This window comes from Spermophilus citellus (genome assembly GCF_964194105.1).
Source record: "Spermophilus citellus genome assembly, chromosome: 6".
Taxonomy (NCBI): Eukaryota; Metazoa; Chordata; class Mammalia; order Rodentia; family Sciuridae; genus Spermophilus; species Spermophilus citellus.
In genome coordinates, this window is record NC_138187.1 from 134,546,982 (window position 1) to 135,096,346 (window position 549,365).

Sequence of the window (549,365 nt, forward strand, 5' to 3'; positions counted from 1 at the left end):
ATATGTTTTTGTAAGTGATTTACCATAATTTTATTGAGAATTTTTACATCTATGTTCATCAGGGATATTGTTCTGAAGTTTTCTTTCCTTGATGCATCTTCATCTGGGTGATACTAGCCTCATAGAATGAGTTTGGAAGGGTTTCTTTTCTATTTCATGGAATAATTTGAGGAGTATTGGTATTAATTCTTATTTGAAGGTCTTGTAGAATTTGTCTTAGAATCTAACTGGTCCTGGGCTTTTCTTGGCTTCTTCTATTTCATTGCTCAAAATTGATCTGTTTAAATTGTGTATGTCCCCTGATTCAGTTTGAGCAGATCATGTTTCTAGAAACTTGTCGGTGTCATTGAGATTTTCTACTTTATTGGAGTATAAACTTTCAAAAATTTATACTCCAATAAAGTAGTTTCTAATTATCTTACGTATTTCTTTTTTCTTTTTTTTTTTTTTTGGTGACAGCAAGAATCTTACGTATTTCAATAGTATCTGTCATGATATATCCTTTTTCATCACAAATTTTAGTAATTTGAATCTTCTCTTTCCTTTTTGTTAGGGTGGCTAAGGGTTTATTGATTTTATTTATTTTTCTAAAGAACCAGCTTTCTGTTCTGTCAATTAAAAAAAAAACATGTATTTTTTCGTTGTAGTTGGACACATTACCTTTATTTCACTTATTTATTTTTAAGTGCTGCTGAGGATCGAAAGCAGGGTCTCTCACTTTATGTGGTGCTGAGGCGAGTGCTCTACCACTGAGCCACAACTCCAGCCCTGTTTTGTCAATTTTTTCAATTTCCTTAATTGCAACCTCGATTTTAATTATTTTCTGTCTTCTACTCCTTTTGGTGTTGATTTTTTTCTAGGGCTTTGAGGTGTAATGTCAGGTCATTTATTTGTTGACTTTTTATTCTTTTTAATGAATGAGCTCAATGCAATGAACTTTCCTTAGCACTGCCTTCATAGTGTCCCAGAGATTTGAGTATGCTGTATTGGAGTTCTCATTTACCTCTAGGAATTTTTTTTTTTTTATCTCCTCCTTGATTCTTCTGCTATCCATGAGTCATTTGATAGAGTATTATTTAGTCTCCAGATGTTGGAGTAGCTTCTGTTTTTTACTTTATCATTGATTTCTAATTTCATTTCATTATGGTCTGACAGAATGCAGGGTAGTATCTCTCTCTCTCTCTCTCTTTTTGTATTTGCTAAGAGTTGCTTTGTGGCATAAGATATGGTTTATTTTAGAGAAGGATCCATGTGCTGCTGAGAAAAAAGTGTATTCACTCATTGATGGATGGAATATTCTGTCTATGCCTAAGTTTAAATTATTGATTGTATTATTAAGTTCTATAGTTTCTTTGTTTAGTTTTGTTTGAAAGATCTATCCAGAGGCGAAAAAAGTATGTTAAAGTCACCCACGGGGGGGCTGGGGTTGTGGCTCAGTGGTGTAGCCCTTGCCTAGCACATGTGAGACACAGGGGTCAATCCTCAGCACCACATAGATAAACAAACAAACAAACAAATAAAGGTATTGTGTCCATCTGCAATTAAAAAATACTTAAAAACAAAGCTACCCAGGATTATTGTGCTGTGGTCTATTTGATTCTTGAAATTTAGAAGGGTTTATTTGATATATACAGATGCTTCATTGTTTCAGGCATAAATATTTACAACTGTTATGTCTTGTTTATGTATGATTCCCTAAGTACTATGAAATGTCCTTCTTTATTCCTTCTAACTTTGGTTTGAAGTCCACTTTATCTGAGGATGGAAACTCCTGCTTCTTTATGATGTCCATATGAGTGGTATTTTTTCCCCATCCTTTCACCTTCAGTCAGTGGATGCCTTTTCCTCTGAGTATCTTGAAGGCAGCATATTGTTGGGTCTTTTTTATTTTTTAAATCCAATTTGCCAGTCTATAACTTTTAATTGATGAGTTTAGGCCATTAACATTCAGGGTTATTATTGAAATATGGTTTGTATTCCTGGTCATTTTGGTTTGTTTTTGGTTTTTTTACCTGACTTGGTTTCTCCTTTGATTGGCTTTTCATTTAGTGTATTTCTTCCCTTTGCTTATCTTCATTGTTGTTTTTCATTTCCTCCTCATAGAATATTTTGCTGAGAATATTCCATAGTGCAGGCTTTCTAGTTGTAAATTCTTTTAACTTTTGCTTATCATGGAAGGTTTTTATTCCATCATCAAATCTGAAGCTTAATTTTGCTGGACATAAAATTTTTGGTTGGTATTCATTTTCTTTCTAAGCTTGGTATATGTTGTTCCAGGATCTCCTAGCTTTGACAATCTGGGTTGATAAGTCTGCTAAGATCCAAATTGGTTCTCCCCTATAGGTAATCTGATACTTTTCTCCTGTGGCTTTTAAAGTTTTATCCTTACTCTTTATGCTTGGGATTTTCATTATAATGTATGTTGGTGTGGATCTGTTGTAATTTTGTATATTTGGTGTCCTGTAAGCCTCTTGTATTTCTTTTTCCAATTAATTCTTCAGGTTTGGGAAATTTTCTGATATTATTTCACTGAAAAGATTGTGCATTCCTTTGGTTTGAATCTCTGTGCCTTCCTCTATCCCAATAAATCTTAAATTTGATCTTTTTATGCTATCCCACAATTCTTGGACGTTCTGTTCATGTTTTTTTTTTATCATCTTCACTGTGTGGTCAACTTTATTTTAAAGACTATATATTCTGTTTTCATTGTCTGAGGTTCTGTCCAAGTGATTCTAATCTGTTGGTGATGCTTTTTTCTTTTTTAATTGGACACACACCTTTATTTAATTTATTTACTTTTATGTGGTACTGAGGATTGAACCCAGGGCCTCGCACGTGCTAGGCAGGAGCTCTACCGATGAGCCACAACCCCAGCCCCCTGTTGGTGATACTTTCTATTGAATTTTTTAATTGGTTTATTGTTTCCTTCATTTCAAAGATTTGGTTATTTTCAGAATCTTTCTTTCTTGAAGTAATATTTTATTGCCTGTATTTATTTTCTTATCTCTTTATTGGAGTGATCATTTGTTGCCTATATTTGCCCTCTTATCTCATTCTTTACTATGTAGATCATTTTAATTACATACATTCTGAACTCCTCTGAATATTTCTTCTACTGTGCTATCAATGGATTCTATCATTGTATCATCTTGATTTGTTTGGGGCACTTTCTTCCCTTGTCTTTCATGCTTTTTGTATGTCTTCTCTTCTAGTAGTGTGGATCCAAGGTGTTACAGTTTCTTCCCTATAATCTTATAGTGTCCCTGCAGGTTTCTGATGTCTTACTTTTAAGGAGGAGATCAATATTAGCAGCATCCAATGCAAACAATATACAATGTAAAACAAATAGTTCCTATTTAGATGATTAGCATTTTGTCACAATAAACAGAAATGATATGTTTAATTATTATCTTCAAAATAAACAATAGGTTTGCAAAAGAGTCTACAGTTTCTACTGGTGGACAAGGAGAGAAGTAGGTGGGTGTGGAATGTGATGTTTATGAGGTAAGAGGTGAGAATACAGAGGTATTAGATGGTAGGAAGGGTGAAAGAGGAATCAAATAAAGTTAACTGTTAACAGGAGAAAAGAGAAGGGCGACCTGATAAAGGGCTCACTCCTGCATCTTCAACAAAATGGTAACTATTAGCACACCTAGAAGGGATACCTCTGGTGTAAACAAGCCCACAGGGACCTTGGTGATGATCTCTGGGTCCTGGCTGTTGTCCCTAGATGGAAGTGGCCACATTCCTAGTTCATGGCAGTGGTAGCATCAAACCTTTAAGTATCTTGGTGTTGGACTTTCAGTCCCCAGCCAGTGTCCCAAGATGGAGGTAACCATTTTTCAGAGATGGGGCTGAAAGGGTGGTCCATGTGATGGTGTTGGGCAGCCTGCTCAGGGATGCAGGGCTGTGGCACATGGTGCTATGGCGGTGGGCAGCTGCCTCTAGGCCCTGTCTGTTGTCCCAAGGTGGTGGCTACTGCATGGGGAGGGCTATGGCGGTGGCTGCAGTGTTCCAAGATTAAGGTGGGCTGTGTGTGTCTGTGTGTGTGTGTGTCTGTGTGTTGGTAAACAAGGAGCTGCAGGTCCCATCCTGGGTCTGCCTGGGCTGTGCGAGAGTAGGCAGGGCCTGCCTGGGATGCCCTATTTTAAAGTCTTTTTTTTTTTGGCAATGTTGAGGATTGAACCCAGGGCCTCACAAATGCAAGGAAAGTACTTTACATTGAGTCACATCCCTGGCCCTTGAACACAACTGTTAAATTTGATCTTTTCATGTTATCCCTTACTCTTGAAGTTCTGTTCATGGTCTCTTAACATCTTTCTCCATGATCAACTCTATTTTCAACATTATATATTTTGTCTTCATTGCCTGAAACTTTGTCTTTAAAAAGTGGTCTAGTCTGCAGGTGATGCTTTCCTTTGAATTTTCAATTTGGTTTATTGATTCCTTCATTTCAAGGATTTCTCCTTGATTTTTTCTTTCAAAATATCTCTATTGAAATGATCTTTCACTTCATGTATTTTGTCTCTAAATTCACTGCTTGTATCACCCTTTACCTTGCAGATCAGTTTAACTATGTATTATACTGATTCTCTGAAATTTCTTCCATTCTGGGGTTGATGGATTGTTATTGAAGTATCTTGGTTTGTTTGCAGTGATTTGTTCCCTTGATTTATCATGTTGGTGTATCTACCCATCTAACAATATGGATAGGAGACAGTAGTGTTTCTACCCTGTGGACTTACAGTGTCCCTGAAGGTTCCCAGTACCTTACCATTTAGGAGGGTACAAATAATAACAACAACCACTGCAAACTACAGTTCCTGCTATGATATCTACAATGTTGTCATAATAAACAGAAATGATATGATCAATTATTGCCTACAGTAAAAACAGTAAGTTTGCAAAAGAGTCTACAATTTTGAATGGTGGAGAGTGAGAAAACAGAAGTAGGATGTGCTGATTATGAGGGAGGAGGAGAGAAGACCTAGGTAAAACCTTAGAGGAAGAGTGAAAGATTAGAGATTGGCTGTTAGCAGAAGAGAAAGATAATCAAGGAAAACAGATAAGTGACAGAAAAAAATGTATAAAGTGAAAAAATTTTTTTAAAAAAATATTTTTTTTTAGTTGTTGATGGACCTTTATTTATTTGCTTATTTGTATTTCATGCTGGGAATCTAATCCAGTGCCTCACATGTACGAGGCAAGCACTCTATTGCTTAGCTACATCTCCAGTCCCCCCAAATTAAAAAAAAAAAAACAAAACTGAAATATACTAATCAAACATCCTATTCCTCAAAATAATAAAAAATAACTGGCTTCAAATATGCTAGAAAGAGAGAAAAAAAGCATATGAATATGTGTAAATGTCCACAAACCATTAAGGTCATAATTAAACAGAGAGAGAGAAAAAGTTCTTGATGAAAAGTTAAAGAACCATTTCTGTTGGAGTTAAAAAAAAAATTCTCAGCTTCCCTTCTCAACAGTGGAGTGGGGTGGTCTGGAGTGAGAGAGGTAATCCTGTAGGTGGGGTTTAGCCTAAGTAGGCTCCAGTTTCTTTGCTGAATGCCAAGTGGTCTGGAGATTTTAAATCAGTGCACCTCCACGGCCCAGCAATTGCTGGTCTATGCTGGAAGACAGCATCCCAGGGATCTCCTCTGGGTTCCACTCATGCAGTGGAAGAGCCAATTCTTTGTCCATTCTTGGGTTCAATTTCCTAATGCAGTCTCTCCTGCCCTGCCCTTTTGAATTTCCAGCCAGGTATGTCTTTCCTAGCTGGTCTTGCGAGCAGTTAGAGTGGAGAGGTAGGGGGAGAGCCAGGTGGGTTTCCACGACCAGTATTCCCCTGTGTAAACCCCTCTCCATGTTTGATTCTCTCCTGGTCACTTAGGCACACTATGTCATGCAGTGTGGGTTTGCCAGGAATTGGCTCCCCCAGCCACCAGCACATGGCTGCAATATGGTTCTTTCTTCTGTCCTCTGCATGCAGCTGGGAGAGATGTGGCTTCTTTCCTGTACAAGGACATTGTGCCAAAGGCCTTTCAGTTTAGTTGTGTAGTGTTTTCAATCTCTAAACTCTCTGTACCCAGACATGCCTCAGGCCTCCTAAAAATGCTGTTTCCTATCATTTCCTCATCCCTCCACTGTGCTTATAGAGGGACTGTTCTGGCTGGTGCCTTGGTGGCACTGGGGTTTTCTTCCTTATTTTACTATATCCAATCTCCTGAGTCCTCCATCTGCTTTCAGTGTCCAGTATTAAATCTTAGAAAGGCCTCCCTCTTTTTTCACCCTCCTTGCTGAGAAGCTGCTTATCTGCTTTCTTGGTTTCACACCATGGAGCAGCTAGGAAAGTGACCTTCTCTGTTCCACCATCTTGAAACTCCACACTACCAATATATATATATATATATATATATATATATATATATATATATATATATATATATATATATATATATATATTTTTTTTTTTTTTGTGGTGCTGGGGATTGAACCCAGAGCCTTGTGCACGTGAAACAAGCATTCTACCAACTGAACTATATCCCCTGCCTAATAAATGGTTTTTAAAGTTTTTTTTTTCTTTGTAGTATTTTAGAGAAAAAATTATTTGTGTAGCTGACAAATAATGGGTTTTGATCTTAGATTTGGCCAGACTTTTTGACTGCTGATACATAATACCTTGATTTTCAATACTACCTTGCTCAGACCTAACTTCTCCTGTAGACTAATGTGTCCTTTGGCTTTGGTCAGCTTTCAATTCCTTAGACATGGTTTTAGATTCTTCTTTACTAGTGATCTAGTGATCAGCTATGCCTTACTTGCCCCTATAACAAATCTGAATCTGTATAGTTTGCTAGATCACAGAGAATGCATAATCTAGCCATATCACATTAGCTCTTATATGCCATGTTACAAGTTTGGATGTTATTTTGGGAGCAAGTATTTCTGAAACTGTTTTTTTTTTTTTAAATAAACAAATTACTCCTAATGCCTCAATTGCTCCTTATCCAACCCCAAAGTCTTTAAGGAAAACTGATACCCCAATAGGATGTTATATATTTGACTTACAGCTTTACGGACCACCTGGCATAATATGATTTTCTGCTGAGATGCCTGTACCTCAGCTTGAATAGTACAACTGAAATCCAGGAAGGGCTTTAATTATAAGAACAACAATATTAGTTTTCTTTTTTAGAAATCTCAGCTTGACAGTTAAAATAATATGGGTTGCAGTAGAGTAAGGTGGGAGGTAGACAGCTCAATTAGGAAGCTGTTCCAGTAATTCAGGAAAGCGAATCTGAGAACATAATCTAGTGTAGTAGTAGTGTTAGAGAGAGAGAGAGAAATGAGAGCATAAGGAAACAAGATATAAAAGGCAAAAAGAACTGGGATCTTTATGAAATAGGAAATATAAAATATTTATCTTTAAGTTCAAAATGTAAGTAGATAAAGTTTCTGCTTTTACTAAAGTAAAGAGTATGAGTAGGGTAGGCTTGCAGATAGTAAATAGTAAGCATAGCAATCAATGTATTTATTTTCAAGTACTTATAAGAAGTCCATACTAATATGGATAGTAAGCAGTGAATATATTAAATTGGAGCTCAGAAGAAAGTCTGGAAGAAATATTAAATTTGAGAAATGTGACACAAATATAATTATTTGTCAATAAATATCTTGTGTCAGAAATTATTTCAGGCAGTTTGCAATGATACATAAACTATGACACAGAGAAATAAGTTAAAGCTGGAGCAAAAGTAAAAAGAAAAGCAAGGGGAGTTTGATCCTGTAATTCCAGGGGCTTGGAAGGGTAAGGCAGAGGATCAGAAGTTAGTTAAAGGACAGCCTCAGAAACTCAGTACCTATACAATTTAGGGGGAAAAAAAAGTTGTTACAACATTAGAAAGAAGTTTTAGTAATGTGATAAGGAAGGATATCAAGCCAGATTGTAACTGGCTTAGAATGTAAGAAATGACCAAATGGAGAATCTTGGCTGGGAAGAAAAGAAAACACTTCTCAGGACAGTTTTTTTTTTTTTTTTTTTTTTTTTTTAGTACTAGGTACTGAACCTAGGGGTGCTTTACCTATGAGCCACATCCCCAGTCCTTTTTACTAAGCAACACTAAGTTGCTTAGGGCCTTGCTAAGTTGTTGAGACAGGCCTCAAACTTGCGATCTTCCTATCTCAGCCTCCTGAGTTGCTAGAATTATAGGTGTATGCCACCGTGCCTGGCCACAAGACAGTTCTTAACCTGGAATCCAGAGATAGTCTTAAAGGTCTTAAAGGGATTTAGTGTCTGACATTGTATGTACAATTCTGTAAATATGTAAGAGTGTCCATTTTACTGGCATGCATATCCACAACTTTTGTCACTTTTCAGAGACATGTTACACTTTTCATGAAATCACTAAACTGTTACCCATGAAGATAATGAGATACATGTTTATCATTAAAAAATGTTTTCTTCATGCATTTTTTTCTGATTATTAAAATAATATAAACTTATTGTGAACAAGTGAATTGAATATTATAAATATATAACAAGGAATGGAAGTTCTTTGTATTCTAATGCCTCCAAAGATAACCAATCTAAACACTTTATGCCTGATAGGTGCTGCTGCTCATCTAAAACACCCAATAAATAATATACTTATTTTACCCTAAAAATCATCTTCACATTCACACCAAACTAAATCACAAATATTAAATTTGAGAAATGACACATTTTTGATATTCAAAATAGATACATCTCTATTACCCACTCACAATCTGTTTTTAAATTTACTACCATTTCGACCCCTAGCCCAATAACATGCGGTTTGAAGTTTTAATAGGTTTTAATAGTTTTGTTCTTATTTTAATTTAATCTTATACCGACACTTATCACAAAGGACTTTTTTTATACCTCAAAAATAATTAATGAATATAAATGAAATCAAGTTTCACAAAGGTCAGAAGCAACACAGAAATAACCTTCAACATTCATGCCTTGACCAGGTCAGAGCTCTCTCTTCTGAGGTATTTTAAGTGGCCTAAGAGCTTTCTGAAAAGTTCTAGTTTGTCTGTTTTTTAAAAAAAAATATTTATTTTTTATTTGTAGGTGGACACTATTTCTTTATTTCATTTTTATGTGGTGCTGAGGATTGATCTCAAGGCCTCACGAGTGCTAGGCGAGCGTTCTACCACTGAGCCACAACCTCAGCCCTAGTCTGTCTCTTAATTGATGGCATTTTAAATTGTTTTAGAGTCAAAATTTTACCTTATGTAGACTGCACAGAAAAATATGGACCTCTGCTCATAGTTATAACATTATGCATTTAATTAATATAAACGTAGTCAGAATAGGCAGGTCCTCAATGCTTTTAAAGATATGTAAAAAACAATGCATAAAATCTCAATTTCTGCCTCAAAAGGTTACAAAAACAGGGTAGGCAGGTGGAAGATGAATTCTGTGCTGGTCGTGTTTAGGATCTAATTGAGAGAGAAATTCAAGTTTGGCCCTTGAAATATTTCCCAAAACAACAATGCTCCTTCTGGTCTGGGTAGAAATAAACAACTATTATCGACTCTAGTCCCTTAGCTCTGAAAGAGACGGGCAAAATTGGAAAAAATAAGCCATGTATCTAGGCCACATTCTCCCAAATTTGGTTTCTAATATAGAGGAAATCATTGAACAAAATAACATGGACTCTAATCCTGCTTCTATCATTCATCAGTTGTGCAACCTGTGCAAGTTATTCTTCTCTTCAAAGCCTTTTCACATTTGAAAGAAAGTTTTGTTAGCTTAGATTATTTCAGAGTTATGGTGTTTTTAAAGGAAATGGAGAACAACAGGGAACAGGACATTTGCTGGACTCATAAAAGCCTTTATACCCAACAATTCAAACCCAGGGATTCTTATCACTGAGCTACACCCCCAGCCCTTTTAATTTTTTTTTGTAGTACTGGGCATTGAATGTGGCCTTGTGTGTGCTAGGCAGGGGCTCTACTACTGAGCTACATCCTCAGCCCTAATTTATTATTTTGAGACAGGGTCTCCCTAAATTGCTGAAGATTACAAACTTCTTGATCCTCCTGCCTCAGTCTCCTGAGAAGCCCAACCCAACATTTATCTTCAAGGAGATCTACAGAAGAAATTTCCAAGCAACAAAATACAATGTATAACCATGGCTTAGGATATCTGAGTAATTTTCTCTTAAAGCAATTCTTATCAGGGCTGGGCATGGTGGTGCAGGCCTTAATCTCAGGGAGGCTAAAATGGGAGGACTAAGTTCAAGGGCAACCTCAGCAATTTAGCATAGCCCTAAAATAAAATATAAAAAGACATGGGGATGTGGCTCAGTGATAAAGTGCTCCTGGGTTAAATTCCCAGTACCAAAACAAACAAACAAATAGAAACCTCACCCTAGGGTAGTACACTTACCCCCAGATGGCTCTCACAGCAGAAATTCGAACTGATGGAGGTTGTGACTCATGAAGACCACTAACTGTTGCTTGTAGGAACTGCTGGATCAGTTCAGGAGACATAGCAACAGTGAACCGACTGGCAGCCCAAAGTGCCCGACCCAGGAGGAAAGGAGACACTGGGAAAAAGAGCAATTATGGGTTGGACAATGAAAGTTGGGGTTACATACCCTTGTGCCTCCCAATTCCACTCCTTGAATGTCCACAAATAACAGGATGTACATAATATACACAACTTCTTTGAAAGAAAAAGCATGACCTCATAAAGTAAATGCAAATATGTGACCTATGTTGCGGAATCAACTTCCCAGTTTCACTTCTCACTATTGGCAAAGTAGATCTTGAATATTCTGAAATTTAAAAAAGACTTTACCATTCTAGTTCCTATCCCTAGCTCTCACTATTTATTACCTGCTCTTCTAAATACATTCTCCATTGCCATTTTCTTCCTACTATAACATTGTATCATTATATAGTTCTAATCAGGTCATTTTTCCATTTATAACCCGCCAGTAAATTCAGTCCACCAAATAAGACCACCTCAGTCAGCATAGCATTCAAGTCTCCCTACCCTCTCCCTTTATGCCTCCTAAACTCAAGCACACATCCTTCCCAGCAACTCACATCTTACTTTGCCACTTTGGTGCTTTACTTATATTATACCAAATTGGCATATTTCTCTTGTATTCTCTCTTGGGCCAAGATAATCCTGTCTCTGAGCCACTGTGATTGTCTTCAGCTTTCTTACATGTTGTGTATTTTGTTTGGATTCCTATCACTGGTACAAAGATTATAACTTCCTGCCCATTATCACTGCTTGAAAAGACTACACTTATTCAGCCTGTTATAGGGCTTAACTTAGTTACTCGTACAAAAATAACTGAGAGGAGCTATTGAAAATATCCTAAGAAATTAGTAAAAGAATTATATAATAATTTATTTCCTATCAACCAGAAATTCTCAAAATACAGACGAGGAGCTCCTGGTGACTCCTAAAGTTAAAAACATTTTTTTTCAGCAATACTAAACATTAATTTACCTTTTCACTGTCATTCTTTTATAATGTACAGTGAAGTTTTCCATAGATTGTATGATATGTGAGATCATAGGTCTGACAAATGATGAAATGTATACAAGCAGAACGTCCCTGTTTTAATTTTTGATGTATCAAAAAAAATGTTTTCCTCATTATTATCCTTTTATTTGTCTACTTAGTAGTACACCACAGCAGAATGCATTTCAATTCATCATAGACAAATGGAGTGCAACAATTCAATTTTCTGGTTGAGTACTGTGTAGAGATACACCATTTGTGCAATCATACATGTACCTAGGATAATGATGTCCATCTCCTCACACCATCTTTCCTACCCTTAAAACCCCTCCCCAACCTCCCCTTTGCCCAATCCAAAGATCCTCCATTCTTCAAGCATGGGATTTTAATTAGGACCCCATTCTTGTGGGCGGGCATGATGGTAGGATTCATTTAAGTATTTTCATATGTGTACATAGGAAAATTATGTTAGATTTATTCTACTGTCTTTCCTATTCCTATCCCTCCTCTTTCTTTTGATCCCCTTTGTCTAATCTACTGAATTCTTGCCCTTCCCCACTTTATTTTGGTTTAGCTTCCACATTACCAGAAAAAAATTTGACCTTGGGTTATCAATAAAACCCACACAAAAATCTCTTGGGGACTGATAATTTTTCAGTATATAAAGGGGTCCTGAGACCCAAAAGTTTGGCTAGTTATAGAAAATCTTTTAGCTATAGGCAGGATTCAAAAAACGATAAATATCGAGCCTTTTTCAAATGCTGACTATGCTGATGTGTTTGAAAAATCCTGATACTTTCATTTAAATTAAGTCATGGAAAATGCTTACTATATGGCAAGGCATTCTAGGATACAATGATATATTAGATATGAGTTCTTCTCTCCTCATTAACTACAATATAACAGTGAGGAATGTTTTCAAATTATGTAAGCTATTCCCAGTGCTATCCTATGAACAACAGTCAAGTGATGGATTGAGAAAGGAGCAAATGGCTATGCCAATTATCTAGATATAGTCCAAGAAAATAGTTTGAGAAAAATGACAGGTAACAAACAGGAAGAATGAGCCTAACTGGCATTTTGGACTCATTATTAAATATTTTTTGTTGTAGATGGACACAATACCTTTATTTTATTTACTTTTCTTTCTTTCTTTAGTTGTAGCTGGACAAAATATCTTTATTTATTTATTTTTATGTGGTGCTGAGGATCGAATCCAGTGCCTCACATGTGCGAGGCAGGCGGTGCTGTACCACTGAGCTACAGCCCCAGCCCCCTATTTATTTATTTTTACATGACTGAGCTACAACCCCAGCCCCGCATTTGGGACTTATTATTAATGAGAGCAAAACTCAAGCCAGAGTTCTGAAGGCATAACAACCAGATTTGCATTCCATTCAAAATGCCAAAAGCAGCCATGAATGGAAGGGCTAATTTGGGAGGAAAAGCAGCAGTGAATGGAAGAGCTAATTCAAGGGAGGAAAAGCAATGGTTATTAGTCCCTTAGTAGGTGAATCCTGAACTCATGTCTCTGGCCTATTTTAGGGGTATGAATTAGTTCAAACTCTAGGGTGCAAAGATTTTCATCCAAAGGACATAAAAATGCTTGGCCTACCTATTTAAATAAAATATAAATGAACTGATGATAGGTCTAAAGAGCTTTCAGAATCCTAGACATATTGAAACATACCTGAGAGGTTGAGGTCAGCAAGGATGACATTGGTTAGGAACCCATGCATGTCAAAATGGATCCTGCCATTTTTCACACTGTCCGTGATAATGGACTTCACTGAGCCTAAGGCAAGCATGCAGGCCTCATGGATCTTCCACCTGTGAGAGGAATAGCAGAGCCTGGTAAAACAAACTCCTAAAACCCACAAATATTTTAGAAAGAAGATTCAGAAAAGGGCATTCCAGCAAAATCTGACCCAAAAGGGCAATTTATCTGCCCTTCCAATCTAAATGCTGTTATTAAATTATACTGAAAAGAAAATGAAATTTAATGACAGACCCCCCCCCCCCAGTTAGAAACAATATAAAAGCCCTTCCTTTCAAGGATATTTAAATAGGGATAAAAAAACCAAAAGCATTTTAACCAATTATTTTATGGTTGGGAAGAACTGCTTTAGAATAGATGACTCAAAGCAAGGATTTGTTTGTCTTAGATTTGAGGCCCCAAACAGGTCCTTAAATTACGCATTTGTCACTTGCTCTTACCAGTGCTCAGTGCCACTGCTTTTGGTTTGCTCAGCTTCTTGTAAATGCCTAGTGGCTGCTGCAGCCAGAGCTGCTGCACTCTCATTCTGGAAATCTGTGGCCACAGCCTAGGGAAAGAAGAGAAGGGCTAATAAATCTGTGTGTGCAGTCCAAGCATTTTAACTGCAAACTGCTTTAATCAGGACTGTTAGAAATGAATGGTTCAAATTCTTTCACATGTACACACTAAACTCAGATTAGGTGTATTAAAAATGTGACTGCAAGCTGGGCAAAGTGGCGCATGCCTATAATTTCAGCAACTTGGAAGACTGAGGCAGGAGGTTTGAAAGTTTGAGGTCAGGCTGGGCAATTTAGTGAAACCCTGTTTCAAAAAAAAAAAAAAAAAAAAAAGTGTGTGTGTGGGACCTGGGCTGGAGCTTTATTGTAGATCAGTGGTAAAGTGTCCCTGAGTTCAATCTTCCACACCAAAAAAAGTGACTCCATTAGTTTTAAGGGTCTCTAATGGAAATAAAAGAATATTGTTTGTTTGTTTGATACTGGAGATTGAACCCAGGAGCATAGTAACCACTGAGTTATATACCCCTGGTCCTTTTCTTAAATCTTGAGACAGAGTCTTGCTAAGTTGTTTAGGGAATCGCTAAATTGCTGAGGCTGCCTCAAACTTGTGGCCTTCCTAGCTAAGCTTCCAGATTGCTGGGATTACAGTGACTTGGCTAGGAATTCCTGGCTAAGAATACTTATTTTAGGGGCTGGAGATGTGGCTCAAGTGGTAGCGCGCTCGCCTGGCATGCGTGCGGCCCAGGTTCGATCCTCAGCACCACATACAAACAAAGATGTTATGTCCGCCGAATACTAAAAAATAAATATTAAAAAAAAAAAGAATACTTATTTTTCTACAGTGCATTTTAAGCCTAACTAGTTGCTTCCTTAGGCTATGTTCAGCAGAGCTAAAGTAAGAATGACAGATTCAGCTTTGGATGACAAAGGAGGAGATATTTATTCTCTAGGAACCTAATCACGGAAAGGTTACTCTATTAATTGAAAAAAAGTATAATCCTTCATAGGTGCCTTAAGAAATATTAAGTGTAGTGGCACATGCTTGTAATCTCAGCAACTTGGGATGCTGAGGCAGGAGGATTGCAAGTTTGAGGCCAGCCTGGGCATCTTAGTAAGACCTTGTCTAAAAAAAGAAAAGAAGTAATTACAAAAAGAGATTTCACCAAGAAACCTTCTACCTAATAGGAAGCAAGTGGCAGTTTCTTCATAGCATTCCAGTCTAGAGAGAACTCCATGCTTTTAGTCAGTAAAGTAGAAGAAAACATAAACAGATGTTTGGATGTCCATCTCAGCATTTTTTGTTTGTTTGTTTGTTTGTCAACCTCTGGATTACACTATAGTCTTGACAAAGGCAGCTTAAAGTAAAATAATGTTCCTTATTTGACTACTCTTACTCACTTAGCATATTATCCTCTACACAATTTTTTTTTTCTTTTGTACTAGGGATTGAACCCAGGGACACTTTATCATTGAGTTACATCTCAGCCCTTTTATTTTGGGACAAGGTACTGCTAAGTGCCTAGGCTGGCCTTGAACTTGCCACCTTCCTGCTTCTGCCTCTTCCAGAGTTGCTGGGATTACTCACGTATGTCACTGCACCCAGCATCCTCTGCACAATTCTTATATCTAATATCTACTGGTGAATCAGAACTAGTAGAAACAATTTTGGAATTTCTGAGTCTCAAGCTTCATTTGAAAAGCTCTCTTGTATTCACAAAAATGTCTGAGATAAAGCTGCTCAACAGTACTGCTCACCTTGGGTTAGATGTCTAGGAAGAGGAGGAAACCCTCAAGTGACGGAGGAGGATTATTTGGTTGAAGTATCAAGGTGACTCTCTTACCAGCAATAGGTCTTGAGCTGCAATTCTAACAGTATAGGAGAAAGTATCATCATCTTCATCTTCTACAAACTGCTGGGGGTTGGCTGTCCACACTTTAATCTGAAAAGATAATAAAATTATGTTTTCGTTGGGCTACCAATCTGGTTCACATGTTCCTTCTTTTCATCAACAAACATATGAAGACTTTAGCCTATTACTTAACAAAATTATAAGCCTCAAAAAGTCTTTTTTTAAGAGAAACAAATTCTTACACTCAAGGTTTGTAGCAATGGCTACTGCTCTCTACCAGATCTCATTTTAGAATTTGGGAGATTACTTGCTGTTATTGCCACTTAGCTATTATTCTTTGATAAGTCAGTTTCTTGAATATAATAGGTCTGATGGGATATTGAATGTAAAAATCATGTCAATTTTTGTGTTGTTTTCTATGAGAGGTATTATCTTATTCTTCAATGCTTCCCCCCCAACTCCCAGTTTTAAAGACCAACAGGTGAATAATCTGATTACTACTTTCTATTATTTATATTGAAAGAACAGTTTCTCCTAGATACCAGGATCTTTGGTTTAGTGGTTTTTACAGAGATTTTCCTAATGCAAAAAGTGTTCAGAAAGCCCAATTACCTAATATAGGAATTGATTAAAAACTCCTCAATACCCAAGGATTTGGCAATAAAATGATGTCAAAACTTTCCCAGAACTTCACATGAAGTTATTCTCTTAGTGTCTATCTTTAGAAAGAAAGCATTTCCTTGATCAAGGCCTGCATTCACCAAAAAGGTGCACTTTCCAAATGCCTGCTTGTAACTTTCTTCCAAGTATTATTTACCTGCTCCTCAGTGATTTGCATGTATAGAATAATATAGTAAATCAACTCAGGCAAAGCTTTCTTAACAGTGCTTTTGAATTTGCTATTTTCTAGGAGGGCATGGACAAATTCAAAAATACTAAAGACGAGATTTTCAAAGCCCAGGACTTCACCTATAGGAAATACACAAGAGAAGAAGTTAGTGATAAGAAAGCAAAAGAAAAGCACATATACTGGAAATCAACTACATTATCTTTGTAAATTAAGAAATATTGCAAGCAGTTGCCAGTTCCTAAGGGAATTGGTAGAAGAGGCTAAAGAGTCAAAGAACTTTGAGGATATCAAATATCCTTTGGTTTTTCAAGTAAAAAATACTGGTGAATCAAATATTTAAAAAATTTTTTTTTTTTAGTATTTATTTTTTAGTTTTAGGCGGATACAACATCTTTGTTTGTATGTGGTGCTGAGGATTGAACCCGGGCCGCACGCATGCCAGGCGAGCGCGCTACCGCCCAAGCCACCTCCCCAGGCCACGGTGAATCAAATATTAAAACAGAAATGAAAATATCATCATCTGGACTTCAAAATTAAACTAAACAAAACACCAGAAGTAGCTGGATTAAATGACTTTTAAGGTATCTCTTCCAAACTCAGAAATTCTATGACTTTATATGATTTTTGCAAATGCCTATGAAGAACAGATTAAAGATCGTCAATTTTCAATTCTTCACATCTAAAAACTGAAAGGAAACTCTATTAGAAAACTCACTTAGAAGAGTGAAGCTTCTAAGTTACTGCTTTTTTTTTTCTCTGACTTTTTTCTTTTTCCAGATCCCTTTTCTCAATAACTGATATTTCTGTCAAGATCAAATAAACTACATACCATCAGAATCCACGGGATCTTCTACTTCCTCTGTGTAATTCACTTCAGTCCTCACATAAGTATGATGAAGAGTAAAGAAATAAAATTTGGAGTCTGCTTTACATATATTCTACAAGAGAATGCTGTATATTCCAACACTAGGAGTGGACACTTAAAAGTAGAGCCCCATGAATATGAGACCCAAGGCTAGATTCCCAACTATAGGTGGTAGTGGGTTCCTTAAACTTTCAGGAAAGGATATAAAGCTGCACTCTCAGTTAGGGTGTTCCAAACAATAGGCAGAATCTGCTGCATGGAGGACACCATGTGTTTTGGGAAGTTTTTCACCAGGGCTGTCACTGCCTGAAGTTAAGAGAAAACACCCAAGAGTGACATAGGAGAAATCAATGATTTCAGACTATCAAGCTCCAAATCTCATAGGCAGTAAATGTTTACCTTTAGGACCTCCATCTTAAACCCACTGTCTGATGTGGGGCCATCTGGTATCTGGAGGGCCTGAACAAAGGCCTCTGTGAACTGCTGCACCACTGGAAAGATCAGAACTTTGGCTGCACCCTGATAATAAAAATCAAAATCAATGCTGACAAACCTCTAATGGATGGTATCAATAACCACATCAAAAAGGGAGACAAGGTATCTAAAGCTCTAGTTAGGCTGAGGAAGGAGGATTGTAAGTTTGAGGCCAGGCTAAGCAACTCAGTGAGACCCTGTCTCAAAATAAAAAATAAAAGGGCTATGTGTACAGCTCAATGGTACAGCACCCCTGGATTTGATCCCCAGTACCACTAATTAGAAAGGTATAGGTATCAAGTCATTGGAGGTTGTTTTTCAGTATTTCATGTTTTCTTAACTACTACTTGTAGTTCTTCCTCACATCCCTACTAAAAGCTATTATATAAGGCCACCTTTTCATAACAGCTTCTTTTTTAAAAAAAAATTTTTGTTCTTTTTAGTTATATATGGCAGTACAATGTATTTTGATTTTTTTTTTTTTTTTTTTAGAGAGGCAGGGGGGATTTTAATATTTATTTTTTAGTTTTCGGTGGACACAACATCTTTGTTTGTATGTGGTGCTGAGGATCGAACCCGGGCCGCACGCATGCCAGGCGAGCACGCTACCGCTGAGCCACATCCCCAGCCCAGTACAATGTATTTTGAACTAGTGCTTTTTAAAAAGATATTTTTAGTTGTAGATGGACACAATATCTTTATTTATTTTTATGTGGTGCTGAGGACTGATCCCAGTGCCTCATACATGCTTGGCAAGTATTCTACCACTGAACTACAACCCTAGCCCCGTAACTGCTTCTTGAATTCTCTTGATCAGTATTTATCAGCTAGCTTTGTTTCATAAGAGGATCATTAAATGTAGAAAAGTTCTAGGATATCTCTAATATGAAAAGGATATAGGGTAAAGTATTTAAAGAAATAAGACTGAAACAAAAGGAAACTAATCTATAAATTTAAAAATTTAATTCAAATGTTAAATCTATCTAGCATATTGGTTAGTGTGCTTTCTAATTCTGGTATCATGAAATGAGACACTGCTTTGAAAGGCATTTACTAATTATGTTCTATCATCCTATACACAGAATACATATTAAATCGCTCAATTTAAGTTTTTATAGGTATCCTACATATAGGATGATGGGACATAATGGATTAATAAAAACTTAAACATAAGCATGAAATATGTTATTTACCAAAGGCTCACCTTTTCTAGCTCCTCCATGTTACAGATCATATGGGCACAAGTGGTAAAAATCTCCACAGCTCGGGAACGGGTTCGAATACCATATACCTGGGAAAGCAGTTATGGCACAGACATGAGATTGGAATGTAATGAGGTGTGAACCTATGACTAGAAGTAAAACTATCAATCCTTACATCAGATTGGATCCCCTGGACAGATAGGAAATATTATTGTTCATATCTGAGACAGACATTTACAATTAAGAATCATAATGTTAGAACTTATTATAATTAACATTTTATGTAAGCCTCTGTGGACTGATCTGGTTAAAAATATCAAGCTGTATAATTTTAAAATCCTAACATGGCCAATATATATCTTTTTTTTAATATATATTTATTTTTTAGTTTTAGGTGGACACAATGTGGTGCTGAGGATTGAACCCAGTGCCTCATGCATGCCAGGCGAGCACTCGACCACTGAGCCACAACCCAAGCCCCACCAATGTATTTCTTTCTTTCTTTTTAAAAAAATTAATTAATTAATTTAAAAATTTATTTCTTTCTTACATACATGACAATAGTGGATTGCATTACACTCATAATTATCCATTCACAGCACAATTTTTTGTAACTCTGTATATAAAGTATGTTCACATCAAATTATGCCATTATACATGAGCTCTCTCTCTTTTTTGCATTACAATTCTTAATACATTTTATAACACAATTTATCAAGCCCCACCAAAGTATTTCTTTTTCCTTTTTTTTAAAAAAATATATTTTTTAGTTGTTGATAGACCTTTATTTTATTTATATATTTAATGTGGTGCTGAGAATCGAAGCCAGTGTCTCACACATGCCAGGCAAGTGCTCTACCGCTGAGCCCCAGCACCCGCCCCTCTTTGTTTTTTTTTTTTTTTTTTTTTTGGTTTTTAGTGGTGCTTGGGGATTGAGCCCAGAGCCTGGCACATGCTCTATCAACTGAGCTACATCCTTAGTCCTCAGTGTGTTAATATGCATACTGTGGTTGAGGGCAGGAGGACAGGGTTAAAACATTATACACTAGGCATTCAATCTTCCTGTGAATGAGTTACCATTCATATACACATTGATCAAATACACACACACACACACACACACACACACACACACCCTGAGTATATTAAGGACCTATTTATGCAGTGAAGTTATAAGACTACTTCTAAGTCCTTAGCTGAGGTAGGCAAGCTTAGGTAGAATACCTCAATGGGAGGTATCAATAAAGATACTAAATACTTAGAAATGAGCTATATGAAGATATATTTCAGTGATTTCATTGTTTTATCAAAAGACTACCCTTGTAGTTGTGAGTGAAAAGTCTATGGTTAATCTAGATTCTGATCCAGATGGTTGTCAGTTCCAGTCTTCAGGTATATCAGTGAAATACACCATAAACTCCCATCTGAGAGGCAGAGCTGACCAGAGCCTGAACAGCCCTTTTTTTCTGAAATCATGAAGCTGAGATTTCATACCTCAGCCATGGTGAAGATCTTATACATCTCTGGAAGAATGACAGGAGCAACCAGTGGCATTTGTGTGTCTGTCACCTCTCGAGTGAACTCTATAAAGAAAAAAGTACTGTAAAAAAAAAAATTAACTGCTCATAAAGATATTAAGTGTGGAAATTTCCAAACTGTTTCCAGATAGCGGTTCCTAGTCAGCACACAAATAAGGACATTGGCCTGGTGGCCTTAACTAGGGAAGAAAAGCAGCGAGAATTACTGATTATTTGTTAGAAGAAGAAGAAAGAACAATATGGCCTTAAGGAAAATGAGATTAAGAAGGAAACCTTAATATAAATACTAAAAGGAAATCTGAAAGAGAACTGCAAAAAAGTCTTTATGAAGTTAACCAGAAAATTCTGTATTAGTTTGTGTCCACCTGTCAACATTCAGGTGCACTTTGAGGTCTCTTTGTTTCTCTTTTTAGTTTTTTCCCTTGGCAAGTTGTTCTGATGCACATAATAAAGTATGTTCAGATTTACTAGGCTTCAATTCCACTCTTTTAAAACATATAGTAGAATAAGACTTGAAGAAGGTAAGGGAAGTATGAGTCAGCTTTTTCTTTACTTTGAAAAACAAAAACCAAAAAAATATAACATACACAATGCACTAAGACAGCATAAAGGACCCTGGATTTCATGTTACTAAGTGGTATAATAAAATATAAGCCCTTGAGTTCCAATAAATGTTCACTTTATCTGATGATTTTCCAAATTATTACTATTAAAATGAAGCTAATATTTGGAAAACATTTGAGAAGCCAGTTCAGGTAATTTAGTGAGACCCTGCCTCAAAATAAAAAAGAAAAAGGGGTGAGGGATATAGCTCAGTGATAGAGCACCCCTGGGTTCAATCCCCAGTACAACATATACACACTAATAAGCTTTATGAAAAATGTAGTACAACCTAATCCTACTAATAAAGTGACTTACTACATTTTTTCTCTCCCAGTAGTCTCAATTTATTTATACTTTATAGGTTTAAGTTAAAAATAATTTTTTTCTGAGGTCATTCAGCAAGTCAGGAAAACTCTGGGACACCTACAACACCTCGATTTCCAAACTTACTTGAGACTAAAGAAAACGTTTTAGTTTGTTGATCAAATATTTCAATTCTTTGCCAATATGTTTGCATTTCCTTCAAACCATAAAACTTAGTTCTCTTCCTACTTTTTTGGTGGTACTATGATTGAACCCACGGGTGCTATACACTTGAGATACATCATATATATATATATATATATATATATATATATATATATATATATATATTTGTAGATAGACACAATACCTTTATATATTTATTTTCCATGTGGTGCTAAGGATCAAACCCAGTGCCTCACATGTGGTAGGCAAGTGTTCTATCACTGAGCTACAGCCCTAGACCTCCAGTCCTTTGTATTTTGAGACAAGTTTTCACTAAGTTGCACAGATGGGGCTAGAACATAAGATTCTTCTAACTTGGCTCCCTGAGTAGCTGAGATTATAAGTGTATACCACTGCACCTGAAGTTAATTCTCTTTCATAAATGGATAAATTATTGAGAAGCCTCATTAAAGGGAGTCAGGTACACACTGGAGAAGCTGGGCACAGTGGCATGTGTTTGTAGTTCCACCTACTTGGAAGGCTAAAGGAGGAGGATTGCTTGAGAACAGGGAAACAGAGCAAGACCCCACCTCAAAAAAACCCAAACCAAACCTAAACCAAACAGTACCAATAACAAGAAACAAACATCCTAAGAGAATCAGTCCCATTCTCTATCCATATACTAATGTCCTCCTATCTTTATGCATGCCTGAGTTTCTGCTGTTGGAACTTATACAGTCTACCCTCTTTTGCAAATATTTGGAGCACTGATTTGGGAATGAAGATTGGCTGCAATCCATTCCATGTCTGATGACTCCATTTCAAAAGTATAAAATTTTCCCTACCAGTTCTTTCCCTTGGCCGACAGAAAAGTGATCTCATTGTACAGTAATTTCCTTAGTAAAGTACAAGAAGGGCTCTTCAGCATTCCAATCAGGATAAATGTAAAACCATCCTTTTTCTTTGGGTCTGTCAGAAGCTGAAATTTATGATGGAAAATTAGAAGGGAACAGTCTTCCTTTCCATGGTAGAAAATACATGTTAACTGATAACCTGATGTTGTAAATAAAGAATCCTGAAAGTCTGCCACTGTGGCTCAGTGGCAGAGTGCTTGCCTAGCATGTGTGAGGCACTGGGTTAGATTCTCAGCACCACATATAAATAAATAAAACAAAGGTTCATTGATTAAAAAAAAAAAAAAAGTCTAATTCCATGAGGAGGAGTGTGAGAAGTCACCTGAATAATGAATTATAAAGGACCAGCATGGGAAATAAGGGAAGTAAAAATCTGAGCAAGGAACATTTTGATCTTTTTGGTAAGTCTGTTTTGTATCTGAGCTAAAATCTAAAGCTTTGTTGCAAGCAATCAATAAGAATATAATGGGTAGTTCAAAAAGGCAGCTGGAAGCCAGTGGTGGGGGTGGCACAGGCCTATAATTATAGCTATTAGGGACATTGAGGCAGGAGGATCATCAGTTTAATGCCAGCCTGGGCAACATGGCAATTTTTTTCCCTTCCCCTTTCTCAACAAAGAAAGAAGGGGAGGGGGGAGGCAGCTGGAGCATGAGAAGAGGGAGTTTTGAAATAGATTTGCCTTTGATATGGAATTGATATTATCTATTATCTACCATTAATATCACATGAAATAGTAAAATTCCGCTTAGATGCCATTTGCTAAACTGAGATTCAAAGGGTGAATCTGGCAATTATAACCAGGTAAGAATACATTTCAGGTAAGTTGGCAAGTCACAGAGAAACAGATAAGATATAGATGGGATTTCCACGAACTTGTAGAACAGGGGAAGGACGATTTCTAACAGATGAGTACAAGATGGTGATAAGAATTTCTTTAAAGATTTCCAAGTGACTTCATTTAGTAAACTAGAAGCAGTGTAGAAATTGCAAAAGATTGAGAAACTTGGGCCACACCTTAGGATATATGAAAGTAGGTTGTGGGAGGAACTGACAGATTAATCAGAAGAGATATCCACCAAATCTCCCTGGAGTAAAAGCTGAAGATCAACCTCTTAGAAAGAAAAAAGGGAAGAGACTAAAGATTACATATTCTCTGAAATGGCTAAATGACAGGATTATATAGACACATTAAAAAAAATTTCTTAAATTTCTATAAGAAAATCCGATTTGACATGTCTTTTTTTTTTTCTTCTCTTTTTTTGGTAGTGCTGGGGATCAATCTGAGGCCTCACACATGCTAGGCAAAAAGTTCTATCACTAAACCACATCCCTGGCCCTATTTGACAATTCTTAACTTTGTCTTGGCTGCACTAAGCAATAAAACATAAGCCCCTGAGTTCACTTTTACCTGATGGTTTTCCACATTATCACTATAAAAATGAAGTTAATCAATTGAGAATATACAATTGGCTAAATGGAAAATAATATATATTAATAATGATAAATCATAATGACTAAAACTTGCTGAGTGCTTACCACATGTTGGTTATTGTGCTAGACAATTTACAAAGATTAGTTCATTTAAACTACTAAATGCTCCTTCAGATAGACACTATTACTATTAGCCTCTTAATTTTATATACAAGGAGACTCAGGTTCAAAGAAGCTACATGCCATGTGAAGAGTAAAAGTCAAGGTGAAGCCAGAATATGAACCTCAAATCTGACTGCTTAATCACCATGCTATTCCTGTATCCTTTCTGGCGGGTTTCAAACTCAGGTCCTTGTGCATAGTAGGCAAGTGTTCTACTACTGAGCTATACCTCCAGCTTCCTGTATCCTTAAGTGGTAAGGTTTGGTAGAAGAAGTAGCACTATGCCAACTTAATTCTCTAGAAAGAACCAATGGAGCTGGAGGGTAGATGTAGAAATAAAAACTAGGAAAGGAATAGCACTCATAAAAAACTAGAAGAAAGAAGTAGCATTTGTAGCAAATTCTTCTGATCTTGGCTATTCTATCATATAGCTTCTTGTAAGTGTTCCTGTCACTTGGAATCCAAGTACCAATACCAGGAAAAGGCTTCTGGTACCTGTCAGCACACGCATGGCTCCATGGACGGCATTTAAGTCTCCGCTCACCAACATCTCCATGAGCAGGTTGAAGAGTTGGGGCCAGGCTTCCGGCCAGTCCCAGTGAGCAATGGCTGACACTGCATAGGCCACACTGGAGCGCACTTTGCTTATCGATTCTCTCAACCCATTGGGCAATAGCTCCCGGATAACAATTTTTGCCTGTAGAGGAGGAAAGTCCACTTGCCATTAGATCAGATTATAGGTGATCAGCAGAGCCCAGTCCAGTTTGGAACTATGTTAGAAAAAAATATAAAAACTGCATAGCTGTACAAAACTCCAACATGTAAACTTGACAAATAATTTATTCAGAGAGTTCACCTGTGATTTCTAAACTTATGGTGTCCATTATAGTAGCCATTAGCTACATGTGGCCATTTCAATTAAAATTAAATAAAATTAAAAATTCAGTTTTTCACTTCAAGTAGGAAGTATTTAATTTTGTTTTATTTATTTATTTATGATCCTGGGGATTGAACCCAGGGGTGCTCTATCACTGAGCTACATCCTCATCCCTTTTTTTTTCTTTCGACACAGGGTCTCACTAAGTTGCCCAGCTTGGAATCAATACTTGTGATCCTCCTGCCTCAGCCTCTCAAGTTGCTGGGATTATAGGCCTGTGCCACCACACCTGTCAGCCATATTTGAAGTGCTCAGTAGCTAAGTAGCTCTTATGTTGGACATCACAGATAGAAAAACATTTCTATAACTGCAGAAGATTCCAGCAGCCTTTGTGTCTCTACAATTTGTATCTCAATACTTTTGGGGGCACAGAATATTTGCAGAGCACTACACAAAGCAGAAACATTATTTTATTTTCAAGCTCTCTGAAATTGGCATTATAATTCTAATTTTAGAGATTTAGTAAATTGAGGCTTAGTAGTTAAGTATGTTTCCAATTATCTCACAGATTGTAAAGGGCAAAACTGGCATTTGAACATAGGCCAGCCTGATACCTGAGTTCTCTTATCTACAGCATTGTGGCCTCCCCCATGCCAGCCACCAATCTCCTTTTCTACTTAAGTCTTTTGATCACTCCATGTTGTCAACGAATGTTGACAATCTCTTATGATGGCTACTCAAATATCTGTCTACAGACTACTCAAGTAACTGTTCTTACCCTTTCTGTAGTTTCAGGAGGCCTAAACTTTTCTGATTGGGCACACCAGTGAGTTTCCACGTATTGTTTCAAGATGACTGATGCTAGCTGTGAAGAGAATAAGCCAAGAAGTGCATTAAGAAAAAGACTTTTCATACATATCATATACATGGCTTTATACATTTGAATCATATCTAAATCTAAATCATAGATTATTTAAATTGACCTTATTCTTTCTCTTTCCCATAAGAAAGTTTCATTACCAAGTAAAGGATGTTACTTGTAAATCATTTCAGTCTGGACTCACCTGACGGATTGCCAGTGCTCCCTGGGGATCTACAGTCAGCTCTGCCAAGTGAACACCAAATTCTGAAAGAGAAAACTTTAGTTTGAGTCTAAGAACATCCAAGAAAGCCACAGCAATTTACCAAGCTCTAATAGTGATACCAATAAGAAAATTTCAGAAAGAAACTTGATCCATTGCTTCTGAAAGTGCTGATAATTGCTAAGACTGATTGCTTCAAATAAGAGAAACAAGTTGGCCTGTAGGTCATGGTTTGTTACAATGTAAAGTTCTAGTACCTTTTCATTTATTCCAATTATTGCACAGTAAAATCTAGCTATTCCCCCTACCCTGCCCTCAGGCACAAGGGACTGAACCCAGGAGCACTTTACTACTGAGCTACATCTCTATTCCTTTTAAATTTGATACAGGGTCTCACTATGATGTTGAGGCTGGTCTCAAACTTGTTCTCCTCCTGCTTCAGTCTCCTGAGTCGTTGGGGTTACAGGCATGTACCACTATAACTGACTCTTCTAGTTATCTTCCTTTTCAAAACCATAACATTTTTCTCCTGTCAAGGAACATAGTATCTAATTGAAAACTGTAATTTTCTAACCCCACCAACTTAAAAGGTGAGCTTTCAGGAGTTGTCCAGATATATTCTTTTTATAATTTAAAAAAGTTTTTTAGCTGTAGTCAGATGCAATACCTTTATTTATTTATTTATTTTTATGCAGTGCTGAGGACTGAACCCAGGGCCTTGCACGTGCTAGGTGAGTACTCTACTGCTGAGCCACAACATCAGCCCATGTCTAGATATATTCTACCAATACATTATCAAGTCCAAGAAAACCTGGCATCAAGAGCTTAGTCCTAAAAATACAAGTGCTGCAAATGAAGTTTCTAATAAGTATGTAAACAATAATCTTGAACTGCATATTGAGAGGCTCTAAACAACTTTTACTCCAAACCAAAATATAGATCTAATTTACACTGCAAAAGGAATGAACTATCAAATATTTATTTATGAAAAGAGGAAGAAGAATGTAATATAAAGAGCACATCATAATTTCCACATCTCACAGTCTAGGACTGCACTATCCAATATAGTATCCATCAGTCATAAAGGTTAAGTACTTGAAATGGTGGCTGGTGAGAACTGAGATGGCTGTAAATGTAAAAATACACACGAGATTCCCAACTCAGCATAAAAATAAAAGCAAAATACCTTAATAATTTTTATATTGATTATATACTGAAATAATACTTTGCATACACCTGGTTAAATGAACATAGTATTAAGAATTAAGTTTATCTGTTTCTTTTTGTCTATTTTAATACAGTTACTAGGAAATTTAAAATTTCACATTTGCCTTATATTTCTATTGGACAGCACTGGGCTAGATTGGATACATTAATCTATGGCTGCCATCAAATGGGAAAAAGGAGTCTGCTGTTACCTCTAATTTGGAGGAAGATATAGATTAGTGTAGTTAAGAGTATAAGCTCTGGATTTTGGCAAGTTTAGGTTCAAATCCTGAAGCTACCGTGTTTGTCCTCAGTTTGCTTATCCACAAATTAAGAATAATGGTATCTAGCTGGGTACAGTGGTGCACACTGTAATACCAGTAACATGGGAGGCTGAGGCAAGAGGATTATAAGTTTAAAGCCAGCCTCAGCAACTTAGCAAAAGCCTATCTCAAAATAAAAATAAAAGGCTATGGGTATAGCTTAGTGGTAGAATGCCTCTGGGTCCAATCCTGGTACCAAAAAAAAAAAAAAAAAAAAAAAAAAAAGTTTCTTTCTCTCTTTATATACATATATTAAGCAATTCTGTGAGAATTGAATGAGACCATGCATGTAAAATATTTAGCACAATACCTAACACATAATAAAAACTTGAAGAAAAAGTTATCTTGCTATTATTTTTATTGCCCACCACTAGTACATTGTTTGACTTTCCTATGTGTAACTAAAGTTACTTTTCATGTAAAGTTCTATAGCTGGATTCTACTGGAATAGTCATCCAAAGGGCATTTATTCCAAAGAAAAGCTTAACATCAAAAAAGAGTTAGCCGGTGTGGTGGCGTATGCCTGGGATCCCAGCAGCTTGGGAGGCCGAGGCAGAAGGATCCTGAATTTAAAGCCAGCCTCAGCAATGGTGAAGTAGACCCTGTCAGAGAGACCCTATCTCTAAATAAAACACAAAAAATAGTGCTGGGGATGTGGTTCAGTGGTTGAGTGCCCCTGAATTCAATTCCTGGTACCAAAAAGAGTTATTAGCCAGCCCTAGTGGCCACAGGTCTGTAATCTCAGTAATTTGGGAAGCTGAGGCAGAAGGACTGCCAAATTTGAGACCAGCCTCAGCAATTAAGTGAGGCCCTAAGCAACTCAGCAAGACGCTGTCTCTAAATAAAAATAAAAAGAGCTGGGGATATGGCTCAGTAGTACAAAAACAACAACAAAAAAGAAAATTATTAGACACAATGTTTCATGTTCAAAATCTTATTAAGGAATCAGGTTAAAACTACTCAGTTGGGCTAGGAATGTAGCTCAGTTGGTAGAGTGTCTGCCTCACATACACAAGACCCTGGGTTCAATCCCAAACACTGCCAAAAACAAAAACAAAAACAAACAAAAAAACCCACCACCACCACCAAAAAAAAAAAACAAAAAAAAAAAACAACAATCTAACAAAAAAAAAAAAACCTACTCAGTTATTTATGCCCATATTTTTAAAAGTGTTTTATTTTGAAATAATTTTAGATTCACAAAAAGCTAAAAGGTAACACACACAAGTTCATGGATAGTTCATTAATATTCTCCACCAATAAGCCCCTTATCTACCTGTGGATCAATGATTAAAACCTAGGAAACTAATACGGGTACAATACTATTAACTAAAATAGACTTTATACAAACTTCAAATTCCAAGATCCCACATCCTGTTTGGTTGTTAATGTCTCCTAAATTTCCTCAAAGAGTGCAACACTTCCCCATTTTCTTCTTTGTTCCTTATAACCCAGACACTTTCAATTAGTTACTTTGTAGAAAGTTGTCTCAATTTGGGTTTAACTGAAGTTTCCTCATATTTAGATTAAGATTATACATTTCTGGCAAGAATATAGAAAGTAATGCTACTCCCAGTATTTCATATCAGGGAGTACATAATGTACTGGTACTGTTCACTTTCATTACTTGGCAAGGTTGGGTCTGCCACATGAAGACCAGGCAAACTTTACACATAGATTCTGTCACAGCTTGGGCTCCCTTTGTCAGCAACCAGAGAACTTCAAGTCTAATTGCTCTTTGCAGAAGAAAAACTTTGCATGAATATAGTTTTTCCATGTAAGAAATTCAGAAATACTTAATCTATTCTAATACATAAGTCTATTTTAGTGCTACCAGAGGAAGGCAGAAGTTTGGTGATGATTACAGAGTTGGGATTTCTTTAATACAGTCATAAATTAATCATGTCTGGTACCTATCAAGGACCACACACACACGACAAATTTCACTAACCATCTTGTTTCACACATCTCTTGAGACTGTGAAGGATGTGAGAATAAGAGAACATCAGAAGATTAAGATTCACATGGGGGCCAGAAGCCTAAGTCAATTACAAGTCTGTACCTACAAGTAGTTTAAGATGACTTTTCTCCAAAAGTTTATTTTCTTTATATAAGAAAGAAGCTTGAAATTTCAAATAACATGAATGTCTGCTTAAAAGCCTGACTGGGAAAAAAAAAAATCTTTGAAGAATATCATCACTGATAATTACGACAAATTTTAAGATAAAATGAACAGAGTAAACCAGGCGCAGTAGTGCATGCCTATAATCCTAGCAATTCAGGAAACCAAGACAGGAGGATTAAAAATTCAAGGCCAACTTCAGCAATTTACCAAGACGCTGTCTTGAAATTGAAAAGAAAAAGGGCTAGGACATAGTTCAGTGGCAAAAGTGACCCTGGGTTCAATCCCTTGTGTGTGTTCAGTCATACACACACACACACACACACACACACACACACACACACAAAATAGATTATCTACATTTTCTTCTCTACAGGTTTCCAGAGTTTCAAAAATGGTAATCCCAAAATTCAAAGAAAAAGAATTCATTTGTATTAAGCTATAGGGGGACTTAAGAGGGGAAACAAATTATTTAATGTGATTTATTCTGCCTAGACCACATATCCATAGAAATACAGGGACAGCTGGGCATGGTAGCACATGCTTGTAATCCTAGTGGCTTGGGAGGCTGAGACAGGAGGATCAAGAGTTCAAACTTAGCTTCAGCAATTAGCAAGGCCCAAGGCAACTCCCAAGACCCTGTCTTTAAGTAAAACATAAAAAAGGGCTGGGGATGTGGTCCAGTGGTAAAGTGCCCCTGGGTTCAATCCCTGGTACCTGCCCCAACCCCCTCAAAAAAGAAAGAAAATAAATACAGGGACATCAGTTACCACAGAAGAGTGGCACACTCACAAAATTTTAATTATATAAAGCTAATGAAGAACTGTTTCCAAGGAGTGACAGTGGTGTTATTCTGTTTGTGAATTTCTGCTATCAGAGTATTTCAAAGAAGGAAAACACAAGAAAAATATCCTGAAGCTCTATACCATGTTTTAAATCTGATCCACAGAGTTATTCCTATTTTTTATCTGTTAAGTCATAAAAAATAAAAAAGATTTTCACTTAAAAAGAGACTCTACAATTTTTTTTAATAAATACAACTAAGTATATCTGAAAAAAAGTACTATTGTGTATGTGTGTTTATTTATGTGTTGAGGGATTTCCAGTTTTATTGATTAGTGTCTTTAACATCACTTCTTTAAGTTATAGGTAGACGAACCTAGCGCTTCACGTATGCTAGGTGAGTGCGCTACCTCTGAGCCACAACCCCAGCTTCTTAACATAACTTCTTTAGGGGGAAAAAAAAAAGAACTCTGAGATGATTAAGGCAGGGAAAATACAAGAGACACAGATATACATAGCTGTTTAATTTTTCTTGGAGTGGGGCATTAGAAAGGATCAATTAAGATCGAACTAAGATCCAAACCATAAAGTTAAACCAAAGGGGACATTCACAAGAGGGCTATATGAAATTAGCTTTCTAAAGCTATTTTTTTAAGGAAATTTAATTTCTCTAGTTCCTGTTTCCTAGCTGAAAAAGACTATTTGGTTATTCTGGATTTTTACCCTAACTTTAGGTTCTCAATTATCATTTTATTTCAAACCAAAAGGGTATCTATCCTCTGACTTCCTCTCTAAGAAATCCTTTGCCCTCTTTCATTTTCTAGTCTCATTCTCTACACTGGATTTATTTTCTAGTCTTTTACTCTTCTCTCTCTCTCTCTCTCTCTCTCTCTCTCTCGAGAGAGAGAGAGAGAGAGAGAGAATTTTAATATTTATTTTTTAGTTTTTGGCGGGCACAACATCTTTGTTTGTATGTGGTGCTGAGGATCGAACCCGGGTCGCACGCATGCCAGGCGAGCGCGCTACCGCTTGAGCCACATCCCCAGCCCCTTATTCTTCTCTCTTGTTATCCTTGCTCCTCTTTCTCTCCTTTTACCCCACCTGGCAAAACACTATCTGTCTAAACCTTGGCTGAAAAGGGAAAAATCCAGGGAGGATAAAGATTAATTAAGAAACACACTGGGGCTGGGGTTATGGCTCAGTGGTAGAGCACTTGCCTAGCATGTGTGAGGCACTGGGTTCGAGTCTCAGCACCACATATAAATAAATGAATAAAATAAAGGTCCATCAATATCTAAAAAAAATATTAAAAAAAAAAAAGAAAGAAACACACTGGTCTTAAGAGTCTATTAGAGTCAAAGACTTAGCAGTGCCTTGACAGTCAACTATTAGGATGAACTGTCAACAGAGATTTTTTGGAGGACTGAGTTGCATATAGTGTTCTGGAGAAGCCCCCTATTTCTCATGGAGGTTGGTAAACTCCACAAAACCACAGTTGAAAGGAAAATGAAAAATTCCACCACTGGCCTTTATCCGAGCGTGGCCGCCTTCCGCTCGGCTCAGTGCCCGCCACATGCCCAGGAGTGCGTCTGGATCCTTGAGGGGCGCCCTTCGCAGGTGGACAGTGCTTACGCTATACTGCAAGAGAGCCAGAAAAGTGCCCATGAGAACCAGAAAGCAAACTTCCAGCCAGTGGGATCATCTCTCTAGGCGTCTAAGATGGGGAAATCAACACAGATATCTGGGCAGCATCTGAATGCCAGGAAGTTAGGGAGTGACAAATCCTGCCCTCCCTGTCTTCAGATCAACATAATGGTGGTGGAAGGAAAGAAAAAATGTATTCTCTGTGACATATCTGGTGGGGACAAGACAAAAGCCTGGGCTTGGGGTACAGCTCAGTGGTAGAGTGTTTGCCTAATTGAACCCATGAGGTCCTGGGTTCAATTCCCAGCATTAGGGGGAAAAGAGAGAGAGAGAGAGAGAGAGAGAGAGAGAGAGAGAGAGAGAGAGAGGGAGGGAGGGAGGGAGGAAAAAAAAAGACCAAGTCAAGGCCAAATGATGGGGGAGAAATGTCTTCAAAAAAATTGAAATAACTAATAGAAGAAAATTTCCTATAGTCTAAATCTATATTAGAAAGTCTGTGCTATGCTGATATAGGGAATTAAAGCTTATAAATGAAAGCAATTCATCCAAAAATTAGGTGATGCTCTTAGAGGAAAGTAAAAGAACTTCATTCTGAGATATAAAAAATACAGCATAAATATGCCCAAAATTAAGAAATTATCTTTTCACAAGTCATCATCTTACCATAAACTGGACCCTCTTCCACAAAAAGGTCAATGAAGCTAAATTGAGAATATTAAGATTTTATGGTAGGAGACTCTTGGTAGTTAATAATCTCTCCAGACTGTTTATAAAATGTTTCATATGACCCTATTAATACATGGAACTCAAAGAACATGCTAACAAATCAAAAAACTTCTTATTTTTACCCTATTTAGGCAGAACTAAATTTCTAAACTCTGCTGATCCAACTCAAAATCTCAATCCTAAGAAAAATGCAAAAGTAACAATTATTTGCTGAAAATCATATAGCAAAGAAACTTCCAAACTTTCAAGTACTATTCTTTTCAATCCTTGATGGGAGTACTGTCTGAACAAGGTGGTAAGTGGCACCACATTCTCTAATTAACCCTGTTAAATAGAATTTAACTATTCAGAGAGGTTTGCTGGGTTTCCCTGGATCCAAGTGACTAGGAAAAAATGGCAATCTCATGGGTTCAAGAAAATCATTCCAGGACACCAGGCTGATGATGAAGCAAACTATGTTTGTTTGTTTTTGGTACCAGGGATTGAACCCAGGGGCATTCTATCACTAAACTACATCCCCAGCCAGCCCTTTTTATTTTTTACTTTGAGACAGCCAAGGCTGACCTTGACAGTAAAGCAAATTATTGTGATCATTTTCAGATACCCACACTAAATAAGTCAGGGTTCTAGCAACTCCATTTTCTAAGAAAACTGCTTCTTAAAATTCTATCTATGATGCAATCTGGCCAAAGCATGTCAACTTCTCTTGTCAATACTTTTCTTCTTCCTTTCTCTCTCTCTTCCTCCCTCTCCTGTCCCTCTCTTTCTTTCTTTTTTTGGTACTGGGGATTGAACCCAGGAGCACTCTACCACTGAATCACATCCCCACCCCTTTTTATTTTGAGACAAGGTCTCACTAAATTGCACAGACAGCCTCGAACTTATGATATTCCTGCTTGAGTCTCCAAAGTAACTGGGATTATAGGCATATAAGCCACTGCTTGTCTCTTTTTAAAATTTTTGTGGTACTGGAGATTGAACCCACAGCCTTGTCCATGCTAGGCAAGCACTCTACCATTTAGCTACTTCTTCAGCTCTCTTCTTCTTGTTTGAGACAGGTCTCACCTTGGCTGGCCTTGAACTTTTAATTATTTTGCCTCAGTCTCTCAAGTAGCTGGAATAACAGGCGTGGGGGACTGCACCTGATTTTTGTCTGTTCTTTTAAGATAGAGTTGACAAATGACCTGTGCTCTTTTCCCAAATTAAAGATTTTTTCCACTTAAATCTTGAAGACTAGGGGGCATCAGCTGGCAGTCAAGGAAGGTGGCACTTCTTTTTGGCAAAAGGAATAGACTAGATGATCCTAAACAACTTGGTGGAACTAATATCCTAGGTGAGGCAACAATGCTCACAAAGACGTATGGTTATTTGAGAGGAATGAGGGACTATATCTGATAGTCACCCGACCCTGTGCTCTATGGAAACCAAAAAGGATAAAAAGATGACAAGTACACAATAATATTAGACACCAACTCCCAGATTTCTCATTAACTTCAAGTTGTAAAGAAGAGTGTTTTCTAAGGCCAGAGGGAAGGTTTGTTACTAAGACACAACAAAATTGTGAAGCAATCTTGAGTAGAAAATCATCTATTCATTCAACTGCAAGAAAGCCTCCTCACCTTGGCTTGCAGGGCATTCTAATAGCAGGGGCGACTCCTCCCAGTTTCACCAGGCCATGTAGTTTGCTAAATCCTGGCTGGGAAGTCAGGTTCTACATTTTCATGTAAGGAAGATGGTGGAGAAGAAGCTATTAGACCATGTTCAGAAAACATCTGAGGGAGTTAGAATATAAGATGGGAGAGACTGTGGAGCCAATAGCAAAGATAACTTGTTAAAGGTCATAAAAAGAGAGTATAGTGTATTTAAGGGATGAACCACCATGTCCATCTAAAAATATGTACAGAAGGGGATAAAACTATAGTTTTTTTGATAAACACAAGGAACCACACAATTGTAAAGACACAACCTTTAAAGGGCCTAAGGCAGTATACTCAACTCCCCCCCCCCCAGACTTGATCCAGCCCTGTAACCACAACCTAAACCCTAGTCATATGCCTTATTACTAGACCACCAATATCAGGATAATTTCCATACCTCTCTCACAGCATGCACAACAGCACAACACCAGTAAGTTTTGGGGGAGGGAGGAAGAGCTGAGAAGGAGAGTCCATCTATTTCCCACCAGTGGCCTGGATCAAATCTCTGTACTTTTGAAATTTAATTTTTGATTTCAAGACCCAAAAAGGCAAAGAAAGTGGGAGACCAGAACTTCAAAAAGATCTCAGGAAATTTACAATTGACTCTGGCTACGGCTGTAGAGGCCACGGCTACTGAGGCCACGGCTTTTGGCTACAGCTGTAGAAGAAATCAGAGCCAAAGAGGGGTTACTAGCAGTTTAAAACAAGCTAAGGTCTACCTTTTATGGAAAAGTGTCAGACATGCCTTTGGAGCACCAAGACCACTGGGTATCATTCAAAGAAGATTTAGTTGGGATCAATTTGTATCAAACCACCAACTTTATTCAAGTGGAAAATTAATTTGATGAGGTATCTGTTTTTTCACTCTTCCTTCTTCATATCCAAGAAAGGCAGAGACATTAATGTGAATAAAGGAATTTTACTTAGGAGGCAATAAAATCCCCCCTCAGATTATTTTATACATGGCTTTCCAACAGCTTTCTCCTAGCCAGTGGTTCCTCCTTTTGTAGAGTCTGATATTTTACAGAACAATAACAACTACAAATGAACTTTCAGAATGGCTCTTAATCCCAAATCTCAATGTTTTCAATAGCCCTTTCATATTACAAGTAAACGTAAAACTAAATTTAAGGGAGATTTTTGTCTTCATTTCTTTTCAGGAAAAAGAAGTCTCCTGGGAGAGTTAACTCGAGGTTTTGAATGCAATCAATCAGACCATGGGCAATTTCTCTTTGCAGATGCCTAAATTTAAGGAGTGGAGGAAATATTCTCTTGAACTGGGAAATTCTGAGGACTTGTAGTTACAGTGAAGCTATGGCCAAATATATTTCTTACATAAAGACCAAGAAGATTTTCCCTTCTGTAGTAGATTAAACTCTTCTATGTACAGTGGCTAAGCTGGGCCTGATGAAAAGTCCATAGCAGGAAACTAACAAAAAAATCTCTCAACTCAATAGTTTATTTTCTCCTCCATCACTTTAACACACATAATAGGAGAATGGGGACAAAGATCAAAAACAAAGGAAGATCGGTTCCTCCACACAGAAATCGTATTTAATAACTGCAAATAACTCTGAAAATACACGGGGAGTGTGGTCAGAAAGGTGCAGCAGCTGCATGTGCTTATAACTTATAAATTATGAGACAACATGACACGTACAAACAACCAGCCAGGTTAAAAGTCAGTGGCAGAAACTTGTTTGATGACATCCACTAGATTTGATAGCCACTGCCCTCTCGCCATTTCTAACAGCTCCCCCTACTCTAATCACAATACAATCAAGCTGATGAGAACAGCTAAAGACCCTGGTCCTGCAAGCAAAAATGATCTCCCAGACCGCGCGGCACCAACACCACAAAGTCGATCTCCATCTCTGTCCTCGGCAGATCCCAGGCTCCATCTCTTTTCAAGTCTCCACCCTCCTTTCCCCGCGGAGGCTCCACCTCTCCGGCCCCGCTCTTTTCAGACGCGCCTCCGGTCTCTGGGACTTTCACAGCCACCAGCGACATCAACCTCTCGCGCTTCCTACTCCACTCCCCCGCGCCCAGCTCTCCACTGGCACAGCTCCGTGTGTGCCTTGCCGGTCCCGAGCTGCAGTCAGCGGACTGTGAGGCCCGCACAGGTCCCAACCATCCTCGTGACGGTCCCACCTCACTCACCCTCCGTCACCTCCAGCACCTTAATCTGTTCCTCGGCAGCAGCCCGCACCTCCTGCACTGGGGACAGGATCCCAGTGAGAGTATCCACCAACGCCTCCTTTAATCCTTGTGCTACTGGACCTGGCAACCCGGAGGCCGCACCAGCTGCAGCTGCCGCCGCCATCTTTTCTCCCCTCAGTCCCCCAGCCCGGACCCGCCACTGAATGACGGCTCCCGCGCACGGCCAATCCACGAAGCCGCGCCTGCGCACCAGATTCCGCGGGAGCGGGCGGGAGGCGGGGAATGGATCTAAACCTCCAGAGACAGCGCCTCTTGCCGCTTAAACGAAAACTGCACCTTTGTCAGCAAGGATCGCTTCAGATTTATGTCGAAAGGGAATCCCAGAGAGATTAAGGGTCTTTTCTAAAGTCGCACAGTAGGTGAGCCATCTCACTTAGAATAAAGGCTGTGGTGTATGCCTTTAGACTCAAGGGTCGTTCACATATTAGACACTGTGTTAGGAGAGAGGAGGTGGGGTGGAAATGGATGACGAGGGCTGAGTGTGGTGATGCATGTCGGTAATCCCAGAGAATGGGGAGGCTGAGGCAGGAGGATTGAAGTTCAAGACCAGCCTCAACAATTTAGCAAGACCTCTGTAAAATAAAAAGGGCTAGGTATGTAGCTCAATGGTGAAACGCCCCTGGTTCCAACTCCAATACCCACCCCACCAAAATGAAAAAGGAAAAGGATTTTTTTGAGGGCTTTAAAGAGAGGAGACTGAGTCAGAAAGACCACCCATTTTAAATCAACTTCTTTCTCCTCCACCCACCCCACCACAGACGGAAAAAAAAATTGGCTAAATTTAATTTCTTCATCGATTAGCCTTAGGAACCACAGATAGGGCGCTGGGAGAAACTGAAGGGAAGTGGGCAATGGGCGTGGGCCTGGGCGTGGGTAGGGTTACCTTCCAGCCTAGATGAACCCAACCTCAAAATGGGAAGGTGATGGAAGGGGAGAGTACCAACATGTAAAAGGGTATTTTCTCCAGATTGACACTTTGTGTGAGAATTTGATAGCTGAGAATATATGCCACCTCCCTCAAGTGAAATTATGGCTGGACATCTCAAGAAGTGGGAACAGAAGTTATTTAATATACGAAATGGCCCAGGGTATATACTACTCAACAATGTAGATGGAGGAAATTAGAGAGAGGAGTTGAAAATACAGGAGCCTGGGCTGGGGCTGCAGCTCAGTGGTAGAGTGCCTACTTTGCATGTGTGAGGCACTGGGTTCCATCCTCAGCACCACATAAAAATAAATAAAGATATTGTGTCCATCTACAACTAGAAAAGATATTTAAAAAATAAAGAATAGAAAAAGAAAGTACTGGAGCCTGGCTGGTAACCCGGGAAATGTAACCCCTGTGCTTCCTCTGGGGAGGCTGAGCCAGGATGACCAGGAGTTCAAAGCCAGCCTCAGCAAAAGCCGGGCACCAAGTAACTCAGTGAGACCATGTCTCAAAACAAAATACAAAATAGGACTGGGATGTGGCTCAGTGGTTGGGTGCCCCTGAGTTCAATCTCCAGTACCAAAAAAACAAAAAGCCAAAATCATGAAAACCAAACCAACCAACCAACCAAACAAAAAACAACAAAAAATAAACCTGGGAGCCTGGCAAGTATGTAGTGGCTAAAGGGATGCAATTGCAATTGTATGTTATTGGAGCAAAAAGGAACAGGTATTTCTTAGTAAGCTGTTCATAAGGTGGTTTCCAGGAATGTTTACTCTCATTTCCAAGTGGCAAAGGACACTAGTAATTTTTGTTTTTAATATTTTATTTTTTAGTTGTAGTTGGACACAATACCTTGATTTCATTTATTTTTATGTGGTGCTAAGGATTGAACCCATGGTCTCATACATGCTAGGCGAGCACTCTTCTGCTGAGCCACAATCCCCAGCCCCAAAACTAGTAATTCTTAAGACAGTTCCAAGACTGTGGATGCTAAACTATTAACAACTGATGAAGATGAAGTCACCTCATCTGAGGATTCTTCTAGAAGAATGCTTTAGAATGCTTTCTTGATTTATTTTGAGGAGTACTCATTTATCACCTCCCATGTTAGGAGGGCAGAGGTGGTTTGTGTTACCACAATACTTTCATAGGGAGAAGATTGCTTCTTGGACCTGAATTCCACAATAGAGAATAGTTAAGACTTATTTTCCTTCTTCTAGTGGCCAGGAGGAGAAACTGAATTTCATTTTTAGAACAGTTACTTAAAGGTTAATTCACTTTTACCCTCCCCCCCCCCCCCCCCCCCCCCGCCGCAAAAAAAAAATTCAGGGATGTCCAGCAGGTGGTATGTTTTCAAACTTTGTGGCAATGGATGGAGGACTCAGAGACATCCCCACCTCAACCAAAGGAGTTAAAAGAGATTCCATTTAGGATTTGGGGTTTGGGCATTTCCAGGCAGGTGGGTTTGCCTCTGGGTTTGGCAAATGACCACAACCAGACTTACTTTCCAGATCAAGTAATGGGTCATAAAATAAATGGAGACAGAAATCAGGCAGAGAGGTAGCTGGAGAACCAGTGGACAATACAGGAGATAACTTTATTGAAACGCAAATGGCATTGAACAGATGAATCTTGCTGAGAAGAGACATGCCTGAGGACAGAGGGCCCAGATGAGGGGGACCACCATGGTGAGGGAGGAAGGCCTCTTCAGCTGGCCCAGGCATGAATTTAATTTTTGACCAATTTGTTATTTAAAATGAATTACTGAGGGGACAGCCCAGCTCTCTTCATGATTGTTACCGCAACTATATACAACCATTTCCTTTCCAGATTCAATTTTGCTTTTTCTACATTAGCTATAAAAGGGAGTAGGTTGGAAGAGGCAAGGGTCAAATGAGAGAGGAAAAAAAAAACAACAGATCAATCAAACACACACACACACACACACACACACATACATACATAAACACACACATCCTGGTTTGAGGTTTTGTGCCCAATAAATTAAAAACAAAACAAAAATAAAAAACTGAAAATTCCTGCCCACCCTCCACCTGAGGAACACCATGCACTTGAGAAACACAAACTCCATCACAGAGTGCTGACCCAAACAGGATGGGGTGGGGGTGGGGGGGAAGGAAGTTAGAGAATTCATTAAAAAAAAAAGATTTTTTTTTTAAACAAAAGAACATTAGGAAGTGGTGGCCCACTGCACAGCAGTAGCCCAGAGATTGGCCGCAACATGAGCCTCTTCCTTACTTTCTTCCTTCTCAGAAAAATGGCAGGGAAGCAGGGTGACCCCCTCAGAGTTGGCCAGAGGACCCATGGCAGGCTTTCTGGGGGACTAAGGGAGTGATTTTAGTGCAATTATTTGCCTTCCTTCGGCTTTAGTCCTTCCTCCAAGTGCTGCGTGCCAGGGCACAGGAGACCTGTCCTATTAGGTTTCTTTGTGCTCAATCCTCAAGCTCTTTCACAGGGAAAAAAATCAACAAACTTGAAACAAAACCAGTTCCAAACAACCTTATCTCCCCCGTGGCCCCATGAGTCTGTGAACTTTGAAATATATGAAGCTCTTTTCAGACTTTTTTTTTTAAGGATTTTATTCTATTGCCTTGGCTGAGTAGTTCTGTATCCACCACCTGGTGTGGGGAAAGCTTAAGTCCAAGGATTTAGTTTGCCCAGCAGAGCACAGAGAAGGGGACTCCTTGGAATCCTGGAACCCTTAAGTTGTTAGCTGTCTTGGGGAAGAAGGTTCTGACCAGGTTCTCAGACCAGTAGTGCTCTTTGCAACTCAAATAAAGGAGAGGGATGTTCCTGGGAGAACATTTTGTTATGGAAATACAAATTATTTTTTTTTTTACTTTTCCCATTCTATTACATAATTGGGAAAAGGTAAGAATAGACACAAATAGTCCACCAGAAGAGCAATCTGGAAGAGACCTCCAACCACTTTCCTCCGTGCAGATTGCCAAGTAGAAATTTCAGAGGTGACATTTTTCTCTGAAGGTTGCATTCAACTAGGAAAGCTGCAAACACTCCTCTAACTTCCACCTGGAAGCGCACATATTATTTCCTTTGTTAAATTAAACATAAGGAAAACCGAAACATAAAGAAGTATGATAAAAGTGATGTTGGAACTAATGGTAACATCTGGATTATAACCTAGGACCTTCTTATTTTTGGTCCTAAAGCCCCTGAAAGTAGGCACTCTGATACTTAGCTTTCCCTTTAAAACAGTCAAATCTCCAAGTTCAGCGTGCATCAGATTCACTGCGGGGTTTCTTCACAGGAAGGAGCTGCTGGGCTCTACCCCTGGAGTTTCTGACTCATTAGGCCCAGGGTGGAGCCTGAGAATTTAATTTCTAATAAGTACCCAGATGCTGCTGATGATTCTAGTAGTCTGGAACCATCCTTTTGAGAACCATGGTCTTCATAATTGAAGGGCTGAACCAAGAAACTAGGGGTTCACTTTCATAATTACATGATAGAAAATTTTCCAAGTCATAAACATTGAGAAAAATGGTTAAAACATCTGTATCTGCCTTGGTCTCCCTGCAGCTTCTGAATTTCAAGAGGTTCCCTTTCTTTAAGGCTATAATTCCATCCAGTTTGTTCTACCTTTTCTAGGATCTGTGGTGACAGTACTTGCTTCTAGGGCTAGGCTGAGCAGACACGCACACCTGCCCTCTGGGCAGTGAGATATATCTCTGGAGATTGATTGATGTCATGAATATATAAAACTGATTCAGTTATAAAGGGCAATATCAGGCTTTGGGAACATAGTGCCCCATACGACCTTTTTTTTTGTCCTATCATGGAAGTTGGCTTATGGGGTACAGGATTAAGGAAAGAAAAGTATGATGAAGAGCTGCATTTGCCAATGTGAACCACGCTGAATGTGTATGAATGTGTAATTAAACATCTTTCCCTCGCAAACACATTGGAATAAAGAATCCTTAATGTCTCATTGTAAGCATCACTTTGATCTTGGTTTTGCAGGACTGAGTCCCATTCAGTCAGGCAAATTTCACCTACATGCTGGGTTGCTGCACACGGGTGCCCTTCCACATAAGGATGTTTGTTACTGCTTCTCTCTTCCCACTCTTTGGAATACTACAGGAAATAGAGTTCAGACCACTAGAAGGCATGGCATCCCTCTGAATAGTATGTCTTGGGGATCTAGAACTAACAGATAAGATTAGGTGCACTCATACTCTTGCAAACCAGGAAAACCAGAAGGCAAGAAATGAAAAGGAAAAAAAAAATCACTATTTGTCTTCAGTCCTTAAGGAGTATGGATGGATTAGTTGGAAGGTTGGTAACTCAAGACCAAAATGTAGTACATCGGTCTCTCCATGGACTTTTAGCCAATTCTTCTTTCCTGCCAGCCTCTACCTTCCCAATGGCTACACTACACGAAGAGCATTGGTATAGAATTTACATGAAGACAGAAATAAGCACCGTAAAGTGGCCACAAAGAATAGAATTCTTAAATATACTCTACGAAGCCTCAGGATAGGACACAGCAACAGCCAACTGCTTGTGTGTGTATGTGAGACACAACACACAAACACACACATGAATGCACACAGACATACACACACACACACACACAGGTCCCATATTAGCCTCCAATTTGCTAGTATTTTATTTTTAGTGCCTAGGCAGGGACTGAGAAAAAAATATATTGGACACATCTTGTTGGTCTTCCCCATCCAGAAATGAGAGGGACTCTGCCGAGGAACCTCTCTCTGAGTTGTGGCTCTCCCCATAGATTGATGTTAGGTATTGAACCATGTTCTATACCAGCTCGCTTTGGTAAGGGATGAAGTCAGGGGCTGGAGAGGAAGGAAACAGTACAAATTCCAGAATTAGGCCAGATTCTTCCAAAGGTGCCTGGGGGTTGAGAATTTAGCTATGGGACCCGGTTTTCTCTTTTGAGGGATCCCAGTAGTCTCAACCAAGAAGCAGGTGTGTAGGTAGGAGAGAATGCTGTGGATTTGCTCCTTGCCGTTCATTCTTGCAGCAGGTCGGGGGAGCTTGGTGTTCTGCTTCAGAGAAGTCTGGATGAGCGTCCCAAGGGGTTATAGCACCATGAGGAGGCCCAACCTTCTTCTACAGTTGCCAAATACTCAGGATTCCTTTGTGAGATGATCAATCCCCACCATGAGGGGCCCAGATGTGCAACTGTAAACAAGGTCCCAGGCTGCAGAGGGAAAGCTGAGGCTTCATTACCACTTCACAAAGTTGGGAACACACTTTCTGGAGGAAAGCAATTAGACACCTGGGCTAAATGCAGCAGTCAACCAAGAGCAGAGGGTGATGGATCCCAAGAATAGAAATGAAAAGTCAGAGCACGAGAAGCCTCCAGAAAAAAACCTGCTGAAGATCCACACAAAATTCATGGTGGTATCCATGGTTACCAGAGAGACAAGAATCTCTCTGCGGTCTGAGGCAGTTGGAATGGAAGAAGGGGCTCTCCCCTCTCCTTTTTCTCAAGTAGCCAGTAACATCCATGTCAGAAGGCACTGGCTGGGCAGCACCGGAAAGTAGAGTTAAGGGCTCAACCATCAGATTAAGATGGCATTAAAAGTCTAAGCCTTGCCATGGGACTGGAGCTTGGAATAGGGTACACAGAAGAGGCCTAGGTCCAAAGCAAGCCCATCTGGTCTTTCCTTCCTTCTAATTTGGAACACCCAGCTCTGGGGCCTCATTTTGCGCAGCAGAGACCTTAAGGCAGTGATTTCAGCACCATCCTTGGACAAACAGCTTCTTCCCACCACAGAATTGCATATTTTACAGCCAAGTTGGTTGGGGGATCTTCACAGCTCATGGAATTAGCAGCAATAGCAATAATAGTCTCCAGCACAGAGGACCCTGTCTTCCCTGGGAGCTACCATGTGAAAACAGAAGCTTTTCTTCGGGGTGGTGGGGGGGTGATAAACGAGACCATCTTGGGAACTAAATGAAAATATTCTGATATGAAGATTCAGATGAATCTACTCCTCGGTTGGGTGGAACAGAGTGATCCAGAATGCCTGTAGAATCTGATAGTCTTGTGCTACTTAGGAATCTGAACAGCAAACTTTTAAACCCAAGCTCACCACATATCCCTGATTGGCAGAGCCCTGAAATTTCAGCCCACTTGGCAGTTCAGCCTGGAATCTGTTCCCTTAGGGCTTTCAGAAGTGGCAGGAAGTAGACTTGCCAACTCCAGACAAGCAAGATTCCATAGTCTTTCAGGTTCCACCTTAGTTGATCCCAGATCTTCTGCCCCCAATGTATTAGACATCTAATCAAAGGCTTCTTAGCTGACTTCTTAGATTTCAGCTACATTTCTTGGGTGATCCTGAAGGTCCAGATACAAGGTAGTATGCATTTAATGGGGGGTCAACATTTTCTACTAGACATGAACTTACGGGCCCAAGTCTTGTCTCTTATTTTTTAAAATCTAGTAACTGGTACACAGTTAAGTACTCAGTATCCGTCAACCGAAGGAACATGGACCGGCAGACCTTCAGGACATCAGAAAAGAGCAACTTCTTGCAAGATGTGGGATCTCCCCAGAAGGCAGATATTGGCCACCAAATCAAGCTCCTTGAACCTATAATTCTGATTTGGAGTGTCTCACGTGGCTGTTCAGTCTCTTACATGTGAATACTCACCTGTCAAAAACAAATAGTAAGGGCTGGCTGGGAATTTTGATTCAGTCAGGTGAAATGGCTACCATTAAATAGTGCAGTGAGAGGGACAAGCAAGCCACAAGATAGAAGAGTCTCTCCAATTTCTTGGTTTTCCTACAGTCTACAATGAAGCTCAAAGTTGCCAATTGAGCTCCTGGCCAGAACGTGTGCTTTTTGCGAAAGGGAAGTTAAAGGAACTGGGTTCCTCTTCTCCCACTACTGCTGATCCAGTGCTTCACGTCTTATATAGGCCCTAAGGATGCCACATAGAGTGGTATGACAGGTGTTCAGCTGGTACCAATTAGATGGCATCAGATTCTCCCAAGAAAATCTACTTGGAAAAGCCAAACTAACCCCTCAAAAAGCAACCCAGTATCTCATGGACATGTGAAGAAGTGGGGAAGCAGGGGAGGAAAATAAATAGGCAGATGGTAGGGGGAAAAAATCAATGCAAAATAAAAAAAATAAAAAATTAAAAAGTAGGGTTTATTGACTCTCATGCATGTTAAATTAGAGGGTAGAAAGACAGAGTTAGGAGTCTTTCTCTGAAGGCTGTAATGTTATTTTATGGTTTGGCGACTTCTTAGATTGGCAGGCATCTTGTCAAAATCCCCTGTTATCCAGAAGGCAAGAGCTGGCAGTTTTCTTTCTTGCTTGGCAACTGGGTCCCCTCTCTCCAGATTCATCTTTTCCATTGCATTTTACCTTTTACAGGTTGATTTACACATTGTTTAAACCACATGCTTCTTTTCTGGGCTCCGGCCAGATCTCTGGGGGAAGAGTTGTTGGCAGTGGTGATGGAGTTGGGAAGGGTCTGCAAGAAAGTCCGCGGAGAGTCCTGCCTCCCTCAGGTCTCCCCACCTGCGACTGTCTCGGAGTTGTTTGTGAGAATCAGGAGTTGCTGTAGAGTTTTTTGATGTCTTCTGAACCCCTTTTCCCAGAAAGCCCAGGAATTTATAATTGAAATAAGAAATCAAGGAAAAGACCCAGAATCATCTTTTCCCCAAAATGGTGAGAGGAGGCCAGTAAATGTATTTAGGGGACACAAGTTCCCAAACTCCACCCCACCAATCCCTAGTAGGAAGTTCTCCAAGGTGCAGCACCAAGAACCTGCCCCTCTTCTTATCCTCCTCCTCCCTCCTGTTCTCCTCCTCGGCTGGAGAGCTATCGCTCTGAAAGAAGAGGGGAGAGGAGGAGCTAAGGAAGCTGATGCCAGCCTTCTGTAGTCCGGGGTGACAGTGACTGCTGGGACCTCAGAGTGTTGCCTGGAGGTTGGGGTCCAGAATCGTCTCTCGATCTGGAGATTCAATGTAGTTGGCAGCTTCTTGAAGTTTCAGCAGCATGGCCATCTAAAGAGGGGCAAAGGAATAGACTAATGAGAGTAGGGAGGCTGGGTCCTGCCTGCAGAAGGGAAACAGGAAAAAACCTTGATCGTAAGTTTGATTCTTGGTTTGGAAATGATTAAGAGCTTGGAGTTAAGAGGTTATTTATGAAAAGCATGATGATCGCTTCAACCCTGTTTGTAAATATATGCACGGACGCGGTCACCTGGGGGTATCTCCGTTATACAGGGTGCCGTGTGTGATGTGTGGGGGAACCACCTCTGCCTGCATCGTGAGTGCCCTTCAGGGGAGGGCAGAAGAAACACACATCCCAACAATACTGGGGGGAATGTGAGAAGTGTCATAAGAACACTTTTGTCTCTAACAATTCCCATTCCAGGAGATCATAACCCAGCAGCGAGGCTCCATGTTATATGAATCTGTTTCTCCCCAGCTAACAAACCGTATGTCAGGTCTAAACATCTCAGGGTTTTCATCTCCTTTTCTTTATCTTCATCTGTTTTTGACAAGGTCATAATTTAAATAAAAATGCATTATGACTCAACTGGAAGACTTCCTACTTGAGAGGTAAAACTGCAAGGCCATTGGATTTGTGCAAGTTTTTCTTTTTTCTTTTTATATTGGGGATTGAACCCAGGGGCGTTTAACCACTGAGCCATATCCCCCAACCTTTTTTTGTATTTTATTTAGAAACAAGTTCTTGTTGAGTTGCTAAGGTCTGCTGAGGCTGGCTTTGGACCTGTGATGCTCCTGCCTCAGCCTCCAGAGTTGCTAGGATTACAGGCATATGCCACCGCGCCCAGCTAAATATGTTAAATTTTAATATAACCTGCTGAATGTCCTCTGGAATAGTTTTACCAATGAACACTCCCATGCAGAGTGTGAAGTCTATGCTTCCACACATTAATTTTGCCAATGTGAAACACTATTCCCTTGTTTGAATTTGCCTTTCCTCATTAGAGTCTGAGGATCTAGATATGTCTGCCCAGTTTGTCATGCATCTCAGCCCGATTTCTACAGGGGTTGCATGAAATTCATTTAGCTGAAGCAGTCCTCAGGATTGTAGCAGAAGAAAGGTAGAAGTAGAGAGTGCTAATGTGTCATATTGCTCTACTTCTTTGGTTGGTATTTCTACATGGAATCTGCCTGAAAGTTGGGTCTTTACTTGAATGCATCTTGCTGGGATGTATTATTAATTAACTTCATCAAGGCTGTAAGCATGCAATCTCTAACTCAAGATTCTGTACTCAGAGTTCTGTACTGGCTACATTCTGGTCCTGGACTTGTTGAAACTTTTCAATTCCTTTAGCCCCCACCTCTGAATATGCATGAAGACTGTGGAAAAATTCCATCCATCAGTACTTTTATTTTCACCTTAGTGTGGCTTATACTCACCAGAGGGTCCGAATCTAGAGAATTTGGAGTGCTGTCTTTGACTGTTCTGTCTTCTGGAGGTGAGGCAATGCTGTGAGGGCCCACAGTGGGTGGAGGCAGGTGGTACAACTTTGATTGGTCTTGTTGGGCTGATGGCCAGGGAAGAGTATCCCGGACCCACTCCACTGGGTCCTCCCAAGCAGCTTTCTGTCCATGAACCTGGAGAGGAGAAATTAATAGGAGGGGAATCCACAGATTAGAGGCTTGTTTGTGTACTCTCTTATAGTTCCTGCACAAAATCATATTCCTTCAAAACATGCACTCCCTCAAATGTAAAGATTTAAGGCTCTGGCCAGGTGCAGTGACACACACTTATAATCCCACCAATTTGGGAGGCTGAGTCAGGAGGAATGCAAATTTAAGGCCAATTTAGGCAATTTAGCAAGATCCTCTCTCAAAATAAAAAGGACTGAAGATGTAGCTCAGTGGGAGATCTCCCATAGTTTGCTCCATCACCACCACCAGAACAAAATTTGAGGCTCTTATTCCTGTGGAATTTTCCTGAGCTTCCCAACAAGGAAGATGTTTGTATAAACTGATATAAATCATTTTGATAATATAACAAACTGTAGTAAAGCTGTAAAAAAAATCTTTCTTTAATTTTACTGTTTAAATTGACAAAAATTATCTATTTCATATGCCTGTAATCTCACAGCTCGGGAGGCGGAGGCAGGAGGATCGTGAGTTCAAAACCAGCCTTAGAGAGGCCCTAAGCAACTCAGCCAGACCCTGACTCAAAATAAAATTTAAAAAAAGGGCTGGGGATGTGGCTCAGTGGTTACTGAGTTCAGTCCACTGTGTTCAATCCCTGGAACCAAAACAAACAAACGCCAAAAAGAAAACCCATGTTTGTGGAAATATGCATAAATTGTGGAGTAGCTAAATTGAACTAAATTAATATATGCATGTGAGATCACATACTTTTTTGTGTGAGGTGGGAACACAAATCTATTCTCTTTTCAAGTATGTAATACATTAATCACAGTTAACACATTATACTCTTGTATTTAATTTTCCTGTAGAACTGAAATTTTGTGTCCTTCGACTAACACAGCCCCAACTCCCACCTCCCCAGTCTCTGGCAACCCCCATTCTACTCTCTTTGAGTTCAACTTTTTGGGATTCCACATAAGATTGAGATCATGGGTTCTTTCTTTTCTGGACCCTGCTTGTTTCACTTCAGATCATGTCCCTCAGGTTCCTCCATGTTTTTGCAAATGACAGGACTCCTTTCTTTTTTAAGTAGGAATGGCTTTCTATTATGTATATATGAATACCACACTTTCTTTGTTCATCTGTTTATGGATCCAAGGGTGCATTGAAACATAATATAACACAAATTTTATGACCCTGTGATTTTGCTTTACAAGTAGGAAATTCTACATTACTCATAATACCTTTAATTTTTTTTAACTTTCTTGAAAACAGCCATTATCTATGTGAAAATGTTTTTATTTTTTATTGGTGCATAATATTTATACATAATAGTAGAATCTGTTGTTACATGTTTGTACATGCACACGATATAACAATATAATTGGATCCCAGGACCTCTCCTATCCTTCCCCTCCCTACTTCCCTGGTCTCCTTCCTCTATTCTACTGGGCTCCCTTCTATTTTCATGAGACCCCCCCGCCGCCCGCCAACACACACAAACCTTTTTCCCCCTTTTTTCTCTCTAGCTTCTACATGTCAGAGAAAACATATGGCTCTTCATTTTCTGTTTGGTTTATTTCACTTAACATAATGCTCTCAAGTTCCATTTTCCTACAAATGATATTTCATTCTTCTTTAGAATTATTATTTTTATTATGGGTGTGAGCCATCATGCCCAGCTCTAGATTTAGGTTTTTTTTTCTTTGTTTGTTTGTCTATTGTTTGTTTTGCTTTTTAGGCTATTGTGAATGGGACAGTTTTCCTGATTTCTTTTTCAGCAAATTTATTATTGGTGTATAGGAAAGCTATTGATTTTTGTACTATGAGTTTGTATCCTGCAATGCTGTTACTTTGCTGTGTTTGTTTCTTAGTTCTAGCAGTCTTCTGGTGGAGCTTTTTGGGTCTTCTAAGTAAAGGATCATATAATCTGCAAACAGTGATAATTTGACTTCTTCCTTTCTTCCCCCCCCCCCCCGCCCCAGTACAAGGGACTAAACCCAGGGGTCTTTAACCTGAGCTGCATCCTCAGCCATTTTTATTTTTTGAGATAGCGTCTCACTGAGTTGCCTAGGCAAACCTCAAATTTATGATCCTCTTGCCTCAGCCTCCCAAACAGCTGAGATTACACCTGTCTTCCTTTCCTATTGGTGTCCCTTTAATTTCAAGAACTATGTTGAATAAGAGTGGTGAAAGCAGACACACTGTCTTGTTCCTGATTTTAGAGTTGCATTCAGGTTTTTCCCATTCACTATGATGTTGGCTTTGTGTTTGTTATATATATATATGAAGTTAAGGTAAGTTCCTTCTTCCCCTAGTTTCCTCAGTGTTTTTATCATGGTGCTGAATTTTGTCAAAGGTATTCTCTGCATTTTAGCGAGCCCTATCTAAAAATTTCTCTGTATTCAGCTATAAAAAAATAAAATCCTGACATTTGCAAAAATATGGATGGAACTGGAGATCATTATGTTAAATGAAATAAACCAGACACAAAAAGACAAATACTGCATTTATATCAATAAAAAAGTCAACTTTATACAGATATTGAGAGTAGAATGGTAGTTACCAGAGGTGAGGGAGAGAAGAAGGGACAAAGATGGGGAAAGGTTGATCACGGGGTACTCAGTTGTAGTTAGTTAGAAGTTAGAGAAGTTCTGGTGTGCTACTGCATAGTAGGGTAACTATAGATTACACTAATGTAAATTTCAAAAAGCAAGAAAAAGGATTTTAAGTGCAAGAGGATGTATTACTTACCAAAGAAATGATAAATGTTTGAGGAGGTAGGTATGTTTAATCTGACTTAAATATTACACGATGTACACATGTATTGAATCATCACTTGGTACTCCATTAATTTGTATTTTGTGTTTTTAATTCATCACTTTAAAATAAATCTAAGGCTGGGTGTGGTGGCACCCTTCTGTAATTGCAGCGAGTTGGGAGGCTGAGACAAGAGGATTGAGTTTGGAACCCTGTCTCTAAATAAAAAAAATGCAAAATAGGGTGGGAGATGTGGCTTGGTAGTCGAGTGCCCCTGAATTCAATCCCTGGTATTTCCTCCATCAAAAAATCAAAATAAAATAAAAATAAATCTAAGCTGGGCACAGTGGTGCATGCCTGTAATCTCAGTAGCTCCGGAGGCTGAGGCAGGAGGATCATGAGTTCAAAGCCAATCTCAGCAAAAGCAAGATGCTAAGCAACTCAGTGAGACCCTGTCTCTAAATAAAATACAAAATAGGGCTGGAATGTGGCTCAGTGGTCAAGTGCCCCTGAGTTCAATCCTTGTGCCAAAAAAGAATAATAATAATAATTATTATTATAATTATAAATACATAAATCTAATAATAAAAAATAAAATGGCTCCTTTCTTATACAAAGTTTTTTGACTTAAAAATCTTTTTACAATTAGACAATAAGAAAACAAACAACCCAATCAACAAATGGGCCAAGGACATGAACAAACACTTCACAGAGGAGGACATACAATCAACAAGTACATGAAAAAAATGCTCACCATCTCTAGCAGTCAAGGAAATGCAAATCAAAACCACCCTAAGATACCACCTCACCCCAGTAAGATTGGCAGCCATGATGAAGTCAAACAACAACAAGTGCTGGCGAGGATGTGGGGAAAAGGGTACTCTTGTACACTGCTGGTGGGACTGCAAACGGGTGCGGCCAATTTGGAAAGCAGTATGGAGATTCCTGGGAAAGCTGGGAATGGAACCACCATTTGACCCAGCTATTGCCCTACTCGAACTATTTCCTGAAGACCTTAAAAGAGCACACTACAGGGATACTGCCACATCGATGTTCATAGCAGCACAATTCACAATTGCTAGACTGTGGAATCAACCCAGATGCCCTTCAATAGATGAATGGATAAAAAAAATGTGGCATTTATATACCATGGAGTATTACGCAGCACTAAAAAATGACAAAATCACGGAATTTGCAGGGAAATGGATGGCACTAGAGCAGATTATGCTTAGTGAAGCTAGCCAATCTCTAAAAAACAAATACCAAATGTCTTCTTTGATATAATGAGAGCAACTAAGAGCAGAACAGTGAGGCTGAGCAGGAAGAAAAGATTAGCATTAAACAGAGACATGAGGCGGGAGGGAAAGGGAGAAAAAAAAAAGGGGAAATCACATGGAAATGGAGGGAGACCCTCATTGTTATACAAAATTATATATAAGAGTTTACGAGGGGAATGGGATAACAAACATGGAGGGAAATGAATTTCAATAGATGGGGTAGAGAGAGAAGATGGGAGGGAAGGGGAGGGGGGATATTAGAGGATAGTAAAGGTAGCAGAATACAACAGTCACTAATATGGCAGTATGTAAAAATGTGATGTGTAGCCGATGTGATTCTGCAATCTGTATTTGGGGTAAAAATGGGAGTTCATAACCCAATTGATTCTAATCTATGAAATATGATTTGTCATGAGCTTTGTAATGTTGTGAACATCCAATAAAAAAAAATCTTTTTACTTATTTCGTTTGTCTTCAAAACAAGGTAGAGCAGAATTTATCTCTCTCTCTTTTTTATACATGAGGACATTTAAAAAGGTTAAGTAACTTTGGTCAATGTACCATACTGATTAGTAGTTAGTAAATAGCTAAGGCTATAATAGAGCTTTACTTAATTCCCAGCTCAATTACTTTTCTATTGCTCTGCCTTCTACAAAGTGGTGTGAACTGGGCTTAGAGCCAGAGGCCTAGGATTAGAGAGAGAGCCTTAGAGGCAGTGGCCATTGAGTCATCTGCCAAATGCAAAGCAGCTTAGTCTATACAGACCTTGCTCTATCTTTTTAAAGAGAACCTAACTAATCCCAATAGTTCCACGCTAAATATTGAAGAAATGTTTCTCCTTTACTAGGTGGGACAGCCTGATGGTGGAGTTTGAGAGGAGTCAGAGGGTGGGGCTTACCTTGATCCCATCTTTGGCTCCCTCCTGTAGATAGGGAATGATGGAGTTGTTCCACAAGTCAATGAACCAGGTCCGGAAGTCCTCAATGCCAATGGGACAGGACAGGAAGAAGCACGGGCCTAGGGAAAAAAATGAGATCATGCAGATGGCTGAGATACCTACACCTCCCCAGCCTTGTGCCTCCTTTATCTGTTAGTACCAAGCAGAGGGGGCTGACATCCAAACTATCAAAGGAAATTTAGAATTATCATGACCGGTAGGCACTGAGTGCCTGGGAGACAGTCTCATAAATCACGCCTCACAATGTAGAAGGGAGACAGGGAACAAGAGGAGCATCCATTCCCTCCTATATATTTTCCCTCCGTAATTGTGGGGAGAGATGAGGGAGGAGTTAGTTTTGTTTTTCCAAAGCCTTGCACATCCTAAATAAGTCGTCTACCATTGAGCTATACCCCATCCCTTTTGTTTTATTTTATTTGAATCAGGGGTCATGCTAATATGTAAAGACTCTATGAGTTGTAGAATGTGGTTTCCAACAAATTTGATGTACCTGTGTCAATTTTGTTGAAACATTTACAGAATTGAAAACTTGGGACTCATGGATTAATGGTTAAGTGGTTCTAAGTCTGCAGCCACAAGGCTTGCAACTCCTTTGCAGAATGAAGACTCCAGAAAGCAAAGGGAGCACCCGCCTGTGGTGCGCTATAAGAGGGAAGCTGTCTCTTGCCCCAGGGGAGCTGGAGTCCTGTACCGATGAGGAAGTCTGAGGTGCTGTGCTTCTCCAGGAAGGTGTGGAGGTGATACCACAGCTTAGGCACCCAGTCCAGCACCCGAAGCAGCTCTTCCTTGTTGGCGTTGATGTCGCTGTCTGACTCTACCAACTTCCTCCGCAGGTAACGCACCAGGAAGCCATTGGCTGGCTCTACATTGTTGGAGAAGGTCAGCATCCTGCCACCAGGAATGGGGAGAGTGGGGTCAGAGTGGCAATGGGGACACTGAGGATTCATCCCCTCCTGCAGAGCTGTTCTCAAATCAGTGACCCTCTTCAAATAACCACCTGACCTCTCTGATCTGGGTCAGGGTGGAAAGGCAGAGAATCCTATTACAGCAGCCTATCAGAGTCCCTCCTAGTTTTGCTATCCTTTCATCTCCTTAAAGGTCCCGCTCTGCCTTGTAGCTAACATGCAAATATATCTATTTTCTCTGCCCAGCCTGAAAGGCTCTGGCTACTTCTCTTTCCTTCTGGTACTTAGTGCCCCTCTGCTCTCAGAGCCCAGGATTTAATTAGTGTGTAGGCTCTTGGGTAGGGTTAGAAGGTTCTTCCAGTGCCAAGGTTCTTACCTGAAACTCAAGTGCAAGCCATGGTTGGGTGTCATTTTTACAGGCTGATTGGTGGTACCTATAATATAGGGACTGGGGAAAGAAAGGATTAAAAGATTCACTTAGATCTGTCTTAACACACGTACACACAATGGAAAGCTCATAGGTTGGTCTGGACTGGACCTCCTCTTCCCATTGTAATGAGTCCCCACCCCAGCTTACCATTTGTGATACTTGCAGGTGAGAGCCCCATTGACCAGCTCACTAATAGAGCCTGCTTCACTCAGGTCATCCAGTAGGATCACCAAGGGCACATCTCCAATTCCTGTTTCTCGATCTATCTGGTTGGCTAGGTTGGAGAGGTACAGTTGCAGATCCTGGAATCAAAGAAAATCGTGGGTTAACACTCAGGAGTTGGCACCCAGATTCGGACTGGAAGGAATTTTGGAGAAGCTCTGCTAGTTCTGGATTTCCTTGGGGCCTTTGGCTCCTGTTTGTTGCACTTACACATTTGATTTCAGAACCAGATTTACCACAGACTGATAAACAGTGCTCCCAGAGGCTCTCAAGGAACCATCTTAAGCAGTTGCCTCTAAATCCCCAAAAGGTGGAGAATACATTTTGTTCTCTAAGTGGCTTTTCTACTGTTAATGGATGTGCCTCCCCACAACAGCAGAGATCTAAGACTTGAATCAACTCCAAAGAATTAGAGTGGGCACAAAAGACATCACTGAGGGGGGGGGGCACAATATATAATATTTAATTCTGCATAATTCCTCCCAGAGAACCCAAGGTCAGAGAGGAATACAGAAAAGGAAGGAAGAGGGAAGAAAATAAGAGAAGGGATGGAACTAACAGAGTTGGCAGAGAGTGAGGTGGAGCTGAGGAGTCAGTTTCATCAATGATCAACTAAAGGGAAGGCAGCTTACTAGACCAAGTGTGGAGAAAGAACTATGGACAAAAGAAGAAGAAGAGATGGAGGTGGAAGAAGTTAAGGACAAAAGTCTGGAAAGAAATTGGGGGAGCAGGGGAGGGAGAAGGCCAGAAAAGAAAGGAGGTAGGGAAGAAAGGAAAAGAATACTGAAGAAAGGGAAAATATTATGGTAGGTGAGGACGGAAGGAAAAGGGGGCTAGAAAGGAACCCAGGGAAGGTCCTGGGGAGACTGGGGTCTGAAGGAAGGCTGGCAGGGGATCTCGGGGGCAGCCACCTTGCAAGACTGCTGGTGCATGTTGAAGGTGCTGACGATGCCCTCGGTGACCTCGCGGCCAGAGCGCTCCACTAAGTATTCAGCCAAGCGATTGGTCAGGTAGGTCTTGCCAGTGCCGCTGGGGCCTGAGAGCACGAGGCGCCGGTGCTTGAGCAGGAGGCTAATGTAGTGCTGCATCATCGGTTTGGGGATCAGCGTCTCAAACACCAGGCTGTCCACGCACTTCTCCTTTAGACCTGAACCCCACCACGGAAAGCGTGAGTCTGGAACGTGGCCCTGAGGAGGGCAAGGGACCCCAAAGAGCTTTCCTTTCTTTATCTAGAAGCCCACTGAAGACACTCAGAGCCATGTGTCCCAGTTCCATAGGAATCCCCTTGCCCCTAATTCTGAAAACTTGGCCCTCGTTTCTAGGGACATACTCTGAGCTAGAGTTGAGTGGGCAGAGCAAGAAGCCCAGGCTTGGTTAAAAAATGTTCCTGGGAACAGAAGTTAGAACTTATCTTTCTTATTTATCTTTTTCTACCTCTCATTACTCAAGCACCTTCAAGTTATAGCTTCTCAATAAATCCTTGCTGAACAAATGCATGATGGTCCCCTCCCTGACTTGATGCCACACCACCTTACCCCAAGAGATGAAGACTGACCTTTGAGGGAGACCGAAATGTTATTGACACCTCGACGGCAAGGAGGCATCTCTGGGGGTTCAGCATCCAACACTCGTTTCACATGGCTGAGGCTGTAGCCGTGGATCGACTCAGTGCTTAGTCCCAGGGTGGAGGCTGGGTCCATTTTAGAAATATAGTCCTGAGAGAAGAGAGGGGAGAACAAGAAGGAGATGGTGAGGGACACTGCAAAGATGCAACGCAGTTGACAAAGCCACAAAGAAGAAAAAATATTAGAGGAAACAAAAGCAGGTGGAGAAAGAGAAGGGCATATGCTCTTGTTGTGTTCCCTTTCTCCATAGAGCATCCAAGATCCCCAGGGTCCCAGTGCATAGATGGCTCAATATCCCGTGACAGGATGAGCATCCCTGGTGAGAACATGTATTCCTTTACCTTGAACACTTGGAAAACAGCTTCATCCAGCATCTTCCAGTCAACTTTTCCACTGACTTTGCTACATCCCAAGAAGAATTCCTGCTGCTTCAAGTCCTGTAAGGTCAAAGTAGAAGCATGTGAGCTTCAGTGCAGATGACTCTAAGAAAGGAAGACCCTAGAAGGCTTGGGGATTTGAGTACTCTGGTATGGAGCATTAGGAACCCTGAATTTCTTACAACAATATGGCGGAACGGATGCTCTTCAACTTATAATGACATCACATCCTGATACACTCATCAGGAATTGCAAATATCTTGAGCTGATGTTTAATATCCCTAAACTACTGAACATAGCTCAGCAATGCAGTCCACTGTAAAGCGAGGGTCATTTCCCCTGTGATCACGTGGCTGACTGAGAGCTGTGGTTTGCTGCCACTGTTCAATATCCTGCTAGGCCAGGAGAAGTTCAAAATTCAAAGTATGGATTCCACTGACTGCACGCCACTTTTGTACATCATAAAACAGGGGACCGTCGGTGTTATGCGGGTTGCTACGCTGGCCCTTCCTGAAGTTCCTTACCCCTTTGATGATGTGCTGTGGGGGCATCCGTACTACCACTCGAAGGGTCACTTCCTCCTTTAGACCACAGGTGCTGATGCCATCCATGGGTGACAGGTCTGTGGGGTTTGAAAAGGACTAATTGGTTTGAGGGCACCACAGGCTTTCCTAAATTTTTTAGTCATAATCGCTTCCAAATAACTATTTGCCACAAAGAAGAAACTGGAGCCCCAAACTGAAAAGACAATAGGATCTAAAAACACACAACAACTCTTAATGTCTCCTGACACGGGCATCTGCTTGATTTTGGCATTGTTACCTCCCTGGCCCAAGGAAAATGCCATGGAGCAAGCGGAATGGAAACAGTGGAATGAACCCTGTTCTTCTCTCCACCCTTACAGGCTCGTCTCCCAAGCAGGTACCTGTGTCTGTGAGACTTGGGCTGAAGGAATGGGTGAGTGCGAGGCCCAGGGAGCGGCGAGGGGATGACAGAGTAGATGATCCAGGGACCTGCCCTGGAGTGGAGCCTGAGGAGGGGCCAGGGGCTACCTTCAGCCGGTCATTCTCTGCTTTCAGCAGGTCCACCTCCAACTACGGCAAGAACAGACAGGGAAGGGGGGCAGGGTTGGACGATCTCAGGCCTTGACTTCCCCATTTCTGTAGCTCTCGGCCCAGACACTGACCTGCATGTTGTGCATGGTCTCCCGAAGTTGGTCCAGCTGGTGGGCAGAGTTGAGGGCCTCCAAGCGGATGTCTGTGAGCTTCATCTCTTTTTCCCACAGCTCCGAGCGCAACTCGGATACCTCCTTCTTTTCTGGCTCCTCCTCCTCGTTGGTGTGGAACAGCCTGGGGTGGGGGGCTGAATGAGCAGGGGCCCTGTAAGAAAGCACGTGTCAGCCAGGCTACTGGGGAAGCACTAGTTACCGGGGTGGAGCCATGCGCGGCTAGTAGCCTTGTCTCCTCGTGCCCACGGAACCCAATCAGTAGGAGAGGAAGGGTCCCTCTGTGGTCTTCTATGCCCAAAGAGAGGCCCACAGTTAGGCGTTGTTTGTCCAGGGTCTATGGGCTCACTGCCCGTTCACACAGTGCCAGGCTGAGTGGCAGGTGGTGAGAGCACTTACTCGGTGACATCAATGCCCACAGAGGATGAGTTGGAGGACTTGATGGAGGGTGAAGCTGTCTCTGTGGAGCCATGTTGCAGTTTGGGTGACGAGGGGGCCGAGGAGTCTGGTGTGGCAATCTCCTCGATATCAGAGTATGAGGAGGCTGACTTGGGTCCCTTTTTTATGCTGAAGGCTTTGTTGAAGGAACTTCGAAGCTAGAAAAGAGCAGATCCAGGAAGAGAGATGTCAGGGATCCACTCTAAGGATGTGGGAGGGGGACTGATTTGGGACATCTGGGGCAGAGAGCTGTGGAGGCAGGGAATTTACTTGTTGTCATTAAGCCTGTTCCTAGAGGCTTCCTTTGATTCATGGCACAGGGACAGAAGAGTGGCCAGAAACTGAGGCAGAGGAAAAGAGTGGAATCTTTCAGCTTGCCATTGTTATAGGTTATGGAAACTTCCTGAGTCCTCTCTCTCCCATGGGGGGAACTGTGCCCCTGATGAGGATGGAGAGATGTCCCCAGAAGTCACATGGTGTATACCTCTCAACAATCCAATCCCACCTTCTCCAGCAGACCAATTACGGCACAGTCTAGTTCATTTTGGGTCTCAGGATGCCACCTCTGACTTGGGCTTATCGGCCCTGAACCTGTTCATCTCTTTAGAAATCAATCAGAAACTGACAACATGATTCTGTGGAGACGGAGAAAAGGCAGTGGTATACTAAATTTCATTCAGTACTTTTGTGCCCAGCATATCACAGAATGGTTAAAACAACCAGACATAAGCACTTTTTTTTTGCTATTTTGCAGTCCTGGGATAAGGGTTATTTCCCAGCACGTACTTAGGTACTTGGGGCATTACAATCAGACCATAGCTTGTTTAATCTCGGTGTTGACGAGCTTGGGTGTTAGGGATGTGAGCTGAAGATGCAAACCAGGGTCCTGTCCCACACCCATTCACATGCATCCATACAGCATGCACACACACGCGGGGACACAGACACAGAATGGCAGCAAGAGACAGAGAGTAAAGGAGGGGTCGAAGGCTATGGGGGACAAAGGCAAACCAGATCTTTGGGACAGCGAGAAAGATGAAGGGAAAATTCGAGGATATCCTTTCTAAATGTCTCTCCCGGGACACAAAGTCTGTTAGGTGAAGGATGGGGCTGGTGGGTGGTGTTGGGATTTCTACTAGGCAAGACATAAAGGATGACCAATCTGGCTGTGTGAGGATGAGTGACAGAGTATATATGCACATCTGGATAGTTCCAGGGACTTAATATCATTGAGCAATCAGGGCTCAAAAGCACCATAAAGCTTAGTTCTCTGAGGAGATAAAGACCCGAGGCTGATCAGGCCAGAGTTGATTTGCTTGACACAGCATCACTGAAAGAAGACATGGGACTAGAATTCAAGCTTGCTAATTTTCAATTTAGTGAGCTCTTCTCCACATCACTGCCTTAAGGGAAGCTCTGTGTGTCTCTGTACGTTTGTAGAAAGAAATTCTGTAACCAATCAGCCTGGGACAGAAGCCCTCTGAGATCTAAGATCTAAGATCTGAGATTCCAAGTGAGATTAGGGTGCGGTGGTGCACGTCTGTAATCTCAGCAACTTTAAAGGCAGGAGCATCACAAGTTCAAGGCTAGTGCAGCAATTTAGTGAGGCCCTAATCAACTTAGTGAGACCCTGTCTCAAAATAAAAAATAAAAAGGCACGGGAGATGTGACTCAGTGGTAAAGCATGCCTGGGTTCAATCCCCAGTCCCCCACCACTAACAAAAAAAAAAAAAAAAAAAAAAGATTCTAAGTGAGAACAGTGGTCTATTTGTCATTCAGTATTCCAAAAGCCAGAACTATTAGGGGATGTTTAGTGTTATGTGGTTCCATGGTTAAATGAGTTCAGGAAACAATGGATTATGAAGAAAGAAGATTCTTTACTGGATATCTCAGAGCTTCTCCTCTGCAGATGTGTCCTGCAGAAGATGTAGTGCTTCTCAAATTTATTTAACAATAGTGTCACTTTTTAAGGAGCGCCCCAATGGATAGGTGACCTGTGGAACACACTTCAGGAAAGGCTAATCTAAAGAATCAGATTTAAAATCAGGCCTTCCCACCTGTGCTCTGTCTTACCCAGTCAGGGCCTTGGCTGCACTGGACTTTTTCTTGCCCCCTGCTTCCCTTCTGAGCAGACAGTGTCCATGTGCAAAGCATGCCAACGTGTTCCTCACCACCACAGCCCCACCTCAGTTTGACTTTGGCCGCCTCTGCGATGTCTGCCTGCCCGCTGTGACCACAGTCTCTCATCTGAGCTGTGTTAGCACTTATTGCCTGAATAAGCGTTTTGGCCACTGGACTGTTACACATTTTCTATGTACAATATTTTTTTGTGTGTGTCTCCAGCAATATTGCAGTCTCCCTCATGACTGAGATACTGGATCCAATTCTTCATATCTGCCACAACACCTAGTATGAAGTTGGAACAGGGTTAGAGTGAATCTCTACATCTGAATTGGAACCAGCATTTTGGGTTCACTTTCTATATATCTTAGATATACTCTAATCCCTGAAATGTCTTTGGAAACTCTGTGAATGCTTAGAAGGTTTTAGGCTATGAGGTGACTTAAGTCTACGCTAGACTGGCACCTTCTCTGAATTATCTTACTCTAGAGCTAAATCTCCAGGTTAGACCCCAATTGAACTCTGGAAATTATGTGAAGATAACCCTCATTCAGTAATTCTTTTATTTTGGGCTTCTAGGTTTAATGGAGCAAAAACAAAAAAGGCTCTGCTGGGTGATGTGCACACCTGTGATCCCAGCTCCTTGGGAGGCTGAGGTGGGAGGACTGTAAATCCGAAGCCAACCTGGACAACTTAGCAGGACCTTGTCTCTAAATAAGTCAATAAAATTAGAAGGCTAATGTTCTGAACAGGGTGGGCTCAACTTGACTTCTTTTTAGAATAGTCCAATTTTGTAACAAGGGAAGGCAGTAGGGAACAGATTTGGATTTTGTCTGACTTTCCCATTTGACCCACGACCAGACCGCTCCTCTGTCCTCACGCGGGGCAGCTGTGGATGGACCATGCAGTGGAGTGAGTCGGGAACTCCAGGGCGGTTGTTACGGTTAGTGTTATGAGTGGCCATTTTTATTTTCATGGGGAGAGAGTTGCTCTGGAAACAGGGAAGGTATGGCAGAGGGAAAGAGAAAATAAGGGGAGAGGAACCGGGTCTCTTACCTCATAGACCTGGAAAAAAATAGGGATTTGAAGTCAGCATTTTGAAAGGGGGAAAAAAAAAAAAGAAGCAACACTTAATCACTCATTGCACACGGCCGGCTCCTATCTGGACTACCTAAAGGTCTGTGGGCTACTTGTCCTGAATAGGGGACAGAGGACAGATGCCTCCATCCAGGGTGCTTTCCCTTCCACAGTGAGCTGGGGAAGCTAAAAATGGTCTAGACCTGACTAAAGAATCTCAGGAAGGTCATCCAAGGTCAATTAAGGGTTATGGGGAAGAGGATGCACACACATTAAAAAAAACAAAACCAAACCCTGCCTCTGTACTAGCCATATGGAATAGCGAGAGTACTTTCAGAGTAACGAGAAAAGCTCCACAAATACCTCTCTCAAATGGAAGATGTGACCTCCCGAAGCATCTAGAATTAATTGCTTTGTTTATAAAAATCTTTTTTTTTTATAGTGAATAAGGTAGTGGGGGGTTGGTGGAAGGAAATGGTAATTCATTTCCTTTCTGGGTATTTTCTCTGCTTCCTTCTGGAGTCTAATGCATCTGACCTAACAAGTAGGGAGAGCTGCAGGAAAGCAGGTGTGTATCAAGATCGCAGGGAGAGCTTTGGGACAAGTAGGGAATGGGGGCAGGGAGGGACAATTTAGCAGACCTTGCTCTGAGCGGATATCTGACTGAAGATTTTACTAGAAGGGCCACCTCTTGGTTAATCCTGGAAGGATCGGATCCCTACACTGAGGTGGAGGCGGTCCACCATGATTCTACGTAGTTCCGCCCCCAAACCTCTACCTACCCAACTCTTTTTCTTCTTCTTTTTCGCATCAGCGTCCTTGCCACTGCCAATGCTGGAATGGCTGGTGATGCTGTTGAGGCTTGAGATGCTATCTGAGGAGTTCTGTCTCTTGATCCGTAGTTCTAGGGGCCAAGTACAAACAGGAGGATCACAGAGGTAGATTTAGAGAAGATAGGAGACTTAAGGCAAATCTAGCTACAGAAGAAAAGAGGGGAAGGGAATCAACTAACTCCCAGGTACACATTGTTCTTGTTTTTTGGTACCGGGGATTGAACTCAGGGGCACTCGACCACTGAGCCATATCCCCAGCCCTATTTTGCATTTTATTTGGAGAGTTGCTTAGCACCTTGCTTTTGCTGAGGCTGGCTCTGAACTTGCGATTCTCCTATCTCAACCTCCTGAGCCTCTGGGATTAAAGGCATGCAGCTACCGTGCCAGGCTACATTGTTCATTTTTTAAAATTACTTGTTCAACAAACATTTATGGAGTGTCAATCATGTTTCAATATAGAAAAAAAAATACTAAAGGTAAAAGTTCTCAAAATTTATTATTATTTATTTTTTATTTCAAAATAATTATAGATGTACAGAAAGTTGCAAAAAAATGTACACCACCTTTCACTCAGTGTCATCCAATGTTAACATCTTACTTAATTACAATGTCAGAAGAGTTTTAAAAAAACAGAGCTTTTATGTTAACAATGAGAAAGATGAAGAAGCAGGAAACTATTCTAGATGTTGAGAACTAGTTAGGTGGCAACTGTTCTAGAAATAAGAGCTGTAAAGTGAAAGAGATATGGATTGAATTTGGCTATTTTCGCACTCTCTCCATAACCAGAAAAGGATCATTAAGCTATAATTTTCCCTTGATACTACCAGGAAATCAGAACCTAGAATCTGATGTTGGAACTACCAACACTCCCAAAACACTTGAAGACCCTCTGTTCAATAATTATTGAAACTAGTTTATGATACAACAGAATATTTCAGTTATTTTAGAAGATGTGGAAAGTCCTCAAGAGAATATGCTTATTTGAAGGACATAAATTTTCATTTTCATTGAAGGAATGGTATTGTATTTGCTTTTTATGAATATTTCTGGAAAGATTTGTAAGATCTCTTGCAGTACTTACCTTTAGGGAGTAGTATTTGGAGGAGTAATTCAGAGACAGGTTTTTCTTGTGTGTGCGTATGTGTGTGTGGTACTGGGGATTGAACCCAGGGCTGCGTGCATGTGATACAAGCACTCTACCAACTGAACTATATCCCCAACCCCTTAGAGATAGGTCTTTATATTTCACCACATAACCTTCGGTATTGTTCACCATTGCGTCTGGCAAACTTTTATTGCAAAGGGCCATACAGTAAATATCTTAGGCTTTGTGGCCATGGGATCTGTCTCCACTACTCAATTCTACTGCTGTGGCTTTAAAATAGTTGTAGATGATATGTAAATTAATGATTATGATTGTGTGTCACTAAAACTTTATTTAAAATCAAGAGGTGAGCCAGCTATGGTGGTGCATGCCTAGAATCTCAGACCTGGGAAGCTAAAGCAGAAGGATCGCAAGTTCAAGGCCAGCCTCAGCAACTTTTCGAGGCCCTAAACAAATTAGAACCTGTCTCAGAATTGAAAAATAAAAAAGGAGTTGGGATGTGGCTCAGTGGCACAGCATCCTTTGGTTCAATCCCTAATACCAAAAACAAAAACAAAAACTGGGGAGATGCATTCCAAACCTTTAGCATAGAGTTCTACTGAGTTACATTCCCAGTCCTTTTTTATTTTGAGACAGGGTCTTACTAAATTGCTTGGGGCCTTGCTAAATTGCTGAGGCTGCTGGTCTTGAATCTATGATCCTCTTGCCTCAGCCTCCTGAGTCACTGGGATTGTAGGAGTGCATCACTGTACCCAGCTATTCTTTCCTCCTTTTAACTTGGTTCTTTAAAATATTCCAAACAAAGAGAAAAAACTCAAAACATAGTACAATGGACACCCATATGCCCTCCACCCAATTCAACAAATGTTATATTTTATTTTATTTGCCCCTCCCCAACACACTCTTGAACAATTTGAAAATAAGTTGCTGACAACATGATATTTAACCACAAATTCTTCAGAATGCATCTTCTTTTTTTCCAGGGAGTGAATCCCTGGGTGCTTAACCACTGAGCCACATCCCTAGTCCTTTTTATTTTTTATTTTGAGATAGGGCCTCAATAAGTTGGTGAGGCTGGCCTCAAACTGGCCAGACTTCCAAACTACTGTGATTACAGGTGAACATCACTATGCCTGGCTTCAGGACACATCTTCTAAGAATAAGACATTCCCCCACAATTTCTTTATCACACCAAAGAAAATTAACAATACTTCTTTTCGCCTAATATCTAGTTCATATTCAAATAAATGTGTTCTGGTCTTAACTGAATTACTCTTGGGGTAGTGTAAAGAAAGGCCAGGACCAAAAAAAGACCAGTTAGGGAATTACTGCAATGACCAAGGAGAAAAAGAATGAAAATCGGAGCTAGGAGAGTGACAATACAGAGGAAGAATACAATTGAGGTCTACACGGGGGAGTTAGAACTAACTTGCTGGACAGAGGGAAGTTTTGAGGAGTCAAGCATGACTCCCCATTCGAGGCTTGGGTGACCAGGCAGATGATAAGACGTGGGGTGGTCAGAACTGCAGAGGGGGAAAGAGTTGGCTTGTGTACTTACAAGTGGGGTGGAGGGGATGACTTCTAATTCTGGAAATGTTAAGTTAGAGAAAACCTATGAAGTCAACTAAATGGAAACGTCCAAAAATGGTTGGAAACAGAGGTCTGTTACTCAGGAGAATAATATTGGTAGAAACACACATTAAGAAGAGATTATGGGGCTGGGGTTGTGGCTCAGTGGTAGAGCGCTTGCCTAGCATGTGTGAGGCACTGGGTTCAATCCTCAGCACCACATAAAAATAAATAAATAAAGGTATTGTGTCCAACTACGACTAAAAGAAATATTAAAAAGAGAGAGAAAAGGTTGTAAATATTAAGCTAACAAACGAGCTCAGCAAGTTTGTAGGATATAAGATCAATACATTATAAAAAAATTAGTTGTATTCCTATGCACTAGTCATGAATAACCCAAAAAGAAAATTAATAAAACAATCCTATAACAGCATAAAAATAAGTTTAACAAAAGAAATACAAGTCTTTTACAATAAAACTGCAAAATATCACTGAAAGAACTGGAATACTAAATAAGTGGGAAGGCACGCCAAGTTCACGGATGGAAAGATTTGACATTCTTTGTGTGTGTGTGTGTGTGTGTGTGTGTGTGTGTGTGTGTGTTTGTGGTGCTCAGGATGGAACCCAGAGCCTTGTGCATGGCCCTTTGATATTCTTACAGTGGCAATATTCTCCAAATGGATACACAGATTGAACACAATCCCTATCAAAATCTGACCGAATTTTTTTTTTTAAACAGAGATTGACAAACCAATCTTAAAATTCACAGGGAAATGCAAAAGGCACAGAGTAGCCAAAGCAATAATGAAGAGGCACTAAGTCAGAGAACTTCCATTTCCTAATTTCAAAACTTTCTACAAAGCCACAGTAATTGATACAGTAATTGACCCTTGTGGGCCCACAGTACAGTACTGGCTAAGGATAGGCATTTAAGATCAATGGAATAGAACCAAGTCCAGAAATTAACACTTAAATTTTTGGCCAATTGATTATCTAAAGATACCAAGACAATTCAATGAGGGAAAAAATAATAATCTTTTAAAGAAATATTGCTAGGACAACTGGATATTCACGTGTAAAAGAATGGCGTTGGACCCTCTATCTATCAATCTTTTATTAAATATTATTCTAAATGGATCAAAGACCTAATTTTTATTTTTATTTTATTTTTTTTTCAATAGAAGCTTTTTATTTATTTTTACTTACTGGAACATTCTACAAAGAATTCTGTAGCCCTGTCCTCCTTATCCACAGGGTGGTTTGTTCCAAGACTCCAAGTGGATGCCAGAAACATGGAGAGTAGCAAACCCTACATCTTTTCTTATACATACATAACATAAAGTTTAACTTATAATAAATAAGGCACAGTAAGAGATTAACAATAGTGATAAAACAATTACAACATTATACTGAAAAGTTACAAAAATGTGGAAAGACCTAATTTAAAAGCTAATATTATAAAAACTTATAGAGGGAAACATGGGAATAAATCTTTGTGACCTTGGATTTGGATCACTTAGATTTATTCCTGTTTCCTCCTTCTCCCATGGATGGGGAAATAGTTTCTTAGATACAACACCTAAAGCACACAGAGCTGAAGAAAAAAAAAATAGACGAACTTCATCAAAATGGAAAACCTTTGTTCTTCAAAAGATATTTTCAAGAAAGTGAAAAGACAACACACAGAACGAGAGAAAATGTTTGCAAATCAGTATCTGTTAAGGGTCTAGTGCCCAGAATATATGAACTTTAAAAGCTCAGCAATAAAACAAACTGATTAAAAAATAAGCCAAGAATTTGAAGGTTGAGGAGGGCACTCATGGAGATTAGAGGTTTCCTCTACTTGCCCCCATCCCCTAGGCTGGGGATCAGTTCCCTGGCACTTCTCATTGATTAGTACAGATACCCCACTGAAGGGCACTTAAGGGACATCACCATACAGAAAAAAATTGCAGGGCGGGGATAGTGGGGAGTGAAGCCAAGGGCACCTTTCCACTGAGCTACAACCCCAATCCTTTTTATTTTTTTATCCTGAGGCAGTATCTTGCTAAGCTGATGAGGATGGCCTTGAACTTGCAATCCTCCTGCCTCAGCCTCCTTCGTCAAAATTGGGATTATAGGTGTACAGCATCATGCCTGGTTCTCCTTGAAATTTGATATGGGAGCTGACCATTGTGGGCCCACATAAAAACCTGCAATTGGACACAGGGTGTAGCTCAGTGTTAGAGCACTTGCCTAGCATGCAATAGGCCCTGTGTCCAATCTCCAGGACTGCAAAATAAAACAAAAACAAAAACCTGCAGTCATCTTCTTTCCCCCCTTCCCTGTTCTCCCTCAATCTGTGGTTGGACCCCCTACCTTTGGGTGTGGTTTCTGAGGCATTCAGGGCTCCCTGAATGACTGCCTGAGCCTCAGAGTTCTTTTTCTTCAGAAAGTCTATGGTTTCTCGCAAATCCAGCAGCTCAGTGTCCTAAGAAAGAATGAAAATGGTCATTAGTTGGGCTTAGTAGGAGCACTTACAATGAGCCAGGCAATGGGCTAGGCCCTGGAATTCTCCCTGACATGATAGAGAAGGGCAGAGAATTGGGGCAAGGAAGATGTTGACAGGGTACCAAGGGGCAGTTGGAGAGTGCTGGGCTATGGTCAGGGAGGTAGAAACTGGTGATTGTGGGGGAGGGGAAGCTGGCCTCCCCACCTAGGCCTCTCACCTTCTCTTCTGCTGTCTCTGCCAGGTGTTGCAGGCGGGATGTCATACTCACAAGGCTCTGCTCGAAAGCGGCCACTAGATTAGCCTGAAACAAACACATCAGGGGATCTTACGTTGCAAAGTTTCAGTAGAGGGACACACTGACATGGAAAGCAGTTTTAACTGATTTTCTGTGTATCAGAGGTGACCAAGGCCAACAAACTTCTTGGGGATTTAAAAATATTGACTTCCCTGAGCAGACAAGATGGAGATACAGCGATTCTCTGGCAGGTCCAGCCTCTTGAACAGTGGGGACCGCAGGAGGGTAGATTAGGGATCTGGTACCTGGTGTCTACCAGGGATGGGACTGTTCCTCTGCTCTATGTGACATGTGGGTGGCAGGCTTGACACGAGGGTCATATTCTCTGGGGTAGGTCTTATTTTGGTTTAACTCCACTGTGTAGTGGTCTGGACCCCAAGGGAGGGGTAACCTCCCAGGAGAATCTGTATGGTGCATATCTTTCATCTCTGCTTCTTAACCTGTTCTTATTTTGCGCCTTGTTTCCGGTTTCTTCTGACTCCACTTTGCAGGGCTAGAGGGAAGTAGCAAGAAACTTCCAGGGGCATTACACCATCTGGCCACTAGGTGTCAGGTCTGCTTCAAGAGGAGTGTAGGATACCAGAGGGCCAGCTGAGGAAGGTGCAGAGTGGCACCCAGGCCACAGTGGAGCATGGTTTGAACTCTCCCTGCCCAGCTGGAGCAAGATGTATAGGAAAGGGAAGGGAAGGAGGCATGGGACCAGACCGGGAAACTCTGGAGGATGGGGAGAGAGCTTTCAGTGAGGGCATCTGAGCCAGCTGGTGACCCTAGCAGGAAGTGATGAACTTATTCTGGGCAGGACTTTTATCACAGATCTCTAATATGTCTGGGATACCCACTGCTTTCTGTTGGTTTATAATTCTCCCTTCTGTTTTCACTCAGTGTCCTTGAAACCATGACTGGACCATGACTGGAGGTGATCACTTTGGTCCCATCTGAGCCTCATCTTCCACTTCTATAGTGAATTTGTCAAGGCCTGGGCTTGATGTATGTCATGACCTAAGCAACTGCCCCCACCTCTTCTGTCTTCTGGGCCTTAGGTCTTATTTGCTTCTCTATATCCTGGCACATGTCTGAGATCCCAGAAAATCTACTCATGAGCCCTGAAGAAGCCCTGGCCTCTTGTGTGCTTTTCTGTGCTGGCCTCTCCTCATCTGGGGGACTTGCCTTCCCTCCCATGTCCTGCATTTCCTCCCCTACCCTAAATCCCAGTCAAGGGCTAAGGTGCCTGAGAAGCTCAAGGTTAAGCGATGGTGCTATCATGAGGTTAGCATTGGGAGCCTGCACTCCTTCCAATTCAGGGGGAGTCCTCTAGCTTCAGTGTCTTGGAAGTTCTATTCAACATGACAGTGTCTGATTCAGTATCAGGGCATCCCAGATGTGGGACCTTTCCAGAATCCTGCCATCACATCTCCTGCTTGAGGGCAGGGCTCTGAGCTTCAGCAAAAATCTAAGATTCAGAACTCACCGTGTCTGGGTGTTTAGATTGTTCTCTCTTTTAGCCAAATGGAACTTCCTGTTCTAAGAAAAATCACCCTCTAAATTCATTTTATTGGCTATAGCCCAGTCTTTTATTTATTTATTTATTTATTTATTTAAAAGAGAGAGTGAGAGAGGAGAGAGAGAGAGAGAGAGAGAGAGAGAGAGAGAGAGAGAGAGAGAGAGAATTTTTAATATTTATTTTTTAGTTCTCGGCGGACACAACATCTTTGTTGGTATGTGGTGCTGAGGGTCGAGCCCAGGCCGCACGCATGCCAGGCGAGCACGCTACCGCTTGAGCCACATCCCCAGCCCCTATAGCCCAGTCTTGACAACACGATGGCTGACAGACTGCAGTATAAATGAATGAGACATAATGTTCTCTGCCTCCCAGGCGCCTCTCCCCCAGCATCTCCCAGACATGAATTTCCTGGGGTGTGCAGGATGTGACCCAGGCCACTGGCCTTGATGGGTGTGGCATATAGGAGAGAAAAGTTGGTTCATGATTGTGTTATGATTTTTTTTTTTGAGACAGGGTCTTGCTTGATTGCCAGACTGGACTTGAACTTGCAATCATCCTGCCTCAGCCTTCTGAGTCATTGGGATTACGGGCATTCACTATCATGTCTGGCTTTGTCTGTCATAATTCTTTTGGGTCCTCAAGAGTGGGAAAAAGTGCTTGATATGAGCTTCAAACAAACTGGTAAGTGTGCAACTTATAAACTGGGGATTTGGGAAAAGAATAAAGACAATAACCAATGTGGTGAGGGAGCTATGCTATTGCAATAATTTGGAAACATGAAAAATCTTGGTGAAGATCCTACCTGATTCCAAAGAACAGACCTAGGCCCAACAGCTGGGTTCCCCAGAGAGGAAGGGAAGAGAGAAAACCAGAAACTACTGCGGAAATTGCAGACATGGTTACTTTTGTGCAAACACTTGGAACGCTCCTGCAGATCCGGCTCAGCTGTTGTTTATAGCTTTGGGGGAAAATGGCTCTTATGTTCTCCGTTTGCAACGTGGTCACAGGGGAGAAACTACAACAACCTAGTTAGATGAAGTGGCGTCTTTTCTCCCCATCTCACAGAGTAGAAAAACTAAGGCCTACAAGGAAGAAACTCACTATAAGTGGGTGTACTGAGAGCAGAAACAAAGAATACTATTGCCAACTAAAAGCTCAAACTGCCAAGGAGATTACTAGCAGGGCAGATGTGAGTGAAGGATAATGGGAATGAGAGGCTAGGGATATAGCTCAGAGGTGGAGCACGAGTCCAGTGTGTGCAAAGCTTTGGGTCTGATCCGTGCACTGAGCCCTCCCCCCGCCCCCCCAAAAAATTCTGCCTAGAATTAGGCTTCGAATAGTGTGGTGGTCCCCAGACTGAATTCTAATGACCAGTTCTATGCCTGCCCAGTTACGTGGCATGAACAAACACATGAACACATCCAGGGAAGGATTCTCAGGGCTCCATAATTATAATTCATAACTATTTTAGTTCATGGCTAATGGCGAGATTGTTTCCATCCCCTGCAGGACCACTGGTACTCCTCTCATCTTTCTCCAAGAGAAAGATAAAAGTCTACCAGACACCAGTTTACCCACACCTACTCATTAGGATGGGGGAAAAATAAATTTTTATAAAAACAGACTTAAAGAAGGTGAAGGACAATCCTCAGGTTCTCCACTGTAGGGTTGTGGGAACACCCCTCCCTGGAGTCTAGCCCAGGGCACGCTTCTCAGCTAATTTTCCTCCCTTGGTTGATCTTATCTAACTTTGGCCAAAATAACTGCCCAGGTCTTTCCCTATTCCAGGCACTCACATTGGCAGAAAGCTGAGATGTCAGGGTGGCCACTTTTTCCTGGGATGATTCCAGTTCTCTACGAAGCTTCCGGATTTGCTGTGAAAGAAGAGAAAACACAAACTACTGGTGGCAGAAGAAACAGGGTACTTGGAAGGAAAATGGGCGCAGTGGTGTTAACAAGCAGAGACCAAGGCTTTGTACCCTACCTCAGACTGCATCCTCTCCTCAGCCTGAAGAAGGGAGCACAGAGGGAGAGAAAGAGAGAGAGAGCGGGTGTTACTACAGGGGTGAAGAAGCCAGGCCCCAGTGAGTGGCAGGGCAAAGACTTGAAGAAGCGGGATTCAGAGGTTCAAAGAGGTGGGATCTCTTGTTCCTTGGCCCTGGCTCCTGAGGTCTCAGCTCAGATCTATGCTAGGGTTTAAATAAAAGACTTCTCGGGCAGTCAACTCCAGCCAATTTTGTCACTGCCTGAGAAGGTTAGGAAACAAAATTTTGGTCGTGCTGAAAGGTAACCCTTTCTGCTTAGCAACCTGAGGAGTGAAGAAATAGGGACACAACAAAACAGAGAATCAAAGAACACCGAAAAGCCAAATGCTCTGGGAGATGCCCCACAAGAAACATTTGGTCAATTCTATACATCGTTGGGGGTCTTAGAGCCTAAAGAAACCTACCCAGCTTGCCTTGCTATAAATGTTTTCCATTTATCAGGGGGAGAAAAGGGCTCTATAACAAGGAGAGTCTTCAAGGGGAACAGAAAGCATCAAAGGTGAGGACCTGAGGTGCCCAGGTGAGAGCTCCAAGCTGTAGGCACATTTCCCCATCCCCACCCAAGATCCATCAGGGGTACTGAAGAGATAGTGGTGCTCCCCGCTGCTCCCCACAGTGGCCCAACTGAAGGAGGTTTCAGGAAGCATGGGCTGGTAGGGACAGGAGTGAGCGAGGAAGGAAAGTTATTGCTCTTACTGAGGAGTATGTGGAGGAGGCACTGGAGGCCAGGGACAGCACCGAGCCGTGAACTGAAAGAGAAAGAGAACATGAGGGGTTAACAGGGGGTTCCAGGAACAGGGGTTTCTGGGAAGAGCCCTAAGACAGGAGGGTGGATACTGATTCTGGAGGGCATCTGGAGCAGACGGAAGGAACAGAGCAGGAAACTCAGTCGGCATCCCAAGAGCCCAAGGTAGGCAGGTGTCCAGGGAGACACAGTCCTGAGTAGAGATGGCATCCTCTCTCATCTACCTTCTCTGCAACCCAGCCATGGTGGTCCCTTGCTCAGCCTGCTGCAAGGGGCGCAGGGTTTCAGAGAGAAGGAAATCAGATTCCTGTGGGTTGTCGTTATCTCTTCTTCCCAGCCAGGAAAGTGCTTTAGCTGCAGAAGGGGGGTGTTTCCCATCAGAGCTGCTCAGAACAGATTCTGCAATTCGGCCTGTGCCTCCTCTTCTTATCACTGGGGGACACTGGGGGAGCCTGGGTGACACTCAGATGAAACAGATATTTAGGTGGGACACTGGTCCTGATTATTCAATAGAGCCTGCTGTGAGAACCAAAGCATATCTGCAAGCAATCCCCTGTGACCTAAGCACCCCAAGAGCAATGGGGGTCAAACGTACACAAGGCCCCGGCTCCAGCCTCTGGTCCACCTTAACACCCAGATCACCATCATCCACCAGGTGCCCCTTCCCCTCCCCGCAGCTAATCTCTGGAATATTCTGAAATCAGGAATGAGATGTCTAATTCCTTGTAAGCCTTTTAAGAGCTACCATTGTATCCCTGTGTCTTTTCTAATACTCCGAGAGACTGTGAGGAGGAAAGACCACTAGCAGAATGAGGAGGATGGAAGCTCTGGTTTTCAGAGCACCTTGAAAGATAGCCTTAACCCTTTCCACTCTTGATTTTCCTCCCCGGGCCCTCAAGAGAGTAGTTCCATCCCAAAGTCCCAGTGCTAGATGGTGCCACCCAGGGTTTCTGGGCCCCCAGACCCTTCAAAGGTATGGGAAGAAAGAACTGAAATGGCCCAAGTCGATGTCCTGTGGATCATATACGTGTGTGTGGTGGTGGCAGTGGTGGCAGTGGAGGTGGTGGTGGGTGAGGGGACCCAGCAGAGCTGGAATGAGCGTGAACCGCGCTGGCATGAAGTCTCACCATCATCCGTGGGGTCTCGGAAGGATCCTGACCGAATCATTCCCTTGGGTCTCTCGGCCAGGGACAGGGTGCTCCCCATTTGGGAGCCGCTGTACAGCTCGAAGGCCGCTTCGTGGGTGGGGATGCTGTTGGAGCGGGTGATTCTTGGCGTGGTGGCCGCCGTGGGACTCACTGGAAGGACAGAGGGAAGGGGGACAGGAGACGGAGGGGGAGGCAGGAGAAGAGGCAGGGTCATCAGCTCTCTTGTCCCTTGGGGGATGGAGCACCAGGAGCATGAGAGGCAACGGGGAGAGGGTGGGAGAGGAGGGGGCAGGTGGGCTGGGGGCGTGTGCAGAGGGCGAGCCCTAATGGAGAAGGACCCTGCTGTCTGGAATAAAATGGACATTCCCTCAAGCCTGCCTGCCTCGGCGTCATTGCTTTTGAAGGGGCCTGGCAGCTTATTGGAAACCTTCACATCGCTGGGATGTGACCACGAAAATGGGATGTTTCGTCCTCTACAACACAACCTGGAAGGACTGAGAATTCACACCACAGCTCAGATCCAAGTGATGCGGGGGTCAGGCTTCGGATCCAATGGGCTCAGCATTAAGGAAGGACATGTCTCTCAACAAAGCAGTGTCACTCTAAGTCAGTTCTAAGGCATCAAAAATTAGGGCCACCTCTGCCCAGCATCGGCAGGCTTTCATGTCGGACAGACAGAGCAGGTGGATGTGTCAGTAGGGCTTGGAATCTGCTTTGAGGTTTGAACTTGCTTTGAATAATCTGCTGGCTCCTGCTCACCTGCAGAACCTGACCCCATCCATTTGCCCCTTGCTGGGACTACAGTCTTTTGGGGTTCACACCTTCATGAAACTCCCTCCACAGGCCAGTGGATAGTGCACCTGTCTGTAAAGACCTGTGCAGATCTCATGCCTCTCTCTTGGCGCTTTTGAATCCATAAGGCGAGTCCTACTTAGCCCAGGCCCTCATTCTGCAGCAGGAACACCTTTCCTCTTGTTTTATCCTCAACGGACATGAAAAACAAGCTGGCCCCATCCTCCTTTAAGAGCCCTTCAGAGGCCAGACGACCCTTAAGGCAAATATGATCCTGATTCCTAGTCTTTTCTCAAATTCCCCACCGTCACTGTACGGCAAGTCACAGGTCCTTGTCTTACATTAACTCCTTCCCTTCACTCAGCTGAAAGAAGACATGGGTTTAGAGAGAGACAGCAAGCAAACAACAGGCCCATCCCGGGCATTGTTTGAAAGGGTTCCTAGTAGGCCAAGCCTGGCCCAGTGCTTCTTAGAACCAGGGCTGGGCCCGGCCCTCGCCACCCCAGGCTTCTTCCCCTCCCTGCTTTCTGAGTCATCCGGCCACTTCCTTCTATCTCAGCTTTCCTTGCTTCTCAGGATCTAGAAAGGGTGTGTCCAGGATATGTTTTAGTCAGCTCTGCCTTCAGGGCGAGAAGGGCTTGCCCTCAGCCAGGCAGCTGGGGAATCTGAATTTTTCTGGGTTTGGATGCAGATTCCACTCTCCTCCATCCACTACCTTTCCCTCTTCCTCCCCTCCAGCCTCACATTTTAGTACTGCCCTTGCAGCGGCTGGCCCCGGGCAGCCCTGGGTGTCACAGATCCTTTCTGGCTGATCTACGTGCCTGGCACTGCACTGGTTTGATCCCTGGGCTTTGGCTTATGGCTTTTCCATGCCATAGTTCTGACTCTCTGATACTAACAGGACCCTACAACTTGTGCCCAGGGGCAACTTTTCAGTTGAGGATTTGCACATTTCACCTTCCATCTTATTTTGAGTGGATAAACTGAGACACCGTGAAACCACCAATTTTGCATGAGTCGAATACTAGATGAAACCTCAAGTCCAGCTGCCTTGCCTCACCCTACAGGGTGACCCCCTGCTTCATCCCATGCCACAGTGAGCGACCGCAAACACTGACCTATGTTGGTAAGCTGGCCTTTTGCACTCAGGGACATGGAGAGAGCAGGGGGAGAAGGCAGGTCTGACTGGTCATCGGATTCAGGCAGCCCACCAATGGTATGGGAATGCCGCCTCTCCTTGGTCTCCTCCTGGGACTGGAGCTGGTACCTGTAGAAGGCAGTAGAAGGACTTAGACTCAGCAACCACAAAGTGATACTAGACGCATAGTTGGTGTGGGTAATATCTAGGGGAATATCTCCCAGAATACCTATATCTGGGAGCTAGGAGCCAGGAGATCTGAAAGTTGGTCAAGGAAAAGGGGAGCATCCAGGGCTGCCAGGAGGGAGCAAAAGGAAGTGACTCAGCGTCCTCCCCCAGCCCCTCAGCTGATGTTAGAACACTAGCAGGTACTCTACACAGAGCTCCTGAAATAGAGTCAGATAGGACAGAGAAGGCACTAGAACTTCACCCCTATAGCTCAGGGCAGAGCCCCATGATTCTATGTGTTGGCTCTCAGGTCATAGGAGTCCCCATCCAAATGAACAACTCAGTGCTGTGACAACAGCAGAGGACCAAAGATGTCCTGCCCTTTGCCCAACCAAGTGGCCCCAGAGGCACAGAGCAGGAAAGCAAAATTACAGAAAGGAAGTTCGGCGGGGAGCCCTGGGATATTATAAGGGAGACAGAGGAACATGTGATTCCCATGCAAACTCCTTCTCCCCGTCACCAAAGACCACCTGCTGTAGACGCTGACTCACGTGATGGTGAGCAGGTGCTGGATGGCACATATATGGGACCACATACAAATGATTTGGATAAAAGGGCCAAATTCATGCAGAGGGCCTGGGACAGGTCAAATATGGATTTTTTATATATACTAGGAGCACCAAGTATAGGGAGGAAAAGCTGTAATTAAGGGTTACCTGAGTCCTTTCTTGGGAAGGGTATTCCGATCCCGCTGATTACTGTGGAGATAAAAAAAGAGAAGTGTGTGAGTCCGCCTTAGAAACTAGAGTGTGGGACCATAGGCTTGAGGTGAGGTCTGCAGACTCGGGACACGGAGCATCAAACTACCTCTATAAACAAAATAAGAAGACAGTTTCAGCCAAGTTCTTGGTGCAAACTTGGGAAATTTACCTGAAATGTTGAATGTTTTTCTCCAATTAGGAATTAGGGTATGGTTGGCTATTTAAAAGATACTGCGGGTAAAAAGAAGGACGTGATATATTAGGAATGATTGTGATTAGGAAGCAAAAGCTCCGGAGAACGGGTCTAACCAATTATGAGATCTTGGCTAAGTCACTTAACTTTCTGCGCACCAGTTTTTCCATTCATGAGATGAGGAAAAAAAAAAAAAGCATCCTACCTATCTCATGGAGTTGTTTGAAGCATGTAAAATCACTTAAAATATGTGAAAAAGTTTTGAAAGTTACAGAGGCAATCAAATATAGGATGGTATTGCCAGTGGTCTGGGCTCAGTCTCAGCTCCGTCTCCACCCACCTACCTGTCCACTTGTCCAGCCCTGGGGCTTCCACTCCAGGTCAGCTCTTCGGTCTCTTCCTCTGTGGGGGCAGCAGGGGCCGCAGGAGGGGTGGGGATGGGGGAACTGCTGGGAAAGGCACTGGGCAGGCTCATTGGCATCTGAAGGGACTCCATGCTCCTGTGCAGGCTTGAGAGTTTGGGGTACATGCGGGTCTCCTTTGGGACACTGAAACCACTCATCAGCTCTAGGCCCTGGGAGAAGCTGGCTGAGTTAATATTGAGGATGGGTGCTGGACTGGGGGTGAAGCAAGAAGGGAGAGGGCCCCCAGTTGCTGAGCTTGTAGCATGCAGATCTGGGACCTTTGGAGTGTGGCTGTCACTGGACGATGGTAGATCCAGACTGTTGGAGTTGACCTTGTCTAGATTGGCTAGTGAAGGAGGCTTGACAAAGCTCTTAGCTGTGGCCCTGAGAGAAGTGAAGATAAAATAAAATATTTAAGATAACAGAATTATAGAGCAAGAGGCAATCATTCTTTAGTTTCCTTGTTTTCTGGCCATTTGCTAAGTACAGAGGCTGATTCTAATGCTGTTGAGCAACCAGTTGGAAGGAAATCCGACACCTGACTGAAGGCACCTGCAGTCTTAATAGGGGGGCAATACATGCCCATGGGAAACACAGGTGAAGTTATATGCAAATGGATATATGTGTGCAAATTAACATTGAAAGACCACCTGTACAAGTGTTATGAAAACAGGTTAGGCATTGATAAGAAAATAGAATAAAGAGTAAGTTTTGAATAGTTGTTTTTTTTGTACTAGGGATTGAACCCAGGGGTGCTTAAACATTGAGCCATATCCCCAGCCCTTTTTTATATTTTATTTAGAGACATGGTCTTGCTGAGTTGCTAAATGCCTTGCTAAGTTGCTGAGGCTGGCTTTGAACTCAAGATCCTCCTGCCTGAGCCTCCAGAGACGCTGGGATTACAGGGGTGCACAACGGCGCCCAGCTCTTGAATACAATTTTGAAAGAGGGAAAAGAACTTGGTCTACAGGGGAAGCCAGAGGAGATTTTAGAAAGACCCATGCAAAGGCGAGAGATCAAAGTGGACAGGACATGGCACTCCTAGTCTAAAGAGGACCAGAATATGCAAAAGAATGATCGAGCAAATAGACAAGGAGGAAATACCCAGTTTGGGTACCTGACAGGGGTTGGTGGTAGCTCTGCTAACTTGGTGGCTGGCAGGTGGCTTGCTTGGTTCTTGGGAGTGCTCTCTGGGGAGCCAATGCTCTTTAAGGAGATGTTGTCTGAGTCCAAGGCCACTGCTTTGGCTTTGGCCTTTTCCTTTTCCCGGTCTGTCTGATTGACAGGACCTGGAGTGGTCCGCCCACTGGCAACCTTGGTAGGCTCCTTCAGTCTGGTGGGCGTAAGGCCTCCTTGCTTGGTGCTGAGGACACTGGGGTCAATGCTGCTGCTCACAGGGCGAGGTCCACCCCGCCCACCTGTCACACTCATGGAACTGGACTTGGCTGGCCGGGGCAGGCTGCGGTACTGGATGTTGGAACGGGCTCCGGGAGCCAGGAATCCAGGCTCCGCGCTATTGGACACATCTAAGCTAGTTTTTCGCCCATTCACTGGCTTGACAGGGATGCCTGAGGACTTCTGGATCTTGCTGAGAGTGGCTGAGCCACCAGTCTGCATGACCGTGGCCGTGCCTGTGGCAGGAGGGGGTTTCTTGTAGCCAAAGGATCCCGAGGTGGAGGGGCGAGCAATGCCCGAGGGGGGCTTCTTAGCATCACTTAGGCGATCCCGACCAGCATCAGAAGAGGAGCGCTGCAGCCCGGTATTCTTTACAGCAAGCTTACCCTTGTCTGTAGCTTTGCCTTCGGGTTTGCCTGTGAGAGGGAAGGAAATGAGGTGAGAGTAGCTGACACTGACCAGGACCTCAGAAATCTTTTTCTTTCCCTACGCGGGAAAAGGAGAGGAAAGAAACAAATGGGAAGTGTTTGAAGGAGGTCAAACTAGTCTCTGAACATAACACACTGTTCCTCCTCTGCTACTTATTCATTGTGTGAGAGTAATACCTACCCCTCCTCACTCTGAGGACCCTCCGGAAGATCAGATGTGTGGATGTTAAAGCATTATGCAAATGTTTGCTATCATTCTATGGGTTAATGGCCATTCAGAGGGACAACCAACCATTCAGAGGGACAACCAAAGAAACAGATCCTTACTCTTTCCCTTCCTTTATTCCAGACTTACCTGCAACTTTGAGGGCACTCTGGGCTGTATGAGTGATGGGGGAAGTGACAGCCACTGGTGGGGTCTTGCCCTTCTTCAAGGAACCAGGATGTCCCAGACTGATGGGTTTTTTGAGTTCTCCGCCCTTGGAAGAATCATCACAGCTCTCAGGCCGTTCTCTCCGCCACTTAGAAGTCCCAGGTTCCATCTTCAGGCTACCGCTGTCGTACTCCAGCTTTTTGGGGGCCTTCTCTTCTGATTCACTAAACCAGCTCAGCCCACTTTCTGCCAGAGAGCGCTTCTCTGAGTCTGTGCGCAGCTAAAGAAGAGAAGATGAGACATTCCCATGGGGTTGGGGAATGGTTAGCTGAGGGGATTTATTTGGTTATTAGGTGGCCCTGCTCTTCCCAGAGTGCCTAGGCAACCCAGGGCTCCTACTGTATCCTTAGGGTCTGGAGAGAGGATATCAGATCTATCTCTGCGAATCTTTTTATTTTCCACTTGGATTAGCTATTTTTTTTTCTTTCCTGTTTTAGCACTGGGGATTGACTCCAAGGGTGTTCTACCACTGAGCTACATCCCAAGCCCTTAATTTTTTGTTTGTTTGTTTGTTTAATTTTGAGACAGGGTTTTGCTAAGTTGCTGAGACTGGCCTTGAACTTGAGATCCTCCTGCCTCACTTGCTGTGATTACAGGTGTGCACCACCAAGCCTAGCAAGCTTGGAATAGCTCTACATGTTTCACTCTAGACACATGTGAACCAAAAATATAGGCACTGTGACAACGTCTAATGTCTTAGGGGACTGCTAGGAAGACTTACTTTTGTTTTGTTTTGTTTTGTTTTTTGGCCAGCTCTACAAGAACTTGGTCAATGGGAACCACTTCCATGAAGTGGGTGTGACTGGGCGTGCAAACCCAGGCACTGCCCAGTTGGGCTCATCTCGAGATGGTGGCCCAGGTGTTTGCAAACCCACATACCACTATTGTAGAGTTCCTGCGGGAGGCAGTGGGAGTAGATGGGAGGGAGTTGAGTGAGGAGCTGGCATTGAACTCTTCTGAGCTGAGGTTGTCGGAGGCATCACTGAGCCCACTGCTGATGGAGCTGCTTTCATCCCAGCTGCAGGATGGGAGAGAGAAAGATGAGCAGCTAAAACAGAAGCCAAGGCAGGAATAAATGTTTCCTATTAGTGGAAGGATGCCTTTATACATTCTTGACAAAGGAAAAGGCGTGGGGATTCGTCCTGACTTTGCCAGTAATTGGAAGTGTGACTTCGGCCCCTTTGTAATTTGATGGTATTCTCCTCTAAAAAGAAGGGACTTTGTCTTTATCCGGCAAGAAAAGATCTTATATCTCCTTTACAGGAAGGTATAATATAAAGACAAGGTAATTTTTGGATCCATCTAATTATACGAACCAGTTTCCTCTCCCTGTAAACAGCTTCCATTCTTATAATTACCGTATCTTTGTTCATTTTTAGATGTGTTCTCCAGGTATCTCCCTGCCTCTATCACCACCTTGCTGAAATTTCCCATACCTGGTGAAAAGGCCGAGGGAAAGATTTATTTTTTCTGTTTTTTAGGACCCTCGAATTATCATTTCTCACTGCGCCCATTCATGGAGTTCACCCCATCCGGGGAACAGGTGCTGCTTCTAAACAGAATGTGCTGCTCTTTTGGTAAATAGGTCAAACTTGAGATGCTATGGCCATCAGAGGTGCCTGATTCCTGCTGAATGGTTTCATTTCTCTGCCATCTTCTTGGAAGATCAGGTTTATGGTATCAGGAGAGACTGCTGTTCAACATCTGTATCTATAAATATCCATTATATGAGGACCCTGGCCATGTACCAAGGGAATTTACCACAGCCTCCAGAGCTCTGTAGCTTGGGGCTGTTCAATTTTGGAGTTTAACAAGTTTCACCAGTCAGAAAGTTTATTCTTTTTTGTACTGGCTATTGAACCCAGGGGTGCTTTACTACTGAGCTATATCGCTAGCCCTTTTTTATTTTTTATTTTGAGACAGAGCTTCCCTACGTTGTTGAGGCTGGCCTTAAACTTATAATCCTCCTGCCCCAGTCTACCAAGTCACTGGGATTACAGGCTTGCCCCAGCACACCCAGCAGAAAGTTTATCATGAAGATCTAACCAAATAGCCTCTTCTGCCATGGACACTACTTTATTTGAGTACTCTCCTGTTTGCTATTCACATATTTTCTTCTCTTTTGCCTAAATTCTGTCTCCTAGAACCTTCTCTCAAAGACCCTATGTTCCAAGTCTTTCCCAATTTCCCCAGACCCTAAAATGTTCTTCAGCCCTCATTCCAGTTTTAGAGTCTAACCTCACACACAGGAGTTCCGTGAGTCTGCCTCACATGAGTATCTGTTTGTGATTATAGAAATTAGTCTCTAAATACTTGTATCTGTGTGCAGGGCAGGTCTGTTTATCAGCCTTGTGTGTGTGCCAGGATGAAAGAAGATGGAGATTTTTTTTTGTGTGTGTGAATTAGCTGGTATTTGGAACATGTTTTTCCTTTTTGATTTATTTTGAGTTCCAAATCATGGAACAAAAATCAGACATCACAAGTCATCTAAGTGCCTGGCCCAGATTTCAGCTGGCCTCCCTCTAATTCATGTGTTGGGAATAGGCAAGTGGGTGGTTTGGACTTAGCTGGCTTAGTTGCTTTGTAGTGATTTATGCAAATACGTTGCAAAGGAGCAAAGAAAGCATGGTGGTTAGGATGCACCAGAGTTATCCAAATTTTATTACTATGAAATATAGCCATTATTAAATGACAGCCACCCCCTCATGACAATATTAAATCTCCCTTTTGTCCTGGGCTCAGTGCACCCCCCATTTTGTGGAGAAAGGACACTGCGAAGAAGAGATCAATGCTGATTTTATGATCCTATCAGCTCTTCTGGGTGAAGATAAGATCTCTGGCAAGCAAACAAACAAACCATTCACAGCCTGTTCTCTTAGGTCAGAGACAGAGGAAGCCTGTAGCACTGAATCTTTCATCTGAGATTAATTATTGGTAATCAAGGTTTTGGAGCAGAGAAAGCTTTTATGGAAGGGCTCTTCCAAAAAGAAGTCTGCTGTAGTCCTGAAGCCCAGAAGAAACCTTCCTCTGCCCTCCATAATGGCGAGCCTAACGCTGAAGAGCAGGAGGGAGGATATCTTCTAGGAGAGAGTTCAGGCTCTTCTTGTCCAAAAGACGTTCCTCCCTAGCTCTTCTATCATGAGAAGTGTATGCCTAAAATCATCAGTAAAGATTTGCTAGAGGATTTAAAAATATCCTAGCAAAATTGCTTTCCAGTTTCTGAACAACAGAAAAATTCTGTTATCATTATCTAAGGGTTAAACAACATCTCCACTGGAAAAGCGCTACTGGAGGGAGCATTTTCCCTTTCTCAAAAAAAAAGTGTGATGGGGGCCAGGATTGTAGCTCAGTGGTGGAGTGATTCTGTAGCATGTGTAGCACCACATATAAATAAATAAATAAAATGGGGGTCTATCAACAACTAAAAATATGTGTATATATTTAAAAAAGAAAAAAGTAATATATGTAAAGGGAAATGCCCTTTCTCTGCCTTCCCATTTTTATTTACAAGATAATCATTATTGATTTTCTTGTGTTTCTTTCAAAAATACCCTATGCATTGCTCTGTCTTCTGGCTATTTGATCTCTGGCTATGCTGAGTAGTTGACACCAGGGACCACGCCTCATCCACCCGGAGAGTCCCCTGCCTGACTTAAACTGGGACTTGGGTCTTCTTCTTTATTGGTTTATTGCTTTGCTTTAGTGAAGTATCTCTTCCTGGGAAAGGATGCTTTGGAAGTAAACTTGGTAAAGTCTTACATACCATAAAATATCTTTATTCTGTGTTTACATACGGAATTTTGCCTAGGAATAGATTTCTAAGATGAAAATAATCTCCTTTTGGGATTTAAAGGCATTGTTCCATTGACTAGCTAATATATTGCCAATCTGATCCCTTATCCTTATCCTTAGTATGTGACTATTTCTTTCATTCCTCTTTGGAATTTTTAGCTTCTTGGTGTTCTGAAATATCATTAATGACATGCCTTGAATTGGTGCCCTACTCGACACTTTGAACCCAAAAGTTCATGACTTTCAGTTCTGGGAAATTTCTAAAAAAAAAAAAAATATGGGGGGGGGGCAGGGCGCGGGTTGAACCAGGGGTGCTCTAACACTGAGCTACATCCCCAGCCCTTTTTATTTCGAGACAGCATCTTGTAAGTTGCCCACGTTGGCCTCAAACTTGTGATCCACCTGCCTCAGCCTCCTGAGTTGCTGGGATTACGGGTGGGTTTGGGGCACTCAAATTTTTTTAATGATTTTTTCCTTTTCATTTTTCAGTTCTCTCTTCTAGAATGTCTATCATTCAAGATGACAGAATTTTAGGCTAACACCTGAGTTCTTTACTTTTCTCTTACATCCCCTTTTTGTTTTTTACTTTTTGGGCAATGATCTAAATTTTTATCTTCCCTTCCCTTTATTAAGTTTTTCATTTTTGTTATCATATTTTTAAGTAACTTCTTTATTTTTTAAATAGCACATCATTCATTCCCCACCCCCATATGTGAATGAAGTCCACGGTAGTACTCTACCATGGAGCTATGTCTCCAGTCACCCCCGAACACACACCTTCCTAAAACATGGTCTTAAAATACAAAATTTTAGGGCTGGGGATGTGGCTCAAGTGGTAGCACGCTTTCCTGGCATGTGTGCGGCCCGGGTTCGATCCTTAGCACCACATACAAACAAAGATGTTCTGTCCGCTGAAAACTAAAAAATAAATATTAAAAAATTTTCTCTCTCTCTTTAAAAAAAATACAAAATTTTAAAAAGAGCTAGGATGTAGCTCAGTAGTAAGAGTGCTTGCCTAGGATGCACAAAGCCCTGGGTTCAATTCCCAGTACTGTGAACAAGACAAAACAAATTTCAACTCTCAGAGACATTCATCCTTTCGTTTGGAAAGGCTGGTTTATGATCTCTTTGCACAGTTTCTGGTTCCAAGTTGCTTTGTTCTGTTGTTTTGGGACACTTTAACATTTTAGACCTTCTCCTATGTCAGACAGTCCTTGGCTGTTTGCACATACTTAAGACAGGGACATTGGGTTATTTGAAAGCCCTGTGCACATAGGGTAGGACTTGCTAATTATGGCTCTGGATAGGGAGTTGTGATTGCGCTAGTTCATGTAAGTGTTTTTCTCTTGGGTTGGTCAGATTCCCCAGAGAGGAATCTTGCAAACTCCAGACTGAAGGCTATAAGACCAGTGTTCTGAAAGCAGAGCTGGAGAAAGATCCTGGAGAGTTCACATTCAATATGCAAAGGTCCACTTATTCCCCCCTGGTCTTGTTCAAACTCTATGCCCTCACATGTACCAGCAATTAGGAGTCAACAATCCAGAAACTGCCTGGTTTACACTCTTCAGAGACAAGTCCAGACCTCTGTCAATGAAGGGAAAGGACGGTTGTTTCTCTGGGAGCTGTTGAAGGAGAGGATCCGGGAGTCTGTTTCTTACACACATCTTTAACCAGTCCTCCAATTTCCAGTTTTATCTCCACCTCTACTAACAGAACCTGAAGCCTCTACTAAAGGTACCCGATGCCACCAATTATCAAGCTTTTTGAAGATTCTAGGATGTCGGTAGAGTTGCTGCTGAGTTCCCCACTGCTGGCCCAGGATTCAGTTTTAAGTCCCAAAATTTCATCACTACTATCCCTTCCTTCTATTATTCATCCTTGAGGTTTTTTGAGTTAAGGTAAAGGTCTTTATTGTCACTTTACTTTTGTGGTAGTTGTGAAATATATTAAACTAATCTATCAGCAGCATAATGTCCCTAAATGACTTTTAACAAAGTTTGCTTTTTTTGGAATAGACATCCTGGTGGTGGGTATCCTTCAAGTGGACTGAGGAGAAATCAGGTAGAATGTTCTATCATCAAATCAAGTAGAGGCATGGGGCTGGGGTTGTGGCTCAGCAGTAGAGCGATCGTCTAGCACGTGCGAGGCACTGGGTTCAATCCTCAGCACCATGTAAAAATACATAAATAAAATAAAGATATTGTTTTAAACTACAACTAAAAAATATTTTTAAAAAATCAAGTAGAGGCAGAAGGAACCATCTATATGTTGTTGTTGTTTTTTTAAGATACAAAAACAGCTGTGTAGCCAGGTATGGTGGTGCATACCTGTAATGCCAGTGACTCACAAGGCTGAAACAGAAGGATCACAAGTTTAAGTCTAGCCTCAGCCACTTAGCAAGAACCTGTCTCCAAAAAAAAAAAAAAAAAAAAAAAAAGAAAGAAAGAAAGAAAAAAAGAGACAGTTAATACTGAAACATATGACTACCTAGAGTCTAAGAACAGAAAGTCTTTAGAAAGTCTTGTACAATTTGTCAGTTAATGAACCAAAGGACTAAAGAGCAAGTGCCTAGCCATTCAAGACATCAGGGAGAAAGAAAGGCAGTTCCACATAGCACCAACAAGGATAAAGAGGAGGACAGGGATCAGAGTTAGGGAGGGCTACTGCATCTGTTTTTTGGCAGAAAGAATTTCTGTGCTCACTCTAAGCAGGATTTTGCTATCTCCCTCCTATTTCTGTCTAAATTTCTCACATAGATCTCAAGTGGAGATAAGAGAACTGGGTAACAAAAAGCTAAGCCTAAACGTTGGACAAGAAAACAAGGGAAATCACAGACCTTAATATTCTTCTATAATTGAATCTCTTCGTAAATCCAAACAATCAATAATGAGTTGCCAATGTATAAGAGAAACTGGGTAAGTTTTCATTCTGGGAGAGTTCATATAAGCACAATGACACTTTATCATTTTTATCTACCCTCAGAAGAGAAGAGGAAATGAGTCTGAATCAGCATATGAGAGGTTAGGTCAGATATAAACAGTGAAAATGAAGACCCTTGTCAGCAGATATTTCTAGAGTGCTGGAACAGGTTTCAGAAGTAAATTAAAGAATCTTCTCTACAGGAGACGGACTTTCCCATTGACTGTTCTCCTGATATTCATACTCAATCCACCCTCTAAAATTTACACTTCTCATTTCCTATTTCCACTAAAAGCATCCCTTTTTTTTTTTTTCCTCCCTGTTGCTCATAGAGGAACTTAGGTATTCTTTCAACTTCTTTTTCTTTATCCTTCTCACCAAGAATTTTCACTGACTGTGTTACTACTTGCTTTTCAAACCTACACCTTACCTTTCATTTCTCCTGTCTTTGTTCTGGTTCAGAGTCTTATCCTCTCACTTGAACTGCTGCGAAAGCCTGCTTATTGGTCCTGTTCTTCAGTCTCCTTTCCTCCCACATACACCAAATATTATCAGAAGTCTAGCCAGGTGCAACGGTGCATACCTATAATCCTAGCAACTTGGAAGGATGAGCAGAAGCATTGAAAGTTTACAGGCAGCTTCAGCAACTTAGCGAGATCCTGACTTGAAATTAAATTAAAATGGCTGAGGATGAAGCTCAGTGGTAGACTGCCTCTGGGTTCATCCCCAGGGCTAGAAGAAGAAGGAGAAGGAGAAGGAAGAGAAGAAGAAGAGGAGAAGGAGGAAGAAGAGAAGGAGGAGGAGGAAGAAGAAGAGGAGGAAGAGGATAAAGAAGAAGAGGAAGAGGAGGCAGAGGAAGAAGAGGAGGAAGAGAAACAGCAGCAGCAAAACCTTCATTAGCTCCTCACTGCAGATAGAATAAAATCAAAATTCTACAGATCATTGATCAAGATATCCATGAGTCATCATTAACATAGTGTAGTGATTAAGAGCCCAGAAGTTGACTACCTGGGAGTCCTATTAACTCTATCTGGGGTTAAATTTTACTTCAATTGGGCAAACATTCTCTGAGCTCCTAATATTTATTTATAAGGCACAATGCCAGTTGCTATGGTCATTCAGATATAAGTGGTTGTCCAGAAGGAGCTTATAACGCAGGTGGAGAAGGAGGTATAAATGAAATAAATTCTATAATAGAGGTACAGACAACACACATAAGGGGATACAGAGGCAGGAGTGATTTAGTTCTCCAACAAAATCCAAAAATATGATTTTGCCATGTTAGAATACTGATAAATATAATTACTCCACTCTAATTCCTCTCTTCTGATGTCTCCTGGGATTCCTGTAAGGTGACCAACTCTCTGGTCTCCTTTTAGAAATACAGGAGGGGCCAATCCTATGCCGCATCACTGTGCAATCATTTGTGTGCTGCTGAAGATTCTGGAGTCCCAGCTTCGTCACAGGGTGATATCACAGGGATTTGACATCAATGGATCTGAGTCCTGTCTCTCTCACATAAGAATTTTACCTTTCCTTGAGGTCCTGACCAAATACCGAGCCTTTCATGATCCTCCTTGCACAAAGACATGTCAGTCACTCATGTTTCTAGAGATTTATCTTGAAATAGTTAATGCTCATACCTCTCTTCACTAGACTAAATTTCCCTGAGGGCTGTGATTGAGGCTCATGTGTCTCTGTACTCTTATTCCTCATACAATATCTCGAACATAGTGGTCACCCCCTCGAGGACTAGAATTCCTGGTTTATATGAAAGTAGGAATGTATAACCTCAGGGGAAGGGGTTATGACTTTGGGGCTGCTATTTATGCATTCTCCAAGAATGACTAGTAATTTGTTTCTAAATAATCCTTGCTTCAGGAAGGAATTTATAAACATTCTCTTTTTAGAACTTTCAGCTTTCTGCTGAAATTCCCCATCTATTCAAGAACAGATTTTGCTTTTTCTACAAGGTCCTTAAACACATTCATAGAAAGTATTTTGGAACCGTCATCTGCTAACTCTAACATCTAGGACATCTATAGGTCTGCTTCTATTGACTATTTTTTCCCCTCAGTCATATGCTTCTGCTTCTTCCTGAGTCTTTAAACTTTTTATTACATGGCAACACGTAGCCCTAGAGAAAGGATGTATACCCCTTCCTCTGTCAGGCTGCTAGGATTGAGAGCCGAGTCAGTCTAGCCCATAGCAGAACTTGGTCTGGGTTTTGCTGTAGCTTTGGTTAAAGTCAGTTCTCTGTTGGTTTTACTGGTGTTGAGGGTACAATCAGGATTGTCCTTTCAGCAGGACTTGGGATATGAGGATAGTGAGACTCCAGAGATCTCTTCCTCTGACATACAACCTAGCCACCAGCTTTGTGTCCTTCTGTGGAGTTCTCTTTGCTCTTGATGGGCCACTTCTGTACATTCAGTGAAGGGTCCTTGTGCTTTGGAGGGTCTTTCACTCAGATCTCACTGCACCATGCAGCTGCTGCGCAGCTTAGCCCTGGGCAAGCTGGGCAAGGGTGAGTCTTAGTTTTCAACTTTCAGCTCACTGCTACAGGTGACTGAAGTGTACTTGGGAAAGGCTGAATGGGGAAGATTTAAGGGTGGGTGGGCATGTATTTGCTCTATGATTAAAGCTCCTTGTAGCCAGCCCAGGTAGCCTTCCAAATTTTGTATAAAGTTTGTCTCTTTTCTATCCTCCATGGTAGTTTGCTCCTTCTTCTGCCACACCCCTAGGATGAAAACAGTTATGCAGTCCTTTCTCTCCTAGGAACAGCTCACCACCTTCTGGAATTTACTGCAACAGGTTATTTTGTACACACACACACACACACACACACACACACACAAAGTACAATATTTGTTGCTTATTCCTGTCATTATCGTAAGAATGACAGTGTACTGTGACACTATACCTTCCCTCGCCTAGGGCTGTAAGAACGGCAACTGATTGCCCTTCTTGTTTTCTTGCCCATTTCCTAGCACTGATACCACAGTCTAAGGAACACTCTGGTGCACCCATTTCTGTAGGATGAAAAGAAGGACTGTGAAGAGGCCAGCTCAACTGAACACTGCTCTGTTTGTGTCTGTGCAGACACGTGGCAATGCATGGGGCAGGCAACACTCCTCCCCTCTGGGAAAAGCACCAACACTAACATAGCTCTTGGCTAGGACTGGCCACCCCTCCCAGATTTCTCTCATACTGTCTGCTCCCCACAACTTGGGCCCACTATTCCATGGAAATGGAATGGCCAAGGGAACCTGAAGGCAGCCAGAGGACCAAGGGTGTGGACTCATTAACTGAAAGGGTGGACTAGCTTGTGACTGCACAGGAAAAAATCCTTATTGCCTCTCTGTCCCAGCGTAATTCTCCAAAGTCAGACTTGAACACTGAATTCATTCTCCTTCTTCCCACAATACATATGCCTGGTGAATCAGTAACCCAGTTTCTCGAATTATTCAATACTTATTGAATAAGAGTGGTATATATGGAACCCGCTCTGAGAGTGAGGAATTATCTGCAGTATAATAGGCTGGTTATAAAAGCTGCTTTGGGGCTGGGAATGCACTTCAGTGGTAGAGCACTTGCCTAGTGTGCAAGAAGCCCTGGATCCATCCCCAGCACCCAGCACTGGGGCTAAGGGGTGGTAGAAAAGAGCAATTATTGTTTTCTTGAAATTATTTTTACTTCTGTAGAGTCTGTGGAATTGGAAACCTACTGCTTTGTCTCCAGAGGTACCTCAGACTTCTTTCTTTCCTATCCAGGAAAGAGAAGAGGAAGCCTTACTATCCAAACTGCAAACAAGCTCCTAAAAATCTGACCACACCATGTACCCAACTTCAGGGAAATGAATCCCCAAACCAATCAAGAAAAGAAGCCAGAGTTGGAGTTGGAGGGTTTTTCAGTCCCTGTCACTGTACCAACAAGGTATGTACAAATATACAAAAGTCAGATGGGGCAGATAGGTCAAAGATCACCAGTCACCACAATGCTTGATATTGTCTCATTTGCTGGAGTTGACAGATGGTGGCCTGGGCTAGGCAATTAAATAGGCAACAGTGACAAAGTGTGAATCAGAGACTGAGAGCATCTGCTAGCAGAGATGAACAGGAGGCTATCCAGTCTGATAAGCCTGGCTCTAGATTGCTTCAAGGGTCAGAATATCTAAGGATCAAAGTAACAGAATCATTTTCATGATGGGTGTGTTGTAGATAAGGCTGTCAGCTAGGGGTGTCTCATGACATCTGTCCTGGAACTCACTAGTCTTGATACTTTAAGAGAACAAGGCAAAAAGTCCATAAAGCTAGATATGGGGATGGCCAAGTTAATGAAGTACATAGAGTAAAAAATAAATCTGTCCCCTTGAGGAGGCTAACCTTATTGGCTAGAAGTGGACAAGGCTGACTTCAGTGAATGTGCTTCTATAGGTCAGAATACATTTTTTTTTCTGGTACTGGAAATACAACCCAGGGTTGCTTTAGCACTAAGCTACATCCTCAGATATATATATATATATATTTTTTTTTTAAGTTTTAAGACAGGGTCTCACTAAGTTGCTTAGGACCTCACTGAATTGCTGAGGCTGGCCTCAAACCTGTGATCCTCCTGCCTCAGCTTCCTGAGTTGCCGAGATTGTCATGTGCACCATTGTGCCTGACACACATTCTGATACTTGCTCTGCTCTTGAAAATTTCCATAACCTGGGAGGATCGGAAAGACAGTAGAATGAATCAGACATAACTTTCCTACGTTCATATATGAATACACGACCAGTGTAACTCCACATCGCGTATAACTTCTAAAATGGGAAGTTATACTCCATGTATGTCAAAATACATTCTACTGTCATGTATAACTAAAAAGAACAAATAAAAAAATTTTAAAAATTCTATAATCTTCTTGGAACTACACCAGGTTAAAATTAATATACAGTCTTCCTTGTTCACTGCTTCAAGAATATTCTTGCCATGTTTGATGGATGGAACAGGTTAAACCATAAAAAATTGCCAGTCTTGTAGGTCAAAAATGGTTCAAGATCAAATGTCTATTTTCATGTCTGTTTTATGCTTCAGCACTTGTTTGCTGCAAAACCATAGTGATGGATTCTTTTTTTTTTAAATTTTGATATTAGAGATTGAACCAGAGGCACTTAACCACACCCTCAGCTCCCTACACCTTTTAATTTTTTTATTTAGAGACAGGGTCTCACTAAGTTGCTTAGGTCCTTGCTAACATGCTGAGGCTGGCTTTGAGCTTGTAATTCTTCTGCCTCGGCCTCCTGAGCTACTGGGATTATAGGCGGGCGCCATCATGCTCAGCTGTAGTGAGAGAGTCCAGACTCAACAGAAAGAGACCAAGTTCTAAAATCTGAGACAAATGACAGAAATGACAGCCTACACCTGGTCTGAACCATCTGAACAAGGGAAAATGCCTGGGACTCCCCGCAGTCCAAAGTTCAGAGATACTCCACTCTTCATGTATCCTCTAGACAGTTCAGGTCCCCTTCTGGAGGTGAGTCACTTGGTTGCAGTGCAGAATGCAGGTGTCCTCAAGGGTACTCAGTCACGGAGATGTGCATTTCCAGTTAGAAAACTAGTATTGTTCCATCTCTGGTTCCTGCAGCAAGCAGACCAAGTGGACTCCCTTGTTCCCCATATTATTTATTTATTTATTTATTTGGGTACCAGGATTGAACTCAGGGGCACTTAACCACTGAGCCACATCCCCCAGCCCTTTTATTTATTTATTTATTTAATTTTATTTTGAGCAGGGTCTCTCTCCCTAAGTTGCTGAAGTTGGCTTCAAATTTGCAATCCTCCTGCCTCGGCCTACTAAGCCACTGCTATTACAGGCATACACCACTGTGCCTGGCTCCTTGTTATCCTTTTAAAATAAGGTGATAACCTGGATAAGTGTTAACATTGTGGCCACAAGTCATATTTGGCTAGTGAGTACTTGAAATGTAGCTAGTTCCAATTGAGATTGCAGCAAATTCAAAGACTTAGTAGGAAAAGGAAAATGCAAAATATCTTATTAATAATTTATATATTCATTCAATATTAGAAAATCTATTTTAAATAAATTGGGCTAAATGAGACAATGTTCAAATTAATTTACTTGTTTTCCTTTTAAAAATGTCTCCACTAGAAAATTTAAAATTACATATGTGGCTTGCATTGCATTTCTATGGGAAAGCACCGGCCTAAACAGGAAACTTTTGGTCAATACAATGTCAGTTTTGAAAAGCCGAAATTCATTGACTTCTACAATCTTTACACTTGACTCTTGACCTGAAAAAGTTATGGTCTACAGTTGAACTCATTGGATCCTGTTTATGGAACCAAATGTGATAGAATTTTTACATGCATATATTGAGTTATTAGCCACCGTTTTCAGAAAGCATTCAGGAGATTAAAGAGGATTAGTGCTTTTAAAAAGAAGATAATGGAAGAATGAGAGTGAAATTGGGCAATTTTGTGATGCTCAGTTTTGAAAATGCATTAAGCCCATCCAGAGATACTGCCAAAGTTCTTCAAATCAGTAACCTCACTGGCTACCCACCCCCAAGTGGCCTCAGAGAACTCAGGGGAATAGAGTGTCTGCTTCATTACATGTCTGTGGTTTGGCAGGCAGCAGTCACCAGCTTGATCTGGCCAACAGAGTCAAGCGATGGGAGGAAAGGATGAAATACATAGTGAGAGGCTGAGAGGAAGAGTGGGTGGAGCGCAGAAGACGCCAGTGTAAATTTTTTTGAGCTGAGAGTTTGCCAAGTCTTAAGCAAGGGTGAAGATCAACAAGAAGAAGGGACTCTCAAGAACAAGGTAACCAGAGTCTTCTATGAAATTGGAGATTATGTATAATTAGAAAAATGTATTTGGCGCTCAATATTGTCAGTAAGCTTATACTACTGCAGTCCGTCCAGAAAACAAATGTTTTCAGGAACTTCTTAAAGATACTCCCTAAGCTCCAGTTTTGAGTAACTATCTGATTAATTGGTTCAACATTCAAATGTGGAGGCTAACTTTGTGAATGGACGATGGGCCAAAGATCTCCAAATTCAGATTTAAATCCTGAAGACTGATTACTTGGTACTGTTGGCACTAGTAAAAAATCAGAGTTAACAGTCATTACAGATTGAGGTCCTACCATCATAGGTACCTGTCCCAACATCTACAGATGAATTCTTACTCGGACCCCAATGGGAAGATGACAACAATTAATTCCAGCCGAAGAGAAGGGCCCCAAATCCAACAGCACTTTGGTTTTCCATTCAGTTCTGAACTCAGGTTGCCTTTTTCTTTTTCTTTTAAGTCACTCAGCTCTGATTTCTACAGTGACTACCAAAGGTCCCTGTGGCATTTAGAAAGGAGGCAGTGTAAATAAACACCATGAGTCTGTCTTTGTAGAAAGCCACCCCAGGGTACATATGGAGCACTTCTACTGTCATTTCTGACGATGCTCCATGTAACAAAAAAGTAAGGAAATTTCTTCTGTTCGGTCCCAGCTTTAGTCTGACTGTTCTTTGCTTAAGTCCTAACCACCTCAGCAGGCCCACTTCAGCTCACTCTTCTTTCCTCAAAGGCCCAAGAATTTTTAGAAGTGTCATCAGGGCCACAGACTCAGTCTTAGGTGGAATTCTACTCAGTTAAAATAAAGCCACAAGTTTCTGCAACCTGTTCTAGTGGCAACCAGTGGCAGAAGAATGTTTTAGTTTTTGAGAATCAGCCTACTAGCATAGGGTACATGATAGGTTTGGAGAACTGGACGCCCTTTAAGTTATTTAGAAAATCCTGTGGATGTTCCATTTTATGGTATCTGGTAATATCTTCAGATTCTGAAATATCTATGACCCAGGATACTTTCTTTCAAACTATCCACTTGCCCTGTTAACCCCCTGCCTCAAACACTGCCCTGTTGACTCTGGGGATAGAGACCAGGGCCTCGTGTCTACTAAGCATACAGTCTATCACCGAGCTACATCCCAGCCCAAACGTAGACCACTCTTATGGACTGAATTATGTTGTCCCCAAATTGATATTCTGGAGCCCTAACTCCCAGTGACTCTCCAGTATTTGGTAATAAGTCCCTTAGGGAGGTAGTTACAGTTAAGTGAGGTCATAAGGGTGGGGCTCTGATCTGTTAGGAATGGTACCCTTAGAGAAGAGGAAGAGATGCCAGCGAGCTCTCTCAGTGCAAGCCAGAGGAAGGGCCATGTAAGGACACAGTGACTACATACAAGCCAGGTCTCACCGGAAACCAACTTTGATGGCGCCTTGATCTTGGACTTCTAGTTTCCAGAATTGTAACAAAATTAATTTTTTGTTGTTTAAGTCACCTGGCTGTGGCATTTTGTTATGGAAACTCAAGTAGACTCCCATAATCATTAAGTGACGAAAATTAGCTTATTTATTTACACATTAATATCCCCATTGGGTCACACTGGACATTGACCACCTTCCTGATTCAGACTTGTTAACACCAAGCTTTTGATCCCGATAGCACAGGTGAAATAAAATGCCCAATTCCATCAGCTAGAAAAGTAGAAGCTATGGATTAAGAAAACCAAGGAGTCAAGCAAAGTAGAAGGAATTATCATTGCTGCTTTGACTTGGCAGCAAAATAATCCCAAAGAAATCTCATCTTTCTATGATGAAATCAGGTTTATGTGTGCTCCCCCTAATGACATGATCCACAATTATTCAGCCTTTGCAAACAGCTTGGATAGCACTTTCTGGAACGAGATGGATGTAATTGGATTAGAGGTATCAATATATTTTATTGGGATCTTAATGTGGGAAAGGGTAATTGCAGGGTAGTGGGAGAGACACAAAGAAGTGAGAATCTAAGGGGAAGACATGAGGAGGCTGTTTCCGAGATGTGGGCTAAAGCTTTGCCATGTCAGCTGGCAGGGAGAAGAATAAAGAGCAGAAAGTTGAGCTGTTGAACGGGAGACTCCTTAATTAGGACCAACTGTGGGTGCAGAATGCTGACTCCGCTGGCCACAATTTGTTTGAGTTTTCTCTAGTTTCAGAGATTTCCCTTTTTGCCTGCCCCCAAACCTTTCCCCTCCTCTCCTTCTTTCACAGGGGCAGGAATGAAAAAAAAAAAAAGCACCTTCCTCTCTTGTTTAGATGTTCCTAAGCCAGGAAATTGAAATCCTTCGAAGACGAAAAGATAACTGAGAAGCTCTCTCAAGAAATGAGAAAAATTCTCAGGGATCCCAGCAAATTCACCTTCAAGTGATAAAAAGCAGCTCTTGGAGCAGATTACTGAAACTGTGCTTCTATGGCCACCATCCATCCTTCCTTCCTTCCCTCTATCCCTCCCTTCCTCTCTTTCTTCTTTTTTCGGTGCTTGTAATAAAAAGCCACATCCCCAGCCCTTTTTCCTTTTTGTTTTGACTCAAGGACTTGCTATGTTGCTTAGGGCCTCATTAAATTGCTAAGGCTGGCTTTGTACTTGAGATACTCCTGCCTCAGCCTCCTGAGTTGCTGGGATTACAGGCATGCACCACCACAGCTGGCTTCCTTCTCTTTTTAGAACAATAGAGATGCCCCATTTTATAGATTTTTGAAAATGGTATTTGACCTAAAACTTCATGAGCTGCTTCCTGCTTCCTCCGCCATGTCTTACCCACATTCTTCCTGGGATGCTGCTTCCTTAGGAGTCTACTGCACAATTCCAAACCCATGACTAGGGGAAAGAAAATGATACCACAGTGTTTGCATTTCTGCCTCTCTTCCAAACTAATAAAGAAATAAAAGGCAATTAATAATACTCTGAAAAGTAGGAAAGGTCTAAGTTAAGGGCCTAGAGCAGGGGTTGTAATTTTTTTTACATGTAGGACAAGATGGTAAATATTTCAGGTTTTGCAGACCGTAGGATCTCTGTCACAATTAATCAACTTTACACAGCATGAATGCAGCCATAGCTAAAATGTAAACAAGTAAATGCAGCTATGTTTCTTCCAACAGAATTTTATTTATAGGCACTGAAATTTGAATTTCATATAATTTTCATGCGTCACAAAACATTTTTCTTTTAATTTTTTTAAAAACCATTTTTAGCTTGTGGGTCATATAAAAAAACAGGCAGTGGACTAGAGTTGGCCAGACCCAGAACTAGATCAATAAAAGATCTCTAAAATGAAAAAGAAATAACAACTCCTCAACTGACAAGTCCTGGCTGAAACAGCAACTCTGGACTAAAGGTGACCTCTTGGATTTCCACTTTTATACCTCTTCCAGTGCCTTTCTGAGCTAACCTGCTCAGTTTACAAGTCAAAACAAGACTTTTCTGCTCACAGTAAGACTGGCTCAGTTTTGACTCAGGAGGGGAAATAAGGGGGAGGGGGTGTGGCAGAGAAAGCAAAGCACCTCACTGCCAATCCTCCCTCCCAGAAGCAGGCAATGCCTTAAAGTAGCATGAGATTCAAACATATTTATAGCTTTTAGAATGATTTATGTAGGGCTGACAGAAGCAAAAATCCTTTTTAGTTAGAAACACGAATCCTGCTTCCCAGACAGGCTGGAAGAAGTCACAAAGAATTCGTGTGTCCTGCATAGGTTCCTCTTACACAAAAGGTGACAAGTTAAAGTGCTTGATGTGAACAAGATGCCCTTCATCTTCAGATCTCAAGTCACACTGTGTATACAGAAAGAAGTGAAAGGGACAGGAATCAGGTCCTCCATTCAAACTCCTCAGCTAAAGAATCTGTGCAACTCGGGGCAGTTTCTGGCAGCTCCAAAAGCTTCGGGCCAGACGACTGACTGGTGCGAAATGCTGATCTAGCAATAAACACCTCCAGCCTGTGAGCTCCTCTTCAGGAATGGAGCTCCCACCACAAACCATACGACGTGCCAACGGAGAACCTTTTGAAAACATCGCTCCCCGTTTTTTGACTTCTTTGTATCACGGTCAGTCTTCTCACATTCACCAGAATCCCTGGACTTCCATTATCGCCTTCTTTCCCTTTTTAGTCTATTAAATAGGAAGCCCACTTCCCAACCTCTACTTTGGCATTCCCACATCAGTACATTTCATCTTTTTCTGTGCTCTGAGCCTTTCTTGTTCAGTTAAAAGTTTACATCTTGACTCCAAATAGAAGGCTCGTGAGCCGCCCAAGTTTTTCTGCCCATAATTACCCTAATGCTGTCCACATTCAATCTACCAAAGAAAAACAAAGCAGGGAACATCAAAAGGATCTAAGCCAGCAAAACAGACACAAACACAAATTCCAAATGCTAGAACATAAACAGAAAAATATTGATGTGAACTCCCCGAGTCTGAGTGTTTGCACACCACCACACCGGAGGGCACGGCGGTGGATTGGTGAGAGAGGCTGAAGAACCTCAGGTCCAGAGCCTTGAGCAAAAGCAGGGGGTAGGTGGGATTTGACAGGATGGTATTTTGTAGTGTACATAAAGGGAATGTCATCCAAATCCAGGGATTCACCACAGCCAATCAGTTATTGGAGTGTATTTTGCAAGTTAGGCTACTTATTTTCCATTTTAAAAATACACAGGGAGTGGGGGACCAATCCACTTCTCTCAGGAATTCACACCTCCCAGAGATCCCCAAGGAGAATATAATGAAGTTCCTCTAATACAAGTCAATGCAGGGTCACAGGAAAAATAGCCGTTATCCTTTCACTAAATATAGAGGAAAACAAATAATCTCAGGCTGGTGGGAGAAGAGTAAGTAAAATAAAAAATGAGGCCATTTTCCAGATTATATAAGCTTTCTGATAACATTCTCTGCAAACCCTACTAGAATTACTTCAAGATTCTGACCTTAATGACTTTGGCTCCATGTCTACATTCTTATAACCTCTGCAACTTCTTTTTCATACCCTGTCCTCCTTTAAATTCCAAGCTAAAAATATCAATCATATATGATGGCAGTGGCCACATGGGTAGGACAGTTCTTTCTTTTTACCTGTCTACAGGAAACTATAACCTGACATTTTGAAAAAGCTTCATTGTGACGCCAGGGAGGTTTATCAATTTGTTACTGGGGGAGCTCACTGAATCTCTCAGTGAATGCTCTGATATCATGATTTCCAAAGAAGCAGCCGTGAGAAGGTAGGAGAACTTAAGGACAGTTTCACTTTGTTATTGAACATTTTTAATTTATGTGGATTCAACTGTCAAGATTTCCATTGTAGCAAAGCAATCCACGTAAAAGTCTGAGACTGCTTTGTGGGAAGTGGCTGTTCACTTAATCATCAGGCAGGCTGGGATCTGACTCAACATTAGCTATTACTTACACCCACCCAGTCAAGCCGAACCAATGTAACCTCTGCACTGCTGGACAAACACGCAGCAATGTCCTGCATTTAACCAGGCTGAAGTCCTCATCATTACTAAAAACTTACAGCTTTCTGGAAGACCACCCTATTAAATAATTTATGAACTTGAGAAGACAACCAAATGATAAAAATGAACACTCAAGATCTTTGCATCAATCATCCAACATCAGAAATGCTGAAGTTTGGGTCAGGGTCCCCTGAGGCTGTGAAGTCTACACAGTCGTCTAGCTCACCCATTTGTTACCTTTCCATAAGTCTGTGTCACATTAGTTTCCCTATTTCTCTGTGAACAGTGATGTGCTTTGGGAACTCAGTATTTCTTAAGTACTCACTGTGAAAGGCATCTTTAATATGCTGTCTTTTGTAATAATCTATGGCATTTGATTTTGTCAAAAGGGTATGAATTTTACATTTCTAGAGGAGTTTCCACGTTTATGGTAATCAATGCAGATGTTCTAATCTTTTTTCTTTGTGAATATCACCAGATATCTATAGTTATATGTTCAACATTTAAATATGTATATCAAGCATTTTGCTGGGTACTTATTCATACATGTACAATCTCATTTCATCTTCATATTGATCCTGGGATAGATATTTTACCTATAAGAGAGCTGAAATTTAAGACGGGTAACATTCCATGTTCAAGATCCCATGGCTAGTAAGAAACAGAGCCAATTTAATATAAAATTTGTGGGTGGTTTTTTTTTTTTTTTTTTTTTTTGGTACCAGGGATTGAACCCAGTGGAACTTAATCACGAAACCATATCCACCTTTTTATTTTTTTCATTTTAAGACAGGGACTCTCTAAGTTGCTGAGATTGGCCTTGAACTTGTGATCATCCTGCCTCAGCCTCACAAGTCACTCGGGTTACAGAAGTGTACCACTATGTCCAGCAAAATTTGCCTTTTTTAAAACCACCTCATAGACTCATAGACTATAAATACTCCTATTATGAGATAGATAACTGAAGTTAAGGGTGATCACAGAATAGCAAGATTAAATTCGGTATTTATTTGGATCACGAGGGGACCATTTGACATTACTTCTGCAGTGCATTATTTGGCTGCTTTCCAAATGGTGTTCCACTGGAGAGCAAAGACCACTTATGCATCTCTAGGGGCTCTTTGTACCAAAAGGTGGTCTCCAGGTCAAATTTAATTTGTGTCTGCTCTGTCACTTTTACACTGAACCTCAGTAGTTATTGACACTTGGGATTTAGATCATGAAAAAGAAATGAAGTTAATTCCCAGACTTCAAAAGCCTGTAAACCAAAACAATGTGCTTGAAGGAGTGACATTCTCTTAGCTAACTACAGGAATGGCTTTAGCAGGTAGAAGTTGTAACAGCTCTGTAACGGACAGAAACCTTCCACAGTTGCTGAGACTGATTCCTACGGTTTGCAAAGACTGATCAGCATGCACTTTCTTCTTCTTCTCTTTCTTCCCTCTCTCTCTTCCTTCCCAGAACTGGGAATTGAACACAGGGCCTTGCCCGTGGTAGCAAAGTACTCTACCACTGACCTACATCCTCAGTCCCCTAGTCCCTTTTTATAAGTTATATTTTGAGACAAGGTCTCACTAAGTTGCCCAGGCTGGTTGTTATGCTTTGGTGTCTCCAAAAAAGCTCATGTGTTAGACAATGCAAGAAGGTTCAGAGGAGAAATGATTGGGTTGTAAGAGTCTTGACCCAATCAGTGATTTAATCCCCTGATAGGGATTAGCTGGGTGCTAACTGGAGTGTGGGTGTGACTGCAGGAAGTAGGAGTTGGGACATGGCTTTGGGGTTTTATATCTGGAGAATGGACTCTCTCTGCTTTCTGATCATGATGTGAGCTGCTTCCCTCTGCCACACTCTTGCACCATGACGTTCTGCCTCACCTGAGTCCTGAGGAACGGAGCTGGCCTTCTATGGACTAAGATCTCTGAAACTGTGAGCCCTCAAATAAACTTTTCCTCCTCTATAGTTGTGCTGGCTGGGTCATTTTGTCACAGGAGCAAAACAGCCAGCTAAAACATTGGTATCGAAGTTGGGGATCCTCCTGCCTCAGCTTCCTGAGTAGCTAAGATCATGAGATCACAGGTTTGTGCCATTTGGTCCAGCAGTGCTTTTTTTTTTTTTTTTTTTTTTTTGGTACTAGGGGTTGAATCCAGGGATCCGGGGGCACTTAACAACTGAGCAACATCCCTAACCTTTTTACTTTTTTTTTTTTTTTAAGAGGGGCTCACCGAGTTGCTGAGGCTGATCTCCAACTTGCAATTCTCCTGCCTCAGCCTGCAGAGCTGCTGGATGCCAGCAGCAATACACATTTTAAACATTATCACTACCCTATAAAAATCTCACACCACAGGTTTGCACTAGAATGGGTAGAAAACCAACCGATGCTGATGAGTCAGCAGGAGAGAAGCTATTGATAATGTTCACTGTTTTAGCATTTGGTGGGTAGATCATTCTTTATGGATTGTCCCACTCTAGTACCTTTCCCTCTAGGAAAAATCTATGAAGAACCCTACCTGGCCCGTGAATTCAAGTCCACCCTTCTGAACCTTGCTCGAAAAAGAAAGTATTTGCAATTCATGGGCAAAAATCCAAATACCACTGTTTTGATGGGAAGAGTAGGAAATGCTGAATGAGTCCCACAGGTGGGGTCACTATATTAGGCCTTTGGCCCGGGGCTAGGTGCCCTGAGGTCCCTGGGTGGGGGTGGGCATTGCTGCTGTGGACTGACAGGGGTTGCTCTGCACGTGGGTGCAACTAAGCCCTTCATGACCACCAGGAGAGCGGCTGCGGCATCCATACGATGTCTCACTCCACCATGACTTGGCCAGCCAAGTAATACCTGTGATGCTTTGCTTCCAACAGCCTTGTCATTTTGGGTGGAACCCGCTGTTTTTCAGAGTCCAAGTTTTTGATGCCCTGGTTCCCCGCATTTTAGGCTTTAGCTGACGGCTGTCAAGATGAAAATGCTCAACCATAGAAAGCCCCGCCCACTGCTTCCTCTCCCCTTGTCTATCAACATCCCAAGCGATTGCCCATTGGTCTTCTTGGAGCTGGGTGTCTGTGCCAAGATGCTCTCGTGGATGTTCTCAGGGAAGTTCTCCTTTACACCCTCACCTCAGAAGGTGGTGCAAAATCCAGAGGCTTATTAGGGAGTGGCTACATCTGGCCACAAAGGAAGTCTTTGCAACTCATGGGCGAGAATCCAAACACCACACTTTTTGAATGAATCTGTGCCAAAAAGCAAATAGCTCTGGAGTTGGGCCCTGGGTTAGCCATGGATATGAAGGACCTCTGTAGACTCCCTTTCCCATGCAGAAGGGGTTGTTTGCCCAATCCTGCCAAGAACCAGAGCGCAAGAGGAAATGTGCTGTTCTCGTGCCTTGCTGGATGAAAATAAATTCGGAATAGTTTCCCAGGTTGATGGCAGGTGTGACTGGTCAGCTGATTGGGGCAAATATCATTTGATGACACCCCTGGAGATGTGGTTTATGGTATGAACTACAGTGTGTGATCTTGCTGAATCAAGGCAGAATATCAAACATGGAAACTGAAATCAGCTTCTAAACTCTTTCCCTTCTGGGATCTTGAGGAAAGTTGTGTTTTCAGTTGTTCAATGGCATGTATGACACAAAAAGTCAAGTTACAGGGGCAGATTGTTGAACAGAGATTATGGGGATTGCTTCTTTGTCAGAACAACGTGACTTTATGGAGAGGTTAAGAACCAGAAATGCTGGATTGGTCAGCTTAACAGCTGTGTCTTTGTAGAGAGCTTGCTCTAACACACTTGTGTGCCAGACCTGCTACTATTATTGTAACCAGAGAAGAAAAAATTTGCAGTCAAGAAAGAATCATTTTCTGATCAATCACAAAGATAGCCAGAGTAGGGGTCAGGAGAGAAAGAAAGAAAGAAATTGCTCATTGGTTCTGTGTCCTTTTCCAGACCCCTGGAGAAAGAAGAAGTATTAAAAAAAAAAAGTTGGATGTATTAGAGGAGAAAACCTATTGGTCTGGAGAAGGAATTTTTCTCCAGGGTGAAAATGCAGAGAATTTCTACATATTGAGTCAAGTGAAGGCAAAATACTGACTAAAAAGCAAAGCAGCAAGGAAATGGGGATTTGGAAGCATTATTAAGGAGACCGTTTGGTGAGTTTTCCCTGCTTGGCAGCAACCCAGGATATTATCAGCCTATTTGGCCAGAGAGGTCAAATGTTTAAGTTATCAAATGTAAAGGCCCCTGAGACACTTCTTGGGTTCTGTGTGGACATTTGGCAGAGAGAGATGAAACCATATGGAGAGTGGGTAAAATGGTTTTGTTCCAGAATTAATAAGGAAGTATGAAGTGTTTAGGGAACTAAGCTTTTAAAATATGATTATGTGCTACAGAGTAGGTCGACTCTAGAAAAACACATGAGAACTGAAGGTTTATATACTTTTATATAAGCTCTGCATTGTGCTCACATTTGTTTATTTTTCCTTTGTTTTCAATCTGTTTCTTAGAACACTGCTCCTTAGCAGTATTTAAATCATTATGAGGCAATTTCCTCATGCTGGAGCTATTCTGCCCACCCTCCATAATTAAACAACAACAAAAAAATTTTTCCCCCTTCCTCTTAGGATCATCTTTTCCATTTCAGATACAGAGTTCCCTTTAATGATTTTCACCTTTTGGGTCTTTCCCCACATGAGCTGGCAAATCTCACAAGTCATACCACCACGATCCTTGTGTTACGGCCTCTCAATAAAATCAGCCTACATCTGGTCATGAAAGACAGTTTAGTTCCCACCCTATACCAAGGCTGATAGGCAATCATTAATTGCCTCTTCAAGTAACAACAACAATAACAACAAAATCTTTCATGTCACTTTTTAAATGTTTTTATGTGAAACATTTAATTTTTATTTTGCAGTGGCAAAAGTTTTGTTGATTCTTTCTAGTGTTGCTGAAGACAGAAATCTGTCATATGTGAAGTGTCACCTGGGCAATATTTAAGACAAGGTATTAATAACATGTTGCCTTTACTCTGAATTCTCATGACTGGTATTTAAAGGCATTAATTTTTCTAAAGTAATATCTCAAATTATTTAAAATTATTCCTCTATTCCTTACTGACATTAGAAAAACCATATCCAATATTATATTTTCAATACTTTTGTATAATTTTACTGTATATAACATATGTGTTTATATACATATTGAATGAAATGAGCTATTTCTCTACTAAAAAAACAAATCAATAAAACAGGACAAAGTAAAATTGTGGTACAAATAACAAAAAATGTAACTCTCTAACAAAGATCATAGGTTTAAAAAGGTAGGGGCTGGGGTTGTGGCTCGGTGGTAGAGCACTTGCCTAGCATGCATGAGGCACTGGGTTTGATTCTCAGCACCACATATAAATAAATAAAATAAAGGTCCATTGACAAAAATATTTTAAAAGGTAAAAGTAGAGCTGGGCGTGGTGGTACATGCCCTAATCTCAGTGACTGGGGAGGCTGAGGCAGGAGGATCACTAGTTTGAGGTTAGCCTGGGTGACTTAGTGAGACTCTGCCCCAAAATAGAAAATAAAAAGGGGTGGAAATGTAGTTCAGTGATAAAATGGCCCTGGGTTCAATACTTAGTAATGCAAAAAAAAAAATAGTGAAAGCAGATAGAGCAAGTGATGCTGTTTCATTGCTCATAAGGCCCGTGGCAAGCATAGTCTACCTGCATTTGTAAGCTGGTCTCTGTCCTTTCAACTACCTGTGATCACCACCTCCACCTTACCTCATTTACTCCTGTACTCACTGGAACTTGACTTTCATTTCCACTGCTAGGGCAGCAAATATCTCTGGCAACAGCAGCCAAATTAGGATTTTTTAGACCTATCTTTCTGACTCTGAGTTTGACCCTGTCAGTTGCTCCTTCAAATTCTTCCCTCAGTGATAGCGTCATCTTCCTGTTCCTCCCTATCCAGACTCCTTTCTCTTCCTCTGCTCATGCCTTCAACCTTGGTCTTTCATTTTATGTGGCTCTGGACATAATGGTATTCTTCTCTTACCTATTCCCTGGGGGTTCTGATGGGGAGTGTCTTCCTGTACTGGGTGAGAAAGTTTGAGTATAAAGGTCCAGCTCAGAGTAAATTTTCAATAAATGCCTGCTGAATGACTGAATCAAGGGGCCACTTGGGAATATCTTCCCCAGTATAGACATGGTGACATGGTTAGAGAAGACCACAGAGTCTTGTATCAGTTAAGAAAGCAATATGAAAAACCAACATTTGTTGAGTGTTTTTCTTCAAAAGAACTTGATGCCAACTTCTAGCTTTCCCCTTCTTTAGGCATGCATCCCCCATCAAATGGACTATATACCTGCTTCTGGCAAAGAGTTTCATAGTTTCATCATGGGATCCATAATGGGCAAAAATCGCACTAGGGCCTTTAGTAACCCCATCTTTAGTTTAACAACAATACAACTCTTTACCCACCAAACAGAAGCCAATCCTTTATGTAGCACCTGATATGTTTCTGGAAAGTCTTCCTACACTGAGTTTGCCCAGACCAGACAAAAAATGGCAAGGTAGAAGCAGAACTGGATGTAAGACTCTGTGTAAAATGTTTAACCCATCATAAAAGGCTGAAGCCTCATCATTTTTGTGGGAAACCCTTAGTGATCAAGCTGAACACTGTCACTTTGAAAACACCCCTGGAGAAGCATCGCTGAGGCTAAGCACTTCCCATTCTAACAAGGGAATTTGAAAGATGCACTTTCAAATGTACTTTTTACTCCTAGATAGTAGCCAAACTTAAGGCCACTAAATTTTCCTGCCACACAATGGATAGTGGAATTTAATTAAATAAGAGGCTTCTCTAGTTACCCAATTACAGGCTGAAATTTAATATAGCACAATTGCTTCTGCTTTTACATTCACAAAATACGAAATGTAGTCCTTACGGGAGTCTCATTAATTCTGTACCCCAAGATGAACTGTAGTACTTACGTTATAGTGGCTCTGAAATAAGCCATTTGAAAAGCATTTACATGATCATCTTTTCCTATGAAGTAGTCACTTCTCCTTAGATCATGAACGCACTTCATTTGGATGATAGTCATGAGGGACGAAGAGAACTTTTGTTGCTTGGGGGATGTGGGTTTCCAATTCATTCTCATATCCTCAACAAATCTGAGATACTATACAAGGTAACCTTTAATTTGAGCCTCCCTTCCCCAGAACACAACCCATACATTCTTTCCTAATGTAAAGATCTCCAATAACAGCATAAAACTAGCAGTTAATAATAGGTCCCAGCATGTAAATTACAGTGGTCTCCAAAAATAAAGCTTCATGGGGGAAAAATTTGCAAGTTACCACTGTGAGGTAGATGCAGCAAAAGAACAGTTTCCTCACACCACGGAAATCTGGATGTCTCTGCACAACTGGCATACAAGTATTCTGAACAGTCCTTAGAAATGATTTTGTTTGTGTGTAAACCAAAACCTATGACTTTTCCCTACCTCGCCTCCCGGTCTCCCTGACCTCAACCAACCTTGCAATTAAGCACCCAAAACTTGTTCATCAGTCTGTCTGTACATTTTTTGAGAGCAGTAAGGGGATGGCGGGGCGTGGCGGGGGGAGCTATAATCTGCTACCTTCTTAGCACTTTGTCTAAGGTGACTGGAACCATGTGTTATTTGTGAAGTTTTTTTCCTTCCCAAACAGCTTATAAGTGCTTACATCCTTGAGACCCTTAGAGTAACAGTGCTTGTTAAGGATTTCAAAAGAAGTGCTCCCAAGAGGCCCTCTAGAGTCCTGCATTCTGAATAGCTTCTTCCCCCACTAAGATTCTCCACTCTTCCACGGAATAGAAGGTTCACTTGTTTCTTTCATCCAGGTCTTAAGGAAGGTTGAGTCATCAGGGCTCCCCTGGGGGAGGGGGAAATCAGTGCTCTGGCCTCCGAGGGCATTGTAATTTTCATAGACCTCTTGCCTTCATCTTTATTTTGAAATCAACTGCCTTCTTATCTTAAGTCATTTAGTTCATGGACTGCTTACTCTTGGTGACATATCTTTGTTGAGGGCTCTGAAGGTTTTCACTTCAGAGAACAGGACAGCTGAATACCACATTGTGCATGGGGCCAAAGGTCAGCACTGCAGAGAAAGCCCAGCTAATGCATTGTGAAAGACCTTCATTTTTATGGGTGAGTTTTCTATGCATGTGAAAGTAAGCACATCTCTCACCAATTACAAAGCTTTGAACAAAAAGAATGAGAACAAAAAGCGATCTTAATTCTTAACCAATAAGTGGATGAAGTAAAGACCTAATTCCAGAGAAACAAACCACACACAGGTGTTCAGGCAAGGTAAAAAGGCACTTATATGCCTCAGGCATGACATTCTGCCTGCTTACAGATGAGGAATGAATGGGGGAAAGCATAATAGGCAACTGAAAACATTTAAACTTCTCAAACCCTCACCTGCAAATGTCAGAGTCACCAGACATTTTTGAAAGGCAGATGTTCTACCCAGTTTTTACAGAATCAGGTATTGAGGTATCTGTAGTGCTTGGCAAGTATGGACACCAGACCATTTTTGTTACAGGGTAGGCTTTCAACACCCCAGAAGAACGGATTGCATATTTCTGTAGCAAATCCTTACTGATGCACTTTGCATTCAGACAAAATTCCATTCCTTCCATATCATCTCCCACCCATTATAGGCCTCTCACTGCTGGTGGCCTTCCTTCTCCTTCAAAGATGGGAAAACTAAGGCTGAAAGCTTTGCCTTGGATCATGGAACAAGTCAGTGGTGAAGTCAGTATTAGATCTCTGGGTGCTTCATCTCTTCACTTCAGTATTAAAAAAAAAAAAAAAAAGGTACTCCAACACTGGCTGGATATAAAACATGCTTAGCAAGACATCAACCCTTTTCCCAGCTTCTCTAAAGGGTCTTTTTATTACACTGTCTTCAAAATGCCTCCTGCCACATCACCTCCCCCAGGATAAGAGGGAGAACAGTTTTTGTTATCTAAAGATATATATCTTAGGAAAAAATAACAAGCTTGAGAACACAGGAAATGACTGGCTAGGAAATTACTTTTGGTATTAACATGCTTTTCTTGGGCAACTATGAGTGAAATCTGTTCTGAGACTTTAGGATCAGTCTGGGGCTTCTGGCATAATCCTTAAAAAAGTCAAATGAAGGAAGACTGAAATTAAAAGAAGAGAAGGTTAATCAAAATCAAACTGGTTGTTTCTGGAGAAGATGCCTTCAGGCCACAGACAGAACAAAAACATCCTGCTCTTTCCTCCATTCTGTTCTGATTCAGGGTAGATGCAGACCACTTGACAGTTCAGAAAAGAGGTCCTCACAATTCCACCCCAGGCTCCAGGTCTCTTCCAAAAGCAGTCTGTGCCAAAAATCCCTGTCTGCCTGTCTGAGATTTGGAAGAAAAAAGCCCTAATGGGGCACCTCTTAGAGGTGACAGCCCCCGGGGCATTAACCAAGTGTCAGGTTTGAGAAAATATAAAATTCATCAATTATCACTCCAAAGGAGTTGAAAATATATGGGGACACAAGATATGACTTGGGCACTAAAAATACATTCTCTGTTCTCACTGGGGAGAGCTTAGTTCAGTCTTGCATAGATGTGGAGAAAGAGAGAAAAGACCTCACCTTGTAGCTTTCGAGCCCACTTTAAAGAAAAGGAACCTTTTTATTCTCCCTCTAACACATTTACCAGAAGCCTTCGATGTATAAAGCACATACACACAGGGCTGCTCTGGCAGACAGGGAGGCAGAGGCTCAGGGGCCACCTGTCCCCTCTGTTCCTCCCCTCCCACTTGGTTGCCCCTCAAACCAGGAACCATTTGATCTCAGCCATTCTGCCCCCCCCCCCCCCCCCCGCACATACACCAATATACCAAGTCATCCAGGCTAATGGATGCTTTTCTTCTTTTGAAAGACTTCCAGGGAAGGACCTTCTACATCTTCCTCATTAACATGTAAGATCCTTACGACAGTAAGTCCTTGTTACAGAAAATTATATAGCAAGACGCCAGTGAACCTCAGTGCCTTGGAAAGTCCTAGAATCCACAGAGTTTTCCCTGACACACTTCTGCTTTCCCAGCCCCTCTCTTTACGCCCATCCCCACAGTACATGATTATCCCCAGCATCCGTTTCTTGAAAGTGGAACAAAATTTTAATGATACATGACAATCTGCAAGTAAAATCTTTCTAGTTTTCTAATTTCCTCTAACAGTTAAGTCCAAACATTTACTTCAAGTTTTCTTAGCCATTTGCCTTTTCAAGCTTTCTAAACCCTTCAATGTAGTTTTGAGAGAAACAACTTTCTTTTTATGTTCCTATAGCATCAACTGATGTGATGACTAAATTAAACAAGTTCCACTGGCATCAACAGACTTGGGAACACAACACAAGTCTTGGAAAGCACTCAGTGTGACTGGTGGTCACAGAGGGTATAGGTACACCAGAGAGCTGGCCACTGGCAGCTCATGCTCCCTGGGCAGAAGACACCTGCCTGGGGGGTAGAGAGAACAAGTCAGGGAGAGGGTTCTGCTGCATTGGATGCCCAGAACCATTTTAGGAAGATAAGAGTGATATCCACAAGGCTAAAGGCACATCACAGCCCCATTCTAACCTTTGTTGCTCTTCAACATATCTCACCTGTTTCACTTCTGAATTTCTTTGCTAAATATAGAGATTAGACATGGGGATGAGGAAGCTGGGATGACAGAAATAAAAATTCAGGTTACTTCTGAATCTTTGGGCTCAGGTCATGTGACCAGCATTATTTTCCTTGGATGGCATTATTTTACTGGTAGATCTGTTCTGAGTTTGAGTTAGAGCTCAAGCTTTTATGAAAGAAACATGGAGTAGTTAAAAGGCTGGTCAGAGCCGTTATTTGAAAACCAGACACTGAACCCAGGAATTCTGACTTCTTTGGGGGGCTCCTACAGGCTCCACGGCCTCCCTGGCACAGCTAATTTTTTTCTAAGGGCTTTTGGACACTCTGGGGATCAAAGTTGCTTTCACAATGAACAGCTCTGTGCAAATTCCCAGAATTCGTTTCTCAGATGGCAGGAGAGCTCCCAAACCAGGCTGCGCATGAGTAAGCAATGATTTCCTCCCTTCTGCAAGAGGCACAGGGTTACTTTCTCAGATAGAGGGACACGCTGCTCTCTTTCACCCCCTGGGGTTCTGAGGCAGGCGGAGCCTGGTGGGGACTCCTAAGTTCCCTGCTGAGGTAACTGAAGTGCAGCTGCACAGACTCCAGATTCCAGCTCATTTCTCAACACCCCACACATGGCAAGCTCTGGCACCACAACTTTGCCAGGTATTCCCATAGAAGACCCAGAAAAGAAAACCATCTGAAAGACTAGGGCAGATGTGAAGTGCACCAGTAAAGGATGAAAGCAATTTCTACAGATCATGTGAAAAATATGGGGTTTTTATTATACCTCCTCCCTCACATTTAATTTATAAGAGTGGGGGAGGGGAGTTGTTAGTAAATGGAACAAGGCAAATTAATTAATTAACATATTGCTCATTATTGCTGAAATGTAATCATTCTAAAATGTACTATGACACTGAGAGAGTGGCTTTTATGAGCTCAGACAGCCACCCTTCCAGGACAAGGTGACTCGCCATCTGCTCAAGATCTGCTCAATGCTAGCCTAGAAGGTACCTACCTACAAAGTTGCTAAGTCCCCAATATACAGGACCCACTCATGTGGGGTTGTAGAAGGGTCCTGGATGAAGGATCCAAGGATAAGCACTCCATAGCCACAAGCATGGGAATGGGTTGAGAGCCCAGGGCAGGAAGTTACAAGGATGATTACCTAGGGCTGGGGCTGGGGCTGAGCAGTAGAGCGCTTGCCTAGCACGTGGGAGGCCCTGGGTTCCATCCTCAGCACCACATAAAAATAAATAAATAAAGGTATTGTGTCCAAGTACAACTAAAAAATAAATATTTTTTTAAAAAAAGACTGATTACCTAGAATTTATGAGAGCAGATTAAGGGGGGGGGGCAACAGTACAAATTATGGGAACCAAATACATATATAATATAGGAAATAGGAAGAAATGGCATAGACTTCAAGACTGTAGAAATATATCACAATATAACACAGGATTTTGAGGGAATTTGTCCCAGAGAAGAGCAAGGCATTCATTTCCAGGGTTCTGATAACCAATCGCGCATTGCTTTCCAACCGCATATCACAGACAAGAAGCAGCAGGGTCTAGGACTGTCCCCAAGAAGACAGCTACTGTCTAAGCCATGCATCTGCAGGTACTATTCCAAATATCCATGATACCCAGGAGTAATCCCAAGTATCTGTTTTCCTTGAGGGCCTTTGAGCCACAATTCCGACCACTGGTACGTGTGCTATTTTTGTTGAACACTGTTGAAAACCTACTTTTAAAATTATATCATTAAAAATAAATAAGTAAAAGTAAAAACAATTTTCTAAAAAATTAAAAACATATAAAACCACATAGTTGGCAGATCCCAGAGCTGACTGACAGTCTAGTGTAGTCTTATAGAAGAATTGAAAATAATCCATGGGAAAATGTTTCAAGCCTGAAAAATAACTTTCTCACACAGAAAGCATGAAGGCCAGCAGTACAGAGCTGCCACACGGCCTCAAGAATGGGGCCTAGATGGGCATGAAAGAGTGGGAAGGACTTTATGTAGCAGTTTCTTTACTCATTGCCTGTGGATTCCAAGGCCACATAAATTCTTTTCAAGGTGCATCAGGCTCTCCAGTTTCTCTGCAGTCACCTTTTGAACTCCCAGAATTCTGCCACACTCACTGTCCTCCTACCTAATGTGCTGCTTCTTGCCCAGATGCCAATCTTTCTTTTTGTGTTTGACTTGATGGCCTCCTCTTTCCAGTGACTGTTATTCCTGGGTCAGGACTCTACACCTAACTCCATCACAAGTTAGTCATATCATAATGTGGACTAGAATAGGTTGTCTTATTTTTTTTTGTAGTGACTGACACCTAATAAATAGTATTATTAGTAATTAGTATTATTTAATTAATAAATATATACTTGGTGGATTTGCTTCTATCTCATTTACCTGTTATATTTCAGGAAGCATGATTTAACTCAATCTGAAGAGTTCTAAGTGAGAGGACACAGGATCAATATAATACATACAATGCTGTACTGCTAGATAAGCCATTTATTTATGTATTTGCAGTGCTGGGTGTTGAACCCAGGGGCATTCTACCCCTGAGGTACATCCCAGCCCTTTTTATTTTTCACCTTGAGATAGTATCTCCTTAAGGTGCCTAGGCTGGCCTCCCAAGTAGCTGGGATTACAGGTGTGCACCATCACATCTGGTAATGTAAGCTCTTATAGTAGTAGTCTATTGGATTTTTCTGATCTTAATTAAAAGACCATTTTTGCATTCTACTGTCATATATAGTTAATTAGAATAAAAAAGTAAACAAAATATAAAAGAAAAAGATCATTATTAAATTCCACATATACATCACTTGAATAAAAGTTCCTGGCCTCTGAGAATTTACAGTTTGACCAAACTACCAGCATATAATGAAAGAAAAATATATAGATAGATATAAATGTAGATATAGATATGTTGGAAAGCAACTCCCCAGAAGGTTAGGAAACTTCATTAGCAGCTCCCCTTATAGAATATGACCATCCCAGCCATACATGGTAGCACAAGTTTGAGGTCAGCCTGGGCAACTTAGTAATACCCTGTCTCAAAATATAAATAAATAAAGCTGCTGAGTGAGCTGGGGATGTAGCTCAGAACAAAGCACCCCAGTACTGCAAAAACAAAGAATAAAAAAAAGAAGAAAACAATCATCTCAAATGGAAAGGTATTCTCAAGTTTGCAGAAGCACCAAGATTCTCAGACTTACACATTCTAGAGAGGAATGTTCACCGAGCCAGAGCTGAGTTTGTATTTCTGCTCCACTACTTACTGGCTGTGACAGGGAACAGGCACTTTCCCTCCCTGAACATATGCTCACAGCGCAAGAAATGGTCATATCACCATCAGCCTTACAGGGTAGCTGGAGGAGTAAACAAGACATTAAAGTACTCAGTTCGGTGCCAGCAGACTGTAAGTAGGTGCACACTCGTCTCTGCTCACCCCTTTTTGAATAAACAACCCATCTACTACTTAAGTGGAACTTGTATTAATATGCTATTGGAAAACTAGTTTATGAGGAATTTCTTACTTGCTCTATCCTCTGTAAGTCCATGGATTCTATCAATCCTTTCTTGATGTGCTCAGCACTAAGGACCAGGCTGTTGTGTATATACAGGAGGTGGGGGTGGCTTGATGTTTCTTTTCCAATGATGAGTCAAAGTCTTCATGGGAAAGGGGGTTTCAGATTTAAAATGTCCAGTCATGTCCAAGAATTAAACATTTCTAGGAAATTCCTGGAGCATTCCAAAAAAGATTGACAATGAATTTTCATAACCTACACATTCTCCATCTGGCTAGAATTAATAGCAAGGGCAAGGACAATTTAAGGACATTTTATTATATCATGAACTTAACTTGAAATGACACTGACACCCAGGTCCTGGGGACACAAGCCAGCACCACTGTCAAAGGCTTCCAGATAGGAATTCTGGCGGTAGTGGGTGATGACAAATTCATTCAATTATCATTCAATTATTATTCATTCAATTATCTCAGAAGATTCCATCTCAGACACGGAATCAACATGACTGAAGAAGTGACACTGCTGGTGGGTCTGGGCAGAGAATCTGGAGGATGATTCAGAACTTCTCAATTGGGGAAAGTTCCCTCTTTTCTAAAATGAACTCTTGTCCCTCTGGGAAACTTTTATTTTTCTTCCAGGCCCATCACCTCCCCTGTGAAGTCTTCCGTGACCACTCCAAGTATGAGCCCTCCCTGCCCGCACCCACACACTGCAAATGTGATCTGATTTCACAGTTATTTGCTTCCTTCAGTCTCCTCCAGCAGACTGTATTCTCCTGCAGTGATTTGCTCTTATAGTTCTCATGATTTGAAATTATATTCATTAACTTTTATTTCCTTTTTTCATTGTAAGATTATAAGATCTGAACACAGAGTCTATGCCTGTCTTGCTGATCAGTATTGTATTCCCAGTGTCCAGCACTGGGCCTGGCATCTGAGGTGCTCACTAGAGTTTGTTGAATAAGTGAATTAATAAGTATATAAATGTCAGTCTTAGGGTTCAGCTCTGCGCCTCCGTTACCCAGCACAGTTGATGGGCACAACGTTACCACATAATAAAAGTTGAATGAATATGGCTGCTTTTTGAAAAAAAAAAAGGTTAAGTTTTAAAAAATGGTTTATATTTATGTAAATTACCATAAAATAGCATATATAAATATACCATCCTAATTAGTATAGATTTTGGACTGAACAGAAATCTGAAGACGGGTAATTATGAACATAAGTAAAAATCAAAGACAGATTCTGAGCCAGAGAGCTCTAGACTATTATACTGATAGGTACCCTCATTAGATCCTAGCAAGATGGAAGAATGCCAAGGGAAAAAGGCAATCTAAAGAGTACAGGAGACTCCTGAGGCTGAGTGGGACTTCAATAGGTCATAAAAGTTCAAATGTTCAAAGCTCTCTGCTCTTTATATTATCTCATTGTCATTACTCCATCCTAGTAAGGTACACAGGTTAGGTATCATGCTCATTCCATAAAGGGGGAAACTGAGTCTGCAGACTAAATAACCTCTGTAAAGTCACAAAGCTAATTAGGAGTGGAGCATGTTCCAAATTTGGTCAGCCTACCCCAAGTTTAGTAACCTTCCCACTACATTCCCACTAGAGTCCCAGACCAACCCTAAACCTTTGCTGAGGCATCAAACTACCCTCCACCTCTCCCACTTCACATCTAACATTCCCAGGCCCTGAGTAGACTGATGTCAATGAGAAATCTCCTTATCACACAATAGTTAGTGTTGGCTTTAAAGTCAAACAGACCTAGGTGTGAGAACAAATTCCTCTACTGTGATTTTAAGTATTTTTACTTAATCTCTGTGCCTCCATTTCTTCATCTGTTAAATGGGGTGATAACAAACTATACCTCATAGGGTTGTTGTGAAGATTAAATGAAAGAACACATATAAAGGCCTTAGCACATGGAGTGTTTTAGAGTGACATGGTATAGTGAGAAAAGGTGACTGGTTCAGATGTTGGGCAGACTGCTATACACTAAGCCCTCCTTATTAAGATGCTTCTTGCTTAGCACCTCTCCCCAGAGACTTGTCGGGAAGGTTAAGTTAGCAAGTGTGGTTTGCCTGTGAGGTGTGTGCCTAGTCCCATAAACCCCTCTAACGAGAAGCAGCTCATTGGCTTTATAGTCCCTAGGTATTTGTCTTCTCATAGAGGTTGAGTCTGTGCCAAGCCAAAGCCCTCTAACCTAGGAAGTCTCTCTGTAGGTCAGGCAAATGCAGTAAGCAGGTCTTGTTCTCATGGATCCCCAGGCTTTACCTGATGGTCCTTTCCCGGTGGTGTGTAGGAGAGAGGGCAGAGTGGTCGGGATGCCTGGACTCCACACTTACTGGGGCAGAAGGAGAGAGAAAGAGGTCTCCAGGTGAGACCATAATGCTTGAAGTATGCAAGAATGGTGTTTACAGATAGAGCCTTCCATGGCAGAGACAATAAGCCCAGGCATCTGAGATGATGGGCATCTTCTCTAGGGCAAATAGATGGAGGCACTGGGAACAGATCTCAGCTCACTCATCAAAAGCTGCTTATGGAGACACTTGAGGGCCAATTAAGTGATTCACCCTATACCCCCACATCTTCCCAGTGCTGCCTCCTTTGGAGATTAAGGGGAACCTGAGCCTGTAGAGAAATCGTTTCTTTGATCCCCCTGATCCCCGGCTGGCCCCAACCAAACATCATTTACAGGGAAGGTTTCAAGCTGTCCCCAGAGCAAAGGGTTGAGTTAGGCTCCCCCTCTGTAGACTAGAGCCAGGCTTGTTAAATTTTATAATTGAAGTGTGGCAATTCCAGGACTGACCTGCACTTTACAACATCCCTTCTCTCTTTGCCTGCAACTCTTGGGCTAGGATGGAAAAGAAACCACAGGCCCAACCCCGCCCCACCCCAGCAGGCAGCAGGCTGGGTAGGTGTAATGTGACCTGCTTCTCTCCCAGGGCTATGGCAGACAGGTCCCCACCCTGGCACACCTGCCCAGAAAATGTTTCTGGTAAAAATCTAGACAGGTTCTCAACAGCTGTGCCCCCAGGATAGGACACTAAGATCATTACAAAGGCCAGGTTTCCCCGGGAAGGGTGGGGCTGAGGAAGAGTGCAGGGAGAACACCAATTCAAAAAAAAAAAAACCCGAAAACCAAAAAACCACAACAAACATATTCTCCCTGGAGCAGCCTAGAAAAGGCTGTTGAAGGAAGAAGTAATAATGGGCTCAAGGAAAGGGCTCAGGAGTCACACAGAGGATTTTTGTGCCTTCTAGCCGCAGAGTAGAGCAGTACAAATCTTGGTTGGGTGACAATTTTCCTTGCACAGCATGAGTGAATTCTAAGTAGGTTCTAACTGGATTGGCAGTGATGGAAGGGGGGCTGGTGGTTTGAACAACCCCTTTTCTCTACTTCTTCAGGCTTTGAGACTCAGCCCAAGATCTCACCTGAAGAAAGAGTCCCTAAGGGTCCCTAAATGGATCTATTCTCTATGCACGAACTGCTTCATTTTATGACAGCCTCACCAGTCATCTTAGCAATCTTACCAGTCATCACATTCCAGATGGGCTGCAAGGCTGCAGTCTGTGTATTGTGGTAGGGGACAAAAAGTTCCGGCCCAGCAGGACTCTGGCTTCCAAGGGGCCTGGTGTCTCCATCCTGTAGTAGGAAGGCACTGAGGCAGATGCCTCTCCCTTCCCTAGCTTTGCCCAATTCTTTGCTCTTAACCAGGCCTTTGTGTAGTGAGTTGCTACTGAGTCCCAGGAGAGTACTTGGGGTTCCCTCCAAGGAAACAGGAGGCAACAGGAGCGTGTTACAGGGTGCAAGTCTGGGCTGTTGGGGCTCAGAGGGCTCAGCGGTTTGGGGTGGGCGTGGCCTCCCATGCCTCTCCCTGACCTCCAACTTCCCAGAGGCTGCAAGGTTTGAACGAGGCAGAGAGGATGGAGTGTGGCACAGGGGTTCCAGCCATGAGGTGGGAAGTTCCCCAAAAACCCAGAAAGCCCCAGCCCTCTTTCTCAGGCGGCTGGAATTTCCTAATCCTCCCCTGGAAGCCAGTTTCCAAGTCAGCTCAGAGGGTCCTGGGGCTGGCTGAGGTCATATTTACTTCCCTTTTATGAAGGAGCCTGTGTGCCCGTCCTCACCTTACAGGACTGCTCTGCTGTCCCTCATAGTGGGACTCCCCAAATCATCCAAGCTCTCAGATTTTTACCCCTTCCCAGGCTAAAGTCCCAAGCTTCAGTCCTGGAGGGATCCAACCAGCGGTGGGGTCACAAATACTACGCCCTTTCCCTTACTCACCCCCCCATTCTTCGGCCTCCCACCACCTCCTTTCACCCCAAAACGACTCCTACTCCCGAGCTTCGGGGATCAGTGGGAACCTTGGCTGAGTCGGCTTGCGCTGCAGGTCCCTCGCCATATGCCCGCCTGGTCCCCGAGGACCCCGACCCTCACACGCTGCAGCGGCGATCATCGAAGTTCCATCAAGTTGTGCTATTGTTTCAGTCCCTCCAGATCTCCCGAGAGTCTCGGCGCCTCTCTAGACCCCTCTATAGCCCACCCCCGGCCCCAATACCAACAAGCCAAATGGTGGGCAGCCAGAAGGTTCCAGCATGTTGAGGAGCCAGAAGGCTCGGGCGGCGCTGGCACTCCTCCTTCTGGCAGAAGGAGCCCGGCCAAGACCCTCCTTCTTGCGGACCCCACACCCATCGCCCCCGAAGCTGCAGCTGCGATGGGGCCGGGGTGCTGGGGCAGCACGCGGTGCCGCAAACCCCACCCCGGCTCGGCCGGCTGCGGGCGGGCCGGGGGGCGCTTACCTGCGGGGGAAATTGACTGTCCTTCCCGACCTGGGCAAGGGCAGATGAAGCATCTTTCCCCGACTCAGGCGGCCGTTCACCGGGAGGGCACCTAGCGACCCTCGGGACTGCCCTCGCTCGACACGCGGTGGACACCCGACAAGATGTGAGCCTCCAACCACGAGGAGGGTCAGAAACCGAACCCTCGCCGGCCCTCCGCTCCCTTTTCTCCCCGCAGCCGGGCTCGTACTTACGGCTCCAGCTGTACTTAAAGCGACAGAGCCCTATTTCCCCGTCGCTGACTTCTGTCCCGAGCCCCAGCGATGCAGGCTGCGAGCGGGCTCTTTAATGCCCAGAGCAGGTAGACAAAGAGCCACCGCAGCCTCCACCGTTCCGGTGGCCTCGGAAGCCTGAAGGTTTAGAAAAGGGCTGGGGGCCTCGACCTCCACCTGGGCTGCTCTGGAGTTAACCCCTGGGATGCCAGCTGCGGTCCGGTCCCTTGGGCGCTCTCAGTGCAGGCAGAAGGGGGCGTGAGCAGTGGGGCACTTGCAGGTTTCTCCAGCCAAGGTGCACCGGTGGGTACAAGGCTGGGGAGGCCTGGGCAGAACCCTCTCCGCAGAGGGCTTCTGCAGAGCCTCTTCCTGGCCCCTTTCTATGTTTTTAGAAATTAGTTAAAATTGGAACATAGTATCACTGCATCCATCGCCTAAAACAAGGCTTAGGGAGCCTGTGGTGGGGGTGAAGATCAGAGGGGACCTACATATTGCCAGAGGTTGACTCAGGATCCTTCTGGTTGGGAGGGGGGCGGTATGGCAGGCTAGTGTAACCTCTGCCGGAAGTATTGATACCCTCAGGGGGCGGGACCTAACATCCCTCCAACATTCAGCAGACCGCAGCTAAGGTGATAAGTGTGCTTGTCCCTGGCGAAAGAGCATTTCACATCACTCAAGGGTCTGTCCCAGAGGCATTTGCAGCTAAATAGTTAGGAAGAAAAGGATCCCAAGACATAAAGGTTTTAGTGTAGGGTTAAAAAGAAAAAGTGGGATCAGTAGCAGGTCCCTTCAATTAGGACCCTCTCCCTCTCCCCTTAGGGCCCACATAGCCCTGTAAAAGAGAAAAGAGAGTTGCAGAGGGCAGAATTGCTGCCTCCCTCCAGATTCCTGTAGTCCTCACTCTGCTCCTGGAAGGGTCCCCATTCCCAATGTGAACTAGGCAAGCTGAGAAGACTGTTTTAGAAATGGATAGATTGCATCTGCAGTTCTTTTAAGCAAGGAAAGCAACTATGGTAATTACTTCATTTAAAGCAGCCACGCCCCCCAGCAGCCCACCCCCCCAGCAGCCCCCCAATACTAAACTAAGATGACTACTAATCCCAAAGTGTTGTCTCTGGTGTTTGGGCAGCTTGGATAGATTAGGCCACATGTGTTCTCTTATTCCTGGCACCCCCTTTTGCTTTCTGGACCTCAGTTTTCACAAATGTCAAGGGAGCAAAGATTTTCACTCCTGGATTCCTTCCTATGCTCCAGCCTTTAAGGTGTGGATGGTGCTCTGTATCCTAGGGCTGACCCTTTCCCCTTCACATCACCCAGTCCTCTGATTCCAGCAGCACTGGCCAAGGCTGCAGCTCTACAGGGATGAACCCCATTTTTCTGGTATGTTTGGAAACTGGGGATTGAACCCATGAGCACCACTCTACCACTGAACCACATCCCCAGCTTTTTTTTTTTTTTTAAGACAGTTCTCATTAAATTTTCAAGGCTGGCCTCAAAATTCCCCTTCCTTAGCCTCCTGAGTAGGTTTTTTAGGTATGTGCCACTGCATCTGGCAAATCTCAGTTAAAGGGTGGAAACCTCAGCAGAGGGACTGGTCTCTGATTTCCTGTACAGTCTGACTGGGGAAGGTTGGTTTTTGTATCAGAGGGTACACACCAGGACCAAGTTTTCCAAATATGCTTTGAGATCAAAGATGTATCAAAAGCTACAGTGATCCTAGCACAGACCCCTCAGACTACACCTTGACACGGGGCAGAGGTGGGAATAGCATGGGGGAAATAGACTTTTATGCCCCTTTCTCCATCCTGAGTGGTAAGAAGAACTACCAGCTGCCAAGCAGATTGATTTTGAGGGGCATCAGAGCAAGGTGGGTAGTTCTCCTAGTATATTTATTCTTCTCAGTCCAGGATGCTATCCCTGGACCAAGCCCCTATCCTGTCTCTCCATTCCCATGCTGTCCTGGGCCTTCCATCCTCATCATCACCCTAAATAGAGGGAGAGTGCAATTCCTCCCCTAGGGAGCTCTGTCCCAGCAGCTGTGTTGGAGCGAGCTTGGGTCATCTGGGGAACAGCTTACAGCAACAGCCATAAGGGATTCTCTTTAGTCTCAGTCTAAGTAAAATGACTGTCTCAGCCAGAGGAATGTCCTCAGCAGGGGATGTTGTTCTCCAGATCTGGCTGTAGGTTTTCCATAAGCTTTCCTCCTTTGTGGCTTTCTGGGCAGAGGTGGGGGAAAGAGATTTGAGGCCTGGAAGGGGTAAGGCACCAAGAGTTTACTTGAAGGGAGGGGGTGTCCTGCAGGGAACTGAGCAATTGCTCAACACTCCCTCACATCCCCCAGAGCCTTGTCCCTCTTCCAGTACCTGGCCACCTGTCTACCTTTCCATCCACCCTCCCCTCCCCACTTTCTCCCCGCCCCCTGCGCCTCCCCAGTGGTTGGGGGACCTCTCCACTGTGAAGCAAAGTCTCAGCCAGTTCTAAGCCCAGGGGAGGGGCTCTCTGAGGAGTCTGGACTGAGGATCTCTAATCTTCAATTTTGGGATTGGTTCCTGAGCTGCCAGAACCCAACAGAAACTGAGGTTCTTCCATTTGCCACTCTTTCCATCCTCATGAGATGAGTCTCCGGGTAGTGTCCACCTTCCTGCTTGGCAGAAGCTAGTGGGGGCTTTTACAGGGAAGGGGCAGGGACCCAAAGGCTTTGCTACTTAAACAAATAGCATGCAAATTAGCACCTGCTATTTTCAGCCCACAGGTCGAGGCATTTTGGGAAATTGGGCAGCAGCACTGAAGAGAAAGGCTGTCTGGGGGCTTTTGTGAAGACTGGAAAACAGACTTCCTGTCAACAGCCCTGCTCTTGTGCTTGAGGAGGCCCTGACCTTGCCCATCACGGGGGTGCGGCAGACAGGGGGTGATATGGTGGCCTTGACTACAGTGATGGGGAGCATGCAGAGTGACTTTGAGCTCTTCTGAGTCCCATGATTGAAGCCTGCAGCAGAGGGAGTGGGGGACAGCTGAGGCACACATGGTAGAGGGGGAAGACACCTGCTGAAAGGGAGCTGGGAGTCAGGCACTTTTCCAGATAGAAAACCCAGCCAAGAGGGCAAGAAGAAAAAGGCCCATCTATCTCAGATAGGGCTCCTCTGTGCTACTCTGGTGCTTCTCTTCAAAGAGCCTTTGGGAGCCATGATCTCATTTTTCTCCCCTGCCAGCACCATCAGAACAACTCTTTACTAGGGAGAAACTGAGGCACAGAAAAGCCACGAAATGTCCAAAGCAAGGGCAGGACTTAGTGCCTGAGGTCCCTCAGCAAGTTCCTGTGCAGGGGGTGATTCCTTCTCCCTGCCCCCTACTACCCTACCTCAGAAGATCTCTGGAGTCACCTAAATCCAATCCCAAATTCCTCTCAGTCAAGATTCCATTTCCATTTTTGGTACTGGGGTACTGAAGACTGAACCCAGGGGCACTTTACCACTGAGCTATATCCCCAGCTCTTTTTATTTTTATTTTGAGAGAGGTCTCACTGAGTTGCTAAGGCTGTCCTTGAACATGCCATCTTTCCGCCTCAGTCACCCCACCCTCCCTCTCAACTCAGTTGCTGGAATTACAGGTATATACCACTATGCCTGGCAAAGGTTTGTGTTCAACAAACAAAACATCCAAAGATAATTTCTGGGGGGCTCTGGTTGTCTCCCTAACAATAACCTCAAAAGATTAATGTGGTTGGTTAGAGGTGGGCAAAAAAAAAAAAAAAAGAGAGAGAGAGAGAGAGAGAAAGAGAAAAAAAAAAACTTGCCAGGTACTTTGCTATGCTCTTAATCCCAGTGTCATTTGCTTGGGCATGTCTGGGGCCTGGCTACACACTTGATTTCTTGGTGAGCCTCTGAAATGAGACCCTTGAAAAGATGAGGGTCTCAGGATGGGCATCCACCACTCTGTCCCTTGAACTGCCCTCATTCTTCTCTCCTATCAACTATGAAGCAATTTAACAACTATGAAGCAATTTAACTCCTCAAATGAAAAGCTCCTGCCCCTCCACAAGTCCCAGCCAGTCAGAGAACATTCCTCTGGACCCGTGGGTGGAAGCTTGACTCAGGGACCCTTGTGCACCCTGGACAGGCTAAGCTGGTAGCATCTGAGCAGAGGCAGGCATGACGTGAAAAGAAAGAGAAAGAATTAAACCAGAATGGAAGGGCAAGGAAGGAGGAGACAGGATTTGGGAGAGGGACTGTGGTGAATTAACCCTTACCATGGTGGGATGGATGGGGAATTACCTGGCCACATCCTCTGACCCCAGCTTTCTAAAACCTACCCCACATCCCCAATGATCCCACTGAGTTCTTAGGGAATCATTTTTTGCGAACTTAATAGAAATGTCTAAAACAATGATTCCCTACCCTCTAGGTAGCATTAGTTTTTAAAGCATGTGGATAAATTTATTCTATTCAACCCAGGGATCTAAAGTGAGGCAGGTATTATTATATTTGCTTCAGCACAGTAAAAGCTAGAAAAGTTCAAAGAGTAGCTTAAGGTAGCCAGTCAGTCTGGAAGCCATGATGGTGACTCCCAAGTCAGGAGTCACCATCCTAGTTTCACTATATTGCCCAGTCTGGGCCCAAATGATCCTCCTGCCTTAGCCTCCTGAGCATATGGGACTACATGTGTGCTACCACGCCCAGCTCCCAGTGGATTTCTTGACCTGATAGCATTTCTGGGTCTTCCAGAGCTTCTTGCTTGTGAGCGTGGTGAGCTTCCCTCCTTTCCTCTCCTGACCCAGCAAGGCTCTACCTCTCCTCACCAACCTCCAGGCCCTTTGAGGAGGGATATCAGGTAGCCTGGACCAGACCCAGTTCATTCAGTCGGAGAGTCTCACACATCAGAATTGAAAAGGACTTTAGGGATCTTCTGGTTCAACTCCCTCTTTTCCACAGAGGACGAAACACGCAAGTGATGTGCTTAAGATCCCTCTCCGCGCTACTCAGGCCTCCTGATTCCTGAGCCAGGAATCTCTCTAACAGACAGCAGTACCACTTCTTGTGAACCCCCTCCCTGGAGCCAGCGGGAGGCTCAGACTGGAAGGTTTTGAAGGTTGGTCGATGGGACAGTCTGAATCGGGGGCACTGAGCGTCAGCAGATGCACCGTGGAGTGTTCCAAAGCCCAGCCCTCATCCCAGCTGAGATTTCTCTGGGGTGGCAAATGAACCAGCTGGAGGAAGGGGCCCTGCTCCCAGCTGTGTTACTGCTCAGCAAATATTTATATAACCTTTGAGGAGACCTGCCTTTCCCACCACCCCTGCAGCTAGGAGCGGCAGCAGAGAGGGGAGCCCCTACCAGATCTTATATAGTGAGCTACCGTCTTAGGCTAGCTTACCATCCTGCCTCAGCCACGCCAACGCCATCAGTGTGCCTTTGAGAGCAGGGGACAGGACAATGGGATGGGAAGGGAAGTGAGAGAGGCTGCCATGCCAACAAGAGGGAGAGTCACTGAGCAGATACCAGCCTGTGTGCGCGCGTGCGCGCATGTGCGTATGCTCGCACATTTGCACAAGCACACCTACTGTTTCTCCCTGTTGCCCTGTGATCTCTTCTCATAGCAGCCAGATTGACCCTCTGAATACATGGTGGATTGCATCACCCTCTTCCTTGAAGTCCTTAATGGCTTCTCCTCTCACTGAGAAGCAAAGCCACTGTCTTCAGCCCTGTGTGTCCTCCTGACCTCATTTTTGACCACTCTTCCCTTTGTTTACTCTGTGTCTGACACACTGACCTCCTAGTGGTTCCTTGAACATATGCCCATTCTTGCCTCAGGCTCTTTGCACAGACTCTGCCATTTGCTGGATGGCTGTAACCCCAGTTATCTGCATCACTGACCAAACAAGCCTTCTCTGATCACCCTATCACGTCGTCCCCTCCCCCATCACTCTCTGCCTTTTATTGAGCTTTACTTTAGATACACAGCACCACTTAAACTATGATATACTTTTATATATCCATTTGCTTGCTTAGTGCCATTTCTTATTTCACATATGAGTTTAATAAAAAAATACTCATTTTTTCCCTTGGTATATCCACAGCATCTGGTATACAGATGGTACTCTATAACTACTTACTGAATGTATGAACGAATATCATGAGGGGGCATTAGCATCATCTTTCCTTTTGAACCATAAGATGAAGTACAACGATGCTATGTAATACCCAGGTCACTTAGGTGGTGAGAGGCGAACTGGAAATGCAGAAAGTTCCATATACTTTGCCTTCAAGAAGAGGAAACTACCACAGGGACAGATAGGGACATAGACATGGTATAGCTATTGCCTCCCAGACTTCAATGAGATCACTCAGCTGGATACTCACACAGGGAGATCCTTGCCCTTTTCTGAATTTCTGGCTCAATTCAGAAAACAGGGAACATCTGGGGCAAGTTCACCCCTGCATGTGCCTGGAACGAATGGCTATCCCCCAGAGCCCCGCTTTAGAAACTCGTGGCTTGGAAAGGGGCAGTGACAACCAGATAAACTCTGTCCCTCATCTTATAATTATGCTCAGCAGAATGTCAGCAGTCCTGGGAACCCCTGCTGCGAGAAGTCCCACCACCAGAGCCTGTCCACATGGCCATGCATGCATACATAGATAGTGTCATTCCTGAACCGCCCCTTGTCATCAAAACCACGGGGCCCGGGACAGAAACCAGACATGGAAGTAGAGGAAGACTGAGAGATTGAGGAAGGTGACCAGGGAGAGGAGGAGCCGAGGAAAGGGGCCAGAGGAGGGAGCAGTCAAGGGAAGAGGACAGGAACCAGATCAAAGATTTGTCCTTATCTCCCAGGCTGGAGATGCCCCACAAGAAAGAACACAAGCCAGGCCACTTCAAGTATCAATTGGCTAAGGGAGAAGAGGAGGTAGGCTGGTGAGAATCCATTTGTCCTGCTCTGAGTCAGGCCCCCAGGCTGGGTTCAGGGTCACTCACCCCTCTCTGGAAGTCCCTCCACCTTTCAGACACCCTCTGCGTCTCTCTGGCAGCATAACAGCAGGCATATCCTCAACTGATCTTGTGCACACACAGCCTCTTTGTATCCAGCCACCTCTCACACATGTGTTCAGATGGATTTTACAATGTCTGTCTCTCATTCCCACTCCTTGGCCCATATCACGAACGTGCTGGCTCTGTTTACCTATGGCACATGCCCCCCATCTTCCTATCTTCCATGACCCTCTTCCCTATCCTCCCTATCCTCTCTCTCCATGACCAGCATATTCAGTGAATGTTGACCTGTTTCAGGTAGCTACATGCTTTAGGTCTTTGGGGGCTGGACTCCTTTCTATTTACTTCTCAAATCCATATTTTGATGCATCTGCCTGTATCATTCCTTTGTTGCCCCAATATACGGGAAGGACAATTCAGTGTGCATTTCTTTGGGTACCCCGGTAAGTCCCCTGCCTGGAATGCTGGCTTTTCTTTGACTGTAGTGAATGGTCTTTTGCTGCCTGGCCAGGGACTTCTGATAGCCCAGAGGCCAGAGCTGGCCCCTCATGAACATCCCGGGACAGCTCAGCCTTTGAGCTGAAGTCAAACAAGGAGTAGTATTCACAGAGGTTTGGGTTCCTCTTTCTGCTATTGGCCCAGAGCTCCTGGCTGTGGCCACATTTGTGGCTTTCCAAAGCAAGGAAGATGGGAAGGTCAATTAGGGGCATTCCAGAAAGGGGTCTCTAACAATGATTCATTGGTCAGTCAACAGCATGGCCTAAGAACCCAAGCTGCTAGATTGAGTGAAAAGAGTAGATAAGATATTTGTCCTTGGGAAGCCTCTACTCAGTGGAAAGCATATAATCCCCGCCCCTGACATGCTCCCAGGCTTCAGGGACACAGGGGGTACACACAGCAAGGAGTGCATCTACTGGAAGGAGCACAGGACATGAGAGTCGGGTTCCAGGCCTGGGTTCTGCTCTGATGCTGCCACTTTCAAGTTATGCAATTCTGCCACATCAGTTAAGCCGAATTCCAATTCCTTCACTTATAATTAGGGAAAAGAAGATCTAATTCATACTGTTAAGATTAAATAAGATAATGCCACATTAGTATTTTGTAAAACTTATGTGCTATACAATTGTTAGGAAAATCATAAAAGCACAAGTTATTGTACTTTTATTGTACTAATGATGCACCCAAGTTCCAGGACAACCCTGAGTTAGATAGCAACCATACTGCAGTGGATGAACTGGGAAAGCCTCTCTGAAGGGAGAGGACAAAGATGAGTGGGCAACTGGGCTTCACCACCCAGGCAGAAAAACTCCATTGCACAGATGGCCTTCATAGCTTCAATGTTCTACAAACCAACCAAAAGGCAGGGATTTAACATCGACTGAGCACCTACTGTATGCCAAGTATACCATAGACATTATATACCATTACATCCTAAGAGCAAACCTACTCCCATATTACTAGTCTTCCTTTGAATAAACAGCTTTCCTGAAGCCACAGAGATGGGATCTGAATAGTCTGTGATAGTTCTAAACTTGTGCCTTTTTGATGACATCAAATAGCATGGGATTTCCAGGCATCGCATGAGCCCAGATGGCTTATCACAGAACACAAGGGCATGGAGCAAAGGAGGAGGCTGACAGTCAGAAAGGAAAGACAAAAGGACAGGTAGACAGGCGAACAGGGCTAGTAGGGAAAAGTCAATCCCATTTCAACAGCTTCCTCAGCCCCAATCCATTCCGGTTGTCAACCAAATTGTATGTCATCATGCTCAGTGAAAATTTCAGCAGCTCAGTTGTAGGTTAGTAGGACACTCAGAGGAGGGGGCCCCTGCTCTTCCACTGGCATCAGTTGCTATGGCAACTAGCATACATCCAGCAGTCCCTTTGGAACACCTGGCTTACTCTATCCTTCCCCCAACCTTGTTGGGTGTGAACAGACACTGGGACATGTATTAACTCTGCGCAAACTCAGAAGTACTGTCTGATACTTTGTTAAGAATTAAGGGGAGGGGCTGGGGATGTGGCTCAAGCGGTAGCGCGCTCACCTGGCATGCGTGCGGCCCGGGTTCGATCCTCAGCACCACATACAAACAAAGATGTTGTGTCCGCCAAGAACTAAAAAATAAATATTAAAAATTCTCTCTCTCTCTCTCTCTCTCTCTCTCTCTCTCTCTCTCTCTCTCTCTCTCCTCTCTCACTCTCTCAAAAAAATTAAAAAAAAAAGAATTAAGGGGAGGAGCTAAGGATGTAGCTCAGTAGTAGAGCACCTGCCTAGCATGTGAAAGACCCTGGGTTCAATCCCTAGGACCACCCGAATCCCTAAGCTCCGGGTGCCTGCAGCAGTAACCCTCAGATTCATGCTTCCCTCTCCTCCCTGTCCTATTCCCCACCCCTCTTCAGTGCTTTCTGAGATCACCTCCCAAATAAGCCACTTGCACTCAAATCCTTGCCTCATATTCCTCTAAAGGGAGGACAGCAGGGCACAGTGGCACATGTGTATGATCCCATCCTCTCAGGAGGCTGAAGCAGGAGAATCACAGTTTAAAGCCAGCCTCAGCAACTTAGTGAGGCCCTAAGCAACTCTGCGAGACCCTGTCTCTAAATAAAATACAAAAAAGATCCAGGGTTTTAGCTCAGTGGTTAAGCATCCCTGGGTTCAATACCCAATACCACCACCACCACCAACAACAACAACAACAAAACAGGGGGTGGAGAGACATGTATTGTTGAGGACTCCAGTGCCACAGGGCTGAGAAATAGGACTTTTTTTTTTTCTTTTGTAGTGCTGGGGATTGAACCCAAGGCCTTATGCATGTGAGGCAAGCACTCTACCAACTGAGCTATATCCCCAACCCTCAGATATAGGATGTTTAAGGGGTGATTAGGGGGGCTGGGTTGTGGCTCAGGGGTAGAGCCCCTGCCTGGCATGTGCAAGACCCTGGGTTTAACCCTTAGCACTGCCAAGAAACAAAGGGTGATGATGAGGTCATGTGGGCTCTGCCCTTATGAATGGATTAATGCGGTTACCGTGGGAGTGGGTAAGTTACTGTGGGAGTGGTTCCTGAGAAAAGGATGAATTAGGCCTCCTTTGCCCTCCTGTGCATACTCTCTTGTCTTTCCACTTTCCACCATGAGATGATGCAACAAGAAGACCCTTATCAGATGTGGCCCTGCAATCTTGGACTTCCCAGCTGACAGAACCATAAGAAATAAATCTCCATTCTTCATAAATTATCTAGTCTGTGTACTGTGTTTCAGCAGGGAAAAAATGGATTAAGTCACCAGCCCGAGACACTTTTCACATAAGAAACATGTCAGAGTAAGGCACACACAGCCCAACTAGCTAGGTCATGATGGGAAAGAGGTCATGGCCACTTGTGTGATCCTGTGCACAATTAACTAAGCTGACTGCACAACCTCATGCTATACTCACAGCCCAGATCCCAAGCCACAAATGGGCACACATAAAAACACTGCATGAGCCGGACTCGGTGATGCACTCCTGAAATCCCAGTAGCCTGGGACGCTGAAGCAGGAGGATCATGAGTTCAAAGCCATGAGTTCAGCAATTTAGTGAGGCCCTAAGCAACTCAGTGAGACCCGTCTCTAAATAAAATAGAAAAAAGGGCTGAGGATGTAGCTCAGTGGTTGAGTGCCCCTGAGTTCAATCCCTAGTACAAAATAAAACAAAACAACAACAACAAAAAAAAAAAAACCCCACTGCACAAACAGGTAAAAACAGGTCAGAATATCCACTTTGCTCGGCAAATGTGTAAGTTTGTCATCCTTCGAATGAAGAGCAGAAATACTATTTTCAAGCATGAACATGAACACACACTTTTTCAAATACTGTATTATCATTTAAAATGTGCATTTAGAATGTGTCACCTTGCTAATGTCTGTCATCCAATGGCTAACAACAGCTAACATTTATTGAGCACCCGTGACATCTAAAGTAGATTTAGTAACTGCTGTAACCCTCACATGGATCTTAACAGAGTATGTGCCATTACTCTGCACGTTTTCCAGCTGAGGACACTGAAACAGAGAGAAAAAGAACTCGGGAGAGGAAGAGCCAGGATTGAAACCCAGGCAGTCTAGCTCTGAGCCTCTACTGTAACCACACTACTGTTCTGCCAATCTGTGGTACGCCTGTGCGAATAAGCCTGCTCTCAAAAGTTGACTGAAGTAACTGCACACTTGCAGGATTAAATATCAAGACAGTGTGACAAAACAAAACAAGATTATTCTTTGGGACAGAAGTCAAGGCCCAAATTCAGTATAGTCATCTGCCAAGTTTAAGAAACCTTATTTTGACACTTTAACAATTCCCTAAGACAGAGGCCACCAGGTAAATGAACAAAACATCAGGTTGAAATTGGAATAATAGTTTTCAAACCAACAGCCTTATATACTTTTCAGGGCACTCTTCCCTATTCTCTTCCGCTTGATCCTCACAAGGCAAAAATAATCACTTTTTTATAAAGACCCAAAGTGATTAGATAACTTGCTAGTGCCACACAGCAAGCAAGAGGTATGCTTAGGACTGAACTCCAGATCCTGATATTAGACCCATGCTCCTTTCACTGCACCACAAAGACGTATCAATCAGAGCTTTTGGGTATGAATCTGTGAATCAGCTCTGTAATTTTAAACATTATCCTCAAACAAGGCAACAATCGTGTGTCCCTTCCTTTACTGTGGATCCATTAAGCATCTTTCCTTCCTTTTCGATCTGAAGTTCTTTAAGGGCAGAATCCAAATTTCTTTTCTGGACTTGAGCCTTGGGTCCTCGCCAGGACATCCCCCTATCACTCCCTGCCCCTGTCCTTGTGTTTCAGGGGCAAAAAAAACAGACCTGGTCCATCTGCCTACCAGGCGGGATGCTGAAGAACTGGCAGGAAAGAGAGAAGTCAAAGGCAGAAGAAGAAACAACTCTTTCCTGTCCATTCACACGCAGAAGGGTTCTCTTCATACAAACTGTGCAAACCCAGTGTTCATGCAAGACAATTCTCATCCCTGAAAGTGGCTGGTCAGGGCATCCTGGGGTCTGGGAGTCAGATATGGCCAAGCGGAAGAGCAGTGAGTGGGCTCTTTTTCCCAAGAGGAGCTGCAGAGGCAGAGGCTTCACTACCAGGCTGAAGTGTCTCTTTAAGGCTTGAGCTTACTGCCTCTGGGAGTCCAAGAGCCAGCCTGGGAGAAGGCAGAGTCCTACAGTTTATTTTATTTGACATTTTCCAACGTCAAGACACTTGAGAGCCAAGGAGGAAACGAATCCCATCTGTCCCTGAGCCCCCAAGCACAGTTCAAGAGGACAGGCTGGAGGAGCAGAGGGGAGGCAAGGAGGAGACAGAAGCCTGGAACGCCCAGCCACACACAGAGGGCAGGGAACCACCTGAGAGCCACAGGCCTGGCAGACAGTCTCCAAGCAAGCCCGCTGTGCCCGGGACACACACACAGAGCCCCCCCAAGATGGGGCCTGCTGACATTGGCTGAGGTTCCGTGGTCCTTGGCATGGGTCACTGGACAGCCATCCTGCGGGGGCTGCAGGGAGCACGCCTCTGTCCAGTGTGAACAGCACTCTCTGGAGTCGTGGGACTTGGCGGGATGGCTGCTCACTTGGCCTGCAAGCTCCCACCCGTCACTGCCTCAGAGCCCCATCCCAGCCCATCCAGACCACCTCCACCACAGACAGAAAGGGAGCTGCTCAGAGGCAGACCCACTCACGGCTGGGGGAGACAGGAGGGTCTCCGAGCTCCTGGCCACCTGGGAGCCTGTGGCCCCATCCCCAACATCTGCACCACCTCTGCAGACTCCTGGCCTTGACTCCCTCCCGCCAACGCTGGATGCCAGGGATGGGGAGGACAGATGGCTAGGAGACTTATCTTCTTACTTAGATTAAATTCCAGACCTTCCTATTTTTAGAAAAACAAATTCCTTTTCTTTTTTTTCAAGTGGTAAAAAATGGCCCGAGCTGTCATCTAGGACAGTCAGCAGCCAACTCGAAGTTGTCTGCAGTGTCATGATTTGAGAATTACCCTGGCAGGACTACTTCTAGTGTCAAGCAGGGGATCAGTCTAGGTGCCAGCATTTAAGAGGACAGTTGACAACTTGAGAGCTTCCAGAGGAGGGTGACCAGGACAATGAGGGGTCTGGAAAACTGGGTCATTTTACAAAGTACTGAAATAAGCTGGGGACTTTTTTTTTTAATGGGGGGGTGTTTAAAAAATATCTGAGCAATTGTTAAGTATGTGTTGACATATTTGGATGAGGAGTTACACTTATTCTATTTTCCCCAGTGATGGTGTTTGAATTCATAGGCAAAAGTGGAACAGATTTCAGCTGAATATTTAAAAACTTTCTTAGAACTTAATTCCACGTGAAATGGAATAAGTTCCCTGTCACTGTGCCCATGCAAGCCAAAGTCGAAAGACTGGCTATCAGGGACACTACAGGGATGTTTGTACTAGATAGAAGGCAGACTGGTCCAAAACCACTGAGAAGCTTTAGAAAAATATGGCTTCCTAGGGGAGCAGAAATTCCACACTGGTGGGTCTGAGATTAGGCTTGGAATCTGTATTATCATTATTATTTTTTAAGTTCCATCAGCTATAAAGTTCAGAACAAAACGGAAGAAAGCTGCATGACACTGGATTTGGCAATGACTTCCTGGATATGACACGCAAAGAACTGGCAATGAAAGGAAAAAGAAGAAGAAGAAACAAACAAACAAAAACAAAACAGAAAAACTGCACTTCACCAAAATGAAAAACTTTAGCCAGATGCACACATCTGTAGTCCCAGCTACTTGGGAGGCTGAAGCAGGAGGATCACTTGAGCCCAAGACACAACCTGGCAGCTTGTTTTCAAAAAATAAAACCCCAGACAAACAAACAAACAAACAAACAAACAGAGAGCCTTTTTTGTGGATGAAAGAATACTATCAATAGGATGAAAGGCAACCCACAGTATGGAAGAAAGTGTTTGCAAATTACATATCTCATGACGAATTAATATCCAGAATATATAAAGAACTCCCACACCTCGACAACACAAACCAAATAATCCAATTAAAAATGGGCAAAGGATTCAAACAGATATTTCTCCAAAGAAGATATACAAATGGCTAACAACCATGAAGATGCTAAATATTATTGGTCAGCAGGGAAATGCAAATCCAGACCACTCCTATTAGGATGGTTATTTTCAAAAAGACAAAAAGTAACGAACACTGGTGAGGATGTGGTGGGAATGAAAATTAGTACAGTCATTATGGAAAACAATATGGAGTTTCCTCAGAAAAAGAACTACCATATGATCCGACCATCCCACTACTTGATGTCTGCATTTGTATTTTTATTGCAGCACAATTAATAATAGCCAAGATATGGAATCAACCTAGGTATCCACTAATGGATGAATGGGCAAAGAAAATGTGGAAAATATACATGTACATATATGTGTGTGTGTGTTTGTTTGTATGTGTGTGTCACTATATACACAAATAAGGTAACATTATTTAGCCATAAAAATGAGATTTTGCTATTTGCAGTGACATGAATGAAAAATTATATTCTAACTTATATGTAAAAGCTAAAATGTTGATCTCATAGAAGAAGAGAACAGAATAGTGGTTATCAGAGGGAGGGAGGGATGGAGAGAGAATGCAATTGGAAAGAGAAATAACTTCTTTTTTTCTGAGGTGTTGGAGATTGAACCCACACTAGACAGGGACTCTAGCACTGTGTCATGTTCTGTGCTACAACAGGATAGGAGGAATAACTTCTAATATTCTATAGTTACCAATAACTAATTGTAATTTTCAAAATAGGTATTAAATAGAATTTTGAATGTTCCCAACATAAAGAAATGATAGAAGTCTTAGGTGATGGATATACCAATTACTTGATCTGATCACTACACATTGTATATGTGCACTGAAATATCACACCACACTCCATAAATATGTAAAATTGCTATATGTCAATTAAAAATTATGTGTGTGTGTGTGTACATTTGCAGTGCTGAGGATTGAACCAAGGGCCTCAGGCATGCCAGGCAAGTGTTCTACCACTGAGCCACATCCCCAGCCAAAAATAAAATTATAGTTTTTTTTAAAAACACAACAAAATACTACTACACATACTTTAGTGCTATATTTTGAATCCTAAATGTTCTCCAAATGCCCATGGGCTGCAGGATTGGTCCTGGTGGAGCCTTTAAGAGGTGGGGGCAGTGGGAGGCCCTAGGTCTTTGGGGTGTGCCTTCAAAGGGGGTTGTGGGATCTTGGTGTCTTCTGCCTCCCTTTTGCCGTACAGCCAGCAGTGAATAGTTTCCCTATGCACTCCCACCATGATGCACCACCCTTGCCAAAATAGGCCCCCAAACTCTAAAACTGTAAGACCAATAAACCTTTCCTCTTTTAAAGTCAATTATCTCAGGCATTTTGTTACATTAAGGGGAAAGCTGACTCATTCAATTAGGATGGCCATTATTTTATCAAAAAAAAAAAAAAAAAGCAGAAATTAGTAAGCAGCAAGGATGTAAAAAAAATTAGAACTGGAGGAAATGTAAAATGATGAAGTCTCTGTGGAAAACAGTCTTTATGGTTCCTCAAAAAATTAAACAATGCCACTTCTAGGTATATACCCCAAAGAATTGAAAGCAGGGACTTGAATAGATATTTGTACATCAATGTTCCTAACAGTATTATTTCCAATAGTCAAAAGGTAATACAATCCATGAATGCATGAGTCGGTAAATGAAATGTGGTATACACCTGTAACAGAATATTATTCAACCTTCAAAAAGAAAATTCTGACACATCCTACCTCATGGGTGAATTAGATGACATGATGCTAGTTAAAATAAGCCAGTCATAAAAAAAGACAAATATGGTCGGATTCCACTTATAGGAGTTACCTAAAGTAGTCAAATCCAAAGAAACAAAAAGTGGAACAGAGGTGGCCAGGGGCTGGAGGGGGTGGGGAAGGGAAGGCATTGTTTAATGAGTGTGTGGAGTTTCAGTCTGGGTAGATAAAAAAGCTCTGGAGATAGGTGGCCTTGATGGTGGCATCACAGTGTGAATGTACTCGGTGCCACTTTAAAACGATAAACATTGCGTATACTTCACTTTTTTTTTTTTTTTTGGTGGTGTTAGGGATTGAACCCAGGGCCTTGTACATGCGAGGCAAGCACCACATTTTTTAATATTAAACTTTTGAAAATGTGTGATTCTCAGGGCAGCTGGCATCGCCCTCTTCATTCTAGTTTGTGGACCTGTCTGGAGAATTTGCCTTCTTCGTCTTGTGAGTGGCAAGCAAGCTGGGAAGAGGCGTGGTGTCTGGATGGAGTAGGGGCTGGTCAGAAGCTGACAGTGGCATGGGCACCCTCCCCCACAGATAACTGAGAGCACCGAAAAGGGGTCAGAGTCACTGTCACCCTTCCGGGCTCAGTGGGATCGCTTGGCGCCCACTGTGTCACCCAGAGGAGAAGGAGGGAGCCCAGCAATCAGCGCATGCACTCTGTCTGGTGGCCTAGCCCTGGGAGCGCCTGGGAATGGCAGCTGGCAGGCGGCCCTGGCCTACAGCAGAGGACCAGGAGTGTCACCATGTGGGGGAGTGTCACCACGTGGGCGAGAAGGGAAGTGCTGAAGGCGGCCCCTCCAGGGACCAGCCCAACCCATTTTCTGAATGGGAAAAACAGTTTTCTTAGGAAGAGGACATTCTCTAACTGACAAAATCTGGATAAAGACCAGAGTGGGGAGAGGAGGGCCCTGAGAAGTCTGAGCGAGGGCAGCTCAGGTTTGCAGAGTTTAAGATTTGCTGGAATCCAGGATGCTCAGTCTCTCATCAAAAACCAAAAATCAACCAAACAACAAAAAAAGCAAGCAAAAACAACAGGTAACCATGAAAACACAGGATCCAGGAGGGACTGTTTCCACTATAATTACTGACTAATATAAATTGATTCCCTTCCACTGCGATTTCCTAAGCACCGTTAAGGGTGGTCATGTTTACGGCTCTGGCAGGGAATTGAATGACAAACCTTAAAACTGGGATTACGAGTTCTTGCTAACTGAAGATGGATCATAAAAAAAATAGATGGGAAATTATCGGGGGCACTAGCACTGCAGTTTACAGTGTGGGCCACTTTGTGTGTATGGTTGTGCTAACAATTTATCCTGTGCTCCTCGTGCAAACTCCAGGCATCCCTGGGCTTCCGACAGGTGGGTGTGCAGGGAGGGCAAGTTCTTATTCATGCCAGCCTCAAGAACTCTTGATTATTATTATTATTATTATTATTATTTTACTGATTTAGAGGTACCACACACACGGTCCAGAGGAGGCAAATAAAGAAAAGGAACTAAGCTGGGCACAGTGGCGCACGCCTGTAATTCCAGTAACTCAGGACTGCGAGTTCAAGTCCAGTCTGGCCACTTAGTGAGACCCTGCCTCAAAAGAAAAAATAAAAAAAGGGCTGGCCACGTAGCTCTGTGATAGAGCACCACTGGGTACAATCCCTGGTACGGCACCCCACAACTCCAAAAAAAAAAAAGGAGGAAGAAAGAAAGAAAAGAAAGGGTGCTAGCATATGGATAGAGTCTTTCCTTTCCTGTTCTCCCTGTGGCATCCCATACCCTACACCCTGCTCTAGATGGCCCTGGATTGGTGAACTGCTACTGAATCTGACTTTGCTGCTGACTCTAAGTGGCGCTCTGGTGAGACTGTTCGCTACCTGAGGACAAGGACTGTGTCTCCCCATCTGTCTGGGACTCTAATAATAACAGCAGTTAACACTGAGAGAGTAATTACAAGGAGTCAAGAATTATTCTGAGTGCTGAACATGTGTGAATTCTTTTAATCCTCATCATGGGCCATGACCTTGGGGCTAGTGGTACTCTTATGGTCTGCACTTAGCAAATGAAAGCCTGGGGAAGTGACTAATGTGTCCAAGCTCACACAGCTAGTTAAATGCCAGCAGTCCTGCCACCTCCCTCAGACCAGGGTCTGTCCATGGCAGGGGTGAGGTGCGCTCTTCTCACACATGGGGAGTTGTCTGCCATGACACAGGGGAAGGTGGGGGGGGGTGGGACTCTCAGAGGGCTCTCACCTCCATCGGTCTGGGGGACTCCCCGGAGGACAGGGGTCCCATTACCTTCACCATTCTGGGAGCCCCGTAGGACTGAGGCCACAGTCCTTCCCACTCATGGAGAGATTTCTGAGCCCCTAGTTCCACAGCCTTGTGCTTCCCTCTGCCCTGCCCAGCTGGAAACTCTCAGAGGAAGGGGACCTGACGCTTCCTCGGGGCAGAGGCTGTGTACAGCAGCTCCTCCAAGGCACCTCGCTCTCCTTCCTGCCAGCACAGGATGCTGAGCACAGCCCAGCTCAGGGCCATATGCTGGCGGATCTGAGCGTGAGGTCTGGCTGGCCCCTGGGATTTAACAAGCAGTAAACAACCCCATTCATGCGTCAGTTGTTTTGCTCCAGAGCAGCCTCATCAGCTGGACAGGCCCTGACCAGACCCCGCCAAGTTTATTCCCAGGGGTGGGAATGCGGCAGGAACAGCGGATTGCCTGGAGCTTGGCTCTCAGTCTTTTCTGAGGGGCTACTTTCCATTCCCTTCAAGTAGGAGATTTTTACTGGTAGTAAGATATTAAGTCCCTGAGAGGTAAAGGGAGAGGGATACTGGTGTGGCTTTTTTTTGGGTCCCAGCAAGCCAAGAAGGAGGAATGGAAATGACAGTCAGCTGAGAGATGCCCCAGGGAAACTTGCAGGATCTCGACAGCTTCCTGGTCTCCAGGGCTTGGAAGGTTGGCCAGGACAGCAGAGGCCCCCAGCACTTCATTCTTTCTATCCTCTCCCCTCAGATCCCAGACTGCTACCTCTGCCCTGCTTGTTTCCAAAGGCCCAACCCTGATGATTTAGACAGAAAAAGATAAGAAGAAGGAGGTCCATGTGGGGCAAAGCTCAGGAAAGAAGCTACCCATTTCTAGCCTGGGGTGGGGACGAGGAAGCTATGGGTACAAGATCTGCAGAGGCAGAAACCCAAGGGGACCAGAGGTCACAGGGTAAGGAAGGGGACTGGAGATTGCAAACTCTCGGCAAAGGAAGAAGCCTTACTGTTACCACTTTCTGCTTGACTCCTGCTTCTCCACAAGCTCATTTTCAGACTGTTTTGCAAACAGGCAAGCAGATTGACATGTCCTGGATCTACAAAGTTTGCAGAAGAACTGGTACTAAGAGTTTTCCCTACTCGCTGGTATTAGGGACCCAACCCAGGGGTGCTCTACCATAAACTACATCCCCAACTCTTTTTATTTGTTTATTTTGAGATAGGGTCTCACTAAGTTGCCCAGCTGGCCTTGAGATCTTCCTGCCTCAACCTCCAAGTTGCTGGAATTACAGGCATGTGCAGGAGCCCCATACTTCCAGGACTGATCCAGATTTGCCAGCAGAGGACCCAGGGAAGTAGGTGGGGCCTTCCACAGAATGGCAGGCATAGGGGCCAATAAGGAAGAGGCATCTTTACTGACCAATCAGGCCCTCATATGCCAGCCCCAGGCACCACCCTCAGGTCTAGAATAAATACATCAGAACACAGCGGCGGAGGCGGTCGCAACCTGTACACAGAAGCCCTACGCAGACCCCTTTGGTCAACAGCACCACAAATCTTCCACTCTACTTTGAAGACATCCCCTTCCACTGCCTCTCACTCCAGCTGGCGAAGGGGCTCCTGTGCTTACCCAGTAGTGATGTCGTCGTCCTCTGTCATGGTCTTGCCCATGAGGTCACTGTCGCTCATGTAGCCGGACTTGAGATCCACCTCATCCGAGTCCAGGGACTCAACCAGCTCCAGGCGGGAGATGTGGCTGAGCTTGCTGGGACTGCGCATGGGCATGGTGTGGGAGTAGTGGGCCCGCTCCCCGTGCATGTACCAGGCAGGAGTCCCCTCCGACCGGCAGCTCCCGCCCACCGAAGGTGCATCACCAGCCTGCAGCCGCGGGCTGGACTGGCCATAGCGCCAAGACAGAGGGGAGGAGCGGTTGGAGAGGCTGGACACGCTGCGCGGGTTGGCATCATCGCTGTCGTAGCAGGTCATCTCCAGGGAGCTGGGCAGAGAGCAAAAGGGCACTCCTTTAGTGAGCGCAGCGCTGTGCCCTGTCTCCTCGCTGCATCCCAGTGATGCCTTCTCTCACATGCGAGATTCTTGCTTTTCCTTGAGGTCCCTGGGTCACCCTGGTCACAAGGCATCTCAGGTGGTCAAGGGGAAATGAGTTTAAGCAGCTGGTGAAGCACTCCAGCGTATTCCTAAGAGCCTGTGCTTGTAATGCGGATTTGGCCATTTATTGGCAAGTGAGCCCAAGGAAAGTAACTGTGCAAACCCTGTATTTCCTCATCTGTGCAGTGGGGATAACAGCCTAAGAGCTGGTGGAGTTGGGAGGACCACAGATGACCAGATCTGACAGTGCTTGGTACATAGAAGGTGCTCCCTCAGTGAGAAGAGGCCAAATGAGACCTTCCAGGGGAAGTAGGAGGGACAAGTCACCTGAGCTCAGAGTCTTGACTATTCATTTTATACAGGTTATAGCCATCCCCTCTTTTCTATCAATGAGCTGAGGACTAGCTGGTCCCCAGACAGCAGATCTTTTAGGAAAGCCTGGCGTGTGAAGAGCCTAGGAAAAGCTTCAGACATGCAGTAGGTCCCCAGGAAGACTGGGCCCAGCCGCAGGCTTAGGGCAGCAGAGGAAGGAACAGAGCCTCCCTGGGGAACAGAAACAGTGTCCACTGTTTAGGAGAGGAAAGGGGAAGTGGGCCAGGGGTGAAGCAGGATGCCCAGGGTCCCAAGCCTCAGGCCCTGCAAGGCCAGGTCAAGGAAGTGATGCCCAGGTAGTACCAGAGGCCTGAGGCTGGAGAGGTCAAGGGGCTTGAGGAGCGGGGAATGTCTCCTCAGGGGCCAGGGAATCTGCAGAGAGGAAAAACAATTGGGATCTGGCTGCAGAGGTGGCCTGGACTTGGGTTCAGACTGAGACGAATCATTCCCAGCCTCACAGTGGTGCCAGCTCAAGGCAACCTTAGGTAGGGTCTCTCTCCCTTGGCTTAGCTAAAGTCAAGACAGGATTGAGAAAATGAAATGGGGTTTGAGACAACCTATGGGGGCACATAAAGCAAAGAATCTGCTTGGTGAATGCATCCATTTCTTCACCGATCTCATGGTTGGGATTAGAGGAGGACACTGATTTTTCTATTCTTGTTTTTAAAAGTTCCTTGAAAAAAAATGAAAATCCCCTAAAATCATTTTTATTGGACCTGAAAATAGCAGGATTTTATTTTTTTCCTCAATAGAACTGGAGGGAGCCAATGGCCCTTCAAAACAGCACAACGGGGCAGGGGGGGGGGGACAAGCACATTGGTACATGCCTGTAATCCCAGCGGTTCTGGAAACTTGAGGCAGGAGGATCACAAGTTCAAAGCCAGCCTCAGCAATAGTGAGGCACTAAGCAACTCAGTGAGACCCTATCTCTAAATAAAAAAATTAAAAAAAAAAAACACAGCACAATGAATGGGGTCCTGTGGGTAGGACAATTAGTGACTGCCATATCTGACCCTCTTGAATGTTCCTGGCCTGTTCACATCTGGATTCTCCCCACCAGATCCCCAGCAGCCCTTAGGCTCATTGTGTTCTGCAGTCCTATGTCACACACTGTGTTGTTTTAGCTTCTGGTTACTGTGGACCTGGACACCTCATCTCCTTGGAGAGAATGGAAGCTCCCTGAAGCCAGAGACTGTGGCCGTGATGTGACCGTCTCCCTTGCTTACTGCTGTATTTCAGCACTTGGCATGAGCCTGGGGTGTAGTTGGTGACCAGCTGTGGGTCAACGAGGAGCAGCCCCACAACAGGACTGCTGAATAAGAAGTGGGATGTTCTCATCACAAGACTCAGCCCAGGGCCTTGCAAAGTAAATGCTTAATAAACACAAGCTGACCATGACCACTGGGGGGAGGGAAGGAGGACGAGGATGGTGGTGACCATGCTGACGGATGGGAAGTTCTCCAGGGCAGCGGGCTTGGGTAGTTAGCTTACACTGTGGTAAGAGGTTTGTGCAGAGGTGAAGTGTTGCATGGACATCCGGGTTCCTCAGTTCTGTTTCTGGCCTGCCTTTTGTTTAGCTCTCTGCACAGTAAGTCTCTCTTCCTGTCTTTCATGGTTCTGTTGTAACCCCCAAACACACCTCTACACCTCAGCCAGCAGGGGGCACTCTAGCCCAGACCCTCAGTTCCTGACTTCCAGCCCAGCAACCAGCCCAGACTTGCCTCTCTGCAGGGAACAGAGTTTCATTTCCTCTCCAGCCATGGCCCCTGACCTACACTCTCTCCAGTAGAAACACAGGAAGCAGCAAGGGGATAAAGGTTTCTGGAAGAGTCCAGAGTTACCTTGGGAGTGCCTGGCTGAAAGCAACTTTGCTGGCAGCACCCTCTGGACAGAGAGACCCTCAGGGATGAGGCTGCATTTGCTCTGAAGGCCAATGCCCAGTGCCACGTGGGCCCACAGCTGCTCCCAGCCTGGGCCACCCAGCAGGTGCCTTCCCTTTCAGCCTCAGTTGGTCCTTCTCTAGTCAGGAAATATGCATAAGTCCTGTGTACCCCAGGGCAGAGGGACTGGCTGACTGATGGAAAGCACTTTAAAAACTAAAGGAGCCACAAAAAGTCAGGGAATTGGTGTCTGGGCTAACCAAGTATGGAACCAGAATAATATAAACCAATGGCTAAGAGAGGAAGTGGCTCTGTGTCCATGGTAAACAGAGAATCCAGCCTCAGGCTGGTGGTTCCCTTTCCTATAAAGGGAGACAAGAGCCAGAGGCCCCTCAACACCCTGCCAAACCAGTCAGCTTTGCACAAAGGCTTCAGCCCCCCTCAGCTATACCGAAGCAGAAGCTGGGGCTGGAGGCCGGGGCACAGGGAGGCTGGCGTGACTGCCTTTGCCCTGCGTCTGTGGGTGAGTCATTTGGGGTGTGACCCTTTCAGCAACTAAGCACTTTCTCGCTTCTTTGGCATGAGGCTGGCGGGTGACTTGGTGCTGAGAGATGTTCCAGCAACTTCCCAGGATAGGGGAAGGAACATGCCCACGATTTTACCCATTGAGTTTTTAAACTCATGAGCCCACTTTAGGTTCTAGCTCTGGGCTAGAGGGAGGGTGACGGGAGACAGACATAAGGGGGCCTGAGTCCCAGTGCCCCTGGAGACTCTCATCCACATTTTTCCTAGGTCTCCACGAGAATCACCTCCCTTTCAGGAGTCAGAGTCTTGCTGGCCTGAGCAGAAGCGTAACCCCAGAAAGTGGATGCTTTGATTGCTTTTATCATTTAAAGTATTTTAGATGTCTGAGAGGAAAGGTCTAGAACTTTCCAGCGGGGAACTGGAGTGGGGATGGGGAAGGTAGTAGAAAGAAGACGGAAGAACTAGGCCAGTGGGTGGCAGCTCCTGAGGATGAAGTTCAGTTCCATGACAGTCACAGCAAACCCACCGTGGACTAGAATGCTTACCAAGTTCTCTGTCACTGAGGGGACGTAAGTGTGCGTTTGGATACTTGAGCTGGCCACACACTGGGCTAAGGAAAGCTCTTTACCCGTTGACCCTATGTCCCAACTTTGCTGTCAGTTTTCCAATCCCAGGAGATGGGGAGGAACCCTCTTCCAGGCCAATTGGGGAGGCTTCCGACCCTCACACAGCCTCCAGGTCCACCCTCCAGGACTTACCAACCTTGTCTGCCTACTCTCCCTCCCTCACCCCCAGAGCTTAGCCCAGCCCTCTGCCCTCCTTGGAGCTGACAACATGAGCTCATCTGGGCAGCCCAGAGGAGCCCAGAGGAAAATCTGAATCACTTGGAGGCCACAGCCAGGACTCTGCTCCAGGGAGAGGTGCGATGGGAGGGGTGCATGCCCCACACAGCTGGAGGGACTGAGGTCTCTCTGAGGGCTGGACCAGGGGTGCACCCATGGGGCATGAATGACATTGTATGGATCCTATGGAGCACTCAGGCCTCCCTCAGGGGTGATGGAAGAGACTAGAGGGCACCTAACGGAGGAGCCTCAAATGTTGGGAGGGTGAGGAGCCCCAGATGTCGGGAGGGCATGGATTCTGGAATTGTAGAACGGGGGTGGGGGGACCTGGGAAACACGAGGGATATTTAGTAAACAAAACCCCCTTTGACAGATGAGGAAATTGAGGTCTAAGGAGGGAGAGTGAGTACCAGGCCACACTCTGAACACCCCATTCCCTACCTAGCCATTTTGAAACTACTTTGTCTAAGCAAAATCTAGGCTCAAACTCAAGCAGAGATAAGACAAAGCTGAGCTGCTTCTGCCAGGATGCTGGACACCCCGTTCCCGGCAGGGCTAGCTCTGCGGGGCTCTGAAAACTGTGTACACAGCAGGCCACACAGCAGGCTGTGTGGCTGGCCTGTGATACCTAATGGAGATATGGAGACCCCCGGAGCCCTGACCACCAGACCCGGGGAGCAGATGAGGATGACCGAGAGAATGATCCTCTAAAGTTTGAGCTTACCTGTGAGTCACCTGGGAGCCTCGCAGGCTGGACATGGTCTCTTCCAGGTTCTGGCGAAGATCCAGGACATTTTGCACTGTCCTCTTTCTCTGGGACTCTGGGTCTGGCAGAGAGAGCAGAAAGAGCTGGGTGAGTGGAAAGGGCTTCTCCTGAGTGCAGGGGCACAGGAAAGGGGAGACTGACCATGTACCCATACTCCCTGGGCATGTTAGTCACCTGTTTTTTTGTCTTCCTTAAAGACGGCCCGCCAAGCAGGTCCTCTGAAAGGCCCTGGACATGTGCCCTTGGGCCCTCTGAAGCCCTGACCTTGGCAGGAGTTGCAGATGTGGCCTCTGTGGTCGGATCTGTCTCTGGCTCTGTTTTGGAGAGGCCCTGCTTCTCACGGCAGAAGTCATGGGCAAGGTTTCCCATGGTTGAGGTCAGCAAGAACATCTGCCTGAAAACCCTCTCCAGCAATTCGCAGGTAAGTGTTAAATAGGCTCCTGGAGGAGGTGACTGTCATATTTGCCAACTGCTCTGGTGTAACTACTCCTACCAGATTTCAATCTACCAACGTGTCACCCATCACACAGTTAGGAAGAGATGCTAACAGTTAGCTGCATACTGGAGCCCCAGGCCTTGACTGGGAACATTTGAGGTCCTCTGTGGGGTTCAAGGAAGATGGTTCCCACAGAGCGTCCTAAAGGCAAGGTGGCTGGAGGGGAGACGCAAGAGAGGAGCAATCATTTTCTGGAGCAGGAACTAAGTTCCAGGCAATGCAGAGCCCACAGAAGTGGTGGAATCCTGAATGAGGAGGTGGCATGTGCGGGGCCTCAGAATCCTAAAGGATCAGGGGCATTTGGTTCCACCTTGGTTTCCAGGCAGGATGACACTAGCCTGCACGGATGAGATTCTACAACAGCAATCAGAAATTTATCTCCTCTCCTTTCCAGGGTGAATATCAACTCCAAATGCCTGAGGAGTACCTGAGCACTAAGGAACTCGAAAAACCTTCTCCATTCCATTGACCTATCCAACAAATCTGTATCAAACATATGCTTGGTATCATGCCCCATGCTAGGCCCCAAGGCCACTAACCAAGAGGACCTGCCCCTGCTCCATGTGGTTTATCTGTTACTTTGGGGTCTAGAGTCACTGAATGGAATCCACCCACCAAGCCAATGCCTCCTTGGTGTGGGGGGCGCAAGCTGACATTCACATTTAGGATCTCCCAAGGCTACTGGAGGAAGATCTGACTGCAGCAGGAGCATCAAAGACTGAGACAGATGAAGGTGAAACAACGGAGAAAACAGGGGAATTCTGTCTCTCTGGAGACTTCCCTTCCCCTCCATCCATATTGCCTCCTGAGCCCTCTGCAAGAGCCATCTTGCCCCTCTGTCCCTCCTTGACCCACCGACTCAGTTGGAGAGCCAGCTCCTTTTGGTGGCCAGAGGACACGTTTCTGAATCCCTTGAACGGTATTTTTCTTCAAGACTGAGCTCAGGTCACTGGCAACTGGCTGCCATGATTGTTGGCCAAGGGAAGCCGCGTGGGGTGGGCAGGGTACATGCTGTGCCACCCTCTCCAGAGCCTTTGAGGTACCATCTCTAGGACAAGCTCCACACCCTGGCCCAGCCATCTCTCATTTCCCAGTTTGGGGGGTCTGCTCTGCCCCCTACCCCATATTCTCATGGCCAGTGCCAAGTATCCAGCCCTCCATGTTGGTGGCAAGGAACAGGGACAAATGGCAGGCCTCTGTGCCAGCAGTCTGCACTCTGTCCAGTATTGGTGTCACCTCTTTGGCTGCCAATGCCTATTTATCCTGGCGAGCATCACCTTGTGAGCTGCTCCGTGGTTTCAACTGATGGCTTGGCATGGAACACAGACAGGGTCAAAAAGTGTATACATATATATTTTAAGGTTTAATTCTAAAAATGCCTATGTGGGGACCACGAAGCTGCTGCCAAGACACGGGTTTCTGGGTCAGGATGATGCCTTCTATGGGCTTGGCAAGATGAGGGACAGGCGCACATATGTCCAAGGGGTGTGTCTTTCCAAAGGGGAAGGGGACCAAGTTTACTCTGAGACTTGTGTGTGTGCCCAATCACTGGCATACATCATCTAGTTGAATCCTTACAACATTTCTGGGAGATGTGTGCTGATGTCCTGTTTTACAAAGAGAAAACTGAGACTCAGAGAGATCAAGTAAATTGCCTAATGTCACGCAGCCAACATGAAGTATGGGGCAGAGTTGAACCCAGAAAGAAACTAATATTTTTTCAGTATATAACAGAGCATCTCTTCACCAGCAGCATCAAGCACGGTGACTGCACATAGTAAGTGCTTAATGAATATTTCAAGAATGGCTGGATACTATCAGGAATGGTGGCACACGTCTGTGATCACAGCAATTTAGGAGGCTGAAGCAGGAGGGTTAGGGTTCAAGGTGAGCCTCAGCAGTATAGTGAGATCCTCTCTCAAAATAAAAAAAAATAAATAGGTCTGGGATGTAACTCAGTGATAAGGCGCCCCTGGGTTCAATCCCCAGTACAGGGGGGAAAATGGATATTGTGACACTAGAAAGATATTTCTCTCCTCTCTGTCCTCTCTCTCTCTTTAAGGGGAAAACTGTTGAAGTCACACAAAGGCCAGGTTCAAGGAGGTCACTCTGCATTCTGTAATGCTCTAGGACCGAGGGCCTGGAGGAGGGGTGGTAGGAATCTAGAACTTAACGTCCTAGTAGTGACCAAGAATGGGACACTGCCCTCTGTCCGTCTTCTCACTGCAGCAGTCACAAGTGCCCTCTTTTCCCGTGTCTCTTCCCTCAAAGACCCTCCCCCTAGTCCCCACCTCATTTCACGTCCACGGAGTGGGGCAGGAGTACCCCATAATATTCCGGACCTGCCAAAAACTAGAGTCCCAAAGATGCCTGGAACTGATGCAGTCACTGGACCTCAGAGATGGCTGAGGTCCAGGGAGGTGGCTAGCTATGATGGCAGAGACATGCTAATGGAGGAAGATCTGACTGTGGGCAGCCTCCCCACAGGTGGAGGTCTGTGGCCCGCATCGGGAATTACGACAGGGCTTCATTTGCTAGGGAAGTGACCAGGATCCGCTCTCTCAACTCCCAGGCCAGGACTGGCCAGGGCTTCCTCGTGCCCTGGCAGTGCCGCCTGGTGGTCATCCTGGGTACACCACCCTGCATCTCCAAGGCTCTGCTCAAGGGGTGTGTGAGCTCCTGAGAAGTCCAGCTGTCCTTTACATTCCTGGGTGACAGACACAACCCTAAGCAGGAAGGATTGTGCAGCTTCAGCCCAAGGATGAGAGGACTTGCAAGCATACGAAGGGCAGGCCTCAGGGCTCAAGAGGATGCAGGTGCTTTGCTCAGGTTTGGGGTGGGGGGCGCAAACTGACATTCACATTCATGATCCCCCAAGGCATTTTTTTTTTTACATTTTTAGCTTTTAAACATGAGTAAGTTGCATTTGCAAGGAATTCACCTCACCTTTCACCCTCACCCATACCCAACCCTCATCCTGCTCCACCCCTGATCCCCAACCTATGACTAAATTTTAGCACTTTCTCACGAGTCCCACGAGGGTGAGGCCCAGGGACAGAGTGGAAGACCACAGAAACCTCCAAGTGCAATGGTGTGTTTTATTGGCTATGCCAAGATGCCTTGGAGGCTGCTGCCACGTGTCCCCATCAACTGTTTGGTCAGGGTGTGGGGTGGGCCTAAGGGTCACCTAAGACACAGCAAAGATGGAGGAATCTGGTGGCCCACCTCCCCTGGTGTCCCACATTATGGGAAGTGCTCAGGACACTGTCTACGTGGCACCTTTGTGCCAGTGAGATCAAGCTCCTGTCCAAGCCAATCCAGTTCTTGCCAGGCCCAGGCCTCGGCCAGCAAACTACCCCATTCTTCTTCATTGCAGGCAGGTCAGGACACTACCTACCCTGATACTTTGAGGGCCTGGGAGTGGCCCATGCTCTTAGCTCTTGCAGAATAGATTCCAGCTTCAAGAGTGGGCCAGGGAGAGAGAGAAAGAGAGAGAGAGGGAAGCAAACACTCCCTCCAGTGTTGGAGGGAGGCCACGTAGGGCTCCTACCAATCCTGGGGTGACACTAATGTCTGTGGGGTGAAGGGAGGCTCATGATGTTATCCCAGCTGCCTCTCCAAGCCTTTCCCTGCAAATGGAGCAACTGGGGAGGATATACATGCTCTTCAGGCTCACAAGAGAAATAAGAGTCTCCCCCGACCAACCATCCCCAGGGTAACTCCCAGTGGCCACAGTCAGCAGCATCCTCCCAACATGCACTGGGGCATGTGCAGGCTGGGGTGGTATTTCTTTCTACCCACTAGTGGCTCTTATGCAAGAACACAGAGTGTATATTGCCCATGTTAAAAATCAAATATATCTGACATGCAGGTGCAGGAACACAGGTGCAAATAACCCCGGCTGCTGAATGTTTTACCACATGCTAGGCGTGACATCAGGCAGGTTATTCCTTATTGTTTAATTTGATTAAAAAAAAAACAGGTCTAGGATGTAACTCAGTGATAAAGCACCTCTGGGTTCAATCTTCAGTACCAGGAATAAAATGGATGTTGTGTCACTAGAAAGTCTCTCTCCTCTCTGTCCTTTCTCTTTAAAGGGAAACCTGTTTAAGCCACTATAATATGGTGCCTTGGATTACATGCACATGCCTCCAGACACACACACACCTATTTGTGGTCCAGACAATGGTTTGTGGGAACCCTCACCAAGTTCTGCAATTTTGCAGACATCTGCATGGAGGGATTTGGGTGGACATGTGTCCCATTGTAGAAGAAGGAGAAAGATGACTACGAGAAGCTACAGGGAGAAGGGAAGGCCCATGGTGCCATGGGAGGATGATGTAAATATGGTTCTTCCAGTTGCCCCGATGTCAGAAGAGGGGAAATGGGCTTCCTCTGGAAGGCAGGACCTGGAACTTGCTAACCAAGAAATTGGCTCTATAAAGTTTAAATTATTAGCTGAGAATTAAGAGATTGAGATACCCAAGCAAGCTGGCCTGCAGTGTAGTGATAAGAAAATAGTTCTTAGAGTCAGAAAGTCTTGGGTTTCAGGTCCTGGCACTGCCTCTTTCCAGCTGGGTTGACCTTGAACAGTCACCTTTCCTTGCTGCAGTTTTGTTTTCTGCAAATGGGGAGGGTAAGAACACCCTCGTGGTAAGGTCACTGTGAGGCTTAAAGGGCTAATCCTCCAATGTGCTTAGCATGGTGCCTGGCACACAGTAGGTACTCTACAGATGTCTGGATGACAATGGGCACAGACTTGTGCTGGGGCTGGTTCCCTGCCTTTCCTTCACAAATGGGTAGGACCTCGCTCTGGCTGGGTGAGGCCCGCATACCTGGAACTGGGGGACAGAGGGGGTAGCAATGAGAGCTTGTCTCTGCACTGTTAGGTCTGACTACCCGCTTCTCTGGGAGCCAGTCTCAGCTGGGGGATGTGCTGGGCCTCAGGGGCCCCAGAGACCAGCAGTCCAAAAATATGGTGTAGCAATAGATGGGGAAGCCTCCAACTGTGGCAAGAGCCCTGGCAGAGGCAGGGAAGTTTGGGAAGGAGGAGGCTCCAGGGGATCCATCACCCAGCAGTCGGATTTCCCCACATTCTATAAAGTTTTAATTATTAGCTGACAATTAAGTAAACCGCAATAACTGGTGAAAACTTAATTACTTCCACCAATGTTCGCAAACCCACATGAGCAGTTTAGCCCAGGGCAGAGGCCACAGAGGACTGGATTTGCACCTGACTTCTAGGCTGGCTTTTGCTGTGAGAGGCTGGACACAGTGGGGACCAACAGGAGGAGCAGAAGTGAACCAAGAGGGAGAACGTTAAGTCATACCATTCCAGGGCTTGAAAGCATCACTGTACTGGGAACCGAACCCAGGGCCTTGAGGCCTTGAACATGCTAGGCAAGTGCTCTTCCACAGTTATGTCTCCAGCCTTTTTGTTTTTTGAGACAGGGTCTTCTTACGTTGCCCAGGATGGCCTCCAACTTTCTATCCTCCTGCCTCAGCTTCCTGAGCAGCTGGGATTATAGGAATGAGCCACCAAGCTCGTCTCGCCCTTTCAATTTTACAGACTTATATGGATTTATGGGTAATTGAGAAGCAAGCTGCAGGGGCCTGCAGAGCCCTTTCTCTCTGGCTGGAGTTTGAAGGTTTGTGTCCTTGAGTGGAGGAGAGGGATAAAAGTGATTCAGCTTTCCAAAGACTTCTTACTCCCTGCAAACACAAAATGGTTACCAACGAATACTGGTGGTGATGTGTTCAAATAAGTTCCCGAGAATCTTTTGCAGTTGCTGTATGAACTATTCCTGAGAGAAAGTGACCTGCTGGCTAGGGCTGGAAATTTTTGTGTTAGAGAGACATTTGTGTTTGGGGCGGCTTAGAAACAACCTATCCCTCAGGCCCAGAGAGGGAACCTAGGCAGTGAGTGAGTGGCAGGGCAGGAGTGACTCCTGACGCAGGGCTCATTCCACCATTGTCTGTGCAGCTCAGCACTATGGGCCTGAGATGTATCTGCAGAGGAGATGAACTGCAATGTGAATTAACCATGGCACTAGGTCCATTTAGACATCCAGGTGAGGGTAAGTGATCTGAAAACAGGAAGGATTAAACATATCTCTGTCTCTGTGTGTATGCGCGTACACACACACACACACACACACACACACACACGTTCTCAACAATTCTCAAGAAAAGATGGCATGGTGGCTTATGCTGTTACTAATCCTATAATCCCAGCAACTCTGGAAGCTGAGGCAGGAGGTTCACAAGTTCAAGGCCAGCCTCAGCAACTTAGGGAGATCCAAAGCAATTTAGTGAGACCCTGTGTCAAAATAATAATAATAATAATAATAATAATAATAATAATCATAAAGGCTAGGGATGTGGCTTAGTAGTAAAATGCCTCTGGGGTCAATCCCTGGTATTAAAAAAAAAAAAACCCCTGACCCTATTTTATCTCCAGGACAGTGTTCAGGTCTCTCCCTTAAATTCTGAAATTTGTCACACTTTGGGGCTTCTTGTGCACACATGTCAAATATCATTTTAATAGAAGCCACCCCAAAGACAAATGTCTCTTTAACAGAAAGATTTCCATCCCTCGCCAATGGGCCACTTTCTCCCAGGAATAGTTCATACAGCAAGTGCAAAAGATTCTCGGGAGCTTATTTGAACACATCACCACCAGTGTCCACTGATAACCATTTTGTGTTTTCAGGGAGTCTGAAGTCTTTGGGAAGCTGAATCATTTTAATCCCTCTCCTTCGCTCAAGGACACAAACCTTCAAACTCCAGCCAGAAAGAGAGGGCAACACAGGCCCCTGCAGCTTGCTCCTCGACTACCCACAAATCCCAGGTCTCCGCCCACCGCTCAGGTCCTGCCACCAGCGGCCTCAGGCTGGCTTCCCTCCCACCCTGAAGTCTGTGCAGGTCCGGCTCTGCAGTGGAGCTGGGACAGGTCTGAAAACTGACAGGTGACCCAGCAGACAGGTCTCCTCTGACGTCAAGAAGAGCACAGCAACTTGTCCCTAGGGTAACTCCACTCCTCTGTCCACTGCTTTCCCTCACCATCTGTTGAACTCCCAGGCCCCAACGCTGGGTGGGTAAGCCTCCATGCCAGAGGCACCCCATTTCCATGGAACGTGCAGGCAGAGGACTATTTATGCTGTTACTAATCCTATCATTCCACTTATCCCCCCACTTAAGTCACAATATTGGCAGAGGCGGCTGTCACAGAACCCCGCAGCGCAGCAGATCACAAGCTTATATCTGCTCAGTGCTCTTGCTCCTTACAGCAGCTCCCAGGGATTTTATCCTTGTCCCCAAGGATCCCAGACCTGCTCAATCAGTGAGAGAGTCAAGCTGGAGCCAAGGGTCCCGAGGACCTCCTGTTGTGTGATGCTGCCCAGGTCGCGTACCCAGAGAACACCAGGGCGAAAGAAATCATGAACTGGCCATGTGGATGTGTGAGATGGGCAAAGGAAAATTAGGATCTAGAAGCAAATCTGGGGCCAGAGAGAGGGGCACGCATTGCCACTCTGGTCTGGGACCACCAGGCAGGATCTTTCCAGGTCGCCAACAGTTCTGATTTTCACTGAATGAAAAGGCTCAGATTGGGGCTAAGTGGAACTGTGAAGAGGGAAATGTGGGCAAAGCAACTTAGGGCACGTGGGAAGAGTTCTAGCTTGATTTTCCCCAGGGCACATACTAATTGGCTGTGGGGCCTTGGGGTAAATTACTTCCCCTCTCTGAGCCTCAGTGTGCAAATCTGTAAATGAGAGGTTGGGTAGAGGACACCCAAGCCCCTACCCAGTCTGGCCCTATGGCTTTGTACTTGGCTAAAATCCATGTGAATATGTTTCTTCCCCAAGTGTCTTAAAAACACGAATGCCAGAATGTCACTCCCAAAGATTTTGATTCAGTAGTTAGAGATGGGTTCCAGGAAGCCGAAGCTTTACCAGTTCCCACAGCATATGATGTGATCAGAAGTTCACATTTTGGGAAATCCTCACTTCTTATTGCATACCACTAGACTAGAATGTCCATCACAAAACCAGGTCTTAACTTCCCAATGCCAGGTGGCCAGGAAAAATGTCCCTGGTCTTAAGGCCAAATCCAGTCTCTGGGCACAAGCCCACTGTCTGTTCTCTGGCAAAGCCCACTGCTACATCTCCAGACCTTAGATAAAAATTCACCTAAATTCTGCTCTTTAATCTTACAGCCAGAGGACGCCATCCCACTCCAGTCCCCGAAAGGGTCTCTGGGGCTCATTGCTAAGAAGGGCCACAAGGGGGCGCTGCCGGTCCTCAGCGGCTTGTGGCCTTGAAGTTGCCGCAGTGCTGCAGGACCCGCAGCTGTCTGGCTCCCAGGCTCCAGAAAAGGGCACAAAGCTCTTTTCCTCAGCATTCGGCTTGGCCCCTTTCCTCCCAGGCTCTGCAGGGCGCATCCTCCCCTGGACCCCCAGCCTGTGGGTGGGATGGGGCGTTCTGTGGTCCTGGGAGGAGGGTCAAGGGCTACAGTGCCTATGCCTGGGCCTGCCTTATTCTTGGGGAAGGAATTAGCTAACCAGCCCTGGGCATGTGAGAGGGCTCTGGGGACCCACATGGCAAGTTCAGAATGGGGGCCAAAGTTCTAGAGAGACTCCAGCTGACCCTGAGGCACCCCAATGCCTGAGGAAGTAGATCGGAGTTCAAATCTGTGCTGCGGAGATCTCATCTCTGTTCCTCTACAATGCTCTTGATGCAGGTAGCCTACCTGATGAGCAGAGAGGACAGTCACCCCTCTCCCCCGCCATGGTGTTCTCTCTCTCTCTTTTTCTCTCCCTCCACTGGTGGGGATTGAACCCAGGATTCACACATGCCAGGCAAGTGATCTGCCATTGGGCTACATGCCCAGCCCTTTTTATTTTCTATTTTGAGACAGGGTCTCACTAAATTTTCTAGGGCTGACTTTGAACTTGTGATCCTCCTGACTCTGCAGGATTACAGGCATGCACCTCCATGCCTGGCTCACCATGGCCCTTTCTAGGAAGAGTGATCCTCTCTCTGCAGTGAGCTGAGGGCAGGAAGTGAACCAGAGGGCACAGCACATGGTTGACCGGTCAGGACACAGCTCTCTTGGGCCCTTGGGAGCAGCTCAGTCTTGCTCAGCCTTGTGCAGAGAACTTTCGGTGAAAACTTTAAGTTCCAGGGGAAAGCCATTCATTTATTTTCTTTCTTTCTTTCTTTCTTTCTTTCTTTCTTTCTTTCTTTCTTTCTTTCTTTTTTTTTGGGGGGGGGCACTGATGATTAAACCCAAGGTGCTTTGCCGTTGAGCTACAACCTCATTTCTTTTTATTTTTTGAGACAGGGTCTCACTAAGTTGCTGAAATTGGCATTGAACTTGAGATCGTCCTGCCTTCCAAGTCACTGGGATTGCCAGTGTTACAGAGCCCAGGCAACTGACACTTCTTAATATCTTACCTAGCATGGATATCACCTTAGGGAAGGACTTGTTAGGTCAAAGGCAGTCAATGCTAAGGGCTGTGGACCAGGAGAGGCCCTGGCCTGCAGCCCTGTTTGGAAAGAGTCCTAGTTTTGTCAATTTTGTCCTCTTTGCTTCCAGAGAAACACCTCCTGCCCCATTTCCCCCTGAATGTCAGGTCAAGCACATTCAGCCTTCTCTCCTTTAAAGCCTTGAAACTCTGGGCTGGGCTTACAGAACAGGCCCCGAGCAAAGCATGGCCTGCCTGCCTGCCTGAGCCTGGAGACACAGACAGACAGACCCCTGTTCCCTGACAGGCCCTGACTCTTCTGCCCAGGGAGCCTCAGGCTCTACTGAAAAGGTTTTCCATTATCAATGTCGCTCAGACCCTTCATGTGACACCCTGCTCCAACGACGTCACTGCTGCTGGGAGCTGGGAGTGGTTGTTATAGCAACAGTTTACACAGTGGAGACAACCATCTGCAGGCAGGGGGGCGGGGAAAGTGGAGGAGAGTGGGGAGGGGTGGGGCCCAAGTGTACAGGACAATTGGAAGAGGGGGGGGATTTCTGGTTTTGAAACTAGTGGCGGATGACTCCGCTGCGGGCCAAGCACTGCTCTAGAGCTTTATGTATATGAGCCCTTTCCATCCTCATGACAAGCCTGAGGTGGCCGAGTCATTCTCCCCATTCTGTAGTTGAAAAATCCAAAGCCCAGAGATACGAAGTACCCTGTCCAAGACGACATAACAGCAAATGGCACAGCCAGAACCGTAACCCGGATGCCGACTCCTGATACTGATACTGAGCTGCCTTGTCTGATACTGGAGCCACTAGCCAAGAAGGTGAGATATACCAAAACCTATATGTGAATTGAGATAAAATTCACCCCTTCAAAATATGTAATTCAAGCTGGGCTTGGGAGGCTGAGGCAGGAGGATTGTGAGTTCAAAGTCAGCCTCAGCAACTTAGCAAGGCCCTAAGCAATTCAGTGAGACCCTGTCTCTAAATAAAAAATATAAAAAGGGCTGAGGATATGGCTCAGTGATTAAGTACCTCTAAGTACAATCCCCGGTACCAAAAATAAATATAAATATAAATACACACACACACACACACACACACATATATATAAAATTCAGTGATTTTTAATACATTTGCAAAGTGCACCCATCACACTACCTAATTCCAGAATATTTTTTCACCCTTAAAATAAACCCTGTACTCATCGGCAATCTGCCCTTTGATCCTTTTCATGGCTGAATAATATTCTATCATATCAATATCCTATTGTATCAATGGCCATGTTTTGCTTATCCATTCATCATTCAATGGGCACTTGGCTCATCTCCACTTTTGCCTATTATGAATAATGCTACTATGAAAATTCATGGACAAGTTTTTTATATGGACATCTGTTTTTATTTCTCTTGGATATATGCCTAGGAGTGCAACGCTGGGTCATATGGTAACTTGTGCTTAACATTTTGAGGGATTGCCAGACTGTTCTCCAAAGTATCTGCACCATTTCTCATTCCCAGCAGCTGAGCATGAGAGTTCCGACTTCTCCACATCCTCACCAACACACAGTATTGTCATTTTTAGGATAGTCATCCTTGTGGGTGTGAAGGGATCTCACTGTAGATTTCATCTGCATTTTCCTAATGATTAATGATGTTGAACATCTTTGATATTTAAATTAATTAAAATTAAATAAAAAGCTGAGTGGCTCAGTTACATTAGGTTACACCAGCCACATTTTAAGTGCTGGATAGCCACCTGGCTCCTTTGGCTAGGAGCTCCCGCAGCATGGATAGAGAACCTTCCGGAGAGCTCTTCAGGCTAGGCTGCCTGCTGGAGCCCTCTGGGGTTGGTGTGTTCCAGTATTACCAGCTCTTTTTCTGGAAGGTGACTGTCTTCAGTGCATTAAGCCCATTCTCCAGGTAGGGCCGAGGCTGAGGCCCAGCGTGGGTTAGGCAGAAGCTTGCTGGAGAACATGACTCAAGTCAGTGGCAGAGCAGAACCAGCTGCCCAGGTGAGCGAGGCTGGTGAGGGGCGTCTCTGCCTTTTGTTTCCATTCCGACCGTCCACTCTGACTCCCCATCCAGGCCTCCACCCTCACACCTGCCCCTCCATCCCTGACGGCCCCTCCTTTTCCAGAATTGACCAGGGGCAGTGACTGAATCAAGATGACCGTGCCCGCTAGCTCAGAGGCAAGCTTTGAGGACTGTGAGGGAAGGAGCTCAGGGCAGCGTCTGGGCCAGGTGGGGCTGCCCCAGGTCACCTAAGGAGACCGCCCACACTTCCCTGTTCCCCAACCTCCTGCTCTGCCCTCAGAGCGTCCGCTCCGACATCCACCTGGAATGGCTGCCTCCCTGGAGGGTTCCGGGGTCACCAACCCCCCTCAACTCTCTGCTGTCCACCACAGGGGATCCTCAGCCTTCGCCCCAAGGCCCAAGAACTCCCCTAACAGCTTGGGACAAATCGAAGCAGGAAGCCATGTCAGCTTTAAGGAAGGCAGAGAAATCCTACAGTGACACTTAATAAGGCTTGCTGAAGTGGGCTGTTCTCAGTGACGGAAAAAGAAAGGAAAGGAGATGGCATTTCCTGAGTGTCCTCCATGTGCTGAGCGCGGAGCTAAACACTGAAAGGCATTCTGTCCTTGGAACAAAACAACTCTAAGAGGGTAAGTATAATCACCCCCATTTCACAGATCTCTTGCTCAGAGAGGCAGGTTTACTTCCTAAGGTCACACAGCTTGTGGAAATGGTATGGTAGAGATCTGAACACCAACCTAGCTCTGAAATCCATGCTTTTTCCAAAATAAATTCTAAATGACAGCAAAGACAATCTGGCTGGACACCAGGAGGCCCTTCTTGACTGATATGATGGAATCGTCGTCCCCACAGATCACAGGATGAGGCCTGTCCTCCGCTCCATGGAATGAATGAGATAGAGAATTGCCAGGACACAGGGGAGTAGCGGGCCACCGGCCAGGCCAAGCATTTCTCTACCTCCAAGACTGGGGCTGCCAGCCAGGCCGGGCCTTGCTGGCAGTCACCACTCCTGTCCAACACTTCCTCGAGGGAGCCCTTTCTCCCCACTGGGCTCTGTCCCAGCTCTGGAACCTGCAAAGCTTCTGGCCTCTGAAGAACCTTCCTAGAGTGTCTGGCAGGCGGGCCGCACAGCCTGTTGGCCAAGACCAATGGTACTCACACTCCATAGCCTAATCGGAGAGCTCAGAGTTCTCTCCTGCCCTGTTCCATGCAGGAGCCTGGGAACCGGCTGCCAGCAAAGCAGAGCTTCAGCCCTCTCCTCCTTCCTGTCACCAGCCACCCTCTCCTTCATGGGGAACACCCGTGGGAGTGGAGGGTCCGGCTCCCACCTCCTGCCCTGCACCCTAGCTGGCCTCTCCCTGGAGAAGTCAGGGGGACCAACACACCGTAACACAGTGCCTGTGGCTCAGTGCCTGGGTGGAACCTGAGACCCCTGAGTCCTGGCCTCAGCATCCTCTGACGCCCGGGATTAGGCTGCTCAGCCTCTCTGGGTCTCGGTTTCCCCTTCTGTGAGACAGCATCAGCCCCATAGTCCCCTGCTGACGGTGGGGGAGGGGGATGGAGAGGAGAGGGAAGGGGTGAACAGCAGCACATGTCCTGGGCCTTCTCCTCCAGAATCAGAGGGGCAGCCTGAGCTGGACCAGAGCAGAGAATCTCTCCACCCCCACTGAAGGGAGGCCTAGGAAGGGTCAGGAAGGGGCAGTGGGGTGGAGGGGGAGATTGGGAGGTACCCAGGCTTTCTCGAAGCCCCTGCCCCAGCAACATCAAAGCCACCGTGAGATCAGTAACAACTCGTCTGCAGTACCAAGTGCCAACCCCTTCCCCACGCCTCCTTCCCCATACCCTCCTTCCCCCCTGGCTGGCCAGATGTGGTTTCTTTTCTTTTAAATATAATGACTTACTGATTGGCGGATGGTTTTGTTTTGGCTACTAGGGATTGAACCCAGGGGCACCCTATCATTGAGTTACACCCTCAATCCATTTTTTTTTTTTTTCTTTTTTGGACAGGGTCTCACTAAGTTGCCCAGGCTGGCCTTAGACTTAGGATCCTCCTGCCTCAGGCTCCCAAGTCACTAGGGTTACAGGCATGTGCCACCATGTCCTGCTCAGATGGGGCTTCTTTTCTTCTGGTGACTGCTAAAATGAAGGCAGAGGAAAAGCCGTGCTCTGTGCTCAAGAATGTCCGTTTGAACCAGAAACGGGACACAGGGCAAAAGTGCAGTGACAGCCCTACACTAAGGGCCTCGGAAAGGAGGTGACCAAGAGTACCCCTGGGGAGGCAAAGGAGACACTGCCCTGGATGGACAAGGAAAAGCCACCAGATGTCATGTGCTCTTTATCTTCCCCCCTGAAGGCATCCAGGTTGGGGCAAGAGGCCTGGGCAGGGAAGAGGCTGGCCTGGGGACCAGTTCAGAGTTGGGGAGGGCTGGGCCAGAAGCAGTGCTCCAGGGCACTGGGTGAACAAAACAGGTACAGTCCTCAGGCCTGGCCACCTCGATTCTTGGAACTACACAGACCTCCCCGCAGAACTGATCTCATCCGTTCTATGTGCAGAGGCAAACTAGCACCTAGTAAATGCCTACTGTGTGCTGGTTCTTTTCACATTCATGATGTCAGTTAAGCCCTGCACAATCCTGTGAAGCAGGCGCTGAGAATTCCCCTTGCATTTAAAGAGACTGATCAGCAATTTGCTTTTGGTTTCGGCAGTGAGGCTGGGATTTGAACCCAGCCTCTCTGACTCCAACTCCCATGTTGATGGCTCTGTGCCTCTCAGGACTGCATCTCACCTGCCTCTCATTTCTCAATGAATATGCAACCTAAGAGCAAGGAGCCCAGAGAACAGACTCCTAGCTATTTATGGCTCTCCTGACTCACTTCTAATACTCGTCAATAGGACGTACCTAGTCTTGAGAACGTGCTGCTGACCACTCACTAGGCCAGCTTCCCGAGATGCCCCACCCCCACCCCAGTAGCCAGGGCGGGTGGTCCTGGCCACATTCTCCCTGTAAATGATCCCCAGCCCATCTCAGGGCAAGAAGCCCTAGCAGCTGGTGACCCCTGCCCCCAGCCTCCCCAGGGTCATCTATCTTTAATGAGCAGGATGCAAAGGGGACACCCTAGGCTCAGAAGGAGGGATGGGAGAAAAGATGGGCAATCAGCTGCCTGGGCCTAGCTGCAGCTCCTTCAGTGAACAAAGGGAGTCCTTGGCCCTCCAGGTTTCCTGGCCATGGCTCCTACTTCCCCTGTATCCTTACACCCCAACTGGGGGAGTCCCCAGTGATGCGGAGGGGGCTGCTGGTCTCCTTCAGCTCCCTGTGCTCTGCACCCTCCTATGCTAGGCACTGACAGGCGGTTGCCATGGGAACAGCAGGCCAAGGCTTTGCTCCTGGGGACAGGCGTGAGCAGAGTCTGGACTGAATTGATGACTGTGTGTGTCCCCTCCCCCACTAAGAAGCCAAACTGGGAGACACCCTGGGAAAAGGGAATTTTGCACATGACACCAAGCCCTGGCTGGAGGCTGGGGGATGGCCCAGATGGCTTCAGACAGACCCTTCCCCCAGTCCCCAAGTCCCAGCTAAGGAGTCCAAGAGCACACCCCATCCACAGAACCTTGAGCCTCTGCAACATGAAACCTCAGCATCTCTCAGATGACACAGGGCTGGTGGCCTGCACTCAAGGCTTTCTATGGTAATCTGTTGGCCTGGTCTTTATTTCTTCACATGCCCCCTCCCCCCACACCCATCCAGGCCCCCCATCATTGCTCACCCCTCTCTCCAACTGTTCCCATCTGAAGGGCCTTTCTTGCTGGGACATGCCCCCCAGCCCTGAAGGCCCCCAGTTTAAGTCACATCTTCTCCCAGAGCCCTCCACGGCCACTCCAGAGATCACTTCCCCTTCAGGCTCCAGAACACTGGTTCTCTGAGTCCCTGTCTAAGAGCACACACTGTCTTTGCAGTGACAGCTCCTGGTCTCTGCTGCTCTTGTCTCCCCCACCCCACATCAGCAGCACTGGGCAGCGGCCTGTGTCCAGGAAATGTAGCTTGAGGAATGCAGACCGCCCTTCCTCTGAGCCCTCCTCTTGGTAGAAATCACTATTCCTTTCTCAGGGTCCTGGCTGGCGCATGTGATGGACATCCACCACGGCCCCTTGACCACCCACGCCTCTTCACAGGGCTGTCTGCCTCATATAGAGGCCCTATGCAATCTGTCTTTGAACACGGGGCACCTGGCCTAAGCCCGGGGTGCAGTAGGTCCTCAGTAAAGGCCTTTGAGTCAAGACATCCCTTAGCACACAGTCAGATGGCACCTGCCCTTCCATTCACCCACCTCCTAACGTCCTTCTCCACAGGCCTTTGTGGTCAAGAGATGGGCAGGGAGACAACCTCATGTCCCCATTTGCTACCTTATGTCCTCCTCTCTGATGGACCACCCATCACATCCCTCTCCCCAGCTCACTTCCTCCAGGAAACTTTCATGCAATCCCTCCCCTCCCAATTGCCTGACCTATTGTCCCAACCCTTGCTTTCTGCCTCTCCAGCACCAGCAGCTCCTCTCTCTGCCAGTTTCTCTTGACAGTGTGGCTGCCTTGACTTCCCAGAAGCAGAGACCAGATTCCCCTCTCTGCTCTTTCCACGTGCCTCATCCGGGGCCTGCCTGCAGGGAGATTTAGAGGCAGTCCTGCTCATGCTCCCAGTGAACACTGGCCCTGTCCAGCCACACACGTGAGCCTCTGTCCTCCTGCCTTAGATCTCAGCCTGTGTTCCATTGTCAGACACAAGTCAGAGGGAAATGGCTCCCCAGACACATAAATGCTTTTAATGGAGACCAGGAACTCACTCTAAAGATTTTCCTGCATTTTCTAGGCCATTATAAACTCCTGTTACCCGGGAGCCTCGGTGATTTTCCCTGGGCAGGCAGACATATATATTTTACTGGACATGCAACTCTTTAACACACCGGGGAAAGAAAAAAAATGACAATAGAACTCACTGCCTCAGATTTATAAACTTGAGCTACCTGTCACTCCACCTGGTATCCAGCTTTCAGTGGTCCTTTCCCTAAAAGGGCCCACAGAGCCTCACTCAGCCTGCTCTTAGGCCAGGCTCCTCTGGGCTCCCACAGCCCCCGCCCTTTTCCACAACCAGTGCAGCGCTCACCACGTCACAAGGCAGCCACCTGCTTGCTCCCCTCTATCTAAATGAGGAACAGCCACTCTGTGTGTCCACAGCAGTGTCTCAGGGAGGTAACACAGGCTCGTTAAATGTTTGTGAACAGATGAATCCAACAGCTGGGAGAAAAGAACTCAAGACACAGAGCTCAACAGCTCAGAAGAAAAGGGGTGGGGTAGAGAGACAGGACATAATGACCATGTCGGGCTCCTGTCCCCTGTGTGAGCTGGCTTCAAGCAAAACAATCTTCCCTGAGTCTGATATTAGTCCCCTGGCCCACAGTCAGGGAGGTTCAGGTTACTTCTGGTGTCCCTCCTGCAAACGCTTGGAGAGCAGATTGGAGAATTTCAAGGCCAAGTCCAAGTTTACCAGGATGGAGGCCTGTGATCAACTAGTGGGAGGCTCTGTAAGCCATTCCCTTTCCTTTTCTTGGGCTCAACTATATTTGCAGCCCCCAGCCCCAACACCACCACATCATTTCTTAAGGATCTGCAGAAAAGGAAGCTCCACATCTGGCTGAGCCAGAGTCACACAAGTCACAACCTTGATCTCTCCATGGACGAGGGGCTGGGCCGCCTGAGATCCTAGAGACGCCTGCCCCTCGGTACCCTGTGCCTTTGCCCACGTTCTTCTCCCCTGAATGCCTTGTTTTGCTTTTTTCCTGCACTTTCAAGCCTTCCTCATTCAGCTCTCTGGTGTTGTTTGTCCACACAGTGAGCACATTCCCAGCACTGTCTGTGCCAAGCTCTGTGCCACACTCTGGGGCTACAAAGTGAGCAAGCAAAACCAAAACAAGAAAAGGCTGCCTTCTCCATGTGGTTCCCAAACCCCAACTACTTCTCCCAGGCAGCCTTCTCTGGTCCTCCCACCCAGAATTAGCCACACTTTCCTTTGGGGCCGAGCATATTGCTGTGCCTCTGTGCTAGTGGATCTCAGCAGAGAACAGAGATTTTTGCCCTCCAGGGAACATATGGCAATGCCTAGAGAAATTTTTGATTGTCATGACTTGGGCCAGGGAGGGGTGCTACTGGCATCTAGTAGGTAGTAGTCAAGGATGCTATTAAATATTCTTCAGTGCACAGGACAGCCTCTTTCACAAAGTCAATAATGCCTAGGTTGACTCCATTACCACGTCAACTCTTTATTGTCATGTACTACAATTGACCTTGACAACCACCTTCCCAAATCTCTACTTTGAAGTTTAGTTTTCCCAACATAGGGTTTTGCTAAATTGCTCGGGCTGGCCTCAAACTCATAATCCCCCTGCCTCTGCCTCTGCAGTAGCTGGGATTGCAGATGTGCACCACCACACCTGGAGCACTCCAGAGATTTTAAATTCCTTGAGGACAGAATCCATGTACTGCTATATCTGGAGCTGTGCATGCCATGCCACAGAAGGTCTAGGAATTCCTTGAAATTACACACAAAGTCATGTACTCATGCATGACGGTCATTTTTCTGGAAAGACGGATTTGAGACCAGGAAAATTAAAAGCCTCGGGATCCCAGCACTGTGCCTTGAACAGGGTGCTTAGGAAACATTATCCATACACTGGGGGTGCAGAACCCTTAATCCTTAGTTGCTCCAAAACCCCCAGCAGATCTTCTACCACAGTCTCCCATAACTGCTCTCCAAACTTAGGGTAGATTGAACCCAGGGGCAATTAACATCTGAGCTACATCCCCAGTTCTTTTTATTTTTTATTTAGAAACAGGTTTTCACTAAGTTGTTTAGAGGATCTGCAGAAAAGGAAGCTCCACATCTGGCTGAGCCAGAGTCACACAAGACACACAACCTTGATCTCTCCCATGGACGAGGGGCTGGGCCACCTGAGATCCTAGAGACACCTACCACTCAGTACCCTGTGCCTTTGCCCACGCTCTCCACTAAGTTGCTGAGGCTGCCTTTGAACTCGTGATCATCCTGCCTCAGCCTCCGAAGTCTCTGGGATTACAGGCATGCGCCACAGTGCCTGGCCCTAGGGTGGATTTTGATGGAAAAGGTGAGCTCACAGCAGGGTACCTTTTTTGGAGTCTACTTACCATCTTTCCTATTAGTGCCTTCAAGATGGGGAGATTATATCAGTTCCTACAAAAAGAGGACTTTCTCGCCTTAGAGTTCCTTGAGGATGTCTGAGCAGAAAAGGGCACTTCGTCTCAGTGGGTGTGCTTGGATTAATCGTCTCTCAGACGCGCATGAAGGTACCTGGTTAATCTCAAATTGATCACAAAGCTTGCCCTCAATTCTCCCCATGTTGCCCCTGGATAAACTGAGGCCTCAAACTCAAGGTCAAGTGTTCTTGTGGAGCGGGCAATACATCTAGTTACGCAGGTCCCAGCCTCTGCCGCTCTCTTAACCAACCTCCTTTTTAAGGGAGTTAGAATTTATCAACATGAGAGGCAATTTCATTCTATCATGTCAGGGACAGGGAAGAGAGATAAAAGGACATTTGACTCCCTGCTGTCAGCCAGAGACGCTAATGAATCCTTTGCTTCCGAAGACGATTATCGGACAGAATAATTCATCGCTAGAGATTAATTGGACTAATTACATTGGCTCTCAGAATCCTCAGAATAATTATTTTCTATCGGGCGGGTGTCAGTGATAATCGTGTGATATCTGAGCCTCTACCCCTGAGTGAGCAGGCCGCCGAAAGGGATCCCGGGGTTTGAACAGTGGGCAGGTGTAAATACCACGGACAGCTAGTTTCCGCTCTGATCTGGTTACGTGGTGTCTTGTGTTTTGTGTGTTCATCTTTTATTCAGGAAGACAGATCACTTCTAAAATCCCAAATCACCTTCTTCATTCAACATTGTCATGTTCCCCAGGAAGTCCTCCTCCATTCCATAGGAGTGGGGACCAAAACCACATTGCTCCTGGGAATAGGTTTACCTGCTCCATGGCACCTGACCAGCCTGGTTCCTGATCTTGCCCACCACCCTCATCCCACCAGTGAGCCAAAGGCCAACACGGGGCATGCGAGGAGAACGAGGAGGGTCCTCCCCTGTACCAGGCCTGTGGTGGCCCCTCTGCAGCCTCCCTGCTTAAATGAGAAGCTTGCTGCTTGGCTACCAAGGTCTAATGTGCTGGGTAAGAATGTAGCTTTTAAACAAGACTTTCAACTAAGTTCAACTGACACATGCAATAATCTGCACTGTCACTTCCACGTTCTGTGGCAATTAGATGTAAAATGCTGGGCGGTCACTCCTCTTTAATTAGATACAGCGGAATCAGGAACATTTGGGATCACACTGCTAAAGGTGGTTGGGCGGGGGGTCCCCATCACTCTCCACCTGAAAGTGGGCCTTGGAGAAACTGACTTTTCTCTTAACTACCCCATTAGCTCCCAGTCCACAAATGAAACTGGGTTTCAGGAAAGACTGCCTCTCCCCCAAGTCTATTCTGAACCAAGAGTGGGTGGTAGCTTTCAAAACAGGTGTGAGCTGGAAGACTGGCTCCACCATGACAGTCTTTATATACAAGTCTTGCTTTTGACCTATAATATGAAGGTAATTACTGCTTAAGATTATTAGAAAAAATCCAATTAGATAGTATAAGTTAAGTACTAGCACAGAACCTGGTACATGGTAGGCATTCAAATGGGTAGTCATTGCTGTTCCTGTTATTTTAAGTAGGAAAGCTTATCCACCTGGGTCCCCTTTGGTTATGAACCCAGAGGGGCCTCAGCTTTAAGTTCTTGCTCATCTTCCCTCTCACTGGAAGAAAGGAGCTGGGGGATGGTCATATATATGATAAACGTACCCCAGATTGAATGGTGGTATGATTTGAGAGATGACATCGTCTCTCTGACCTTCCAACCACTTCCCCCTGGCAGAGAGGATCGATCCATGAAACCGGCCCCCCATGGCAGCTGCCCAGACCGCAGCAGTGTCATACACTCAAGCTTAGTAGTAAAATCCTCAGAGGGAGGATTTTGGTTGGTCATTCCATGTTGTCATTTATGTAACACTGGATATCCTGGCCAATGAGCCTTTCCTAAATATTGTACAGTTATAATAATTTCTGAAGGGAGAAAGGGAAAGGCATTTAAGAAGCTTATGAGGAGCTGAAAGGTTTCTGGGTAACTAGGCAAAATGGCAAAATATCTTGCTCAACAGGAAGGTGCCTGGGCACTGAGTGACAGAGCAGCTGGTGCTGGAGCTTTGAGCAGTGACAGCAGAAGTGAGCTGCCTTCTGCCATCGGTTCTCCCTGCTGTGGACGGGGGCAGGGGTGGGGGGCAGTCCCAGGCTGGCAGGAGAGGGAGATGCAGGGGTTGGGCAGTTCTCCAGAAAGAAAAGGACACTTTGCTGCCCAGAAGCCAATTTAAGGGCTCTTTAGGAGGCAGAGGTGGCCAGATAAGTAGCCGGAGGAGAGCCAACTTGAAGAAGCTATTTAAGTAGGACAATATGGTGGGGGACAAGCATCTTGTGATGAAATCTTGAGACTTTTAGTTCAGCATAAAGGAAGGTGGGGTGGGGGTGACTATATTAAAGACATTAAAAACCAAGTGTCTGCTGTGGCTCACAATAGGGCTTCCAAATGCCTAAGGCCTGGAACTTGCTCCCCAAATATTCAAAAAGGGATGACAAATCTCTGGATTTCTAAAGTATCTTGTCCTTTAGTTTCATCAGTCTGCTTGTCCAACATGTGGATTAAAGAAAACGGGTGGGTAAAAACAAATAAATTGAAATTAAAAAATAAAAAGATATAGGTGGGTTGCTGGGGACCTTGGAAGGTGTGAGAGGGAATAAGGGCACATGTGCCCTTGAAAAAGGACTGGACTAGATGAGACGAGAAGTGGGCAGAGATGTGGCAGCAATACTGATAGGACAGGGGATCCGGGGAATGAGAAGAGGGGTTTACACAGGCATGGGGGAGAGGGGAGGTGCTAAAGACAAATGCCTCCCTTTTGCCTAGGACCAACATGACTCTTTCCCTTCCAGGAGGGCAGGAGAACATCTTATCCTATTGATCTGCAGAAAAGTCCCCAACCCCCTTTCTAGGGACATTCTGTAGAAAGCAAACCAAGAATGCCTTCAGGGGTATTTGGATTCATAGTGGCCTTCAAGACATGCAGCCTTTGGTTCCCCACAAATGCATCAATGGTCCTCAGCCTTCTGGCCCCAGGCATTGAGAAGGATGGGCTGGGGACACAGCAGACTTGAGGAGCACAAGGCCTGGGTTCTACCTTGTGCTCTGCCACCACCTATGATTCCTGGACCTGGTCCTCAAATTGTAAAATGATCTGTAAGTCATCTCAAGCATTGTGGATTTGACTTACATGCCTAGCTTATTGCCACAGGGAAAAGAAGTACTGGCTGCTAGGCCAAGGGGGACAGGCAGGGATTGTCATCAGGTTTCTGCCACAGGCAGTAATGGATCCCAGACAGTCTGGCCTCACACCAGGAAGTATCAGGTGTTTGGGGAGCCGGATAGAAAAGGAAATGAGCAGAAAACACCCAAATGTGGGGTAATGGACACCTTGGCAGGATTACAGGCCATTTCCCACTGAGCATCACCTGGGGGAAGGTGAAAAGCTCATTTGCTTTGGAGCCCCAGGGGTAGGAGATGCACTAAGGCGGCTGTAAATCCTGCACATCTGTGATGGGGCAGCTCTGGGTTTCTCTAAACTCAACCAAATTTAACAAACATTCGAGTACTTGCTATAATATTTCTCTGCATTTGGAGGATAATCTTTGGCCTGGCCTCAAAAGACTGTGATTCATAAGAACTGGGATTTCAAAAAGCTGCATAAAGGAAAGAAGATTAAAATGTACCATGTGGTACTCGATCAGAGTTGGAGACATCAGTATTAACTAATGTTTAGTTATTTATATATGTAATATTTATGAGATTAGATACATATACACTTATTATATATATGAATATAGATGTATATATCTATATATCTGTATCTATATCTATATAGCTATATTTATAGAGAGATATACCAGATATATATATATATATATATATATATATATATATATATATATATATGTATATACATATATAATCAGAAAGAGATGTGTGCATACATGGATTAAAATAGATACATGTATTCATAGCCTTGCCATCTGAGAAGGCCTAAAAGCAGTGATACCCTAATAGCAATGAGCACACCCAGCACCCTGATCTCAGTTTCCAACACCTCCTCAGTTAAGGCAATAGGGTTCCTTGGAGAAGAGGATAAGGACAGGGAACATGTCAGATGAGCCTGGAGCTTCTTATTCAGCTAAAAAAGCAAAATAAAAAAATATATATCAGGTATGTCAAAGTGACACAGGTACCAACTGAAAATATTTCTCTAATAGCCAAAGCTGAAACAATTTAAGCAACAAAATATAAAATGAAGCATTGAATTATAACTCAACGTGTAAAAGAAACATCCAAGAGTGCACACTGATTTAAATGAATGGATGATGGTTAATGAATGGATTAATGAACGAGGAGAACAGACAGATCTCCCAGAGGATTTATGCAGCTCTCCCCCTCTGGAGTCAGAGCCCTCCTGGAACGTGGGCTGCACACTGTGGCTTCCTCCTAAAGAGCATGCTCTGAAAAGAGGGTCAGGGAGGGATAGTAACTGCAGTGGAGAAACTCAACAATACTACCTTAGCCAGATGACCAAGGTCAACATCAATAGTGATAAATCATATGCTGGCCTGAGATTAGTACTTTACTTCTGTGGTCTTTCTTCCCCAAACACATAACTCCTGTTGAACCAAGAGATAAATGTCAGATAAACCCATATAGAAGGACAATATGTAAACTATCTGACCAATACTCTTCAAAACTGTCAAGGTGATGAACAACAAGGGAAGTCTTAAGAAACTCACAATCTAGAAGAGCCTAGGGAGCCTGATGACTAAAGGTTACCTTAGACAAAATTCTGGAACAAAACAAGGGCATTAGGAAAAAAACAAAGAAACCCAAAGAGAGTATAATAATAACAGTCTATCTTCAGCAGCTCAGGAGGCTGAGGCAGGAGGGTTGTGAGTTCAAAGCCAGCCTCAGAAGTGAGGTACTGAGCCAACTCAGTGAAACTCTGTCTCTAAATAAAATGCAAAATAGGGCTGGGAATGTGGCTCAGCGTTTGAGTGCCCCTGAGTTCAATCCCCAGTACCAAATAATTATAACAATAATGACAATATATCAATATTGGTTCATTAGTTGCCACAAATGGACTCTAATCATAGACAATGTTTAGGAGAAAGTTGGGCATGAGGTATATGGCAACTCTCGGCAATATCCCAATATCCTTGCAACTTTCTTATAAATCTAAAACTATTCTAAAATTAAGAGTTTACTAAGAAATAAAAAGAGGCAAAGATGGTTCTGAGGCACAGCCAGGGTGATATAATACATAGGAGATACTAAAGGAAACAGAATGTGTGGCTCAGCCCCTACCATTGAGGTGCACAGACTCTAATGGTCACAGTGGGAATTCCTGCCAGAAGGGTAGACAAAAAGCTAAAATTAACAGTCTCAATCAATGAGAGCAATTAGAAGTACTGCCACGGAAGTTTAAAAGAACTTCAGAAGAGGTTCATGGTTGGGGCAGGGTTGAAGGGCAATCTAGAAAAATACAGTCCATGCTCCATGTCCGCAAACTCCACATCTGTGGATTCAACCAACTACAGGTCGAAAATATTTGAAACACAATTGTGTGTCTACTGAACACGGACAGATTTTATTTCTTGTCACCATATTCTAAATAAATGTATGTATGTGTGTATATGTATATGTATATATGCGTGTGTGTGTGTATGTATGTGTATATATATATATATATATATATATATATATATATATATATATATATATATATATATATAACACATACATGGAGATTACACCATTTTATAGAAGGAACTGGGGTTCTGGAACCATCCCTATGGATACAGGGGGACAACTGTGTTCTTAAAGGATGGTCCAGGTGTTTATAAGTGAGGATGGAGAAAGAAGGCATTCCAGGCTGGGAATATGGCTTAACTCAAGAGGCAGAGGTCAGAAAATTTGGTGCAGATTCTGAGAAGAGCCCAGCCCATCTGAACACTAGGAGCACTGGCCCTACAGAATATTCTGCCAAGACAGAATCCTTGGACAGAACCATCGGGGAAATTCTGCATCTCTTTAACCTACTCCTGGGAAGTCACAAAGCCCACTGTATATAAAGACTCTGAAAACCTGTGAACCTTTTCAACTCAAGAGTTTCCTAGATCTGTTTGACCTCAGAGCCTTTCATTTCTAGGTAAGGTTAATTAACAGGTTTCATAGAAATCCCTCGGGGAAATGCCAGCAGATGGTCTGAGTAGGGAAGGGATAGGGGCATCTAGAAAGGTAGAGCAAGGTGCAGATGTGCAGGCCTGCCACGTCAGGGTAAGGAATCAGGACGTGACACTGTGGAGAGCCACCAAAGGCCACTGTGCTGGGGAGGGGGGCGCGACACGGCCTCAGCTGTGCATCAGGAGGGCACCCAGAGCAGGGAACGGGGATGATCAGAAGGAGGGGAGGTGGGAAAAGTTCACGATGAAAACGATGGAATGAATCAAGACAGTGGCTGGAAGAAAAAGAAAAAGATGTTCAGTTTTCAGAGGTAGAAGCTGTAAGACTCAGTGAGCAACTGAACCAAGGGTGGGGTCAGGTGCAAGACAGAGGGAGATGAAGAGGAGGGGACAGGCGAAGAGTGGGGGCATCACAGCTGGGGGACAGGCCAGTCCCCTGTCTGTGTGTCTACTGAACACGGGCAGATTTTATTTCTTGTCACCATACTCTAAATAATAGAATATAACAAATCTCCAAAAAAGAAAAAATCTCAAATAATTTATGTAGATTCTATTCTATATAAAGATGAGAACCTGCACCCAGGCTCCCGACGCCTTCTCTGCACCACTGCAAAGCCTTTCTGAGAAGCACAGGTTCAAATCCTCTTTCCACCGCTTTGCAGCTCAGTGACTTCAGCCAAGTTACTCCATCTTTCTGCTTCAATTCCTCTGTTAGCAGGAGGATGAAAATAATTCCAACTCTGTCAGCTCATCAGGGGTTAATATGTGTTCATTGCTTAGGATGGTTAAGTTATATAGTACGCACTTCGTTTGTCTTGGTGTGGGTCAGGGCTCAGTGTTGAGAGGAAGGAAGGGAGGGAGGGGTCTATGGAAGCCCTGGAGGCTAAATTCTAAAGGCTCTGAGCAGAGCAGGTCCTCAGGGGTGGCAGCCCAGGTGTGAGATGGGAAAGCAGGGCCCCGGCTTTCCTTGCCCTCTGGGCTGCCCTCCCACATATGGTGGCTTCCTTTTCCCAGATGCACACCGGTAATTAGAGGACCAGGATTTCTGTTCTCAAACACCTCCAGGCCCTTTGGGAGACAAGTTGTGAATGAGACCACTACCCAGCTTCACGAAGGGGACCTCAGAGGGCCAGCTGGTCTCCCTGTGCCTCAATTACAGCCTCTGTCCACCCGCAGGCTCTGAGCGTGGCCCCTGCTGCAGTCTGACAGGGGAGGGGGCTTCATCTGGGTGAGAATTCTGGAGGCAGAGGCACACTGCTGTGTCCCCCTAACTAAGCCCCCTCCCTCCTGGGCTCCCCTCACCTTTGTCTCCAGAACAGCCTCCTCCACCCCAGCATTCTGTGCTTCTGCTGGAAGCAGATGGAGGGGAGGGGCTGCCAACCCCCTCCCCACGGCCCTGGCTCTCTCCCCCTCCTCTGTCCTTTCAAGCTTTTCCCTCTGAGCTAATGCTGTGGAGTTGGGAGGAAAGGACAGACAGAGGGGAGGTGTGTCCTTGAGTCTGAGCTTGTGGTGAGACTATGAGTGGGTGGTGGAGGCAATGAATTCTCCGGGATGAATGGAGCCCTGAGTCTGGAAAGCAGCCTCTTTTGTTGGAAGCTGGGAGAAGTCTGAAAGCTAAACAAAACCACAGATGAAGTTACTTCCTCCTTTCTCACTCCATTCCTCTGCCTTAAAGGTGCTGAAGTCATCAATAGACCCGCGGAAGCACAGGCGTTAAGGCAGGGTTCAAATCCCGGCTGCATCAAGGACCAACTCTGTGGCTTCCAGCTGAGTTGAGGCCTTCTCTGTGCCTCAACTTCCTCATTTGTTAAGTGGGAGCAAGAGAACCTACCTGAAGGAGCCGAATGAGACCGAACAAACCATGTGTGAAGTGCTGGGGACAGAAGCACTCGAAACATACCAGCCACAGCTGGCTCTAGTCAAAGGCCTTCGTGGAAGTCCAGAGAGGCCTGCTTCAGCGGCAGGGACTTCAGCCCAGAGGCAAGAGGCCTGGCTTCGCGTCCTGGGGTTGTCACAAACTCAGTGCTTCATCAGCACATGGCACAGCTCCCTCACCTGCCTGCTGGGGAGATGGACGCTTATCCTGCCTACGAGTCATAGGTTTGGTGTGAGAATAATATCACATTTGGGCAGGAGGCATTTCTGAGATACTTAATTCTCTTTGTATTCTACTCTCCTGCCCCCAATTTGAACCGGTCACCAGGTTTCAAATTCCTAGCTTCAATGATATCAGGTAGGGCAGAAAGCAGAACCAGTGGTATTATTTAGTAAAAGCATCAGGCTGCTAAGAAGGTGATTTTAACCAAGTGCAGAGGGTAATCCCAGAGAGTTGGGAGGCTGAGGCAGGAGGACTGTCAGTTTGAGGCCAGCTTCAGCAACTTAGGGAGGTGCTATCTCTAAATAAAATCAAAAGGGCTGGGGATGTGACTCCATGGTAGAGCACTGCTCGGTTCAATCCCCAGAACTGAAAATAAATAAGTAAATAAATAAATAACAAGAACAAGAATGTTTGTTGAATGTCCAAATTTGTGGGTTGACATTCCCATCATCTATTATACACAGGTTCCAAAGTTTACAAAGTGCAGAGTGCCAGAAATACAGTCCATGACATGACTATTAATTACCTAATTATTTTGGTATAAAAATGCTGGGCAAGAGAGGGATGGGGAGGTTCCACAGGGCCAGAAAAGGTTTAGGCTGGAGTCCTGGAGAGACGGTGCCTGTTTGGGTGCTGGCAGGGAGAATGGCAGAGGACTGTCTGGGGCCCTGGACTTGACCTCAGGGAAACTGTTTCCTTGCATGTCACTCTCCCAGCCGCTTCCCTCCTGGGTGGCCCACTTTGCCTCCTTGAGATGCCCCGATTCCTTTCTCCCCTGAGGTTCCAGCAAGAGACACCAAGCATGGAGGGGACAGAGTTGGGCCTGTGCCCAGGAAGCCTACTCTGTGGCCTCCTCAGCATTTCTGGAGCTGCATTTCAGTCTTGGGAAGGAAAAAGGGAGAGAGAAAGAGCCAGAGAGAGTCCCTGAGCCCTGAAACCCGAGCCGAGCCTGGCTTAAGGAAGTGCAGCTTCCAGGAGGGAGTCTGACTTTCTCAGGCTACACCTTCCTCTCTAGTGCCGGGGAGGGAGCGGCTGGGAGGCCAGGGCCTCCAGGGCAGGCCCTCCTGTCCTCCCTGGCCACCTCCCCACACAGCACTCCTATGCGTTCCTCTCACTGGCCCCGGAGGACACACTGAAAGTCACCAGGACTCATCAACAGCCCATCTCAAAAAGGGCCTGCAATCACTCCTTCTAGTAAAGGAAGAACTGAGACCCAGAATGGCGACCAGGGAATAAATTCTTATAATTATGAATGATAACCAATGGGCCAGGCCACCAGGTCGATGAAATGCTTATCTTTTCTCTCCTCTTAAGGTTCTTCTCCTGCCATCAAGCTTCAGAAAACGGTTCCACACTGGCAGCCCTCATTGCCCCAAGCAGAACTCCAAGCTCAGGAGGCTGGGGTGGGGGCGGGGGAGTGGAGGATGTGCTATGAACTTAGAGAAATGAACTTGAGCCAGCACGGTGGTGCACACCTATGATCCCAACAACTGGGGAGGCTGAGACATGAGGATCGAAAGCCTGAGGCCAGCCTCCACAACTCAGCAAGACCCTGTTTCCATATAACAAGTACAAAGGATGGGGGGTGGAGTTCACTGGTAGAGCATCCCAGGTTCAGTCCCAGTACTGGGTGGGGGGGAGAACTTGGGCAGAACCAAAGGGACCTCACACCTCACATGTCATTGCTTTGTCTTAAACATCATCTGACTTAAGGAAAGGTAGCTGCGGGGAATGATGACAGAAAGAGATTATGAAATGCGTACACTCCTCTGAGATGGGTAAAAGACAACTACCTTGGCAGGTGCCACACTTGGTCTTTATTGCTAACCAACAGGAAGTGGGTGCGGCGCAGTTCCTCTGAGCTAAGTGCCTATGGAGTTCTCCCCGCCACCCCCACGCAGCAGGGACCTTCATCTCTCCACCAGGGGATGAGAAAACGGAGACTACAAGAAGCCTGCCTTGTGACAAAAGGACCCTGTCAGAAAGGAGACTCTAAGTGTGAGTGGGGCCAGGCCACGGACCTCAGGGGCAGGGACAGACAGCAGTGGAACATCCACTCTGCTGCTTCCATGGTTTTGCCAACAGGCAGATGTGGCACTGAGAGCCCCGTACCCCCACCCGCTCCAAGAGGAACCTGAGGAGGGTTCAAACAGAGTCGTGGGCAGCATGGCACGGCTGCCCACGGTCCCCACCACTCTTCCTCTCCACTGCAACCCCTCCCCCAAAATACTTTTTGATTTTAGACAAGTTTCCATGGCAACCCAAGTCCCCATCAGCCAGAAGGTTACCATGGCGACTCAACTTGGCTGTGCGTCCACAGCTAAGGAGGGCCCTGTACCTTAGCTGGCAAGCAGGGCACATGGGAAATCAAGTGAAGGGAGGACTGAGGACCGAGGTTTGGGATGGCCTCCTGCCAGGCCTGGTGGGGAGGTCTCCGAGCAGCCATCAGCCCCGTCCCCTCTAGAACTGAGAAATGTGGGCTCGGGCTCTCCCTGTTCTTCAGTTCTCCCTCGGAGGCACTGACCGGCCTGGACCCTCAGATGATGCTCCTTTCCATGAATGCCGATGACGCTGCATCTTCCGGGCCCTTCCTTCCCTGTGTCTTACTCTCTGAAGCATCCTTCCCTAACTCTAGCTGGCTTCGACAACTCAACTCCTCAACCATCTCTCCGGGTTTCCAGACTCGGTTCACAGTGTTCAGACAACTCTCGAGCAATCTCCCAGGCCTAGGCTCTGGAGGGCTGGTATCCCTCACCCTGAGCCATGGCTGTACCATCCTAACTGTCCTGTGCCTTCTCTCCTCAACGCTCTGGCTCTTGACCTCTGGGTCCTTTCTCCCCATCAGGCTGGAGGCTCTCTGTGGGCAGGGCCTGCTTTCTTTCTTTGAATTTCTGTATTGAGCTCAGCTGAGGAAGCAGAGGTTAGGAAATTGAGAATGGCCAATACTAGGAGTGGCCGATACTAATGGGCTTGACACTCTCAATTGCAAAAATGAAGAGAGAGCTGAAAGGTCAATTCTCACTTTAGAGGAGGCTGTAGATAATTGAGGCTTCTACTTCAGCCATTTCACTGTCTCCCAATCTCCCTTCCATCTTATCGCTCCCCGGCTACTATGCCAAAAGATGAGAACAGAAATGAAATCTGCTAAGTGTGAGCCTCCCACGACCACCCCTTACAAATGCACTCTCGCTTTGCTTGTATATGCCACGGCCCATCTGTGGGGCCCTGCCTGCCCACGTGCTGGAAGCCTTGGACTCAGAATCTTAAAAGCAATCCATCAAATGCAGAGACACATTCTTACTGTGTTCCGAAATAAAATTTTAAAACTTCTATTGCATTCTCACAGAACCTAAAACAATACAGTCATTAAAAAAACAGTGAGAGTGTAGGATTAAGTTCGCTCATTTTTTTTTTTAGCCTGTGAAAAGTGTTATGTTTAAAATTAACAGCAGTACCTTTGTATAGACTCTAGTCAGATTTTTCTCTTGACTCGAGTCTGAGAAAAATTGGCCAGTGGGCAAAGTTCTGCACTTGGACCTAACAGGTGCTCCAGAAGAGCTGCCGTTGTCCCACTGGCATCCCCATTGGACTATGGGATCCACAGGGCAGTCATGCCTGGGTCTGCTGGGCTGTGAGTTCCCAGAGCTCAGTCTGTTTTGTAGGTTCTTTATAGAATGCAAACTAGGCCTGTTTCCAGAAGCATCTGAGTCCAATGCTGACCTCAGAGACCCAGGCTGCTGGCTTTAAAGCATCATGACTGTCCCTTTGCAGGTTCACTTTTTCCTGTGTCCTCCAGGCAGCCAGCCGAGTCTATGGTGTCTGGAGTTCTGTCACTTAATAGCAGTAGAAGCTTAAGACAAATAATATAACCTCTCTGTGCCTCTGTTTCATTCCCGTCCACTGTGGGTAATGATGACATTACCTACTCCTAAAGTGGTTGTGAGGGTTACCTGGACTATTATACATAAGGTGTCTAGAGCAGACCCTGAAGCAAGGAAAATGCCCTGCTAGGCAAAGTCTGGGTAATTCTTCCTCACAACCAGCTCCCAGAGACCTTCTGCTGGAAAAGAATGTCCATTTAGGCCAGGGCTTTTCAAATTGCAAGCTGTTAGCTCATTTGTGGATCACGAAATCAATTTAGTGGATTGCAACCAATAATTAAAAAAAAAACAAAACATGCCTATAAACTCAGCTACCTGGGAGGCTGAGACAGGAGGATTGCAAGTTCAAGGCCTGCCTGGGCAACTTTACAAGACACTGTCTCAAAATAATTTTTTAAAAAAGGGCTGGCAGAGGTAGAGTACTTCTGGCTTCAATTCCCAGTACCACAAAAAAGAAGAAAGAAAAAAACAAAACATATACGATAAAACAGAAAATCAAGTACATTCCATATAGTATTGTTTCATCAAAATTTAGACTCGATATGGTTCTGGTTTGCCAGATTGAGGTGGGGAAGGGGGGGGGGTCAAGGTTAAAAAAAAAGTTTTAGATACACTTCTGTAGGCTGCTGTCAAGTAGTAACAACCTTGGGGTGAATGAGGTCTTGGTTCTGCCCTGAGAGAAAGCAGGAAAGGAAGAAGAGACAGGGGTGCCCTAGCAGGCTGAGAGGAGGGAGAGAACCCTGTGGACAGCGTGGGAAACAAAGAAGGGTGCAAAGGACCAGGATGGCAGAGACAGTCTTGTACCTCATGTTTTTGCCTAAGCCGAGCCTGCTCCTATGGCGAACCTGAGAGCCTCTTTTGAAGGTTTACCTCCAGACCACCTGACATCACTCATCAGGGATAAAGGCCAGCTTTGGTGTTGCAAGCAGGACCATGATTCCCCATGGGAATCCCCAGACAAGGGCCCCTCTGTGGCCAGTTCTGCTGACCAGACAGCAGGGAGGGGCAGAGTGCCTACAGAGACCTCTGCCTTTTCCCCTCGGTGTGTGACTCCCAGGGACCTCAAGGAGTTTTCCCACCTGTGACCTCATTTGGTCCTCCCAACAGCTCTATGAGCAAATATTATCCTCTGCTTAGAAGAGATAGCAAATGAGAACCCAGGAGGTTAATAACTTGTTCAAGGTCACAAGGAACACTGTTGGACCCAGACCACACACCGCCCTGTTGGCCCAGCAAAGGTCCACGCGCCCGCCTAACCTGTATCCTGCCTCCCTACATGTATCCTGCCTCCCTACATGTCTATGCAGGTGGGGTGGGGGGAGGTAGGCAAGGGGGCTGTCAGCCTTGAAGTGGGCTCCCCAGTTCATCCTGTCAAGGAGAGGTAGGAGGGTACCCAGCACCGTGAGATGGGACACCAAGGTTTAGTGTGGGCTGCAGTCTGGGGAAGATGGCAACCTCTCTGACAGCAGGGACCACTTCTATTCTTCTGCTGTGACCCCAGCATGTCCTGGGCTCAGTCATATGTGTTGCCTAAGGGAATAAACAACGGAGGTCATCTGTTACTCTTAGAATTAGGCACACTTAGGGCAGCAACAGTCACAGCTACCTAACACTGAACGCCCTGTACTAACCTTGCCTCTGAGGTTGCAGATGGGATGGCTGCCTAGCCATCCCCATGATCATTCCCATCACACCAATGCCATTGCAATCACCACTGCCAAAACCATCACCACCATCACATTACCACCACCTTCACTCTAAAACCTTCCCTAAGACCATCACCATCGTCTCTACTACCGTCACCAAACGTCCCCATCATCTCTACCACCCATCACAACCACCACCCCCCTGACCAAAACCATCCCCATCATCTTGACCACCATCACCATGACCAGTCTCATGACCAGCACCATCACCAAAACCATCATTGTCATCTTGACCACCAGCACCAAACCATCGCCATTATCTTGACTACTATTACCCAAATTATCACCATCACCAAAACTGTCACTGTCATCTCAACTACCATAAGGATCATCATTACCACCACCATCATCATCATTGTTACCACCATCAACAAAAGCAGCAGCAGCATCTCTGCCACTATCACCATTATTGCCACCACCACATCTGCCTGCTCTGGACACTGTCCTGCCCCTTTTTTCCTGAGTTTGGTTTGTATGAATCTCACGTGTCCTAAGATGAGCTGAGCTGAGTTGACCTTTTTTTTTTTGAAGTACTGAAGATCAAACCCAGGACTTCACAAATTCTAGGCAAGCACTACCACTCTGCTACATCCCCAGCCCCCTGAGTTGTTGACCTTTCCAAAAGAAGGCATCTTTACTAGAAAATGAGAGGGTCTCTGTGGTTTTTAATTAAATTTATGTGCTTTACGCATAAGAAACTTATGTAAAGGCAAAATAAAGTGTGGTATTTTTTTTCAAAACTGAAAACAAAAACCAGATTATATATGTAAGAAAACATGAAGGCCCAGGAGCAGAAAGGCTTATGGGGTCCAGAATCCTTATCCTGGTATCACCAGAAACCTCGCTGTCTGGGCTCAAGGGATGCAGTCCACTATGCTCACAAGCTCATGTCCCTTCCCCCAGGGTGTCCCTGGTCCACTCTTCTGCCTCTTCACTTTGGCTTTCTCCCAGGAGCCTGCTGGGGCCATGCAGGGGCTAGTTGCAGGCAGAGCCCTAGAAGGAAAGCCAGGGCTTGGAGTGGATGAGAAGTGACAGGCAGATGGGCAGCAGGGTCAGTGCAGGGTCAGCACATGGCTCTCCAGGTCAAGGCTTGTGAAGTGCCCAGTAGCAAACATCCATTTCATCTTTAAAAATGCCCCCATGCAGGGGCTGGGGTGGCGGCTCAGTGGTAGAGCACTTGCCTGGCATGTGTTGAGGCACTGGGTTTAATTCTCAGCACATCCATAAATAAATAATAGAGGTCCATTGACATTTATTTATTTATTTATTTTTGGTGGTACTGGGGATTGAACTCAGGGCCTTGTGCATGCGAGGGAAGCACTCTATCAACTGAGCCCCTAAAAAAAATTTTTTTTAAATGCCCCCCTGCATTTTCGTGACGAAGCTCCCTCAGCTCACTTCCACCTGAGAACAGAGCCTGTGAAAGCCACCAGCAAAGGCCATCAGGGTAGGCACCTGGGGGAAGCTGGTAGGGGAACATGAGCCCCCTGGCTCTGGGGCTGAAATACCAAGCCCTCACCCATCTGCTCTATGAAGAGTTTGGTCTGCTGCAGACATGACCTCATGCTCCTGCCTCCTGCTGTTAACCACCCTGACTTTTTTGCAGAGGGAAACTGAGGCAGTCTCCAAACCCCAGGAAACCTCAGCAGGGGGAGGGCATGGGTTCTAGCTTTTAAGTGCCTCAAGCTGAGACCAACACACTTAGAATTTCCTGGGCCTGAGGCCAAGGCCTGTGATAGGTCGCTGACCAGTCAAACTGGCCCACCCAAGGCCTGTGGGAGCCTCTGTTCTCAAGGGAATGTCATTCCCTACACATAGAGTGGCTGCCAGAGCAGGCTTCCTCGGCCAACACCCACAGCCTTGGAGGCCACCTTGGACTGGCCCTCGGGTTTCACTGAGCTATTATATGAGCCTCCATGGGAGGCAGGAACTGCAGAATACATTTTAAAAGCTTATTTATGAGGTTTAAAAGGCACAGGGAAGGAGAGGTATACTTGTTACTTGACCCTGAAACCTCAGCAGATACAGTTTTCAAAATTCATGGGTCAGGCCAGTAGCAGCTATTTGCTGAGGTGCCACTGTGACAGGCATCATGTCCTCTCCCCACCAGGTCGCCTGGTTAAAATAAGAAGGATCATGGGACAGGAATAGAAGTTGAGAGACCTGGATCTGGGTCCTCAATCTGCCACTGATGCATTGGGTGACCTTGGGAAAATTTTGTTTCTCGGGACTTCGGCTTCCTCATCTGTTAAATGGGGGATGAGGCTAGGATGTAGCTCAGTACAAGTGGTGCAGTACTTGTCTCGTAGGTGTGAGGCCCTGAGTTTGATCCCCAGCACCACACACAAAAAACAAACAAAAAAGGGCTTGGGTTCTGGGCACTAAGGTCCCACCCAACTTGACATTCTAAGGTGAGCCTGGGTCCCACTTTCTTCCCCTCACTGTAAGGAGCACACATCTGCCGGAGGGTGGGGGTGGGGTGGGGAGTTTATCTCAGTCCTTCATTTCAAGGACCTGCTGCGACCAAGACAACACACAACACGGGAAGCGGGGAAGCAGATCACTAGATTAAGGAGTTGGGTGCGGTGGCACACACCTGTAATCCCAGCAACTCAAGAGGCTAAGGCAGGAGGACTGCAAGTTCTAGGCCAGCCTTAGAACCTTAGCAAGACCCTGTCTCAAAGTAAAAAAATAAAATAAAAAAGAGTGTGGGTGTAGCTTAGTAGCAGAGCACCCCTGAGTTCAATCAACAAACACACAAAATTTATAGGGGAGAGAAAAAAATCACTGTACCAGGAGGTGAGGGAGCTCTGCATGATCCTGAGCCTCGATTTCCTCATCTGCAAAATGAAGGGTTTGCATTTCATCTTCAGACCACTCCGACTGGGACACTGTGATGCTGTGTCTTATCACCATGTCAGGGGTCAGTGCCCGTGCCTCAGGTGAACTGCTTGCTGTTCATGTGGATGGAGAGACGTCCCTTGACCTCACCTGGGAGCCTGGCTTCCTGGAGAGGAGCCAGGTGCCCTCACCCTCATCCAAGACTCTCATTTTTTTAACTCCATTCAGAGAAATCTTGACAAGGAACAAGCCAGAGGGCGGCTGCCTGCTGGCTCCAGATGGAACCCTATACTGTTCTGCTTCCCAGAAACTCTGGATCCTGGAATCCACAGGCCCTCAAAATCTCAAGGGAGGAGGCATCGAGAGTGAGAGCGGGCCAGTCCCTGCCCAGGAGAAAGGCGGTGTCCAGCAGCCCTGCCCCACTTGCCTTCCCTCCAGGTTCAGGCAGGAGGAATCTTCCAAGCGGGCAAGGAACCAAGGATGTCAGCTGCCCAGGGATGGGCATGGAGGAGGTGCCCAGGGATGGGCATGGAGGAGGTGCCCTGGGCTTCCTTCCCTCGAAATTCCCAGGACTCATTTATGACAAAGGCAAGCCCTTAAAGTCTGACCTCTGTCCTGCTCCTACCATTTTCTCCTGATTTCTCCTCAATGAATAGAATGGATAGTGGCTCTACCACCCTCAGAAACCATCCCCCACCCCATCTGGGTTTCCCCCCCAGATTTGTTTCCTCCATACAGAGCTGCTGAAGATAACGTAGGATTTTTTTTTTTTTTTTTTTTTTTTTGTAAGGAGGAGGCAAGACAGGAATGGGGTGGAGACAGATTCCCTTTCCAGTGCTGTCTGGCTCAGGCTGACGCTCGCCCGTGTCAGTTTGCATTCCCTGAACAGATGGAAACCAAGAAGCAAGGGACAGGCAAGAGATGAGGGTGGGAGGCTGGCCTCCCCAGTCCCCCCAGGGGCATCTCACAGGACTCAGTGTGGCTGGGAAGGGGGGCGTTGGAAAGGTGTTGTGTCCGAAGTTGGTGGGACTTTGAAGCCCCACTGCCTCAACCCTGGCAACCTGTTCCCCCGACCTCAGATGCCCATCCACTGGGACTTACCTGTCACTCACAGGTCCCTGCTGCCCCACTTCCAGGGAATCAAAATGGATACCAGTCTTAGTCAAAATGACCAGAAATCAAAAAAGGAAAAAGTGCTTCCCTCAAAATCTCAAGAAGAGTGGTTTAAGACAGATGGAATGGCTTCCCCCGCCCCCTTTACACTAACCCAGTTAATGGAGAGATGAGGTATTTGTAATATGGATGCAGAAACTCCAAAAAGCAGCAGGTTTGCTGTCAGGCTGGGAATGGGCAAGAGGCAGGGGCAATTCTGGCTTCTTAATGAGGATTCTCCCACAGTGAGACTCAGAAAAGGAACAAGGAGTTCTGAGCATCCTGGTCACCCATCCTCCTTGTCTCTCAGTTAAGGGAGGACCAACAGGGACCCAGAAACCCCTGGGAGAAGGCCTCTACCTGTCCACCTGTGCTCTGCTCTGGGCTCTGCAGACAGGGCAAGAAGGAAGCTTTCCCAAGGTCGTCCCACACCTGGTGACTTCCTACACCTGGTAGTGCTAGTGATGAGTGGGGCAGAGACAGAGGGGGGGAAGGGAATGAGCCCCACTTCTGGGCCAGCAGCTGGACTCTTAACCATGAGCACCAGGAAGACAGGGTTGGAGGCCCAAGGAGAGCAGACTGTACTCAGGCAAAATCTGCACCTCTGGTCCCAGAAAGGAGGGGAGAAACAGAGAATGCAGAGCAGTTCCAGCCAGCAGGAGTGGCCAGGCCTCTAAAGGTAGCCACCTGGAGGATTTCTTGAGTGTGGCAAAAGAGGTGGGGTGGGAGAATGGGATGCTCTTCAAAGAGAAGGTTGGAAAGGAAGAATGGAGGGTGGGAGGATGCTGTCGCTTGTCAAGCAAATGCAGATCTCAGGCAGACGCACACAGGCACACCGACATGTCTGGCTTTTGCGTGTGCAGTTTGAGTGGCTTCTATAAAGAAGCTAGCATCCTGGTGGTGACACTTCTTGAGCACACACAGGCAGGGGCTGATGAACCAGTCACCTGGTGGACGCGGACGTGATGAGACAGCAGGACAGGGATGGCGGAGACAGAAGGGGATGAGTGAGCTGGGGGCAGGCTGGTGACAAAGGGACAGGTTAAAGGCAGTTAGGGCTCAAGAGGAAGGGTCCAGGAAAACACAGGACTCTGCATAAAGAGGCTGAGGGCTGCTGAGTCCAGGGGTCATGTCTCTGTCACCAGAAGGGCAGAGCCCTGAGACAAGACCTGTGTGTCCCTGTCTGGCTAGTGGATGCCTCAGTGCAGAGCCGTCTTCCTCATCAGGACAGGCAGCGCCTGAGGGCCAGGTCTCCCACCTTAGACTCAGGTGGGGTCCCCTGAGGGCAGGAGCCATGTCCCTTTCCTCTGCCACCCAGCATAAAGGGGCAACTAGATAACAACAAAATGATAATGCAAAAATCTCCTGAATGGGCTGCTTTTCAATGAGCTCAGGCTCGTGCTCAGTGCATTACAAGCATTATCTCATTTAATCATCATAGCAATCCTGTAAGGTAGATTGGGGCTATACCTCTGGCCCTTATAACTTAGAGGGTTATTGAACCCATTTAACAGATGAGGAAAATGAAGCTCTGAGAAATTTAATGGCCCAGGGTCTCAAAGCTAGTTAATACAGAACAAAGATTGGAATTCAGGTCTGTTCTGACCCCATATAGCCTGTGCATTTGGCCATTATATTCTGTGTTCTCCCTCCCAAGATCCCAAAAGAACAAGAGCAGTGACTTGGATTGCTACAAACAGCTTGAGTTGAGAGGCTGAGAACTTTACAACTGTGATCCAGTGATACAATTTCAAGGGGAAACCCAATCTCTGCAGAGTGTGGGAAGATGGCAAGAATCCATCCTCTGCCCAGGCACAGGCTGGGCTCCTCCAGCTCAGAAGCGGGGCTAGATCCTCTGTGGCTGGTTTCTTCCCATCTGCCATTGGACACCCCACCCACTAAGGCAAAGCCAGGGGCCCTCCCTCCAGCCCCACACCCTGACTGTAACCCTAGCCCCAGCCCCATGCTTGCAGGAAATAAGGGGTCTGCACCAAGCCCATCCACCTGTTCCCCCATGAGAGAAGGAAAGCCAGGATGTCTTGGCATTGGTCCTCCCCAGATGTCTTCCCAGCTGTGTGATAACAGGCCACTGGGGTGGATTTTAAGTCTCAGTCTTGAGAAGAGCCTACAAAGACCATCAAGGGGGTTGTTCCCATCACCCACTGGAGGAGCAGACAAGACCACAGTAAAGCCGTGGATCCGGCCCGAGTGCCCATCCCTACCCAGAAATGAGGACGTTGCCAGTTTTTACCCTGATCTAACTGGGAACCAGGCTTGTTAAGGGCTGGGAATGAGTAATAAACTTGAACCAAAAGTTCTGTCCCTTGACAATCTTCCACACACCATGGTCTGCACACTTTCTTCATAGTTTCTGCTGTTTTCTTTTCATTGTATGTAAATAACCCCTGGGCTGACATGTAACCCTAAAAAACCTTCAGCAGAACAAACTTCCTCTCTCCTCACGATGGGTCCATCAGAGCATCCTCCCGGTCCCCTTGGGTAAACTGGGTGATCTATTGCACAGAGGAGGCACAGAACTGTGGGCCTCCTTGTTCTGCCAGGTGGATGGACCAGGGGCAGAAGAAGTCAGCCTGTGGTACAAAAGGAGATGAATCAGATGGGAAAAACCAAAGAGCAAAAGCTAATATGCCAAAGAGGTGAAGATGCTCAATAAAAATTAGCTCCTTTCCCCTAGAAACCTGTCTGATTCCTGAACTCCAGCCCTGTAAAATAACTCTGTGTCCTATGATGAACTTTTTTTCTTTTGTGTGTGTGTGTGTCAAAGCTGGCCCCAGGGCTGGGGATGTGGTTCAAGCGGTAACGCACTCGCCTGGCATGCGCGGGGCGCTGGGTTCGATCCTCAGCACCACATAAAATAAAATAAAGATGATGCGTCCACCGAAAACTGAAAAATAAATATTAAAAAATTCTCTCTCTTTCTCAAAAAAAAAAAAAGCTGGCCCCAATAGGGTTCAAAATACATATCTAAGAGTCTGAACAAGATATCAGAGCTGAATTGAAATAGGGTCAATGACCAGAGCTAAGCTGTGAATGAAATCCACTGGGATTACTGGTCACCACTGACGGGGGTTGGAACAGCCATAGTGGTTAGGAGGAGGAAGGACAAGATGACTTCAGGCCTGTGGGGAAGATGGGAAGGGAACTTCTTATTGATCACTATGGTGTGTCAGGTGTTATATTCCTATTCTTCTATGGGATCCTCACAATTACCCACAGTGCAGTTAGCCCCAATCTACAGATGAGACATAGGGCCAAACAGGGCCACAGCCAGCCAATGAGTGAGCGTTAGAGTTTGTATAGCCCTTCATATGCATGACTCCACCTATCACCCCAGATAATCAAGGACCCAGAGACGACGCATGGGGCTCCAGGCCAAGGGCAGATTCCAAAGTCTTGGTACACATCCATCCCCTGTAGCAGACATGCTGGCCATTCTGGAACCACCAGAAAGGTTCCCAGGGTGGAAACGTGCATGCAGATGGTGTGAAAGTATATCAGCCACAGACCCCACAAAATGTCCCCAGCCTTGCAGTAGGTTACCCAAGTGGGTCATAGGAATGTGCTAGGCTCCCAGCTCCCAGAGCCACAAAATTCTAACAGGAGACCTCAGCATGGGACCCCCACCCCCTGTTTATAATAAAGGGTCCAGGTAGCTGCCCAGGAGGGTTTGCCATGACTGAGGGACACTACAAGGCCAGCTCTCTCCATGTGTGGGCAGTATGACCCACTGGTTAAGGAAGCAGGTGCTCCAGGCCAGCTGTCATACCCAGGCCCCTACACTTCCTGTGTGTGACCTTGGGGAAGTTACTTCATCTCTCAGTTTCCTCACTGGTAAAATGGGGGAGGGGATAGTATCTAATTCTGTTGTTCTAGCAATTAAATGAATTATCTGGTGCATAACACAAAAAAAATGATAAATAACGTAAGTCTCGGATATTCCATGAAGCCAACATCTCCCTTAGATGCAACTTCAGGGAAAATCTAGAAATCAGGGGCTGCTGACAGAGGGGGAGTAGGAAGGAAAGCAAAAGGGTAGCTGGTCCCGGAAATGGCAGAGGGGCTGACATCTGCAGCACCAGCCATGTGCCAGCCTTCTCCCATGCGAGGTCATGTCCAGTCCTTGCAGATCTGGAAGCTGGTGCGTCTAATCTCTATTTTACCAATAAGGAGGCTGAGGATCCGGCAGTTAAGTGGCTTATTCAAGATCCACAGTTAGTGAGCGACAGATTCGGGATCCACAGTCAGGGAACGAGAGGAACAGTCAGCCCTAGGCTGACACTCCAGGCTCCCACTCTCCCTGACCTCGAATCACCCTCATTCAGGCCACCTTGGTTATCATCTTCTTTTGCGTCCACCTGGGAAACCTCTGAGAGCCTTTCTGCCGCTCCAGGTCTCTGCTGTGTCCAGCGCGAGCCATGACTGGGCTAGAATTTCCCACCTGTGCTTCCCACAATGGACAGGGACAGCTTGGGGAGCAGGGTCCCTGGCAAACAGTCAGCACTGAGGAACGTTTGCAGAGGGCAGGAGAGAACTGATTCGTTTAGACCTGGGCTCTCAGGACCACGGCAAGCCTGACTGAGCCTAAGTTCTAGAACATGGAGAGAGCAAGGGCTTTCCTTCTCTCATACTGTCTCATGCAAGAGACAGTAGAGCCTAGTGGCTCGATCAGGACGCTGATTCAAGCCTTGTTCAAATGCTGGTATAGAGCTGTGGATATCTTTGTTCTGCCACGTAGATCAGGGGCAGAAGTCAGTTCATGGTGACACTTGTCACGTGATTTGGGGTAAGCTGCTTGGCATTCCTTAGGCTCCAATCAGTTTTCTTGTATCTAAATCTTGTATTATAGTGGGGTTACCAGCCAGAAGAAATGCACCAGTAGGGCCACCCGGTTATTAAATACTGTGAACACTCTTTTACAGTAGGTAGGTGCATGCTTCTTTGAGCTCTCCCCTTGCCACTTGGGCCACCTGGGGCCTTGCTCTAGAACCACCACAGTCCACCAATCACACTATTTTTTTTAATACTGTGGATTAAACTGAGGGGTGCTTAACCATTAAGCCACATCCCCAGCCCTTATTCTATATTTTATTTAGAGACAGGGTCTCACTAAATTGCTTAGGGCTTCGCTATGTTGCTGAGGCTGGCTTTGAACTCAAGATCCTCCTGCCTCAGCCTCCCAACACAGGTACAACACCTGATATAGTAGGACCCTCCCTCCTAGGGTGGAATCCAGCATTACAGCCTCCCAAGGTTGTTAAATATTTCACATGTGACCCTTGAATAATATCTCATTATGAGGACGACATGGGATTATACAAACCAAGCATCCAATGCAAACAGTGAGTGCTCAATAAATATTAGTCACTATTGTGACTGATCTCCAGGCTGTGAGCATTAAATGATGGCCCTGGGACCCGAAGATGAAGGTGCAGGACTTTTCCACAAACTGCACAGCCTCGATTAGAGTCTCAGGGTTGAGTGTTTTCTTCCAGGAAGCCCAAACTCCTCAGCCAGACCCTTGCTCCCCAACTTCCTGTTCTTTCAGGAGGACTTCCTGGATTGAACAAGTAATTTAAGAGCTAAAATGTGGCTCCCACACTTCTTGTGTCTGCTTCAAAATTGCAAGTAAGCCAGGTGCAGTGGCACATGCCCGTAATCCCAGCAGCTCAGGAGGCTGAGGCAGGAGGATTGAGAATTCAAAGCAAAAGTGAGGTGCTAAGCAACTCAGCAAGACTGTATTATAACTAAAATACAAAATAGGGCTGGGGATGTGGCTTAGTGGTCAAGTACACCTGAAACTAAGAGAGGGTTGAGGGACCTCTTAAAGGCCTGGGGTGCCCAGCAGGCCTCCCTCCTTGGAGGCCTGCTCCTGGGAGTCCAGTGGATCCCTTCATGTCGGCAGCAGGAGCAGCACCAGCCTCCCATGCTGTCTGTTGAGCAAAGAGCAAATGCCACTGGCTGGGTGATGTCAGGCAGCACAGGGACTGGGCCCCGTTCCTGCAGCTGAGGAAGGCCACCCCTCATTGGTGCTGCTGTGCACTGTGGCAGAAGGAGCAGTAGCGGCACTGGCTGCAGGGCTCCCTGCCCTGGACAGGCGTTGCTGCTTTCCCTGTTATCCACTCCCTCTCCCCAGACCTGGACACTGTGTCATCATCATCTAGGTCCCGTGGAAACATTAAAACAGTGGGGCAGTAGGGAGCGGGGCCCCAACTGCAATCCCAGCTACTCAAGAGGCTGAGGAAGGATCCTGAGTTTGAGACCAGCTTGAGTAATGCAGCAAGACCCAGTCTCAAAATAAAAATTTTAAAGTGCTGGGGATGTAGCTCAGTGGTGAGCACTCCTGGGTTCAATCCCCTGTACCAAATAATAATAATAATAAAATTAAATAAAGACAATAGGACAGTGCCTACACCCTGTAGCAAACTCTCACCTGTGGACACCTTCTGGGGACACCTAGACTCCATAATAAAATCAAATCCTCTATGGCAAACACACTGGTTCCTATAACAACAGAACCTCATGATAAAACCTGGCATGGCAACTGGAATAACCTGGTGGCATCCCAAAGGAACAGAGGCAGAGGAAAGCTTGAGCTTAGGGTAAGAGCACCCCCAATCCCTTTGGGCCCTCCTGCCCAGGGTGGTCTCCTTCCTCTGCTCCCTGAAACACCATCTGCTCTGAGGGCTCCTAGCCAGCCACACCCCAGCCTGCCTTCCTCCATCCTTCAAACAAAATCTGAAGTGCCTGCCCCCAGTGCCAAGACCCGATTCCCTTCAACCGCTCCCCAACTTCCTCTTCTTTCAGGAAGACTTCTCGCATTGAACAAGTAATTTAGGAGCTAAAATGTGGCTCCCACACTACTTGAGTCTGCTTCAAAATTGCAAGCAAGCTAGGTGCAGTGGCTCATGCCTGTAATCCCAGCAGCTCAGGAGGCTGAGGCAGGAGGATCGCAAATTCAAAGCAAAAGTGAGGTGCTAAGCAACTCAGCAAGACTTGGTCTATAACTAAAATACAAAATAGGACTGGGGGATGTGGCTTAGTGGTCAAGTGCCCCCTGAGTTTAATCTCCAGTAACCACCTTCCCCACCCAAAAAATTGCAAGCAATTGAACAATTCCACTGCCTAGTCCCAAATTGGCTTCACATCTGGGTTCTGCTATGTCTGGGTCATGCTTGGTGGGCTGCAGGTCTGCCTTCAGCAGGGCACTTGCAGAGCTAAAGCAGTGGAGGACCAATTCCCGGTCAGGGAAGAACACTGTATCTTGGGCAGAGAGTCTCATCAGAGCTGCTGCTAATGAGGGGAAACCTTGGAGCACAGAGGTGTCCTCTCCCTAGGGACCTCCATGGGCACATGGCAGGGGCTGCAAGAGCCATCTTCCCTGCAGTGAAGAGATGTGGAACCACACAGGCTGGCTTAGCTCTTCACTCAGCCACTGCTCCAAGCAGGGAGGAGACGCAGGACTGTTGGGTAAACCCTCATTGTGTTCCTCCATTCAACTGTCTGCCCAGAGCCACAACCCTCTCCAGCCTGCCTTTGCAGTCTTGTCTCTTCTGCTGCCTTCCAGCCTCACTGCCTACTATGAAGCCCCACATTTATCTCCTCCTTTCCTTTTCCAGGCCCTTCCATCTCTGCTGCCACAATCTCATGCTCCTTTCAAAACACTTTTTCAACAATACGTTAATCCTGGGGGAAATGGGAATGGAAATCAAATTCCTTGCAAACATGATTTTGTCCAAATGTACCCAGCTACTATGCATAACTATAATGTTCTAATAAAAAAGGATTTTTTTTTAAACAAGTCAACCCTTCATCTGTGGTTGCAGCTCAGCGGTAGAGCACTTGCCTAGCATGTGTGAAACACTGGGTTCAATTCTCAGCACCACATAACAATAAATAAATCAAATCAAGGTATTATGTCCATCTACAACTAAAAAAGGGCATTTCCAGAAGTGCCCTGCTGCACGTCTCCCACCCCCACCCGTACTCTAGCTCTAGGTGGCCTCACCCTCCTCAGTCATCTTTTCTCTTTTTCATAGCACAGGCCACATTCTACCTTGTCCGAGAATGAGCACGTCTTTTCTCCTCCTCTCACCTGTCAAACTAGCACTCTGGCCCGAAACCTCGAGCTCAGGAGCACGGTGGTTTGCCCCTACCCACTGCTTGAGAAGCTGCTCCTGAATTAAATGAAATCAAACAATGTTTGGGGGAATCTTGAGGCTCCTGGGAGGACCACATCCCCAGGATTATGCTCCAATCCTTGCTCTGCTGTTCACTTGCTTTGGGCAGATTACCTAAATTTCAGTGCCTCGGTTTCTTCAATTGTAATTGGAAGCATGAGATTACTGTGAGCATTAAGTTGCTTAGGATACATAAGGAATAAGTACAATGCCTCGCCAGGTGTAGTGACACACACCTGTAATCCCTGCAACTCAGGAGGCTGAGGCAGGAGGATTGCAAGTTCAAGGTCAGCCTCAGCAACTTAGTGAGGCCTTAGCAATGGAGTGAGACCCAGTCTCAAAATTAAAAAAATAAAATAAAATAAAAGGGCTGCGATGTGGTTCAAGTGGTAAAGTGCCCTTGGATTCAATCCCCAGTGCCAAAACAATACAAGACAAACAGAATGAAACATTGCCTCTGGTATGCCAAGTGATTGGTAAATAATAGTATTAGATTATTGTAGAGATTTTTTTATGTGTGGGGGGAGGCAGAAGAGTTGGGTACCAGTGCTCCTAGGAGGCCATCCTCAGTTGTTGGGTATCAGAATCCTCTGCCCCACAGCACTTCAGGGACTCTGCAGAGAGAAGGCGGGGCCTCCTAGCTGGTTGTCGGCATACCCCTAAAGGCAGGGCTTGTTTAGGGTTACCAAGGGCAGAGAGAGTCTATATCTTTAGAGTCCAGGGAGTAACCAGCACTTATAGTGCTTTTCTGGGAAAGGAGCCAGAAGTCTGAGCCTCTGCAGCCTCTTCCTGGTCTGTTTGGGGGAAGTTGTTCCACCATGGCTATATTTCAGACTCTTTTAAACCTGTCCAGTTCTTGTACACACACACACACACACACACACACACACACACGTAAGCGCACCTTTAGTGTGTGCATATGTGCTGGAAGCCAGTGAGTGTGCAAGTGTTTACCTGCACTGATCCATGTGAACACACACCATCCACTGCACACCCTGTGTTCACATCCTGACACCCAAACTCACGCAAGCTGCAGGGGTTTCTGCCGCGTGCTATACAACCTAGTCGCCCAGTTGCTCCTACCACACCTGCCCGAGTCCAACTCTGTCAGCCTTCCTATCCCTCCACTCAGCCCAGGATTATAGCTTACAACCCCGGCTCTCCATGGAAACACCTGGAGCTTATGACATCCAACCTCCTAGACCAGATTACATCAATCAATAGTCAGGCCCCAGAAGGACAGCCCTCGGACAACTCTAGGACCCCCCAGGGACCAGTGGCAGGAGTATCCACAGCACTTCCAGGCTTGGACCTGCCCTTGTTCTTGGTTTCCACATCCCCCCAAGTCATAGAAGTTAGTACCCTGAGAAGCCCAGAGGAAGAGCTGCCACCCAGAAATTAGAAGACGCTGGAGGAAACGCCCACTCCAGTGGCCCTGAAATGTATCATTGAGATGTCTAAAATAGATGCTGATGGCTCAGGGCAAGGGTCCACCCTGGCCCAGCCCTGGCTGCCGTGCTGAGGTTTGGCTGGAGTTGAGTTGGAGAAGAGCAGGATGTCAAACTCAAGTGTACGACAGCGTTGACAGCAAGCGCCTGGAACCTAGAACCAAAGCCCTCAGGGGTGAACCTGTGACCTGCAGATGGGCCACGCTCCACCCTCTCCCTCCCTGGCTCAGCACGCGACTAGGCTCCCACCCTTGCAATTTGTACTTACATATGCCACAGTCATAAAATCTCAGCCAAAAAGTTGCATATAAAAGATGATAAGCCTCCCAGCCAACCCTGCTTATCTCAGCTGTGCCCACACTGAACAGCCACCCTGGACACACCCTGGGTTGGCACAACTCTACTCTTGGCTCAGCCTCTGTTGGGAGATATAAACAGTTCCTGGGCATCTTCTTGGTCTGTGCCCTCATCTCTGCTGCTCAGAAGGAAACAGAAACTATTTTCATTGAAGGAGGTGGAACCGATCCCAGGAGGTTCTGCGGCCCTGCTTCCCAGGCCCCAGTGTGGGGGAAGGTGTAGGAGGTGGTGTCTGCTTCAGGGCTGGCCCAGCTCTCAAGGGTCTCCTATCAGAGGGCGCCTGCCCACGCAGGGTAGTGAGCTGGGCCTGGCCCCTGGCCCTTCCTGTGCATGAGAGGGAAGGCTGCAGGCTTCCAGGACATCAAAAACATCTGGGTAATCCAAACAAGGTGTGGAGGGAGGTCAGCCAGTGCAAATGAGAAACATGTGGCTCCATTTCCCCTCTGCTGGCTGCCTAGCACAGGGTTTCCAGGCTGAGAGAGAAGGCTGTGAGGAGCACAGCTTCCGGGTTGGGCCAGGAGAAAATGCAGCCAGGTGCTGTGGGTCCCCAGAGGGAAGCCACCCTGAGATGCAGACATTATGAGGAGGTGGGAGTGTGATCCAGCTGAGGGGGCTGGACTTCACTGGGCCTGAGAACCAGGTGAATAGGTCAGGCTCCTCCCCCATCAGGTCTCATTAAAAAAAAAAAAAAAAAGACAAATGAAAGAAAATGAAGGGAGAGGTATAAGGAGAAAAGATAAGATAGAGCTTGCATAAGTATCTGACTTCAAATATAAGAAATCTAAAATGCAGACTAAATTAATCTGTAAAGATCCAGAGAGCAAATCTGGACCACGGGTGGAAATTATTAGGAAACAGAATCTTGGTTCAACAGAAAAAAAAGAGCTTTCTCATAATGAATGCTTTTCAGGAAAATAAGGTAGTGAGTCCTCTGTCACTCGGAGTGTGTAAACAGAACACCCACCTGCCTATGATGGGATTAGTTTCAGCTTAAGTGGGTGGCTCAACCAGACAATTTCTATTCTGTGGTTCTATGAGATCCCAGGGAAGGCTGAGGGAGGTGGAGTGCTCTGCAGAGAGGAGGGGACTTCTCTCTCACGAGTTGTCCAGGGAGACACTGCAGTGTGCTGCAGCGGTGGCTGGTGGAGCAGCAGGATGCTGAGCTGCAGTTAAGGTCCCTGAGGCCTATGCTCAATGCAGGACAGGTTCTCCTTCGAACCCATTGAAGCCACCTGCACCTTGAGCCTTGGGTCAGAGGCTGCCAGGTGTGGGTGTGAGTGTGGAGGGACAGCTGCAGGCAAGGGCAAGACTGGAGGTTAGCAAGCAGAAGAGGATGCCCAGGTAGGGGCCAGGTAGGGGACAGGCAGGAGGTGGGTGGTGGTAGCTCCAAAAGCAGATAGGGCAGGCGGGCAAGGAGGACTGGAACAAGAGGGAAGTGTCAGGAAACACCCAAGGGTTCCTGGTGACTTGGCTCTGTTATGTATTCACTCCAGGTCTAGAAGGGGCCCGCGGTCTGGGGACAGAGCCATCAGTAAAGGGCATCTCCCTGAATTGGTTTATGCTTTGGGGAATGACAGCAGCTTTGGACACGTCTGTTCAATCTGGACCTTCTCCCCAGAATGGAGGGTCTGCCCCCTACTCATCCTCCCATGTGTCACTCTCAGAAGCAGAGCCTGGGCTGCCTTGGGATGGCAGCTTTGGAGGAGACAATCTGAAGAAGCCAAGGCCCAGAGCAGAGGAGCAGGACCTCTTGTTCACCTCTTGGGTGAGGGCCCAAGCCTGGCCCTGGAAGAAAACATCCTGACAAGGTAGAAAAAGAAATGCTCTCAGCACCAAACTTGAGGAAGGAGGGAGGCCTCATAGCTCCAGGGTTCTGCACCAATTCCTGATTCATACAGTCCCGGCTCACCTGCAGGAAACACCAGAGCATTCTCCAGCACCACTACTGCTGCCCAGGGGAGGGGCAGAAGTGAGCTTTGTCACACTCTCCTGCCAGGCCTTGGGGAAGCCCTGGAAGCATCTGAAATGGCTCTGGGTGGAGCCTCTGACACTGAGGTGCATGGTGAATTTGCACACACACCTGTCTGCTCTCAGCAGCCATTCTTTGGAGAATTAACAACATCTCTTCTACCCACCTGCCCCCTAAAGAACTGAATATGAAGGACATTTCATCCCCCCACGACTCAGAGCATCCAAGAGCACATTTTCTGGAGTAACTCTCTCCTTCTGCCCACTCCCCCACAAAAAAAACCCATGGCAACAAAGTGGCTTAGAAATGGGTAGCTTCCTGACTTTCTTCCTCAATCCTATTTGTCCTGTGCTTCTGAGGACCTAAATGTTGTCATGGTAACCCTGGGGTGGGTGCCAGACACCTTCTGTGGGGAAGTACGACTAGGAACTCCAAGTTCCTAGGCTCTTTCACACCTAACCTTGGGCAGTCTTAACTGCTCCACCTTGTCCCTTTTTCTAGGAGGACAAAATGGAGAAACGCTGAACTTTTCGGGGAGTCCACAGACAGATTTCACTTGAGATCCTTGGGGCCTGGGCCAATGAGGAGGAAGAGTGTGGTCTGGGGACGTTTCTTTGTGCACGAATTCAGCTGTGCACTAATCTAAGTTCTCTTGAAGCCACCTAGGACATTTTCAAGGTTTAATCGCCACCCGCCCCCCATCCCTAAAGGGTATGATTGAGCCAAGCGAGGCTCTCTTTCATTCGCAAATGGGGAAACTGAGTCCCAGAAGAGAACTGAGAGCTTAAGACTTCTGGACAGGCAAATGTGGAATGCAGCCTCCTGCCCTGCCCTAGATGCAGGCCTGGTGGCCTTCTGGGAGACAAATTGCCTGATGTGTAAGATCGGCCAGGTTCCAAAGGCATCTGATTTCCTGGAATTGGTCTCTTCTCTCTGGGATCTACCCCTCAGTCTTCTTAGTTTCTACAGTTCCCCAGGGGGACCCTGGTTACTTGGCAGCTTCCAAGGCTGGAGAAGGGACAGGGAACCTGCTTAGACCATCTGGGCCCCAGCTGATTTCTGGAAAGAGGATGATCAGGTTTCACTTTTTTCCCTTTATTCCAGAAAGGCTCTTGTTTGGGGTTACCTCACCTCCCCACACCCTCTGCCTCAGAAATTGGATCTAGGTACCTTCTTAGGTCTGAGATAGTCTCAGGGAATGAGCATAACCTGACACTGAGACTCATGGGTGGGGACAAATACCCTTATCTCCAGCAACAGGGAAATAGCCATTCCCTCCAGAGGCCACACTGCCCTCCAACAAGGGTCTAGCCCCACACTGGGAACACCCTCACAGGCCCTGCAAGGTTCATTGGGTATATTGTCCCCTTCACCCTCATCTGATCAGTCCATCCTCCAGGTCCACCTTCACACAGAAGTTGGCCTGGAGTTACCAGCTGCACCCATAGCTGATGCCAAGCTGATGCCCATACCCTACCTCTTAGCTGATGACAGTCCAGCAAGCTCCTCAGACTTTCCACCCCTGAATCTCCACCTGTGAGAGAAGCCCCTCAGCTCTCCATGGGGTCATCAGGATAACTTTGGTGGCCCATGCACAGCACACATAAGGGACTACAGTTCAGCTTCCCCTGCCACCCTCGACCAGCTCTAGGCCTATTTGTTAGGGTTTCCATGGTTACCCCTTTTGAGAAGCAATTAACAGCCCAGCTCCTGGGGGTAGTGTGGGGACTGCCAGGTCTAGGAAGGGCCAGATCAGCTAAGCCAACCAAACAGGGGAAACCCTGACCTTGAAAGTGGGTTTGTGCCTTCTGCTATTCCATGCCCCTATCCACTTCCCCTGCCCAAATCACAGTGAAGGTCCGCCCCCCCTCCCTTTAGACCTTCAGGCAACATTCATCCCAGTCAGCCTGGTGCCTCCTTCTCAAGCTTCAGTCACAATTGGATTATCACTTCCTTAGAGAGGCCTCAGCAGGCCTGCCCAGTATCTCTCCAGCACACAATCCAGTTTCATCTTCTCCACCACCTGGAATTATTTTATTCATTAGCGACTATCTTGTCCCATTGGACTGCAAGCTCCTTGAGGGCAGGGCCTCTGGCCGACTCAGCAGGCAGTGAGCACAGGTGGCAATTTCTCTTTTCAGGGTGAGGCTGCCTTGTCACTGATGCACCCCCACCCCCCACCTCTACTCCTCCCTGCTGAGGCCTGAGCTTTCAGGGGCTCTCCAGGGACAAGACTGCTCTTCCCCTTTTGCCCTTGCCCAGTTTCCTGATTGCCTCTGTAAAACCCATCTGCAGCCTCCTTCCAGAGGATCCATTCTCAGAAAGGCCAAATCCTCGCCCCTGGTCAAGGGATCCTTATCCTGGCCCACACTGGAGTTGGGGGGGGGGGGCAGGAGTGGGGGCAGGAAACCTGCAGCAGGCCAAACCCATCTCCCTCAGCTTCTCATTCTCCTGGGCAGCCAGGCAAGTTCTTCCTTCCTTCCTTCCTTCCTTCCATCCATCCATCCATCCATCCATCCATCCATCCATCCATCCCCACCGGCCCGCCCATCACTCGACTCCGCCCCTTCACACGCGCACAGACACGCCCCTTCCCAGCCCCCAGCGGGGCAGCCAGCCTGCAGGGTACCGGGGAAGGGTCCCTAGGCGCCGGGGCCTGAGGATCCACTTTCTAGGCACCGCAACAAGTCTGTTCAACCAAGGCGGTCAGCCTGGGCTCCAGGCCTTGCCGCCGTCCGCGCGTGGCCCCAGCACCGCCCATATGGGCTCCCAAGGCACCGCAGCCTTGTGTCCTGCACATCCTGGATCTGTCCCTCTGTGAGGGCACCGGCCCTAGGGAAAGCAAGAGCACTTCCCCGGCCCGCTCCGGGTTTTTTTGCATGAACTCTTCAGGCTCAGAGAACAATGGAGCAGCTCTCTGTGCTTCCTCCACTCCAGCAAGCTTTGTTCTTCCCTTCCCGCCTGCTCAGCTTCCATTAGCCAAAGGGCAAAGGCTGCCCTGTCAAACAGAGGTCTGGGTGCAAAAGCCTAGACCTTCCGCTAAACGACCTGGGGTGGGAGTGGGGGTAGGGTCTGGAGCTAGAGCCTGGGCTGAGGTATAGGAGGCGCATCCAGATGCGCGCAGCTGGCTGTCCGCCCGCCCCTTGGCCCCAGACACTTCTCCTTGCCAGAACCCCCACACCCGGGAAATCCGACTCGCGCTCCCACCCGGGATCCAGAGGAAGTGGAGCCTCAGCTCTGCTTCAGGGCCAACAGGCCTTCACATCTGCTCTCCTCACATCTGTCCTCTAGATCTAGGCTCTCCCTGGACGCTTCCCTACCAGTGCTGGATGCTATCTGGCACAGTGCAGACCACTCCACAGCTGTAGTCTCCACCAGCCCCAGATATTGTCTCTTTAGGATTCTGGACTTTAAAATTCGAGGAAAACAATGGAAACCAATGGGCTCTGTGTCTGAGAATCTAAGTCCTTCACCCCATTGTCAGGGTTCACCTCCCGCAGGCCAGAGTAGGGCCTGGACTCCAGTCAGGTAACATCTTTAAGACGTACTTTGTGCACATCTAGAGGTGGGTCTGCACATCTGGGCTCAATATCCCCTCTAATCTGACCGGTGATCTGGAGAGCCCTACGGAGCTGGGGCAAGGGAGGAAGCTCCGACCGTCCCCACCTCGCTCGCACCTTCCCCTGCAGCTGGCCAGAAGAGCGCCAGGGGCGGGGTGGGGCGGGGCGGCAGGACTTACCCAGCATCTGGCTGAAGAGCAGCTGCTCCAGGTCGCCCAGCACAGTTACCACGAGCTCGGGGTCCACCTTGAGGAACGCGCGCTCCTCCTGGCCCTTGGCGGAGGGCACAGGCCCAGAACCCTTTTGCGCCTTGGCCTTGCTGGAGAGCAACTCATCATCCGATTTGCCGTCGTCGCTGACCGCCGCCTCTGGCGCCTTGCTGAGCGGCTTGACCTCCGCATAAGGTCCGCGTGGGATCCGGCTGGGTTTTCCCAGGCTGGGCGCTAGAGGAGCTAGGGGGGTCTTGGCGCCGCCCGCCGGGCCGCCTTTGGCCTGGAAGAGTGAATGCTCAGACTTGGACAGCGTCTTGGACATCAGCGGAGTCTCGCGGCCCTTGGACCCCATCTTGCCTAAACCCTTGGGTGCCTTGGCCATATCGTCGCTCCACTCGGGCTCATAGAGCTGCAGCTTCTTCTCTGAGTCTGTGAGGAACGAGAGGTTGGTGAGCGACTTCTGTTTGCGCAGGTTGGAGGCCGGTGGACCGCCGGGAACACGGCTGTCCACGCTACCGGACTTGAAGACCTTCAGCTCAGCAGCGCTGGCCTTGGCCATGCTGCCACCGCCGCCCGGCGCCTTGGCGCGCTTGGGCAGCATGCCTCTGCCGTCCGCCGCTGCCGCCTTCCTGCCGGCTCCTCGCGGCTCGTCCGCGCCCTCGTCGCCGCCGCCGCTCAGCTCCACCTCGGGCTGCACGCTCTTGACGCTGCTGCCCAGCATTCTGCCCGCGAGGAGCGCATGGACGATCCGCGCGTCTGCAGGCACGGGGCGGGGGGAGGGGGCGGGGGCGCAGGGAGGAGGAGGCGGCAGAAGAGGAGGGGGAGGGAAAGGACGGAAGAAACCGAGGAAGAAGGGAAGAGGAAGGGGGAGGGAGCAAGGGAGGAGTGGGGCAGGCGAGCGGAGGGAGCGGGGAAAGAAACGCGGGGAAGGGAGACCAGGGAAAGGAAAGAGCAGGGAAACCGTGAAGCGATGGGGCGGGGTCGGAGGAAAAGGGGGCGGGGCGGGAAAAATACAAATTAAAAAATTTAAATCAGTCAAAGAAAAGATGGAAACCCTGCTGCTCCATCGAAGCCTGGAGCGGGATCGTGGCCGCCCTGGTCGGCCTGTCAGTCCCGCGGGCAGTGCACTGCCCGGCAGCGCCCTCGCCGCACTCCGCCCGCCTTGCTCCAGTAGAGGCTGCAGGCTGCAGCTCCGAGCCCGGGAAGGAGGGGAGGCGAAGGCGGGGAGCAAACAGGAGGAGGGGAGGAGTGAGCGCGAAGGGAGGGAGGTGGGGGAGAGAGAGTGTGTCTATTTCTGGCTCCGGAGGGGGAGGTATCTGCAAGCAGGCGCTCCAGGGGCGGATGAGTGGGGGGTAGGGGGCACATAAAGGATCCCACTAGGTTTTCTTCTCGTTTTCCGCGCCGTGGCAAGGCAGGTTCTTGGAGGGCACGGGTGGTCCCCTGCCGCATCCGGAAGAAAGGATTGATTGAGGAAATGTGGGGGTGCAGGTAAAAGGGACTGAAGAGGGCAGCTCGGGATAAAAGGGCAGAGAGTGGAACCTGAAAAGACATTGGGAAGGTCCCTGCCCCCTACCCAACCCATCCTTGGTTTTCCCACAGGAAATTCCCATCCTACCTTACTTTAGTCTTTGAGGCACAAGGTTGCTTTCCTGAACCCAGAAGATAGGAGACAGGAGATAGGACAGGGGAGGCTTGGAGAAGACAGGGCCAGGGGTTTGCTGGGGAGCCGACTGAGCTCTTTGGAGGAAGGGACTGACCCTTCGGATGAGAAGACTGGGTTCCGTTTCTGATTGACTGCATGACCTTGTCAAAGTCATTGAACCCCTCTGGTTGTCTGTCCCTCTCACAATGATTATAATACCAGCTTCTTAGGTAAAAGAGCTTTAGAACTTAAAGCCCTCTGTCAAACCAGGGGGAGAATGAGCCCTGGTCCCTTACCTGCCAGAGCTGAATCAGTGCTGCAGAACCATTTAAAAAGACACTTACCCAACCCATCTCTCTCCCCTCCGCACCTCCTGGGCCCAGGGAAGAGGGAGCAAGAACCAAATGGTAGGCAGCATTTTGCCTAGGACAGTAGAGGGCCACACTGCTAGTCTTCCCAGGTCCTCCCAAGACCAGGTTGCCTGAGCAAAAGGCTCTCAGGAGAGGTGAGGGACAGCAGAAAGTGGAGGGGAATTCTGAAAGCTTGCTTCAGAAGGAGCAGGCTCCAGCTGGAGCTGTGAGCTGGGGATTGTAAAGCCCTAAGAACTCTGCCAGAATGTGGTAACTATCGATTACTCTCCATCCCCACCACCCCCAGGATCTTCTAGCTTCTCCCTTTCTTCCAGCTAGATTTGAAGACCCCTGGGTCTACTGAGTCTTCTGGTTCATCCACTCTCCTAGTACTAAGCATCAAGCCCTACCTAGTGAGAGGGGTACTTCTGTATGCATCTGTCTCCCTACAGCATAGGAGCTCTCCCAGCATGGAGCTGTCTCTCCAGCACTTATGTGGAGCACATAACTCAGCAGTGTTGGTTAAATGGATCCCAAGGCCTGCCTGGTGGATACCGGGTTGGTATCCTGCATGATCTTTTGGTCCTGGCGGTAGCCCAAGACTCCCTGCCTTCCATGATCAAAGGGTTGAACTGAGATACCACAAAGTCTTCGTGTACAGGGATCTTGGCCAAGAGAATGTGCCTACCCAGTACTGAGAATATAGAATTCTCAAGCAGAAAGGTGTTTGGTAAGAAGCATGGACCCTTGGCTGACCTTGGAGATACAGAAAAAGAGGGAGATTCTAGCCTCAAGGAACTCAATGTCTGGCAGGGAAATGCAAGATAGACAATACAACACTTAGGGAAATAGTAGTCTGGTCCCTATGAAAAAGCAATGTCACATGTTCATCACAGGTAAGCAGGAACGATAAGAGGCACCACCTCAAAGCAGTAGAGGAAAGGAGTTGGGTAAAAGAATTTGCCAGATAGTCCTAAGGCAGGGGCACAAGGCACACCATTCTCAGAGGCCCAAGTCCAAAACTCAGGAAACTCAGGGTGGAGCTAGGGCTTATGAGTCCAGATAGGAAATGACCAGCAATAAGGAGCTGGTTAAAGGGATGTAAGTCGTATCACGCCAGAACTTGGCCAGGCTCCGAGCCAAGGGATGAGGCCAGTCATGGGACACACGAGATACTCAGGCTTCTGCATAAACATGAGATCCCAGTTCAAGCAGGGGATCAAGCCCCAACTTTGATGCCAAATCTTTGAGTAAACATGACCACTCCCTTCCTCCCCATCCCACAGGCCACTTGTAATAAAATTGCAAACCATCACTTCCAAAGTCCTCATCCTTGTGCAGTCATTCTCTAATTCATACAAGATGCCCCTGATTCAATCACAGGGAACCTCACCTTTCCTAAAAATAGCTATTGGAGAATCTGAGGATGCCTATTGTATGATTGACTAGGTTACTCTAGCTCTTGATCGTTGTCTGCAGGTTTCTTCCTGCACATAAATTCATCTCCTCCTTAGCAAAGAGAAATTTACGGGTAATCATCCTGGTTGAAAACCATCATGTGCCCTGTGACCCATTCCACCCAGTGTACTCTGCCGCAGCCCCTTTCCTTGCTGAATTTGGCCCCTCATCTCTGGTATCCACGTCTCTAGATGAAAGTCTTCAGAATTGCTATGAAACACTCGCCCATTTGTTGCTCTGTTCATCTGCACTTCCTTGACACTGGATGCCCACTGCCCCTGGGACCTGGCCTGCTTGCCTTCCTTTCTGGTTACCTCACTCCCTCATCTGATGCGTAGTTCATCCTAGTGGCTCTTTCTTTGTTCCTTTGTCCCTCCTCTCATAGGATGGCATATTTTCCAAATCCCTTAATAAACACCTCCTGAAATTCTCCTTATTGAGAGGGGAAGAACAAGTTGCCCAGAAAAAGGCACAGCCTCCTCCACACCATCAAAACCTGCTGCCCCCGGGGGGGGGGGGGGGGGGGGGGGGCTGGGGTTGTGGTAGAGCGCTCGCCTAGCATGCATGAGGCACTGGGTTCGATCCTCAGCACCACATAAATGTAAAATAAAGATATTGTGTCCACCTAAAACTAAAAAATAAATTTAAAAAAACCTTCTGCCCCACATCACCTGACAGATCCAAGATGGAAATCACCAGTGCATCTCCTCTGTCCACACAGTATGCTTTCCTCCTGTCGTTTTTTAAAGGGTTTTGCCATGACCAGGTAATAGTTTCTTTAAATAGTCATCTTGGCATCCTGGAACTTTCTGACACTCCCTAACGGGACCTCTCACTCGGTCAGTCTCTTTTTTGATTCCTTTCACATCCCCTGAGTTTCCCACCATCCTCTTCTGCAGTGGGAGAGCTCTGCTGCTGTGGCAACAGTCATTCGGCATCAGTCGATAACGCCAATATGATAAAGCCAATATGTGCAGAGCGTTTCCTCGAGTCATTCCTAAAAAGAGAGGGACCTGCCCTGTCACACTATCTCCAAGCCCAGCCCCAAGCCCTCCCACTTGGCCATTTTCCCCTTTCTCACCCATCTTGTGACAATGGCAGGCTTCGAATGGTTCACTAAAGAGCCATCAAAGATCAACGAAGGGGCTATGTGACCAGGGAAAGGCCTGGCTGGGCAGGCAGTGGGCGCTGGTGATGTCAGTAACCTGATTCAGGGGGTTGGATCCTGCCCAGTTTCTAAAGGGAGGTATAGAAATAGGAATCCTGAAAGTCTCCAATCCCCAGCTCCCCAAAGACAGGCTTATCACCCCACTCTTCTCTTTCTGAAGGCATTGGCAGATTCTGGGCTGGAAATAGGATGAGTGATTTGACCACATCTGTTGACCAATAACTTAATGCAATTTGAGGAATGAAGATGTAGGCTTATGGCCAAGGAGAGGCCTGCTGGGTGATTTTACATTCTCACACTCCTGTGATTGGAAACGGATGTAACCCAGGGAGTCTGTGGGGGGTCTGGGTCCAGTGCCTGTTAGAGAGGGGTTAGGAGGAGCTGGGGGAGGCAGTGAAAGAGAAAATAGGGTGCGAGGGAAGACTAGACTGCTCCCCACACTGTTAACCTTGCAAGGTGACTTGGGAGCAGAGGGGATCTGGGGGAGGGAGGAGTGGGCCAAGGAATCCACACTTGGCTCCCTCCAGGAGTAAGGGCAGAGCAGGGCTGAGGGAAGGTGTCCTTAATTTCTGTCCCCACAGTCCAGATCTGGGGAGCAAGGGCTAGGAATCCAGACACGGCTCTGAACCTAGCCCACCCACCCTGAGTCAAGGTGTCACCAGCCCCATAGAGCTTTCCCTGCTCAGACCCCATGATATGGTGTCTTCATCATGGTCCTAGCAGATACCAACATCTCTGCCCGTATAGAAAGCCCTCCAGGGCTGGGATTGTGGCTCAGTGGTAGAGCGCTTACCTAGCACATGCAGGGCCCTGGGTTTGATCCTCAGCACCACATAAAAATAAATAAACAAAATAAAGGTATTGTGCCCAACTACAACTAAAAAAATTATTTTAAAAAAAGAAAGCCCTCCAGCCATTGGTCCCATTTCCTTCTGCCCTTTTCTCCACCATGCCATTTTCCCATGTCATTCTACCTTTCAGCAGGGACTTCTTAAGCACCCCAAATGTGTGCAAGGCCAGACTAGATAGAGGCTGCTGACACAGCTGATGTTTGAGCACAATCTCATCTGCACCCAGACAACCAGTTTCCCCTGCTCATGCCTTGCTCAGGGCCCACTACAAGTGCCAGAGGATATGGCAAGTGATGAAGCAGACCAAATTCTTATCGTCATGGGACTTATATTCTCATAGGGAAAACAGACAATAAACCAGACAGAGATGTTAGATGAGTGCTAAGGAGAAAGAAGGGGACTATGAAATATCCAGCAGCAGTAGTTGACTTTTCCATACTGTGGCCAAAGAAGGTTTCACTGAGGGTGACATTTAGGTAAAGATCTGAAGGAAGTCCATCTACATGGAGATCTGGGAGAGAAGAGACTTCCAGATTGAACAGCCCAAGCAATGGCCCCAAGGGGGGATATGCCTGGCATGTTTGAATGTCAGCAGGGACCTCAGCAGGACTAGAGAGAAAAGAAGGGAGGGGTAAGGTCAGTGATATGATGTGGGGTCAGTGTGTGGAGGGCCTTTTAGGTCACTACAAGGACTTGGCCTTTCACTTGGGAGGGAGCCACTGGCAGGTTTGGAGCAGAGAGTGATATGACCTGGCTTCCCCCTTGGAAAGGTCACTTTGGTTCCTGTGTGGAGACAAATGGCTGGGTTCCTGGGCAGAAGCTGTTGCAACAATTCAGCTGAGCGATGCCGGTGGCTGTAGTGATCGTGAGAAATGGTCAGACTCTGGATATATTTTGCAGCCATTAGAATTTGCTGATAGGCCAAATGTGGGTGTGTGGGAAAGAGAGGAATCAAGAACATCCCCAAGGATTTTGGCCCGGACTCTGATTAAAGTTGCTGTCCATTGAGATACAGAAGGATTTAGGAGGAGCTGGTTTTGGAGAAAGGATTAGAGCTCTCTCTTCTCCCCAGCCCTTCTTGAGGACATACGTATGTCCTTTACGGATGCATTCCCCGAGTCTTCACCGGGGTTCACTGCAGCGACTTTTAATAATTTCCTAACATCTGCAGCTATCGTTCATCATGCACTGACTCGTGTTTCCCAAGACCCAACTTTGGTTGACCTTGCTCTTGAAAGCCATCAAAGCCCTGTGCACATAGTGGGCTCTCAAAAATATTTTGTGAATGACGACTGATTAAATGAATGAATGCGTGACTCAGAACAGATGTGTAGGGGATTGTAAACAGCAGTGACCTCTCGATACCCTGTGGCGAGAGACGGTGCAGCTGGCGTGTGGAATGGAAGCCAGGCTTGTGGGATGCCGTCCCAGAGGCATCTTTTCTCCCTTTCCTGCAGCCCTGGGCTGGGGAAAGGCCACCCGACCCTCTCCTTGCCTCTTCAAAGCAAAGTCCTATTCTTCAGAGCAATGACCTTGGGACATTCAGGGATGCAACTCTCCTGCCCCCAAATTTCTGCTCTGCTCTGAGAAACAGGGGCTTGAGTGGGTGAGGTGTCCTCACAACCCAGTCTGCCTGGCTCATGTAGTCCCCGCTGAACTTGAACCTCAGCCTCCCATTTGCAGAAGAAAAGAGGACAGTGGACACAGTTGACCAACAGGAATGCTCCAGCAGCTCTAGCTCCAGGAAACCCTTCTAGATTGGTCCACTTGCTTCCTCCCAGCCCGGTCGCTATCTTTGCTTTAATAGGGCATCAGCAGCTGAGATGGTTCTGTGGATCACCCTTCCTAGCCCTAGAAGTCTTCCCCGAGATCAGGGATTGGGGATTTTTATTCTGCGTCAAAAGATCAGATGTGTGAGCTCTGACAATAAATTTGTTGTCTGTCTGTCTGTCTGCTGGGGAAAACGAGGCTCAGCAAACAGAAGGCTGGGAGTGGAGCCAGGGTCATGGGCTCTGTCTGCCCTCTGGCTCGACAGTCCCAGAGGGAGCTTCTTGAAGGATAAAAATGCCAAGAAATACTAAGCTACACCGCACATCGCTCACAGCTTCCGGGACACATCTCCCTCTGACCAGCGGAGCAGGGATGGGCCGGCCCACAGTGTGAAAGGAAGGGGCAGAAATGAGGCCCAGAGAAGAAAACACTGTCACTTCTGGTCATATAGGAGACAAGAGCAGAGCCTGAAGCCCAGCATCCCTGGCTAGAGGAATGGGACCTTCAGAGCCCTTCAGAGAGAAGTTGCCCCTGGCTGCGTAGCCCCACAGGGAGCAGGGACTGTGGATGAGGCTTATTCAGAGGGTCTGCTTCAGACCTAAGTGAGGACAGGAGCTGGAGCTCAAAGGACTAACCACTCCTTCACCCAGGGATCTCTGCTGGCCCCAGAGCTAAAAAGTCCAAGGCTGGAAAATGCAGGGCAAGGGACATGTGGTCTTGGACTGGGCTGCTGCTCCTCACTCTGCTAAGTGTTCCTCAAGACCCAGGCTCTTAGGGGGCAGCCCCAGAGAGGCAGGACCAGGCACCGGGCCTCTCTTGCTCTTCTGAAGGGAGCGAACCGGGACCCCCCAGGATTGAGACCCTTCTTCTCCTTTTATAGTGAGAACTCCATGATCTCCTGGAGGAGGGTACATCTCTGAGAGAATGACCTGGATTGCCTCCAAGAAAAGGAAAGTCCCCCATTTTCTGATCTTGGCTTCCAACATGTCCAGTGCTAACCAACACGCAGGACTAATATCTTCACCCCTCCAACTTCACCCCCTTGGCAACAATGCCCTCTACTGCTGTCCTCCTTGCCCCTGGTCCAGGCCTAACCCTTCCTACTGTATACCTTTGCTTTGCCCTGCCCTTCTCCTGAAAACCTTTTATATGAATTCAAGTCCAATGCATGCTTCAAGGCATGCCTCACGGTCCCCTCCTCCAGAAACCCTCTCTGCCTGCCCCATCCACACTGCCTTTCTTATTCACTGATTATAGTCAGGGAGGCATGTGGTCACATTCTGCCTTGTTATATCCTAGGGAGATATCCTCTCCTTCCAGCTAAATTGTAAGCCCCTGCAGGAGAGTTACTAAGGGTGCACAGATACTTGCTGGACTGAAGGCAGGATTCCTACAATCACCAAACCCCGACTCTTGCCAGGAACTCTCTTAGATTCGTCATGTGCATTATTTCATAAAACTATATGAAGCAGGGGCCATGATTGTCTTCATTTTATAAATAAATACACTTTCCCAAGAACACACAGGAGGCTGCTGGTGGAATCAGAATTTGAATCCAGGTCTGTTGGGGTCCTACGTCTTTCCCTAATTTCATCCTCTCACTATGCAGCTGTTTCCAGGGACTTGCTTGGTAATTGCATGTGATACCAAGAAGTATGGAGCTCCTGTAACAGGAAACTCTAGGGTCCTGGCAGAGAAAGGGGGACTGCATCCTGCAGGGTGAGTGGAGAGTAGGAAGGAGGGCCTGCCTCTCCTGTCTGACCCACTGAGGAGCTGCTATGGCCCAGAGCCTGCTACAGCCAAGTTTGCATGGGTCTAGGACTGACTACGCCAGGACTGGCCCACAGAACAGGGATTAACTGAAGAATTATCCTCTGGATATAGCTGGTATTCCATAGCACCATCAGTTCCTTCCTAGCACAGCCTCATAACCTCTGTCCTAGGGTCCTGGGTCACTTACAATGGACAAGTCCTAGATTCCTTGTGATCTTCCCCCATCTTCAATCTTGGGAGCCCTGGGTTCTCTTCTTGACTTCCTATGTGGCCTTAGGAGAATGCCTACCTTCAGTTGGTCATATAAGAAATTAGGTAGGAGCTGGCTATGGTGGCGCATACCTATAATCTTAATGACTCAGGAGGCTGAGGTAGGAGATCTCAATTTTGAGGCCAGCCTCAGCAATTTAGAAAAACCCTTTCTCAAAAAATTGAAAGGGCTGGGTGTGGTGGCACACACTTGTAATCCCAGCGGCTCAGGAGGCTGAGACCAAGCCAGTTCAAAGCCAGCCTCAGCAAAAGTGAGGTGTTAAGCAACTCAGTAAGACCCTGTCTCTAAATAAAATACAAAATAGGGCTGGGGATGTGGCTCAATGGTTGAGTGTTCCTGAGTTCAATCTCTAGCACCCACCCCCCTCCAAAAATTGAAAGGGCTGGTTATGTAGCTCAACGATAGAGTGCCCTTGGGTTCAATCCCCAATACAATAAATAAATAAATAAATAAACAAACAAAGAAATTAGATGGGGAAGGGAGGGTAGAGAATCTCTATTCTTTCTAGCAGAGAAAAGCAGGAGGAAAATATCTAATCTAGAGCACTCTCTCTCTCTCACTCTGAAATTGGACTCATTTAAAATCACATCTCCCTGTTCTACTGCCCAATAAAAATCCCAGGGTAGGAAGTCCAGATGTTTCCCACATGTGCTTGTCCTGTATGTTACCATGGCAACTGTCCCATATACACAGCTGGGGTGGCCATTGCACATTGAGCCCCAGATGAGCTCTGCACCACCCAGGTACATCACCCTTAGACCAAGACCAGCCCAGATTAGTTGCCTAGGCAACCACAGGCCTGGCAGAGGGAACTGCAGGCAGGCAGTGGAAAAGGAGAGTAAAGTGGGTGCATGCGTGCGAGAGACGGTGCCCCTGTGTTGGATGGAAACACACATCCTGTTTATGTGAGCAGGTACCCTTTGGTGTTGTCAAACCTAGAGTCAAAGCTGACCCATCCATGCGGAGTTGGTTGTTTCAATGTCACTGAATTATAAGGCTAACTTTGACCTTAAAGATAATCTTACTCAGCATCTTCCTCAGGGCAGAACTGACCCATTTGTAACAAATCCTATTACCTCACAGAGGGCCACGTAACCTGCCCAAATGAGAAGGAAATAAAAAACACAAGGCCCAGACCTTGGCTGCCTTGCCAACCCAGTGATGATATCCTGCCCCAGATTAGAACTTCTTAATCTGTGTCCACAGACTGCATTCAGGAGGTCGGTAGAACCAACCATCACTATCAGCCAAACGCTGTGAAGGTGGCCATTTGTCTCTGGACACATATTATAATATCCCTCAGGTTCTTAGAGAGGGATTTTTCTTTTTCTTTTTTTTTTTTAAATGAGGGATTGAACCCAGGGGCACTTACTTAATCACTGAGCCTCATCCCCAGCCCCTTTTTATATTTCAATTAAAGACAAGAGTCTTGCTGAGTTGCTGAGGGCTTCGCTAAGATGCCAAGGCTGGCTTTGAACTTGTGATCCTTCTGCCTCAGCCTCCCGAGCTGCTGGGATTACAGGTGTATGCCACCATGCCTGGCTTCGAGAGGTTCTTGACTCCAAAAAGTTAAAGACAACTGTGAGAGTAAAGAGGAACTTTTTGCCCAACTTCACTAGAAGCAGAAGGGACAGCTCTTTAGAGAAACCTGGCCTTCTTACTGCCCTGCAGAATGTGTTTCTCCACCAAAAAACTCTCATTTTGTGGAAGTACTCACGTGACCGCCCCATTGGTACCTCTGTGCTTTATTAGAGTTTTTGCTAGGTTTTTCAATGAGGCATTAAACTTCACAGAGGTATGCCATGGATTCATATTTCAATGAATTTTAATAGAATAATCACTGGAAATTACTTGGCATATAAAAATGGCTCTGCAAATGCTAAGAATACTCATTGGCATGGTGGGTGGGAGTATCAGTGCCATGAGGAGAACTTTGCCTGATTTCCTCACTGGGAGCTTGCCTCCTACCTCTGTGCAAAGGGATTCTTCAGCAGGAAGGATGTGATGAGCTCATGGGGTCAGATCCCACCCCTGAACTGGGCCAGTCTCAGTGTGGACTAGGCTGCTCTCTCCCTCCACTTCCACTGGGGCTGAGCTCTCTGATTCAGAAGTTCTTTTAGCTGCCTGACCTCAATCACTCATACCCCCAGAACACTCTCATTTCCTTCTCCCATTCTCTGTGGAGGGGGAATGACTTCCCTGAGTGAAGAGACCCCTAGGCAGTTCTGTGCTCTCCCCTCCCCCAGGGCTTCTCCTGCTCTGGGGTAGATGATCCCAAGCTTGCAGACCGTTCCTGCAACCTGATCTTCAATGATTGGCTCCCTCTCAAGCCCTGAAAGTCCCACTACTGGTAGCAGTGCACAGGCAGGCAGGGTTTTTACTCTTAAGGACCTTAACTGAGGAACACTATGCCTGGCAGCAGCTCTCAGAACACCCTCTCTCTGGTTCTGTGTCTGCATCACCTCAATCTTCTTCTGCCTCCCCAGAGTTCCTTCCATGTAACCCTACTGGGCAGCCTGGGGGGACTCTCAGCAGGGCCCCCGATCCTCTTACCACTAGGGCCAGCTCTGGAGGGAAGGCTGCAACTTTGGAGTGGCTTCAGAGCCAGCATCCTTGACACAGCTCCTGCAGGCTCTCCATCTGCCTGGGGCCTTCCCAGAAAGATCCTATTTCAGAGGAGAAGGGCTGGCCAACCTTCGCCCAGGCTTGGGGCAAAGGCCTGAGGAACCAAGTGTTCAGGCTGCCACTGAGGTGGGAGTCCTTGGGTTGGCCACAGAAGGGGGGAGCCCCAGTGGTGGAAATCTGACAAATAATTCCCTGGATGACCACCCCAGGGTAGTCTAGTTGGGGAGATTCCTATTAGCCAGGCCACTCTCTATAACCATCCTTACCCTCAGGGTCCTTCCATGGCCCACAGGCCCATGAGGACTAAACATGGGGTTAGGATTTCCTAGGAAGGACTAACTGAAGCAGTGCTTCTTGGGTTGGAGAGCTTCATCTCTAAAAACTTGCCAGGAAGAAGTCAAATCCAGGTACTGGGTATAGGGGACAATTCTGAAGGAGAACCACAGGGGGAAGTTCATCACCTTCTCCATCTGCACATCTTTCCCAGTACAGAGGACTCTGGGAGAAGGCAGATGCCCTAGACTGCTGTTGCTTATAGTCTCCAGGAGTGTCATGAGGACAGGGCTCTGCTCTCATTCTCCAGGGTGGGAGGCATGTTCCAGGATTGAAGGCTTCTCCAGGGTCACTATAGGTCAAGTATAGCTGCACAGGCTGCATGGATCCAGACAGTATCATATATCCCACCAGGGCAGAGTCCTTTACCTATTTGGTCCCTGGATGTATCCCATGCTTCTAGAATAGCACCTGGCACATAATAAGTGCTTAATAAAAATCTGCAAGTGAATATGAATCCCTCTGGAGTTGAGCAGTGCAGAGGCCCTGGTTTTCCAGTGCAGCAGGAAGCAGGGAAGTCAGGCCTTGCCAACCCCATGTATCATACTTCAATCACTCAGAGTTGCATACACCATATAGAAGCACTCACACACCTTCCGGAATAGGATCAGTCTGGGGAGAACCAGGAGAGTCATGGGGAAGGGGGCTCCAGGCTGTCTGGCCTCCACTATTCTTGATGCTCCACTAAAATGGCTCCTATTGGATCCAATTCACTGCCTGGAGATAAATCACATTCCCAGCCAAATGCTGTCATGAGAAGTCACTCCATCTTCTCCCTCTCCCTCCCTCCTCCACAGCAACACAATCCAGATCCCTCCCATTTCTATTTCAAACCCCTCCAACAGGGAACCTCAGATGACCTTGCTTCTCTGGTCTCCTTCTTCCCCCCTCTCAGAGCCAGGCTCTGTCATGCTGGTCATTCCACTCACTGCCTCTCCCGGCCTCCATGGGGCAGCCCTGGATTTGTGGCTCTTCTCCTCCAGTGAGGTCATGCATAAATGGTGAAGGGCTTGACTTCTGAATACTGGCTGCCTGGGATCAAATCCTGGTTGGACCACCTTGGGCAAGTCACTTAAACCCTCTGTCAGTTTTCTCATCTGTAAAGTAATAATAGCACTTTCCTCAATCACAAATAATGCTGAACATGTATTAAACACTACTGTGCATCAGACTGTCTTCTAAGAAATTGACCTATATTAATGCATTTAATTTCCACAAAACCTTTACAGAAAGGTCCAATTATCAACTCCAATTACAATCAAGGAAACAGGCACAGAGAGATTAAGCAACTTTTCCAACACTGCACAGCTAGCTTGTGAGGCAGCTGCAGTGCAATTGGGAAATTAGGTTCCAGCCCTTAGATAGTTGTTAGAAGAATTAATGGTAGGACCAATGCCCGGGCTCACAGAAAACCACAATTAAGTGTCAGCTACTACTACCAGTATTATTATGACATCCCATCCAAATTCCTAGAAGCCTATTTGCTCTGTTTACCCAAAAAGGGTCTTCAGAGACCCCCACACTCACAGCCTCCTCTGCCCCACAGTGGCACTGAGCAGCTCAAGCCCTAAGATCTTGGCTAATGTCATTGTCCCTGAACTTGTTCTGTTTCCTAGTCAATTGTCTGCATGTCCTCTCTCCACGGATGGCTGGGACATCAGGCTTGTCTTGGCTAGGAAGTCCCCAGAGGGAAGGGAACTGCAGCAGTGTGAACTCAGCATGAAATGACACAGGTTGGGAGTGACAGAAATGCCAGTGACATCCCGGGGCTTACTCAGGTTGAGGGAGATGTCAGCAGGGACTGTGGCTCACTGACCCCATTTCCTTCCCAACCACTTGGCAGTGGTTTAGGGAGACCGAGTTGAGCTTGGACAGTGTGTAATTACCACAGTGAGTACTGGTGGCAGATGGGAAGGCAGGGGAGGAGGAGAGAACATGACCTTCAGACAGGCTGGGCTCAGATCCTGGCATAACCCCGAGCTGTCTGTCCTCAGACAATTTTCAAAGCCTCTCAGAGCCCGAGTTTCCTCATCTATAACAGAAATACCACCTTCAAAGGGTTGCATAAGGCATTTGTATAAAGCACCTAGCAGTTTGTCTTATACATAGTACTAAGCACATAGTAGGTGTTCAGTAAATGGTTGTCAATATTACTATTTGGTTATTTCAGCGTTTGGGGAGTCAAAAGGGAGTGAGTGGTCCTGGTTTCAATTCACCTGCTTTTAGCGCAACATCAATCTTTTTTTTTTTTAAAGAGAGAGGGAGAGAGGGAGAGAGAGAGAAAGAGAGAGAGAGAATTTTAATATTTATTTTTTAGTTATTGGCGGACACAACATCTTTGTTTGTATGTGGTGCTGAGAATCGAACCCGGGCTGCACACATGCCAGGCGAGCGCACTACCGCTTGAGCCACATCCCCAGCCCCTCGACATCAATCTTGAGGAGGACACTTCTTCTGAGTATCATCTTTCCCCATAGAAAATGAGGCCAAATTTGAGTGATCTATAGAATTTGTAAGAGCTGTGACTTCCTATGTCCTTGGATTCCAAGTCCTTTGTCGTTCTGTGATACTTAGATTTGGCCTAAAACTCCCCCAAACACCTCCGAGCTGCAGCCTGCCTAGAAGCCACAACAAACTCTTCTCCCAGAGAGCCTGCTCTTGCCCTGGCCGAGGGCACACCAGATGTGCAAGTTTTCTTAGAATAAGCACTCTATCCGTGCTCCCAAATCCACAGAACATGAACAACTTAATTGTGGCTTAAAGATGAAGTCAGCTTAACAAGGGAAAAGAGAAGAAGAAAAGTAAAACAACCCCAGGCTGAGGCCCAACTCCGCTCTGCCCCTCCCATTCTATATATATCACCCCCTGTGCTAGAAGGGGCAAGCGGAGGCACTGGCTTCTTCCTCGGTGACACATGTTATGACGAGAAAAGATCCCTTCATTATGTGTCCACTTAGCGCTCATTCAAACATGCCACAAAGTGGAAGTAATTAAGGAATCTGTGTAAACCCCAGGGCGACCTTTCCCAGTCTTCCTGCACACAGCCTCACACATGTGGGCACGTGGCAGCGTCAGCCCTGGGCTGTCCAAATTAAGATCTGATGGTGGCCGGTGCACTGCCTGGCACTGGCCATGAGCAGATGGAACCATCAGAGCCAGGCGGCTGAGGGGAGGGTCAGAGCACATGTACAAACACCTGTGGGTTGGATTCTTCCACACCTGCCCCAGGGCAGAGGCAGAAGGAACAGCTGATTGTGGACAGCCCTTGGGACCTAGGAAGGCCAGTCCCAGCACCTCAGCTTGGAGGCAAGTCAGCCTGCTATATAAAGACTGTAAGCCTTATTTGGACTCCTGGCACAATAAGAAAGTGGTACAAGGTGGAGAAAGCTCTTTGGCCTTCCCCTGATCCCCTCAGAGACTCTCCCCCATGCAGTGAGCCTAGAAGCCAGAGAGGACCATATTGGGAAGAGAGCAGAGAAAGACTGGTTGCTCCTTCTCAGCTGCCCAGCAAAAACAGGCTGACAGAGGACATGAGCATCATTGACCACTTATACATGCACCAGCACGGATAAGTTCATGGACAGGGAGTGGAATATTTGAGCTTCAAGAAAAGCCCTCTGCTTCCTGTTGTCTGTAGATTGGTATAGAAATGACATGATCAATAACTGAAATAACTGCTAGGGGTTCTTTAAGTGATAAAATTATGTAATATAATACTCTCCAAGGCACCCAGTTCTCCTTCCAGAAGAAGAAGAGAAAAATCCTAGAACCTCCTCGTGCTTCAGGGCCCAGTGAGGGAGGTAGGACTGATTGGCTGCCTGGTCAACCTGTAAGGGCCACTGGGTGGGCCACTGGGTGGGAAGCCAAGGAATTCTCCAGGTGAGTCTAACTGGAGTGAATCCCTGTACTGTGAACTCCTTAAAGGCAGGTCAAAATCTTTTTCACCTTTTACTTCAGTGTCAAACACAGGTTTTGGTACAAGACAATCACTGATGGTTTGCTGATTAAATAAAAGAATGCATGAATGAATGGGTCATGTCATGTCGTATCATGTGATGTCCTGAGTGAGTTTGGGAGTGGGAGAGCAAGCCATAAAATAGAGCCCTTCAGTTGTCCCTTCTCTTCCCCACATCTTTGTTTTCTTCAAGTTCAGAGTAGTGGGGGCTCCCCCACAAAGAAGGCAAATCCTACATCGCTCTCCCCATCCAGCCCATCAAAGAGCTCAGTGTGTCCTTAGTAAAGAAGGATCACCATGACAACCAGCAAGCACCAGAGCAGAGACAGCGCTGTGAACCTTGCTCCCCTTCCCTAGGAGCCTTGGAGGAAGCGGGTGCTCCTCATTGTTCTGTGTGAAGTTCACCTCCAACATGCCCTGGCTCAATGCCCCGCAGAGCACCCAACCTGTGATCTATCAGCCACTTTCAGGGCTAGCTGGCGAGGGTGGTCTTCCAGCTGAGAAGCCTGGGGGATTCCTAGTGCCAGTCTGCCACAGATGTTTAAAAGCAAAAGTCCTCTCATCAGCTCATGGGATAATAATTAGGAACAAGTGCCTGGTTAGGAGAATGGAGATCATTAGACTAACAATGTGGCACACACACACATGGAAGCCATTACACTAACAAAACTGCAAATGTAAAAATAGAGCTCCACATAGTTTCCTGGTTACCACATTCTAATTCTGATGGTTTGTTAGTGCCAGTGAAATTTGGTTTCCTTTTGTCCCCTGCCATGCCCTGATCCCCCTGCGTGTGTGCTTATTGTGTCAAGAGATGGTTCATCCTTTAACTACCCAGGCCCCACCCCAGGGCCTTCCTTCACAGGACTTGCCAGGGAGGAGTGAATGTGGCTGCTGTTTTCAGGGTCCAAGTGGCTCCAATATCACTGCTGTCATCCTCTCCAAAGATGGCTCACAGGCTAAGGAGACACCTGACCACCTGCCTAGCAGGGCACAGAGATAACAAGGATGGCAATGCCATTGCTGTCAAATGACACCAGGGTAAGCCTTAGCTTTGCCCCCTTGAAAAGGGTACTGCAGTGAAACTGTAAAACAAACCCTCTGGACAATCTTAGATCTTCCAAAGTCAAGTTTATTACTTTTCTGGAACAAGTTTTCCTTTGTCTGAGAAACTAAAGGGCAGAGCTGTTCCCCACAGTGAGCAGTCTTAAGTGCCCCTTGTGTGCATCATTGCCAGATGCTAGATATATATATATTTTTAATGCTGCAAGAAAATCAACAAATACCCCTAAACACTGCTGAAAGTGTAGAATCTGACCTGCTCAGGACGCAAGCTATAGGTACACAAAGAGCTCACTCTTCTCTTGTCATTAATTCATTCATTCATTCAGAGACTCTGAGGACCTGAGGATGCACCTAGACCAAGCGAGGTCTCTGTCCTTAAGGAATGTCACAGTATTTGAGTTTCAAAGGTCTTGTCAATCTCAGGTTCTGGAGGTTGTTATAAATAATGTGCACCAGGTGAGATGTTGTAAGTACAGGATGACACTGGGAAGGGAACGGGTGGGAGACAATGGTTCTGAGAGGAAGAGGGTATCAGACAGCTAGCCAAGTGGCTCTGGACTCCCTCCCTGGCTCCCGCACTTCCACTTTTAAGCTTGGCTTCACCCAGAACCTGGATCCCACTCTCCCAGCTTGATACTGTTTTGTTATGACCTCAAACCAGGCACACACAGTGACCGCCACAACCCGAGCATCCCACACCACCCCTATGCCACTCCTCTATCCTGACCCTGACGTTCTCCTGGATTGGACAGACCAAGCCTGAGTTGAGTCATGTGTGGTAAAAACTCCAAGTGCATGCGGTTCACAAGCTGTTGTCACATTGTTAAGTGATGGACTCATTTGGCCCAGGTCACTTCTTCCATGTGGGCAATGAGGAGAGTTCTTGACCAGTGGCCCCCAGCCCCGGAGGAAGTCTTTTCCCCAGAGCACTTACCCATACAGGAGAAGCTGTCCTCAGTCCTGCTGGGGGGACTGGAGTAGCCATCAAGGGCCCAACTGCTTTGGGGGAGGGGACCAGGCTCCTGGTCTGTCTGTAACCTGCGGGACCAAGAAGCATAGTTCATGCATGGCCTCAAAACTCCTCCATGGACTAAGAAATCTTCCTTTGAGCTTGGTTCTTTCCCTTTGCTAGTGCTTTGAACCCTTTTGGGCCAGCTGGGCCTCTCTGAAGGGTATGTGCACAGGCACAGCCTCTAGCAGGTGATAGGCATCTGTGCAAAGCTGGGCCAGCAGGAATCAGACACTGAGATGTCCAATGCTAGTAGCCTTTTAGTGTTCTACCCAGTCCCAGGAACGTGGTTCACCACAGGGCAAAGAGTTCCCGGCAACTCCAGGCCTTGGTTCCTTTCTTTTGCCATGGTCTTTGCCCTCAGGATGTGCACGAATACAGCTGTGTGCATGCTCAGGGGGTGCGCCAGTCTCTGTGGGCTCGCTCACCATCCAGGCATGGGGAGGTCAGGAAAGAAGGAGGGGTAGGCTCAACCTGGGTCACAGTGACTCCTGGGAGGCCAAGTCCATGCTGGGCCAGTTGTGGCAACAGGAAGGAAGGGTGAGGTCTCTGGGCATCAGCTCCCAAGCACACAGAGACCTCTGAGCACAACCCCAACGGTACAATCGCTCCCAGGAACAAAGGCTGTGGGAGCTTTCATTACAGGCAATTACTCTGGGCTCTTGGAGCTGGCCCGCCCACCATCCGCCCGCTGTCGCCAGCTAAATGGACCCTTTGGCAGCTTGGCAGGAGGGGGAGGGGAGGACTACAGGCAGGAAGAGAAACTGACAGGCTGGGCCAGGGGACCCTGGGAGTCTCTGATGCTGCTGAGATTTGTCTTTCTTCAGGTTTTACTTTTTTCAACACCTAGATGACTGGGACTCTGGGGCCAGCTCTGTCATGGATTCAACTGTGCAACCTGGAAGGAATCTTTTCTCTCTGGATCTGGCTTCCATCACAAGGTGAAGGGATGACCTTCAAGGCCCAGACCAGTAGGACAGTCTGGAGTTGCTTGAAGTGTCTGTGGCTACTACTTGGCTTTCTCCAAGCCTTTCAAGGTAGTGTGATGCTCTCCTGTGTCTGCAGACCCCTTGGATGGGTGCTGGGGATCAGGTGGGATGGGGTGAACTCAGAGAAAGCAGGATACCTCATCCTGGCTTTTGAGAGTGCTTGGCATGATGAGAACATCAGTTTGCCCAGGTACACAAATTACCAAGGGGATAAAGAAAAACTGGAGTTGATTAGTTTATTGGAAGAAATTACTATGAACTTATGAACTTGGGTTTCTGAACTAAGAAACGCATCATATTGGTGAGAAAGTAATATAGAACATTCTACCAGGGAAAGGGAATTCTCTATAACGTATCAAAGTGAACTGTCAGGGAAAGAAAATCCTTGGAAAGTGGAAGAATGTAACGGCCGTGGAGAAGCTGCCATAGCCTTTTTTCCAGAAGTTTGAAGGGAAGGGAGGTGAGAGATGTGACAGAATCAGGTGAGACCAGAGGGTGGCCTCAGGGGCATTCCCCTTCCTCCTGTCCAGGGAGGGGGGGGGGGGTGTTGAGAGGAGGTGGTACACACAGAGATCAGCTTCACTGAGAAGATCATGCCCAGATCTTCAAAAAGAGCTTGTTGGGAGGATGGGGCAGAGATTCGACCCCTGGAGAAGCAGGTCAGACTCAACCAGGCTAAAGATGGGGAAGGGAGCCCAGGAATCTCTGCTTCTGTATTCACCTGGGGCTTTGAAAAAGGCCAAAGAGCTGGGGACAGGGGCAAATTTCCACGAAAACAGGCTGTCTGTGGATGCTCAGGAGCAGATGGCACTCCCTTGGCTATGAAGCTTGGAGGGGTGGCCCAGCCAGGCTCCCAGCAGAGCTGCCTATGGCAGAGGCTCTCAGTCCTGCAGGGTGTGCTGGGCCCCAGCCCATCTTTCCTTCACTGTCTCAGGTACCTCTGATCCTAATCTCACTCTTGCCTGAGCCATGACCCTCTAACCCGAACCCATGGCGTGAAATGGGAAGAGTCTGGGGCAGGAGAGTGGCAAAGAAAACCCCTTTTGGGAAGATGGGATGTATTTCCATTTCTGTTTAAAATGCAAACATACAATGAATGTTTGCGGAATGAAGGCAACACGGTTCTGTTTAAGTTACACTGAAATATTCAGAGGGAAATATTCTGACCTCTTCAGAAAATGCCAGATTCTAAATATACCATGGGACTTGTCGAGTGGATAATGTAAAAATCTGAAACAATTTAATACCTCGACACTTTTTCCCAGAGAATGAATTCAAAATAAAGGGAATCAGGAGAGGAAAGTCAAAGAGTCATCAGAGAAATATTAAACTGAGAAAAATGCCCGTCAAAGGAAGGTCAGGAGTAGGGGCGCTTGCCTAACATGCCTGGGACCCTGGAAGGAGGAGGAGGAGGAGAAAGAAGAAGGAGAAGGAGAAGAAGAAGGTCTGTCCTGCATTTCTTGAGTTTCTTGAATTTTAGCTTCAGCTTCAGAATCTGAATCAAAAAAGTCACAAGGGACAGAAGTAAGTTGTTCCTTAAAGAAAGGGACATTTTTGCACTTCATGGACAGTAGAGTCAGGCCAAAGGGATGATTTGAGAGCCAGGGATTGCCGGAGAAGAACTCCCTTTGGCCACAGAATCAGCTGGAATCCCTGCAGGGAGTTCACGCCTTACAGTCAAATTGTACTCCCCTCCAGTTGCTGGAAAGTTCTTTCTATGGAGCCTCAAATCTGTTTCGAACGAATGTCTCCCCACCATGACGCTGAGTCAGTCCTTTGGAGCTGCACCAAGTAAATCTAATTTATCTTGCGACATGACAGCTCTCAAATATTTGAGAACAGTTCTCGAGCCCTCCTAAGCCTTGCCTTTCCAAAACAAACTTCTTCAGTTCTTTTAATCACCCTCATAACACCATTTTTGGATCCTTCACTAACCTGCCAGTCTTTCTCTAAATGTGTTTTTCGTGCGTCAATGTCTTTGTAAAATGTGGTGTTCGTAACTGAACGTAGCACTCACTCTAAAAGAGGCCTGAGCCCATGCAGAACAGACTGAGACTATTCACTTCCTTGTCCAGGACCCCAAGTCACCTTTACTGGAAGGTACGAAAAACTGAACTTGACTTTTCAGAGATCAAGGCATGCGAGTTGGCTTCTACTGAAGACTGAAGTGCCTAGTGGTTCTCTGCCCCCACTCCCAACCATGCTGATGCCTCAGAGGCTCCAGTATCTAGGGAACGATGTACAAGCTTTTCTATACCCAAAATATAAATGAGAGCACTCCTTACATTAGCATAGGAAGAAAAAAAAAACATAGGAAGCAAGTTTAGTCATGAAGGTACTAAGTTTGCATTTGGGCATTTCTAAACTGTATAATAAAGAGTAATTAAAATTTAGTTTATTTAATGTAGTTATTTTAGTAAAGATTTATTTTTTTATTTTAAAATCATAGTTGGGGGCTAGGGATGTAGCTCAGTGGTGGAGTTCTTGCCTGGTATGCACAAAGCCTTGTGACACCCTAGTGACACCAAAATCAATAAGCAAAAAGTTAAGCTGGGTACAGTGACACATGCCTGTAATTCTAGCAATTGGGAGGCTGAGGCAGAGGATGGCAAGTTTGAGGCCAGCCTCAGCAACTTAGCTGGACCCTGTATCAAAATGAAGAGAGGCGGAGGGGGGCAGGGAACGAACTGGGGATGTAGCTCAGTTGTAAAGCACCAGTATCAAAAAATAAATAAAAATCACAGTTGACTGTTTTTCTATTCACTTAACTCATGAAGAAGGTTAGAGATACTGACTTACTGACCACATTGTTGTAAATACTGGTCAGCCATCGCCACTACCAGTGGTGACAACACTTAGTTTTTATCTATTTGAGAAGCATTACTGACTGCCCATACGCCATGCGCATATAGATGTACACAGGACAATGTAATCAGTGGAGCCAAGAAGCAAGTGAGAGAGGAAGAGAGACCTATAAACAGACAGAAGATGTTATGAGATCAACGCAGAGTTTTACTCACCCTGAACTGGAAGCACAGTGCCCAAGACAATGTGACTTGTCTTATGTGTAGTGGGCAAGTGTCCTCTATGAATCAGGCCAGGCTAACCCACCTACCACCCACCTGAGTATGGGTCTAGCTGCCCAGGTATCCACAATACCCTGATATATTGTTTCATTTCCCAGACAGCAGGAGAAGGGGACATTTTAGGGGTATCCTTCTTATCAGTCTCTGTTGTAGAGTCCTCAGAGTTCAGAAAGACCAGAGCTTGGATTAGGGTCCCCTTTTGTGTTCTCCATTCATCTCAGCTTGCCAAACCCCCAGGTTTTTAGGCCTCTACCTGCCTATACGCTGGGGCCCTCTGGTCTCCACCAATCACTGGTCATCAAAGCCCCTCTCCTCTTTGGCCTTGTCCCTGGGTCCCTGCACCTTTCTTCCCTCCTTCCTTCCCTGCCTCTTCCCCCAGCTCACCTGTACTGGAAGGGGGCCACGGTGGCTGTGACCGGCTGGCTCTGCTGATGGACAGAGGAGAAGCTAATGGCTGGGGTCGGGGAGGGGCGCTTGCTCTGCATGGGACTGCAGACTGGAGAGGAAGCCCCTGAAGATGCTCTGTCGTCGGGCTCCAAAGACCTGAGGATCCCAGAAGTTTTGTAGTTTATGTCTCTTTGATCTTTTCCTGGGCAGCTAGGAGGCTTTCGACCTTCAGAAGTCCCTGGTATGTGGGTTTCTCCATGACAGCTTGTCCGGGACGGGCTCCTGCCCCGGGTCTGGCGGGTTGGAATCCCTTCCTGGGCCTTCTTCTTCCCATGGGTGCCTTGAGCCTCTCTGACTCTTCTAGACCCTGCCTGGCTGGAGAGGGCTGCTTTGGGGGTTACCCTGGGACTGCTCCAGGGAGAGCTGGGGAGGCTTTCTCCATCCTCTGCTGATTCCTTCGCTGCCCCAGCAGCCCTGGGGGTGCCTCTGCCCCGGGAGACCTTGGGGGAGGAGTTTCTGGAAGGACCTGCAGCCTTGCCCAGTCTTGGAGAGGCTGCTCGTTGGGGGCTCAGGGCCAGGCCAGCCTGGCGGGGCCGCAGCTGGGGAGAGGCACCGGGTGTATGGATCCTGGTCTGGGAAGACGCTCGAGGCACAGGAATGGAGGAGGCATAGTGCGGGCGGCTGGCAGAATTCACGTTGGCCATCCCATTCATGGTCAGCGAAGCTTCAGGGTGGACTACTGTCCTGCGGGGAGAGGGGAGAGAAGATCATTAGGTCCTGGCCCAAGCACCACCTACCCCCAGGGACAGAAGCTTGAGTATGGAGACTGCTAGATTCATATCCTGACCAGGCCACGTCCCTGAACCTTTCTGCTCCAAAGGACTGTTGTTGCAAAGCACTCATGCAAACTCACATGTGAAAGTGCTTTGCGAACTGCTATGCACTCTACAAATGGGCTTTGTTTAACTTCCTCCCAAGGACTGGGGACAGATTATCTTTCCCACAGCCCCCTCCCTCTCAGATCTTTCATGGTACCCTGAATCTAGAAAGCCCTGTCCACAGTAAACAAACTCCCTCATGCCCTCAGCCATTTCTTGGTCTGTTCCTTCTACTCACACCTAGCTGGTCCCTGGCTCTCCCCTGCAACGTCTCTCCAGTGGAGCGCGGTCTTCTTCCACATGACACTGGGCTCAGAGCTAGAACAGCCAGTCTCACGGTTCCCCATCATAAACCTGTAACTGGTAAATCTCTCCTTGAGGCTCCTGCCACCTGGCTCCTACCATTCTCTGGTCCTCCTCATTGAGGCCATCTCTCCTGGCTCCACCCTGCTGTCTCCTGTCCCACAGTCAGTGGGGATTTGGGCACCCTGTTCACAGTCTTCAACTCTACCCATTCCCTGTTGAACTCCTGCCCTGGCAAAATACTTCTGTTGCCTCCTGTCCCCTTGGTCTAGTCTCAGAGACTGTCCCACTTTTGTTTTGTGAAAGTTCCCTCTAAATACCTTCTACCAACAGCACTAGATCCCTTCTCTTCCAAACCTTGATCCATTAATTATTCTGTCTCTCTCCCAGATATCAACCCCTTCCCCTCTGCTAATTTCCCCCATCCTGTCATATTAATTAATGAATGACTCACACTCATTTAAAAGGTTTTTGCAGCAGTTCACAAAGACACATGCAATCGTTTCCAGACAGATTGAAGAGTCAAATGTAAAAAATGAAGCTATAAAAGAGTTTTCAGAACACATGCGTGAATATTTCCATAATTTTGTTATGGACAAGCCCTTTCTAAGCACCACATCAAAGACAGAAACCATAAAGGAAAATACTGATAGATTTTTGAGTACATAAAAATGAAAACTTCTGTATGGACAAAAAAGAAACCCCTTTAAAGAGGTTTAAAGTATTAGAAAACCATAAAAATATTTGAAACAGGTACAAAGAACCAGGAGTTCAGACCTTTACAGATGGGGAATATTACTAAATCAATTTTAAGAAGCAAACACTCTAATGAATATAGCAAAGGACACCCAGAAACTCATGAACTAGTAAACATAATTGGCCAGAACAATACAAAGACAAAGGGTTCCATTAGAAATTTAAGAAATGGAAATTAAATAGGTTATTATTTGTTGCTATCAGATTTACTGTCTTACAGAAAGGAAAGTATAATATTGAGTGTTGATAAGAGTCTGGGCTCTCACACACTACTGTGGGATCAATGCCAGATCTAGAAATTTATCCTAGGAAAATGATTAAAGATGTGGGCAAAGATTTACATGCAATGAAAATATTCAATTTGCCTCTTGCAGGGTAAACTCTTTATTAAGTGAAGATGGAGAGGAAGGACATCTAGACATTAAAGAGACCACCAAAGCACAGCCGTCCACCTCAGCCCAGTGGGACTCTCTCTCTCATATTGTAGATGAAGCTGTCACCAACAGCATGGGATTGTTTATGGCTGTTGCTGACCTTTCCCTTACCTTTGACCCTGCGCGCTGGGACCAGCTACAGGCTAAACCGTAAGCAGTCAATGCAGAGTCTTGAACATTGATGGATTTATAGAACCACAGGGAGAGTCGGAGCTTCTAGGATGGCTCTATACAAAGGTGAAATAATCTCCACAAGAAAGAAGTGCTGTGACCTCCCTCCTCCGTTCCTCCAATTTGTACTTTAATGACTTGATGCCATTACTGGATGAGGTAAAGCAACCCTCGCCTCCTCCAGCAGAGGAGGGTGGCAAAGGCATGGGTGTTCAGGAACCACGAGCAGCTCACTTCTGTCTCTCCAATGGCTGCCCATTGCCTAGACCTGGAGGACTATGTCCAGGGCTTGCCTGACTTCTACTTCCTCCCCATCTATCCATGCTGCTCCCCAACCACCCACCAGACTGAAGGGATGCTTTGAGTCACCCTCTGCCTTCCCAGTCTCCCATGTAGGCATCCTGCCTTGCTCCCAGCCCCAGCATAACCAAGAATGGCCCAATGATGGGGACCAAGAAGTACTTTCATAAAGAGATCTCAGAGGAGGTCAAGCAGTTACCACCTGAAGCTGTGAGAATTTGGAAAATTATTTAACCTCTTTGTGCCTGTTATGTAAAATGAGGGCAGGATGGTATCTAGAAACTGCAGACAGAGACCGGAAGTCTTTAAGATAAGAAAAAAGCACCATGCTTTAGCTTATGGACCTGGAGTCTGAATTCTTCCCCAGTAGAAGTGACAGTGGATTTACTTTGTCTTCCTCCTTCTATCCAATGACCCCTTAGCAGTCAGCTTTGTGCATCTGTGAAGATGCTGAGCAGGATCAGAAACATACATGCAGATGTATTCAGATGTTCATGTGAGTCCAAGCTGACCTTGGCTTTCAGCAGAGCTGGGCTATGCACTGCCCAGCAGAGACAATCATATGAATTCCTAAAAGAAGGGTCTTAGAACACTGACCTGTCGCATCATCTCTGAGATGTTAGCATTCCCAGATTCGGTCCCCTCTCCAATAAGGTGCCATGTGGCCCACTTCTTATAATTTTTTTTTGATACTGGAGCTATAGCACCAGTCCTTTATTTTTAATTTTCACACAGGTCTCACTAAATTACCAAGACTGGCCTTGAACTTGGGATCCTTCTGCCTCAATCTCCTGAGTTGCTGGGATTACAGGGGTGTACCATCTGTGTGCCATCATGCCTGACCCACTTCTGCTTCTGCCTTCAGCCCCAAGCCCCACCAAGTCCCAGCATGGGTTCCAAATCCAATTAAACACTCCTTCTGGAAGAACAGCATCTTGGCTCTGCCTGAGACTCTTTTGGGAGCTACTCCCCAACTTGGCTTTTATTGCCAAGGAACCAAACTCCCAGGAGCCCGACTCACCTACCTTGTCCTCCATGCATCCCCAGCTCCACGCTCTGCAGGGACAGGCCTGGACTCCCGTGGCTCAGACCTCCCCAGGCTCTCTGCCTAGGACTGACTAGATTTTCAGCTAAGAGAGCCAAAAGGCCGAAGGCTGCGCCTACCTCATTCGCTAATGGATCACACACCATGGCTGCTCTTACTGGATCATCATTTTTTCAAAAGCTCAATGGGGGAGGATTGTAAAACATTTCTGTGGTAGGTCCCAGGAGCCCCAACCTCCCTTTCCACTGCAATTGGGGCCCTGCTCTCTCATCTTCCCTGGATAACAGCCCCTAGGGGGCTGGGGCTAGGATGCATATAGAAAGTGAAAACCACTGTCCCAGGTAAAGCCTGGGAGAATCAGATCTGGTTTGAGGTGGTAGAGGGCTCCCCAGCTGGGGTGAGTCCTTCTGGCATGGTGGTAAAGGGGTCACAATGACTGTTCCAGGTATATTTTCAGAGTGGGAACACAAAGGTACTCAGCGTCTTTAAGGGCATCTCTGAGGACACTGAGCCCTAGGCCCGGGGAACAGGCTCCTTTGTTGAGACATTATTTTTAGTTTTTTACAACAACCTGAGATGGTGAGTTTTATTATCTCTGTTTCACAGGTAAGGAACATGACGCTGAGATTTTTGTGAGTTGCCCAAGGATGCACAAGGATGGAAAGTGGGAGAGCTGTGTGATTTGAATGCAGATAGGCAGGATGCCCAGGTTCTTGGATGGATCCTCTGGGCACACAAAAATGTGTCCAAGCTGGACACAGTGGTGCAAGCCTGTGATGCCAGCAGCTTGGGAGGCGGAGACAAGATTGCAAGTTCAAAGCCAACCTCAGGGTTGGGGTTGTGGCTCAGTGGTAGAGCACTTGCCTAGCATGTGTGAGGCACTGGGTTTGATTCTCAGTACCACATATGAATAAATAAAGTTCCATTGACTACTATATATAATAAAGCCAGCCTCAGCAACTTAGAAAGGCCCTAAGCAACTCAGCAAGATCTTATCTCCATATAAAATATTAAAGAAAGGGCTGGGGATGTGGCTCAGTGGTTAGGTACCCCTGGGTTCAGTCCCCAGTTCCAAAAAAAGTGTCCCCCCAAAAAAAAGTATCTGGCTCTCTCTTTGCTTGGATGGCTGGTCTGGGCCTTCCAGAGATGGAGTTTCAAGTGAGGGGTAGGGAGGCTGAATCTTGTTTACAGAGCAGAAAATCCAATGTAGGTAGCACCAAAGGAGGCCTTTTTCTTTTCTTTCTTCCCCAACACCTCAGATCTTGCCCATTTTTCCTGCCCTTCTCATAGCATTTGCCTTGGGTAGTGCTGGGGGTACGGGTGGTACAGGGAGGGATGTTGTCCCATGTGAGATTGTAAGTAACATGGAGAGAGGGAAGGAAATGATGGGCCTAATCCAGCCTGGCACAGGTTTAATATCGCCTGGTTGGCACATGTGGGCTGGGCTAGGGACTTAGGAGGAAGGTTCTGGGGTTACAGGTCTCTGACAGTGGAGGGTGGAGAGAATGGGAAAGGAAGGGAAGAGAATGCATGGGGAGGGTGGGCTCTAAGACCTGTAAACAATGGTGGCCCCAGAGATCAAGGGTGAAGCCTCTGCCCAGGTGATTTCTCCTGGGCTGCAGACAGATGCCTGCAGATGGCTGTGGCATCCAATCTGTGTTATTCGTGGACCAAATGATTTGGGAGACAACACGCTTGCTCTGGGACTTAGTTTCTTTCTGACTCCATCCCTACTCCCCAATGTCTCAAGTCCGAAGCAGGATGAACAAGGTAATGTTGGCTTCCTGAGATGAGCATGGTTAGCTGTAACGGCCCCCAAGTCCTGGACTGGCTTCTGTTCAAATCAAAGAGCTTGGATATCAACACCCAATATCCTTTATGACACCTTTGCAATGTCTGAAGGAGGGTCAAGGGCAGGTTAGGGTTGAATCTGGAAGGGGAAGCAAGGTAATATTTAATGTGTGTGTGTGTGTGTGTGTGTGTGTGTGTGTACTTGGGAGATTCTATCAGATCCCCTACCCCCAAATACGTTCTCCTCCTAAGCACTGAAATTTCACTTATCCTCAGTGAATAACACGAGGGTCTCAGGGATTCCTTAATTCCCTCATCGTGAAGATCCTTGTCCTCAGCAAATTACACTAAGGTGTTAGTACTTCACAGGACAAAGAGCTTCCCATTTATTAAAGGATTTGTGGCAGGATCCCTTTGTTCAACAACTACACACCCTGGTTGGGCACTTTCCATATGCCAGGTGCTTTTCCAGGTGCCCTGGCAATCACAATGGCTGAGGCCCAACTTCTGCTCTCAAGGATCCAGAAATCTGGTGGGGAAGAAACACATGCACAGCAAGCAGCATGTGCAGTGTGCATCAGGAGAGGAAAACAGCCAGGCACCTCAGCGAATTCCTAGAATCCCAGCTACCTAGGAGATTGAGGTGGGAGGATCACTAGTTCAAGGCCAGCCTTACAACTTAGCAAGACCCTGTCTCATTTGATGATAGGATTCCCCCATGCCCCTGGGTCTATCCATTAGTTCCAAAATACAGAATCTGCTCCTCAAGGAGACTGTGTGGTATAATGGTTAGAGAGTAAAACTCTGGAGCTAGAGTTCCTGGGTTCAAAACTTGTCTCTACCATTTGCTGATGGTTTGACCTCAGGAAAATTCCAGAACTTCTGAGTTTTATGATATTTAAAATGAGACTAAGACCAAGACCTGCCTAGTATGGTTACTTGGAAAAAACATATCAGTTAAATAAACATGAAATGCTTAATACGGTAAAGAACCCAATAGATGTTTTTGCTATTATGATCACAAGGACAAATGACCTTCTTTTCCAAGTAACCCTCCATCCCATGTACCCAGGGATAGAGGATGAGCTGTCTGCAGCCTTCAGCAGAGCAGAGGAAGATAGACCACTAGCCTGGCCAGGAACAGAAATCTGTAGCATCAATAGGTTCAAATTGTAGCTCTGCTACTTCTTGCTATGTGGCTTAACAAGTTAAGTTTTCTGGGCCCAGAGCCCTGTGCACTAACTTAGTCATGGGGATTTCATAAATATTAAGTAAAGTGAATAAAAATAAGGCATTTAGCATAGAGATGGGCAAATAGAAGGTGCTCAAGAAATGGCAGAAATTATGTTAAGGAGAACAGCTGTCCCTGCTCTCAGAAGGAAAGGAGATAAATTCCGATATCAAATGGGACTGTCAGGTGAATGGCAGTTGAGTGGAGAAGCTGGTGGCTTCCTCCAGGAAGTAGAACAATCCTAGGATCTGAGCATGGTGTACAGACCACCCCCAACACACACTTCCAGCCTGTCCCACTCCTCTCCTTTCAGTCCACACCCCTGCTGTCTGCTCGCCTCCTCACCCTGGTGCTTTATTTTTAAACCAAATTCTTTTTCATTGCATTGACTGACTGCGTGCCAGGCTCCGTGGGAAGTGCTCTACCTGTATTAAACTGTCCTTTGATTGGCTGCCATTATTAACATCCCTACCTTAGAGGCTCTGATGCTGAAGCACAGAGAAGAAGCTAAAGAACTTGCTCACCATCACACAGCTAGTAAATGCAAAGCCAAGGTTAGACCCAGATGGACCAGCTCCAGAGGCTGCACTGGGAACCAGTAACCACTCCTCTGTGCTGCTCGCCCTCCAGTCTCCTTTCTATCCCCAGCCTCCAGATCTTTCAGCCTCCACTCATTCTGGCCCCAGGCCCCATCAGGACAAATGGAGGCTCCTGGCTTAATGCTCTCCAAGCCCCAGAGCCAGTAAGTATTTAGGGGCTATAAATATTTAACTTCAGCTCAGAAGGTGGTGAGGGCCTAAGTGCCAGCTCCCTCTGATCTGCGGGGCCAAAGGCGGGGCTCGGGAAGGAAGAAAGTTCCTCCCAGCCCAGAGAACTCTTCAGGTGGCAAGTTCAGGGCCAGCTCGCCGCAGCCCTTTCTGCCCTTGAAGCGGCGCCTGCGGCAGCGTCGGGTGGGCGGGGCGCGCGGGGCTGCGGCCGTGGTGCTGATAGGACAGCTCCTCCTGCAGCGGCCCTGTTAAAGGGGCCGCGACTGCGTTTGGGGAATACAGTTATGATGTCGGTTCCAAGAGGTCAGGACTTTTAAACCACAGCAACGAAAAGGTACGCTATATTAAGAGAGGGAGAGAGGGAAGGAGAGAAGGAAGGAAGGAAAGAAGGAAGGAAGGGAGTAGAGAGGAGGGAAAAGGGGGAGATGGGGGAGGGAAAAAGGAAAAATACAAGAAAGACAGTGGACTTATTCTTCTTGAAGGGTTAGAGCATCTCTGAACTCAAGCACTGAAGCACAGACCTTGCACAGTACAGAGTGGTAGCCCAAAACAGAGGTCTGGAACCTGGCCACCCCCTCTCTATTTGCCCTGTCCTCATCTTCCCACTCTCCTACTTATCCACTCGCCAGTGCAAATTTGTAGGGCTTCCTGCCTAAGGTCAAGAGCAAGGTACTTGACCTCCATGGGCTTCCTCATCTGTAACATGCACATGATGATAAGACCTTTCTAATGGAGTTGTTATATTCGATGAGTTCAAGGAAAATCCTTCAGATTGTGCCTTGATCATAATAGACACTGAATACATGCTAGTTATTATTAAGTCAAGTCATCAGCACAGAATTTATCTCCTTTCTCTGTTTGACCCCCAAATTTACCATTAGCACTTTTTGTCAACCATTCTAGTCAGAATAACATAAACATTGTCACCAGAATATTTCACTTTTAACCTAAATTTCTGTTTTCTTATTTGATTATGAATGGAGCAACCAATTTATATGAATTGGAGTGGGGTGGGTAAACAAATCCAAAGATTAGGCTGAGTTTCCAATCTAAGCACTTTTAAGACCCTGGCGAGGGTTCATGAAGGAAGAGGAGGGGTCTCTTTTCATGGAGACCCTTCTGAAGTTGAGGCACTCTGACTATAGGAAGATGGCTTAGGTGTAATGTATTCAGAGACCAGAAAGTGGATAGAATGACCTTGGGGTCCAGATGCCACAGAGGAACTCCTAGACCACACAGGCCTCCTCACAAGCTTCCCCATTCCATCTGCTACATGCTTTCTTCTGCCCTTGAAATCCTGATCAGGCCAAGTATGGTGGTGCATGCTTGTAATCCCTCTGACTTTGGAGGTAGAGGCAGAAGGGTGGAGAGTTCAAAGCCAGCCTCAGCAAAAGCAAGGTGCTAAGCAACTCAGTCTCTAGAGCTGTGGATATAGCTCAGTTGGTAGAGTGCTTGCCTCACATGCACAAAGCCCTGGGTTCAATCCTCAGCACCACCAAATAAAAAACAAAATAGAGCTGGGGATGTGGCTCAATGTGCCCCTGACTGAGTTCAATCCCTGGTAAAAATTATATATACTTATATATATATATATAAAATAAAAAGAGCTGAGGATGTAGCTCAAGTCTCTGGGTTTATCTCTAGCACTGCAAAAATTTAAATTAAAAAAAAAAGGCTGAGCATGTAACTCAGTGGTAAAGCACCCCCGGGTTTAATCCACACACACACCACATGCGTGTGCACACATGAAGAAAGAAAGAACAGGGCTGGGGATGTGGCTCAAGAGGTAGTGCACTCGCCTGGTATGTGTGCGGCCCGGGTTCAATCCTCAGCACCACATACAAACAAAGATGTTGTATCTGCTGAAAACTAAAAAAATAAATAAATAAAAATTTAAAAAAAAAAAAGAAAGAAAGAACAGGAAAAAAAAATCCTGATCAGTCTTCCCATGCAATCCTCAACTCAGGCTTCACTTCTAGTTGGAGGCCCAGTCTGGTCTCAAGGAACAGAAAGTTGTGTCCTTTGGTGCCACAGCAAAGGGGTGACTTGTGCTACTGCTTGCCTCAGACAAATACCACATGCAGAGTAATACTCACACACACAGACGTACTACCCACAATGCTCACTCACACTCATACAAGGTATGTACTTCCATGATCTAAATGTTTGGTTCCTCCAAATTCACATGTTGACACCCAATCTTCAATGCAATAAAATTAGGAGGTGGGATGTTTGGGCATAGATTAGGTCATGAGGGCTCCGCTTTCATGAATGGGATTAGTGCCCTTATAAATGATACTTAAAAGCCAGGCTTGATGGCACATGCCTGTAATCCCAGCTACTCAGGAGGTTGAGGCAGGCAGATTGCAAGTTTGAGGCCAGCCTCAGTGACTTCAATTGTTTCAAAAATAAAAAGGGCTAGGGATGTAGCTCAGTGGTAGGGCACTCCTGGCTTCCTCCCCATGCCAATAATAATGATGATGATGATGATGATGATAAATAAAAGAGGTTTAAGAAAGCACATTTGTCCCTTTCTTCCACCATGTGAGGACATACAGAAGGCACCAGCTATGAGGAATTGTCCCTTCCCAGATACTGAATCTGCTGGTGCTGTGGGCTTCTCAGCTCCCAGAACTGTGATCAACACATTTCTGGTTTATAAACATCCCAATATGAGGAATTTTGTTATAGCAACCTATATGGACTAACACACACACACACACACACACACACACACACACTTACACATACCTATACTCAGGTGGACATAGAAATGGACATAGTCGCACACATCCTCCCCAACACATACACACAGACACACAGAGAAACACACTGACATAGAGAGATGCACACCTGCATACAGACATGGGGTTGCACACACTCTTACACATACACATTTGTCATAAACACTCACTCTCAAGTTCTTTTTTTTTTTCTTGTGGTGCTGGGGATTGAGCCCGGACCTCATACATGCTAGGCATGTGATCTACTTCTAAGCTAAACCCCCAGCCTCACACACAGATTCTTAAACACACACACCTTGTACTTGACTCCTGCTATTCCTCCTGTCCCTTACTGTCCTTCCCCTTTGGTTCACTTCATGTCCAGCCCAGAGATGAGGAAAGACCTGTGTCCTCTCTCTGGGAGTGTACTCACAGACTTTCGCTGGAAAAACAGGCCCCAACGCCTCCACTGTGGGTACAACACTTGCACTCACCACCTGTGGGTTAGGGACCTTGTCCAGCTCTTGCGTGGCACCAGAGGTGAGGTTACACGGGCACGTGAGAACATCTGTGTGCTTGAGAGGAAGTAGCCTGCCCCAGGTCACACTGCTGAGTAGCAGTAGCCTGGTGACTCCTGGGCTGTGCTCCTCCCCTCACACCTCCCTGTGTTCCTCAGCCTGAGCATCGGGAAGAGGCCCTCAGGGCTGAGGACAGGGTTGCAATAGTCACTTGCTGCAGGTCTCGCCTTCTTTCCAGTCTCTAACCTCTACCAACCTCTCAGGACAGAGAGGATGGGAGATCTGAGCTGTGGGCAGTCCAGGGGCCTTGCATAGGAGATCCGAGCCCATCCCCCATGTCCACACCACTCAGAGAGCCATTCAGCTGCCTGGTCCTTGGCGAGAAGGCAGTCACCCCAAGCTGTGTGGAGAGGAGGACAAAGATGGGCAGCCAGTGGTTTTCACTTGAGAGTGGGTAGAGCATTGGCAGGAAGCGGAGGAAGCTGGGGTCTGCTGGCCAGGGTTTGGCAGGGAAGCCGGTGGGGGCTCTGCATCCCCCGAGCGCCCGCCTGGCTGGCTCCTGGCTCAGAATAGGGATTAGGATTGTTCATAGCAGTGGGACTCATCGTTCCCCTCCCATCTTCACCCCCAGAGCCCAGGGCTCTGCCAACTCTCTCAGGGATTCCCTTATCCTACGGTGGCATGGTCTCCTTTTTGGCCAGATGGTGGTTGTGTTCTTATGGAGGAAAGATGGGGCTGGCGGTGGAGATCGCAGGTAATGCTGGGTGTTCAGCTTCCTGGCATTTACAGTTAAGTGATCCAGCAGGAGCCCAGACCCTACTTTTCACACCCAGCCCAGCCCAGCCCAGCCCAGTCCTCTTCCCAGAAGAGGCTTCTGAGTTCTATAATACCTAGACTTGATGTTCCCAGGCCACTCCATCACCAGCTTCACCCAACAGTGCTTCCTGGCCATGGGCCATTCTGTCTATGCCCAAGCTGACAGAGGCAGGACACATGGAAACTTCAAACAGCTACACAGAAGAAATGGCCACTGCATTCTTCCACCTCTTTCAGAATCTCTCATCCCATCTCCCTAGGCTGGAAGTTCTTTCAAATGTCTAACCTCCATCCCTGCTAAAAGCCAAGCTCATTTCCTAATTCTCCATTCTGGGGGCTTGTTTCTCACAGCCTCTGGCCTTTTGAGAGAGAAGTGGATTTTGAACTTCAGGGAGGGGCCCCAGAACCATCCCAGCTGAAGACTTACGCTGTATCAGCATATTGGCTTTTTTTTTTTTTTTTTTTTTTTTTTTTTTGCTGATTTGATCCATTCAGATGGCTCCACTCTTGGTTCCTTTTCAATTAGCCAAGAGAAATGATTTAGTGCTAATGAAATCAGTGGTTTAAAACTGTCCCACAAATCACTGGGGGCTGAAAGTCAGTTATAAATACCTCCCAGGAAGTTGAGCTGGCACCGGAAGTTCGTGCTGCTGGCACACAGCTTCCTTCATCCCCAGTGGAGCAAAAAAGCTGCCCTTCCTCCCTCCTCCCAGCTCCCAGGCACCTTCCTTTCATCCAGAATACCTCCTGCTCTGCAGTTCCCAGCTCCCAACACCCAGCATTTGGGAGGCTCTCTGAAATACAGATTAGAACCCAGAGTTTTAAGTCACAAGTGTACAAATGCCTAGGTCCCTGGGGGAAAATGTCCTGAAGACAGTCTATACCTCCCCTACTCCCCACTGCCTCACTCCCCCATCCCAGCCATACACCTTCCTTCCAGGGCAGAGTTACTACAGGTCCTGCTTCCCAAGCAATGGCTTAGATTCCAGATGGACCCAGGAGCTGCTGAGTGGGGGAGGGGCAGGGGTAAGCGGAGCCCTGGGGTGGAGGAGCCCCATTCAGACAGAAACCTGAGCCTGCACAAACCCCCAGGCAGCTGGCCAGAAGACCACATCTCCCACCAGAGCTGTCAGTTCCCTCCTTCTCACACTCACTTCATTATTATTTTTCTCCCCCAACTTAAAGCTTCCAGCATTTCTCCACGGATGGGTTTTCCAGCCAGGCAGATGAAAGTGGTGTCACTCAACAAATCCCACATACTTCCCTGGCCTCAAAGATCGGCACCACTGGAGCTGGGATAGGGGAGGGAGGTTCCTTGGTGCTGGAGCAGGGGAGGTCTGGTGGATTCGGGACCATTCTTACAGGCCTCATCCCAGAAGACCAAACCACTTTGTAAGCGTGTGGGCTGCTTCTCAGCCTGACAGGCCACATCCTGGTGTTTGAAGAGGGTTGGGACTCACAGTCTGACTCTGGACCCGTTGGTGGGAGTGGGCTGTGAGGACCAGACCAGACTGGCTGCACTGGTCTCTAATGAGCTCTGCCTTCCCCAGTGGCTGTGACCGTGACCGTGCGAAGAGTGGCGTGGGAGATAAGAGGCTTGAGTTGAGTTGTGGACCCAATAGTCATTGGCAGCCCGGGAGTCAGGGCGCTGGACTGGATTCCGGCACTAGTGTCTCCCTGGGTTATTCAGGCTCTGGGCCTTTGCTTTCCCATCTGAAAAGTGGGGCAAGCAATTCCAGTATGAATAGAATTCGAGTCTCCTTGCCTCTCATTCCAGAGCAGAGAGATCATCAATTTCCTTAATGTCTGTGTGTCCTAAGCGAAGCCAAGTTCCCCTGTCCTGCTGGCTCCGACAGCCTCCCTCGCAGCCAGGCTATGACCACGTTCAGCCCTGTTCCTACCAGCCCGTGCTGCCAAGCCAGGGCGACTCCCCACTTCCAGCAGCACATTAGTGTGGCAGTCATGCATGGAGGGAGGCGCCTGGCCTGGCTGGTGCCCGAGCTGCAGGAGAGAAACTTTCCCCCACTGATCCCAGGCTCAGAAAAAGTTCCATGAGCAATGAGGCTCCCAAAGCTTAGCTCCCCAAGGCCCAGTGAACTTCCAGATACCAGGCGGTGGACAGGTGATGTATGGGAGATGCCCGGGGGTGGTCTCCTCCCCCATTCTGCTGGCAGACCCCAGATGCAACTGTTCTCCCAGCCCACACTTAGGGCCTCACTGCCCTGGAATTGTGTTACAGGACTCTGAACAGAGTCATCTCTGCCTGAGGGATCCATCAGGAGTTTTGGCCTGCAAAACTTTGACAAGCACAGCTCAAGCAAGAGGATCCCGAGTTGGGAAGCAGTGGCATTTATACACTTGGAGCAGAAACCCACAGGCCATGCAGATTGGCACCACTTACCTGCCCACACCCATACCCCTACACTGCATGACAGTATTAATCTTTCACAACTTCGTGGGCTCTGTTTAGAGTCTGCTTTTATTTATAAGCTGTGTAGCTGTAGGAAAGTTACTTAGCCTCTCTAAGCTTTGGCTGGTTCATCTGAAAATCAAGGGGATTGACATCACTGGGACGATGTGTAAGCATGAAATAATGTATGGACCATGCTTAGCATAGGAGTGCTTAAAACAGTAGTTCTTAGCCAGGCATGGTGCTGCATGCCTGTAATCCCAGCAGCTCGGGAAGCTGAGGCAGAAGGATCACAAGTTCAAAACCAACCTCAGGGCTGGGGCTGGAGCTTAGTGGCAGAGCGCCTGCCTAGCATGTGAAGGCACTGGGTTCCATCCTTATCACTGCATAAAATAAATAAAATAAAGGCATTCTGTTCATCTACAACTACAAAAAATTAAAAAAGAAAAAGCCAACGTCAGCAATTGAGAACCTAAGCAATATAGCAAAAACCTGTCTCAAAATAAAAAATAAAAAGGGCTGGGGATGTGGCTGCATGGTAAGAACCCCTGGGTTCAATTCCTAATACCAAAAAAAGAAAAGAAGAAAGGGGTAGTTCTTATTACTCATAAAAATAATAACATGAACGTTAGAAAAAAAATCTAGGAAAATATCTATCAACTAAGAGCCCACCATCCTACTGGATATTGTTTCCTATAGGCTTTTTTCTGTACACACTCATGCACACGTCTACACACACACACACACACACACACACACACACACACACACACACAAATTAAAGTTATACTACATATACATTTTATATCTTTTCATGTACTGTGTATTAATCATTTTTACTTTTCATTTAAAAAATCTCCAAAAGTTGCTAGACATGGTGGTCTATTCCTATAATCCCAGCTCTTCTAGAGGCTGAGGCAGGAGAATGACAGGTTCAAGGTCAGCACAGGCAATTTAGCAAGGCTCTTCCTCAACGTAAAATAAAAAAAGCTGGGGATGTAGTTCAGTGGTAGAGTGCTTTCCTAGTATATGCTAGGCCCTGGGTTCAATTTCTAGTACTGTAAGAAATTAAAATAAAGTCTCCAAGAGTTATTTTAAAGCATACTTAATAGATAATAAACTATTATGTGAATGCATTCTATAAAAATGATTCAACCTTTCCACCTCATTAGCTATTAACGTTGTTTCCACTATTATGAATGATTGTATGATAAACTTCCAAACAAGTTTTGCTGAAGTCAGGGTTTCTTTCCTCAGGCTATGTTCTTAGAAGGAGAATCATTCGGTCCAAGAGGAGAATCTTATAAAGACTCTCAGTTCCAAACTGGAAATTGTTGTTCAGAAAGATCAGCCAGCTCCTTCCTACAGCAGCGGCTGGGAGTGAAAGACTCGCAACCTCGTCTCAGCAGTGAGAATCTTGCTTCTAAGCTGCCTTGTTGGGCAGTGGGGCTGTAGCCCGCTGGGGGCCTGGCCTTCCTTTTGGCCACACTTACCGAGAGCAGGAACAGGTTCTGGAAGAGTCAGGCCAGGTAGGGGAACAGAGCTGGAGGAGAAGACTCATGGGGTGGCCCCGTGGTCAGCAGGCCCCGCTCTTGTGTGGTCCCTCCCCACTGAACACAGTAAGAACATGGACTGCTGTTTGAAGATTAACCTGAGAGGTGAGGAAGAATTTTCTGTCCATGATGATCACTAAATGCTGGGACTGGGTTTTTATTTTGGAGGGGTTCCTGTTTAGATTTTGGAGGGACAGAGACATTCTTCTGGAATGCTCAGGGCCAGGATGACAGGGTGACCCTTGGCCTTAGGAAAGCTTTGAAGTTGACATGCTGTACCAGTGACGAAAGCACCAACAAAATGGGAGGGTTTGTTGGGTCCCCGTGAGTGCAGGGTGCTGGATTGGGGGGTCTCCCATGCATCATCTGCCTTGATCAATCAATTCAACTCAAGCAGTCCCTGTGTGCCCACAGGCCAGGAGACTTACAATACAAAGGTCCTTGCCTTCCTGAAATCTTGGCTGGTCCCCGGCCACATAAGAATAGAGTGCCTGGCCAGCTGTTTCTTTTTTAGTTCTCCTTTCTAAGACATCCCAGGTGGGTCCCATAGGCACCTGGTGAACGTCTGTCAGGTGCTCAGAGACAGTGGCCGGAATAGCCAGGGTGCTTCTGTGAACTCCAGCCTGGGCACCAGGAAATCCGGAGCTGTTCTCACTTCCTTCCCTACCTCCTCTTCCCCTTGTCCTCCCTGCAGCCTTCCTCCAGGCCTTTGGGGAAGGGAAGCAGAGGTGCAGAGGCCACCCACTACCCAGAGCCGGACAGACCAGGACTCATACAGGGCTCACCCCCACCCACAGTACTCGGGCAGGAGCCTGTGTGGCCCAGAATCTTGTTCATGACATCCTTTGTCCTCTATCTATCTCTAATGCTGCTGGCCAGGCCAGGTCTGGCTCGGATAGATCCCAACTTGCATCTTACTGGAAAACATTCTCCACTGTCTCACTATTAAAAAGTCCTCCCTCATCCTGGTTGCCTTCTCAGACGACTCACAGGAAGGTCATCACATGGCCCAGTTCATCTGTCTAAAGAAAAAGTGTACATGGCTCTCATCCTTGTCCTCCTATGAGTACCCTTAAGCTATGGTCCTCCCTCCATGAAGACTCTCAGTCTCATGATTTGCTCTCTCAAGAGGTTTGGGTTAGGCAGTTTGTGATACCCTCTGGGGACCCTGAAAAAGAGCTGGCAAAACTGCATGAATGTCCTGAAATACAGGGTCTCAACACCTCCTCCCATCACAATCTAACTTTCCCTCTCTCTCTCTCTCTCTCTCTCTCTCTCTTTCTCTCTCTCTCTCTTCCCCTCCTTTTGGTAGTCTTGTTGTCATGGAGATCCTAACACAATGGGGCAGGTAGGAAGCCTGTTGCTTGGCAACAGGAAGAGTTGGAGGTGCAGGATTGGCTGTCAAGGTCTAAAGGAGCAGAAAAGGATGGTGAGGGAAAGTGGGAAAGTAGAGGAACACCCCGGGGGGACAGAAAGGCACAGGAGAGAAGCCCAAGACAGCTCCAGAATGAAGAGAAAATAAAACAGAAGCGAGTACATGTAACCTCCCCGGGGCTCGGTCATCACTTGTGTATTTGCTGCAGTGCCCTGAGTAAAAACAACAAAGAAAAACAAACATACATTAATGTATTTTCATAGCTGTGGTTACACTGTAGTAGGAGGAATGAAGACAAAAAAGAGGCTCCTAATATCAGGGCAGAAAAATTCTACAAAGGACACCATGGTACAGTAAAGAGTAGAGCTTCAGGATCAAACTTGTGTTCGAATCTTCTCTCTACCCCTTCCTTGAAGCATGGCCCAGTCAAGGCATGGCCTTTTTGAGCTTCAATTTTACCATCTGTAAGGTGGGACTAAACAAGTATCTCACAGTGTTGTTACAAGAATAAATGAGAGGGGCTGGGGATGTGGCTCAAGCGGTAGCGCGCTCGCCTGGCATGCGTGCGGCCCGGGTTCGATCCTCAGCACCACATACCAACAAAGATGTTGTGTCCGCCGAGAACTAAAAAATAAATATTAAAAAATTCTCTCTCTCTCTCTCTCTCTCTCTCTCTCTCTCTCTCTCCTCTCTCACTTAAAAAAAAAAAAAAAAGAATAAATGAGAGGAGGCCGGGCACGGTGATGGGTGCCTGTGATCTTGGCAACTTGGGAAGAAGCTAAAGCAGAAGGATCACAAGTTTGATGCCAGGATCAGCAACTTTATGAGGCCTTAAGCAACTTAGCAAGACCCTGTCTCAAAATTAAAAATGCAAAGGTCTGGGAATGTGGCTCCGTGGTTAAGCACCCCTGGGTTCAACTCCCAATACAAATAAATAAATAAATAAATGAGAGGCAGAGGTGAGCTCTGGCACATAGCAGGGGCTTGGGAAGTGGTCAGCTGCATGGTGTCCCTGGCCTTTTGCAACTAACCATGTGTTATCTTAATTACAGCAATGTGTGGAGTGGAAAGAGCCTTCTTCCTGCTGGGTTGTGGCTCAGTGGTAGAGCGCTGGCCGAGCATGTGTGAGGCACTGGGTTCGATTCTCAGCACCGCATATAAATGAACAAAATAAAGGTCCATCAACAACTAAACAACTAAATATATCTATTTTTAAAAAAGAGTCTTCTTCCCAATGCTCAAAGACTTGCCTCCATTCGGACTAAAACACCTACGGTCTATAAGACTTGGGAAAGCTATTAACCCGAGTAGCTCATCTGTAAAACAGGTATAATAATCTCTCCCTCATAGGGTCTAGGAGGATTGGATTTAAACAGGCTGATAAAGCACCAATCCCAATGCCCGATATTCAGTGGATGTCTTAAATGCTGAGCACTAACCCCTGCCTGCCTGCTTTCTGTGCTAGAGACCCATAGTTCTAAACTGGGGCTAGTTTCAACCTTCCTTCAAGGATGGGAAGGTCCCAGTATTGCCCTGCCAAGCAGCCAGTCTACGTGACTGTGGGGAAGACAGCGGGTGATAGAATGCAGGCACCTGGATGACAAAGCAAAGGTGGGTCCTCCACACTAGTTTTCAAGCAAATTAATTTTGCCAAGGTGATGACTTCTGTCTCGAGAAGCAATGGTGACAGAAGAGAGCACTCAACAACCATTTCCGTGTATTTTGCAGTGAGATGGAAATTCTGGGTTGTCACCATATGCGATCCATTCATGAATAGGGACACACCAAGACAAGAGCTGTTCAAGGCAGACAGGGCTGCTCAAATTACCTTGGGCAGGTGGAGCTTTGGCAAGCTACTGCCTGCCTCCCAGGAAACTGGAACATCTTTGGGGGCCCATAAAGTTCAAGGAATCATTTTTGACATCTAACCTAAATCCTTCCTGCTGTCATTCTCAGCTGGGTCCTCCTGGTTCTGCCTCGGAGAACAATGCAAGAGGCTGAGAAGGTAACTGTCTCCCAGCTTCTAGGTTCATGCCAGGACTGGGGCGGCAGGCAGAAGAGCAGTGACTCATGCAGACGCTGTTTCATTCAGATGTCTCACTGTCTGCACTGCTTCCCCAGCTCTCGCCCCAACACTCTAAACCCCTCTGTGGTTTCAAAGCTGACTTTTCCAATAATGCCAACAGGCATCAGGGGGCTGCTGTTACTGTTTCTGCCTGGCCTGAGCCCAGCTTGCCAAGATGGGGGAGACTGAGCTGGGAGAACTGGGGGAGCCAAGGCGGAGGAACGTGAGTAAGAGCTGGTGGGAAGCTGCTTTCCAGCGCTGCCATACTGGAATACCTGCCAGCCTACAGCACCCTCAGGGGCTCAGAAGGCCTAGCCCTATGGTCAAGACCAAAGGACTCCGTAAAAAAAAAAGAACAATGCAACAGGCTGAGAAGATAACTGTAAAAAAAAAAGGTAATTATGATCTGGGTGCGGTGGCACACACCTGTAATCCCAGTGGATCAGGAGGCTGAGGCAGGAAGATTGCGAGTTCAAAGCCAGCCTCAGCAAAAGCGAGGTGCTAAGCAACTCATTGAGACCCTGTCTCTAAATAAAATACAAAATAGGGCTGGGGATGTGGCTCAGTGGCTGAGTACCCCTGAGTTCAATCCCTGGTACCAAAAAAAAAAAAAAAAAAAAAGGTAATTATGAGATGGACTTAACCACAGCTTTAAAAACCTTTACTTAAGGCCCAGTGAGGTCTGTTTTTTTCCCTCCTGTGCTAGGAGGAAAAGATGAAATTGCAGAAACAAAAGAGATTTAAGGACAACTGTAGGAGGTGGTCTTGACAATGAATGTGTGGGGATATTTCTGGCCTGTGTCAATTATTTGGGTCAAATATATTTTCCTCTTAGACACTTAGAAGGTGGACTTCTGCACAAGCATCCTCTCTGGTGGGTCAGCAGAGGGGTGAATATGGGAGACATCCGAGAGGAGCCCATCTTGAGAGGACCCACAGGGGGGTGTTTAAAATTCGTGATGACCCAGAGGTTTCCCAAGGGCTCATGGAACCCCCTTTGTGGCTGCCATAAGGGAGTAGAAAGGGGTGCTGGAGTGGGGTGGGGGATTCTCCCCTGCTTTAACTAGCTTCAAGATGATCTGTTTCAAAGATTGGCTCTTCTTTTCATCCATTCTGGCTGCGGTAATGAAATTTCATAGACTGAGTGGTTTATAAACAACAAATACATATTGCCCACAATTCTGAATGCCAGAAGCCCCAACTCCAGGCACTGGAAGATTCAGAGTGGAAGGCGGAGGGTGTCTTGGGGCCTATTTTTTTTAAATAAACCTTTTATTTTATTTATTTATGTATGTATGTTGTATTGAGGATTGAACCCAGGGCCTTGAACATGCTAGGCAAGCGCTCTACCACTGAGCCACAACCCCAGCCCCTTGGGGCCTATTTTCTAAGGGCCCTAATCCCACTCATGAAGGCTCCCCACTAACATCTCCTAAAGGCCCCACATCCTAACCTTTACATGAAGTCGGGGGTTAGGACTTTAACATATGAATGTTGGTGGGGGACACATGTTCGGCTCACTGCTGCTGTCCATGCTAGATTTCATTTAGGCCGTGGATTCCCTAGCTAAAATAATTTTGAAGACTCCTCCAATTGAGTTACTCCCTGGAGCTGGATGAGGATGAGTGGGGCTTTGATCAGTTTGTCATGGACCAGAAGCTAGGAGTAGGAGACACCCTGGGGGTCTGAGAGCCTAGAAAGAGGAAAAGAAAAAAGCAAGGTTACTGACCAGCATTTGCAGAGACTGTGGGAAGGGCAAACCTCCCAGGAGCTGACTTCCAAGAATCAGACTTCAGATAGGAAATCTGTCAAGCACTGGAGGGCATCCGGATAAACTTGATCCTAATCCCTTTTGGCTCAAGAGAGCCCTTTGCTCTTCTGCTAGGATTGGGGGAATTTTATGGCTTGTCTTTGTGTTTTTTTTTTTTTTAACCCTCCCTCCTTTATTTTTTGAAGCCGAGGAGCAAGCCTGGGCCTGCATTTGCTAGGCAAGTGCTCTACCACTGAGCTACAACCCCAGTGCTTCCACCTTTTAAAAAAAAAATTAATTTTAGCAGGGCATGGTGGCACATGCCTGTCATCTTAGTGGCTTGAGATGATGAGGCAGGAGGATCTCAAGTTCAAAGCCAGTCTCAGCAACTTCGCAAGGCCCTAAGCAACTCAGTGAGACCCTATTTCTAATAAAAATATAAAAAAGGGCTTGGGATGTGGCTCAAGGGTTAAGCACCCCTGGGTTCAATCCCTAGTACACACACACACACACACACACACACACACACACAAAGTTAATTTTAAAGTAAGTTTAGATTTGCAAAAAATGTTGCAAAGATAGTACAGACTTCCCATCTGTCCTTCACCAGTTTTCCCTCATGGTAGAATTAACATTGGCACATGACTAGTAACCAAGCTGTGGGATTTCTTTGGAGTTCACCAATTTTTCCTCTATTGCCCCATGGCATTTAGCTTCCCTCCACTTTTTTAAATTATAAGCTTCCTTCGCCTGTCTCCACCAGGAGAAAAGAAGGTACTTGGGTAATTGTCCACCCTGGTTCGGAGCAGGAAACTCTGCGCAGGGCAGAGATAGGCATAAATGGAAGGGAAAGTCCTGGAGAAAGCGAGCCAAGGGGAGGCTCATTTATTTAGTTTCACCCTCCACCTGGAGATTGTCATTTGGGAGATCTTCTTGGCCCTCTCCTTGGGGATCCCTCCTACAGCAGTCACTCCATGGTACAAAGGCTTTCGGAGTTGCCTGTGAGATCTGTGTCCCCAGAGCCCTAAGAATGAGGTGACCAGAGTCACAGAAGAGCTGCTCTTCCTCAGATCATTCCCCCTAGAGCAACCTGTCCCCTGCTGCCCTGTGATTCAGAGCCCAGAACTCGGCCTGTGACTTTAAGATCCAGCCCCTATTTTTGAGCACATAGCACTTCATAAACAGCAGGGAACCAGAAGCCGAGATGAGACTGTATCCCAGCAGAATTGTTTCCAAATAAAGTGTTGTTTCTTTCCCCCTCATACTATCCCTGGAGATGCCCACAGTGCTTGAAAACCACTAAATATCTTTCCTTGTTTATGACACAGACACCCCCCTCCTCCCTGTCCCTCAGCCTGGTCTCTTTTATAGCAATGACGTGAGTGGTGCTGATCAGGAATCAGAGCAGGCTCCAGGAAGCCGGCTTGGTGGCTCCCCCTCCTAGTGAGAGGGGCTCATGACAAAGCCTTTGGTTTCTTAGAGACTCGAGAGAGTCAGGGAGAGAAGCTCTGGGACCTGAGCATGGAGTGGGCCCTGGGTCCTGGGGTGGGTTGGCGGGCTGCCATGGGCACAGAGCTCCAGGGCACCCATCCTCCTGTCCCAAGCATGGCTCCGGAGCTCATGAAACTCTCAACACATTCATTTTGTGCCCCGTGGTTTACGAGGGGCACAGGGAATTGGAATTGCTTCTGGAACAGGGGGTGGAGGGAGAGCCAGCCAGGGAGAGGTTAATGGATTAGAGTGACTCTATCCCGGAGTGAGGGTCAAGGGGAGGCTGGCTAATGGGCTCTGCAGATACAAAGCCTTTGTTCCCCATTCCCACTAAAAACAGGGCCTCGGAAAGGGGAGTCTCCTTCCAACCATTAAAATCGGGGTTGGACAGGAGAAAATGACAAGCGGAAGATCTGGATGACCCTGAATCACGTGAGACGAGGAGTCGGGGATCTGCTGAGGGCTTGGGGATCTTCTGTGGGATTCTGCTTCCTGGGGGCTTCCTGCTGGCCACCTAAGTCCAGGGTGCTGACTGGCAGGGAAGAGGTGACTGCCGCCAGCAAGCAGAGAGGGGACCTTACTCTTCCTTGTGTGTTAAGTGGAACCAACAAAAGCCATGACCCTGTGATCATTTCCTGATGAAGAGTGAATCTCTCCTCATTCCATTACCTCCTCAGTCATGGTCATCTGTCCAAGGCAGGGAACAACATGATGACCTCTGTAAGACTTGACCAGCTTCAGGATCAGCCCCGGACAGGACAGCTCTGTCCTCTCACCTACCCTGTCCCTGTACTTTAGAATCAGACTCCTGGTGGCTGGAATTCAACCAAGCTGAAATGCCACTGCCTTCACAGATCACAAAATGGCAGCACGGTGCCTGCCCTCACCCATCACTCTTATTTCCATGACCTCGGCTCCTTCTAGGAGATGGAAAAGGTATTTTATAGATGAACTTTAAGTTCAGAGCGTGTGAGAAACAGTCCCAGTCACAGAGCTGCCTGGAACAACTCAGGTCCTTCTTATTTCTCACCAGGATCTTGTTCTCCTGGCCCCACCTTGGCCAGTTGAATCACACCATTTCTGCACTGAGGCTGGAGGACCTGGTCAAATGGTGGATCTGACCATGAACCTCCCATGGAGTAAAATCAACCTCCTTGGGGGCCCTCTAAGACTGTCTAGAATCCCTGCGTCTCCAGGCCTTCTCTCCAGCCCTCTCTACCTCAAACTTCAGTCTCAACTTGTGAACAGGTTATCTACTTATTCACATGCCACGAGGCTTCAGACCCTCTTAAACCAGTGTTTATACATCCTCAGGTTCCCCTTGGATGTCCTCTCTTCCAGGAAGGCCTCCTTGACCTTCCATGAGCTACTGAGTGGCCTCAGCGTACTCTGCACTGGGGCCTTGCTCGTGACGTATCCTGAGCTGCTCTCCAAAACCTCCTGCTTGGAGAGCACTTGGCTTTGAACCCTTGGCTCCTGGGCCCACACCGGGCACAGACTGGACAGTCAATATGTGAGGGAGGCGCAGGACGACTCCTGGACTCCTCGGCGCCTGAAGGTGGATTTGCTCCCGCTCCCCTCCCTCTGCTCTCTCCAGGGCCCTGGGTGGAGTCAGGCAGGAGTTGGCCCTGCTTGAAGGGGACACGACAGCCTGACCTCATCTCACTCAGCCAGGACGCCACAAGGCCAAGAGGAGGACCTGAAGCCTGAGTGGCACGGAAACAGATCAGGAAATCATCCCTGAGAAACAGGAAGAGGGTGGAGCGTGGGGGAAAGCTTCCTGAGGAGGGGGAGGGAGGAAACCTGGCCCGTCCCCTGGTGCTGGGCATGGCTGTGGGATCAACCCAGCTTGGACCTCAGCCAAGTGGAGCAGGGGCTCCACAGCCTGCAGGAAGGTGTCTTTGTGGAGCGTCTCCTCAGGCACTAACCAGAGGGCCCTGGGGTTAGTTGATAGTCTGCGGTTTGCACAGTGAGCCCTGACCAGGAAGCCCCCACTCAAAACAGTAGAGCCAGCTGGGCGGCCTTCCTGATGGGAGGGGGAGTGTGGGGAGCTGTCTGGCCAGGTGTGTGTGAATCCTGGAAGATGCCCGGTGCGCTGGGAGGGTGGGCTGCAGGGAACCTACAACACCCCTCTCATCTTCCTTCACCGATTCCCCTTCTTGTTCTAAACCTCTCATCATGAGGTCACCTCCTGGGACTGGGCATTGCTCAGCATTAGAGCACTTGCCTGGTGTGTGGAAGGCCCTGGATTTAACCACCAGCACCATAAAAAACACAAACAAAAATGAGTTCACTTCCTCAGTGATCATTTCCCTCCGCCCTGTGCTGGACCAGTGTTCCCGTTGTGTCCCCCTTGCTGAAACCCACTTGTTCTGTATCTTCCAACTGAGCTGAGAGCTCTATTGGGGCAGGGACTGTATTTTCTTCACCACTTTCTCTCCTACAGTCTGTATATAGTGTCGATGTTCAATGAATGTGACTGAGCCAGGTGTGGCGGTGCACGCCTGTAATCCCAGCCACTTGGGAGGCTGAGGTTAGAGGGTTGCAAGTTTGAGGCTAGCCTCAGCAATTTAATGAGACCCTGTCTCAAAATAAATTTTAAAAAGAGCTGGGGATGTAGGTCAGAGATAGAGCATTTCTGGGTTCCATCCCCAGTACTGCATAAAAAAGTCAAAATATTAAAAATAAGTGTGTGGGGAGCTCAGTGGTAGAGCACTTGCCTGGTATGTGTGCTGCACTGGGTTCGATTCTCAGCACCACATAAAAATAAAGGTACTGTGTCCACCTACAGGTAAAAAAAAATATTAAAAAAAATAAGAGTGGTTGTGGGGCTGGGGCTGTAGCTCAGTGGCAGAGTACTTGCGAGGTATGTGTGAGGCATTGGGTTCAATCCCTAGCACCACATAAAAATAAACAAGATGAAGACATGCTGTCCATCTACAACTACAAAAAATATTAAAAAATATATCCCCAGCCCTTCACATCAGGGTCAGGGTACCCCAATGAAAGGAAGACAGTCTCTGTCATCAGGAAGCTCTTTGGAAGCTGGAAGGTACATGAAGAGGTATTCATGGCAGTTTCCTAGCCTGATGGGAAAGATGGGGCTCACAAGGGAGACAGAGGCTTCAAGAGACGTAATAACGACAGCTGCCACTCATGGGACATTCACCCGTGCCAGGCATTGCTGCCAGCATTTCACTGTATCGGCTGATTTCATTTTCATAAAACTGTGTGAGAGATAGACAAAGGCATTGTTCTCGTTTAATAGGTGGGAAAACGGAGGCAGAGCAAGGTGAAGGCGCTGGCCTTAATCAGGCTGCTGAGAAGGGGGAAGGCTAATGGTCAAGCACAGGCTGCGGGCTGCAGAGCCTGTTTTCCCGACCACTGCCGATGGCATGCAGGCACAGGTGATTTGCATAACTTCGGAGGCAGTCCCTAAGGTGCCAGCCAGAGCCAGTGGATGAGTGGCCTAGAGAGGAGAGTGCTGGTTCTGGGGGGATGTGGCTCAGTGGAGGAGAAAGAGAAGGACACACATAAGCGATGACGGAGACAGTTTTCAACTTTGCCAAAGAGCAGTGGGAAGGAATTTCTTCCTCCTTCCCTTGGTTGGAAGACTGTGGCCATGCTGGAGGGCAGGGCTCTGATCCTGAGTCTAACCCTCAGATCAGCCTCCTGGCTGTGACAGTGCATACAGCTGCTCCAGCCTGTTTCTTCCCAGTCCCCAACCCGTCCCCAAATTCATCAAAAGCCTGATATGGTTTGGAGACGAGGGATCTGCTGAGTGGATATGACCCTCTTGGCACTTGGGAGAGGGAGCCAGAGAATGGAGCAGGGAGGGCAGGTGGGGCCTCTGTAGTTACTGAGAAAGCTTCGGTGGGATGGAAGAGGTTCATGGTTAGGAGAGAGAAGCAAAAAGTGTTTGGTTTGAAGTGTGAGTCGGGACAAGTTGCCTTATATGACTCTTACATGTCCTTACAAAGCACCTTGCCTTTGACTGCTGTTTAGCCTTGAACACTGTCCCTCCTCCCGTGGACTTCCCCATACAGAAGACTCACATATTCCCTGCTCAGCGTCCCCTTTCCCAGGCTGTCCCTCTAGGTCAGCCTCACAATCCCTGAAGCAGAGAGGGGGCAGTGAACTGCTGAAGGGCGCTGGCTCTTCCCCTGGGCCTCCTTCAGTCTGGGACCCTGCTGGTTTCAGCAGGTCCCTGTGCTGGACAGCTCCCAGCCCGCCAGTTCCAAGGTGTAGGCGTCCCACTGCTTTGCCTCAGGCTCTCCCAGGCAAGGTTGGCTGAAGAAAGGGCCAGCCCCCCTCCCTGCTGCCCCTCGCTCACCTTGCCTTACTCCACACCCATGTAGAGAGAAGCCACTTCTGCTTCCCAAGGGACGATGCCCACCTCCCGGACTGCGCCCGAGGACTCCATCTGGGTTCTGCCAACAGTCTGTACTACTCTGCCTCTGCCTCTGGCTACTGGCCCTGGGTGCCCTCACAGCCCTCTCTGCAAGCTCATGCTCCCTTCCTGTAGCCTCCTATGGAACTTTCTACAAGCTTTGCACTCTAGCCTCACTTCCTTCTCTGCCTTCTCCTATGTCATCCTGAGACTCCAATCCTGTCTTGACTGGGAGGCTCTGAAGTGAACCAAAGAGGCAGAAATGAACCCCTGCCTGCATGAGGCATGTCTCCAGCAGGGGGCTAAGAGCCACCCTGGCCCAGAATGGCCCTGGGAGCCACGGATGGGCCTGGGAAGCAACACTCCCTCCCCTACTGTCAGACTCCTTGACTGCTCTTGGCAGGAGCTGCTCTTAGGACCTCCTGGTGCACTAGGCCTGTTCCCACCTGCACTGATGACATTCCCTCTGCCCTGACCCTCAGCACCTGCAGTCAACGTCTTGACACCTACTCTTAATTCGTCACCTTGCCAGTGAGCCTTCTGGGGTCCCAGGCCCATCCAGGCTCCCTGCAGATGCAGCTGAAGCAAAGGCAGACAGGATAGTCTATGAGGAGGGAATGAGTTGGGGAGGAGCCTGCACTGAGACCACTGGGCAGCCCCAATCTGTTAGTTAGGGGGAGACAGACTCTGTTCTCAGACACAGGCTAAACTGTCTCCTTCCCAGTGGTATCAGTGCAGATAATGACAAAGAAACATGCAAATGACTACAAATTTGGTGCAGGCCCAGGACACAGACTATCAGAGAATGCTGAGAAGAGGAAGAGAATGGGGCCAGCAGAGAAAGGCCGCTGGCACCTGGGTAAATGCTTGGTTCTGGATTTGGTTCTGCCGTTCTCTGACTCTGACTCATCTGTCGTCTAGCCACTGCCCCAGGGCCTGACTAATTGGAGGAAAGTTAAATAGGGCCAAAGAAAACAGGGTGGGTATTACAGAGCCCCAGGTTCCCCGGGCAGTCGGGGAGGGAGAGCAGATGTCTTAATTTATGGGCCTGCATTAGCCTCCCCTCGGGGAGAGGAAGTTGTCTCTGGCCTGGATGGATTGAGACATGAGGACCAAAGTGCCCCCCCCCCAGCCACCTGCTGACAAGCTCGTGGGGCTGATGGATGAAGGAGGGCTACTGCTGGAGTCAGGCTGGACAGGGAAAGGCATCCATCACCCGAGGCCTCCTAAAGCCAGAGAAGGGCAGCTCTGACTGGATACCCCTTTCCCTGCCCCACACCCCAGCCTCCTGGTTGCTGTTCCCATTCAGCTCCAGATTTTTAGACATTTCCACCTTCCAGGTGGGCACAGTGCCTGGGGTCATTTAAGGCAGGCCTTAGGGAGGTTCTTGATGACGGGGACCTTGTGCAGGTTAGACAATGTCCACAGAGGTGCCTAGAATCAGGAAAAGGGAATAAGAAAATGTGACTAGGAGGAGCCAAGGCCCCAACCTGAGGATGGCAGCATCTGAGAGTGACAGGAGGGGACCACCCGCTGTATTCCAGTTACTCCTGGACTCCTTCCTGCTCTGACAGGTAGTCTGAGCTGGGAGGTGAGAAGTGGGTCCTCATCCCATTGGTGATGGGGCCTCCTGTCCCTTCCTACAAGGAGCTTCCATTTTGCTACCTGGACCACAAAACCTGTGCTTTCCTCACATTCTTTGTAGGGTACAACTGGTCAGCTCAACCCTAGCTACTCTCTGTGTTCAGCCTTTAGAGCACAATCTGAAGACTACCTCCTCCAGGAAGCCTTTGGGTGAGGTCACTCATCCTTCAATTCCTGACCTCCCTTCTCACTCCCATTCAATGGCTAAGTCAACAAGGGGTGGAGGACAGAGCACCACATGGAAACCAGGAGACCCTGTTAGAGTCACAGTACTACCACCTGGCTGTGTGGCTCTAGGAAAACTGCTTGCACTGTCTAGGTCTATTTTACCACCAACAAAATGAGGGATAGAGCTAGGAGCTCTCAGATTCCAATGTGGGCCTCCAAAGTGATGAAGGGCCTTTGTCACCTGGCACCACCCTTTGCAGTAGACTGTGAGCTTTCTCAGGCAGGGACTGTGTGTCTTTCCGTCAAACTCTGGTTGAGGATTGTGTTTGCTCTCGTTGGGTCCAGAAAGATTTGCTGATGGCAAGTGGGAGGATGTGTGTGCTCGCTGAAGGCAGACAGAGCAGAGGCAGACAGCTGTGAGAATACGAAGGCCCAGACCAAGAGAGGAGAGCTGGTCCCTCCCACCCAGGTGGGGCAGCATCTGCACCTCAGGAGGCCTGCTTTGGAAGAGTGGAGGGTGGGAGGTTGAGAGGGGGTAGAGGAGGCCCCATTGCAGACTGTCTTCGCATTGCTTACACTGCACGGGCCCTCCACACCAAAGACACTGCCAAGCTCTGCCTTGGATTGTTCCAGATGCAGGGCAGTGGTCCCTCGTCTGAAAGGTAGCAATTTTGACACCTGGGGTCAAAGAAGGGCATGCAACCAAGAGCTAGGTGTGGGGTGGCTCTCTTGTCACTGGTGACAGTCATTCTCAGTTGGAGGCCATGTCCCTTCCCTCCCCTGCCCCGTGACTCAGCTTTCTCACCTTTTCAGACCCCTGGGGGGCTAAGGGGAGGATACCACAGAGAAGGAGCAGATGCTCTTGGGAGGGAAAAGCAGGAAGAAGGGATTCACAGGGCCAGAAGGAGATGTCGCACACAGGGTGGGGTCCAGGCTGGGCTGTGGGGCTCCTACTCAGAGAGCCGGCTTGGCAGACTGCAGAGCTGCAGAGATTTGCATATATCTACATACATTTACACATACTTATTTTCTGTCCCAGAGCCAACCTAGCTCCCCACACCCTTTCTGGCTGTACTAGGCCTGCTGGGCTCCTGCAACAGGCAGGACCAATCCCTGGCTGGACCAATACCAGCCAGGGCCACTCAAGTGCAGCTGAGCCCAGGGCAGGGGGCCTGAGTCAGAGAGATTGTGCAAACAGCACTTTCCCTGTTCACCTTTGAACAAAGAGACTCTCTAGGCACATACGTCCATATCAGACCAAAGTCATAGCTAAGCAGCGACAACTACTGTAGCCTCCCTCCTCGGCCTCTTCTCTCCCAGAGGACCCTACTGTACATTAAGAGTGATAAGAAGATCAGAGTGCAAAGGGCCAGGAATGGGCAGGGAACACAGTAGCTCCCAATCAACCCTCACTCTCATAGAACTGACTAAGAAGAACAAAGATGATGTTAAGGACCCAAGAAAATAAAGCCAGCAGAGGGGTGGGAGTGTCAGGTGGGGTGAAGTGGCCATTAGGAAGACAAGTCCCTGTCTTCGAACTTCCATGAGTCAGGCCTGGAATTGGAGGTGCAGTTGGCTCTCCTGGTGCCTAGCTCTGACTCCTGGCTTCCCCATCCACCAAATAGCAGCTTCCCCTGCAGCTCCTCCTCGGCTGGGCGTGGGCTCAGTTTCATGCATCATTAACACCTGTGTCAAAAAAAAGCAAGGCAGAGGGTGCCAGGAACCAGGAAGTTGAAGATTGACTGGGAATGTTTTGGGGAGATGTAAATGTTCTTAATTATGATTGTGGTGGTAGTTAAACAACTGTATTCACTTGTTGAAAACTCACTAAATTTCATTATACCTCAATATTATACCTCAATAAAGCTGCCCCCCCCCATACACACACACACACACACACACTAGCTAGGGAAATCTTATCGTGGGATGGAGAGGTGGTGTGGGGCCTTGGGGAGAGAGCAGGCCTTGCAGTCAGGGGGACCTGATTACACTTCTTCTCCCACTCCTTATTAGCAGCAGGTGTTAGGTGCTTACTAACTGCATTCCTCCTCCAAACTCACTTTCTGGATCTGTGAAATGGAGACAATAATGACTTCCTTACTGAGTAGTGGTGAGGATCAAGCTATACAACCTATCCTCAGGACCATCCCATAATATATGCTGTATTTCTTCCTTTAAGAGGTGTCTTTTAATTCATTTACCCAGTTATTAATTGGGTTATTTGGGTTTTTTTATGTTAAGTTTTTAGAGTTCTTTACATATTCTGGATATTCTGTTAGAGTAGTAGCTAGCAAAGATTGCCCCATTCTGTAGGTTCTCTCTTCACATTCCTAATTGTTTCCTTTGCTGTGCAGAAGCTTTTTCATTTGACGCCATTCCTTTTATTAACTCTTGGCATTATTTCCTGAGTTTTAAGGGTCCTGTTGAGAAAGTCGATGCCTGTACTTAGCTAGGTGCTCAGAGCTGTACGCTTTCCTCTTAGAATGGGCCTCCTAGTGTTCTGCTATGTTGTATCACTGTTCTCATCCGAGTCTAAGAATTTTGAAATTTCTTCTCTGATTTCATTCCATTATGAGTTACTAACCAAAATCAAGGCACGGATGTCACATTTCTTCTCCTTTCCCTATCTGTAAAATGTGAAATTTCTCCATTTTTAACTGTTTCCACTGGACGTTAATGGGTCCTCTGAGCTAAAAAGGGTTTATATTTTTATTTAGTTAGAGAAATACTGAGTTTGGACTATGACTGTTGCTCAGTGACAGAGCTCGTGCTTGGCAAGCATGAGACACTGGGCTTGATCCCCAGCACGGCTGAGTTTGAATAGACTTCTTTTTTTTTTCCATGAATTGAAATAAATTTGTATACAATGAAATTCATTGTTTTAAGGCGTACCATCAATGTATTGTTTTTTAGTGTACTCACAAAATTGTGAAACCATCACTACTCCCTAATTTCAAAACATCTCACCATCTCCCCCAAAACCCATACCTAATAGTAATCACCTCCTAGTTCCCCTGCCCCAGCCCCTGGCAAATGCAAATTTATTTTCTGTCTCTATGGATTTGCCCGTTCTAAAAATTCACATCAATGGAATCAATACAAAGCGGCCCTTTGTGTGTGGCTTCTCTCACGTGGCATATTTTCAAGGTTCACCATGTTGGAGCCTATGTCAGAACTTCAGTTCCTTTTCATGTATAAATAATATGCCATTGTAGGAACATACTACCACATTTTATCTGTCTGTTCATCAGTCATTGGGTTATTTTCACTTTTGGGCTATTATGAAAATTGCTGCTATGAACATTTGTGTACAAGTTTCTGTACAGACATATGTCTTCAATTCTCCTGGGTACATACCTAGAACTGGTATTTCTGGGCCAAATCATATTTTTATGTTTTAAGAAGTGCCAGCTCAGGCTGGGGTTTTGGATCAGTGGTAAAGCTCTTGCCTTGCATGTGTGAGGTACTGGGTTTGAGGTACTCAGCACCATATAAAATACATAAATAAAGATATTATGACCATCTACAACTAAAAAAATATTAAAAAAAGAAAAAAGTGCCAGCCCAACCTGGCTCAGTGGCATGCATCTGTAATCCCAACAGCTCAGGAGTTCAAAGTCAGCCTCAGCAAAAAGCGAAGTGCTAAGCAACTCAGTAAGACCCTGTCTCTAAATAAAATACAAAATAGGGCTGGGGATGTGACTCAGTGGTAAGCATTCCTGGGTTCAATCCCCCAGTACCAAAAAAAGCGGGGTGGGGGGGGGAATGTTTCCAAAGAGACTGTACCATTTTACATTCCCATTAGTTATGTAGGAAGGTTCCAGTTTCCCACCTTCTTGCTAATGTTTCTTATTGTCTGTCTTTCTGATAATAGCCATCAACGTGGGTGAGAAGTGGTGTTCCATGTTTAGATCTACATTTCCCTGTTGACTGATGATGTTGAGCATCTCTTCATGTGCCTGTTTGCCATTTGTGTATATTCTTTGGAGAAATGTCTATTCAAATCTTTTGTCTATTTTTAAATTGAGTTTATGTGTCTTTCTGTTGTTTAATTTTAAGAATTCTTTGTATTCTCTGGATATTAGACCCTTCTCAGACATCTGATTCACCAATATTATACCATCCTATGAGTCGTCTATTCACTTACTTGATAGTGTCATTTGAAAAACAAGCATTTAAAAAAATGTGGTAGAATACACATAACATAAAATTACCATCTTACTCATTCTTAGATGTACAGTTCAATGGTGCCATGAACTGAATTGTGTGTTGCCCACCTTCCAAATTTAAACGTTGAAAGTCTATCCTAAAATGTGAATGCATTTGGCATAGGGCCTTAAAGAATATAGCCAAGATGGGTGGGGTCTTAAACCAAAAGGGCTGGTGTCTTTATAAGAAGAGAAAGAACTATCAGGGATCCTCCTGAACGCAAATGGTATTAAGTACGTTCCCACTGTTCTGCAATCATTACTACCATCGATCGTCAAATTTTTTTTCACCTTGCAAAACTTAAACTGTGTACCTGTTATGGTTTGGATGTGAGGTGTCCCCCAAAAGCTCACGTGTGCAAGAAGTTTCAGAGGAGAAATGATTGGATTGTGAGAGTCTTAACCCAATCAGTGCATTGATCCCTGATGGGATTAACTGAGTGGTGGCTAGAGGCAGGTGGGCTGTGACTGGAGGAAGTGGTTAATTGGGGCTCGTGGCTTTGGGTATATGTTTGTATCTGGAGTGTGGAGTCTTTCTCTCTCTCTGCTTCCTGATATGAGCTGCTACCCTCTGCCACACTCTCCCGCCATGATGTTCAGCCTAACCTTGAGCCCCAAGGAATGGAGCCGGCCTTCTATGGACTGAGACCTCTGGAACTGTGAGCCCTCAAATAAACTTTTCCTCCTTACGGTGTTCTGGTCAGATCCTTTAGTCGCAGCAGTGAAAAAGCTGACTAAAACACTACCCATTAAAAAATAACTCCCTCTCCACCCCCAGCCCCTGGCAACTACCATTCTACTTTCTTTCTGTAGGAATCAAACTACAGGAACTCAGAAAAGTGGAATCATACAGTATTTGGCTTTTCGTAGCCATTTATTGACTTTTCAAGTTCTTATTTCACATAGCACGTCATCAAGATTTATGTGTGTTAGAGCATGTGTCAGAATTTCCTTCTTTTTAAGGCTGAATAATATTTCATTGTACGTATCTACCACACTGTGTTGATCCATCCATCTGTTGATGGACACTTGAGTTGTTTCCACTTTGGGGCTATTGTGAATACTGCTGCTATGAACATGGTACACAAATATCTCAAAATTCTGCTTTCAATCCTTTTGGGTGTATACCCAGAAATGGAATTGCTGGATCATATGGTGATTCTATTTTTAATTTGTTGAGGAAGCATTGTACTGTTTTCCAAATGATTGCACCAATTTACATTCCTGCAACAGAGTCCCAGAGTTTTGTTCCAATTTCTCCACATCCTTGCCAAAATTTTATTTTCTGTGGGTTTTTTTGGGGGGAGAGGTCATTGTTTGTTTTGCTTTTTCACAGTTTTAAGGATGAAACCCAGAGCTTCATGTATGGTAGGCAAGGGCTCTGTCATTGAGCTACAGCCCCCAAACTTTTCCATGTTTTTGATAATGGCCATCCTATTAGTTTGAAGTTTTCTTTAAAATTTTTTTTCTCTTTTCCCTAGCCCTGCCTCCCTTGGTGTGAATTAGCATCCACATGTGGCAGAAGGGAGTGAAGGGAGGGGAGTGGGTATGGGCGTAAAAAGATAGTAGAATGCATCAGACATTATTACCCTATGTGCATATGTGATTACATGACTGGTGTGATTCTACATCATGTACGATCGGAAGAATGAGAGGTTATACTTCATTTATGTATGATGTGTCAAAAAGCATTCTACTGTCATGTGTAACTAATTAGAACAACAACAACAAAAAGGAACCCCCAGGCCCTCTTGGGAGTGTTACAAAAGAGACAGCTTATGTATTAGTCTCTGATTTGGAGCTTGTTCATTATGAGCAAGTCTGGAAAAGATAAAATTTCACTAATCAGAAAAACAAACAAACAAAACACCACCACCAACAAAAAAACAACTCTTTATTTTTATTTTGGGGTATTGGGGATCAAACCCAGGGCCTCATGCATGCCAGGCAAGTGCTCTACCACCGAGCTTCATCCTCAACCCATCATCTTATTTGTATCTCGTTTGGGTTTGATTTGCACATCCCTAGTAATTAGTGATGTTGAACATCTTGTCATATGTTTGTTGGCTGTTAATATATATTTTTTGAAGAAATGGCTATTTAAGTGTCATTTGCCCTTTCCTGCTTTTTTAGTACTGGGGATTGCACCCTGAGCCTTGCATATTTTAGGTAAATGCTCTACCACTGAGGTACATCCCAGCCCTCATTTTCTTTATAGTGTCCTTTGAAGCCCAATCTCTTAACTTTGATGAAGCCTAATTGGTCTATTTTTTTCCCCTTGGTGTTTGTGAATGAAGAACTTCTCAGAGCCTTTCCTATGTTAATGTAGATCAGGATTCCAAAAGACAGATGGATTTCACTGCATTTCCAAAACTTAGCTGTCAATAATAACCTATCTCTGTGCCTCCCCCCACCATCCTATTCCTCCTTGCAGAATATCTTGCAAGAAGCCACAGAACACGCTGAGATTTCCTGATTTAAAAATTTTCAGTACTCTATAAAAAGCCCTCCACGGAGGAGGCATCCCAAATACAGAATCCTAAAACCAGGAGAGAACCAGCCTAAGGTCTGACGTGAGATCAGACCCCTGGGACAACTATTCAAACAGGAACCCAAGACAGGAAGCATCTGTCTCATCAGTCTCGGTGGGACAGGGGCTAGGTGGAGCCACCTTAGTTAGTTACTTCTAGGTTAAGGGTTTTAGGCCTATTTCTGCTCTTGTGAGGCCTTGGTTTGGAAATGCAGCGGCTCTTCTCCCCTTCTGTGGGATGCCAGGATCTGGGTTCTCGCCAGCTGCTAGTCAAGACCTTTACTGCTCTCCCTCATGTCTGCTCCAGATTCTGTCCAGACCCCTGTCTCTGGATGACTCAGGAGCAGATTAGTGAACGGTCCAGCATCCAGCAGCCGTTGGTGGAGCATCTGGACTATCCCAGCCTGTCAGCTGGACAGACAGGCTAGGCCCTGGGCAGTTTCTGCAGACTCAGAGGAAATTCTAGAAATAGGCTTGGGAGGGCTCTGCTGCATACAAGCACATCCCAGGCTGGGTTGGCTGCTGAACTAAGAGCTGTGTTCCAGGCCTCAGTTTACCCAGATGGCAACAAGAGTTCAATGCCCAAAGATTATGCAAATTTGGGGGGGAGGGTACCAGGGATTGAACCCAAGGGTGCTTAACCACTAAGCCAAATCCCCAGCCTTTTTTATCTTTTATTTTGAGACAGGGTCTCTGTAGGTTGCTTATAGCCTCATTAAATTGCTGAGGCTGGCTTCAAACCTTCAATCCTTCTGCCTCAACTTCCCAAGTTGCTGCGATTATGCCCCACTACACTCCGCCACACATCTCAGGTATTCTCTTGTCACACAGGAAGACCAAAGGGAAGATTCCTTTTCGTTCGCTCTATCCCAAACACATTATGACTCCAGAGAGTTAAAGGGTCACAATTCATCTTCATTCTTAGTTCGGTTTACTGTTTTCCTCTCTATGTAGTTTTATCTCCTAAGGAAGCATGAGATGTGCAGACTCTTAAAACATAGTATCATGGACAGAGCAAGGTTTTAAAGCCTCAAAGACATGGATTTGAGACCAGAGTCTTCTGAGTGCTGGATGTTTGACCTTGGGCAACTTACATAACCTCTCTGAACCTTATTTTTTTAATCACACTTAAAATGGAAATATTGGTAAACAGGAAAGATCTGGCACACACTGGAGGTTCAATAAATTCTATTTTCCTTCTCAAATTGTATTGTACAGAAGATCATTGTTGGTAATGGGATTTCTCAATTACAAAGTATCTTGAAGATTATCTAATTGGACTCTAATTTTTCAGAGAAGGAATCTAGAGCGCAGAGAGATTAAGTGACTTGCTGAAGGACACCCTGCAAAGTGGGATTGCTAAGTCCAAGTCCCTTGGGGCAGTTCAGAACCTGGATGGTTCCTTTTCCCCAGGCACAGACACCACTGCTTATTAGGCTGTTTATTTCCATGCTTAAACTGGAGGCTCAAATTTTGACTATGGGAGGTGAGATTAGTCATGATAATAGAAGGCTGGGGATTTACACAGTTGCTCAAGGGAGCAAGCAACTTAAACAGTGTCTTACTCATTTCCATAGGTTCCCTGGGCAGAAGAGAGGAGCAAGAGGATTTAGAAGGCCAGAGGTCACCCATTGAGTCTGAGCAGAACCATGCCAGGGTCCCATGCGCTGCCCTCTCTCCCAGAGCCTCTGCCAGTCTCAGCAGCCTTCCTCACCCCTTTCCTTTGGCTCTGAGGCTCCAGCAGGGAAGGAGTTAATGCCAACCTCTGTTGGCCTCTGCAGGTGCTGCTCTTGAGAGAAAGCTCCTTAGCAGAGTCTGCAGATAATGGGAGCAGAAGAGATAACGAGCATTCTGTCTTAATTGCAGACGGAAAACAGGGTCGGCTTGTTGGAGGGCTTGGACAATTAACACAGCTGGGGCGCAGGGGTTGATGAGCCCTGGATGGGGCCTTGCCCCTGCTGTCTCCTCTCCGACAAGCACAGCGATCAGGGCTATTATACCCGTGCAGCGGGCTGGCGCCACGGGAGCCCGGCCAAGGCACACAAAGAAATCAGCCAGGCAGGGAGCAGGCCCAGAAGCCACCAAATGGGCTGAGCCCAAGGGGGTACAGAGCCACGGTGCTTGGCCTTGTTTACGCACTGGGCTGTCAGAGGATGGGCTGAGATGCACAATGCCAGGCGTTGGCCCAGGTCTTAGGACAAGGCAGGGGTCGCTGAGAGATTTTGCAGTCTCCTGAGGCTGGGGGAATTGGCAGCAGCACGAAGAGCTAAGACCAGAAAGTGGCAGTGAGTCTAGACATCAGAGGGCAGCAGTCGGCTCGGGCATGTGGAAGGGTGTCACAGCCGGCAGAGCTGCAGTCAGAAAGCCAGGGCAATTGACCTGCCTGGAACTAGACCTCAGCACTTTCCTTAATGAAGGTCACCATGTTGTCCTAATCTCTCAATCCCAGGGACACGTCTCCTCAGGCTGGCTGACCTCTCTGACACACTGGACACTGCAGGGTAAAGTTGAACTTCCTGGCTCTGTGGTGTCTGACAGTCCTGCCACCTGTCCTCAACACCCACTCCTCAGGGCTCCGGCCTATTCCTGTGGGAGCAGGCTAGCTGTTCCTGCAGCCCTGCATCAGCTGGGCTTCTGCCAACAAGGAACGGTATCCCCTGGAAGGTGAGAGGAAGGGAGAGTTCTCTCTTCCCTTTTCAAAGAGGTGTCTCCAGTTGGATCGAAGACTCCCTGGTGGCCCCAACCACTCCCAGGCTGGTCCTTTGTGGTTCCAGATCCACAGGACCCAGGTCTCTACACAGTAGCGATGGCCACTTCCTCCTTGTTGGGTTCTTCAGCTCTTCTCTCTCTGGTGTAGCCAGTTGTCTGCATCAAAGCTCCTCTTGTAAAAATGTGAAGTGGCTTCTAATAAGACGCATATGACCACAAGACCCTCCATGACTCTTCTGCTGACCATCTCTTAATCATGATGTTTCTCTTCTTGTTTTTTGTTTTTTTGGCAGTGCTAGGGATTGAACCCAGGGCCCCAGGCATGCCAGACAAGTGCTGTACCACTGAGCTACATCACCAAACATTTTTATTTATTTTATTTTGAGACAGAGTCTCACTGGATTGCCCAGGCTGGCCTCAGATGTGCAATCCTCCTGCCTTAGTCTCCCAAGTTGCTGGGATCACAGGTGTGTACCACCAGCTCGGATCTTTTTGAATTCTTAAAGCCCTCTCAAGGAGCTTTATGTTTTAAACTATCAATTCTATGTGATGACTCCCAAATCTGTCTCTCTGCCTTTAACTTCTCTGCTGAGATACTTATCCATCTGGCATCCTCACTGGGCCGTTTCCAGATGCTCCAAACTCTACATGTCCAAAGCCGAACTCGTTTTCTTTCTTCCTTTCTCAAAATCTGAGACTGTTTCCTTAGTTGGAGCTACAGAGCCAAGTGGCTGTGCTCTTTCTTGCTCCCTCATCCACCCAGTCCTGTGAATCTTGTCTCCTAAGCATCTCTCAGATTCACCCTTGCAATTCACCTCCACCATCTCTGTCTATGCTCAACTCACCCGAGCCATAATGAAAACTTGCTGGCTGTTGTCTTCCTGCATTGACCGTCTCAGGCTCACCACTCAGAAATGCCAATCTAACCATATCACTTCATGCTTAAAAGCTTTAAGGGTTAGCAGAGCAAACAATTCTCCCTATGATCTGGTCTCCTCCCACTTCCCCACCTCCACTGACTTCTCTGGTTTTATCAGACCATCACACCTGCCCACAATGAGCAGCCTCAGCTTGCTGTTCAATGCCTTTTCCCCAGCTGTTTTCCCCTGGGGAATGTCCTCGACACTAGCTTCCATAGAGAAATCTGCGTATCTGCAAAGTTTGCTTCAAAGAAGGTGCTCCTGCTCCTCCTCATACATCCCAGGTAGGGTGGCAAACCCACCTCCTTCAAGCCCCCAGAATATCTCAACATCTCCCACTGAAGTACTTCAACATGATATTTGATCTTCACATACATCTCTCTCCTCTGCCAGGCTTTGGGCTCTTTGAAAACAAAACCAGTGGATGGAGAGGCTGAGGCAGGAGAATCGGGAGTATAAAACCAGCCTCAGCCACTTAGTGAGGTTTTAAAGCAACTCAGCAAGACCCTGTCTCTAAATAAAATATTTAAAAGAGCTGGGGTGTTGCTCAGTGGTTAAGCACCACAGGGTTCAATCCCTGGTACCCAAACCAACCAACCAACCATTTTTTTCCATTGTTTTTTAATAGAATGGGTGTCCACAAATTAATTCCAGGAAGATGGAGTAATGTGATTATTAACTTTAGGTGTCAACTTGATTGGACTAAGGGGTAGCTTGGTAAAGCATTATTTTGGGGTAAGTTTGTGAGAGTGTTTCTGGAAGAGACTAACATTTGAATCAGTGGACTGGGTGAGGAAGGGGACACCAGCCAATCAACTGAGGGCCCGGCCAGAACAAAGAGGCAGAGAACAAGGGAACTTGCTTGTTCCCTCTACTGGAGCTGGGACACCTTCTCCTTCTACCCTGGGACATCAGGACTTCAGGTTCTCTGACCTCTGGACTCTGGGACGTATACCAGTGGTCCCCAGAGGTTCTCAGGCCTTTGGTTTTGGACTGAGAGTTACACCATCAACTTTCCTGGTCCTGAGGCCTTTGGACTTGGACTGAGCCATGCTACAACTCCCCCGTTCTCTGGTCTACAGATGGCTTATGGTGGGACTTCGCAGCCTCCTCAATTTCATGAGCCAATTTCTCTAATAGACCTCTCTCTCTCTCTCTCTCTCTCTCTCTCTCTCTCTCCTCTAATCATCATCATCCTTATCATCATCATCATCTCTTCTTTCTGTTTTTCTGCAGAACCCTAATACAAGTACAAATAACAACCCTGGGCCTTATATATAAAGCAAAGGTGGAGAGACACAGGCAGGGGCTAGGCACTTTGGGACAGGAGAAAATACATGGTGGTGAGTCCCCTGGGCTTTCTTTTGCTTCCACGTCTAGATTTGGAACTAAAGAGGCTGGCAACCAAGAAATACCAGGGGCACAAAATGTCAAAAGCTTCAACAAAAGCCTGCTCTCTGTAGCCAAAGACCAGGAAGATGGCAGCCCAGCAAGACAGAAAACTTCTAGACAATAACTCCTTACTCCTGCCAAATGCCAAAGAAAAACGGTGGCCCCACAACGCCCACATCAGCAGCGGTCAAGTGGGGAGACTAGAGCCCACCCTCATCAGGCTATGACAAGGCACCCCTATAGCCCTTCTGGGGCCCGTGTCAGGGAAGGCTAAGTAGGCCAAGCTTTCACCCCCACCCTGCTCAGCTGAGGCCACATGGCCCCCTTCATTGTCAGTGAAGACCACAGGGAGCCCTGACTCCCACCCCCATCTAGTAGGAACAAGTGCCTACCCCTTTCCCAGGGGTGGTGTCTGGGGAGGCCTAGTGGGGAGCTGGAACCTCACCTCAAGCCAAGCAGTAATGAAGAACAAAGAATAGAAGCTATAAAGAAGAACCAAATGGGACATTTTAAACTAAAAAACACAATCACTGAAATACAATGCTTGGGACCAATAGAGGAAAGAGTCAACTGGAAGGTAGAACAATAGAAATCATACAGTATGAACAACAAAAGGAAAATAGGCTGAGACCAATGGAGCAGGCCCTCGGGGACTTGTGGGACTATCGAAATAGAGCTAACTTTTATGTTACTGGAGTCCTGGTAAGACAGGGGAAAGAGGATAATGCTGGGAAAGCATTCTCAAAAAATGGCTCCAATGGGCCGGGGTTGTGGCTCAGTGGTAGCGCACTTGCCCAGCATGTGTGAGGCACTGGGTTCAATTCTCAGCATCCATATAAATAAATAAATTAAATAAAGGTCCATCAACATCTAAAAATGTATTTTTAAAAAATGGCTCCAAAATTCCCAAAGTTGGCAAAAGACATAAGCCTACAGATTCAAGAAAGCAAGCAAATGACAGACACAAATTGACCTAAAACAAGTGTCATGGTTTGTATTTGAAGTATCCCTCAAAGGCGCATGTGTTGAAGGGTTGGTTGTCAATGCAACAAGGTCAGAGGTGGGGCTCTTGGGATTCATCCACTGATGGGATCATAGCTGATGGCACCACAGAAAGGGGTGGAAACTTCAGGAGGGGGGGCCTAGTTGGAGAAATTAGTTCACTGGGGTTGTGCCCTGGAATAGCATATCATGTCCTTGACCTCTTGTATTTTCTCTCTCTCTCTCTCTCTCTCTCTCTCTCTCTCTCTCTCTCTCTCTCTGCTTCCTGGCATGAGGAAGCAGCTTCCGTCCTCCATGACCTTCTATCATATTCTTCTGACTTGCCTCAGGCCCAAAGCGATAGAGCCAGCGCAGTGGGGACTGAAATCCCCAAAACTAGGAGCCAAAATAAATCTTTAGGTTGTTGAAGTTCTCAAGTACTTTGTCACAGTGATGGAAATATGACTAACACAACAAGATACATCACAATTAAACATCAGCAAATTAAAGACAGAGAAAAAAATCTTGAAAGCTGTTACAGACACAGAAAGAAAGACTATTAAAACGACAGCAGATTTTCATCACAAACCAGTGGAGGCCAAAAGGAAATAGCACAACATTTTTCAAGCGCTGAAGAATGAACTGTGAACTTACAATTCTATACCAGTAAAAATGTCCTTTGGGAATAAATTTTTTAAAAATCAATATTTTCAAACGAAGGGAAATTAGGAGAATTTATTGCTGCAAGCTGAACACTGAAAGAATGTCTAAGGAAGTTCTCTAAACAGAAAGGAACCGTGTGAGAGGACCCCAGCGAGAGACCTACATGAATGTGCCTCACTGATTTTTATTTATTTTTGTACTAGAGAGTGAGCCCAGGGCCGTGTGTGTGGTACGCAAATGCTCTGCTGCTGAGCCACACCAAGCTTAGTGGATTTTTGACAAAGGTGCAAAAGTAATTCAATGGAGTAAAGAACTTTTCCAACACCATGGTGCTAAAGCAATTGGGCATCCATAGGCAAAACAAAACAAAAAACAAAAAATACCTCAGTCTCAGTCTAAGTCTTATACATCATTCAAAAGTTAACTCTAAATGGATCATGAAGTTGGGCACAGCAGTGCACGCCTGTAATCCCAGTGGCAGGAGGATCTCAAATTCAAAGCCAGCCTCAGCAACGTAGCAAGGCCATAAGCATCTGGCTCAGTAGTTAGGCGCCCCTGGGTTTAATCCCTGGTACCAAAAGAAAAAAAAAAAAGGATGAAAAGAAAGGCTACAGAGGAAGAGAAGATATTTGCCAGCCACACAGCCAACAAAGAACTAGCATTCAGAATTGCATATAGAATTGATAAGAGGGGCTGGGGATGTGGCTCAAGCGGTAGCACGCTCGCCTGGCATGCGTGCGGCCCGGGTTCGATCCTCAGCACCACATACCAACAAAGATGTTGTGTCCACCGAGAACTAAAAAATAAATATTAAAAATTCTCTCTCTCTCTCTCTCTCTCTCTCTCTCTCTCTTTCTCTCTCTTTCCCCTCTCTCCTCTCTCTCCCTCTCTCTTTAAAAAAATAAAAATAGGGCCGGGGATGTGGCTCAAGCAGTAGCGCGCTCGCCTGGCATGCGTGCGGCCCGGGTTCGATCCTCAGCACCACATACCAACAAAGATGTTGTGTCCGCCGAGAACTAAAAATAAATATTAAAAAAAAAAAAATTCTTAGAATTGATAAGAAACTCAACAGCCAACTGATTCAATTAGGAAATAAGGAAAAGACACAAAGAGTCATTTCACCAAAGAAGATACACAGATGGCTAAATAAGCACATGAAAAGAAATTCAAAACCATTAGCCATTAGGGAAATGCAAATCAAAACCGTGATGAGAGATCACTACACACACATCAGAATGGCTAAGATTTTACAACAGCGATGACACCAGAAGTCGGTCAGGATGCAGAGAAACTAGATCACTCAGATGTTGCCGGTGGAACAACGGCATCCTTGCTTTGGAAAATGATTTGTCGGATTCTTAAAAATAAACACACTAGTCAACAAATGTCTGTCCCATAGAAATGAAGACTTCACAAATTCTCTATTCTTGAAATGACTAAAGTATAGAAATGGAGAACAAATTAGTCAAAGGAGTCAAAGATGGGGAGGAGCTACAGAGAAAGGGGTGTGGCTATGCAAAGTCAGGGGAGGGATCCTGTGGTGGAGGGAATGTTCCACACCTTCACCGTATCCATGCCCATCTTAATTTTGTAAGATGTTACCATTGGGAGAAACTGGGTAAAACGCACACTGGATCCCTTTGTATTATTATTTTTTTTTTACAACTGCACGTGAGTCTACAATTATCTTAGAATAAAAAGCTTAATAAAGCCAGGTGCAGTGGTGCATGTCTGTAATTCCAGTGACTCCGGAGGCTGAGGCAGGAAGATCACAAGTTTGAGACCAGCTTCAGTAACTTAGCAAGATCCCGCTTGAAAATAAAAAATAAAAAGGGCTGGGGATGTAGCTCAGTGATAGAACACCCTGGGGTTCAATCTCCAGCACACATACAAAAATAAGTAAGTAAATAAATAAATAAATAAATTAATTAATTAAATATCAAGTGTAAAATGCAAGGAATGAGAAAATGAATATGAAAATATGAAATTAAGAAGTATCCCAAGTCTGGTGACCAAGAACCAAGATGCAAATAGATGCTTTAGAATTTCTTTCCCTTACTGCTTGCTCACTCTGCTTCTCTTGCCTTTATAATACACTCAAAGAAAACTTTATCCAATAAACAAGTTCGTTCTTGACCTTGGATTTGGAAATGTCAACACTCTGACTGCCTCCACCATTAATTTTCAGTTTTAACATGAAGTATTTTGTTTGGTTTTGGATTCTTCTTCCAAAAAGAGATGTCTGTGAAAGTTTCCCCCATCAGACGGGGGCAACCTAGGGGCAGACACCTTCATCATCCCAATGCACATCCCCCCCTCAAAAAAAAATTCAGTAGAAGATCTGCCGACTCCAGTGGTTTCCGTGTTTCCAAAGGTAGATGTCAATAAATTCTGGCCGACTTGAATTGAATGTGCTATAAATTCCTTAATGGATAGAACTAGATCCTAGAGCTCAGCAATTAATGGGCAAAAAAGCTAAGAGACAGAGGGACTAGGAGACAGAGGGCGGCAAGGGTGCAGAGATGTAAGGACAAGGTTGTGAGGGGCTCTGGAGTCTACCAGGAACCCTGGAAAAGACACATCGCTTCTCAGTTTGGGTTCTCTCCCCACCTGCTTCCCCAATCGATATGAAAAAGGAAGCCTAGAGCTCCGGGGGTTGGAACAGAGTTCCTTTCAGACAGCCAACTCTGTATCAGGACTTTAAAGGACTAAGCACCATGGAGGGGGAAGATGGGCCCTCTTTGCTGTGCAGCCGGGAAGTCTGGGGTTTTTCCAGGTAGGGATTAAGACAAAGGCTTGGATGCTTTACAGCTTTCCGTGCCGCTCAGCAGAGTGATGTGGCCCCCGGGCCCCCTGCCTTCTATGTCCCCTGCCATGTGTAGCACGCGTCCAGTGGGGACTAGCAACAACCCCATCAGCTCTGTCTCCTTCCACCCACAATACAAAATCCACACAGATGATAAAAAAGGGCAGGGAATGGGCAGAGCTCACACCACTGCCTGGTGGTGGAGGTGGTGGTGACAGGTGCAAATGGTGGCTCTGTTTAGTTTCCAACAGTGGCAGCAGAGTTGATTTGAGCAGTCTTCCTGTGGCATGACTCAGGCAGTGAATCTGCAACCAGCTTCCTTTGGAAGCTCCAAGTTTTCCAAGCCTTGTTCCTCAGCCTTCTCACTAGCTCAGGAAGTTACCAGGATCCCAGACAGGCAAGTTTTCTGTGAAGTTAAGCAGGACTGGGTTCCACTGTTCGCTAACAGGAATCCTGAGGATCTGGGGCAGGACTGGCCAATAGAGCCGCCGAGGTTGCCCACTGCAACCAGAAGCACTGGGCTCAGGCTGCTGCTGGGTGGCCACTCTCTAGCTACAGCCACTGGCCCAAACCTGTCTTCCTGCAAATCCCAGTTCTCATACCACCTCCTCCGTGGAGTCTTCTTGGATCTCTCCAGGGAAAGAGTGCCCTTCCTTGAAACTCCCCAGAGCTTCATCTGACACTCTCTCTCTTAACACCTCCTGCCTCAGGTTATAGAGAGCAAATGAGAAAATTGTCTTCTTTGCCAGATGGTAGCCCCTTCTCACTTCCTCCCAGAGCCTAGCCCAATCCTCTGCATCAAAGAGTGCTCAATAAATGGTCAGAAATAGAACTCCACAGTTTGTCCAAACTGGATTCTTTTTTCCTCCCTTAAGACTGGATTCTTTTTATTTATGTATGTATGTATGTATGTATGTATGTATTTATTTGTTGTCAATGGATCTTAATTTTATTTATTGATACGTGGTGCTGAAAAATCGAACCCAGTGCCTCACACAAGCTAGGCAAGCGCTCTGCCACTGAGCCACACCCCCAGCCCAAGACTGAGTTCTTAACTTGGGATCCAGATACCCCATGAACTGCATGTAATGTGTGTTTTTTGGACATAATACCCATAGCTTTCATCATATTCCCAAAACAGGACCATGACCCCAAACAGTTAATGATAGATATTTGTTGAGTGTTTACTATGTACCTGGCATGGTCTACATACTTCACACATATTAAGATATTTTCATGAGCAAAAGAACCCTGGGAGAAAGTCACTATTATTCTCATTTTATAAAGATCTCAGGGGTTAAATAACTTGCCCAAGGTTACACAGCTGATAAGTGGAGACACCAGAATTTGAACCCAGCCAATCTGACCAGGGTCCATTCTCTGAACTGCTGTACTATAGTGGCCTCTCTGTACAATCTCCTAAACAGAGACTACTGTGGGCTGAGATAGAGGCTCCAAGGTGGATCTGGGCAGCTGGAGCCTGGGATAAGTCTGGTGGTTCTGACTCCACTGTGTGCCTACTGCCTTCTGGGAAATGTGAGTTCTCGGAGTCAGTGGAGGACATGCAAAGCCACAGGCAACCGCTTCGGGAACTGACCACAGGGGAAGGAAGAGCAGCAGGCGTGCCTGAAGCAGAAGATAACTTGGGCCTTCCTCTATCATTATGGAAGGTTCTAGCTGCAAGACAGTGAGGGGGGTTGGTGTGACGGAGAAGTGAGGGAAGGGACAAGTACTCCATGTCAGAGACTGTTCTAGGAAGAGTTGGTCCAGAGGAGGAGCAGGACAGCACCCAGGCACCCCAGGGGCCACATAAGCCCTCCTCAAAGGTCTTCCTTCATTGATTTTTCCTTCCTCTCTCCCTTCCTCCTTCCTTCCCTCTGTACCTCCTTCCCCTCCTCCTTCTCTACCCCTTGGTGTTAACACACATGAACTCTCTCTCATCAGGAGACAAAAATTTCTCTGGGTTTGGCAGCCATATTTTTGGAAATCAGTACTCCCGAGTGGCTCCCTGTGGTCTCCTCTGGCTGGATGTCCTGCTGTCAGTGTGTCCTTCAAATTAGAGTGTCTGGCCTAGGTGGTAAATTCCTCAGGGACAGGCCCTACACCCTGCAATTCAAACTGTGTTTGACCAACACAAATAAACACTTTTATCGGGGCTTGAAATGGAGTTTGATTATTTGCTTCCAAGGCAGGGTGGGGGTTAGCCAGATGCAGGGGAGGAGGTCATTTTCAAGAAAAGCACAGCTGGCTGGGCACAGTGGCGCACGCCTGTAATCCCAGCAACTTGGGAGGCTGAGGCAGGAGGATCACAAATTCAAAGCCAGCTTCGAGGCACTAAATAACTCAGTGAGACCCTGTCTCTAAATAAAATACAAAATAGGGCTGGGGATGTGGCTCAGTGGTTGAGTGCCCCTGAGTTCAATCCCCAGTACCAAAAAAAAAAAAAAAAAGAAAGAAAAAGAAAAGAAAAGCACAGCTGGACACTAACCCATGCCCCAGAGGATCTACTTGAGCAATGAGGATTGTATTGTTCTGAGAAAACAAAACAATCCAAAACAAATCTCTGTGTATTCACTTCTACACAGTTCAGAGAGGGCCACTTAACTGCCCCTATTTGTCTTATAATGACTTGTCGGTAGTAGGTCAGACTGTATTGCTGTGCCCATTTCACTGATGGGGGGGGGGGTGAAGCTCAGAGAAATTAGAACCTGGGTCTCCTGAGTTCAAATCTTGAACTTGCCTGACCACACAACACTGCTCTCAGGGAGCTGTGGAAACCAGGTTGGATCCAGGATTCTGCAAGCGGGAGATGTTCTGGCCCTTGAAGAGGCCTGTCACATGCCTCAGCCATGAGGTGTCCAAAAATCCCTGCTTGCCCAGTTTCCTTACCATCCCATCGCGAATCCTGTACTTTTCTCCCTTAATCTCTGATCACACTCTTATCCGTGTACAACTTGAATAAAACACTGTTTGCCTGGAAAGTGCTCTAGGAACATGAGTTAAATGATTAACCAGATGAATTAAAGACTGAACATATGAACTGTCAACATCTCCCTATGTGTGCATTAGGCACTTTAGATATTACCCCTTCCGCTAGGTGGCTGTGCCACTAACACATCTGGCATTGTTACCCACTCAAATTGTCCCCTTCCACTGTAATGAATGATCCTGCAAGGAACATTTTTATAGCTAGACCTTCGTATACACTGATGATCATTTACTTGGGGTAAACTCCTAAGTAATCCCACTTTAATAGTGGGATAAACAAAACCAAATTAGGAAAGGAAATTTGTTGGGGGAAAAAAAAAATCAGCCTGTAATAAGCAATTCTAGGCAAAATAGACAGCCTAGTCAGGCTCCTAGTTCTTGACGGTAGAAACCAAGGAGCCTCTGTAGTTCTGTGTCTGGGCTCCCATAGCCAGAGACTAAGGATAGGCCCAGAGAGCTCACTCTGTGGTCCACTCTGTCTGTGATCTCACCGTGGCAGGGGCCTGGCTCCCCAGCTGAGCTACAAACTCCCTGACAGCAGGACTGCATCCGCCAGTGCTCGAAGCTGGCAGGACCCAAAATGTGGAGAATGTTCTCTGGCTGCCTGATACTTGGCCCTTGGCATATTAAGCCATGGCAGCGCGGGAAAGGGGGCTATCATCTATTTATTGGGCATCTGTTATGTGGTAGACAGGCGCTGTGCTAGGAACCTTGTATACATGCTCACATCCACTATCTCATCTAAATTAGGTTCATGGATGTGGGTCTGATTCCCACTTTGCCACCCTGCAATGGCTTAGTCCCACTCCTCCTCCAGAGACCCAGGAACCAGTGCCCCCGAGGCCTCCCAGCTTGCAGTGCACACTGACCACCCTGCTCTTCTGAAATCAATAGCTTCCAGACCTGGCAGGGTTGACAGGGCCCTTAGCATGGACAGAAACAATTGCAGGGCACCTCTACCCTGGAGGGGGTGGATGCGGACACAGCGGAAATGGGTGCCGAGATTCTACGAAGCTCAGGAAATGAGAGGGCTTTGTTGCCTTAGCAACGGGCAGCCAGGGTCAGCAGCAGAGCAGAGGCAGCCTCAGGGCTAATGGTAGAAAATAGGCCATGTTGTCAGGTCTGAGGTTCTAGGATGGAGACCCTCCGGAAGAGGGAGGCCCCTCTTCCTACGCCTAGGCTTCCAGCACAGGGCAGGCTGTCAGCCAGGAGAAAAAGCTTTATACCTGCAAAAGTCCCCAGGGCCCCTGGGTTGATTCTACCCCACACAGCCCTGAAGACTTACTCCTCTTCCTCTCTGAAGACAGACACTCTGAAAGCATAGGAGCAGGTGGACTGGAAGGGCCCTTCCCTTCTGCAGACCTGTGCTCACAGGCTGGACCTGCAGAGGCGAGATGCAAATGAGGGTTTGTGATCAATACCCCTGGAGCTACAGAGGGACAGAGTTCAGGGCTGTCTTGCCAGGCATTTCCACAGTGGCCAGGAAGAGGGGCCTGGCCCTGGCAGTGGTTGGATCTTTGGATGTGCTGAATCTGCTCTGCAAGGGAAGGAGGGGTAGCCATGGGCCAAGCCTGTATATGGGCCATGGTCACCTACCAGGAGGGGAGAAAACCTACTTCCTTCCACCTGCTCTGGTTTCTCTGTTAGTGTTTTCCAGGTCACCTAACCAGGGCACACAAGAGGCCAGGGGAACTCCCACCCAGGATGGCTAGGGTACCTTTTCTTAATCATAGTCAATAAAATGAACACAATATTTTGTAATTAAATCATTTTCACATATGCTCTATCATTTTATAGTCATAATAAACCCGTGAGCTAGGCAGGCAGGTGATATTTCTCTTTCTTTTTCTTTTCTTTTCTTTTTAAAATCACAGATAAAATAGCAAGTGATAATTAAATTAACTGTCCAAGATCACACCACTGGGCCGAAACCAGGGATCTGTGTTTCTGCCTACAGGGCCCCTCCTCTCTCTATATTGCCATCCTAGGTGTCCCAGGGAGCTGCGAGAGAGAACTAGAGCAGGGGACATGTAAGGGGCATCCTAACTTGGAGGTGAGTATATGTCTTCATCTGAGATTCCCCCTCAAAACTATAGTGTCAGTATCCCTCTCTGTGAGTGGCCTCAGGGAGGCAGGGCAGAGACTTGGGCAGCTGCCAGCATCCTGTACCTTCCCTAGATGGTGTTTTACATGCAGACGTACCTGGAACAATCTAGAGTGTTTTATATGATGTCAGCTCAGGAAAATAGCAGAAGGATGTCTTGGGTGACCTCTCAAGTAAAGGGAGGGTTGACTGACCTGCCTCAGGAGTCCATGGCACCCTGTGAGTACCTGTGAGCTGGGGAAACTAGTGTGCTTTGAGATGTTGGAGCTGTTTGCTCCAAGAACTGAAGGTGGTGTTATTGTGGATATCCAATCCCTCATCAATCAACTCTAGCTCAATACGGTGCTGGCATCAGAGGACTTCACACCCCAGCCATGAACCACTGCAGCTGCCAGTTGCCTCAGGGAACCAAGAGGCAGCCAGGCCAACTCCCACTGGCACCAAGTTGCCAAGGAGCCAGCCCAATATCAGCCACAGATATGGAGAGGGCTGGCTGCCGAAACCTGGGCAAGTCTCTGACCAACTCTACATACAGTCCTCAGGGCTGCTGCTGGTTCTGATGGCGGTCCTAGAAGCTGGGGGAACTGCCTATGTTGGCCCAGAGCAGGGAGGAAACATGCTTCTCCCTGCATGTCCTGCTAACAGGAAGCAGCTGGGAGGGGGTGGTACTGAGGAGGCCTCACCCTGCACAGCTGCCTGGGCTCCTAGCCCACCTCTCCTGACCTTTCCAGTTTGACCTTCCTCCCCAGTGCCTGTCACTCAAGCCCACTGATCTAGGGGACCCCAGAAACTTCTGTGTGTGCTTAAGGCGCATCTTGACTTTCAGACTAGACAAGCTGGGGAAGAAGAGGGGCCGGTCAGGGAGCAGCCTGAAGACCCAGAGATTGTTGTAATGGAGCCCCATTCCCTTAGCACAAACTCTGGTAACTGGTTTGTTTTTTGTGGTACTGGGAATTAAACCTAGGGCTTCCTATATTGTAGGCAAGCTCTGGACAACGGAGCTACATCCCAGCCCTCTAAGCAAACTCTGGAATCAGCACTGTACAAACATGTATAGCTTGTGTTATTTTACTGAATCACTTCAATGGAGCATATCTGATTAATGTTTGTGTTTACAGATGAGGAAACTGAGGCCAAAGAAAGAAAAACAAAATCCCAGCAACTCAGGAGGATCACAAGTTCAATGCCAGCATCAGCAACTTAGCTAGGCCCTAAGTAACTTAGTGAGACCTTGTCTCAAAAATTATTTTAATTTATTTTAATTATAATAATAGGGCTAGAGATGGGCTTCATGGTTAAGCACCCCTGGGTTCAATCCCCAATACAAAACAAAATTTAAAAAAAAGAAAGAAAGAAAAGAAGGTAAAACAAAATGCCTAATTGCCACGGGCCAGTATCTAACCCACATCTTCCTGAGCCTTCTCTGCAGCCAGTGTGTACATTCAGCCATAAATCACTCACAGGAACCACACGGCCCCATGGTAGCCAGACACACCACTACCAACCCTCAGAAGGATCAGACAGAGTAGCTAACAGGGATTTCGGATATGCCCTTGGGAAGCGTGCTGAGCTGCTGATGCTGTGTTGAGAGGTGGGTCTTGAACATTATGGGAAATAGGTCCAGATTCCAGGAATCTGGGTTGGCAGCCCAGACCTTCCCATAGGAAACTGTCAGCTAGGGCCAAGGAAAGCTGCCTCAAGGCTACAACTGGGCAAGGGGCTCGCTCTGGGCTTTAGAGGAGCAGCGTGAGGCTCTCTGTGGCTGTTCCCCACTGCCTCTTTGCCCCAGCCCCACCGTCTCCTTTCTCTCTGCCAGTCCACGATGCCCACACTCCAGTTATTTCTTTGTACACAGCCCAGGTAGCCCACGATTGGTGACTTCTAAACACTCAAGAGACAAAGTATAAAGTACAAAGTATACTTTGATGAAGGGAAGATGGTTGGACACAGCTGGACTGTACAACTGCTTGAAGCACTCAGTGAGGCTCTGTCTCCCAGGCTGACCCCCACATAGAGAAAGGACGTTCTAGCTGTGAGGTCTGGGGCTGCATAGGCAGGATGCACACCAGGCCTTGGAAACGTACATGACTGGCAAAGCAGTGTCCACGGATTGGGAGGAAGCCACAGTCTCTCAGGGGACACACATCTCTGTGGAGAGTCAGTTGCCACCTTCCTACGCAAAGCAGTGGCACATAAACACTGGCCAAGCTGGATATGAACACACATCACCGGGAGCCGGAAGTTCCATCTCCCTGCACTTGCGACAGCCTGGAGACATCAATACTGTCTCCACACAGAGGAGATCCTCATAACTTGTTGAGTTAGACCATCTGGATCCCTGAGATGCCTCTCTGAGCAATGCTGTCAGGAGGACTAACAGGTGGCAGAGCCCTGGCTCCCTTGGCCTGGATCTTCCTGCTGAGTGTTGGACAGGCTCCATCCAGAAGCATCTAGGCCCTTCAGTCAGTGGTCCATCTCCTGAATCCCCATTAATCTCTGCAGGACAGGGTCCCTCTGGCCTGATCTGTGCCCTTGAGTCTGTGGACAGCCCCACCAGGACAAAAAAAAAAAAAAAAAAAAAGGAAAGAAAGAAAGAAAAAAAAATAAAAAACAGAGATAACCTCCTAAACTAACAGAAGCCCATTCCCCAGGGTGAGGGTGGGGATGTTTGTTGCTCCCCAGCTCCCCCCCGACCCACCACGTAGCTGGTGGCTTTTTCAGCTTGTGGACAGGAAGGGGTAGGGTGTGGAGAGGGTGAGAGGGTGTGATACTGATTTCCAATTGCCACCCAGTTCGAGATCCTAATCAGTCCTGTGCAGGGCAGCTGGTGCAGGACAGCTGGTCATTGCTTTTGTCTCCCAGAGGTAAGTAAGGGAGGGGGCAAAAGGATTCCAAAAACACTAATGAAGTCACTATCCTGTGGCCTGGGGATTATTAGTGAGGAAGGATCATTCATAGATGAGCACATCATGGCATAGACAGGTGAGGGGATGTTCCGGTGATGTGCATAGAGCTCTGATGGATATGGAAAAATGCCTGAGATCATATTAAGAAAAAAAGAAAAAAAACCAGAAAACCATGTGCAGAGAATGATGCCAATTGTGTAGAGACAAATGTGACTTTAAACACACACACACACACACACACACACTGAAAATTAGAAAGAAATATTAACAGTGTTCGCTTCCGGAGTAGGGAATTCTGGCTACTTAAAACTTTTCTATTTTTCTATGAGTTTTGCTAAACAGAAAAAAAATTAAAAACCAACACTAGTTAAAATTTAGGGGGCTTATGCCCTCTGTGATCCAAGGGACAGAGAGGCTGTGTGTGACTGTGGGTGGGTAGAGAAGAAAGCGCTCTATAAGTTCTCGCACAGACAGGGGACTGGACGGGCGGGTGGCACAGAGCTAGTGGAGGTCAGGGGGTGTTCAGAAGCCTCCAACAGGAGCTTCCCCGGGAAGAGAGCCCATGAGGAACATAGGTACAAGGGACAGGGATACAGCCCTGTAAGAGCTGAGGTTCTGTCCCTGGGCACAGGGGGAACTCTGCAGCTGGACAGGGGTGAGGGCAGTGGTGGGCTCAGAGGTGAAGTGAGGGGCTGTGGGTCCACAGGCAGGAAGAGAAGTGGTCTCAGAACAGAGGGCTGGGGTGCCAGGAGAGGCAGTCTACCCTTGACGGAGAGGAGCCAGCCAGTGAGCCTCATGGTGAGAGCAGTGCATGCTGGGAGGCTGCTGGGGCAGGCACCGCGTTGGGGGGTAGGGGGCTGGAGCCACAGGAAGGGGTGTGGGTGGGATGGGGAGAGAGCAGGGCTGCAGAGGAAGGAAGAGCAGCCAGGATCTGAAAGAAAGGACCAGCCGGAGCCTGAACATGTAAGAAGGTGGCTGCATTTCAAATTGGTCTTTTGAAGAAAAGTCTAAGAGAAAGGTACCCAGCGGCCATTTGGGTGTTAATTTTTAGTTCAGTCAGTGGCCGGGGGTTTGGGGGGTGTCTGGCGCCTCCAGGGATAAAATGATAGCCTGAAGCTGCAAAGCCCCTTGAGGTCAAATCCACCTCATCCTGTGGCCTGGGGTCCTGCCTCCCACTGTGTGGGCCTCAGTTTCTCCCAGAGAGGCAGGGGGTGGACGACAGCCTTCCTATTATCCTCAGGTCTCAGGGGCTCTGCTAGTAAAAATGATTGTAAAATGCTTTGCAAATAGCGCCGCTGCCTCACAACAGAGGCAATTCTTTCCCACAGAGAGGGTTCAGTTCTTGCAGGGATCCGCTTGGAACCTCTCTGCCCTCCAAAGAAGGGACCCTTCTGTTCCCTTGTGATCTCAGTGAATGCCGAGTCCCTGGGATAGTCATGGGCCGGGCCCCATGCCCGCTGCTGGCAGCCGCCATCACACAGCACAAGGGAAACTTTGTGTGCCTCCCAGGGCTGGCGCGTGAGCTGCCAAGTGCAGGCCCGGCCTCTCCTCTGACAGCGGAGGAAACTGAGGCACAGGGAGGAAGAGGGTCAGTGGGGCTGACAGAAAGCAGAACCGGTACCTCGTGTTTTGAAAACTGGCATTAACAACTAGCATTTAAAAAGTCTTACATGGTTTATATAGTATGAGGATAGCAATAACCAAATATTTACTGGGCACTTAGTATATGATAGTCACTTCACATTGATTGCCTTTATTTATTTATTTATTCTGCCAACCCATTAGATAGGGACCATTAGTTTTCTCCATGGTGGGCGGAGTGATGAACCCCAAATGGTACACCAGCCTAATACACAAAATTGTGGAGGTCACCAAAAAGGGCCAAAGGGCCTTTGCAGATGTGATCGAGGTCAAGTCCTTTGCGGTGGGGACAACATTTTGGATTACCCAAGTGGGCCCAATCTAATCACATGAGTCCTTAGAAGCAAGCTCCTTTCCTGGTTGCAAAGAGCCAGAGAGCGGCAGCTGGGGGACTTGGCCTGCTGTTGGCTCTGAACAAGTAAAGGTCCACACCCAGGAGTTCCAGCGGCCCCTAGAAATGAGAAGAGGCAAGGAACAGGTTCCCCCTGGGGCTTCCAAAGCAGCACACCCTGCAGGCAGCTTGATTTTAGCCTAGTGACATCCTGTGGAGCTTGTGACCAACTGAGCTGTAAGAGAACATGCTTGTGTTGTCTTAAGTCTCTCAGATGGTGGCCGTTTGTTACAGCAGCACGGGAAAGGGGTCCATTCCTTGTCGTGGGCGAGTGAACGGGGGTGAGCGAGGTCCAAGTCTTGCTGGTAGAAAGCCACGGGTCCCTAGCTGGACTAGTCCTCTCACCAATATGAACTGACTCCCCTCCAAGCACCAGGCCCTGCGCTAAGGCTGAGGAATTCATGACACTGGAGACAAATGGGTCCCAACTGGATCTGTGCAGGTAGAGCATCTGCTGCCACCGCCCCAGCACTCTGCCGTCCACAGCCCTCTTACATGTTGCCTTGGTCAATCCCAAGAAACCCCCTGAAACTGAATGGACGCCTGCATTCTGAGATGAGGAAACTGAGGCTAGAAGAAGAGGGTGTCAGTCACAGCATCCCCAGCTGGCCACATCAGGCACGGAGGACATGTTCCTGGCATCCTACTCCAGGTTCTGAGCTCCTCTTTACCTCAGGTATGGAGGGGCTTGGGGGTGCACCCTGCTGCATCCCCTGTGGTACTTGAAACAGAGATTTAGGGTCCTACCACCCCAACAAGCAGCATCTAGGCATTAGGAATCTCATATGTTTTTCCCCAGCCCAGTTCTAGGCTACACCATGGAAAATCATGTCAGGCCAATGAAAACCTGTGGGGGTGAGTTAACACCCCTTCTGCCATCCAGGCTGGGTGCTCTGTCCAGAAGCTCTTTGAGGGGCTGTCTCCCAGGGACAGCGTTTCCTGCAGCTGCAGACACACAGGAGGGGTACAACCAGGGACAGCAGGCCTGGGCTCACACTGCTGGCTTGCTAAGTATGTCTATACCCGCTGACTCTGCTGTCACCTCCTAATTAGTCTGTCACTCCCTCACATGTCCTCTTAGGGCTTCACCACAAGACCAGGATAACTCAGTCAGGGGCCTAGACCATTCCTAGTGGTCAAAAGCATCCATTCTGGAAAAACCTGTTTCCTAGGGGTTGAGGTGTAGCTCAGTGGTAGAGCACTGGGCAGGGTCCTGAGTTTGCTCCCCAGCATTGCAAAAAAAATAAATAAATAAATAAAAATTTAAAAATTAAAAAAAAAAGTAAACTGATGTCCAGACTGATAGCCCACACTGTGTCACAATATCATCCAGGACCTCCCACTTCAGAGCCCACCTCCCTTCCTGTCCACTTGCTGTTCTCTAGGGACAAACACTATAGGAAGGACCTGTTGGACCTGTCCCTGTCTGCTCACCTTCATCCCCCCACCACGGAGACAGCAGAAACAGCCTGTGAGCCCCCCACCCTCCCCTGAGCTCAGCTAGAGATGGCCTTCTGCTGCCTTCACACGTCTCCAGGATGACCTGCTCAAGATGGTACCTTACACTGTACCCAGAGGGAAGCTTGGACCTTTCAGGAGGCAGCAGCCCCTGCTAGGATTCCTCAGTCCTTTCCTGCTGAGAGGCAGCTGTGTCCAATGCCAGGGGCCACTGTCCCCCAAGGGCCTGGCTCACAACTCCACGTAGCCCAGGCTCTGGTCCTAGGCACCCAGCTAATGTGGTGGAGGGTGAGTCACCGGGCCTTGAATCTCAAGTGTTCCAGAGCTTCACCCCTCCCAGCCAGCTCCACATCTGACCTCCAGATGTTGCCGCTTTAGAAACACTTCTGCTAACAGAGATCCAAGGTCAGGGGCATACCCAACCTTAGAAAAATACCTTCAGACCCCCACCAAGTGCCTGCCTTGGCTGGTTAGGGATTCTCAAACCTAACTGGCCATACCTCTTGGGTACCTTTTTCCTCCATTGAAAATCTTATTGCCTAAGGGCCCTGGAGAGGTGGGAGTCTGGTGGGAGAAACAGCCCCTTCCTTCAGAGAGCTCCCAGTCAGATGGGCTCTTGAGTCAATTCCAAAATGATGGAGGAGACACAGCCCTGCCCTGAGGTAGCCTACACTCTGATAGAAGAGACCATCTCTGTCTCTGGGGAGCTTCCAATGTCTGGGAATAAAGGACCCAGAAGAAAAGCCCATGAAAACTATGATTTAAAAAAAAACGAAAGAAACCAAAGTTCATCAAGTTCCTACCAAGTGTCCTCTTCAGGTTCATCCTTCTGAAATCCTCACCATCACCTCATATACTCATTATACTCAAGGAAATGAAAGCACCATGGTTGGCTCCCAGCTAGTCAGGAACACCTAGGATTCACACTCAGGTTGGAGTAGCTCATACATGGCACTTTGGTGTCACACTACATTGGTGGGACGAATCCCCTTGCTTTCTTTTCCCACTCTACCCTCTAGGCTTACAGCAAGCTTTCTCTCCCATCTGCATATTAAATAGTTCTACATTTAGGACAACCTCCTACACCAACAATGTCCCACTGTCCCAGCAATAAGAGGGACTATCAAGCTAGAGAAGGATCACAGATGGGCTCTCATCCTCTGTTAGTGGAGGTCCCGCGCCAAGGCAAGCTGTGATCCAGGCAGGGGCTCTCTGGGGTCTCAGGGACAGAAGGCTCAGAGTGCTGAGCCTCCCCACCCCCAGGCTGGCCCCAAGCCAGTCACTGGGTGAACAAACTGCCCAGGACCTCTGGAAAGAATAATGCCTGAGGCACACATCAGGAGGGCCTGTGGTAGTGGAAAATGCAGTGGAAACGCTGAATATATGTTCCCTGAGCTCTCTGTCTGCTTTGTGGCACCCAGGGTGGAACAAAAGGCTGGCCTTCCTGTCATTGTGCCAGAGCCCTAGGAGGCCTCTGCTCAGGGTACAGATTCATGGAGCTCAAAGCTCTCTGAGGCTCCTTCATCCCCAGGAAGAGGCTCTGCAAAGAGGGGAGACAGAAATGCTGCCCTGAACAACAGAGATCCAGGTTGGAGAGAGACAGTTTCTTTCCGTGGGAACAGGAGTTTGGGCCTTGCAGGATCTCATTAAATCCTTGCTCATGGGCCTGTTATGGGGCGGGGGCCCTGGCAAGGAATCCAGAATCTAATGCTGATTCCAGCTCCTTCTCTGCTTTTCTCTGGCCCCCCAAAGCACCCCAGATTCAGAGGCTCTCACCTGTTGGTTACTAGCTCAGTATGGCCAAGGCTAGGTTTCTGCCCACATTGTCCTGGCCTGACAAGAGGGTTGCACTGATAGAGGAGGCATGGCCGGTTCAGCCCCATAACCCATAAAAGAGAAGATTCCAAGAGAAGCTGGAAAACCAATGACCTTTCGATTTTGCCAACCAATAGCATCATAGCCTGCTCCATATCCTGTCACCCAAGACACTGGGCTTTACATTCTGAACAATAAAGCCTAAGAGGAAGAAAGCAAGAATCTTATTTTTTGACAGGGAGCAGTTAGTTTGTATTAGCTGGAACTAAGCTCAAGCAAAGAAGGACTTTTTAGGATACACCCAGCAAGCTGGAGGCAATAGCAATGTAGGGTGACAGAGCACTACTCTCCCTGGTCACTGAGCTTCCTCAGCTCGCCACCCTTTCCAGTCTTCCTACAGGATGCTCCAGACCAAGGCTCCCACCCTAGACTTTCTTCTAGTCTGGAGAGGAGGAGATATGCTCTGGGCCTGCTTTCTCAGCCCAAAAGATGCTGAGCTGCGGGTTGCTAGACCGAGAGGAGGGCGTGGGGATGGGGCTGAGTTTTGCTGGGCAATTGTGCCCTCTTGTGGCAATAACAGGAAGCTGCAAGGACATGCAGACAAAGGGTGAAACAGATCCTTTTCTCCCTTTCCCAGAATCCTTCTATGGGGCCTTTATTATGCACCTATTGGTAGATAGCACTGGACCCTGCCCCAAACGAAGCGGGGAGACACTGGCTTCTAAATGAAACCTTCCTTGGAGGAGGAGACCAGTCCTTCCACATTCCAGCTACAGGCCTTCCCTGCCCACACACTTTATCAATAAGTCCTTGAATAGACAAAGCCACTCTCATCTGACCATATGTGTAGCAGGCGCCTCATCTGGGTCAAAGCATGCTCCTGGCCTTCCTGAAAGCCCTGCTCTAAGAGGCCAACTCTGGCGAAGGCCCTGAGCCCTCTGCAGAGGCTGAAAACTTCAGCTACAGGAACAGTCACTGTTCATGATGGTTTATGTCCAGTGTCAGATTCTCCAAGGCACACTTCCAATTGTTCCAAATGGACTGGGAGCCTCCCAAGGGCAGGAGTATTGCCTGAGAACCTATTTCATGCCACCCCTTTACAACCAAGCCTCGTTCTGGCTTCTCAGCAGGACTATAAGAGCCATAAATAAATCTCGATTTATAGAGTGGGAACTCAGGCCCTGGAAGGTCAAGTGATTTGCACAAGAGCTGCCATTTGTCTTATGTCCACAGCTTTCCACCCACCTGGGGCCATGTGAAATGTGCTATATGCATTATCTTCTCAGTCCTTATGAGTGAGATTGTCCAGGGAGCTACGTTATAATTATCCCCATTTTACAGATGAAGGCATGGAGTCGTTGAGGGGATAAATAAAAAGCTCAAAGTCACACAGAAAGTGGTAGAAGCATCGGAACCCAGCCTGTCTCACCCTTACTCAATCCTGTTTGGTTTTTGAAGGGCCAGGCCTCCTCCTTCCTGCCCCTCCAAGGGCCTCATACAGGGCTCCACACCCACTTCCAACGCTGCCCACCACATAGACAAGCTTCTTTTTATGGTCCTGGAGGAGTCTTTTGTCCTTCTACAGAAAATCCCAGAAATGACATTTAGATGCATCAACTCCTATTGGAACAAAACCCACATCTGACATTTCTCACCATTATTCCAGTAAAGGGATTGGATGCCGGTGAGTGATTCCTAGGCCTTAATTACTCTTGCTTTCCAGTCTAAGCAGTGTGGGGTCCTCGGTTAACCCATCTAAAATCTGGGAAGATTGAGAAATATTAGCAGCAGAGGAAGGTGCTCATGGGGAGGCTGGAGTTAAGCACACTGCGGGTGGCTGGGTGGTTTTTTATGTTAGTTCTCCCTGAAAAAACAGTGAGTCCTTGGGGCCACAGGGCAGCTTTGGATCACTATCTCCCCATGGAGGATAAATGTCCTGAAATCAAGCCCCAGCAGAGACCCACTAAGTCACTACGTGTGTGTGGGCACGCAATCACCAGGACATGCCTAATTACTGTCTGGGGGGGCGGGGGGCTGGACTGAGGGACACTGGTCAAGTACATATGCTAACTTTTGTCTTTCTTCCAAAATCACTATGCACTGTTCTGCAGAGGGAAACGCAGGGGCTGGGATTTTTACTGGCCCCTCAGAGGCCTGGGATCCGGTCTTGGATACTAATTGCAAACCGCCCTGGCTGAATGACGGGGGTTGAAATGTGGCATTTCAACATCACTGTTGGTGGCGTGGGAATGCAAAGGAATCTTAACTTGACACCAAAGCAGACTTCTCTGGGGCTTCCTAACAGGAACAGCAGCCCATTTTCATCTCAGGCCCCTCCAGCTATTAAGGAGGGCCCTGTGGTTTGGCAGGATCATAGGGGCCTGGGGAACATGGAGTCAGGGCTGCTGGGTCTCTGGCTGACTCACTGTCACCCTAGATGTACCCACCCGCATGAGCTTTTGCCTGTGATGCACACCACTGCAGAAAGCTCATTAGAAGCAAGCTCTTGATTTTATAGGGGACCTTTTCCAGTAGGTGCTCTCATAGGGTTCTTGAGTGGCAGACTCCAGACAGAACTATACACCAGCCTCAGAAGCTGGCATTACACCCACCCGTGGACCCCCCCACCCCCAGCTGCCTCCTCTAGTACCTAGGAACTCAGTTGGCTCCAGAATCCCCAATCCCCTCTCGCCTTTCTTGGCTTCTCTTTCGGAAACACCTTTTTCCTGCCCCATTAGGCTATTGGGTTTCCTGCAGGGGAAGAGGGCCTGTTAACCAGGTACTATTTATAGCAGGTCTCCCTCCTTCTAGACCTCACCAAGGTGAGGGGCCATGGTGCAGGAAGTGGGATGGAGACTGCTTGGGGCTTTCCAGGATCCTGGCCACCAGGAGAAGCAAATCGAGGCCCAAATGAGGGGCAGAACCCAGAGGAAGCATCAATGCATTTTCTGATCCCTAAACTGGTTCTTCCTCCTGACTCACCCATGCCTATTAGGAGTCCCACAGTTATTTGAGGCCCTCCGGGTCCAGAACTTAGGGAAAAGGCCACAGGCTTTACATCTGAAGAAAACCTGAGGTCATATTTTGTAGATGAGGAAACAGACCAAGAGAGGAGAGATATGATCAAGGTCACCTAGGAAATTAAAAACAGATCCCCAGGCTAAAATCATCTGACCCTGGTCTAACACATAACAATTCCAAAGGATGACCTCATTCAATCCCATGAGCAGGTGAGGTGGCTCCTCAGGGGTTGAAATGTCACCAATGAAGACAGCTGATATTCTAATTCCAAGTGTCTCAGAATGTGGCCTTATTTGGAATAGGGTCATTGCAGATGTAATTCTTTAAGATGAGGTTTGTTGGACTTGGCCCCAAATCCAATACCACTGGTGTCCTTCTAAGAAAAAGAAATCTGGAAACATATAGAGGGAAGATGATATGAAGACCTCAGATGGTCTTGCAAAGATGGAGAGAGATTGGAGCAGTGTGTCTACAAGCCAAGGATTACAAGCCAAGAAGTGTCAGCAATCACCAGAAGCTACGGGAGGCACAGATGGATACTCCTTGACAGGGTTTAGAGGGAGGGTAGCCTTAGAGATGCTTGCAATTTGGGCTTCTGGCCTCTAGAACTGAGACAATAAATTTCTGTTGTTTTAAACCATGTAGTTTGAGGAACTTTGTTACAGCAGCCATAACAAACTGATACGTGGTATCATACCCACTTGACAGATGAGGACTCTAAGATTAAAGCAAGTTAAGTGAGTTACACACTCCAAGGAGCAGGACCAACTCGACTCCCAGTCCAATCCTCTTCCAAACAGGCTGCACACCTTTTTGATTCTCCACTCTGTGGCCCTCCCATGTTCCAAATCCTGTTGGATTTTCCTTTGTAAAAATGTCTTACCCACTCACCCTTCCTTTCTTTTCACAGCAGGGCCACCATAGCTCAGACATTTCATGCCAGGAGGGTGACAGTTGATCTGCTAGTCCAGTTCTCCCTTTCCCAACCATTATTCATCAACACTACTTCATCCAATGCTTTCGGTGCACCAGGTCCTGTGCTAGGCCCTGAGCTCCCATCAATCAACAAAACTGACCTAGTCCCTGTCACTCGGACTGTAATCCCGATAAACACTGCCTCTACATGTCACCTCCCAGCTCTCCGGTGTCTTCCCACCACTGAATGACTCAGGTCCTGCATAGGACCCTTTGTTTCTCAGATGCAGGGTCATAGGGTCCTGCTTGTCAACACGTGCCAGCTCAATTCAGGCCAGAGGACAACACTGGGTCCTGTGGGAAAATCAGGGTCCCTCTACCAATGCTAAGAACTTTCAGCCCTAGGAGGCAAAGGAGATACCAGTCCATGAAGTAAAGAAAGACATCGAGGGCTGGGATTGTGGTTCAGAGGTAGAGCGCTCACCTAGCCTGTGTGAGGCACTGGGTTCGATCCTCAGCACCACATAAAATAAAATAAAGATATTGTGTCCACCTATAACTAAAAAATAAATATTAAAAAGAACGACTCTGAAGCCACAGAAATGAGACTTGGTCTGAGTCAAAGAAGGGGACACTGTGAAGACAAAATCCAGAGGACATACTAGCTTATCTTTTTTTTAAATATTTTTTAGTTGTCAATGGATCTTTATTTAAATGTGGTGCTGAGAATCCAACCCAGTGCCTGACACATGCTAGGCAAGTGCTCTACCACTGAGCCACCACCCCAGCCCCCTCCTAGCATATCTAAAATTTCGAAATGCCGTCAGATTCCCCAGCGCTGCTTGACAGATGGGAAACCCAGAGTGACTACAAGGATTCTCCAGAAACCAACTGTGGTGACCTTCATACATCAGAACGTACAAGGAATAAACTACCACATTGAACATGGATAAATCTCAAAAAACATTATGTTGAGCCAAGAGTCCAGACAGAAAATAGAACCTACCACACGATTCCACTTATATGAAGTTCAAGAACAGGCAAAGCTAATGGATGGTGACCTAAATCAGCACAGCGCAACAGTGGCTGGCAGGGTGAGGCTCTGATAAAAGGGACAGGAAGGAAACTGCAGGCGGGTGGAATGTTCTATATCTGGATTAGGGTGTGGGGTACCTGTATGTGTGTGTGTATGTGTGTGTGTGTGTGTGTGTGTGTGTGCTTGTCGAAATGCATCAAGATGGACACAATATCTGTGCATTTCTCTGTAAATCATACTTCAGTTAAGATAGAATAGAACAAGAGCAGAGGAAAGGGTTCCCTGACTCTCAGTTGGAGGGGAAGCCTGGTCCACAGCATGGGGTCAGAGAAGGCTGCTACAGGTGAACGGACACCCGCATTTTCTCCACTTCCCTCCCTAGGCCTGACATCTTGCTCAGACTCTGTTCTGTCCCCCAGCTGGGTTTGGGCAGCAGCCCAGGTCTCTCTACAAAGAGGCAGATGGAAGTAAATAGAGCAGGCAGCCCTGGCCCATGGGCCACTAAACCCAGGCTCTCTCTGGATTTGTGAGCCAGGCCTTTGCCTCCGAGGCGTCCAGGCTGAGCCCTCCCCGGTGTCCATGGAGACCGCCCCCTGCCTGTCTTTTGGCCCATAAGCCTTGAGTTCAGCATCTCAAATCTCTCACCTTCCCATATACTTTGCTTTAGCCACATCTGTGACTCCTCCTCCCAAAGCCAATGCTATTTATAATGCCCTGAAACAGCTTGGGCCAGATAATAGGCAGCCTTTGCCAAACAAAACCCCAGGCCACTCCATTCCCCATCACCGCCCCCACCCCCAGAGGCCTGCAATCTGGAGCCCACTGGGACCCGCAGGGACTATATATCTTCGAACCGGCACCAGAGACGGTCCTCCCACTCATCCCTCTGACCCCCAGACGGGGAGACATCCCACCGCCTGTATATAAACACCCCTTTGGGGATAAATTCACCCGGAAGCATTGTCTGCAGGGCTGGGAACTGAATGTTTGAGGCATCTTTGGCTTTGTTCTGTCACTCTGCCTGTCCCACATAGACTGCAGTGGACCAAGTGTTTATGCATGCGGGTGCAGCCAGCGCCGGGCAGCCAGACCAAGCAAGCTCGTTGGTAATGGCCACTTTTAGCTCTATGCCAGAGGGCGTTTAACACCTTCTCAAATGTTCCTCACAATGCTGTGAGTTATTATCATCTCCATTTTATACATGAGGAAATTGAAGCCCAAGAGAGTTGTAGGAACCCAAATGAGGCTGACTTAAAAACCTGTTTTCCATCGCGCCACCTGCTTGAAGCAGGTGCCAGGGAGAGACCAAGGAAGCAGGGAGGTGGCCTCTAGGCTGGCCAGGGAAGTTCAGGACTGAAGGTACTGCTGTGGGCGGGAGAAAGAAGAGAGGCATCCATTCCTGCCTGCCCCTCAGCAAGGCTTAAGCTTAACCACATCCCTTACCCCTGAGTAATCAATCTTCAAATATTTCCTGAGCTCCTACTATGTGCCAGGACCCAGCTAGGCCACTGGCCTATTTTAAGCCCCGCTGTGCCGCCCTTACTGGCTTTTCTCTGCCTTGGGCCTCCTCTCCCAGACTCGATCAGCTTGCCAGCCCCCACCCAACATCTGGCCCCAGCCCTGCCATCTTCAACACAGAGGCCTTTGTCTGGGACTGGATGTGATACAGGACTGTCACAGTCTCAGTGGCCAGCTCAGCAGCAGCCCTTCCCACCCGCTTCCCACAGCCACCCAATCCTGCGGTCACTTTCTGGGCCTCTCTTCTATCCTCTGATTTTCTGGCCAGGGCTAATGAGAAGACGTGGGAGATGACTCAGAGGTGTGATGTGGTGTCTTTGTGATGACATTCAGTCCTGAGACTGGTAAAGAGTGACAGAGACTAGGATTTCACAGGACATGTGTAAATTGGGAGGGGCAAGTTTATTAGCTCCAGACCAGCTAAAAAATTTAGCAAAGGAGTTTATTGGGTTGTTAGCCTAAGTTCATATAAAAGTATTTCTAACTAATGAGAAAATGAGAAATAGAACTCAAAATACAAAACTTCTTTATTATTTCTTTGACGATGTGGGTAAAAAATGACCTAATAATAAAATTAGTAATAAATTTTCAAATAGTTTTTATTGTTGCTGGGTGTAGTGGCACACACACATAATCCCAGCAGTTTGGGAGGCTGAGGCAGGAAGTTTGCAAGTTCAAAGCCAGCCTCAGCAAATAAATGAGGTCCTTAGCAACTTAGACCCTGTCTCAAAATGAAAATAAAATAAAATAAAAATAAAAATGAACTAGAGATGTGGCTCAGTGGTTAAGCACCCCTAGGATCAATCCCTGGTACCAAAAAATATTTTTTTTTATTATAAAATAAATTTTGGGGTAAGGGTGTGGCTCAGTGATATAGCACATGCTTAGCATGTTTAAAGCCCTGGGTTTGATCCCCAGCACTCTCTCCCATATAATAATAATAAATCAAAGCTGGACATGGTGGCACATGCCTGTAATCCCAGCAACTTGGGAGGTTGAGGCAGGAGGATTGAAAGTTCAAAGCCAGCCTCAGCAAAATCAAGGTGCTAAGCAACTCAGTGAGATCCTGTCTCTAAATAAAATACAAAGTAGGGCTGGGGATGTGGCTCAGTGGTGGAATGCCCTTGAGTTCAATCCCTGATACCAAATAATAATAAATAATAAGTCAAAGTAAATCTTAAGGACTTGTAAAATAAATGCAATATCAAAATTAATAATATAAATCTAATGATTTCTGCATTAGTATATCAGGCATAATATCTGTGGTTAAGTTCCATCGCCCATTAAGGATGCTGCCCACCTCTGCCATCCATGACCCTGGAGCGTATTGGAAAGGACAAAGAGCAGGAGTCAGAGGACCTAAGCTCCCCACTTGATTCCCTGAAGCTATGTCCCTTTGGGCCAGTCATATAGCCTCTCTGAGTACTGTTTTCACCATCAGTAGAAACGGAAATCCTTGTCCTGACCAGATCACAAGGCTGCTGTGATAAGCTGGCCAGGGAGTCCCTGGGCTTAGATCACACATTAGGGAGGGACTTCTGCAGCGAAGCCTGAGGACAGCCGATGACAGCAGGGTGGGATTGGGTCAGGGGATGTCAATCGAGGTTTGCTCTGTCCTCAGGGTCAGGCTATGACCTGGACCCTGAGTGGAGTGGGTCTCAAACGCTCACCCAGATGCACCTCAGGACCTACACCTGCACCTATCAGCTGTCCCACCTGTTCCCAGAAAGAAGGCCCACGTGCAAGGAACTCAGAGGCCGGTGGTAGAAAATATCAAGGGTTCCAAATTACAAAAATAAAAGGGCAAAATTGGAATAAATCAGGATGTAATTAAACATCTGTAAAATGTATCATTGTCTCAACTTTATTCATATTTAATGTTAGTTTTTTCCAAAAATGCATTATATTTGAAAATAATTTTTAGGTAAAGTTTTTGTTGCAGTAATTTCTGTATATATTCAAGGTTACCAAGAAATAGACAATTCAAAATGACTAATAAATGAATTGTTGATATCCAAATACTTTTTTTTTTCAGTACTAGGGATTGAGCCTAGAGATGTCTACTACTGAGCTACATTTCCTGCCTGGAATTTGTAATCCTCCACTGTCAGCCTCCTGAATAACAGGGATTATAGGCATGCTTCCCCACAACCAACTTTCCAAATACTTTTAAAAAGTGAAATTATACAAATCCTTCATTTTCCAATAAAAACATGAACTCCGAATATGGGCCATTGGGGTGCGGCTGCATCTCGCTGGGCATACTTATTTTTGGCTCTCTGGGGGGTGGGGGCGGTGAGAGCTATGGCACCCCCAGGGGTCTGGCACCCTCTCTGACCCAGGTCAACATTTCAGGGAAGCTTCCCCAGGCCAGGCCTTGGGTCCTGCTCCCCTGTCTGTGCCTAGAAACCAGGATATTGAATTCAAAGCCTACCATTGTCATAGCTATTATGGGTGGTCCCACCGGAAGGTACAGAAGGTGTTAGGATAATAAGCAACACTTTCTGTCCCACCCAAACCCTAGATAACACACTAATAGCTCTCCTCCCTGTTTTGACACCTCTGTCAATGACAATCACTGGCGTTGCCTTTAAAATAGATGAGGATAGACCACTTACACCAAATACAGCTCTCACTCTCCTGTCCTTCAGGTATTTGATTTTAGTTCCTTTATCTATCTATCTATCTATCTATCTATCTATCTATCTATTTATTGTACTTTAAAAAAATTATCAGTTGTTGATGGACCTTTATTTTATTTATTTATTTATATGTGGTACTGAGAATCGAACCCAGTGCCTCACACATGCTACGCAAGCGCTCTACTACTGAGCCACAACCCCAGCCTCTATTTATTGTACTTTTAATTTTAGAATTTGGTTTCTTGTTTCATGACACTTGACAAACTCCTGAAGTCCTCTGTGTGAGATGAGGGTGTTGGAGGCCCTACTCTTCCTCCTCCTCTCCTACCTTCAGTCAGCCCACCCACTGCAATGGAGCATATGGAGCTTTGCTCATTGATTCCCAGTAAATGTCATTTTTATGTGATCTCAACTATGTAGATGTTGTTTAATCCCAGCCTCAGAGGGTCTCAATCTCACTTTCCTCATCTGTGAAATGAGGAAACCATAGCATGTCCTTACATCTCATCAGACCGGGTGAAGAGGGTAAGAAATGTGAATGACAGCCGGCTTTTCACAAATAGAATATCTTATTTTTCTATATTTATAACATGACACACAGAATGAACGGTAATAATGGCTCATACTATTTGGACAATTTTTATAACTTTCAAAACTGATTTCTCACTCGTAAAATGGAGAGAATACGAGCACCTATCTCAGTTATCATAAAGATATAAATAGATGATATAAATTAAAGTGCTTCTCAGCTTGGTACGGTGCTGCTTGCCTGCAGTTCCAGATACTCAAAGAGACAGAAGCAGGAGAATCACTTGAGCCCAGAAGTTCGAAACCAGCCTGGGCAACACAGTGAGCCTGCATCTCAAAAATAAATAAATAAATAAAGTGCATTAATTTTAATTTTATTTATTTGTTTGTTTATTCATTTATTTATTTTTAATTCAGTGCATAACTATCACAATTTAAGGGATGATCAGGATCTTATTTCCTTCTTTCTAGGAGAGATAACTTCAATCCTCAACACAGAAGGCTATGGATTAAGAAGTGCATAGCATCTAGGCAGTGGCGCATGCCTATAAACCTAATGACTGAGGAGGTCAAGGCAGGAGGATTGTGAGTTAAAAGCCAGCCTCAGCCACTTAGTGAGACCCTGTATCTAAATTTAAAAAGTGGGGAGAGTGTGGGGGATGTGGCTCAGTGGTTGAGTGTCCTTGGATTCAATCCCTGGTACCAAAAAAAAAATAAAAGTAAAAAAATTTTCATAGCCCTCTTTAAAGGGCACTTAGAAAACAACTGGGGAATTTGAGTATGGCCTACATATTAAACAATTCTCTTAAATCCAATTTTACTGGGTGCAATTAAGGTATTAAGGGTATATAGGAGGGGCTGGGGATGTGGCTCAAGCGGTAGCCCGCTCGTCTGGCATGCTTGCGGACCGGGTTCGATCCTCAGCACCACATACAAACAAAGATGTTGTGTCCGCGGAGAACTAAAAAAAACATATTAAAAAATTCTCTCTCTCTCTCTCTCTTCTCTAAAAAAAAGGGGGGGGTATATAGGAGAATTGTCCTTGTTTTTTAGGAAATAGGTGCATAAGTATTTAGAGGTTGAATGTCATGATGTCAAGAAATTATTTTCAGGGCTGGGGTTGTGCCTAGCATGCACGAGGCACTGGGTTCGACCCTCAGTGCCATATAAATATAAAATAAAGATATGTGTCCCCCTAAAACTTAAGAATAAATATTTAAAAAACAATAAAAAAGAAATTATTTTCAAATGGTTCTGAATACAAAGTTTTATCATCTGTAGGCCTACATAGAGATAGCAAATGTCTAGATTCACTAATATCTTGCTATACTGTGCTTTAAAGAGAGTCAGCAGTAGAGTCAAATGTTAACAATCAGTGGATCAAGATATTCATTGTAGTAGTCTTTTCACCTTTTCTACTGATTTGATAGCTTTCAAAATAAAACCTTGTGGAGGGAAACTTGCAACACTGGAAAGCACCTTATCTGCTCGCGTCTCACTGTCCCTGGACATCGGGTGTGAGCACTGATGAAGCAGCTTCCAAACTCCTCCCAGGGAGGCACAGGTGTGATTTGCTGATGCCTGCCTTTCTTTCTTTCTTTCTTTCTTTCTTTCTTTCTTTCTTTCTTTCTTTCTTTCTTTCTTTCTTTCTTTCTTTCTTTCTTTCTTTCTTGCTTTTCTTTTCTTTTCTTTTCTTTTCTTTTCTTTTCTTTTTTGCTACTGGGGTTTAAACCCAGGGGCGCTTAACCACTGATCCACATTCCCAGTCCTTTTTATTTTGAGTCAGGTTCTCGGGAAGTTGTTAAGGGCTTTGCTAAGTTCCTACAGCTGGCCTTGAAATTTCAATCTTCCTGTCTCAGCCTTTCAAGTCGCTGGGATAACGGTATGCGCCATAGTGCTCAGCTTGCTGATCCCCTCTTAAAGCTCCTGGGTAAAGCTGATGGTGCCCAGGTGGCAATGGATGGCACCAAGGTCTGGGGGCCGACATTCACACATGGCAGTGTGGATCGCCCTGTGAAACTGAGCCCCTCTGAAGCTTGGGAGAGGGAGAGCCCCATGTCCTTATAGAATCACAAGACAAGGCAAGGCAGGCAGCTGCTGAGTTGGGGTCCTGGCGGCGGCTCCTTAACCCTGTGTCTCATCAGCTGTCTCTCCTTTGTTCAAGGCAAGCAGGAAGAGAACAGTTGGTGTCTTGGCACTGCCCGGAACCCAGTTACTCCTTTTCAGTCTACTTAATTATCTGCACCAATGAGCTGGGAAAGAGCACTGGAAATTGACTTTAGTAATAATTTATTGAGGACCTATGTTTGAAGTCTACAAAAAAAATGTAGATAACACCAAAAACGAAGTGAAATGACTCAAAAACCAGTGGTGAAAGGTAAATGATATAGTCAGATTCATTCCTTTCAGCCTTCATTTATCCCTCCCCAGACAGTTCTCAGGTTTTCAATCTACAAATGGAAAACAAAAATCTGCTTTGCTTAACTGATTCTAGGTGATCTGCCTGTGGATAATCTGTGCCAGGGAGCTCGGAACTGGAGTGTGGCACTTCTGCACACATGTGGAGATAAACTGTTTGTTGTTAGGATGACAAGAGAGAGGCATTGATTAAGCATATACCTTTAGCATCCCAGGGACCGGATCAGGTCTTTCACAATCTCACTTGATTCATGCAATCATACTCTGACTGAATTTCCCAAACTTGCCATATTTTTGGAATCAGTGTGGTGTGGGTGCATACTCATGCAGAATGGGGGATGTGGGGATCAAGATCAGGCAAGTAGGGAACCACTGTCCTATGAGAAAAGGCATTTTTTGTTTCACTTTTCCTGGGGAAGAAGCTGAGTCTCTAAGAGTTTTCCTAAACTTCCTAAGGTCACACTGACAGCAGCAATAATGCTAATGTGGAAGGTATATAACTTAATTGCCGATGTTTGGCTAATACTCAGAATGTACTAGACTTTACATGGGAAGTAAAGATTTGAAACTTGACTCCAAGTCTGACTCATTTCATGATTCAAAATCTTGCTAGTGTATCACACATCTTCCCTGGAAGTCTATGATAACATATCAAGGACTATCTGAAGGAAACGGGGCTGCTGAGACCAAGGAGGAAGAGATGGGGTCAGATGCGTGACAGCTGTTTCCAAACAGTGAAAGACTGGCATTTTGAAGGCAATTACACTTGTTTTGCCCGGCTTGTTCTGCACATCCCCCACTTTATTTGGGAATGCATTTTGGTGAAGCCCACTAATCTTTTGGTGTCTTTCACCAATGGGTGGAAGTTACACCCATGGCAGATTAATACAAGAGAAACTCTAAAAGAACTGTCCAAATAGGGAATAAAATGATTTCAACATACTGTTAAGAGTCCCCAGCAACAGATGTAGCTGAGCTGCATGCCCCTGGAAGGGAGGTCTTAGATGTATCTGGGGGAGGGGAGAAGGAGGAGAGGAGTCCTTTCTAACTCTGAAAGTTAAATTCTCCGGAAGTTGCCATTTACTCTATTTACAAATGGATTTTAAAATCAGGGAAGGGATGTAAAGTGGGTCAGTATTACTGACCAGATGGGGAGGGAGTTGCGTCACTAAAAGCTGTGACCAGTCAAGGGGTCCAGGGAATAAATCAGCTCAACCATGGAGTGTTTCTAACCTTCACAGTGCATCAGCATTACCAAGGGAGATTTTTTTTTTTTTAAATGACAGCTACAGGAGCTGCATTCTAAACCAAATGAAGCTGTATCTCTGGGGATGGGCCCAGGAATCAGAAAGGCTTAAAAACTCCCCAGGTACGGCTAATTCTCAAACAAGATGGAGAAGCACTGAGCTAGAGGAAATGGAGTTCCCCCTGAGGCCCTTTTGTTGTGCTCTCTGAGCCTCACGATGACCAATGACCAGAAACTAAGATTACCAGATGACCAGTCTCATCCTGGCTGGGGGACTTGTTGGGAGATTGTTTGGGAGACCAGAAGCTAAGGCTCTTTAACCCTGTAATTCTTGAAGCCTTGACCTTTCTAGGTATTACAAAGTGTTTGCAAATTTATAGACAGGAGGTAGAATGGTGGCTGCTAGGGACTGGGGGGAGGGACAGGGAGTAATTCTATAATGGATACAAGGTCTAATTTGGAAAGATTTAAGACATTCTGGAGATAGTTGGTGGTGATGATTCCACAACAATGAGAACATATTTAATGTCACTGAACATCAGTACCCTTAAAAGCATTTAAAACAGTAAATTCTATGTTATATATGCATTTTACCACAACATAAAGATTTTAAATGTTTCAAGGATAATAATTATACAGAAAAATGCAATTACATGCATCAACTCATCCCACTGAAGGTTGATGCTTTACTATTGCTTTGGTGACATGAAACTTTGAAGATTAAAAAAAAAAGAAAAAGAAAGAACAAAATACAAAAACTATCTTTCAGAGGGATTTATCCCAGGAATGCAAGGGTGGTTCAATATAAGAAAAATAATCAATTAACAAAAATAATCACATTAACAAAATTAAGGAAAAAAGCTAACCACATGATTATCTCAAGTGATGTAGGAAAAAGCATTTGACAAAATCCAACATCCTTTCACTATAGAAACACTTAGAAAACTAGAAATAGAAAGGAATTTCCTCAAGATGATAAAGGGCATCAATGAGAAACCCACAGCTAACATCACACGCAATGGAGAAAGACGATTTCAATCTTTCCCACTAAGATGGGGAACAAGAGGGGCAGGCTGGCTTTCACTGCTGCTACTCAACACTGTACTGAAAGTTCTAGCCAGAGCAATTAGGCCAGGAACTAGAAAAATAAAGAGAATCTAAATTAGAAAGGAAGAAGTAAAACTATCTCTATTCATAATTGACCTGATCCCATATATAGGAAATCCCAAATAATCCACATACAAAAAAGCTTCTCGAGGTAATAAACAAATTCAGCAGGGAACAAGATCAACATCCAAAAATCATTTGGGAATCTATACCCCAGCAATGGAGAATCCAAAAAGGAAATTCAGAACAATTCCATTTTGGAAAGCTTTCAGAGTATCTGAGGATTGGACATCAGAAGAGTCTTGTCATCCTTTGAAGTGGAAACATCTTGTTATTAACGGTGCTTTGTGGAGGCATATGCATCAGTGCCTTTAATTTTTCATGCATATTAGTGCATCTCATATTAAAATTAAGTAGAGCAAATAGATTTGATGAGGCTGGTAGCGCAGACTGCATAGGACATGCGTAAGAAGTTGAACCTCATCCGTGGCCTGATGAGCGTAGGCTGGGTCTCAGCCATCCTGCCTCCCTTTGTGTCTCAAGAGTCTTAGGAAGCTGGGAAACAAAATCCCAGGCCCCCTGGAGGAAATCAAGTCTGAGTCAGTCTTCCTAGGAGGTGGAGGGAACAGATTAGGCCCAGGAAACTGTTCACTGAGAAAAGTGTTGTTTTTTTTTTCACTTGAAAAGTTGATGTTTTTCTTTTTCTTTGTTTAATCGAAGAAGGAACTAAAAGTGTTTTTAATTATTGTGTGTGTGTCTTACCCACACACACTAGGGGTCAGAAAGAGGAAGGGCTTGCCAAGTATTGCCACATTTCTCAGATCTCTGTGTTCTAGAGACTGAAAGCTGGTAGGTGGTTCCATCATAATGATAGCTCTTTGTACCCCTTGCTGTTTCTGTTCCTCTCTCTAACAGCTAAGTAACATCTCCTCAGATCTGTGGATGGAAACGCTGGAGGCAGAAAAATTCTGAGTCCAAGGAAGAAATTTGCTAGAAGAGAATGAACTCTGGTCAGGGAGCCAGAAGACCTGTGCTCTAGGCTGTCCTCAGCAGCGCCACAGCTGTGTGGCCAAGAGCCCATCCCTTCCTTTAGGAGGCCCTGATTCTTGTCTGTGAAGGGAAGAAGGGGAGGACTACAACTGGGAGAGGCTGAGATCCTTTTGACTTTAACATTCTAGTTGTTCAAAAACATATTCTTTAGGAATCAAGAGAATTTTGAAAGAAGGGGGAAGTGACATTGATTGAAAATGACATTGAAATGAAAAGAGACACACATTTGAAAAGATGGGCAGGAACTTTCTCTACTGCAGGCCACTCTTTTCTACTGAACTAAAAGCTGAGTCAATAGGGAAGGCTCACAAAGACTTGGGTGCGGGGAGTAGATGAGACCAGGGAAGGACAAACAGCATATCTCCACTTTCAGTTTTCCCAAGCCAAGGCTCACCAGGACAGCTGGGCCTCAGAAATCAGCCTCATCATGGGCCATGATTTTTTTGCTTGTTTTATTGAAGGGGATGGGGGGACCATGAGGGGACATATCAAATAACTCCCAAAGATGAATAAATGGGCACTTGAGTGAGATAGGAGACCTCTGTGGTACTTAGATTCCCCTCCCAATTTTATCAATTCAGCAAATGTTTATAAGGTGCCTACTGTGTACTGGGGGTTGCAGAGGGTCAGAAAGGGTGTTTGGTTGGAAGACATTCACAGAGAAGTCAGGCATGTGCACAAATACCCAAATGTCTAAAATGCAAAGCAGAATGTGAGACTTGCTCCAAGGGAATTCAGATAAATTTCTGGAAGAGTTCAGATTAAAGGCTGCTATCTATTTATGATATGTACTAGTACCTGGAAAGTTCAGGAAATGGACCCTAGAGGCTGGAGCACAAATTTGAAAAATCTTATTCTTCCAGCAGTAGCTATATTCTCTGGTTCAATTTTACAAAAATGAAAACCAGAGCAGAAAGGTGAGGAATTATTTGCACTCTGATCATCCAGAGAGTTGGCAATGTAGCCAGATACAGAACTACAAACTGAATCCAGCAGTGAAACCATGTACCAGTATAAAGCTCATCTCAAAAGAAGAAGCCCAAAGTTACAGCCACTCCCTCCACAACCTTCCCAGGGTAAACCCAAAGAGTACCAACCAAAATTCAAAGCAAGATAAAAATAATCATAAGCAAACTGGAGTCACTGGGTATCTTTGGCCCCCAATAAGCCAATGTCTCCAGAGTGACAACTCCATCTTCTTGGGGAGGGCATTCTTTGTTGAAGCCCTCCTGCCCCGTTCATAAGTGAGTTGTAGGGACCTCAATTGAGGGGAGGCTAGAAAAAAGATAGCCCCCGGAGATGAAAACCCTGGCAAGCTCACTGCTTTTGCAGAGCTTACTGGCCACAGGGTCTCAGCATTGAATTTGAAGGAGCCAACGGTATCCCAATGGCTGAAACAGGAAGCCAGATAAACAGCATGTTATCAAGGGGCGATCCAGCGCTTCCCTTAAGCCGGCGCCAGCTGCGCCCTGTGACTATCCTAACAAAGTCCCATTGACTCACCAGCTGATTTTCCTGTGTTGGGCTCTGGGCACAAGGAACCCTCTCTGCTGGGTGGATGTCACCCTAGCTCACTACCCCTGGCCACCCACTGCTCATGTCCTCCCCAGCTCCTGTCTCTTCTCTGCTCCCTCCAATGTGGCTGGGGCTCAATCCTATGATCAGTTTTGCCAGGTTCTGAGGATTTGAAGAGACCACAAGGACCAGGCACCGGACACCCTCGGATGAGCGTCTCACCTGATGTTCACCCAACCTCTCCCTTTTCTTCCCTCTCATATCCTCCGGGAGCACTTTTCTGCTCCTAAACTCTCTGGATTGGCGCCAGAAAAGACAGCTTCAGAGAGACTAAGAAGCGCATCCTGGGGGCCTTGCAAGATCACCTGTCCCAGCTATTCTGCAGGCTCCTGTTGGGTTGGGAGAAGAGTTATCTAAGCGTTTCAAGACAAGGGAAATGTGGGTTACTGGTGTGTGTGTGTGTGTGTGTGTGTGTGTGTGTGTGTGTGAGAGAGAGAGAGAGAGAGAGAGAGAGAGAGAGAGAGAGAGAGAGAAACACAGCGCTTGGTGCCTCCGGTTTTAGGAATGCAACGCACTTTAAATCCCAGATATTTCACAGAAAGGGAACCTGGGATCACAAGGATTGGAGTTGGGTAGCCCTGGAGAGCCGACCCCCAGAGTCAGCGGCACAGTCGGGGAGCGACGTCTGGGGACACACCTTCCAAACAAGCTGCTGGCATCTGCGTTGTTATTCCAAAGCGTCTCCCGAGCCCAGCCCACAGCACCCCTCTGGCACCAGGCTCCCCTCTCTGGAGGCTGGCTCGGGGCCCCGCAGGACCCGCCAGCCAAGCCGCGCAAAGTGCGGAGCGTCAGACCCTCCGCCCGGCTCCCGCCCCGCACGGGTCACTTACCGGCGCGCCTGTCCTCCGGGGCTTGGGGTCCACGCCGCCGCCACCACCGCAGCGCAGAGTCGCGCATCTCCTAGCAGCGCCGGTCCGGGCGTCCTCTCCTCGTGCACAGAAACTTTTCTGGGGGCTCCGCGACCCGGATCGGCCCCTCTCACTAGACTCAGCCGGCGCAGCGCGATCCGGCCTCGGGCCTCGCACTAGGGCCGCCGCCGGCCCGGGCCCCACAATGAGGAGGAGGCGGCATCCTGAACAAAGTGCCGTCCCCGCGGGCCAGGCGGTCGGGGGCGGAGCCTCGTGACCCGCTGCCCCAGGCACACGCCGGCTGCCTCCACCGCGGGCCCCGGGAGGGGAGTGCCCGGGCCGGGGGGCGGGCGGCAGGGGAGGCTTGGCTCCGGATCGCCCTTGCTTTCCGCTTCTGCACTGTGCCAGTTTAACCCGCAGAGGGGCGGAGGCATGGGTCCCTTCCAGACTTTGTCATTGGAAAGCTATTCCCGTAACCCTTTCCTGCCTTCGCCTTCCCGCCCCGCCTCCCCAGCCCGCCGCAGAAAAGCGGCTGCTCGGTGGCGGGGCTGAGGCTGCGAGCTGTCAGGACAGGAAGCCTTTGCACAATTGAGCTTTTCCTTTGCCCAGGAACCCGCCACCACCACTTCCAGGCCGAGGTCCCTTCCTCCCCCACACACGTCCCCCGGCTGCCTTTGGTTTTGCGGTTTTTTCAGAGAAGGGGACACAGATGGACCATTGAACATCCCTACCCCGCATCCGACCACCCCGCATCCGGCCACCCCTTTCCTCCCTCTCTGTGCACCTCTAAAAGTCATACTGTCTGAGACCGGACTTTGGGGTGCAAAACAAATAAATGACTTTCCCCCACCTTCCAGACCTTGTCGCAGCCCCTCCTTCTTTCTGGGACTTGGGAAAAGGGGAAGAGGGGAGAGGAAATGACAGGACCTGAGAAGAGTGTATAAAGTGCATTCAGCTGAGCCTGGCACAACTAGTCTGTAGTGCCAGGAGGCTACGGCTTCTTCTGCTCTGAGGTCAGAAGGAAGGAGGAAATCAGGTGGCATGTGCTCCTGGAGTAGGTTTTGATCTATATGGGAGAAAGGAAATAACTGGGGCCAAGGACCTAGCAGATTGTGATCAGACACTTCCCCAACAAACACCAGAACTGATTTATAGGGAGGTTGGAGGAAAGCAAAATACTTACTCCCTAGGAGGTCACAGAGCTCTTTGCTGCCAAATCAGTCAGTGGGAGCAGAGTCAGGATTAAAGCTCCTGAGTCCTGGTTACGCCATCAACCGAATCAGCATAGTAGCCATGGACATAAGGGGGAGATAGGGACCACTAGACAAGGAACAGTGACATTCAAGACATTCCTGGTTCATCATAGAAAAGAATGAATTGTCTTTTGGCAGTGTGAGGGGAATGTAGAGTGACAGCTGAGATGAGCCTCTTACCCTGTGTATAAGTGGTTAAAAGTGAGGATTTAAAAAAAATATTTTTATTAGTTGTTCATGGACATCTATTTATTTATCTATCTATTTCTTTATATGTGGTGCTGAGAATTGAACATGCTAGAAAAACTCTCTATCACTGAGCTACAAATCCAGCCCCAAAGTGGGGATTTTTAATGCAGATTGCATGGGCCTACTGCTTATTAGCCATAGAAACTTGAACAAATTCTTTAACTTCTGACATCCTCAGATTCTTCATCTGTAAGATGGGATAAAAATAGTTCCTGTCTTAAAAGTTTGCTGGAAGGATAAAATGAAGTATTAAAGATGAAACACTTAAAATAGTGCCTGACACATAGTTTTTACTTAGTAAACACTGGCTATTATTTTGATCTCCAAGTCTACAAACTTGCATCCAATTTAACATTCAATGATGTGCTAGTCGCAGTCTTTTCTTGCTTTTCACAGTCCCCTTAGCATAAATAAGAAATCCGGTTCTTTAAGAAGTCCTGTCCTTTTCTCAAGTGTTCAAGGATGGGTCTGGCTGAGTTTCTTGGCCCTTCTAGGCCCAGGGACAAGAGACCATGCAGGAGGCATGCAAATGTGCATCGAGATGGAATTGTACCTATCCATTGTAATGCTGCATAAGGACCCCATCCCTCCACACTGGTAATGCTGGCCTGATGCTGTTCCTTGGGTACTACTCAGGGTGGAAAAGAAGGCCATAGCTCTAACTTAACTAAGGGTTAAGTCTCTTCCATTTGTGCATAGGATCAATATTTCTCTCCAATGCATGAGTGACTCATGTACAAGTCCTCCCTTGCTCTGCTCTAAAAGTCCCAATCACAGACTTCTAGCAGTGAACTTGTGGCAAACAAGTGGATGATTTGGGGGAGGGTGGGGGTAAGGGGGCCAGTCTGGTTGGAATGATTAGTAGAGGATATGAAGGCTACAGAGAAGGTGGCTGGGACAAAGTGACAGAGAAGAGAAGACAGAAATTAGTATGTATGGAGGGATATTTGGGTAAGAAACTGGGTCTCCGCCCATCTCTTAGTGGCCTCTGCCAAGTGCCTACCTAATGAGTGGTTTTCATCTGAACACTGATGACTCAGTTGCTCTGAATCAAGCAAATGGATTTTCCTTAAATATGAAAATCAATAAGAGGTAAAGGCAAGGAGGGGAGGGAGGGGCGAGGCAAAAGACAGCTGGAGAGTGAAATGGTTGGAAAGTAATGGACAGAGAGGTACTTAGGCTCCCTGCAGGGGATCTTTGGTCTGATCACTGTGCCCCACCCCACCCCCATCAGAGAAGGTGACCTTACTGAGGGGTCTTCAAACCTAACAGCTTACTGGACATGGTGGTGCTTGCCTGTAATCGCAGCAACTCAGGAGGCTGAGGCAGGAGGATTGCAAGTTCAAGGCCAGTCTGGGCAATTTAGAGAGACCCTGTCTCAAAATAAAAGGGCTGGAGCTCAGGATAGAGCACCCTGGGGTTCAAAAAAAATAAAAAAACTCCACAGCTCCCCTGCTCCCTCCTCCCCACTTAGAGCCAATCCTGCTTCAGGGCAGGAGATTATTAACAAGAAGGTCAATGTCAATGTGACAAATAGGTTTTAAAATATCAGTGCAGAAAGCCTGTTGTCACCCACATAGCCTCAGATCTGGCCTGGATACAGTGAGAGCTTTGGAAGCCCGGGGAAGCACAACAAATGCTTTTTCAGTCATAGCCTGATTTCTTTGGAGTCTCTGCCTGTTTTCTGCCACCTTGAGCTCTGTGGACCAGTGCTGATTTGTTTTGTAGCTTGAGTTATCTGACGTGGGATTTGGGGAGTGTGAACAGAATCATAACTCCTATGTTCCTTGTGGTCCACAGGCTTGGGGCAGGGCAGGGGGACAGTCTTGACCCTCCTGACTCTTGCTCAGGGCTGCCAGAGCAGTTTGTAAGGCCCTTGCAGGGATGTGGAGATCGTACATTGCTTGATTTTCTTGAGCATTTAATAAAGGTCATTAGCACCCCGAGGTGGAGTCCTAGGAGCTTCTGACTTCCTCCTCTGAAGCCAGTGGAAAAACACTGGGCCTGGCTGCAGAGGACCTGACTCCATGCTTTGCTTGTGCTGTTTGCTAAAGTACCTCAGTTTGCTTGTGGGTAAAAGGGGGTGTTGATACCCAGGGAGCAGCAATAGCCACCTAAGAGGAGGCTGTGATGAGTATTTGGTGAGATAATGGGAGAGTGCTCCTATTATCTCACCAAAGTGCAAGTGCTCCTGTCCCTTGCATTGTCCCCCCTCTCCCCCCAGTGGTGGGCTCTGTGCTTGACAGCCCATTTTTGAGCGCTAGAAATCTGACTGTCCATTCATTATCCTTGTCATTTTTAGTTGAGGAATTAGCCTGCAAGGGGCTTCCTCTGCTGGTGGCATGGGGTGGAGTGGGGTGGGGGCAAAGCTGTGACCCCATCCTTAACCACTATGGCCTCACGGCTGGCCTGGGGTAGGGGGAGCTTAAGAAGGGCCCTCTATTGACAGCTTAAGACCCAGGAGAAAGAGTCCCTAGGGAAATGCTGGCTCTGTAATGAGTGTTTTACAGAGCCAGCGAGCGAGTCACTCCTTATCGGGAAGATGCAGTTTCTCTGTTACCAGGAAGTGAGATGAGCTGGGAGCCAGCACAGTGTTTTTCCAAAGATGGACTTCGAAGAGGAGTGTTTCTTTAAGGAGCCAGGAGAGCAGGGGCGGGGTTGCCAGGGAGAAGCGGGTCCCTTTAAGAGACCTAGCTGGCTGCAAAGCCAGAGATGATGGTCCATATATAGCACCAGTGTGCCTCAGCGGCAGTTCTAACCTATATTAACATATTGAATCCTCACAAGAAGTCTATGTCATAGGTATCATTTTTTGTCTTTTATTAAACTTTTTTTTTTTTTAATGCTAGGGATTGAACTCAGGGGCACTTGACCACTGAGCCACATCTCCAGCTCTATTTTTGCATCTTGTTTAGAGACAGGGTCTCACTGAGTTGCTTATCGCCTTGCTTTGCTGAGGTTGGCTTTGAACTTGTGATTCTCCTGCCTCAGCCTCCTGAGCCACGCTGGGATTATAGGCATGCACCACTGCACCAGGATATTAAACGTTTTTAAAGAGAGAAGTGTCTGTGTTGTATAGGCTGGTCTCAAATTCCTGGGCTCAAGTAATTCTTCTGCCTCAGCCTCCTGAGTAGTTGCTGAGGGCCATTACCAAGTAGAAATGACGCATCAAAATTTCCTTGCTAACACGCCTCCATGCCTGGCCATAATTATCATTTTATGGTGAAGAAATTGAGGTCAAGTATCTTGTTTGGGTTTCAGAGCTGTTAAGTGCAAGAGCTTGGATTTGAACCCGAGCAGTCTGGCTTTTGAGTCTATTGCTCTCAAGGACAATACATAGAAACTAGCAGAAGATGACAGTCCAGTGCATTATGGGATGGTGGAAAAGGGCCCTATCATTTACTGGATTCAGTGGGTTTCTTTATTTCTTTTCAACAGCTTCATTGAAGTATAATTTACATATCTCAACTTTAACCCATCATAAAATGTACAACTCTGTAGCAAATCTGCCGAGTTGTACCGTCATCACCATAAGCAAGTTTTAGACCATTTCCAAGTTTTCTCACTTATGGTTTAATCTGAGTCTCAATTTTCCTCATCTGAAAAATGGGATTAACAGTATCTGCCACATAGAATTGTTATAAGCATAAAATAAGCTTGTAAATGGTATATGGTAAATGCTCAGAAACTTTAGTTAGGGCTGGGGATATGGCTCAGTGGTAGATTAATTGCCTAGCATGCATAAGGTCCTGGGTTCAATTCCCAGCACTGTAACAAGACAAAACTATTATTATAGTCTCTGAATCATTTAAATACAGACTTTTAGAACTGGGAGTGGTTTTGTTTGGTTTGGGAGTTTAACCCAGGGTGCTTTACATTGAGCTATGTCCCCAGTCATTTTTATTTTTTATTTTGAGACAGGTTCTTTCTAAGTTGCTTCTTAGGGCCTCATTAAGTTGCTGAGCATGGCATTGAACTTGCGATCCTCCTACCTTAGCTTCCTGAGTTGCCAGGATTACAGGTGTGTGCTGTCATGCCCAGCTGGGAGTGTTTTTTTTTTTTTTTAAACAAAGAGAGAGAGAGAGAATTTTAATATTTATTTATTTATTTTTTTTAGTTTTCGGCATACACAACATCTTTGTTTGTATGTGGTGCTGAGGATCGAACCCGGGCCGCACGCATGCCAGGCGAGCGCGCTACCGCTTGAGCCACATCCCCAGCCCTGGGAGTGGTTTTAAAGACTATATAATCCCATCCTCTCCAAACAGATATGAAACTAAAGTGCCAACATGCTCAACAACTTGTCAATTAATGACACACAGAAAAATCAGGGGCAAGGCTGTAACTGGGCCCAGGTCTCGTGGTTGGTATTTCTGTGCTTTCTTATCTCCAGAGAGACTTTCCACCCAAGGCATAGGAATGTGATTGTTCAACACTTTTATCTTTGTGGGTTCCTCCAGAGCATGGACCCTGTGAGTTTACACGTGTTGAAATGCCCAACAGTCTGGCGTTAACAAAGAATGAGGCTGGGTGCAGAATCAGGGGACAAGATCCAGTGTGGAGGCTGAGACAGGAATGTTCATTGTCAGAACAGGGGATGCATTGACTCGAAGAATCCAGGATATAGCCAGTGCAACAATCAGCAGGTCTCTGTAGAGTCCCGGCAGGGCCAGCCAGCATCATGGGCATGTGATCTGTGCAGTCATGTGGTGCCCTGTGTTTAAAAGGGCTCTCTGCTTGGTTTAGTGCTGATAATCTTTAAATTCTTGATAATTTTAAACAACAACAACAACAACAAAAAACTCACAGTTTTGGTTTGCATTGGATCCTGTAAAGTATATAACCATTTTTGCCCAGGAGACAGAGAGCAGAGCCCAAGCTAGATTCTGTGTGTGTGTGTATATATGTGTTTTGCAGGGGATTGAACCCAGAAGCATTCTGCCTCTGAGCTACACCCTCAGCCCTTTTTAAAATTTTATTTTGAGGCTGGACTTGCTAAGTTGTCCAGGCAGCCCTTGAATTTACGATCCTTTGCTCCAGCTTTCTGAGAAGCTGGGATTACAGGACTGTGCCACCACACCTGGCTTATAAACACATTTTTAAAGTCTGTAAAGACACTCCAAGCTGATAGCAGTTGTCTCTTCTGGGGAAAGTCATCTAGGGAGCTGTTAATTTTTTTCTGTGAGTTTATTTATTACATGGAGATTGTACTCAGGTATTACATAAATTACAAATACAATTGTATCAATAGATATTCTTAAAACACTAAAAGAGAAGCAGCTCAGTTTGGGATTGTGACTCAGTGGCAGAGCACTTGCTTAGCCTGTGCAAGGCCCTGAGTTCGAATCCCAGGATAGAATCCCAGGGGGGGAAAAAATCTTGAGAGAGGAGAAAAAAAAAAAAAAAAAAAAAAAAAACAGGGCATGAAGCACAGACTCTGAAGATTGGTGGAGGCTCAGGGCCTGATGAGGGTAGGTGTGAACAGAGGAAGGGAATATTGGAAGAAGGAGCCCAGAGGCAGTGGGCAAAGTGAGTGTGGGTATTAGTTCTATGAATTCAGAGTTTGTATGTCCCCTTGAGTGGGGTGGTGGAGGGTGATAGGAATTGTCAAAGGAGCTGTCAAGACTCTAATTGTCGAGGTTCGTGGTGGCATATACCTGTAATCCCAGTGACTCTGGAGGCTGAGGCTGGAGGATCACAAGTTCAAAACCAGCCTCAGCAACTTAGCAAGACCCTAAGCAACTCAGCAAGACCCTGTCTCTAAGTAAAATATAAAAAAGGCTGGAGATGTGGCTCAGCAGTTAAGCACCCCTGGGTTCAACCCTTAGTACAAAAAAAAAAAAAAAAAGAATGAATTGTCAAAGGAGATGAAATAGGCTGCAGAGGTGAGCACAGATGGATGAGGTGGGACTAGGTGGGAGTGTCCATACACAGGAAAGAATGGGACCCAGAGGTCAGATTTATCAGGCCTGGGAAACTAGAGGCAGTGTGGGCCAGTGGACAGTGTTCAGGCTTTGGAGTCAGGGGTGCAACCAAGCTCCAAATCTGTGACATCTTAATTGTGCATCTATAACCTTGCTTTCTCCCCTGAGAAATAGAAAGAAGCCTGGCAAGGCTTGTGTGGCAGAGCTGCTAGGAGGATTTGATGAGATGATGTAGGTAAAGCCTTAGATCAGTGCCTAGCTCAGTCTGGGATCCCCAAATATTCCCTTCTCCTTTCGATTGATTCTGTAGTTTGAAACTTACTGCCAAGAATCATTTGCAAGTGTAGAGAGTCCTTCTTCCAAGCACTTCCCTCCCTGCTTTCTGGGAGGGCCAGGATCCTGAGTTCCACCCTGCAAAGCTAAGCCAATCAGGAAGGAAGAGAAGCTGGCTGCAGCCCAAGGGCTGGGGAGTCAGGGAGAAGAGAAACCAACCCTCCTAGTCCAGGTTGGTGGGGCTGCCAGGCTGACTCTGGGCAACCTTGTCAGGAGCCCTCCCTTTGGGATTTTCAGAAGAAAGGTGCTCTGTAAACTCTGATCCCAGTTTCCTCAAGTTTCTCTCAGCTTAGCTTTTTCAGGATACCCTCCCCCCAGCTCTGAGAACTGTGACTGATGGGCCCTGCTGCAGCTACCCTCCTCCTCCTTGTGAATACAGATGTGCTCAGCAGCAGCTGTAACCCAGAGCCCACACCTGTTCCCTAGATCAGCTGCTGTAACTCTACTCCTGGGGAAGCAGGCCAGGTGCCCAGGCCTCGCCAAAGTCCTCCTTTCCAAAGGCAGGTGGAAAGGCGGACATCTGCCTATCACAGCAACGAGGGTGGAAAGCCTTGGTCCGGGAGTCTCAGCTACAGATCCTCTTCCAGGCTAGCCTCGCTCCCAGCAGTACATGTCTCACGGGTTCTGCCCCTCGTACCTCCGTAGTGGAGTGGGAAGATTGAGGAGCAAGAACGAAGACAGGACATGCTGAACTCGGTGTCTCCAGCTCTCCAGACCCTCTTGGGGACCTTCAAAGTTTTCAAGTCAGGCTGATCTACCCTGGGCAGTGGGGGAGCGCTGTGGGGCTCGCAATGTGATCCAGAGGAGACCAAAAGAACTGGAGCTAGGAGACGCCAGGCTGAGAACGAGTTTAGAAACAGAGCAGGGCTTTCTCCTGAGAGGCATCGGCTGCGGATCCATTGGTCGCTGACCTTGGGTCACCACGCGAGAATTCCATCCCCCAGCATCCTTGAGAGTGCTCCTAGGGCGAGAGAGCAAAACGCCCTTCGCGGAGAGCCTGGAGGGTGGGGAACCCAGAAATCCCAAGTCTGTGGGAAATTTTTACCAAGGCAAATCCAAGGCACACGGCGTCTGACAACCGGACCTACACAATAAGTTGCACGTGCCAATGCACATAAAAACCTGCCGGTAGAAAACCAGATGGTGAGTTGGCATTGCTGATGTCTGCATCGTACACCCACACCCACATCAGGGCTGTTGCCGAGCATGCGCCCACTCCACGTTCGGGGAAGGGAATCTTGAGGCTGCGTGCTCAGCAATGCCAAGGTCTCAGTCGGAAGGTGCTCTCCAATTCCCAGGCCGCTCTGGCAGCGCCAGGAGAAACAGCACATGTGGCAGGCGGCTCGCCGCCAGGTGCGGGACACTGCTGACCCCTGCTGGCGCTTGTGGCTCTGCGGCAACCAGGGAGAGCCCCAGGGAGAATGGAGTATTGGAAAAACCGTGCAATCCGTCTGGGAGGGGTAGGAAGAAATATACCCCAGCTCAGAATCTCCTCATCTGGAGCTCTTTTGATGAGACCAAGAAGAAATTAGAATAAAACCCAGACTGAGTTTTTGGGAGGAGTGAGACAGACTAACAGCGTGTCCCCTTCAGCCTCTGTGGCCTGGAAAGCCCTGCTGCCAATCCTCTTGAAACTAAATTGGGAAGCCATTAGTAACACTTCATTGCAAGCTCAACCATTAGAGGACAAAAGGAAAAAAAAAAAAAAAAAGAAAAAGAAAAAAGAAAAAAACTACCCTCAAGTAGCACAATATTTTTCAATCATGATTTGATCTCTCTCCCTCTCCCCTTATTTCAAGGCAGAGAGAGCATTTGTGAAGTTTTAGCTTGATTTATTGAGGGTCTCACTTTCCTCTTAGACCTGCGGCTAAGATTTATTATCACGATTTTAATGCCTTCCTTTCCCCAAGGGATTGGTATTGTAGTCTTTGCAAAACCACTATTAAGAAATGAGATATCTAGTCTGGTGCTGTGGTGCAGGACTTGGGAGGCTGAGGTAGGAGGATGGCAGGATCAAGGCCAGCCTCAACAACTTGGCAAGGACCTAAGCAGCTTAGTGAGACCTTGTCTCAAAATAAAAACAAACAAACAAACAGATAAATAAATAAATAGAAAGGACTAGGGATGTGGTTCAGTGTTAAGTGTCCCTGGTTAAGTGTCACTTTGAATAACCTTCCAATTTACAGTCCAAAAAATTTTTTAAAAGCTGATGTAGAGTATTTGCACTTACTTTCACTTCAGCCTAAACTCTATTAAGGGTGTCTGTGCTTCTGGTTATTCCACTGTCTTTCAACATGAGGTCTCCTCTACACAGCTGTTTCCCCCTCCCCTTTGGTAGTATTGAGGATTGAAACCAGGAGTGCTCTACCACCTCCCCACAACCCTTTTCATTTTTTATTGTGAGACAAGGTCTCCCTAAGTTTCTGAGGCTGGTCTGGAACTTGGGATCCTACTCAGCCTCCTGAGTTGCTGGAATTACGGGTGTGCACCAATGTGCCTGGTTCATCCAAAAATACTCTCATGGAAACACCCAGAATAATGTTTGACCAAGTATCTGGACACTGCAGGCCCAAAAAGTTGATGTATACCATTTAAACAAGTGACATGCAGTTTAAGAAATAAAGTACTACAAGCATGGTTTAGGCTGGTTCTTCATTGCATTCCTATCTGCAGAGGAAATACTAGTCTGAATTGGAAGTTAATCACTCCCAGCAACATTTATACTTTTGCTACATTATATGCTACATATGCACCACATATTTTAACTCTATGAAGGGCATTGTTTGAAGGGCAAAGTATATTCTATACTTTTCTTGTGTGTGTGTGTGTGTGTGTGTGTGTGTGTGTGTGTGGTGGTAGGGATTTAATACAGGGCTTCGTGCACACTAGGCAAATGTGCTTCCTCAGTTCTATAACTTTTTTTTTTTGACTCAACATTATTCTTTGTAAGGTTTATTCTGTGCTGCTGTATAATATCTCATTGTATGACTATGCTATAACCTCTCAGTTTTATTTTATATAGCTTTTTTTCTTTCTTTCTTTTTTTTTTTTTGGTGTATGTGTACGTGTGTGTACGTGTGTTTGGTGGTGGTGCTGGGGATTGAACCCAGGGCTTTGTGCATGCTAGGCAAGCACTCTACCAACTGAGCTATATCCCCAGCCTTAACTTTTTTTGGTTATGATAAGCTGTTTGCTATGTATAGAAATTCTTATACACACCTTATTGAACATATTTGTATTTCTCCAGTAGTCAACCCAAGAGTGAAATTGATGGTTATAGAGTCCGGACACTTTTAACTTGACTACATCCATGCCAATACTTGGTATTGTCAGACTTTTTTTGACAGATGAGTATAAGTTTACACATCATTGTGATTTTAACTTGTTTTTCACCAGCTATTATTCAGGTGAAGTATCTTTCCATAAATTTGTTGGTCATCAGGATCACCTTCTGTTCCTATCATCTAATCTTTTTCCAATTGGACTGTTGTGCTTTCCCTCTTTGATTGGTAATAATTACTATTGTGGCTAATAATACTTTTTCAGTTAGATGCTTTTCACTTACCTTTTCTAAATCAGTAGCTTCTTTTACCTCCTTAGTCGTTTTATTGAGATGTAGTTTGCATCTCTAAAGTTCACCCATTTTAAGTGTAAGATTCAGTGATTTTTTTAAAGTAAATTTAAAGAATTGTGTAACTTTTACCACAGTCCAGTTTTAGAACATTTCCAACACCACATGCAATTCCTCCTACCCGTTTGTAATCAATCCCAATTCCCACCCCTAGCCACAGGCAACCACTAATGTGCTCCCTGTCTCTACAATTCTGCTTTTCTAGACATTTCATATAAATGAAATCATGCACTATGTGGTCTTTTGTATCTGACTCTTTTCACTTAGAATAACCTTCTAAAGGTTCATTCGGGCTGAAACTGTACTAGTTGTTTCTTTTTACTGCCAAGTAGTATTCCATTGTTCAAATATAGCACGTTTTACTTATTCACCATTTAATGGATATTTAGCTAAAGTTATATCTGATGAGAAGCATCTCATATTTATTTATATTTTTCCTCCTATGTGTAATGTACCTTTATTTTTCCCTCTGGCTGCTTTTAAGATTTTTTGCTTAATCTTTAGTCTTTATTCATTTTACTACAACATGTTAAGTATGATTTTGTTTGCGTTTATCCTGCTTGGTATTGCTTAAATATTTGGACCTGCAGATTATTATTTTTTCATCCAAATTTTAGCCACTGAATGCCTTCCTTCCTTCCTTCCTTCTTTCCTTCCTTTCTTCTTCCACAGTATTGGAGATTGAACACAGGCCTTACCCTTGTAGGAAAGTGCTCTACCACTGAGCTACATCCCCAGCCCTTTTTGTTTTGAGACAGGGTCTTGCTAAATTGCCCAGGCTGGCCTCAAACTCTCAATCCTCCTGCCTCAGCCTCCCTAGTAGCTGAGATTACAGGTGTGTACCACCATGCTTACTATAATTTTCTTAAAGTCTTTATCTGCTGATTTCCATGATTAGCTCATCTGAGGGTCTAGTTTTCTTATGGTTATGGGTCATATAAAATTTGTATTCTATATATTTATATGAAAAAGCAGTTGAAATTTAAGCATAATATTTTCTTTTGTTTTGTTTATTTGCCAAGGAGAGCTTGCTCTTTCCTCTCTTTGGCAATTAAGCTATATAAACATAAGATCATTGCATCCTTCTGGACGAAGTAGTCCCTTTATTTTTTATGAAATTATGCTCCTTATCCCTGGTGATAGTCTGCTGTGAAATCAGCTGTGTCTGGGATTAATGCAGCAATACTGACTTTCTTTTGACTAGCATTAGCAATAGTACATGCTTTCCCATCCTTTCCTTGTTTTTATATAAAGTTCATTTCTATGGGTAGCAAATAATTGAGTCTTACTGTATTTCACTGCATAACTATTGCAGATTTTATGATAACTTTTTATTTTGCAAAAAAGTGGGGTGCAACCATTATGTGAAGCTTATTTTTTGTTGCCTGGTATTACTTACAAATTACCACACTGTCTTTGATGTAAGATTAGGATGCACAAAATATTCATGAATACATGTTAAAATTATATAGTCCAAATCAATGCACAACATTCTTTATGACAATTTAGCAAACATTTTTCTGGTCTGAAAAAAATTAACAAATGAATTGTTATTGATTTGTGCATTATAGACAAAATATTAAACTTGAGAAATTTACTACAGTGTTATGAAAGTTTGGACTTGCAAAATTTAACCTTCTGTGTCCAAACATTTTGTGCAGATTTGGTTATTTGGTGCACTGTCCTTAGCACCACACATATAAGATGTGTTTACTGTTAGGATGGCATTCCCCTAAACAGATGACCCAAGTCAGCTTTTGGAAATATTCTCACAATGTGCTAGCATGGAGAATTCTAGGCTCTCAGCACAGGAGGAGACAAATGTTCATCCATATGTCAGTGGTAAATACATTGCTGCTGTTTACATTTTAAGTGGTGTAAGGAACAGAATTATACCATGCAGTGATTATGCAATGAAAGGTCATAAACCAATTTTTGAACTAAAAAAAAAAAATAGGTGCCATGATTATGCAGTGGTGACAATTACAGGGAGAAATATGGTCCTTGAAAACAACAACAACAACAACAAACAGCCCAACTATCTCTCCTTTGTAAAATGCGAAGTTTAGACCATTTACATTTAATATAATTGTCGACATGGCTGGGTTTGAGCCTGCTGCCTTACTACTTGTTTTCTATCTGTCCCGTGTGTTCTAATGTTCTTCTATCCTCCCACCTTTTTTTTTTTCATGCTCTTAGATTGACTACTAGCTGTACTTTGTTATTTTGTTATCTCAGTGGTTGCTTTAGGATTTATACCATATGTCTTTAGCCTTCCCAAATCTGCCTTCAAGTGATAGTATATGATTTCATGCATCCATATAAAAACCTTGGAGTGATGCATGTCTGTTTTTCCCCTCCTGGCAGTTATACTATCACAGTTGTGTGTTTGTTTTTATAAATGTTATAAACCCTGAAATGTATTGTTATTTATTTTGTTCTGATTAAACAGTCAATTTTTCTTTCTTTCTTTCTTTCTTTCTTTCTTTCTTTCTTTCTTTCTTTCTTTCTTTCTTTCTTCCTTTCTTCTTTTTTTTTTTTTTAACAATACTACGGATCCAACCCAGGGTTTCAGGAATGCTAGACAATCATTCTACCCTTGAACCACATTCCCAGTCCTTAAACATCTTTTTAAAAAAGGTTTTAAACAGTATTTTAAGACCTTACAGGGCTGGGGATATAGCTCAGTTGGTAGAGTGCTTGCCTTGCATACATGAGGCCCTGGGTTCAATCCCCAGCACCACAAAAATAAATTTAAAAAGTCTTACATTTTTATCCAGGTAGTTAACATTTTTGGTACTCTGTATTTCTGAAAGATATTTTTCTGGATACAGAATTCTATGTGGACTAGCAGGGCATGGTGGCACACCTCTGATCTCAGCTAAAGCAGGTAGACCAAGAGTTTGAAGCCAACTTAGCAAGACCCTGTCTCAGAATTAAAAATAAAAAGGACAGGGGAGGTCACTCAGTGGCAAAGCACCCCTAGGTTCAATCCACAGTACTGCAAAACAACAATAAAACCCCCAGAGTTCTATGTTGATAGTTCTTTTCTTTTAGTACCTAAAAAAATGTTGTTCCTCTGTCTTCTTGTTTGCATTATATCCACTGAGAAATAAAACCTGATTCTGACAGACTCTGTCTCTCAGCCTCACCAGGAAACTACTTCAGCTCCTATAAAACCAAAGCAGAATTTTATAAGAGCATTAAGGATGGAGAGTCCAAGGTGGCTGTGAAAGCCCCAGGCAATGTATGTCTGATTGACATCTTCTGCTGGTTGTGAATGGATTGTAAAAAGAGAACATGCACTCACATCAGGAACAACAAACGCCATGTTGAGTGGCTTGGTCAGTTTGCAGAAAATGACACCAACAAGCCAATTTTAAAGAGGGCCCTTCACATGTGCTATCAAAAGTGTGCCTGTATTTTTACCTAGAAGGCTGACTACCCTCACAGATCCATGGGATTCCCAAGTCACCAATTGCATCTGAATTTGCACTAGAACTGCTGATAGCTGTGAGCTTCCTAGATTGTTAAAGAAAATAATTATAGTAATTTACTCTTTCCAGTTACAAAAACATCCCTAATCTTTATCTTTGTTCCTTCTTTTTTACTTCTATCTTAGCACTTCCTTTAACATTTTTTTTATATTGTAGATCTGCTGGTTATGAATTACTTGACCTTTCCTACATCTGAAAATGTCATTATTTCACTTAAAAAATGTGTAGTTCTATTGAAATAAAATTTACATACCATGCAAATCACCCACTGAAAAATGTACACTTCAACTTCTTTTTTTTAATATTTACTTATTTTTTTTAGTTTTCAGCAGACATATCCTTGTTTGTATGTGGTGCTGAGAATCGAAACCGGGCCGCATGCATGCCAGGCGAGCCCGCTACTGCTTGAGCCACATCCCCAGCCCACAGTTCAACTTCTTAAGGACCACTTTATTGGGCTGGGGCTGTAGCTTAGTGGCAGAGCACTTGCCTAGCATGTGTGAGGTGTTCTATCCTTAGAACCACATAAAAATAAACAAATAAAATAAAGGTATGCTGTCCATACACAACTACAAAAATAAAAAAATCAAAAAGCCACTTTATTAAGGTATGATTGACATATTTTAAAAAGTACATACTTAATGTATACGACCTAATGAATTTCAAGGCTTTTAGTATATTCAGAGTTCTGTAACCATCACTACAATCTAATTTTAGAATATTTTATCCCTCCCCAAAGAAACCTGGAGTACCCATTACAAGTCACTCTCCATTCTTCCATGCCTCCACCCCCACCCTAACAACTGCTGATTTACTTTTTATCCCTGTAGATTTGCCTGTTTTGGACATTTAATGTATATAAATGAAATCATATAATATATGTGGTCTTTTAGGACTGAACTCTTAGCATAATGTTTTTGAGGTCTATCCTGGTAGCATATAACAGTATCCAGCCAGATGCAACGGTGCAGGCCTGTAATCCCAGTAGCTTGAGAGGCTGAGGAAGGTGGATAGAGTTTAAAGCCAGCCTCAGCAACAGTGAGGCCCTAAGCAACTCAGTGAGATCCTGTCTCTTAATAAAATACAAAATAGGGCTGAGGATGTGGCTCAGTGGTCTAGTGCCCCTGAGTTCAATATCTAGTACCGAAAAACATACATACAAACAAACAAACAAACAAAAAACAGTATCCACTCTTCTCTATTGCTGAATAACATGGCCTTGATTGTTAGGAGACTTTTGTGAGTTTTTTTGGTGTGGGGGAGGGGGCTTTGTACAAAATTCAAGTTTTTGCTTTTTGTATTTTAAAGATGCTGCTCTACTCCCCTCTTCCTTGCATAATTATCAGTGAGAACTCTCCTCTATATCTTTACTCTTCTCTATTTACTGTGTCTTTTTTCCTCTAGGTGCTTTGAAGACTTTTTATCACTGGTTTTAGACAATTCAATCGTGATGTGTTTGGAACCTCTTCTCCCTGCCTGCCTGCCTTCTTTTCTTAATTCCTTCCTTGTCCCTCCTTCTTTCTTTCTCTTCCCTTATCTTGCCTTTTCTTTTCTTTTGGTACTAGAGATTGAACCCAGGGCCTCTCTGCCACTGAGCTATATCATTTTCCACTTTGAGACAGGGTCTTGCTAAGTTGTTGAGGCTGGCCTCAAACTTGTGATCCTCTTGCTTCAGTCTCCCGAGTAGCTCGAATTACAGGTGTGGGACCCTGTGCCTGACTTCTCTTCATGTTTCTTTTATTTGTTCTTTATTGAGCTTCTTGAATGGATATGTTCACAGTTTTCATCAAATGTGGGAAAATTTTAGCTATTTATTCTTCAAATATTTCTTCTGCATTTAGGGAATACAATTATGTGTATATTAGGTTGGGGTTGTCAACTCAGTTTACTGATGATTTCTTTATTTTAAAAATTTATCTTTTCTCTCTGCATTTCATTTTGGCCAGTTTTCATTGCTGCCTTTGAGTTTGCTAATTTTTTTCTTCTGCCGTGTCTAATCTGCTGTTAACCTCATTCTGTGTATTTTTCATACATTACAGTCTTAATCTCTAGAAGTGAAATTTGGGTCTTTTATTTCTTTAATCTGTCATGTGTCTGCTGATATCTTGAACACATAAGATTCCTAGTATCTGTTTTAATATCCTTGTGTGTTAATTCCAGTCTCTGTGTCAATTCTGAGTCATTTTCAATGGATGTGGGTCACATTTTCCTGCTACTTTGTCTGCCTGGCACTTTTTTTTTTTAAAATGGATGCCAGACATTGTGAATTTTACCTTATAGGGCAATGGACATTTTTGTCTTCCTATATAAATGCTTGAGTTTGGTTCTGGGATGTGGTTATGTTTGGGGAAATAGCTGATCCTTTCAGGCCTTGCTTTTTAAGATTTGTAAGGGGGGTGTACTCAGTCTGGGGTTAATTTTTCATTAAGACAGCCCTCTTCCCATTTACTCTACTGGATGCCCCATGACTCATGAGGTTCCATTCCTGCTGAGAACAGGCCCTGCTCCTGATCCTGTAGGACCTCTGGGTACTGTTTCCTCTAATTCTTTGCAGTGGTTCCCCCCAACCCCCATCGTTCCTTCAGGAATATCAGATATCCGTTCCTCCCCACTGAATGCTCCCTGAATCTCCTGGAGATCTCTGCAGGGCGCTTTTGCATAGGTCCTTTTCTCTCCTTTGCCTGGTGAATTCTGGCAAAATTTCCCCAGACTCTCAGCTCCTTCACCTCCACTCAGGAAATCTGTTGAGCTCTGCTGGGGTTCCCCTTACAGTGCTACTGTCTGGAAACTCCCTAGGAGCCTCACCTTGTTTGTTTCTCATTTATTAAGGGTCACTCTGCTCTGTTATCTGATTTCCAGTGTCTTGAAAAATGTTGTATTCTGCCTTTTGTTGTTGTGGTTTGAAGCAGGAAGATCCCTGATAGTCCGTCTGGGCCAGAAGTAGAAGTGCATTAAAATGGAAGCACCTAATCAAACAAGCCTGACAGGAAACACGCAGGTCCCTAGACACAACATTTATGGAACTTCAGTTTAAGAAATGTTAACTGGGTGTGGTGGCACAGGCCTGTACTCAGGAGGCTGAGGCAGGAGGATCACAAGTTTGAGGCCAGCCTTGAAAGTTTAGTGAGATCCTCAACAACTTAGTGAGAGTCTATGTCTCAAAATTAAAAAATAAAAAGGACTGGGGATGTAGCTCAATGGTAAACACCCAGTTTAAAAAAAGAAAGAAAGAAAGAAAGGTAGGTTATTTAATAATCCAAAGGTAAGTGATTTAAAAATGAGCAAAGGATTTGAATAGGCATTTCTCCAAAGAAGACATACAAATGGCCAAAGCGCAGGAAAGAATGTGCAATATCATCAGTCATCAGGGAAATGCATGTGGATACCTTAGTGAGTTACCACCCGTACCCATTAGGATGACTGTGATCAGAAGACTGATAATAACAAGTCTTAGCAAGGACTGGAGAAACAAGAGCCTTCATACATTTAGGCTGTGAATGTTAAATGGGGCAACTGCTTTGGAACATAGTCTGGCGGTTTCTCAAGGTCTAAGGAACAGTTACCATATGACCCAGCCATTCTACTCCTCAATATGTTCCCAAAAGAGATAAAATATACATCCTTACAGAAAACATACAAATATCCATAACACCATTATTATTATTATTATTTTGAGAAAAAGGAAGAAGAAAGTTTATTGCTTTGCTAGCAAAGGAGAAACACAGGGGACTCCTGTGTCAGAGGCTGTGATTCTGCCCATCAGCAGGAACAGGGGGCTTTTAAAGAGGTGACTCAAAGGCTACATTCTACAAGTTCTCTATTGAAGTTGTAATTCACTTGTTAATTTGGGAGACAGTCATCATAACAGCATTATTGAAGATAGTCAAAAAGCAAAAAGCACCTAAATGTCCATCAAAGTACTGATACATGCTACAACATAGATGAACCCTGAAAACTTTGTGCTAAATGAAATAAACCACACATAAAAGGCCACATATCAAGGGCTAGGGATGTGGCTCAGTGGTCGAGTGCCCCTGAGTTCAATCCCCAGTACTACCCAAAAAAGGCCACATATTGCCCAATTCCATTCATAGGAAATATTCAGAACAGGTAAATTAATAGAAACAGAAAGTAGAATAGTGGATGCGTAGGGCTGGGGAGATTGCTGGGAAAATGGGAAGTGACTGCTAATGGGTGCAGGTTTCTTATTAGGGTGACAGGATGTTCTGAAATTGATTGTGGTGATGGTTGTCAAACTGTGAATAGCCAGGCTTGAGGGTGCACACCTGAAATCCACCCTGGAAGCTGAGGTGGGAGGATCACAAGTTCAAGATCAGCCTGGGCAACTTAGAGAGGCTCTGTCTCAAAACAAAATAAGAAAGTGTGTGGATGTAGCTCAGTGGTAGAGCACTTGTACTAGGCCCTACGTCAATACCCAGGACTGGCAAGAAGGAAAACAAAAAACAAACAAACAAAAAACCTTGTGAATATATTAAATGTCTACTGAAAACTGCTGAAATGTATACTTCAAGTTGGAAAATTATGTGGTAGATGAACTAATATCTATAAAGTTGTTTTTGATTATTTATTTATTTGGGTACAGGGGATTGAACCCAGGGATATTTTATACCTAGCTACATCTCTAGTCCTTTTTATTTTTAAATTTTGAAATGGAGTCCCACTAAATTGTTGTCGTTGGCCTTGAACTTGAGACCTTCCTGTCTCAGCCTCCAGAGTCATTGGGATTATAGGTGTGCATCATCTAGCCCAGCTGTTTTTGCTTTTTAAAAGAAATGCTCTTGGGCTGGGGATGTGGCTCAAGTGGTAGCGCGCTCGCCTGGCATGCGTGCGGCCCAGGTTCGGTCCTCAACACCACATACAAAGATGTTGTGTCCGCCGAAAACTAAAAAATAAATATTAAGAAATTCTCTCTCTCAAAAAAAAAAAAAAAAGAAATGCTCTTATATGCTGCATGTCCATAAAAAACTAGATGCTTCCAGCAACACTCTCAAGCTCTCCTGGAGAGTCCAGATCAGGTATGATTAAGAAACCATGATATCGCTTTTTATATCATCTGGACTGCTAAGCCCCTCCCTCCTTCCTTTCTTCCTTCCTTTCCTTCCTTCTCAGACATTTAGTATGAGCTAGATATGTCCGAGGACTCAGTTTATCCAAGTTGACCAAGATCCAATCCTGTCCTCCAAGTATTTAAACCTCTTGATGTTTCTTAGTTCTTTGTAGCAAAGGACCACAGCTAAAAAGGAAAGTTCTGTTGGTATCACTTCTGTATGTCCTGAACCAGGAAGAGAAACCTAATCTTCTGAGTCACATAAATCTGCACTTAGGGGAACTCAGGCGAAGGAGCTCCAATGCTCATAAGCAACGAAAAACACTGTAGATAGACTTTAATATCTTGCAGCCATTTAGCCCTTGTTTTAATCCATTTTATGTTGCCAATAATATAATACCAGGTACTAAGTAAGTTATAAAGAAAGCAGACTTACATTAGCTTCCAGGAATGCAAGACCGAGAGGCCACATCTGGTGAAGGCCTTCTTGCTGACAGAGAGTCCCAAAGCAGTACAGGACATTACAGGGCAAGAGACAGGGAGCAGGTGTGTGTTTGTGTGTGTGTGTGTGTGTGTGTGTATGTGTGTGTCTTTTCTGGTCTGTCTCCCTTTTCTTATAAAACCACCAGAATTCTATCATGGGGACTTCACCCTAATGACTTTAATTCTATCACCTTCCAGAGACGGCACCAGTGAACCCTATAGTCAGATTAAATTTCCATCCTCTTAAATGGGGTTAAATTTCAACTCACAAAGATTTGTGGGACACAGTTCATTCGTATCTGAACAAGCAAAGCAAGTTCTCCTCTCCAAGCTGGGTCATGGAATGCCCATAGGGAAGGAAGCTCATGAGTCCTTGCACTTGGGTCTCTGGGCCCAGACAGCCAGAGCTCACTATGGAGCAAGGGATTGGGGGAAAACATCTCACTTCTCCAGCCACACTGGATTCCTCACACTCCTGGCCTTTACACCAGGTTTGTGCATCTTTTTTTATAAGGCTAGCAGTTGATAGGGAGCATCCTGAACACTGGAGTCTTGGTTCCACCACAGGCCTTGAACCTCAACCTCAGCTGTTGTCCTTGAGCTCACTCCCTCCGTGGTCATCTCAACACCAACCTGCCTTCCTACCTAAAGGCTCTGTCTTGTCTCTGCCCCAGATCTTGCTCTAGCCCTTGCCTGATAACTGCTGTCTGCTTCTGTTTTACCTCAAACTGACATCTGCCTTGTGTTGTGGTTGTTGGGGACATATCTTATCCATCTTGCTGCACTATGACTTCTTGTTAACTGCTGCTTCCTTGTTCTGCCCTGTCCACTTCGGCTCTCAGTTTGGCAATAGCCTCTGGCTTTTCCTGGCTACTTGCTGTAATGACACCCACCCCCGAACTTCCCCCACCACAATAACCAGTCTAGTCAGAGCTTTGGGTGATGGCCTCCTCTGTCACTACTCCACGGCCTCAGCCAGCTGGTACTGGCCATCACTCTCAGCCTCCTGCCTCCCCCACTTCAGTATGCCTCTCCCCTTTCTTAGCGTTTTCTCGTAGGAGAAATGTCTTAGGGCCGATGGCTCAGTGGATACTTCACTGGTGATGCTCAGTCTATGAAAGCTGCTTCCTTCTCAGAACATGTACCTTCAGAAGTCACATCAGTGGAAAGGCCACCTGAAATGGTTTTTCTGCCTGTGGCAACTTGTATTTTCCAAAGATGGTTGCCGTAGTACTTCCAGAACCTTGCTATGCAGACACCAAGAGGTGGTGTCTATGTCCTACGTTTCAAAAAGCAAGCCAGCTTCCTCCAGGCTCTCTCTGGGGTGTGCCCTTGTAATTCCAGCTGCCATAATGTGGGAGGGTCCAGGTCTTGTGGGGAAACATCAGCTCCTGCTGATGGTCCTGCTGACAGCCAGCCTTAGCCTCCAGCCAGGAGCAAGGAATCCTTCATGATGACTCCAGGCAGCAATCATCTGACTGCAGTCCCAGGGGAGATGCTAAGAGCTATATAGGCGAGCTCAGTAAAACCCCAGAACCAGGAGATGCTAAAATAAATAAATGATTGCTGTAAAAAAAAATCCCTAAGTTTGGTGTGTGTGTGTAGCTGGAGATGGAACCCAAGGCCTCTGGCATGACAGGCAAGCTCTCTGCCATTTGGCCACGCCCCCAACCCTTCTAACCATCCTTTATAGCCAGCTCATTAGCATGGCACCTCTCCTAGAAGCCTCTGGCTTCCCACAGTGACGTTCTTCTCCTCTCTCAATTCCCAGTGCCCTGCTCTGCCAGCCCTTCTGTGCCATGCCCTGATCCTCCTGGCACCTAGCTCAATGCCCACTATATACTAGGTGCTCAGTACCAGTTTTCTGTCTGGATGGATGATGGGAAATTGATTTCAGGGAGAAAACATTTGCAATGGAGAGAAGAGTGTCTTGAATTGCAAAACTTAGCTTCTACTACCTTGGAAGACCTTTTCTCTGACCAGTGTCTCCAGGACATTTTTTTGGCTTAGTACCCTCCATATTATGTACAATCACAAGAATAGGAATTTATACTCCTTGTATACATAATATGTCAAAATACATACTACCGTCATGTATAACTAAAAAGAACAACAACAAAATAAGTACCAAGTAATCCTGGTCAAAAATTATTCGTCTAAGCCTAGGCTGCCTTCCTAAATTCACCAGCAGGTGGCAACCTTGTTCACAGGTCTTATCTTTTGAACTGTGGATTCCTTCTGCACACTATCATAAAGCATCAACCAACACCACCTAAAGCAACCTGTGAGGACAGTCAGCTGCGATTCCTGGCCCCCACCAGAGCTGCCAGCCTGGTAAACTCCATATTTCTTAAGCTTGTCTTTTGAGTGAAATCCTTCCCCCGCAAAAGTCATCCAATCTTCTCTCTTTCAGAGTGCCACGTGGACCCTGATGGAACAAGCGTGTTGCTTAAAGCCAGGTCATTTCCAATCCACTTTGCTGCTTGAGGCAGATTAGCAGATGATCACGGAGAAGCCCCAGCAGCTGTGGTTGGGTGTCCTGACCCCGGAATGGGGAGAAGGGAGGTTTAAAGCAGGAGGGGAGCAAACTGATCAGGAGCAAGGGAAAGCTGGAGTGACTGGGCCGGGGGCTGTCAGAAAAGTCCTCCTGAGCCTTCAGCCAACCTCCCTGGCTACACACTCCCTAGAGAAGCTCTCTTGCTTACCAGCCCTGGGACTCCCTGTCCCCCCTCTTGTTCTGGCCTCTGAGGAAGAACCTTCCCCTCCTTCTCTGCTCCTCCTGCCTTTCCCTCCCCCGCTGACTGAGAGCCACCACACACAGTCTATTGCCTATTTTGGACAGAGGCTACTGAGGGAGCAGGAGGGCAGTGGCCCTACATAGCTGTCAGGTCCCAGGGCTAAGGGAAGGAGAAGAGGAAGTGGTCATTTAAAGAGCTATTTAGACTGTTTCACAATATCTTTGAGGACCCAGCCGTGAGCCACCCCTGTGAGTTTCTGAATCACCTTCCAAGCTCCCCTGGAACATTCTTTGTGCTTCACAGTATCAACTTCAACTTGAAAATCAGCTTTCCCTAATCGGGAGCCCCCTGGAGTCTATCCATTTTGTTCTTTTCCACATGTTTTCCCCCTTTTCTTGCCTCCAGGTATTTTATCTTTATGACAGCCACACACTGCCTTTTCTGGCTTTTCTTTTGACAACTGCTCTGATTTGGATATGATTTGCCCCTGGAAGTTTCAAGTGCCAGAAGCTTGGACCCAATGCTATGGTGTTAAAAGGTGGGAGGACCTTTAAGAGGTGGAGCTTAGTGGGAGGTAATTGAATCCCAAGTGTCCTCTGAAAGGGGTCAATGCTGGTCTCACAAGATGGGTTAGGTCTCCCAGGAGTGGGATAGGTTCTTATAAAAGAGCAAGCCTGGCCCCTTCCCATCATGCCTCCTCTCTGACTATATAACCTCTGTCTCTCACAACCCCCTACCAGGTGTTATCTGCCACGAGATCCTCACCAGAAGCCAGTTTTGGTAGCATGTTCTTGAATGTTCAGAGCTGTGAGCAAAACAGACCTCTCTTCCTTATAAAGTATCTAACCTCAGGTATTTTTTTTCAGAGCAACAGGAAATGGACTAAGATAGCAACTGAGCTCATTTCTCCAGTAAACCCTGAGAGATTTTAGGAATGCTGAATGCAGAGACTGAGAAAATGCAGGTCAAGAATGCTGGGCCCCATTCTACAGCTCCCTTTGACTTGCCTTGTCACCTTACATACCACCCACATGGCCAGGGATGCTACATAATAAGCTTATACATTTTCCAAAAATTTCTACATATCGTCAATAAGTATTTTTTTCTTTTGCTTGTTTCTTTCTTTCCTTCTTTCTTTGTGGTACTGGGGATTTAACACAGGGGTGCTTTACCATTGAGCCATATCCACAACTCTTTTTATTTTTTATTTTGGGACAGTGTCTCACTGCATTGCTTAGGGTCTCACTACATTACCAGGCTGGCTTCAAACCTGTGATCCTCCTGCCTCAGCCTTCCAAGTTGATGGAATTATAGGCATGTGCCACCATGCATAAGTAGCAATAAGAAATTTTAAACATCATCTTTTTATTAAGATTCAGTACTAGTGTCTAAGAATATTGAGGTGGTCTGAGCTCTTATTTCATGCCAGAGGAGAACTGATGTCTAGATCATGGTTACATGGCCACTAAGTTAGTTACTTACTGCTCAATCCCTTGGTTTTCTCACATGCAAAAATAGTCCTTAAATCACTCAGTGACTATGAAGATTAAAGGAGATGATTGTGTAAGTGCTCAATAAATTTTCATTATTATCACTATTATTATTATTGAGTACCCAGGATTGAACTCTGATATGCTTAACTCTGAGCCACATCCCCAGCCTTTTTTATGTTTTATTTAGAGACAGGGTTTCACTGAGTTGCTTAGGGCTTCGCTAAGTTGCTGAGGCTGACTTTAGTACTTGTGATCCTCCTGTCTCAGTCTCCCTAGTGGCTGGGATTATAGGCATGAGCCTCCTGCTTCAGACTCCCTAGTGGCTGGGATTATAGGCTTATTATTCTTAATAGTATTTTTTTTTAATTTTTATTTATTTTTTTTAGTCATACATGACAGTAGAATATATTTTGATATATAATACATACATGGAATGTACATACATCAATCATATTGTCTATTCTATTCTTAATAGTATTTTTAATGAGTGACGATAAAGCTGAGATGCAAACTGCAAATTTAGCACTGGACCTTTGAAAGTGTACTGGTTCCTGGCGCTCTCAGGGCTCTTACTTTTTTTGGGATCCACGTTAGCTGTGAAATGGCTCTGAATGCCCCCTGGGAAACATGGAAGGCAATGAGTGTTTAAGGAAAATATTCTAATCTGTGCAGTGAGGCCTTCGCTCCCGAAGCCATCAGGTTTCCCAAATTCATTTCTTTAGCTCTCCAGAATCCTAAAGCCTCCCAAGAAGAAACTGGGGGGACAACTCACACATTTTCCAGGATGTATAGAAGGGGAGGGACTACTAAATGGCTTGGTAATAAAGGGACAAATACCCCTGTAGTAAGAGCACTAGAAGCCTCAACCTACCACTTACCCTCCTTGACTCCTCCGTTCATTTTCTTCCCAGGCATCTCCACACTTCCTAGGTCTCCCCTGGCACAGCACAAAATGAGTGCCACCCTCAAATATCAGTGTCCCTTGGGATTGTTTTTTTTTTTTTTTTTCTGAGCCATATCTCCAGCCCTTTTAATCTTGAGACAGGGTATTACTAAGTTGCTTAGGGCCTTGCTAAATTGCTGAGGTTGGCTTTGAACTTGCAATTCTCCTGCCTCAGTCTCCTAAATTGCTGGGATTACAGGCATGCACCCCTGTGCCCTTTTTTTTTTTTTTTTTTTTTTTTTTTTTGGTGTGTGTGTGTGTGGTGCTGGGGATTGAACCCAGGGCCTTGTGCATGGAAGGCTAGCACTCTACCAACTAAGCTATATCCTCAGCCCCCCGCCATCTGAAACTCTTGTCTTTTCATCCTAGGTGTCAGATGTGCTGATGAACTTCAATTCCTTAGTTGACCAATTCTGTTCCAAGATCTTGCCCCTTCTCTTTGTCTCCTATCCAATTCTGAATCACCTCTTTTTCCTCCAGGGGGAAAAAAAAGTGTTCATCCTTTGTCCACTCACTGTCCCTTATGTCCCTTCTCTTGTGGCCCTGAAAGACTTTGGAGCCATATTAGTGGTTTATCCATTAGGTTGTAAACTCCTTGATGTTCAGATCTAAGTTATATTCTTCTTTATATTCTTAGCACCGGTGGTACTTAACCAGCACAGAGTGGGACCTTAGTAAATATCTTCTGAATGAATGGAAGGATGGAGGGATGGAGGGATGGATGCAAAGACAGAGAGATAGCTTGCTGGCTGTATGGATAGACAGATGAGTAAATGAAGATGGATGGATGGACATGCAAGAAATCTCTGGTCCAGTCCGGACCTCTGAGCTCTTTAGGCTGATGTGCAGAGATAAATCAGCCACATGTCCCCATTTTCCTTCACCCTTACACTCAAGTCCCTTTCACTTGTGTTCAGTGGGGAAAAGGAAGACTTTGCAGCAGGAAGGGAGAGAGAAGATGTGACATCAGGATGGTGATGGGGGAGGAAGTAGCATAGAGGACTCCAGGGAAGGGAAGGGCCTGCCTACCTGACATGCCTGACTTCAGCCCCAGGAGCTCTTAAAGTATCAACCCAGGTGGATTAGATAGTAGAGCTCACAGAGAGGAGCAGAAGATACTGTAAAGTTTAGACATTTTTAAGAGTCCTGAGGAGCAACCAAGCCCTTGTGATATGCCATATTCCATCTTAGAACCCCCTATAGAAATGAGCTCTGACTGCATTGTCTCTGCAGATGTGGGTGCTGCTGGCTGGGTAGAGGCATTCTGAGCACAGTTATGTAACTGAGGTCAGCCAGAGTGACTTTCCCTGCTCTGAGAAAATTTAGGCATCATAGTGTCCCAAGTATTGATGATGTTTACTGGCCTGTGGTTTCAACATCAGGTTCATGCCTGTTTGCCTGGTGGATAACCCCAACATCATCTTCATCTCAACTAGATCACAAAAGTGTTTTTTTTTTTTTTTTGTACTAGGGATTAAACCCAGGGGCACTCAAACACTGAGCCACATCCCCAGCCCTTTTTTTTGTATTTTGTTTAAAGACAGGATCTCACTGAGTTGCTTAGGGCCTTGCTAAGTTGCTGGGGCTGGCTTTGAACTCCTGTCTCAGCCTCCTGAGCCACTGGGATTATAGGCATGTGCCACCATGCCTGGCCCCAAAGTGTTTTTAATCACAAATGGGCTAAGACCAAGCTCACATGCTTGGCAGCATACAGGGAAGCCAGTGGTGTGAGGTACTGGAAAACCAGCAGAGAGGGCAGAAACTGCTTGGCTTCCTTTATCTCCAATGCTGCCTCGCTAGCACCTAAGACACATGCACTCACTAAGTCACAAGCAGGGTGACAGAAACACTTACATACATACTGGATTGTCTCAGACAGCCATGCTATCTTAGTGAAGTTGGGAATACTGTCACCATATTAGTCACTATCAAAACCACTCTAGTTTGGATGACACATTGTTCAGCCACTTTATTTACATGGTGCTTTAAGATCCTCTGGAAGAAATCCAAGTGTGACCACCTTCCCACTTTCCTTTCCTCAACCATCTCTAAAAGCATTCCACAGAACAGGTTGACATATCCCCAGTGAAATCTATCAACTGATCCACAACTCCAGAGGAGAAAAGTCCAGACCAAAGAAGGAAATACAGGCATTTACTCATTTTGTAAAGTCTTGGGCAGAACACCAAGGCTCATCTCTACAGGGTACTGAATACTGAAGAGACAGAGGAAACCCTCCAGAGATCCGCATAGTTGTGCAGGAACCCCATGGTCTCTAACACTGATCCGCAGTTCTGCAATTTAATGTACCTCTTTATCTGTTACTTGCTCAGGGCAAGAAAGATCTGGAATTCTCCAGGTTTCTTCTTCTACAATTTGGTGGAGTCAGATGAGGATGGCAGTGTTTCTACAAGACACACTGACTGGGTTCTTATCTCAGTCTTGGAGGGTCTTCATTACATATGATGGGCCTTGATAGAGGAAAGATGTTTCTTATGGGAGCAGACAAGAAAAACTGAGATAAAGATTTCATTTTCTGGATCACAACATTCTTAACTATATTCTTGAAAGAAAGTAAATTCAGCAACCCAAGGTTATAAATGAAGCCTGAAGGCTTGCCCAGGGTAGAAGATATAGGATCTGCAGGACCTGGGTCATTTTGGGGTCAGAAAAGCTCCAATGCACCTGTAAAGTTGCCACTAGGCCAGATAAAACCCTGCCTGAAAACCCCCTGAAAAACCCCTGAAACAGTTCTGAAAAGTGAGATTTTTCTTCAGGCTTTTAACCTTCAGGATGACACACACAGGCCCAGGCCACCAAGAGCTTCCTCTGGGGCAGTTCCCATGCCACTCCCACCCCTCCCCTTACCCAGTTCCCTTACTTTCCAACTGCTTTTTTTTTTAATTTTTAAAAATTTATAGATGGACATAATATCTTTATTTTGTTTATTTATTTTTATGTGGTGCTGAGGATCGAACCTAGCCCTCACATGTGCGAGGCAAGCGCTCTGCCACTGAGCCACCACCCCAGGCCTCCAACTGCTTTTGGAGGTGGCAGGGCAATCTCCTTTGGGAAGGTGGGGTAAGCTGAGGGGACAAGAGCGGTGTTCCTGAAGGTTGACTGGTCCTACAAGATCTCATTTAATCCTCCCCAACATCCCTAGGGCTTATACCCCATGCACAGATGAACCTGAAGCCAACGGACTGCCGAGGCCACGGCTCAGCTAGTGAGTTGAAGGGTAAGGACCAGATGTGCCCTGTAAGGGGTCCATCTTACTCTGGAGCCCAACGTATGTCCCTTACAGTCTGCTACCGGGACACGCAAATTTGAGCACCCCCACTCTTCCCCAGGTTCCCAGTTTATCTCGGGTCCGATCTCTCTGGTTACACCTCGGCCTTCCTGTGTTGCTGACAGGGAAACCCTGAGAAGTCCCTCCCACGTGCAAGACTTTTCTCCCGCGACGGCGGCGGCCACTGGGCGCCCAGTGGGACCGCAGCGCGGGCGGCAGGCGCGCCCGGAGTCGGCGTCTTTGCCCCCGCTCCCGCCAGCCGGCGGGGCTGCTGGTGTCTTGGGGGGGCAGAGCCTCGGGGCTTCGCTCCGTGACATCAGCCCTGCTGTGGTGCTGTGTGCAAAGCCTACTGGTTGGCGTGGCGAGGGACACGCCTTCCCCGAGCGGAACAAAACGGCGCGCAGACTGGGCGCACCCAGCCGTCGCTTCCTACAGTGCCTGCCGCCCGCGCCCGCCGCCGACCGCTGCCAGGTGAGTGCGCCCAGCCACCCTCCCGATCGTCACCCGCCTCTGTCCCCTGCAGCCACCCCCCGCAGGGGCTCCTGGGACGCACCTCGCGCCTCCTGATCTTTCCTGCCCGCGGCGGCCCTGGCGGCTGCAAGGAAACTTTAGAGGAAAAGTGACGCAGCCGGGACCCTCGCGGGCGAGTTGTGAGAAGTGACCGCAGTTAGCTAGGGCTGTTTTTCTTTTTTCCTGGAGACACTGGGGCTCCACTCAATCCGGGGCTTCCTGGACACAGTTGGCTTTCCCATGCCCCTGACCTAGGGCGACCCGGCTCCCCCGCTGCCTGCAGGTCGGGCAGAACAATTGGCAATTCTGCGGGTCACTGACGCTCATTGTATAGTAGAGAGATGAGGGCATCCGTGCCACCCCCTCCCACCGCCTCCTCCTCTGGGACAAAGTGCCCGCGGGTGGGATGGGGAAGACATCTGGCTTCATGGGCCTGGTCTTGGGCATCTGTGTCCCTGTACGCAGGTGTTTTCCTTTTTCTGCAACAGCACCCCCCACCCCACACTGCCCCAAGTCATAGTTAGTGCTCTGCGAAAGGGAGTACTGAAGCCTGAAAGCCTACCCTGAGTGTTTTGTGGTCTCAGACCTTGAAAACTCGTTTGTGAGAAAGGGGCTGATACTGAGCACACTTAAACAAGTTGCAATATGTTACCCAAGACGCAGACCACAGAGGCAGGTATCTTTATCTAGAAGCACAGGCCTGAGCATATTCTGAAAGTTTCTGGTCCTTGTGTTCTTGTAAGGCAGTCCAGTCTGTGTCTAGCTGGGAGCAACAGTGAGGCCCTGGGCTCCTGCCACTCTCCTGGGGGAGAATGAACAGGCAGGCCTTCCCCATAGTGAGAGGTCACTGCTTTGGGATATTGTCACAGTGGCATGGAGAAAGTCCACCTGGCTCTGGTAGAAAGTTTACCATGAAGAAGTATCCAGGAATCTTGATCAGCAACTGGAAGGCAGACAGACTGAGTTTTGACTCCTGGATCCGACACTTACTACAAAAGTGACTTTGGACAAGGGACAACGTCTTGATGCCTCAGTTTCTTTCAGGACCTCCAACAGAGCAGCGCTTAGGTGCTGCCCTCTTCCCACCCACACCCCCTTCCTCTCAGAAACAAAGTTGGCTGGAGCTGTGAGCTGCCTCTCTGTCATCTCAGAGTCAGATTGGGGATTCGACCCAGGCGTGATTTGGAGACTGGGTGCTGAGCTTCTGGGCTCTTGCTAGCTGCTGCCTTCTGATTCTGTAGCCAGTCTCCAGCTCAGGAAGCCAGGGCCATGCCTTCTGAGAGACAGACCAGAGTCTGCAGCTGCTCTTACCCTGTATTACATTACTGCCAACCCAGACTTGCTGCTCAGTCTCCCAGTGAAGGACCCTTTGCCTTGCTGTGGATATCCGGGGCGGGAACAATCAGAGGGGAAGGAAGTTTATCCTGCAGAGGGTGTGGTGTGGCCCAGAGAAGGGGGAGGGGAGAACTGAACCAAGGTCTCCCATGCCTGGTGTTGGGGGGTCAGGGAGGATGTAGGCTCAGCAGCTCAGCCACTGACCTGCTAACAAAGTGCAAAAGACAGGGGTGCCCCAGCCTCTTTGCCTCTGCTCTCTCCTAGCACCTGCCTTTGGGCCCAGGTGTTTTCTAATTGCACATCTGCCTCTGGAGCCAGCCAGTCCTCCCAGGGCCTGGATGGTGGGATGGTGGTGGGAGTTATGTTGACACTTGGTATGTGATCAGTAAACATGAATGGGGGTAGGAATGGGATTTCAGGGGAGTTGTCCTACTAGAATTCATAAACCTTGATAGTTACCAACCAGTTTTTCCCTGCAGGTAGTGTTGACAAGCAGGTGTGGGGAAAGAAGCACTCTGGATCTCCTGGAGAGGAAAGCAAATTAGGCAGGCTTTCTGGTGGACTACTAAAGTTTTAAGTATTGATGTAAACCCAACTTGGCTCACTGTGAGAAGCTGGCCTGCTAGAGGCCTGGGAAGAGGCACGTATTGAACATTTTGAAATCCAAAGAGGTACGAGTAAGAAAAAGACTTTTTCTCCAAGCAAACCAGCTGTTTGCCATTATGCAGGCATACTGGTAAATACCTAGAGGCTCAAAGCAATGAGTGTTAGAATTGGCCTTTTCTTAAGATAATAGTAAGCAGATCTCTATACTTGCTGTGTGCCAGGCCTGTGTGTTAAGTATCGTATTAAGTATTATCTTGGACAATTTATCAGGTAGGTGCTGATGCTTGCCATTTTACAAATGGAGAAACTGAGGCTGAGAGATGAGAAGGAACTTGTTCAGGATTGCAGCTGGTCCCCTGAGGAGTTGTCATCAGGCTGACACTTCTCTTTCCAGATTAACTCACCAGGGAAATAGCTGCCATTTGTGAAACACATTAACTTTACAAGACACTTAAGACTTATAAACAATATAAAGGCAGATAGGACTTTTGCCGCTTTTAACGTGGATGAGGTCAGGGTCAGAGCTCCTGACCTCTAGATTTTCACTCCGCTGCATGGCTGGGGTGGGGGTAGGGGGAGCCCTGCACTTGAGTTGCCAGATATGCTTTCACCAGCTCTGATGCATGTTTGTGTTTTGGGACCAGGACTGCAGGAAATAAAAGAAGTCTGGCTAAGAGCCAGCTTGAGGGAGGGAGGGAGGGGGTGAGGGAGAGAGAACCCTGCAAGCAGGCTGCCCCAGGGAAGGGGAGGGGAGGGTCCTGAGTTCTGACAGGAGCTTTGCCTGCAGTTGCCACTTGTCAGGAATTTATATGGTAATGACGTGGCTTGGGCTACACGTAGGTCCCCAGGAATTTGTCTGACGCCAGCATTAATTCCCATGTATGGTAAAGTGTGTAAATACGGAGGCAGCTAGTGTTTCCAGACTCTGGTATTTCCAGTGCTTCCCAGAGGCCAGAGGCAGCGTCTGGCTCCTGTGTTGACAAGGAAGGAAGAAATGGAAGGTCTGCAGCTGGAGGAACCAAGTCAACCGGGGGTGTATGTGTGTGTGGGGGATACTCTTTATACAGGGGCGTCCATAGTGGGATGGAGCTGCCTGAAACGTCAGCTGTGAGCAACCTGTGTTTATGAGGCCTAAGAGCTCATTTGTTTTTCCTTTTCAAAAATGAGTACAAGCCAAATCATTCAGACCTTTTTGTTCAGCGCTTGGGATAACCAACTGTTACCACTCTACGTTGACATCATTCCAGACAAAGTCAAGACGCTCCATCTGTTAATGAGTCTTCGAAGCCTTATCATGCTATAGCATTTCCTGGACTGGTTTTGAAATACTTCAAAGAAGCCAGAGACTCCTATTTTACCTCAATATGACCTTCAGATTTCTGAACTCCCCAAGTGGAGAACTCTGCTATAAAAGGGCCTTAGGGGACACGTGGGGAAGGGGAGACACATAGCATTACCCTGTGGCAGCTCACAGTCCCCCAAGGCCCATGGGGCATGGATTAGAAAAGAGAGAACTCATGCCCGGGAAGGAGGGAGAGTGCTGAGTGGTTCTACTCATGTTCTGGGGTGCCTGGGCTTGGAGCCGTGAGCTTGGAGAGGTGAATCATGGACATACTTCCAAAGAAATCATGTAGGGGGACATATAATCATGGCCAAGCCAGTCCCCTTCTCCTGTCGGCCATCCCTCTCCAACCAGTGACCCTTACCTTCAGTGAGGTCTACTTCCTAAGCTAGCAGGTGTCATTTCTAATATACAGGCTCTATGAACTCTGAACCAGTGGGTCCCCTCCTTCCCTTTCTGTCCTTGGCTGTTCTCTGGATGTGGGGGCATGCAGGAAGAGGCTGAGCTGCGGGGTTGGAAAGGATGATACCAAACAGATTACCTAATGTGAGCAGCACTTTTCTAACTAGATAAACACTTGACAGGTCTCTACTGGACCAGGAGGGTGGGGACTTAAGCCCTGGGCCTGTCAGTCCCTCTTTGGCCCTAGGGAACAAGTGATTATGAAATGGGAGAGAAGGGATTTTTCCATAGGAGAATTAAAGATGTGGGATGGTTTGTCAAGGGTTTGATGTGAGGGAACCTCCTTCAGGCAGTCAAGGATTCTACCTCCCTGAGATGATTTCTTAAACTCGAAACATGACGCACTGAACATATGACCTTTGCTGACTTTCATGAGATCTGGGGTAAGCACCCGAGTCTGCGCCCTGGTCTACCCGCTGCTCTGCTGCTGTATGAGCTGCCATCTTGGATTTCTCCTCTCAAGATCGAGGATCTGGGTACAGCTCTTACTGGAACAACTAGACAGGGCAGCAGGCTGGTGCTGGTGGCTTACAAGAAGAGGTCAATTCTTGAGTTCTGTTCTTCAGCCAGCCCTGAGGATCCTGACATTTCAGGTGAATAGCTGACTGGCTATTTCCAGTTATTCAGCAGCAAATTAAAGTTCTGTTCTCTGTTGAGATTATGAACACAGTGAAGTAGTACAAACCGGAACACAGACAGCAATTCCCAGTGAGGATATAACTCTCTGAAGGTAAAACACTGGATAGTGTGGTCACAGAAGATAGTACTGATTCTTGATGATCCAGGGCTATATACAAGAGGTCCCTGCTGTGGTCTCAGGTTACCCAAGGAATTGAACCACACAGGAGGACAATAGCTTGTTGCAGACTCATTAGCTGGGCTGACAGACAAGTCAAACTCCTGGTCCCTATTTATATGTTGCTTTCCAAGCTTTTTTCCTTTAAGATGGGGGCTAGCTGGGAAGGAAGGTATTCATCTGGACCCACACCTGGCGGGATGGTGTTAAGTCTTGTTTGGGCCAATCCTGTTAGCGGGAATCAAAGGTGTGAGCCCTTATGGGGTGCCAGGAGCAGAGCATTTACTTTTATACTTTCTCATTTAATCCTCAGAAAGGATTTGGGGTAGTCAGTCCCCCCCAGAACCCCCTCACAGCACCCCCACCCCATTTTGGTACCAGGAATTAAACCCAGGGGTGCTTAACCCCTGAGCCACATCTCCAGCCCTTTTTAAAATGTTTTATTTAGAGACAAGGTCTCACCGAGTTGCTTAGCATCGCATTTTGCTGAGACTGGCTTTGAACTTGTGATCCTCCTGCCTCAGCCTCCCTAGCCACTGGGATTACAGGAGTGCGTCACCAAGTCTGGCTGTCAGTGTTTCATTTTAGAGACAAGCAAATTAAGCCCAGAGCAGAAAGTAACTTGACCCCAGATCACTGAGCTAGGAACGGTTGCATCTGATCTTTTTAACCCCAGCTCCCATTTTTCTAACCATGGAACTCTGACCTAGAGAATTTTCTTTACGATACCCTCCCACGGGTCTGCTGTCCCCCAGAACAGGGAAGGTGATTGAAAAGGAGCCAAGTGGCCCTTGGTGGCACTCCACACTCCTGGAACTGAGAAACAGCTTTCCTTTTAAGGCAACTCAGCCTCCCCTCAGGCAGAATTTGGCTATTGGAAAGAGGGGGCTGGGCAGAAGGAGCAGCTCCAGCCCTCACTGCAGAGCAGATAACCCGGGCTCCTCCAGCCCGGACTCTTCCCCAGGTGCAGGGTCTTCTGGAGGGTCCTCATCTGATCCCAGGGGCAGGGAGCCCATTCACAAGGGCCATGAAACCCCTCCTGGCTAGGGTCCCCATCACTGCTTTTCTTCTCAAGTTCTAGAGCCATGCCCCATCTCTGGGCTCCTAAGGGAAGCCCCCCACCCCCACCCCACCCCCGGCCCTGCGCCACCAACCAAATGCCAGGCTCAAAGAAAAGGCCCGGCCAAGAGGCATCCTGAGCAGATTTTCCTCCCTGACAGGTCCTTGGGCTTCACCCATTTCTCCGCCCATGTTCCTGATTCCCTGGGGCCCTGCTGGATGTGGGCCCCTGACATGGGGCCAGGGAGAACAAGGGGAGGCCTGTGTGGAACTGTGGGTCTCCCCCAGGAGGAGAAGGGCTTTTGTGTCTAGAACAAAACACTGCTTGGAACTGACTCCCCATCTCGTGGTTAGGGGAACTTTCCTCCCTTAGGGGTGTTCCTAGGGGTATGAGTGTGTCCCCTGCTGGTTCAGGGGGTTGGAAAGGGAGAAGAGGGACAAGGGAGAGAGCCAGCATTGAAGAACTGCATGCCCACCACGTGCAGCCAGTCTCAGATACGCTAGGCCTGCAGCATGGTGACTGGGGTCACGGAGGACACAGAAATGCATTCGAACCTCCAGTTCTCTCTCTTCCAGCTGTGTGACTACAAGCAAGTTGCCTAACTCTCTGAGCTTTGTTTTTCTTGTCTGTGAAGTGGGCCTATATTCTCCATCTTCAGGCAATGAGGGGGAAATGGGATGATGCAAATAAGTTATCTGGTACATGGCAGATGATCAGTAGCAGCCTGGTGGCCTTGGCTGGGTCACATTGAGGCACCTCATCAGGCTTAAGGAAGCCAGTGTGGCTCCGCAGGACTGAGCCTTTCCCCTAGAGGCTTCCCAGGCAGTTTCTGTCTCCTATCTCATTGGCCAGAAATGGTCCTGGCTGTTCCTGAATCAGCCACTGTCAGGGGAATGGGATCACCATAGGTGACTCAGGCTCTGTCCCTAGATCTGGGGTGGGACATGTTCCCTGGTGCACTTGGTGTAGGGGCAGCTGCCTGAATAGAATCAGGGCTCCCACTCTAAGGAAGGCGGGACAGTGGCTGCTGTTTAGATGTCCAGTGATAGGCCTTGCTGTTCTTGTTGATTGTCCTCTACCGTGTGTGCTTTGGCAGCTCTGAGTCCTTGTTCCACAAGTGCAGTTAGCTCCAGAGTCCTCAGGACAGGACAGGGCTGAAGGACTGATCATCAGAGGCTGGGAATGGGCACCAGCCCCAGGATCTGGGAGCTCAGGCACTGCGGTTATCTAAGGAGGCAGAGAGGCCATGTGCGATTGGAGGAATCCTGTCTGTGGCCTGTGTCAATGAAGCACAGGAGCCTGAGGACCTGAGGTGGAGACAGATCTTGGAGGCAGTGGTCCTTCCAGACCCTGGAGGAGGACAGTGGGTCCCAGCCTCAGCCCTCTGCCTCTGCACAGCTTCCCCCAAAGCTTTGTGCACAGGGTTGGCCGGAGGGCTTCCTACTTGCTGGGCCCTTTGCTGAACACAGGTCAAGTGGCTATCCTGGTGACTGAGATGGAGTACTGGGGACAGCTGGGAGCGGCAGGACTGACTGCTGGGGAGACTCTAACACCAGGGGGAGGGTGCGGTCATTCGCAGACAGTGGGAGGACCTCATGGTTTTCTTTCTATTTTTTTTTTTGTAGTGGGGATTGAACACAGGGACACTTAATCACCCAGCCACATCCCTAGCCCTTGTTGATATTTTATTCAGAGACAGGGTCTTGCTGAGTTGCTTAGGGCTTCGCTAAATTGCTGAGGCTGGCTTTGAACTCACGATCCTCCTGCCTCAGCCTCCTGAGCTGCTGGCATTATGCCACCTTGCCCAGAACCTCATGGTTTCTGAGCAGGGAAATGCTCCATGAGACAGCTCTGGGGGCCATGGGCCAGGATGGACTAGGAAGGAGACTTCAGAAGCAGCCTGGCCGTCAGGGTTGTCACTCTGAATGTGCCCCATGCTGCTGTTAAATAACTGGCTTACAGGAAGAGGGAGTTTGTTGCTTTGTCTAACTAGAGTTCTGAGATGGAAGGACCTTCAGGCTTGGCTTAATGATGTTATAAAGACTCAGTTTCCTTTGCATCTCAGCTCTGTTCTCCAGCTATCCACTGTATGCTAGGACTGCCTGTCCCCTCTTACGACAACAGGGCCAGAGCCCCCTGCTCCCTTTCTTTGCTCCAAGTGGGGGTTAGGGGAACTTACTCCCTGGAAACCCTCCCAGAAGACAGAGCCAGAAACCCCTGTGTCTCCCTGGCTGGCCCATCCTAGAGCTGATAACCCCGGTGGATGAGGTGAGTCCAGGCCACGTGCCATGGCTGGAAACAGGGAGAGTTACCAAGAAAAGGGAGAATGTAGCAGACAGAGGTCCTCTTCAGGGGGCTGCTATGACCTCCTGGGGAAGGTGAGAGGACATCAGGCTTGCAGCGGGTAGTGGGAAGGACAGAGAGGACAGGCACCAAGAGGTGGAAGAACCCAAGGGACCTGACTTGTGGCCTTAGGAGTGCGTCAAAGGGAGCAGAGTGAGCTGCGGCTGGGGAAGGGTGAGGAGCCCATTTTCTTCCGGGTCTGAGATGAGATCCTTAGTGGAGGGGAGGATGGTCCTGGTACCACAAGCAAAAATGGAGGAGTCCGGAGAAGAATGAGGTTGAGAAAAAGGTAGAGAGATCAGGTGGCTCAAGTGCAAATCTGTGTCCCTGTGTACTGTCCAGGTGGAGATGCCCACCTGAAGCTGGTGTATGAGCCTGGACTTAGCGGAGAGACCAGGGTCACAGGTATATGGGAGTCCTTGCAATGAGGTGCCAGCAGGTAGATGGCAATGCCAGAGACTGGGGAGGGAGGGACTAGAGGGAACCCCAACTTTGAGGATCTGAGAGTGAAAATCTCTCTCTCTCCTCTGCTCCAACCAAACCTTGCCAGAGACCCCTGTCCTCCGGGTAACATTCAGCTGGCCTCACCCAAACCACTTCTCCACCTTAAGCCCAGCTCCCAGCTTGTGCACCTTTCCAGAGCGTTCCCCCAGGTCCCAGGATCTGCAGCAGAGGTACACTTGTGCAGAGTCTAGGGCCCCAGCTGTGGCTGTCAGTCCCTGGGCATCCTTCACTCCTTCCTCAACTATCTGTTGAATACCACTATGCCAGGTATGGAAATCAAGGTTTGGAAGAGCAACTACTTCACCCAGGGTCACACAGCCAGTGAGTGGCAGGATCCAGATTGAATAAAACTATCTGGCATCAGGACCCCAGCTCTGAACCAATACCTAGGGTATCTCAAGGTTGGTCCAGGCCACCTGTTTAGTCTCACCCACTTACTAGAAATTTATTCCTAATTCTCAGAGATTATGATTCATCAGGTTTGGGGTGGTGCTGCTAAATTTCATTTTGCAAAAGCCCATTACCTGGTTCTAAAGCCTAAGAGCAGTGTCTCTGTGTGCCTGTCTCCTGTGGCTCCTGGGGAGCTATATCTTACATACAAAAGAATGTCTCAAAACCTACATGTATAGTTCAAAGAGTAATGACAAAGGGAGCCCTCACATGACAACCACCCACATTAAGAAAAAGAACTTTGGCCTAGTGTGGTGGCACATGTCTGTAATCCCAGCAGCTGGGGAGGCTGAGACAGGAGGATGGCGAATTCAAAGCCAGCCTCAGCAATTTAGTGAGGCCCTAAGCAACTTAGTGAGACCTTGTCTCTAAATAAAAAATTTTTAAAAAGGGGGAGCTATCTGTGGCTCAGTGGTTAAGTGCCCTGATTAAATCCCTGGTACCAAAGTGGAAGGGAAAGAACTTTGCCAACACCTCACAGCCTGTCTGATAGCCTTTGACCCATAGTGCCCCGGTCCCTGTCTTAGGCATAACTCATCTAAGACAGTAGTTGGTGACCATCCTTTGCTTTCCTGTAATACATTTCCCCCCATACATTCCTCTATCAATAGTATGAGTTTTGCCCCTCTGTGAACTTTGCCTGATTGGATTTGGGTTTAGAAACTCTGGTCCACTCTTTTGGTGACATGTTCCCAGGAGGCCATGTACAATGACAGCCACCTCGTTCACATTGCTCCTGCAGCCTCCTTCAGTGTGCCCTACTCAGGGCTGGAAACAGCAGCCTAAGAGGCAGCTGGAGGGTGCTGGGGGAACCAGGATGCTGGATGACCCACGGGGACAGGTGGCCTCCATGGGAGTCCTGCCTCGGCCTTTGCTCCTCCGTCTCTGCCTGTTGCTTCTTGGTCACGGTTAGTCTGTGTCTCTGGCTCTCTGGGAACTTGATTCCCATTTTGGTGTCCCTTTTCAGAATGCCGAACTGGGGAGGAGGCAAGAAGTGCGGGGTGTGCCAGAAGACGGTCTACTTTGCCGAGGAGGTCCAGTGCGAGGGCAACAGCTTCCATAAATCTTGCTTCCTGTGCAGTGAGTACCGCGGCCCGGGACCGGCAGGCTGGCCTGTCTGCACCCCAGGGATCGGGTCCCACGGGATGTAAATAACTTGACATTTGGCTGAAGCGCAGCTGGGGAGGGACGCCCTTAAGAGCCTCTTTGTTCCCTTCAGAAGTTGCTTTCTGAGGGGGTGACCAGCCCACGGCTCAGTGGCGGGTGTGCGGGGCAGACAGCCAAGCTGGAAAGACTCGGGGAGGAAAACTTTCCACCCGGCTTCCTCCTCTTTCTCCCCACCACGGTCCTGTCATTTCAAAGGGAGACCTTTTAGCCCAAAGTCTCACTAGCCTTCAGACCCAAATTATCCCCGGGTGAAAAGCCAGGCCTCAACCTCATGGTGAAGGTCAGTGTGGAGGAGGAGCTGGGCTCTCCAGGGCACTCTTCCAGGTCAGCACGTCTGCTTCTCCCACTCCCCACTCTACTCGGCCTGCGAGGAGAAGAGGAAGAAGGGGTGCGCCGTCACTGTCATCCATTCTGAAAAATCCAGAGTGACAGTTGCTGCAGTCATGGGATTGCAGGAGTAGGAAGCCAGGCCCAAGACACCAAGAGACATCAGGCTGACCCAGGGGCCTTGGCTCTGGGATGCTCTATTGGCTGGTCCTGGGCCAGGTGATGTGTCCAGGAAGTGGTGACTTGGAGACACCTCTTCTTGGATTCCTAAATGTTTGATTCCTGTGATCAGAGCAGAAATCTGCATTAGAAGAGGCAACTATTACACCACATGCACACACCTGTAATACCAGTGACTTGGGAGGCTGAGGAAGGAGGATCACAAATTTGAGGCCAGTCTGTACAACTTAGCCAGACCTTGTCTCAAAATATAAAACATAAAGGGCTGGGAATGCAGCTCAGTGGTAGAGCACCCCTGGGCTCAATCCCTGGTATGGCAAAGGGGTGTAGAGGACGGGACGAAGAGGCAACTACAGTAAAGTCTGTTTCCTTGAGGACCAGCTGAGTGGGAGGCCGTGGAGCATCCTGGTTAAGCCCCAGGTTTCATCAGGGATAGAATCAGAATTCAGTTTCTATTATCCATGCGATGATGGACAAGTTACCCACTTTCTCTCTGGTTGAGTGTTCTCATTCGTACCTACCTCTTGGGGTCATTGAGAGAGTTGAAATAAAAGGAGCTTATAGAATGAATGAAGCACTTCAAGCAATTGTGAGGTTCAATAAACAATAGGCACATGCATGTGTGTGTGTGTGTATGCACACGTACCCACTGCTCAGGGGTCCATAGCAAAATGGTGTGATAAAAGGAGAGCCGCCGGGAGTTGGAGTCCCAGCCCATCTGATAGGCCCAGGAAGTGGGGTCCTGTCCATCCTGCCTCACATGAGATCAGTTGAGAGATCTGAGCTTCCTTTGTTCTCAGGGAATTTGGGCTCCAAAGTAGGAACTAGGTGGGCCAAGGGCCACCTACCTGTTCATTGGATGTAATCCAGATCTGTTGCTGGGCGGCCAGTGCAGGGCCACACTGTCCCTGGTGGACCTGGAGTGACAGCCCCAGGGCTCACTGATGAATGGGGAGGCAACAGGCTTCAGTGGAGCCCTGCTGGCTTCCAGCCTGTGGAGGAGGAGGCCACACGCAGCAGCATTTTGTTATCAGCAGTTCATCATTTAGTCATTTTTCAAGCTATTTTTTTTTCTTTCTTTTCTTTTTTCTTTCCCAGAGGGAATAAGAGAGGGCTTGGCACTGGCTGAGAAGAGGGCTCAAGCTGCTGAGGTCCCAAAGACCCTTCTCTTTGCTCTCAAATGTTGCTTAATCATTGACTAAGAGGGACCATCTGTGGCTGAGAGCTCCTGCCTGTGGTCCTGCCTGTGGAGGAGTAGCTGTTGGTCAGGCGTGGGGGGAAGTCAGGAATTCAGGGGGTGGCATAGGAAGGAAGGAGCAGGGCCTGAGGCAGGGTGTGAGGGGGTGTTGGGGATTAGAAACAGTTGCGGAAGCCTGGCTGGGGAGCAGGGCAGCTGGGGAATGCACATTATGCAACTAGCAGCCCTAGGGACTGGCATGTGTTCCTCTGGGGTCTCCGGCCTGTGCACTTCCTGGGCCTCTGAGCTCTCAGGGGACTGTGTTGTGCTGCATGTGGCCTGGCCCGCTGAGGCATCACTCCTCTTGCTTATTCCCAGGGCCTAGAGCAACACCTGGCACCTGTGGGTTCTCCAGGAAGATGTGTTTAGGAATGAAAAGGGCGTGTTTCTCTTTTTCAGTCAAGCACTTTTCCCAGCACGTCCAGGTTTTGTTTTGGTTTTTTGCTTAACATGATTTGGTGGAAGTTTAGTCAGGTCTTCCTTGAATAAGGAATATATTTGAAATTCCCCTTGACTGACTCTTTGGTGGACCTTACAAAGGAGCTGAGACCCTGACTACATCATCTGGATGGAGGGGAGGGGCAGAGGGTTGCCTGGGGTGGGAAGGGTGGCCCGCAGGGAGGAGTTCTCTCCTTCCTTCCTTCCTTCCTTCTTTCTTTCTTTCTGTTGTAGATGGGAGACAACATCTTTATTTTGTTTATTTACTTTTACGTGGCGCTGAGGATCGAACCTAGTGCCCTACACATGTTAGGCAAGTGCTCTACCACTGAGCCACAACCCCCGCCCCCACAACCAGTCTTATCTCTGCTTTGTGCCTTCCCTCTCTGGTCTTGGAATTCCCAGTTCAATTTAGGTCTTACAGGAAACAATTCCAGGCCAATTCCTGACTTCCCGCCCTAGAAGGGAATGTTGGAGCCTTTGGCCTGTTGTTCCCTGGCCTTCCTCAGGAGCCAAGCCCCAGGGGAGGTGGTGGGGAGGTTCCATATTTGGGTGGCCCAGAGTGCTGGAATGAGGTGGAGATCTGGAGGGCAGGACAAAGAGGGTCCTTATTTAGTCTGAAGTCTCCAGTCTGGAGCTGAGAGAGAGAGAGGTGGGGGGAGCTGGTGGAGGGCTCTGGACCCTTTAAAGGCAAGAGAGAGCAAGTTGCTGGGAGCCTTCTCAGAGGGAGGTGAGAGGCGTGGCTTGTCAGTGGTGACTTCTAGCTCCAGAGGGGGTGTTTGAGGTTGCAGTTCATTTGGGCACACTGAACTCCAAAATTTAAGAACTACTGTAAAACCAAATTAGGCTTCCAGGACGAGACCTAAAGAAATAGGGTGAAGTTGAGCCTCGTGAGGGAAGTAGCTAGAAGTTAGAAGCATATGATCTCTTGAGGCCCAGTCCTGCTCCTCCCCCTCTCTGTCTCCCTGTGGAGCCAACTTTATGTAATGCTCATCAGAGTAGCCAACTTATATTATGCACCTATTGTGTGCAGGGTATTGTGCTAAGTGTGTCACATATAAGATCTCATTTGATTCTCACAATTACCTTTTGGGGCAGAAGTTATGTGCACTTCCAAATGAGGCTAGAAAAGCAAAGGTAGGAGCCCAAGCCACACAGCTGGAAAGGGAGAGGGCTGGGATTCGACTCCAGGCTCTCTACCTTTTTATGCTTGATAGCTTGCACAACTCACCTGTGAGATCCATGGGACTGAAGGATGTAGGAAGCTCGTCCAGGTGGCCCCATTCCAATCTCTCTCACCGCAGGACTCAGGACAGTCTTCCCAGTGCCCAGCCTCACATCTCCCTGTTATTTCTGAGACTGGAAACTTCAGTGCTATTGTGATTAGCATGGCCTACATGGCATTTCAAAGCCCACCACGTTGGGCTTTTCTTCAGGGCATATCCCTTCACCTGCACCCTTCTCCCCAGTTCTACCCCCACACCTCTCACTCCCACCAGCATGGGCAGACTGTCTCCTTGGAACTCCATGGTTGCAGGCAGGAAAACCCTGCCCTTCCTCCTTCCTTTCTTTATTCTTCTCTCCTGTTGGGCCACGTGGTCTCTGTTAAGGGCAGAGTGAAGAACTTCCCTTGGCATCGTGTGGTCTGGAGTCAGCATAGGCTGTTGCCTCTGAACTATGGGATGCATCACAGCCTGGGGAGGTTCAAGGGTACAGAGGACCAAGGGAGACACCCACAGATTCCTGGAGGTGGGGGACATGGCCACCTAGAGTCATACTTGCAGATCCCATCCCTCTGTCCTCCAGTTATTGGCCACCCCATGGCACCCACACCATTCCTGAAAGGTCAGGATAATTTGTATGCAAACTGCCACCAGATACAGTGGCACATGCCTGTAATCCCAGCTACTCCAGAGACTGAGGCAGGAGGATCACGAGTTCAAAGCCAGCCTCAGCAACTCACGGAGACCCTGTCTCAAAGTAAAAATATAAAAAAAGGGCTGGGGCTGGGGCTCAGTGGTAGAGCACTCGCCTAGCATGTGTGAGGCCCTGGATTCGATCCTCAGCACCACATAAAAATAATAAAATAAAGGTATTGTGTCCACCCACAACTAAAAAAAAATATTTAAAAAAAGCGGGGTATTGGGGATGTGGCTCAGTGGTTAAGTACCCCTGGATTCAATCCCTGTACAAAAAAAAAAAAAAAGAAAGACTGGGGATGAAGCTCAGTGGCAAGGCACTTCTGGGTTCAATCCAAGTATCAAAAAATAACAAACCCCCCCAAAGTGTCCAGAAAACTTCAACTGCAGAGGGCTGCAGGGAGCAAGCTGCTCACTCCAGCTGTGACTCACCATTCCTGTGCTCCCCTCACAGTGGTCTGCAAGAAGAATCTGGACAGCACCACTGTGGCCGTGCATGGGGAGGAGATCTATTGCAAGTCCTGCTATGGCAAGAAGTATGGGCCAAAAGGCTATGGCTATGGGCAGGGCGCAGGCACGCTGAGCACTGACAAGGGGGAGTCCCTGGGCATCAAGCATGAGGAGTGAGTATAAGATCTTCTCCCACTTTGTCTCAAATTTCTCTCCCTGCCCTGCTATTGGGCATGTTTTCAACCACAGTTGGTTAAACAGTGGAAGGCTCAGAGAGCCATTTATTTCAAAGGGAGTCATAGAGCAGGCTACTGGAGCTGCTGGGAACCCAGCTAGGAATGCAGTAGGCCCGGGTTCTCCCTGCATGCTATATTTTTATAAGCATCAGAGCTGGGAAGGACCCAAAGAATTCCTTAGTCCAATTTCCTCATTATATAGATGAGAAAGCCCCGGGGGTCCCATGCAAGTGTCTGAGCCAGACCAGGGATTTGAGCAGCACACAGCCAACCAGCCTCACTTGGCCCAGCCATCTCTCCTGCTGAGGAGAAATCATCTCCTTGCCTTGGAAATGCCACAGAGTGTCATGGGGTTCCTACCTTCACCCTAAAACACTCCCTGGCCTCCAAGCGGCTGGCGAACATGGCTGTTGGCAGCAGGCCTGGCTAGTTCCTCGGCTCCAAGGGGATGGGTGGAAATGATGGATGAGTTACTGCATTTCAGCCAAGGTCACTGACCCAACAGGAATGACTTTTCAGCAGATTTCCTCTGGAAAGTATCTGATGATAGACCAACTGCAGAAATGAGGGGCAGAAGAGGGTAACTCTTAGTAAATGAGGTGTGAAGTGATTCCAGGGTTTTAACTGAGTGACCAAGGGAAGTTTGATGTCTCCATAAAAATAACATTGTGCTGAGCCTTGGTTTGTCCCTATGTATCATGGGAGATGACACTAGAGGCCCCGGTGGCCCTAGCTCTTGTAACTTCTGCTGGGAGAGCTGCTCCTGCCCTGTCATGAGGGGAGGGTGAGTCCTGCCCTGCAGGGCCAGCCCCGCCTGTATTTGTCACTGTGTCATATCCCTTCTTGTCCTTCTCCATGCAGAGCTCCTGGCCACAGACCTACCACCAACCCTAATGCCTCCAAGTTTGCCCAGAAGATTGGAGGCTCTGAGCGCTGTCCCCGATGCAGCCAGGCAGTCTACGCGGCGGAGAAGGTGATTGGTGCCGGGAAGGTAAGGCGACTGCTGGGCACCTTGAGAGGGGCAGGAGACAACCTTCCTGAAATAAGGATCCTAGAACTTTGCAAGTGGTGACCCTAGCTCTGCTCAGGGCAGCCTGACCCTGGCCTTTAAACCCCTTCCCTTCTAGGGAAGGAATAACCTTCATCCCTGTGGGTTGCTTATCCCAGACTCCAAGGAGCTCACATCATCCACGCACAGCAATATTCCCAGCATTGGTGGGTGTCTATTAATAATTTATAGGGAATTGCAGAGATCAATCTGTACTCTGGAGTTGAGGACCACAGTATCTAGGAGTACATGGCTGAATTTCAGAGGTCCTGCAAGCCCCCTAAAAGTACATGCGAAGATTTGTGGGAATGTGTCTCTGGGAAGAAGATCCATAACTGTCATCAGATTTTCAAAAGGATTTGTGATTCCCAAAGTGTCAGAAACCACCTAAAGACCAAACCCAGAAGAGCTGGAGATGGGCTGTAGGCCCAGCTGGTCCGTCAACATACTGTGTGATCTTGGCCAAAGTTGGGCGCTATGGCTCATGCTTGTAAATCCCAGGCTTGGGAGGCTGAGGCAGGAGGGTCACGAGTTCAAAGCCAGCCTAAGCAACTTAGTGAGGCCCTAAGAAACTCATTGAGATCCTGTCTCTAAATTAAAAAAAAAAAAAAGAAAAGAAAAAGAAAGGAAAAAATACAAAAGAACCATCCAAAAATATATGTTCTATTTCATGGGTATGTACTCCCAGAAACCCACCCATATACCCCCAGGGTGGAGATTTTTCAAGGTTCAGATCCTATCAGAATCTCCTGGGAAGCTGTTTGTAATTGCCTGCCATTCCTCCATGAGATTCTAACCATAGCCCCCCAGCCACAGTGCACAGTAGGAATCCCCTTAGGGGCCTACTGTTCAAACTTTGCTGATCTTATCCCTCACTCAGGCTGTAGTGGGCAAGGGGAATTCATGCCCTGGGGATAGGCAGCCTAGACTAATAGTCGGAAAACCAGAGACAAGGAATCCCTAAACTGTGTGGTCAGAGTGGATTTTTGGATCGTTACATGAAGCCTGGGAGGAGTGACTTGGCCAAGATCACACAGCATCTGATGGACCAGCTGGGCCTAGAGCCCATCTCCAGCTCTTCTGGGTTTGGTCTTGACTTTGAGTAAGGGGGCCAAGAGGAAGGGACTGGGGAACTAACACTTATGCCAAGTCTAGACTGTAGCAGGCTCTCAACTCTCACAATTACCGTTGAAGATGGAAATTATTATTCCTATCTTTAAAAGAAAAGGGTACAGCATAGTGCCTGGAATGTTGCTCAATACAGGTCAGCTATTATTGTTATTATTATTATTATTTACGTTTTGTGATTGTTATGAAGTCAAAATGAAGATTCCTGCATTGATTAAAAGATATGAAAACAGGAGACTTTACTTTTACTTTCAAGTTGGATTTTTCTTGTTTCGTCCCACTATGAGAATGGAAACTTATCAAAAAGTCCTTAAGACCCTGGGCATAGTGGTGCATGCCTGTAATCCCAGCAGCTTGGGAGGCTGAGGCAGGAGGATTGCAAGTTTGAAGCCAGCCTCAGCAACAGTGGGGCGATAAGCAACTCAGTGAGACCCTGTCTCTAAATAAAATACAAAGTAGGGCTGAGAATGTGGCTCAGTGGTCCAGTGCCCCTGAGTTCAATCCCTGGTACCCCGACCTCCCCCCAAAAAAGTACCTAAGAGCCAAGCACAGACACAGTGGCTCATGCCTGTAGTCCCAGCAGCTTGGGAGGCTGAGGCAGAAGAATTGCAAGTTCCTAGCCTCAGCAACTCAGCACGGCCTTAAGCAACTCAGTGAGACCCTATCTCTATAAAACATAAAAAGAGCTGGAGATGTGGCTCAGTGGTTAAGTGCCTCTGGGTTCAATCCCTGTACAAAAAGAAAAAGAAAACAACTATGAATTAATATTCCTGTCACTTAGATTCTAAGGAAAGTTAAAGTTGTACTAAGCCGTAGGATAAAAGAATTTTGCATTCAAGAGGAACAGGCAGGGATAAACCCCCTCTTTGCTTGGGTGAGGAAAGAAATATCAAGGAGCAGGAGTACTTTCAGGTGTGGTATGAATGAACAAATAGATTAAGCTTAGTTTTGGGGGGTGGTTGGAACATGGGAGGGTGACGGAGGCTAGGTGCCATCCAGTCTCGTCCAGCTGGGAAGCTGAGGCAGGGCCTCTGCCTTACAGAGGAGGAAACAAAGGCTGGAGAGGGTTGCAGAGGGCCCCGAGGGGAGGACGGAGACCTATGTCCCCCCACTTCAGCTCCTTGAACCCCACTGCAGTGCCAGGAGGTAGGAGTGAGTGAGGTTCAGCAGCCAGGAAGTCTGAGAGGACATCTTCCTTTTTCACCCTCCAGTCTGGGCACCGAGTGGCTGTGCTGCGGAAGTCTCTCTGCCCTTAAAAGGCATTGTTCTGTCCTGTCTGGCTGCCACCAGCCCCTTGCTTTTCCTGGTTTTAGCAGAGCTGTCCACACATCAGCCTCTGAGGCTGCTCAGCTGTTGCTAATGGGAGCCGGCTGCCGCCCAGGAGTCTGGCTGTGTGGGGCAGGGGTGGTTGCTGTGCATAGACGGAGGCCCTGCCCCTTCCCTGGGAGGTTGTTTGCCCTGTACTACCTTAGGACACCTCTCAGAACCACAAAGGGCCTTCTGGGGCCCCTGGAGAAACTGCATTCCTCTGGCTTGTTCCTGCTCCATGGAATGCATTTCACAGACCCATTCTCCTTTCAAAGTAATACAGACAGCCCTGGCCTGGGATCTGCTGTGTTCCAGCCTCTGTCAGGCTCTGGACACTGATGAAGTTATTAAGTGCTGACAGCTGTCTGATGAGGGAGAGGCCATGCCATTTTCCAGGAGGAAAAATTGCCTTTGGACAAATGAGGCAATGAGTTCTAGAATTTTTGAGGCAGGGCAATGCCTGCTCTGTGGCTAGACACTGGATGTTTAAATAACAAGTCCTCACATCCATTCTGTGATAGGCAGGGAGGTCTCCAGAGGAGGACATTAGGGAGGCTGGCTGTTCAACTAGTGGCTGTTCCAAGAGGCATCTGGAGCCTTTGCTCACACCACTGATCTGCAGGCGGAATGGATGTGGACAAAGGTGGTCTGACCCCACCTCTGGGGGTAGCAGCTACCCGGCTGATAATTTCACCCCTTCACCCCCCTTTTGTGGTGTAGATGGTGCCACTAACCACAGAATCATTGTGATACTTTATTGCAACACACTATTGAAGGCGCCATGAGGTGGTGTGTTGGAAAGCTCCCACCTGCTGTCTGACAGCAGCCCAAGCCTAGCAGGCGACAGGAAGGTGCCTTCCACCATCTAGTGTGAAGGGGATGGGCTGGGGCTAGGGCAGCCAAGTCACTGGTGGCAGCATTAACAATTTTCTTCTTTACCTAGTCTTGGCATAAGTCCTGCTTCCGATGTGCCAAGTGTGGCAAAGGGCTGGAGTCAACCACTCTGGCTGACAAGGATGGTGAGATATACTGCAAAGGTGGGTAGTTTCATTTCCAGTTGAGTAGCGGGAGGCCTGAGGGGTGGGGAGACCCTGCAGTTATGCTATTGCTGAGTGTGAACCAACTCCTGGCCTTGAAATCCAAAAGTCAGAGCATCAGAGGGGGAAACGACCCGAGGGAGACAGTAGAGAAAGCCAGAGTCAGGTGGAATATTAGGGCAAGGACAGGCCTACAGCCTGGGAACCTAACTCCCTGCCCAGGGCTCTAAGCAGATAAGGCTCCTTTTCTCCTTTAAACGGTAAAGGAAATGGGTGCAGAGTGGTGTCTAGAACCTCCTCATGTTGAGATTGGAGGTACAGTAAAGGTGAAGGGCATTGATGGACTTTCTCTTTGCAGAGGTCAGTCCCCAGGGGTGGCAGGAGGGTCTGCTTAGGGTAAGGAGCATGTTCTCATCCTTCTTCATTCTCTGCAGGATGCTATGCTAAAAACTTCGGGCCCAAGGGCTTTGGCTTTGGACAAGGAGCTGGGGCCTTGGTCCACTCTGAGTGAGGCCACCACTACCTGCCACACCCTGCCCACTCCTGAGCTTCTCATCGCCATCCCCTTCCCAGCAGCCTTGGGGACCTCCAGGATTCTTTCTCACCCAGCCTAGCCGCACATCACTAATGACTTGAACTTGGGCCTCTGGCTCCCTTTGGTTGGGGGTCTGCCTGAGCTCCCGCCCCACTAAGGAGCTACCCCTGCCTGGCATCTCACACTATCACCAGTAGGAGATGTCTGTCTTTATAGTCTGTGTGGGACCAGACCCTGTCTCCCTACACCTCTCTCCACAGACCTGGTCTTAACCTCTTAGGCTGAGCATCCATCTTCATTGGTCAAGACACCTGGGCCACGTGGTGGTGCCCTAAGCAGCAGCAACAGGCCAGGAGGGAGAGGGAAACAGGACCAAGATGGAGAGGAGGAAGGCTGTGGTTTATTTGACTCAGAGATTCTCTTAGGGAAAGAGGGTGGGATTCTTGGTGTTTCTCAGAATAAGCCTAAGGAGTCCCAGCTCAGGGAGTCACTACGAGGAGGCAAAGAGGCATGCAGACAGGGTCATGGCCACAAAAAGGAACCACTCAGTTCTCTAGGCCTCTTGCCTGTGAATCTCTCTGGAACTGGAGTCCTCCCACCTGGGATTGGAGGGTAACAACCCAGATCCAAGGACCCCAAAGTCAGAACACCTTAGGCTTCTAGTTCCCTGTTCCATGCGGGGCGGGGGGTTCCTAGAGAAATACTTCCAACACACATTCGCAGGAGCCAGTGGTCCAAATATCAGGGCAGCTAGATCTGGCCCTATTCGTGGATCCTAAGGGTGCCGTGGGCAGCTCCTCCCCATCCCAGCACAGCACAGGCTAGCCCTCCGCTGTCACCAGGCCTGGTTGTTCATCTGATTGAAGGGAGGCAGACACATCCTCAGCCTGAATCCAACACCCTGTCCTTCTGTTTCCAGTCCTCAGGGCCTCCCCCAACCCAAGACCTGCCCCTTCCACACCACCCTTCTCCAGGGATTCTTCTCTGGCCACATCACCCAACCCTTCCAGGACCCCAGGTCAGGAACAGCAGAAAGAAGGGGGAGGGGCTGGACTTTGCTGCTCCCAGTGACTGAAAGGACGACACTGTCTGCAGCACAGGCTGTATTCAAGCTGATTTCTTATCTGGTTAATAAAGCTGTTTAGAACAAAACTCTGGTGTCCCAATCCTGTGTCTGTGTGTCTGTGCACCACACTCTGGGAACTAGGAGGGAACTGTATTGGAGCCATCACAATTAGCAGGCCTGGTGGGAATGAATCAAAGACCATTCCTTCCTGCTTTTTCTAAGAAAAACTTGCTTTTTCACTATTAGTTCTAACAGAACCATACTACCTGGAGTAACAATCAACAGGGTGTCACCGCCTTGTGCCATTTGGCCTCCACTGCCACATCTGGGTATAGGGACTGCATGAAGTTGGGCATTAGAGGGCCCCAGCTAGGTCCCCAAAGTGTGCTCAGAACATCTCCCCAGTTGGTAAGCTCCAATGTGAGAGGGAACCCAGCCAGAGGTAACTTCGTGTCAAAGCTCGAAAGTTTACTTCTGTAAACTTGTATTGTTCAGGTCCCCACAGCCACTTCCCATGAAAGGCCAGACTCTTTGGAAATAGGCTTCTCTGGAGGGTTGTAATGTTCTCCTGTTTTACAGATAACTATGTGATGCTTTTCTGCTGGATTTTTTACTTCAGCCCTTTTGGGAAATGTGTCCACACTGAATATTCAAAACCAAAAGCAGATGCTTTAAGAAGGCCTCCTCTGCTTAGTATTCAGATGACCCATCCAGCAGTGGCTGTGACAACCCTCAGCACCCAGAAGGGGACCTATATTTGTATAGGATCCATCGATGGTGCAGCAGTGGGAAAGGCAAGGCTCCAGGTGAAAGTGCCAGAGATCAGAGGAGATGGCTGGGCACTGACAGTTAGCTCCCCAGGTAGGGTCAAGGTCTCTCTCACCTTTGTAGCCCCTCTATCCAACACAGGGTATGTCTTCCGGGGAGATGCTGGGGGAGGTTTATGTAGGGAGGAGAATGGATGGTTCCACAAATACAAGTAGGTCCTCCTGTTTGGGGAGCGACCCACGAAACGGCTAGGAGGGAGCCTTTGGGGCCCAAAGCTGGAGACAGGCTGCCCTCTGCCGGCCGCGCGGGCGCTCCTCCCTGCACCCCAGCACCGCACCGAGCTCCTGGCCCTGCTACTAGGGTCTTCCCGCTGCGGGATCACAAGTCGTCCTGGGCAAGCCGCGACAAAGAAAGAGCCGCGGTCGGCACACACTTCTTGGGAAATAAAAGCAGGGGGCTGCGAGACAGGCGGGGAAACGCCCACAGGACAGGGCGGGAGGCTCCCGGAGACTGGTGCGCCCGCGCGGAGAGGGCCTGGAATCGCAGGCACCGTGCTAGGAGACACAAGGTGGTGCTGTGAGGTCAGGGCAAAAGGCAGGCGCGCCCCTTCTGCGCCGCCCTACCCTCTTCCTCTCTCCGCGGGTCCCTAGGACCCTTGCTTCTGCGACACAGCTTACGCCTGTACCCCGCATGCTAGCTTCTCCCTGGGCGGATTTGTGCGCTAAAAGCGCCGGGTGGTGCCCCAACCCGTGGGATTGACCAAGGAAGAGGGTGAGCAAGGATCTTTATGTCCATTCAGGTATTGCCTTTCCCCTTTCTGCGCTTTGAGCAGAGTCGGTCCGGGCGCCCCCAGGTGAATGCATGGTGGGAGTCCAGCACAGAAGTGGCCCTGGGCTTTTAGGGTGCGGTGAGAAAGAGTGGCTCCTCCTGATAACAGGCAGGCTCAGCCAGCCACTTCCTCCAAGACCCTTAGCAATCTCTTTGGGTCACCGAGAGGCTGAGGAGGGACAAGGATCTCAGACGGAGCCAGACTGCAGGGTAAAGACAGAGTTGAAGGAAGGGTGGGGATAGATCTGTTGTTAGATGTATAGGTGATCCCCGAATCTAGCGCCTAGCAACTTTTTGGGAGGGGCAGAAACCCAGGAAGTCCAGGTCCCTAGATTTGCTTTCAGTGAAGGTGGCGGTGGTCAGCTGATCAGGGAGGAACTTTCCAGATCAATGCTGTATGGTTCTGGCTCCCTCCCACTCATCCCCTGGCCCAGCCTTCAAACCCACCCCCTTATTATGAGAATCATTGAGGGAGAGGCTTTTAAAATGGATTCTCAGCCCTACACCTAGAGATTCTGATCAGGTTGGCCTGGGTGGTGACTGGGAATCTGTATTTGAAAAGCTCCTCAGGTGATTCTGATACTCAAGACCAGTCAGGCCTGGGGGTATATGGACTAGCCCTGCTCCACAGCCTGGGAGACCTTCACCCTATAACTGGGGCCTCCTAGGGCAACCTTGAGCTGCTCATCTTAGTGCCCCACTGGAGGTGCCTCTGAACACTTTTCAATGATTTGAGAAGACTTCCTGGAACTTCCTTGTTATGGTGTGACTATGAGGCATCCCCCCAAAGCTTCCGTCTTAATGCAAGAATGTTCAGAGATGAAATAATGAGATTATGAGAACTATAACCTAATAAATCCACCCTAGTTTGAATGGACTAACTGTAATTGTAGGAAGGTGGGGCCTGGCTTGAGTAGGTGGGTCGGTGGGTTGTGCCCTGGAAGGGCTCATCTTCCCTCTGACCCCTTCCCCTTTCTTTCTCTGTTTCTTTCCACTGCGCTCTTGGGCACAGAGCAATGGAGTTGACCAACCATAGACTGAACCTCTGAAACTCTGAATCAAAGTAAACTTTTTGTCCTCTAACTTGTTCTCTTCAGGTATTTTGGTAAGAGCATTGAAAGCCTAATTAACACATTCCTGTTTCTGTCCCTTAGAGTCATCCTGAATAGGTGCAATTCCTTTCCTTTGTGATGGTTCTTCAGAGACTGGCAGACAGCTGCCCTCCTGCTTGAGTCTGCCCCTCGTCGGCACCAACATTCCCTAGCCTTTCAGTGGTTCCTCATCAGCTGAGGAAGAAAGAGGAGACTTGGGGTGCTGTGGATGTAGCTCAGGGGTATAGCACTTGTCTTACAGGCATGAGGTCCTGGGTTCCATCCCCAGCATTAAAGGAAAGAAAAGAAAGCAGGGAGTAGGTCCTGGGGACTTGTAATACCTAGACCCGGCAAAACAGAAGCAGCTTCCCCTGGGAAAGACCTGCCTGGGCCACTAGTCCCCCACCCTTGCCTCCTTCATTTGGAAATTTTGGAAACATTAGTCCATCATCTCATGGGTTTACTCTGCCACACTGTTCAAAGGCCTGAAATAGTTTAATTCATTTGATCCTCACACTAATCCTATGGGGCAGGTTTAATCAAAGTAAAACAGGAACCAAAGAATAATTCAGAAACTAGCTTGAGGTCCAATGGCAGAGCAGGATGTGCACGTAGGCAGCTGGGTCAGGTCTTATCCTTGTACTGCGGTATACCTGACCCTGAAAGAAACTGGGAGGGAGGGGAGGGGAGGCCTTAGTACAGTGAGCCAGGGCCATAGTACTAGCTAATGTTTATTAAGCACATACTCTAATTGCTATCTTATTTGAAGCCCACGTAAGCTCTAGGAGGTGGTTTTGGCACACTTTAACACCAAAGAGGGAACTGAGAATCAGTGAATATTTAAGTGACTTACTCAAAGCCACTGGCAAGTGGTCGAGTCAGGATTGGAACCAGCTGTGTGACTTTGGGCCGGCCTCCTCTCCTCTGGGTGTCAGCTCCTCATTTGTGAAATGAAAATGCTGGCCTCAGTGCGTACTAGGGAAGTGCTCCTCAAATTGCAATGTGCCCACACATCTCTTGAGGATCTTGTAAAATGCAGATTCTAATTCAGTAGTTGGGGTGGGGCCTGAGACTGGATGTGTCTCCTGAGCTCCCAGGGGACGGTGTGCTGATGCCGCGATCTTGGGACCACACTGGAGCAGCCAGGCTCCTGGGGACCCGCCCGACTCTGATGTTCTGAGTTTATGGGCCTAGGACGACTCACCCCAAAGGCCATGAAAATTCAGGAAGCCGATTATGGCGAATGCTGCCCTCAGTGTGCCTTTTCCAGGCGCACGCAAAACCTTGGTGGTTTTCTGAAGTATTTGCCCCTGAACCTTCTGCAATCCCACCCTGATGCAGCCTGACCTCCCCAGAGGGCTCAAGGACTCGGTCCGGCCACAGGGTGGGGTGGGGGGGATATTTCTCCCTATAAGAGGAGTGAAGAGGAGTCCCTGTGGTCTTGTCTTCTGGGACACCTACAGTCCCATGGTAGCCACACTGTCTGCTCCTTTAGGGCTGTTCTCGGATATCCACTATCTTCTGGGCTCATGATTAGGTTACATTTCTCCTCCTCCCTGGCAGTAGGACATGCATACATACCATGTGGCTTGCTCTGGTGTCTAAATTGAGATCAAAGCAATTTATGTCTCATCGGTACAGAACCCTTTAAGAGCCACCAGGTAAGTCTTTACTTCCCTTTCTGCCTTGCAGACAGGGTGGGACCTTCATCAGCCTGAATCTGTGATGCAATGAGCAGAACCTCCCAGATAGCCTGAGCTGGGAACGTAAGATGAGTGGTGTGGCCTTCGCTGGGCTAAGCTGTTTGGTCTAGGGGAGTTCATTAGTAGAGCATAACCTAGCCCGTGCTAATAAGCATACCAGCATCAACCATGTCACGGGGATGTCATTTTAGATAGAGAGTCCAGTCCTGGGAGACCATATTTCTAGTCAGGATTGTGGGCTGTCAAAGCTCTAATACTTACTTCTGTGACCCTCTTCAGTAGGCGGGAGTGTTTTGCGCCCTGTTTTACCAGTTTCCATGAAGAGAACTCTTATTCACCCATTCACTTAGAGTTTAGTCCAGAGCCTGGCTCACAGAACACTTAATGCACACGTGCTACAAAGTTCCTATCTGTGGATCACATCTTTGTCCATCATATCCATGAATGTGCTGTGAGCCTGCTCTCTGCCTCCACCTTGAGCCACCTGTTAAATTCCTCCTTGTCTTTGGTCTCAGGATGGACAACTCACAGCCTCCTTCTCTGCTAATCTTGGCAATGACACTGCATAGGAATTTCCTTATTATCAATGTAACATTCATGAAAATTCATAATTCTCACTATGAAACATTTGAACCTCAGAGGCAGGAAGAATATTCATAATCACCTGTTGTTGACACCGACACTGTTCTCCTTTCTTTCATTTTTCTCCCTCCACCCCTGTAATTTTAGGGTGATCCTATGAAGTTTTGTTCTTTAAGAAGAGTGGGAAAAGCCACACTCCGGTGTAGAAAATGTCAAAGCTGGAAGGGGACTTGCGAATCTTCCCACCAATCATCACATTACCAATTAGAATCTTGCTTTATATGGTTCTGGGTGCAAATGGGTGAAACTTAAAGACAAACGTCTGGTAAGATCCACAGCATTGGCTCTGGGACTGGAGGGGACCAGAAGGATGGTGAGAAGACACATTTTGTCACATTTTGAATCTTTGTCAGTAAAAATTCATTCAAGTGGTCATATGCCAAGTGACCTGTCAGTCAATGTTGGAACATAGCAGACAGTGGTCTCAGGATTATTATGGAGTTGCAAATTCCTGTTGCCTAGTTTCGATGCCAAGTTATCACAGTGTTGTGCACACTGCATTCCTCACGTATTTGTGGCAATGCTGGTGTAAACAAACCTATGCATGTAAAGAGTGTAGCATATACAAGTCTGTGCAGTATGTACTACCTGATAATGACAAATACATTACTGGTTTACATATTTACTGTATCATACTTTTTTCCCCCTGTGGTGCTGGGGATTGAACCCAAGACCTTGTGCATGCAAGGCAAGCACTCTACCAACTGAGCTATATCCCCAGCCCATATACTATACTTTTAATTGTTAGAGTGTATTCCTTCTACTTATTTTTAAAAAAAGTTTACTGTAAAACAGTATGCCATGTTTTGCCCAAAGAGCTCTCATGCATCTCATGTTTACAGTGGCTTCCAATTGCATTGAGGGGCTGTTTCAGTGATCAACCTGTACCATGTACACGCTGATGCTGGCATAATGACAGACTCATGTAATAACTCAGTTTTCAGAATGTCTCTCTTGTTAAGTGACACATGACTGTATTACTTGCATTTAACACGCATTATTATTACTAAAAGAAAAGAAGCCAGGGGCAGTGGTGCATGCCTGTAATCCCAGCAACTCGGGAGGACAAAGAAGTAGGATCCCAAGTTCTAGACCAGCCTAGGCGACTTGGAGAGCTGTGTCTCAAGAACTAGGAATGAAACTCAGTGATAGAGACAGCTTGCCTAGCATGCTTGAGGCTATGGGTTCCTCCCCAATACTGGAGAGGGAGAGAAAGAGAGAGAGAGAGAGAGAGAGAGAGAGAGAGAGAGAGAGAGAGAGAGAACAGAAAGCAGCTCTGTGCAGAGGATTGCATGCCTCCTGGCAGGTAGGTGAAGGCCCCTGGTTCTCTGGGTGTCAATCAGTTTCTTTCTGGTGTTCTTGCTTCTTGGTCCAATGTTTCTGAGGGTCATTCTGAGGCAGCCCCTTTGCTCCAACAACATGGTGACCCAGATGCCAAGATGGCATGGGAAATGGGAAAAGTTTGCAGGCCCCAGCCTGAAACCCCGAGCCCACAAATCCAATCTCCGTCAGCCCCAAGCTGGGATCAAATGCCTTCAAGTCCAGACTCAGCCCCATCAGAGAGGGCAGTGGGCGCTCTCAAGACGAAAGGGATCCCTGGTGAATCAGGAAAGTTATTGGGCTGGAAAGTGATTAAAGGGCTGAGCGTGGGAGGGGATTTCCACGGAGAGAGCCAGGCCCGGGAGCAAGCCTGGGCGGGTTGGCTGCAGGGTTGCTGCCCACTTGAGGTCTGTCGCAATGGTGCCCATAAAACTCAAGTCATTAGAGACTTGAAACCTGGGTTGGTTTTTAGAAAAACAGAGATTGGAGGAAACCCCAAAGCCTTGGAACAAAGGGCAGTACATCAAAGGGGTGCAGGTAGATCAGGAGGAGTCTGAGGGAGAGGTCAGCTGGGGGCTGGGAGGGGAGAACTGGGAGGAACCTGTGGACTGGAGGGTGGTTAGCAAGCTGGGAGAGGGAGGGGCGGAGCAGGGCTGGGAGCAGACCCATTCTCCATTCTACGGCCCTATTTGTGGAGGAGGGGCTACCTGGCCTGATGAATCTGGAACATGGAATCAGCTAAAGAGGGAGCAGCAATGTGCCTCTTTTCTTGGCTGTGTGTGGGGTTTTGTAGCTGCCTCCCTGCCCATGAAATAGCCAGGCTTTCCTGGAAATCTGCACTAAATTTTCAAGATAAAGCTTTACAAGTCTCCCTTTTGCAGGTGAGGAAACGGAGGTTGGAACTCAGAAGTGACTGTCCAACGTGTCACTGAACTAGGGCTATTTCGTGGTGTCCGGTCTCCTAGCTGAGTGTTCCTTCCCCTACATTAGCGGTTTGCACATGTGCATGTGCCTCGTTGTCACCTCGAGGGCTTGTTAAGGCACAGATCACTGGGTCCCAAAGCCAGGGTTTCTGACTCAGTAGGTTGGGGTGGAGCCTAGAGTTTGCATTTTTAATGCTGCTGGTCCCAGATGGCATTTTGAGAAACACTGCTCAAGAGTCTTCTTATCGAAAGTATATGGACTAGCTGCAACGGTGTTCCACAGAAGCTACTAGAAATGCAGAATCCTAGGTCCTACCCAGACCTACCGAATCAGAATCTGCATTTACACAATCCCCAGGGGACGTTTGCATAGTAGGGTCTAAGAAGCACTTGTCTACACCACACAGTTTCTTCCTGGACTGGTACCCTGTGTAAACCTTCCAAGCCCACTTGCCAGGGGACAGGGGAGCAGGTATCCAAGGGTCAGTGGGAGAACCTGCCCCTTTCTGTGTTTCCTGAGGTTGGGGATAGGGGAAAGCACTGTGGATGGGAGAGGCTCAGCCCTGGGGTCTGCTTGCTCCGAAGCCTTTACCCCACACCCAGGAGGCTCTGCCATGCCCACCTAGGGGAATGTCACGGATGCCTAAGGCCAGCAACTGCCATTTACATCCCTAAATCAACCCTTACTGGCAAGTCAGCCCCCATGTTTTAAATTTTATTTAAAAAATATATGTAATGTATGTGAGCTCATTTTATTTTATTTTTGTGGCAGGCAGGCACTCCTTTATTGAGCAAATCATCTCCTTCTCCGGGCTCTGGCTCCTGACAGGTGCTGGGTCCCTGCAGGAGGTCAGGTTGTTTCCTGCTCATGAGCAGATAGTGTGTCCACTGGCGCAGCCAGCACGCAGACCCAGCACCCAGCCAGCCTGGGACATAGCTGTGCCCCCACCTATGCATGAGCTTGAATCCTGCTTTAGAATCAGCTCTTGCACGCTAAGATTTGCAATAAAAAATAAAATAATTTGATCTGTAACTACAGTAAAAAGTTTCAAATGTCTTAAAAACTGTGTTCCATACAATGGAAAGGCCTTTGTTCTTTTTGGGTGAAAGAAGACCCCAAGGTGCTGAGGCCGGCAGAGCGTTGTTGGGCGGGGCGATGCTGGATGCGCCTCCCTGCTGAGAACGGAGCTGATTTCTTCCCTTGGACACCAGGCTGCTCTGTGGCCGCCTGGTCCTTGGCAGCAGCCACCTTGTGTGACATGAGTATGCTATCCAAGCATGTAGATGTATGCATATGTTGTAGACCACATATTGGTGTGAATCCTTCTAGATATAACCTTATAACAGAGGTGGACTTTTGCTCATGTGGGTTATACTACTTTTACTATTCTGAAATATTTCCCACAAAACCATCTATTCCAGACACCTCTCCCTATTAAGACTTATGGATTGTTTTATTATTTTCAACTACTCCTTTGCATGAATATGGATGTGCTATGCACCTAACTAGGTGTTTTAAAGAAGCAATGCTGGTGTAGGATTAAGAATATTCAAGTACTACAGAATGATGAATCATAAATAAATAAATAAATATATGTCTCCATCTTCCCTCTTCACCCTTGCCCAGAAGACTACATTGTTAATTACAAAATTAATACACTTAATTTTGGTAATAGTTTTAGATTTGTAGAAAAATTGAGCAGATAGTACAGCATTCCCACATACCTCGTCCCCAACTGAAGTTGTCTATGTTAATATCTTGCATTAGTGTTGTTCATTTGTTACAATTAAGAATGGCACATGCCTATGATTCCAGTGGCTCCAGGAGGCTGAGACAAGAGGATAATGAGTTCAAAACCAGCCTCGGCAACGTAGCAAGGCCCTAAGCAACTCAGGGAGACCCTGTCTCTAAATAAAACACAAAATAGGGCTCAGGATATGGTGCAGTAGTTGAGTGCCCATGAGTTCAATCCCCAGTATAAGTAAGTAAATAAATAAATATTGATACATTTATTTATTTTTTAAAAATATTTTTTAGTTATAGATGGATGCAATATCTTTATTTTGTTTATTCATTTTTATGTGGTGCTGAGGATTGAACCCAGTGCCTCACATGTGCAAGGCAAGTGCTCTGCCACCGAGACACAACCTGATATATTTATTTTTAACTAAAATCTACAGATTATTTTTACTCCTTTCCCCCCCTTATGGTACAGGAGATTGAACCCAGAGGCACTTTACCATGAGCTACATTCCCAGACCTTTTTATCTTTTTTTAAATTTTATTTATTTTGAGACATGGTTTTGCTAATTTGCCCAGGCTGGCCTCTAACTTGTGATCCTCATGATTCAGCCTCCTGAGTGGCTGGGATCACAGGCAGGTGTCACTGAGCCAAGCTTATGTTTACTCTAGATGTTGCACAGCTGTGTGGGCTTCGACAAATGCATAATGTCCCATCCACCATTATCATATTAAACAGAACAGTCTCCTGTAACCATCTTTGGTTTCCATTATTGTTATAAATAATAGACCTCTTGATTAGTTGGTTAGATCTAGATAGCATTTATTGACTCTCCATAATGAAAGAAGAGAAAACTATTGCATTATCCTTTTCCACCTCCCAATCTGGGTCAGGTCCATTACCAATTCATTTACTCATTCAATAGTTATTTATTGAAGTCCTACTGTATACCAGGCAACATTTTAGGTGTTGGAGCTACAGAGGTGAAGAAAACAGATAAAATCCCTGTCACCACAGAGCCTACAAGAGGAGATAGATAATAAATAGGGAAAGATGGAATTGTAGATGACAATATATTTTATTGACAAAAATCAAGCAGGGAGGAGACAGAGTGTGTGTCTGTGTCTAGAGGAGGGTTGAGGTTTGAAGCAGGGTGTTGGGTGACATCTTGCACAGAAAGTCATATCTGAACAAAGAACTGAGTGAGGTGAAGAAGTAAACTGGGAAGTGAACCAGGTGGTGGTGTGGGAGAGTGGTCCAGGCGCTGACAACGGCAGGTGCAAAGGCCCCGAGGAGGTCTGCCTTGTCAAGGGTGGTGCCAGAGATGGGTGGCTGCAGTGGGGGCAGGGATGGGGTGGGGATAGGGTGTAGGAGGTGAGGCCAGAAAGCAACAGGCAGGTCCTAGAGGGACTTGCAGTGACATCACTCCCAGTTGCTTTCCTCGGAGTTAGGTGAGAAGACTCTGGTAGATTTTTAGCAAAAGGAGCGATATCATATTGCTTTGGTTTTGTGTTTTTTTACAGTGTTAATCTACATTCAAATTCATTAATAAAATTACCTTCAATGCTCTTTCTTCATTTTGTTTGATAATTTATTATCCTGAAACATAATTTATATTAAGTAAATGTTCTTGAAAATGAAAACCGTGTGACTTTGTGCATCTCTCTGTGTTCCATCCTAGTCTGGAGCTCACCTTCTTCCCATCTTTCTTTCCCTTCCTCTCTACAAGTCTCCCTCCTCCCCATGCAGGGTGGGGTGGCTGAGATCTAGCCAGAACCATTTCCAGTACACTCTTCCCTGGGGCCATTTTAGAGTCTAGCCTGTTCCAGCTAGACTTGGACTGACAATGCAGATCAGTTTTCCCTTTGGGGTGGGCAGAGGGAGGAGTCAGCTTTGGGTTGTTACCAGGGTACATTCTGTCCATCTGTCTGATATATAATCAACAAGTCAATAAGAATTGAGTAAGAATCTCCCGGGCCCCCGGCACTGCCCCAGCCCAGTGGCCCAAGAAAGCTAGGCTGCAGCTCCTGTTGGAGCTCCGTGGAGCTAGGGATACCCTGGCTGGGTGGTGGCACAGCACCGCCCCCTCTGCACCCTGTTCCCCTGGCCTTTGAAATCTTCTTGATCTTCTGATAGCCCGGTAATCCAGCCTGGGCCTGAGAGTCTCCCAGAAGAGGCTACCAGGCAAGATGCCAGTTTTAGGGGATGAGTCATCTTCCCTTGTCCCAAGAGGTCATGAGACTAGAGGACAAGACTCCCAGGTTCCAAGGGTCTACTCAGGCCATTAGGAAGTTGTGGTGTTGCTGGGAACTGTGTGTTTAGTTGGCAATGATGCTTCCAGCATTAGAGTGTACTGGCTGAGTCTCCTCTTTGCCCACTCACTCTTGCTATTCCATGTTCCTGATTTTTTGTTGTTATTGTTGTTTTGTTTTTGCTGTGATAGCGATGGAACCCAGGGCCTTGTGCATTCTAGGCAAGCACTCTGCCACTGACCTACAGCCCCCACCCTCTAGCTCCCCAGCCCTCTAGCTCCCCACCTTCCCCGCTTCTGTGTCTAAAAATCTAGCAGCCTTCCACCCAGCAGCTGAGGAGGAAAACGTGGATGACTGAGTCATATCCAATATCATGCCTCTAGTAGAGGCAGTATGGCTCTGAGTTCTGTTAGCCACCACACAATCTCATCCTGGCTTTACCATTACAGAATGGTGTGACCTCGTTTAGGTGGCTTGTCCTCTCTGGGTCTGATTTTTTATCATCAGAAAAATGGGCACAGTAATAATACTTTTCTGTCATAAGGATCTAAAACATGTGCTAGGACTCTGTAAACTTTAAAAACCTGTGGATGGTGAATTAATTTGAAACTGGAGAGAACATAAAATGAGACCCAGGCCCAGTGCCAGGACAGGAGGAACTTATAGAGATGGGAGAGTTAGTGGTACAGCCTGGTGTCTAGCCCATTTTCTCAAGGACAGAACTTTGGGTCATGGTAGGACTCTGTCAGGTTGGTGCATTCAGGAAATTCCTGTGGAGGAGTCGGGGAGAAAAGAGCCAGGGAGGGCATGCTGGCAGACAGGGCTGTGGCCACTTCAAGCTCTTCTGCTGCTGTTCTCTGGGTCTTAGGAGACACCTATCTTGTTTGCTTCTCTTCTTTTATGTCTATTCCCTCTCCTCAAGGGGCATTCTGGGAGTCAGTAGTTAGTGGTTTGTGTGTGCATGCCATGTGCACGGGGCTGTGTCTGGGAGGCTGATTTCTGCCTTTTTCCAGACCCTGGAAGGAAAGAGCACCCCTGGCCCACAGCTGGACCCTCCCTGTGCCCATTAGTTTCTGCTCACTGGGCATGACAGAAACACAGGGTGTGGTGCAAAGAGGTCTCCTCTCTGCCATTATTATGTATCATTATTCCCATAACAATCTATCATTAACATGTCGATGAATAGGCTCTTAAGAACTTTGGCCTGGAGAAGCTGACCAAGATGGGGCATAAGAGAACCCAGGGAGCCATTTTGCAGCACCTGGCCTAAGCCAGTCTCTCCACCCTGTCCAAAGGAAAGGTAACAGAGGGAAGGAATCACAGCTGCTGGGGCTTGTTCTAGCCTTTCAGAAATGTTCTGTAGCTTATTTATCACAACAGCCCCATGAGAGGAGAAGAAATTAATCCTTCCGTTTGACAGATGAGGAAGTGGAAGGACTTTAAGGGAGCTGCCACACTAGGGTGTGGGGAAGAGGGAGGTTTGTACCCCACTGGGCAGACCGCTGGTCTTCACACAATAACACTCCTAGGCAGAAAAGGGAAAGAAGCCTTTTCCCTCCACATCCCTCCCTCTTCAGTGTCCAGAGAGACGTCCATTCTCTTGGGATAGGGGACAGGGGAGAGAGACTCTGTAGGGAGGAAGCCCCTAGGCCGGAGCAGACTGACTATGCCAAGGCATCAAGGGTCGTGGGGTTGAGCACCTGCCACCTCCAAGTACATGCCAGGGAGAGGACTGCAAGCAATGACATCCCCAGATCGCTGTCAGCCACGACAGAGAGGCTTTGATTGATCTCAGCTCACCTCTCCCCAGTTTGCACTGGCAACTCTCTACAGGTCTCCCAGCAGCAGAGAAGGTGGGCCGTCCAGGCAGTGGACAGCTATGGACAGCCTCTCTAGGGCCCGCACAGGGGAGAGAGATCTTCTCTCTGCCATTATTAAGTATCATTAAATCTGTCATGGGGGAGGAAATCTGTCGATGGGGGAGGAACCCAACACGGGCTCCTGGCTGAGGCAATAGGCCAGAACTCCCGCGGCCTGGGAAGCATCCAGCAGCTGTCTGACGCCCACTGTGCGAGCGGTGCCACAATGCGCCAGCTGAGCAAACCCACCCCCTCGCAAGCAGTGACCGTTCATCTAGAAGACGCTCCTTCCCCTCTGTCCCGCCTCTCCTCCTCTGTCCAAGGCCTGGGGGGCTGTGATTCCAAGAAGCGGCAGACGGCGGGCCAGAAGGCTTGGACTGTTGGGTAAGCGCCCCCGCTGGGTCCCGGTCCTCTCCGCCCGGCGCCCAGTGCCTGCAGAGTGTGGCGGAGCCCCGCCCCCCGGGGCCCTGCCCGGGCGGGTGCGCAGCGCGGAGGGGAGGGCCGGCGGGGCAGGAATGCGGGGCGGGCGGCGCAGGAGGCGAGCGGCGGAACATGTAAGGACACATCCCGCGAGCTGCCGCCCAGCGCACAGACAGAGCCCAGAGGAGCGAGCGAGCGAGCGGACCGGCGGGCGGTGGGGTTTACGGACCCGGGAGGCTCAGCGCACTGGGCAGCGGCGCAGCGGGACCGCTCCGTGCGGAGGAACCCGAGCTGGTTGAAGCGAGCGGCAGGCGGGGACGACAGCACGCACTGCCGGCGCGGTCGCGTCCGAGGACCGCGGTGCGGACTCAGGTGGGCAGGGCGCACTGCCAGCCGGCCGTGGGGCTAGAATCCGGCGCTGCAGAGCCGGGAGGGGCGCCGCGCCCGCCGCAGCCTCTAGCGTTCTGGGAACCCCGGAGTGCCCATGACGGCGGCAGCGACAGTGCTCAAGGAGGGCGTGCTGGAGAAGCGCAGCGGCGGGCTGCTGCAGCTGTGGAAGCGCAAGCGTTGCGTGCTCACCGATCGCGGGCTGCAGCTCTTCGAGGCCAAGGGCACCGGTGGTCGGCCCAAGGAGCTCAGTTTCGCCCGCATCAAGGCGGTGGAGTGCGTGGAGAGCACCGGGCGCCACATCTACTTCACACTAGTGACCGAGGGTGGCGGTGAGATCGACTTCCGCTGCCCCCTCGAAGACCCCGGCTGGAACGCGCAGATCACCCTGGGCCTGGTCAAGTTCAAGAACCAGCAAGCCATCCAGACTGTGCGGGCCCGGCAGAGTCTGGGGACTGGGACCCTGGTGTCCTAAACCACCAGGCATACCATTTTACCGTCATGCTCCCCACCACCACGGTGCCCAGAGGTCATGCCAGGTAAGATCCTAGGAGACTGAGCCCTCTTTCTCTCCTTCCCTCCCCACTCCTCTATCCCCTACCGAAAGAATCAAGGACCAGCACTCAACTTCAAAACTGGACAATCCTAGGGAAGGTTCCTGGGGCCAACAGAGAATAGGAGCTCAGGAGTCTGAGCTTGGGCAGCCTAGTGGGTGGTGGCCAACCAAGCACAATTGGCCTTTCCCCTGCTGTGCCACGCAGGAGGGTCATGAACCTAGGTATCTGAGAGGGAGCAGAGACAAATGGAATGGGCCTCCCCACAGGTAGCTCTGACTTATATGAAGGGACGTTGGCCTGCACATTCCCTTCAGGGAGCTGGGCCCCTGCAGGGAGTGCACCCTCCCATCCCCCACCCCATAGAGCTCCTGGATTTTGGCTTTCTGGGACCTGGGGTAATCTGAGGTTGGGGATGAGAAGCAGAAACCCACTTTCCTTCTGCTAGATTGAAGCTTGTCACAGAGTTTGAGCATTGACTTGAGGCAGAAAGGCATATCCTTTGGTTAACAAAGTTAACAAATTCAGGGATTAGAACCAAAACCAAGGAGTCCCTGCTTCCAAGGTGGGTCCTCAGAGGAGGCCTTGCCTGGCTGGCCTGAGGGTCCAACTATCCTTTCTGGAGGCTGGGTTTTGGGCCTGGGGCTGTGTGTTTGGGAGAACAGGAGAGCCAGAGGAAGGGGTAGGCAGGCCAAGGCCAGGCCACTGATGCCCAGGAGATGTGCCTGTCTGTCCACCTGTCTAACCAAGAACCAGCCAGGCCTGGCCAGGCCAATGGAGTGAAAGCTGACAAGAGGGGACAGGGCACTGAGGAGGATGACTGGCTGGTGGGTACAGGATGGGGTCCTGAGTTGTTATTTGTGATGTCTTAATCCTCCTTGAGCAGTAGGACAGAGGATGGAGGGCTGATTTGTGGTCAGGAAGGCTCAGGGGAGGGACCAGGAATAGAACCTAGAAGCCTGGCACTCAGCCCCATGCCCTCTTCCCCAGATGCCACTCCCTCCCTGTGGGAACTGGGAGCAGGGTCGGGAAGGGTTTATACCACTCTCGGCTAACTTCTGAGGTAGAAACCTATGTCCCCCCATCCCCACTCCACCCCCCATAATACCTCAGGTGCCTCGCCCTGCATTTTCTCTGGTTTCAACAAGTAGAGAGTCCCAGGAACCTGGGGCCCCATCTAGTGTCATGGCCCCTTTGATCCTCCTGTTAACTCCCTCCCACGCTATAGTGAGGGTTGGACACAAGGCTGGATGGGAGGCTGGGTGTAAGACAGACCTGCTGTACTCTAATGGGTCTACATTGATCCCTCAGGCCTAGGAAGAGGTGGTCTGTGGGGGGAGGGGCGGATTCCACTGAGCACAGTCAGCTCTGTATCCAGGAGGACTGCATCCGGATTCAACCAACTCAGAATCCAAAATAGCTGGATAAAAATTATGTTATATTGAACATGTACAGACTTTTTTTGAGGTCAGTATTTCCCAAACAATACAGTATAACAACTATATAAGCTTAACAGTATAGTAACTATTACAAGTAATATATATAGGAGGTATGCATAGATCATATGCTAAACCATGCCATTTTATATAAAAGACTTGAACATCAGATTAGGGTATTCATGGGGTGCCCTGGAACCACCCTGTGGGTAACTAGGGACTGCTGTATTATTTTTCTGCTTGTCCTGGTATGGAAAAGGGTGAGAGGGTCTGGTGTGATACACTCAGCTCCTATAAGATTCCCTACTCCAGGTTGCCTCTGTCCTAACCACTGTTCTTTCTCTCCAGCTTTCTTGCCCCCATTGGCTGGTGGGAGCCTGACTGTGCTTCATGTGGTGAGGCAGGTGCCATGGACCATGGAGGAGGCATTGGAGCTGAAGGAGTGGACAGAGCGAGGGGAAGAGGACAGAAGCCTCCCCCTGCCCCCGGGCTGAGGATGAAGATTCAGATCCTGGATGCCTGGACTGGCAGGAAATGCCCAGCTCAGGGTCTTCTAGCCTCACATGTGACGGCAGAGAGTTGGCATCGAAGCCCTCCCCACTGTGATCCTGCCTTTGGTTCTGCAGACTGCTGTTAGCCCCTGGCTTTGCCCCAGGCTCTGGGGAAGGCAGTCCCCCATGGGGTGCTTGGCCAACTCCACAGGACTCAGGAGGCCAGCCTAGTGTCCAGAGAACAAACCATCCTTGGACAGCCTCTGGACTCATCTGAAGGAGGGGGAGATGCTGGGCCTGAGGCCTATACCTGGGGGTCTCCTGCTGCTTAGGTCCTTTTGGGACCCCCACCCATCCAGGCCCTCTCTTTGCACACTTCTTCCTCCACCTCTACCCATCTTCACCCCACTGTGGTGCTAGGCCTGGAGGTGGTGGGGGTGGGGTGGGGGTTTGGCCATTACCATTTCATGCGTATTTGGAAATGAAGATGTCCCACAAAGGGTAATAACCACACTGTTTGCTGAGTGAATTCTTTGCCCACAAAGACCCAGAGCTTGGAAGGTCTCTGCCTCCACCACACTTTCCCAATCCATAATCCATTCAGAAATCTCTAGCCTGGTAGGGGACATGCCTTAGTGGCTCTAGGAATAAGGGGCCTCAGTGTGACTGAGAGATGTTATCTAATTCTGAACCTATAGATGCTTCTTCTATAGAAGGTTACCTTGCCCCTTCCATCCTGGAAGATGGCTCAGATTTCTGGGCAGAACTTAACCCCTTGCCCTTTACACCCTCAGGCTTATGCATCTATACAGTAAGTGAGTGTTCCTTGTTGGGTGGCTTAAAAGAAATAATTTCAACATGGGGGACACTGAAATGCAAGTAGCTTCCCTGAGATATACAGAATTGCTAGTTAAGTCACCCCCTCCCCTGCACCAATGCTCTCCACATTATAGCCAACAGTCTACTCTTCTTCCTTTCCTCCATCTTTCATCATGTCTGACCTTCTGGGGTGGAACAGTGGCCTACTCCAGAGCCTCTGGAAGGAGCAAGAAGGCTGAGTGACCCCCTTCAACACTGTGAAGGCTTTGCTAACCTCTTTGTGCTTCCAACCTGTTTTGTTTTCCTTCAGATTTCCTCTATCTGCCAATCAATCAGTCCCCCTGTCCCAGTCCCTCAGTCCTCAGGAGCATCTTGCTCATCTGGGATGTGAACTGAAGTTCACAACTGAATATGAATTTACAATTTACAAAGGAACTTTTTAATGTCCCACTTTATATGTCATCAAGTTGTCCAACCACCTGTGGATAACTGAATCTCATCATGGCAGATAAGCATCATCTTCCATATCATCCCCATCAGTATTAAGAAGGAAGGAGGCTGCCACCCTCTCTCTATTCAAGCTACTTCACTGGGAAAGGGTGAGCTGCTCCATCTCCCTATAAAGCAGCCATTGCTAAAGCAGAATCTTTACTCTTTCAACCAAACGCAAGGGTGACTGATGGAAGAGATTAAGGTGTAAAGGAAAGAGTTATCCAGGCCCTCAGCAATGGGAGTGTTGTGAAGGTTTGGGATAACAAGACAATTACTCAGCAAACGAAATGCCTTTAATGGTACAGGCACTCTGCTCTGCACTGAGGATGTAGAAGCAAAAAGGTACCATGCAATCCCTATCCCCAGGAGCCAGAGCCCAGTGGGATGATAAATCAATGCCAGTTGGTACCAATGGAGCTGGCCACAGGGAGCCAAGAGGGTGCCTGGTTATGTGTCCTCTGTCTCTCACTGTGTTGGCCTTATCAGAGTTGGGAAGGCTTATTCTGGGAGCTTGGCTGCAAAGGGCAGTGAGGGGCATAGCTAGTGTGGGGGGTGTCAGGGCAGAGGGCAGGTGGAGGGTGAAAGGGCAGGCAGGCCAGTTTCTGGAGCTCCTTACTTTTTTGGAACGCTTAGCCCTGTTGGTTCCCAGGAAGGCTTTGGTTCTTGTTCAAAGCAGCTTCAGTTTCTCCCTGACTAGGAGAGTCCCAGGCCCTCTTAAGTGCATTGCTATGAGACCCTCCACAGACCTCGGAATGCAGTTAACTCCCAGGACACAACAATGTAGGCTGGGGCTGTTGTAATGAATGGTCATTTGGCACTAGAACTGGGGCTTCTCGAGGATTCTAAAATCCCTGAGAGCACAGGGGTCTGAGGTTCCCAAGCCAGGTTTTTAAAAAAGAATGGTGACCTCTTTAGGGAATCGTTGCCTCTCTGATAGGGAGGGGAGCACCCTGCTTCCTGGGTTCAGGGGTGTCTTCACTGCTTTGAATTTTGTAACTCTGAATTTCAAAGCAGCAAAGACCTTTACCCTATGAATGCTTGGCTGGACCGCAGAGTAGGGTCAAGGCCCCTTGGCGGGGGGGTACAAACAGGCTCTGATGGTGTCAGCTGATACGCAGGAGATGGAAAAACTTTGCTCAGTTGGGCCGGAGGACGCTGTAAGTCCAGGGAGGGGCTGTTGCCACCAACTTTCCCCCTGCCCTGGCAGCCCTGGCCTCACCCCCACCCGATACATGAGTCATCAATGGGAAAATGAGACAGGGCAAGTCTCAGCCGAGCAAATGGGAGTCCACCTCGGTGGGGTGGGGTGGGGAGGCCGAGGGAAGAAGGGACGGGCTTGGTCTGGTCAGGGTGAGCTGGGGTTGGGAGCTGAGGCTTTGGCAAGAGTGAGCCTGTTGCAAGGCTGAGAATGGAGCCGAATGTGAAGAGCTAGATGAGAGTCTGGGAGCTGGGATTGCAGCAGGAAGGATCTACTGGGCAGGGTGGGCTGTCACCTGGAAATCTAGGGCAGATGTGCAGGCATTGTGGCAGCTGTCCCACTGGGGCCATGAACCAAGGACCCTGGCAAGACTGTGCCTGGCTGGGTGCCAAGCTGCCTGTGGCTGCATAGAGAACCCTGGCTCAATATCCTCGAGCCTCCTGCTCCAGTCTGCCTTCCACGGTCCAACCAACGTGATCCATGCAGGATGCAGTTCACGCTCCGCTAAAATTGCCAGTGGTTTCCTCCCTGCAATGCCGGAAGGCCAAGCTCCCCAACAGTGCCTGCTTTCTCTCTGGTGTTTCTCTTCACACACCCCATGCTCTGATCTCCTGCCTGCAACTGTTCCCATCCCAGGAACAGTGAAGGCTGCCTCACACTGCCAGGCGGGCACCCCGCACTCTTCCTACACATTTTCTTATTGGTAGCTTGGCATTCTCTCATGCCAGTGCCTCTGAGAAGCCTTCCATGACTGCCCGGTCTACAGGCCAGCTGGAGCTCCTGCTGCCTCCTATGTGTGGCTCTTCCTCCTCTATCAATTACGCTGCATCGCAGTCACTCGTTTACATGTCTGCCTGTGCCACTAGACTGCTCTGTTCTTAGGTTTGTTATGTGTGTATTCTGGTGCCTTAGAGTATCTGGCACACAGTAGAATCTTAATCATAATAATGGCAAACACTATATGTTGATTCTGTGCTAGGCACTGATCCAAGAGCTGTACAAATATGTGTACAATGTTAAATCACTTAGCACTCCAACACTCTGTGCCGTAGTTGCTATTACTAAGGCTCCATGCTTTACCTTAAGAAACTGAGACCCAAAGAAGGGAAATGGCTGTGGGCTAGGGAGGGGGATTCTCTTGTTTTAGCACTGAATTTCCACATCCTGCAAAGCCCTCAATCCTGGACAAACTGGAACGTTAATCACCAACTCCTCTTCTGCCCCAGCACTAAGTCCTGTTGAGGGGGTCATGGCAGAGTCCAAGACTATGGGCTATAGGGTATGGCCCAGAGCATCAGCCAGCCCTGACCCAGGCACTATCAGTGTCTCCTGCCATCTTAGAGGAGGGACCGAGGTCCCGGCTGCAGGGAAGAAAGCCAGCTGGGTGCCTCTCTGGGGCTTTCTAATCAGCTTGGGGGCTTCTCCTGAGCTCCATATACATTTCAGAGTCCAGCTTAACCTTAGTCCTTGTTTACCACCTGGATAGAGTTAATCCTGCCAAGATCCTGGCCTCAAGGAGCCCTCAAGTTCACTGAGACAGAGGGCAGCAAGGGGAAGATACAGGCAGAACCCTGAAGGGCTGGCAGGGGCATGCAGGGTACATTTATTTAAGGGGGTCTCTGAGGGGAGGAGAGGATGCTGGCTGTCGTGGTGGTGGGAGGACATTCCAGGTGGAAGAAATCTCCTGAACAAAGGTGACAGGTCCGGAAAAGCTGAGATGACTCAAACAGGAAACTTAAAGAGGTCTTCATAGATCCAGGAGCATCACAGCTGAGCTTAGAGGAGATGGCCTGGAGCACACTGAGTGCTGGCCCGGGGCTGGGCTTCTCTCTACAAGAGGGGAACCATTGCAAAGCTCTGCTGCAAACACACACACACACACACACACACACACACACACACACACACACCTTTATTTTTATCATATTTATTGAAGAAAAATGTGAAAGTTAAGAAAATTATAAAGAAGACAGCAAATGTACTTGCATATTCTTATATCTTGGGGCTCATCTTTGCATTTCCATCTGCTATACTTCTTTCTTTCTTGCAGTGCTGGGGATCAAAACCAGGGCCTCGTGTGTGCTAGGCAAGAACTCTACCACTGAGCTACATTCCCCAGCTCCTCTCTCTACATTTATTTATATGCAAATATATAATATAAAAAATATAATATGTAATTGCATTTCATAATGGGGTCATGTTGTTTGTATTCTATTCTATTCTGGTTCTTGATGAATCAGTGTATTTTGGTTATGGGTCAATACCATTAATAGTTTTTTTTAATGTCTGTGTGTTTATTCTTATTATATTTACTATTATCTATTCAACAACACAGTCCTTCACGGTTGGGCACTCATATCCTTTTCATTTTTTCTCATATAAGGCAGAGATGACCACTTGTATAATCAAGATTCTGGTATGTCCTCAGGATAATAATTGGAGTGTAACGATCAGGTCCCCATCAGAGAGCAGGACTGAGGTTGGTCTGGTCCATTAGGAGGCAGAAGAGAGAGCCCTGGAGCCAGGAAGTCAGGTAGGAGTTGAGGTATCGAGGGCTGGAAGGCCAGTGGTGGGAATAGAAATGGGGATGGGAGGCAAGGATGAGACTGAGTCCAGTCTGTAAGCACCCACTTCAGGGCAGGTACCTCAGCACCTTATGTCACCACGTGGAGGCATTCCAGCAGCAGTGGAAAACTCAAATCACAGCTCTGAGTGTGAATCTTCCCTGTGTCTCACACTGGCCCTGTGCTTGGCACCCTGTTAAAACAAGGATGGTAATGGCCCAACTTTCTAGGATCGTTGTGAGAACTAATTGAGAATGCCTGTAAAGCAGATAAAGCACACAGATAGAGAACACTCAGTGTTTGTTTTTATAGCAGTATAATAATCCTCCCAGCAACCTTGCTTTGCCTAATCCCTATTTAGAAAACTGCATGTAATTAACAACTCAAATTAGTAGCACTAACCTGGTGCTTTTACCTAATACCAATCCCTAGAGTCCATGGAGTGTGGTCTAAATTTCAGACTTACCTCCCTTCAAGATAAGTCTCCTCCTCTTACAGAGGGTGAAGCTGATGCTCTGAGAAGTTAAAGCATTTATCTGAGACTACCTCTGTCCCTCCCCAACCCCGCCCCCAGTCCCAGACAGATGGATTCAGACACCCTGGCTCAGGATCCTATGTCCTTCTCTTGACCTCTGTGTCTCCTGGTAAGAGCAGGAATCATGAAGATTCCTTGGTCAGGGCTGGGGTTGTGGCTCAGTGGTAGAGCCCTTGCCTAGCATGCACGAGGCACTGGGTTCCATCCCCAGCACCACATAAAAACAAACAAACAATCAAACAAAACCTAAATAAAGGTATTGTGTCCATCTACAACTAAAAATATTAAAGAAAAAAAAAAAAGATTCCTTGGTCAGCAGCGGGCCCTGCACTGTGGTTATCTCACACCAGTGTTCACCAGGCTCCATTCCAATGGTTCCATTCTACTGGCCTTGCACGCAACACCCCCTACCCCCATCTCCTGCCAGGGAAGAGAGGGCAAGTTGTGCAACAGAGTTCACAGCCCATGTTGCTGACCAAGCCAGGAGAAGGTGCAAGTTTGGCCCTGTGGAGTCCTGTTGAGAGGCAGGGGGGCCTCCACGCTAACCAAGACAACACAGACAGACAGAGCTACTCAGGAAGCAGCTCCCAGGAGCCAGCAACATCCATCAATTATACTTGACTGGGTGGTCAGGACTGGGGTTTGGAGTTTTCAGCTATATATTCCAATAGACTTCAAGGCCCTCTGTGCTCACCCCACTTCCAAATAGGCACACAAAAAAACTAATGTTTCTTGCAGCTTGGATGGTCCCCCTTGTGGGTTCCACCTGCCTGTAATAGTGGATTTCTCCAGTGGACAAAACATAGGCACCTCCCTGCAAGGTGTGTGAGAGGCCCTGCCCTGTCCTTCACCTTCAGTCTTGTAATATTTGTCACCACTCCTGTGTTCTACCCTAGTCTGTGATTAAAGACCCTCAGGTGTAACCTCATTGTATTATCACAACAGCCCTCGAGAGAATATTTTCTGATGTTTAATGGTAGTAAATCTCAGACTCTGGGGAGTGAAGTGTACCCCCCAATTATTGAATCAGGGTCCCTGATCTAACACCAGTATGCAATTAGAAAGACAAGTGTTCCCATCCAAGGCCCTCTGTGTGCACGCCTCTGGCCCCACTGGGAGTGTAGGGAGAGGATGTGCCCAGCTTTCTCCCTGGCCTCTGGAGGGAACCTGAGTGCTCACCAGCTAGTCTGCCATCCTATTTGCTTCTGGTGCCCACTGCCAGTGCCCACTGCAGGGCTGAGATACTTTCAACAGAAAAAGCACCAGAAAATCTAGAAAGAAGCCCTGGGCCCACATTGCCTTGCACTGTGCCTCCTGAGCCCCAGCTCCAAAGCCCACAGAACTCCCGCCTGCACAGGGCAAGCAGCCAAGAACTTACTCCTTTGCTCAGTGGCTTCTGGGCCTGGGCAGAGCCCTGCTGCTGGAATCAGCTCTGATTTACTGATTGGAAGGGCCTAGACTGGAAGGGCCCTGCTTCCCTGCATGTTCTCTGATAGATTCTCAGCTCATGGCTTGGCTGGTATGGAGTGAGTAGGTGCTCAGTAAACACTTGTGGGAAGAATGAATGTGAAGTTGTGCATGTGAATCATGAGTGTGCTCACAAGCGCATGCCTGCACGTGTGAAACGTGTTAGGGCTTATTGGCTCCCAGGAGTGTCTTCTGTATGTGGGCGGACATGGTCTGGGTTCCTGGAGCCCCTGGCACACAACAAAGAAGTGGAGGCTAAAAGAAATCAGGCAGGTATAGAGTCAGGGGTAAATGCACTGAGAGGACCTCTAAGTGACTCTCAGTAGAAATGCCAGTGGGGGGCTGGGGATGTGGCTTAAGCGGTAGCACGCTCGCCTGGCAGGCATGTGGCCTGGGTTCGATCCTCAGCACCACATACAAACAAACAAAGATGTTGTGTCCGCCGAAAACTAAAAAATAAATATTAAAAAAATTTTTTCTCTCTCTCTCTCTTTAAAAAAAAAAAAAAAGATAGCACTTCTGGGTTCTCATTCAGCCTAAGCCACTACCTAGCTCCATGACCTTGGGCAAGTCCCTGATTTTCAGCCTTCATTTTCCTCACTCGTCAAACAAGGAAGCTGATCTGTACTTTCTACCATACAGTTGAAGGGCGGAAGCTCCTGGGTGTTTAAGGAAAGCACAAAACCCCTGCCTTCCTCGAACTTTACTGAAGCTGAGCCTCTGGAGCTGGCCCGGCCAACTATATTTTTAGTAAGTCCCCATAGTGATTCTGAAGCTGCCAACTCAAAGGAATGATGCTCAATGATCTCTGACAGTGACGTTCATTAAGAGGTCAGCGCGTAGGGAAACTAATAATGCTGCCTGGGTCCCTAGGGTTTAGGGCCCGGGTGCTTGGTGGGGTTTTATTGAATAGGCCCTTCTGATTTCTCTCTCTCTCTCTCTCTCTCTCTCACACACACACACACACACACACACACACACACACACACACACCCTGCAAGCTCAAATACATCACTTGGCCTCTGTGCCAGAGTCTTGGGTAGTGCCATCTGGCAACAAGGCAAACTACTGCCTCTATTTCCTGTGTCTTCTTCGGACCGCAGCTTGTCTTTTGTGATTGTCTTTGTCAGATCCTGCCTGTATCCAAATATGCCCTAGAAAAGGGAGCCCCCCCCCCCCGCCCCCAACACCTATCCAGGCAATTGGCTTCTGGCCACACTCTTACTGGTTTGGGCCTTGGTTTTTATAATTGTCAACTAGGAATTGTAATCTTCCCTCTTTCTAGGAATACTGTATACATAAGGTCAAGGACACAAGACAGAGCATGAGGTAAACAGCAGATCCCGGGCTGTGTGCAGCGCTGAGTTCCATAGGCCAGCTCTGCTGTGGCCACCCTTCCTGTTCTGGTCTCCCTATAGACCTCCATGATTTCTGTCCCTGCCCTTACCTGACTCACTCCAGCTGCTCCTCTGAGACCCAGTTCTGGAGTCATGGGGACAGTCAGACTCTAATTTGGCCACCTTGCCCTCTGATGATCTCTGCCTCCTGGAATCATGTCCTTGTGCACGCCCTCCTGCAAGAGTAGACTGACCTAGTGACTTGCCTCCAACCTATTATGGATAGATGTCGCCTCTACAGCGAGGCTCCACACGATGGTGATTTCCCTCTTGCTCGTCCTGACTCTTCTTTGATTCTTTCTTTTCTTATTTGCTGTGCTGGGGGGTTTCTGACTCATTCTGATGAAGCACAAGCCATGGTGGGAGGTTTCCACATGGCCAGGAACCGAGGGTTGCCTCCTGCCAGCAGCTCATGAGAAACTGAGCCCTACCCAGAGCCACGTAGGTTTCCAGGAGGTGCCTCCTCAGTTCAGCCTTCAGGGGTGCTCTCACTCCAGGCTGACACTTAACTGTGGCTTGGCGAGGGACCCTGGGGCAGAGGACTCAGATAAGCATGCCTGGATTCCTGACCACAGAAACTCTCAGATCATAAGTATGTGTTGTTTGAAGCCAACTAAGTCTGTGCCTGTTTGTTACACAGCAAAAGATAACTCATCCAGACCCCTCCTCCAGGAAGCCATCCCAGGGTTCTTTTCTTACCCCTGGTCATGACCACCTCCCAATCTTGGACCCTCCAGACTTTCATTGGCATCTGCTGGGTTTACTGGCTGTTTCCCCTCTAGCTAAGGTTCACATTCTCCTGAACTTTTCTGACTCTTGCCCCTGCTCTGTGTCTGGCACACAGGGAGGGTTTGGTACGTGTCAGAGATTCTAGGGTCTCTGTTCCTCTTTCTTCCCACCTCTCCCCAGATCTGCCAGTTGGCTTTCTCAGAAAGTATTCTGGTCGTCTGAGATTACCGACTATACAAGACACCAGCGTGCCCGGGTCGTGGAGGGGCCAGGCTAACACAGAGAAGAAGCTTAGGGCTTGATCTGGTGTCTTGGAGGCCATGCAGATCATCAGGAAGCAGAGAGCTGGGGGCTGGAAGGGCTGGGCTTTACTGGCTCCCACCAGGGCACTGCGCTTTCCTGGCCGGCTTGGCACAGGTCTCTGTCCTTTCTACTTCAGGGGAACGCTCCCAGGCTGGAGTGATGCTGCTGGAAGGAGCAAAGTGCTGTCCCAGGGCAGGCAAGGCGAACTCCTTATAAAGGAAACTCCGACCCCATGTGGGGAGAGACCCACTTCTGGGGAACCAGGGCTGGGAGCATGCGTCCTTCCACTCATCGGGCAAGGAGACAGAGTTGGTTTCCTGTGGCTGCTGAAAGAAATAATAAAGAAATGTATTCTTCCATGGTTCTGGAGGCCAAAGGCCGGGAATCGGTATGCCTGGGTTGAAATCAGGGGGTCCTCTGGTTGTGCTCCCTCTAGAGGCTCTGGGGGAAGAGGTTCCTCGCCTCTCCCAACTTCAGGTGGCTCCAGGTGCCCTGTGGTTTGTGGGACAGCACTTTTGATCTCCGCTTCTGTGGTCACATTGCCTTCTCTGCTACCAACGATCTCTGTGTGCCTCCTTCTTGTAAGGACACTGTGGTGGCATTTACAGCCCACTTGGGTCATCCAGAATGATCTTACCATCTCAAAACCCCAGGTGGAATCACTTTTGCAAAGTCCTTGCCATATAAGGGAACATTCAGAGGTCCCCGAGATTTGACATGGACATTCTGACATCCATTACTAAGCTATTCCAAAGGGTGTCCTCAGAAGGGGAGAGACCGAGGTAGAGCAGCGCATCTTTTACTCTTTTGGAAATTTTTAAAGTCTGGAGTTTGAACTCTCTGACCCATTTCCCTGCCACTAACTACTGTACCCAAATGAGGTAAGGCACAGGAAAGACAGGGCCAGCTCCGTCTTTGCCCATCTTGGGATCTAGAGTCCTTGTCCTGCATCCCCTGGCTCCTCTTTCCTGCCCCCTCCTCTCCTCTGGCGCCTGCGTGGGAGGCCCTGGCGACATGACAGGGGAGTCTGGCCTCAGAGCAAGGACTCTTCTTTCCCTTTCCCGGAGAGGAGCATCTTTCCCTGGCAGTGGCTGGGTAGCCCCACAGTGCAGCAGGCTGTAAATCCCTTGCCCGCCCACGGAAACAGCTGGGTCGCAGACACAACTTGTGGACTTAACCCCTTCCAGGCCTGTAGACCCCTCCCTGGGCCAAGCTGGGAAGAGGCAGGGACCTCTTGAGGCCTAAGATATTTCTTCTCATGCAAGTGTTGCTGGCAAGGGGCCCTACTATTGTTTATTGAGGGGATTTAAGACTGCTCATCCTGCCAGAAGTCAGGAAGGGCTGGGTCTGGGTAACCCCTGGTGTGGCTGGCAAGGACTGTGGCAGGAAGGGTGTTGCCTGAGGCACATGAGCCTTCTCTGTGGTCATCACTAGTATCCAAAAGGCCTTTGTTAAGAACCAGACTGTACGGGGCCCTGGGGTGAGTCCTGGATCAGCTGGAAATGCAGACCCACATCGGCTCCAAGGCAGGGCTGCCGAGAGCTCCCAGTCCACTCAGCTCTCTCCCCAGCAGGCCGTCAGCTGTCTAGGGAGAGGGAACTTGTTGATCTTTGGCAGATAATAAGCTCTCTATAGATGATCTGATGGATGCTGGAAGTTTCTAAAATTATTCTTCCTCTCTATCTCTTCTGATATCAGATCAATTTGAGAAAGTCAGACTGTTTTAAAGGTCGCAAAAATGCTTTGTAAATTTAGGACCTTACACACCTCAAGGATTTATCACTAGAGTCTCCAAGAAGCTGGAAGAGGAAATTTTAATGTCTGAGTTGGGGGGGGGGGAAGGCATCCTTTAGCATGTGGTGATTGTGATAATGGCCCTGCTGTGTGGCCTGGTGATACGTTGTCATGGGGTTTTCATGGCCACTCTCTTTTTTTTTTTCTTATTTTATTTTATTTTTTTTTATTGGTTGTTCAAAACATTACAAAGCTCTTGACATATCATATTTCATACATTAGATTCAAGTTGGTTATGAACTCCCAATTTTACCCCATATACAGATTGCAGAATCACATCGGTTACACATCCACATTTTTACATAATGCCCTATTAGTAACTGTTGTATTCTGCTACCTTTCCTATCCTCTACTATCCCCCCTCCCCTCCCCTCCCATCTTCTCTCTCTACCCCATCTACTGTAATTCATTTCTCTCCTTGTTTATTTTCCCGTTCCCCTCACAACCTCTTATGTGTAATTTTGTATAACAATGAGGGTCTCCCTCCATTACCTTGCAATTTCCCTTTTCTCTCCCTTTCCCTCCCACCTAATGCAATCCCAATCAAAATCCCAACGGCATTTCTTGTAGAAATAGATAAAGCAATCATGAAATTCATATGGAAAAATAAAAGACCCAGAATAGCAAAAGCAATTCTAAGCAGGAAGCGTGAATCAGGCGGTATAGCGATACCAGATTTCAAACTATATTACAGAGCAATAGTGACAAAAACAGCATGGTACTGGTACCAAAACAGGCGGGTGGACCAATGGTATAGAATAGAGGACACAGAGACTAATCCACAAAGCTACAACTATCTTATATTTGATAAAGGAGCTAAAAGCATGCAATGGAGGAAAGATAGCATCTTTAACAAATGGTGCTGGGAAAACTGGAAATCCATATGCAACAAAATGAAACTGAATCCCCTCCTCTCGCCATGCACAAAAGTTAACTCAAAGTGGATCAAGGAGCTAGATATCAAATCAGAGACTCTGCGTCTGATAGAAGAAAAAGTTGGCTCCGATCTACATATTGTGGGGTCGGGCTCCAAATTCTTTAATAGGACACCCATAGCACAAGAGTTAATAACAAGAATCAACAAATGGGACTTACTTAAACTGAAAAGTTTTTTTCTCAGCAAGAGAAACAATAAGAGGTAAATAGGGAGCCTACATCATGGGAACAAATTTTTACTCCTCACACTTCAGATAGAGCCCTAATATCCAGAGTATACAAAGAACTCAAAAAATTAAACAATAAGAAAACAAATAACCCAATCAACAAATGGGCCAAAGACCTGAACAGACACTTCTCAGAGGAGGACATACAATCAATCAACAAGTACATGAAAAAATGCTCACCATCTCTAGCAGTCAGAGAAATGCAAATCAAAACCACCCTAAGATACCATCTCACTCCAGTAAGGTTGGCAGCCATTATGAAGTCAAACAACAACAAGTGCTGGCGAGGATGTGGGGAAAAGGGTACTCTTGTACATTGCTGGTGGGACTGCAAACTGGTGCGGCCAATTTGGAAAGCAGTATGGAGATTCCTGGGAAAGCTGGGAATGGAACCACCATTCAACCCAGCTATTGCCCTTCTTGGACTATTCCCTGAAGACCTTAAAAGAGCGTACTACAGGGATACTGCCACATCGATGTTCATAGCAGCACAATTCACAATTGCTAGACTGTGGAACCAACCCAGATGCCCTTCAATAGATGAATGGATAAAAAAAATGTGGCATTTATACACCATGGAATATTACGAGCACTAAAAAATAACAAAATCATGGAATTTGCAGGGAAATGGATGGCACTAGAGCAGATTATGCTAAGTGAAGCTAGCCAATCCCTAAAAAACAAATACCAAATGTCTTCCTTGATATAATGAGAGCAACTAAGAACAGAGCAGGGAGGAAGAGCAGGAAGAAAAGATCATCATGGCCACTATCTTATCTGATCTGCTTTATACTTAGAATACAGATGGTTCCTTTTTACTTTGTGGATAAAGAAATGGAAAGATCAGAGAAGTTCAGTAGCTTGCTCAAAATCACATAGCAGTTATGTGGTGTAGAAGCTGGGGCCAGAGCCCAGGTCTATGGAGCAGGAGAACTGGCCCTAATGGAGCCACAAGAAAATGTTCAAGGTGTCCTGAAAAAAGCAGGGCCAACAGGAGGCAACAAAAGTTGGACTACAGGACTGAGGGTGAAGGCTTGGGAGTTTTCAGTCCCTATCCTGGGTGACTTAAGGTGGTGGTTGGGCCCTAATAGCACTTTATGGAATCTAATTATAGGTTAGTACTGCTTGGTGCATGGTATGAATTGCTAAGTAATTCATTTAATAGGACAGCAGAGGAACAAGGAAGGGATGGGAGTTGTGAAGACAGAGGACAGGCAGAGGTACCTTGATCAACCACGACCTAAGCCGGCTCGGAAGGTCGAAGACCAAATCTGTCAGTCGCCTGGGCCACTGTGGGGTGGGAGGGGATCTCAAGGCCTCTAGCCACAGCACCCCAGGAGGTGAGCCCGGTGGGCCTGGTGTGGTGGGCCTGGTCTGGCCCTGGTGGGCCATGATCTACCCCTCCCCCAAGCCACATCAAAAAGACAATAGTCCCAGAGAGCCTCCTGGGACAGGACGGAGGGTGCCAGGCTGCCCAGCAGGACAAGGGGCCCTTGTGCAGGCCTCAGCTTCAGATCCTGCCCCTCCCTCCCTGACCTTGGGGGGTGGTCAGAAGTTCAGAACCTAGAATGGAGGGACCCTGGGAATTCATGCTTCAGGACATGCTGCAGGTAACTAGGGTTACCTGGAGGTCTCCAAGGAGCCAGGATGGGCCTGGGTAGTATGTTCTGGGTTTCTGAGGGAAAGCAGGGGATTGGTGGCTTCTGGTGGACCTTGAGGATACCCTTCATTGGATAGAAAGGAACAGAGATAGTGAGGTTTCCAGACCTTTCCCCATTGATTCTCACAATGGGGTATGAATGCACAATTTGATTTTTCCCATTTTACAGATGAGAAAATAGAGATTCCAAGAGGTGAAGCCTTTTCCTGGGGACACACAGGGTATTAAAGTAAACTCTGGGGTCATTTGGTGCTGTAGAGGGCATGGGAGGTGGGCTGAGAGAAGTTTGCTGAAGGCTCTGTGGACCAGAGCCCTGAAGGCTATCTGAAGAGTCGGAGCAGGGTTCTGTTTATGGTGAAGATCAGAGTTCCATTAGCCAGCTCTCCAGCTGAGCCTACCTCCCATCATTGCACCTTGCCCATCCATCCTCCCCCACCCCTGCCAGGGCAAGCCCCTAGGAGCCCAGGCCAAGCACGCAACATTCCAGGGAAGGGAGGCGCTGCTCCAGCAGGAAGCTGGGTCAGGAAGGCACAGCGGCCCATCTGGACAGCCCAAACCTACTCAGCTTTTCCTTGAAATTCCGCACACCCTGGGCGTTTGGCAGGAGCCGGGAATGTGCTTCATCTGAACAATTTGTCTTTCATGGTGCATTTGCATCAATTACCCCATTGTTCCCTTTGCCTTTTCCTGGACCACTGTGGCTGGCTCCAGAGCTCCCTGTGTGTGCTGTGAGTGGGTGGGAGGGCATGGGGCATGCAGCCGGAGGGGCGCCCCCTGGTGGCCCTATCTGCAAATACACACCCAGGTAGCCCAGCTGAGCTTCCAACCAAGCAGTCCAATGGCACCTCCCCATCATGACACATCTGACTTCCTTTCTCCTCCCCATTCTGCTCCCAGGGGCTCTGGGTGGAGTGGGAGAGAGAGATTATGGGAGCCGAGAAGGCATAAGACAAGCATATCAGGCACTTTGTAAAAGGAGGGATACTATTATGAAATTAGCCACTGTCCATGGGCCCAGAGCCTGGTTCAGCCTCTGAACTGTCCCCAGCACTTGTGTGGCCTCAGGTGATCCAGCAACCTCTTGGGCTTCAGTGGTTTATCTATCAAATGAGAAGCGTGGCCCAGAGAACAGGGGACAATATTGCTAAAGTCCTGGATGTGGAAAAGCTTTGTACATGGGGTTTGAATCCTGGCTCTACCCTCATGGGCTGGGTGCCATCTGTTTACCCTGATGACCCCCAGTTTCTTGCTCTGTGAAATGGTGACAGTAATAGAATTGATCCTGGTTATTTGTGATTTCTGCATTTGCAAATGATTCCATTTGTTGAAATTGATTTGTAACCCCCTCAAATCAATGCTTAGGGAATTTGGGGTCATTTGAAGACATGTGGGGACCAAAAACATTCAGTTGCCAAAGCACATGTTAGCTGGGGTTGAATAAGATGATGCTCTGGATCCTCATCCCAGTTTCTTTTTTACCCTGTAAGCAAGAGTCCTTCTTTTGGTCTATTTAGTGCCACTCCTTTCTTTTCCTGCATATTTTTGCTTTTTGTTGGTGATTTTGTAAATCACCACCAAGCATAGTGTTGAAGCACTGTTGGTGTTCCGAAGTGCAAGAGGCAAAGATGTGCCTTATGGAAAAAATTGTGTGTGTTACATAATTACACACAGCTACAGTTACAGTTCTATTAGCTCTGAGTTCAGTGTTCATGAATCAACAATATATATTAAATAAGGCATCTTTAAGTAGAAATATACATAATGTGAGTTTATGCCTTGATTAGTTGATTAAAAAAAAATTTTGACCAGAGGCTCATAGGAACCTTACCTGGTGTTTCTCCTAGGAGCAGTGTGTCAGTATTTGCTAAGTCAGTGTTCAGGGTGATTTTACAGAATTTAACTACTGCAAATAACAAGAGTCAACGGGACCTATTTCATAGCCTTTTGCCAAGGCTTGAGTCAAGTGTGGTCTTGTAGCGAATGCAGTACTGCTGTCCCATGATGTATGTAGCCACCTGTCCATCACTTGAAGCCCCTGACGCTTGGGATCCCCCACATGCCTGGAAGTGGGATCCCTAAATGAGCTCACACAGAGACATCAACCCAGGCTCTGCTGCTCCTGCCTGGAACTCACACCACCAACACTTAATTCATTCAGATTCATTCAGAGGCTGAAAGCTTGGGGTGACTCACAAAGGCTCTTTTCACTGATGTGACCCCATTAGATCCTCTTAACCACCGCGTGGTGGTGGCATCATTGTTTCCATTTTACAGATGAGTCTGAAGTTCACAGAGACTAAGTAATCAGCCCAAGGTCACCCAGCGTGTTGGCAGCAGAGGCAGAAAGCTCAGAATTCCACTGTCTCTCCACCATGGGGCTCTTTTCTGTCAAAACACAAATGCTCTGGGTAAGAGCCAGTGCTAGTTATTGACAGTTAGTGTGAGTGGGTGCATGTTGGTCCCCAAGGAAATTGGCTGGTGAATGATGATTATTTTAGCGCCCACTCCCCAGCCTCTGCCTCTTGCCTGGGGCCAGGGCTCAGGAAACTTTCCTGAGTCACCCCAACTCCTCCCTCTTTCTCTGTCTGCAGAGTTATAGAATGTGGGCAGCTCAGAGTCACCTGCTCCATTATCACCCCAGTCACCTTTATAAAAATCAGGTCTGATTCTCCTATTTCCGTAAGATCAGAGGTTGCCTTTGCCTGTGGGATGGGTCCATACCACTTAGCTGGTCTTTAGAGCCTCCTGATGACTCTGACCTCCCTCTCCTGCCTCCCTTCCTACCAGCTCCCTGCACTCTAGTCACACAGGTGTCACACGATTTCCACTGCACCTGTGCCTTCTTTCCTCCAAACTTTGCTCAGATAGTCCCCTCAGCCTTTCCTTCCTGTCCATCAGTCCAGCTGCTCTAACAGGACACATAGACTGGATGGCTTGACAACAAGCATTTACTCTCACAGTTCGGAGGCTGGGAAGTCCAAGGTCAAGGTGTAGTCAGATTCTGTCTGATGAGGGCTGTCTTCCTAGTTTGCAGATAGCCGTCATCTTGTATCCTCATCTTGTATCCAGAGAGTAGTCACTTTCTCCCGTCTCTTCTTATAAGGGTGCCAATCCCATTCACAAGGCTTCTGCCCTCCTGACCTAATGCCTCCCCAAAGTCCCTTCTCCTGCTACCATCCACTGGAGGTAAGACCTCAATATGTGGGTATTGCCTTTCCCCATGCCCTTCTCATGTGCTCCCCAAGCCAAACGAGCACTCTGCAGCCTTTCCTTTTCCTGGGAAAGCCAGGGCCTCTGGAGTATGGCTGCCCCAACCTCCCCCCATTCCCTACAAATGCCAAGTTTTCCTCTCTCCACGCCTCTCCTCCCTCCTGCCTCAGGAACTATATTCTTTTTCCTATTGAAGCTAATCTGGCCACCGGAATCTTTTAGTTTTTTTTTTTTTTCTCTTTCCAGTTCATTATTTTTTATAGTGGCAAATACTTATATTAAAATGGACCATTGTAGCCACTATGAGGTGATCTGTTCAGTGGCATTGAGTACAGTCACCCTGTTGTGTAACCATCACCACCATCTGCCCACAGACTCTTCACCTGGCAAAACTGAGACATCAAGCACCAACTTCCCATCCCCCACCCCAGCCCTGCAGCCCCTTCCTTCTGCTTCTGTCTCAGGAACTTGACTGATCTAGGAACCTCAGAGAGGTAGAATCAGATCCTATTTTTCCTTTTGTGACTAGTTTATTTCACTTATCATGATTTCCCCAAGATTCACCCACGAGTCAGAATTTCCTTCCTTTTAAAGACGGAACACTATTTCGTTGTGTGGATACACCACGCTGTTCATCCACCTGTTGACACACACTTGGGTTGCTTCTACCTTTTGGCTATTGGGACTGGTGTTGCTCTGAACCTGGGTGTACAAATATCTACTCTCCTATCTTTGGGGCGTATACCCAGAAGTGGAATTCCTGGATCATATGGTAATTCGATTTTTAACTTTTGGAGGGACGCCAGACTTTTTCCACAGTGGCTGTCCCCTTTGACATTCCGACCAAGAGTGCACAGGGTTCCAATTTCCCCACTTCCTTGCCCACACTTATTATTTCTTGTGTATTTGTAGCCATTTGCTTCACATTTCCCTAAAAATAGAGCTAAAATTAAGCATTTTTTGTGGTGTTTTATTGGCATTCTGTCTATCTTCTCCAGAAAAACGTCTGTGCAGGCACGTTGAGCTGTGCCCAAGATTGTCCTCTTAGTTGCCTGTCAAATCCATCTCCTCTGCTGCACACTGTTGCTGTTGCCTTCATGTATGTCCTCCTCCATAGCCACCTTTGATTTTTATGTTTATTTATTTATTTTTTCAGTGGTGGGGATGGAACCCAGGACCTCCTGCCTGCTGGGCAAGTGCTCTACCACTGAGTTATGTATCCAGCCTTAGCCACTTATTATTATTATTGTTGTTGTTGTATTTTATTACATGTGTATATTATTTCTATTTTATTATATCTGAAACAATGATTATTACAATTTGAATGTTTTTGTCCCCTCTAAAACTCACATTTTTGAAATTTAATTGCCAAGGTTATGGTGTTAGGAGGTGGGGTCTTTAAGACGTGGCTAGATTGGGGGCTCTGCCCTGGGTGTGGGTCTAATGCCTTTAATCAATGGCTTCTGGGAGTAGGTTCTTCCTCACACTCTCACTTTCCTCCATGTGGTGGGGCAACTAGAAGGCCCCACTGGAAGCCAGCACCCTGGCCTTGGGCTTCCCATCCTCCAGAACTCTGTGCCAATAGATTCCTGTCTGTTTTAAATTACCCAGTCTCAGGTGATGTTATAACAGCACAAAACGGACTTAGATACTGGCGATGAATATTGTAACTGCCTTAAACTGATCTCTTGGCCTTTCATTCTTCCTTCCTCTATTCCAGTTTTTATTCTGCAATGTGCATAAACTTTCTGAAATTATAGTGGATACTGTCACCTGGCTTATAGTCCTTTAAGGGGCCTCAAATAAATGCATGAGGTTTGGGTTCTCTAGAAACCGGCATGAAGACCAGGCTTCATAACTTGTCATACCCCATATCTACTCCCAGCTCTGTCACCTTCTGCTTGTCATCAGTCGCATCTTTCACACCTTAGCAAGAGCAAGCTGCCTAAGTCCCCCACACCTTGTGCTTTCTCATGCCACTCATACCTTTCTCTGTGAGCGCCTGAGAGACTCCTATATTTCCTACAATTCCTAGCTTGGGTACGCACTCTGTGAAGCTTCTGTTGGGTCCCCTCTGAAAGAATTCATCATTTTCTTCTTAATAGTATGATAATACCCATGGGTTATTGCATGTGTCCCAATTTCAGGGGGATTTTTTATGTATTCATGTGAATCTCAAAGCAAGAGAAGCAGGCTGCCTTCTTTCTGGATTTTAGTCAGTAACACAAAGAAATCACCTTTAGCAATGTAGAGAGGAGGACTGCGGGAGGGCATAGGCATAGGAAGCACATTCGGCTCCCAGTTGAACCCCCTGAATTATTTTGAGGCCACAGCACCTGGAGGTGGGGGTGTTTGTGAGATTGAAGATCACTTCATCACAGGTGGGGAAATTCTTGGCCCTCTCAACTCCACAAGTGCCACAAGAACACTTTCATCCCTAAGCAGCAGAACCAGCAGAGATTTTCTTCTGAGTATATCTCAGTCCAGGAATTTTCTTGGCACTGGGCCTCCCTAGTCAGTACCCATTCTCCCTCCCTGCTCCACACCGCCCCCTAGTGTTAGCAGTCTGTTTTCTCTCTCTCTCTCTCTCTCTCTCTCTCTCTCTCTCTCTCTCTCTCTTCCTCTGTGAGCTTCATTTTCCTCAGCCTCACCCCTGGCCATGCCCAGAGAGGGCTGTGGGTGTCCCCTTCCTGCACACAGGATCTCTAAGACAGCTGTGCGCACAATATTTCTTCAGTCCTCCACCCTGTGTGTCTCCTTGAATGGGCTCCAAAGGATCTTTGACACCCTGGAATTGGGGCTTGTCAAAGCTTTGGGCGTTCAAAAATGATGTTTGTGAATGTTTATGGATTTCAAAAGTTTTCCAAGAAAGTTCTGTCCTTCTTCCGAGAATTTGAGAACCACAGAACCGCTTAGATCCTCTAGGGAATTCCTGGACTGGTCTCAAGGGAGACTTTACTTTAAGAAATATAAACATTTTCGGCGCAGTGGGGTTGGGGTCATAGTTCATACATTGCAAATGCTTCTATCAGAGAAGCTGTTCCTGTTGCTATCCAAGCTTTAGCGTGGAATTGACACAGACTATCTTGTTGTGAAGAAGGTATGTGTGTAGGGAAAGTTCATTCAGTGATAGGAAAGGCACCAAGATTGGAAACACTTCTGATGTACATCATCTGGGGGGAGGGGGAGGGACATCTCTCTCTCTCTCTCTCTCTCTCTCTCTCTCTCTCACACACACACACACACACACACACACACACACACACACACCTCCCTCTGGTGGCAAGAACAAGAACTTCACTTATCTCTCCTGGGAATAAATAAAACCCAAGCTCCTGGGAGCAGGCTGGTCCACACTGCAGAGAAGAATCGAAACAAAAGTCATAGCTCCATGATCCAACCATTTCATCCAGTACCTTAGTGATATTTTATTAAACAACAAAATCCTCAGGTCTAATAAGCAATGGCCAATCTTATCTACATAACTTGGATTTTAAAAATTTTTTGATTGATTTCTGTTATTGCCTGCCATTGGATAGTGTGAAAATTATGCTTCATTTTTTCTTGATTAATTTTAATTTAATTTAAATAATTTAAATTTAAATAACGTAAATCAGGATAATAACAACAACTTTCTAAAAATATAGGATAGTATTCTCAAACTTTTTGGAACCAGAATCTCTTTACACTATTGAGGCCCCAAAGACTTTTTGTTTAAGTTAGTTCAGCCTATTAGCATTTTCCACATTAGAAATTCAAACTGAGAAGTTTAAAACATATTTACTAGTGCATTTGATAATTTAAATCTATCTTACATGTTTATTTAAAAATATAGATGTATTACAAATAAATGATATAAGCAATAAATACAATAGAATAATATTACTTATTATAAATATGATGTTTTGTAATAAAATTACAAAACAAAAACACCTAACAAGAAAAGCAGCTTTATATTTTTACAGATCCTCTTGATATCTGGTCTAATAGAAGACAGATAGATTGTCATACCTGCTTCTGAAGCCAAGCTGCTGTACTATTCTCATTGAAATACACACAAAATATACAACCTTACACAAACATGTATTGGGAAAAGAGAGGAGTATTTTAATCTTTTCAGAAAATTGTGGATTTTCTTTTTGAATATGAAGTCAAGATTCAACAAATGGGAGTTTCCTAAAGCGTAGAAACAACGTGCAATCTGAAACCATATGAATGCAGTTTTCATAATGTGTTACATAAAATTCCATTGGTTTATCTTGCACTTGGGATGATTGTTTTATCCAGATGTGATTTTGCAACATTATGAATTAATCATTTGGAAGATATTGATATTCTGAGGTAGGCAGATCTTCCAAATGTTGATACATTTTATATATTATACAATGATTTAAAACACCACACCCTTTAATATCACCCCAGATCTTATCAGAGAAGTCTTTACCTATCTGGGAACCTGTCAAGCTCACAATGGCAGATATGTTTTCCAAGATTCCAAGTTTTGCTTGAAAGCTTGAATTTTGTAATTGGTTACAAGTACTTTCAACTGTTTTTTTCATTTTTTGAGAAAATACCTACCAGCGTTCAAGTCTGACTAATAGTAGTCTTTTAGTTGTTCTTTCAAGATGGAGTTCAGCTGGACATGCTGCACATTGCAGAAGTGCTGGATGTCCACTATTCTAATTTAATATTATTAACAATTTTTCCTGCTTCATCAAGGACATGCTTAAGAGAAACTGGCTTTGCCTTCCAGTGAGTGCATGCTGGGGAGGAACACAGTGACTCCCAGTGTCGTTTAGTGCCATTCCTTGATTCATGCTAAGGCACCAGCATTTTTACCTACCATTGCCTTAGTACTGTCCTGGCTATGGCCCACATGATGCAAGTGGCAAACAGTGCCTAGGAGTTAGAGGACCACACTTTGAGAAGCACTGCCATAGACTATGCACAGTACAGCCATGGTGGGGAAGAGACGGGTCTGTCTCCCGTCTCCCAGGTAAATTCATTTCATCCCTCAAGATCTTCCCTGCTCCCTGCCCATATCTCCCTCCCTCTGCTCCAGCGGTTACCCCTCTGGATAGTTATGTCTCTGTTTTCCCTGCTGAAACAGCAACTGAGAGCAGGGCTTGATGTCACCAGTTCTCTTAGGCCAAGCCTCTGACAGGAGAGAGACGCGTGGAGGTGGTGGCTGGGGTATGCATTTGAAGGAAGCAAATGAAGGGGCCTTCTCTTTTTGCACAAAGAGGAGTATAACAGTGTCCCCACTCTATACTCCAGCTCATCTCCCTGGAGTGAAATGGTGGGACCCTGGGGCAGGCCTACCTTCCACAGCAGGTCCTCCCCAGCCTCAGAGTCCCAGAGAGCTTATCCCATCCTGGCTGGAGTCTCAAAGGAACTTCATTAGACTCGCTGACTGTGGAGGCCCCTCCCTGACTAATTCCCTCATAAAGCACCTTCGACCCGGTGGGGGCAGGAGTGTGAGGCTGGGTGGGGTGAAAGGGTTGGGGGTCTGTGGGGGTTTGGAGAGCAATGACCAAGAAGAGGACGTGGGAGGGAGGCTGTGATAGTTAGGAAACACAAAGGCAGGGCCCTCTGCCTGCGCTGGCACCTGCCTGGCCCCAGCCTGGGCCTGGGGTGGAGGGGGTGGGCATAGTTCAGGAGCTAAGTTTAACAACAACAGAGGCCCAGCTGCCCAGCTGTTGTTTCTCTGCATGTCTGAGCGCATTGTTGGAGGGGACAGCAGGTCATCACCTATGTCAAGGGCAGCTAGTGGCTGTGGCTGCTTCTGCCTGGGGGAGGGGACAGCTGATGCGGAGAGCCTGGGTGAGATGGCTTCCTGGGCACTTCTTTCTCAGTGCGCTTAGCTGTGAGCTCCCCAGCCTTATTTCAGGAGTGGAGGAAAGACATGGATTCCTCCTGAGCCATGAGAGACTACTTCCTGCACTGTGTCTGGTCAGAAGCCACCTCTCAGTGCTGTCCCCTTGTCCATTGGGTGCCTACGAGTGCCAGGCACTGGTCCATCACTGAGGATACAAAAATGAGTGTTGAGATTCAAATTTCTCCCAGACTAGTAAACAGATGACTTTAGGACTGTGGGGTTAGTGTAGGGAAAGAGGGACACACAGGGGTAGAAGGGCCTGGAGGAGGTGACCTAATGTAGTCAGGGGTGGGGGTAGGGCATGCTGAGACTTGGAAGAGGGCAAGCGGTTGGGTGGGATGGGAGTGAAGGGCCTCCTGAGAAGGTTCTGCTGCCCTGAGGACGTTGAGAAGTTTGGTGGCTGGAGCCAGGAAATCTGCGAGGAGGGTGACTTGACTCAGGGGTTGCAGCTCCGATCTGATCCTCCTTTTAGGAGGATCAGAGGTGCCCTGGGGATGGAGACGCTCCCGCTGGAGCCAGTAAGAGCATTGCAGAGGCTGGTGCAATGAGGCTGGCAGGACCCAGTGGCCTGAGTGGACAGTGGGAGATGGGGAGACCCCAAAGGAGGGAGCAGGACAGAACCTGGGACTCACTTGGCTGTGGAGAGTGAAGAAGGGAGGATTCTGGGATTTCTGATTTGGCTCAGGGGCAGAGGCTGTGTCTTCCTGTGACCTTGAGAGTGAAAGGGAGCAGATTGAGGGAGCAGGCAGAGGGTTCAGGCTGGGCCCAGTGGTGAGGAAGGGCTTGTGGATGCCTGAGCCAAGGTGGTGAATGGGGGCTGTGCATGTGGGTCTGATGTAGGAAGCAGCCCAGACAGGAGACTAAGGAAAGATGGAGGGTGGGAGCTCTGTCCTCGCTGACTCAGCCTCCCTGCCTAGCCAGGGGATTAAGTTCATTCTCTCTGAAAAAGAGGATTCTGTTCCTTTCTGTCTGCTGTATGGGAAGGTGTAGTGTGAAAGCCAGGAGAGGAGGGCGGGTGGCTCAAGGGACCCTGTCCAGGTGCCCAAGACTCTATCTGAACTTGTTTTGTGGCAAAGAAGTGCTGGAGGTTCATTGCCATATTCCCAGGGCCGGGGTCCATGTCTGGGACCCAGGGTGCCTCCCTAAGGGGCGATTGAGTGAATAAATGAATGAATGGGTGGTGGGGTGTCTGGGGCCTCCAGAATTATCTGGGTCTGGAGCATGGGATGGGGCAAGAGAAGGCCCAAGGCCAGGTGGCTCATGGCTGGGTGGTTTGTGCCCAATGCAAGGGTCTTGTGGTGGGGTAGTTCAGACCAGTCAGGCCTTGGCCTTGGAATTACTGTGTCTGCCCAGAAAAGTGGTTCTCAGAATGTGGTCCCCAGACCCCAAAGCACCTGCACTTCCCGAGACTTTGTTAGAAATGCCCACTTCTGGGCTGTCCCCAGGCCTGTTGAATCAGACACTTAGGGTTGGGGCCCAGAACCTGTGTTTCAACAAACCCTCCTGGAGATTCTGAGGTGCTACAGGCTTGGAAACCACTGGGCCAGTAGGGGCCTGTTCTGTTGCGCATGTGGGGTTAGAGGGTAGAAACCCCAACACATGCCCCAGGAGTGACATTCTCAGAGGGAAGTAGAACTCTCCACCAGAAAAAAACACAATGCCCAGGGCTGTCTGTGCAGACAGGAGAGCCAGGGGAACCCAGAGAGCTGAGGAAAGGCCTCTAGGAAGGGGCCTGGGAGGAAGGGCTACTGGGGTAGGGGTGGGGGGAACACCTTGACCTGGAAACTTGCACATTGAGGGGACAGAAGCAGGAATCCCAGGGAGTCTGGGTTTAGACATGGTAAAGAGTCACAGGGCCAGATGGGGTGCGGGGCAGACTGGGAGTTGAGCAGGAGAGACCTGGCAGCTAGAGTTCCAATGCTGGGGTACACTGTGCGGGGGTGGTGGGTAGGGAGAGGTGGTACTGGTGTCCCAGTTCCCAGGCTCTCTGACTGCTCCTGTGCAGCTTTTTTTCCCCGGGTGGAGTCCACTCCTGATTCGCTAGCTCACTTTCCACCTCTCTTCCCCACACCCGCCCTTCCGGGCCCCACAGGGTCAGTCCCAAGCCCCACCCACTTCTGGGCTTTCTGGACAGGCTGCCTGCTTTGCAGGGACCTGCCATGTGCAGCCTGGCCCCGGGTTCAGGCCATGAGGCCATCCTTCAATCTCCCATCCATCTCCGCGCAGGACTGAAGGCCGAGGGCGGAGCAGGATTCTGGGAGGGCCACTCTGAGCTGGAGGAGCTGGGAGCTCAGGGGAGCTGTGAACAACAGGTTTGGGCAGAGAGTGTGGGAGGAAGTCCAAGGTGTGGGGAGGTGCAGAGGATTCAGAGAGAGAGAAGTGCAGATGTTGAGCTGAAGGCCTCAGGGCCCCACAATGCCCGAACCAGCTGGGACTCCTGCAGGCCTTCACCCTCCTCTCTCTGGGGACCTCCCCTTTGCTTCGACTCACCCCATCACCATTCCACCCAGGTTTTCACGGTGGGCAGGGAAGGGCTTCCTCCTCTTGGTGTCTCAGTGCTAAAAATGGTAGCTAATAACCATAAGTTGCTATGTGGTCAAACGTCTGACAGTTTGGTACATCTAGAATCAGTAATTCAAAGCATCGATTGCAGTTTTAATGTTGGAATAAATTAAATGGAGATTTGGGAGCCCAAGGCTCGTGGATTCCAAATTCCCAGTGGAAACCACTGTGGTAGCAGATGAGAAAAATGAAACAATAAACATTAAAGTGTGTATTGAACACTTACTATGTGCTAGACGAAGGGCTGGTGAAAGAGCTCAGATTTTATCACCAGAGACCTGGGTGCAGTTTTTGGCTCTGCCTCTTCCTTGCTGTGGGGCCTAGGGTGAGTTGCCTAACTAGTGTGAGCCCTTATTTCCTCATCAGTGAAATGGGGTTAATAATAGGGCCTTTCTCAGAATGACTCTGAGGTTTCGATGACAATACACTAAGAACAAACATCTGTGGAGTGTTTGCTTTATGCCAGACATTTGCAAAGCCCTTTGCACACGTCATCTCATAGAAGATTCACAGCATCCCTCCAACATAGACTCTATTATTATCCTCATTTTACAGACGAGGAAATGGAGTGTCAGAAGGGTTCAATTGCTTAAGTTACACTTGAGAGGGTCCCCGGTGAGTAGAAGAGTGTCTGCTCCCAAGGTTGGGCAGTGACTCACTGGATTACATTCCATGGTGAGGCTGATTTGTGGCAGAAAACTGAGGGATGACAGACTTTCAGTTTCTTTGTTCTTTCTGCTCTAGCTTCAATCCCCCGCCCCGCCCTCTCTCAGAACTCCGCTGCAGACACCCTGCCCTGGATCAACTGATGAGTGTGACATGGCGGTGGGTGGAGGGGGCAGGCAGGGGGCTTGTGCTCGGATATCACTGAGGCGTGGCCCCTGAACCCCTGAACAGTGGGGGAGGGCTGCTGGCAGGGAAGATGGCCGGGCCTTGTCACTTGCTAATTTGGGCTTCTCTGCTTCCCCCCAAATGCCAGGGCAGCCTGGGCTGACAGGTGTCTGCTACTGAGGTGACAGGCCCTGACTTTACAACCCATGGCCTCACAAGACTCAGCTCTGTTGGCAGATACTTCCTTCCCTTGCCCTATGGCCTTTTAAAATCTGGGAGGGACGAGGGTGAGCTAGAAGCCAGTGGGACCAGAGGCTGGAAGGGGTCCAGGCCACCTCCCTTCCTGAGTCCCTCTCTCTCTTGGATGAGCCTCGTCCTCCTGAGACCTGGCAGGCCCTGGTTCTCCTACCTTCTTCTCCAATTGTCCCATCGGTTTCCCTCTGAGCTGGGCGGGAGGATGCAGAAGCGCTGAAGGACTGAAGCCAGAGGCCAACCTCTTGAGGCCCAGTTTCTGGTCAGGGCTGCCTCAGACTCTCCCTGGACTTTAAAAAGAGGCTAAGGGAGTCAGGTATAGTGGCACACACCTCCCCAGGAGGGGAGAGGGAGCCCCGTGGAAACCAGGCTCATCTCGGGTCACTACACAGCCTTAGCCAAGTTTATAAATGAGGAAGTCAAGGTTCAGAGGACACCGTGAAGCTGTGTCAATTTTGCAGTGAACCTGAATTTAGGTTAGATTCTAGAAGGCCTGCGTGAAGGTTAAGGAGAATGCTGGGGTGGAGGGCAGAGTGGGGAGGAACTAAGGCTGGGCTCATGACTCAGTGCAGAGCAGGGCCTGGAGATAGAGCTGGACTAGGCCTCAGAGCCAGACCTGGTTTAGCATTTTGCACACTGTGTGCAAAGTAGATTAAAAGAAGACAAGTGGCCTCTCAGGAAACAAAATGAGAGAATAGTGAAGGTGAAGGTTCTAGGAGGTCAGGGCTAGGGTGCCTGGTGCAGCCGTGTACATTGTTCATTTCCAGAGACCACTGATCATGGAGGAAGAGGGGGCTGAAATACAGCCCACTCTTAATGGAGAAGCCCTCTGTCTGCTCATCTGCTTGACCAGGAGGGGGCGCAGTTTCCCCATTTGCACAAAGGCACCTTGGACTCTTGTTAGAGCTAAAGTCAGTGACAGGGTTATAGTAGGATTAGAGAGAGAGTGCTAGTATTAGAGTTAGGTTAACTTTAGGGGCAGCGTGTCAGAAGCACTAGGGTGCAGGTTAGAAGACCTGACCCATTCTCCTCACTCACCTAGGTTTCCTCAGAGACACACTGATTTGGGCTGGAGGGTCTTTCTCCTCTGACATCCTATATGATTCTCTCAGTAAGATCAGGATCAGAGCTTTCCTAGCGGGGCTGGGTTCTGATCAAGGAAATGTGAGTCTCTGCCTTTGGGTTGCCCTGGCTTGGGGAGATGCCACCAGGGCTTCCAAGCCCACCAATTTCTTGGCAAGCCTCAAGCACAGCCTGAACCATGAAGTCCAGGGTCCAGCAAGTTTCTGGAGAGTGTATTAGTTTCCTGTTGCTGCTATAACAAATTACTACAAACTCAGTAATTCAAAAGCATACAAGTTCATTATTTTATAGCTTTGGAGGGTCTATGTCCAGAATTGGTGTCATGGGGCTGAAAGATAAGGCTTGCTTCCCTTTTGAGGCCCAGGGAGGAGCCATTTCCTTGCTTTTTCCAGCTCCTATGTGTCTCACCCACCTCCATGTTCCTTGGCTTGTGGTCACTTCCTCCATCTTGAAGGCCAACAGTGTAGTATCTATGTAATTTCTTCTTTGACCTTTGCTTCCTTCACCATCTCTCTTTCTACCAACTTGATCCTGGTGCCTCAGTCTTATAAAGACCCTTTTAATTAGATGGGGCCCTGTCCAGATAATCCAGAGGTCTTCCATCTCAAATTCCTTAATTTAATCTCAACAATTTAATTTACTTTAATTGAATCCACAACATTCCTTTGCCTTCATCAGAACATGGTCATCCTTGGGGGGCCATTATTCAGCAGTCTACAGGACACTCTGCCTGGGGCCTTGACAGGCCATAGGTGCTCTTTCTGGCTCCATGTCTAGAGGTCCTGGCTTCTGTATTTGACATGTTCTTATAGCTCCAGGACAACTGTCCCTGCTGAGCAGGTAGAATGGGAAGTCTACCTGGACAGATGTACATGGAGAAGGGATGACCTTTTCTGTACCCAAGGAGGGCAGGAGAAAGGCTGCAGAAGCACATTTGGCAGGGGCAGAGATTGGGGCAGCAGGGCAGAGATGTCCAGCTGCGGACCCTAAGCTGGGTGGGGCAGTCTCCTGCCAAAGTCCCCCCAGGCCTGTGGATGGGCTCTGGAGGCCCCTGTACCCATTCTACATGCCAAGAAAGACTGAGGCATGTGCAAGGACAACCTCTGAGTCCTCTGAGGAGAAGGCCACCTCTGAGCTGAGAGCAGGAGATAGACCCTGGAGAGTGTGTACCTGAGGGCAAAGCTCTTCCTTCTCTCCTACCTGACCTGAGTGTGGAAACTGGATGCTGGATACCACGAGGTGTGGAGGAGGGATGGTAGGAATGGAGTCAGGACATTGGGACCTAGCATGAGAGATCCAGGGACCCCACTTCCTAACAGAGTCTGAGGATGAATAACACCCCAAGACTCTCAGAGTCCACAATCTTGTGATTCCTGCAGAGAGGAGGCCCTGCTGTCTGCATTGCGTCCACCCATTATGCTATGAACATCTGGTCACCTATTTTTCAGGTTTCTCTTGATTCTCTTTTGCACTTCTGTCAATCCTTTTCAGAAAGCAGGATAATTGATGCAGACAACTCATTTTTCATGGGCTCTGGAGGCCCATGTACCCACTCCACATGCCAAGGAAGACTGTGTGTATGAAAGTCTTCTAAGAAGGTTACTGCTTAAATGAAAAACATAAAAAGCCAAGGCAGTGAATTTAGTACATGCATCCCCTAAGCCCCCAGGTCCTCCTCTGATTCCTAGCTGCTCCCTGTGGTGGGTCTCTATCTATTTCTCATTACAGACCCTCCATGTGGACACTATGCTCCACCCCCATACCTTCCCAGACCCTGTCTTTGGCCCTGGTAGTTTCCAACACAGAGCTTCTCAGAGCTGACTTGACCAGAACAGGGTTGGAGCCTCTTGCATTAAGGAGCAGACTGTCAGTGTCCCCAGGGCAGGGCCTAAACCTCTCGTGGGCACTGGGGGCACATCTCCTTAGGTCACCCCTGTTCACCAGCTCTCTCCCTCACCACATGGGGAGCTCTCGCTGAGCTCCCTAACCTCCTGCTGCATGGTGAGGCCTCTCCCTGGCTTCCAAGCAAGGTCAGTGTCCTGCCTGCCCTGCCCCAGCATGGGATCCTGGCCCATGACATGCCCGACTATAATAGCCACAGGATTAACATAGCAGGCATTGTCTTTCTCTGACTATAGGGTGGGTATTATGTGTTCATCAACGGTCCTAAAAATACCCACGAACAGGTGCAGCCCCTGTGGCCCCAGCCTTGTGGAGTCGCCGGGTCTCTGGCTGGAGATGGAGACTGGAGGTGTGGAGGGGAGAGGTGAGCCAGCGTCACCAAGTCTCAGGCATCAGATGCTGGGTGCCTTTTGGAAACCCAGATTCCAGAAACTCTCCTGGAGAGGGTTGCAAAGTGGCTACAGACGATCTCACTCCCCTGAGCGTAAAGTGGCCTTGTGGCCATGGTCCCTCAGCTCAGCCCCAGGAACACTCACAGGAGCTGTCTGATGCCCCAGGCAGCCTCCTACCCACTGGCACCAGAGCCACTAAATAGTCTCCAAAGTCAAGTCTTTGGCCCTTTGAGATTTTGCAGTGTGTCCTGGGGCTTGATCTGCACATTTCCTTATAAGAGTGATGGGGTCCGCTGGTGGCTCCTTTGCCCCAAGCCCTGTTGGCTCCTGGGGCCTCCCAACACCCCTTGCTCTCCTTGACTCCCCTTCCCAGTACCCCTCTGGCCTGGCTCTTCACTGTCTTCCTTTCCCCCAGGACAGTGTGGATTTTCCTCAGCTGGTGGCCTCTGTGGGCACAGGATTTGGGCACATACTCATCTTCAAGCCCGTGTGTCTGCGGTGTGCATTGCAGGGTGCATCTGCCTGCTGAGGGGGGTGTGGGGAGAGGGGCGGGGAGGGGCGGCAGGAGGGGCAGCGGGTCTGTTCTATTTTTACTGGCCAGTTGCCGCAGGCCACAGCTTTCATAGTTTGCCCTGGGCTCTGCCCCCCACAGTCTGCTGTCTAGTGAGGCTCCGAGCAGCCCATTCTTCGGAGATTGATCAAGGTAAGTGTCTGTTGCCTGGAGTTGCAGACCAGGTCACATCGAGGCAGAGAAGCGGGGGGCTTTTGTCTAAGGAGGAGGCGAGGTCTTGGAGAGGGGAGCAGATATTTCTTGCCTGTGTAAGTGGGTGTGTTGGTCAAACATTCCCTAAAGGCTCCCAGCCTTTTGTCCCTTAGAATGGCCTCTGTCTTGCGGGAACTGTCTTTGTGGGAAGCAAAAGTTTTCCCTGGAGGCTGGAAGCCAGAGCCAGACTTTTCCAGCAGCTTCTTCAGGGTCCCCAAGACAGAGCTGGGTGGACTGTGTTCTCGCCAGGTCTGGCCCTGCAGGTCACAGCAGGGAGAGGGTGCCTAGGGGAAGGGGGTCCTCTGGAGCCTCAGAGAGGCTGCACTTGGAAGTTGAGGAAGAACCTGCTGAGCAGTAATGGCTGGGAGAGGGGTGCTCTGGCTTGCAGTCTTTCTGGGAGCTTAGAAGAAGAACCAGAACCGTATCCATCCCCAAAACCCGACTAAGGAAACCATCTTGCTTCTTTGTTCTTTGTCTTGGAGGAACACTCTCCGCTCCATTTGCCCATCCTGTCTATTTAGAACACCAGCAGGTGAAGGTGATTGGCAGCCCCTCTTCACCACTCCCAGCTCTGAGGAGTAGAAGAGTTGTTGGGGGTCCTCTTAGGGTGGGGCAGATGGTGGGTTGGGCTGTGACACAGAAACTAGGGCACTATCTGCAGTGTTGATCCCTGGTTGGGCACGGGAGTGGGGCTGCTGGTGGTCGCTGGGGTGCTCCTGCCTCGGGTTTGGGAGTCCCGGTCCCAAAGCTGTTTGAGGGCAGGCTTTCTTGCTGGGAGCTCATGTGGAGGTGGGTGCACGGCAGACAACACTCAGCTGCAGGCTTGGGATTCTGGCCTAGTAACAGCCAGTCAAAGAGGAAGGGGATGTTCTTGGAGTGGGGTCCAAGGTTAGGGTTGGGAATGAGGGGCAGAGCACGAGCCTAACTAGATATTTGCATCCATAACTATTTGGTGTGCAGAGAGGTGAGTTCTGTTCTCTACTCATTTTCTTGATCTCTGTCTCTTTCTCAGTCTTAGGTGCACGGGCACACATGCCCACGCGCACGTGCACACACACACACACACACACACATACACACACACAATCACTTATACACTCATTTTTATACATACAGCTTTCATATCATAATGTAGTTGACGGCCCTTTCAACCCCATGGGCCTCAGGGACAGGCATAGCAAACCCTAAGTCACGCACCAGAGGGTCTTTAGTTCCTCCCTCCTCTTACAGCATTATCTCCTGGCTTTCCACTTATAGGGATGGAATCCCATTTTTCCAAGTCTCGAATTTGCTATCTACATCCTGACTTCTTATCAGGTCCCTGCTTGTCTTCTGCAGGGCCTGTCAAGCAGTCCCGTCTGGTGGTGTTAGAGCACAGACTAAGGCTTCATGCCTGACATGGGACCCTTGGCCTGGCATTTGTCAGTGGGGCAGGCTGGGGGCAGGCCCTGGGGCTTGGCAGGAGACCTAGGCTGGCCTCAGCAGGTAGGCCCCGCATTGGTGATAGTGTGCTCTCTGGGGAGAGGGAGGGTGACTGTGACCAAATGCCACCAAGAGCGAGACACATCCCAGGCAGACAGACACATGACCTACTCAGTGGAGACCCCATGCCCACTGGAGGCTGGCATTGCCAGAGTGCACACCAGCGAGAGGGTGGGTCTTTGTCATCTGGTGTTTCCTTATGGACTTCCTCAGCTCTTGAGAGGAGTGGGGCGCTCAAAGTAAGCAGCTGCCTATAAAATCTAATTTCAGCCAGGCATCTCGGGAATGTATGGATCGTCTCCTCACCTCTCCCTTTGTGCCCCAGGGAGACAGCTGAGACTCTGGGGCTGCCCTCCCCACCCCTCTACCCCAGCCTCACTGTCCCCTGAGGTAGAGGCAGAGGCAGGCCCAGGAGGCTTCCTGGCAGGGTAGGACACTCAGAAAAGCTGACCCAGACCTGGTCATTGAGGTCAGGGGGATGTTTCATGGGCAGAAAGGGATAGGAGAGAATCAGGGCAGAGGCTCTGGAATGAAATTATTGGTAGCATTTTGCAAGCGTCCTTTAGATTGTGCTCTCCCCTGCTCCAAACCAGATTCTTGAGCCAGTCCAAACTCTGGACCCTGAGCTCCATGCCTGCTTGCCCCCAGACATACTGAACCATCTACCCTGAACTTCACAGTCCAGGCGGGGCTTCCTCTCCTATTTTGCACACCTGACCCCGCCCCAGTGGTCCTCTTCCTTTCTCTGAGCTTCAACGTAATCCCTTCCTCTACCTCCTCCGGCTTCTATGTCCAAGCCTGGGCAAGATGGCTAATCTGGTTTGACTCTGAACATCTCACTGTGCAGCCTCAAGGAGCCCCCCTCATCCTGGGCCCCAGAAACCACCTGGTCAGGGGGCTTCTGACCAGTCTCCAAGGTCCAACAGGTTTTGTCTTTTGGATTGAACTTCTTTTGCTTCCAAGGAAGATCTGGTTTGAATGACGTGTTTGAGAGCTAGGTATTAAGTGGGAAGCCGCTTACCTAACCCCGAATTTTGCAGAGAGAAAAACCGGCCCAGAGAGGGTAAGGGCAGACTAGAGTTGAGCACAGGGTTTTCCCTGCCTCCTGGCATAACCTCCTTGGTTCAGGGTCCCCCTGCCCTATTTAGGGCTGCCAGACACCTTGCTGTCTATTGAATGCTGCCCCCTGGAGTTGTGCCACGTGGCAGCTGCCGGCATGTCCTTTTCCACTCTGCTTCATTCACCACCCTGCTCCTCCCTTGGCTGAGTCCTCGCCCACAGGGCAAAATCTAAACAGAGCTTGTCTTTCAAGCCTTCTTGTGCAAGCCCCACCTCACTTTCTAACCTGTTTTCTATGGATTATGTTCCCCATAGGGGTTGGCAGTTTTTTTTTTCTAGAAAGGGCCACAGGTAAATATTTTAGGCGTTGTAAGGGTTTTGTCCATATATTCTTTGTTTCACCACTTTTAAAGCAAAAAAAGGTGTGCAGGGAGGGCTGATTTGGCCTGGGGGCTGTAGCTTGGGATCCCCACTGGGCTGGAATCACTCCAACTTCTTCTGGGTCCAAGTCTCCCAGGCTGGGCTGCTGACCCCCAAGACCCAGCTGGCTAGAAGGGTGGGGACAGGAGTTACAAGTTCCCACCCCCCTGATGATTTCTCTGTGCCCTCTAGGTGCTGCCCTGCTGTCACCATGCCGGAAGTGTAAGTCATCTCCCCCATCCAGGGCTCCAGGGAGACAAGTCTCTTGCCACAGACTATAGCCCCAAAGCTGAGGACTCTCTGTTCAATCCCCAGGCTCCTCCCCCAAGACCAGATCCTAAAACAGGGACAGTCCTGAGTGCCTGGGTCAGCACCCCATGGCTCCCAGGTGGCCAAATGTCCTCCCAGCCCTGGAATGGAACTTGTATTTCCAAGTTCCCCTGGAGAGACCTTTGGCCTGTGTTCCAGAATTGCCTGTCTGCGCTGACATAATGAAGTGCATGCGCCAGGCCATGACCTAACATTGGTCCAACAGTTGAACAAAGCTTTGGAAAAAAACCCACGAGCTCAGGATGGCACTTTTCATATCATGGCGGACCTCTGTCAAGGTTTCCCTGACCTCCCATGAATCCTCCCCAAATTCCAATGAACCATACCCCCAGAAAGAACATCTGGGAGCCCACAGGCAGATGGGTTTTATTCTATTCTGCTGGAACCCTCAACCTAGTCCTCCTACCTGAGGCCTGATTTCTTCCCAGTGCGCTGTTGTCACCTGCCCTCTCTTGCCCCAACTGTTTTGCATGTTCTGTTGCTGCAAATATAAAATACTTTGTTCATGTTCTCTGTTTTCTGCTCTTCCCCTATCCTTCCTGTGATGGATGCCTGAAGTGAGGTAAGTGTCTATATGCTGGTGAATTCTTCCGACTGGTGAAGGGGTAGTGGCATTGGAGGGGAGGAGAGAGCTTGGGTCAAGGCTGAGGTGGGGGTGAGGGGTGCCCAGTGGCTGAGGAAATTTCCAGGAGAATAAAAACCTTGGGTGAAGATTCTGGATGTGGGGCTTCCTGTGATCCAGGATATAATGTCACTGGCGTGTACCCTGCAGCTGGGATAGCATGCAGCAGGCCTGGGTGTGACTTTGTACCCTCTCTGAGTGCAAGTTCTCTCTTACCCTTTTTGAAAGCTTGTCTGTCCCTGGGGAGGGGGTCCACACTGTCTCTTGCAGAGCTTATTCTCTGCAAAGCCACGTTTGAAAGGTAAGGGTCACTTCACCCTTTCCCAGTGGCCAAACACTGAGAAAGAAACAAAGGTGTGTCTTTGGATTCCTTCTTAGGTCTTTGGTCACCCTGATTCTGAACATTTTCTACAATCCAGATTTATTTAGGCTGCTGAGGACACAGCCTATATACAGCCCTGAGATGGGACTTCAGGGACAGGGCTGTGGATTCAGTGACAGCAGGGATAGGAATCAGCAGCACTGATGGAAGGGACACTTGGCACAGAGGTTCTCAATGAGAATCGAATCCGTTATGTTTCAATAATCATTTGAATTTTCAAGTTTTGCTCAGGTTCCTATTAAAGTTAGTGCCAGTGATTGATGGTCACACGATGTGTCCATAAGCTCACCAAGTGGTGGAGAAACAAGATGGCAGTGGAGCATTTGCCATGGGTCCATCACAGTGTGTGAACCACAGGCAGTAATGGTTAAAGTGATGGCCATGCTTCTCAAAGTCACCTATCTGAAGTGTAGCAAAAATTAGGCTTTTGGAGAGACAAAGAGAAACCACTCTGAATAGTCTGGGCGGAAGTTGCGCATTCCATGTGCTGAAGCTCACTCATTTCACCCCAGAACTAAGAGCCTGACCACTTCTCTTCCTGAACTATTATAAGGAGCCAGAGCTTTGCCCTCCCCAGCGCACAGTGTTAGAAGAAGGTGGCATGCCCACAGTGGCCCTCCTGAGGGGCTGCTTGAAGGTTGCACAGTCCCTTTAACTAGGGCGGGGCAGCCCTCTCACCTTCACCACCCCCAAGGGACCACGGCCACAGAGCTGGGATTTATTAAGCTCTAGTAGAATATATTTAGTCGGCAAGAATATGTCTAATATTTTTTGATAAGAAGAGAAAACGGTGTATTTATGTCTTAGAAACATTTATATGGTAGTGTTAATATTTAAAAAAAAATCTATCCAGGCATGATGGTGCACACCTGTAATCCCAGCAATTTGGGAATTTGAGGCAGGAGGATGGTAAGTTGGAGGCCAGCTTCAGGGAGTGTAGAAAGGCCCTCAGCAAATGAGCGAGACTCTGTCTCAAAATAAAACATAGAAAAAGGGCTGGAGATGTAGTCCAGTGGCAAAATGCCCCTGGGCAATTCTCAGTATTAAATAAATAAATAAATAAAAGAAATAAAATTAAAAATTTAAATGTCCACATACATAGGCTTCATTTTTTTGTGCAACACAGCTTGTATCTCTGGCATGATGGATATTGAGATATTGCTGCATTACTACCCGGGTTGTTAAAATGGGCAACTTTTAAGTTTTTCAAAGGATTTGCACATCTGTATTCTCATTTTGTTGGGTAATAACTGTGAACCTAGGTAAGGTGGATCTCAGCATCCTCATTTATGGATGAGAAGGTGCCCTACACAGTCTCCTATGACATTCCATCAAAGGCAGAACCAGGATGGGAAGTGGGGCCTCAGTCCCTAGATCAAGGTAGTTGATGGTGACATTCTCTGAATTTGAGGAGTTAAGTTACAAAGATGAACTTAAAAAATTTTTTATTTGTAGTTGTAGATGGACAGCATGCATTTATTTTATTTGTGCATTTTTTTATGTGGTGCTGAGGATAGAACCCAGTGCCTCCCACGTGCAAGGCAAGCGCTTTGCCACTGAGCTACAGCCCCAACCCATAGTGTTAAGCCCCAAAGTCCCAAAACTTTTAAGGGACCTAATGTGAGCAGAGAATTCTGGGTAATGATGATGCACATCAACTGGCACTTGCCCTGGCCTGGACAGAAGTCCAGTTTTGCAGCCTCCACCTTACCACCTGTCTCTCCCCTTTCTCATTTTCAGAGAAAATCCAAGATCACTGCTTCCCGCAAGCTCTTGCTGAAGGTGAGGCTGGGTGTGGCCTGGGGGATGCCCAGAGTGGGGCAGAGAGCCTAGTGCAGACTCTGAAGTCATGTGGAGGGCCAAGAGAGGGGGAAAGGAAGGAGGCCAGAGCAAGATGATGAGAGGCAAAGGAAACCTGTCCACGGCTGGAGCCAGTGCCAGGCTCAGGTGGTCAGCAGGTGAGAACCTAGAACTACAGATCTGGTACCCACCTGGGTCCTGAGAGGAGGCCAGGACCAGCCTCAGTGGGGGAGGCAGAGAGACTTGCTTTATTTTGGTAAGTGTTTGTATCTTTGGAGCTCTGTGGGCCAAAACAGGCAAAACGTGATAAGAAGACTGATGGCAAAGCAAGCTCTGGGGCACGGATGCCAGGTGTGGTTGCTCAGTGTGTCCTAGATGTGGCCTGCTGCTAGCCACTGCACACACAGCCACATTGAACTGTGTTCTCAGAGCTGGCTCAGCCCAGGGCCAACTTCCTCTCACTCCCTGATGCTCAGTGGGAAATACAAGGGCCTGGCCCTAGACTCACAGGGTTTGTCCTGTCCAGAGCCTGATGCTGGCCAAGGCCAAGGAATGCTGGGAGCAGGAGCATGAGGAGCGAGAGGCTGAGAAGGTGCGCTACCTGGCCGAGCGCATCCCCACGCTGCAGACCCGAGGCCTGTCCCTCAGCGCCCTGCAGGTGAGTCAGGCCGGCTGAAGCTGGGGTGGGTGCCCCACACAGGTGGGATATGGTGGGAGGAGCCTGAACTAACAAGGGCTCACAGCTCTGTACCTTGCAAGGCACTCTTGTCCTTATGTGGTCTTATTTAATCTTCCCACTGCCCAGGGAGTGGCCATGTTCGATTTCATTAAAAATTTTATTGATTTATTTTACCAGGGATTGAATCCAGGGGCGTTTAACACTGAGCTACATCCCCAGCCCTTTTTGTTTTATTTAGAGACAAAGTCTGGCTAAGTTGCTTAGGGACTTGCTAAATTGCTGAGGCTGGCTTTGAACTCACCATCCTCCTGCCTCAGCCTTCTGACCTGCAGGGATTACAGGTGTGCACCATCATATCTGGCCAGATCCCATCTTAGAGGAGAGGGAAGTGAGCCCCAAAGGGAGAAGAGGCTTGCTGGGGCCAGGGCTGAGTCCTGCCTTCACATCAGCCAGTAGAATGGCCTGGAGCAGGGAGGCGGGCAGGACTTGAGAAGGTCATTTTTCCAAAGACTTGTCCTTCCTTCCCCTAGCAAAAGGTCTCTAAATTTTTGTTTTCAAAGGTTCAATTCCTTCTTTTTTTCGATACTGGGAATTAAATCCAGATTCTTGTGCATACTAGGCAAGTGCTCTACCACTGAGCTCTATCCCCAGCCCTTTTTATTTTATTTTGAGACAATAAGTTGCTGAGGCTAGCCTCAAACTTGTGATCCTCCTTCCTCAGCCTCTCAAGTAGCTGGAATCCCATGCACCAATACGCCCACCTTTTAATGTTTCCATTAATGTTTCCAAAACTTTGGCAATGGTTTAAATGCCAGTGATGGCAGAGAACAGACACTGGAAGGAAATACACCAGCAGGTTACAAATGATTATCTCCAGGTCGTGGCAATCACTGGTTATTTTCGTTTTATTATTTTTGTTTCACACCTAGTTTTCAGAATTTCTACAATTAACAGATTACTCTTATCGCAAGGAAACTATTTGAAAAGAAAACAAGTACACACAGAAAGGATCAAAGGGTTTACACGTTGAGTTGTCGTGCTTAGAGTTAGCCTCAGAGCAAAGGAGATCCCAGGCCTTGCAAAGGGGCTGGGGAGAGGCCAAGGGTGCTGGGCAGGGAAGCCGAAGAGGGAGGCTGGAGACTGTCCCTCCTCATGCCTGCCCCGTCAATCGGCCTCCCTCAGGACCTGTGCCGGGAGCTGCACGCCAAGGTGGAGGTGGTGGATGAGGAGCGATATGACATCGAGGCCAAGTGCCTCCACAACACCAGGGAGGTGAGTTCCAGGGATGGGGAGGGTGTGGCTGGGGTGGGGAGAATGGAGCTGTCTGGCTGAGGAGGGGTGGGCAGCCGTGTGGTCCCCTTCCTCCTGCGGGGCCAGGGAGGTGGCCACTCAGCAGCAAGCTTTGGGACCCCCTCCTAGCCTTGGAGAGCTGGAGATGGGCAGGGAGGATAATCACACAAAAAACACCCACTTCCTCCCACCTGCAGATGGGCTTTTCAGAAGCCGCCCCTTTACTCACCCACACGGGAAATCAGATGCCTCCTAATGACATCTTACCTCTGTGAAGGGCTTTCATGTACTTTAGGTCCTTTGATCCTCCCTATGTGCCTGGGGGTAAAGTGGGGGCTATTATTTACACCTTACAGATGAAGACACTGAGGTTCAGAGAGGCTGAAAACCGGGCCCTGGTCACACAGTGGTGGACCTGGAACCTATGCTGGGTTCTGACTCCCACTCTGGTGCTCAGTGCTCCTCCCTCGCAGAATCTGGGACCATCCAGACCTGCTCCAGGGAGTGGAAAGAGTGTGTGTGTGGGGGACAGGACTCCTGTGGCAGGTGGGCTGCTTTTTCACATTGGCCCCAGCAGTGGGGCAGGGAGTGTGGGAGCTCAGACCGCATCCTTCTTCCCACTTCTGCCCACCAGAGTGATAATCTGCTCCCAAGAGTTCCCTCCAGAGACCACACCCTGGGAATTCCTCCCGGGGTGTAGGACTGGCAGGGAGGTGGGGTTCTACCTGCTGGACCAAGGGGCCGGGCTGCCATGAAGGGACCCGTTAGCAGTTAGGGGGCTTCAGGAACAGGAGGATGCTGCTCCATACTCCAGACAGGGCTTCCACACCAGGAGCTCTGGCTTGGCAGACTGCCCAAGGCTACAGGGACAGGGTGGCCGGGGTCTCTGTGCAACTGTTCGTCCATGTATCCACGTGCATGTTGGTGATCTGCGAAGGGATGGGTGGTCTGAGTGTTCCAGAGGGTTGGCCTTGAGCCTGGGGGATTTGGGCTGTGGCTCTGGCTGGAACCCTAGCAGTCTGGGGTCCTTTGGAAGGGAACCCCTGGCCAGCTACCCCTCCAGTAAGCCTGGCCCCTGCTCACCTGCAGATTAAGGACTTGAAGTTGAAGGTGCTGGACCTCCGTGGAAAGTTCAAGCGCCCGCCTCTGCGACGGGTCCGCGTCTCCGCTGATGCTATGCTCCGGGCTCTGCTGGGCTCGAAGCACAAGGTGTCCATGGACCTGCGGGCCAACCTCAAGTCTGTGAAGAAGGAAGACACAGAGAAGGTGAGGGCCCCTCTCCTCAGAACTGTCCACCTCCTGCCCTACTAGCCTTCATCTTTTGGGCCAGGAGCTCCTGTGGGAAGCCAGTCAGAACATTCTAGAACACACTAGGAGACCATTAACCAAAGAAAGAGGACTGACTTCCACCTCTCAGGCTGCTTCCAGTGTGAGGAGGGGACTGGGACACAAAGAAAAGCAGGTTGAGGAACGAATTGCCCTGGGAATAAAGACAATATGGGGACACTTGTGGGGAGACCACTGCCCCTGTCATCCCAGGCAATGTAGACAGCATCCTGGCTATAGGGACACATGAGCATAAGAATTAGAGAACTGGGTTCAGCCACTCAGCAACAAATCACTCAAAGTTGGCTGATCTCACAGTGCATGTACCCAGAACCAACGAGTCCTGTAAGGACCACAGTCTCTGGCCCTAGAAGCTTCATACAGAGGAGAGATGGGCCGGGGAGTATGCCGTTGGAATGGAAAATGAATTGAGTTCATCAGAGCAGGCTTCTTGGAGGATGTGGCCTTAGCTGGAGGGCAACAAGCAGAGGGTGGTGTAGGGGTTAGAGCTGAGGTTGGCCTGGGGTGCATTAGGGTGGAAACCAGCCCTGTCACTCTGTCACACCATCACCCGGAATGCCCCATCCACACAACCTCCTTCTTGTAGCACTTCGGCTTGACCCACGTCCCCACGTCTGGCTGAATCTTTGCACCTTGTCCACTGGGCAGAGGTGTTTGGATCTCCTGTCATTTTGAGGAAGCTGATTTTCTGCTGTCCAATTTCTCTCGAGTTCGGGTGACTCTGGCTGCCCCTCTAGCGCGATGTGTGTGTGTGTGGTCTGCCCACAGGAACGGCCTGTGGAGGTGGGCGACTGGAGGAAGAACGTGGAGGCCATGTCTGGCATGGAAGGCCGGAAGAAGATGTTTGATGCTGCCAAGTCTCCAACCTCCCAGTAGAGGTAGCTAGAGACAGGCTCCCTTCTTCTCTGGACTCTCGGAGTCTCAGGGGAGCAGGAGACTCCAGGTTGGGGGCTGGGAGGTGGAGTGGAGTATGTGCAGGAAGAAGAGCACCGTGAGGCTCAGCCCTTGCCGCTCAGGCCTGCTTCTGCTGTGAGCCTTTTTGTTCCCCCCTGTATACAACTGGGGGTTGTGTCAACTCAGTGGCCTTGGGCTCAGCATCATCCATATCACAACTGATTGGCCCCACCCCAGACCCACTGGACTGGAGAGAGTGGGGCTGGGTCTGCCCTCTGCATGATTCTGAGGCTCACAAGAATCTGAGAACACTGGGTTAGATGATCCTAGAGGCCCTCCCCCAGCCCCGACTTTCTGAGACTCTAAGGTCTCATAAATGCCTCCTGAGGACGCCCCTACCCCGTGTACCCTGTAAAGTACCCAGTACTCAGTCCCTGCTCTGAGGGAGGTGCCATTTGGAAAAGTTAAGACCTCCCATTCTACAAAGAGCTGGAGAACCTGGGCAAAACAGTCACTTTAGGCCACATGAAGCCCCGTGCAGGATAGCTGAGCACATGCGCAGTAGGGCAGGCGGCTGCAGATGGCGCATGGCAGACCCTCTGGACAGGGGAGTCCTCTGATGAATAACAGGCGAGTGTGTGAATGAAGGGGACAGGCATGTTGGAAGATCTGGGGATGCAACAAAAGTAGAGAGGTGTGAATTAGCGAGTCACAGAGGAGGATGGCAAGACCAGACAAGATCCAGGGAGCAGCCTAGAAAGAGAGAAAAGATTTGGGTCCTGGGCTGAGAAGCTGAGGTTTCACAGGAGACCCTAAGGATGGTGATTCAGTCCAGGATGCACTAGAGAGAAGCCTGGGGGTTGCCTGTGCTGCTGGTAAATCAGGGATTCTTAAAGAGCACATGTCACTGTAACTAATGGCTTCTGTCTCTGTCCCCACAGGCGGGCTTGCTATGCTGCACTCTGTGCTCCTGCTTCAGGCTCCTTCCTTCAAGCACACTCACCTGTCTCTGCCCCACCTCTGTCTGGAGCATCTCACCTGACCCCTCCTGCACGCTGTTCCCTCCAGCCTGCATGCTCTCCCCGGAACCAGGAAGCAACACGCACAGTACGAGAGGAGAGAGAGGAAAGAGAAAGCCTGCTGAAGACCTCCCCACAGTGAGGCCAGCCTGTGGTGCAGCGAGCTGAGGATGGCAGGGAGAGCACCTTCCTGAATCCCTGTGCAGCTCCCCTCCACTGCTGCTGTGACATGTAGTGTCCATGGGCATCGTGGCCTCTCCATTAAAAATCCAGTTTCCTGGTCATTTCTGTAGCTCTGACCACAATCAGGGGCTCAGAAGAAAGGGAAGATGTGGAGTTTGTGAATAGAGGGCTTCAGGGACCATCCACAGTCAGGAGCTCAGAATCAAAATTGGTGCCTGCCTGTTAAGGTCATCCTGGGTCGCCTTCTGCCTAGTTCTGCTGACATTACACTCTCTATCTAGCATGCTCCACTCACCAAAACCCTGACCTCTGAGAACAGACTTGGCCCTACCTGAGACTCCAGTCACCAAGAAGGGCATATCCATTCAGTTTCCTGCCCTGCCTGATTTCACATCCCCACCCCATCTGCAAACCTGGGTGGGTCACTGTGGTGCCAGATTTGCCCTCTAGTCCTGCTAGCAGAATGCCTTGCAGTTCCAAGATCAGCCACTAGGTGGCTGCTTCCCTGCTCTCCCTGGGACACTCCTTGTCCTTCCTGCCATTGCTCTCTCCACTCTCCCCTCACACTCCTGCACCCATCATACCCCCTCAGGACTGATTCTTTCACCAAAGTGGAGGCAGCTGGTGGTCTGTCCTCTGAATCAGGTTTTTTCTTCTAAAATCTGGATGCAAAGCCTCTGAGGGGTGTGGGGACTGGGGCAGCCCCCTCATCCCCAAATACTGAGGAAAGTGGCTCCTAAGGAGCCGAGACCAAAGTTCTGGGCTAGAGTGCAGCTTGACTTTTCAGGGCTGTGTCATGGTGATGCCTGGCTAAGCCTACACGGAATGGCTGGTCCCAGACCTGGGGCCCTTTGTCATTTGGACTGCCCCAGCACTGGCCCTAGAAGAAGCTGAGTTGTGTGGATGGCCCTCCTTTCACCTGCCCCTGCTGATGCCCTGTTGTACCCTCTGATTCCAGCATATCAACTGCCATAAATGCTAGAGGCTGGTGCAAAGTGCAGGGCCAGCCACCCTGGGCCCCTTTCTGGCATCCCGGCCTGCTTAGCCTGCCCTCCCCCTCCAAGGGAGCCACAATGGGGACCAACAACTTGGGATGAAAAGGGGAGACAGCACTGCATGGGGGGCTTTTGAAACAAACAGGTCAGCGGGCAGAGAGGCAGATGTGTGCAGAGAACACACCTTCCACCACACACACAGCCCTTAGGCACAGACACACCCAGTCACACACAGCCTCTGAAGAACCTGACGGGGCTGGTCTGCAGCACAGAGCATGGGATTAGGATTCGTGCCTGGGCAGCCACAGAAACCCACCCTTCCCTGCCTCATGGGGCTGCTCTCAGCTGGCCTCACTCCAAAGCATGTCTCTGTGCTTTGTCTCTTCCCAGCCCTTCCGTAGAGCCTGACCCCCCCAATCTAGAGCAGAATCTCAGTCTTCCAGTCGACTATTAACCTGGGGCCCCAGCTGATTGGGGTCTCCACCCTGACCTGTGGAGGAAGAAGAACTGCCCAGGGCCTGACTCAAAGCAAACACGGGGCCAGGTGTGGTGGCACATTTCTGCAATCCCAGAGACCTGGGGCTGAGGCAGGAGGATCATAGGTTAGAGACCAGCCTGGGCAACGTAAGGAGATCCTGCCTCAAAATAAAAATAAAAAGGGCTGGGGATGAAGCTCAGTGTTGGGGGATCCCTGGGTTCAATCCCCAGTACCACAAAGAAAAAGAAGAAAGAAAGAAAAAAGAAAAAAAAAGAAAATACTGGGGAGCAGAGGACCCTGGGAGGGGGGCGTAGGGCCCCTAATGCCAAGCCTATGGCCTTTTGGGAAAGGGACTGAGGGCCAACCTAGAGGACTCTTGAAAGTCATTAGATCCTTCCTTCTGCTTCCAGATGGGACTAGACCTTTCCATCTCCTTGAGGGTAGATAAGCACAAAGGTGGGCATCAACACTTGCTTTTTGCAAGAGAAGATGGAGAGCCTGAGCAGACCTGGGAAGGGAGGGAGTCTGCCACGGCTCCCCGGGGAGGCCTCTGTGCAGGGCTCCATAGCTATAAGCATGAACAGGGCCTAGTGTGGAGGCATGGTCACTGGAGAGCCCTGATCCCCATCCAGGTCCTCTCTGCAGGGAGAACCCTCACGTGGCTGCCTGGCCACAGGGGAGCAAGGCGGAGGACTGGAAGCTCACACAGCACATTACTACAACCAGGCACTGCCGTCAGGATCCTTCACAAAATCCCCTTACCATGCCCTTTCTATAGAGGGAGACACTGAGGCACAGGGAGGCTAATGACTCCTGTGGTCACACAGCAAGAAGTGGGGCTGGGATTTAAGCCAAGAAGTCTGTCGGCATCTATACTCTTATTCCCTACTTTAATTAATAATACTATTTCAAATAAGTATGAAGATACTATGCTGAATGCCTTATTGGAATTGTAACATTATAGTCTCTTGAAGCCTAAGAAGTGGGTATCATTATCTCACATTTCCAGGAGAAAAAAATGAAGTCTTGGAGGGTTTACAAATCTTCCTCTAAGTCATAGGGTTTAATGATTGCAGACTGCAGATTGGAACCCAGGTCCCAACAGAGCCAAAATAGCTACTGTCCAGGAGGGACACATCTGGGGACAGGGGCCCTGCATACGTACTGGGGGAGTTCCCACATCCCCACCAAGGAGGAAATATTCAAGTGAGATGAAGGGACACCCAGGTGGGCAAAGGTGAGTTCTCCCTCAACAGCAGGGCACATCTGGAAGTGGAGGCCTTGGTGGATGTCTCTTAAGAACTGACAAAAGACAGCTGGGTGGGCACCCTTCACAGCTGGAGATGGGCCTGGTGCTCCTCCCTCCTTGTAGGAATGACCAGGGCAAGATGCCACCTGCTGTTGCCCCACCTGTCCTGGAGTGTCAGGAGGCCAGGGCTGACCCCCTTCCTCTAGAGTGCTTCACCCCCATGGAACCCAGAGTCTGAGCCCAGCTGTGGGTCTGGAGCCCACTTAATGGCAGGGGCGCTCAGGGTAGGGCCCGGGTGCTCAGGGTTGCTGGGGCTAAAGTGCCCTGTTGAAGAAGGGAGGCAGGTTAAACATTAGCCACAATGGCCCCCCACGAAGTGAGTCACACTCCCCACTAGGCTCTGGGCTGGGCAGCCAGGGGGGCCGTTTTGTTCCAGGTGGGTGACCAAGCTGCTGAAGCCTGGGACAGGTTGCTGGGACCAGTGCAGATGGCAGCTTCCTCTCTTGACCCCATAGGACTCTCTCTTTGCTCAAAGTTCCCCAGAGCTTGCCAGCATTGTGGGTAGGCAGAGTCTTTCCTTCCAGAACACACTCGTAAGCTGGCCTGTGGGTCTCCCAAGGCCAAGGCTAAGCAGGGTGGGTCTTTATATCCCTGTGGCACTGGCACAAAGCCTGCAGTTGTCTGGAGCCTGGAGAGGGAAAGTGACTCGCTCAAGGTCAATAGATCTAACCAGGGCTAGGACCGGGGTCCCTAGAACTCCCAGTCTACTCCCAGTCTATCCCAGAAAACTGGATGTGGGCAAGCTTTGGACTCCCAGGCAGAGACCAAGGCCTGGGGACCTGAGCAGGCTCCCCCACTCTGGTCCCACTCAGCACTCTGTCTGGCTCCAGTGACAACAAGTGCTCATGCTTACTGGCCGGCCCAGGCTGGGGAGCCTGGTCTTCTGCTGAGGCCTTGGGATTCAGGAGAGGAACGACCTCCCCTGGGTGCCCTGGCAGGCGTTCCAACCTGGAGCCTCTGGGAAGGAGAATGTGATTGTCTGTACGTGCTTAGTGACGGGGTGAGCTGGTGTGTGTGGGCATGTGTAAGGAGCTGGCTAGCTGGTATGTCAGGGGACAGACACCTGTGTGGCTTGACACTAGTGCTTCCCGGAAGCCTTCCTCCTACCTGGCTCTTTGTGGTCCAAGTCTCAGTTGCTCTGCCCTACAATGAGCAAAGGAGGGGCACAGATGCCATGAGGTTTTCATAAAGCTAAATTTTTCTGTGCAAAGGGCCCAGCTTTGTTCTAAAGCATGCATGCTTCCATTTTATTATTTAAATTAAAATAGACTTATGGAGTGAGAGGATAGGAGGTGGTGACTTGTTTCCTCATTTATTTACAAAGCAAAATGATATTATAGGTTGTAAACACTAAAACCCAGGGACACCTGTCCTGGATCTTTGCAGGGTGTGGGTCTTATGCCACATTTTTTTCTTCTCCTCTTCCCTCAAGAGTTCCACAGGCATGGCAGCTGCTGGTGGCAGGGGGTGGTAGACTGGGAACAGAACTGAAATGTCAAGCCATGACCTCCAAGTCAGCTGTCCAGGGCGGGGGATCCCCCAGATTTCCACTCTAGCCTTCTGGAAAAGAAGCTGCCCTATGAATCTTACATTTGGGGGGATTCCAAGCCTGAACTTGGAAGTTCTGGGGCCCCCCTCAGAACCTCAGGGGAGGGGGAAATGAAGTGATCCCTCCCCCAGCCCTGGCTGAGAAATAGTGAAAAGCTCTGGCCCCTGACCCGGGAATACCCAGCTGTGCTAAGTGCGGAATTGGTGGACTCTCCCTGGAGGAAGTGAGTGACACGTGCTTACGTTTTAAACGTTTGCAGTTATTTAAAGAATTATAAGATGAGCACCCAGATAGCAACCGCCCACTTTGAGAACTAGGATATTGCAAATGCTTTTGAAGCCCTGTGTGCCCCTCCCCAGTCTCGATGCCTGCCTGTCTATGAAGGTAAATGTGGGCCTCAATTTCATGTTTAGAGGAACCCTCCTGATCCATGGTTTTGCTTTCTGTGGTTCCAACTACCTATGTCAACATGGGTCCAAAAATGTTAAATGGAAAGTCTCAGAAATGAACAACTCATAAACTTTAAATTGCGCACTCTTCTAAATGGTGTGAAGTTTTGCTCTATCCTGCCCTGGACGTGAACCATCCTGCTGTTCAGCATGTCCATTCTGTGTAAGTTTCCTGCCTGTCACACACTGCCGTGATAGGATCCATTGTGCCACATCATAGTGCTTGAGTTCAAGTAGCCCTTGTTTTACTTAATAATGGCCCCAGGAGAGGAGTGATGCTGACATTTTTTTATCACAGTGCATTGTCGTAATCATTCTATTTTATAGTTAGTGGTTTTGTTTTGTTTTTTAGCCCTGGGGGATTGAACCCAGGATCTTGAACATGTTCTAAGCACTTGTTTCTACCACTGAGCTATACCGCCAGTTCCTTTATTATCAATTACTGCTGATCTCTTTATTGTGCTTTATAAATTAAACTTTATCATAGGTATATATAGATGTCTGTACATACACACACACATAGTGTACATAGGGTTTGGTGCTATCTGTGGTTTTAGGCATTCCCTGGGGGGCTTAGACTGTATCATCTGAGGGTCTGAGGGTCAGGGGAGCTGCTATATGGTTATCTGATTTTCTTTATAACATTTCTATATGTTAATGAATCTCCAATCAGTGAATTGCCTAGTTTTTCATCTTTTTATAAATCTTACATAAATGCATGCCTTTTGCTTTCCCCCTTTAAAAATAAAGTCAAATTCATTCTTGTTGATAACTACAGTTCATTCATTTTCACTGCCATGAAATGATGAAAACACCATTATTTCCTCATTTATTTTCTTGCTCATGGACATTTAGATGCTTTCAGGTTTCTTCACTACCAATGGTAGACTAATCCTTGAATATTCATGAGCCTTTCTTCAGATGGACATGTCTACCACAAGTGCAACAGCTGGTGGACAAGACTGACACGGTCATTTATACTCCAATGGTTGCCCTGAGAATTGCTGAGGCTCCATATCTGGTTTTCCAGACCCAGGGGACCAATGGTCTTGGATTCTTAGACCACCCTGACCTCAGTTTCTCCCTGACTCAGTCTCTCAATGTCACCCTTGGCAGAGGTTATCAGGCTATCTGGTGTTCCTGTTATTCCCCAATTGAGTTAGTGCAATTCTCCAAACTTTTATTGATTGCCTACCAAGCCAGGCACAGTGTCGAGGGAGTACTGGGCAAATAAGACACTCTTTTCCCCTCTCTGACACACAAGAGGTTCAGGGAGCCTACACATGGGTGCAGATACTGACCTCCCTGCCCCCAAAGAGTCACTCCCTCCTCCTTCCTACTGACATTTCCCCTGAGTGCTCTAGAAAACACAAGGTAAAACTGTCTCTTGAGCTTCCACAGCAATGCCCAGTCCTCTACTGGACAGCTCCACCTGGCATCTTCAGGGACTTTAAATCCAAATGGATAGAGGGCAGTCATGCTGCTGACCATCTTCCCATGTACCTCCCCACAACACAGAATTATCAGGCTGAAATGTCAGTGATACTAAGGTTGAGAAACTCTTGGTGGTCTATGGGCTGTAGTCACCCTCCTCCCTAAGTCTTTTCCCCAAACCCTGTCTCATTGGTGGCATCTGTATTCACCCAGTCCCTCAAACCAGGAAGGGAGCCACCAGTCATGGTCAGTGGATTCAGTCCTGACAATTCAGTCTTTCAAAACTCTTGCCAACATCTTCTCCCTCCCTCCTCCTAACTGCCCTTACTCAAGCCCCCTTCATTTCTTTTGTGGGCTATAAAAATACACCTCCCCCAAAGTGTGTGTGTGTGTGTGTGTGTGTGTGTGTGTGTGTGCGCGCGTGTGTTTGCCTCTAGAATGGGGCATGTCTTGAGATCAGGAGCCAAGTCCTCATTATCTGTCCCTGAACCATAACTCCTGCTACTTGTGAATGTGACTTATTTGGAACTGAATATTTGCAGGAATAATCAAGTTAAAATGAGGTCAGACTGGATTAGGGTTGGTCCTAATCTTATAAGAAGAAGGAAACTTGGACACAGACACAAAGACTCACAGAGAATGCCATGTGACAACGGAGGTGAAAACTGGAGTCATGCAGCTGCATACCGAGGAACTCCCAAGAATTGCCAGCAAACACCAGAAGCTTTAAGAAACAAAGGATTCTCCCTAGGGCTTTGGGGAGAGCATGGCTTTGCCAGCACCATGATCTCAGATGTCCAGGCTTTAGAAGTATGAGAGAATAAGCGTTGTTTAAAGCTACCCCTTTCGTTACAGCAGTCCTTGGAAACTAATATACTAACCTTGCACAATGTATTGTACCTGGCACACAGGAAGTGCCTGGGTATATACACAGTGCCTCCCTCAAGGAATTTTTTAGGCAATTACATGTGTATAATTGCTTGTTGGGTTATCTGCATACCAAAATGAAATAAATAAATAAATAAATAAAGGAAAAAAAATCCAGAAACCAACTTCATCCCTAAAACTTCCATATTTTAGGTTTTTATATTCACATAGAGATAATATTGGATTTTGGGCTTTTAGAAACTGGACTGTACTCTAGCTTTGTTAAGTATCCCTGGCAGGGTCAGACTTCAAATAACCAGGATACTTTTCTTCCTATATTGAAATGACATCACTGACCAATCATGGGGAGAATATTCACTGTGTCTCCAGGGAAACAGAGGTTGCCTGGGACATGCCCAGCCTTGGATCAGCATATCCAAGGATATTGACTATTGCCAATTCCTCTTCCCCCTGGAGAAAGCAAACAGCTCAGGGTCGTGTCTTTGAGCAGAGTTCTCATAACCGTCTGTGGCCTTATCAGTCTTTATGCTGCTCACTCCCCTGTCACCATCAGGGAACTCATTTGATTCTCACAACCTGGAAGGAAGCAAAGCAAGGTATCATTATTCCCACTCCACAAAGGAGAAAACTGAGGCAAACTCATAAATGGCAGAATGAGCACTCAAAGCCATGTCTCCAGGATCCCTGACCAGAAGTCACTCTCTGAGCCTCTCACATCATCTCCTATGCAAGAGGAGGAAGGGCCCTTTGGGCAGGAGGTACCTTAGGCAGGTGCACCTGTTACTTGGCAGCTCCTTGCCCTTCATGGTGAGGTCTGAATTGGAGGGCAGCATACGGACCACCAGCCCCTGAGTTAGCACTTGGAGGCTGAGACAGTGCAGCAAGGGCCAGCAGAACCCTGGCAGTTCCTGCCCACCATCTTCTCCTCCCTGTGCAGGGGCTGCATCTCCTTCCTCTCAGAGCAGGATCTATGCAGCTACTACTGCTGAACCCTGCAAACTGATCTCTCCTCAGCACCTGACCCTCTCAGCACCTAAAGAGCAGGTTCCTGGATAGAAAGCACCTGGCATTGCACAGACCAGATGGACACCTGTGCAGGGCTGAGCAGCCTCAGATTGCTCCAGAACTCTAGTCCGTTAGCTGGGCTTCCTCTTCCCTTCTGAGGGAGCAAAGCTGAGATTCCTCAGTCCTGTCACACACCCTGCCCCAGCGCCCACAGTTGGATCTCAGAGCCTAAGGATGGTCCTTTGCACATTTGGGTTTTCAGTGCTGTGGGCACTGATGTGCTTGCGGATTTGAGTCCAGAGTGTCACCTAGGGAGGGGTCGTTTTCCTATGCACGTGTTTTGTATGCAGCCAGAGGAAGCCAAACCTAACCTGTCTGGGGGGGGGGGAGAGGGGGTCTGTTGGGCAGGCGGTGCCAGATTACTGTAACCTGCTCCCCTTTTCCGCTTCCTGCCCCTGGATTTCTCGGGGCTAAGTCGATTTCCAGGCAGAGAGCTCAGCCTGACCCCGATCTTCGGATCCCCGCCCCTCCGCCCCACTCCCTGGTACTCGGGGCCGCGACACTGCGAGAAGAGGCGGCCCAGCGCCAAGCTGGTCTGACTGGTTCTGAGCAGGAAGTCGCCCGCCCTCGCCCGGGGCAGCGGAGCAGCCCAGCGCTCCACCGGGCGCCGTCGGTGAGCCCGCGGCCGATCGGACAGTCCACCCGGCGCTCGCCCCGCGCGGCCAGACCAGCCGGTCGGAGATCAATGCGGCTTTGTCTGGGCCGCCCACACCCCAGAGGCCGCTCCCGGGTCGGCAAATTGGAGCGCAGCGGCGCGGGGCGCGAGCGCGGGTGAGATAAGCGGCCATGTGATCCTACCTGGGCCGGGGGAGGGGCGCGCAGGTGAGACGCGGCGACGGGCGCCCAGCACCCAGCACCCAGCACCCAGCACCACGCACGCGGCGGCCGCCGGGGCTCCAGCAGCATGTCTGTCACCAGAAAGGACTGGTCCGCGCTGTCCAGGTGAGCACTTCTGCAGGTAGGAGGGGAGCCAGGCCATGCCTGGCTGTGGCCAGCCGCACACCTTCGGATCTCCTGCCCCTGGTTGTCGGTCTTCTCCCTGCCCTGGGATCCTGGCACTGAGACTGGTCCCCGGTCTTGCAGCTCCTCGGGAGGGACAGAATTGGGGCCAAACTCACGATCCTTCACAGACAGGGTGGTATTCTCGCTCCTCTCCATCTTCCTGTCCTCCCTTTGAGGCTGGGACCCCAAACGGAGTACTTGGCGAAGGAAGGTTGATCCTCAGCCTGGACAGCTCCAGGGTGTGACCTTCCCCCTGCGTGGGGTAAAAAGAACATTTGGGGAAATTGGGAAGCAGTCAGCCTCCCTCACTGCGCCTGGCTCCCGTGCAGAGCTGTAGTGTCAGGCTCCTGCCTAGTGTCTGTCAGCCCCTCTTGGGAGAGGGAATAGGAGTGACCTTACTTTAGCAGAAAGGGGAACTATGAATAGGACAAGAGACAGACCACCCCCCTTCTCCATCAAGGGAGGCTCAGATTGTGAGTATGGCATTGGAGTGGCAGCTTGGCTGGGGACTTCAAGATCGTTGCTGACCCATCTTTATTTGAGAACTCATCTCCCAAAGAGTCTGGGGATTGAGTATCTTACCCCACCCTGCTGAACTTCCTGTCAGGATTGAGAAGCCTAGGAAAGGCAGGTATCCAGGAGGCAGCCCTCTCGTTGTGGTTAGTGATTTCTCTTGGAGCTGCCTTTCTCCCCTCTCCAGAAGTGCTGGAACGAGCATCTTTATCTCCTCATCTTTACACTGGGCACCCTGTCTCCCCAAACATACACTCATTCTTTGTTCTTAACAAAAACTGAGGTTCATGCAATAGCACATGTTCCAATAGCTGGAACCTTGTTCCGTTGGTTTGATTTTTAGCAGGTAGAAATTGGCCTCTCGGGTCCTCACAGGTGAGTCTTTAGATCTTCAGACCTATCATGAGTTTAGGGCCATCTCTGCAGGTGCAGCCAAGCACCCTCCAGCAGTTTGGGTACCACAGGCCTTCCTTATCGAGGCATCTTGCAGGAATTTTCCAGCACTTTAGGATCTCCTTCTTGCCCTCTCACCCTCCCTGAAGGGCTTCAGAGCTTTTCCAGCATTTCATACTGAGCTTCCCCATAGCAGCTCATTCTCCTGGGCTAGAGGGAGGGGGAAGGGAGTGTTCCCCAGACTCTCCGAATCCCACACTGCTTGGAGGACAGTTGCCCAGTAACCCCAGTGCAGAGAAGCCTATGGGGTCTAAAGAGGGGAAAAGGTAAGCCCCAAGAATGGAGGGGACCCAGTGCTCTGGAAAAGAACCCAGGCTGCTAAAGAGGTTGGACACACCCCAGGGAAGGTTTGCTGAGGGTGGGGCTGGGGGTCAAGGCCTTGGACTCTGCATGTGGGTCAGTGTTCAGGGGTTGATGTGGGAGTGTCTTGGCTTCTAGGCGTGGCATTATCTGTACCTATGAATGCATGCTTAGAAGTGTGTGTGTGTGTGGCCATATGTGTGGGCGAGTATGTTTATGGCCTGTGTAGTGATGAGATGTGTGTGTGGGCAGTGGGTTTTTGTATTACCGAGTTCAGAGTTTGCAGATCCAAGTATGTTCAGTCTAAATGTTCATTGTAGACCTCAGTACTCCGTATTGGGTTAAAAATACACAACAGACACTATGTCCTCAGAAGCTCATCCTCTGGTGGGCTGTATGTGATTCCGTGTCTGAGAGCACACCTGGTTATGGGCAGGGTGGACGTGTCTGTATGTGAGGGTGGTGCAGTTGGGGCAGCAAAACTTTTAAAGCGGGAGTAAGGTCTGGTCTTAGCTTTTCCACTGCTCAGATGGACATGGACTACGGTGGGCAGGGGTGGGGCCAAGTTCCCAGGGGATGTCTAGGCCAAGTGGATGTCCACGGAAGGTCTGGGCTACCCTCCCTGCCTGGCTCCAGCCCTCACAGAGCCCTGTGGGTAGACACAGCTGTTGCCAACCATCACCCTGATGAGGCACCTGGAGCAGAGACTTGCTCTCGCTCTGCTCCTCGACTGAACAACAAGCCTCAGCGGGCCAGCAGGAAAGGGCTGTGAGTCAACCGAGCCTCCCAGGTTAGGCAGGGTGTGGTGAGTGTGGTCCTAGTGAGGGACCCTAGTAAGGGTGAGGAGCTGAGGGCCAGCCTGCGGCCTGTCTAATGGTACATAGAAATTCAGGCGCTCCAGCCCTGGGATTGTGAGCTGTCTGGCTAGCTGCCCTGGTCAGCCGCCTTGTCCTTTCCTCCCTGAGCTGACCTGGTGACCGTGGGGCTAGGCCAGGCCTGTCTGCAGGGGGTGAGGAGTGGATCTGGGAGTGCCTGGGACTAAGCAGCCACAGGTTAATCATTTCCTTGCCGGGGCCTTAAGCAGCCCTCCCACCTCCAAGTGCTTTCCTGAGTCCTCCTGGCACCTCTCCCTAGATCATCTGGGCTAAAAGGGACCTTGGACCACTCACAGTGACCCCTCAGTATGTGGAAGGGGAGTTTGATGCCTGCCCACTCTGGGGTAAAGATTGGCCCAAGGTCATGGCCAGGCCTGGGTTTCTTCCTCTGTTTTTCCCTTCCCCAGCTCCTGCTTTTATTTTTTATGGTGCTGGGACTTGAACCCAGGGCCTTGTGCATGTGAGGCAGGCACTCTACCAGCTGAGCTATATCCCCAGCCGAGCCCCTGCTTCTGAGCCCCAGGGTCAACAAAATGCTTCTGGGATGCCTTCACATCCTCTCTCTACTTTAACTAGAATAAAGTTACTAGAACTTTATTCTAGCTAGAGAGCCCCCAGGGCTCCTTAGAATAAAGTTAAAGCCCTGCCTAAAGAATGGGCTTCTGCATGGGATTCAATTTGGGAAAATGGGTTCTGCTGCTATTCTTAACACTTAACAACCACTGGTGCTCTTGATGCAGAACAGATGGAAATTAGATAGGAGAGTGGTCTCCGTGAGCTTATCAGGGAGGAAGGACTTTAGAATTATATAAAAGAGAATGAGAAGTCCCATACCCAAAGGATGGAGTTGGTGAAATCGGGGGTGGGGAAGGATTAGTGGCCCCTATGAGGCACATAGAGGGGTGTCTGATCCCAAATGAAGGTTGGGAGGTGGAGGAAAGGTTTGTGGAGAGGAAGGGAGTGGTGGGCCAGGTGTCCAGGGCTGTGGCACTAGCTGGTGAGAGTGACTGGCACTACCCTGCTCTTGGAGCCTGCAGATTCCACCCAGGGCCTGGTTCTGGGGCTTAAAGGTCACTGGGTTTTCCCCAACCTCTGCCCTCCCAGGTTGCACCCTGTCCTGGGATGGAGAATCCTGAACCTCCAGGGCTCTCTGGCTCCTTTCCCTTAATGTTCTGCTGTGGGTGGGCTGCTAAGTAGTTCTCCCACCCGCCTCCCCCCCCTGCAAGTCCTCCCAGGACAACCTTTTCTGCTAGTTGGTATCATGGTAAACCACATGAGGTCTTGGGAGGCTGACTTAGGTGGAGTCTTAGTTCCTTCTTTTCTTTAGTTGCATTTTCTACAGAAAATGCCTCCATTTCCTCCTATGCAAAATGGGGGTGATGACCTTCACCTTACAGGGATGTAAAGGATAACATCACTGGTATTTGTAGTATTTGTACACTGAAGTAATCCTAAAATAGTTAGTCCCTGGTGTTTTGGGAAGCACTTGTTATTCGTGCTATCACTTCTCCCTTTATTCTTTTATTTATCAATTTATTTGTCACTACATTCAACAAACATGAAGCACTGTTCTAGGCCCTCAACTCTATTTATTATTGGGCTCTTAGCAGCTATACCACCTGGGGACTGACCTTTGCCTTGAGTCCTTTCAATTTCTGTTCATTTCCTCATCTTTAGAGGCCAATAATCTTTGCTTATTGGTGATAACATTCCTCCCTCAGGGTGGGGTGGTGCTGAAGGGACTCTTATTTTGCTAGGTACTGGGGTTAAGGAAGCCCCAAGATTCCTGAGCAGCCCGGGTGGCCATATCACTGTGGGCGAGTTGTAGGGTCTTGGTTTACAGCTTGGAAACACTCAAGGACAACTGGCCCCCATCCCCTATAGCCCAGGCCTGGACCAGCCTAGGGAGTGAGTCACTTCTGAAGAGACCAGGCTCAGACTGATCACATACCATATAGGGCCCCGTAGAAGGATAAACAAATACACTGCTTCCCTGAGGGCTGAGAACCTGTGTGTGGGAACTGGGTTGCTCAGGATCAAAGAATCCCAGAGGCTCTAGCCCAGTCCTGCTCTGGGTGTGGTCAGGAGTGAGGAACTTCTGACTTTGTGGGTCACTTTCCTTAGTATGTGGATCCCTCTTTGGAGGGCAAGAGCTGTTTCCAAACTTGGATGGGCAGGGGTGCATCCAGAGAAGAAGAGACGGAGACGTGACTTCAGATGAAAGCCAGCAGAAGCCAGCTCATAAGAAAGTGAATGAATGAAGTATCAACCCACAAATATGTAGCACCCGCAGGGCTCATGTGAAGGCCCAGGGGAATCTTGTTTAAGGCCGTGATTAAGGACATAGTCCTGAAAATGGATGTTTACACTTGTTCCTTTATATTTGTTGGCATCTATTGGGTTCCTGTTTCCATATTGGAAACTTTGATGGGGGAGCTCCTCTGCATGTGCACCAAAATGGAGTAGAGGGGAGACTGATGAGGGGGGCACTGAGATACTTCCTCCAAAGAGCTGCCCTGGTAGCAGAATTGGGAGAAACTAGAAGATTCTCTCCTAAGGCAGCTCCTTTCCTGTGGGGTGATTTGCTGGTAGACATTCCCCTCCCTGCCCAGAGAGATGGACAGATTGCCTTTAAGGGGCTCAGGATTTGCTCCCCACCTTTGTGCTCTTGCAGATGGTGGCAGAGGTTTGGCAATTCCTGGGGGAGCTGATGTTTACACTTGTTCTCTCACATTTGTTGGCACCTGTTGGGTGCCTGTCACCATCCTGGATACTAGAGGGTCTCCATGGCCCTGTGCTCTGCCCTTGCTTGCTATCCAGTTTCACTAGGGGCTGCTGTCTGGCCCTGGCTTACCCTTGTCCCCCAAACCCCTCTCTGCTCATACTAGGACTCTCTGTGTGCTGTGCTCCCTTTCTGGAACATTGCCACCAGATGGGCTCCCTGGCTGCTCGGGAACCAGGTCCCTCAGAGAGGCCTTCCACCCAAGCACCTTCTCTCCTGTCACTTACCTCGTCCCATGGTCCTCATGACACCTGGCCCACATCACTTTGTTCAGAGTCCTGTTTCCTTGTTGGCAGTCTGTCTCTTCCTCCGCATGCTCTGTGAGGGGAAGGAGACTGTCGGTCTCATTCCCCACTCTGTCCCGCCCCTGGAGTCATGCCTGTGACAATGGTGCTCAAAAAATATTTGTTGAGCAAATGTGGGCTCTATAAATTCGAGGCTGGACCTAGAAGAAAATTAGAGCTGTTTATGTGGCTCATCCTTATCATTTTAAGAGTGAAAACTGAAGAAAAGGAAAGGAATCCACTTGCCCCAGGGCAGGAGATCTAGAAACCAGGTCCTGACCCTCCCTGATAAAGACTCCCGAGGAATCTCTTCTCCGGGAGGCCTGCAGGTGCGTCTTAGATGCAATTCAGTGTATGAAATTTGTGGGTTCATGTGATGTTTGTTTTTTTTCCTTCAGAAGCCAGTCCTCTTGAGTCAAGGCTTGATTTCATGATGATACACTTCAGGGGCAGAGTGACCAGGAGAGCTAAAGAGACCTGAGAGTTTGGCACCTGGAAACAGCAAGAGGAGGCTTTCTATTCATTGCTGTAGCTCAGGGAAAGCTCTAGAAACTTCTGACCTGAGCTCCAAAGAGCACTATGGGTATCACAAGAAGTGCCATAGAATGCTCTGCCCATCTAATCTTTACAGCCCCGTGCTCCCCTATTTAAATCCTCTTGCCTCTCTGGGTGAAACACAGCATCCTGTCCCAACAGACCCCATTCCTTCGAATTTCTTAGCTTGCTTGATGCCCTGCTTCTGTCTGGATTGCCATTTCCCCTCAGTCCAAGAGCCCTATGGAAATCATCCATTGAGATCCTGTGTAGGTTCCATCCCTTCTGTGAACCTTTTCTGATAATATTGATCTGCGGTTGTCATTTACTCTGCAGAACCGTTTCTGTACTTTGGTTGGAAGAATTCTTGGTGGATATGCTTCTAGATCACTGGTTTATAGGTTTCTCCAGGGTGGAGGTCCTGCCATGTTGTTCTGATACCCATGGTTCCTGACATGGTGCTGGCCTCTTGCAGTTGCTTAGCAAGTATGTATTTGGTTGAATTAGAAGGACAGGTGGATGGAAGGAAAGATGGACTGGAGGAGAGGTGGGTAGGTGGGTGGTAGGCCAGTGGATAAGATGACAGAAATGGGCAGGGTAAGTGACTAGTTAGAGGGGCATTTGAATTGGCAGGTAGCTGGATGGAGAGGTGTGTGAATGAAGAGCGGCTGGATGGATTAGTGGGGTCTGGTTGTGAGAGTGCCTGTTTGTCCCATGAGTGAAGGGTAACTTGGTGCAGGAAACACATTGGGGTGTACAAGGTCCCCTTACTTCTTCAGGCAAAGGGAAGTTCTAAAAGATGGGAGAGGTTCAAAGTGCTCCTGGGAAATGAAGGCATATTAGAATCTTTTCCAGGTGTAACTGGTCTTGTGTGTGAGTCTATCCCTGCCCCACATCGTTAAAGGCTAAGAAATTTTATGAGGAATTGGATAACTCTGAGGAAGTTCCCCTGTTTATTGTCCATTAAGGGATATTATCTAAGAATTCTCAGACTGAAAAGAGAAAGGGACTTGTCAAGTTCATTTGCTTTCTTTGGGCAGCACTATGTTCACCTTTCCACATTCCTAGTCACCTTAGAGAGGGAAGGCCCCACATTTCCATTCTGGGGTCCTGAGAAAATTTCAGCACAGTGATTCTCATGGGGTGATTTTGACCCCTACAGGTTATTTGGTAATATTGGTATATTAATAGTATTTGGTAATGTTGGGAAACTTGGTTGTCACAACTGGGAAATGTTGTTGCTGCTGCTAAACATCCTATAATCCCGGAGCCAGACACAGTGGTACAAGCCTGTAATTTCAGCTACTTGGGAGGCTGAGGCAGGAGGATTGCAAATTTGAGGCCAATTTAGCAAATCTAGCCGTTTTGCTGTGTTACCCAGGCTGGCCTAGAACTCTTGGGCTCCCATGATCCTCCTGCCTCAGCTTTTCAAGTGCCTGTGACTTTAGGCGTGTGCTACCATGCTCGGCTACACAAATCTTGTGACCCTCCTGCCTTAGCTTCCCAGGTTGCTGGTATTACAGGTGTGAGCCACTGTGCCTGGCCCCTACACAAATCTGAATGAGAGATTTTACATATTGTCGTTCATCCTGGGTTTCTGAAGTCCAGCATGGCTCTGTTCAGACTGTCCACACTGCCATGCTTGTAGGCCTAGAGGGTGTTCTCTCTTCTCTCAGCCCTTGGGAGTCTGTCTTGGGAAGGGTGCTGGGGTGTCCCCAAGGATGTGCTGATCCCCACTTCCTTCCCCCAGCCTGGCCCGGCAGCGGACTCTAGAAGATGAGGAGGAGCAGGAACGTGAACGCAGGCGCCGGCATCGCAACATGAGTTCCGTCACAGATGATGAGGCTCCCAAACTCACCCAGAATGGGGACCATCCAGCCATTGAGAGGTACTCGGGTGGGGGCTGGGCCTCATTTCCTCATTCTGGGTGACAGGGATGGACTTAGCTGCCCCAGGCATATTCTGTGCAATGCATTTGGCCTGCCCCGGGCTTGAGACCCAGAGAATGAGGCTGAAGGGTACAAGGACAAATTTCAAGTTCCTCTCACGCTCTCCAGGCCCCTCCTCAGCTCTGCTGGATTCCATCTCCATTAGAACTACCAGGGCTGCTGTTTGTTGGGACCATCCTTGGGCCCATACGTGGCTGGGCATCTTATGGACATAGCTCATTAAATCCTATACTATCCCCGAGAGACAGATTATTACCCAGTTTTACAGGAAGAAACGAGTGGGAGGGCATTTAGGTGCCATGCTAAGATCATATACCTAAAGAGTAATACAGCCAGAATTTCCACTTGGATTTGTAAATTTCCATGGCTTGACTCTGTCCATTCAGCAGGCTGCCTCCCTCCAGCCTTGACCCCCCACAAGTCACTTCTGAGGGGAGGAGTGGGGAGGGAGAGAAGGGACCAGAACTTACTGAATGCCACCTCAGCACCAGGACTGTGTTCTCAGGGTGGGAGGCTCATCATGCCTCCTGACAAGCTCAGTTTGCAGATTTGAAAACTGAGAATCAGTGAGGTGACTGGCTTGAAATTAATGGAGAGCAGGGTGGTGGAAGGAAAAGAATCTCCTTTAGCTGGAGACCAAGTGCTCTAGGTTTGGGGCAATCTTCTCAGGTTGCTCTTGTTCCTTTGCCCCTCAGAGGAGGGAACCAGGATCTGTGTCTTGGGCTAAGCCAAACCTATGACTGCCACCTAATCCCAGCTGCACCCACATGACTGACAGGAGTATGGGATGGTGACTTAGAAGCCTTGAGTTCTTATTCCAGTTCTCTCTCCAGTTAGCTGTGTGACCTTTGAATACCTCTGACCTTGATCTAAGCTCTATGGGGCAGGGACCCCATTTACTCTTGTTGACCCCCACAACTCCCAGCACACCCTGGCACATATAAAACTGTTGCATGGTCAGTGTTTGTTGATTTTCTCACCTCTGATGTCTTCTCATTCTATTTTGCCCTCCATCTCCATCTTCTGGCTCAGGCTGCCCAGCGTGGAGGAAGCCGAGGTGCCCAAGCCACTACCCCAAGATGAAGCCGAGGTGCCCAAGCCACCACCCCCAGCCTCCAAAGATGAAGTTGAGGAAATCCAAACAATTCTCAGGACTCGGCAGGAGCGGAGGCAGAGGCGGCAGGCAGTGGAGGCTGCACAGACCCCCATCCAGGAGAGGCTAAAGGCTGAGGAGGGAAGGGACAGCCTGGGACCTGGGCAGGCCATGAAGCAGCCCTTAGTGCCCAAGAAGGAACCAGAACCCCCACCCCGCAGAAGACTGAGCCGGGAGCAGCGGGGACCCTGGGCCCGAGAGGAGGAGCAAGCAGCAGGGAAGAAGGGGCTTCCAGAGGAGGCCCTGGCTCCAGAGAAGACCTCAATCGCTGAGAAATCCCCTGTGTCAGAGAAGACGGCAGCGCCTGGCAAGGAAACCTGTGTCTCGCAGAAGGGGTCAGCCCCAGAGAAGACATCTCCAGCTGAGAAGACAGCAGTGCCCAGGAAGAGAGGCAGCTCAGAGAAGAAGCCTGTTCCAGAAAACACAGGTGTCTCCGATACGTCTCCGGCCCCTGAGAAAACATCTGTGTCTGAGAAAACAGCAGCATCAGAGAAAAGATCCATCTTGGAGAAAAAGTCGATTCTAGAAAAAGCAAGTGTCTCTGAGAAGACGCCAGAGAGGAGATTGGTGTCGGAGAAAGCATCCATCTTTGAAAAGTCACCGGTCTCAGAGACGAAGCCGGCCCCAAAGAGGGCAGTGGCCTCAGAGCTACCCCAGGCCTCGGGGAAAAGCCAGGCCACCACCAAGGAGCAGAGAGAAAAAGCCCTCCCTGAGGAGACCCCATCTTCCTCACCAGACCCTCCCAAGGTGGCTTCCCGCCTCAAGCCCATCTCTCTCCAGGTTGGCAGTACTCCTGTCCCTCCTCCCTGACTGGCCTCCCTGCCAGTCTTACCAGTGGCCTCTGGTTCCCTTGCTGCTTCCTGTCCTCCCACCTTCAGGCTGAGTCTCCCTGCTGTTCCTAGCCACTGAAAGGGAGGGGCAGGAAGCATCAGGGAGCTGTGGGGCAGGGAGCATCTGGGACCCCATACCACATCCTCATCTAGGACCTGGACTCCAGGACCCTAGCAGGTCCTTAGGAAGTCTCAGATCCTTCCAGAAGATCTCCTAGAAAGCCCTGCTGGGGAGCCTGGCTGCCTCCAGCAAAGGCAGGAGGGTTAGGCCCAGGACTGTCTCCCCCGCCCCCTTTCTCCTGCAGCTCCTGGGATGAGCCTGGGTTTAGGGGCTGCCCCGGCCAGTAGGGCCCTAGATCTCTGCGGAGGACGGTGAGATCTCAACTTCTTGTCACTCTGTGCTCCACCCAGGTAAAAATCCCCAGCAAGGAGGAAGAAGAAGACGACACATTTTCCCCCACTCAGATCACCTACAGCAGCTCCCTTAAACGCTCCAGCCCCAGGACCATCTCCTTTCGGGTGAGAGCCCAGGACATTCTTGTCGCTAATCTTCTGGAGGGCAAGCCAAGGAAACTACCCATTATAGCAAAGGAGGCTTAGGTTTGATAGCATGAAGACCCACTGGATGGAGAGGGGCTTTGGAGTCCCCATGGCCGGCCAAAAACATGTACAAGTTCCTATTAAAGAAAAAAGTTAATGACTGGGTATAAATAAGCATGAGCAGCCCCACCTAGTGGGGGAAGACCAGAGCTGCAGGAAGGTGGCAGATGCCAGGACCAGGCCGGGCTGCTGGCCCCACACCTGCCTATGTCAAGCCTGGTCCCCACCCAGGAGGGAGAGCCGGGCAGAGCAGCAGGGTTCCCACAGCGCTCTCTCTGATCTGCTCCCACCCCAACAGTGCAAATCACATGGAGTGGGAAGTCTCATTTGGCTGTGACCCAGTATTTATTCTTAGTTCTTGTGTTCACTGGGTCATCCACTCATTCACTGTTGACTGTGCTTTGTGCCCTAATGCATTCCAGGGCCTGGGGAGGAGGCTGGAGGCCTGAGGTTGATGGGTGCCCACAGGGCTCTTGGTCAGTGGGGCAGCAGTGGGGTGGTAGGTAACCCGTGAGCAGGGCTCGAGAAGACGAGGAATGGCTTTGGGCCCAGACTAGTGGGCGGAGGCAGGTGCTTCCCAGATTAGAAGAGGGCCTTCATGAAGGTGTGGTCATGTTTCTTTGGTGGTAGGGGGTCGGGGAGAAAGAAGTGACCAAGAGCTGGGCTCTGTCTTGGGGGGCGGGGCACTGACTTCCCTGGGACTCCTGCTTACTGCCTCTTCTTCTCATTTCAGATGAGCCCTAAGAAAGACAGCTCAGAAAAAGCCTTAACCCGCAGGTGGGAAGCCTGGAGGCTTCAACTTTCTGCTGTCTGGAATATTTCCTGAGCCCCTGCCCTCCTGTGCCAGGCTGTACAAAGGGAACGTGCAGATCTTGCCAGAGCTCTGGATCTGTCAGAGGGAGGGATTAACAGGAGGGACTGAGGCCATGTGAGATGGAAAGGGAGGGGGCATCTGGGAGAGCTGCTGGGGGGAGGAGCTCTGAAGGGGAGGGGGGCTTGAGTCTCAGGGTTGAGGTGGGAAGAGGAGGTGGGCTTTTCAGGAGGGAGACTCTATATTGGCAGGCCTGGGGTGGAGGCCTGGGACTCTGTGTGTTTAATGAGGACCCCATGCTCTGTGCATGGATGACTATATTTTGGAAAAATTCTGAAAATGGATCTGAAAAGCGGTTCTGCCCATGCTGGAAATTTGACCCACTCTGCTATATTCTTCTGCCCTCTAATCTTTCTGAGGCTGCCTCTGCTAGGCCAGGCCATGGGGTGTGGGGGTTGGATGAGGAGAACAAAAATAAGATACAGCAGCTATCAGGGCGAGGTGGCACATGCCTGTAAACCCAGCAGCCTGGGAGGCTGAGCCAGCCTCAGCAATGTAGTGAGGCCTTAAGCAGCTCAGTAAGACCCTATTTCTAAATAAAATATTTTTTAAAAAAGGGCTGGGTACATGGTTCAGTGGTTGAGTGCCCCTGGGTTCAATCCCCAGTAAACCGCCCCCCCCCCAAAAAAAAAAAGACAGTGGCGGCCCTCAGGCAACTCACATGAGACCATCAAATACAGAGTCACCTCAGCAGGGAGGTACAGGATAGGAAGGTGTAACAGGCTCAGAGCTTGGTGGCTGCAGCAGCAGCTCAGCCTGTGGGATCTAGAAAGGTGTCACAGAGCAGTGGGACATTCAGTGTGGGACTTGAACTAGTGGGAGATTCCCAGATGGAACACTGGAGGTGTGGCATGTTGAATTGAGGGGACAGCAGGTGAAAGGCACGGTGTAGACACAGGATTCTAGTTGGCTGGCACCAGCTATATGGCAGGGAGGGGGGAGGTAGGGACAGGTCACTTCCAGGGCTGTGCCAGGGAATTTGGTCCTTGTCCTGTGGCCCCAGGGGGCAGAGGCTGGAAGGGACAAAATCTGTTCAAAGTAGGAGCAATCTGGTGGCAGTGGAGAGGAGAGCTCAGTGGGGCAAGCAGGGAGAGGGGAAGGTGGCCACAGGTTTAGGGAAGGCAGGAAGGGGAAGTTCAGGAGATGATGTGGGAGGAGAAGGGAAGAGGGAAGGAGTGAGATATTTCTGTTCTGGGATGTCCCACTGAATGGGCTCTTTTTCAAGAGGGGAGGAAACTCCCTGGAATCAGAAGTCTTCCCTTAACCAAGTCATTACAGACTATTCCTTGTTCTCTTTGCCAAAATGGCAGGATGTGAGGGGGCCACTCCTCAGGACCCGGGGCCAGGGCCTCCCCAAGGTGGGTGTCTCACCCACCTTGGTTTGTCTTACCCTATCTTCCTCCTGCAGTGCCAGCGTGAGGCTGCCAGCCACCTCAGTCAAGCTGGGGGAGAAGCTGGAGAGATACCACACAGCCATACAGGTGTGGCGGGGCTCTTCCCCAGGGCCAAGGGTTCCTGCCCAGGTGGTCAGGCACCTCACAGGCACAGCTCAGTGGCTTGTGTCTCTGTTTCCAGAGGTCAGCATCGGTCAGGTCTCAAGGCTCCACCCGCACTGAGTTCTTTGTGGCTCCTGTGGGTGTGGCCAGCAAGCGCCACCTCTTTGAGAAGGAACTGATTGGCCAGAGTCACGCAGAAGCAGCCTCCAGCCGGAAGGTGAGGGATGAAGTCTTGTTGGGGGGTCTCCAGGCTCAGATGCCCTGAGGTCTCCAAAGCCCAAATGTAGGCCTTAGCAGTGCCAGAAAACAGTATTTTCATGTGTTAATGTTGGAAGAACCTTGACCTACCATTGATGTCCTCAAGCCAAGTCACCTCAACTGGGCACACGAATCCCTACAGGGGGTGCTATCCCCAGTACACATGGCAAGCACAGATGGATGTGGGACTAAGGTAGAGTCATGTCCTTAGTCCAGGGCCTCTGAAAATGCCCTGAAGTTGCCAATGGTCCCAAGCTCTAAGCTAGAGCCTTTCTTTTTAGGACAACTTGAGATTGCCAGGGGTTGTGACATCCAAGCTCAACTTGTGGATCAGCAAGACTCAGGAGTCTGGAGATCAGAACCCCCAGGTATCCTGTCCCTCCTTGATGTCTCATGGTGGAGTGACATGGGTCAGAGGAGGGATAGCCTGAGAGCAAGGGGCGGTTTCAGGAGTGGAGATGGGGCGGGGTGTGGGTGGGGGAGGGCTATGGATGGGCCTGGGGGTCAGAAGGCAGCAGAGACAGGAGGTGGCCTGGGGTCCTTTTTGCTTTCAGGAGTGAGGTATCCTAAGCAGGGGATTGGGCCTTGGGGACCCCAGCCCCCTCCTTAAGCCTCACCTTAGTTCCTGGTCTCCACTCTGATGCCCCAATCAGAATGTACGGAAGGAGCTGGCGGCCACCAAGAGGACTCAGTGGGGAAAGAAATCTGATTCCTCCCTGGATGTTGAGGTGAATGGAGGAGGGGCCGGCCCTGGGGCAGAGGGCTATGGGCTCATGATGGGGGGGCCCTACTTTCTCACTTACGTATCCATGCTCATTGACCTGCAATCGCATAGTCCAGCTGCCTAGAATGTTCCCTGGCCTGCAAGCTTGGGCTGGCTTGACCCACTACCAGCATCTTGGTAGAGCCCTCCTCTGGCTTTGCTGAAACAGCTCTGCAAAGCCACACCCTCTTCAACAGGCCAACTTAAGGTCTCTGACTCGTGTGGGTGTGGGGCTAGGGCAAAGGGATACCTTCCTGTCTGGAAATCCCCTTCCCTTGTTCTAATTGATCTTTGCCTCCCAGGTGTGACAAGCCCTACCAAGACAGGCCTGCGAGTCTGCGTGGGGCCCTCGCTCATGGCAGGCCCCTGCCTCCTGCAGCGGTGTCCCTGTCTCTCACTGCCTCCACTCCCTTCCTGCTCTGGTCCTGTCTGGCCAGGACTCTTGGGGGCCAGAAATATCAGCAACAGCTCCTTCTCAGCACAGCTGCCCTGGCACCTTCTTGTTCTGCTGTGGGCACAGCAGATCCTGGGACCCAGCAGCAGCCTAGGTCACAACACAGATGCACGTTGACGCTGTGGAGCCTCACCGTCCTACCCAGAGCAGTCCTCTACCCCCTGCTCACTTCCAAGGGCAGGAGAGGGCTGTCGCAAGAACTCCAGGGCCACCTGCCTCATATGGTCCCAGCGAGTGCCACCATGTGCCTATGGTGCTCCCACACTGAGGCCCGGACCTACCCACCCTAGTCCCCGGGCCTCTCCCATCCTGCTGAGATCAGGCCAGACTGTGAAGGAGATGGCATGTACCGTCCATGTGCCCCACCCCTGCCTGTTCTCCCCTCCCTTCCCTGGCATGCTGCCTGGCTAGAAGCTCAGTGGCTTTTTGTGCAACTTTTTGTCCTGCCCTCTCTCAGAAAAAAAAAAAAATCTGTTCTCAGGAAAGATTTGATAAACGCATTCACTCTCAGGTGTAAATGATGAATGATACCTTAAAAACGAATTCCTTCCTGGAGGCTTTGTTTTCTAACAAGAAACATCTGCAGGGTACAAGGGGGAAGATTTTGGCTGCAGTGGGAGGGAGGATGTTTTCCTAGTCTCTCTTCTTCTCCTAGGAAGGTAGTAGGTTTGCCGCTCCATGGTCCTAGCTTGGTGACTTGGGAGTTGACAACTGCCACCCACAGTGCCAAGCCTGTCTGTATCCCAACCTTCCCAAATCCGTTCCTCCATTTCCCAATGCCATGGCCCACGTGGGCTTGGAAAGTGCCCACTGGAGAACCAGGACCAACCAATCTAAGCAAGTTAGTCCGGGGCCTTCCAGACCCTTTAAGGCTTTAGTGTAAAAATTATCTTTTTTTTTTTTTTTTTTAATTCAACAGAATAATTACTCCCAATTGACTGCTCTAGTTTTTCTCAGAACCACCTGGAGGTGAGAATAGATGCAAACCTCTTCCCAACGCCCTTTGCATGCCTGGGAAAATCCCAGGCCTTCTCTAGAACAAGGACAGCACCAGGCCCTCTGAGCCCTGTGTGTGCTGACTTCCCAGTGTTTCCAGACTGGTTCACCTCCATTGGAGAGGTGAGCCTACTGTAGCTGGCTCCCTGTGTGCACTGAGCTAGGGTAGCGGACCCTGGAGACATGCCCTGAGCACCGGACACCCCCACCAGGGCTGTAGCTATGGCGGGTACGCCAGCTCCCGGTCCAGAGTTAGTTGAAGCCACTGCGATAGGGTGGAGGAGTGGGCTGAGTACTCAGAGGCTGAGGGGACCCCAACTGCTCTGGCCCTGCATGGAATTCTGGGTATGACCTTAGACAAATCCTTCTCTGAGCCACAGGGTTCAAGCAGATGACCTTCACAGGACTTTCCCATGCTCATGTCCTTCAGGAAGTTCCCCTGGCAGGTGAACTTTTCCAGCCAACACAACTCATCACAGACTTTCTTAGGAGAGGCTACTGGGCAGTGGGAAGGGCTTCTCTGGCACCTGTGACCTCAGAGTCACAGGTACCCTTTGTGCCTGCACACCCTCCCTGGGATGCCCAGTGACACGGGCTTCTCGGGAGAACTTGGGGGGCAAGACTCCATGGCTCCTTTGCATTCACGTGACCAACACACGAGCACTGTGTCTTCATTCCTGTCGGGGAGGCAGCTGATAACCAAGGAGACAAATGTTCATGGGAGGTGACTTCAGCTGGTGCTAGGGTGCAGGCTGCCATGACCAGGTGGCTTGGAGGAGGCGGCGCTTGAGCGCCCTCTGGAGTCAGAATAGGTCTCCCATGCACTCGCCACCCCTTGACCTGCCTTCCTGCTCTGCACAGGCTTCTCCCCACCTACCATTCTGGCTTTGTTTTCTCTTCCCATCTAAAAGCACTGGGAGGTGACTATTTTCAAGGACAGGCATCTGAATCGGGTCTGGAGTAACCCTGTTATATTAAGGTGTGACTGCTTGATGGTGACTTGCTTTTCCCATCAGCCAAGTGACTGTCTTACAGCTGTCTCGAAGATGCCCTGCCTTAGAACACTTAGTAGAAGGTTCATTCCAGTAGCCTGTGGACACTAAGAATCCACTGGGGTTTTCCTGGGGCTCTATGGAGTCTGGATGCCCACACTCCTCTTTCAGGCATCCGTGCAAACAAGAATTTGGTGTGTCTGAAGGGTTATTTGGTTTATGAGGAATAGGGACACACTGAAAGTGGCTCAGTTTAAGTTAAGAAAAGCAACTCCTAAGTTCCAGGAGATTCCAGGCCAGGACATGCAGCAAGCTGGGTCCTGGTGGGCTAGAGTGAGAGACAGGGTCAGGGAGGCTGAGCTGCCCTTTGGACAGCTTGGTTCCTTCCCCACCTCCACTCTGAATGGCTCCCTCCACCTGCCTCTCTCTGCCAAGTCAAGCAAATGAGCAAAGGAACCATGGAGTCTTGCTCCCAAGTTCTCAGAAGCCTGCCTCACTGGGCATCCCAGGGAGGGTGTGCAGGCACAAAGGGTGCCACCACCCTCAGGCCTCCCTTTTTCCCAGGATGCTGGCCGCCAGGACGTGGCTTTAGCTTGCCCTCCTGTTGATCTGCTGGCAGGATGGAGGCCCATGTGACCTGGGATAAGCCTGTAGCAGGGGGATCAAGGCCACCGGGCTCAGAGTCCACTAGGGACCTTGGAGGGGACTGGGTCAGCTGATTGAAGGAGTCTGTTAGCAGCGTGGGTGTGAAGCAAATGGAAGTTCCATAGGCAGGATGCAGCACTGTCACTCACAGTTGGCAGGACCAAGGAGCGTGAGCACCAGGAATGCTGGACACATGGCCAGGGGAGGGGTGGAGGGGGCCGAAAAGGGTGAGGCTGGATTTATTTTTCTCTGGAAAACCAAGAGTGTGGATCACTAATTGGCAAGATCTGGAAGTGCAGGGGCTCGATGTTCAGGGGCACGTGGGGAAAGGTGGGCCTGGTTCAGAACAGGGCCCTTCCTTCTTTGAAGTCAGGTGGGCTGCAAGCCATGGAGATTCAGAGATATTGAGGTGGAGATCAGCCCAGCTGCCCCCAGACTGGGTCCCCTCTTCTCCTTTTCATTTTCCTTGTATACCAGCCCTACCAGGGGCCAGGCTCTGTGCTCGCGGTCATGACACACCTGTGCAAACTGACAATAAAGACCCTGGGCCTGAACTGTGGATCTAGCGGGGTGCCCAGGATATGGCCATCATGAGTTTAAAGCTGATGAGGAATGAATTTCAATCTCACTGTCCCCTTCACATAACCCAGCTGCCCATCCAAGGAGAATGACCATTTTGACTTGAATCTGATGTCTTCTATCAGTTTAAGTCCATTGCTTGAGCACAGGATTTGGCACATGGCCTTGGGGGTCATGGAGAAAGCCCACTTTAGAGATGCCCTCACTGAGGCCTGTAGGTCTCACCGCCTGCTCATTGGAAGCAGCTAGCAACCTGAAAAGCATCTTTAGCCACAGCATCATTTCCACTGATGCAGATAAGCACCCACCCTCTGCCCTGGGACCCTGGTGCAGAGGCTTGTGTGGTATCCTAGAGGTTGCCTTCTGTCCCCAGCCTGCCCTCCCAGGCCTGGGTTGCTGGCATCTGCTTTATCAGGATTCTCAAGAGGGACAGCTGGTTTATGTGACAGCCCTGTTCCCTGCATATCTGTCCTGGTTTTAAATAGCTTATCTGAGCAGCTGGAGGACCACATGGGCTTATATGGCGTGGGGTACATGTTCCTTTAGCCCTGTCCCTGGCACCTGCCAAAATAGCAGCCAACCATCCTCCATTGTGTCCCCTCCTCCCCGTCTCCTGCTGCACATTCCTCCCACCGCAGGGCTTGGCTCCCCAGGCCCCAGCCCACGCGCCTGGTTAAAGCCTCTCCATCCCCTGTCCTCACCCAGTCCCTGCCACAGCTGAGCAGACCTCCAGGATCTGTCGGCAGCCCCTGTTCAGAGGTAAGATTTGAGCAAGGCTCTAGGGAAGGGGAGAGCGGGGGTGGGGGTGGGGTGGACATGAGGGTCCTGGTCCTGGACCTTTTCCGTAGCATCCACGTGTGTCCATTCTGAGTGGATGCTGGATTGATAGAGGGGACCACCCTTCAGAGGAGATGTTGCTGGAACTGGACCCCAAGTTTAGTGCAGTGGAACAAAAGAAAACGTTTTAGCAGTTAGAGACCGGGGCTGAAGTCGTGGATCTGCCACTAAAGATGCTATACAGTCGTAAAGGTGTGGATACGTCACTTGCCCTCCCTGGGACTCAGTTTCCTCATCTTTAGACTGGCCTAGGTCCTTGCTGGTCCACTGCCTGCCATCAATACAGAGAAGACCTACCCAAGAGGGATCCCCTCAAATGACTTGGTGCTTTCTAGGCAGGTTCTTCTTAAGGCCCAGAGATCAGGGTGAGACCTGGGCCATATCCGTTAGATGAGTCCTGGTGGTCAACTCTCATCCCCAGGAACTCAGACCTGTCCTGGGAATATTGAGAAAGGCCAAAATGTCCAGAGGCAGATGGGTCCTCTGGGGCTTCTCCAAGCCCACTGGTGAATTCCCCTGGACTTTCCTGCCCCAGCATGGTCCCCTCCCTAGAGAAGAGTAAGAGCTGAGAAGCAAGGGATTTAATGGGGCAGACCCCCCTGGGAGGCCTTTCCCTGGGGTGAGCCAAGCTTATCAGCATGAAAGAGTTAACCCTGCGTTTAGCAGCCCTCATGTCGCTTTAAGTGTAAGGCTTGTCCTACCTCACCCCACCCCATTAAGTCCGAGGGACAGACCTTGCTTTGCCTGGGAGTGGTGGGAAGCTCCCCTTGATTTTAGCTTCTCCTGGGCATGTGAAGGGAATTTGGGGTAGGGATGGAGTGTGAAGGAATTTCAAGCAGCTGGGAAGCAGCCTGACCTCCCGAATTCCTCCTCTGACCCTCCTCTCCCAGGGCAAGTCCTCCCCTGGGGCAAAAGAGGAATCCAAGAGGATTGAGTTTCAGGCTGTCCTTCCCTCCTCCCCTCTGCCTGTCCCTCAGTTTCCCAGGTGGGCCAACAGCTGTGGATTTAGGAAGACCCTTTAGCTCACACTGCGGCAAAGGCTGATGGACAGGGTCTGTGTTCCTCAGAAACTTCGAGACAGTCTCTATAAGATGGGAACTTGAAGCTCATCCATTTGATAGGCAGGTTAACTGAAGTTCACTGGCTTCACTAAGGTCACCCAGCAGGAGTGTGAGACTGATCTTTTGACCCCCAAGGCCAGTATTCTTTAGGCCCTGTGTTGTTGTGCTCTACTCCCCAAGAAAGGCGACCTGATATATCCTGCTGTGAGGGAGTGAGGCTAGAGAGCAGCCCAGGAAGTGGGGGAGGCTGAGTATGAGGCCCCAGGTGCCTTGGGACATTCCCATTCCTTGCCTGGCCAAATTCTTGAGCCTCTCCCCTTTGGGAGACCCCAGGCTCAGCCTCCCCTTTCCCTTTATCAGGTCCTGCCTCTGATCAAGTGGCTTGGCTGAAAAGCCCTCCTGCAGCCTCCAGGGTCTGCGAGCTATTTTTAGGAGCTGGATGATGCTGCAGGAGCAGGGAGAGGAGTCCAAACCGCTCTTTCCTCCTCTGAGCCCCAGCGCCACACCCCGCGGCTCTGAGCTGGTGAGAGGGCAGGCCCGGAGAGAAGCCAGAAGCCACGGGTCCAGGGCCAGCCACATACCATTCCCCTGAGAAACTGCTCCCTCCTCCCCGAGGCAACAAGTTCCTGGGGTGGGGGGGGGGCTCAGGTAGCAGCTCCCCAAGTTCTCAGGCCAAGTTCTGACTGCTCATGTGGGGTTCAGGCGATGCTCATCTACAAGCACAAACTCCCCACCCCTCCCAGGGTTAGCAATCTCTTCTCTTTGGCCACCGTCATCCTGACACCTGTTTGAACCCTCTGGGATTTGAGGGTTTTTTTTTTAAGCAGCATGAGGCTCAGTCTCCTGTTGTGACACCTTACACATTTGACATCTCTTCTCCCCTCTCCCTCAACGTGGGAGTGTCTCAGAGCTGCTGTGCAGATTTCCTTGTGAATTTTTAGGACTCTTCTCTCGCAGTTTCTATCCTGCTCCAGCAGAGGGAGCAGGGGTGGTTCTTGCTCAGCTGTCCCTAACCCAACAGGACGGGGCCCATCCCAGCTTTCAAGGTGCCGAGTCTGACAGTCTCTATCCAGATGGACCGCTGGGGAGTAGCATCTCCCTGGAAACCCCTCAGTCTCAGAAGGGTTGCCTTGAAGTGGACATCGCTTCAACCTAGGGCTCCCACTGGATGTCCACAGATGGGTGCCTGGGGCTGGCCTCAGCCACCACATTGGCATATACAGGGAGAGCAAAGGAGTGAGCAGGACTGTCCAACTGCTGTCCCCATCTGGGCAGCTTGGGTCAGGCTGCAGAGGGTGGTGAAGCTCTGGCAGGTCTCAGGTGGGGCAGGAGGGGGCAGAGGGCACAGAAGAAAGATCAGAGCGTGGTTTCATCTGTCACCCTGATTCTTGCCCCACCTGACTTCAGCCGTACCCCACATTTCCTTGTCCCTTGAATCCCTTCCAACCCAATAAACGGGATGGTTGCCTGATCATCAGATTGCCAACGAGGACGCGGTTCACATTTCAACTAGCGTGCTCTCAGGAGGGTTGGGTTGTAATTGTTATTAGTTGTAACAGTTGTTCCTGGTGTTAGTTATAGAATTGCTATCAGTTGGGTGCCCCTCTGGTCCAGGCACTTTATACCAACTCTCACCCTTGTCTCCATCCCAGGAGAGGAGCCATGTCACAGCAAAGGGAACTGAGGGTTAGGGAAGTGAGATGACCTTCCCAAGGCCACACACAAAGGCATGATGGGGCCAGTATTTAAGACCAGATAAGTCTCCTACCCCAGGCCTTGCTCTTCCACCTCTTGTTGACCTCTCCCTCTAACTACGTGTGTCTAGCTGCTCCTGACCTTGCCCAGAGCCTTCCACTTCTCTGAATATCAATCTGATCCTCTTAAAGATCTCAGAGAGGCAGGATGTGAACACTTTATCTCCATAGCACAGAGAAATAAGCAAGGTTCAGAGATGTTGAGAGCTTGCCCAGATGTCATCCTCAGCATATGAATGAGGAAGACTGGCATCCAGATCATTCCAGCCTATCACCAGAGGGGAGCATCTCAACACAAGTTTCCCAGGGAAACTGTGTGTGTGTGTGTGTGTGTGTGTGTGTGTGTGTGTTTGTAGTACCAGGGATTGAACCCAGATCATTACAGATGCTAGGCAAGCATTCTACCACTAAGATACAACACCCCTCCCCACCTTGCCCTTTTTATTTTATTTTGAGACAGGGCCTCTAAGTTGCCCAGATGGGTCTCTATCTTGGGATCCTCCTTCCTCAGCCTCCCAAGTAGCTGTAATTACAGGTGTGGACCACCACACCTGGCTGGGAAACTATTTTTGTTGAGGTAGCATAGATTAATATGAAGTTGTAAGAAAGTTGCAAGAAATAATACAGAGACATTGCTTACATCTTTTGCCCAAATTTCCTCAATGAAAACATTTGAAATACTCCATAGTGCAATATCACAACTGGGATGTGCACATTGATAAGTCCATTAAGGATCTTAATCAGATTTTCCCAGCTTCACTTGTATTCTGTGTGTTTATGTGTGTGTGTGTGTGTGTGTGTGTGTGTTAAATTCTATAGTTTTATCCTGTGTAGATTCATGTACACATCTCCACAGTCAAGACACTGAACAGTTGCAAAATCACAAGGGTCCCACAAGTACCCTTGTATACCACTCCCACCTCCCTCCCACCCTCCACACACCCCTGACAACGAATCTGTTCCCCATTTCTATAATCTTGCCATTTCAAGAATGTTATATAAGTGGAATCGTATGTATGACCTTTGGAACTAACTTTCCCCAATCGACAGAATTTCCTGAAGACACATTGTGTGCATCAGTGATTCATTTCTTTCGATCGCTGAGTGGCATTCCATGGCATTCCATGTCACCCTCCCAGGGGGTGCTCTTGCAGGAGGACAGGGGTGGACTTGTCAGCACCCCCCTGCCCTGAAGGCATCTGCAGACTGGATAGGTGGAGCGAGTTGACAAACATTGCTTTCAGAGTTATAAATGGGAACACAAAATCCCAGACAGCATGCCTGCTGGGGGCAAGGGATGAAAGGGACATTAGCTGGCTGCTTGGCTATGATGCTGGTGCTGCAATCTCTTCTTACAGAGGAGGAAACAGGCTTGTCCCTGCAGGTTGCACAGCTAATAAGAGGTGGGGTGAGATTCACCCCAGGGCCCCCTGATCCTGCTCCACCTGGGGCCAGAGCTCTTAGAGGAAGGCAGGCTCCCTTTATGCCAGCTCTGACATCTTTCTCTTTCTGGAGGCAGAGCAGAGACCATGTCTGACGTGGAAGAAGAGGTGGTGGAGGAGTATGAGGAGTGAGTATCTGGGAGCACCCTGTCTTCAGTGTTGACCCCTCCACCTTGCCACTCACTCCCCTCAGGAGCCACCTAGCTGCCTGCTCTAGATTCTGGTGGATATGGCCTCTTTCTTTCCACTTCTGTACCTCTGGGCAGCAGACCCCAGGCAGATCTCAGGCTGGGGGACTTTTGGAACACAGGAGCTCAGCTCCAGGGTCAACAGGGTCCAACCTGGGTGGGGACCAGCCACTAGCTGAAGAGCCAAGAAGCTGGGATTCCTCTGATGCCCCACCACGCCCACTCAGAGCCCAGCTTTAACACTCCACCTTGGGTCCCTATGCGCGAAAGGACGGTGCTGGTCCGCAGTCCTGTCTTGGAGAGAAGCTGGAAAAGGGACACCACTAGGCAAACCAATAACAGTCTCCTGTGGAGGGGTGCTGCCAGGGCGTGCCCAGAGCCACACACACAGCCCCTGTCCTCACAGGGCTGTTGGGGTGCAACAAACTGCAGAAAGGAATTAGCAAGCAGGTGTGGGGCGCAGAGGGAGGTAGCAGGCGTTGGGATGGCCAAAGGAGGTTTGTGGAGAAGACAGGTCTTACTAACATAGCATTCGGAGAGCAAAGAGGTTTTGGGGGCGGGGGGGAGAAGAGCTTTCTAGAAAGGGGCACTGCCCAGGGGAAGTCCAGAGGTGAGGTCAGAGGAGGAAGCTGGCAGAACACTAAAGGGACCAAGCAGGCTGATGCAGAAGTTTGCTGGGGGCAGTGACACGTAGCTTGGGTGAGAAGAGTGGGCCAGGTTAGTGGGGGCCTTTGCAGAGCAGGAGAGAAGTGTGAACTCCACGAAGCAAGAGGGAATGAAACATGGGGTTATCTTCTGGGAAAGGCTGGTGTGTGTGTGTGTGTGCGCGCGCGCGCACGCGCGCGTACATGCATGTGGGGGCTCTTGAATGTGTGCAGGCATTGAGAGTATCTTCCTTTGCATCCAGGGAGCAGGAAGGTAAGCACACGCACGTATGCACATTTGGATGGAGGACAGTGTGGCTGGAAACTGACCCACTTCTTCTCTCTTCTCTCACTGACCTGGCCTTCTCTTCTGAGCAGAAACAGCTGTGGAAGGTATGTACCTTGGGCAGGTGGAGGGCTGGACAGGAGGGATATCAGGAGCCCACTATTCCTGGGAGCCCTGGGGAAACAGCTTGCCTGTCTCTGCTCTGAACCCAGCTGAACAAAGACTCCCAACAGCTGTGGTCCCTTCGTGGGGGGCAGCCTACCTTGATTGCTTGGTCTTGAGACACATATAAAGTTTAAATCTGTCTCCTCTGTGAACTATTTTCTTTTCTTTTTTGGTACTGGGGATTAAACCTAGGGGCACTTGACCACTGAGCCACCTCTCCAGCCCTTTTTCGTATTTTATTTTGAGACAGAGTCTCACTGAGTTGCTTAGGTCCTTGCTAAGTTGCTGAGCCTGGTTTTGAACTTGTGATCCTCCTGCCTCAGCCTCCCGAGCTGCTGGGGTAACAGTCGTGTGTCACCGTGTCCAACTGCCAACTGTTTTCTTTACCACTTTTCCTAATTAATTATTTTTATTTTTTCTTGACCATGGAAAATCTGAAAGGCATATAAACGTAGAATCTGTGTTCCCCTCAAAACAAAACAACAGCAACCCCCAAAAAGAAAATAAAACAAAAACCAAAAAACAACCAAACCCCAAAACACCCTCCAGACTCATGACCCGCCAACAATCATCAGCTCATGGTCATTATTCTTTCGTCTCTCTCCATCTGCCCCCAGTTATTTGGAAACATGCATCCCAAATCATTCCCACACATCATATCATTTCATGCTTTAATATTTCAGCGTGTATCTCTAAATATAAGCACTATAAAGAAAAACCCAGAACCCCGATACCATGGTCCCACCTAAGAACATTCCATTTAATAGTCTTTCAATTACGAATCTGCAGAGGCCCAGTTACCTGAGACATTATATACAGACATGGAGATTTATTAGTATTGTCTAGCAAAGGCCTGTCTTGTTGTCCCTGTTCTTGGAGGTTTTAACATCTGCCCTCCTCAGCTTTGGGTCCCTGATGTCACTGGAAGATCTCCCTGGCCTCTCCTTCCTGAGATCCTGAAACGGGAAGTGATTAAGAGACCTCACTGCCATCCCCACCCAGTCCACAAATGGCCCAGAATGGCCCTCGGGCGCCACAAGCCTCAGTATCACAGGCAGGCTGGAACCTGCCTCTTAGTGGCTCAGCAGATTCTCAAAATATCACGTCAGCACAAGGTGTGCAGAGGTTAGGGAAAGGGTCTTCAGGAAGCTCCAGGAAGAGAGTTGGTGGGGTTTCAGGGCCTGCTCCCCCTTTTTCCCCCAGGCCTTCTAGGGAAAAAGGGGGGCATCTCCTGCACATTTAGAGCCGCTCCAAGGGCGTCTAGCCAAAGAAGGGACTGGAGAGAGATTCAAAGGCAAAGCCAGCCAGACCCCCTGGAATCACGTTTGGTTTTCCTGGAATAGCAAATCCTTAAGGAGCAATCTCTAGATATGTTCCCTGCACCAGCTCTTGAAATGGTGGAGCTTCCTTTATTTTGGGATTTTCCACTTCATGAAGGCAGGTTTTGGGTGGCAGGGTTTGAAAGCTGGACCTCTGGATTTGGGACCAATCTGCATGTTACACGCAGCGGGATTTAGTCTTGAGTTAACAAAATCATTCTCTGCAGTGAGAGGGGTCTAAGCCCTGTGCAGCGGGCCCCCTTCCCAGCTAAGGACCTGGCTGTTGGTGACCAAGGGAGATCAAGGGCTATGAGTGGCCACAGTGCCTCCAGTATGGACAGCGCTGAGCATCTCTTCCTCTGGGAGACTAATTGTTCCACTGCGTGAGCTCTTCCTGGGGTGGAGGGTTTCAGCTGGAATAGCGAGGAAGTTGCCAGACATTTCCTCTGGGTTAACTATGCTCTGCCTTAGATGATTGACTTCCTTTTCCAGGCCAGGGAAGCACCCCGGGTACCAAGAAGGGTTTTCCAAGTGCGACTTGGAAACGGGATTTGTCCAAGAGACTCACTTGGAGCAGGAATGTAGAGAAGTTTGACAGTTATCAATTGTTTCTCCTTCTCTGCTCCTTTGGTGCCTCTGTCTCAGGCTGCGTGGTCTAGAGGCAGAACAGGGAGCTGCTAGTTAGTGCTTACTGAATGCTTCCCCTCTGTCAAGGTGTGCCAGGGTGTTCGGTTCTCACGTGGGCTGGGAGTGAGGTCATCTTGCATTTACTGACCAAGCACCTGGGGCTCCGGGGAGTTACCGAGCAGGGAGTTGTCCGAGCTGCTCAAAGTGGGCTTTAGGCTAACTGCAAGCCCCGCATGGTCACGGCCACGCCCTGTGCTGCTGCAAGCTGCCAGGCTCTCCGCCCCACACTAACCTGTCTCACTTCTCCCCTCCGCTGCTGCCTCCCTTGAACCTGGAAGAGGAAGACTGGCAAGAGGACGAAGACGGTAGTACAGCTTTTCCTGTCCGCTTTCAGCTCCCTGCTGTCCTGAGTGCCACCTGCTTGTCCAGGGGCCCTGTCCTTGGGGTGGGGAGTGCTGAGTGGGTCAGTCACTTTCCTCCCCAGTCTCAGAGGGGCCAGGACCACAGTTCTGAGACCTTCAGAACCTGCGTGTCCTCCAGGGTCACTGGCTTCTCCTGGGCTGGGCAGTGGGAAAGACCCAGGCTGGCTGGTCTTCCCTGTGCCCCTCATTGGAGGCCATAGAGGGCGGCTCCTGACTGTGGTGAATAGCCCCCCTGTCCCGCCCCAACGGCACATCCCAGGGCTTTCCAGGCTGGGTCTTTCCTGATGAGTTGGCCTTTCCCAGGCAGGGTGGCCAGGGGTCAAGGGGCCTGCGGATAAAGTCATCTGAAGAGCAACTGGGGCACTGGAAATAGTCAGAATAGAGAGGACATGATGTCAGCTTTTAGATGTGCCCTGCTGAGGGGAGGGGTGGGGCTGGACTTGTCCCCAGCGCCCAGGGTTAGCACGAGGGCAATGGAAGCAGACTGGGGCTTATTTTAGAACAAACTTAGGCCCACAGTGATGTCCCAAGATGCAGTAGGCAGCCAGGAGGGGCAGGGAGCACCCCTCTTCGGGTCTGTGGCATGACCCCTGGGTGAGGGTGCCGTGGCAGCACACATAGGATGGCCCAGAGAGGTGTTAAAACGGTGGCCTGAAGGGGGACCCCAAAACTGGCCTTCTAGACTCATGCCTTCTGGAAGGATCTTTTTTGAGGTAAGCCTCTTGCAGGGATCAAAGAAGAGGCATCTCCAGGCCTCAGAGAGATTCAGACTTGGGAAAGGAGTGAAAGTATGAGGGCAGAGGGAAGGAGGCTGAACTCTCTCTGAATGGTGCGCCCTTCCTCTGTCCTGAGGCATTTTTTTCTGCCTCTGCCAAGAGGCTGTCATTGTCAATCAGTCAAGGAGCCTTGCCAAGCACTTCGACAGGCAGAGCCGTGGTGGTGATGTCACCCTGTCTGCCCCAAAATCTGTCTACTCCAAGAGCCGGAAAGGGCAGGGTTCACATCCTGCTAAGCAAATGGATGAAAACAGAGAAATCCTGGCAACCTTTTGGATAGTACAAATACTAACTGTGGGCATCTCATCCACCCACACAGGCTCACTGTCTTGGTTTCATTTAGACACAGAGGAAGGGTGTCCAGACTTGGAGAGTCCCTGGGCCCCAGACAGGAGCTTCCCTGACATCTCACCTTAAGCAGGGCCCATCCTATGGTGCCAGGCACTGGGTGGAACTCCTGGGGTCGAAAGTTGGGGAATGAGCTGGAGTCAGACCCCCAGGGAGGTCATTGGGGTCAGGTCAGGTAGATGGAGCCCCAGAGACACCCCACATCCTAATCTGCTTCTACCCCAGATCTTTGGCCCTCCTGGTGACCTCCAGGTAGGGAACAGGTTTCCATTTGGGGAAAGGCCCAGTTCTGATTCCCAAACTCCCAGAGAGGCAAATTTGGGACCAAACAACTATTCACAAGCCTGACTGTGCCCTTCTGTTGTGGTCCCCCCCCCCCCCGCAACCTGAGGTGGCGAACTCTTTCTGTACAGGAAGAGAGAGTAAATACTTGAGGCCTTTCGGGCCATGGTCTCTACCTCAACTACTCAGCTCTGTGACTGGGGCACAAACGCACCCACAGACAGGACATGAATGAGTGGGGGTGACTGCGGGCCAACTTCATGTACAGGGACATTTTGGGGGGCCAGATTAGGTGTATATATATATATTTTTTTTTTTTTTTTGTTGACGTTTGGTTTAAATCAAGAACAGAGCAGCCTCCCATTCACATTGGTTGACCCCAATCCATCTGGACCCGGAAGTTGTTGGCCCTGGGTCCCTGTCTCTGCTGTCCTTTCTGGGTGCCCCCTTCCTATCTGTTCTGGGTGCTGCAGGGCCAGGTTGTTCACTGGGTCCGGTTCACTTCTGCAGAGCAGGATGAGGCAGCAGAAGAGGAGGCTGAAGATGGGACTGGGGCTGAGGATGAGACCAAGGCCGAAGGTATGAGCCTGGGGCACTGTGTGTGTGTGAAAGACCCCGACCCCAGAAGCCAGCAGGCTGGGCTGAGCCAGGACCTGCTCAGGGGGAAAGCTCTTGGGGGGAATCTGAGCTCGGAACTGGACCTTCATTAACCCTCATGTTTTGTTTAGAAGATGGACTAGAAGAGGAAGCCAGAGATGCTGAAGGTGAGGCTGTGGACATCGAGAGACTCCTCAAAGTAGCTGGGGGAAGACAGTCCACATCTTCCTTCCAGGGAGTTGGGGCAGGAGAAAGGAGGATAGAGTTTTGGACAAATAACTTTTAACCCCTGACCTTCCTCATCTCAGAGAAGCTGCTTTGGGGGTGCCCAGTAGGAGAGGGGAAGAGTGTCCAGGCCCCTGATCTGGGCAGACAAGGGGACCCAGAAGTCACATGCACTCAGGCAGCTCCTGGCACAGAGGCTAAATAGTAGTTGGGTGCAGTGTTTGTAAGATGAACTCCCAAGGCTCAGGTTGCCGTGTGGTGGTCCGGGTGGTAGGCCATCGACGTGGCCACTGTCACATCACAGCCTTTACCAGGCCGCCAGGTGGTGGCAGTCACACCTCCTCAGCAAAGACAGCAGCTGAGGCTTGGAATCCTGCCCACTAGTTTTCTGGCCCAGATCTCTGGCCCTCCTAGTGGCCTCCAGGAAGTCCAGGGGGCAACCAAGATGGCTGAGTTGGGAGAGGATTCTGGGGTCAGAGCCCCCGGGGACCTCTCCACAGGCCCCTCCTCACAGTGAAGCAGAGAAGCAAACCTGCCTTGTCTGGAACTGCTGAACAAGAGAAGGCTTTTTAATCCCGTGCTGAGTGTGTGTGTGCCCAACCCGGTTGTCCCCTGACACCCCCCACCCCCCAGCTGCTGTGGGACAGGAATTTGGGGGTTTACAACCCCAGCTGCCTTCAGGCTTTTGGTGCTCCTGGAATTGGGACTCCCTGTGCAGAGGGGGAAATGGAGGCCCCCAGGCCCCCAACCCACAGGGATGGAGCTGTGACCAGGCCTGGGCCTCCTGACCCTGGGGCCGTGTGCTTCTCTCTCCTCTAGATGGCCCAGCGGAGGAGTCCAAACCCAAGCCCAGGTGAGTGGGAGGCACCTGTGGTAAGGCCCTGGGAGCAGAGGGCCTGTGAGGGAGGGCGGTGAGGACAAGATGGGAGTGCAGTGTGGCACAGTGGGCATGAGCTGGGGGTGTAATAGGCACAGACTACCACATATGGTTGTACAGGTTGTATATTGCACAAGGCTCTTTGCCTGAGGGAGTGAATGGGGCTGAATTCTATCCCACATTCCACTACCAATCATGCACCCTGACATGGATGGGGCTAGAGAAAGGGGATGGACGAGTCAGGGCCTTGGGCAGACAGACACACCCACCTTTACCCCAGGATGACCAGAACCCCCTCCTCCAGGGCTGAGGTAGGACCTGAGGAAAAAGGGAGGAAAATTTGGGAAACCAAGCAACATACCATGCCAGCCTAGGTGTGGTGGCTTCAGAGAGCCCCCGACACAGGGCAGCTTGGCTGTATACGATACCACCCCTGGAGGCGCTGGATGGTGGTTGGGGGCAGGGAGCATTTCCCTCTTGGTGACGTTGGTCCTGCCAGCAGATGGTGCGGGTCCACTCGCGGGCCTGGCCCCACTTCTGTGGGTTCAGTGGAAACCAGCTCCCTCCCAAGCCAGGCCGAGCCCCATTCCCGCATCCAGCCCCCTCCCCTTTGCTGGCCACTGTATGTACCCTGCATAGTCTTATTTCAGCATCAGACAGACCGGAGGGCAGATGGGGAAACCAAGGACCAGAGACCCCACCCTGGCCTGGTGTCACATATCCCATATGTGTGTTGGGATCAACACCAAATTGTGGGAATCCCTGGGCTCCTGGACAGAGTCTCAGGGTCAACCACAGGGATGTGGACTCAGCCCCATACGCCATCTTGTCTCAGCCTCTCAGTCTTAAGGGAGATGGACGCTGCTGCCTTCTCTCTGGGCGTATTGTGAGGATAAGAACACAATGGCGTGTGTGAGAGGGCTCTGTGTATTTCCAGGTGCTGAGCAAGCATGGAGACGACTAGGGTTGACATTAGTGTGACAGCACTGTGCGTTGGCTGGGGCCGTGTAGAAGTCCCTGCAGGAAGGAGAAGGCCCTGCCTGCCCTTTGCAGCCCCTCGGGTTCTGAGCGGGGTTACTCCTCTGACTTCTTACTCCCCTCCCAACAGGCTGTTCATGCCCAACTTGGTGCCACCCAAGATCCCTGATGGAGAGAGAGTGGATTTTGATGTGAGTGGTGGCTGTGGGTAGAGTAGGTCTGAGCTGGGAGTGGTCATAAGAGCTCTAATGAGATGAGAGACCCTGTGGCTTTGTGGGCTGGGGGCAGATAGGTAGAATGGTGTTTAGCACAGGCCAGGCTGGGTGCCAACCCTTGAGTGCTGGCTTGGATTCAGAGCCTTTTGCACTGGGCAGGGGTTATCTGGTCCACCCGTCCACTGGACTAAGGTGGCAGCCTCTAAGCCCCAGGGCTCCACCCACAGGACATCCACAGGAAGCGCATGGAGAAGGACCTGAATGAGCTGCAGACGCTGATCGAGGCTCACTTTGAGAACAGGAAGAAGGAGGAGGAGGAACTGGTTTCTCTCAAAGACAGGATCGTAGGTGTCCAGTCTCCAGCCCACCTCCCTCAGCATCCCTGTTCCTCCCTGCATGAGGCCGGCCTCCTCCACAGCCTGCCCAGGCTCCAGGTCCTGCAGAGTGTGGCCCTTCCTCAGGATCCCTGCTGCAGTGAGCTGCTCTTGTGTCCCTGCATGGTGGCTCCTTGGGTCCCCTTCTCTCCTTGCCAGCCTGGGTGCTCCTTGTTGGCAGGAGCTGAAAGTGGCCTCGGGACCTTGGCAGTACCTAGCCCAGGCCCTGGCTGTGCAATGACTACTCAAATGCCTGTGGTCTCTCCGTCCCTGCCTTTTCCCCACCAAGCCCAGCTACCTCGCTAATGCAGGGACCATGGGAGTACCTGCAGTCTCCTAGCTCAGTGCACTGGGGACAGAGTTATTCTGGTTCCTTTCTTCCTCTCCACCTAACTTGCCTGTCTGTAGCTCCTCTCAGCAACCCGTGACTTGGCTGTCTATCTTTGAGCCCAGAGGCCAGGGCTGGGGCAGCAGCATAGCCCTTGTGGGAGACAGCAAAAGCCACATAGTGGAGATGGTCTCCGACATGCAATGCTGGGTGTGGGTCCCCTGTCATGTCCTCTGTGGCCATCCTGACACAGTCAGCACACTCTTCTCTGGGGCCCACCTGGTAAGGGGTGGACTCTCTGCATCTGTGGAGCTGGCTGAGAGCACTTGGAGCCAGGGCATCCCTTGTGGGTGACATCACCTCTCAGATGCACACTGGGGCCTCTGCCTCTCTCCTTAGGAGAAGCGACGAGCTGAGCGGGCTGAGCAGCAGCGCATCCGTAATGAGCGGGAGAAGGAACGGCAGACCCGCCTGGCTGTGAGTGTCCCTGACAGCTCCCAGCTCTCTATTCATAAATGCCATTCGGTCAAGAGGCAGCGTGCACCAAGTCAGCTCGGGCCATGGTCTTGGCTCTGACATCACACCAGTAAACCTCCCAATCCTGGTGTTTTAAGACTCCCCAGAACTTATCCCTTCCCTAGTGCAGGCTAAGAACCCAGGGCCCCGTTGTCCTCTCTTGTGCAGCTGCTGAGGTCCCTTCCAGAGCCCTAGGCCAGCCCAGGGCCTCATTCGTGCCTGCCCAGGGCTGGGGCACCCCCTGCAGCTCCTTGCCCAGTGGGGAGAGAGCTGATCCCACCCATGCAGACCCCTGGCTTCAGCCCAGAGCCAGGCTTTCCCCCTCTCACCCTTAATTTGCCCTCTTCCTCCTCTCTGAAAACCAGGAGGAGAGGGCCCGGCGAGAGGAGGAGGAGAACAGGAGGAAGGCCGAGGACGAGGCCCGGAAGAAGAAGGCTCTGTCTAACATGATGCATTTTGGAGGCTACATCCAGAAGGTAGGTGGGGGGGGCAGCTGGGGTAGCCAGGAGGTCCCGGAGTACCCTTGAGAAGTGAGGTGTCAGCTGTAGTTGGCAGTTTTATATTGAATTCCAGGAACAATTTCCCCGTTGCTGGGGTAGGAGTCTGAGGGCTCCTCAGGCCCACCCCGGGGGGACTCTCAGTCCGACAGTGGCTTTGCTATGAGGGGCCTGCTGTGGGTAGAGACTAACACGCCTCTAGCTCCCTGGGTACCCATGCACCCCCAAGATGGTTGGGTGCAGCTTGAAGAGCCCTGGGCTTGGAGTCAGAGCCTGGTTGACCCAGCTGTGCCACATACACCTGTGTGGACCCAGTCTGTTTTCTCATATGGGACTGATATTGCCTGCCCTGCTCTTTTGAGAAGGTCCCATGAGCTAACATGGAAAGTGTCTGTTATACTTTCCATGAGGCAGTTTGTTCCTAGGAACTCACTTTGTTCCTCTGCTCCACTGCAGGAGGAGGTGTTGATTTTCTTTATGCAGCTGGACAAATCAGAACTTTTTCTTAGATTTCCAAAGTCCCCAACTCTGCCACTATGCCTCTGCCCCATGGTGACCCTACCAGCCAAGAGCTATCAAAGTAGCCCTTGCCCAAAGCCCTAGCTTCCTCCCTGTCCACCAGAAGGCCCGCTGTGCTGAGCATCTGAATCACTTTTTTCTCCCTGTCTCTCTGCCTGTCTTCTGCTTCTCTCTCTATGTCTCTGTCACGGTCTCGATCTTTCTCTCTGGGTCTTTCTCTCATGGTTTCCTGGCTTAGCAAGCCCAGGTGGGTACCAAAACCTCACATTCTCTTCCTCCCTTTAGTTGTAAGGAGATCCCTGGGAGGGGAGGTGCCTTGCTGGGGAGGGGAGTGCAGAGTTCTGGCTGGGTGGGGAGGAGGAAGCCCAGAGAGGTGGAGGACACCATCTAGGCATGGGAGGAAGGGGTGAAGATGATCCTCCCTGCCCTTGCCTATGTTTCTCAGGGGAATCCAGGCAGAGGATGGTGTGGGGTGTTGCAGGAGCATCCTCTACTCCCAGGGGCAGTTTGGGAGGGTCAGGGGACAGGGAGGGGTGGTCTCTAGCCATGTCCCCCTGCTCACCACACCCCATTCAGACTGAGCGGAAGACTGGGAAGAGGCAGACTGAACGTGAGAAAAAGAAAAAGATTCTGGCTGAGAGGAGGAAGGTGCTGGCCATCGACCACCTGAATGAAGACCAACTGAGGTGGGGCCAGGCCCATGATTCCTTGGGCACTGAGGTCTTAGTAAGGGGTGGAGGGCACTTCTTGCTGGGAACCACCAGAGGGCGCCCCACCCTCACATTTCCTAAACTGGGTTTGCTGGGAATTCAGGCTGGGCCAGGTCAGACCCAACCCATCTGAGCTTTGTGGATAGGTAGAGAGAACTGAGCAGGCCCCTTAACTGTCTGCACTTGGCACTTCAACTTGCTCACCTGCTCACTGGAGGCAGGAGGGGGATTGAGCTAAATGATCTCAGTGCCAGGAGGGCTTCTCCTGCTTCCTCCCAGTTCTTAGAACTCCGTTCTGGAAGCCCCTGGTGTTGTTTCCTACACACTCTGCACTGCCATTGGGGCCCCAGGGGCTGGGTCAGGACCAGGGTGAAGGGTAGTGAGGGCTGTCCTTATTGACCCTTGCTCCATTCCCACTGTGACGCATGCAGGGAGAAAGCCAAGGAACTGTGGCAGAGCATCTATAACCTGGAGGCAGAGAAGTTCGACCTGCAGGAGAAGTTCAAGCAGCAGAAATATGAAGTGAGCCCCATGCTACACACCCCCTCCCACGCCATGCTTCTCCTGGTTTGACTGGGTCCACACCACTGCTGTCCCTCAGGACCTCTTCCATGTCCCCAGTCACTCCATTCAACTCATGCACCTCGACCCCACATCCTGTCTCCAACGGCGTCCGTGCCCTCTCGCCCTCCCCTGGGCTGCACTGAGCTCCCACCTCCCTCATCCCAGGCCTCCTGAGACCTGAGCTGAATTGTTCTTTGTTTTCTCCACTTTTCTTACAGATCAATGTCCTTCGAAACAGGATCAATGACAACCAGAAAGTGTAAGTGTCGGAGGTCCTTCTTTCAGACCCTATCTCCTGCCCGCCCTGTCCCCCTCTTCCAGCCATCTTGCTCCTTGGAGAGCTCTGGGCTCCCACCCCTTCCTCCTCTCCTTTAGCTTGTAGACTTCCCTTTGTGGCTCCTCCAACAATTCTCCCTTCTCTCCCTCTTGGCAGTTCCTTGACAATAGGGGATGGTATGTAGGACCAGAGGTCTCACTCCAGCTTGCAGCTGCTACCCTGTTCTGCCCCTGGAGGTAGCTCCAGGCTGCTCCTCTTAAACCTCAGCATCCCTCAATTTTATCCCTTCCCCATGGAGACCTGCTACTGTGCCTGTATGTAATGGTCCTGCTTTCCCCTGCAGCTCCAAGACCCGCGGGAAGGCCAAGGTCACTGGGCGCTGGAAGTAGGGCCCACGTCTTCTTCACCAAAGCTCTTCTCGCCTGTGTTCCTGCCTTGCACACCTCAGCTCCTGGGACCCTCCTGGGACCCTCCTGGAGGGTCCTGTCTGGAGACCAGGAGGTGGCCTAGCTGGAAGCCAGCACTCCTGCCTGCCCCCTGCCCACACCATGCCAGGAATAAAAAGCCATCGCACATTGCACACACAGAATGGCATTTCTGTCACCTCCCCTGAGATGAGATCCTAGTCTCAGGAAGTCAGGGTGGCCATCAGAGCCCTGGTATCTGGCTAAGCTTGGAGGAGCGTCTGGTCCCTTCCATCTGCCTCCAGATGGGAGAGGCCGTGGCAGGGAATGCTCACGTCTCCTCAGAGCCCAGAAGGGAGTCACCAACAGTGGAAGGGGCTTGTGACTTTAGCCACTGTGAGTCATGGGGAGCAGCACCCTGGGGAGGGCACTGTCGTGTGTGGGGTGCCCACTGCTTGACTCACTCCCTGAGAACAATGCAGTCCTCTTTGGATAGCTGCTATTTCTTCCTCCTCCTAGCCAGGGCACTCAGAGCCAAGAGTCTATGGGGCAGAGAGCCCTTGAGGGAGGAAAGGAGGCTGCTTTCCTGGGCAGCTGTTGAGGCTGGAGCTTCTGAGAGGCCTGGCCCAGTCTGGGTGACATGGTTTTCCCCTTCCGATGACCTGTATATCCTCTAAGGCTTAAAGCCACTTCTTGGGGACCACAGTGTCCCTGAGCTAAAGCACATAGCATGGCAGCATGGATTTCAGTTAACAGGATATGCAAACCCCACAGGATGGGAGAGAAGCTGTTTCAAAGGTCTCCAGGCTACATCCTTGAAAGGGGCTTGTCCTCCTGCACCGCCAAACCTCTCCTCCGGCCACTCTGTCTCCTGGAGTACCTCTGCCCATTACCTATTTGCCATCCATCCACAGGAGCCCAGGGGCCCTGTCTCTTAGAAGGCGTCCACATCTCTCAGGCATCGGAAAACCACCTCTCCTCACTCTGAGCACGTGGGCCTTGCTGCGACCACTAGCTCAGTGCCACCCAGGACTGCGTCACCCCTTAGACCCTTGGGGTATAGTATAGGCCTGTTGATGCTGTGTGCCAAGCACTGTGACGGACACCAGTGATCAACACCACAAGAACACGGTCCTGGGGTGATGGGAGGGGCTCCGCCTTAGCTCTGTTCCTTGTTCCTTCGGTCCATCCTGTGGACAGCCACCTCCTGAGCTGACTGCTGGGCCTGGCCCTGGACAGGCGTACTGGGATCTGAGCAGGCATGACCCACAGGACACAGCGGGTCGCAGGCTCCAGCTTGGCATGGCAGCAAGGAGGGCCTAGGGGCTGGGGAGCACCAATGGGTCCCCTGGCCTTGGCAGGCAGAGGGCTTTCTGGAGGAAAGTATGTCTACCCCGAGTCTCAGAGGGAGAGGGGGAGAATGTCACGGGGGACCAGGTCTGTGTGTGGGTTTGGGGGCCTTGTATCATGTCCTAGAAGCAGGAGTTAGCATGGTGTGTTTGAAGATACACAGCTATTAGCAGAAGCCAAGCATTTTTCAGTGGGGGACAAGGAGACCCCATGTAAGCGTCCCCCAAACAGGCAGGAGGCAAGAGCCTGGGCCTCAGGCCTAAGAAGAGCTCTTACTGTGGTCCCCAGAAGACCTTCCAGCAGCTCCTGGGCACAACCCCAGTTCTACTCACCCTAGTCTACAGGGTAGGGCACATGTGACAGCACCCCATCCCCTGGAGACAGTGGCATTAGTTCCAAAACCAGAGTGACAGAATTTTCCAACCACCATCAAGTACCTGTGGGGCTCCGCCTCCTATGCTTCGAGGTCACCCTTGGAGCAATAAGGGGATGGCAGCAGCCTTGGTCCTGCCTCTGGCTCCTCCCTTCCCATCGGATCCTTAGGATCACTCTTCCGTGCCCATTGAGGTGGGTGCTCCCCAAAACTACATCCTGAGGCAGAGCCAGGAGGCAGCCTTTGCTCTCCTCTGCATCTCCCCTGAGGTCAGTCCCATGTTATATCTTTTCTCTTTAAAGTCACCTGGGGTCCAAGAAAGATCTTTAACCCCTTCCCCCCAATATTCCCCATTTATTGGTGATGAGAGTATTCAAGGGCTGTTTAGTTACATTAGGTTTTCTGGGGTTTTAATCATCCATAGTCATCAGAAGAAGGGGGAACACAGTAGTACAGTAAGATATTGAGAGAGAGAGAGAGAGAGAGAGAGAGAGAGAGAGAGAGAGAGAGAGAGAGAGAGGGAGGGGAGAGGTTTTCATATAACTCTTATTGTAGTTCATTGTTACAATATTTCTATTTTATTTGCCAAGTTTATAAATCAAACTTTATCATAGGTAAACATACGTAGGAAAAATAGCTACATGTAGTTAATTCATTAAGTCCACTAGTTTTTTGATTGCCATGGTGTTGAATCAAACACTGGAGATACAGGATGGCCCTGAGCTGGTCTGGGCCTCCTGACCACTCAGGAGTGGGAAGGGGCTGCAGTAGGGCCACTGTCCTGTGACTAGCCACTGCGACTAGCCACTCTCAGGAGTTCTGGGGCTGGGAAGCCGGCTCACCAGTGCTCAGTCAGGTTGGGCCCTCCTTGCAGAGGGATTTACAGAGAGCCTCAGGGGACCTCTCTTTCCATCTGGGAGCCAGGGCCATGCCAACTCCCTGACCAGACCCCTGGGAGTTGGTTGCAGGGAGCGGGGGGACGAGAGCCACTGCCATGGGCCGTCTCTCCTGGTACTTGGCCAGGACGGTGCCACTGCCCGGATGGAGGTGGTGGAGCTCGCTTCTGTGCAGCCTCCACCCCTAACTCTGCAGCCTGGTTTCTGGAAAGGGTGGGGCCGGTCCTGCACTTTCGTGGGTCCGCCCAGGTAGTGGGGAGGGCTGGGCTCAGGGCGGGCGGCAGGGCCAGGCTCTCTGAATGGCCCCAGTTAGGGGTGGGGTAGGTTGGTGGTACAGGGGGGACCAGGCTGAACTCTAGGTCCCCACGGCATAGCATGGGCACTTACCTGTCTGGGTACAGATCCCCTCTGAAGGTTTAGCCTGCCCTGTTATTGCGTAGAGAGGAAGACCCAGCATAAGTTGGGGAAAATACAGAGGATCTAAGTCAACTCACTTCTTTTCTGCACAACATATGTCTCGTGGGTTCTCACTTTGCCCCTGCACCAGGCACTTAGAACTGTTGTCTCTGAACAAGCACCTGTGGCCCACAGGTCACTCCCACATGGCAGATGAGGAAACCGAGGTTCAGACAGTTTAAGCAATGTGCCATCCAGTTAGCAACTGGTAAAGAGGGGTTTGAACCTAGGTCTCTGGGACTCCTGACTTGTGGACCTTGTAGATTGAGGAGAACCCAATCTCTACAAGCTCCAGTGCCTGGGTCAGCGTTGGAGCCTCTGTGAGCGGGTGGGGGTGGCCCAGAGTGTGAGTGCCCGGGGCTCAGCTCCCACTGCCCCTTTCCACCCTGCCCACCCACGGCTAGAGAGGAGATGTGCTGTGTCCAACACCAGGAGGCTAGCCTGGAGGCGGCATTGATAGGCCTTTGCCCAGGACGCAAGAGCGATCAGGCAGCCTCCTCTTTCTTGGGGGAGGCCATTCCTGTGCGAGGAGTGGGCAGTGGGGGACCTGAGGGTCATGGAAGTTCCTGTCATTGCCTCAGTGATGGGTAATCCCTCAACTCTGCAAAGAGTATGCGAACCATAGGGAGGGCTGAGCCCTGGGTCTAAACATGAGCAGGGCTGGAAGGGGTGAGGCTTCAGGGGCGCTCTGCAGTTTCCCTCTACCCTTACTTTCCAGCCACAGGGAGCTAGCTATTTTTCCGCAGGGCTCTCTCTCCTGCCCTTGGAATATCCTTCCTTCCCTCTCTGCCTGTCCAGCTTCTCCCCACCCCTCTGGTCCTTGCTGAAGCCCCTGTTTCTGCTCTTATCCTGAGAACCCCTAAACTGAAGGCCTGTTCTCTCTGAGCTGTGACTCCCAGATGCCAGATCTGAGTGTCCAGCCCAGCCCTCCATCCATGGCACTGTTACAAGAGCTCTGGCCTCACGCACCTGCCCACCCCAGGCTCTCAGCCCCTACCCCAACAGCTGCAGGAATTTAAATTGCTCTCAAACTGAAGATTCAGGAGGAAAAGATTTCCACATTTGTGCAAAGCACCCAGGCCCTGGGGCAGGAGAGAGGTCACCCCATCCCACACCACTCCACCCCTCTCCACCCTACCCTGTGGCTCTGCCGTGTGCACTGGCCATGTCATAAGAACCACACCTTCAGTGAACCTCAATCCCAAAGCAATTTCCCCAGAAAAGTCAGGCCCGGGCAGTGCAAATCCAAAGAAGACGGGCAGGGCTGGGATGGCTCTTGAGGAAAGTGGTAGGCAGGGCGGGGCGGGGCAGGGCGGGCGGGAGGACGGTTCCCAGGCTGAGATCTGCTGAGATTGCGCTGGGCTTGCAGAGCAGAGCTGCAGGTCAGGGAGACCTGTTTAGGATGAGCTGCGTCACCTCATCCTCTCCCCACCCACACTTACCCTGCAGGTTCCCAGGAGGCGCCAGTCACTGGGATACAGGTCTATGAGGATGAAGGGAGGAGGTGATGGACAAAAAGTTTCCCCTCTGAACCTATCCCAGAGACCCCTCGGATCCCCCATATTTCACCTACTCAGGTGCAGGGCAGGTAATGAGCAGTGGATTCTGCTGGGACACATTGGGACTCTGTAGGCTATGGTAATGCTAATAAATGACATTAGCTTCCATATATTAGGCACCAATCATGTGCCAGGCACTATGCAATGTAATTTCTAATTATAGTAACCTGTGAAGTTAGGTTCTACATCAACAACCCCGTCTTTTATACAAGGAAACTGAGGCTCAGAAAAATAAGGCAACTTATCCTAGGTCAGAGGATGACCTAGGACCTGGATTCCTTTTATCATGGTTTTAAAATTATTTGCATGGTATATTTTATCAGATGAAGTCATATTTTAATAGAAAGCAAAAAGCATATATTACAGAAATTGTATTTTAGCCAATAAACATTTAAATAATTTCTGACTATGAAGTATGTATGTGCCAATCCCTATCATAGGACAGCTCATATGAAATAATGTTAAAATCTATCTACTGCGAAATTTTGATCACTTCCTGGAAAGTCATGGATTATGACTTCCTTGCTCAGAGAAAATGACTTGTGAAATAGCATAGCCCTCATCTTGTTCATTTGTGACTTTTGATTTCCTCATCTTTTCCCCCACCTGGACTGGGAACTTCTTGGGCCCTGGGGTCCTGGCTTGCCATTCATCTATAGATCCTAGTCCCCCGCCAAGCTTGTTGACTGACTTGAGTGGGAAAATCATTCCTAAATTAGGTATCTTTATAGGATTTGATCCTTTAAATATTCCCAGTGGGAACGAACATATGGAAAAAATAGATTAGAGTTTTATTATTGTCTTTTGCAGTTGTTAATGTACTAACAAATCCAAACAATGGTCTCTTTAGAAAAAAGAATAATTTTGATCTTGAAAGGGTCATGTTTACCTGACATCATATCATACAAGGATTGAATTTGCTTGATTGCCAATGTTTCTTTTAAAGGGCCTATAGAATCATTGATTTAGTCATTCTGTAAAGTTTTGAGCACGTACTCCATGCCAGGTGCTTGCTGGTTATCAGAGTCACTGCTGGAGATAGGCCTGGTCTGCTCCCTACCTTCATAGAGCAGGGGAGGGTGACGTTAACTAGTCAAACCAATGAACAGATAGACACACAGACCCACACACCATATAGCACATGGAATCCTACATATGTAAATATATATATTCATGTGCCTATTTCACAGTGTGAAAGGAAATGTAGAGGAAAAGATCGGCATGTCATGGGAGGGTCCCTGGGGCGAACATGGTTTAGCCTGAGGGCTGAATTTGGGGAGCTTCCTGTGGAAACCTTCTCTGAGTTGAATCCTCAGGATGTCTAGGCCTCAGCCTGAGGAAGAGTGAGAAGAGGATATCAACAGGAGGGTATGGCAGATGCAGAGAGTTTGGAATGGTCAGGGGATGAAGAGGAGGCCAGGGCAGCCAAGGTGAGAGAGTTGGGAGGTGAGTTGGCCAGGTGCAGAGGGTGGGGTCATGCCAGGCCTCAGGGGCTGTGGGTAAGGAGTTGGATTCTACCTCCAGAGTGGTGGGAAGTCATTGAGTTTTATTCAAGAGGAGGATACTCTGATTTATGTTTATTTTTATTGGTGCATATTAATTATCCAGAACAGTGGGTTTCATTCTGTATCTTGATACATGTATAGAACGTGATTTGACATTTCCACTGATTAATATTTTTAAAGGTCACTTGGTTGGAGAAGGGTCAGAGGGGAAACAGGAAGTTTGGACTGGATGCTGATACTGCAGGGCAAGTTGGAGACGGGGACTAGTGTGGAGATGCTGGAGAGAAGGGGGCCGGGGAGAGAGCCGAGACAAGTCCAGCAGAGTTAGGGGCACGGGGAGAGTCTTCAGTGCGCACCTGAGCCCCTCCCTTGCCCAGGATCTGACCCACTTCTCACCCCACCTCACTGCCGCCGCTCCCTCCAGTACTATCCTTAGATCCTGGCCGATGGGGCTCTGTCCTTGGGCCCTGCACTTTCAAAGGCCTCAATCTCACTGTCCTTTGGCTGTACCTCCTGATGGAACAAGGAGCCTGTCTGCAGGTCCAAGGGCCGTGCCATCCCATCTCAGCTCATTCTACACCAGAACAGTCAGAAAGGGCACAGTGAGAAAGGGAGTTTGCACTAGAATTGGAAATCAGTGGACTTGACAATCCACGTGCTGGCACCAGATTCTTGTATATCATGGAAGAACATGAAGATTTCACACTAATGCTGCATCTGGGGTTCTTGGGACCCCAAGTCCCTGCCAGATGGCTCTCATGCTGTAAGCCAGGGCCTGTGCAGACAGACCACGCCACCTGGGTGTGCAGGCCTAGCCCCAAGGGGGATGAAGTGTGACTGCATGTGGGTTGTGGGGGATCTGGGATGGGGCTCTCAGTCCCTTGCAGCACCAGAGGGAGTTAGGGGTGCGAGGAAATGGGGAGGGACGGCTACCAGTTAGGGGAGCATGGCTCTTCCTGGGGCTCTGTAGCCAAAGCTCCTCTGCCATCCTCCTGACTTGCTGAGGCCATGCGGGCTGTAGGGTGCTGTGGGGGAACTGGCTGAGGTTTCTCCCTATCCCTGGAGGGGACATGATAGTGCGGTGTTACTGTGGACTCCAGAAGGCTCAAAATAAATGCTCCCTCCCAGGGCAAGAGAAGGAAGTTTGTAGGCTTTGACTGTGGAGAGATATAAGAAGGCCGGGGAGTGTGACATGGGACCTTTGGGGGTTCATCACAGGAGTGGGATGGAGCTGGGGTCCTGGAGAGTTGGTGGGAGACTACTAGTGCCAAAAGCTTCTTTTTGGGACCCTTCTCAACAGTCTCCCCAAAAGCTTCATGGGGCTCTCTCTGTCCCCTCTGAATCTGTGACAGTGAGCCAGAGGAGCCAGTAGGACCACAAGACAGCCATGGACTGAGTAAGGACTCAGTCCTTCCTGCCTCCAGCAGGAGAGAGGACACCTGGGAAATGGGTGCCTGGGAGGCAGGGCCCAGCCTCCTCCCTGTTGGCCCCAATTGAGAGTGTGCTGGGCATGAGAGGGAGGGAGGCAGGGGGTGCTGAATTGAGTAGAGATTGAGGCTTCAAGTAGGTAAGGGTGGTCTTAAACGCTAAAACATGGCACCTATAAGAATCAAGTAACTGCTCAGCTGTGGGACCTTTAATTGCTCCCATTGTCCAGCAGGGAGGGGCTCCCAGAGCCGTTGGTAGTCATTACTGAGAAACAATGGAAACTTTACGGACAGATCTCATCTCACCCTCCACAGGGAGGCCATCCCTGGGCACAGAAGCTGGCAGGGTAGCCTGTCTCTTCCCCTCCTTCCTTCCCTCTCCAGAGCTTTTTTCCATCACTCATGTTGATCTCTTCACATGACCGCGAGCTCCCACAGACCAGGCGTTTGCCTGTTCCACTCGTTGGGCACATGGTGGCACTCTGCGCTCAGTCGCTGAATGGATGGATGGATGACTTTATCCCTAGGAAGTTGAGGCTTCTTGTTGAACAGATTATACATACACAATGTTCTAGAAAGAAGAGAGCCAATTTTCCTGCTTAGAAAGGGGCCCCAGGACAGGGACAGTTGGATATGAGATAATCATTGGAGTCCAGCTAGGGCAGAGAGGGGCCTGGGCTGCTGCACCCTGGGGGAATGATTGGGACAGACTATTTGCAAAGGTGGTTTTCCTGAGGAAGAGATTGGACATCCTGGCAACGCCTGATGGAGGCGCTCTTATCCTGGCCCATTCTGCATCCTGCTAGGACACAGGGAATGGAAGGAAGTCACATGTATCCACAGTCTGCTCCTTCTGGAGAATGTGGAAGGGCACAAACTCTGACGCCAGCCTCCCTGGGTTCAATTCCAGCTCTATCATGTACTTGCAAAGTGAGCTCAGCAGGTTACTGTGTCCGCGTTTTTTCATCTATGAAAAGGGGATTATTAATAATGGCCTTATTAGTTGTCAAGAGGATTAAGCGAGTTTATGTAATACAAGTGCTTGGGGCAGTGCCTGGCAGGAGGATGCCTGTGAGCATCATTTGCTTTTGTCTTTGGGATTCTGTAGGTTGGAAAGCACCCCCTGCCCTGCCCGCTATAGGTCTCCCTGCACCATGCTGCTCACCTCCCCTTCCCACCTCTTTTGCAAGCCCTGTGAGGCATAGGCTGGCCCTGGCTGGCTCCTTCCTTCCCACCCTTTCCTTCTCGAGCAGGCCTGGGACCCACCCAGCCAGACCCATCTTTCTATGACTTGCAGGTCCCTGCCCCACGTGCCTCTCCTGCCTGCTTTGTGCAGCCAAACAGCAACAGGAGGCCAGGGTGTGGGGCACTGATGTCACCCCACCTCCAGCCCTCATCTGTGCCTCCTGCCCCTTCCTAGCTTTCAAATCCAGGGCCCAAGTAGGTGCACTTGTTCCCCCGTTCCTCCAAAGCCATCTCTTTCACACTCTCCACCACCTTCATATGATTCTGCAGCCTCTGCTGTGCTTTCTTCTGTCTTTTTCCTCCAAGCAACCCCTCTCTGACATGTCTTACCCTTCCCAGAGGCCTTCCCAGGTTGGCCGGGAGCAGCAGTCTTGCTACTCAAAGTCCACAAACTTGCAGCAAGAACACCACTTGGGAGCCTGTGGAAATGATACGCACATTACCACTTGAGGACATTGAGCAGGTTCCCCCTGTTGTTCCAATGGCCTTCCACTTGAAAAGACAGACTCTGGGAACCAGCGTCAGCTGGTACCAGAATGACTGGAGACAGAGGAGAAAGCATTTCAAATTCCATCATAATGAAATGGGCCTCGCTCCCATCCAGCAACCTGAATCCTGTGTTCGCACCAGCCTGCCTCCCGCCTGTCCAGCCAGCTGAGTGCTGGACAAGGCAGAATCCCCCTGCAAGGCCCCACTGATTAGTTATACTTGGTCAGTAGGAAAAGATCTCTCCTGGTCATAGCCATTTGTCTTGCCATTTATCATGTTCCAGAAGGTACTTTGCCTGGGATTCCTCTTCAAAAGTAAGCTTAAACAATCTAAGTGCTGCAGCCCGGACTGGGTCTCTGAAGCACTGGTATCTATGGAAATGTTCTGCTGTGAAATAAGTGTAGGAAGGATTTTCCACCATCTCTGTTTCTCTTTTTCTTTTCCCTTCTCTGCCATGATATACAATAGCACATCAAATCTTCCCAGTAAAGAAAACTTAATGTTTGACCTTTTTTTTTTGGACCGGAGTTTCCAAAAACTTAGACTTCCATTGACACTTAGCCCTTATGAATATCTTGTGGAAATGATTTGGGATATGCTAATATGATTCCCTTACACATACCCCAACTGCTAAGACTTTTTGGCAGTACTGAGGATTGAACAGGTCCTGGGAGTTGCATTTGAGCCGCATCCCTAGCCCTTTTTATTTTGAGACACTAAATTGCTGAGGCTGGCCTTGAACTTGTGTGTTTCCTGCCTCAGCTTCCAGTCACTGGAATTACACATGTGCCTCACCACGCCTGGCTCCAATTGCTAAGACTTTTACATGGTACTCTTTGGTCACTGAAAGACCCCTTACCTCCATTTTCCAGGTAAGGAGCTGAGTCTGATAGAGCCGGGTGGGGGCTGAGCTGGTACAGAAAAGTGCTACCGCATCCAGGGCCTACGAGGCTGGATGTCCTCGATGTTCTCAACAACCTCCATCTCTCCTGTGTATTTGGTGGCTCAGCTATTATTGTGAGTCTCAAATGCTTTCAAATGCTCCAGCCTTATCCTGGAGCTGGAGTCCCTGCTGGAAGGGAAAAGACTATTCCTGTGAGCCTGATGGCCTTGGCAAAAGAAGGTGTCATCCCCACCTGAGGGGTGGAGGGAGGACTTGTCTAACTCTAGTACTTGAGTTGGTGTATGCAGGAAAACTCTGCTTTCCTTGTCCATCTGCGGAGAGTATGGTGGCGAGATTTCTAGCCAAGGGCTTTTGCTGACATTGTAGTTAGATGGAAGATGGAACTGGCAGGGCCAGTTCTGATGGCCTGACTCACTAGCTTCTTCAGCTCCTGCCTCCCGCTGGTGCAGTGTGGTTGAGGAGGGTGTGGGAATCAGTGCAGGAATACCAAACTGTGGGTTCCCAGCCCTGGCCAGGGAGCTGAGGCAGGCTGGGGCCAAGGTTTGGGGTTTGTGGAGATCCCAGGGACTCTGATGGACATGGGAAAAGGAGACTGAGAGTCCTGCTACCCTGAGGTCATAAGCTGTCAGCATGGTGGGGTAGCACTAGAAGACACAAAGAAAGGAAACGAAACAGGGGAGGAGGTTTTCTAAGGCCATCTACTGACTGTGGGAGAACTAGGACCTCCTGACGGTTACATTGAGACATCACATTTTGTAGCATCTGGGCTGCTTCCCCACTAGGAACAGCTGTATTCAGAATGACTTGAGAATAAGCTTACCCAAGCTAATCCATCTGTTCTGGGGAATCCTGTTTCCACAAACTAACATATACCACACCCATTTTTCTCTCCTTATTAAACCAGCTCCCAGAGGAGGTTGCAACACAGGCTGAAAGAGCTTGATTGATTGTCTGGGGCTCTGTGCATCAAAAGAAACCTTCTCATGAATTTCCAAGGAAAACAAGCCCAGAGACCTTGGTGTTTTCCAGATCTGGAGGGCAGAATAGACTAGAAATGAGAGTTTCCAGCCATTCCGTTCCTGGTGCTCCTCAGTCCAAATTCAATGTTTCTTTCCCTATTCAGAGCTCCAGTTCTTTAGAAGGACATGACAACCTGAGATATGTTCAGAGAAGAGTGACTTAAGACTGAGAGGGACACTAAACCATGCCCTAAAGAAATGGTTGAAGAAACCAAGGAGATGGCTGAGTGGCACAAGATGGCTATGTTCAGATACTGAAATGATGATCATGGGAAAGGGAAATTGCAGCTACTCTCCACGGCCCCAGTAGCTATATAAGGCCTGAGAGTGGAAGCCGTTTGAGCCCAGAAGCTGGAGCAATCTCAGAGACATGCTGACAATTAGGGCACTTTGAATTTTCTTCCCCTGGAGAGCTCAGAGGTGCTGCTTGGCCAACCTGGAAGGCTGTTATGACTTCCAAGGGCTAGATATAGGGGAGAGTTTGGAAGAGTTCTAAGGTTAATTCCATGTGAGATTCTATCAATCTATATCAAGAATCATCATTGACTTAAGGTATGACGAACACTTGCTCTGTGCTGAACACTGTGTTGGTGTTGAGAAGAACCACAAATATTTTAGAACAGAAATTAGAATTTTGCTTAAAGATACGAAGGAAAATAAACTTGTAATGAATGAATGAGTAAGAAACATTGTCAAAGAAGTAGAAATTATTAAATAGAACTGGGTAGAAATTCTAAAGCTGAAAATATAATATGTAAAATAAAAATTCACTGGGTGGGCTCAACAGTACATTTAAAATGACACAAGAATTAGTGAACCTGAGCACAGAGCCATAGAGATAAACCCACAAGAAGAGCAGAGAACAAAAATAAACAGACACCCAGTGATTTGAAAAATAATATCCAAAGGTCTGGCGTACTTGTGATTGAAGTCCCAGAATAGGAAGAGAAAGAAAAAGGGACACAAAAAATAATTGAAGACATAATGGCCAAAATTTTCCCAGCAAGGAAATTTGAATATAGAAATCCAAGAAACTCAGCAAGCTCTAGCAAAGAAAATTACACTTGGGCACATTACTACCAAACTGTTATAAACCAATAATGAAGGTAACATTTTAAAAAGCAGAGAAAAGTAATAACTCTATATACATAAAAGCAATAATATAAATGACAGCTGAATTCTTACCAAAAATGATAGAGGGCAGAAGACAATGGAACAGCATCTTTGAAGGAACTGAAAAAAAAGACTCCATTAATCAGAATTTTATATCTAGGTAAATTGCCCTTGAAGTAAAAGATAGATGTTTAAAGATAATTTGGGCTGGGTGTAGAGTTCAGAGGTAGAGCGTTTGCCTGTCCTGTGTTCAATCCCCAGTACTGAAGAAAAATTTATCCATTTAAAGAATTAAAAAATAAATGCAAACAAAGAATTCATTGCTATTCGACCAGCACAAGAAGAAATGATAAAAGAAATTCTTCAGACTGAAGGGAAACAATACTCAATGGAAATTTGAATCTTCAGAGAGAAATGCAAAACACGAGAAATGTTAATATTAAAGGCTATTTTTCTCTTAATTTCTTTCAAGTGCATGTGACATTTTAAAGCAAAATTACAATATTTAATTATTTTTTAAACAAATTTTAATTCTAATTTGTTATATTTTAATTCTAATTTGTTATCGACAGCAGAATGCATTACAATTCATATAGACAAACAGAGCACAATTTTTCATATCTCTGGTTGTACACAAAGCAGAGTCACACCGTTCATGTTTTCATACGTGTACTTAGGACAACAGTTAGTTTTTAACACATGTCACTATAATACATAGGACAACTCCAGTAGAAATGAGGAGGCCAGCAACTGGACCTGGCTGGTTTCAAGAGCATTTTTCACTCTTATTTTAGTGAGATACAAGAAGACAACCATTTCCAATTTCTGTTTAGCCCCACTCATTAGAAATAGGTCTTATTCACATTCTTCAACTAGAATTATAATAATACTGTATTATAACCAGTATTATAATAATACTGCCTATTGCTGTAAAGTTTAAAATATTGAAGTGTTTCTCCCTGTTATCTGCCAACGAAATTGATCTGACAATTCAGACCCATGCTGTCGTCTCCAAGATTCTTCCATTTTATTTAAAATGGCATAAGATCAACTGTTAGGTAGGCTATGAAAATTTTGAAGATGTATATTGTAATCTGTAGAGCAATCAGAAAAAAATTTAAAAAGGTATATTGGTGAATATAAATGGAACTTTAAATTTATTTAACCCCAAATAAGGAAGTAAGGAAAGAAAAACAGAGGAACAAAAGTAGATTTGAAAATAGGAAAGCAAATAATAAAATGGAAAATTTAAATTTAACCATATCAATAATTACACCAAATATAAACTGATTAAACACTCCATTTAAAATGCAGAGATTATGTAGCTCAGTGGTAGAATGCTTGCCTAGCATGTGCGAAGTGCTAGGTTCAATCCTTAGAGCCACATAAAAACAAATAAAATAAAAGTATTATGTCCAACTACAAATATATATATATATATATACATATATATATATATATATATATATATATATATATATATAGCAAAGATTATCAGATGGGTAAAATGAGTGAGTCTTATTTATTTGCTATGTAGAAAAGATGCATACTTAACATAAAGACACAATTTGAAAGTAAAACATGGAAAATATATATAAGATACAAATTGTAACCATAAGAAAGCCGGAGATTAATACCAGACACAATAGATTTCAAAATAGAGTTTCATGAGAAACAGAGAAGGACATTTTATGATGATATTCATTGGGAAATCATAGCAAGCAAATACATATGTAACTTGACAATTGTAGAATACACACGTTTTTCAACTCTACATGATTCATTTGCTGAGAAAATATGCTGGGCCATGAAAAAAAAAATCCCATAATCTCTATAAATGTAAAAGGACTGAAATGATACAGAATATTTTCTTTGAGGATAATGGAATCAAATTAGAGATTAATAAAAGGAAAGTATCTAGAAACTTTCAACTGTTTGAAATTAAAGAACACTTCTACATAACCAATGAAATTAAAAAAAATAAGGAATCACAAGGGAATTCAGAAAACAGTTTCATCTAAAAAGATGATGAAAGAACAATTTGTCTAGACTTATGAGCTACAGCTGAAGTAGTGATTAGAGAGAAAGCTGCATATTTGAAAGGTCTAAAATCAATTGTCTCAACTTTTACTTTAAGAATCTAGGGCCAAAAAGGACGAAATAACCCCAAAGCAAGTAGAAGAAAGGAAACTACAAAAAGCAAAAACCAATGAAATAGGAAACACACACACACACACACACACACACACACACACACACACACACACCACACACTACAGATGAAACTAAAACTCAAAGTTGGTTTTCTGACAAGATAAACCCCCAGCTGGACTATTCAAGAAAAGAAAGACCAGGGCTGGGCTGGAGGAGAGAAATTACCAACATCTGAAATGAAAGAGGACATACATCATAGATCCTGTAGATATAGATATTTTTAATGAGGCCAAATTATTCTATCATGGAAAAAAAAAACAACAACAGTGGTCACCTCTTAGAGAGAGTTACCACAGGCAAGAAACGTGCATGAAGGCACTTTCTGTGGTGGTGACAACATTCTGTGTTCTGAGAGAGCTCTGGGTTCAAGGTGCATGCATTTGTCAAAACGTCCTTAATGGTCTGCTTAAGATTTGTGCATACTACTGTGTCTAAGTTTTACCTGAAAGAGGGGAGGAAAGGGAAAAAGAGGATGAGGAGAAGGAGGAGGAGTTAAGAGAACCATAAATCCAGTGGCCAGGGCTTGTCAGCGTCATTTCCATACGCTCACCCTGCACTTGTTTTGGGGTGCCACACTCCCCCAGCTTCCCTCCGCCCCCTGGCAGTTCCTTCTCATTTCTCTTGCTGGGTCTTCCAGGTCTTTGAACTCTTCTCTTTCCTGTCCACGTGCCTTCCCTTAGTCATCTCACCCAGCCTCGTGGTTTAGGAGTGCTCAGATCTTTGCTCAAAGATGTCTGATCCCAACTATTCTAAACCCTCTTAGAAAGGAGGGCTACTTGGCACCAATTTATCCCCTGCTGCATCCTGGTCACCAATGCTAGGGCTATCAGAAGAGACCTGCTCCTCCTACCAATCCTCCCCAGGCCTCTGCTTTGTGTCCCATGGCGTCCAGTGATGTCCTAGATCCTGGAAGCCAAGTGGCTGTGTGTATAGGTTCTATCATTGTGTGTGTGTGTGTGTGTGTGTGTGTGTGTGTGTGTGTGTAGGTGCGAGTGCCCCCTAACTTGAGAGTCTCATTTTTGTGAAACCTTGGCAATGGTTAAAATGGTGTTCCAGATAAGAAAATGTCCCTCTTGTTCTATATGCCACTCTTCTTCCTTCCTCTGTTCCTGTGCTGGGCACTGCTTGGATTCTTGCCCTCAAGGAACTCATGGTCCAGAATGGAAAGAGGACAACAGGCTGTGCCATGCCCCAGGGCCATGGGAGAGAGGTTAGGGCTCCGGCCCACACTGTTGGGAGCACCAGGTGAGGAGGGGGGCCCTGGCAAAAAGGAGCCAAGGGAAGATACCAGAGCTCCAGACATGGCCCGGCTACCAGTACTACTGTGTGACTGTTGAGTGTCACTTTCCCTCTCTGGGCCTTAGTTTCTTCAACTGCAAAAGGAGGGAGTTGGATTAGACCAGAGATTTCCCTCAAGCTCCTCGAGTCCAGGTTCTAAGGATTGGGAAGAAGGGGGCTGGTAAGGGGGTAAGCTCCTGCCCAAAGCCCCTCCCATCTGGCTGCTTCTCTTACCTGTGCAACGTCTCAGCTTCCCATGTTAGATCCTTTCACCCAAAGGATTCTGGGGCAGAACTGTGTGACCAATACGTTCCACGGAGAGCTCTGAGGACCCTCTTGACTCTGCCTGTGACCCTCCCATGGGCAGCCCCAGAGGGAGGATCCCAGAATTTGGACGGTCCCCACCCACCCACCTGCCCTCCTGCCCTGGCCCCTGCAGCCAACCTCTATATCCTGCCAGTTGTCCAGCCAACAGAAGGCTCTGGTCTGTTGGGGCCAAGAATAAAGGCTGTGCTCCCAGGACGTCTCAAAGCCAAGAAGACATGAGACCGGGAAGGAGCAGGTCTGGGCTGGTGTGAAACAGGGAGAGGATGGGCAAGGAGCAGCCCCTTTCCAAGTCAGGAGTGGCCGTGGAACAAGTTGTCTGGAAGACGGCTGCTCTCAGCTCTGCAGAGTTGGAGTCAGTGGCAGTGTCAGAAGCTGGTTTTGCTTTGAAAGGTTTTTTTGGAGGAAGACAAGAACCTTTCTCCCCAGATGTATCTTGAATTAAAAGGGAAAGGTCGGAGTAAATGATTGGGGCAACAGGTGCTTGTCCTGGTCTTAAATCTAGGTTACAGAAGGGCACTATGGTCTGAGGATGGCGTCATTAGAGGGCACATTAGGAGTCAGCCAAAGTGTTGTTGGCAACTGGCATCTAAATGACAGCCAGAGTGAAGCAGTAAGAGCACAAGCCATGTCCTCAGAACTGGCTTCAATTCCAAGTCCATCACTTACTAGCTGTGTGAGCTTGAATGGGTTCCTGGGCCCCTCGGAACCACAGATTGCCTTCTCTGCAAAATGGGAATGATTGTACCTGCTTTGTGGCATCATGTGAAAATCGAAGGTAACTAATGAATGTGGGTGTCCAGCATTGCTAATGCTCATGGACTAGATGGTCACCTTCTCCAGGTTTATACCGCAGCCCAGCAGTCCTCCAGAAAAACATAGACCCCAGAATGTAGGAGTGTGAATCTCAGCATCCATGAGCTCAGTGTGGCCTTGGAGAGCTGGCTGGTTTCCTTTCTGAGAGAGACAGAGAGAGCAGAATTGTCACGGCCTTGTGTGGAAAGGTGGCATTGACCGCCCAGAGATTCAGAAAGCTTCATACTTTTCACTTGTTTATTTACTAACTCATCGGTCATGAAACTTCCTAATGGTTGACTGAAGGGGTTGGAACATTGGAAGCAGGAAGTCCTTCAGAGTGCCCACGTCTCTGCTGATCCTCCATCCGTGGGGCTTCTCCCTTTTGATATGCTCCTCAGAGCAGGCCAAGTGTCTCTGGGTGACAGACGCACCCTGCTGAGCCAGCAGCAGGTGTCTGCAGGATGATAGGTTAGGGTGGGTGTGTTAGTCAGCTCTTCATCACTGTGACCAAAATACATGACACTTCAAGGAGGAGTTTATTTTGGACTCATGGTTTCATAGTTCTCAGTCCATGGCTGGCTGATTCCATTGTTCTGGGCCTCTGAGGTGCAGCAAAAAATCTTGTGGAAAAACAAGGCAGAGAAAAGCTGCTCAGCTTATGGAAGTTGGGAGAGAGTAGAAGGATTCAGGGGGACAAGATATGATCTCCAAGAATACCCCCCCTCCCCCCGCCCCATGAACCACCTCCTCCAGCCATGCCCCACCTGCCTACAGTTCCCACCCAGTTAGCCCATTCAATCTAGGGTGGACTGATTAGGTCACAGCTCTCATAATCTAATCATTGCATCTCTGAGTATTCCTGCATTAACACAGGGGCTTGGGGGGCACCTCATACACAAACCATGATAGTGGGGGACACCAGCTCCGGTCTTTGAGGCATTTTTTCTTTTTGCTCTGTGGCCTTGGGCTCATTAACCCCATATTCTAACCAACCAAACCAGCCAGGCCCAGACTCGCTGGTGCGTACAGTAGTATCTGGCATCTGAGATTCTGTGAATCGGAGTTTTCATTTATCAGCATGTCTGCACAGCAACCTCATGAAATGCAATCTTCAGATGCCCCAAGGTATGGCAAGCCTCTGATTCATTAGAGATTTGATTATGCATGGTATCGCCGCCACAGCGAGCCTTTCTATCAGGTTCTAATGCTTCTAGAGCGTACTTGGGTTGGGACACAAGAGGTCTGTGCCCCAGCCTTCATGCTGCTGCTAACTCGCCATGTGACTTTGGGCAAATCATTTTGTCTCTTAGTTTCCTCGTCTATAAATTGGAATTTAATTCTCTGTGCTCCTGCCTGTCTTACGAGTATGAAATACCCACCCAGACAGAAAATGAGCACCCTAAGGCTTTGAAAGCAAAAAGAGTTATTCTGTGGCCCCTCAAGGGAAAAGACAACTGCTGCTATTAACCACTTCTGTTCACTATTTTCTCCAACAGCGTTGGGCTACAGAATGAACTGCATTCCAGAAAATGAAGCTCTCTCTCCCATGGGGTCAGTCGGACCCCGGCCCACGTTAGTTGCAAAGGAAACAGGAAGAAATGACATTCAGGCTCAGGGTGGATAGACTTGTGGGCATACTGGACACGGAGATTGGGGAGCCTCAGTCTCCTGCGGTCTGTGAATCCTTTTCTTTGCAACTGTGCCTCTCAGTTTGCTCTTGCCCATGTGCTCCTTGACCTGAGGCCCTCTGTGCTCATCAGCCAGTTCCAAAGAGCTGGAAAGGCTTACCACCTTCTTGGATAGGGATGGCTGAATTAAGACCTCTGTAGTTCTTTGATACTCCTACACATTAAATACACCCACATCCCACATAAAATCCAATTTCCTTACCATTAGCTATAACTTCCTGATCATCACATCACCTGTGAGAATTTTGGGGCTGTGAGACACTGAATCCACAAATTGTTTTCAGTTGTTTGTTAAGTACTAGATTGTAACCATGGATTGCCACATGGCAGCGAATGTGACATGCAGTAGAAGATGCTTCTTAGGAAGCAGAAGAAGCCAGATACAAAGAAGGACTTACTACTGGCTCCCCTTATGTGAATGGAATTCGAGAACAGGCAAAACTGACATATGGTGTCAGAAGCCAGGAGAGTGGCTAAGTTACCCCTGGGGAGGGGACAAATACAGGAAGGGGCATGGGTGCTGGTAATTCCCTGCTTCTGGGTCTGGTGCTGTGTAGTTTGAGGAGGGTCCTAGAGCTACAGACATTTTAGTCTGTGTATTTTCAAGTCTGTGTGCTGTATTTCAATGAAAATGTGACTATGTGTTGATGTTTAATTTGTAATTTCATCTCATATTTTGCAGCCAATACATGTTTCTCAGATACTGAAACATTTCCAGAGGCCCCAGCCTCGTGCATCTAACACTCTGGACCATCGATGGACGCTGTCCTCTCCTGGACTCTGGTGCAGCTGCTTCTCCTTCCTAGCTATTGCTAAGCTGTGTGGTGTTCCAGGAAGCCAGGGACAGCCTCTACTGCAGCTCAGTCCCTAGGCTCCTGGAACATCCTCCCAAGCCAGGAAAAGCTTCCCTAAACCTCCCTACCTTCTCTACCCAGATGGCCCACAGCAATTATCTCCATACCATCCCTTGGAATTGATTCCACATGTCTTGTCTTATCCCATAAGACTGTGTGTGTGTGTGTGTGTGTGTGTGTGTGTGTGTGTGTGTCACTGGGGATTGATTCCAGAGGTGCTCCACCACTGAGCTATATCCCCAGCCCTTTCTATTTTTTATTTTAGGACAAGGTCTTAGCAAGTTGTCCAGGGTGGTCTTGAACTTGTGATCCTCCTGCCTCAGCCTCCCTAGTTGCTGGGATTAGAGGTGTGTGCTAGCTTGCCTGGTAGCACATATGAACATCTTGGGGCTGGGGTCCTCCATATCATTTGTGTCTATGACCCTCCAGCACCTGGTACAGAGCCCTAGCAGAGCAGGTGTCCAGGAAACACGAGCTTCTTGGACTTGACTCTTAAAGTTGTCTTTCCTATAGGATCCCACCTCGTTGGGGATGTGCTTGTGATGGTTTCCCATTTATAAGCTGGGTGACATTGGGCTGATTTGTCCCATCTTAAGTCTCACTTTAGTTATTTGTAAAAATCAGGATAACAAACCTAGCATCACGGAGTCATGGTGAGGCTCAGATGGGCTAAGGGACAGCAGGTGTCTCTGGGGGCGTCATCCCTCTGCCCTCAGGTGACATTCTCAATCCTTGCCGGGTATGGGGTTGGTCAGAGGAGATTTTGGAAGGAAGTGAGTAGCCCTATCATTTTTCAACAGCACCCCCAAATAATCCACAGCTTAGAAAAGTTCAAAGAAACACGAGTAATTTATTGATTTCCTATATTTCAAAACAAAACAACCAAAAATAAAGCAAATACATGGCATATCATACAAGGGAACTGGGCCCGGCCAGCACAAAGTTCTTATACAAACATAAAACAAGGGGAGGGTGGTCTAGAAGGAGGCGCCAGATGCCCAATAGTAATTAGGGGCTTCCCTCCCCTGCCCATCAGGGAGCCCCAGCTAGTCTCTCAGCCAGGGGCTGAGGGGGGACAACAAAGGTCACCTCTGCCTCTTGGGGCCTTGGCATAGTGTGGGGTCTGGGCAACTAGTCTGGCCCACACTAAAGATGCTGCTGGTGGCCAATGACTGCATTCGTCTTAAGCACAGGAGATTCTGGAGTTCAGATGGGCATGGGTCTGTGTCCTTTCTCATTTTGTCCCAAATTAGAACTTCTTGTTTTGGGCATTGTCCTGGTAGCCAGAGGCCAGTGTGGATTTCAAATCCTAAGATAGGCCTCTGATATGACATATAAGGCCCAGCAAACTCCTTTGTCTAGGAAATAGATCCTCAAGTCCCTCTTCATGTTGCTCTTCCCCAATGACAGGCATGGATCAGAGGCCCCTAGGACAAGGCCCCCACTGGCCAGGGCACAAGAAGCAACCAAAATCAGGCCTGACCTAATTGTCCTTGTTGGGCCACTGAGGTTCGAGCAGCTGCCTTCTTCCCAGAGCAGATTACTGGGCCCATCTGGCTCTTCACCCCGGAGGGGTTGAGGTGGGTACAGAGCAAGTGAACCAAGGAGCTGCAGGAAGTGAGGACCGTGCTGAGGGGCTGGCATCACCCTGGGCGTGTAGGAGATTCACTCTAGTGGTTTATTACCCTCTTGTCCTGACTCACAGTCCTCTCCGACGGGGGGATCCCTAAAGCCAAGCACCTGGTGCAGTGTCCCCCGACCCCTCCCAGCAGAACACAAGCGAGGTGATGATAAAGATGTGGGCTGCTTGTTCACTAATGTATCCTAAGTGCTTAGAACACTGCCTGGCACAGAGGGGTGCTCCAGAAACATTTTTTTTTTCTTTTTAAAGAAATGGATTCCTCTGGGTGCTAATGATGGGCAGAGGAGACTTCCTGAAACCCACACCCAGGACAGTCTGGTGGGACCAGGCTCACACGTGGCTCCCTGGGAGGCAGAGGGGAGCCCAAATGGGGGAGGGTGTGATAGACTCACAACAGCAGGGCGCATCTGGTTAGGTGTCCTGGGACACCTCCACACGTCTGGCCTCCCCCAACCTCAGTGGCTGCATCTCTTAATTAGCCATCCTGAGTCCAGAAAGCAGTCTTGGTCCTGATGAGGACAATGAAGAGAAGGAGCACCTGTGTTCCTCTAGAGAAGGGCACAGCCCAGGCAGTTAATGTCTCCCAAACACCTACCATGCCAGCCTGGCTAAAAAGAGAAAGCCTGGGTGTGCTCACTCGGCTTCATTTGGTGGTCTGTACTAAGGGCTACTGCCATAGACCGGACTTCTCGTGAGGTCTCCCGGGGCCCTTCTGCTACTGCTCATCGAAATGCACAGTCTGGGGTGTAGGGGGTGCCTGGTGCCCCTGGCAGGCTTCTTATCACATCCCCCATGGGTTTCACAAAGACAGACAGGAGACAGGATGGCCGGGGTTTAGGGGGAGGAAGGCAGGGCCGCTAACGGGGTGTAGACTTGCTGATAGGATTCCCCTTTTATGGTCTATATAAACGCCCTCCCTTTGGTCTTCTGGGAACCCAAACACTCCCTCACCTGACTTGGCAGGCTTTGGTGGGAAGCAGTTTCCTGGTTAGTTTCCAACTCCTTCCTCCCTGTTCCCCTGACTAGGCAGACGTCCAGCCCCAGCCTATTCCTTTCTCCGCTGGGAAAATGAGACCAAATAGCCATCCTCTGAACAGCTCTTTGGCTTCGAGCACCATGTTTTGCCTTCTTTATCCTGTAGCACAGGCTCCCTGGAAGCTGGGGCTTTGCAGGTCGAGGCTGCTCTGCAGCAGCACAGCCCAAGAGAACAGCAAGTCCCATCTCTCTGGCTGCTACTCCCAAAGTGACCTCTCACAGCTAAGCAAGCAAGATTGTCTTGGTGCCTTCCAGAGCCCCACACCCGGCCCAACCCCACACCTTGTGGCATTGTGGGAATGGAGCATTGTCAGATGCACCAGATTTTCCCATGAGATACACCAAGCCCTGACACCCCAGCCAACCTCCCTGACCGCAAAGCAGCCTTTTAAGGAGGTTAGCTCCAGCCCGGCTCCTCCTGCCCTTGGAGATGGCCACAGAAAGGCTGTAGGATACCTCTGTGGCCTGACTCTGGTGAGGGCCCCTGCCCCGGCATAATATATTTCTAGAACTACGGGCAGCTAACCTAAAAGCACATGTCATCCTTGCCTAGGAGGGAGAGACATGGAGACATCTTTGCCCTATCTTATGAGTTGCAACGATACAGCTTTTGCAGTTGGTAGTTATGCTGTTAGGCACTCACGCACGCGCACGCACATGCACACTTACATTATACACATATATATATATATACCATTTCTCAGAGAAGGAAGTATTGACATCAGATGTAAGCCCATTTAACTCAAGAAAGTACCCCCCAACCTCCCCACCCCCCACTGCCTGCCAATTCCCCAAGGAAAAAAAAGAATCTAAAAATATCTCCATCATCCACAGTTTTCAGGTTTGTTCTCAGTTGCTCTCGAACTTTTCCAAATACTGCACAGGATGGACAGAATAACCCATCCAGCAAGGCCTGAGGTCTTCTCATATAGGTCGTATCTTTCTGGAAAAAGAGAAAGCCTCAAGTTAGCATGTAGCAAAGTGTTTCCATGTGAGTAAGTCTGGCTCATTCTGCCACCGTCTTCTTGCTCACATCGGGCCTAATGTGGGCTCTGGCCTGAGATTGGATTCAGGGCCATCCAGATACCTTCATCTACAGCTCTGTTGGTTCAGAAGCAGATCAGCTTTATCCTGTCACCTTTACCATCCCCTGCACCCTCAGTTCATTGCTAAGCAGTCATATCATACTCATGAAGATTCTGCTACCCTGCCGGGTATGGTGGTCCACCGTGTGATCTCAGTTACTCATGAGGCTGAGGCAGGAGGATTGAAAGTTTGAGGTCAGCTTGGGCAACATAGCAAGACCCTTAGAATTAAAAAAAAAAAATTAAAAGGACTGGGGGATGTAGCTCAGTGGTAGAGCATGTCTAGGTTTAATCCCTAGTACCCCAGTAACTAACACACACACACACACACACACACACACACACACACACACACACACGTCTATCTCTAATCTTCTCCCCTTTCCTGTTCTCAAGTTGCTGAAGCTTATCTATGAGAGGTATCTGTAGTCTTATTTAATATTCCTGTGGACCACCAGGACCCTCCTTGGGCTTTGGGGTTGGGGTGGATTTGCTAGCAGAGGGCTGGGACTGAGAAATCCAGTCCAGGAGGCTCTGTCTTTGTCCCTGGCTACGGTACAGATGGCTCTGTACTGGAGCTGCCACTGGTGAGCCTGTCTAGGTTTGCTGATGCCTGTTTTGAGCATCCTGTGGTGCTTGGATTCCCTGCAGAAGAAGCACTTTGGATGCTCATTTAAAAAGGCATTTCCTTGGACTTCACTCCAAGAGTCAGAATTTCTGGGGCTGGGAGCAACTGTGTACATTTTAGCAAGCTTCCCAGGTGATTCTGATGAATGCTAAAGCTCTCACACCTTTGACATAGTTTTAGATCTGAGTTTCTGGTCCTTAGAAACATCAGCTGGAATAAGCTTGCCCACACTGGGTATGTGAAGAGACTGGAAGGTAGATTATAAGAAGGACAATAAAGTGAGATTTGGATGATCAAACCAAGCACGACATATTGTATAACTCCACTATCCATATCATAGAACCCACTGTAGTCCACGTAACTGGAACTGACTGGGTTTTACAGTGGGCAACCTACACAGCTGTACCCAGAAGTCCTGCCCAGACCCTCTGGCCCTTCTGATTCTATCAGGACATTTTACATCTCTACTCTGTGGTGGGACGGCCCAGGCCCTCAGTCAGGAGTCTACATAGCTGTGCTTATAGTCCTTGTATTGATCTGAGCCAGGATGCTTGTGTGTCTCTGGCATGCATAGGCCTAGTCCTTCTCTGAGATTGGCCAAGGTTTCAGGGTGGCCCAGGAGGGATCTGGGCAGGGGGTGGGCTGGTTCTTACCTGCAAGCTGCACTTGCTTGGACAATCTCTTCTTAGAATCGGGAGGTGAAGTTCCTGAAGCTATTGGGCCCGGCTAGGGCTCCCAGCATGTTCCTATCGAAGCCTTGCTGCAGGAGAGGAACATGAGCTGTTTGATTTATCCTAGGACAAAATAGCGTGGGGGTCCCCGCAGGGCCAGCCGCAGCCTTCCCGGAACATCCTTGGGCTCATGCAGCCTCTGGACGTGGTATGCTCTGACCACGGTGCACATGTGTCACGGCTAAACAGACTAATTCAATGTGCAATCAGACCCAATGCCGTGCCTATCCAGGAGGTAGTGCAATGTGTTTTGGTTTCCACCAGCGCATTGGAGTTCCCTACTAGAATTTGCAGAAACCTGAGTCAGGGCCTGAACACAGTCCTCTATACAACCCCCAAAATCAGATTAAGACGTTGCCAATGGTTCTTCTCTCTGACTGCCCCGGCCTATCTTATTTTAAATTCTGGCAAGAGCTCTGGGGCAGGGAGGCCAGGCCCAGAGTTTCTCAAACTCAGGGGCAGGGGCTGGTGCTGGAGTGAGAGGCCACTGTGCTATGAGGTTCTGTTTACTTATCTGTTCTCTCGTTGGCAGCTCACCAGCCCCTGAGTGCCTGCTGGGTGGAGACAGGGTCTCATTCCTTTTATTTCTTCTAGCATAGAGCCAGTGCTTAGTATATGTGTCAGAGTGAATGAGGATAGCAGTCATCCACCAGGGCTGGGGGGCAGGGGTGACTTGAGAAGAGGGCCCTCGTTCAGCCCTGAGCTCTGAGGGCCAGGTCAGCTTATGGCTGATCTGTGGGAACAGGAAGAGAGATGACACAGGGGATCCCAAACAGCAAAGTCCCAGGCCTACTGAGTTTGGGCATGTATGACATGATGTTGTTTTTTCCCCCCTGCAGATTTGCTTGCTTGCTCCTGTTGAGCTTGGCTGAATTTGGTGGAAAGAACGCAGGAGTGAAGAGTTCTGGATCCCAGCCTCGCTCCTGCCCTGACTCGCTGAATCAAGACAAACTCTTTAGAATTCTGATTCCGAAGTCAGCAAAAGAGACAAAAGCCACGTGACCTGCCTCACCTGTGCTGTGACAACCTAATTAATGATGGATCTGAAGGTGCTTTGGGAACAGAAACCTTGACCTAGATCCTGCCAAGGCTACTGTCAAGTACAACTGAAGAAACAGGGGGAGACTGAATGGGGACACTGGTTCCCAAAGGATAGCACAGAGGGGAATTCACACAGAGAACCTAAGAGGTGGATTCCTTATGTGTCTTTAGGTGAGGAGCGGGCTCTGTATTTTTGGATGAGTTGAACCCTTTGGATCATCTTCAAACAGCTCAAGGAAGTGTCACCCTGTCCTCCTTACCTGTCTCCCCATACCCACCCCTGTGTCTATCGGGTAGCTGCCACTTGGCCATGCCCACCCTCATGGTGGTATTGCTCGAAAAGAGGGTTGATTGGCAAATGGAGAACAAAGGCCATTGTCCACCTTCATATTTCCCACCCATCTTGGACCATGGAGGGTTCCTAGGCCCCCTACTGTCTCCGTGCTCTGATAAAGGAGAACTGTCCCTCCTATTTCCCAGATTGGTCTCCTGTCCTCCTTGTCCCCCATCCCCTCCATTCTCCCCTTCTTTGCCCACTCCCTCTCCTGTAATGACAGACACACTGGGACCCCCTCTGTCTTTCACAGTACTCTTTCAATCTCCCCTCTGTCTTCTTTCTTCTTGAACCAAAGTGCAGTGAGGGACGCCTCCGATCTGTGCCCCCTCTCTCCTGTCCCCCTCACTGCCTCACCATGGCCACAAGCCCCGAGATGCTCCCCTTGCTTTGCTGGCAGTACTCTTTGAGGTCCCTAGAGACTTCTGAATTAGCAGCTAAATCCAGGGCCTTTCCCAGTTCTCTCCTCCCTGTCCCCTCCACAGCACTGGGCACTACTCTTCTGCCCCTTTCCGGAAACTTGTGCAGATCATCCTGCTTCCCTGGACTTCTTCCTTCTTGGCCCCCAAGTGAGGGTCTTCATGCCTCTCTTCCCCGGTTCCCCAAGACTTCTCCACAGGCAAGGGCCCCAGGAGGGGCTTGCCTGTTCTCATGGTGTCACTAATCTGTACTGCAGCTCCAGCCTCTGCCAGCATCCCACTCCACCTCCCCCAAGCCATCCAGATCCAACCTCCTACTCCCACCCCAAGAGCCTCCTCCAGCTCTGGCCAGCTGATCTGTGTCTGTTGACGCAGCTGCAGTGTCTCCAAGCCTCAAGTGCCATCAGCACTGTGCTGCTGCTTCTGCCTTCTCTCCTTTATTCCCACCTCCCCATGGCCTACACCTCAGCCCAAAGAATGGCTGTGCAGGAATGGGCGAGAGGGTCATTGTGAGATGTCTCAGAACACAGCCTGATGGGGGACTCGGGGCCTGCTGACGCTGGGGAGTTTTAAGGACAGAGAGGGGCGGGTCACACTGGACAAGCAGAGCGGCCTCCAGGGTCCTCTTGACCTCACTCATTGGTATGGAACTAGTTTTTCCAGGGCTCCTTCCATCATGAGACCCTCTATGCAAAACCTCGAGTGGTTCCCCAGTGCCAAGTCCAAACTCTGCCTGAAATGGAAGGGCCTTTGTAATCAAGCCCAAACCTACCTCGCCAGCAGAGCACCCGTCATGCCCTCAAGTGACTCATGTGCATTTCATTTTTCTCCTAAACAATCCCACCCCACAGAGGAGACTGTGCACATCTCCTCTGCTCTCCACCCACTTGCCTCCCCTGGTTGATCCTGGGCCCAGAGGTTTGGACAGAGCATTGATCAGGTTCATTGCGGGGCAGGATCTCCTGCTCTGACTCTGGGGCAAGCCTCATCCACTGGGACTTTGGTACAGGGTAAGTGTGGGAAGAGCCTCATCAGAAGGGGCTACTGATGTAGGTACTTACCTGTCTGAGGACACCCTGCAGTTCCTTGCTGGACCACATGTCAGAGAGGAGGAGCCGGGCAGCCTCTGAAGCCTTGGGAGAGGCACTGGGAAGGTGGGAAGTGCATGTGTGAGATGAGATTCCAGGAGACACAAGAACACCCCCTCAACCCTCCCTTCCAGGTCTTTTTTTTTTTTTTGGAGGGGGTGTGCTGGGGATTGAACCCAGGGCCTTGTGCATTTAAGGCAAGCACTCTACCAACTGAGCTATATCCCCAGACGCCTTCCAGGTCTCAGAAACAGATGTGGGGACGTCCCAGGGTGCACAAGACTGTTGGGCCTTGGTCACTACACAGTGGGCACAACCCCACACCTCTGCCCACCTAGAGGCACCCCCGAGGCCACAAGCTGGTGGCGGACTCCTGTCCTTTAGACTTTTGTCCTGGAAAGAGAGCCCATGGAGCAGAATAAAGTCCCCACAGAGTTGGGTCTAGTGCTCCATGCTTCCTGCCAACCCTCTAAGGATCCATTGTCCCCACATGTCACCCAGTCAAGAAGCATCTGCCTCTTTCCCCTCTCCTGAGGTCTGGAGGCTGGACCTATACCCCATAAAGCTCAGCTTCTGGACCTTCTTTCCCTGGAGCTCCCCACCCCCATCTCCCCCATCCTAGGTGCTTTCCTGCTCCATGTTTGTTTCTACTGTTCAGAGCCGGGGGGGACTGTGATGTGGGGCCAGGTGGGCACGGGCACCCATATCCACCCCGCCCACCTGCTGCGGCACAGGTTGATGATGTTGTTGAGCATGCTGCTGGAGAAGTACTGCTTGGCCATCTGCGGCTGTGAGGTCATCAGGTTCCTCACGGTGTAGCAGGCTGAGGTCAAGATGTCTTCGGAATTGCTGGTGTTGCCAGTATGGCTGGTGAGGAGCCTGGTCACCTCTGGGAACACTTGGTTCCCTGGGAGAGGAAGGGATGGGGTATGGGGTCAGGATTGCAAAGAAGAAGAGGGGCTGAAGGGTTCTCTCTGGGCCACAGTCCTGGGCTGCCCTTAGCCAAGTTCTGAGCAAGGTGACCCCTTGCCTTAGAGCCAACTCCAATCCAGATGGGAATCTCTGTAGACCTGCCCCCCTCCATGCCTCCTCCCAGCTCCACCCCTCTCCTGGGCCAGCTTCCCCTCTGAATGCTTGCTCTGGGGAATGGTTCAAGGATGACCTTCCAGTGGGCTTCCATGTGTCCTCTCTGGAGGGGAAGTTGTGGGCGCTCTTACCCATCACTCTGTGCAGCATGGGATGGCGGGACATGTTGCTCAGGAGGGAGGCCCCGGAGCGGACCACATCTGAGTTGCCAGATTGCAGGAGGCGGGCGATTTGTGGTAAGCCCTTTTCCTTCAGCCCAATCAACTGGCTCATGCCACTGGACATCTACAAGAGAGGGTCCCAGGGAGGAGCTGGTTTGTGGCTTCCCAGGCACACAGTGGGAAGGGGGGCAGCCAGTCCAAACAGATCCAGAACCTTTCTCCCTCACAGTGAAAGCCAGGGCAGAGACTCAGAAATTGCTTCCATATGGGTGACTACAGACCTGTCCTCCCTTTCTGTCTCTGCTCCTTGCTCTCAGGGAGGAAAGCATACAGCCAGGTGGCTGGGAAGAGGAAGTCTCATTTCCCTCACTCGGGGGTGATCCAGAGTCAACTTCTAACTAACAACAGTGTCACCCACCCCACCGTCTCAGCTCTGCCTTCCTAAAGAATCTGCTCACACAGAACTGCATGTTCAAGAGCATTTGTCACTTAAAAAATGGCTGTCGTCTTCTTCCAGTTTCCCTACCTCTGCAGGATTCAGTCCATATTTGTTGAGGGCTTGCCAGGGACCCTGATGGATGGGGTTCCCTGGAGGGAGGTCGGCTCATCCAAGCCTCAAAGCAACAAAGGCATCCAGATGTAACCTGGTCTAGGGTTGTGGGGGGTCCTCAGAAGCCCCAGCTCCTCCCCTTCCTTTACCTTCAGTTGGCTGTCCACTTCCCTGTCACCCTAAGTAAAACTGATGAACAGCTGTCCTCCTTCTCCTTCTAAGCTCTTCTGGATTGCAAACAGGCCTCCTCTAATCCCACTCCATCATGTCCCTCAAAATCTATTTGATTTCAAACCTATACTGATTCTGTCACGTATTCCTCTGGATCTGTCTGTCCATGTCCCATACTCCCTCTTTTTCTACCTCTATTAATTCACCAAATGGAGATTCCTCCTATTAGACACATGTTGCACCTCTGGCCCTGACACCAAGCAGAGCCCAGGAGGAACTACAAGGAAAAGGGGACCATGTGGGTACCAATAGAATCCAACAGGCTGGGCCTGCCCACTGAGCCCATCCCAGAGTTCCCAGAAAGAGAGGCATCTTGGCCCTTGTCATTCTCTGGGCCCAGCCCAGGGCTTGGCACACACGAGACTCATATCTGCAGCATGAAGCTCACGGCCGTTTGTGTTTGATAGACTTGGCCAGGAACACACTGGTGGGAAAGAGCAGAGCACCCCTGGAGAGCTGGTTGGAGGACTGGGGAGGAGCAGAAGGGAGGACGCTCTCCTCACCAGCCCCTTGCTGGCCGTCAGGTTCTGCAGGGCACCCGCGCAGGCCTCCAGGGTGGCATCTTTCTTGCTTTTGCCCATGAGGTTCAGGTAGGTGCGAATGGCATCCGAGTGGTAGAGCCAGCTGCTGCCCTTGGGGTTGGTTTCTTCTTCAGGAAGGGGACAGTCATAGTTGTTGTTCTGAGGACAAAGAGTGGGTCAGCGTGGAGCCTGGTGAGGGGACACAACCTGAGACTCCTGCCTGTCCCCCAACCTGGTGGAGCCTGGCGGGAGGCTGCGGCATGCCTGCCGAGGCAGGGAGCCTGGACACCACCCCCTCACCGCTTTCCTCTGTGCATCCCAGTTTGCCAGGAAATTGGGGAACCGGCCAGGGACGGTCTCCTGGGGGTGGAGAGCATTCCTGATGTCCAGGAAGTGCTCTGGGCAGCCCGGGTTGACCTTCCTGCTGTGAGAGGCTGCTCTGGGGTCTCACAGCAGGATGCTTCCTCCCTCCCAGAATCCTAATGTGGGCCTGACCTACCCTGGGCCCACAAGGCTAGTTCAAGACCTGGCTTCCGCAGCCATGCCCAGTGGAGGAGGCCTGACCACCCCTCCACAGCACCCTTTTTTTAGGAGGCTCAGGAAGTGGTGGAAACCAGCACCAGAGAAGGGTCAGAGTTCTTGGCTGTCCCCAATCCTCAGGGGCTAAGGAGAAGTCAGGGGAGACTGAGGCCTGCCCGGGGGAGCCTTTGCCCTCAGGGCTGATCTGGGCTCCTACAGATGCCCTTCGCATGCAAGACGGAGCTCCCAGAGCAGCACAGTCCCAAAGCCATGGCTTTGGCAGGGGCCTGTTCCCCAGGGATGCTTTCAGGGGCCCTGGAGGGCCAAGAGGAAAGGTGGGATGGGGCAGCGGACCTGGTGGAGTGCTTGCTGGGTGGGCCCTGGCTTGATCCTCACCATCATCTTGTCGCTCTTGTTGCTGAAGCAGCCGGTGGAGGACTTCTCTGTGTAGGCGTTGCGGGTGTTGTACTCCAGCTGGCGGTAGCGGGTGGGCACCTCGGCATCCAGGCGGTAGGAGAGGTTGTGCAGGATGCACATGCAGTTCTCCACGGACTGGGGAGCAAGCAGAAGCAGGTGTCTGAGCCATTGCTCAGCCCCCCGTGGGCTCCTGGGCTACCTGACTAATCAGACAGTGGCATCAAGGGATAGGAGCACCATCGCCCACCAGAGCCTCGGTCTGGAAAGGGCTCCCTGGGACATGCCTGGGACTTGGACTTGAATCCTACTTCTTTCATTTCCTGGCTGTTTCAACTTGAGTGACTTACCTCACCTTATGGGTCTCAGTATCCTCAACTGTGAAATGGGACTAAAATGACTTCACTGGACTATTTTTTTTATTGGTTGTTCACAACATTACAAAGCTCTTGACATATCATATTTCATACATTAGATTGAAGTGGGTTATGAACTCCCAATTTTTACCCCAAATGCAGATTGCAGAATCACATCGGTTACACATCCACAATTTTACATAATGTCCTATTGGTAATTGTTGTACTCTGCTATCTTTCCTATCCCCTACTATCCCCCCTCCCCTCCCCTCCCATCTTCTCTCTCTACCCCATCTACTGTAATTCATTTCTCTCCTTGTTAATTTTCCCATTCCCCTCACAACCTCTTATATGTAATTTTGTATAGCAATGAGGGTCTCCCTTCATTTCCATGCAATTTCCCTTTTCTCTCCCTTTCCCTCCCATCTCATGTCTCTGTTTAATGTTAATCTTTTCTTCCTGCTCTTCCTCCCTGCTCTGTTCTTAGTTGCTCTCATTATATCAAAGAAGACATTTGGCGGCTAGCTTCACTTAGCATAATCTGCTCTAGTGCCATCCATTTCCCTGCAAATTCCATGATTTTGTCATTTTTTAGTGCTGCGTAATACTCCATGGTGTATAAATGCCACATTTTTTTTAATCCATTCATCTATTGAAGGGCATCTGGGTTGGTTCCACAGTCTAGCTATTGTGAATTGTGCTGCTATGAACATCGATGTGGCAGTATCCCTGTAGTACGCTCTTTTAAGGTCTTCAGGGAATAGTCCGAGAAGGGCAATAGCTGGGTCAAATGGTGGTTCCATTCCCAGCTTTCCCAGGAATCTCCATACTGCTTTCCAAATTGGCTGCACCAATTTGCAGTCCCACCAGCAATGTACAAGAGTACCCTTTTCCCCACATCCTCGCCAGCACTTGTTGTTGTTTGACTTCACAATGGCTGCCAATCTTACTGGAGTGAGATGGTATCTTAGGGTGGTTTTGATTTGCATTTCTCTGACTGCTAGAGATGGTGAGCATTTTTTCATGTACTTATTGATTGATTGTATGTCCTCCTCTGAGAAGTGTCTGTTCAGGTCCTTGGCCCATTTGTTGATTGGGTTATTTGTTATCTTATTGTCTAATTTTTTGAGTTCTTTGTATACTCTGGATATTAGGGCTCTATCTGAAGTGTGAGGAGTAAAAATTTCTTCCCATGATGTAGGCTCCCTATTTACCTCTCATTGTTTCTCTTGCTGAGAAAAAACTTTTTAGTTTAAGTAAGTCCCATTTGTTGATTCTTGTTATTAACTCTTGAGCTATGGGTGTCCTATTAAGGAATTTGGAGCCCGACCCCACAATATGTAGATTGGAGCCAACTTTTTCTTCTATCAGACGCAGAGTCTCAGATTTGATATCAAGCTCCTTGATCCATTTTGAGTTAACTTTTGTGCATGGCGAGAGGAGGGGATTCAGTTTCATTTTGTTGCATATGGATTTCCAGTTTTCCCAACACCATTTGTTGAAGATGCTATCCTTCCTCCATTGCATGCTTTTAGCCCCTTTATCAAAAATAAGATAGTTGTAACTTTGTGGATTAGTCTCTGTGTCCTCTATTCTGTACCATTGGTCCACCCTCCTGTTTTGGTACCAGTACCATGCTGTTTTTGTTATTATTGCTCTGTAATATAGTTTGAAATCTGGTATCGCTATACCACCTGATTCACACTTCCTGCTTAGAATTGCTTTTGCTATTCTGGGTCTTTTATTTTTCCATATGAATTTCATGATTGCTTTATCTATTTCTACAAGAAATGCCGTTGGGATTTTGATTGGCATCGCATTAAACCTATAGAAAACTTTTGGTAATATCACCATTTTGATGATGTTAGTTCTGCCTATCCATGAACAGGGTATATTTTTCCATCTTCTAAGATCTTCTTCTACTTCTCTCTTTAGGGTTCTGTAGTTTTCATTGTATAAATCTTTCATGTCTTTTGTTAGGTTGTTCCCAAGTATTTTATTTTATTTTTTGAGGATATTGTGAATGGAGTGTTTTTCCTCATTTCTGTTTCAGAAGTTTTGTCGCTGATATACAGAAATGCCTTTGATTTATGCATGTTGATTTTATATCCTGCCACTTTGCTGAATTCATTTATTAGTTCTAGTAGTTTTTTGTAGACCCTTTTGGGTCTTCTAGGTATAGAATCATGTCATCTGCAAATAGTGATAATTTAAGTTCTTCTTTTCCTATTTTTATGCCTTTAATTTCTTTCGTCTTTCTAATTGCTCTGGCCTTCACTGGACTATTGAGAAAATAGTTGGCCCTTCAATATCCTTGGGCTTGGCCTCCATGGATTCAACCAATCATGGCTGAAATTATGTAAAAAAAATATTGCATCTCCACCGAACATGAACAGATTTATTTCTCATCATTATTCCCTAAACAATACTGTATGACAACTGTTTATGTAGCATTTACATTATATTAGGTGTTCTAAGTAATCTGTAGATTATTTAAATGATATGGGAAGAAAACCAGGAACATGCCTGTAACTCCAATCACATGGGAGGCTGAGGCAGGAGGATTGCAAGTTTGAGGCCAGCCTGGGAAACTTAGAACCTGTCTCAATTTTTTTTTTTAAAAAGGGGGATAGGGCTGGGGGTGTAGTTCAGTGGTGGAGTTCCTGTGGGTTTAATTCCCAGTATGTATATATAGAGATATAGATAGATAGATATATAGATAGATATGAGATGTGCATAGATTATATGCAAATACTACACCATTTTATAAAAGCGATTTGAGCATCTGTGAATTTTTTATCTTTGGGGGGTCCTAGAAAGATCCCCTAGGGTGTTACTGAAATGCTCATGGAGAATATCTACCATGGGGTCTTACACACCTTAGGACATACAGACCAGAGTGTTTTATTGCTATGGACAAAGTGTTGATGGGCACACTGGGTGTTGAGGAAAATGGCTGCCCTTCTGGAACAATCTCCTTCCCGAGCAGCCCCAATTCCTTTAAGGTTCCAAAGCCCTGCTGCTTTCTCCTGCTCCCTTCCCATGAGCACGCCTCAGCCTCCGTATCACAGGTGCTAGAGCACACCAACAGGCCTGGGATCTGGGACTTCACAGCAGCAGCTGGCCCCCATCTCTGTCATTTGCCTTTGGTGTACCTCCCGGCTAGGATTCGGTGGCCACAGACTTGACCCCCTAATAAGGCTTGGGTCCTGTTGGGATCTGAGGGAATCTGGCTTCTGGGGTTCGGGGGGTCATGTGGGTCTAAAGGATCTTGCATGCACAGAAGAAAAGCACCTTGTCTGCAGGAACCAGGCCAGGCAACCAAGTGACAAGGCTCTCTCCTGAGACTCTGTTGTCCCCTCCAGTGGAGGGAGCAGGAGATAAAATCCTGCTGTGATACCCAGCTGTGATGCCCAGCCCGTCCCCTGTGGATGTGGGGAACACTGCAGCCCACTGTCTCCCTGACTCCTGAACCACTGTCCTTCCTCAGTGGCAATGAACCAGACTTTGGTTTATCTTCCCTCATGATGTATCCTTTCTGTTTGTGCTGTTATGTTCCAAAATCCAGACAGGGCAGGAAGATGGCCTGCGGGTGGCCTTTTTGAAGGCAGTGGAAGGGCAGCAGGGGCAGGAGTCTCATTTCAGGAGAAATTTTGAGACCCTGGGAGCATGAGTGTGTGTTCCCAGGGCTGCCAATGGGGCTCAGCGTCACTCGTGACAGTGTGGCCCCCAGAGCTACCCTTGTGGGCAATGCCCTTGCTCCAGATGTCCTCTCTGCTGCCCCAGACCCCAAGCCACTGTTCTGTCAGTGAGCCAGGCCTCAGAGGCACCCAGAAAGTGCAACGCTGACTCCTTAGATCTGCGAGACAGAAAAGTCATGACCAGGAGGCCAACAGCTGGCCTCACTGATTCCAGTTGTGGCCCTGGGTTTTACGCTCTGGACAGAGAACGGGGGCTGGGTCTAGAGGTCAAGGTGTCACCAGGGCTGCACTCTCACCTTGTCATCACAGCGGCTAGCTGCCACACAATTCTGGACGTAGGCCATGAGGGAGTCAATGAGCCCCGAGTAGTTCCGCATGGTCTGGCGGCCTGCGTCCGCAGAGCTCAGGTTCCTGCAGAAGAGAACGGGGAGGGCGGGAGGATGTGGGCAAGGTGGGCAAGAGGACAGGGAGGGAGGTGAGGACAGTGTGGAAGACAGTGGGGGACAGGGGGACAGGCACACGGGATAGGGTGGAGGTTGGGGGTTGGAGGTAGGAAGAGGAAAGAAGGAGAAGAGAAAAGAGAAAAAGAGTGAAGGGGGTAAAGAAAACCTGCTTGGACCTCTGTGAGGAGTTGGATGGGGACTGCAGCTCAGGGGGGCTGGCTGGGGACACTGTCCATCAAGCCGCACTCCACCCCCAGCTGTAGTTCATTCCCAAGCACTTTGGGCCCTTCTGCCTGGCGTGTGTGTGTGTGTGTGTGTGTGTGTGTGTGTGTGTGTGTGTCTGTCTGTCTGTTTGTCTGTCTGTCTGCTGTTGCTCCCAGTAGCCCTGCAGCCCTCTAAAGTCCTTAATTACATTGATTTTTCATCTCCCTAGTCTCCCTGCTCCCTGGAGGCTTGGAGAAGCACGAGCCAGCTGCACCCTCCACTCTGGGGGTTTCTCAGCAACTGGGGAAGACATACCCGACTGAAGGTCTTCCAGTCAGGATGGGACTAAAGCAGATTTTTCCCAAACCAAAAAAAGAAAAGTCTACTTTAACTTCAGAAATATACAAATCAACCAAAATATATTAGCAGCCAAAGGTGATGGCAACAAACCTAGACCAGAAGCCAGAAGACCTGGACTCAGGTCCCAGCTCCCTGACATCCTGACTGGAAGACCTTCAGCAAGGTGTGAGCAAGGTGGGACCCTCCAGGGAATGTCGCTCCTCTGTTCCATACTCTGCAGCAGCCCCCACCCCTGGCTTGCAAACCTCTGCTCTGAGAACAACCACCCCAGCCCCCTCCTCCAGCAGTCCCCAGGGACTATGCCACACCCTGGTATGGAACTCCAGAAATGTTGGGCAAAGCAGCGCCCGCCTCGTGCCAATGAACATGGCAAGTGGTTTTAGCATCACAGCTGGGAAAGTGACTCATAAGCAGCCAATCAGTAGACTTTTGTCTAAAAGAACACTCTTCAAGATGGCACAAGAAATGCATTTTTCCAAGGCGGAGGAGGATGAAATGGTGGAACCAGTTTGAATACTCTGATCCAGGTGTTTCTACCCTTAGAGTTCTAACTAAGGTCCTCTGTGTCTCCTCGGAGGAGATAGTAGGACCCTGAGCCTGATCCACAGTCAGGGAAGGTAGCAATGCCGGGTCCCGTGTCTTGGAGCCAGCCCTTGAGAGGCAGTGCTGGGCCAGATACTAGGTTCTCTGATGGCGCTGCCTCCAGAAGGGTCAGAGTCCAGGGCAAAAAGACCCAAGGACCTTCTTCTCTTACCTCAAGCAGCCCGTGGCATTGAAGAAGACCTCGGGATCCACCATTTCTCGGGACATGTTGCTGTTGCCATCACACCAGCCCGAGAAAGGGATGATGACCCGGTCGGCCAGCACAGGCAGAGCGTCGGCCACCAGCTCCTCCTTCAGCTCATCAGTGGAAGACAGGTTCCAGAGCAGCCCTGGGGGGCAGAGATGGTCAACTTAACCCTTGTGGGCTCCGAAAAACTTGGAAACCATGGTGTCACTTCAGCCTGGGCTCTTCTAGCAAATGGACCCTTCCCGTAGGCTTGGTCTAGACAACCAGTAGTCCGACTCTTTCATGAGCCGATTCTCAGGGTCCTTGCTAGTCTGAAAGTACTTTGAGGGACAGGAACATTCAAGTTCTCTTTCTAGGTCAAAATTATGCCCACGGAAGGTGACCATAATATAGTTGATTGATTGGCAGTTTTTCATGTAAATTTTAGCACTCAGAATCTTCTTTTTTAAAAATATTTATTTCTTTGTTTTAGGTGGACATAATATCTTTATTGTCTTGTATGTGGTGCTTTTTCTATGTCTGAAAGTCATTCCAGAAAAACTTCTCAGCTATTACTCTACATGGTCTTATCTTCCCAGTCCAAGTGACCTCTCTTACACCCCACCTTGAGTCTAGGGATCAAGCCTTCCTCCCCTTGCCCTCCAGCCATGGACCATGACCTCCTGTGGATGTGCACACCATTTGGGGTCACCACTGGACACTACTAATATGGCGAGGGCCTGTGCCACTTTTCCTAGACAAATCTGCAAATGTGCCTTGGCCTGGCCTGGAGGGACCAGCCTTCACCCCAGCTGAAGGCCACAGCCCACAGTCGTGCATGGGCCCTACCAGTCAGTTGTTTCTGGATCTCAGTGCTCCCGGTCTTCCTCAGGAGGTTGACGGCTTCACGGATTCCATTCTGCCTCTGGGTCTCCAGCTTGTTGGTGGTGCTGCGGAACACCAGGTTGCGCAGGGCCCCCGCAGCAGCCTGCTGGACATTCTGGTTGGGGCTGCGGAGAAGGTCCACCAGCTTGCAGATGCCTCCCAACTGATAGACCTGCCGGAAGAGGTGCCGTGTTGCCCGGTCAAGGGAGGGAGGCTGAGCCACTCACTCTCTGCTTAAAGCAGATTTTTCCCAAACCAAAAAAAAGAAAAGTCTACTTTAACTTCAGAAATATACAAATCAACCAAAATAAATTAGCAGCCAAAGGTGATGGCAACAAACCTAGACCAGAAGCCAGAAGACCTGGACTCAGGTCCCAGCTCCCTGACATCCTGACTGGAAGACCTTCAGCAAGTTGCTCCTCTTTCCTGAGCCCTGTTTTCCCCCTCTAGAGGATGGTGGTGAGGGTTAGATGAGATAAAATGTCTATATGCCTCCCTCAAAATCGTAGGCAGAACACAGATATGGGAGATCTTCCCATGGACCCAAGGAAATGCTTTCTTCTTTGGCAGAAATTTTGATGAAAGTAACCCTGGCCTCTAGGAAACTCAATATCCTTGGGCTAAACTGCAGAGTATATGTGTCCCCTTTTCAACGAGAGAGAGAGAGAGAGAGAGAGAGAGAGAGAGAGAGAGAGAGAGAGAGAGAGAGAGAGAGAGAGAGAACACTCTGGGGGTAGGGAGCAGTCATGTTCTTCAGTGAAATTTGAGAAAGGGGATTTCTGTTGAACCCATGGCTGTCAGTAAAGGGTCTCTTCTGTGACCAGTGGAGGAAATGTACTTGCCTAGTGTCCACTCAACAGAGGGCATTGCTCTGCAGGTTCAGATGCCAGCTCTGACCTTGGGCAATGCCAGGCATACTCCTTATTCCTGGCAGTTGAGAAGGGTGAGAAGAAGCCAACTGTACATACCCCCCCCCAGTCTCTGAATGCAGGGTCAAGCTGATACACCCAGGCTCAGCTCCCACCTGCCAGGGTGGAAAGCCTGCAGCCCATTACCTGTTGCTTGGCAGATTCATCCTGGAAGCAGGTGTGCTGGATGTAGTAGGCCCCGATGGCCTGGTACTTTTCGTCCTGGTAGCTCAGGTACTGCACAGCCTTGGGGATGGTCAGCCCACTGCACTCGATGTCCTCACTGCAGATCCTGCGAGGAACATACAGTGGGGGTGTGTTACGGGGTGAGCTGGGAGCCCTGATGCACGGGCCCAGAATTCTCCCTTGCACAACAAGCAGCCACAACCTCATCTGCCTTCCAGAGGGCCAGAGCGAGGCCCTCAGGCCCTCTTGGAAAATACTTGCTATGGAACAGCTCCCCCAGACAAGGGGAAGGCTCACCCACTGTATTTCCCCCTTGTGGGAACCTGGCTCTGGTGAGGCCCTGGTCTTGGGTTAAGGTCCAAGCAGGCCAGTTGTCTCTCCCATGAGCAAAACTCCTATTCCCTGAGGGTAATCTCTCCACCTATCCTGCCTTCTGTCATGTTTGCACCTGGTAATGGGAAAATGGAAGAGAATGGCTGTGAGTTTATTCATCCCTTCATCCATCCATCCATCCATCCATCCATCCATCCATCCATCCATCCACAAGTGCAACTGGCTCTTCTTACACAAAAAGAAACTCACACCTCCTTCCCATCCTTATGGCCACCACTTTCCTCCTGATCAGGATTATTCTCAGGGGATGGTCACCAGAGACCCCCTTAGTGGGATCCCTTTTCCAAACTCCTCCAACCAGCACATTACAGCCCTTGACGAGAGAAATAGTCCTAAAACCCTGTCCCCTGTATTGTTTCCTAGTTCAGATACCATCAGAAGCTTCTCCACACTGCAGGTTCAAGTTCAAACTGCTTAGGCGGACATCCCAGGGCATGCATTAGTTTGAGCCATAGGAGATGGCTGATAGTCCACCTTCTTTGAACTGCAAATCAGAAATTGTATGTTTTAACCTCCTCATCTGGAGGATGATGTGATCTCTTGCACACCATGGCAGACCTGCTACACTCCCCCTTCTGCAAAGCCTTCCAAAGAAGGATCCCTTTCTCCTAAGAACCCCTCTTGCTCCTAGGGCCAGAGTCACAGGCAGCCTTTCCTGTGTCCTGAGTGTGTCCTGCTTCCCAAGAGATAGGTTTGCTGAGGACAGGGGCAAACCTTCTGTGATACCCAGCTTTACCCCGTGGGTATCCTTCATCATTTATAGAATGAATCCTCTAGTCCTCATACTAGATTCTGGTGTTGCCTAAGTAGGTGCTCAATAAACAGACATGGTTTTAACTAGAGCAGCCCAGCTTGATTTCTGGAAAAATCACCCAAAGGGCAGAGCTCTCTGATGCTGGGTTAGTAGCACCCCTGACCTGTATTGAAAGAATGACATGGGTTGGGGATGTGGCTCAAGTGGTAGCGTGCTCGCCTGGCATGCGTGTGGCCCGGGTTCAATCCTCAGCACCACATACAAAGAAAGATGTTGTGTCCACCAAAAAAGCTAAAAAATAAATATTAAAAAATTCTCTCTCTCTCTCTCTCTCTCTCTCTCTCAAAAAAAGAAAGTCACCCGGCATCCATCAGTCAAACATCTAAATAGCTTGTCACTCAACCCCTCCATATCCTATCTAGGCCTTCCATTCTGGGCATCTAATTGGGGAAAGATGTTGCTCTGAACAGAGTCTTCAAGAAAGAGAGATTTCTTATTCATTTTCCAAATTATCATAAATATATGTTATGTTCTTCAAGTGGAATTCTACTTTAGAATGGTATTTTGCTTATTTTCAGCACAGTGTGGAGAGAACATAGGATATAGAAACAGCTGTGTGGTCTGGAGGGTGCTACTTAACATCTCTGTGTCTTGTTTCCTCATTTCCTTACTGTGGAGTGCTAGCTCCTTCCTGGAAGGGGTTGTGATGATTAAGGATAAAGAACACAACACTCCTGGGGATGTGAGAAGAGGTGGACTGTGTAGCTCCAGAACCACCCTAGGCTATCCTGTCAGGGCCAGGTCCCTTGCACTTGCCACAGAGCTGAGCATGTGATATTTGCTCAGCAAATATTTGAGCAAATATTTGTCAAATAAATGAACAACAATCACTAGGTGATAAAGAATATTTTTAAGGTTCATTGAGCTCTGATGCCTAAAAGACAAGGTCAATGTCACTCACCTGTGCCTTGGCACATATTTTTTCAGGAATGGGGATGGAACCCGGAGCCTCGCTCAGGCTAGTCAAGCACTCTGAGGCGCATCCCTGGTCCAGCCTGTGGCTCTTCATGGGCCACCCCATTGGTTTCCCTTCATTCCCCCTGGGCAGTGGCCTTTCTTGTGGACGGGAGCTGTGCTCTGTCCCTGAGCCCTAGATCATGTCCCTCAGGTATCTGTCTGTCCTAACTGTCCTTTGGACTTACCTGTTTTATAACATAACCCACAACCTGTTCTATTCCCATCATTTACACAGGGCCTATTTCTTTGCTTCCAGAACATAGATGGAGATTGATGTGTCTAAGTCCAGAGGCTCAGACTCTAGCGTGACTCCCAGGCACCTGTGGGGCTGATTGAGACACGCATTGCTTGGGTCCCTCTGGTGTTTCTGAGTCAGTGGGACTGAGGTGAGCTGGAATGAGCATTTCTATTGCATTCCTGGGTGACACTGACATTGCAGGTTGGAGGAGTTTACTGGGAGAAGCATGGGCCTCCTTGATCATCTCTAGTTAGCTAACCCTCTGCTCATAACCTCCCCGTGGCCTTTAAATCTATATACTCATTACCTGGCTTCGGTCTTCCTTTCATGCTGAACTCCCTGGGTCATGGCCCCTCTGGGTCAAGAACCTCTGGCCAGGGACTCTTCAAGGCGTTGACACCAAAGTCAAGACAGAGGCTGTGCCTCTCCCCACTTCCTGGGAGCCCCATGCAGAGGGAGCTGGACTAGCAGCTTACCCCTTACTTGGCCCTGCCCGGCCCCCACCCCAGCCTAGCAGCACTCACTTGGAGCTGGCCCTTGAGTGGCCAAAGGACAGGTCCTTGTTGCAGGAGATAGGTGGCACATAGACTGGGTCCTGCTTGGAGGTGCAAGAGGGTGGGCGCCCGGGGCACTTCTTGATGGCCTTTTGACCGCTGCAGGTGCTGTAAAAGCTGTAGCGGTTCTGGGTGGTCTTGTGGCCCTTGCTGCCCAGCGTGCCCTTGCGCAGGGTGCCCCTGGGATCGCAGTAGAGGTCGGGCTCGCTGCGGCTCGCCTTGATTTTCTGCATGAAGCAGATGTCACTGCCTGCACCCGTGGTGTTACAGGTCCCGCGGGGGTAGTGCCGGTTCCAGTTCTCCATCTGACTGTAGGAGCTGAAGCGCCTGTTGTCCTGCTCCCGCTTGAGGGTCCCATTGTAGATCTGGTCAGGGAAAGCGGGAAAAGCTCAGTCAAGCTTCCTGACAGGGCATCCTGGATCCTGCTGGCCACAGGACACGGCCTCCCCTCAATATTCAGAAAGTCCCAGAATGGGGGCCAGGTTATGGCTCAGTGGTAGAGCGCTCGCCTAGCACGTGCGAGGTCCTGGGTTCGATCCTCAACACCACATAAATAAAATAAAGATATGGTGTCTGACTACAACTAAAAAATAAATATTAAAAAAAGAAAGTCCCAGAATGTTTGGAAGGAAAGCTATAATCTGCCATATATATATTTGTTGTTGTTCTTGTGGTGCTGGGGATCGAACCTGGGGTTCATGCAAGACAAATACTCTACCAGCTGAGCTATAGCCCCAGCCCCTGCTAGATTTTTGATCAGTGAATTTTGACCCATTATGGATTTATGTCACTTAGGAGATTGTGCTCAGCATTATTGAAAATACAGAATCGAGCAATATATCTGGGAATAGAAAATACCCAGAGTGCAATGTACATAATACTGACACAGATTGTTTGTGAACAGTGAACAGCTGCTGGATTGTAATGTGGAATGTACTTCTTACTGTGGGATGCAGTCCAGAAAGTCTAGCAGCCACCTATCTGGCCACACAGTTCAGGTGGGAAATTGCAGACCCAGAGAGAAGAAGGTCTTCCAACAGTCACTCAGTAAGTCAAGGACAAAACCAAGACTTGACCTTGAATCTCAAGCCTTGGCCTCATCCCCTTGGGCCATTCCCAGACACCAGAAGCTTCTGACACTGCCATTCTCTTTGGTTACTTGTACCTGCTCCCTGGGCCCTTTGTTATAAGGAACTGCTTGCTGGGGGCCACCTGCAACCAGGAGCTGGGCCCCAGGGACTGCAGGGTAGGTTACAGGCTGGGCCTCTGGGCTTTGCTGTCAGGCTACCAGGAGGGAGAAACTTGGCAGAGTGATCCAAAAGGACAACAGACCAGGGACAATGAGGCGCCCAGGCTGTGTGTGAGTCCCTCTGGGGGTTAGCCTCCACAGAAGGTGCCTGCAGAGACTTGGTGGGAATTAACTCTGGGACAAAACTGTCCAAGGAGAACTTTCCCAGGAGCTCACAAGCTGGTGGGTCTGGCCTGCTGGGACTTGCTCTCAGACTAGAGGATCAACACTGAGCCTGATAAAATGTCTCTGTACAGGTGCTGACTTGGGACTCACCTTAGCTGGGATGAGCCAGGGCCAAGTTCAGCCCAGATCCTCCCTGCCCCACCCCGAGAGAAGGGCAGAGAGAGAAGGAGAGGGGTGGGGGAGAATGAAAGGGAGACAGCATGGGGCGGGGGAGAGAAAATGAGAGGGAAGGAGAGAGAATGAGTGAGTGTGTGTGTGTGTGTGTGTGTGTGTGTGTGTACACATGGAAGGTCCTTTGGGAACTGGGCAATTCTCCAGAATGCAGGATCTGGCCACACAGAACTAGAGAGAAGCTGTCCTTCAGCTTGGTCCTCGTTCAGCTCTGCAGGGGAGCATAGAGAACAGGGAGTTCTCATGGTTCGAGCTCCCAGGAGGACTGGGTGTCAAGCCACCCATTGGAAATGGCATTCAACATGAAGAAGCCACAGGCTGTTAACCTTGGCAGAGGCAAGCTCATCCCCTTCACCCACACACCCAGCTGTGCGCTCAGCAGGTGCACTTTTCTTCCCCAAACTGGGTCAAACCAACCTATCCACAAAGGGAACTGGCGTGTGGGGGTTGGAACAGGCAGAAGCAGATAGTAACCAGGCATCGGCCAGGGGAGCGGGCAGCATCCTGAGCCCAGGACATGGAATGGGCGCCTTGCAGATCACATGCAAAACATGCAATGAGGTTACACTCTGCGTCTTCTCAGGGGAAGGAGGGAGGCAGATGGCATCTTGGAAGGAAAGCTGAGTGCTCCTAAGTGGAAGGCTGAGTCCTAAGAGGAAATGCAACAAGGAGCTCCCTTGTTCTTGGCAAATGACACACCTAGACGTCATCACAGACACGATGAGGAGTCCAGACACTCTCCTGGCCCAAACCCAGCAAAGATGCCATCACTCTGATTAAGCCTGACAGAGGCCTTGGGCTCTGTGCCCCTGTGCTGGGAAAAGGAGCAGCAGGCAGCCCTGGCAAGTCTCAGCGAGGGTGGGCTGCCAGAAGGAACTGGTGATGGCTGTACCTGCAGGGGAGCAGGCAGGGTGCCCAAGGAAGGGATGCCCAGCCTGGGGACTGATTTTCCAGCCCCCTCTCCGTGGGCCACACCCCATTGGTATTACTCATTCCTAGAAACCGCCCCCACCCCCCAGCTTTTGGAGCCACCGTGTTGTCCTTAGTCTGTTAGATGGTGACTAAGGATGACTATAAATGGCTTCCTCCCATCACGGTGGTCCTTGACTATCACTTTGACAAGCAGGAGACAAACCTAGCCAGAGCCTTCCATGAGAAGGCCTAGGTCCCCTCCACTGCTCACATGAGGTGGGCCTCCTCTGTCCCTCCCTGCATAGACGCCTGTGATCAACTTTGGCCTGTAGCCTCTAAGTACTCCTCAAACCCAATGGGCTGGGACTTACACAGCGGAAGACCCAGTGATCAAGAACACAATGCGGGGGCCAGACTGCCCTGGCTCTGCCATTTGCCTGAGGAGTGTAGCCTTGGGCCAGTGACGTAAGCCCAATGTGCCTTTATTTCTCCATCTGTATAATTGGGATTATAATTGTACCCAACATACAGGGTCACTGGGAGAAGTCAACAGACTAATGTTTGTAATGCATTTAAGACAGTACGTGACACAATTGTTTTTTCAATGGAGACAACTGTATCCCTCTGACTCAGGACAGGCTGGCTGCCTTTAGGATCTGGCTGAGGGTTTTACATCATCCACACCAAACCTGAAAAAGCTACCAAGTTGGCCCAGAAGGGATGAACCCAGGAAGCCAGCGGAGCCCAGGAAGGAAATGCATCCCAGATTCAGAGCGCCACACTGTTCTTACTCCAGGGCACATAACAGGTCAAAATATGTTCAGAAAATGGGGGAACCTGGTCCCCCCAGATGGCACACCTACAGTGAAGCCAGACTGTGTGTTGGAAAGGTGCTGATGAGGGTGCTATGGGTGCTGTGGGCATCCGGGCAGAACAACTCTTCATTGTTCAGGATGCCCCAGGCATCAAAGGCTGTTTGGTGGCCCTGGCCTGCAGGCCCTAAATGCTAACAATACCTTGCAGTCATTGTGACTAGAAAAATGTCCCTCCCACATTTCCAAACACTATCTTCCATGTTCCGAGTGAACAGCTGCAGCCAGGGGAAATGTGCGGGCAGCAGCAGGCAGATGTGCCCACAGCAGGTGGGAGACCTTTGTTGCTAATGCCAGTCTCCAGCCACACCCCCACGGTTGATAGTGATCTTCTGGCAGCCTCCTCTTCTTTGAATACAAAGGACAGTCTCTCTCTCTCTCTCTCTCTCTCTCTCTCTCTCTCTCTCTCACACACACACACACACACACACACACACCATGTTTGGTTATCTCATGCTTCCTTGGGAAACTCCAGCCTTAGGTGGGATGGCCCATGGATCAGAACATTCTAGACTAACCACTCACCTTCCAGGGAGCAGAGCTGAACATTCAACCAGACAGAAGACTGAGCTGGACAGCCAGGTTGAAGTCAAGGTTGCCCCCAGAGAGACTTGTTTCTCCACTTGGGAGATCACAGGGCTCTTGAGGGTCCACCTTGGAATTCATAGCCCAAGGCTGTTTCAGTGGGAGTCCCCTCCAGTGCTCCACAGACTCCAGTGCTCTGATATCACTCCACCTTCCTCAGTCCCTGCTCTGCTCAAGGTTCTGCCAATGACCTGGGTCCTGTGACTCAACTGCCTTTCTTCCTCCCTCCTCTTCCTTCTTGGAGAAGTGTGGTGTTTAACTCTCTTCCTGTTCCTCCTTAAGTTGGGAAACTCTCTGAGACCCACCCCTCACTTTGCAAGCAAGTCCAAGAGGGTGACTGGACCTAAGCAAAGCAATCCCAGCCCAAGACCAAGGGCTTCAACGACCAGAATATAGGTAGCTTTTCCTGGAGTGAGAACTGTACAGTCTGAAGAGTCTTCCAAACCAGAAGAGCTCCTGTGAGCCCAAGGTCATAGGACAGGATAGTAACTAGCCATTCAGGAAAGGGTGGTATCTTTCTGTCCTTCCATCTGAGAATCCTTTCCTCCTCCCTTTGCCACCCCTAGTTCCCAGACTGTGGTCGTGGCTCTCCTCAGGTGACTCCTGGGGACCTCCAGTGCTCTGATATCACTCCACCTTCCTCAGGCAAAGCTTCCATTAGCCTTGGCCTTGCTGGAGAGCCTAAGGTGTTTCTGCTGCTTCCAAGGCAAGCTATCACCCTGGGCCCAGCCTGCATGTCCAGCCATCTCTTCTCCTCCGGACACATTCCCTTGGCTGTTCTGCGGCAGCAGCCATGCCTGGGTCCCCTGCTTCATCTTTATCCTACATGGCTTCCCTTCCCCCACCTTCTTTCAAATCTTTCTTACTCCCCGGCTTCTTCTCAAACCTGTCATCTCCACAAAGCCTGCTTTGACCACACCCACCCTACTTCCAGATATCAAGAGTACTCAGAGTTGAAAATCCCCCCCTCCCCGGGACACATGCACACATGTCTGTGGCCTTGGATTCTCTCTAGTTGCTAATGTAGGTTTCTCTCATTCCTCCAAACTCTCTGGGGGCAAAGATGCCCTTTGTTGTGCCTAGAACAGGGGTGAACTCATAGCAAATGTGCATTAAAAAAAAGGATCCCATGAGGGGCCAGGAGAATTCATATTGGGGATGGGGATTCTGGTTGCTGATGGGCAGTGGGGTTCCCATAGCCTCCAGGGTACAGAGGAGCCTCCACAAGCAAAGTGAGCTGCTAGGGAGGCAGGAGGGTTCCACCCAGGGCGAGCCTGCCTGGGGTGCAGCACAGTCTGGGTTCGGCCCACCATGGACCAGGGTTCTTCCCTTTGCCCCCTGACTTGGGTGATAGGTGCGGGCTGGCTGAGCCCAGAGGGTTCTATTCTAGCCCTGGCTGACCACATAGAAGCTGCCTGGCTCTCTGGGAGTTGGTATGTGCTGAGCAGGCCAAGATGAAAAGAGTGTCTGTGTCCTTAGCTATTAGCCCATTTTGAAACCAAGCTTCTGCCAGCAAGGTGGGGCTGGCCAAACCGGCTCTCCCACGGGACACACCCTGCTCTGCCCTGGGAGTCACACACCCGGCCAAGGGCCCAACAGGGCCATCTTTAGAAAGGCGATCTCCCCAGGCCCTCTTCATGAAAGTGAGCACACACGACTTCCTAGGGTCTTCCTGTCTCTTGGGCAGGGGGAAGGCCCTTTTGAGGAAGGACTTGGATTAAAATCCCTTTGAGGACAGGTTTCATGTCATTTTTCTAGCCCCTGCCACTGCCACTCATTGCCCACTGAGGGGCCGTCCTGCAGTAGGCACACAGCAGCCCTCTTTCATCTTATTGGGGCTTCAGTCAGGCTTGGGGGACTGGACAGAGCTAGCCTAGTCCTTGGCAGCAAGGTGCACATCACACAGGGCTGGGCGGCTCTCCTCTAAGCTTCTCTAGGGACTGGTAGAGTTCAGGTCCTCTCCCAGCATGGTGCCCTAGAGGAGCACAGGAACCAGGGAGTGGAGACTTTTCCCAGAGGCGCAGGGTGGCTGCTTACGCAGCAGTCTGAGTCAGCATGAGAGCCACCAGGGCTTGAATCACCAAAGATGGGACTTTAGCAGGAGAGTGTCACTCCCTGACTCCTCTGGGCATGAATCCTTCTCGAAAAGCAGGGGTTCCACCCTGGGCTGAGCCTTTTTTTTTTTTTAACCTTCTTTACTTGGCACACTGCTTTGGAGAGGGCAGCCACACTGTTCAGAAACACGAAGATCTGGACAGAGAGCAATCCCATTTGGCCTTGGAGGAGGCCATGGTGAGTGGACCTCACTATGGAATCCTCCAAGGCAGAGAGGAGCTGTGCCCACTATTCCATCACCAGGACCCTGAGACCATCAGTGCCTGTAAGAGACAACACCAGAAGCCACCCGATGGGCATCTGCCAACTGAAGGGCAGTGGCTGATGGGCAATCATGTGTGTCTACCCAGAAGAGGCATGAAAGCAACCTGACACAGCCCGATGCTGGGGTGGGCAAGTTTTGTTACCTGAACTCTTAAAACGTAAAAAACACAAGTGCTGAAGCCCATCTTGAGAGTGTAGACTTTATTAGAAATCTGGTTACTAATGGTCAGCGTCACTTATAATCTCCATAGGGTGCAAACCATGAGGTGCATCCATCAGCAAATGCTAAGAAACATTTGTGGATAACAGAGGACATGCTTCCTAAAGTTTTGAGATAACTGAAGTTCAGACAGAAGAGACCTACAAAGCTTCAGGCTGCAGCCTGGGGGGTGTTCATTGAGGTCAGGAATCTGGGGTAAAGGAGGCCTTTTGGCCTCTCGGGCTCCAGGGGGGTCAGAACTGCAGCATTTCCTAGTGTCCAGTGGGAGGTGCCCAGCTGAAAGCTGATGCTCAGAAACATCTGCTGTCCAAACCAATAACTGCGCCAACCACAGCACCCAGCTCTGTCTCTGCACCCTGCGCCCTGCCTGGTCTCTAAGCAGATCCTCTGAATTGCCCCTCCGCTGCTCCCCTCTACGTGGGAGCATGGTTTTCTCAGCGCCTGACACTCCTAAGATGGATGTGGCAATCAGAATCTCAGGTTTCCTACACAGGTATCTGTTTCCTTCTGGAAGGGGACTCCCAGGCAGGTGTCTGTCACTTCAGATGCAGCTGACAAATCTCATCCATGAACTCAGACAAGTTGGAGACCCAGCTGTCCAGCCTTCTAGGAGCCCCGTGTTCTGAGGTCTTGGCTTCTGGCTTTGGAGCCTAGAGGCCAGCTCAACTGTCCAGTGACGGGTCATCCCAGGGAGGGAAAGGCAAGGGGGCATCCCAGTGTGATAGAACTCCTGCAGTCTTGGATAATGGGCCACCTCCCCAGAAGAGTACACTTGAAGGTCAGGAAGAGCCCCTGGGCCAGCTCCCCAACCCCATTCTGGCAAGCACATTAAGGGGAAGCCAGCTGTGCACAGAGCCTGCAGGTGTTTCCCAGCCTCAAGAAGAGGACGGCCAAAAGCTATGTGGTGGAAACATCCTGAAGGGCAGATTCTTACCTGACCCCAAAGAGCTACCTGGAGACCTAGTGGTGTAAAGAATCCACCTAATTTGATAGTCAAGAATCTCACACGTGAAGGGAGGGACACTTGACCGGACTCTCCGTTGTTTGGGTAAAAAATCTTCGCTGTTACCTAATGATGAGCAGGTGTGCGCGTGCCTACATACACCTGCATACACACTCACATACTGCTGTGTACACTGCCCACCTACTCAAATGCGATATACACTTTTCCAGGTAGGGAGGGTTTTGGAAGTTCCTTGAGCATGTTCTAGAACACCCTAGCAGGGGTGGTGTTTTACAGTTTGTAGAGGCATTCCTCCTGAACCATCTTGTTGGAACCTCGCAGCACCACCCACTCTCCCAGCTGACCAATGAAGTGTTAAGGCAAAGATCTGTGAGCCTATTAAACTTGGAGAACTTGAGGCTTGTCCAAAGCTATGTGGCTAAGACGCAGCAGACCCTGACCCAGAACTCAGGTCTCTGACCTCTATCCTAGGCCCTGACATGAGAACCTGGGGACTGGAACAAGGTCAAAAGTTTTCTCTTTAGGAACTTTACCAGTGTCTCTGGCCAGTGGCTGTCCCAACTTCTAGAAGACCCACTCTTCAGGCATGCCAGGCCTCAGAGATGCCTGCTCCTCCTCTGCTGGCTGATATTGAAGTCCTTGGACATGTTCAAGAACAGGGTAGGGCTGGGCGTGGCTCAGTGGTAGACTACTTGCCTAGCATGCATGAGGCCCTGGGTTCCATCCGCAGTGAAGGAGGAGGAGGAGAAGGAGGGGTAGGAGAAGGAGGAGGAGGGGTATGAGGAGGGGTATGAGGAGTGGGAGGAGCAGGGGAAGGAGGAGGGGGAGGAGGAGGGAACAAAAGACGTACTCAGCTGTGTGACACAATTCTACTAGTAGCCCAACGATAAAGACCTTTTGGCCAAAGGGGTACATGTGGCAAGGAGACCCTGTGATCTTAATAACTAGTTTGTCCTGACTAGAACCACAAGAGCAATGGTGGGGTCAGTGGCTGGTTCATGTCCCTCCAACCACACCCTACTACAGATGCACCACTGCACGGACCCCGGCTCGGCTGCACCGGCCCTGAGCAACCCCGCTCTGCCCCCAGCACTCCTGAAAGGAGCTTAGAGCCATAAGCGAATGTGGAAGAAACTAGGAGCTTTCCCAAGGACCCTCTCCAGGTGGGCTCCAAAGGACAGTCATCCCACAGAGCTCAGTGCTCAGGAAGCCCTGATGGTATGGAGACCGGCAGAGGTCAGTCAGAAACATCATCTGGACCTGCTCCATTGAAAAAAGTATTTAGCCTAGTGGGCAGGTGGCCTGGGTGAGAGGTCTCAGTGGGTGCTTTCCTCCTTGGGCCTCTGCCTGATCTGCAGGACCACTGGAAAACCACCTTGAACCATTAGCTAATGCCCCCAAGTCTCCCCCATGCGCTGTCATGCACCATTGGTAGCTGCCAGGTGACTTTAGGGGATTTAAGAACATGGCAATAACTAACACTGAAGCACCCAGAAAGCTCTTGGCCTTTCCATTTTGAAAACCACAAAGAGAAAGCCTGGGTGGGAGCCAGTATGTTTCCTTAGTACTTGCCAACTTCCCTTTCTGGAGCAAAACAAACCAAAATTTTCTCTCAGGCAAACCTACCTTGCTAGAATTAAATAATGTTCTGTTTCTTCCTATTAATTATTATTATTTGTTGTTAAGGTCATGGTTAGCCTTCCTTTATGGCAAAGGATTCTGGTTTTCTCTTTTTAATTTTTTTTTCATTTGAGTTAATGATCTAGTTTCCTTTCAAAGGAAATGCAATGAAATTTAAAAGTAATTCCTTGAAAAACAGGTAAACAATAGTTGGTATGATGGTTTGAGGGAAATTGTGCCATCAGAGTTCAAATACTCTCTGTTCAAGGAACAGTGGCAAAGGAAGTGTGAGTAGGAGCTGGGTTAAAGAGCTAAGGGACTGGGTTCCAGTCTAGCTGTGCAGCCTTGGGCAATCAGTTTAACTCTCTGAGCCTCCATCTCCCCAACTACAGACTGCCCTACTGTAAAGCTTCTGGCATGGGCAATCTATAACCAGCCCTTGCTGAAGTCACAGCCTCTAGCTGGCCTATCTGAGCCCTGTCTTTGTGTCCTTCCAGGCAGCCCCGCCCTGGTGTGTAGGGTGGAGTGGGAGGGGAGGAGCCCCTGCTGCATCTCTCCCCACCTGTGTCTCTATGCACCCCCCCACACCCCGCCTCCTGATACGATTTTGTTTTTCAGTTGAGTTTGCGCTCCTGGGGCAGGCAGGCCTCGCAGAGACTTGCCAGGGCCCTGGGGGAGAAAGCCGAGCCTCACCCTAGCAAAGGGTGGGGATGGCCCTCCCACCCACTTGGGAAATGCTGCTGCCTTTGTCTCACTGGGGCCCAGTCACAAAAGAAAAATTCCCAAAGCAGCAAAGAGCCATCAGAAGATTCCCCCAACACCTCCCCAACAGGCCCCCACTTTGTTTCAATGGCTCTTCTTGCTGTCCCCTGCTTTTTTTGGCCTTGAACTTTCCCAGAAAGGCAGAGACCTGACTCCCCTTTCTCCCCAACCCCTGCCTTCCTGGCTCCCTCTGCCCTCACTCATCACACCCGACCTCCAGTCCACAGGGACTCAGTTCTGCCAAATCTACCTGTGAGCACCAGGGGAGCCCCTGCTCTGTTCCAAATCACACTGGAAAAGGGACATCTGGTTCCCTACTGATCTCACACAGAGGATCAGGTGGGGACGTGAGGGTATGAGTACTCTGTAGATTCAGAATGCTCCACATGCTCAAGGGATCAGCAAATCACTGGGGTCCCAAGGACGCAAGAGCTAACTGGGAGAATGCAGTGGGACCCAGGTTGCGTCACAGCCCGTACCTTTTACAACCCAGACCCCAGGGTCCCTGTCCCCAAATCTCCAAGATTCCTGGCACTGCACTTGGGGGGGGGGGATCGCCTGGGCCGACCCCTGCATTTACAGAGGAAAGAGGCCTGCAGAGGTTCCGGTCAGCCTGTGCCGCAGGAGTTAGCTGTGAATCATATCCTCTCACGTGTTGTCGTTTCATCTGTTCGGTGTTATTAACTATATTATAAGGACTCTAAAGACTTGTTAGTTGTGTCATTTTTTTGCCCTCTGTAAAAGGGACCCCAAACAAGACTCCACTAATTTCTTCTGGAGTGAAATAAACAAACTTACAATTATCCTTGATTCTTCAAATCTTCCCTCTAAAGTTTCAGAGCCTACACTTAAAATATGTGACAGTGGTGGGGTAAGGGTGGCACTGGGATTGGGGGGAAGAGAGCACTGGTCAAGTTTTCCAGAAACTTCCTTTTGCAGGAGACAACACTATCCCATTCTCTGTAGCCAGAGAATTAACCCGTCTCCCAGAACCTGGTCAGAACGGAAGCGACTGAGCCCCAGGTGTTTCAATCTAAGTATGACTTTGCCCTGCCTGGCCGGAAGGTCAGAGCTCTACCCAAGTGGACAAGTTTCTGTCACCTCAGTGGAGAGTGGCATTCCTTCCTGCGATCCTTCTGAGAATGCCTGTGACTGTGTCCTGGGCTGTCTATGCCTGATACTTCCCACAAGCCACGCTGCTATCATACTAAGTCCCTTGGCAGTGACATCTCTCCCTGAACAATCTGCCAAATTGCCTGGCCTTCCTCCCCCTCCCCCACAAGGGACAACACACCCAGAACAGGGATCCTGAGGTTCTGGCTCCTCCCTAGGGCAAGAACAGGGGGGAGAGCAGCCCTCTTGCTCAGCTCTGGGGCACATCCGACATTCTAGGGCCCTGGGGATTGGCCACCAGAGACCAGGGAGGCTGGAAAGACCTCTAGAGGAGGGTTGCTGGTAGCTACCCTCCTCTGGATGATGCCCATTCTTGTGAACAGTCAGAAAGGCACCCCAGGCCCAGGAGCGCTCCTCCTCCACCCTCCATCCCTTGGTAGGCTAGCTCCCTTCTCCTTTACTTTCACTTCCAGTTCAAAGTTCAGTTGTCTCAGGAGCCTGTCCCAGTTTCCTCCATCTGGAGGAGCCCCCTCCAGGGAGAGCACCATTTGCACGTAATCACCGGAACACAGACTCCTCTTTGTAGCCCCCCAGTGCTGAGGCTGAGTGGGGGCATCCTCCTTCTCTCCCTTAAGGAAGGACAGAGTATGATGTCAGAGCTGCACGTGACGATACACCTGAGGCCCAGGAGGAAGAGGGTCCCATCAGACACCTGGGGGTAGTGATGGGGTATGGGCCCTTGGACCAGGTTTTCCTTCTCTCTACTTAACAGGCTTCCCTGGCTTACCCAGTCTTCAGTCAGGAGAAGAGGCCTCAAGTCACACTTGCTTTTCCCCTGGAGGGCAAAGCAGGCACAGACAGAAAGCTCCCGAGTTTGGCCCCAATCCTAAGAATGTCAGAAACTTCTCAGGGCTTATAAAGCCTGTGGCCTATAAAGGACAGCCCATGTCCAGGGGACCCTCCAGACATAGATCTTTGCTACACAGCTTAAATCTAGGGAGTTGTCCCCGTAGCAGTGATTTGTCTGTGAAAACATACCACACGCTCGGCCACCACCTTCCACAGGGAGGGGCGCCCCGGGAGCCTCCCTGTCAACTCTCTCACTCACCTCCATTCTCTCTCTGAGGCACATTCTGTCCCTTGGCAAGTAGGATCATTGCCTTTTCTTGTTGGGTGAGAGCCTAGGGCCCTTGTGGGACCCTCCTATCTCCTAGGGCTGGGTAGGAGTGAGTCACGAGCTGGCAGCAGTGACACTGACTTGGCAAACACATCAATCACTCCCTCGTGGGGCAGGATCCATGCCTGCCTGGGAGCAGGAGGCTGTGGTCTAGTCTCTCTTCCTCTCACCTGGACTTTTCAAGAAAAGACAGAGGCCCAGCAAGTACTGTCAAAGGAGGCCAGCTCACACACCTGGAAAGAGGTGCTCAGAGTTAGGAAGGGGCGGGGTAAGGGAGCAGAGGAGAGGGTTGAGTCTCAGTGCTAATTCAGGGTAGTTACTCAGCAGAGCTATTTGCTGTGCCTCAGTTTCCCTCTCTGTAAAGCTAAAGTAAATGCAGTCCTACTCTCTCTCCCCTTGTAAGGGCTAATTAACTGGTGCCTGGAGATGCTCACATGAAAGCAGAGAGGAATGCAAAGCCTTCATCCATCTGGAGGCCTGAAGCAGAAAGCTGGGCTGGAGGAGTTGACATGGCTTCTGACCCTGGAGGGACCATGGGCTTGGCTTTGAGGCCCTGCAGCTACTGAGTCAGCTCTCAAGCCACACTAAACCCTTAATGAGTCTTTAGCTAAGATCAACTCCAACTGTCTTGCTCCATTGTTGAGAAAACCAAAGCCTAGAGGGGCGAAGGCTCAGTTTGTCTGACTGAGACTGGAATCCAGGTCTCCCACTGACGATCTGATGATGTCCATGACTCTCTTACTTCTCTTTGAGATAGGAACTTTCAGCCATTTCACAGGCGGGCAGGCTGAGGCTCAGCCAGATTAGGAACTTGACTAGAGTCACACAGCTTGTTAAGGGGAAGAACCAGGACTAGAATCTAAAATTCTTGGCCAAAGTCCAGAGCTCACTGGGCATAGACTCCGTTAGCTGTGGATTGGTAAGCATACGCTCTTTCTGCTGCTTCTAGGACAAGGGTCCTGCCATGTTTCTGTCCCCCTGCAGTACTTGGCCCATGATTCTGTCATGTGGACAATCAATCAACATGACTAACTCTGACCAAGGGTAGACCACCAACCTGGAGAGCACTGTGTTTGATTTTTCATCCCTTACTTATGCCTCACAGAACCATAGTTCCCTCATCTATAATAAGACTCATGCAGGTTGCTTTGAGTCTAGAGTGGATAAGATCAGATCTCCTCATGGTAAGAGTCTCTAGCATGTTGTATAAGACCCTGTCATGATGGAATCATCAAATAGCAACATCAAGTAGGCAAAGGGATGGAAAAAAGATCTAGTACAAAGAATTCTCTCTTGATAATATTCCTGGAGATTTTCACTCTTAAGCACATCGGGCTGGATTGAACCGAGCATGATTGAATGATTTAATATGGCAGTCACCATGGTATGCCATGTTCTAAACCTCCTGGCTTCTTTCCTCTAAGGTTTAGATCATAGGAAGGATGGTCCAGTCCAATCCACAACCAAAGAATATTTTACTTGATAGGACTCCCAGAAGAACTGAATGCTCAAGATGAGCCTCTTAGTTTGAAAAAAGAAAAACCCTTTAGCACTAGAGTTGGTAGAAAGGGGGATTACTATCTTAATCGCACATGCATGGCCTGGGAATCAAGATAATCCAATTGACTCAGCCTCATTAGAGACCAATCCATGTGATAGAAATCTATTTTCAGCTTTGGAATAGAAGGCTGTGCCTTCCACTGGAGATTCTCACTCTTAAGCATGCCAGGCTGGATTGAACTGAGCATGGTTGAGTGATTTAACATGGCGCTCACCATCATATGTTGCATGGTGGCTATAGCTCTCTATTCCCCTCATCCCGATTTTAGCTGACTCAGAGGAAGGTATTCAAAAGACCCATTATAAGGACAACTAGATGGACCAAAAGCCTCCATTTTCTCAACAGAAATGGAAGTGACCTAAAGTAATTATGCTTGGGTCCTTAGCATAGGATAAAAGTGCTTAAAGCAGTCTTACTTTTATCCTCTAGGGTTACCAGACTCAGCTCTCTTCAGCAGCACAAGATGTGGAATCATATTTGAATTTAGAATAAACAACAAACAACTTTTCAGTATAATTATGTCCCAAATATTGTACTTTGGTATATTTTATCTGGAATCCTACTTTGGCTTATAGCCAAGGGAACCCAGCTTGAATCTAGGAGGGAAAAAATCATGACCATGCCCTGCTTATTGTGTTGGACCTAGGGTGCCCTCCAAGGAGAGTAGAGTGGTTGGAAAGCAGGGAGGGGTGGAATGAAGGAATTTGAACTCATGGGTCTCTTGCAAGTCCCTAGAACGTGGGTGCAGTGTTAAAATATGGAGATTGTGAAAACCCATAAAATGGTCATCACAGAGATTGCAAATGTTTGGGGTAACATAACCAAACTCCATCAGGTTGGGAGTTAGAGGTCAGGGACCCTAGCTGTACCATTAGGCAGATGTGTGACCTTCGGGGAGTAGTTTGTCCTCTCTGGGTCTGAGTTTCCTCAATGCAAAATGTAAACCCTGTGGGGACTCTAATATCCATGAGTTCCGTTCTGAGAACCAGAGCCTTGGAGCTGATTCTGTCCATCTGAGAAACCAGGTAGTGGGGCTACCAACAGCCCCATCTTTTGCCCCAACTGGCCAGCTCCCTACAATCGCTGAGGTCTTCAGGATTCTGGGGCTCCAACACTGTTCTCCAGCAGATCCTGGTCTCTGAAGGAGGAGGCTGGAGTGGCCAGAAGTCAAGGACGGTCTGTGCCAATTAATTTCTCTGGACTAGTCTTTTCCTTAATCCTACCCATGCTTTTTGTATGTCAGACTTTGTTTTAAGCCTTACAAGACTCTCTATAGTCAATTGCTAAATCTATGGTATAGGTGATTGATCATAGTTTATAAACAGTATGATTTTTTAAATTAAAAGGCTATTGATGACAGAATATAAAGCAAAACTCTAAGGTAATACTTCATATATTTAAATAAAATATCTGCTCACTGGTGACAAAAATTTGTTATTTGAGGATGGTTTCCATATTTGGAACTGGAGCCAAATTTGAGGAATGAAGTCCTTAAAGTGGGTAATATTTTCTGGTCCAACACAGGTCATGACCATAAAGAAATGAGACTGGTTCTTGTATGGCTCTTCAAATATGTACACTACAGACAGCTCTATTTTAAAATGTTTAAGCCAGGAATGGTGTTTTGAGCTTGTAAGTCCCAGCTACTTGGGGTGGGGGTATGGGGGAGGCTGAGGCAGGAGAATTGCTCGAGTCCAGGAATCAGGAGGCCAGCCTGGGAAACATTGTGAGATCCCATCTCAAAAAAGAAAAAGAAAAGAATAAAAAGTAAAACTGTTTGGAGGTTCTAGAAACATCTTGAGATTTTGAGCAGGGACGGTATTAGTGGAATTCTCGAGTTAGCAACAAATACCTGCATTCTCTTTGTTGACCTCTGTGCTTATCCCAACAGGACTCGAAGTTCAGTGGGGACAAAGCCAGAGTCTTTTCAATTGTCTCTGCAGCACCCTTCAGTTACTGCCATGCCTCAGCCATTGCTCAATAGCAGTTGGCTGACTGAGTGAATATAAAGTGTCTGCAGGAAATGGTCCCTCTTCAGCTCTCAGAAGACATGCTGACGACGCTGTGCAGGGGAACCACACCCTCCTCCCCACGCTCCCTGCCTTCACCTGCCATATTGGTTTCACTAGAGGGTGGGAAATAAAATATTCCATGCCAGGTGTACCATCCATGGGAAAATCCCACAGGCATGGGATTATCTCACGCCACAGATCTCTATGACCATTTTTCCCCCACTCTTCTTCTCCCTAAATCTGGACCCCCCCACCATTTGGTTTTGCCCAGTGCTTAACTGATTATACGTCTGGCTCCAATATCAATTATTCCACTTCCTCTGCTTGGCCCCCTCCCTCTGCCAAATCCTCGTGTGTGCTCAGCTCTTCCCTGTTCCCATAGCCTCTCCTGAACTGAGAGGAGACGGGACGTGCCTCAGCAGCTACCCTGTCATGAGTCATGTCTGCCATCCTGCCAGCAAACGAGTGAGGAGGGTGGAGCCTGAGGGTGCGGGGAAGGAAAGAGATTTTCACTGGTTGTCAGAAAATGGGCACAGGGAGGGGTGGGAGCATTAAAGTCAGCAAGACAGCTGAGGATTGAGTTAATTAACCAGAAACAAAGCACTCAACATAAGCCACATGAGGATGGATTTCAGAAACACCTCCTCCCAAAGAGTTCTTCTACAGATTTCCATGGTTACACTGTCCATTGGATAACACTCACAGTTATTGTGGTATGATATCAACCTGCAAGGAAAGCAGACACTTCTACTTTAGGGATGAGAAAACTAATGCCCAGAGTGGTTCCAAGAGTGAGAGAACCAGGGTAGAATGTGACACTTCTAAGCTCTGACCTGGTGACATCCTGTATGTAAGGACACATAACATCTTTAGTGTCAGCATGATTACTCACTTGGATTGCGGGTCCAGCAACCTGTCTTCTTTGGGTTTCACCTAATCCCTTTACCTACATTACTAAGACAATTTCTCAGGGTCTTTCTGGCCATCACCCTTTGTGTCAAAGCCCTTTCACATCTGTGTTTGATCTGCCAGCTTCCTGGGTTCAGTCATCCCTATTGTATTCATGTTGTTTTAAGAGTGTTGGCTGACATCAAGAATCATGGATATGAGGACCTTAAAAGAGCGCACTATAGGGATACGGCTGCATCAATGATTATAGCGGCACAATTCACAATAGCTAGACTGTGGAACCAACCTAGATGCCCCTCAATAGATGAATGGATAAAAAAAATGTGGCATCTATACACAATGGAGTATTATGCAGCACTAAGAAATGACAAAATCATAGAATTTGCAGGGAAATGGATGGCATTAGAGCAGATTATGCTAAGCGAAGCTAGCCAAGCCCTAAAAAACAAATGCCAAATGTCTGCTTTGATATAAAGAGAGCAACTAAGAACAGAACAGGAAGGAAGAGCATGAGGAAAAGACTACAGTAAACAAAGACGAATGGGGGGAGAGAAACGGAGAGAGAAGGGAAAGCTATGGAAATGGTAGGAGACCTTCAATGATACATAAAATTATAAGAGGTTATGAGGGGCAAGGGGGAGGGAAAAAAGGGAGAGAATTGAACAACAGCAGAGGAGGTAGAGAGGGAAGATGGGAGGGGAGGGGAGGGGAGGGGGATAGTAGGGGATAGGAAAGGTAGCAGAATACAACAGTCACTAATATGGCATTATGTAAAAATGTGAATATGTAACAGATGTGATTCTGCAATCTGTATTTGGGGTGAAAATGGGAGTTCAAAACCCAATTTGCGTCAAATGTATGAAAGATGATATATCATGAGCTATGTAATGTTTTAAATAATCAATAAAAAAATAAAAAATAAAAGAATCACGGGTAGCACTTGTGTGTGTTTTTGTTTAACTTTGGACAAAGACTTGTAGGCAAGCGCAAAAAGTAAATCCTCTTTTGCAACCCAGAGCTCATTGTTCAGTATGAGTTTTGATACATGTAAGCAGGAATACTGTACCTAAGAGAGCTTAAAGTGATGGGATATTGATAAATGAAAAGGTTGGTTCTAAGTCTAAGAAGTTAATAAAAAGCACAGGTCATGAGAATCTCAGCTTTGTTGATTAAATGTTCCAATTTTCATATTGTGATACAGGAGGAAGGATTTAAAAAAGAAATCATGGAAAAACTGCAGCAAATTTAATTATCTTATTTTTAGTGCCCAACAAATACGTGAAAAATACACAGCCTCTAAATATTAGTCCCCAAAAGAACTGAATCAACAGGGCTGGGGTTGTGGCTCAGTGGTAGAGTGTTCACCTAGCCCCCGTGGAGCCTTGGGTTCGATCCTCAGCAACACATAAAAGACAAATAAAATAAAGGTATTGTGTCCAACTACAACTAAAAAATAAATATTAAAAAAAGAATTGAATCAAACCAATGACAAAAGAACACCACATTCATAAACCACCCACCTCCTTCCTAGCCCGTGACCCAGTATCTTTGACAATCAGGAGTGGCATCTGCGAGCAACAGGATTGGAAGAAAATGCTACTGATCCAGAGCCCCAAGAAGACAGAGCCCCGGAACTGACTTTCACTCCCATCTCCAAAATGTCTCACAAAATAATCCCCAAGAACAAGGCATGCTAAAATTCAGATCAGTGAAAATAAATGAAAGTCGGAGTTTGGGGACTGGGAGAATTTCAGAGTGCCTGGTACCCCTGATTTTAGAGTAGAAGAAAACTGTATTGGTTTGTACAATTATATCAAAAGTGCCTACCAAAGTGCTTGGCACAGAGTTCCCCTCAGTAAAAATATATTCAGTAAATGGTCAGATGGGTAAAGTGGGTTGAAATCATAAAAGAAGAGAGAGACTAAATCAGGATTAAAGGATCTAGAATAATCTCTAGCCATATGAATTTTTAAAGAATTGTTGTAATCTGTTTTTTTTAATGCACACTAGTTCATTTAATCCTGACAGTACTCCCAAGTAGAATTTGTAATGTCTGCTTTACCTGAACTCGAGGCCAGAGGTTGAAGTAACTTACTCAAAGTCACTAGCTTAGTGAGTGACAGCTCAAATGTGAGCCCAAGTTTGTCTGACTTAAAACTCAAGCAAGGATTCACTCTACACCTACCCCTTTTTGCAGGAGTCGCTGCAGTGGACATGCTCTCTTGACCTCAGAGGACCTTCTGGAGTCCCTCCTTGGCCATCAGTACATACTAAAGAAGGAACACTTTTCAGGATTTTCCTAGAAACAGCTAAACAGGTCTATAAATTGGCCTTAAGAATTCAAACTTCTCTCAAATACATGATTGAGTCAAACATGTAGGAAAATAGATTTTTAAATGCTTTCTTCTTTATGTTTTGTCTAAAATGTTCATTCAGATATAACCTACCAGCCAAAGGTGAGACTACATGCTGAACCAGCTACCAAAGAACTGCAGAACTGATGACCCCTGACCCACTAGCCAAGACCCATATAACTATTTCTTAGCAACCAGTGCAGGCCTTCTTCACTTGGAACCCCAAATAATCCCCCCAAACATTCCAGGTCCTTTTGAATGGAAGCAGTCCCTTACCGGATAGCCCCACGAGCCATTTCCTGCCTGGAACTTGGAGTAGTAGCTGCTCCGGCTGGTGGTCCCATAGTTGTTGTAGTTGTCAGTCAAGCCATCGTACATGGAACCTGGAGAGCAAAGGAAGGGGGTTACCACAGGGATGGCAATGATGTTCCCCCATCCTCCTAGGGCATCCCCGGCATCCAGGTCTCCCACGCCCATGGAGGAGATTGACCTGAGTTCCTGAAGGAGGAGGGTGGGCAATCTCCATCTCCCTCCACAGCCAGGGCCAAGGGAAAGGCCACCATAGACTGCTGTAGGAACAATGTAACAGAGCGTTTCGGGTGACCTATTTTGGAGAGTCTAATAGCTTCCCTGTGGCTTGAGGCTGGTTGACACATACAAGTCAGGAGGTGGCCCAGAGGGTCTTGAAGCACTGCTATTCCAGTCCAGGGAATCATGACTCTGTATTCCGCAAAGATCAGCTTCTCACTTGGGGAAGACAGGCAGGATCTCGACATTACAGGTCCAGAGCCTCAAGGTCAAAGCCACAGAACGGCGAAGGCTGATGAGAGTCTGGATTCAAACCTAAGCCCAGCCCCAACAGATGACCAGGTTACCTTCCGCCTCTTCCTTCATTTCCGAGGCTCTCCAACTGAAGAGGGAGAAGCGATCAACCTCAAAGGACCGGTGAGGATTAATTAATGTTTTCACAGTGCTTGGAGACCCACAAATGACAGGCTCCAAGGGAAGACAGAGTGTCATTAGGGTTATTAGGGGTAAAGTGGCTTTGAATCACAGAAAGCTAAACTAGATTTTGGGTTCCTGGTGGGACCCCCCCCCACACACACACACACACTTCTTCCTTTCACCAGATTGGCATGGGGGCTCTAAGGGACATCCCCAACTCTTCAGGACTCTCTTATGACTTTGCTAACTCCATTTCCCTTGCTAACTGCCTTCCCTCCTGGGTTACAACCATTGACTCTCATGGGTCTCGAGACTCACCTCCTCCGGGAAGCTCATTCTGATCAGCCTCTGAACACATACTGCCCTGAATTCTGTATCCATCACTGCCCATTCCCTCAGCTACCCTGGGAGTTTCAGGAGGGTCAAGCCATGGACCCAAGGCCCAGACTTCTAGAGCAGATTTTTCTGTACACTCTTGTTAAATATGGCCTCTGGGAATGAAGGTAAGAGGGATCCAACAAGAGCCTCCTGGCAGGAATGTGCACAATTTTTTTTTTTCCTAAAGCCATTGTCACACTCCCTATTTGAAACCCTGTCTAGGGGGAAGAGGGCTTGGTTGGTGGTGTCCCCTGGCCTATCAGCCCCTCCTCTTCTGCCATACCCACTGAGACTTCAAGAGTTTTCCCAGCGACTGGATGGTCTGAGCTGAGGTCAATGGGAATATCAGAGGCGCAGCATCTCTTCTTGGGGATACCTCCTCTGTCCAGTGCCATATGCCCATACATAGGTCACAGAAGAGGGCAATTCCCTTAACTCCCATTCCCTATCATGGAAGACCGATGAACATTAAGGCTATTGGGCTGTGGCAGTCACAACTTGCCCTGGACAAGAGACTAGATTTATTGAAATCAATCCCGTCTGGCACTTAGGCAAGTGACATGTTTTCTCTGGATCTTAGCTTCCTCTTCTGTAAAAAGAGGGTGTTGGCTTCTCTGCACCCCAAAGGCCCCATAGAGCTCCAGTATTGCCTGGTTGTATTATTATAGTGACACAAATTCAACGGCATTCAGAAGGGCCGGACTTCTCCTGAGACAAAGCTCAGCTTTCAAGGAAGAAGAACAAACATCTAAAGCTAACCATCGCCTCCTTTGCCACCTGCCTCAAGGTTCTTCCAGAGAACCCTATGCCTGAAATCCTCGAAGGCCCAGGTCCAGGCCTCACTACTGAGGACCTTCCCCTTTGAGCAAGCCCTGGGGCTCTGCTATGGCCCACTGGGCCCTGACTTACTCCAAACCGCTGATAATGCAGCCAGTTAGCTTCTCACCCTCTCTGCAGCTGCTTCTCTGGGAAGACTGGAGGAGTCTTGTGGGATCGGTCACCCAGAACTAGTTAGTTCACAGAGAAGAGGGTGCAGCCAGGCACACACAGTCAGGGCTCTAGGGAGCTGATAGCCAGGTCCCTGCCTCCCCTCTGTCCAGCCCATTATTATCCCTGCTAAGGCTTGGCAGGCCAGAGTCTGCCTGGTTCTCACCTTATGAGAGGTATTTCTCTCCAAAGGGCAGGCATGGGTCAGCCAGCTGCTTCCAGATGGAAAATCTGGGGTGGTGACAGATGGGTTCTATGGAGCCCCAGGGGGGACTCCGACTTGGAGAGGCATCCCCCAAAGGTACCCACTGGGGCCTCCGCCCTTGATCAGCTTGACGGGACTTTCCCTCCAGGTCTTCAGATGAAGCGCCTCCTCCTCCCACACCCTACACCTGCCTTGCTGCCCTCTCACATGTTTTTCTCAGTAAAAAGGTGGGGGGCTCAGATGCTATGGAGGGATGGGGTGGACACATGTATGTAGAAGCAGGGGTGGGATGCTCTATAGTGCCCCAAACCAGTGACCATGTCCCAGCCATAACTCTGTTCTGGTGACAAGAAGTGTGGACTGTAACTTTTACTTGGTTGGGCCAAGGCCTCTGGGCCCTTCCAGAAAGTTGCTAAAGTTGTCTTTCAAGACTTGTCTGCAACCGGGGACTGCTTGGCTCCCTGTGAGAGCAAGGCTACCATCACACCAGCCAGTCCTACCTCTCTGGCATAAGGCAGCTGCACTTTTGGCAATGGCGTCAAGGGAGGGGGGAGTCCAGAGATGCCATACACCTGAAGTCACACCAGCAGTGTGCTAGATAACTGAGTGGTCAGGTGGCAGGTGAGCTCTGTCTATAAGAGACCTACGCACGCAGAAAAGCCGTTTCCCCTGCTCCTGACCCCAGAGTTATGGCTGGTAAGCAATGTCCTCTAAAGCCAAGTTCAACAGCAAGAACATGGGACTTCTCAATGAGGTCAATGTTGATAACCCCTTCTCCACCCAGTTCCCCCACTTCTACAGACTCACTCTGGGAAGCCTTTCCTGACTAATGATACCTCCATCTCTGTCTTCTGTCTATACCAGTCTTTACCACCAGGTACTTTGGGCACTTTCCAAAGCAAGAATCATATTTCTACTTTCTTGAGGATCTGGGGCACAGGGCACTGCTCCAGCAGGGACTGGATCTAACTGGTGCAAGCGCGCCGTTTCTGTTGACCAATTCTTCTCCCCTGCCCAGCCCTGTGGTGAAGGCCTCCGATACCTGGTGCCTAGATGCTCAGCGTCTCCATTTAATGCCAAATGGGATGAGGGTCTCTGAATTCTACTCAACCAGGGCTTCCTCCACCCAGGAGGTTTCCAATGGGTGGCATAAAATGGGACAAGACAGGAGCTGAGTGCAGTTTCAGACAACCAAAGCTACTCCCTAGAGTAGGATTCTTGGTTCTAGGAGAGGTAAAGAGAGATGGTCCTTGCTCCCAGGTCACTCCACAGAATCACCACCATCCTCTCAGCCAATCACATGCCTTCCTACTCTTCTCTCCAAACAGGTGCGTTGACCATGAGCAAAAAGATGGTGGCTTCACAGTGAAGCTGGCTGCCAGTCCAACTTCCATGTCATCCCCAGAAGGCATCTACCCACCCATGAAACCCTAAGGTCAACACACAAATACCTCTGAGCATCTATTGCTTTCCTTAACATACAAGCAATTGGGGTTGGTCTGTCCACAGAGCTTGTATTGTTTTATGCCAATATGAAATTTCAATGTGCAAAACTGAGTCAGAAAATCTACCACTTGGAAGATCAATTTCTGCATGCAGCTTCCCCTGGGTGCCTTGGACAAGGACCAGCTGATTATCTCTTATGCCCATAGAGGTAACCCAAACTTTCTCACCTACAAAAACTTTTGAAAATGGAGGCAGCTCCCTGTTAGGATACATTGAATTGTCTCTCCCATGGGGACAGGCAAACCATTGCAGGGTGACTCATCCTCTTCTACCTCCAGGCTTTCAAGTAGGTCACACCCACTGCACCTGAAACATTCTTTCTCTCCTTATTAGCCAATCCCTCTCCTTGTATTCAAAACCTTGCACAAAATTCAGCTAAGAAACGTGGCCCCACCCAGCCCCGAGCACTCCAAGCCCTTCAATATAACCACTGCTTACTCTGTGGGTCCCTTGGGGTGTTGTGCTATATACCCTCTGTGTGTGTGTGTGTGTGTGTGTGTGTGTGTGTGTGTGTACTCATGGGTGTGTCCTATGTAGCCTTCCTCCAGAAAGCAGGGCCTGGGTGTCCCCCATTCAAACTAGGATCTTCTACATCAACTAGATCCACCTTTCTCCATCCCAGGACCAGGGCTCTCAGGACACTGGCCTGCCTGACCAACAAGCAGTCCCCTGGGGAAGAAGGCACCTGGAAGCCCCTCTGCTCTCCCCTTCTCCCAAATCTATCCCCTTTGCTGGGCAAGGGACATGTCACAGTTCAGCTTCTCCAGAGGTTTATCTCTGCTGCTTCTGTCTCCTATGTAAGACTGAGGTCTCTTCTGGCTCCTTCTGCATTGGAGTCAAACCCAACTATCCCTCAACATGAAGATCTTGAGAAAGAAGCCCATCAGCTTTCAGCATTGAAAATGCCTTTAGTTCATTCCCTAAAATCTCCTCCACCCATTCTGTCCAGGGCAAGGCCCATAGCAAGGGGACTTTAAATGAGGAAACAAGAATTGTCAGGAAGACTCTTCTGAGACAACATCCCTCAGAGATGTTCAAGAGTGGGTAGGACTGGGCTGTATGAAAGAGACAGGCCACATGTCTCAACAGGGAGAGTGGCCGGCCATCTCCTGGCCCTCTACCTGGCTCCTAGGAGCACTGAGGACTGCTTTCCCCACTCTGGAGCTTCCAGGAGCCTGAGGAGGCGAGGAGTTCAGTACAACCTCACCAGGCACTCTGGTGTGGTTCTTGGCCTTTACCTGGGCACATGCAGAGAATAGAAATGCCGAAACAAATTGGGTGCTCTCTCCTCTCCCTCACCAGCACACGTGACTCCCCAGGATTCTGCTGGGACATGTCAAGCCCAGCTCTATCAGAATCTGTGGCTTTTTCTGATAATCCAAGCATGGCCACCACCAAACCCAAGGACTAGGTGGAGCGTGGGAGCATCCTGTGGGGACAGGCCTGCCACAGGGGGCAGGGCAGTAGGTTAGAGTGGGCAAGGAATGGGACGTGGCTTCCTAGTGGAGGTCAGAGCAAAAACCCATCACCAGCAACTACTATATTAGATGTGTGTGTGCACATTCATGCGTGAGAGAGAGAGAGAGAGAGAGAGAGAGAGAGAGAGAGAGAGAGGTGTTATGTTAGGGTACAGGGGCAATCCCTTGTGTCAGGCTCAAGTGTGACTGAAGGTTGGGGACTACAACACTGGTTCCTGACATTTGCCACACAACAGAATCACCTGGGAGTTTAAAGTGCTGCCTCCCACCCTGTCTTCCATATTGATTAAGTCAGAACCTCTGGGAGCCAGACCCAGGCATTTGCATTTTTTAATTCCCAGGTAATTCCAATGTGTAACCAAGTTTGAGATTAGAACTTTATTTCTGGATATTAGGATGTTTGCAAAAGAAACTCAAAGAGCACTGTGCTTTGAGGGAAGGAGCTTTCTGCAGGCAGCTTGGGCAAAGGGTTTGCAGAGGTAGGAAGTTAGGAAATCTGCTTCCAAAGAGATTTGCCATCACAAAGCTCTTCTGACATGATCTAAGCCACCATCTGACAGTTGCAGAGACCCAGAGAGAGGCAGTGATTTGTCTAGCACCATACACCAGCCAGCAGCAGGGGCCAGGCTGGGCTCCTGCCACAACACATGCTGCAAGGTGTGTGTACGTGTGCAAGCATGTGTGCGTACTCGTGTATATATGTTCATAGCAAGGGTGTGTGAACATGTGGGGGAGTGTGTTATATATATATGTGTGTGTGTGCATGTGTGCTGTGTATGTGTGTGGGAATACATGTTTATATGGCTATAGGTGTGTCTACATGTGTGGGTGTGTGTATTCATACATGCTGAGTGTGTGTGCATACATGTGTGTATGCAGTGATGTGTATGCATGCATGTGTGTGCTTGTCTATACGTATGTGTACATAACATACATAATGTGCTATGTTATGTGTGGCATACGCCTATATAGAACTTTGAATAGATATCTAATAATATTTGTCTGTTTCATTTTGTTCAAACATCTTACACCTTTCCAGAAGTCCCACCTCGTCACAGAAGTACTTCTCAGATTTTTAAACCCAAAACAATGGGCATATTGATATATATAATTTGGTACAGGGGAAGGAATTTGGATTTTTAAAAATTTTCTGCCAATGAGCGGAGCACAGGACGGGATCCATGGAAACAAACAACAATTGCCTCCAAACACTGGGGAATACTCGGCATTTTTGCATGTGTTGTAACAGGCCACCAGAAATTCTGACTAAAACCCCAACTTCAAGCCAAGGTACATGGTAAAGAAAAAAGAATTAGTTCATTTGAAGTTTAATTAGCATGTTTTGCCACTGAAACAAGCTAAAGCATAAATACCCTTTATCATCTCTCATCTCAGCTTGGGTCCTGAGAAAACAACCCCAGAGTGACGCCCAGCCACGGCCTATGGTTAGGTAAGGGCAACTTTCAAGAAGGCAGAATGAGCAGAACCTTCCTCGGGCAGAGGTTCATGCTGAGACACAACCCAACACAAACACAAAAAGCCACCAGAGGCGGGGTTCCCAGGGCACTCCTTCACCACGCTGTCTATGGAGCTGGCCCAAGGCTGCCCCCTAGGAGCCTGGATGGATACAAGAGGTATGGAGGGCAAGCTGGGCATCTCCCCAATATGGTTGCTCCAAGCAGATCTCTGAGCAAAGGGTAATAAAGACTCTGCATTGCAGGTAGGAAATGGTACTTCTGAGAAGGGGAACTAAGACCCAGGGCTGAAATTAACTATCCCGTGTGTCAAAGAGGCAGCGCAGAGCAGGCCAATAGCACTGGTGGTGCTGATTTCTCTGGAGGAAGTGGTATGGAAGGGAAGGCCCTGTGGGATTTGGTTGTGATGTGCGTTCCTGGTGGTAGGGATATTTGGCTTTGGATCAAATAAAATTAGGGTGAAGCTTTAGGAAGACAGCCTAAAGAGAGCCTTGTAGACAAGCACACCATCTGGAAATAAAAGCACCTGATACCCTGACTCACACAGGGACACCCTGAAACCACAGGGGAGTGACACTTGGGGGCCAGTTCTGGGTGGGTAGGCAGGTCATAGCAACCTCCTTCTGCAGGGTCTTCAGTCACAGAGACCCCCTTATTCCTCCCAGGGACACTCTGTGACCAGGGTGAGATGTCTGCCTAGTTGGCGAGGTTTCAGGGAAGGTGTGGATGGAGGTAGGCATTAGTCACCAGACTCTTTCCACAGAGGTAGGTCCTTCTCCCAGGTCTCAGGGCACACACTCCTCTAAACACACTGACGAGACAGAAAAGAACCCTCGTGACAGGAGTCTGAGGAAAGGCTGGTTCTGTCACTAGGCCCACGGGTAGCCAATTCCTGATTATCCCTCACCAGGGACAAGAAGCAGCGGGCGCGTTGTCAATTAACCTGTGGGGCGGAGCTGGTCTTCACTAGAGTGGAACTTCCTAACTAGGGTGACCCTGGATAGGATTCGGGGGGCCAGAGAAGATCAAAGACCCCAGAAAAACAGACTCTTTGCTTTTGTAGAAGACCGAAGGAGAATTTGAGCCTATCCAGGTGCCAATGTCCTTCCACAGCGGCGAGCTCGTCCCGGCAGGGAAAGTAGGCTCACAGCCCAGAGACCAACACCAGCAAGATGAGCATTTGGGCTACCACAGAGCAAATGAGAAACGCTTGGGCGTTTCTGATGGAGAGGACAGAGAAATCTGATGAAAACGAAGCCAGACAAACCAGAAACACCAGCTCCAAGTGGCCCAACAGCCTTTTCCAGCTAGGATGCCGATGGAGAAACTGGCCCCTGATGGGAACCTCCCCAGAGGCTGAGGGTAGAGGAGACCCGCCCACAGGCTCAGTCCTTGGAGAGTTTCTGGATAGGTATGCGTTAGCCATCGTGGTCACCCACTCGTTGGGTACTCAGAATTGAGACCCTGTTAGATGGACATTGCCCACAAAGACTAAAGACCAAGGCTTTCCATGATGACAGCTGCACAGCTCATGTCACCACAGTGGGGGTGACAGGGCTGTTTTGGGGTACCAGGAGCCAGGTTGAGATTTTTTTTTTTGGAGCTTTGAGCCAGGAGCTGAGGCTGAGTGGAATGGGGTGGGGATGGGACAGGAGGGACAGGCGAGTCTCTTGCAGAGAAGAATAGGTAGGCTTGAGCTGCACCCTGGGCTGTGGCCAGAAGTGGCAGCACTTTCTCATTGTAAAACCTACTTTCAAAAGAGGCTAGTAAGGAGTTAGCAGGGCACTAAATAAAAGGGAAGTGGGGCAACTGAGTGGAAATCTGGCAGAAGGACCAGGAATGAAACGAGAGCAAAGGGTACAGAAAAGACCTTGACCTACCGCAGCCGTGTTTCTTGTCCTTATCTCTACCCCGGGGCCACTCAGAATGGGGAAACAAGAGGCCAGAGGCCAGGGGTAGGGCGTTTGAGCTGGTGTGTGTGCCCGGTGGGAGAATGGGCAGGTCTATCTCTTTTGCCTCCTTCTGCCTCAGTCCTGCCTCTCTTGCTTTCCTGGGGCTGGACTTAATAAATAAGTCCGGACTGCCCTGGGTTTGTTTGCACACTCAGGTGTGCAGTCTTTACTAGCAGTTTAATAAAGTTAGCTAAATAAATTTAAAAAAAAACAATAAACAAATTAAGAAGGGTAACATGTAGACTTCTTACTGGGAATTATTCGTATTAAAGTATTTGATCTCAAAATCCTCTACCATCAACCCCCCGTTAGGTATTGCTCCTTTCTTCTTCAGATTCAGGGGTCCTATCCTTTTCTCCTTGCTTCCCCTGGTGGGGGACCTTGTCACTCACAGAGGCTGGGAACCAAACTTGGAGAAGTATCAATGCTGGTTCTGCTGAGGTCTTTCCCTACTCTTCCCATTCTACATAAGCTGGGTGGGGTAGGGCAAATTCAGTGGGAAAGGAGGTTTCTGCCTTATCGATTGCAGGAAAACAGGAGTATCCAAGCCCTGACCGGTGGCATGAGCCTGTAATCCCAGTGGCTGGGGAAGCTGAGACAGAAAGATTACAAGTTCAAAGCTAGCCTCAGCAACTTAGCAAGACTCTGTTTCAAAATAAAAATAAATAAATAAAAATGCAGGCTGTAAACGAGGCTCCACAGTTAAGCCCTGCTAGGTTCTATCCCTGATTCGAAGAAAAGGGGTGGGAAAGAAAGAAGAAAAAGAGAAGAGAAAAGAAACGAAACAGCATCTCAGACCACTTTCCTAGCTTACTTCAAGCAGATTTGTCTCTTCCTGGGGTGAGCTCCCACTAGAATGCTGGGGAGTTCCAAGGACTTGTTCTGGTTCCCATGTACCAACCGGTCCTGAAGAACTCTCCCAAGCCTTCACTCGGGTCTCCGTGATTCTCTCAGCTGACCATGCCACTATGCACCAGCCCCACCAAGATCAGGATCCCACTGAATCTGAACGCTGGGCGCTGACCACAGACTGAAGGCCCAGAGGATCGCAAAGCCGAGAAGGATGGTTGTGGGGAAGTGACCACAACCCTGGGTGAGCGCTGGGGCGGTGAACCGCGGGGCAATACAGAATAGTGGGCTGGTCCCCAGAGCAAAACCAGAAAGAGAAGGCGGTCCAGATCCAGGGATGGGACACGGACAACAGCTGCAGGGAGATTCTCGGGCTCCCGGAGTGCTGGAGGGATGTTCCCTGCTATTCACCCCAGGGAGCTACCCAACCTTGCCCACTAGCGCAACACCAAGCTCTTGGACCCAGCTAGTCAGTGGCTGGCCGTGGCTCCACCCTGCCAGGAGCTTTGCTCCCACTTGGAGGAGACCCTGCCTGGAGCTGGCAGCCTCTGGGTTCCCGCCGCTCTGGTTCCTGTTCGAGGGCCAGGGAGGTGTGCACCAGTCGTGTGGGCGCCAGGCCTTTACCTCGGTTGGAGTGGCTCAGGGTGGATGACTGGGAAGACTTGGATTTCTGCCGCTTGACGGTCATCATCACCTGCTCCTGCACGCGCTGCCTGCCTGAGGTGCCCGTCTTCATCTTTTGGTCCGACGGCAAAGCCAGCGTGGAGTTGTCCTGGTCCTGGAAGCATTCGTATGCCAGGGCTGTCTTGAGCGGGGAGTGGTTCATGGTGGCAGAAGGTGCGCGGGCGGGGACCTGGAGAGCAGAGGCGCGGGCGAGGTGCGGTGCAGCGGGCTGGCGGGAGCGTGCTCTTGTCGCTCTCAGCGACTCCCTATGGCCATAGAGTGAGTGGTCCGTGTGAAGGCTCCCGGCAGCTGCTCCTGGCGCCTCCACCCTGGCTCGTCCGTCTCCAGGCACTGGCAGGGCCCGCCCTCGGTCAGACAGGATATACCACCCCTGCCCTGCACCACCCACTCCACTGGGCTGCGCGCCGCCGCCAGGGCTCAGACGCCCAGCTGCAGGGCACTGCTGCTGCGGAGCGAGCGCTCTTGGGGGCAGGGCTGCTCTCCTGTGTGGGATGCTCTCAAGTTCCTGCTCGCTCCTCCCTTCTCTCCCCTAGGAGGTGAGGCTCTAGGGAGACGCCCCTCTGTTCTGCTCCTGCTGGCTCATGGAGAAAGTATGTGCTCAGCCCAGGAGTGGAAGGAGACCTCTCTCTAGGAAAAAGGAGTCTTTCTGCCCAGGCCCCCTACCCTGAGAGTCAGGCGCCAATCTCCCTTTGCGCTGAGGTCATGGCAGAGACCAACCCCATCCTTGGGAGCTCCTAGGCTTATGGCAGAGGAAGCACAGTTCCTGCCCAAGGGTATTGCTCAGTCTTATGGGGACCCCTCCTTCTGCTCTAAGGCAGAATGTTTGAAGGGAGTGAAGTGAGGGCAGGAAAGCCACACCAAGGACCAGAGGTCAAATACAACACTGCAAAGTAGCACATCTGTCGCTTATGGATACACTCCTGTACAACACCATATGAAGAATGGATTCTCTGAAACTCCATAATAGCCCCTAAAATAATATCATATTTTAGGCACTTGATAAAAATATCTTTGAATGAATGAATGCTAGCTAGTTTAAGGTAAATGAAGCCTAACTTGAATCTTACCCAGATCCTTACTGAAAGACCTGAAGCCATCTCATCTGTAAAACTATCCTACTATGGACTTGGTATTTTAGGACTGCAGTGTGCTTTCTCCTATACACACTCATACCCCCAGGGACACACACAGATACTTCATTTATGTAACATCCTCTCCAGGCATGGAGGGGGCCACACCAGTGAATTTGGTGTGTAACAGCAGCTGAGTGTTTTTTCAAAGTACTTTGATGGGAATCTTTCTAAAAGGCATCGCATGCAATCTTGCCTTCTAAAGAAAGCCACGTTGAGCACCTTGTACATTCTTCTTGATGACTTGGTCCTTTCGTTCTGGACATCCATCACTGAACTGTGTAGCAGTGCAGTCTGGTCAGCTTAATTTTGGGGTCTCCGATATCTATGGGATGCTGTCACCGCGGTCATTTGTAATTGCTTCTCACAGCTCATACATATCACTTTTAGTTTGCCCTTCTACTCTGCAGAGAAAGGACTTAGCAAGAAATAAATCAGACATGTGACCAAAAACATGTCATAATTAGATGCAAAAGTTCAACACCTATAACCCTTTATCATCACTTGATATTTTCAGATTCTGCTTGCAGTCACTGACTACCAGGGCTGGACAGAGCTTTGGAATCACCCAACCCAGCTCCACACTGCACTAATAAGGAGAGGAGGTAGCTTGCCTGCGGTGTCCCAGTTAATATGTGGCAATATCTCTATTCAAACCAGGCCTCCTGACTCTCAGTTTGGTGCTCGTTCTACCACACTATCCAGCTGCCTTATAAAAGTCCTATAAAATGGGCATTAAAGTAGGGTGCACACCGAATATATAAGGACCCAAGTGTATTATAAAGTGCACATGACAGCATATAAAAATGCAACTCCATTGTATCCCACATTTGGCCTATCTAAAACCTAATATGCTAGCCATAATTAACCTTAATTATGTCTTAAAATAATGATAATTTTGCTACCTACTAGGATATAGAAGGGCCCTGAAGGAGGTGACTAGAGTAGCCCATATCCCTATAAAAATCAAGTTCACAGACACCAAAACTGATTGTCTTTACAACTGTTTCCAAGTATAAAGTTCAGTTTCTCTAGCTGCTGATCTATTGACATTATTTTGGTATTGACATTATTTTGATATGTTGATGGTAATAGCCATCATTTACTATGCTCCTACGAGCACCCCATGTTTACAAGTCAAACATGATTCTGAGCCTGTTGTATGGACCCTGTCATCCTTATAATGCTTTGAACCCTTAGCATGACCTGTGAGGCAGGTATCAGCACCACTATATTTCTTCTTTAGATGAAGAACCTGACACTCAGTGAGATCAACTAGCTGGTAATTGGTACAGGTTAGGCCAAGCACACACAGCCTGGACTGAGAGCCTGGACCCTCAATGACAGTGCCAGGCTGCCTTCTTGTAATTTCTTTGTGACAAACAGTGGGTTCAAAACCCTTCCATGAAATATGATATATTAAGAACTATGTAATGTTTTGAACGACCAATAACAATTAAAAAAAAAAAAACCCCTTCCATGGATCTATCTTCCCATAACATTTATTTCCTTCACCTGGAAGGGAAGTCAGGCCAGCTGGGTTCCCCTTCCAGTTGTCACTAATTTGCTTCATGGTGTCTCTTGATGTTTCATGATGGCTCTTTTCCCCTGCACCAAATCTGTAAAGTGAGGAGATATAGTCAATGGGTTCGAATATCTAATACTGTGGTCCTAACACTATATAATTCTGATGCCACTTGTGGGTTTGGAGAGCAGGGGAATCTTGAATCCGATCCTCTGGACTAACTCTTTGGTCTCCCCTGCCGCCAATATCAAAGTGAATGGGGATCTGCAAGAGGCTGAGGGGGCCCTGACACCCGCCAAGCCATTGCTGTGCACCAACAAGCAGGTCTACTCTGGTCTTCCCCATAAGCACTCCAAGAAGTATAGTTTTGCAGTTGAGAAAACACAGATTAAGTCAATGGTAAAGATTAGATTGGAGCCAACATCAGCCTTCTGGACTAGGAGGAGGACAGGAAGGGGCAGTCGAATCCCATGATCAAGGCCAGCAGAGAGAGGTATATGTGAGCTTGAAGGTGTCGGTTTGGGGCTCAAGTACATGCTTTTGAGCCAGTGAGTTGAAGTTCTCCTACTGACCCTCTCTCCCACCTGCCTGAGCCTCACCCCATGTGGGGCCCTATCTTGGAAATCAACCAGAAAAGAGGGTAGCATTGCTAAAATGAAGAATAGGTGTCATGGGAAATGTCACACAAACTGATCTTTGAAGTGGCATGCTTTCAGGTGACTGTCAGAACATATATTTAGATGGTGGAAAAGTTTGAGTGAATTTTTTTGGAAAATGAGTTTGGAAAATGAGTAGGTGATCTGGGGAAAGCTTCCCAAAAGAAGTTAATTTTGACTTGACTATGAAACAAGATGAGTAAATTTTCATCCTCAAGAGCTTAGGAACAAATGATGAGGAATAGGCTTCTAATTTTCTGTTGTCTGCCTGTCACATCAAGTATGACCCTGATTTCACTCTCAACAACCAAGGCTCCCGGTCTTCAAGAGAGTAAAACAACCTGTGGACTCAATGTTCACCAAAAAGTGGCACACGGCTCTCTTTATTCAACAAGTATTTAATGAGCACCTGCTATGGGACAGGTCCTGTCCTAGGCACTGAGGACACAATGGTAAAGGAGACCAACTTCCTGGCTGTGAAGTTTACCTTCTAGAGAGAGGGAGGTAGGGGAAGCCCGGGCCAGGCAGAGGACAGACCCAGTCAAGGCTGAGGTCTCTGGAATTCCTAATGCTTCTAAGAGCAACCAGGCTTCAGGTTCTTTTTACCTAACTTCTAACCCCCCAGGTAAGGGGACCACCTCCCCTTGTGTACCAAACTGATGCAGACCCCCTTTGGGGCTGGGAGATGAAGCAACCTTCCTTTCTGGACCTGTATGCTTGCCAGGATGGCCTCACCTTATTCAACCCAGTCTCTTTGCCCTTGACTTCTATCCCAGGCACCTGGAATTTTCTGCACAACAGTCACTGGTCCAACTCTCTGTTGTCAGGCCTTTTCTATCTGAGGCCCTTTGGCCAGACAGCAGAGTCCTCCATGGCTGCCTAATTCAGGCCTCATGACCTCCCCAATGAACAATGCTGCTCCCTCTTGAATCTCTAAATAGTCCCCAGGTGTTCCTTATCACTCTGTTTCCCTACTAACCCTCAACCACTCACTCTATGCTGATACCCACCCCAGTGTATTTCCCTATGTGTTAGATCCCATTCATCAGCCATTTAAATATGTATCAAGCTTTAAGTGCACGAGACACACCACACCAGCCCCTGGGGATACCCAAAACAGCATCTTGCTCTCATGGGGCTTACATCCTAAAGTGGTATCGAAGGGTAAACTTGCAACTGATTATGGATTATTAAGTGCTCTGGAGGAAACAGATTCGAGGCTGGTGAAGAATACAGGGAGGGGGGGAGACCGAGTCCTGAAACACGAAACACAGCTGCCCACTGTGGGAGGGAGGGGAGGGGCTCCAAGCAGAGGGAACGGTGGGTTTAAAAAGCCCATGAGCCCGGTATGTCCTAGGAACCCACAGACCAGCAGCAGGGAGGCGGTAGAGTAGGCCCAAGATGGGCAGCAGACAGTGCTGTCCCGAACAACTTTCTGTGATGGTGGACGTGCTCTGTCTGTGGTGGCTGTTCTATTGCTTAAGATGACATGAAATAAAAAGAAAATTTCAGTTTTTTGAACAAACCAGCACATTTCAAGAGCGAGATAGCCATGTTTCTAGTGGTCACTGTGTTGGACAGAGCAGGATCGTGCTGGACATTCTAAACTTCTGTCTAGGTTTTGAATTTTATTGTAAGTATAATGAGAAGCCATTGAAAGGCCTTAATCAAGGGGCTCCTGCCTTCCTGCCACTTTCAATCCTCTTGTCCTTGCAGGAGACACCCCCCAGCCGGAGTGTGGTAGCCCATGACCCACTTGTCAGATTCGTGCCTCTGAGCAGCCTACGGGGAAGCTTTGCTTCCTCCCTGTCCACATTACTGGTACACAGCAGGTGCTCATCACTGTCGATTTGGCTGAACTGAACCTGTCATCTGCTCCAGAGCAGGGCCTTGTGCAGACTTTACCCAGGTCTCTTGAGTCAGTTGGGCTCCATGCAACCTGGCCAAGCCTTGCTTCCTCCTCCTGGGATCTCACCTCCTGCAGGCAGGCATACCCTCAGAAGCACAGGCACAGCCCCAGCCCACTTCTCTGGGCGTCCATGTGAGGGTAGGGAATCTGCCTTTTTCATCTCCCAAGGGAAATTTATATCAGGAAGCCAGAATTTGTTCAAGCCCTGCCCTGTCCTGGACAACCCAGGAAAACCCAATCTAGGAACCAGATAAACAATGCCTCTTAGTGAGATCTTGTGGTATCTCCTTTCAGAATCCTGGACCCTGGCTGCCCTCAGGGGACCAGGCCAGGAATAGACCAACTCAACCTTCTCTCCTGGTGTGACCACCCTAGGTGCCAAGCTGCAGGGTCATTGGCCTGGAAGGTCCAGGAGGTGCACAGTGGCCCTCAGCCATGGACAGGGAAACGGGATATTTGGGAAAGATGGGAACAGCAACAGCAGAGGCCACTCCCCTTTGGCCAGGCTCCCTAATTGGAAGATCAGAGCATGTGACCTCAGATCCCTGATCCATGAGGGCCAGGATTAGGGAACTGGCCTGGGTCCTATGAATGGACACACCACTGGCGTCTGTCCTGGAAGGAGCTGGGCAGGGCTGGCGGAGGGAGGAGACAGCAGCACAGGGGTGGGGCGGGAGGCCCAGAAAGGAGGGCCTGGATGAGTCTCAGGCGTGCTCAGGGGCGAGGCAGGGTGTCACCTGTGGCTCCTCTGCCGCCAGAGCTCTCTCAGAGCTGTCCTTCTGGTCTCTCTGGGTGGGGTGGGTGGGTGGGGCAGCAGCCAGCAGGGAGGGTAGGTGATGACTGGTGGCAGCGACCCAGCCCGTGCTGGCGGCTGCCGTCAGCATTGAACTTGCACTGGTGTGCCCTGCCCCTCTGCCAACCTTGATTTTGGTTCTGTCCTCGAGGAGTCCTGCCTTTCCTTTTGTCCTCCCCAGCCCTGGTCAGCCTTGCTGTTCTGCAGCCCATGGTAGGCTGAGGGGCCTGAGCCACAGCCTCAGCGAACTGTCAGTCCACAGTCATCTCCATGACCCAACAAGTGGCCCAGACCCCAGGGCTGCCCAGGGAGGACCTTGGAGAACAAGAACAGGGGCTTTGGGGTCAACAGATCAAGGTGTGCACCCCACATTTGTGACCTTGAACAAGTCACTTGACCTCTGTGTGCCTTAATTTCCTTGTTTGTAGCATTAGGTGAGGAACACGTGCCTGACAGTGTTCTTGTGACCATAAATGGGTGTTACATATGAAATGTCCAGAACAGTGCTCGGTATACCGCAGGTGCTTAATTTTTAAAAAAAATAGCATTTCTCCTTCCTCCAGCAGCACCCCTACGTCCCACCTAACTGCCCACCCTCTCCATATTATCCAGGGTCACTTTCCCAGCTCCTGCACTTCCTCCTTCCTCCTGGAACCTTCCAGTATCCCTCGTAGCGCGGCACCTGCTTTCAGGTCCCACTCACAGCCTCCCTGGCTGCCTCTGCCTCTCCTCCCCTCTCCACCTATTTTTGTCTGCATCTGTGGCTGTCATTGCCACCATTGGCTGTTTCAGAGGCAGAGGGGACCTCAGAATCCTGTCTAGTCCCTTGATGCATCAGAATTGGTAACTGAATGCAAAGAGGCCTAGTGACAAGGTCTCAGGTGTCTGTCTGGGTCCTGCCTCCCCCACCATAAGGGGCACTGGTCCCCTTCTCCCTCCTTGGTAGGTGCTGGATGACAAGCTTGAGGCTTCAGAGGGCTGCCAAGGCAGGGGAGGAATCTAAGGGGCAGTTCCTCACTGTCCTGGGCTGGAGAATCGCTGGTAATTGGGAGGTGGAGCCGCAGAGGCCCAGGGAAAGGCCAGGCCGTGGGAGCTGCGCAGCTGGCGGGAGCTTGGGGTGTGTGCTGAAGGGCTGAGCAGCCCCCGTGCTCTTTCTCTCTGTCTCAGTCACCTGCCCATCCCAACCCCAGCAGCCTCGATGGTGATTCGATGAGTCACCCGCCCTTGCCTCCAGACAGGGCAGCCACACCCAGGGCAGCTGGCTCCCTGGCCTGTTTCTGCTCTGAGCTCCTGGGCAGGCAGCCTGCCAGGCCATGGATGGGCACTGGTGGGAGCCAAGATGCTCCAGGGCCAGGCTAAGAGCCTGTCTGCGTTGCCCCGGCCAGGGTCTCCTGCCAAAAGCCCCAGCGAGGTTTCTCCTTCATAAGATGACCAGGAATAAGCAATGGCATCTCCCCAGCTGCAGTCAGTAGGCCTGGGCTTGGGGATGCTCTCAAAAGGTGTGGAGTTTCTCATCCACTGAACCTGATTGGGGGTCCATGACTGGTCACTTGGGGCACTCTCCAAGAGACACAGCTAATACTGTGTCACTGCCCTTCATATCCCATCCCAGAACTGTCCTTTGGAGCCCAACTCAAATCCTTCTCTGCACTCATCCCCCACCCCGTGTCCTCAGATGGAAGTAACTCCTCCCTCCCTAAACCCTTAGAGTAGATTGTACCTGGCATGTGGCACTTAGCACACATGCTGTCCCTTATGCACTTCGAGCTCTTTGCATCACCAGCACAACTACGACCACCATCTAAATATTGACATGGTTTGACAAACGTCTCTGTGGCCAAGCTACGTTCCATTCACATGTCCTGTATGACATCCCTGTGAGCGGATGCCCCCTCAGCTCCCCGTCCAGAGCCCTCTGTCCAGGCAGTATCATCCTGCTGGAGCACACCCACTGCGCCTTGACTTCAGACCCTCCGGAGTGGGGGCTGGGCATGGACCCATTTTGACAAAGACCTTTGGAGGAATTGGCAGGGGCAGGGGGTGGGTGGAAGGGTTCTATGACACTTAGCTCTCCCAGTCATCTCTAGTCTTCGGGCTCTACTGTCACCACAGCTACCAAGGGGACAAGTTAGAGGAGCAGGATGACCAAGGCTGAGCCTAGGAGAGCTGGGGAAGGTCCTCTCACACCTTTCCACCTGGGCATGCTTCCAATCTGATAGTCCCAGCCCTTGGTCAGTCTGCTCTGGGAGCCTCTCCCGCCCTAAGAAAGATCCTGGGCAGCCTCTATCACAGAGGATTCTGTGCCCCCACCTTACTGTCCTATAAGCTGGTCAGCCAATCAGGGATCAATGGGATTGGATTGGCCCAAAGGGTCAGCTTAGGACTCCCTACTGACCTCTGTGCTTCAGCTCAGGTCCAATATGGCAGCTCCCTGGCTCAACTCTGAAACTCAGGCTGAAGATGGGGAAGGTGAGGCATGTGACATTTGGGACAAGATTTGGAGAACTTTTCAGATCCAGGAAATACTGGAGACCACTGAAATTGGGAAGGTGGGTTTGCAGTCCGGAGCAGAGTTCTGTTTTCATTGCTGCACAGGAAAATCATTTGATGACTTGCAAGCAGAGCCAGCAATTTCTGGGTTGCTGGCTGGTGTGGATGAGTGTGCCTCTGCTTGCCTCTCCTCGTACACAGAATCAGGACAATGTTTCACACCTGTCTGGTGCTTTCTAGTTTACCAAGTGATTTCCAGTCCTTTATCTCAAAATCTGCCCTTCATTTCCTGGAGAATTGTTGGTGCTCCTATTATCACCCATTGTAAGGATGAAGGTAGACTGAGGCTCAGAGAGGGTATGTGACTTTCTCAAAGCCACTGCTGGTTGGTGGCAGATCTGAGCCTTAAAGGTGCTTCCTGTGATCCTGAGCCAAGCAATTTCCCACCACACCACATCCATCCATGCCACAGTTATAGGGCAGAGACAGCAGCTGAAGGGTGGTCTTTAGTGTACACTATCGCGAACTGAATGGTGTCCTCCAAAAGATGTCCATATCCTAATCCTCAGAACCCGTGACCACGACTAGGTTGGGAATAGGGTCTTTGCAGATATAAATAAGTTGAGGATCTTGCTGGGCTCATTCTGGATTTAGGGCAGGTGTTTCTCCAAGGGAAAGGCAGAGGGCCATCTGAACAAAGCTGACAATGCGTGGGAACAGAGGCAGAGACAGGTGTCCTGCCACACACCAAGGAAGGTCTGGAGCCACCAAGAGTTGGAAGAAAGCATGGAACAGAGCCTCTGGAAGGAGCCAGTCAGGTCAACACCTTGATCTTGGACTTCCAGCTTCCAGAACTGTGAGATAATAACTTTCTATTGTTTTAAGACACCTAGTTCGTGGCTGTTCCTGCAGCAACCCTACAAGTCAAATATGCACACTAACCCAGAAATCCTCCCCGTTGGGTGGCATGAGTTGTTGGCCTCTCTCAGCAAACCCACTCAGCATGCAGCTTGGTGGGGGTGTGAGACCCATGACTGGCCGCGGGTGAGGGGAATGACACAGTCCCTCAGCAATGGCACAGTGTGAGGACCAGCTGGCTCCTGGCCAGCGCTGGACAGCCAGCCTCTCACCCTGTGACCCGCCCCCTCTGCCACCCGTCTTTGCCTTTGGTTTCACTTGACACCAAGAGAAGAATGGTGGCCAAACGGCTCTGGTAAAAGGGGCGACGGGGCGACGTCACCTCTCTCTGTTGGGAGGAATTTATGAAGCCAGCTACGCCTCTGCCAGGAAGTTGGGGGGGCCCGGCCTCTCGTAACCACGGGCCTCTCGGCCTGGCGGCCCATCATTTTCATACTTTCCTGTTTAATAGGGTGTCTTAGGCAGTCAGAGGCAGTGCACTCACCTCCAGCACAACAAGCAGGCATAATAGCTCTCTGTCTTTCTATGGCTTTTCATTCTGAGTGCTTGGGTGGCTTTATGACCCTGGGGAGGCCTCCGGTTACTCGCTTCTTGGGTAAGCCGAGGTACTCTCCAGGAAGAGCTACTCTGCAGGTTTGGTTGTAATTGACCAGTGCTACCAGCCAAGAACTTGGTCCAGAAGGTCTGTTTGGCTCCTCCAATAATCAGGCCCTCCAGGTTTTCACAGGAAGCTTAGGTCCACCTCCCCAAATTGGGTGTATCTTCTTGGGGCTAAGCCAGCTTGCCCAGCTTGATGGGCAGTTGAGGGAGATGGGCAGGGGTGGTACTGAGTTTAGTGCTGCACTCGCAGTCCCTGGCTCTTCCCTTGACCAGGTACAAAGAGCTCTAGGCCTGGCTCAGCTACCAACTTGCCATGTGACTTTGGACAAGTCACAAACTTCTCTAGTTTTCAGTTTTCTTGTTTATAAAAGCAGAGGGTTGGAGTAGATGCGCTAGGTCAGTACTTCTCAAGGTACCCTACAATAGATGACTGGATGAAGAAAATGTGGCATATATACACAGTAGAATATTACTTAGATAAAGAAGAATGAAATTATGGTGTTTGCTAGGAAATGGATAGAACTGGAGAATATCATGCTAAATGAAATAAGCCAGTCCCCCAAAATCAAAGGCAGAATGTTCTCTCTGATATGTGGATGCTAACCCACAATAAGGGAGAAAATTAGAAGTTCATTGGATTAGACAAAGGGGAATGAGGGGAAGGGCAGGGGATGGAAATAGAAAAGGCAGTAGAATGAATCAGACATATCTATTGTATCCTTATATATGAATACATGACCCATGTAACCCCACATCATATACAACCTCAATAATGGGATCCTAATTAGAACAAGTATACTTATTCTATGTATGTATAGTATGTCAAAACTCACTCTACTGTCATGTACATCTAGAAAGAACAAATAAATTTAAAAACTAAGGTACATCGAATCACCAAGGAATCTTATTAGAATGCAAATTCTGCTGCAGCAGGCCCAGGGTGGGGCCCGAGGCTGTGCATTTCCAATCAGCTCTCAGGGGACGCGGATACTGCTGGTCTCTGACCACACTATGAACCAGACTCAGACAGGTCACCTATTCACGACCTATAAAATGCCATCATCTCATCGTCATCACCTTCCCCAGGGTGCTGTCTGAAGAGTAAATGGGCTAAGAGGTTTGATATTTCAAGACCAAGTTCTGGCACTCTGACCTGCTAAGGACCTTTTAGGCAAATACTTCATTTCCCTGTGCCTGGGGAACAGGGATAATGTGCCTATATCACAGGCTTGTGGGGAGGATTAAAAAAAGTCAGACCACTGAGAGCAGCAGCAGCACAGAGGACCTGGGGCATAGACGACAGTCACCTTCTTCTGCTTAATCAATACCCCAGTTGCAGGATGGGAACTGACCTGCAGGAGGCCGAGGCTTCTACCCTCACCTGCTCTTTTATCTGAGTTTACCTGCTGGGTGGTGGTATAATAGCCACTTGGTCCTGGAAGTCCCACGCTGTGCCTCCAGGGCTCCAGCATTACTGTCTTAGAGGCTGGACCTCCAGCTGCCTCTGCCCAAGTCCCCTGACTGTGCTTGTGGCCTCCAGCTGCAGCTGATGGGGAGTCTGCACACCAGCCTCAGCAGGTGGAGGCCACTTAGATCAGGTCAAGGGTCTGCATTTCTTTTCCTCAGGACACTGCTGGTTACCTGGAGGTGCTTGGGGTTTTGGTGGGAGCAGTAGCCTGTCCCGGTGGTGGTGGAGTAGGCCTGTGGGGATGGGCAGGCAGCAAGAGGCACAGCCTCCCACCCCCACTTCAGCATCCCATCCTCTCCCCCAGCCTGAGCAGGACACTTTGACAGCGGTACACAGCCCACTGCCGGCCGATGGCAGTGAAGTCTGATTATGTCTAAACAGAACAATTACTCTAATTGCCGTTTGTGCCAATTATACTATCATAGTCATTGTTGGTACAGTAGGATGCCATCATTCACCCACCTGGCCATGAAACAGCAGCCTCCTACAGGCCAGAGACCAAGCCACTAGAGAGGGAGAGACAAATGCAGTGTCAGTCGAGTCCTGTCTCAGCCTCCACCTATCATATCCCACTCTCCAGGCCTTGGGGAGGCCCTGAACAACATTAAGATATCTCTTAGTTTCCAGGTATGAAGGTTTCCCGATCTTGAACTTGATGAACGTGTCTGACCCCTTGAAGGTTTTCAGATATGCGAAGTTTAATAATATACTTAAATGTGCAAAAGGTGAAGAAAGGAAGGAAGACCAGAAGGTAATGAGTGACTTTATTGTCTATAGCCAATTCTATTGAACCTCAGCCCCTTTTGGCTGATTTGGGGGAATCAATAGTAGAAAACAAACCCGACTTGCCCACTTAAGGAGAGATGCTTATTTACAACATCTTCTTTGGGATCCCTTCAAAATTGAAACTCACTATTAGATTATTCCTACCCAGCTAAAGGGGGCTTCCATGCCCTACATCCTCTGGCTCCAAATGTATGCTCATGGGAGAGTGTGGAGGGGGGGGTCTGCCCTCTGCCTTGTTTTTAGAGTCTTCTGCCATGTCTGAAGTGGGGCACCCTCTTGGAGTGTAGCCATCTCCCCTGCTGGTCAGATCCCGCCCCCATCTCAGTGCCTGTTTGTCCAGAAGATGTCCCAAGTCTTGCTTGTAACAAAAACTCCATCCCAGCCTGGGTGTGACACCCTGAGGTCTTCTGGCTGCTTTGCTGGCTCCAACAGTGACTCCCTGGCAAATCTGCCAGTCAGCACTCTCAGCCTCTTTTGCAGCTCCCTCAGAGGCATGAGAACCTTCTAGATGCCCTACATGCCTCACAAAGGCATAGGGAGCCAGGGGGAAAGACCTCAGCCCCTGCTTCCATGTCCCTTTGGGGATGTGGCCTCATGAAGGCCTTTTCTGGGAGACTTAGACATTTCTAGGTCTGTGTTCTAAGGCACAAGGAACAAGGCTCTTGTATAACAACAGTCTCCTGAGAAACCTCTCTGGATGATCCCACCCCCAAATCACACTTCCTCCTTTGGTCTTGAACTAGATGATGGGGGAAGGCAAGCTGCTCATGTCTGAACCCTTCATCCTCCTCCCCAGCCTTTCCTCTGCCCTCCTCCAGGCTGCTGAAGACTTTTCTCCTTCCTCTTCCTGTTAAGTGGAAGCTTCTGTCCATTATGTCTTCCTCTAGATCTTTCCCTGAGCAATAAGCCTCCCAGCTCAGCCTAATCACGGAAGAACTGCAGAAAAGGAAGGTAAAAGTCAGGGTTACATCAGGGAAGATTTGAAAATCATCAACTGAGTTACACACAAGACTCAAGGCAACCCCGGGGTAGAGGAACTAGATGGGACTTGGAGGCAGAAGGACTGTCCCAACACAGCTCCTTCCTAGCTCTGCCCTTTTGAGGAAAAAAAGAGTAAGTGCAAAGGCAGAGATGTGGGGACAGTTTGGAATGATTCAGGATGGAGTTTGGAGAGCGCTCACGTGCCATGCAAAGGAATCTGAGAGCCATGAGTGCCATAGGACCTTTAGGGTTCCAGCCCACTCAGCTCTTTTTTGAGAAAGAGTCCCCTCTCTAATTCACACAGAACAGCAGCCACAGGCTCCCAGAAAACTGTCCATGCAGCATCCTCTGCTCAGATCATGAGTGACAGGTCCAGCCTTACTGTCATGCTTTGAATCAGGACTGTGTGAGAGGGAACCTCTTTGGGTAGTGGGATCCCCTGGTCCACCATGTTGACAGGTTCACAGAGGATCCCACCACAGAGACACAGAGAGAATATAACGCAGGGCCACAGGGAAGAAAGTTAAGCCAGAGTCTCCATAGACTCCTGGCCCCTGGGATGGCCATTTAGCATCCTGGGTCTGGGATCCATGACAACGAACAGTAGATTTTCTGGAGCAAGAGAAGGGTAAAACAAGGATGACAACATCCCCATTTCCCAGGTGACTCCACACACCGGGCTCTCATCATGGTGCATGACCCTTCTACCACAAGCCATGTCTACCCTCTCCCCGGCACCTCCTGTGGATGGAACCTCTGTCATGCTGGGACCCAGACACCGAAGGCCCCAGTCCAAGGGAGTCTAACAGCAATGGAAGGAAAAGCCAGATGGCCTGAGAGGCCCTTCCCACCTTAAGATCCTCTCACTCTAGGGGAAGAGCTCTGCATGGGGACAGGTGGTGAAGAATGGTCTGTACCCACCTCCCTGGAGCCACCACCATTGGGTTAGTCATCTCAGATTCCCAGAGAGGGCAGGCTGCCAAGTTGAGGGTCCAGGAACAGCTTGGTGGTAGAGCACTTGTCTAGCATGTGTAAGGCCTGGGCTCAATCCCCAGCACAAAATTAATTAATTAATTGAAAAGAAAGGGCACATCTTAGGAACCCACCCAGGTCTGGACTGAGGTTCAGGAATATGAATTTTTAAGGGGTACTCCCACCTAATTTTTTGGTACATTTGTTCTGGTGGTAGAATATACACATCACAAATTCACCACTTTAATCATTTCAAGGGGACAGTAAATGTACCCACATGGTTAGGCACACCCTGCAGCCATCTGAAGAGCTGCTCCACCATCCCGCACAGAGCTCCCGGTTCCCCTCCCTGGACCCTGCATCTGCGTTCAGCTTTCTTTGGGTAGGAATTTGACTACCCTCGGAACCTCTTCTGAGCGGACACACAGTTTTTGTCCTTTTGCTTTTGGTTTATTTCACTCGACATAAAATGTCGTCACATTTCATCTGTGTTATCGCATGTATCGATTTCCTTACCTTTTAAGACTGAATAACATCCCATTGGATTTTGTTTATTTTTTCACATTTTGTTTATCTATTTGTCTGTTGGTGGATGGTTGGGTTGTTTCCACCCTTTGGTTATTACGAATAATGCAACTCTGGACACGAGTGTGCAGATAACTCTTCGAATTCCTGCTTTGGATTCTTTCGGATATGTACCCAGATTCTTTGCTTGCTTCTAATTGCCATCCCATTCAACCACAATGCCTTCTTGATCTCTAACTTCCAAGTCCCCAAATGTGCTAAATTCCAAGAGTTTTCCTGCTATTATACAAAGTTTGCCTGCTATTATACTAATTTTACAGCAGCAAAAGCCTCAGGTGCCTCTCAGGGAGGGGAGGGTTTTGCTTGGCCCTTCTTCTCTGGGTGCAGAGCTTTGCGAAGTCCTGTGCCTCACTCTCCCCTGTCAGGAGAAACCTAGAATAATCCTAACCACCATTCATGAAAGACCTACTCTGTTAGAGGCTTTTTACTTCTTTTCCCACTATGCAGCAAGTTGTGTTTTCTAAGTAATTTCAGTTTTTCTTGCTGTAATTTAAACACATTTTATCTTGTGTTGTCCTCAGAAAGCTCCCAGAAGTGCTGCTCAGAGTCCTTTATAATTACATTTTTAAAAATCCAGGAACTTGGGAAATTAATATAACCCCAACCTCCAGTCACTATAGTCAAACCGTAGACATCCAATCCCATGTGCTCTACCCAGCGGTGCACCAGGGGAAATCACCAAGGTTCCAGAAGAATGAAGCACAGCCCTTGTTTCTGAGGAATCTGCAGGCATAAGGGCAAGATTTATGGGCATGAGGCAATCCAGGGAACAATACAGGACAGATGTGATTCATCTGCTTTATATCAAAGCAAATAGAGGGTGTGGACAGAGCTGCTCATGTTAGCATAAGCAATATGAAAAGAAATAGCACAGCAGCTATGAAAATACATGACGGGGGCAGGGGACAGGAAGGAAGGAAGCAAGACAGTGTGAAAAAGATGGGTGAGGAGTCCAGTCTGGAAGAAAACCGAAGCTAAAAACAGAAACAAATTCCTCCCTAGTGTTTCGTGCTTTAAAGTATGTTAATATGATATGGACTCAAAGACTAGATAAATTTAAAACCTAATGAGATGACAGAGATTACAGGGTTAGAAAAACAATTTGAGAACTAAATACAATTACATATCTCATAAGTGATTTAGAAACAACATACAAGGGCAAAATAGAATGGTATCTTGGAAAGGGCTCGAAGTCATCATACTCAATGCACAGAGATTAAAGCAACTAGGTTTGGGAGACAAAATTTTTAAAAAAAGTTCAGTGAATAAAAGAAAAACTAATATCTTAAAGGAGAGAATTGTGCAAATGATGAATTTATTCAGAGCTATAATACAGAAAAATTTTCCCTTAAATAAAGGACTGGATTTGCAGATAGAAGGGGCATTGACATATGAAGAAAAGAGAGAGACAGAGGGAGAGGGAGAGAGAGAGAGAATGATCAAGAATGAGGCATAGCCTAAGTTATTGAACTTCAATACATAAAGAACTTTTCAGGTGTCCCAGGCAGAAAAAGACAAGTTGTTACAAGAGGGAAAACAGGCTCATCCCAGAATTCTCCACGCTCAGTGCCTGAAGACAATAAAGCAATGTCCCTGAAAACCAGATGGAAAGGAAGCTGGACCCAGTGAGGCTGTGCTAGGGAAGCCGTGATCAGTCCTAAAGGCAACAGTGTGAGAAACCCTTCTTGAAAAGTACAAAGCTCTCTGACTGTGCAGCCACGAACCCCACTATTATGTATAACTACAGTGCTCCAATAAAAAATGAATAAAAAATAAAGCACGATCTGATGATGAAAACTGTAAACCTAAGTGATTCGAGCTGAAGACATGGGAACAGAAGCCTGGGAAGAAAGGGTGGAGGTGAGTGCTGTGTCCATCTAGACACAGAATGGCCGCAGAGAAGATGATAAACATGCAAAAGTCCCCACACAATGAAAATTACCCAGGTGACAAAACTCAGGAGGTGGGGAGGGGGCAGGTGGGATAACATGGAAGGGACTAATCTTTTCTTCTCTTGCAGCAAGTAGTCAGCCAGATAATCTAAAGTGAAAGCACATTAAAAAAAATCAATGATTATAAGCATAAGTTGTTTAAAAAATTGATTTTTATAACCTCTCAAAATAATCTTGAAACCATTTTTCTTATTCATAGAGAGACCTTAGAGGTACAAATTTCTCTTGTGGTGAAAGAACATTTAACAAAGATTAAATAATTCTTTCAGCTTTATTTTTACTTTTTCCTCTTGTATGTAATTACAAATAAAAATATTTTCATATTTTCATAGTATGTAACAATAGATCCCATAATTACAAAATGACTTATCTCTCTTCTACTGACTATGCTATCTGTATGTATATTCAGAGATACGCCAGGTCTGATCTTCAGCGAATAAGTTGTTTTTTGGGAATGGTGGGATTACTTTCTTCTGTGAAGATTTCTGGGTTGCTTGAAATTTTATGGCAAGCATGTACCACTCTGATGAAAATTGTCAAAACCATCACTCAGAATCACTAAAGAAAAGATTAAAGTGAACGGGGCCAAAAATCAGCCCTATGGCAGAGGAATGTGGACTATGGGCTCTGGGGAAATGAGTGCTCTGTCCTCCTTCTGCAGCCCAGTTGACCTTCTGATGACAGGGATGTGGGGATCCAGGAAAGCTTCTTGGAGGACGGGAGTTGGAGAATGGGCAGGGGTTTTAGAGGGCACCTCCTTTGCCAGGTATTTCATGGGTCATCTCCCTTAACCTTCTAGGTCTGTGGAGTGGGCAATCTGGGTTCCATTTTCTATATGAGGAAACTAAAGCCAGAGAAAGAAAGCTGGACAAAGTACAAAGCACAGGCCCTTCTATAGGGTAGATTGGAGACTCTAGGGCAGCAGGGAAACCAACTGGTAGTGTGCAGGTCTGGCCGCTGGGGGCAGAGTTGAGCAGAACTTGGAGGAAGGCACATCCCAGCTGGAGGGAGGCAGGTCCCCAGCAAAGTCTCCCAGGTAGGACCTTGTAACTGTGTGTGTATGAGAGAGAGCACTGGGGAGTGCCTTCAGAACTAGCCCATAATAGCAATGAGAGCAGTCAGAGAAGGGAGCAATGCTTGGTGCCAACCATCAGACGTGGTTCCTATCATATCACAGAGAGCCCTGGGGATCAGCTCCCAGCAGCAGTGAGCAGAGCCTGGTTTGGGTTATCCATGGAGATGCCCATGGCTGAGAGAGGGGGCCTAGGAAGACTGAAGCCATCACCACAGGCAAAGGTCACAGTGGTGACTACATCTACCCTGAACTTCAGGGCACCGAGACTCAACTCTCAATTGGGGTCATGCTCTCAGAGATCATAAATGGCTCTCCTGCTCCTTTTGTCTCCCAAAGGGTCATTAAGTCATTAATTACATAGCAAGTGGCAATAAAAAGGTCTCGGTCTTTCTCATCTTCCCCAGAGCCCAGGGCTTTGGGACCCGCAGCCCAAGGGTTCTGCTCTGAGCCAGCTGCCTTTCCATAGTTGGGCTTCAACATTACAGTTGAAACTGGTCACCTCCTGGATAGCAGAACTGTCCCGGCCTCTAAGTCCAACCCTACTGCCTACCCACTGGGCAAACTTAGCAAGACCATTCAGCCCTTCCCACCATACAGGGCAGGGGATGATTCGAGGCCCAGACACACAGAGGGACCCAGAATGTCTTCAGAGAACATTTCCCTGCCATCCTCGCTTAGATCCATGAAACTCCCTTCCCTCTCCACAGCCAGAATTCCCCAATCCCACGCCCACCTCCAAAACTCTGAAACCACCTCCCAGGACAAGCCTTGAAGCCCTATAAACTTGATTTGAATCAGGGCTCTGTCCCTCACTGGCCATGTGACCCAGGTGAGCTGGTCAACCTCTCTGAGCCTTTGTTTCCTCAATCATAAAATGGAGGTAAGATTGTCTACCTCATCGGCCTGTCACGTGATTTAAATATCACAGCCCATAAAGATCCCCCAGATGGCCTTTCTGTGGCTCAAAGCCTTAGTGTCATGGCTATTGTTTCCTTCTCACTCCTGACCCTATTCAGATGGGAGGCTGCTGGTGGCCTTGGACAATGAGGGTGTCTCTCTGGGCACAGTTTTTCATCAGCTCTGACAGGCTGCATGCAAGTTCAGCATGACTTCTGGGCCTCTGACCACCTGACTTTTCTTTCAGGCCTGTGCCTCAGACCACGTATTTCTGCCAGTCCAGGAGCGTGAGGCTGGGCTGCATGCTGGACATAGCCCCAGGAGTCCAGGGTGGGAGAGAAGCCCACCAGAGACACATATAGATCACTGCTGTTGAAAAGAAATACAAGATGAACTGTATATGGAATTTTAATTTTTCTAGCAACTGCACTAAAAAAAATAAAAAGAAAGAAACAGGTGGAATGCCATGGTGGCATACACCTATAATTTCAGGAGGCTGGGGCAAGAGGATTACAAGTTCAAAGCCAGCCTCAGCAACTTAGTAAGACCCTGTCTCAAAATAAAATATTAAGTTAATATTAAGTGCCCCTAGGTTAAATCCCCTGTTTCCCCACTCCCCTCCAAAAAGAAAGAAAGAAAGGAAACAGCTGAACTTAATTTTAATAACATATTTCATTGAAGTCAGTATGCCTGAGTGATATTTTGTTATCATTTCAGTAGGTAACCCATATAAAAATTATGGTGATAGTTTACATTCTTTTTCTTCTATAAAGTGTGTGAAATCCATGCTTTACAGCCAAGGGTGGTATTGGACAGCACAGGTTTTCAACACAGAGGAACAAAGAATATCATGCTGAGGAAACTGGCGTGGACCAAGGAAACACAATAAAACATTCGCTCACTCCTCCTGCTCTCCTCCTCCGGCTCCACACCAGAAGCCCCTTGCCCTGTGACTCTCCGGGCCTCCCCCACCTCCCTCACCCCCAGCTATCAGCCATTTCCTCTCCCCCCTCCATACTTCCAGCTCTTCTGTCTCTGCTTGCCCCTCATCCGGGGCAGCTCTAGGCTAAAGAGCGAGGCAGCAAGCCCCTTCCTGCCAGCTCTGCTCTCAGAAAGTCCCTACGTGGGGGAGGGAAGGGAAGAAGAGGGCTAGAGACAAGGCCTCTCTGGGTCTCTTCTCAGGGCGATTTGAGGACACAGGATTTTGCCCCAATACCCTCCCCACAACTTCATGCGACACGTATGTGCAATGGCAGCCCCGTGACAGGCCCTGGGCAGGATAAGCCCTGCCCCCACAGAGCTTCTGTTTCCAGGGAAGCTGCTTCTCCTGTGCTCACAAAGGCTTCGTCTGAATCCAGAAGAGCCTGGGATCTGGAGACCCCCAGAGAGCCTGAAGAGCTTCTCACCTCCTGGCTTTTCCCAGAAACCCTAAAACATGGAGCAGAGAGAAGTCAAGCCCTCAGAATTGGGCCTGAGGGGTCCAGAACCCACCCACCAGGAGCACCCTTCTCTCTCTGCCCCTCATGGCTCTGGGTGCCCCAGGGAGATCCTTGAGTTCCACTCAGGAACCCAGTCCCACTTGCTACTCATGATGACATCAGGCCTTTACCAGACCCCCTCCCATGCCCCCTGCCATCCTGATGAGGCCCCGGAAAACTGATCTCACTGGCCACAGACTTCCTGAAGCAAGGGGAGTTGCCATGTCCAGCTGTCCTGAGGATGGGGAAGCACAACAGTGAGCTCCTGGTGACCACAGTCAATGAGCAGACTGCCCCCTTCCTGCCTTAACCCAGACTCCCGACTCCATACCTTGCATGCTTGCTGAGTGACTGTGGGATGATGTAAATCTCTCAACGCGATAGGGACGCCCATCTGGACCAGGACTCTCCCACCCTCTGGACTCCTCACCATGACCAGACATTCCCGGGGGAGTGGGGTTTCTGCCACTAACAATTGTGTAATCCTGGGAAGTTTCCTCTCTACTATCTGAGCAGCCTTCCTCAGCTGTGAAATGGGGTGGTAACATCTGCTTTGTGGATGGTCATGAGAATTACAAGATCATGGGTATAAACAGGGCACATAGTACTGGGCACAATGGCACATGCCAGTGATTCCAGTGACTCTGGAGGCTGAAGCAGGAGGAACACAAGTTCAAAGCCAGCCCCAGCAACTTAGCAAGGCCCTAAGCAACTTAGTGAGACCCCTTTCTCTAAATAAACAATTAAAGCAGGGGCCGGGGTTGGCACGGGGGATGTGACTCAGTGGTTAAGTGTTCCTGGGTTCAATCCCTGATCTAAATAAATAAATAAAGGCACATAGTAATGACTCTTTTTCTTCTCCACTTATTGCTAGATCCCTCCACAAGGAACAGCCCACCAGCCATTGCCTCCCTGCTCACAGTGTGTATCATAGAACCCAAGGATCTCACTGGGGCCAACTAAAGCTACTGGAGGCAGAGGGAGAAGGACATTCCTGGGGGTTGGGATTCTGGACTCCTCATGCCCAATGCTACCTGAGTGACTCCATCTTCTCTGCTCAATGTATTAGGGTTCCAGAAATCATTGCTTGAAAAGAAAATTTTGGAGGGGCTAGGGTTGTGGCTCAGCGGTAGAGAGCTTGCCTCGCACATGCAAGACCCTGGGTTCAATCCTCAGCACCACATAAAAATAAAATAAGTGAAACAAAGGTATTGTATCCAACTACAACTAAAAAAAATAAATATTTAATTAAAAAAAAAAAGAAAATTTTGGTGCCCTGAAAATCTGGAGTTATTTCTTCCTAACCTTCTCATTTTATGATTGGAAAAATGGGGGCCTTGCCCAGGCAGGTTTCAATGAAGCCAAAGTGGACTAACTAACGGCAGTCCAGGAGTCGGGGCAGCAGTGGTGGGGGACACTGCTCACGTACAGGGTCAGCACCCCTGGCTTCCCCAGGCAGCCCTCAGACTCAAGCCTGAGCTGTCAACCCCCTGGCACAGGCAGACATTCGGCTCCCGGCTCCCTGCTTCCTGATGCCCCAGGAGGCATCGCAGCCAGGACTGAGGAGAAGCATGAACATGGATGGTGCTCAGAGGCCAGGAGCACCGAGATGTGGGTAGTGGATCCAGCTGCACCCCATGAGCTTGGTGGGGTGGCCCCAAACTTGGGCACCCAGAGACAACCTCTGATAGGGAGAGTGTGCAGGAGACACCTGTGTCTGAGGAAGGGAGCTTGGTCAAGGAAGGCCTTTCTATGTACAAACTGCTACCTGGTACCAAGTGTTGGAGGGACACAAAGGTGGTCACAACACAGGCCTTGACCCAAGGCTACTATGGAGGAGCGTGGTTGGAATGTGCTGTGTCTTGGGTTTTATATATTGATTGGAAGCCATCCACATGGACAGTTAAGGACTGAGCATTTTACTGTATGTAGAAGGCCTCTCAGTGGCTTTAGAAAAAGTCATCTGAAGGAGACAAACTCAGAAGGAGGGAAATCATGAATTGGGGCCACCAGATAGATACGTGCTTTCTTTACAAAGGCCGAGGAGAGAGGATGGCATCGAGAGATGGGTGTGGCTCCCTGGCCCAGCTGGGAGCCCTGGCAGCGATGAGATGGGTTTTCTGTCTAGAAGCCAAGGCCGGCACACCCATCTGCGTGTGCGCATTTTACCAGAATCTGTCCTCAGCACAGGCCTCCTTAGTCGAGAGGCCACACCAAGACCTGCGCTCCAGCTTGGCAGGCTGGCTCACCGATGTCCCTTCCCATCCTCTGCCCCACCCTCAGGGAGGCTGGGAGAATTCCCGGAGCTACAGAGGCAGGATCTGTCTGATGACAGCTTCTGTTCCCTCTGGAATCCTGGTGATCCATAGACTAACTCCCTCCTGAAGGAGGTCAGGGCCCAGGGCCACTCTCTGCTGGGAAAGTTGGGGCAGCCATGGGCCACTCTCAGAGAGGGGCCCTGGGGAGTGCTGCAGGAGCTGTGGCAGCCCCATAGGACAGGGTGTGAGCCTCCGCGGCTTGGGGAGGCAGGCTGGGAGCTGTGTCTCATCGCTTGGGAAGCTGGGTGCAAGTGCCGACAGCTCCCCTGACGCAGGCCAGTGGGGTGGGCAGGTGCTGCTGCCAGGGGAGCTGCAGATCTCACCTGGGGAGCCTCCCCAGGCCAGGGGAGGGAAGTCCCGCAGTGTGTGTCCCATGTACCCAGTGCACTTTCCCTGGGGGTCCAGGCCCTGGTGGCCCCTGGGCCTGGCTTCCTGCTGGGGAAGGGGCAGCCCTTCCTGCCTCTGGAGTAGAAGGTTCCTGGGTGACACCGCCCTGGGCGAGGCCTGGCCTGGGGGAGGGGTGGGTTCACTAGTGAAGCCCCCGGGAAATAGCCAAGCCACACCTGTCTTACCTGGAACAGGTGAGAGCTCCCCCACTCTGTCCTCCCTGAGCCAAATCCATCCTCTGCCCTCCCTAACCTCTCCTAACTGCTGAGATATAGCATGGCTGGCCCCTGCCAGCTGCCCCCTGCTGAGCTGTCCTAGCCATAGGAGACCAGCCTCCTGCAACTCTGGAAGGGAATGGAGTGGCCCAAGGGTGGGGGGGTCCCCAGAGGACTCAGGGAGCTGGCAGTGCCTGTGATGCCACAGGATGAGCCACACGGACCAGCTCCCTGATGGCTAAAAAACCCAAACACACAACTTTGAGGAAGAAATCTGAAATGGTCATCTCACCAAAACCAGGGAGCTGTCCGCCCCCCAAGTCTCAAGAAGCAGCAAGGCAAAAGGTGGGGTGGAGGGTTGGGGAGGGACACAACTGGTCCTCCAGGAGCCAACTCAGTGTGTGCAGCCCTCCCCACCTGTGGCAGCCCCGCCTCTGTCCAGCCCTGTCCCCACATCTCACATAATGCCCATGGCTCCCAGGTCAATATATACATTATTATAGCTTTGAGATTGTGAGTGGGCTGGACTGGCCAAGGTTGGCCCCAGAGATGAGACAGGACACTCAGTGCCAGTCAGAGTGTCCTGAAGGCCATCGTCCTGTGGATGGGGAACTACTCCTTAGTGAGGACACAAGTTGGCCCCCTGAGCAGGGACTCAGCCCGAGGTGGGAAGAGCCTGTGCCTTGGCTTTGTCTCTTTAGCCCAGCATAAACCATGGCGGACTGGAGGACTGGCCCCTGGGTACGTGACCGTTCCTGGAGCTGGGAAGAGGCGGCGAGGGGAGAGGGATAGAGCTGATTTTCCCAGATGAGGGGGATCCGTGCAGGGAGGAGAGTGCCACAGAGAACTGCTCAGCCGTGTCGGGAGGGGTCTGGGACACTGCTGGCCAGGGAAAGGGGAGGTTGGGGATGGTCAGCAGCACTCAGGGCCTGAGGAGCCACCCGAGCTGGAGGCAGTCCTCACAACAGCTATGTGCTGGCAGCTTCCAGTCCAGCCGTTCTGTGGCCGTGACTACACCGACTGCTAGGAGAAGCTTCTGCCCCCTCCCTTGGGGCCCCACCCTCGCCAAGCCTGTGCCCAGCCTGTGCCCCACATCTCAGGCACCTCACCCAGGACACCACGTCCTAGCAGTGCGACAGAGCTGTCAGCAGCCATGGCCACACCCCTCCTGGACAGCACCGCCAGCTCCCCACCACCCTGGGCTGAGATGGGCAAGGAGGGAAAGGGCCTGGCGCCATCTTCCAGGGACAATAAAAACCCCTGGTTAGGCCTGGCCTCAGTCCCCTGTCTTCAGCCTTATCCACAGCCACTCTGTCCCTTGATGGGACACTCTGAAGCCCTGTCCAGGTCATCTGAATGGAGGGCCTGAGGAACTCTGCCTTTCTCCCCAGTGTCCATCAGGGGTAGAGGAGGAAGTCTGGCATCCCGCCAGAGATCCAGGAGGGAAGGAAGAAGCAGGCAGGTGCTGCTGAGGAGAGGCAAGAGGGCCAGACAGGCCCCAGCGCAGCAGGAACAGGAAGATGGCACCCAGCTGCGTCTTGCTCAGGGCCCTGAGCTCATGCATGTGCCTTTCAGGACACCCTGAGCTCATGCATGTGCCTTTCAGGACACCTGGATCACCTGACCAACCAAACTGCTGCCCTCCACTCTGAAGCCCACCTCTGTAACACCCAGAACCTAAGCCCCAACCTCCAGAAGACCCCAGGCTGAGAGTCTTCTCAGAGGCCTCTGGGAGGCAGCAAGGGGAGAGGCTGTGGAAGGAGACACCCCTCACTCGGAGCCAGAATCAGGGTTCCTGGGGCCAGCAGGCAGTTCTCTCCAGAGCCCACAGAAAGAGAGGAAGGGACAACCTGCTAGTACTGTAGCTTTAGCCATCCTCCTCACCTGGTCACTTGCTCCCAGGCTGTCCTCCTTTCACCTTCTACTACCTGGGGTATCAGGTAGGGTCTTCTCTAGCTCTGCTGCAAAGCCTATGGCGCCACCTGGTGGTGTGTCTTGGCTTGCAGGCTGGTAGACACCAGGGACTTAGAGGAAGGGACCCAGCCCCTCCAGCAGGTTCCAGCTCTGCCCACCTCCTCCACCTCTGTGCCCTTTCTAGGGCTCCTGGACTCAGCTGGTTCCAGGCTCTAGTCACCTGCCACATGCTGCTCCTCAGTGATGTTAGAGCCCAGCCATACTGGTCTCCACCTGGGGAGACTTAGAAATAACATCAGTGTCATGATATGGAGCAACTGAATTCCCATAACACTCTGGGGGCTCCAGAGTGAAAGGCAGTTGCGAGTCCCGGAGAGGCCCACTATTTTTATCTCCATTTTACAAAGGAGAACTGGGCCCAGAGATATTCCTCTTTCCTGAGGCTATCCAACCAGTAAATGACAGCACCAGGATTGCCCCATGCTTTCACGGCTCCCTTCAAAACCCTTCTCGAACTCCCTATGAGTCTCCAGCTTCTTTCTGATGACCAGAAGGCCCCTCCTGTCCTTGGAGTCTGCATGGACTCTTCTGCCCTGGAATACTCTCCCTGCCCTCCTGGCCTTGGCCCAGACTGCTGGGCCCCTCAGCCATGCAGCCCCACAGCACCCAGCACCTCAGGTGGAGCGTGGATTTGTCTGCCTGTGAAGTCAGTCACTGGGCCTCGCTAGGTGGAGAGCCCCTCTGTAACTGCACCCCCTGGGTGGGGTACTGCCCAGGGCATGCAACAGATTCAAAATTCTTAAGAACATCTGCAAATGTCCTAATGTGATCATCACCACCTACTCCTGTTTCCTGCACGTTGAGGCTCTTGACCTATTCTTGTTTCCACCCACTCTCCTGCTCCCTGTACCTCCTCCTATCATCTACAGAAGGAGTTGTGCCTCCTTGACTCAAAAGGTTGTGGGGAAGTTGCCGCAGTGGGGACTTCAAACTGGACTCCAGCCTGCCTTGGTGGCCACCAGAATTCCATGGTCACCATGCAGCACCCAGTCCATGCTGTCCTCTCCTCCTCAGGGCAGGAGGTCCCCAGCCTGGGGAGAAAGACTCATGTAAAATTTTGGGGGGAGGAGGCCCAGTCCCAGCCCAACCAGAGAGGAAGCAAAGAACAAGCGGGGGTGGGGGGCCTCTCATGCACAGAGAAGTAAATCGAGGTACAGACGGGGGGCCTGGGGTGTTGCCAAAGTCTCTCAGAGCAAAGGTCAGGGGCCAGGTGTCCTGGCCTGGGGTTTTTACGCTGTCCGTGGTTCTGGTGCAGGAGGGGTCTCCATGGAAATGAGCCCCTGTCCATTTCCCGACGGGGTTGAGTTCTCTAAGATCTGAGGGTGCTGGCTGGGGGAGGCGGGGGTAGGGCAAAGGGGCAAATTGGGAGGATTGATATTCTCTTTCCCTTGGATTCCATTCTCCAAGGCCAACCTCCTGTCCCCCCGGGGGGATTTAGAGCTCCAGCAACTTGGTGGTGAAGCCTCTTGTTACTACTAATAGGAACAGCCTGATACTAATAGTCTCCAGTGTTCTAACAGCAATAAGTGCATTTGCTCATGGAGCCCCAAGAACCCTAAAGCACAGACCAGCCCTACGCCCTCTCCCTGTCTGGTTTCTACACCCTCCCAGGCCCCTCTCCTATCTGAGCCCAGAGGCCAAAGAGGCTGCTGGAAAAGGTCTCCAGGTGGCGGCCTGCATTCTACTCTAGGAGGCCCTGTGGGATGTGCTGCGAAAACTGCTCCTTGGCCAGCTCCTGGGCCTGCAGCTGCCACAGCAGAGGCCCGGGGTCAGAGGGGCGTCAGCACAGGGTTCTGCGGCTGGGCTCGCCAATGGTCACTTCCTCATCCATCTTAGGTGGGATGTCAGTCTGGAGAGTGGGGACCCCTGGTTGGGAGTCTGGACCCCACTGTGCCTTTTCTGGCACTACTTGTCCCTCTTCCCCAGTCTGCCTGTGGTCACCACACTCATTCCCAGACACCAAACCCTTCCCACTGGGATGCCCCATGTGGACGTGTAGTCTACCTGGTGGGAATTGGGGGAGCCCAGAAAAGTCTTCTCTCTGCTCTCTGGAAACATCGCTTAAAGGAGGAGGTGGCATCTGAGTAGATCCTTAGAGGACAGATTAGAGTGGATCCCCCTAAGCTGAGTTAGGAGCCCCACTGATGCTTTTCCTTCAGGGTGGGGAGGAGGGGGATGGGAGACTACACTCTGCCTGGTGCATTCTCCCGTGGTCACTGTGAACGGGGCTCAAGGCTCCTGTCCTTGCACCCATATCCACTTCTCAGTCTTTCCAAGGGCCCAGCAGGAGGGGCACCTGCACGGGTCTGATTCATTTGGACACAGATTTGGAGAATGGGGGTAACCTGCCCAGGGCTATACAATGAGTAGCCAAATTGGAACAAGATCCTGGCCACTTCCAGGTCTAAACCTTGAGCAGGCTGCCCACTGACCAGAGGACACATGCCCACTCCTTCAGGTACACTCAAGGATCTCCCTCACCACTGTCCCTGTGAACCCTACCCTACGGCTACCCCGGCCCTGCCTCCAAAGCCCCAGATGCTATGTGGTGCCTCCCGCACCCAGGCCCCAGCTCTTCCTTCTCTGCCCATGAACAACTTGCTCTGTTCTACAGGCACCCCCCCTGCACACTTGCTGCTGATCTCCCCAACCTCTCTGGCTGCTTCTGAATCCACTCTCCTCCTTGGGGTCCACTCTAGCCCACCCTCTTCTCAGTCTACTCCTTTCTCCAGGGCGATCTCACCACCTCCCCATTCTCCCAGCAGAAGGGACATGGACGCATTCCAAATGTGCATCTCCAGCCTTACACCCAAGCCTTGCCATGGAGATGTTCCAGCGTTCAACAGATTGTGTCTAAAATGGCCTCATCTCCATCCTCCAGAGGGGAGGACCCTACTGCCCCTCTCAGCTGGCATCCAATCATAAAGACTCATCTGCTTTACCTCCCCCTCCAAAAATACTAGTTCCCACTGGCACCTCTATCTGGATCTTCTGCCTCGCAACTCTCATCTATCCTCTAAGTGCCACCTCTTCCAGGAAGCCTTCCTTGATCTCCCTAAGCTGAGTTAGGAGCCCCACTGATGCTTTCCCCAGGCTTCCTGCACTCATCTAAGCTCTGACCCAGCACTGACCCAACTGTAATGGACCTGCCTGGCCATGGCAGGAGCCCCTAGGACACAAATCATGCTGTGTTCTTAGCACCCAGATGGTATCTGGCACATAGTAAGTGCTCCATAACTACAGGTGAGGGAACTGATAGATTAATGAGGATAGCACTTGGGAAACACCCACAAGGGTAAAAGCAAGCCAGACCATGACGTCTCCATCGATGCTCCCCGGCTCCTCCCAGGGTCCACTGCCATGGGCGGCCATCAGTAGGACGATGCAGGAGACCCAGAGGGGAGGCTGTCATAACATTACCAGGCCTCACTATTGCTCCAAGGGTGTTCATCCGCATACCCAGTGAAGCAGGCGGGACAGGAATGTCACCCCACTTAAGGAAGGTCCAAGTCCAAGTATGGTTAAGTGAGGTGCCCAAGATCCCCCAGCAGGGTTGATCCGACCTCAGTGCAGTCTGTTTGACCCGCTCCTGCTCTCACCAGATGTTCTCCAGCTGCTGCACCCTGGGGCCACCTCTCATCAGCTGTTCACCTTTCCCAGATTCCTACTGGTTCCTGTCCAGCAGTCACTGTGGAGCCTGAGACCTGGCCTGGCCAGCCTGTGTCTTCTCCACCACTGTAGTACACTGAGTGCCAAGCCCAGCCTTTGTTCCAGGCACTCTCCTGGCCTCACATACTCCTCTCTCCAGGGGCTGGAGCATCCCCTGGGTCTCCTGGTGGCTGGTGGTCAGGGACCCTGAGGCTTGGGTTCTGTGTGCCCTTGGATGAGCAGCCTCAGGGGCCCCTGCTCCAGGCAAGTGAGGCTTTCTTGCAGCATGGCCAGTTGGCCCTGCAGCTCCATCCTGGCCCAGAGCACCTGGGTCAGTCTCTCCCAGACAGCTTTGATCAGCACCTTCTTGGCCAACCCTGTGAATTCTCCAAGCTTCAGCCCCAGCTAGGCCTGCATCATCAGAAGCTCAGCCAGCTCCTGCTCCAGGACCTCCCAGCCATGACTCCGAACTCAACAAAGCAGGGGGTCACTTTTCTATATAAGAAATGTCTCTTATCATCACTGCCTTACTAATCATTAATGGTTAAAACCCACATAACATTTTCCTACCAGCACCTAGGGAGTCACTGTTATGCACTTTTAATTCCCCCAACTTTGGAAAAGAGCACTGTTTTGTGCCAATTTTACTAACAAGAAAGTCAAGTCTCTGAAGGTAAAGGGCCTTGCCTAACTTCACACAGCTGCTGAATGTATTGAGTTGAGACACCAGCCTGATTCTAATGCCTGTAGTTTAATTACTACTCCATTCGTTACTTACTAAATTTTTGAGATTTGAGAATCTGTTGTTTGTTCTTTTTCAAAGCATCAATATATTTCATTTTACTTTTTCATCCTATGTTTGCCCTGGGAATAGAACAATCAACAAAAAAGACACACACACAAAAAATGTCCTTGCGGAATTTGGATTTCTATTGGATAAAACAAATACAGGGTGAAGCGCAAAATAAATATGTCAGATAGTGATCAATGCTATGGAGAAAGATAAGCCAAAGAAAATGGACAGAGGTTTTGCAGCAAGGAAGGAGCTGCCATTTTAGATCAGGTGGCCAGAAAAGGCCTGATGTACTGTTTGAGCTCTGATCTGAGGAGGTGTGGGAGTGAGCCATGCAGGTGTCCAGAGGAAGACTACTACAGGCAGGGCACAACAAGGAGTTCAGTGTGACTGGAAGAAAGGGAGTCAAGACCAGTAGCTGCCTCTTGTTTTTCAGTTTTAAAAAGTCATTTGCTGAGCTGGGATTGTGGCTTAGCAGTAGAGAGCTCCCCTAGCATGGGGTGGGACCTGGATTTGATCCTCAGCACCACATAGAAATAAAGGCATTGTGTTGAAAAAAAAAGTCATTTGCTATATTATTCAGAATAGTTTAACTGCTTAACCACCTCCAAATCTCAGGAGGGTAATACAATTAAGGTTTATTTCTCATATCATTGTTCAGAGTATGTTAGCATAGAGGAACTTGCGAGTTTCTTTTAGCAATTATTTCCACCATACTCTGAATTACAAAGGATTCTTTCTAGATGATCAATGAAAGAGGGAGGAGAGAGAGATGGTGGATGTTTGCACAGGAAGTGTTAGTGTCTGACCCGGAAATTATTCATATTACTTCTCATTCTTTTAGCCAGAACTGAGTCACATGATCATACCTGAGTGTGGGAGACTGGAAAACTGTCTCCAACACAGACCTTAGCTCATCAATACCACACTTTTGCTTTTCTTTTTCAGAATAAGCATATAAAACTATAAATCTACATTTAGTTTTTGCTGGATTCTAAATTTTTTTCATAGTTTTAAAAATTATCATTCAGCTCTAAATATTTTCTGCTTTTCCATTGAGGTTCCTTCTTTGACTGATTGCTTAAAGCTGTGTTTCAAAGTTTCCAGACATATGTACTTTTTTCAATATAGCTTTCATTATTGATTCCCAACCCAGTTGCATTGTGGCCAGACAATGTGATCTACATGACACTAATCATTTGAAAAATTTCAGGCTACCTTTATGAACTAGTATCTGGCAATTTTCATAAATGTTTCATGTGTGCTTCAAAAGCCTCCAATTATTGGCAAAGTGGTCTATGTGTATCCATTAGCTCAAGTTCATTAATTTTGTAATTCACAACTTTTATATCCTTAGTACTTTTTTGCCTACTTGATAAATTAGTTACTAAGAAGAGAATGGTACAATACCATGGAGTTTATTTTTTACTTTCTTTTACCCAGAGAATTTGACTTATACTCATTGTGATTACTGATGTATTTCTATTTATTCAAACTAGTTCTTGGTATTTCTGCTCCTCCTCCTCCTCCTCCTCCCTTTCCTTCTTGCCCTCTCTGGAGATACTGAAGTTATTCCTTAGCTATTTCTTATTACTCTGACAAATAATGATATACCACCATTATGGGAGAAAATGCAAATTTTAGTAAAGGACATTTTGAAACACTTGAGACAACAATTAGAAAGAAAATCAGTAAAGACCTAGAAAACTGAATAACACTATTAACCAACTTGACCTAATTGGTCAGAACCCCCCCCCCCCAACAGCAGCATACACATTATTTTCAAGTGCACAGAGAACACTGAATAAGGAGGACCATGTTTGGGGCCATTAAACATATTTTCTCTTTTAAAGGATTAAAATCATAAAAATATTTTCTCTAACCACAACAGAATTCAAGCTAGAAATCAATACTAGGAAATCCCACCTACTTTGAAATTTAGCAATATACCCTTACATAATTTACGGGTAAAAGAAGAAATAATAAGACAAATTGGAAAATGTCTCGAACCGAATGGAAATTAAGGCCCAACGTGCAAAAATATGAGATGAAGTTAAAACAGCACTTAAAGGAAAAATCCTTGTATTAGAAGGGAGGAAAAATCTATAATTTAAAGATCTAAGATTTGACCTTAGCAAACTAGGAAGGGGAAAGAGCAAATTAAACCCCAAAGTTAGCAGAAGGAAGAAAATGGTAAAACCAAGAGTAGAAACCAATGAAGTTGAAAACAGAGAAACAATAGAGAAAATGGATGAAATCAAAAGGTGGTCCTTGTAAAAGATTGATAAAATTGATAATCAATTGATTAAGCATAAAAGAGAGAAGACACAAGTTTTACCAATCTGAAGGATGAAAGAGGCAATATCTTGGAGAGCCTATAGAAAAGTAAATGGATTATAACAACTTTATGCCAATAAATTCAACAGTTTAGGTGAAATGGACAAATTCTTTGAAAGTCATAGGCTATCAAATGTCATTCAAAAAGACGCTGAAAACTTGGACAGCCTTATATAGCTATTGAAAAAATTGACTTACACTTGGTGGCCAAATCCCTTCCACAAAGAAAACTCCAAGCCCTCTGGTTTTATTTGGTAATTTCTACCAAATATTTAAGGAAGATAGAACATCAATTGTATACAACCTTTTCCAGAAAATAGAAGAGGAATAAGGAATAAAATGTTTAAAAATACACCCGTAAGTACATACATGGCCAATGGGATTTTCAACAAACCTTGTAAGGTTTTCAAAGCAAAAAAGGAAGGTCTGGTGCTGT

General features: G+C 47.9%; 8 protein-coding genes and 1 long non-coding RNA gene across 20 annotated transcripts in view; 5 read left to right on the top strand and 4 right to left on the bottom strand.

Moving 5' to 3' along the window:
• Positions 1 to 36,976, bottom strand: part of IPO9 (importin 9) — a 52,256-nt gene extending 15,280 nt beyond the window's left edge. For 2 of the 3 annotated variants that reach the window (XM_081298660.1, XM_081298659.1), the window contains exons 1-14: positions 36,767 to 36,976; positions 26,088 to 26,149; positions 25,802 to 25,888; positions 24,642 to 24,843; positions 20,525 to 20,613; positions 19,033 to 19,119; positions 17,754 to 17,873; positions 17,560 to 17,660; positions 17,319 to 17,377; positions 16,457 to 16,608; positions 15,631 to 15,729; positions 13,733 to 13,839; positions 13,206 to 13,345; positions 10,421 to 10,580 (exon numbers count right to left, since the gene is read on the bottom strand). In XM_081298660.1, coding sequence (XP_081154786.1) covers positions 10,421 to 10,580; positions 13,206 to 13,345; positions 13,733 to 13,839; positions 15,631 to 15,729; positions 16,457 to 16,608; positions 17,319 to 17,377; positions 17,560 to 17,660; positions 17,754 to 17,873; positions 19,033 to 19,119; positions 20,525 to 20,613; positions 24,642 to 24,843; positions 25,802 to 25,888; positions 26,088 to 26,149; positions 36,767 to 36,929 — 1,628 coding nt within the window. In that variant the 5' untranslated portion in view covers positions 36,930 to 36,976. Of the gene's footprint in view, positions 1 to 10,420; positions 10,581 to 13,205; positions 13,346 to 13,732; positions 13,840 to 15,630; positions 15,730 to 16,456; positions 16,609 to 17,318; positions 17,378 to 17,559; positions 17,661 to 17,753; positions 17,874 to 19,032; positions 19,120 to 20,524; positions 20,614 to 24,641; positions 24,844 to 25,801; positions 25,889 to 26,087; positions 26,150 to 32,066; positions 32,173 to 36,766 lie in introns of those variants that run through there. The other variant, XM_081298661.1, reaches the window with a different exon arrangement.
• Positions 36,977 to 39,335: 2,359 nt separating this feature from the next.
• NAV1 (neuron navigator 1) lies at positions 39,336 to 293,171 on the bottom strand. Of its 5 annotated transcripts, XM_081299364.1 has the most exons (31): positions 292,706 to 293,167; positions 216,726 to 217,472; positions 212,192 to 212,295; positions 193,964 to 194,752; positions 141,070 to 141,172; positions 136,251 to 136,616; positions 79,109 to 79,247; positions 78,152 to 78,449; positions 77,091 to 77,784; positions 75,914 to 76,357; positions 75,332 to 75,373; positions 74,428 to 74,576; positions 72,497 to 72,667; positions 71,321 to 71,373; positions 70,376 to 70,453; positions 67,001 to 67,084; positions 66,651 to 66,762; positions 61,568 to 61,689; positions 57,549 to 57,745; positions 57,111 to 57,303; positions 56,850 to 57,018; positions 56,449 to 56,546; positions 55,889 to 55,984; positions 55,478 to 55,637; positions 54,834 to 55,069; positions 53,848 to 54,002; positions 53,647 to 53,718; positions 53,057 to 53,253; positions 52,306 to 52,424; positions 47,179 to 47,376; positions 39,336 to 45,789 (listed from the first exon to the last, which is right to left on the bottom strand). In XM_081299364.1, exons 2-31 carry the CDS (start codon positions 217,439 to 217,441, stop codon positions 45,694 to 45,696), a joined length of 6,450 nt encoding a protein of 2,149 aa, XP_081155490.1. In that variant the 5' UTR covers positions 217,442 to 217,472; positions 292,706 to 293,167; the 3' UTR covers positions 39,336 to 45,693. The 5 variants fall into 5 exon arrangements, with proteins under 5 accessions (XP_081155490.1, XP_081155491.1, XP_081155492.1 ...); XM_081299365.1 differs by lacking the exon at positions 72,497 to 72,667 and having other exon boundaries at positions 292,706 to 293,171; XM_081299366.1 differs by lacking the exon at positions 193,964 to 194,752 and having other exon boundaries at positions 292,706 to 293,164.
• Positions 293,172 to 321,936: 28,765 nt separating this feature from the next.
• On the top strand, positions 321,937 to 343,194 carry CSRP1 (cysteine and glycine rich protein 1). Its single transcript, XM_081299376.1, has 6 exons — positions 321,937 to 322,095; positions 332,000 to 332,112; positions 336,755 to 336,923; positions 337,848 to 337,977; positions 341,414 to 341,507; positions 341,942 to 343,194. Exons 2-6 carry the CDS (start codon positions 332,001 to 332,003, stop codon positions 342,016 to 342,018), a joined length of 582 nt encoding a protein of 193 aa, XP_081155502.1. The 5' UTR covers positions 321,937 to 322,095; position 332,000; the 3' UTR covers positions 342,019 to 343,194.
• A 13,154-nt stretch (positions 343,195 to 356,348) lies between these two features.
• On the top strand, positions 356,349 to 360,035 carry PHLDA3 (pleckstrin homology like domain family A member 3). The gene is made up of 2 exons (XM_081299380.1): positions 356,349 to 357,582; positions 359,382 to 360,035. The coding sequence occupies exon 1, from the start codon at positions 357,141 to 357,143 to the stop codon at positions 357,516 to 357,518; it is 378 nt and encodes a 125-aa protein (XP_081155506.1). The 5' UTR covers positions 356,349 to 357,140; the 3' UTR covers positions 357,519 to 357,582; positions 359,382 to 360,035.
• Positions 360,036 to 364,328: 4,293 nt separating this feature from the next.
• On the bottom strand, positions 364,329 to 382,312 carry LOC308651831. Of its 2 annotated transcripts, none has more exons than XR_014022670.1 (3): positions 382,178 to 382,312; positions 368,047 to 369,354; positions 364,329 to 364,790 (listed from the first exon to the last, which is right to left on the bottom strand). It is a non-coding gene; the product is annotated as an uncharacterized lncRNA (long non-coding RNA). The 2 variants fall into 2 exon arrangements; XR_014022671.1 differs by having other exon boundaries at positions 364,329 to 367,048.
• Positions 382,313 to 390,370: 8,058 nt separating this feature from the next.
• Positions 390,371 to 402,126, top strand: TNNI1 (troponin I1, slow skeletal type). Of its 4 annotated transcripts, XM_081299374.1 has the most exons (8): positions 390,371 to 390,458; positions 393,672 to 393,705; positions 396,554 to 396,595; positions 397,140 to 397,271; positions 398,475 to 398,564; positions 399,672 to 399,848; positions 400,698 to 400,807; positions 401,765 to 402,126. In XM_081299374.1, the coding sequence occupies exons 4-7, from the start codon at positions 397,146 to 397,148 to the stop codon at positions 400,803 to 400,805; spliced, it is 501 nt and encodes a 166-aa protein (XP_081155500.1). In that variant the 5' UTR covers positions 390,371 to 390,458; positions 393,672 to 393,705; positions 396,554 to 396,595; positions 397,140 to 397,145; the 3' UTR covers positions 400,806 to 400,807; positions 401,765 to 402,126. The 4 variants fall into 4 exon arrangements, with proteins under 4 accessions (XP_081155500.1, XP_081155501.1, XP_081155498.1 ...); XM_081299375.1 differs by lacking the exons at positions 390,371 to 390,458; positions 393,672 to 393,705 and adding an exon at positions 395,284 to 395,287 and having other exon boundaries at positions 396,552 to 396,595; XM_081299372.1 differs by lacking the exons at positions 390,371 to 390,458; positions 393,672 to 393,705 and having other exon boundaries at positions 396,440 to 396,595.
• Positions 402,127 to 410,667: 8,541 nt separating this feature from the next.
• LAD1 (ladinin 1) lies at positions 410,668 to 425,764 on the top strand. Its single transcript, XM_081299369.1, has 10 exons — positions 410,668 to 411,134; positions 418,686 to 418,823; positions 419,917 to 420,817; positions 421,279 to 421,386; positions 422,201 to 422,244; positions 423,747 to 423,819; positions 423,914 to 424,051; positions 424,374 to 424,460; positions 424,746 to 424,820; positions 425,158 to 425,764. Exons 1-10 carry the CDS (start codon positions 411,097 to 411,099, stop codon positions 425,161 to 425,163), a joined length of 1,608 nt encoding a protein of 535 aa, XP_081155495.1. The 5' UTR covers positions 410,668 to 411,096; the 3' UTR covers positions 425,164 to 425,764.
• A 12,173-nt stretch (positions 425,765 to 437,937) lies between these two features.
• Positions 437,938 to 445,929, top strand: TNNT2 (troponin T2, cardiac type). 2 transcript variants are annotated; one of them, XM_081299370.1, is made up of 12 exons: positions 437,938 to 437,979; positions 439,146 to 439,251; positions 439,401 to 439,436; positions 440,314 to 440,347; positions 441,480 to 441,540; positions 441,792 to 441,908; positions 442,666 to 442,743; positions 443,148 to 443,258; positions 444,375 to 444,484; positions 444,940 to 445,030; positions 445,291 to 445,331; positions 445,693 to 445,929. In XM_081299370.1, the coding sequence occupies exons 1-12, from the start codon at positions 437,953 to 437,955 to the stop codon at positions 445,736 to 445,738; spliced, it is 858 nt and encodes a 285-aa protein (XP_081155496.1). In that variant the 5' UTR covers positions 437,938 to 437,952; the 3' UTR covers positions 445,739 to 445,929. The 2 variants fall into 2 exon arrangements, with proteins under 2 accessions (XP_081155496.1, XP_081155497.1); XM_081299371.1 differs by having other exon boundaries at positions 439,404 to 439,436.
• A 24,391-nt stretch (positions 445,930 to 470,320) lies between these two features.
• On the bottom strand, positions 470,321 to 517,321 carry PKP1 (plakophilin 1; the record flags this gene model as incomplete). The annotated part of the gene is made up of 13 exons (XM_081298249.1): positions 516,983 to 517,321; positions 506,860 to 506,966; positions 487,469 to 487,863; positions 484,504 to 484,648; positions 483,413 to 483,620; positions 482,549 to 482,726; positions 481,084 to 481,198; positions 476,713 to 476,868; positions 475,780 to 475,956; positions 474,466 to 474,619; positions 473,969 to 474,155; positions 473,222 to 473,306; positions 470,321 to 470,395 (listed from the first exon to the last, which is right to left on the bottom strand). Exons 1-13 carry the CDS (start codon positions 517,182 to 517,184, stop codon positions 470,321 to 470,323), a joined length of 2,184 nt encoding a protein of 727 aa, XP_081154375.1. The 5' UTR covers positions 517,185 to 517,321.
• Between the last annotated feature and the right edge of the window lie 32,044 nt (positions 517,322 to 549,365).

Bases quoted from the DNA above. Each gene is read 5' to 3' on its own strand.
- TNNT2 (XM_081299370.1), top strand. From the start codon at position 437,953: ATGCCTTCTGGAAGGATCTTTTTTGAG. The intron at 437,980-439,145 runs GTAAGCCTCTTG...TGGGTGCTGCAG, and splicing joins CTGGAAGGATCTTTTTTGAG to GGCCAGGTTGTTCACTGGGT. The intron at 443,259-444,374 runs GTAGGTGGGGGG...CACCCCATTCAG, and splicing joins TTGGAGGCTACATCCAGAAG to ACTGAGCGGAAGACTGGGAA.
- TNNI1 (XM_081299372.1), top strand. From the start codon at position 396,455: ATGATGATGCACATCAACTGGCACTTGCCCTGGCCTGGACAGAAGTCC. The intron at 396,596-397,139 runs GTGAGGCTGGGT...TGTCCTGTCCAG, and splicing joins CCCGCAAGCTCTTGCTGAAG to AGCCTGATGCTGGCCAAGGC. The intron at 397,272-398,474 runs GTGAGTCAGGCC...GGCCTCCCTCAG, and splicing joins TGTCCCTCAGCGCCCTGCAG to GACCTGTGCCGGGAGCTGCA.
- NAV1 (XM_081299364.1), bottom strand. From the start codon at position 217,441: ATGAATGGGATGGCCAACGTGAATTCTGCCAGCCGCCCGCACTATGCC. The intron at 74,577-75,331 runs GTAACCCTTAAT...TGCCTTCTACAG, and splicing joins CTTCCCAAGAAAGGACTCAG to GTACCAGCTCCAGTCCCAGG. The intron at 55,070-55,477 runs GTCAGTCTTCAT...GGTGGGGTTCAG, and splicing joins CATTTCGGTCTCCCTCAAAG to GTCTAAAGGAGAAGTGCGTG.
- LAD1 (XM_081299369.1), top strand. From the start codon at position 411,097: ATGTCTGTCACCAGAAAGGACTGGTCCGCGCTGTCCAG. The intron at 424,052-424,373 runs GTGAGGGATGAA...CTTTCTTTTTAG, and splicing joins AAGCAGCCTCCAGCCGGAAG to GACAACTTGAGATTGCCAGG. The intron at 424,461-424,745 runs GTATCCTGTCCC...TGCCCCAATCAG, and splicing joins CTGGAGATCAGAACCCCCAG to AATGTACGGAAGGAGCTGGC.
- CSRP1 (XM_081299376.1), top strand. From the start codon at position 332,001: ATGCCGAACTGGGGAGGAGGCAAGAAGTGCGGGGTGTGCCAGAAGACG. The intron at 332,113-336,754 runs GTGAGTACCGCG...CTCCCCTCACAG, and splicing joins TAAATCTTGCTTCCTGTGCA to TGGTCTGCAAGAAGAATCTG. The intron at 341,508-341,941 runs GTGGGTAGTTTC...CATTCTCTGCAG, and splicing joins TGGTGAGATATACTGCAAAG to GATGCTATGCTAAAAACTTC.
- PHLDA3 (XM_081299380.1), top strand. From the start codon at position 357,141: ATGACGGCGGCAGCGACAGTGCTCAAGGAGGGCGTGCTGGAGAAGCGC.